At 41.3% G+C, this 561,825-nt stretch overlaps 12 protein-coding genes and 1 long non-coding RNA gene across 20 annotated transcripts; 4 read left to right on the plus strand and 9 right to left on the minus strand.

Annotated features, from left to right (window-relative positions):
• Positions 1 to 33,043: 33,043 nt before the first annotated feature.
• Positions 33,044 to 35,950, plus strand: LOC146653817 (uncharacterized). The gene is made up of 5 exons (XR_014907301.1): positions 33,044 to 33,127; positions 33,828 to 33,893; positions 34,244 to 34,399; positions 34,852 to 34,944; positions 35,234 to 35,950. It is a non-coding gene; the product is annotated as an uncharacterized LOC146653817 (long non-coding RNA).
• A 17,972-nt stretch (positions 35,951 to 53,922) lies between these two features.
• zbbx (zinc finger, B-box domain containing) lies at positions 53,923 to 131,868 on the minus strand. 5 transcript variants are annotated; one of them, XM_085379626.1, is made up of 23 exons: positions 131,721 to 131,868; positions 129,908 to 130,041; positions 129,763 to 129,798; positions 129,308 to 129,421; positions 117,832 to 117,934; positions 117,107 to 117,158; positions 116,364 to 116,464; positions 113,377 to 113,472; positions 98,845 to 99,027; positions 93,894 to 94,074; positions 91,149 to 91,308; positions 88,918 to 89,015; positions 85,393 to 85,511; positions 85,137 to 85,195; positions 83,869 to 84,050; positions 82,293 to 83,126; positions 79,666 to 79,886; positions 78,147 to 78,215; positions 77,579 to 77,747; positions 72,701 to 72,856; positions 70,530 to 70,718; positions 70,299 to 70,365; positions 53,923 to 54,489 (listed from the first exon to the last, which is right to left on the minus strand). In XM_085379626.1, exons 2-23 carry the CDS (start codon positions 129,970 to 129,972, stop codon positions 54,402 to 54,404), a joined length of 3,342 nt encoding a protein of 1,113 aa, XP_085235752.1. In that variant the 5' UTR covers positions 129,973 to 130,041; positions 131,721 to 131,868; the 3' UTR covers positions 53,923 to 54,401. The 5 variants fall into 5 exon arrangements, with proteins under 5 accessions (XP_085235752.1, XP_085235751.1, XP_085235749.1 ...); XM_085379625.1 differs by having other exon boundaries at positions 70,299 to 70,368; XM_085379623.1 differs by having other exon boundaries at positions 70,299 to 70,368; positions 70,450 to 70,718.
• A 15,529-nt stretch (positions 131,869 to 147,397) lies between these two features.
• Positions 147,398 to 188,674, minus strand: LOC146653819 (cilia- and flagella-associated protein 337-like). Its single transcript, XM_085380250.1, has 18 exons — positions 188,412 to 188,674; positions 186,975 to 187,070; positions 185,803 to 186,111; positions 183,050 to 183,223; positions 182,435 to 182,524; positions 182,221 to 182,313; positions 180,756 to 180,927; positions 178,032 to 178,199; positions 176,292 to 176,440; positions 175,425 to 175,658; positions 174,928 to 175,092; positions 168,008 to 168,123; positions 164,787 to 164,917; positions 154,045 to 154,146; positions 153,755 to 153,826; positions 152,367 to 152,557; positions 148,435 to 148,632; positions 147,398 to 147,612 (listed from the first exon to the last, which is right to left on the minus strand). Exons 2-18 carry the CDS (start codon positions 187,053 to 187,055, stop codon positions 147,484 to 147,486), a joined length of 2,574 nt encoding a protein of 857 aa, XP_085236376.1. The 5' UTR covers positions 187,056 to 187,070; positions 188,412 to 188,674; the 3' UTR covers positions 147,398 to 147,483.
• Positions 188,675 to 189,744: 1,070 nt separating this feature from the next.
• pdcd10a (programmed cell death 10a) lies at positions 189,745 to 198,471 on the minus strand. The gene is made up of 8 exons (XM_085380046.1): positions 198,226 to 198,471; positions 196,456 to 196,649; positions 193,086 to 193,139; positions 192,764 to 192,881; positions 192,001 to 192,127; positions 191,158 to 191,236; positions 190,967 to 191,049; positions 189,745 to 190,528 (listed from the first exon to the last, which is right to left on the minus strand). The coding sequence occupies exons 2-8, from the start codon at positions 196,543 to 196,545 to the stop codon at positions 190,381 to 190,383; spliced, it is 699 nt and encodes a 232-aa protein (XP_085236172.1). The 5' UTR covers positions 196,546 to 196,649; positions 198,226 to 198,471; the 3' UTR covers positions 189,745 to 190,380.
• Positions 198,472 to 198,486: 15 nt separating this feature from the next.
• On the plus strand, positions 198,487 to 218,282 carry serpini1 (serpin peptidase inhibitor, clade I (neuroserpin), member 1). The gene is made up of 10 exons (XM_085380045.1): positions 198,487 to 198,622; positions 199,172 to 199,367; positions 210,349 to 210,637; positions 211,698 to 211,928; positions 212,307 to 212,501; positions 214,854 to 215,058; positions 215,222 to 215,319; positions 216,005 to 216,091; positions 216,193 to 216,282; positions 216,412 to 218,282. The coding sequence occupies exons 3-10, from the start codon at positions 210,370 to 210,372 to the stop codon at positions 216,486 to 216,488; spliced, it is 1,251 nt and encodes a 416-aa protein (XP_085236171.1). The 5' UTR covers positions 198,487 to 198,622; positions 199,172 to 199,367; positions 210,349 to 210,369; the 3' UTR covers positions 216,489 to 218,282.
• Positions 218,283 to 219,271: 989 nt separating this feature from the next.
• On the plus strand, positions 219,272 to 226,193 carry LOC146653822 (uncharacterized). The gene is made up of 7 exons (XM_085380894.1): positions 219,272 to 219,640; positions 220,491 to 220,620; positions 223,491 to 223,584; positions 223,819 to 223,949; positions 224,125 to 224,267; positions 224,823 to 225,020; positions 225,898 to 226,193. The coding sequence occupies exons 1-7, from the start codon at positions 219,630 to 219,632 to the stop codon at positions 226,013 to 226,015; spliced, it is 825 nt and encodes a 274-aa protein (XP_085237020.1). The 5' UTR covers positions 219,272 to 219,629; the 3' UTR covers positions 226,016 to 226,193.
• A 3,352-nt stretch (positions 226,194 to 229,545) lies between these two features.
• golim4a (golgi integral membrane protein 4a) lies at positions 229,546 to 253,591 on the minus strand. The gene is made up of 16 exons (XM_085379542.1): positions 252,895 to 253,591; positions 242,278 to 242,352; positions 241,996 to 242,045; positions 241,796 to 241,849; positions 241,463 to 241,613; positions 237,027 to 237,109; positions 236,818 to 236,901; positions 235,228 to 235,347; positions 234,837 to 235,103; positions 234,190 to 234,476; positions 233,964 to 234,034; positions 233,754 to 233,833; positions 233,201 to 233,407; positions 232,687 to 232,755; positions 232,416 to 232,493; positions 229,546 to 230,673 (listed from the first exon to the last, which is right to left on the minus strand). The coding sequence occupies exons 1-16, from the start codon at positions 253,079 to 253,081 to the stop codon at positions 230,536 to 230,538; spliced, it is 2,001 nt and encodes a 666-aa protein (XP_085235668.1). The 5' UTR covers positions 253,082 to 253,591; the 3' UTR covers positions 229,546 to 230,535.
• A 1,374-nt stretch (positions 253,592 to 254,965) lies between these two features.
• LOC146653824 (lysosomal amino acid transporter 1 homolog) lies at positions 254,966 to 264,891 on the minus strand. Of its 2 annotated transcripts, none has more exons than XM_085380386.1 (8): positions 264,751 to 264,891; positions 264,057 to 264,429; positions 263,819 to 263,944; positions 263,575 to 263,662; positions 262,574 to 262,683; positions 262,378 to 262,479; positions 260,918 to 261,103; positions 254,966 to 256,778 (listed from the first exon to the last, which is right to left on the minus strand). In XM_085380386.1, exons 2-8 carry the CDS (start codon positions 264,135 to 264,137, stop codon positions 256,662 to 256,664), a joined length of 810 nt encoding a protein of 269 aa, XP_085236512.1. In that variant the 5' UTR covers positions 264,138 to 264,429; positions 264,751 to 264,891; the 3' UTR covers positions 254,966 to 256,661. The 2 variants fall into 2 exon arrangements, with proteins under 2 accessions (XP_085236512.1, XP_085236511.1); XM_085380385.1 differs by having other exon boundaries at positions 263,819 to 263,948.
• A 1,668-nt stretch (positions 264,892 to 266,559) lies between these two features.
• veph1 (ventricular zone expressed PH domain-containing 1) lies at positions 266,560 to 356,555 on the plus strand. The gene is made up of 16 exons (XM_085380690.1): positions 266,560 to 266,664; positions 277,182 to 277,309; positions 279,257 to 279,811; positions 279,979 to 280,197; positions 283,317 to 283,491; positions 305,800 to 305,963; positions 308,422 to 308,631; positions 315,638 to 315,858; positions 317,503 to 317,709; positions 320,687 to 321,060; positions 325,764 to 325,903; positions 326,162 to 326,296; positions 335,913 to 336,030; positions 348,585 to 348,721; positions 350,853 to 350,906; positions 351,223 to 356,555. The coding sequence occupies exons 3-16, from the start codon at positions 279,674 to 279,676 to the stop codon at positions 351,403 to 351,405; spliced, it is 2,475 nt and encodes an 824-aa protein (XP_085236816.1). The 5' UTR covers positions 266,560 to 266,664; positions 277,182 to 277,309; positions 279,257 to 279,673; the 3' UTR covers positions 351,406 to 356,555.
• Positions 287,988 to 296,704, minus strand: ptx3a (pentraxin 3, long a). The gene is made up of 4 exons (XM_085380470.1): positions 296,341 to 296,704; positions 292,976 to 293,135; positions 292,159 to 292,583; positions 287,988 to 289,332 (listed from the first exon to the last, which is right to left on the minus strand). Exons 1-4 carry the CDS (start codon positions 296,474 to 296,476, stop codon positions 288,680 to 288,682), a joined length of 1,374 nt encoding a protein of 457 aa, XP_085236596.1. The 5' UTR covers positions 296,477 to 296,704; the 3' UTR covers positions 287,988 to 288,679.
• A 1,480-nt stretch (positions 356,556 to 358,035) lies between the features above and the next one.
• Positions 358,036 to 367,428, minus strand: ccnl1a (cyclin L1a). Of its 3 annotated transcripts, none has more exons than XM_085379495.1 (10): positions 367,102 to 367,428; positions 366,797 to 366,871; positions 366,262 to 366,371; positions 364,241 to 364,361; positions 363,996 to 364,060; positions 361,633 to 361,732; positions 361,411 to 361,515; positions 360,008 to 360,258; positions 359,798 to 359,896; positions 358,036 to 359,668 (listed from the first exon to the last, which is right to left on the minus strand). In XM_085379495.1, the coding sequence occupies exons 1-10, from the start codon at positions 367,339 to 367,341 to the stop codon at positions 359,194 to 359,196; spliced, it is 1,641 nt and encodes a 546-aa protein (XP_085235621.1). In that variant the 5' UTR covers positions 367,342 to 367,428; the 3' UTR covers positions 358,036 to 359,193. The 3 variants fall into 3 exon arrangements, with proteins under 3 accessions (XP_085235621.1, XP_085235622.1, XP_085235624.1); XM_085379496.1 differs by lacking the exon at positions 367,102 to 367,428 and adding an exon at positions 365,556 to 365,827 and having other exon boundaries at positions 366,797 to 366,818; XM_085379498.1 differs by lacking the exon at positions 367,102 to 367,428 and adding an exon at positions 365,652 to 365,827 and having other exon boundaries at positions 366,797 to 366,817.
• A 14,444-nt stretch (positions 367,429 to 381,872) lies between these two features.
• lekr1 (Leucine-, glutamate- and lysine-rich protein 1) lies at positions 381,873 to 486,490 on the minus strand. Its single transcript, XM_085380715.1, has 12 exons — positions 486,330 to 486,490; positions 482,002 to 482,084; positions 447,751 to 448,235; positions 430,890 to 430,967; positions 428,070 to 428,233; positions 420,025 to 420,106; positions 410,146 to 410,223; positions 407,168 to 407,371; positions 400,508 to 400,583; positions 396,397 to 396,561; positions 391,371 to 391,574; positions 381,873 to 383,358 (listed from the first exon to the last, which is right to left on the minus strand). Exons 1-12 carry the CDS (start codon positions 486,331 to 486,333, stop codon positions 382,903 to 382,905), a joined length of 2,079 nt encoding a protein of 692 aa, XP_085236841.1. The 5' UTR covers positions 486,334 to 486,490; the 3' UTR covers positions 381,873 to 382,902.
• Positions 486,491 to 519,853: 33,363 nt separating this feature from the next.
• tiparp (TCDD-inducible poly(ADP-ribose) polymerase) lies at positions 519,854 to 539,452 on the minus strand. Its single transcript, XM_085379343.1, has 7 exons — positions 539,150 to 539,452; positions 537,089 to 538,132; positions 529,308 to 529,497; positions 528,814 to 529,001; positions 524,196 to 524,546; positions 522,533 to 522,790; positions 519,854 to 521,461 (listed from the first exon to the last, which is right to left on the minus strand). The coding sequence occupies exons 2-7, from the start codon at positions 538,105 to 538,107 to the stop codon at positions 521,272 to 521,274; spliced, it is 2,196 nt and encodes a 731-aa protein (XP_085235469.1). The 5' UTR covers positions 538,108 to 538,132; positions 539,150 to 539,452; the 3' UTR covers positions 519,854 to 521,271.
• Positions 539,453 to 561,825: the final 22,373 nt, after the last annotated feature.

Here is a 561,825-nt window from a genome sequence, read left to right on the forward strand (position 1 = left end):
TCTGCATGAGTTCCGAAGTGCATAAAGGCTCTTTTGGCGAGAGAGATCTATGTAAATATATAGTGAAGTGATACATGGGGTATTTTGTCTCTTTCTGTATGGCTACAAATTGTTTTGTCAGTAGGTTTAGTTTGGCAGTCAGTATCACCCTGACCAGATGGTACAGCTGAGCTGAACTGAACATAAATGAATCTAAAGTAGTGACATTATGGAGTGCTTTGCTGCCAGGACTATAATCACATCAGGCCAAACCTGGCACCGATATATAAAGAATATCATGTGCAAGAACCCAAAATCAGATAAATTTCACAGAATAAAACTGCAAACAGCAAAAAATAAGACACACTGTGATTTGTTTGTAATTTGAGTAAGAAAACCTAAAAGAGGGGAGTGTAGTATCTGCCATGTGACCTTCTCTTCCCTCCCAGCTAACTTCCACCAAAACTGTAGCTCGTTGGCCAACAAAGACCAAAAGAAAAAAACAGTCTTGTTTATTTAAGCCACCAGCAGAGAGAGGGAGACACTATTCTGGGATGTGGTGTCTGTTATTCACTTTGCCAATTCACTGGTTTCAATTTTTGTGTTAAAGTTGAAAGTGTTAATTAGGGTGCTCAGGGATGTCTTTAGTGCTCTAGTCTTTTTCCATAGTTGCTGGGTAAATTGAGTGGGCTGTAATTGTGTGTGATGGCAGTTGATGAGGTTGTAAGCTGTGATCCAGAATGATTATGGCATTTCTGGTCCAGCCATTTTCATGCTGACACTGTGTTGTTTGAGCTGCTTATGAGAGGCAGTATTATGTAACAGTCACCACTTCTTTTCTTTCTTCCATTTTTTTTTTTTTTTGTTGTTTCTTTTGTTGGGGGAAATTACAGCTTGCGATAGAAGTTCAGAATGTCTGATAAAAATCAGCAGAGATGATATGAGGGAATCTTTTCATTCATTTTCCACCATAAATTTTCTTGTAACCTTTTGCACTCCAATCATTGCAGAACATTTAATCATGTAGCTCTACAAAACAGGCACTAAAGAGACTGCAAACCAAATACTTTTCTTGTACTACTCAGGTATCACTAAACCAACAATCCCTCCCCAACTTCAAAATGCACTCAGCACTTCTTCTTGATCCTATGTTTGACACCTTAATTAATCTAAAGGTGGACCATACGATGGAATACCCAAATGGTCATAGCAGAGCATTCAATTCCTTGTGTTAAAACAAAAAAAGAAAGAAAAAAGGAGAGTACAACCAGCATGCCAGTACCACCATGCAATACTGAAGATAAGAGCCACAATACACAGTGCCTTCAGGATCTTAGGGAGGATCTTTTATGCCCCCAGGTGTATTGGCACTGTAAAAACTTTTTAACTAACTCTAATGGCCAGGGGTGAGGCTCTCCCCTGAGCCTCCAGATTTTGCTCCTATACTGAGGATCTGACAGTCAGATTCAGGAGTTCCCCAGACCGTTCTTTCCACAAACAGTCTGTTTCCTTGGAACTATTCAGGATACTTCCAAAAATACTCATTGGTTAATTGATTGTTAAATCCTAACATCTGTAGTTTTTATGGACATGTTTTAGTTCAGATGAAGTTTCCTTTAACATCGAAATCTACAGGTAAGATGTAAACAACATTATTCAAGGTATTAACAGGCCAGAAGTAAACCTATCTGGTTAGAATGCAAAGTTTTGCTTAGGTAATGATCAAACCTACCAGATCCCAATCTTGTTAAAAATGCAGGCCCCGCCCACCAGGACCCAAAAAAAGATGAACTGCCAGCAATCCCCTCCAAAGGTCCCATCTCCAAGCTCTGCTGGTCAGAGCTATTTGGATGCAACGGGAAAGGCAGGATTTTTAATGTAGTGGTTAATAGCTTTATGATAAACTGCCATCTAATATTACATGAGATGCTTGGTTAGCGCAACAGCTGGACTGTGACGTTAAGATACTATGGTCTATGTTAATCACCATAAGCATTCATTCATAGCACTTTAACTCAGCGCTATCTGTTACAAATATCTGTTACTCCCATTGACAGAAAGAACACACACACACACACACAAACTCACACTCATGAATCTCTTGCAGACTGAGACTCGGATGCCTCATTGACTTGCCATTAAAAGAAAGAGCCTTCATTAGTTAGGATCTCCCTCCGTAAAGGATACCAACTGTGCACATTTATGTGCAAAGGCATGCATGTGTGTATCAGAGGTTTGTTGTCTGAGGCTTTTGCATCTAACCATTCAGTCAGTTTCCAGCACAACACGTAGCCAAAAAGGCGTATTCATTAGCAAGAGGGGGACCATTTCCCGGCACTTGGAAATTCAGTAAAGCGTACACGACCATGGCTGGAAGCTGAAAGTAAAAACAGATTGGGGGAGATTCAGACAAACGGAATGGAGGAATGCAAGTGAAACATTGTAGAACATTCCAGAAAGGATTGTTATCAAGAAACACTGATCCAGTCATCAACACACAGGATCAGAAATTATTTCAGCCAGAAAGCTGATGCATTTCACTGGCTAGAAATTTTACAACGAGGAGGAGGAATGACAGAAATTATGTTCAGCAGCCTGAAATAAATGTAATGATAAGTAATTTTCTATATCAAAGAGTGATTCTTACACTGCTTATCTGGGTCCAGGTCGCAGGGGCAGCAGCAGCTAATTAGATCCCTAATCCGCCTCAACTGTTTCTTTTTCGTTCCAGCTCTGCTCGTAGCCCCACTCTTATAACCCCACCTGAATGACTTACTGCATCTCTTCACCTTATCTGTAAGGAAGAGCCCAGACATGCTGTGGAAGTTCATTTCCACTGCTTGTATCCACACTCTCATTTGATGGATCATTACCCAAAGCTCGTGGCCATAGATGAGGGTATTAAGGTAGATTGACCAGTGACTCCACAGCATTGCTTTAACTGTTTAGCTCTATCTTCACCATGATAGTGTTTGTATCTCTGCTAACACCGGACTAATATAATATACTGTACACAACTGTACAGAATAGAATAGAATAAAATAAAATACTATATACAATAGAATAAAATAAAATAAAATATACAATAGGATAAAAATAGAATACAAATATACACTGAGTAAAAGTACAAGTTTGGCAGAAAAGAGTATTGCACTTAGTCTTATTGCACATGTGTGGGTTTGTGTGGGTTTGATCAGCTGCAAAAGTCTTTGTTGTGGAGTCTGACAGCAGTGGGGAGGAAAGACCTGCGAAATCTCTCCGTCCCACACCATGGGCACCGCAGCCTGCCACTGAAGGAGCTCCTCAGTGCTGTCAGAGTCTCCTGCATGGGGTGGGAGATGTTGTCCAACAGGGATGACAGCTTAGCCACCATTCTCCTGTCACTCACCACCTCCACTGGGTCCAGAGGGCATCCTAGAACAGAGCTGGCCCTGCGGATCAGCCTGTTCAGTCTCTTCCTATCCCCGGCAGAGATGTTGCCACCCCCAGCAGACCACGCCATAAAATACGGCTGAGGCCACCACAGAGTGATAGAAGGTCTTCAGGAGTGGGCCATTCACTCCAAAAGACCTGAGTATCCGCAGAAGAGGAGGAAGCCAGAGTACCTGGAGAGAAACCACCCAAACACTGGGAGAGCATGCAAACTCCACACAGAAAGGCCCTCCAAATATATAAAACTTTCCCACTCTCCGTCCGGGGAGTCTTTTAACCCTCAAGCTCAGGTCCTCTGCCAGAAGCCATTTTCATTTGCTTATCCAACTCAAGGTTGCAGAGGGGCTGTAACCTATTCTGCTGGGTGAATAGCAGGATACATCCTGCACAGTTCAGCCTATCGCAGGGCTAACGTTGACACGTTGGATCTCTATAATGGCTGTAAGTGTGAATGTGAGCACATGTGGTTGTCTATCTCTCTGTTAGACTGTTAACCGTCCGGGGTGTCCGTCTCACCCCGCAACAGCTGGGTCTGGGCTCCACCCCATCCCCGATGATAAGTGGTTAAGAAAATGGATGGATGGCATTCCACATGAACACCCAAGAAAAAATGTACACACATATCTAACTTGGCAATTTATAACATTGCATGGCTTCGAAAGAAATCGGACTATTTTTTGATCCCCCACTAAAAACAGAAAATTACTGTTATTTTGTAGAGGCTTCAAAACAGTGTTTGTCCAGTCGAATGCTTTTAATGTTGCACAGAGGCAGTATTTTGTTTGCACAAAATATTCCATTTCCCTTAGAAGTAAGTAAATACAGTTTTATTTATGTATGATGCAAATGCATGGCAATTTAGCATTAACAGGACCAATTCATACAATCTACAACAGTGTTGTGCTGTCCTAATGAACTGAGGTCTTTCCTAGTTGTGCTATTCATCCCATGTGACAAGATTATATGGCATTATGCAGAGTAACTGACTACACCAGAACGTAATGTTCTTTTTTTAGTGTGCTTTTACATTTTGGAAGAAGTACAAATATATGGAGAAAAAGCTGCATGTTTAAACGGTGTAAGTTGTGCAAAAAGTATGCCGGAGAAAGAGAAAGTGTTAAAGCTAAACACATGAACTACTACAGGTGCATGAAAATTATCATCATGATTGTTGGTCCACCTTGTACAGCCTATCAAAACCATGCTATGTAATGATATTAAAGTTTGAGATCAGTCAAGACAACACAATTCTCAGTGCCAGACAAATCATGGGTGGTAAACAATAAGTGAATCAGGACGGTAGCAGATGTTACAGCGTGAGCTGTCCAGAAGCCGCAATGCGGTTGACAATCTGATTACATTACATGTGACAGATGCATATACGTATGGTGATGGAAATTCTATTACACAGACACCTGTGCCCTGCTTATGCTTTACCTGAGTCAGTCAAGATGTGCTTTCATCTTAACTGATTTGATATTTGTAACAATATAATACCAGCATTAAATTAGTATTGGCTCGAGAAGCAATAATTCTATTGAAGCAGCCACCTCTGTACTGTTGTCATATTGAAAGGAACTGCACAGACAATTCCTCCTGACTATAATCTGGCAGGGGATTTTTCAAATGTGATGGCAGAGTGGGGCACCAGGGACCAGCGGGAAAACACAAGAAAAATGGCATTGCACAGGATCCTTCTATATTTAACACATTTGCATTGTGGGTAAAAAGATATATTAATCTTTTACATACTTTTAATTTGAGCTTTTATTTTTACTAGATTAAAAATAACAGTATTGTGTAAAAAAAAAAGAGATGCACAAACATGTCTAAACAAAATCCTACGTAAGTAAAACTATTAGTAGCAAAATATAGCTAAATTTCATCATCATCATTTGTATGCTAATATATAATTTTAATATTGAAACTGCTGCTGGACAATTTAATTCAATTCAGTTTATTTTTATTGCACCAAATCACAACAACAGTGGCCTCAAGATGCCTAATATTATAAGGTAAAGACCAGTGTTGGTCAAGTTACTTGAAAAAAGTAATCAGTAACTAATTACTGATTACTTCCCCCAAAAGTAATCCCGTTACTTTACTGATTACTTATTTTCAAAAATAATTAATTACTTAGTTACTTAGTTACTTTTTAAAAACACGATTTACAACCTGAAGAGGTGATAAAGCGATAGATCTTTCAGCCCAATTCTACTTTTTCTGCATAATCCATCATACAAAATGTAATCAAATGGAAAAGTCTCTTTTTTTTAACTTGTTTTATCAGTTTTAATCTTTTAACTTTATGCATCAAGCAAAAATTTTATTATATGCAACATTCTCTGACTTGAATAAATTAGTTTAACATTTAAACCTATTTTCTGCACATTCCAGCACATAAAATAAAATATTTTTTGTGTTTACACTCACTCTTTCAAATAGATGCAAGTAAAACACAGCAGAAAATAAATAAAGTCAAAGACTCAGCGGTCCTGTTGCTCTATTTTCACATGTAAAGCAGGAGTAGGGTAGGCGGAGGTTTACCCTGGTGCAGGTGTGCCGCGGTCAGTTGAAGAATCAGCGAGTTTCTCTGTGAGTTTCCCATTACGTCGCTGCGCACTCGGTGCTTGTTTGGAAGTTTAGGGGTTTTTTTCGCTGTAAAAAGTTTTCTTCCCACGCACGATGGACACTAATGTTTTTGTCACTTTTTATGGAATCAAACTCAAAGTAAGGTCAGTACTTCCACGCTTTAAACGCTGCACGCTCAAACTCTCCCAGAATCGATATGTGATCCATTGTTGATCTGCACACAGCTGTTGTCACTAACAGCGCACTCGCTTACGTCACTGTCATGAGACATTCTCGCAAAAAAAATCACGGTTTTAGTAACGCAGTAACGCAGCGTTCCTACGGGAAAGTAACGGTAATCTAATTACCGATTTTGCAATAGTAATCCCTTACTTTACTCGTTACTTGAAAAGGGTAATCAGATTACAGTAACGCGTTACACGTAATGCGTTACTGTAATCTGATTACAGAGATGGGCGTTACTGCTCATCTCTGGTAAAGACCCTACAATAATACAGAGAAACCCCAACAATCAGACAACCTCATATGAGGAAGCACTTTGGCGACAGTGGGAAGGAAAAACTCCCTTTTAACAGGAAGAAACCTCCGGCAAAACCAGCTTAGGAAGGGGCAGCCATCTGCTGCGACCAGTTGAGGAGAGGCAATGTCAGATTGAAAGTTACTGCTCTGTAGATGCCCTTTTTTGTTATGAAAGTAGGTGATCGGTCGTTAATTAACTAACTAAGAGTTGGCAAGATTAATATCGAGCTATAATATCTGCAAACATGTACAGGTAGTGCAGAATTATTAGGCAAGTTGTATTTTTGAGGAATAATTTTATTATTGAACAAAAACCATGTTCTCAGTGAACCCAAAAAACTCATTAATATCAAAGCTGAATGTTTTTGGAAGTAGTTTTTAGTTTGTTTTTAGTTTTAGCTATTTTAGGGGGATATCTGTGTGTGCAGGTGACTATTACTGTGCATAATTATTAGGCAACTAAACAAAAAACAAATATATACCCATTTCAATTATTTATTTTTACCAGTGAAACCAATATAACATCTCCACATTCACAAATATACATTTCTGACATTCAAAAACAAAACAAAAACAAATCAGCGACCAATATAGTCACCTTTCTTTGCAAGGACACTCAAAAGCCTGCCATCCATGGATTCTGTCAGTGTTTTGATCTGTTCACCATCAACATTGCGTGCAGCAGCAACCACAGCCTCCCAGACACTGTTCAGAGAGGTGTACTGTTTTCCCTCCTTGTAAATCTCACATTTGATGATGGACCACAGGTTCTCAATGGGGTTCAGATCAGGTGAACAAGGTGGCCATGTCATTAGTTTTTCTTCTTTTATACCCTTTCTTGCCAGCCACGCTGTGGAGTACGTGGACGCGTGTGATGGAGCATTGTCCTGCATGAAAATCATGTTTTTCTTGAAGGATGCAGACTTCTTCCTGTACCACTGCTTGAAGAAGGTGTCTTCCAGAAACTGGCAGTAGGACTGGGAGTTGAGCTTGACTCCATCCTCAACCCGAAAAGGCCCCACAAGCTCATCTTTGATGATACCAGCCCAAACCAGTACTCCACCTCCACCTTGCTGGCGTCTGAGTCGGACTGGAGCTCTCTGCCCTTTACCAATCCAGCCACGGGCCCATCCATCTGGCCCATCAAGACTCACTCTCATTTCATCAGCTCATAAAACCTTAAAAAAATCCGTCTTGAGATATTTCTTGGCCCAGTCTTGACGTTTCAGCTTGTGTGTCTTGTTCAGTGGTGGTCGTCTTTCAGCCTTTCTTACCTTGGCCATGTCTCTGAGTATTGCACACCTTGTGCTTTTGGGCACTCCAGTGATGTTGCAGCTCTGAAATATGGCCAAACTGGTGGCAAGTGGCATCTTGGCAGCTGCACGCTTGACTTTTCTCAGTTCATGGGCAGTTATTTTGCACCTTGGTTTTTCCACACGCTTCTTGCGACCCTGTTGACTATTTTGAATGAAACGCTTGATTGTTCGATGATCACGCTTCAGAAGCTTTGCAATTTTGAGACTGCTGCATCCCTCTGCAAGATATCTCACTATTTTTGACTTTTCTGAGCCTGTCAAGTCCTTCTTTTGACCCATTTTGCCAAAGGAAAGGACGTTGCCTAATAATTATGCACACCTGATATAGGGTGTTGATGTCATTAGACCACACCCCTTCTCATTACAGAGATGCACATCACCTAATATGCTTAATTGGTAGTAGGCTTTCGAGCCTATACAGCTTGGAGTAAGACAACATGCATGAAGAGGATGATGTGGACAAAATACTCATTTGCCTAATAATTCTGCACTCCCTGTAAAGACTGGGAGTCCTCTAGCACAGCGGTCCCCAACCCCCGGTACTGGTACTAATTTTATTTTGTTGTATTTATCCGCGACACCTTAAAGGCCAGTCCGTGAGTTGTTTGGTACCGGGCCGCGAGAGTAGAGGCTCAGGTGTGAAATGTATGGTTTTCAGGGTTTTTATCAGTTTTCAGCGTTATTTTGTTATCGTTTTTATCGTCAACTCGATTTTCCTGGGTCTTTTCACGTGTGTTATGAATAAATCTTTTTTTCGGTACCGGTACTAGTTTTATTTTGCTGTATTTATCCACGACACCTTAAAGGCCGGTCCATGAAAATATTGTCGGGCATAAACCGGTCCGTGGCGCAAAAAAGGTTGGGGACCGCTGCTCGAGCACAACCGCAGAGCTAAAGATACAGAGAAACAAACACGTTTCCCGATTGTTTTCGTCCTTCACCAGTCACAATCTTACAGCCTTTTTAACACATAACCAGATGCAGTCAAGTCTTAAGCATACTTGTCTTTAACATATTGCACAATTAATTTCAGGCTAATTAACACAGCAGTTTGAGGCTCAGCTACACAAACATGCAAATAATGAATTGCAAACAAACAGAAGTCACACACATGTTTGCATACGCACACGCAGACAAATGCATTATGAATGCATGGCTCCTCTACCCCACACACAAGCACTAGGGAATAAGGTAAAACTCAACAAACCTTGAAAGTTATAAAAAAGTAATAACACCTTGAACATAAAAGCTTGAACTTGAAACTACAAAAGATTGCTTCACACAAAGCATAGCACAGCTCTATAATGCAAAAAGAATAAGAAAAAAAATGAAAGCAAGCTCTCTTTTCTTACTGTCCAGCTCACTGGAACTTTGTTGTACAACAATTTAACAAACCACTCGTTCACAGCTGATCCTGAAACTTGGCTAAGACCCCAGCTGTTTGGTCACCCTCTCATACTTTGCCGTGCAAACTATTAAGAACACAAGTTCTTAGTTTAGAAACAGACTGACCTGGTGAATCCAAGTGGATCTCTCTTTCCTTTTACTTTAAATCCACTCTGATAATCAAGGAAAAATGTGAGTAAAAGAGAAGAGACAGAATAAATTAGGATTAAAGCTACAAAGACATGGATGGTGCATGAGTCAGTATCTGTGAAAGACTTCTGAAACATAAAGATTAAGTCGCTCATCTGGGCATTTAACCAGAATTCTATCTGCAGCAGTCATTAGATTTTTAACTTTTGAAACCTCTGTCTTAAGAAAGCCGTCTGGTTGCTCTTCTGCAGACATATTTGCTCTTGTAACTCAAGAATTTTAAAATGTAAAGCGGCATTAATGTATTTTTTCATGAATAACTGCCCAACTGACTACATGTAAATTGAAGTACATAGCCCATATAGGCCAAGTCACAGAGCATCATAAATCCACTCTGCAATTCCTCTCAGCTTTGCACAGTTTTTCATCACCTTTTGATAGTTGTTTTGATTTAATGCCCTCAATTTTAATCTTTTGATGTAGCCTTGCTGTTCTTTTCAGATACATTTCAAGTCACTGCACAGAGCGGAAAAACCCCATGTGCACCACCTGCCCATCACTGAGCAGCACACAGACAAAGCTGATAAACACAGTGGAGCACATTGTGGAGCATTTGGGGGCTTAAGAGCTGAAGATTTACTTCGGCACTTGGTGGAGAGCTTATTATGAAGGGTGAACATTAGATTAGATTTGTCTGGTAATTAGAAAAAAAATGCTCGAGATGAAAGCTAATGTTGCTGCATGTCAGCTGAATGTGGGAAAATATTTGGTAAACACATCAAACATGTTCACCGCCACATAAATAAGGTGATTTTTAAAAAAGCCCTCCACGGAAAATCACGTTTTTAACCTTGCTAGCACGTCCATATGGTGTTTTTTAATAATCTAGGAGAAATATCAGCATATTATCATACTGTATCTGCCAAAGCCATGGCTAATCTGTTTTGCCTTGGAACTGCAGCTTGAAAACATGGATTCAGACAGATAGTTGTCGGTCCGATCCACCAGGTTGACAAAGACATCAGTAAAAGTTAGGAACACAATGTGCTCTTTTGAGTGCTTCCCACATTCAGCTACTGACAGTCAAATAATAATAAAGTTCATTTGTATAGCATGTATCAAAACCAGCATTACAAAGTGCTTCCTAGAAACAGCATCATGAAGAAATTACATAAAAGGTGACACAAGACTGCAAGATCCAATGTGATTCCAATAGAATAGAATAATGAAATCTATTCTAACTTTTTACAAAAAACCACAAAAACCTAAACAAAAAAAAACAGCTTTATGATCTAAATGACTCAAAACCAGTGACTAAAATGAAGACACTGGTGAGGCGAGCCAGATTTCCTCAGGCAGGTCATTCCACAACTGAGGAGGCCTAATCGGCAAACAGTCGATCGCCTTTTTGTCTAGCTTGAGGTGGGAATAGTTAACAGGCTTGTACCTGTGCCCTGGTTGGTACGGAAACAGCAGTTTTAGTATATATTCTAGAGCCAGGCCATGTAGGGCTTTAAAAGTAACATGTAAAATCTTAAAATTAACACTAACAGTAATAGGCAGCGAGTGCAGAGTCATTAAGACTGGTGTGATATGTTCAGTTTCTTTTACACAGTTACACATATTCAGTTTTTTTGTAAGAAATCTGGTTGCTACATTTTCCACCACCTGACTTAATTTAATGCTTTCTGATTAATACCTGTTAAAAGACCATTACAATAATCTAACCAGGTGGAAATGAAAGCATGAATGATAGCCTGATTGGGTGATCATGTTTAAGTGTTTCTCGAAGGTGAGATTAGGGTGAAATAGTACACCCAGGTTTCGGACAGCTGATTTCACTTGAACGGATTAAGGACCAGGATGGAGCTTATAGAGAAACCTTAACACTCTTAAAACTCTGGAAATAGCATAAATAAGTTTCATTGGTATGTTTGTATGTTTGACTTAAACTTGAGAAAAAAAAAGATTTACAGTGCAATGTCATACTGAAAGGGGAGACGTAGTTAGTGTAGCAGGTTGATATTTCTGTCACGGTGTGGCATGGCACACCGTGGAAGGAGTGGGGAAGGAGGACCCAGGCGCGGTACTCTGTGTATAAACAGTGCGTTTATTTACAGTGATGGAAACAATAACAGTAAATCCCCGTGCTCTCCCGTGACTCCCGTGTCGTGTCTTCCCAAAAAGTCCGTGCTCCGTGTTCTCCACTCTCGTGTGTCCACACACACCCCGTGCCTGCTGCCCTCCGATGTTCCACGCTCCTCCTGAGGGGAAAATGACAGAGGCAGCCGTCAAGACACTTAATTCCAGTAGGCATACACTCAGACTTTAACTAAGCAGAAGACTAACGTGGAGTCTCATGGAATGATCCCGCGTCGGTGGGAGCTCCAAGACTCTCTTAAGTAGCTCCCCCGACGAGGCCTGATCAGCAGCAGGTGTGTGGCTTCGGGTGTGGCCAGTCCCCTTGCAGGACCACACCCTCCAGGCCTGACGCCGCCTATAAACAGGTGCTCAGCCACACACACATATATATATATACACACACACAAGCACAGAGAAGGGAAGCAACACCAAAATACATATAATAATACTAATAATATAATTCATAACTGCTCAGGGATCCTGGGTCGCTCAGACCCAGGACCCTGACAATTTCTGTCTAATATCACACTATAATGGAGACGTATTTGCCACTCAGTGGGATGGCGCTTAGTTAGAGGTGTTAATCACAAACAAACAACAACAGTAGTGGTCAGAAGTTTGGGCATAAAATCCAAAATAAATACAAACTTTTGCACCCAGTTCTTGTGTTTTTAAAGTCATTAACGATAGATGCTGCACAGTCATTCCTCGGCCATAATGAGTGAAGCACATTACAAAATCTATGGGAAAACAAGGCTGAATATGCTTGGGGACTGTACAAGCGTTCATATTGACATGAGTGTGAGTAATTTTTATAGCATATGTTACTGTAACTGTGGCTATTCCCATTTTGTTTCTAATATACTCATTTAAAACCTGTCCAGCTGCCTGTACATATAATCTGAGTTGGGCCTGCAGCATTACAAACAGGTTACATCCACTGGTTTGTTTCAGCTTCATTGCCATTTTTGCTAGGTGTAACACTGTTTTGCAGCCACTTCATGATGATCTACTGACTGTCTCATTGTTCCCAGCTGCTGGCATCAAGACTGTAAGCAAATTTCAATGCATACAATGACAGGACACAACCGGTAAGCCACTGGTTAAAGATTCATTTCATTCATTAAACTTAAGCCCTTGAGATGGCAGTAACCAAATATATAGTATAGGGAATAGTAGTATATTTGATCTACTGTAGCCTTATTAATAATCAACAACAGAAACTATTAGCAGTAGCATTATCTAGCAGCCAATCACAATATTTTTTTCTTGATCATTTCTTCCTTTTATATTTGAAATTACTTCTTAACTTTTTAACACATTGTTTAAACACGTTAAAATGTTCTGGTTCTGGTATTGTTTTCACAAAACATCTGATAAAACATGGGGTTAAATAAAAAAGATTGATGTTTAAGTAATGGGTGCTCTCATTGTGTTGAGTTGATACACTTGGACCACAATGTGCACCTCTAACAAAAACAAATTTGTCCAAATGTATTTATGTACAAAGTCTCTGATGCTTTTGGAATGCCTGAATAGTTAAGGCAACGCAGTTTCTGCTAGTGAAAATCAGTCTGTTGATGTTGTTTCCATGCTGTATCGTTCTTGCTTAATTCTCATTTTTTTTCCACTTCTTCACCGCAGTCATCTATTTTTCAGCTCAGTGTAAGCACATTTCTCTTGCCTCATGCTTACATCCTTTGTGCATGCATTACCATTGACAGTTTCTCAGATAACACTGTTTTCTTCCCGCCTCATTTGATCAATTTCTCTTATGTTGCTAACTGTATCCTTCTTCAAACAATTTTACTATTGAGCGTGTCTTATCGAGAAATTGACATGCCCATAGTGTGTTTGTGAGGGTGGAGCTTCTCAACAAGACTGCCCATAGGAGCTAGTGCAGGAAGATTTACGCTCAGTTTCCCCATGACTTTTATTATTTCATAAACGTTTGTGTGCAGAAACGTACAACTGTGATTTCTTTTATTCACTCACGTCAGATAAAAGAAGAAATAAAAGACCTTTCTGTCCATGACTGATTGCGTAAACTAGAAGTAGTATTGGTAGTATTATTCTAGTAGTAGTATTCTATTAAAACAGCATGTTTCATATGGCATGCTGCCGTGCATACTATTAATACATTATTACTTGGCTTCCTATCAAGCGAAATTTGGGTCCTTCTGCCCCATGTTTTTTTCCTGTCTGTTTACACATGCACACTTTAAATAAACCTGTGTTCTTTGGCAAGAGATTGGCTGCTCCTGACTCTATTTTTACTGCTCTGACATCAATTTTGACTTATCACTGTTATGATTCATCTGATTTATGATCTTAACAGTTAAGTTTTTTCTTCTTATTGACCACCTTGGCTACCTTGACGTAGAAGAGTTAGAGTGTTGTGTGATGAGACTTCATTAGCACTTTAGCAAGAACAGCCTTGAGCACATACACATTACAAAAACATGATTTTATATGATGTATTACTGTAACTGATTCAATTTAATATCCATCCATCCATTTTCTTCCGCTTATTTAATTCAGGGTTGCGGGTCTTTACCTCACTACACGTACAATTTTGTACGTGTAGTGAGGCGTTTTATTACTGTGGTATTACAACTTTTACTAAAGGAACAGTTGTGCAAAGTTCCTCCACCACTTGTCATTGTCAGCTAATGCTAAATATTCTGATGAGTACTTTCGAAGTAATAAGATTTTACAGTTTTTCAGGCATTCATGCATCTGCAGCAAGATGAGGCAGCCCGTATACATAAAACAATAAAAGACCAGTGTCACAAAATCATGATATGTTGCAATCCGGTCTGTTTTGCTTTGCAGCTCTGTAATATTACTGTGTACTAAAACATTAGCTAGACTAGGTTAAAAATGGAGATCAAGTACAACCTCAAAGCAACAAATAGTTCCATTCTTTTGTTTTTGTTGAGATTTGTGAGGCCTGCATTTCCGTTCCTCTGAGATCTATTAATTCTCACGGCAGTGCGCTGCATAGATCTACTAAGATCTTTATTTGTATCTTCTGAGAATAATAAATCCACTCTCTGTCAGATGTAAAAAACAATGACCCCAGGTTCAATCTTCAGATACCTGAACTTTGACCTTCAAAATGCCAGTCCAATTAGAAAGAGGGGTTGTGATTTACTGTCATTTACAAGTGTCAATATCTGCGTGGTTAAACATTCATGGCTGTGTTTTAAATGGGTACTTCAGGGCTTTTCTAGGACACTGAGATAATTAAAACGTGTTGGAAAAAAGGGTGAAATGTTGTCATTAGTCATTACATTACAACCCCTCTGATATTAGTTCCTGTTCTGTCTCCTAAAAGAACAGTTAATTTTGTCTTGCCACCTCGGTCAGTGGCTCAACAGCCTGTAGAACAGAATGTTTTCAGCACAATATTGAGCTATCCTTTAACACTTATTGATGAGCTTCTGTTTGGGGAGTGCAGACAGCACATGTGAGGACAGCTTGACCTTTGTAATAGTGATGGGGGATAGATAGATCAGCAGATGAATAATAGATAAATTGAAGCTGTACTCCCGAACCTATGTTCAGAAATGATCTCTTCCCTGATTCCACAAATGCTACAGCAAAGCCTCACCCACACAGGCACACACATGCACAAATGGGTGCACACATACGCACATTCAAAGTTCAGATAGAGAGGATGCCGTCATCTTCTTTGCATGTCCTTCTCGCCTGTCCGCTCATTCTCCATATATCAGCCATTTCATTTACTTTGATTTGGTTTTGTGTATATAGTATTATCACCCCCACGAAGAAGATACGCCACAGTGTGGTTTCCTGCTGCGATGTCCAAATAAGTTGCAAAACTCATCTCCCTGTAAATCTGTATCACGAATTTCAACCAGCGCACTCCTCTCTTTTTTTTTCTTTTTTTCCCCTCTGTGTGTATCAGCAAGTCTGCAAGCAAGGAAGGTACCGTGTGGACAGCGTTAGTGTACAGACAACTGTGAGAAACTGTCTGCTGGTATCTGTGTCTGTGGAAAACAAAAGCTCATTTACAACATGCACTCCGAATGAACCTGCCTCAATCTATGAACTCCTTCCTGAACATCTCCCCTTTGAAAATATTAATGGGCACATGAAAAAAACAAGAACCGCCAAAAATCGTCACAAAAAAAGACACACAGGAGAGAATATGTTCACATCACAACATTGAAAAAAAACAACCTTTCGTTCATCTGATTTGACATAAAAGAAAATTGCACTGATGTGGAACCCTTATAGATGATATCATATCTCATCACCTTAGTTACTGAGTCACCCTGTTTCCATGGTATCTCAGGGGGAAACGGTTTCAAAAGCAGATTCGATTGGCCGCTGGGACCACTTCTCTGTGTACTGCTAATTAGCACTTTCATGGCTTTCCTGAGGTCTGTAATAAAGTTGGTGGGACAAGCGCTCTTTACCCTGAAACACATATACATGCACCCTCACACACACACGAGGTAAACCCAGACAAATAAGTTCTCACTCCGGTTTGTATTTTTACTCAGTTGTATATAGTATTTGTATTTGTATTCTATTTTTATCTTATTGTATATTTATTTTATTTTATTCTACTGTATATAGTATTTTATTTTATTCTATTCTGTACAGCTGTGTACTGTATTTATTCTTATTGTATTCTAATTTTTGCCTCATAACTTTTGCACTGTCCACTTCCTGCTGTGACAAAACAAATTTCCCACGTGTGGGACTAATAAAGGTTATCTTACTCCGGTTTAGGGACGTAATCAGGGAAATAGTAAAAAACATGTTTAAAAATGAAATAAATAATAACAGATCACCAATTAAGGCAAAATGAAGAGGAATACTGTAAAGCAAGACAATCCTGGAAAATAAAAGAGTCACTCTCCCCACCAAAGCTGACTCTGTTTACCAGCTGCTAGTGTGGCTGTCGTTTTCATTGAGTGAGCCTGCCTCAATAAATAAATGTTCTTTGGGACACCCACTGAAAAACAGGCACAGAACTTTGCAGGTGTGTAGTTAAGGAGAAATAAGAGTCACGGGAAACTCAAACCCCCTCTCCCCACTCTCTTTACACATCCTTTTTTTCTTTAAATGGGAGCCATATCAGCTTTTCCTCCATTTTGCCTGCTCTGTCTGGCTGGACAGCTTTTTTGTACTGTTCCTGATTTTTGTTAGATGGTACCTGAATCTCCCCATTACGCAAAAGCCGTCCTTTGCCGGTGCTCCTTGATGCACTCTCACAGCCGAGAAAAAAGGTTCTGTTTTAGAGATCTAAAAAACATCAGAATCAGAATCAGAATCAGAATACTTTATTGATCCCTGGGGGAAATTATTTTTTGTTACAGTGCTCCATTTTAAACCAACATTAAGACAAGACAGACAATACGCTAACTAAGAATAGTACAATATATACATATATATACATACATACATACATACATACATAAGTCACTTATAAATAAATATTTGGAAAAGAAACGTGTGTAGTTGTAGCAGCAAACAGTGTGTTAAGTGGATGCGTTGTACAGGGAGATGGCCACAGGCAGGAAAGATTTCCTGTGTCGTTCAGTGGTGCTTTTCGGTAATCTCAGTCTCTCACTGAACGAGCTCCTGTGACTGACCAACATGTCATGGAGTGGGTGGGAGGTGTTATCCAACATTGTCTTTATCTTGGACAGCATCCGCCTCTCCGACACCACCTTGAGGGAGTCCAGCTCCATCCCCACAACATTGCTGGCCTTACGGATCAGTTTATTAAGTCTGTTGGCATCTGCGACCCTCAGCCTGCTCCCCCAGCATGCAACAGCATAGAGGATCGCACTGGCCACAACAGACTCATAGAAAATCCTCAGCATTTTCTGGCAGATGTTGAAGGACCTCAGTCGCCTCAAAAAATAGAGACGACTCTGACCCTTCCTGTAAAGTGCTGTGGTGTTTTTAGCCCAGTCCAGTTTATTGTCAATGTGTACTCCAAGGTATTTATAGTCCTCCACAATGTCAACACTGACCCCCTGGATTGAAACAGGGGTCAAGTGTTTCCTGGTCTTCCTGAAGTCCACGATCAGTTCCTTGGTCTTTGCCACGTTGAGCTGCAGATGATTCTGCTCACACCACGTGACAAAGGAGTCGACCACAGCCCGGTACTCTGTCTCATCATCCCTGCTGATGCATCCAACCACCGCAGAGTCATCAGAAAACTTCTGAAGATGTCAGGTCTCTGTGCAGTGGCTGAAGTCTGTGGTGTAGAGGGTGAAGAGGAAGGGGGAGAGGACAGTCCCCTGTGGTGCCCCTGTGTTGCTAATCACCTTGTCAGACACACACTGTGGGAGACGTACATATTGTGGTCTTCCTGTCAGGTAATCAACAATCCAGGACACCAGAGAAGCATCCACCTGCATCGCTGCTAACTTATCACCCAGGAGGGTCGGCCTGATGGTGTTGAAAGCACTGGAAAAGTCAAAAAACATGACCCTCACAGTGCTCGCCGGCTGGTCCAGATGGGTGTAGACACGATTGAGCAGGTAGATGATGGCGTCCTCTGTTCCGAGACGAGGCTGATAAGCGAACTGAAGGGGATCCAGATGTGGTCTTACTATGGGTCGCAGCTGGTCCAGGATGAGCCTTTCCAGGGTCTTCATGATGTGGGAGGTCAGTGCCACGGGCCTGTAATCCTGGGGGCCACTGGGACGAGGCGTCTTTGGTACAGGGACGAGGCATGATGTCTTCCACATCACCGGGACCCTCTGCAGACTCAGACTCAGCATAAACAGTTTATGAAAGACTCCACACAGCTGGGGGGCACAGGTCTTGAGGACAAGGGGACTCACTCTGTCTGGTCCAGCAGACTTGCCTGAGTGAAGTCTCCTCATTTGCATCTCAACCTGGTATTGAGTGAAGGTGATGGGTGGGGGAGGGGTGTCAGGAATCTCACAGGAGGCAACATGTGAAGAGAGAGGCTGGCACAGTGGTGTGGCTCTGGATTCCAGGCTGACTGCAGGTGAGGTTGTGGGGGTGGGAGCAGACACTGTGGTGTCGAATCTATTGAAAAACAGATTCAACTCGTCGGCTCTATTCTCACCTCCCTCAGCTCCCCTGCTGTTGGTTGGCCTGAATCCAGTGATGGTCTTCATGCCCCTCCACACCTCTCGCATGCTGTTCTGCTGGAGTTTCCACTCCAGCTTCCTCCTGTAATTGTCCTTAGCCTCTCTGATCTTGTCCTTTAGTAACACCTGGATCTTCCTCACCTCCTCTTTGTTGCCCCCTCTGAAAGCCCTCTTCTTGTTGTTGAGGAGGGCTTTGATGTCCTTAGTCACCCACGGCTTGTTATTTGGGTAACAATGAACAGTCTGAGCTGGAACAATGGAGTCGGTGCAGAAAGTTATGTAGCCTGTGATACACTCAGTAAGCCCATTGATGTCCTCGGCGTGAGGCTCACAGAGTGTTTCCCAGTCGGTCACCTCGAAACAGCCCTGTAGTTCCGCTATTGCCTCCTCTGACCACCTCCTAACAGTCCTGGTGGTCACAGGTTCCCTCCTCACAATTGGCACATAGCGGGGGGTGAGGTGAATCAGGTTATGATCTGACCTACCAAGTGGGGGGAGGGAGGAGGAGCTGTATGCATCCTTGACGTTAGCATACAGTAAGTCTAAAGTTTTCTCTCCCCTGGTGGGACAGTCCACATATTGTTTGAATGTTGGTAGTGTATTGTCCAGTGATACATGGTTGAAGTCACCCGAGATCACAATAAAGGCACTCGGGTGCTGAGTCTGTAGCCGAGCTATGGCAGAGTGGATAGTGTCACATGCAGCTGTGGGGTTAGCAGAGGGGGGTACATAAACAGCCACCAAGATGACGTGAGAGAATTCCCTGGGTAAATAATACGGCCTGAGTCCAACAGCACACAGTTCAGTGTCCGGGCAACAAATCCTTTCTTTGATTGTTATGTTGGCAGGGTTACACCACCGGTTGTTAACTAAAACAGCAAGCCCACCTCCTTTACGCTTACCGCTAGCGATGCTGTCCCTGTCCGCCCGAACAGTGTGGAAGCCTTCCACGGAAGCAAACTGAAAAACAGGCACAGAACTTTGCAGGTGTGTAGTTAAGGAGAAATAAGAGTCACGGGAAACTCAAACCCCCTCTCCCCACTCTCTTTACACATCCTTTTTTTCTTTAAATGGGAGCCATATCAGCTTTTCCTCCATTTTGCCTGCTCTGTCTGGCTGGACAGCTTTTTTGTACTGTTCCTGATTTTTGTTAGATGGTACCTGAATCTCCCCATTACGCAAAAGCCGTCCTTTGCCGGTGCTCCTTGATGCACTCTCACAGCCGAGAAAAAAGGTTCTGTTTTAGAGATCTAAAAAACATATCAGTGTTAGCAGGTTGGGGAGTCCTTTGTGTGTTTGCACTTTTCACTTTGTTTTCATATTTTGTTGCTTCCACTGGTGAGGTTTAGGTCGACTGAAAAATACCCCTTTCCAACAGTAACCCTGCATGTTGACAAAGCATGAGCCAGGAGTGACAGACCCATCTAAGGAAAGCTATAAACCAGAGCGTCAGGGTGCACTGAAAACAAAGGACACCTTGTGAGTAAATAAGGCACGCTAGCGGATCTGACAAAATAATGGGAATGAAAATAGGCTGGCCGTGTGCATAAGGATTTAATGGGGGGGGGGGGGGGCTTTGGTCTGGTATCTTCTGGCATCTTATCTATTTCAAAAAAAAGAAAAGGTAGGTTGTTGATACTTGAAACAGTTGTTCCAACAGAACAATGACTTGAAAAACATATCAAAACTGGTTTTGGAATAGATAAGACAGGCTAATATTGAGCTTCTGGAGTGGCCATCCAAAAGCCCCGACCTTTACTCGGTCAGATCCATGGCAGGAAACTAACTAATTTAAATGAACTCTACTAATTCTCCCAACATGATCGGTCTAATATCCAGCCAGAACGTATTTGTGAAAAGCTTCTTGACGGCTACCAAAAACACCTGGTCAAGGTGAAACTTACTAAGGAACATTTAACCAACTATTATCACTCGGCTGTCAGGGTTCGTTTAGCTAATCTGTGCAGGTGAATGAATTTACCCTGACTAAAGAAATCAAGAGAAACGCTCTGGGCTACTCAGTCACTAATTCCTGTTACTGTACTTTTATTACAAGTATTATACTGTAAAAGCAACAGGCTGCATCCAATTCATGTTTGTTTGTTTTTCCATTAAAGATGAATGCTGTACAATCATTCCACCCTGGAAAAAGAACAGTTCAAAGAACTCATTAAAACATTTATTATTGCGATGATCATGCCCATGATGAGTGGATGTAAACTTCTGACCACAACTGTAGCTAACTAAAACACAGAAATACTATATGTTAAAAGCTGGTAGTCCTGCAAATACTAATTTGCATTGCAATTCCTCTGTCTGTTAAATACTTAGAGTTTACAGATGGTACCACCATGCAAAATATAAGACTTTCCTCACTCAAAAAAATGAATGAGGTGGATTGTTCAGTGTATATTAATTATTTATTTTCATTTTACTTAAAATATATGTTTTTGTTAAGTTAACATATGTTTTTCTAATCAAGTCTACGTAATTGTGTCTATTATTCAACGTACATAATACTAATGTGTTACTTGATCGCATAACATTTAAGTTAAGTCAATTAGGATCGATATACCTTGTATATCCACAAGGTGGCAGTAATGCAAAAACAGTTGTAACTAGAAAAATTTGCATTTCCTGCGAAAATGCTGTGTGGATGCCTTAACGCTGAAGATGTCTGCTGAAAAAAGCTGAAAAAGTTGAAAAAACAAAACAAAAAAAAAAAAACATTGCCCTGAGCAGGATTCGAACCTGGCCCTTCTGGTCTAAAGGCGGCAATTCACCTCACTGCACCAAACTCATTCACACAAAGAAGAGGTGGAGAGAGTGACAATTGTGGTGAAATTAGCAGAAGCTGCTTAGAATTGTGCTGATAAGAGGTGAAAAAGCTAAACATTTGGCAGAAAAGAGGTGAATCAGAAGAATTTCTGCTGAAAAGAGGCAAAGAAGCAAAAAGATGAGCTGAAAAGAGGTGTAGAAGCAGAAGTACTTGCTGAAGATAGCTGTATGTGTAATGACACACTGGAGAGCAGTGACACACAAGAAAGCAGAGCGCATGCAAGCAGGGAACATGTGTAGCAACTGTCACAGGTAGGATTCAAACCTCTGCCACCGGGTCTCACGGCAGATGCCCTACCCTCTGAGCCAAATGAGTTCTGGTCACAAGCAAAGATATGATGAGAGGGACAATGTGCACTGTGGAGCAGAAGCTCAAATTAGCAGAAAAGAGGTGAAGAGGAAGAACTTTGTTGTGAAATGAGGTAAAGAAACTGAAATTTGTGCTTAAAACAAGTGAAAAAGCTGAACTCTGAAATCCTGCTAAAACAGCAGAAGAGGCTGACATTTTTCAGCTACTCATTGAGCCAAACTGGTTCTCACGTAACTGAAAAAAGGTGGAAAAGCTTACAATTCTAATGAAAACAGCAGAAGAGGCTGAGATTTGTGCTGATAAGAGGTGAAAATGCTGAACCAATCAGAGGTACTGCTTCTGTCTGCTTCATCAGGCTGTGTACTTGTATGTATTTCTGCCATAGACTGTTAACAAGAATGTGAGGTCCATATTAGAAAAGCTGCTAAAATCATAAAACTTTGCAGAATTGTAATAAATTATCAATATGAATTACCGGTCTGTGATAGTGTATAAATTTGTACTCAAAAACTAGGTGGGATAGAAGCATAATTCTTGCACTGGGTGAATCAGCGGACTTTGGTGTACTTTGACTACGATTTACATAGCTCTTTGTATCTCCGTCGCGGAGACATGACGAGAGAAGAAATGGCTTAATTTTCGGAGTTTGAAAAATGAGAGGAGGACAGATTTCCACCCCTCAAACATGTTTTTGCAGAAACACTGTAATTTCGCTTAAATAGTATGAAATAGCAGTAATACTATGATTTGGCAGAAATACTACTTTTTAGCACAAATACTATTGTACAGAATGGTGTACGTCAGTTTAATGCTGGGTGGTGCTGCAATAGTAACTATCCTCGGTCAGAAGGAGAGGCTGACATCCAGGGATTAGATTACCACAGGTGGAGTTTATTGGCGGTCAGATGGATGGTACAGGGAGGCATGGCATACAGTAGGAGGATGTGGAGAGGTGATATGGTGTGGTTTCTATGATTAAGAACACTGGCAACAAATTCCTCCACTACAAATCAGTCTGATACCACTTCTTACAGGGTTCACGTTTACTAAGGCACTACCCAAAAGGCGCCACAAGAGGGCACTCCAACACAAGAGATGACCTATTTACACTGTAAACACCCCCTACTTAGCCACTACATACTACAGTGATATTACAGTATACAAATTCACACAAATACTATGATTTGGCAGAAATACTATGACTTAGTAGTAATACTATAACATAACAGTTCAATGTTCTTGCACAAATACCACAATATGGCAGAAATACTATGTTTTAGCATAAATACTGTGATTTGGTATAAATACTACGATTTGGCACACATACTATATTCCGCAGATACACTATAACATAACAGATATTCTACGACTTAGTAGTAATACTATAACATAACAGAATTATTAATTGGGCACAAATACCACAATTTGGCAAAAATACTATGATTGGGTACAAATACTATGATTTGGCAATAATACTGCATTTTAACACAACTACTGAGATTTGATTGAAATACTATGATTTTGAAGAAATACTATTACTCCATACAAATACGATGCTTTGGGACAAATACTATGTTTGGGTTCCAATACTATGATGTGCAACAAATACTATGATTTGGCACAAGTACTATGATTTAGTACAAATACTATGATTTGGCAGAAATACTATGCCTTAGTAGTAATACTATAACATAAGAGATATACTATGGTTTTGCAGACAAACCAAGTTTTCTGCACAAATACCATGATTTGGAACAAATGCTATGATTTAGCAGAAATACTAAGATTGGGTACAAATACTATGATTTGGCAATAATACTGCGTTTTAACAACAACTACTGAGATTTGATTGAAATACTATGACTCCATACAAATACGATGCTTTGGCACAAATACTATGATTTGGCAGAAATACTATGACTTAGTAGTAATACTATAACATAACAGATTTCCTAAAAAAAACTATGAAATTGCAGTAATTCTATGACTTGGCAGAGATACTACGTTTTAGTACAAATACTATAACAACGCAGAAATACTATGACTTAGTAGTAATACTATAACATAACAGTTCAATGTTCTTGCACAAATGCCACAATATGGCAGAAATACTATGTTTTAGCACAAATACTGTGATTTGGTATAAATACTACGATTTGGCACAAATACTATATTCCGCAGATACACTATAACATAACAGATATTCTACAACTTAGTAGTAATACTATAACATAACAGAATTATTAATTGGGCACAAATACCACAATTTGGCAAAAATACTATGATTTGGCACAAATACAATGACATGGCAAAAATACTATGATTGGGTACAAATACTATGATTTGGCAATAATACTGCATTTTAACACAACTACTGAGATTTGATTGAAATACTATGATTTTGAAGAAATACTATTACTCCATACAAATACGATGCTTTGGGACAAATACTATGTTTTGGTTCCAATACTATGATGTGCAACAAATACTATGATTTGGCACAAGTACTATGATTTAGTACAAATACTATGATTTGGCAGAAATACTATGCCTTAGTAGTAATACTATAACATAAGAGATATACTATGGTTTTGCAGACATACTATGTTTTTGCACAAATACCATGATTTGGCACAAATGCTATGATTTAGCAGAAATACTATGAATGGGTACAAATACTATGATTTTGCAATAATACTGCGTTTTAACAACAACTACTGAGATTTGATTGAAATACTATGATTTAGAAGAAATACTATGACTCCATACAAATACGATGCTTTGGCACAAATACTATGATTTGGCACAAGTACTATCATTTAGTACAAATAATGTGATTGGGCAGAAGTACTATGTTTCAGTACAAATACTATGATTTGGCAGGAATACTCTGATTTAGCAGAAATACTATGTTTTAACATAAATACTATCTTTTGGCAGAAATTCCTGCTAAAAAGGACTATTTCTGCTTTTTAGCAGAAATACTGTAATTTGGCATAAATACTATAATTTGGTATAAATACTGTGATTTGGCACATATAATATATTCAGCACATATACTATAACATAACAGAAATATTATGATTTGGCCCCAAAACCATGATTTTGCACAAATACCATGATTTGGCAAATATACTATGATTTTTCAAAAAATACTATGATTTAGCAGAAGTACTAAGATGTAGTAGAAGTACTTTGCTTTAGCAGAAATACTATGATTGAGGAGTAATACCTAAACATAGGAGAAATATTGATACACAGACACACATACACAGACAGTAAAGGGAACAGGAGCTGTTGAGAGTCTGGGCTTGGTATATGTAGGTCAGTTAAATTAGCTGCACCTGCTGTAGTCAGCCCTTACACACGCAGACACAGAGAGAGGTGTGAGTTTTCTTCAGTGTATTTCTGACATTCAGGATTCCCCTCGAACAAATGGCCATAATTTCCTAACCGTAGAGGCTAGAACGGTCATTCAGACATTGTTTTGTTCAGAAGAGATGGGGGAATCTTCAGGTCTTCATAATTCAGAGATAAAATATAAATTATTAAAGATATATGACTTGTAATACACTGTAACTGAGTAGAGGCGAAGCAAAAACTGCCTTGACTTGCTCTCAAACAACCTTTGGTAACTCTAAATCTATATGGAGCATCAAAATCATTCTTTCACCGTAAGAAACAGCAGGCTTTGGTGAACAGTCATGGAAATTTTCAGGGCTCTGTGGAAATCCATCAAAAAGATATGATGAGAGAAAAAAGTGACTCATTTCCAGAATTTGAAATCTGATGAAATCTGAGCGAGGGACAAATTTCCTACCCTCAAACAAGTCTAACTCATCTCAGAACGGTAATAGGTGAGAAAATAATTCTTGAATTGTGAGCATCAGGAGTGTCTGAAGATATACCGGGACAAGCCTCATGTCTTAATTTCGCTTCGTTAAGGAGATATGACAATTTGAAAATGCCTCTCATTAGAGAAATCCAGCGGTGATTTTGAACAAACTCTCCATTGAGTTTATATGGAGAGTTTTCTGACTTTGTGTTACTCTGAGGAGATTTGCAAAATAACTATGAGTCCCACAACAATGATAGGGACATTTTCTGAAAGCCAGCAAAAATACCTACGTTTTGGTGTATAATCTGTGGGGCTTGAGTGGAAATTAAGCGAGTAGCAAGAAGTTGTTTGGACATGAAGAGAAAATTCACACAGTTTCACTGTCCCCTCTGAGTTAATTGCATAGCAACCATAGCAACGCATGTATTTTCTGAAAAATCACAATTTTGCAACTGAAGACTTAAAGAGAGATAAGATGAAAACAGTAGAAGATCTGAAAAAGCTGAATCATACAGGAATGGCCCAATCATTTGAGAACGTTTTAAAGTTTGAATGGAGTTTCTAGGTGAAAGTATGAGGCAGTAGTTAAGTTTCAAAGACAAGAAAGTTTTAGCAGAATTGTGGAAGTTTCCCATTCATTTCAATGGGACAAATTAAAGGAAAAAAGTGTAATATTTTAAAAAGTATAATAGTAATAAACACCAAAAGTCATAGCCGGCATAAGCAGAAAGAGCAGAACAGTTTAGAGTTTGAACGGTGAAAATAGCACAAAAATTGTGGAAGTAGATCCACGGCGAAAAGTGTACGGAAACACCCGGAATAATAAAGAACTAGAAAAATTTGCATTTCCTGCGAAAATGCAGTGTGGATGCTTAAAGCTGAAGCTGTATGCAAAAAGTAGCTGAAAAAGCTGAAAAGTTGCAGAAATTGTAAAAACTTTGCAGAAGCAAAGGAACATTGCTAAAATGTAATAATTTAGCAGAACTGCAATATCTTAGAGGAAACATAATACTTGGCAGAAATACAATAGCATAGCAGAACTTAGCAGAAATATTGTAACTTGCCAGAAACATAACTTCTCAAAAATACAAGAATTTAGGAGAAATACTATAAGATAACAGAAAGAATATATTTAGCCAAAAATACTTAAACATTACAGAAACACTATGATTTAGAAAAATAGTACAACATAGCACAAATACTTTGATTTACCAGAGACACTGTGATGAACTATGAATATTGTAATTTTAAATTAATACTATTTTTTAGCACAAATACTATAATTTGACAGAAATACTATCATTTGGCAGAAATACTATGTTTCAGCACAAATACTCTGGTTTAGCACAAATATTATAACATAGCAGAAATACTATTATATAGCAGAAATGCTATATTTAGAAAGAAAAATATAATATAGTAGAAATAGTATGATTTAGCAGAAATACTGTGTTTAGCACAAGTACCACAAAGTAGCAGAAATACTATCATTTAGCAGAAATACTATGATTGAGCAGAAGTACTAAGATGTAATAAAAGTACTTTGATTTAACAGAAATACAATTATGGAGGAGTAATACTTTAAAATGGGAGAAATATTGATACACACACACACACACATACACAGAGCGTAAAGGGAAGAGTATTTGTGCCATGGAGTGTTAACAAGAATGTGAGGTCTATATTAGAAAAGCTGGTAAAATCATAAAAGTTTGCAGAATTGTAATAAATGATGAATATGAATTACTGGTCTGTGACAGTGTATTAATTTGTAGGGAAAAAAAACATGTTGACCAAGGTGGAATCGAACCCACGATCTTTGGCTTGCAGACCCGTGTCAATACCAACTGCGCCACTGGGAAAGAGAGCAGGCGTTTTGAAAAACAGGCTGATGAGGAGTCAGAATTAGATCGCGGTGAGAGGCGAAAAATGCCATTTTTGGAGTTACAAAACAGTGTGTAACTCAAAAATTAGGTGGACTAGAAGCATAATTCTTCTACTGGCTGAATCAGCGGACTTTGGTGTACTTTGACTGCGATTTTCATTGCTCTCTGTACATCTGTCGCTGAGATATGACGAGAGAGGAAACGGGAGACCTCAGATATGATTGGCTGGCTGGGAAGCCGTGCAGGCTGTGATCTGTATACTTGAATGTCTGAGTCCTCACAGAGGATTGGCTGCCTGGGGACCTGGCAGAAATATATAGAAATAGTATGATTAAGCATAAATCCTATAAAAAGCAGAAATAGTATATTAAGCACAAATCCTATAAAAAGCAGAAATAGTATATTAAGCACAAATCCTATAAAAAAGCAGAAATAGTATATTAAGCACAAATCCTATAAAAAGCAGAACTAGTATATTAAGCAGAAATCTTATGAAATAGCAGAAATAGTATGATTTAGCACAATAATAATAACTTAAACAGAAAAATTGGAAAAGCAAAATGGACAGCTGAAAAAATGCTGAACGTGCTGAAGGTCCCTCAACTATACTTGTTAAATGAAAAAAATCAGCAAAAAAATCTATAACAGCCACACAATCACAAATATCTACACATAAGGAAACACACATGCACAGAGAGACACACACACAAGATCAAATTCAGTCACCCAGTCTAAATATATTGAATTTGAATCTTACAATGAGATCATCCCATTAAAAGGCTTTCTCTCTCTCTCTCTCTCTCTCTCTCTCCCTGTCACACACAGACACACACACACACACACACACACACACAGGGAGAGAGAAGTAAGTTTCTAGGTCAGCCTGGGAGCTGCTGAATTTGAATCCACCAATCAGAGAGCCTGTGTACTTTTTCCCCACCAAAACGGGTGCTTCTGTTTACACACGCAGCACAGAGAGAGACACTGGATTATTGCAGTCTATTTCTCATAGTGACGACTCCCCTCAAACAAATGACCATAATTTCCTAACCGTAGGGGCTAGAACGGTCATTCTTACACCGTTTTGTTCAGAAGAGATGGGGGAATCTTCAAGTGTTGACAATTTATCATTAAAATATGAATTTTTAGAGATATATGACATGGATGACTTGTTGACTTAGAAGCCACGAATTCCCCAATATGCAAATTTGAATGCCTGAGGCCACATATATGATTGGCTGGCTGGGAAGCTGTGCAGGCCCTGATTTGTGGATTTGAATTCCTCAGCCCTCAGATATGATTGGCTGGCTTAGAAGCCATGAAGGCCCCAATATGCAAATTTGAATGCCTCAGGACACTTATATGATTGGCTGGGAAACCGTGCAGGCCCTGATTTGAAAATTTGAATGTCTCAGTCCTCACAGAGGATTGGCTGCCTGGGGACCTGGCAGAAATATATAGAAATAGTATGATTAAGCATAAATACTACATTTAGTAGAAATACTATGTTTTAGCACAAATACTATAAAAAGCAGAAATACTATAATTTAGCAGAAATACCATATTAAGCACAAATCATATAAAAAGCAGAAATACTATATTAAGCACAAATCCTATAAAAAGCAGAAATAGGATATTAAGCACAAATTCTATAAAAAGCAGAAATACTATATTAAGCACAAATTCTATAAAAAGCAGAAATACTATATTAAGCACAAATCCTATTAAAAGCAGAAATACTATATTAAGCACAAATCTTATGAAATAGCAGAAACAGTATGATTTAGCACAATAGTAATAAGTTAAACAGAAAAATTGGAAAAGCAAAATGGACAGCTGAAAAAATGCTGAACATGCTGAGGGTCCCTCAAATATACTTGTTAAATGAAAAAATCAGCAAAAAAATGCACAGGGAGAGAGAAGTAAGTTTCTAGGTCAGCCTGGGAGCTGCTGAATTTGAATCCACCAATCAGAGAGCCTGTGTACTTTTTCCCCACCAAAACGGGTGCTTCTGTTTACACACGCAGCACAGAGAGAGACACTGGATTATTGCAGTCTATTTCTCATAGTGACGACTCCCCTCAAACAAATGACCATAATTTCCTAACCGTAGGGGCTAGAACGGTCATTCTTACACCGTTTTGTTCAGAAGAGATGGGGGAATCTTCAAGTGTTGACAATTTATCATTAAAATATGAATTTTTAGAGATATACGACATGGATGACTTGTTGACTTAGAAGCCACGAATTCCCCAATATGCAAATTTGAATGCCTGAGGCCACATATATGATTGGCTGGCTGGGAAGCTGTGCAGGCCCTGATTTGTGGATTTGAATTCCTCAGCCCTCAGATATGATTGGCTGGCTTAGAAGCCATGAAGGCCCCAATATGCAAATTTGAATGCCTCAGGACACTTATATGATTGGCTGGGAAACCGTGCAGGCCCTGATTTGAAAATTTGAATGTCTCAGTCCTCACAGAGGATTGGCTGCCTGGGGACCTGGCAGAAATATATAGAAATAGTATGATTAAGCATAAATACTACATTTAGTAGAAATACTATGTTTTAGCACAAATACTATAAAAAGCAGAAATACTATAATTTAGCAGAAATACCATATTAAGCACAAATCATATAAAAAGCAGAAATACTATATTAAGCACAAATTCTATAAAAAGCAGAAATACTATATTAAGCACAAATCCTATTAAAAGCAGAAATACTATATTAAGCACAAATCTTATGAAATAGCAGAAACAGTATGATTTAGCACAATAGTAATAAGTTAAACAGAAAAATTGGAAAAGCAAAATGGACAGCTGAAAAAATGCTGAACATGCTGAGGGTCCCTCAAATATACTTGTTAAATGAAAAAATCAGCATAAAAATGCACAGGGAGAGAGAAGTAAGTTTCTAGGTCAGCCTGGGAGCTGCTGAATTTGAATCCACCAATCAGAGAGCCTGTGTACTTTTTCCCGCCAAAACAGGTGCATCTTTTTACACACGCAGCAGAGAGGCACAGGATTATTGCAGCCTATTTCTCATAGTGAGGACTCCCCTCAAACAAATGACCATAATTTCCTAACCGTAGGGGCTAGAGCGGTCATTCTTACACCGTTTTGTTCAGAAGAGATGGGGGAATCTTCCAGTGTTAACAATTTATCATTAAAATGTGAATTTTTAGAGATATACGACATGGATGACTTGTTGACTTAGAAGCCACGAATTCCCCCAATATGCAAATTTGAATGCCTGAGGCCACATATATGATTGGCTGGCTGGGAAGCCGTGCAGGCCCTGATTTGTGGATTTGAATTCCTCAGCCCTCAGATATGATTGGCTGGCTTAGAAGCCATGAAGGCCCCAATATGCAAATTTGAATGCCTCAGGACACATATATGATTGGCTGGGAAACCGTGCAGGCCCTGATTTGAAAATTTGAATGTCTAAGTCCTCACAGAGGATTGGCTGCCTGGGGACCTGGCAGAAATATATAGAAATACTATGATTAAGCATAAATACTACATTTAGTAGAAATACTATGTTTTAGCACAAATACTATAAAAAGCAGAAATACTATAATTTAGCAGAAATACTATATTAAGCACAAATCCTATAAAAAGCAGAAATAGGATGATTAAGCATAAACACTACATTTAGTAGAAATACTATGTTTGAGCAAAAATCCTATAAAAAGCAGAAATACTATATTAGGCACAAATCCCATAAAAAGCAGAAATAGTATGATTAAGCATAAATACTACATTTAGTAGAAATACTATGTTTTAGCACAAATAGTATAAAAAGCAGAAATACTGTAATTTAGCAGAAATACTATATTAGGCACAAATCTTATAAAATAGCAGAAATAGTATGATTTAGCACAATAGTAATACGTTAAACAGAAAAATTGGAAAAGCAAAATGGACAGCTGAAAAAATGCTGAACATGCTGAGGGTCCCTCAAATATACTTGTTAAATGAAAAAATCAGCAAAAAAATGCACAGGGAGAGAGAAGTAAGTTTCTAGGTCAGCCTGGGAGCTGCTGAATTTGAATCCACCAATCAGAGAGCCTGTGTACTTTTTCCCGCCAAAACATGTGCCTCTTTTTACACACGCAGCACAGAGAGGCACAGGATTATTGCAGCCTATTTCTCATAGTGAGGACTCCCCTCAAACAAATGACCATAATTTCCAAACCGTAGGGGCTAGAGCGGTCATTCTTACACCGTTTTGTTCAGAAGAGATGGGGGAATCTTCCAGTGTTTACAATTTATCATTAAAATATGAATTATTAAAGATATTTGACTTCTAATGCACCATAACTGAGTAGAGCGAAGCAAAAACTGCCTTGACTTGCCCTCAAACAACGCTTTGTGACTTGAAATCTATTTGGAGTATCGATATCATTCTTTCACCGTAAGAGACAGCAGGCTTTGGTGAACAATCATGGAAATTTTCAGGTCTCTGTGGAAATCCAACAAAAAGTTATGACGAGAGAAAAAAGTGGTTCATTTCCACAGTTTGAAATCTGAAGAAATCTGAGCGAAGGACGAATTTCCTACCCTCAAACAAGTCCAACTCATTTCAGAACGGTAATAGGTGAGAAAGAAATTCTTGAATTGTGAGCGTCAGGGGTGTCTGAAGATATTCGGGGACAAGCCTCATGTCTTAACTTTGCTTCGTTAAGGAGATATGACGATTCGAATATGCCTCTCATTACAGAAATCAAGCGGTGATTTTGAACAAACTCTCCATTGACTTTCTATGGAGAGTTTTCTGACATTGTGTTGGTCTGAGGAGATTTGCGAAAGTTCTATGAATACCACAACAATGATAGTGACATTTTCTGAAAGCCAGCAAAAATACCTACGTTTTGATGTATAATTTGTGGAAGTTGAGTGAAAATTGAGCAAGTAGCAAACAGTTGTTCGGACATGAAGAGAAGACTGCAAAAGCTTCAGTGTCACACTGGAAGCCAAGAGCATAGCAACCATAACAACGCATGTATTTTGTGAAAAATCACAATTTTGCAACTCAAAACTTTAAGAGGCATAAAAGTAAAACAGTAAAAGATTTGAAAAAGCTGAATCATACCTGAATAGCCCAATAATTTGTGAACATTTTAAAGTTTGAATGGTTGTTCTAGGTGAAAATATGAGGAAGTAGTTAAGTTTCAAAAACAAGCAAATTTTAGCAGAATTGCAGAAGTTTCCCATTCATTTCAATGGGACAAATTAAAGGAAAAAAGTGGAATATTTTAAAAAGTATAATAGTTAAAAATAGCAAAAGTCATAGCCGGCATTAGCAAAAATAGCTGAATAGTTTAAAGTTTGAACGGTGAAAATAGCACAAAAATTGTGGAAGTAGTTCCACGGCGAAAAGTGTACGGAAGTCCTAAGAATAATAAAGAATAAAGAGAAACAGGAACTCAATAGTGTGGATGCTTAAAGCATCCACACAATAAAGAGAAACAGGAACTCAATGGATGCCTATTAAGGCATCCACACAATGAAACCGCGCAGAACAAGAAGGTTTCACGGCTTGTGCCTGCTCATGCGCAAGACTTCAAATTTAACTGAAAAAGGCTGTTTTGGCGCCAAGCTACTGTTTCTTTGAGAGGTAAGACCACTTTTTTTCTTTGACTATGTTGTGTAGTATCTATATGTCCAGCATGGTTATATTTTGCATTTGTCTTACAAGACATGTTATATCGTTTGCGTGCGCTTGTTTTACATTAGTTTTACTGGGTCCTGGACATGCTTATTTTGTGGACTGTGTAAGAAACATTTTTATTGTTTTTTGTTTTATTAAGGGATTAGCTACAGGGGTTCATGGGGTTATTCTTTCAAGGGGTTATTTTTCCATTTGCTTTCTTGGGATTCCTTTTCTGTAATCCGAGAGTCGGAAATATCGAATAGGATAGCAAGGATAGCATAAAGTGACATTTAAAATCCAAAAAGTCAAGGGCGAAAGCCACTGTGACACCATTGTTCTGCTCTATCAGTAATCTGTATTATGTAAAAATGGTCTGTAAATACAGCATGTTTCCTAGCGGAGTTATACATATCAATGTAGTTATAAATTACAGTTTGTGAAAGTACACACTTAATTTTTTAAATAAAATTATTCAAGACATATGAGTGGACAGACAATGGAGGTCGACAGACCTGGTGATAATTGCTTCTATAGAAAGTTAGCACATGGCAGTGTCAATCTCTTGCTTTTCTTCTGAGTAGTATTTTATTTAGTTGTAATTCAAACAATAATTTGCTTCTTGAAATTAAGTAATGAATTTCTTGTTTTACTTTATAAATCTCAGATCCTGCCTTTACCTGCTCCCTCCTATACTGATGTGGTGTATGTGGTATTGCTGAGCTTGTATGTGGTATGTGAACTGTTATACTTTTAAAAACAAAACTGTTTTATAAGTTAAGTTTTCTTTTGTGACCCATCCCATGCCCCTGTTATTTCTTCTCCACATCTGAACCATGGTAAAGGTTGCAGTTCAAGGGCCTGAGGCATGAAATTCTTTTCAGATCAGCTGTGATCAATATTTTTTGGAACTTGATAAATAACAATAAAAGCTGTAATGGCTCCATTAGCATTTTGTGTAAATGTTTGTGTTAAAATTATAGCTTTAATGAGGTCTTACTACATTAGTTTTAGTTTGTATATGTGTACATATAGTATGTATATTTACAGTACAGTATGTTGTGTTTGTTGACATATTTTCAGGTGGAAGCAGAATATGTGAGGATTACTACTGCTGCACATGTTCCAAGGCTTTTTACACAACTTGACCAATACACTGACCAGCTCATAAAAGTCTTCAAGAAAAAAGGAGGCGTTGCAGGGAAGAAAATTAGACAAACTTTGGCCCCAGCCACACAGGTGCGTTATTCTGTTGGTAGCAAAATATTATGGCTAATAAGATCATTTTCAAATTTAAACAGCTAGTGTATGGTAGCTGCACAGTGCACTTACATTTATATTAAGCAAGACAAAGTTTGGTACTCAAAACGTTGGAAAATTTAAATTACCTAAACATATGTAAAATCTGATCCCTTGATTTAGGTTAAACCAGAAGTGAATGTTTTTATGTTATGTTTTGAATGCAAAAAAGATGATGTATTAGTTTGTCTTTACCTCCATTATGGACATATATAATGTGGTGGAAACCCTGCCCAACAGGTTAACTATTCATGTCCATGTGATGATTAGTTGGTCTTGTGTACATGTCTATCTGTGCAGTGGATATGTCATTCATTTTGCGTATAATGTGAGTTTCTGTCATCCTAAAGTATATCTGTTTTCTCTTCCTGTATCTCTGCCACTCTCTACAGAAGGAAACCATTGAAAAGGGGAGGGAGTGTGTCCTCAGGGCACTACCTTTTTACCTGAATGAAGACCCAAGCATCCTCTTCAAAGAATAATTGGTTGGTAATTTTAGTTTAGTTTTTTATCTGTATTAAACCAAATTTTGAATAACTAATGTTGTTGCATGTTGTTGTTGTTGTAATTTGCATGGAACCTGTTTAAATGTTTTGGGAAATCTTCTTGTATACCCAAACTATTTATATTTATCGTTGAATCTGTAGTCTGAAATAGTGGCACACTGGGGTGCATGTTCCTAATATTGTGTTTACGTCATTAAAGGGTAGCTTTGGCCCTTTTTCTTTCTTTTTTTAAAACTGGATGCCATTTTTCTATGTTTTTGTGTCTAAGCTACAGCTGTTCAGAGGGAGCTGGAACAAATTACCCTTGCTATCTTTACCATCGAAAGAGCTGATGCCAGCACTCCTCCAGCCGATGTGGGTATAACCATCTAGTGTGTCCTGCATGACCTGGAAGACCTGGCCTCTGCATGTGCACTCTTAATGGGTGGGATATATGCACTGAATCTCAGTTAACCTCAAGACTGAAAGCTTTCTTTGAAGTACTTCAGAAGCTCTTCCTTCATCTGTATGTCAGCATACTCTTGACCAAGGTACAGTTGCTCAAGAATACACTGAATGAATAAGCCAACCTTTAATTTGGATGATGAATGTTCTGTCAGATGGACAGAAGTTTTTCGGAGGCTGAATGGGAATAAAATGGTAATTTGTAAATGACAGATAACGGGAAAATTACATTTAAGAGAAATTTAGAACATTTTGAAAAGTTTGTAAACTACTACAATTTGAGAGATTTTACTGTTGTGGGGGGCTAGTAAGAGACAATCAAAAGTATTGAGATTTAAAGGATTTAATTGAGAGATGATACTGCACCAGAAATGTTGAAGGGTGGTGTGTATATTAGCGTTCAAGGCATATTGTTATGAGGTGGAAATATGTTCATATTCAGTTTGTGTTACATTGTGTGCATTGTAAAGGTAATTGCAATACATACTAAAAATAAGGGTAAGTTAGGAGGTTGATCTGATATCCTCGTGTTGGTGTTGTTCCCAGATCATCATACTTAATGTTGTTCCAGGATCAACATTGCAAGTGACCAATCAGAATGTTGTGACATCATACTTTTGCGACTTCGGGAAAAACCGGCGTAAAACAAAAAACTGTACTTAAGCTGCGTGAAACCGCCTCTGTCCGCCGATCAACTGACCCTAACCCTAACCGTAACCCTTTAATAAACAGTAAGCAGAATTGATATTGTCCTTGCAACATTGGAATTTCATAAATGCACGAATGGCTTGGCGCGCAAAAGAATAACGTCACAACAATGTGACAACATTTTCATGATGGTCTGGGAACAACACCAACACGAGGATATCAGATCATCCAAGTTGGGAATGCAGGATGAATGTATATTTTGTGGACTTTTAAAGACGAACAATTGTTTCCATGTTAAAATGTTTACATCTGAAGTTTTTTGCCCAAACACTGGTAAAATAAATGTTGACAGTGGTGAGTGTTAAATGGTTACTGCTGTGCTGTTGCAAAAAAACTGAACGCTGACAAGCTGTTTTATTGTTAGACCATAATGTTGGCATGTTTTGTTAAAGTTTTATTTGGGATGGTGATGTAATTTTCTTTGATTGCTAATATCAGTGGACTATTTATTATTATTATTATTATTATTGTTGTTGTTGTTGTTGTTGTTGTTGTTACATAAATTTTTTTTAAATTGTGGCTGTTGAGGTGGACACTTCACTTTGCATTGTTAAAGGAAAGCACTTCATTGGCATTGTGTTACTGGACTGACCCTAAGCAATCATTGCAAATAGCAACTTTGCTATCCATTTTAGACACTAAAAGAAAAAAACACTCACAGACCTTACTAGCATCACATGTGCATAACTCAAGTGTCATCTTATCAATGTGTTATGTGATCTTCAATGCGTTTTTTTTCTCTCTCTTCTATTTCTGGTAGATACAGACATTTAATTTAAAGTCTTGATGTTGCATCTGTCTACATACTGTTAATTACTAACCCTAATGAGCTGTTGTGTTTTATTTTGGACTGGGTTTACACAAATGCTCACTGAATGTGTTGGCAATAAAAGAAATTTTAAAAAATAAGTTGGATGTACTTAATTCATTTGTGTGGAACCTGTTGACAAAATAGATTTATGTAAAACTAATTAATAAAGCACAAGGTGGCTGAAAATATAATATTTGAATTAATCTAACTTAAATTTAACATTTTACTGCCACAAATAAGAAATGTGTTGAAGTAACTAATCTAAACTATCTAACCTGAAAATATATCATCTTTGTTCATACAACATAACTTGATTTAGTTAGTCTTAAATATGTCTTGTTAATCTTAAGTAGTTTTTTTTAAATTAGATGAACTAAAGATTTTTGCTTTAAACTAACATAATTCAATTTCGTGGAACCTGTTGACAAAATAATTTTAATTAAAGTCAACGTTTCATTTTTTTGAGTGTCCTGATAACTTCATTAGCATCAATTAGTGTCAGTGGATCTCATTTCAGAGTGAAAGCCTTGGCAGACATTAAAGGCAGAGCTCAGTCTAACAAACAAATTCACTGAAGCTTCTTTTTTTAAACTCTGATGCACTCCATTGCATCATCCTGTCCTTCAATCAGTGGTTATAAGCATCACACAAAATAAACTGCCATTCTCTGTGGGGGTACATGAAACAAATCAATGTCTAGTATGATGAAATTCATATTCCAAAATCAATAAGGGCTTATACATCAGGGTCCAACAGCTTCTTACTCTTGAAATTCTGCATGCTGTGGATGGAGAATTCAAGGTCATTTTTTTTTCTTCAAAATGAATTTGAAAACACTGCAGCAGAGTAGAATTTGTGGGATGAGAAAGAAAAAGTGGAAGATGCAAAGAATCCATATGTATGCTTTAGAACAAACAGCTGAACCGATTGTACGAACACAGGGATGGCGGTTACAGAATGCAGTGAGAGGAAGCAAAATCCAGAGATGTCGACCGGCAAATGTTCTGTACGTTTGCCTCTGTTACATATACGGCAGGTAAGAGAGATAATAAAGACAGGGCGGGGGAAGAAAAGTGAAACAGCAAAAACGATGTAGACAAGGAGATGGATGTTTATCCTCCCCGTGATCATGTAGCCGTCTGTCTCTCATTTAGCCCAAGGTTCTGATTAAGTCGTTTGTGTTTAAAGAGGAGGAAGCCTCTAATTCCCCTCCTTTCATCTAATTTAATTATGTGCTGACATTCTCCCTTTCTTCCTTGGAAGGATAAAAGCAGCTTAAGCTTTTATGTGGAGCTTTAATGACAGCGGCGGGGAAACTTTACTCACTGATTGCTTAGCCTTAAGTGTGTTTAGCCTTAACACAGCGCTGCACCAAACACGCTTGTATACACACACACACACTGAGTTCCACATGGTCTTCCCACATGGGGACCCAGCAGCTTGCATACAAGCTCGTAGAAAAACACAAAAAGTCTTTTTATGTTTAAGTATAGTTCAGTCAGGGAGACAGAAACACTGTGTTCTGTTTAAAACACAGTTGCATTACTGCCATGGGGTTCATTTTTACTCCTGTGTTTTGAAGTTTTTGGGTATGGTGGTTCATCGGTTAGTTAAAATCAGCTAGCGAGGGGCTTGCTTGTCCTACATGGACTACATGTTCTCTGTGTGTTTCTAAAGGCCCAAACAAAGCATTTTAAGTAAAAGAACCAAAGGTGTGAATGTTTTTGTGCCTGTTAGCATGCCAAAAGGGCCAAACAAAGCAATTCAGCGGCAGGATTTCAAATTTTCACCCTCTCCAATATCTGGGAATCCAGCAAACAAAACTTCTGCGAGAACATCAGATACACTGCATACCCATTCACTACCTCCACCACCTCTCTCTGTCGGCCTTGCTACATTAAGGGCACACTACTTCCTGTATTCTCTCTGAACTATCACACCCACTGAATGGAGCTGAATGTTTCATAACAACATGAAGGGAAAGTTGAAATTACATTAAAAGGAAGCGGTGCGTGCAAATGTACAAAGCAAACAGGAGTATTTCAAAACAGCTGAGACTTGTACTAAAACATGATGGAAAATAAAAGGTCATTCTCAAGCCCGTCTCAACGTTTCTCTTCAGCAGCGGTAAATACAAAATGCATCCTTCAGAACTTTTTGGTGAATGCTGCAATGAATACCATGACTGTAAACTTTGCCCCAGATTTCACCAAAATACTAGTACATGTAAAAAAGTAAAAAAAATAAATAAATAAATCTTACTTTGTTCTTAATTTCATTCACAAAGATTAACTTTCATATGTTTTGTATTAATTGGACAGAAAGCAAAATATTTCAACCCATGTTTAGGTTTAGATGTTGAACTGTTTTGATTATAGTTTATAGCTTGTGAAAATCAGAAATCTAGTATTTTACATTCAAACAGTGTCTCTTGGTGGGCTTTGGCACACTCAACTAAAATTATGGCGAAGACTTTTGATCTGGCAGGTTTTACAAATGACAATAATCGACGCCCTCGACACAGAAGGTAAAAAGCAGTTGTGTGCAATACTGCCAATTTTGGATAGAGATTCGATACCAAGTAAATATAGCGCCAGTATCCAATATCTGCATGCTTATAAAGGGAGCTTATGCATGGGAGAGCAGTGTGTCATAATTTACAAGATTAATCTCATACAAATGCCAAATTCTGAACACATTTTAATCACTTCTAAATTAGTTAAGACTTTGGGTCAACTTATGTTGTTTAGGGCTACGACTATCGTCTATTAAAAAGTTTTAAAAAGCGACAACCAAAACAATAAGGACATTTTTCATAGTGGATGTTTGAGGTATACTAAAACTAAACGAAACTGATTTAACCTTAATTCAGTGGGCCACATACTGAACTTGGAGGATAAAAACAAAGTATCAATCCAGTCACATACCAATGGCAGCGTTGGTACGAATATTTAGATTAATTCGCCCACTTCTACTGAAAAGGTTGGCAGTTAGCTGACATGTTGTATTTAAGTGTATTACTAGAGAGCTGACTGGAAGGAAGATGTTCATTAGAAAAAGGTGTAGAAGCAACAGGCATGACTGCCTTTGGAGGATCATCAAGAAAAGTAAAGTGAAGAACTTGAGAGAACTTCATAAAGAGTGAACTGAAGCTGGTGTCAGTGTATCAAGAGCTACTACACAGAGACATCTTCAGGAAAGGGAATTCATTCCTAATATCAAAGCACTCTTGAACCACTGTCAGATGCATCTTACCTGGGCTAAAGAGAAGAATAGCTGTTTCTCAGTGGTCCAAAGTGTATTTGGAAATTAAAGTCCGGTCTGTGGAGAATCCAAAGAGAAATTCAGCATGAAGTTTTTTTGCTGGTATTGGTGATGGTTGGTGCACTGTCCGAGTCAACGCAGCCTTCAAACACGAGATGTCAAAGCACTTCATGTTTCTATCTGCTGACAAGCTCTATGGAGTTGCTGGTTTCCTTTTCCAAAAGGAACTTCACGCCTACCCACAGTCTCAAAACTGCATTCAAGCAGTTTGCTGACTGATCGGCCAGCCAACTCACCTAACCTAACCTGAACCTCAAATAGAATCTATGGGGTATTACCGAGAGGTAAGCTGCTCTTAAAGCTTGCTATGCTTCAGTAACACATCAGCAATGCCACAAGCTGATCACTTGATCACTGCCATGCTACACCACAATGATACAGGTAAGCTGAGGTAAAGGAGTCCCTACTAAGTATCAGGTGTTTAAATAAACATACATATTTCTCAGAAGTTGGACATTTCTGTATCGTAAACTTTTCTTTTCTTTTTAGATGCATTAGCACCATGCACACAACAGTCAGCTCACTGACCCATTTCTAAGGCTTTTGTAATGATTATGCTACAATGAATTTGACCAACTATAATATGCACGTTTTTCTGAGAAGCATCATAAATGAAAAAATCAAAATCAAAAATCAAAATGGCCTTAAATATTCAGTGTCACTTTTATATTTTGGATACAGCAGAGATTTCTTTATGGTTTAGATTTCAACGACATTTTTAGTTTCTTCTTCTTCAAAATCTCCCAAAAGTTTCCTGAAAGTTTGTCAAATCCAGGTGGATCCAACTATGCTAAAACATCTGCAAGAATATCAAGGAAAGATAATAAAGGCAACAAACACATACAGGTACACAAATACTCATGTGAACTATCACAAACGCTACTCTGCACACAGAGAGACGATGTATATTCACAGGGAGCTTTGTTAAAACTCTGGGAAGGTCTGAACTACACAAAAGTAATCATTAAAAAGTGAGTTGCAAAACATCAAATCATCAAATTACTGTAGAATTTCAGCTGAACAGTGAACAGCATAGACTGTATTGTAAGTATCAGCTGTATAAACAGCACTACACGGGTGGGTCCTGCCAAATCAGCAGCTATATCTTTAATTAAGATGAAGGGAATGGATATAGTAAGAACGACAAACAAACAAGTCATTAATCACCTCATTGGCAGTCTCACACACACATAATTCTAAGTGGCAGACTAGAGGAATGTGTGTGTGTGTTTGTGGGTATGGACTAGGAAAGAGTCAGAAAGGCAAAACGAGCAATTGGAGACAAATCTGGACCATAACAGTGAAGCAATGCAAGAGAACACATTTTTTAAAGGCCACAAATGAAGGAATCTGAGGGACTAAAGACCAAATGAAGATTAAAATACATGATTTTGGGATAACTGGTAAAAAAAACAAAACAACAAGTGAAATGGTGTGAAGAACAACAGGAAAACTGAGAAATGTTGTTGTTTTTTTTGTCTTTTTAAAAAAAAGCAAATCGGAAAATAAAATAAAATGGAAAAAATACAACTGAATCCATCATATCAGTATTGTGTCTGATTATATTACACAACCCTCAGTGTTGTCATTTTTATCAGAGATGGACATGGCCAACATGGCATCGCACTCAGGTCAATGAAGACTTCCAATGTGGATCTGGTCATCACCATCTTGGTATTTTGAAATCAGATGTAATGTATTGGACATCACACAATAGGCTCATACAATATTGAGGGTAAGCCTACCTTATACTATGTACATTAATAAATTAAAAGGATAATGTTTTTTTAAAAGAACATTATATTCAGTAAGGTAGGATTGAGGCGGAACATGTGTTGCTTCTTTGGCACCATCTTTGCTGGCACGACTGTCGTAGCAATAATAACCAATCACCACAATGCAAGCTAGTCAGTATTAACATATCTCAGGGATTTTAAATATGTCACTAAACTTCTTTACACTGACAGAGAGAGGAGTTTCACTAGTCCAGCACGTTTAAAATCAAAATGGGCTGCATGTGGCACATGACATTAAATGAGTTTGATCCCCCTCCTCCAAGAATATTCACATAACAGGATTTCACTGGCCAACAGCCGTGCTAGACCATCTGAATAAACATGATTTGACTAGGTGCTCAGAAGTTTAATTCCTCTTGATTTTCAGCGCAAGCAAAGCAGTCGATCCATAATTTAGTTCAGCAACAGGCTCTGTTTAAAATTAATGAGAAGCAAGGCTGCTGAAGCCTCAGACGTGCTCCTGTGAACCCTGCCTAAGAATTCAAACTAGCAACTGAGACCATAAGCTCATCAGGAAATTGTTAACTGATGTCACAAAACAACTAAACCAAGGGTCATATTCCTATAGACTTTTACACAATCTGATTTCTTCAGCTTCTTGCCCCACTTGCTATTAGAAATAATGCATTTTTAAAGAAATGAATGCTTATATTTAACTTTTCAGACCATAAGTCCCATCTTTCATATACAACACTCAACACTGGTAATACCAGTTTCCCCAGAAAGGACCATTTTCTTTGGTAATATGCTACAGCTCTTGTTTGTGTCATACAGACCAGCATTCAGCAGCATCATCACGCTGAAGTTAATGAACCCAACTGGCTTTGGGAGGGATATGGAACATCATACCCAATATATCAGTCAGTCACACACCCCACTGTTTCAGTCTTGACACACTCATAATAACACAAACAGTGACTTGGAAAGAATGAAGCAATTACCCATTACAAATTTCTCATTGAAAAAGTAATACCTTAGGTGGTTGTTGTTGCCAATTTCAATGATTCTGTTATTATTTTTGAAGGGCTCTACTGCCCCCACCCCACAACCCTGAATTGGATAAGCAGTTAGGAACATGGATGGATGGATGTTCTCATGCTTTTTATTAACATTTAAGCCATTACTTCTCTTTTTCCAATATGAGCGCTACAGACTAATCATCTTTTTGACATTTAGTAATGATGATGAGACACCACTGTGATGGCTTACAGGTACACATGATGAATTAGTTGAACATATGCTAAAAATAGCCGCAGCTGTGCATAACAGACCCTTGTTAGTCAATCTCACATCCATTCGTGGATAATTGTGGCAGTGGAACTTAAGCTTCTGCACATGTACCCATTTCCACAAAGAATGAGAGTCTGATTGAACACAATGAGGCATATCTGCAGCTTTATAAATCTAATAAAAAGGATGCATGTTGATATTTCTGTGTGAGTGTGGAGACAATGATACTTGACCAGGCTGCAGAGCTGAAAGGAACATCATCATCATTGTTCTACAGAGGTACAATGGCTGAAATGTAAGCATTTCCCATTCTGCAGAATATTCTTATTGTGTTTTGATTGGGTGAAATATTTATTTATTTGCTGAACATAGTAGTTATTCATTTAACCAAATATTGGACGAATGAGTGGCACATAGAAGGTGTCCTGCATTCTCTTGGAGACGTGAAAAAGCCTGAAAGTCATGTCCTACACAGTCTGGATAGGAGTGAAATGTCTTTTCAATACAGGTAATGTCTGCATTGGACTTGACACCAGGAGTCCACATTCTCTCTTGTTTTTGTGGAACCTGTCTCCCCACACATCTAGTCCTGTTGCCAAGGTAAAATCAGCCTGTCCACTTAATGCAGAGGCTAAACTAAACCCTCCATCAAACTTGAAGCTTCACTCAAAATAGCAAAGCAACATAATGTTCTTTGGATTCATAACTGTGGTATAATTGCTGAATTTCAAACTGTAATCCCCAACACTGCTGGAAAATATAATCACTGTTTAAATACACAGCTGTACATGTAGGGAAAGCAATTACATGCATTAAAACGCCGATACATTTCCCATTTCCCCTCTCACATAAATAAAAACAACAGCAAATACACTTAAAGCTTCCTCTACTGCAAAATCTCATGCATATGCACATCCCCCCTTTTTCCTCTTGACATTTTTAATTTAACATTATAAACTAAAACTTTTTTACCTTTTGTATTCTACACTTGGCAATGTCATCCTCAAAACTGGATCATTTTATAAATGAATGCATTATAATTTATCAGCTTACATTAACACACATACACGTACGCAGATAGACTTTGCAGAGAGAAACTAGTCTAATGGGGTCTGAGCAAGGGATGCCTAATGAGGAGCTCTAACAGGTGTTTCTCATTAAAGCCAGAAGAAACAAATCCACTGCAGGAGAGAGAGAGTAAGAGAGAGGAGGAGAGAGAAGCAATATATCCCCGTGTTATTCATTAGTGTCTTATGCTGCTGATATTACTGATTCACTATCCATAATATCTCCCATACTCACCACATACACACACAAAAACCAAGCCCGGGCTCATAAACACATTATATCACCCAGTATCACCTCATCTCTCCTTTGCTCTCTGGCCTTCTGTACTCTCTTAACATACACTCACCGTCCTCTTCATTAGGTATACCTGCTCATTAACGTAAATAGCTATTCAGCCAATCACATGGCAGAAAACTCTAAACTCTACTTTAGACGCGGTCAAGATGACCTGCTGAAGTGATGGCTGCCTCCAACAGGATAGCGTGCAAATGTCACAAAGCTCAGATCATCTCAGACTGGTTTCTTGAACATGACAAAGAGTTCACTGTACTCAAATGGCCTCGACAATGATGAAATAAAAAATCTTCATCAACACGAGGCTATTATGTTAATCTGTTAATAATATGTTAATATACCAACATCTCTGAGGGTCTCCAAGGAATGTTTTCAGCACCTTGTTGAATGTGTTGCACAAAGAATTAAAGCGTTTCTGAAGGCAAAACTGGGTCCAACCCGGTGTACCTAATGAAGTAGTGAGAGAGTGTAGTTGTCTTTCTGCCCTCTGGTCTTGTTGCTTGTTGCCTCCTGGGAACACGAGGCGGGTCTGGGCCCGCACTGGAGAGTCGGCGCAGTGGCAGGATGGCCGCTGTGTTGCCTGGGATTACTCCTTATCCCCTACCCAACCCTGTTGCTGGTCACGTGCTCTATAATGTTGTACTGTGGACATTTATGTGCTTTCTGTGCAGAGGAGTTTTTTTTGTTTCCTGTTCTCATGCTGTCCTCCTGTAGCCCAGCATGAGTAGAGGTCTCTTTTTTTCCTCTTGTACTTTTCCCATTGTAGTGTACATTTCAGTGGTTTTTCTGTGATGCAACCGTTCTCTGACTTGTATCCCCATGTGATGTCTGTGTTGTGTGTGTAAGGTCGGGGGGCGGGTTCATTTCACTGCAGGGCAACCTGCATGTGGCGAATAAAATTTGAACTTGAACTTGACCTTGAACTTGGTCTTTACTTCATTATCATTTCACCTTACTTACATCTGATATTTTTTTAAAGATCCTCCTGCCAATACTCTGCTAATGGAATCTTTCTGAACATCAATTCCTTTGTTTCACTTTTGCTTAATGTGATTCCCACCATCTGTGATGGGCGAGCACCCCTTTTTTCTAGCGCAGGACCAGGCTGAAGACAGAACTGAGTGATGTTGAGTCAAAGAAAAGCTGTAACTAACAGCACATACAGACAGTTTGCACACAAGCACTCACACACACATACATTTCTAACTTCTGTCTGGCACATGGTTCTTTTCTCTCAAGGCCACACATTTTACATCTACCCTTTACCCATTCTAATTAACCAGCTGGACCAATCCTTCACCCAGAGAGCTTCTCAGATTAACCCCAAACACCTTCAATCTGCCTTCATCCTCCAAACCCACACATTTCAACTGTATCATCTCCTGTCCCTCACCTAACAGTGGCAGCACTTCGCTGCACATGGATGCCTCCTCACCATTAACCACTGAACTGGACTGCACCAAAACCCACGTGCAAGGCGGAGGAGAGAAGGGAGGAGGGGGTTGGAACTGCTCGTTAAACACTTTGAGGGTCGGCAGAATTAATTACAGTGATGTATCGATTTGTCAGCGGGTCCCTGTGGCTCAACCACTGCACCGGGAGACTGCCACCGAACTAGGGGGGGGGGGGGGGACAAATGGAAGGATTAAAAGTAAAAAAGAAAGATGATGTGGGAAAACAAGTGGAAGCAATAGAAACCAGCCTAAGGAAAAGAGAAATAAAGGAGGGAGAGATGGAAGAAGAAACCATGGCGATGGGTGGGGAGGTCTGACTGGCAGTAGTTAGGGAGAAATGGCTGTTCATGGAGTGATGGAATAAGTGTAAGAAGACAAGGGCCAATTAATTTCTATCCTCTACCTTCTCAACCCCTCTGTTCTTTATATTTTCTCACTTCATCTCCCTCTCTCCTCCCCTCCATTATAACTTCCTCTGGCTGAACCTTTTGTCCAGGGCACACTGTACTTCCATCTCTAGCATATGGGGTCATTTAAGTATAGATGAGGCCCATAACCTTGAAAGTTATATCAAGGCACAACTAAGTTAAAGCTGGGCGACATGTGAGGACATGGCCACGGAGAAATAATAACACTATCCAAAGAAGAAGCAGGGTTTGGGTTAAAGAAAATATGAGCATAAACAAGATTTATTATATTCTGCTATTTGCCTGCAAAGTTATTCCATACCTGTGCTATGTGACATCCATTCACAGCCCGGGACTAATAGCGTAGGCACATACAGCCATCGATACAACTTACAAGCTATGAGGCATTTTTTATGTTTCACAATGACAACACATATTCTCCTTCACCTGTAATGAGGTGGCACGACTGCAACCAACAACATAGGACAGGATTAGATGGCAAATATGCCTACGGCCTGACAAGCACAAAAGTAAAACAAGCTGCTTGTTCATACAGCTGCAAGCTACACAGCATACTTGAAATATAAATGAGTGCGCTTCATTTCTTTTTTCGGGGGGGTCAAAGGTGACCGTGGTGGTTAAGCACTCTCTGCATCAATACATACATACACAGACACAGTGCCAGACCTGGGGGTTAACAGGATATAGTCATACTGTTATTTTAATATTACGTAATGTAGGAGTGTTTTATAACCACAGTAACATGCTTTTGTTTTTTTTGTCTTCCTTTAATCTAGTCACTAATCATCCACATTAAATCCACTGAGGGGTGAAGTGAAGAGGACTCATACAAATACGCTGCATTGTTGGGAAACATGGCTCCTGGCACCAATTTGGATGCTTTCAGACAAGATTGCTGAAGACCCTTCTAAGTTTCTTCTGGGATCATAAATTTTATGGAACAAAACCTCATAGATGGTAAGGATGTGTTGCTGCCATCCTGTCGCCCAGTCCCTAAGTTTATTCTCACGAGGAAGGGCATCTTTATAAAAATTCACCGTGCCTAGCCATCTATCTTCGGTAAGTCTGATGTAACTCTCCAACACATATTCTCAAGATCAGATAGGAGAGACACCATTTCAGGTACAGATTAAGAAACTAATCTCAGAGGATATTCTGTCAGTTTGACACCTTTAAGGCTTTCAGCAAAATGGAGAGGCCTCCTCTAAATGCATAATCCTCTACACCTACAGGAGATTTTCGACTGATGTGTTTGACAGCACTCTCCACTACAATCATCAAAACACCAGATGATGGACTATCATTTAGAGGGTGCTTTCTTCCCTGCAGTAGAGTTCCAGACAATCAATGTCAATGTGCAACGAAGCAGTTTTGGTAGCAGCTCTGGTGGTGAGCCAACACCTTAATATATCAGTTTCTGCTGTTTTTTGCTTTAATCTGCCAAACGTCTCATTTTGTACAAAAGTAGCATCCGTGACACCAAAGGGCTGCACGTGTGGCTCACACCAGTTTACTCTTATCTCACTTTTAAATCTGGGCTCACGCCTCCTTATTAGTTTGTTCAATGACTGTTCAAAATAACATTCAGGGAACACTGGTAATGTCACTAGTCCTTTAATTGGCTATTTAGCTGCAACATCCTAAGTGGTAAACACAGACAAGTATCACCTTAATTTGTTTACATGCCAATGCGCTACTTCGAGGCAATTCTTCACTACCACTGCTAACAGCATTTTGTCTGCCCATGACATTTTGGCAATAGGGCAAGTTTATTTTATCAATATAACTAATTTATTGTCAATAGCTTTTTAAAAACTTTAAACGCTGAACACATTCAAATTTTTTTTTTCTTCCTAACTGTCATTTCCCTGATTGTATACTTCTTTTTCATCCTTCCTTGCTGACTCCTCCCAACCCCAATCTAGATGACCACAGAACAATTAAAAAGAAATTAAAGACTACATACGTCAGCATTTAATATTACAAATGCGTCCACTAACACTTCATAAAAAGTGGCGAATGAGTAGAGTAAATAACACTCTTAAATATTAGTGCCTTTTCTGCAATTTTGCCCATTTCTCAGTTTCTTTGTGGACTCAAAATGTTGCTTGCGTATGCAGCTGCCATCCTTCGTGGCACAATAAAGGCGACTTGTGAGACTCTGTAAACAAGAAAATCTTTTCAGGGCATTCTGGGTGAGGAAATTGGAGTGGGTTTTCATCAGAAGACAAGCGAGGAAGATATCTGGAAGCGGATCAAAATTCTTCCACGGTACAACCCAATGAAAATAGCCACTAAAACAACAAAAACATGTACACTTAAAGAAGAAGAAGAGACAGTTAAAGACGGGGAGGGAGAGCTGTAGCTGAACCAGTGACCAGTTTCAACTGTTTTTTGGGTTAGAGCTAAAGATTGAAATTAGTATTAAAATAATGTATCAGAAGTCAACGTGAAAACAAAAGAAAAAACAAAACTTGTGAATTTACCCCTAAGAATTATTTAAATGATGAGTTACTTTCATATTCTGGCATTTTGGTATTCCTGTTTTTTGTAATGCACCCAGTCTGAACTCCAGTTCCTGAGAAGGGTCAGTTAATATAGTGGAGTTAAATGTCAACTCCTCCAGTTTCACTGTCTTTCTGACAGCATCAACATCACACACAACTCCAAATCTTACAAAGGTCAGCTCTCTTTTTCGTCTTCCTGTTTGCATGCATGTGTGTGTCTGTGTGCGAGGGAGAGGAGGAAGAGAAAGAGGATCGAGAGGAAAGGAGTGCAGAGATCTCAGAGTTGTTTAAACCCAGCCTAGCAGTTCGATATCCATCAGATTTATGTCTCTGTTATTTTCCTCTCCTAAACAGTAAGTGATAAACTCAGTGAAGGACACAATAACAAAGATCTATCTTTTCACCTCTCTCTCCTTGTCTATCTCTTGGTCTCTCTGTCTTTCTCTCTCTGTCCCTGTGCTATCAATCAGCCTTGCGGTGATTGCTGTTGGATTACAGGGCTTTTGCTGTCTGCTCCCAGCGATTAACGTCAGGACAAATAAAATAGCCCTATATCCCTCCATAGTGACTGGAGTTAAGACTAGAGCCGTGTGCACAGAGAAACGCATTTGCACACACACACACACACACACACACACACACACACACACACACACACACACACACACACACACACACACAAAATAACATGCAGTGCAAAAATTACCCTTCATCCTAAATGCCATCAAAGTTAGCATCTATCCACAGCGGCTATAGATCTCACTAGGTGTGTGCATTCATTCAAACGTACATCTTGCAAACACAATTAAAAGGAAAATAAAATAACTCCTCCGCTGGGCTAAGCTACCTACAGCCTGCTTCCAGAGATGCTGACTGCCCACCCTTTCTTTTGGAAACACAGAGCTAGGCAGGCAAACCACTCCGCTGCACATAATGAACTCTGATGGTTGTGATTATCCACACAGTCTGACTGCTTGTCAAAAATCCCACGCTCAAATGGATAACCTGCTCCACTCGTGTATGAAACAGAAGTGTTGAGTGTTCTAAATATTAGAACAAACAACTTTGGTTAACGTTTTGCTGTATTACGCCTATTTTTAGTCGGGGATACAGAAAATTGTAATCCAGCATCTGGCATCAAGCCACCAATCATCAGGGTTTTGGCCATGCGTGTCCTCCATAACATTTCTACAAGCTCATACAGCAGGCTAAAAAAAGCTTTAACATCGACTGACATTCTGCTTCTCAGTTACAGAATGTATTTGGTAGTATTATACAGGCGTGATCTTCTGCTGTATCTACCTGTTTGTCCTTGTTTGAACCTCACACAAATATCGGCTGGAGATGAAGTAGTCAATGGTGGGTTGTGAACTCAGCTGAGGACAGTGGCAGTCGTGATAGATTGGGACTGAATCAGAATCAGAAACTTTATTGTCATTGTCATGAGAACAACGAAATTAAGAATGGTCCCCGATCATTGCATCATCCCTAGCAATATCAAAATATAAATAAAACAATAAAATTCAATAAATAAAATAGATAGAATACTTAAAATACTAATAAGATATAACAGTAAAACATTCACATACATTCCCACACACATGCTTCAGACCGTGCATAGATTAACACAAGAGTGGCGTGATGGACATTTTTTTGTAGTATTCAGATGTGTTATTGCAGTTGGATAACAGCTGTGTTTGAGTCTATTAGTCCTTGCTCTGATTGCCCTGTACCGTCTGCCTGAGGGCAACAGTTCGAACAGGGAGTGGCCAGGATGTGAGGTGTCTTTTATGATGTTTTGGGCCTTTTTAAAACAGTGGGCGTTGTGTAGAACTTCCAGTGTGGGGAGAGGGCAGCCAGTGATCTTTTGGGCGGTGTTAATGATCCCTTGGAGTGCTTTCCTCTGAGCCCCTGTGCAGCTAGTGTACCAGATGCATATGCAGTAAGTTAGAACACTCTCAATGGTGGCTCTGTAGAAGGACACCAGCAGTCTCTGTGTGATGTTATTCCTCCTGAGAATTCTCAGGAAGTACAGTCTCTGTTGGGCCTTTTTCAGCAGCTCGGAGGTGTTCACACTCCAGGAAAGGTTCTCCTCTATATTGACTCCCAGGAAGCGGAAGCTTGCCACCCTTTCTACACAGTCCCCATTTATGAATAGTGGTTGGATCTCTGCCTTTCTCCTTCTGAAGTCTATTATGAGTTCTTTGGTTTTTGAAGTGTTGAGGAGGAGGTTATTGGCCTTACACCATGACGTCAGCTGCTCCACCTCGTCTCTGTACGTAGACTCGTCTCCCTTGGAAATGAGCCCCACCACTGTGGTGTCATCTGCAAATTTCACAAAGATGTTGCTGTGGTGGCGAGGAGTGCAGTCGTGTGTGTAGAGAGAGTAGAGCAGTGGACTGAGCACACAGCCCTGGGGTGAGCCAGTGCTGAGACTCAGGGCTGAGGATGTGTGATGGCCAACTCTGACTCTCTGTCTACGGCCCGAGAGGAAGCTATTGATCCACATGCAGGTGCTGTATGGAAGCCCCAGGTCTTGTAGCTTGGCCACCAGTTTGTGTGGAAGGATGGTGTTAAAAGCTGAGCAGTAATCCACGAAGAGCATCCGCACATAGCTACCATGCTCTTCCAGGTGAGTTAATGCAGCATGGAGTGCTGTGGCTACAGCGTCTTCCGTGGATCGGTTTGCTCTGTAGGCAAACTGGTGTGGATCCAGGCTGCGGGGCAGGGCTGCTGTGATGTGTCTGCGGACCAGCTTCTCAAAGCATTTCATTACCACTGGGGTGAGTGCCACCGGTCTGTAGTCATTCAGGCCGGTGATGTGGGGCTTCTTAGGCAAGGGGACTATGGTGGAGGACTTCAGGCAGAGTGGGACAGTCGCCTGTGCGAGGGATTTGTTGAAAATCCTGGTGAAGATCCCAGCCAGCTGTCCTGCACAATCCCTCAATATTCGACCTGGCACACCATCAGGACCCGCCGCCTTCCTCGGGTTAACAGCCTGCAGCATGCGCCTCACCTCGTGCTCTTCCAGGGTGAGGGTGGTGCTGCTATGGGTGGCGTGTTGCTGCTGTGGCTCCAATACCTCCGGTACCCTGGTCTCAAAGCGGGCAAAGAAGATATTCAGCTCCTCTGCCAGCTCCAGGTCACCGTCCGCAGCTCCGAGATTGATCTTATAGTTGGTTAGGTGCTGGATGCCTTGCCACACCTGCCGGCTGGTATTACTCTTCAAATGGTCCTCGATCCTCCTCCTATAGTCCCCCTTTGCCTCTCTGATGCCTCTCTTCAGGTTGGATCGGGCTGTGGTGTAGTAATCCCTGTTGCCAGACCTGAACGCAATGTTCCTCTCCTTCAGCAGCTGCCTGACCTCCCGGGTCATCCAGGGCTTTTGGTTGGGATAAGCCCGGATCCGTTTGACTGCTGTAACAGTGTCTATGCAGTGTTTTATATAGCAGAGGACACCGTCTGTGAACATTTCCAAGTCCTGATGTTCAAAGATATCCCAGTTAGTCCTGTCAAAACAGTCCTGCAGCTGCTGAGAGGCACCCTCTGGCCATATGGTAATATTCTTTGTGATGGTAAGAGCAGTTTTCTTGAGGGGGGCATATGCAGGGATTAGAAACAGTGACAAGTGGTCAGACTGACCCAGATGTGGCAAAGGTCTGGCCCTGTAGCCCATTTTGATGTTGGAATAAACTTTGTCCAGAATCTTGTCACCCCTAGTGGCACACTTGACGTGCTGGTGGAATTTGGGGATTGCTCTTTTTAAGTCTGCGTGATTGAAGTCCCCTGCTACGATATGTACAGCGTCAGGGTAAGTGCTCTGTTTATTATTGATGTTTGTATGCAGGAGTGCGATCGCAGAGTTAGCATTAGCATCTGGTGGTATGTAAACAGCTGTTATTATGACAACGGTGAACTCCCTAGGTAGGTAGATGGGCCTGCATTTAACAGTCAGATATTCAATGTCCGGTGAACAGTGACGGTCTATTATCACTGTGTTGGTACACCAGCTGTTGTTCACATACATACAGAGCCCCCCTCCTTTGCGCTTACCGGAGTCCACTGTTCGGTCATGTCGCTGTGTGGTATAGCCTGCTAGCTCAATAGCAGAGTCTGGAATGGATTGATGTAGCCAGGATTCAGTGATAAGAAGGATGCATGAGTCTTTGATGAAGTTATTCGCTGCTATTTGCAATCTCAATTCGTCCAACTTGTTCGCGAGGGATCTGGCATTTGTGATGAATAGGCTGGGGAGCGGTGGTTTGAGTGGCTGCCTCCGTAGCCTGGCTAGCGCGCCGGCCCTGCAGCCTCGCCGTCTCCTTCTCTCTCGACGCCGCCTGCGCCTCCACCCCGAAGGGATAACAATCCATGGGGAGCCCGGACTCCTCGCTATTTCCACCGGTATCTTGTGTAAGCGGACAAATTTGCTAGTCACGCTCTCGCGGTAGCTTACTCCAATCTTGAGGAGATCATGTCGGCTATAGATGTTATTCGCTTGGCTGGTAGAACACAAAAACAAACATAAGGCGTACAAAATTATCCTGGCTGTGGGGAATAATAGAAAACAGCAGAGCTGCAGAAAAACACAAACATACATACTAACAAACACCAACGGCACATGTACACATTCACCATGGAGACAACAAACCAGTTCCAGCAACTCGTGTTTATCTTCTCCCACTCCTGCACACACATGCAGAAACATGGCAGCAGTGGGCATTGACACAGTTCCTTATTCCCTGCCTTACAGACATTATTTATCACCTGCAGGAGTCTCCTCTGTGTGTGTCCATGTGCAGACAGTCTGACCTGATCTAGTGCCACCCTAACCTTATTAAGAAACAAAGTGATGACAACAGAGAAAAATGTTCTTCCTAACCCCTGCAGGTAAAATTGGCACCGCAGCAAACTGTCCCTCAATGTCGGTCCTTTAATGCACATCTCAGACAGCACACGCACACACTCTGACAAACACGCCATCAAAGGGATCCAAGAAGACTCCTGCTGAGAATAAAGCCAAAGTCACCATTTATCTTCATGTCAGCTCCCCTTCTGTTGCCAGTCGCATTGTTTTTGTACCTTTAGCTAATCCATCCACAGGAATGCATCTCACAGCTGCTGTTCAGTATAAGAACTAACATAAACATGGTGTATGGCAAACAAGGGCATACAAAAAGAGACAAACAATAAATCAAACAGCATTTATTCATTGCTCAACAAGCATTACATTTATATTTTTTCATATTATTGCAGAAAAGTTTAGACTTATGCGTTTAAGGGTGTCTACACCAACCTTTAAGTGTAATGAACACAATTTAAAAATGCATCCACTGTGGGATTTCGCTTGCATGACTGTCACGCACATGTGTCCGTCAGGGTAGCAAGAGGACACTCTGTCGATCTCTCTTCACCTCCTCCTCATCTTCTTCCTCCTCTTCTTGTTCAGCAGTGACCCCGCCTCTGCAAGACAAAATCCACCAATCAAGGGGAGAACGTGTTATACTCATAAAACTCAAATACCTGCCTATGATCAAAGAACAGATGTGCTATTCTTTTTCTAACTACTTTCAGATGTGGATATCAAAAATTCTCCTCTGCCAGATAAGATTTGGAAAATGTAACAGATGGACAGCTGAAAGTGTAGCTTGTGTGTTAACAGGCATCTGTCATTGCCAAGGTGGAGTTTGATCAAATCTGATTAAATCTGAATCCAGTCTAGTCATTTAAAAATCTAAGTTGTTTGATTTGTGTGAAACTTACTAATTATCAAGTGAATAAATGGCTACCGTGGTAATAGAAATAAAACAAATAAAAGAAAACCAGGACCAAGGAGTAAATATTTTGATTAAGAAGTTGCTGGCCATTTTTTTAAACACTCATACTAAAGTGATACAATTAACCCCTCCAACTGTCCGTACACTCTTCCTTTTTTTTGCTTCAGGCATTTAGGAGAAGCGTTTCCCGCCTGTATTCAGCTACGACGACACCAAATTACCTTGGGAGTCATAAAAAACACCGCCCACCTCCAAATAAGAACGAGTCACTCTATTGATGCCATCTCAGCCAGCATGTGCAGTGTTCTTGATTTTATTGTATTAGCTAACTTCAAACTTCGAATAATATAGCAAAATAGTTGTGACATAGCATTATATCCAGTTACAGCATCAGTTAAATGTAAGTGCAAAAGTAGCCTAGGTACTGTTTTCTCTAAAGAGTAAAGATGAAGTTTTCAAACCAAAGAACACTGTACCAGTTGTCAAGCATGTTTGGGTGCTGTTTTTCATCAGTGGCACTGGTACATTCCACAAAGAGAATGGAATAATGAGGAAGGAGGATGACACCTAAATTCTTCTACTTCACATCAACAGTAAGATCATTGAAACTTTGGATATATGTATATATTTGAGCCTGTTTATATACTTTTGACCCTGTGTAGAATTAGAGAAAAACAGCCATTAAGCTGTATGAATTATACAAAAATGTGCTTCACACTTTAGTTTTACAACAACTTTGTAACTCTAGTAGAGGCTGTGCAGTATTGTCACATAACAAAACTGAAAAATATTTTCTACCTGGGATCAATGTTCCCTCTAATTTTTCATGTGTCTGAGCGAATGCACAAACTCCCTGAGTGATCCCTTGAACCACTGTGAGCAACAGCAGACGTGTGCACTGTGGTCACGCCAGCATCGAATCCATCCAAGTTACATGGTTTATTAAAATAATCAAATTACAGCATTTACATTTATGTTAGACTACTTTTAATTAGCTGCTTTAGCCCACTTACAATGGCATTTAAAGAAAATCTTGTTCATGACCTGTGTAGTATGGTAACACTATTGGAAGTAAAAATAACTTGAACTCCAATTTTGAAAAAACAACTTTCTTTCATTTTTTTTTTTTATAAAGCTCTGACTATTATGAGTATGAGTCTGTGGTCTGGGAGAGAGTCCTGTAACTCTGACTGCAAAATACAGTATATAATGACCAATGTTGCGCAATTGATTATTTAGTTACTTCTTCAAAAAAGTAACTGAGTTTTGCAAACAACAACGTTTTTTGCAGCTGTTTACCTAAAAATGCAGCCAAGGCGTTTTTTTAAATAAAAATTTCAAACTATTTACAGAACAATCAGGTGTTCTGCATCAAATTTGATGCCACACCTGATTATTTGTGCCACTCCAAAAAATAATTTCTGTCCACTATGAGATAAAGGAGAACAACACCTGCAGACCTGACAACAGGAGATGTATCACTCCTGTAACACCTGTAACATTCAGCAGTCGCCTCATTGTTCTGACACACACAACAAAACTATTGACTACCCCTCAGGGTCTGTTAAAAATCACCACCCTTTCAGCTTGTTAGTGGCCACAAGTGGCCACCTACAGATTAGGTCTGTAATTTTTTATTATTTTTGTTTTTTTGCCATTTTTTTTGCATAAAGCTTTTAAGTAACTTCAGTTCTTTCCATAAATATAAAATAATTATTACTTTTTTATTTTTTAACCCTTTAAACACCAGTTTGTTTGTCCACTGCACCAGCTGGACGACAACCTCAAATCTCGCAATTTAATATAATTGCATTGCTACTGAAATTTCTTGTATTATTAATAGTAGAGTCTGGGGCATGTAATTGATTCACATCAACATTGATTATAATGCATTGTTATTTTAGTGCAGAGAGAGCAAAAACATAAAAAAACCCTTTCAGACTGTTCGTGGCCAAAAGTGGCCACCCCTTGTTTACATTTACAAAATGCTATAAAATTATTATATATTAAGAAAAATGTCCAGTTTTTTTTACATGATTTTTTAGATTAGCATCAGGGCTGTTCATCAAAATCAAAATTTCATTAAAATTCTGAAATTTAACCCTTTAAATACCAGTTGGAACACATAATCATAACAACTCATAAATAGAGAAAATCATAAAATCCCAGTTTTTTTTTCTAAATAATACATGCCATCTGATTTATTTGCTAACCATGATGAAGGTTAGATGCATAGCAATAATTTACACCATCAATGACATTTATGCAACATTGTTTTTTTCTGCAGTGGCAGAAAAACATAAAAAAACCCTTTCAGCTTGTTCGTGGCCAAAAGTGGCCACCCCTTGTTTACATTTACAAAATGCTATAAAATTATTATATATTAAGAAAAATGTCCGGTTTTTTTTACATGATTTTTTAGATTAGCATCAGGGCTGTTCATCAAAATCAAAATTTCATTAAAATTCTGAAATTTAACCCTTTAAATACCAGTTTGAACACATAATCATAACAACTCATAAATAGAGAAAATCATAAAATCCCAGTTTTTTTTCTAAATAATACATGCCATCTGATTTATTTGCTAACCATGATGAAGGTTAGATGCATAGCAATAATTAACACCATCAATGACATTTATGCAACATTGTTTTTTTCTGCAGTGGCAGAAAAACATAAAAAACCCCTTTCAGACTGTTCGTGGCCAAAAGTGGCCACCCCTTGTTTACATTTACAGAATACTATAAAATTATTATATATTAAAACATTTTTCTACTTAGACCAACTTCATTTTTTAAATGAAAACCAGTCCTAGTCATGAAAACCAAAATATAATTCAAAATGAGAAATTATACCCTCTGAATACCAGTCAAATTATATGTTACTACTATGTTTTTTGGGGGGGAAATAGCAATAAAGTTCAAATTTTTTCAGCAGTTGAATGACAAAACCATTTTTTTTAAAAAATCATTGCAGGTCAGTGCCAGTAACAAAAATAATAATTATTAATATTAATATTTTGTATTATGCCTGTGAGTAATAACCCCAATAAAAGAAACTCCCACTTTGTTAGTCATGCCAAAAACGGCCTTTTATTGCTTGTTTGTACAAAATACATCCTCTTTCTTTGTGTGTGTGTGTGTGTGTGTGTGTGTGTGTGTGTGTGTGTGTGTGTGTGTGTGTGTGTGTGTGTGTGTGTGTGTGTGTGTGTGTGTGTGAGAGAGAGAGAGAGAGTGTGTGAGTGTGAGTGTGTGCGCACACTCAGGGAAGGCAGGACACGCAAACCACAGCAGAGTGATCTTTGCAGACACTCTTTTCACAGCTGGAGCAAGTGGTTGCCGTTCTTCTTCTGTTTATACACAGTTCGCACCTTTTCCTTGTTTTGTTGATGGGCTGTGGGTCAGACTCTGATTCTGATTCTGACTGCTGTATCTCAGCAACAATAGCTGCGGCTGCTTTTGAGCGTGGGGCACGAGGCCGTCTTGCAATTTCTGGAGTCACCAGCATGTGGCCCAGCTCCTCCAGGAACACCCTTCGTTTGTGGGTCTTGGTGGACTCCCACTCAGGATTCACTGCTTTCCACAGGACAAAGGCATTGTATGCTGAGACGTCCAGAAGATTGTAGAATAGAGCCAGTGGCCAGCGAGCGGTTTTCCTCCGACAACTGTAGGTGCCAACAACCTTGTCTAGGTTATCCACTCCACCTTTACACTTGTTGTAATCAAGGATTGCTGCTGGCTTCTTCTTTTCCACATCACTCACTGCAGGTTCCCTATGCTTTTTGCTCAAAAGAAGCACATTCTTCCCTCGCTTGGGCATGTAGGAGACTGCCATGGCTGTTTTGGTGAAGGCAAAGACAGATGAAAGAATCTTCCTCTGTCTCAGCTGAACAAGCTGGGGAGGGAGCTCTGGTTTGTTTCTCCTGATTGTGCCAACCAGAGCTAGTTTTCTTTTGAGCAGCTCCTCTGCCAAGCTGAATGAGGTAAAGAAGTTGTCACAAGTGACAGTGTGTCCTTGGAGCCCCTCTGTCAGTTGTAGCACAACTCTCATTCCCTGATTAACTTCCCGGGAAATTCCAGGTGATTTTCCTGTGTAAATTTCCATCTTCCAAGCATAGGAGGTTGCCACATCATAGGTCACCCAGATTTTAATGCCATATTTGGAAGGCTTCTTGGGCATATACTGCCGAAATCCACATCGACCTTTGAATCCAACCAGCTGCTCATCGACACAGACGTCAACTCCTGGATTGAACAGCAGGGGGAGACGAGCAAGCCACTTTTCCCACAGGACGCGAAATGCAGCAAGCTTATCGTTCCTGAAACGCCCCGGGCGGGTGAGCTTGTCGTCAAAGCGGAGGTTAGCGCTGATCTGGGCGTAGCGGTAGTGGGGCATTGTAGCACGGAATATTGCCCGTCCGGTCTTGTCAGCCCACAAACCACGCGATGCTTCATGCCTTGAGCGGTAGACACCAGCGAGAATCAAAATCCCAATGTATGCTCTCATCTCCACATCATCCACATCCCTCCAATCCTCACACTTTCGCCTCCCATGCAGGTTTGTGTGGGTGCACAGCAGCTGAATTATCTCGTCTGTCACAAACAGGTCAAATGCAGATCTCAGGGTGCTAATGCGGGCAACTGCATACAGAGTGGGCCCTGGAGTGATACCGGTAGGTACTGCATTGTAGCGCACGGTCTCCTCAGCAGTGGGAAACCACTGAATATTCCCAGAACGAGACATCCACTCACCCACCGGCGCCCCGGCGTTTGCCGCTTCTCCTACCGTCTCTGCCATTAGCCGCTCTGCCTCGACTGCCGTCTCTGCATCGTTCTCACTTGCTGAAGAAGAGGAATCGGGCACTGGATGGTAATCCTCATCACTGGTAGTGATGCTGTCATTCTCCGAGGAGACTGAAGAAGAAGCCTCTTCTTCCGATGCAGCGGATTCCTCGTCATCTTCGCTTTCTGAGCGCATCACGTAGTCAAGTGCTTGAAGCAGTGAATATGACCGTCTTGCCATCTTGCCAGAGCAAAAATGATCTTGAAGCTGCTGGGTTTATTTATAGCTTTACAAATGACTGCACCTGTGTAAACCCCAGGACAGAACTACAAACAGTCCCAGTTTGTTATTGTTTATGCTACAGCTACAGCTTTGAACTTTGCAGAGTGTCCTGTGAGTTCTTTCTCTGTTTTTTTTTGTTGGGAGAGTAGATATTTTGGTGTGCATTTTTTTAATGAAAAGAACAAAGTTAGAGGTGCTTTCATCATGAACATCAAAGTTAAAATTCCCCAGGAAGCTCAAAGCTCAATCCGGTTGTTCAGTGATGACGCGACGAATCCTACTTCCGGGTCTAAAGTAGTCTGCGTTTAATATGGCTTTTGTGTTGTTAACATGTTTAATGTTATGTATTTTCTTCTATTTGATCTCAAAAAGCTCCTAAAACAGTCAATGATCACTGTTGACCTCCCTCGGCTTTTATTACCGCTAATCATTTATTTAAGCTCAGTTTTTAAAACCTTAGGATGTAACTACAGCCCAGCCCATGCAGCAGTATATGAATGACTAACCTCGTATTGTGGATGGATTATCTCAGTTGTTCTCCTGGCTGAAGTTTGGTCCTTTTACAGCATCCTGCCATGCGATTACATTTGTTCCTGACCACCGAGAACACTCACGGTAACTTTTATCGAGTGGAAAAAAAAGTTAGCTTGTTTATATTATGCTAACGTAGCTGTGTCGCTAGCGGTCACGCAGCACATCATTATATACCAGCTAGCCCAACTTCAGTAACCCTACAAACGTTACTGCTGTTTAGTTTTCTGTCTTCATTTATGCTGGAAGTAATAACAGAGCTGTACGTTTTAATTTGTTTCCAAAACCCCGCAGTCAGGACATGCTATATTGTATTTAGATAGAAGCTAGCGAGCTAACTCCCTGCTAACTTCTAACTCCGTTAAATGTCATAAATTCCGTTTTCATGGATGCCTGGATGTTAAACTCAATTGTTACACCTGGGAGAGCAGAACGCTGATCATTTTATTAAAGATGAAAGACTTTAGACAGTTTTTCAACTCTCAGTAATGCCACAGTGATCGTTTGATATATGGACCTGCAGCGGAGTTTAGACCCAGACACGGCTAGTGACGTCAGACTGAACAACCGGATAGCTTGCATCAAGAGCTTGCATTCACATGAACATTTTTCTCTCTTGCAAATGCAAAGTTGTGCTGCAATTTCACACTGGCACTTTTTTTTTCATGCACAAACACAAACCTTTGCCTAACATCTTTAAGATCAAACCTGAATCAAAATTGTGTCATTTTTTTGGTCCATTGGAGTGCAGTAAGCCATCAAACACCCCTATAGAAAACTCAGAATATTACATGAAATTGCTTGCTTGGCCAAAAATGGGTAAATGATGTCATTTGGTAAAAAACATTAAAAACTACAATTTTCATGTGTTGACTTTAGAATGAAAGCAATTTTACCTAAATTGCATGATATAGTACTGTCAGTAACAAGGAATCAAAAAAGGTGGTTATAATGGGTTTCAATTGGCCACAAATGGCCACTATAGAACCAAGAGGAACTATTTAGTGTATAGTGAATATTATTGACATTATTAAGGAGCTGATGTTGAAAATTAAAAAATCTGACAAAAATACACACAATGTCATTCCACTGGCATTAACAGAACAAAAATGGTTGAAAAGCGAAAAGCAAAGTGGCCACAAATGGCCAGTATAGAGCCCTGAGGGCTACACTACACACTAACTACATAAGATTTGTGCTAAACTATGGGCAGAAATCTGTGCCATCAGGAACTGAATTTGAATAAGTTAAATTTGAATTTGAATTGCTCAGATTGAATCTGAATTGTAACTTGAATAAATGCTTTTAAAAACTGAATATGAATTAGCCTAATTTGAAATTCAATTTATTGGTTTGAAAATGATCATCACTAAACTGAAATTGAATTTTATAGTTTGAAAATGAATTCATTTGCTTTGAAACTGTATTTTATCCTTTAAAAATTTAGCTCTCGAATAATTTCAGGTTCACTTCTCACCATTCAGTTTTAGTTCCAAAATTCAGTTTTTTGGGACTTACATCCGGTTCTGGTTCAAGTGCAGATTAATAGAACTACGTTTTACTAGCGAACCGAAAGTGTTACTGACGGGAATCTACAGCGTCTTGAGCTGAATTAAGACTTCAGAAGTCATTCGTCATGTGGAATGACCAGCGGATAAACTCTCAGGTTGGTAATAAATGTATTACATGTATAAGAACAAGCGTCATGTTAACAAATGATAGCCGTACAGTAACTTTTATGCTTATTGTAGCTGTTAGCTCAAAACGCTAATTTAGCGTAGTTTGCCCTGAATTCAGCTTTGACAACAAATATGATCGACTGTTTCTAGTAGAATTCCAAAGTTGTCATCTTGTACCCTGTCAGAGCCCTGTATGCTTGCAGAGACCCCTACAGTAGGGAAACATGCAAAACGATGTCCAAACCTTTGTATTTCAGCTTTATTTATGTCTTACACAGCATCCCAACTCTTTAGCTAACTTAATAACTTTAGCTAAAGTGAATAGTTAGTGTAATTCATTAGTGCAGCAATACTGGATCACATCTGTTTGAAGTGATATGATATGTGACTGTCACTGTGTTTAACTACCATAATAATTCTTAGGGTACTGAGTGCATGCTTAACTAGTTTTTTTTTTTTTTTAACATACTGCTCCATTGCTATGTTTGACAGGCTGAAGTTGTCGGGTCACCTCCTAAATCGACCATCTTTTACAGGTGTTTTGTGCCAGAAATGGAGTGTCCACTGAAGACTGAAGACACTGAATCTCTACGCCTTGCCATTGATCCCTATTGTGCCTTCATCTAGACAAGAGACAAACTTAACCACTCTCACATGCTCTGTACCTACATCACCTTCCCTGACAGTTGTAGCTTGGCTTATCTGAGGGTGAAATTATAAGAATGTGTTATTTTGCAAAGTGCTCTCTAGGGTTCCTAAATAAAATATGGCATTGAGGTAATTTCTTTTGAATTAATCCCTTCTTCTGAAATATAAGAACCTCTCCTGGTTTTAATGGCACTTTGGATTTCCTGACTTTCTGTTCCACTCCCAACCCCAAATAGATGCTGACAAGCTGACACAGTAACATGGAAGAGGGAAAGAAGTTGGAAAGGACTACTACAAATAAACCTAATGCCTAAAAATGTAAAATAATAATAATAATAATAATAATAATAATAATAATAATAATAATAATAATAATAAAGGCAAAAGATGAAGTAACAAGTTTTTAGTTTCTTGGTTATTCCAAATGATCATCTAGATGTCTGTGACATGTGATGACAAACACCATAAAGGAAGACCTTTGTCATCACATGCTTAAACTCATCATATATTTTTGCATATGCTGAACAGGCAGTCAGACATGCTGTAACTGTTGAGTAGAAAACTGCATGAACACCATACGGCAGGGGTCTCAAACTCCAGTCCTCGAGGTCCGCTGTCCTGCAACCTTTCCATGTGTCCCTGTTGCAACACACCAAGTAGGTCATTAGGAAGACTATAGAACTTGACTGCATGTTGAGTTGGCAATTCAGCCATTTGATTCATGTTACAGCAGCTCATGAGTGAATGAACATGGTGCAATAAAAGTATTTTTAGAAGTATGTGTTTCCAAATACATACATTTACTTAAATTTACTTGAGTAGGATCAGGGGTTGCCACCTCAGCATGCAGTCAAGTTCTATACTCTTGCTAATGACCTACTAATTGTATTCAGGTGTGTTGCACCAGGGACACATGGAAAAGTTGCATGACACTGGCCCTTGAGGACTGGAGTTTGAGACCCCTGTCATATGGAATATGACAGGTGTGGTTGAACTGCATGAAGACTCTGAAGTTTCTCTTCTCTTCTGGCAGGACAGGAATGTGGCCTTGTCCTGTGAGCCACCGTAAGGATGTACTTAGAGTAGAACTGGACTGTCACCGGCCTCAGGCTCTTCACCTTTTCAAAGACAAAGCAGTCATTTAGATAAAATATTAGATATTGTTTACCTGTAAATGCACAAAGTAAATTTAGAAATGTAATTATTGTCAAGAGTGAACAAGCACTGATAGTGTAATCTACAGCTGTGGCCAAACGTTTAGAGAATGAGAAGTGTTGTTTGTTTATTTACAAAGTTTGCTGTTTCAGTGATAGTTGTATATCATATTATATCACTTCAAACAGAGATGATCCAGTATTGCTGCACTAATGAATTAGACTAACTATTCACTTTAGCTAAAGTTATTAAGTTAGCTAAAGAGTTGGGATGCTGTGTAAGACATAAATAAAGCTGAAATACAAAGGTTTGGACACCGTTTTGCATGTTTCCCTACTGTAGGGGTCTCTGCAAGCATACAGAGGGGGTACTCTGAGAGGGTACAAGATGACAACTTTGGAATTCTACTAGAAACAGTCGATCATATTTGTTTGTCAAAGCTGAATTCAGGGCAAACTACGCTAAATTAGCGTTTTTAGCTAACAGCTACAATAAGCATAAAAGTTACTGTACGGCTATCATTTGTTAACATGATCTAGTTCTTATACATGTAATACATTTATTACCAACCTGAGAGTTTATCCGCTGGTCATTCCACATGACAATTGACTTCTGAAGTCTTAATTCAGCTCAAGACGCTGTAGATTCCCGTCAGTAACACTTTCGGTCCGCTAGTAAAACGTAGTTCTATTAATCTGCACTTGATTACTCTTGAACCAGAACCGGATGTAAGTCCCAAAAAACTGAATTTTAGAACTAAAATTGAATTGACTGTGTGCACGTTAGGATATGCTACTTCCGGTGCGGAAACTCCTGTGGGGAGCTTTGTTTCCGTTGTCCTATTCGTGCCTGGTTTAGAACACACATGCATCAACATTACAATGAGCGGGTGGAGGGAGGTTTGGAGTCTTCTCTCACCCCCGTTCTCTGCGACCTGCTGGAGCAGGGGGGCTAGGAGGAGGAGTTGGCCGTCTGACTGCGGTCTGGAGTGTGGAGCCTTCCTGCTGCTGCGGAGTCGGGGCGGTCTGCCTCCCCCCACCGCAGGGAAAAGGGAAACACCACCTGGGTCTGGGTGCAGTTCCCCCCTCCAGGGGCGGGGGCACCTAGACCCGGTTTGTAGAGTACGCTTGGGGAGTGTGATCGTGTGTACAACGTCTCTTTATGTCTGTCTCCACGTTGGTTGAGTGTGGAGTAAGTGCATATGAGAGCATGAGGGTGGGAATGGATGTTTGTATCTGTGTGTGCCTGTATGTCTGTGTCTATATGTCAGGTTGGGTGTCAGGCGCCACCTCTCTGGGGACATCTCAGGCCCTCCAAGGTTTGGAGGCCTATCTCCCCCTACCACCACTTCCCCTGCCAGTGGCGGACCCCCTCAGACATCGGTGCGTTGGTGGTTCTTTGTGTCCGGGGATGGGCGTCCAGGTACACACCGGCTCACTCCTTGGCGGCCGCTTATCGGGGCCTGGAGCCTGGGGCTCGCTCGGGCCACTTCGGAGGTGGGGTGCCCCCGGCCTCTCGGCCTGGGGCTCGGTCACTCAGGCGCAGCTGGCTGCCGGCGGAGCTCACGGGCGCGTCACTGCAACTCCCCCTGGCTTCTGCTCCGCGGCTGCTGAGTGAGCCCTCATCTGGGACTCTCCTCAGCTCTTTCCGGGACAGTGGCGCAGCTGCCCCTCTGTTGGTCTTCCTTGGTCTCTTGTGTTCTGGGGGCCTCTGGATGTCTGGAGTTTTGATCTCCTCCACACCTGCTTCACGCCCTGGAGGACGGGGCTGTGGCCCCCCCACACCCTCTAGCAGATTATTACATGAAGGAACCTTTTAAAAAAACAAAAAACAAGCGCGTCCATGCTCACAGGTGTACACACGGGTGATCACACCCACAAACTACACCCTTTTTGGCTCCTACCTCAAAGCACACTGTGTTCTGTTGATCTTATGTGCTGCACAATAATGTTTAACATTTAGTATTTACTGTCATATTCCCATATATCATTGTGATGTTGTTTATTCTATTACTCTTGTTCTCTTCTGCTTGCTTTCTTTTTTCTTTCTCAGCAGGTGATCCAGGTGATTGATATATGCATTTTTTTTCTCTGCCCGTTCTGTTGGTTTTTGTCTTTTGCCCTTCTCCCCCGTCCCTCTTCTCAGCTGTTTCTCTTTCCCTCTTTCTTTCTCCCCTTCTTTCCCCCAGTCAAGTCTGTCCCGTATTCAGTAAGTGAAAATAAAATAAACAATAAAAGGTGAATCAAATGGACCATTACGGCAAGGCTGGGATGGTCAGTTTGGTAAAGTAAATCCGTTGGGCATCTTTCTTTGCCTTTAGACAACAATTCTGATGGCAAAAGAGCCAAACGGGACAGGCCAAAAAAAAAAAAAAAAAAAAAAAAAAAAAAGGATATGCTACTTCCGGTGCGGAAACTCCTGTGGGGAGCTTTGTTTCCGGTGTCCTATTCGTGCCTGGTTTATGGTCCAAAACAAGTTAAGCAAATGAATGAATCAAGCGGCGATTTACATTTCTATAGATGTCTTGGGCATTTACCCAATATATCTGTAAATGATGTTCATCGACTTGTTGATATTTTTTCCCTGCACCTCAGGGCAAAAGAGAAAAGGGATTCAAATGTTATATTTCTCAGCTGTCCCTCGTTTATCGCGGGTGTTATGTTCTAAAAATAACCAGCGATAGGTGAAATCAAGTAGCCAATTTTATTTTTTGACGGTGCAAAACGTTTCCTGGACATTGTGGACATACAGTACTGCACTTCAGAGTCACACTGCTAGCGATCGATGCAGCGATTCTGTACTGTACAGGAGAGACGTCACGGAGGAGATCGTCTGCAGCGATCAGGACGCAGGACACAATGTGACGTAAAAAAAAAATAAGCATGCAAACTTGCACTAAAAAATCTGCGAAACAGCGAGGTGAAAGGTGAACCGCGTTATTAGCGAGGGACCACTGTAATTTTTAAGGTAAGTCACAACATACCCTTCGTACATACTAATGTATAGAAACCGTTACCAGCAATCATTCATTTTTTGTGTGGCTTTTTTCACGGTTTGTTAACATGCTGTGTAGGTGTGTACTTGACTAGCTGATATCAACATAATGGGGGAAACATCTGGTTTGACTATTCTTCACCTGTAGTTTGAATGCTGAACATTTGCCTGTTTAAATCATAAGACCAGTCACTATACAGAGATGTGCTTCTGAATGTGAAATGTGTCTTCTGCTGCAGTGATGCAGTTCTGCTTGTGTTGAGTGATGTAAACAACTGATCGATCTAAACTCTTTAAACGTCAAAAGTGATCATTCGATTTTTTGTGACACAACAGTGGTGAGTGTTCCCACCTTCTGCTCTTTGTAACTTAACATGATCTTTCCGTTTTCGAGTTTTGGACATGATTTTGGAGTATATCTTTGCAGTAGCGATTGACCGCAAAGTAAAGCTACCGGAAATGTACAACCCCACATCCGGTCTCAAACCAGGAAGTTAGCATTTTCTCGTGCACAGGGTCAATTGTAGAACTGAAACTGAATGGTGAGAAGTGAATCTGAAATTATTCAAGAGCTAAATTTTTAAAGGATAAAATACGGTTTCAAAGCAAATGAATTCATTTTCAAACTATAAAATTCAATTTCAGTTTAGTGATGATCATTTTCAAACCAATAAATTGAATTTCAAATTAGGCTAATTCATATTCAGTTTTTAAAAGCATTTATTCAAGTTACAATTCAGATTCAATCTGAGCAATTCAAATTCAAATTTAACTTATTCAAATTCAGTTTCTGATGGCACAGATTTCTGCCCATACTAAACGTCACAAATCTCTCACATCTCAAAACACCGCCGTCACTCCCCCGCCCTCCCCCCGCCCAGGCGGAGAGCGCCTTCGAGCGTTTTCCTTATAAAACGCCGTTTAACCGTTTCTTCCCGAAGTAAATATAAACAACGATAGTATTCAGCAAAAACAAACATTGCATATATTTTTTTATGATAACTCTGGTTTTACGTGGCCTGTCAACACAATTTAAAAACTGGTATAAAGTCCACACTTTTTCCGTCAATTGTTCCGTCTGTCCTGCTCACATCTCCAATGGTTGTACACGTTGTCATTGGCGTGCATAAGGACGCTGTCATAGCCTGTCAATGACGTTGATTAGCTGCGTATATACGATTGTGAATCGCATCATTGGCTGCACTATGGGATAAGGTGGCATCGTTCTAATCCCAGCAGCCAGTCACTTACTGACTAACACTGCAAAACAGAATTGTTAAAGTTTTAATTTTAATTGCAATTCAGGTTAGATTTTTTTTGCGCGCAACGCAGATTTTCTGTGCGCAGAGACCGTGCCAGCAGTGCGCAATTGCGCACGCGCGCAGCTTAGAGGGAACATTGCCTGGGATGTTGTATCTTGGGTCGAGCTTTTAACCACTTAAGCCCTCCTTTATAACCATGTAACCCACCAGTAATTTCCTTTCACCTTTAGCTCTTCCTGTCATATGAAGCACAGCTATCGAGGGCTACAGTGACTCTCAGTTGTTTACTTTTGGGTCGCACTTCACCAACTGCTAGTATCTCCGTTAGAGTGCTTTCATAGCCTGATTGTACTCAACAGTTATCAAAAATTATTATATTTCATGCATGTTTTGCAAAGCACTGTGTTTTGTCAGTGGTTCTTTTTATGTAGCTCCCTTTTTATGCAGTATATTGTCATCAGAGGCGCACACCCTGCTCTTGCTCTTAGACACATATGGGTTTGTTTCATTGTAGTGCACACGAGGGAACATAAATGTAAGGTGTCGCTATATCAAAGATATTACCATATGACACTTTTATATCGTGCCAAAATGCATACTGGTATTCTCATGGCTATGATATGGCACAGCACTAACACAGACTGTTTCACAACCTAAAGCTGCTCTCAAAGACGAGCATGACTCGTACATGCTGCTGGATCCTCATACAGCTGCAAAACGTGAAGTAGTTTTTTGGTTTGGACTCATATAGTGTAACTACTAATAAAGCAAAAGCAGATATTCAGTTCTCACAATCCACCAACTGTGGTGCACGTCTGCCAAGCAACCAGAGACAGCTGAGTAAAAGCAGCGCAGATGATAAATAGTTGTCTATGCACACAGACCGCCCATAATATGCTGTGACAGCGTTCGCTATTGTGTTGTGTGGGTGTACCTTGGAGTGTACATACTGTATACTATTACTGGAATATTCACTAAAACAAATGCATATTTTATATGCAAAAATGCACTCAAGTTTTCCTGATTATACCATTATTCAATATGTTTTGCAGCAGAATCTACATTACAGCTGAAATCCATTTACATACATTTACTCTGAAGTCAACGGGGTCTGAAAGAACAGCATCTCATGAAGACGGTTCATTGACCCTATACAAAAAAAAAAAAACTTGCTGAGTTGAACTGGCAAAACACACTGTACCTAATAAAACAATAATGTTACAGCTGTGTCAACTAACTGCATGACAAGATCCTGTCATCATGAAAATCCAGTGTTTCTGCATACTCAATAAATTGGACAATGTCACAAGAGTCCAATCTGCATATTAGGAGGAAAACCAGGTGAGGGTGGAAGCACAAGAGCTGCCTATAAAAAACAAAAACAACATGATACCTGTGAAGCTGAACCAAAGTAGCCAGATTAAGTCCATCCTAAGTGTGTGTTTGTGTATGTTTTAGGATGTAAGGAGCTGTTTTGGGAGCTCTCACTGCAGTATGCGTTAATCCGTTTATTACACGTCTCAAAGTGATATTCACAGTGCTCCGCTCAGCACAAGGCCTCTAGCGCAGATTATGCCCGCTCCACAAACACAAAAAAACATCAATAATGCACAGGCACACACACTCAGAGTCAGTTTCTGATATACAAAACCACACTGACACACTTCCTCTTTCTTTTCACACGCATACTCACATTAAGCAGCACATTAAGGCTGGATACCCAACATGCTGTCAAAGCTAAAGTCGTTCTGCTGCTAACGATCCATTACACACTCCACATATCCGACAGCGAGAGGCATTGATGCAGTACCAAAAAAAAAGAGGGATTACCCCCTGTCGTGGCCACTGGATTGGTAGTGGTGTGTGAGAAAGTGTAAGGGGTGAGATTCTAAGGTGGCCATGGTGAAAAGACACAGACACACAGTATGAAAACGGGAAGGTACGACACTTCACTGTTTGATTCGCACACTGGAGAAACTCACATTTGCCTTTCAGGATATCAACATCAAATGGACATTTGAACAACTGCCTAAGCATTTCTAGGTCAACTAACAACAAAAACATATACCCTCTTTATGATAAGCTCATCCTTGATGTGATCCTCGCACAAATACAATTGAAAGGCATGAGGGTAATCAAATTTAAGGATGTGTGTTACAAACCGTTTGGAAGCGGGATTACTGCATTCATCCTGACTTCCACTGTGTTCTGTACCAGTACCTGGAGTGCCTGCTTGGGATGGAATATTTAAGAAAGGTTAAGAATTAATGGTTTAAATCACTCTTGTAATTCATAATTCATTCAAACACTTACTGTATTATTTTCTATGATCATGATCGGTAAAATAATATACTGATCACAGATAGCTATATCATGTATATGTGATTGCATACATGAAGGTTTTTGGTCTGCGCTCTTGACCATGAGTCTTAGCTCCTGCTCCAGGCTGCTCAGAGCATGTGCAGTTGTGTCTATCTCCAGGTCAGGGTCCTCACAGCCCATCTGGTCCACATTACAGATCTCCATGATCTCTCTGGCTGCTTGGGACAATGGACAAAATACTGGCGAGAATTCTGAGTCCACTGTGGGAATAAAGAAACAGCGAGAAAAAGGAGGGGACAAGGAATGAGAGGTTTGGCAACGGACAGTGCGAAATAGTTAATGCATACTTGGTAGATAGCCTGAAAGCAGATATGGAATAAAAGCCAAACAGGGAAATGGGTAGAGAAACGCATAAGCTGTGAATAAGGAAGGATGGAATGATGATCATGAGGCTGTACAGTAAAAGGTATTTTCTGAAAACAGCTACAGAGAGAGTGAGTGTAAGAAGTAGATAAGAACAGGTGTAGAGGAAGAATGGAGAAGGTAAGAAGAAGATGGTATGTTGCTCAGGATTCAAGAAAAAAGGGTCGATCACAACTGTCAGTGGAATGAGTGGTGTCTCATCCCACTCCTGTGTGAGCCACATCAAATTGAATCAGATTGAACATCCATCTCCACCTGCTCACAGTAAATTACATTGAGGCCCCCACTGAGAAGCTATGATAGTGTGGGTGTGTATGTGTGGCTGCAGCACACTGATTCCTCATGCTGCGTGCTGTCTAACCAGTTTCAGCTTCAGTGTTAAATCGTTCAGTCTTTCAATCTTCCATTGTCTCCTCACCTAGCCCTCCCTCCACCCACTCTCAGTGCCTGCCTCTGTCTTTCAACTGGCACAGAACCTCCACTTAGTGCTTCACAACCACCTGCACTGTCAAACTAAGCAGCATGGGAAGAATGATGCATGCAGGGGAGTGCTTCTAACGCATGTGGACACACACATACCTCTAGACTCGATTTATTTCAATTTTAAAGCAGATGGCGCACACATATTTAGATTTCTGCTACTGATAAATCTCTGTGCCAGATTTAAAATGTATGAAGTGTAAAATGAAGAAGACTGAACTTTGATATCACTCAAGCGTTCCTTTGGAAGGTCAGATTTGAATAATTCCATTCTGCATGGACTGTATGTGGGATATGTTAATAGCCTTAAGACAAATTGAGATGTAATACCTAACATATGCATCTTTTTCATGTGATATATTATTATAATTGTACTGTAGGTATAACTGCTGTATGGAACACACTACAGTAAAGTATGGAGGGGAAAAAAGGAAACCAAATGCTGTGAACTTTAAAAAGAGTTCCCCACTTACAAACATGCTCAGGGGCACAATGCTATTTTAAAACATTAATTAATGGCACAAGGGAGCCAAAGCACAGATGTTTTGGCGAGAAGCCTTCTTCTGTGTGCTGTCAGACAGCACATTGGAGCGGCACACTGACAAAACAGCACAAAGAAGCACTCTGAGAGGGAACTTGCCGAAACATCAGTGCTTAGGTTCCCTTGTGAATTAAAAATACAGAAAAAATGTTGCACACTCATTTTGATAGAATAGTTAAATATGTTTCAAAGTTGTTTTTATTTATTGTTTTTAACTAACGTACTCCTCCAACTTAAGTTTAAGCATTCAATCTGACAAGACTATTAATTGAGTGTAGCTTATGTGGGCCTCAAGAGTTGGAACTCTTGGATAAGATTAATTTAAAAAAAGACTTATGAAAGCAGGTTTAAATACTTTGACAACATGGAAAGAAGTGAGTTAGGCAAAATAATACAGAGAACTGATCAACACCGAGAGGGAATTAGAAATCTCACTGAATAAAACAATTTACTCTCTGGTCTTTCAGGTTTCTATGTGTGCAAATATGCATCAGCATAAAGAGATTAATGCACTGTTTCGTGTATCTGTATGAAAGGATGTATTCCTGGATCAACCCACAGTCCTGCATGTGTACGTGCTCAGTATAAGTGGATAATATGTCTGTTCACAACCAGCACAAACATTGAAATAGTGTTTCTATATGCAGAGATATAGTGTATTAATTGTGTCCACAATAGAATTCTGTGTGTGTAAATAAATAAAAAGCACAAAGAACTCTGTGTACCTGAAAATCTTCACATAGACACAAACAAAATACTCACAAGCACTCATGACAGCGCAAATACACTTCCACTCACCAGATGTTCCCAGTTCATCTGCTGATACTTCTCCTGTCCTGGATGAGTGAATCTGAATTCCAGTTGGCTGCCTGTGGTTGTCCTTCATCACACCGAAAACCAGGTGTTCCTCATTTAAAGCTCTGAAGCTGCTGCTTAACCCATAACTTTGTAACCCTAAATGAGTTAAAGGAAAAGTTAAAGACGGGTCATAGCACACCTCACCCAGAACAGCCATCCATACAGGGAGTGCAGAATTATTAGGCAAATGAGTATTTTGCCCACATCATCCTCTTCATGCATGTTGTCTTACTCCAAGCTGTATAGGCTCGAAAGCCTACTACCAATTAAGCATATTAGGTGATGTGCATCTCTGTAATGAGAAGGGGTGTGGTCTAATGACATCAACACCCTATATCAGGTGTGCATAATTATTAGGCAACGTCCTTTCCTTTGGCAAAATGGGTCAAAAGAAGGACTTGACAGGCTCAGAAAAGTCAAAAATAGTGAGATATCTTGCAGAGGGATGCAGCAGCTTCTGAAGCTTGATCATCAAACAATCAAGCGTTTCATTCAAAATAGTCAACAGGGTCGCAAGAAGCATGTGGAAAAACCAAGCCGCAAAATAACTGCCCATGAACTGAGAAAAGTCAAGCGTGCAGCTGCCAAGATGCCACTTGCCACCAGTTTGGCCATATTTCAGAGCTGCAACATCACTGGAGTGCCCAAAAGCACAAGGTGTGCAATACTCAGAGACATGGCCAAGGTAAGAAAGGCTGAAAGACGACCACCACTGAACAAGACACACAAGCTGAAACGTCAAGACTGGGCCAAGAAATATCTCAAGACTGGTTTTTCTAAGGTTTTATGGACTGATGAAATGAGAGTGAGTCTTGATGGGCCAGATGGATGGGCCCGTGGCTGGATTGGTAAAGGGCAGAGAACTCCAGTCCGACTCAGACGCCAGCAAGGTGGAGGTGGAGTACTGGTTTGGGCTGGTATCATCAAAGATGAGCTTGTGGGGCCTTTTCGGGTTGAGGATGGAGTCAAGCTCAACTCCCAGTCCTACTGCCAGTTTCTGGAAGACACCTTCTTCAAGCAGTGGTACAGGAAGAAGTCTGCATCCTTCAAGAAAAACATGATTTTCATGCAGGACAATGCTCCATCACACGCGTCCAAGTACTCCACAGCGTGGCTGGCAAGAAAGGGTATAAAAGAAGAAAAACTAATGACATGGCCACCTTGTTCACCTGATCTGAACCCCATTGAGAACCTGTGGTCCATCATCAAATGTGAGATTTACAAGGAGGGAAAACAGTACACCTCTCTGAACAGTGTCTGGGAGGCTGTGGTTGCTGCTGCACGCAATGTTGATGGTGAACAGATCAAAACACTGACAGAATCCATGGATGGCAGGCTTTTGAGTGTCCTTGCAAAGAAAGGTGGCTATATTGGTCGCTGATTTGTTTTTCTTTTGTTTTTGAATGTCAGAAATGTATATTTGTGAATGTGGAGATGTTATATTGGTTTCACTGGTGAAAATAAATAATTGAAATGGGTATATATTTGTTTTTTGTTAAGTTGCCTAATAATTATGCACAGTAATAGTCACCTGCACACACAGATATCCCCCTAAAATAGCTAAAACTAAAAACAAACTAAAAACTACTTCCAAAAACATTCAGCTTTGATATTAATGAGTTTTTTGGGTTCACTGAGAACATGGTTGTTGTTCAATAATAACATTATTCCTCAAAAATACAACTTGCCTAATAATTCTGCACTCCCTGTATATTGGATTCATAAAAATGCATACTTCTTGTTCTCTTGCAGTTGCTCTTTAAAAAAATATATCATCTCACACTTTCACATTCTGATATTGTCCTTTACATGCTTTTAAAAAGGACTCAGAATATCTGGATCCAAAATGTACAAAATACAAAGAGACAGATCATTCACTGTCACGCTGCTATCAGTTGGACATATAGCAGGCAATTGGAAACTGCAATGGATTTTCTTCGCTATCTAAGTCTAGTTTGTGACCTTTCTACAGCACTACCACATGGAAAAACATTTTGGCTATGACTGAATATGAATGCAGCAGACTATAAAACTTGCAAGATGACAAAACAAAATACAAATATTTATTTCATTTTTGTTTGATAATTAAAGTAAAACTATTTTACACTGTATTTGTTAAGTATACAAATCACTGTAATCATCAATAGTTCATAAAATGTGGTATTTCAAAGGTACTTAATAGTAGTTCATAATAACAAAAGGATGCTGAATCAATTTTAGGATTTTTATGAGATGTTATTCCACAAATATTGTCACATACACACGAATGAGCCCCTTCAAAGGCTTCTGCAGATTTAAATACTCATTCAAGTTAACAGAGCTGACAAAACAAGGTAAAAAGAAACACACACACACGGCTGTAAGGAGATAACATAATCTATTAGCCTAAGTGACTTATATAGATTAATTCAAGTAAATTAATTTGATAAAATAATCCATTTGTCTATTTATCAGCAGAAACTGTACTAAACAAATATTGCTTAACAAGCTGCTCAACCAGTCCTGACAGCTGCAATGCAATTACTGCTGTTTTCAGCTCTCTCTCCTGTGGTCAGCTAATTAATTAATTGATTAATACTACTGACTGGAGAACATACTTACTACTCAAAATCAGCTGAAAATAAATAAGAGGGAAAGGGCGAGCAGTCGCATAACAGTTTGTCATCTCGAAAGAAAATGGAAAAGGCTGAAGCTAGTTTGGAAAACACACATAGATTTAAAGGGACCATTCTACATGTGTGGTGTGCGTGCGTGTGTGCGCGCATATGTGTGTGGGTCATTATCCTTCCTATTTGCCTGCCTGACTCTCTCTGTCTTTCCTTTTGTTGGACTCGATGCACATTTTGACAGAAACTGCACACTAACAACCTAATTTTCTGACTGATGAGGTGACAGGGAGTACGGAAAAAGGGACAGCAGGGTGAAACTGTAGAGCAGCAGACATATAAAACCTGTTGGATTGCAGTCTTGCCAACGAAAAAAAGGAAAGAAGATAAAAACAGAATAGACAGATGGAGGGATGGAAGGACATAAATGAGTGTGAAGTGTTGTCAAGGTGATATTCCTCCTTTCTAACCTTTCTCTCTCATTAACTTTGGAGGTTTAACGATGGTGGCAGAGACAGAGCGGGATTTGACGAGAGGTTGGCTGCATGGTGCGAGGAGGCTAGCGGTGCCCTTGTGGGAGTCTCTCACCGTCAACCCTATTCATTTAACGCTATACTAAGAACTATGTGATTTGATAAATGGCATTCAAGTACTGTATGTGGCTGCTAGACTTCCATATGTTATGATGTTCAGTGCGAGGGGCATAAACACATATCCAATTTACAAATTATTAGTTTTGAAGCATTTCAAATGTCCATTTTGCAATCACAAATAGAACATTAATGCTACGCTCAGAAGGCAGTTTTCTCAGTGGCTACAGCATGGTCTACCACCTGCAGTTAATGTGCAACATTCTTAAAGCCATTTTGTTACAGAAGGGAAGGTGTAACAAACAAGAAATAAACACCAAAAGCAGGAGATAAAAGTCCACATCGTCTCCCAAAGGCAAATGACAGCGATAGGTAATAAGTAATATACTATTACATACAAACCTTACTGCATACCATGACTATGCAACCATAACTAGTTAGCCACAATATTAAAACCACCTGATTAATACTCAGTAGATTGTCTTGGTTCCACCAAAACACTTCTGTCCTGTTAAGGGGAGGTCTTGGGGTATCCTACAGAGTCTTGCATCATTACACTGGCAGACGATAATTTGGTTCCTCTGGGTTGTGGTTTGTTACCTCTGTTGGTGTAGAATCTGATGAATCAATGCCATGACCATTTCACTGTGTTCCTTGAGTGATTATGGGAGAGTTTTTCTAGTGTGATGAGCCACATTGTCCTGCTGGAGGCCAATGCCGGTGTGTATTGATGTCATTGTGAGGGGCCCAACAGTTCTAAGGTGGGTGGGATACATGTTACAGTAACAACTACATAAATACCCAGTTCCATAGTACCCCAGCAGGAAAATACATTGTCAAAAAATACAAGAGATGATCACTTCACTTGTCAGTAGTTTTAATATTGTGGCTGATGTGTGTATTTGAACAGGATCATACACTTTAATTTCATTTGGATGTAACATTATCACAATACGTAACCTTTTTTAGCTTTCTGTGTTTTAAAGTTCCTCTTAAACTAAAGTAAAATTTCTGTGATGTGTCAAGGATGCAGGCTTTATTACTACTTTGTGACTTGTGAGTCTTTTGTGATGAAATATCGACATTTTAGGCAGGTAGAATTAGGCGTGAGCCTGTGTTTTCCTAAAGTTAAGAAAAGTGAGGAGCTAAATATAGGTAGAAAGAAGCACAGAGGTTACAAAGCATTTGAAAGCAAAGGCTTGCACACACTCACATACAACACAAAACAAAACGGCATCACAGGAAAGCTCCCTTTGGACCCACCAGCAGTAAATTATCAGTGTTGTCCCCAATCTCTCGTTTTTCACCAAGCAGCCAGCACTCCTCTGGGTTTAAAACTCATTTTCGTGTGTCTTGTAAGCTCTACATTTTTACATATTTGTTCTAAATCCTATTATGAGGCCTTAGTGACATGAATAACGCTCGCAAATTGGAAAGTATCTCCAGGCAAAAGCTGGACACAGAGGTAATCTTCACAATCTAATCTCATGAAGCACAATAGCAGCAACCACACTTTCTGATGTCGTTTAAAGGAAAAACAGGATGGCAATTGAAGAAATTGAAGCATAAAATCTCAAGCACACTATTCATACACATTAAAAGACTTTCCCTTTTTAACCTACCTGTTGGGTCTGAATCACGCAGTGGAGACTGGCATGTGTGAAGTGGGTCACAGTGTGCATGTTCTGGTGTCTCTGGTTGACTGGCAATCATATCCAAACCTAGAGGCGAAAACCCATGCAGATCACAGAAATGCTCTGATCCAGACCCAGCACTCTGGTTGTGCATTACCTGAGGGTATACACAAACAGATGGAGGAACACAGGAGAAGGGGGGATGGAAGGAGGAAGGGGGGAAGCAGTAAAAAGGGGAATGACAAAATGAAAACAGTGAGAAAAAACAGGTCATGTTAGGATGAGATAGTAAGTTGATACACGCAGAGATATGGAAAGAGAGTAACGTACAGTGGAATACAAAATAAAAGCTTGCTCTTAAAACTATCTGTGAATACAGTCCTTCCTGAATCAGTCCAAAAAGATAAAACAAGAGAGCAAACAATATTAATTTAACTTCAAGCTAGGTAAGCATGTTAAATTTGTATTTTTCTGTTTAGAATGTGCAAATACATATAAATGAGCTAGCTACTGTTCCCTCTCTCATCCAAACTTGATGAATTGATTTTTAATTAACCCTTGGAGCTGGCGAGAGCATCTCACAATAGTGTGGTGGGTTCGCTGTCGTCCCTTTGCAAGTGTCGTCCTGTGAGACAGAAGAAAATGTGGAAGCTCTGTTTAGATAAGATTAGATCTGATGCATTAGCATGCTAGCCTTGCAAGACATTGCAGATGGGCTGGGAGAGTATAGAAAGAAAGGCATGTGGGAATAGTGCCACACAGAGCAAGAAATGAGCAAGGATGGAGAATGACAAGAGGAAGACGGGGTAAAAGAAAGGAGAGGCAACACAACACAAAGAAACAGCAAGAGACCAAATACAATGATAGTGTGCTGCAAAAAAGGAAGAAAAAAAACCTTGAGATCTCTTTGTGCAGACCAATAGCTCCTCATAATAAGAAGGATGATGACTAGCTGCCTGAACTATAAAACTAGCCAACTGTTAGTAAAGTTAAAATAAAAGAAAAGGGCAGAAGGAAAGAAAAAGATTGAACAAAGGAAAGAGACAGAGAGAAAAACATACACAGAGGACCAAAGAGGTGGGTCCAGAGAGAGGGAGTGAGAAAAAGACAGAAATACCATCTAATCATTTTATGAGCAGTTTGATTCAGGTCCAGAGGCCACAGATAACCACCACCTTTACAATCATGAGCCTCATTTTATTCCAGCTTTTTAATAAAGCACTACCCTCCTTATTTTTTTTTCATTCCTCTGTCACAGTATAAAGGATTCATACCATTAAATGGCTGATAAGTCATTTGGGACCATTCAAGCACTGCCTTTTTAATCCACTCTGTTACTCTTTTCTTCCCTCAATGGTTTGCACCTTTAACACCACAGCTTTAGATGTCTCTGAGCTATAGATGAATAATGTAAAGTAATTAGTGTGATACAAATGTTATCTAATAGATCAGGTCAGCTACAATAAGAAACTCTAACTGTATGTCGCTGAAGCCTTCTCATTCAGTGCAGTGATTATGTCTAGTGTAATGAACTTCAAAAAGTTTTATTACTCAGCTTCAAGATATTTCCCAGATAAAGTTCAGTGGATGACTAGAATGACTCATTTGTTAATTCAATCAGTTATTTGTCAGCAATGAACCACTTATGCGAAGCAAAGGAGGTCATACAAGATTACTCATTTTGTGCAGTAAAAATCTCTGTGCGGCTAAAATGAGAGATATGCACCTCTGCATCAAAAACTTCTCACTTAATATTGTGGCTGAAAAATGTCTCAGTTAAGGTCATTATTGGACAATTTAAATGAGTCACACAGAAACAATGGTCGCAAATAGAATGGTTAAAAAGTTAATAGGTTAAGGTTCAAGTTACACCAGCAATAAAGACAAATCTCTTTTGTATTCGTTCCTGATTGTCAATTTGGCAGCCACTTACGAAGTTCAGCCATTTGCAATTTGCATAATATTCCTTCATTAGGAGAAGACTGATTCAGAGAAAATAATGCAATGACAGCTCTGTAATCCAAGGCTCCCTCTTTCAAGAACCAAAAGCAACTGGGAATACAGTAATATGTTACCATGGATAGTTCTGGCAGCTCTTCTGACTTATCAGTCTGCATGTCTTTTGTTGTTTCTGTCTCTGCAGGAACAAAGGAATCTTCTAGATGAGATATGGCAGGATTCTCTTCTCTAGAGCTCCCTCTCATTAAACGCCCTTGCATCTGTGAATCTTCATCTGAAGTATCTTCTTCAAGTGGATCCAGACCCAGGCTATCACTGGACATATCATCGCCACTGTCTTCAGGCGAAAATCCAGGAATACATGTTTAGAGAATGAAAGGTTTATTTTAAGTTATGATTACAATAAGTTGTTTGTTGTTTCATAGACTATGATTGTTGACTTTGATCTAAAATGCTATGGCATTATTATTATTATTATTATTACAGAATTATTGTCATCCAAACAATGTTGGACTAAAAACTGTTTATTATGACTCAAACCACAGCAGCAGGATTTTCATCTCTATGATGCAATGAAAACTACAACAGCCCTTTCACATGGCACTGCTCTGGCTGCTGCATTCTGGTTGTAATATGTCATTTTTAAGAGCACTCATAGTCTTTACGTATACATTAATTTTGCATTTCTATGGGCCACATGAACGTATGTCACGCTATGTTGCGGTGACAACGGCATGCACATGTGCCCAGCTGGTGCACTTGAACTGTACTTTGTTCCATGCAGCAGGAAACTTGGCTATGTATGGTGCAAACCATAGAAAAGAATGGGTCTCAGAACACATGGGTGCCTTTATCATGTTTCATATGAAAGGGCCTTAAAGCTTTAATAAGCTGAAGAAGCAAGCTTTTAGAGTTACACCAGCTGAGAAGCTACAGTAAGTGGCAGAAGGATCCAAGAGGAAAGCACAGAGGAGATGGATGAACAGGCAGGTGTGAAAACTAAAAGTAATACCAGGAACAGATCTGACAGAACAAGCCATTATGAACTTACAGCCCAGACTTTAGTCAAATTCAAAGTCTTTTAGTAATGTTTTTTTCTGAATAAAACTGCACTTAGCAAACCATAACCATTACATACACATTCAGGACTGGGACCGTAATGTGTACGCAAATAGACCCAAACAAAAAGAGTAAGGAAAAAACTCAAATAAATACTTTACTTTTGAGCTGTGTAAATACTCCCACACAGCTCAAAATACTCCTTTGAGCACAAATCTTTGATTGTTCAGTTACAAGAGTTAATTGGCTAGTAGTAGTACTAAATGTTTAGTGATATTCATATAAATGTACACAGCAAATAAAGTCTGTTCCTATCTTTCCAACCATTTGTTTTGGGCATACATCTGTACACATTGAGATGCATGACATTAACTATGAAGTTCACTGAAAGTACTCTAAGAGGGAAGGGCAATTCTCTGCTGCGTAATTACCTTCCTGTCTGTTCTAGCTTTATGTCAGGTATTTACTTAAAAACTAAACATTAATCAATACTAATAAAAAGAAAAAGAACACTTTTTATGGCTGGATCTAAATTGGCTTTGACAGCCCAGTGGAATAAAAGAAAGCCATTACTGCTAAGATCCACAAGCAGTTTATTCATATAAACTGCCTGACCAGTGAGAATTGTGTTCAAACTGTGGCATGACAAAGTGTTCTATTAGGAATCACTTTACTGCAAAGACCTGTGCTTCCCCATCCATAAACATGGACATTTCTTTCTCCTATTTTCTTTCTCCTATTTGTGATCCAAATTTGACTCCCCAGACATTATTGTCTGGTCTCGAGAAATCTCAGCAAATGCCTTGAAATGCAAAATGTATCAAATCAATTTATGAGAAATAGACTTCATAATAGAAGTATTCTCTATGTACAAATTGTAGCTATGCAGTGGAAAGAATATTTAGGAAGTAGGGCATATAGAGATGTATTTGCCTTTGCATTCAGGCAGACTTTAAACTACTAACAGAAATATCAGACTATGTAATTATTACTTGCTCGAAACAGTTTCTAACCTCTATTACCCGGTTATTTGGAAAGTATTTGTTACGCATGCCCTTTACCTCTGCTTTTCAACCTTGTTAGCGAGTGACCTTGTACCAAACCCTCCTTGGCCATTAAAGCTGAGGTGGAAATGTCATATCATATGATCTAAGAGCTGTTAATTGTATGAGGTGTAAATTGGCAATGCTTCTTCACAAGATAAGGTAACAATTAAATCTCTCATCTCATCTGCATTTTGTTAGAGTGAATCTAGAGTAGATCTGTAGTTAAAGCCAGACAGATCACCGCGGAGTAGTTTGCCAAGTTAATTTATAGCTGCAAGAATAAAAACAAAAGTGACATGACATGATAAGCATGTGAGAGAACTGAAGATGAGCTGAAACCACACAAAGACTGTTTTCACCAACTGTTTTGTCTTTGACAGTAACAAAGAAGCTTTTATCAGTCACATTGTGAGTCCATCTATTTGTAACAAAGATTTCTAACAATGTAATGTAATCACACAAAAGCAGTTTAAGACAAACCACTCTTAATAAATAGTTAATTTAGCACCCATTAACAAGACTTTCATTACAAAAACAAAGTAAATATTGGGTCTAATTGTTGCTCATCACCATCAGTACGCCCACAGGCACACACAAAGATAAATACCAGAGTGGGCACATTACTGCACTTCACTTACCTACTGATAACCTCTCTTCTTCATCCACTTTAACAGGAAGAACGTTATTTTGGGTGACTTTTAAGAGAGATGATGATGGGATATAATTTGTATCCTGTGACTGAGTTGACTCTGTTTCAACAGACCTAATAACTGGAGCGTCCTCAAATGTTTGAGTTGACCTATATGTAGAGTGTTCATCTGGAGGGGTCGCATCAAATAGAGATAACTTTGACAGGGTTTCTGAAGCCACAGCACTTATTTGTGATTGAGCTGGTTCCAAGTATTTTGCTGGTGAGTGTGCACTTGTAGTCTTAGGGGACAAAGGCAACTGGAGTTGATTATCTGATAGAAGAGATTCTGGGTCACATAAGAAATACTGGGATTCCTTTGGGGACATCAGATTGCTTCTTGGTGATTCACAAATCTTTGGGGAGGAAATAGGCTCTACAAATAACCGGGAAGATTGGGGTTGATCTGGCAAGAGAGCTGAGTCCGAGCATTTCTCTAATGGGGCCGGATGGTTCACTTTGGGCAATAAGGTTGAGTCAGTAGAGCTGGATGATGAAACTGTGAAAGTAGACCTAAGGGGAAATGATATGGATGGAGGAGGGGAGAGATGCTCATCTGAGATTGGCGACCTGCTACTAGTCGTAACTGAAACATCAGCTGAAGATTTGGGAGCTTTAAGCTGGGAATGTGGTAACAAGGAGATATGTTGTGGTGCTCCACAGTCAGCTGTTGATTGGGGAGATTGGCGAGGTGACTTTGCAGGTGATGTCTTGATTGACGACTCTGAAACTGTTGGATTCTCAGCAGTGGGGCATGTTGACAGCTTGTTTTTAGATAGATGTGCTGTGTAAAAGATACAAATAACATTCAGTGCATTGGTTGCTTTTGTAAGCATGAGTTCAGATAATGTTTCATAAGCATGGCTTAAAGAAAAAAAGATTGTTGTTCAGGATTTTCAGACAGAACAGCATCACTATGCTTGAATGCAGAGCTCCAGTCTCCTTACTTTACTAGATCAGTGTATTAATATTTATGCACCACTTCCAAATTGCACAAGTCTGAACTGCAGCATTAATGGACATATACAAACAAAGAAACACCTGAGAAAACAGAATTCCAATAATCTGCACAGGCTTTTGGCTGACATGGACAAAGATTTTAACAAGAGAGACCCTGTCCACATCCAGGAGCGCAGGGAATGTGTGGAGAGGGTTTGCAGAGAGAGAAAGAGCATCACAGACAGCAGCGGGCCACGCATATGACAATATGAGGGAATATACAGGAGGCTGTGAAAAACCTCAGTGCAGTTTTGAAACAGATGTCCTTTTTTTCTCTGCCTTCACAGCCACATTTCAACACAACAGAGTGTCACTGCAATCCCCTACTGCCTAATACCTGGGGAATTGCAGATGTACTATGCTTTCCTTTCTATGTATGTCTATGTATGTGTGTCAGAACTGAATAAAGTGAGAAATATTAATGTAAAAGTGACCTACATCTAAAAGAAAACTTGCTGGCTTCTACAGTCTGATACAGATTAAAAAAGCATGTCATTTACTCTTTCGCTGCAAAATAGAGAGCTCACATTTAATCGAGGGCCCAGCTTGTGATGTCTGAGGCTTAGATGGTTTGAGCTTCTGAACTAGTCTGGACTGTAGTGGTGCAACAGGCGAAGAAGGGCCGACTCTTAAGGATCCATCATTTAGTAGGGCTGTTTTGGGCACCACCGAGTTTCCTTTCTGTGAAATCCACTGAACAGTATGGACCCTGAGTGATGAATAGAGAAAATTTGTGAATCTATGTCCATTTTTAAAAGTCAATCAGAGAGACACAAACAGCACTCATATGTTTTAATAATTAAATAATTAACATTTTTGCAAAAACCTTAATTGACTTTGCTCCAGTGTTTCCTGTTACATGTTGTGTAATGATATTCCTGCTAGTAAATTAACAGTTAAGGCCTTTACACACCAGACGTGTAAAATCTGTAAAAATATTTCATGAAATAAATATTTCATGCGTTAAATGCAGCTGTTCACAGCAAGCACATAAATTCACTTGACGAATCTGTACCATTTCCGTTTTTTGTATTTTTCTGATCAAAACAATCAGATCTGAACAATCAGACTACTGCATTTGACTTTAAAACACACAACAGTACTGCATATAGAATAATATAGAAGTAAAAAATATACTATTTTACCTCAGACACACAGCTGGACATGCTCCAGGTCAATCGGCTCTCTTAAATGCTTTCTCTCCCTCAGACCTGCACACAACTCTAACTAACAAGAGTTCAAACTGCACCACTGACATCCTGAAAATCTTGAATGCAGCAGTGATACAGCTTCAACTCCTGGATCAAACCATGAAATTCTGCCCGCTGCTGCCTTCTCCTGAGAATTGTATGACCCCAGTATCTCTTTTTCTTCCTTTTCTAGTTTAGAAACATCAGGACCAGCTCATCATCGCTTGATGTTGGTTTCATTTTCTTTCCGTGTGTTTTCTGAGGACGAATTTGCCGTAAAAACTCTGATACACGTTACAAGGTAAGCTCGGCTCCAGAAAATTCAGAATTTCGTGTTGTTTTTTCGCAAAACGCGCTACAGTAGATGTGTAACGACCTTTACTGTCACAATCTTTGATGACTTCTATCAGCTTCCACAACATTTTCATTTTTAGCCATCCAAACAATGCTTCTGTACTACAATGTATTTAATAAACATTTACAACAAGTTGATAACTAACCGACCAATAACATTTACAAAATAATTAGTAAGCTTAAACAACTATTATTTAGTGATGATGGTTCCTGTAGAATGTTACATTTTCTTTTTTTTCTTTGAGCCTTACTCTGGGCTGTTGTCTGCCTTCTTTTCAGCAGCACTGAGTCCCCTCCTGTCTCTGCTTGTCTGTGGACAACAAATGAGATCAGTGTTGTGACACATGATTTAGACGGGAAAAAAAGAGAAAGAACAAATATGTTAGTGTTGTAAAGTCATGTGCACAGGTGTTAAGTTTTTGTCTTTATTTTTCCTTGTTTGTCATGTGTAGACATGTGGTCACTGAGGTGTAATCCTTTAAAATAAAATACTCCAGTTATTCTCACCTCATCCAGGACTTCAATGCGGAGGCATGACTCAGGTGTAGTAACCTGTGGCTCAGGTCCACCCATGCTGACAGGGACAGCAAACAGTGATGCACAGTAGTGGCGAAAATCCTCCTCAGCTACGCACACACACACAATCAAAAGAAAACAAAAAGAGACAGAGCCGTGCTTTCTGATATGTTGTTGATGGTGTGACCTGAAGAATCAGTTGCTTTTCTTTCTGCTTTGTTACAGCTTGTACTTTTTACTTATAAAGCTACTTCTAGATGAACATAAATATAAAAGGTGATTTTTTTCTGTACTAGTAGATTTCTAGTCACTTAAAGTGCAAGCCATTTATTATTCATCATTTGCACTGACAGAGAATTTACTATTAAATGTACAGATTGTCTTAAGCATCGGTTACAGACCAGGCCAAAACTCAACTCCCAGGTTAACTCTCAGTTTTTGGCAGTTAGCTTGTCTCCTAAAGTTTGGCTTTGGCAGTCATGCAAGTGAGCTAGAGAATGACTAATGATGGATACAAAGTGTTCTTTCTGTCAACTGCAAAGAGCAGAAAGTATCTGACTGTCTGATTTTGGCAGAATGGCTACAACCATAAACATATAGCCATAGGCATGAAGAAGTATCATCAGCAACGTGTTGATGAACGTGCCATGATAACATGATACCAGCATTTCATTTCTAATCTCTTCCTACATGTAAAGGAGGCCCCAGTGATACAGGTGAACACTTAGGTCTTCCTATGTTGCTGACACAGCAGGAGCTGAGTAATGCTCTCACTGCTAAGGAAACTACTTTCCCATTCAAAAAATTACACCAGACATTTGTAATAGTCTACTATCTCTGGGACAGGTTTTAATGTCAAGCAAATATTTACAAGCTATTACCGTTTATATGGCTATTTATGCAACATACAAAACAGTATACCATGTTATACTGTTATCCTATCATGACCAACACAATTGGCACATGAATATACATGAAATTTCCTTTTCTATCAGTTAATTTGCCATTCTTTCACTCTTGCTAATGATGCTGTTCTGAATTCTTCTTCTCTCCCTCACTAACAATTCTTCTATCACATCACCACATGGGTTTGACAGCTCACGAAAATGAGAATTTAAAAGAAGGGGGCGCTCCCAACATGCCGCCAGAAAACAGCTTTTATTATTCATGGACACACACAATGCCCTCCCTTTTATATTCAAAGACAGGAGAGGAGGAGAGATTCTGCAACCTGTTGTAATTTGCATGCATTAGAAAAGTTTGAAGCAGGTGGAAGGAATAGTTTATCAGCTGCTAAACAGCTCGACATTTCCCAAAAAGAAAAGGAGAAAAAACACTGCTGTCTTCCTCACATCTGCATATAACCGAAACAAAGTATTAATTATTAAATTGTGAGTAGAGAAATGAAAGCTGTAGTATGAATAACTGTTTTATTATTTTAATAACTGTTTTATATTATAAAAGGAGTTAGAATATAATTAGCACTTCACTGATTTGAGAGTATGGAAATGATGAAGGAATAATGAGTTGTTTGACTCTCTATTACAAGCAGGTAAGAGCTGTAAATAAATGTGCAAATCTAAGTCTATCAATATGTAAGTGTAGATCTTGAAAGCTCTGTATCATTTCCTACAACAGCGCATCAAAACAAAATAAAGTTTACATAAGAACAGTCCTGTAAAATAAGTGCATGTATTTTCACATCAATAACTCCAGTTGACTAACATTTACATGGCATTCAATTGAAATCTGAGGGCAAAGACATTCAGGAAGAAAAAGCTTTTTAAAACGTCATTTTGGGCAAAGGCTACAAAATACTTGTGGTCGAAACGACCACTGAAATTAACCCTTTCATGCGTGAATTATGGCAACCTCAATTAGGACTTTTTATTCATCTTTAGGCATGAACAAAAAAGATTTTTGAACTTCATTTTTTAAACATGGACTTTTCAAAGAGTTTTTTACATGTCCACTTAGGTGGACAACATACATTTTGAGTGGGCGGCAGGGTATGGAGTGATACATCAGTGTCAGATGTAGTGGTTTTTGTGCATGTTTACTATCAACACTGACACAAATACAAGAACAGCCTTTGAATAGCTGTCCACTGTAGTGACCACTATGCGTGAACGGGTTAAAGCTTATCTAAAGTAAAATGTATATACGCTGTTTCAAAAGTCCTAGAATCATATCAAGATGGCTAAAAGGCTGCCAGACATGTTTCTAGAAGGTCTTTGGCTTTAATGTGCAGTTTTGTTGAGGCATAACTGAGTTTGTATTGGTTTATTATGATTTCATACATTCAATAAAGGGATATGCAGTCAATGCTATTCTTTTATATGAAAATTATCAACTATTTGGCTTCATTTTTGATTAAAAAAGCACAAAAAAGTGAGCTCTGGGATAAAGGAGGTTAAGAAACCTTCTGTTTGGGAAGTTTATTCAAGGGCAGGGCATTGTCAAATAGACAATTTGTAGCCACAGTTAAAACCACTTGGATACAGTGGTGTAATCCCCTTTAAAATAAACAACTAAACTCTCAGGGTCATAAACACCAAGACCTGACCTGGTCCTCTAATAGCTTTCTAAGCATTATAAAGTAAGGGCAGTTCCTGTCTAGCAACAAATAAGGTGTGCAATCAGGTTCTCCTTCAAAATAAATTGTTCTGGGTTATTTTGATAGTAAGAATGTACGTTGTTGTAAGAATCACTATGTGGGCACAGCAGAGAGATGCTGACATATTTATTTCTGAAATGCACTCTTGTTATTAAACACATTTAAAGAGAATTTGAGTCACTTTTTCTTATCAATCATTACTGCTGTAAACACAGGAAATTTTGACTGAAGAAAGATTTGAGATAGACAGCTATTCGGAAAGGGGGGAAAGCAAGGACTAGCAGATCCTAACCAGGTCAGGTTTAGAGTGAATCTTGATTGATATGATGAGAGGCAGTTGACAGCCTCCGAGTCCAGAGGTTTGGAAGGGGAGAGTTAATCTTGGTATATGTCTCCTTTCAGCCTCAGCTGGGGGCAAAAAGTCAGGACACTAGTACTGACTGATGAGCTCCAGATCGTGTGCTCCACACTACAGGCTGACTTCCCCCTCACCCCATTCCTTACCCTGTCAGGCTTGAGCCACCTCTAACAGCCCTCTGCCCACACAATCACAGCCAGTGATTACCCGTCACAGTGCCACAGTTGGATGGGCAGGTACTGATACGTCTGACCCATTGAGAGGGAAAGATTTTGCCATTGTGTGTTTCTGTATAAGTGTGTGTTTGGAGTGTGTTATGTGATTTGCACTTGTGTTATCTGTCAAACTACTCAGTCCTGAGCTGTTTATTTGTTTGGTAGAGAGCCTGGTTCTGGGATGTATTTCAGAAAAGTGATGTGTACAGCAGAAAATACACAATTCTGAACATAGTATGATTGTGTCCCTCATTTGTTTGTCAAAAGATGTTCATAGGCTTACAGATGTACTTCTTTATGCAGTTACATATTAGCATGTTTATTACCATTAATACTGCTTGGAGTCTCCTCAGCGGTTGTAGCAGGCAGACATTTTTGATCTGCAGAGACGGCCTGAGATGATGGGTATATTTCAACTGGTGTTCTGAAAACACAGAAATCATATTTAGAACAGTGAATAAGGATAGACCCCAGCCAGAAAAAGTAATTTAAGTAACAATTTAAGTAACTTATTAAGTGTCATGTTTTCCTCTTTCCCTTTATCACCTCATTCTGTTGCTGAATGATTGACAGATGCATACCTACATATGTCCAACACACTATTCCCTTATGTTTTGTGAAATCAGCCTGCTGCATTCTGATTTTTTTTAAAAAAGGAAAAAACACACACTAATACCCCAACTTCCCACTGCAGGAAATGTGCGGCAGACTTTGTAGATTACTTTATTTAATCCTGAACACTGTTTGCCTCTCCTTAGTCCTCCATGGACCAAGCTAGCTCTCTTCTTCTTGCAAACAGTACAGTACTTCACATGATGTAGCCTCACTTACTAGCCTTAGGCTGTTTGCACATTTAAGCTTTCGCTAGAGAGCAGTAAAAAAATAAAAATAAAGATAGAGGAGAAAGCCTTCAACCAAGTGATCAGCAGTGACCAGCCCTGATAAAGTGTTCCTGCAGATGATCTCTAAAAATGATTTTCTCTTTTTTTATGTATGAACTAATAATCTAATGGTTTTGTCATTATCACCCTATTTTAAATTATACAAAATAAGAAAGCCTGGACCAAACTGCCTGATGGTGCATAAAGATAATATGGTGTATGAAATATTTCTTTTTCTTTTGTACTTTGACAATGTAAAAGTGCTTTAAAGCTACTTTTTGGGATTGCAATAAATCTTACATCAAGCCAGGCTCAGGTCTTAAATTTTGCAATCATCTAGCACAGTTAAACCAGCCAGTAAATGCAGGTGAGGGTCAGTTCAGATGTCAGTTCTATATAAGTCTGTGCAGACTTTTATTTCAGGGTTCAGTGCTTTGATCACAGATACTTTGACTCTGGCAGCTGATGGAAGAACGAGCATTCACTTACCCTGACCACACCGCCTAGCCAGCTCAGGAAATCAAACTGACGCACCCCCCCGGTCACAAGCTTGCTTTCTGTAACCTGCAGGCCATGCACAAATCTACCAAGATGGTAGAGTTATGACTCTAATATAGCTGAGCACTTCTAGTGAATTCTTTAAAGCTCTTTCCACCACTAAACTCCTTCCTTCCTTCAGTCTTTTTCCCATTATTATTGAAGCTTGTTAAAATTCAACCTCGACTTTCTTTCTACCAGCCAGTCTCTTTGTCTCTCCATTAAGCTCTGCCACCATCACCGCTGCAGGCTTATTGCACTCTAGATTGGCTCTCTGGTCTATTCCACAGTTAAAGGCTGCTACAGCTGGGGACTTAGAGCGTTCCTGCTCAGGCAGTCGGAGGGCCCGAAACTGCACTCTTCTTGCCTCATCCCTGACCTGCTCTCCAGTGGACTACTCAGCCCAAAAAGAAGCTGGTTAAATAAAGGCTGTAATAATGGGACCTGCTGAAGCCAAGCCTGCAGGCGGTGTACTGCACAATAAGTAGTAAGAAACTGCTTTATACACTGGTGACTGATATCGGCTGGTTATGAAGACCACAGAGAAGCAAGAGAAACAAGTTCCGTGGTAACAAAAAGTATCATAACAAATCTATGTATGTGTGTGTTTGTGCACAGCGTGGTATACCTCTGACCCCTTACTGGAGGCAGCAAGAAACTAAGGGTGTATATGATGCTACAAGGACAAGTTGACGTAAAAACTCGATCGTGTGGTTGTATCTGCGTAACAGAGATGTCATCAGATACATGTGAGACATCTATCTGGTGACAATGATACGTCGGTACCATAGGTATCATAGGCAGCACATGTACCAAGTAGCTTAGTTATAAAATTTATACTCTAAATAAATTTATAATTTATTTAGCCATTATTTAAGGAAAAGTCACAGCAGTTGGTTATAGCATTAAAAGTTGTTGCCAAATATACGATAACATAAATAAATCAAAACCAAAACTTTGAGCTGATACTGCTTTTAAAGCTCTTAATCATTCTTAACAATAAAACATTTGCAAGGAATAACGAACAGGGGAGAAGCATAACTTTTCACTGAACCTACTGCCTGAAGCTCATGACAGAAGCCTCAACATGGTTTTGAATATTAACTATATGTGTGATGCATGCACATTTCTATCTGTACCTCCGGTGCTTCTTGAGCAGCAGTCTGTCCATGTAGGTAAGGCTGTTTTTTGTGAACTTCACCTTGACAGGAACCCTCTCTCCCCCCCCTCCTCTTCTTTGTCCTTCAGCTTCTCTGTCTGGAGGGAGGGCAGTCTGGGTCGCCATAGCTGACACTGATACTGGAGGGAAATGGGGAGAGGGACATCAAACAAAAATAAAGTTAAGATGTAAGAGGTGGAAAAAAATGCCCCAAAGGAAAAAAGATTCAGAAAGGTAGAATAGGTAGCAGGAAAACATAATCCGGCAGCTTCTCAACACACTCCCCTCAAAAAGTGAGAAAACACCTTGTCACCATGCCAAAAGTGCCAAAACACAAACAGACAGGAGAGAGCCCTGTGGGAATAAGAAAAAAGATGTATGAAATACTAAAGGAACATAGTGAGCGCATGAGAGAAAATAAAAGATAGAAATAAGAAGGAGACATGTTATGATTGTACTCCAGACACTTTGGCAGTCCTCAGTGGAAGCTTTAAATTGGGCCTGGGTGCCATTGGCCTGACAGAAATAATTAGGGCTGGAGGGGCTAGTAGCAATTTGCAGAGCAGAGCGAAAGGAGAGAGGAGCAGAGTCTGTTCACGCAGTAAAGCAGAGAAAATAGGAGGTCTAATAAAAAGCACAAACACCTAGACACATATACAGAACCTGGAATAATAGTGCTAATAATACACACCCGCATAAACCTGAGCGCACAAACATTATTGCAGATGCAGATACACAATATCTGCGAAAAGACACAAAATTGCCTGGAACACTTGCGCGTGTACACATACGCATACACAAAGCTGAGGCGATTAGTGCTGTGGTGTGGAGTAGGGCACCCCTAACACTCCTCTCATTATCTCAATATGCAACAGCCATGGATTACCCTCCTACTGCAGTGGTAAGCACTTTCTGTAAGACCAGATCAGAGCAGATACAGGGAGAGGGAAAGCAGGAAAACTGAGAAGTAGGTGAAAATGCAAAGAGAAAGAGCTGAGAAAAAAATATATTTGTTGGTAAAAGCTGAATACAAATGTAAGTGTATACATTAATCTGATAGCCGTAGTTAGACACTGCAGCTTGGTAGTGAAGCTATACAGTGCTCCACATACATTCTATTCCACTCCACTGCAGGAAGTGTGTGTTGCAGGAGCAACTAGCTACAAGTCACTGCGACGGAATGGAGGCTGGAAGTTTGATACCGACAGATGGTGTGCCATGGGTGTGACAGATGACAAATCAAAACTGAGCTGGTCTCAACTTTTTTCCATCAAGCACCAAACATCATATGCTTCCATGTTCATACACACACACACACACACACACACACACACACACACACACACACACACACACACACACACACACACACACACACACACACACACACACACACACACACACACAAGCTCAGCAGTGAAGGCAGATAGGATGAACATGGCATTAATCTTCAAACAACCACTTTTCATGATAAAAAAAACCACATAATTTTCTTTAGCATTTAAGCACTTTTAAAGAGCACTCTGGCTTTTAAATTAATGCAGAAATGAAGTTTGCTACTTTTCAATCCTCAACTAACTTTCAGCACAGTATTCGAGCCCAGCAATAGATTGACAAGAGTGGAAAGTGAGGAGGTGGTACTAGAGAAGAAGAAATAGAATAGATACAGGGTATGGTCCAGTGCAAACCAACTCAAATGCCCTCCAGCAGATCACCTATCCTCTGGTACAACAGAGTTTTAATAACGTAAAGGATTGTTTTTTCATCTGTGGAGAGAGGTTCAAGCCAGGGCTAAAGAAAAATCTTGGGTCCCAAAAATAATAACTGAGAATAAAAATACTCATTCAAATCCACTTCAAATATCTTTAAGGAGCTGTAAAATGTCATTTATTTCTAGAAATTCAAGTCCCCTTCTATCAAAAGTGGTATTTTACAGTTGACGCTGATGCTGGATGAACAACCTGTTGTGAATCTAACGCTAATGAGATGCAGTTTTAGAAAACAAAACTAGTACAAAAGCAAATAGGAAGCAATCAAAACATAGGAGCAGTGGAACGCTGCACCCATTAGTTAAAGCTCCTAGTGTTTCCCAGTTATACCCAAGATGTCACATTCACATAAAAGGTAAGCATAATTTTTGATATGCAGGTGATGTGTACAATATTTTACAACCAACATCTTTCCCAATTTGTCTGTGTAGGTTCTCAGTCATTCAGGGCATGGTGGTACAAAGAGCTTGGAAACAAGGTGCCTGGAAGTCCAAAGTTAAAGAAGTCCATTCACTTTGTTTCCAAGACTGAATCCAGTTGACTGCAATGTGAATACAGACTGTATGAATTAGATGGCAATTATTTGCAAACCCTTAACAGTCTGTTTGAGAGTCACTGCAGTCTGTCCAAGTCAAAATACCACTTTTTGAATTTACAGTCACCAGTTGACCTAACATTAGTCTAACAAGCATTCGGACCTTGGGTGGAAGCTGATACACCCAAAGTAAATCCACAGGTACAGGGAGCATATACTAACTCCACACAGAAAGGAACCAGAGACGACCTTGCTGAAAGGTGAGAGTGCTAGTCAGTGGCAGCCATTCCAAGACTGTGAATTACAAACAAAAACTGCTTTGAAATTGAAAAACAAACAAACAATAAAAGATAAATATTATGTTCTCATTATCATTAGTGTCAAAACACTGGGTAAATTTAATCAGTTCAATTTAGTGTACCTGGTCTGGCAGGTATCCAGACTCCATCATTCTTCCCCCTCCATAATTTGAGCGCCTCCTGGAAAGATCTTGCAGACTCCTCCTCATTGTACTCTCCTTTAAGGAGTGAGGGTAGAAATCCTTTGTTATCATCTTCAGTAATTCCCACCTTTTTCTCCTCTCCATGACTCCTAACTAACATCTGCAATAGAAGAGTTGTTTCATCAGTGTACTTACAGGGATTGATGGCAAACAGTGTGATGTAAGGGTAAGAAGCACCCTTGTGCATGATAAGACTCCTACTGATAAAGGTTAGTGTTAGTGTTAGCACAAATCAAATACTACTCACAAAAAACTGTTTTTCTGATATCCTAACATAGCAAATATAATCAGAATGATGGTGCTAAACCTTTCAGGTTTTTTTGATGACTGCAATTTAATGAAGGGGGTGAGTTAATGAGTTTTTGTGTGCTGCAGGAACTGACCTGTATTCATATTCTAAAGGCAAAGACAAGCAAAACCTAAAATATGCATATGTACGAGCGTGGCTGTAACCTTGGCAATACCCTTGTTGATGCATCATTTTAGTGGCAACAGGAACTCTTTATCTATCTTTATATTAGACCTCTAAATATAAAGTCAACTGAAATAAGGCTGAAAATATAAACTGTTCCTCATAGTAAAGTTCATTTGAGGTAAAAGAACAATGATTGTTGTACACACATATCACAGTGACTAACAAAAGTCAGTAAGCGTTCGGCAGTTGGAAACCAAACAAAACAAATCTGCTTAAACTCCCATAGATGAGTTGGTAGATATTTTTTTGCTTTTGTTTTTGTTCTCTGCCATGAAATCTTATTTCCTGTGTAGCTCTGATTTCCCTGACACAGCAGCTTTTGTGCTGGTAAGATGCAACATGTTCAACTTATCATTCCTGAATCAACTTCTGATCTTTGCTCTAGGTGTAAAAAAGAAACAGATGGCTTTATCCACATGTTTTAGACACGCAATAAACTAAAAGATTACTGGTGCTCAATAAGAGAGGATATACAGGACTGTCAGATGTGAGATACCCTCTTCACCTAGATTAGCCCTTTTAGAGGACATATCTGATGTCCCCCCCTGTCAAAAGAAACCAGGCACAGTATATCAAACCAGCCATGACTGCTGGCAATATTCGTATTTCTCTCTTATGAAAAAGTTCAGATCCCACCTTCATCTCCATGTCGCTTCATTTAATCTCCAAAGAAAAAGACATCTTTTTGACAAATGCTGGTCTGATTTCAGGCACTACATTCATAATAGATTGCTGTCTTTGTTGGGTTTATATGTTTGTTTTCTACAAATGTAAATTTCTGTGTAAGTATTGTCAAATTCATGAGTTAAATCTATCTAACTTTTTATAGCTGAATAACTGTACTCTTTTCTGTGTTGGTGATGTAACATTTATTTATTCATTCGCATACAGTACGTATATTTGACTGTTTTTAGTTTTTCTCCTGCCTCAGAAATTATTGATTCCAGTATAGTTCTTGTCTGGTAGTGAGTGGGAGTGGGACTGGGCTTAAGGGACTGTTTTTGTTTTATTATGTTTTATTGAGTCTTGCTTAACTTATCTTTTTTTAATCGTCACTGATGTTGGAATATTTTATTTCTACTTTATTTTTGTAAATGGCCTAATGTTTCGGGGAAAAAATGTAATAAACATAGTTAAAACAAAGAAAAAAATCATTACTGAAGGTGTTGCCATGGTTTTGCTTGGAAAAAATGTGTGGTTACTTTTGTTTAATCTGTTGGAGATTTTCATTCACTTCCATCTTTTCTGAATAGCTTTGTGGTGCTGAAAGCAAGCCTGACACCGTGTTTGTGTCCTTGTTTAAGTGGGTATTAACTGTTTCCTTGATGTGTGTTATTATTTTTTATTGCCATTCTTTCTATTCTTATGCTCTTATGCTAAATGGCTGCACTGAACTATAAGCATAAAAATTGTTTAATGAGTGCTCTTATTTTTTCTATTAAGAGATACTTATATTTACATCTGAAATGGGGCGGGGGGGGGGGGGGGGGGGATTTGGACATTAGCTTACAATTTAGTGGATCATTTAATGAGTAGTTAATACAATTGCAGCCTACAACCAGCCCCTTAGATGTGATATTAAAAAAAATAAACAGTAGCTGTCTTTTGGCGGGGATAAAATGTTTAATAAATTTTGCACACAAAGGCAGCCGTCGTTTTTATTTTGTTGCAGTTGTTGCTGTTTTTAAATCATACTGCATTCTGGGTAATGATGTCAAATATTTGTACCAGTCTTGGTCACAGTCTCTGGATCCTCTAGGAAGACAAACATGTAATGTCTCCAAGAACCTCTATTTATGCCCAAGCACAACCTAACTGAGCAGGAAAGCTTAACTGCCATTATCAGAGATGTGCATTAAAATGACAACTATGATAGAAGGGATGAGGCAGCTGTCTGACTTTTTAATCCAAGTCAGTGTTGTTTTCACACACAAACACAATCCATAATATTGACTCACACACTTCGCCTGGCCACTGTCTACCTTCATCCACTATGTCTGTATCCAGCTAAGTAGCTGCATCACTCTTAGCTGAAGAACAACATGCACTTTTTTGCTGAGCTGGTGACACTGTTGGTTGTCAGGTTCCTGCTGACTGTTGGTTCACTTTCAGACAAAGCGACCACCATAATGAACAGTTTGCTGCTTAGTGGAAAACAGAGGTGGGAAGTAACAAGTACAAATACTTCACTACTGTAGTTAAGTAGAATTTTAAGGTATCTGTACTATACCCATTTTTAAACAAATATTTGCACTTTCTACTCCTTTTCAAAGCAGGCTCATTACGTTAGGTTTAATTTTTCACGTCACTGCAGGCCATCAAACATCAAGTCGATTTGGGCCTAAACAGTACAGCATGAAAGGCTATCGTGTTCATGTATTTATCACCAGAGGGATGTCACATAAAAGAGATTAATGAGGCAAAACTGTGTAGCTAGTTGGAGATTACAGTGGGCTGGTGTTTTGTTTTTGTTTCCTTCTTCTTCTGTTATTGAACACAACACCGGAACAACTGCAGGTGTCCATAAATTGTGGTCGTGGTACTTCAGCAAGGATAGTTAAACGTGTCGCCGTACTCCTTTCTATGCCTGTGTAAAGCACCCTGTGTGTTGGATGTATCAAAACTTGTTTCCACCACTGAAAAAAAAATCCATAAGTCAACATTTCCATGTTGTTATTTTTTTTCAATTCTGAGTTTTGTTTTTTGTTTTTTGTTTTCTTTTCAGTAATGGAAATTAGCTTTCATAGAACTACACAAATTAACTGACCTTTACTTGCTCTCTGACAGCATTTAGACTCCTTATCAAAGTGCATTTTAGGCACACTTGGTTTTGGTTATCACATCTTTATGGCTTTAACTAAACTAATGCATCAAATACAACAAGCCTTACTCCACCAGGACTTTCCTGCTTCTTTCTCCTCTTCCTATTGACAAGAAAGCTGTGGAGACTAAAATCAACCCTCTTCTTTCCTTTGGACTGGTAATCACAATCAAAAGCAGCACAATGTGACATTTCTTTTTCATAATTTATAATGGCGACCTTGTAATGATCGCTCTGGAGTGCCATTAATTTACCCTAAGTGCACTGCACGCACAAAGTAATGGTGTCTTTCATAGGTCAAAATGAGGATTATAAATTCAGGATTTTTCAAACAATGAAAATATGTGTTTATAACAGCCTAGATGAGTTTCAGGAGAGTAAATTTACACCTTGAGGCTCAAATGTTGAGTTCCTTTTAATAAAAATGACACATCAATTTTAAATATTCAGCCTATTACCAGAATTAAAAACATATTAAGTTATGTGTTAAGCAGGGAGGTTTCTATGTCTGTTGCTGCTCAGACTGGTGAAAATTTAATGCCTGTATATGAAGTTTTAACATATAAGTTGAACACTAGTTTGACATTCAAAGACATTTCCTCAGTACCTTCTGACCCCAGCTGTTCAAAATGACTGCTGTTTGAATAAGGTCAACTGAGCTCGGTGGTATAAAAAGTCTAAAATGTCAATCTAACTGTTCTTGCCAGACCTACACAGCTGGAGGGCATTTTTTAGTCCAAAGGTGCATGCAGTTCACCAGCCTGCCTGTAGATACAGCCTGTGGATATAGCGTCAATTAGAGTTTGTTTGAAGTCTTTTCAATTGACTCACAGTGTGCAGGGGTAAAATTTAACAGTGTTAAGGCTTGTCTGGTATGTCTCAATTAAATTTTCACAGCCGGTTAACTGCAGTAGAGAAGAAAATGTATTCAGTAATCAATGACCATTTGAAATTTTTTTACATACGTAAAAAGTAAATAAATAATTGTTGGTATAACAATTGGCAAAGCCCCATTATTAAGAATATCATTTAATCTCATATTTAGATTTTCTTTAAATAAAATGGATGGAAAACACGTTTAGTATAATTTAATTAGTTTTTATTATTCCCTAATTAAATAAATAATGAATAAAAATGACAAACCTCAAAAATTATGTGTGAAAGACAGAAGCTTTGTTTTAAAGAAAACATGGTTTTCTTATACTTCTCGTTTTAAAGCCCTGGCCTTGTTATCTAGTCCAATATTACATTTTTGTAAGTGTCATAGCTCATCTTACTGCAACATTTCAACATCCATTTAAGCTCTGCTTAATTTTTTGTCATCAAAAACTCAAGTAAGCAAAATTACTCAATGGACTGCCGTAGCAGTTCAAGTCTTTAATGCTGTATATTGGTTTGTTTAGCACAGTGCTTAGCACAGTTAAGCACATGCATACTGTACAATATTTAACGTATTAAACAAGTCAATGCATCTCCACTTTGATCATGTGTACAACTAACTGAGTAGTTTAGAAGACTTCATAAACACTGAATATTTATATATCAATAAGTATTAAATGGTAGTTATTACTTACCTCGCCGCAGTCAGGATTTTCCTCAGCTTCTGTTCTTTTTTCTGGACTCTCATTTTGCTGTCTGGAACTGGGGGTAGTACCAGGATTGGGATTAGGACTAGTGCTATAGTCGGAGCTAGGGTCAGTCTGTTTCTTGAAGCTGTTGACAACATCTCGAGTGCTCACACGGGTCTGTAAGTCTGTCTGTAACAGAAGGCCATAGCATGTGAGACTAGATCACTATGTTGTTACTCATAAAAATGATAGAAACTAAATACTGCAAATAATATAGCAGATGAAAAAAAAATACTGCATTAGGACAAATGGGGACGAATTGATACATAAGCTATAGCATAAAATCATAAAAGAGGTACACAGCAAAATCTCCAGTGTTAAATTAACACTGGAGATTTTGCTGTGTATTTATAAATTAAAAGTAAATGTCAAGGTTATTAATTTCTGCACAAGGCAATCCTATGAAAGTATGTTTAGCTAACCTGCATTTCTCTGAAATGTTTGTTTATAAATAGCTCGATCCCACTTGCGGGAAAAACAAGATCAGAGGCAAAGCTGTGCATTTTGTTGTAAAAAAGCCACAGGAGTGCAGAGGTAGACTCTTCAACAATGCTATTATCACAAAGATAAGAAATGTTGATCAGCAATAACAATGAACAGAAATTTATTAATAAATAAAGGTTGTACTTTCTTTACAATGAATGTCCTAAAAGTCAAACTGCAGACAACAGAGTGACAAATTTTCCAGAAATGAAAAAGGTGTTGAACAAATTTGATACACAGTAATGACAAAAAGTCAATGAGATGAGGGCTCTTTCGACAACTGCCACGAACCCCATTTAGAGGTTACAACCTAATCATTTTAAGTGCTCATACTTACATCACTGGCATAACCTTGAAAGTCACAACAATGAACTCCATTTTATATAGTTAATGTGTGCATCTTTATTTTATGTAAATTAATCCACAAAGAGCCTGGGCAGAAAGGGCGACATGTATAGACTGGAGAAGGACATGGAGCCTCAAACTGAGCATTGTGGCCATCGCTATCTTGTTTTTGCTGTGACATCAGTGGAAATACTATCAGGTCAAAGAAAGATATGAAGGAGAATTCTTAAGGAAATAAAAAAAGATCGTCTGACTTGGTGCTAGGCTGCTCAACTATGTGGTGGTAGATATTGTTGATATTGGACTGCTTTAGAGAAACTACAATGTTGTAAAGATGGACTAAAAAAGTCTATTTTAAATACACTGGCTCACTCTCGCTATGTTTATTCACCATGTTTGGTCAAAAATGTGTCTTCACTACTACATTTAGGATTATAGAAAAAAAGAATATATAGGCTTTAAATTGAAATGAAATGCTTGTCCACTGAGATTAGTGGACATCATAGTATTTCCACTGATGTCACAGCCAAAACAAGATGGCGATGGCCAAAATGCTCCGTTTGAGGCAGTGAATGTAATAACCTGGGATCCAGCGTGAAACAAATCAGAAACACCCCTATGATTAAACAATAAGTAAGGAACATGACTACCCTGCCTGTGACAGGGTTAAATTGGTCTCACCCTGGAGCCAGATCTGTGCATGGTGCTCACAGGAGGGAGCCCAGTGGCTGGCAAAGCCAGAAGGTGGTATAGGGTTTAGGTGCTCTGTGTATCAGGCACAAATCAGGGGCAAAGGTCCTGACGAATCTTGCTTTAGAAACATGGAATGTATGTCACCTCTTCATTCAATATTGTATTCCATGACTAACCAAGGGTGCGAAGACTATAGACTTACATTTTGTCCTTAAGTAATACACCAACAAATGTGGAGTCAAGAAAACATTGAGGAACTGAAAGTTTTGTTAAAGCTACATAAGAGTTTTAGTCATTTTGATCATCTTTTCTGGCAATTATGGACAACAACTCATATTGGAGATATTGCTCACACTCGTTCTGTTGACATTTTTCATCACTGACTTTTTTAATGGAGATGTAACCACAAATTTCAACTGTGTTCATTATGTGCAATTTCGTTTGTGAGCTATGGTTTTGCTGCATTTTCGGAATTTAGAAAAGGTGGTAGACTGACAAGATGTAAGGAAACTTTTCCATGTGTCCCTGTTGCACCACACCTGAATAAAATTAGTAGGTCATTGGCATGAGTATAGAACTTGACTGCATGATGAAGTGGCAACCCCTAACCATACTCGAGTAAATTTAAGTAAATTTAAGTGTTTGGAAAAATGTACTTCTTAAAGTACTTCTATTGCACCATGTTCATTCACTTATGCGCTGCTGTAACATGAATCAAATGGCTGAATTGCCACCTCAGCATGCAGTCAAGTTTTATAGAGTCTTGCTAATGACCTACTAATTGTATTCAGCGGTGTTGCAACAGGGACACATGGAAAAGTTGCAGGACACCAGCCCTCAAGGACCCCTGATGTAGAGCATTTTGTAAAAAAAAAAATGCATATCCATTTTTTTGGTCAGTGGGTGACACAAAAAGGAAACTGGCTAAGAGTATTTCGGCTCTATCAAAAGCTGTGTGAACTGGAAAGATGAAAGATTTACTTTCCTTACAAAAAGACCATGGTTTATGCACCAAATTGTTCTGTAATCTGTTTTTTTTTGTTTATTTGTTTTTGTTTATATGTGGACAAACAATTAGGTGATTAAATCTCTTTTCAATAACTATATTCCCACTAACTCTGCTGTAGTATCTAATATTGTGAGTCCAGATAAAGAGATAAAGTCATATTTTGACAGAAAGCACACCTAGGGCCAGATTTACTAATGGTCTGCGCCAAATGGTCTGTGCAAGACCAAAGCTGCTGTATTTACTAAAGAAGCTCAGTGTCAATTTTGTGACTAAAGGGCATGGATATGGGTATTTTTATGGAAGCCATATTTTAGATGTATTCATTGGAGTTTTGCTTGTAGAACACAAGATTTTGGGAGGAGAGTCATTAAGTGAATCACATAAACTTAATTTACAAAATGTTCACAGCATACAATTTACTGCGAATTGTATCGACTTAAAAACACAAAAAAACATGTTTTATTTTGCACCTAACATGGTTGTGATAGTTGTTGCTAGGAATGTTAATTTATTTGGAGTCAGAGACAGAGACGATATCAGAACAAGTGTGTAATTGGGTGGGTGTATCGCTCAAAGCTGTAAATGTGATGCATATATCCTCAGGGGAAAATCTGTATTCCCCAACCACATGTTGACTGGTTTCCGGAGTTTGCAGGCTGTCGTTGGATGAAATCAGTCACAAAGAGGGTGCTACACTAAAAAGCTTGTAGTGGTTTCTTTGGTTTCTAGCAGACTGCAACAGGACCCTGTAATATGCAACTATTCACTTACTCACTACTAGCTGAGCAGTAAAACTAAATCATAAAAGAAAAGGCATCATCTTCAAGGTAAAAAAAAATTTATCTTATTGCTCAAACAACACACTTCCAAAAGCCCAACTTTAACTGAAAGCAGACATACTCCATTTTTGGTTTGCATCACTCTTTTCATAGTTGCTGCTTAGAGAGTACTTTGCAAGGGTTTGCAGAAAAATCGAAATTTTCCATATAAACTTCAGGCAAACGCTGCAATCCACTAGTGGTCCAAGTGATCACAGGCAGGTTGCAGCACCATATAGCTTTTTGAAACCAATTTTAGCTAGCAACAGCAAGTAACTTCCTACACTGACAACAACTAGTCAGGGAATACCCATTTTTCACTGACCAATCACTGCTTACCAGGGGTTGCTTACTGGTCTCTAAGGCGTGCGTAACTGGGGCTAAGAGAAACTGCCAGCACACTTTCCCTAGTGAAAAATGTCCAGTAGGTCATTTCCAGGAGCTTGCCAACTGGTCTCCAGACCTGTGTGACTGGACCCAAGCTTTGGCTCTGTTATATAGGTTTCACTACACCCTTGCCCCAAATGTTTAGGGTCAAGCTCCAAATATTACTTCCTCCTCAGTAGTATTGGTATTTTGATGAAATAGAGCACAGCTTTAGAGTGCAAGAATCCCAATACAAGACACATACAAGGATTTTTCTTGTTTTACAAGTAACCAATTTACCTTTTACAGTAACCAGAGTGATTTGCAGTGTTTCAGGTTTTCAGTCACATTCTCACACAGATTAGCACACATTGAAAATGTCTTGTGTCAATCTGTCTTTTCCCAGTAGTCTTCACACCCAGAGCAACTGCTTTTTTCCCCTTCAAACTGGCAGTTTATTGACAGACAGGCGTGAAGTGTGACAGATTAATGTCTGAATGTTACAAACCGGCTTCATATTACCTACACTGCCACACAGCCTGTTGGAAAAAAATGAATAACACATGTACTTAAGCACCCAGCAATGTAACAGTTCATCCCTCACCCCTTTATTAACACAGGGATGGATCAGGATCTGATGTAATTAATGTGGTGTCTTTTTCTACATCTGTTACATACAGATTTCAGGTTTTTAATGGTGGGATTGTAATAACACAGATCTTCTTTTTGAGTTCTGCTGTAATCGAAACCACAAGATTTATCCAGGGAACAGATGTCTGCAGGGATCCCACACGCAAAGTTCCCAGCAATTTCAGACAGAAAAAAAATTGCCTTTATATTAAAAACACCTTCAGCTGCCTCTAATTAATCTGAAACACATCTGTAAATCCTGCACAGCATATTTTTTTGGTTAGCAGACAACACTTCAATTCTGGTGATGGTCACGACTGAAATGAACTGGTTGTGTCTTTATTTATAAATTAGTGCACTGTTCATAGATCACTTACAGAACTGTTCTCACTGTACTGTTCTCTGTACTCACTGGCACATTTTTAAGAACACAGCCTCATCCTAATTTGTACCACTTAGTAAGTCAGGCCCCAATGTATCGTATGTTATTTTAGTTAAACCTTTTTCTCCTGTCTTTATCTTGGCAGTAGAGCTGGGCCGTGAACATATGTGTATTAATTCCCAGAGTTCACATTGTAACCAAGCTGGAAATATGAAAAGAAAAGAATCTGGTGGCATTAAGTGGCAGAAAATCAGCAGCACTTATAAACGTGACAGACAGCTGTTTAAAACAGCAGCTTAACTGACCTCTCATATGAGCAACTTCATCATCGTCGAGTTCACTTTACAATTTTCCTGTTTTTGTGGAGCTGCTGTCATTCAGGTGACACGTGAACAAGTTTTGCAGCATGTACTGTATATTATGGTAACTTTGTTATTGCTAGCCTCGAAACCAGACCTGTAACAACCTCAGAGATTCATACTGCCTTACAAGATTCAGATAAGGCACAGGCAATTTACTAGACACAGAGATAGAGATGACATAAGACTTTTAACTCATACATTTTTTAATTGTGGGTAGGATGGCTCTCAATAAACTATGCACAACTATGCCACCATGAAAGCAGGCATTTTTTAGCAGAAGATTTGTTTCTGTTGGCAACACTAGCTCCTGAAAGCAAAAAGTACGACGATATAGAGTTCCTAGTCAGACCCTCTTGTTCTGTAAAGGATTCTACATCTGGTCTTCCACAGTAACACAGTGTAATAATGTCGTATAGATGAATGGATTTGCATTCGCCCAACTAGACAGAAACATGCACTCAGTCTGAAATATCGCTGGTCTCATCAGTGATAGAAGCAAAGGCCAGCTAATTTGGTGATACACTCTAAGTGCTGAATTTAGTATCTTGTGAGAGCGAATGTCTCGAAACATAATCCAACAAACCTGGGGACACTTTTTTTTTTTTGACTGCAATCTTTGCATCGCAAGAAATTTTAAACAGTGCAACTGCTGAAGCAATTGTTCTGGTTCTCTTTCTGGTAATCAGATAGCCTTATTTACAGGTATGAACTGTGGTTGTTATCAAGATTATCTAAGTGCTTCTGATACCAAATTTTGACGGCATGGAGACAATGAGCTGAGTCTGGTAGCAACCTTTAGAAACGTATGATCTAAAAACCATACAAACCTTTGGCTGACACAAATGCTTCAAAGCTTTGATCTTTGCCAAGGTAACTGACAAGGTAACTCCCAATATATTAATTTCTTAATCCGATACGCTTTAAATAATTTCCCCCAGGGATCAATAAAGTATTCTGATTCTGATTCTGATTCTTTAGCATAAATATATAAACCACCAATAAAATAAAAAATAATATCATGTGAAAGAAAAGGTTTTCATAGAAATGTGTGGAGTCCTGTGAAAAACGGAGTATATTCCTAATGTTCACTGATGCTTTCATGAGAATTAAGAGAGTAAATGGCAGCCAGGTGATGTTAATAAATGCACTTGACTATTGATCACCATGAAGTGTGAGCACAGCTATAAAGGCAGAGGTTTTGGCACTTTACTAATCAAGAGCATTCAGGTAACACAATGTCACAATCAAATGGACGTCCCAGTAAATTCACCCTAAGGTCAGACCATGCAATGCTCAGAGAAACTCCAAAAAGCCCAAAAATTATAAAAAAAATTCCAAAAAAAAACCAACAACCTAGGAGCATCTCAGATGCAGCTCAGACTTTACGGACTTTAGTTAGCATGTTAAATGTTAAAGTTCATGTAACACGAGAAAAATAGCAAGGTAACCTCCCTGTGTTTATCACAACAAAAAAACACAGCAGCTGCCTTTTGGTTGTACTGAATCATTTCACATCCTGCGACCGATCACAACTTGTGATGACTAAATGGTTGCTTAGAGCTTAAGGGTTATTACAACCACTTTTTGATAGCAACAAATTAGTGATTTTCAAAAATCTATCACCCTTAATTGCTGCATTATCAGAAACAAATTGCATGCAATTGCTAACTTGACCCCATTCAATCAAAGACAGACTGACTCGGTGTTATGGAAACATTTATGGCAGTTTTTTGTGACAGTGTTGGAATGCCTGAAGCAAAAAAAAAAAAAATTGAAGCGAGATTATTATCTTACTGGATAAAATAAAGTTTGCAGGTGATAAACTGCAATACTTTGTGAGTGAAGTATTGTCACAATATCATATCACCAAAATCATGCATCAAACAGGAAAGTATCCCCAGCACAACAGGAGATCTACAACAGAATGATTTAAAATGAAATAAAGTGTTATAAATGCCCAGGCAAAGTCCAGACCTCAACCTGGTCAAAATGTTGTAGTGGGACACTAAGAAAGCTGTGTATAAACGAAGCAACATTGTAAAATAAAGAATCAGACCATATTCCTCGAAAACAATGTGAGAGGCTGAGAAAGTAAACTTGTAAGTAAAGGTGGTTCTACAAACTACTGAACAATGGGGAGTGTCTAGTTTGTCACAGGACTGCATGGAGTTCTGTGACAAACTCTCTTTTTCAGATAATTGTATTCATTACCTTTAATCTTTGTACTAGCTCTCATTTTACATAAGCTGCACTGACAAGCAAGTTGTCAAAAAATGTCAAGCATCCAAATTCTGTCTTTGGTTCGCAATAACACCAAAACTTTCAAAGATGGCCTCCTAAAAGTTGTTCACAAATGACCTCAAATGAACTCATATATGTGCTTGTACCCCTTTAATCAATTTCAAACTGCAATCTACATAATAATAATGTTTAACAGGTCAGAATATAAACCATGGCAAGTCGTTATGTAACTGTAAGTGCAGCCGTCTTCTCTTTGAATTTTTGTCAGACAATCACTAAAGCCTCAAATCCTCAAAGACGGTATTTGGGACAGCCCTAGACTGCATAGAGTGGGTACAGCTTTGAACTTCTCCTTTCTTCTTTTTTCCTTCTTCAGACAACTTCTGTCACTTTTCGTTTGTACAGCTAATTGTAATACAATAAATGCCTTCAAGGAGAAACTGTCCGAAAGTATGCACTCACATCATCATACCGTATCATAATGCACTGTCAAGAATTCATAGACACTTTTTAAAGTTAATTCAGCCTCATATCTAAGGGTGAAAAGTTTTGTTCAAGTGTTTTTGCCAGTCTTTTGGGATTATCAAAGCTTTCTTCTACACTGGGTTTAACTGTTAAGATTCTGAAAGCCATCCTTCAAATCTGACATCAAAAATAATGCAGTTTAAAGTTTACACAACGGCTTAAAATGGTAAAACAATCATGATGTTTTCGTCATTAATATTGGCTCTTAATTGTGCACACAGATTCTCGTTCACTTGGAAAATCTGTCCAACACATAGTATCATTTATTGTAAGTGAGATAATACCATCTATAATTTTTCCAGGATGTTGTTTAGCTGTGAAACCAGGATCACTGAACTTGCCTTCAAGAGAGTATGTTATTAAGGTCAAGAGAGTAATTTTAACTTTCCCTTTGGAAACAGACAAGTGATGTAGGGAAGACTTTGCGCACAACAATGAAAAGTAAACTCGCTCAGTCGCATCAATCAATTACTTAACCATAGTTTTTAGTTTCTAAAACCACCAGAGTTCTGCTAAGTTTTACAGTGCTGTAAGTTTTCTAAGCATCAGAAAGAAAGAGTGAGGGGGTGAGGGTAGTCTGAGAATATAACATTTTCATAACATTTACATTTGCTAAATTAGGCACACTATTGTCAATTATAATTAATGCTGTAAAGCTTAAACTTAGCTATTAAGTTTCTTGATATATCATCGCATACCATATTCATTTGGTACTCCCTACAGGTTAGGCTAAATCAAATACTGAAAATGCTCTGCAAACATTAATTGAACCACGTTTGGGAGTGTGTGTGTGTGTGCGGCTGGACACAGGAGCTGATGAGGCACCGATGAAAGCCCCAAAACAGCATAGTGATGAACTTAATATTCATTTTGTCTTTTTGTCTCTCTTCCTCCCTCATTCTTTCCAAGGCAAATAAAACAGGATTAGCAGAAGAGAGAAAGAGATATGCCTGCGTCAGCTGCATGTGTATAATCCTCAGTCTTTATGTCCTGCCAAAATACACAGTTTTGCATTACAAGGGACTAAAGTGAGGATAGAAACAGAGATGAACACTGAGGAGATGTAGATGGACAGTTGTCTTGTGTGGTTTCATAGAGCTACTTCAGTGTGTGCAGTTTTTCTCTTTGTCAGTATCCATGGCTTTGTTTCACTGTGGTGGCTACTGTATACACATCAGTGTCTCCAGCCAATGAGAAGTCAGGTAGCACACAGGATAAGTACAAAGAAACATAAATAAAGTGGGGTCGGTACCTGACCGGTCAGTACCAAAGTGCCTGTATAAACAGTGTTTATTTATGTGTTAATTCTTTTATTCAATTCAATTCAATTTTATTTATATAGCGCCAAATCACAACAAAAGTCGCCTCAAGGCACTTCATAGGTACAGAGAAAAACCCAACAATCATATGACCCCCTGTGAGCAAGCACTTTGGCGACAGTGGGAAGGAAAAACTCCCTTTTAACGGGAAGAAACCTCCGGCAGAACCAGGCTCAGGGAGGGGAGGCCATCTGCTGCGACCGGTTGGGGTGAGAGAAGGAAGACAGGATAAAAGACATGCTGTGGAAGAATAATGTAACTGTCAGAAAATTGCCCAAAAAAGATTAAGCTGACAGTGTCATGATATCATGTTTGCTTTTGCTCTGCCTGGATACAGCAAAAAGGCAGAATATTCAAAGGCCAGGTGTAAAAACAAAGTTGAACTGGAAAATTTAGAAAGATTTACAGGATTAACAGGATGAACAGTTACATCCATACAATTTTGGACAGAGACAACACAGTTCCTTCATTTCAGGGGAACAAAAGTAATTGGACAAATTAAATAACTGTAAATAAAATGTTTATTTCTAATACTTGGTTGAAAACCCTTTGCTGGCAATGACAGCCTGAAGTCTTGAACTCATGGACATCACCACATGTTGGGTTTCCTACTTTTAAATGCTCTGCCAGGCCTTCACTGCAGTGGCTTTCAGTTGCTGTTTGTTTGTTGGCCTTTCTGTCCAAAGTTTAGTCTTCAACAAGTGAAACGCATGCTCAATTAGATTAAGATCAGGTGACTACCTTGGCCATTGAAGAATATTCTACTTCTTTGCTTTAATAAACTTCTGGGTTGCTTTGGCTGTATATTTTGGGTCATTGTCAATTATGTCTATTATGAAATGCCTCCCCATCAATTTGACTGCATTTGCCTGGATTTGAGCAGACAGTATGACTCTGAACACCTCAGAATTCAGCAGCTTCTGTCCTGTGTCACGTCATCAATAAACACTAGTGTCCCAGTGCCACTGGCAGCCATGCACAACCAGGCCATCGCACTGCCTCTGCCATGTTTTACAGATGATGCTTTGGAATGTGAGCTGTTCCACGCCTTCTCCATACTTTTTTCTTACCATCATACTGGTAGAGGTTGATCTTGGTTTCATCTGTCCAAAGAATGTTTTTCCTGAACAGTGCTGGCTTTTTTTAAGATGTGTTTTAGCAAAGTTCAACCTAGTCTTTCTATTCTTGAGGCTTATGAGTGGCTTGCACATTACAGTGAACCCTCTGTATTTACTTTCATTTAGTCTTCTCTTTATGGTAGACTTGGATATCACTACGCCTACCTCCTGCAGAATTTTTCTGCGATCATCCATTACTGTTGTCTTCTTTCCAGGTCTTTTTTGCGTTGCTGAGTGCTCAGTGCGTTTTTTCTTTCTCAGGATGTACCAAACTGTAGATTTTGCCACTCCTGATATTGTAGCAATTTCTCAGATCGTTTTTTGTTTTGTTTTGTTTTTGCAGCTTAAGGATAGCTTTCAGCTCCTTTGACTGCATCTTCCAGATAAAAGCACCACACCTCAAATCAAATCATCATACACACAACTGCCCATGAAATAGCCTTTTAGTCAATTGTCCAATTACTTTTGGACCCTTTAAAAACGTGTTAAGGAGCTGAAACTCCTAATCCCTTCATCCAATTTGAATGTAGGTAACCCCAAATGAAAGCTGAGAGTCTAAAATCATGTCCATATCCAATATATAACTATAATTGGAATATGTTTCAATAAACAAGTTTTAAAAAAAAAACTTGTGTCAGAGTCCAAATATATATGGAGCTAACTGTAGTTATGAACCTTGGAATACAGTTGGCATGGATTTTAGCAATTTTGTAAATGCAAATAGTTCCAAGCAGTAGCCAAAGCTTCGTCAGTGGACTGTAGTCAGATGCTAAAATCAAATCCTCTCTCAACAACTACATAAGGGAACATGAGCTAAGGAACAAAGAGTGTCAGAGGGCTGTTGCCAAGTTTAAAAAAAATTCCAATGCTCAATGGTGCGAGGGGCTTCAGTGTTGAAAGTGTATGTGGAGCTGCACCCCATCCTCTTGGGCTGATACAAAAGATAGCAAAGGGGTGAAATATTGGTAGAGAAAACCAAGGTGGATTAAAAGATGTTTTGTTTTGTTTTTTGAGCCTTCTAAATGAAAGCACAATCAAAGCTTGTGCAACTAAAAAGCAAATAAAAGTCCATGTTGTAACAGTGGCTTCTTAGGCTGATTGAAATGTCTTAATGCAGGCAGACGCTGTGCCATCATTTGTTCTATCTTCAAATTTGTAAACTTGGCTACAATCTCAGACAACAGACATTTCAGACAGACAGATCTAGATCAAGGTGGGTGTGGGGTCAAACCCCACTAGGTTTGATCATATAAACTTGGCTTAATTTGAATTCAGTGGCGACCTGAAATAATTTATGTTTGTTAATATTTTGAATTCCAGGGTGATTACCACAGCTCTGGGTGGTGGAGGTGGACTACCAAACACTTCCTTTACATAAAGCTGAGACAAAAAAAAAACCTTTTACCACTGTGTCAAACACTCTTTTTCACTATCACATGGCATGGAGCATCAATAAGAGCATTGATATAAAATCCTAACAATACCCATCCCTATTAAAGCAAAAAAGGGTATCCATATAAGCTGAGCAACAGTGCATGACAGCTTGTTAATAATTGTTAATTGTTAATACACAAAACGCTTAGAGCTGAAACCCATAGAAACACATCTTGTCGAGAAACAGAATAGTAGCGTATATCCATATGACATATTGTATCTTTTGATTATTCTGTACATCCTTGGATAAATTAGCTTTCCCTTTTAGATATGCTTTCCATACTAATTTGGCTTAATAGGCTGCTGATTAACAAAAACAAGCCTTTGTGTGTCTACGTGTGAGTGTGTATTTGCATGTGGTCTCAACTATTGTATACTGCAGTGAGCATTTGTTTATATGAGTACAAAAAATATAATCTGTATGCTTGTTATCTATTTCCAAAAGTACACACTGAAGGTGTCTGAGAAGTGCAGGCTTGTGTCTGAGTATCTAATCTCAGGTCTTGGACAACTTTTAGACAATATGTTAAATAATAGTGTTACTCTGTTGTACCTATGCACATCCACTGTCTGCTTCTGTTTATATTGTGACTTAATAAACAATTGTTCTACATGACTTTTAATTGGTATTTACAACTACTCAGATTAATAGACATTATCTATAGAATCTTTCCTCTGCTGTGCAAACAGCATTGGCTTACTGTAATTAAACTGTGACATTGACCTGCTGTCTTGTCTTTCTGTCTTTGACTGAAGACTGCTGTTAGCACTGTTTAATTGACTGCTGTTGAGGAGTGTTTTCTGTCTTTAAAAGAGTGTGGTAGGGCCATGAAATGTGTTTTGTACATCTATGAGTAGCCTTCAGTAATCTGTTTTTTTAAACACTTATTTAACCTGAAAATTAAGCTCTTGATATATAGAAAATCATCTCTGAAGAGTGAAGATGCAGTGCTCTTTAAAAGTCTTGAGCCAACTGTTTCTTTATATTTTTCTTGCAAGAACCCAAACTTTGTTGTAAATTTTAATGTGGTCTTGAGCAATAGTTCTGCAGGCTTTCTGAACACCTTTCAAAGCTTTTCTTTATAGATTGACTGCTTTGGTCAGGTCCAGTCCCTGTGCCTGAGCAAACTGGACAAGTGGCTTAACGGTATCTCTAGCTGATGAACAGTATCTGAAAGTCATGCCTGGAGAAAATAGGAAAAAATCCAGCAAAGACCTGACACAGGACCTGAGGGATGGACCTGATCCCTCAGTAGATTCATCAGTTGTTGACTAAAGCCTGATCAGAAATAATCTCAATGGAAGGGTGGCTCTCAAGAAGCCATTCTTAAGGAGGGGAAACAAGGAGAAAAGGCTTTAGTATGTCAAATTACACAAGAACTGGACTGGACCAGTAGCACCAGGTCTTATGGAGTAATGAATGCAAATTTGAAATTTTAGCTTCAAATCCTTCAAGTCTTCATCAGAATATGTACAGAGGAGGTCAGGAGAGAGGTACAACAGTGAGTGTCTACAGCCATCTGTAAAACACAGCAGAGGCTCTGTGATGGGTTGGTGCTGTATTTAGACTGGTGGAGTTGTGGATCTTGACAAAATCGGTGGAATTATGAACACAGAAAAGGATCAGATTTTGATCAACCATCTCAACTGCTACATTTTTCAGTTTGACAATGATCACAAACACACTAACAATGTACTAAAAGCATATCTGATAGACAAACACACAATGGAGCACCACCAGTTAGGAACTACCCAGAGCGTGGACTTCTGATGCCACGGTTTCAACGTTATTGAAGCAGTCTGGGATGTACTTGACATAGAACAAAACAAACGACAGCCATAAATAAATGGTGATTTGTTGTGATTTGGCGCTATACAAATGAAATTGAATGAATTTAAAGCTCTTCTCCTCACATACAAAACCTCGATTAATCCGGCTCTGTTAAAGATTTCATAGTACCAGGCACTCTCTGTAATTTTTTATTATAGATTAGACTTTAAAGGATAAACAAAAACTTTCTTGTTCACTCAATACTTTTCATTCTATGTGTGTTTATACATCATAACTGATTTAATCATTAATTGTTAAACTTTGTTTCGCTCTCCTATAGGTAGCCTTTGTCTTTTTTCCCCTCACCCAAAACCGGTCATGCTGGATTGCTCTCTCTGTTTCTGTTTCTCCAAATTTGAGCTAAGTTTTACTTTCCCCATTGTCATTCATTGGTGAGGGATCAGCGTCAGTGAAACAGGTTGGCTGCTAGCTACCACAGTTAGAATGGACACAGAAGCATGGCAACAAAGAATGGTCAGCTGTTTGTTAGCAAGTTAAGTTTTGACTCGTTCATGTTAAACACAAGTAAATTAGTCTTCAGAGCAATAAGTCTAGGTTAGCTGCTAGTGTGAGAAAATTCATTTATTGAACATATTGACTCAAGTGACATTGGGTCAGTTAGAAAGTCAATTCATGATTTTATTCGTGTAATTGCCCAGCCCTGTGTACTGTTTGTGTGTGTTCTTGTGTATACTAAACTGGTATGATGTTCTGAAGAAGAGAAATGACAAAAAAGATGAGAGATAGTTATGAAGATATAATAATGATCAGCTATCTAAGAAACGAAAAAGACAAAAATGAGTAAAGCTGAAGAAGAATAGGATCAAAACATTTATTACTGAAAGCATAAGTGGAAGACAAAGAAAAAAAGAGAGTTGGACACAGAGAAAATAGATTTGATACATATGCAAACAACACTCACTTGAATGGGAATCATTTTATGGAACTTCAGTGCCCCCTTATGGTGAAATCTGGCAAAACAGCCAACGCAGTAGTTTTCAGTGCATTCAGCACACATCTGCAACACATAGACCAAGTGCCATCAGTCTGTCTGCATATAAAAACACCCACCTTTAGTGTGTTTCTATGTCTTTCAGTTTAAAAAACAATGGTCACTGCCTGTGCATGTCTGTGTACTGTATGCATATATATTAATTCATGCAAGTGGTTGCACTGGTAGGTAAAGCGCTCTTTTGCTAAAGATGTAACCTCAACCTTTCCTTATAAACTGGCGTGGTGCTGCAAGATGCACGTGTGTGTGTTTGTGTGTGTGCTAGCTGTGTGCACATTGGTGCATTTGTGCTTGGCACATGTGTGTTGTGAGTGTGGTTGAGTGAATGCCTCTTAAGGGAGGTCATTATAATTTCTATCTGTAAGAATCAGGTCTTGTTAGTGGGAAAAAGTCATTGCATCAGCAGGTTTGGGAAACAGGCTTTGGACAGAGCACACAAGCAAGGGCAAGTGCAATGGAGACACGGAGGCTAGGGTGGAGAAAAAGCAAACAGTCAAGCAACAACTAGCCTGTGTTTGGTTTCCTTCACTATGCATGCAAGTTTCTTTTTCAATAGATCAAGGTTTTATTACCAACACCATCACTTAAAATAGTGTAGTTTAGTGCACTCTTTCAAGAAACACTACCAATTCTTTTTATCCTTGGAGGAACTTAACTATTTCATTTATTTATTTTGTGACAGTGTGATGCAGTTCCCGATCTAATGACTTGGAAGCTTTCTGTTTCTTCCTCACTTGCATATTTGCTATGTCTACACCTGTTTATTCATAGATGAATAATAGATAATTATAATAAATAAAGCAGTACAACAAACACAATGATTCACAGTTCCATGCTGATTTCTGGATGAATAACCTTACAGTGTAAATTTATACCAGCTGATTCAAACATTAATCCAGTAAAAAAAAAATTTATTTAGATACATATTATGTATTTCTGTAATTAATGTCTTTATGGGTGATGCTGTGTGTTCATTCTTTTTTTTTCTTTTTTTATCCATACATGGAAGTATGTGTGTGAGTGTGTGTACACGCAAACCTGCAGCTGCGACATTGCCCTTTAATGGTCCCATAAAGCAGGGCCTCATTTCCCCTCTCAGGCCTGAGGATAAATTACAACCACTCCTCTGGGACTAGGCATCCCTATCAGACTGCAAGCAGCATATCACTGCACTCTTCCTACTACACAGGGAGAAATGAGGTAGCTTTTTTTTTTTTTTTCTTCTTTGCCTGGATGACTCTGGAATAAAGCATGAGGCTAGGTGTGCAGTGTGTGTTGCACATGAGATTTCAGCATTTTTATTACAATGAGTCATGTTTTTTTTTTTTTTTTTTTAAAAAGAAAGAAAAAAGGACAGATGTGTGATTGTGCGTTTATGAGTGCATATGTGAGTGTGTGAGCATTTGTGTGCATAAGTGCAGTTCCAGACAGAATGGCACAGACAGTTGTAACGCTTCCCATTATTGCCATCATTATAGGGTACGAGGGCTATCCAAAATGTGTGTGCGCATGAGGGTATTGTGTGTATTTGTGGATGCATTTAGCCTACGTGCTTGCCCAGACTACCATAAGCACAACCATTAAGCCCATAACTATGGGACACTGGGGGCATCCGGCCCTTCATTGGACAGTTCAGAGCCATCATCATCATCAAACACACTATCAAGCAAATCACATCACATTATATTTTAACACACTGTGTGTGCTGCACTTAAATAAGTTATTCCACAACAAAAAGGGGGGAAAATTGTAGATGTCAGCTCAATCAGTTCAACCCCTGCCTCTCCTTCAATTCCTCTTTAAGTCTCCCTCGCTCTTACCATCATTGTTCTTGTTCTCGTTCTCATAGAAGCATCACTTATTCAATACTAAAGTCTGCTGGCTTCATAGTGAAACACAGAATAGGATTTACACAGGGAGCTGAGGATTTAGGAGGTGGGAGCAACTGGTCATCAAACATGCATTACTCAGCTCAGTCCATTACACACACACACACACACACACACACACACACACACACACACACACACACACACACACACACACGGTAAGGCTTCATTTCTCTCCTTCTCCCTCTTATTCACACATACAGTTTCAGGCCGTCATCCCTCCTCCTGAGCAGCAGTGGATGAAGAGCGAGAAAGAATAAACAATGGTGCCCTCAGAGGTCTCAAGTATCGATGAATGGATCCAACTAAACTGTTATCAGTGCAAACACAAACACACAGATAGACCAACAGATTGGACAGTTGAGGCACAGCGAGAGAGAGGAAGGCAGAAGAAAGAAAAAGACAGACATGAATAAGCGAGTGCAGAAAGAAAGAGAGAAACAGGTCAGAATATGGCAGATGGAAAAACTGAAAAGGAGGAGTGACGAGAAAACACGAGGAAGAAAGAAGGATGGGTAAACACATAATGACAAAAGAGGGAGGTGGGCAGGTGAAAATGAGCATCTGAATGACAGACGAGCTAACAGCTGATGCAGGAAGAAGAGAAACAAATCTATATAATAACTGCAGTAAGATATATGGGTGAGAAGAGGGGACTCCAAAGAAAAATGAAAGGGGGGGGACTGAAAATATGACATTCAACATTTAAACTTTGAAAACAGATCAAGTGAATTGGCTCCTAGTGCTGCACGTGTAAGTGTTTGGTGTGTGTGTGTGTGTGTGTGTGTATGTGTGTGTGTGCCTGCCTTATTAACACACAAAACCTTTACCTGAATCCAATGAGAAAGGGCAAAATCACTTGGCAATTAGTAAAATCTGATCTTTCAAACACACAATTTTTGCTTTGTGACAGAGCCAAACAAACCCTGCATCCATGACAGTTAAAGTGACTTTTGCCATACAGTGTTGTTTGCATTTGTTCAGGTGTGACAGTTTTTGCGTGCATACTATTCCAGCAGTCTTGACTTCACATTGTCCACATACTGTTCCCCTCAGTCTGCTTTTTCTTGCCGTCTGGGTAGGAAGTGGAGGTGGTGGTTGAGGCGGGGCTAAAAAGAGCAAGTGCACTGTTATTAACTCTTGGTAAGGGTATTTAATTTAATATTCCTGACATTTAAGGGATATTATGCAACTGACGACCATGACCAACAGAAAAACACAGAGAGATACAGTTTAGCATGTACAGCAAAGTTTTACACAAGTATCAAAAGTGCGTCTGTTATTGGTGCAAAAAGTTGTTAAAGCAGTTAGCCTGCTTGTACAACTAGTTCACACACTGCTGTGAAATGTAACAACAAAACCAAAGGTTATATTGCCTGTTACAACATATTGTGCACACCAAAGACAGTCCTTTAAAACGTTTTCTTAGCTGTTTATAATTAATACATGACGCAGAGACATTTAACTATTGCGCCTCATGATTTTCTTTCCATCATGTTTAACATAAGTATGCCAAAGCTAAACATTTGTTAGACAGATCAGTGTTTAACGGAAAAACTCCAGAGTCTGGTACCTGCCTTTTCAAGTATCCCTCGTACTGAACTAACTGTGAAGAATGCTCTTGCATATTAACGTCCAATTGGACGGTAGAAGGAAGTTCAATATAGTGCCAAGAGTACGCCTGCATGTCAAGCCTACCTGGTGCAGATATTTTACTTCTGAAACTCAAGTTGTGACTGTAAACTTCTCACCTGTCAGTTCTTCATCCTTCAGCACTCGGATCTTCAGTTTACCTGCTGACAGCTGTTGAGGCAGCATAGAGAAACAAATCAGCTCTCAGTTTACCAACAATCCTACGCAGTGTTCAGTTTTGTGTGTATTTGTAGGTATAAACTACTGTATGTTCATACAGTAGTATGCAGCGTTAGTGTTTACATTGCTGTATTTTATAATGTGTGAGCAAATAAATTAATAAGTTACCTCATTACTCTGCTGTTGAGAACTGACTTGAACACAGTGTCTTTGTCCAGAAACCAAGTTTCCACATTAGTATTAGGAATATCAGTCTAGATTATGGTTACTGCCTCTAGCATCTCTTTTTTCCCCAGACGTGTTCCACAACCACACTCTTTTACAGCTGAACAATTAAAAGTGGCTTTAAAATTTGGAGAAGACTGTTTTTCTGCTTTAGATTTAAAGACATCTGCATTGCAGCCCAAAGATCTAGCGTACATCCCAAATACACATGAAAACAGGATTCAAGACACATTCATAATCCTAACGTCACAAACTGAAAAACAGCTTTTGGACAATAATGCTTATACTGTATGTTAGTTTTCAGCTGTAATTAGCATGCAAACAAATGTGGCATGATGTTTAAGAGTTAAATGTGTTTTATTCTGTCACTCTAACTCACATAGGAAAAATTAGAATGAAAATTAAAGACATATAAATATATTTTTTATCTTGACGGTACCTTTTGGAGCTTGCTCTCTTTGTCTTTCTTGGAGCCATATGAGAGAGAATTGCTTGTCATGGAACCACATTCTCCAGATGCCCATTTAATCCTTTGTGAATGTCTTAACAGAGGGAGAGGTCGATTTTTCTTTGTAAATCAAACAATCCTATTAATTTGACCATGCATATCTCATCAACAGTTACATAGCACTGATTTCTCAAAAATGACAGAAAAAAACTGCCTGAGTCCTTGATTTGTCTTGTTTATGCTTTATATCCAAAAAGACAGACTCTGATGACATTTGTTCTACACAAGATCTGTGTCTGCAGCTGAAAAGTAAAATCCAACAGAAATTCCCTTATGCAGTGTCTTGGGGATTCGGTATACCTGTTCATGCAGCATAGAGTAAATACCAATAAGTAACAATGAATGCACAGATATCTTTACATGTGCAAATTTACTTTAAAAGAAGTCTGAACACCGTTCTCAGATTGTATTATACCTGATTCGATTTCACAGAAACAACTGACACATCTTGCTATTCCTGTATTTTTATCAAGGTGGATGTGAACAGCAGGCTGGATGTAACAACACTCAAAGCTAATGTATTTTAATCTGTTGAAGTTTCCCCATGGGGCGTGAGTATTTAATAATATTGTCAGGCATTAAGATGAGAAGAAATGTAGAAAAAAATGTCAGCAAAATACGGAAAAGGGTATAAAACCTGAAGTTTCATACCTTAAATCTCTCAATATTTTTTAAAGAAATATAGATGCAGATTATTTTTAATCAATTTTAAAAATTTTATATTTTAAGAATCTTTTTTTATTTTTAGAGAGAAAGAGAAAGTAGTGGCTCATGCCTCATGCTTGGCTTTATATTGCATGATTTGGTCAAATGCAAAAGGATATTTGCCTACAATATTACAGCACAGAAGGAAGTTTAATGAATGAATTCATGAATAAATAAATGTTACATATGTGTATAAGCTTATTTCAGCCATCTTCCGCTAGTAAGCTGGGGAAGGCGGCTTAACCAGATGCTACTTGCAGGCACTGTGTATCAGGTCACACTGTGGGAAGCTGTGCATTTGGATTTTTGTGTGCCTCTCAGTGTGTGTGTGTGTGTGTGTGTGTGTGTGTGTGTGTGTGTGTGTGTGTGTGTGTGTGTGTGTGTGAGAGAGAGAGAGAGAGAGAGAGAGAGAGAGAGAGAGAGAGAGAGAGAGAGAGAGAGTGTGCGCATGACCAAGGGTTGAGGGCATGAGGCAGTTGTGCGTGTGGTGCACAGAGTTTTTATAAAAGTGTCTGTTGGGTGCTGCAGGCAGCAGGGGGTTTGAGGAGTCTCACAGCTTCCGGGAAAAAGCTGTTTCTGGCGTTGGAAGTTCTGGATCTCAAAATGTGAAACCTCTTGTGTAACGGGAGGAGGTTGAAGAGGTTGTGGAAAGTAAAGCCATTGTTGCATCTTTTTTTGTGAATGGCTATAACATGGCAGCCCCAGGTTAGATTCTCAAGCTACTCTCTCACCCCATGGAGCCAAGTAGATTCTCTTTTCTTTTTTCCCCCCAAAGTGTATACTTTTTCCTTCTGTCCAGGTAAAATCAAAACGATGTAGAGTGCAGATTACATTCTTTAGGGATCAGTTAGGTTCATATGCAAACTGGAGGGAGCTGAGCTTGATTTTATCTCGCTTTAGGCAATTCATGACAGCTGAAGTCAGTACTATTGGGTAGTAATCATTCAGACACGTCACCAGTGAATTCTTGAATGATAGCTGTGGACATAAGGGTGAGCCTGCACAGGGAGATGTTAAGATTGTTAGCACATCCTCCAGCTGGTTTGTGCATTCCCATAGACCACAAAATAGAATGTCTTCACCACCCATTGCCTTGTGATGCTTCACTTCATCTGTGATTAGGCAGGGGGCCTGTTCATCTTTCTGCGATGATGAGATAATCACAGTATGTATGAAGGTTTCTGGGTCTATAAGAGAGGATTCTATGGCTGTTGTAATTTTGCAAGGTTGGCTGGTGGTTGGCTGCGTTTCTTATTGATATAATTTTTTCTGTTTATAGATACATGTAATTTTTCTATCATGTGTAATAATCTACTTTCCTCCTTTTCTCAGGTGCGTGTCTTAGCTACATACAGTGAAACTGAGCAACTTTGCTATTCTTATCAATACTTAGTCTAATAAATTGTGGTTCAAACATATATACAAATAACAAAGCAAGGAAGTCACTGCTATGACTGCTAGCAGCTATTAATGGCTGAAGAAGTGCATACAATTAAACAGGGATGTTTTTCTTTGTTCAAACAAAGTGAATACACAGTTTTAATCATTGAGGAAAAAAATGCCATTTGTCTATCCACAGGTAGAATTTGTCTTGCTTATCACCAAAAATTAGCAGTCTTAATTTATTACCTGTGTAAAGGCACTGTCCCTTATTTTCAATAAGTAAGTGCACATCTGCTATAAGCAAATGTGACATTGCCTCCACAAATTTAGTAGAGGGTCATGGTATCTGTATATTCCTTAGTATCAATACTAAAGTGGCTGTAAAACTAAACATGTTCCAGCATTCTTAAAGCAGTTGGGTAGTGTTTCTAGGGCTCTCTCAGACTTCCCTACAATTCTCTGGCAGATATGTCTATTTCAGAACTGCAGTGTAAGACAAATGAACATTTATGAACTTACGATATATGTCATCGCCATGCACAGTGCTGTGAACAAAATCTATTGTCTTGTCTCCTTTAGTTGCAAAATTCACATGCTGGGATCACATAACATGAAAGGTTACAAGTTTTTGCACACAAGCATGGACACAGTTGCAAATACAAAATTAAAAATGAGCACGTGTGTTCATACAGACGCACATAAGCATGTGGATACAGTTTACATACACACACTAACAGGACACGCCTGTCAGTTTGAGAAAGTGAAGAAAAGAGGGATCCTCATTTAGATGTGAGTTATTCATGCTCATGTTGTTGAATTATTTATGCTATTTATGCTATTGTGATGTCAGGCTGTCTTTGAAAGAAGTTTATTTTGGATTGAGCTGGCAGCCTGTCAAGGCACAGGAAGTCAGAGTCTGAAAATATATGTGCGTGTGATGGCAAGAGTTGCCAGCAACCCTGATGCCGTTGCTGTGCTGTGCTGACACTGAGGGTGGGCGTCAGGTAATCATCCTCAAGACATCACCTAGGCAACTGGACTGTCGCTAAGGGAGACAGTTGAGGCACACCCCTGTCAGTGCAGGATGACAGGGTGTCCCTTCAGGACAAACAACCTGAGAGAAACAAGTGTGTGTGTGTGTGTGTGTGTGTGTGTGTGTGTGTGTGTGTGTGTGTGTGTGTGTGTGTGTGTGTGTGTGTGTGTGTGTGAGTGAGAGAGAGAGAGAGAGAGAGAGAGAGAGAGAGAGAGAGAGAGAGAGAGCAAAGCTAAAGCTAAAGCTATCTAATTCACACAGTGAAACTGAACTAAACCTGGAAGTAAACACTTCAAAATAATAATAGTATAACACAGTTTCAGAAGCAACCCAACCCAAGTCTTGTAGCTAACAGATTAATTGTTTGTTTGCTTGCTTGCTTGTTGCTTGGCCAGTCCTCACTCTTCTAAATACCTTCAGAGTTGTTTGAAGATAAGAACGTCATAAAGGTTAGGTTAAGCTGTAAAATTTAGGGTTAGTTCAATTTAATTAAGATGATTCTGGGGAAAATAGACTGACATATACTCAAACACACCCAGCTATCACCTTTATCTGACCCATCTCAGCCAAAGTGAGAAATGACAACATATGTGCCCCTCTTGCACACACATACATGTGGGGCAAACTCTCTTTGAAGTCCAATGCCAAAGTAATTGTGTGACATGAGAGAACAGAGAGAGAGAAAAAGAAAGAAATAATGGATTTCAGCCCGGGATGAGTAGTATCAGGTCAGGAGGTCAATGCACATGTACGTATCACACAAACTGGGGAGCCAAATGAAACAAAAAAGAAAAGAGATAAAAGACGGAGAGACAACATAATGGAATAGGCAGCAGATAGGGCGAGAAGCAGAGCAAAGAGAGAGCGGAGGAAACCGGAAAAAAGAAACCTCAACCATACTTTTAGATAAGATGAGAGCTTGTGTCTGTGAGCCGTACGGCCTAAAGACAAAGCTACATTAAATCTGTGGCTCGGGCAGGCCACAACAGAGAATGATGTACTACGTTTGCCCCAAGCTGCTGCTCTGGCTTTATTATCGCCTGTGTACCCTTCACAAACTGATTATACCACACCTCCTCTCAGCAAACTGAATTTGTTCGCCTATTCTCTGGGTGCATACAAGAGAGAAAAAGGGAGCAAGCGAGAAAGAGAAAGAGAGAGAGAGAGTAGGAAGACTCTGAGACAAAGATGAACAATTCATCTACTCCTGGAGCTTTGCGATCTAACAGACAGAGAGAGAAAAACACAAATAAATCACAGCTTGATATCTATAATAAAGTGTTGTCAAAGATACACTTGGATGTTTTGGTGGAAAAAAAAGGGGGGGGGAAAGACAGGTAAGGAAGGAAGTTGGGAAAATTCGGGTAACCTTCACATCATACCTGAAAACAACTAATTAAACAAATTAGCCAAACCCATCTTTGTCTGCGTTCTGCTTTATGTCAGTGAGAGACAAACTAATGAGAAACCATTTCATCTTTTTCATTAGAGGTGCACTAATTAATTGATTCAAATTGTTAAGCTGGGTCTCACATCGAAGCCACTGCTGTATCATTGCACACAGCTTTCAGAGAAAAAGTAGGAGGGAAATAAAGTTAAATTAATGTGACGTTCAATCATAAAAACTGAGCGGGAAATGACTGTGTTTCACTGTAGTACTCAATAAAGGCACTTATTAAATGACTGTTAGTCTACAGTAATGTCTTTTCAAAAACTTCTACAAACCTCTGCTTGTCGAGACTGCAGACTAACAGACGGCTTATAGTTTTTTCACCCATCAAAAAAAAAACAAAAAAACTCTACACTACACACTAGAGATACTAATTACCATGAAAAACCTTGCTATCGGCTTAGGTACCTATTTACTACTGATACCAACAGTGTCATCTTTGCCTCCTCCATCTGAAACACAAATATATACAGCAGTGCTGCAGACAGGCAGGCACACAGCCACTCCCCTCACTAGTAGTTGAAGTAGTGATGTTCACAACATTGACAAACAGTGTCGGAGGAATTTCATTGGGGTCAGTGAAGCTCCTATTGAAATATTTAACAGACAGCATTAACTTTCGCCGTTTAACTATTAGCACCTGACAGTCAGATTACCCGTCTCTTAATTTAACATTGAGGTAGCGGTTAATAATGAAATGGTAACATTAATGTGGCAGCTAGGCAGCACATGTTATCAGACACAAGTATTAGTGTCTAAAAAATACTTGTGGGGTGATCGTGGCTCAAGAGTTGGGTGTTCGTCTTGTAATCGGAAGGTTGCCGGTTCGAGCCCCGGCTCGGACAGTCTCGGTCGTTGTGTCCTTGGGCAAGACACTTCACCTACCGCCTACTGGTGTTGGCCAGAGGGGCCGATGGCGCAATATGGCAGCCTCGCCTCTGTCAGTCTGCCCCAGGGCAGCTGTGGCTACAACTGTAGTTTGCCTTCACCAGTGTATGAATGTGAGAGTGACTGAATGTATTGTAAAGTGCTTTGAGGGGTCCCGAAAAGCACTATATAAATGCAATCCATTATTATTAAAAAAATGTTATGTTTCTCTTATAACCCAGACTGAAGCTCAGAAAAGTCTACCTACCACAGGACAGAAACAGTGGGAGTCTACCTTACTAACTCTGTTTGATCAGCAATGAAATATGGTGCCAAGTCATGAGAAGCACAGAAAACAAACAGACCTGTAGGTGAATACATTTACATGGGCCAGGATTTATATTTATTTTATTTTATTTTATTACTACTTTTTTTCTCCATAGTATCAAAATGGTATTAAGCCTTTTCTTAGGTATCGTTATTGAGTTTGAAATGCTAGTATCATGACAACCTTATACAGTGCATCAAGGAACCTGGGTTCTGTGACCAATATATGGTAAGAAAATTAACTTTCTAACTGATCCTAAGTGGCAGAGTTCTTGCTTCCCATCGTTTCCAGTATACAAAAGCCAAAGGTGATCAGAACAAAGGTGTTTTACTCTAACAACAGGAGTCAGCACAGAGAAAACTGCTTAATGGAACCCCTGCACAAGGACAACACATTGCAAATAATTGCTAATCATCAGTGGTCTTTCTGAAAATTAACTACTTCCGATCTAAATTAAAATTAGAAAATATGTCTGAATATTATGTTTTTTAAAGAGATCATGAGATACCTCTAAACAAAGACACCCAGAATAAACTATTCATTTTCACACTATAGTTAGGCAAGCAGTTGCTCTCCTACCTTCACACTATTCCCCATACAATAAACAACCTCTTACTTCATGTACTTTTTTACAGCTTGCTCACACACAAATCAAAAATCTTTCTGAACTTACTTATAGAGTATGCTGTAATATGTCAGAAGCACAGAGCTTGAACAGAATTTTTGTGGCACAGTTGTGTGTCTGATTAAGGAACACAAACCAGAAAGTACAAAAAAAACCAAGAAAAAAGAAAGGGATAAAAGAAAGAGAAAAGTCTGTAATCCACAGTGTTGAAACACATGAATAACATTATTTATAGCCGGCCAGGTATCAGAAACACACACAAGCTGACGCTCGCACATCTTGTTGTATCCTAGGGCTGGTGGAGTGGTAAATGTTGCAGTATTTCAGCCTGACAGAAAACACTGTGTTTATGTGCTTATCATTTGAAAAGCCTGGGCAAGAGGGCCCTCTTCCCATACTGATAGCTTCTTAATTAGACCTAGACTTCCAGTAAGAAAAAAAAACCAAAAAAAAAAAAACATGCAACACCTTTCCTGAAGCGATAAACACGTTGCACTTCCAGGTGGTGATGTATGAATCAAACCAATAGCAATCCATCATGAGAAATGAGTGCCTCTCGCCATACTCTTAATCACTGATAGTGTAATTAGCTCTGCTGCTTTTTAAGTGTATTTTCACGTGTGTGTGTGTGTATAGTTTTTGAGTGGATATTATTTAAAGGATTCAGTGCATAAAATCCATATTTTGCTCTCACTAGGGCTTTCCCTGAGCTGTATAATATACTAATAATATTACACGGTTCTCCATAACTATACATAGGTAATACAACTGAGAGGTATTAATGAACATCTCATTAATATCCAGTGTTTGTTTTCAGGCTATAAATTAATTTTCTGTTCATAAAAGTAGGAATGGCTCACAATAATGAGCCAGGTATGTACAGTATATATAATTTAAAGGTGTTTGTGTGACTAAAAAGGTCTCGTTGTCAAGAACACATGAATAACATTATAACCAAACTCAGCTGGATTTTTGGTAAATAAAAAATCTAGAATATTTAGGTTTTAAATGTTTAAAGGTATTATGCAACATTCAGAACCAATGGATGTTGCACTAGAGAAGAATCTCACACCAAAACAAAGTGAAGCAAAACAAAAATAGTCAAACTGAAGCCTTTTAGCAGCTCACAGGGCTCTCGATCTTAAAAGCCCAGACCAATGTTGACTCTGCTTTTATCTCTTTCTTTGTTGGAAGACTTTTTAGCCAAAAATTGTGATTTCCTGTGTCTAGCGAGATCTGAGTTGCCTTCGATGGGAATACAACTGTACACTTACATCTCATTTTTAAGAGAGACTGTGACTTTGGTAAACCAATACTGAAAATTAAACCCTATAAACAAAAAACCTCAAACAAAATATATTTAATTATCATCTATATAAACCTGATATTTTGGAGCTCTTTTTTTTTCTTTTAACATGACAGATAATAACTTAGCATTTCTGACTAGCAGGCAGCTGCTTCCATCTCTTTCCGGCGAGCACTGTGAGGGTCATGTTTTTTGACTTTTCCAGTGCTTTCAACACCATCAGGCCGACCCTCCTGGGTGATAAGTTAGCAACGATGCAGGTGGATGCTTCTCTGGTGTCCTGGATTGTTGATTACCTGACAGGAAGACCACAATATGTACGTCTCCCACAGTGTGTGTCTGACAAGGTGATCAGCAACACAGGGGCACCACAGGGGACTGTCCTCTCCCCCTTCCTCTTCACCCTCTACACCACAGACTTCAGCCACCGCACAGAGACCTGCCATCTTCAGAAGTTTTCTGATGACTCTGCGGTGGTTGGATGCATCAGCAGGGATGATGAGACAGAGTACCGGGCTGTGGTCGACTCCTTTGTCACGTGGTGTGAGCAGAATCATCTGCAGCTCAACGTGGCAAAGACCAAGGAACTGATCGTGGACTTCAGGAAGACCAGGAAACACTTGACCCCTGTTTCAATCCAGGGGGTCAGTGTTGACATTGTGGAGGACTATAAATACCTTGGAGTACACATTGACAATAAACTGGACTGGGCTAAAAACACCACAGCACTTTACAGGAAGGGCCAGAGTCGTCTCTATTTTTTGAGGCGACTGAGGTCCTTCAACATCTGCCAGAAAATGCTGAGGATTTTCTATGAGTCTGTTGTGGCCAGTGCGATCCTCTATGCTGTTGCATGCTGGGGGAGCAGGCTGAGGGTCGCAGATGCCAACAGACTTAATAAACTGATCCGTAAGGCCAGCAATGTTGTGGGGATGGAGCTGGACTCCCTCAAGGTGGTGTCGGAGAGGCGGATGCTGTCCAAGATAAAGACAATGTTGGATAACACCTCCCACCCACTCCATGACATGTTGGTCAGTCACAGGAGCACGTTCAGTGAGAGACTGAGATTACCGAAAAGCACCACTGAACGACACAGGAAATCATTCCTGCCTGTGGCCATCTCCCTGTACAACGCATCCACTTAACACACTGTTTGCTGCTACAACTACACATGTTTCTTTTCCAAATATTTATTTATAAGTGACTTATGTATGTATGTATGTATATATATGTATATATTGTACTATTCTTAGTTAGCGTATTGTCTGTCTTGTCTTAATGTTGGTTTAAAATGGAGCACTGTAACAAAAAATAATTTCCCCCAGGGATCAATAAAGTATTCTGATTCTGATTCTGATTCTGATTAAAGAGTGATTTTCAGAGACACTAAAGTTCTTTTTCACTGTTACCACTTTCTCACTGCCCTGTCCAATTAAAATTAAATAAGAATATAAGAAACTTATTTATAGAAAGAAATGAAAGGGTGCAAATAGCGTTGTATATGCTGCCAGTGACTCTCTATATCCACTTTCAGTTAATCTAAGTAGTTGTGACAGTTAATGACATGGTGGAAACAAATATAGACCTAACTAAAAATATTACATAAATAATGGGTTCAACAACATCCCATCAAGATAAATCCATCAAGGACAGACAACATCAGGACTTTGATTATAATCAAAGTAAGGCGAAAATATAAATGGGGCTAATGGCCAGTGATTTATCTCTTTCAAAGCTAATTTTAACATCAAAAATGTTCCCACTGTATTTTTTTCTCCTTCATTTTACTGTTGCTCATTCTTATGTCTTGTGCATCGTCTCTCTGATGTCGGGAATGTGAACCAGCAAAGGTTGCTCCACTGACCTTTTGCATGGGCATGAGCTAACTTCATCTATGACTGGCTTTTTCAGTTCCCTGACTGCTTCTTTATTCCTTCCATAGCAACCTTTTCTTGACCTTTATAGTTAGAGAAGTCGCAGACCTCCCACTCTCTCATTTGGTGTCTACCTCTATCTGTCTCTATTACTCAGTGTCTCTACTTTCTGTGTTGCCTGCTCTTTTACAGCTGCTGCAACTTCTCTGCCTCTTGCACTACCTCATGTCTCTCCATTAGTCACCTGCTGTGTCTACGAAGTTGCTATATTTATTCCCCTTTTTCTAGTTTCCCTCTTCCATTTTTTCAGGATGCTTTCTTGTGACATTTTGACATTTTTACACTTTTGCTTTTATTGCATAGTGGCAGTGGAGATAGACAGCAAGTGTGGGAAAAAGTGCAGGGGAATGACATGCAGTCGAGTTGAACTGGTGCATTTTTCACATATGCTCCAACCATTTCACTATCTAATCTCTGCATTCCCTTTGTGCCCTCATCCTGACTCTGTAAATCTTACCCAATATAAGTTAAGAAAGTTGCCATCCCAAAAATAAAATACTGGCATCCACCAGTGCTACCCCTCAGCCTACTAGTGGATACACCTATGGTGTCAATTCCAAAAGCTTTAGGTCAAGGTCACTGAGATTCAAACTCATCTAACATTTTCAGTACATACACCTAAGTTATGTACTGAAAGCTATTTCGCCAAATAAATTTAGCACCATCTTTGATATATAGCTGTTTCACATCCACATAGCTGACAGGAGATTTTATTGATGTTTTGTCTGTGTTTTACTCAAGGTTTCGTTGTACTACTGGTCACTTTGTTAGAAAGAAAAGAAAAAATATATTTTCAGTTATATGAGTAAATAATAGCATGTGAAAAATACTCAGTCCTCTTTTTTTATGTATACCTTTTGAACTACTTGTTAATGCAAATAATGCAATCTAATCATTTAAGCATGTAGATATGGTCAAGACAACCTGTTGAAGTTCAAACTGAGCATGAGAATGAGGAAAAGAGATGCTTTAAGTAACTGGGATTTTCCCACACATCCATTTTCGGGGTTTACAAAGAATTGTCCAAAAAAAGAGAAAATATCCAATTGGCAGCAGTTCGCTGGGAAAAAATTCCTTGTTGATGTCAGAGGTCCAAGCAGAATGACTAGACTGCTTTGATCTGATGGGATGAACTCAAATAACCACTTGTTACAACTAAAGTATGCGGAACAGCATCTCTGAACACATAACACATAGGACCTTGAAGCAGATGGGATACAGCTGCAGAAAACCACACTGGGTGGCATTCCCATTCCAATTCCAAACTGTAAACCATTATCTAGTTTTACGAGTCTCAACTACTTCTGCAACATTCGTAATAGTGTGGGCCATATTTGTACCTAATAATATGGCTAGAGGACTTTTCAAGACTAAATGTGAATGGAACCAGGCTGCCGTAGTACTTGTTACAATAATGTGTTAAATTGCTAAATGGGATGATGAATGAAGGTTGTTCATGTGGTTTCCCATAGTTATTTATTCACCTTTATCTAAACAGCTGAAAACACCCAGAAAAAAACCTATGTCAAGTAAAGAAAATACTCCACAGACAACATAAGGAGAAGTCTCTCTTCAGTAAGCTGAAACTTGATTCAGGAAAACAAAATTCCCTCTTCTGTGTTTTGTGCTACAGCTCATGCTTATTCACTACACTATCTTCCGTCCCCCTCTCTCGACCTCTCCTGTGTTTTCCCTGGCGTCTCACTTGCATTTTCACTTTTCGATTTCTCCAAATCACTGCTCTTCTAGGATACAGACTGTAACATTAATACTCACCCTCTTTCCGCCTTCTCTTTACTGATGCTGTCTTTTAGCCGTTGCAGTTTCTCCTCTATCTCCCTGCTCTCACTGGCCAGAGTCGTGGTCTCCATTTGCAATTCTTGCAAGTTCCTATGTTAACACAAACACACCCACATATAAGCAATCAATTAACAACAATCAATCATACAAAGGGCCTCCTCCGTCAGATTGGAGAGCAAGGCTTTCATCAATAACTTCAATTTATTTTCACCACTAGCAGATCTCTGAATAATCAATACATGCAATCAATTAGTTACTGGATCAGGGCATCACCAAGTCAGGCATTAATTTATTCAAGTAATTTATTCAATTACCGGTTGGCAAATGAGAAACTAGAGTAGGAGTATTGAGCAATATTAGTAAAAAACAGAGCAAAAAAAAAAAAGAATAGAGTCTACCAAGAAACACAGGCACCACCTCACAACAGTTACCTTGCTTGAAAGTCCATTTTGTGAAATAGCGATTCTCTGGATAGAATTTGAATGGTTACAGATGAAAATAGGATGGGAGCCAAGGAACAATAATGGGCTTCTACCGAATGCCTTAAATCACATCATTGATCTTATCTCATCTTACCTGGCATTGAGCTTGACCGATTTGGCCTTGTTGTTAGGAAGCACCACAAAGTCATTTAAATTCATGGCTCTTCTTTCTGGTGGCTCAGGTATTCTTCTCCAGTCTTTCGCTGTGCTTTTTACAAAGAGTCTCTGCTGCAATAAAAACCCACAGTAATGGCATAAAACTGGATCTCATGCAGGGCCCAAGTTAAATCACACACAGCCATAAATGAATACTGCCACGGTGGAATGAGCAAAATAGCAGGGATGCATAGGAAGTTAAAACAAGCAATCACGTATATTTAAATTGCATCTGACGGATCTAAATGGATGATAAATGGTTTGGGGGCAGTAAAAGACGACTAAGAAAATTAGCCGATAAGGCAGGTTTGATAAAAGCAATACAGCCACACCTGCTAGAAACTCAGTAGGTAGAAAAAGTAACATTAGACGAGCCATTTTGTTCAAGGTGGGTAGTCTCTTAGCGAAAACACTGACATTTCACAGGCAATTTTAAAAACATAATCGTATATCCATAGGGTAAAATTAGAACATTGATGAAAAGCCACAAACACACCTATCCCAGAACAGATGGTTTTTGGGGATTTGGGTTTTTGGGGGGGGTTTTTTTTGCTTTTTCACTTGAAGCAAATTTGTAAAAGATTCAATGCCAGGAGGAGACACAAATCCCTTCAGGGTTGCATCAGGAAGGACATCGGGTGTAAAGATCTGCCACATAAAACATGTACAGTGGTTAGCACTGTTGCCTCACTGTGGCTGCAGTTAGTGGGGTTAGGTTAACTGGTGATTCTAAATTGACCATAGGCGTCAATATGTATGTGAGTGTGAATGGTTGTCTGTCTCTCTGTGTTAGTTCTGCGACAGGCTGGCGACCTGTCTAGGGTGTACCCTCCCTCTCACTCTTTAACAGCTGGGATAGGGTCCAGCCCCTACTCCTGTAATCCTGAGCCGGATAAGTGGAAAAGCATGGATATGTGAATGGATAAAACATGCAGTGACCTCTTGTAAATAAGGGAGCAACTGCAAGGAGCTATAACGAAGCTGAGTTAAATCAAACGCCCACTGAGGACACACCAGCACAATGATCCAATTTGCCTCCAGAGTATGGAGTGTATTCAGTGAATCCCACATCTGCCACAAACCAATGACATATGTTCACGGACAGACAAAATTAATTAACGTTAAATGTGATTTGACTGTAAATTCAATACCAATAATAATAATAGTAATAATAATAATAAAAAATAAATAAAAAGGTGTTGAACACTTCGCAAAAAATGTTGAAGTCATATAGGATTTTGACAGCAGGCGGGGGGGAACAATCCAGTCACCATTACGAGGGTATGACGTATGCTCCTGTAAGCTCATGTTAGACAGCGACAGTTTTTACAAAGGGTTTAACAGAGAGTAGCTGGTCTAGAGAGAGACATTTGACTGGATGAAGCTAAATTTACTGTCTCCTCCGAGCCGTATAGTAAAGATGACACACACACGCACACACAGTAATGCATTTGTTCACACCACACATTTTCTCTTGTAGTGTCAGCAAAAGCGCACGTGTACTAAATCCCATTAATTAGATTAGCTTCTGGTATTTTTCATGCTGGCTCACCGGAACAACTTACTGGGTCATTAATGGAACTCTTAATGTTTTTAATCCCCCCTGTGCTTTTCCTACGAGACAAAATGTCTACTGTGAGACCGGTTTATTTAATATTAAGACAGTAACCGTGAAGCTCATGTGGCATGTGACGGTAACTGTAGAACAGGCTAACTTAAACTTCACAGGCTGCTGAGAATATGAAACTTACCCAAATCGCTCCGCGGTTCTTTTTAGAGTAATCTGCTTCTGATAATTTATCAACCTTTTTTTTTTTAGTTGTTAAGCCAAAAGGTCACATTTACATGACATTTATTGCAGGTTTTCGTCAGGAGCGCTTCTCTTCTGTAGTCGAAATGTTTCTGTTAGGTTACTATAGCAACTTACGCCTGTCTCGCGATAGGTTGACGGCGGGTGAGTTTCCTGGAGGCGCTTTTGCTCCGTATATCCGTGTTTGTTTGTGTTTTGGTTAACTTTTTCCCCGTTTGATATATTTAAAAAAAATGAATTAGGCCGTGTGTATGTGCTTTTGTTTGTTCCGGGAATAAGCATTGGATTCAAAGGCAGCAAATTCCCCTATTGCTTTGATAATCATGGGTAGTGGGAATTCCCGTCTAATTAAAATCCTTAAAGCATCAAGATAAAATTTTATAGCACTGATTAGAGCTTTGAACCCTCGTTATTTTTTTTATTTTTTTTTTAGCTGACTTTGGAGTTGTCTTTAGTAATCCAAAGACGATGATGTTTAAATATTTCATGTTGACAAGCATTAGAGATCAGAAGCAAAATAATTTCCCATTAGCCCATAAGATAAATGTGCTGGGTTGAATTTGGTAAGACCAAAGTGAGGAATATAGTTTGTGTCCCCGCAAGAGTGCTTATTTGTAAGCAAGAAACATAAGTCACTATGTAGCCACTTATTACATTGCTACATGTAAAATACAAACCTGATGGAGTTCTAACATTACAATGTTACTAACAAGAAGGTTAAATGCCAGGTTAAAAACACGGAGTTTTAGTGCTTTTGCAACTTTAAAAATAGAGTACATATTACAGCATACATACCACAGGTAATATATGTGTAGCCTATAAAGGATCAGCAGCACCAACTGTGCATCAGAACAGAAAAATCTTGTATTAATAAAGTGAAATTCTACATGTGATGCGTCTGCCTTTTTAAAATAATAACTGTATTATTGATTGTCATTATCATTATATGCCTTTGAGATGCTCTTGCCCGTAACAGTACAGCCAGGCATTCATCCAGCCTCATTTGTATTCCAGGACAATAGAAAATATTTGACTCGTCTACAGCAAGCAATTCCTCCACCTTTACTTTTTCTTTTTTCCTTGCGTCTTTATCCTACCATGCCGTCCTTTTCCAAACCACAGGACAATTATGGTTTAGCACACCTCCACCTCATTCCTAAATCCTTTCTCTCTCGTTTGCTTGTACTCCCTCCTTTTGTCTGTTTCCCTCTTCCTACATTGTTGGCATATGACCTATTGCTCCTGCCATCAGGAAAGTGTGGGTGTATGACTTATTGTACACGTGCCTTTGTGTGTTTGTGAGGGGATGGTCATTTAGGGTCGTGACCCTCCAGCTGGATCCTGTCTCGGCTGCTAAACAGTGACTCCCTCCCTCTCCCGTTCTCTCTCAGCTCTTCCGGCACAGACAGCAGGGTGTGCAGTGGCATACCGATGAGTGGACGGATGAGAGGAAGAGAAAGCAGGAGTGGGGGGGGGGGGGGGGGGTGAGGTGCATAGAGCTGAAGGGAGCAGGTAGAGAAGGGGACAAAGCAAGAGGTCAAAAGGCACATGGAAAAGCAATGCAGGAGAAGTAATGAGAGAGCAACAGAATGAATGCAAGGAGGGCTACAACACCAGAGCAGTTGCAGGAAAAGGACAAGCACTGTGCTGTGAAATGTCAGGGCTATTTAATTCATTAGGAGGCAATGATTATGGCACTGTACTGAATGTCATCTGCTGGGTTAAACCTTCCTCAGCAGGCCCATGCTGGATATATATATTGAATGTTTGGCTATGGTTGGAAACATGGAGAGAAAGAATGTAGTCAGCCAGCCAGCCAGAACCAACACACACTTTTTTGTGTGGGGCTCCTGGCATGCACAGGAGGTTTGTAGATAATCCTACAAGTATATTGATGAAATAATGGAGAAATTGTTAAATAACCTTGAAAAAGTGTTTGGCAGCTTTCATCCATTCATCTTCTATACCTGCCTATTCCTATTCAGAGTCACAGAGGGATGAAGACTATCCCTGTATTCACAAATGGAAAGAAGGTCACCAGTCTATCATAGGATTAACACCAGGCACATCTTCTATTTTACCTGATCTGCATGTTTTTGAACTGTGGGAGGAAACCAGATCACAGGAGAACATCCGTAGGACTTTCTTGCTGTAACACTCGGACGCTGTCGGCCTCAATAACTAAGTCCCTGTGTTGCCCCTCACTAAAAAATTTACAGTATAGAAAACTTTAGCCTTATGCTCGCTCAATCCTGACCTGAAATTGTCTGACCAAATCAGCGCAGCAGTCTCAAAACTGAAAAGAATATAGGGTGTATTACCTTAAGTCAACCAAGATTGATTCAACTAACCTCCTAACCCGGTTGGATCATCTTTTGCTTGTTGCAGCATAGATTCAGCAAGGTGCTGGAAACATTCCTCAGAGATTTGGGTCCATGACATGACAGCATCACACACCTGCATCACACAGATCTGTCACCTGCACATCCATCATGTGAGTCTTAAAGTTCCACCACAGTGCGGTGAACTCGAGAAAAAATTTCAGATGAACTTTGTGCTATGATTAATTATTCTGCTGGATGCTGCAATCAGACAATGGGTACACTGTGGTGATAAAGGGATGGACTTGGTCAGGTAGGCTGTGGCCTAAATTATGCCCAAAAAATATCCCCCAGATCATTACAACACCAACCATTCATGCAAAGCAGTATGAATCCATGATTTCATGTTGTTTACAAAAACTTTGGACCCTGCCATCGAAATGTCCCAGAAAAAATCAAGGCTCATCAGGCCAGGCAGTAGTTTTCCAATTTCTTGCTAATTTCCAGATTTGGTGAGTGAGTTTAAGCCTCAGTTTTCTGTTTTTAGCTGACAGGAGTGGTCTTCTGCTCCTGTGCTATGTATATTTCAAGACTTGTGCATTCTGAGATGCCGTTCTGCATATCTCAATTGTAACAAGTGGTTATTTGAGTTACTGTTGCCTTGCTATCGGGTTAAAGCAGTTTCGCAACTCTTTGGAGAACTGCCACTCACTGGACTCACTCATTTTCGGACTATTGTCTGTAAACCACAGAGATAGCTGTTGGTAAAATCCCAGTAGCAGTTTCTGAAATACTAACTAAACCATGCCACATTCAAAGTCACTTCAGGAGGTCATCAGATGTAACAGGACTCAAACCTTTTATAAAAGTCCAACTATTGTCTCGTCTGTCCACAGAATGTATTATATTCTGTCATGGACTATGAAATGCGTTGGACTCAATACTATTACTATTGAATGTTCACAGGTGTTTTTACAACTGGATGAGTAACATAATCTTGAGGCAAAGGTTGTAGAAGTGTTGGAATTCAAGGTTTGGGATCACAAACAAGCTGGTTCAGGATCTTCTTTTTCTACAACAGATTCTCTCAGTAACACGCCAGGATTTCTCTGCAGGGAAGTACTCTTCAGCCTGTTATTCTCAGTGAATACACAAGTATTAAAGTAACTGTTTACTCATATATATATTTGACTGCACATGCCAATGATGCTATTCGTTTAGAGATTTTGCACTTTAAAACAAAGCCAATCAAAAGTGCAGACAGGATCCTGCATTTTATGATAAAACTCACATCATCTCACAGCTCCATCATTAAAACCCAAGATATTGTTAACATCTGGTAAGAGCTATTTCAAGGGCTGAAACAATCATTTATTCTCACAGTTGTGTGGAACATCCAAAAGCAGGTCCTTCTGAAAATAATGATATTCCTTCTTTCTGAGGTTCTCATCACTGGGAGAAAAAAACCCCTTTTAGGCCACGGCTGTAAAGAGACTTACTCGGTGGACATGCCAATCTAAGAGACGTGGGCTAGATGAGGAGGAGGCAGATAGGCAAGAGCAGCAGAAGAGGATTAGCACCATCACTATAGGCCACAGTGATATGAGAAGCATGGACAGGAATACAGTACATGTGCAGATCCTTGACATCATAAAGAGAGTCCAGTATATTGAATATAATGAGGTCTTCATCCTCTTGTGACTTGCGGCTGAAGGTCCCAGTGGGTGAGTGATTAGTGTCCATGCAGTGTGTGTGTGTGCATGTGCATGGGAAAATGACTGTCTCTCTCTCTCAGAAATATGAATATGGTAAAGTATGTGGCATGCGTGCTCTAGACCAGTGTGCTGTATCTATCTAAGAATCATGAACATTCAGTGACCATAACAGGTGATAAGACTATTTGTCTTGCATAGCTTTACCAACATACAGTGATGGGATGTATGGATTGAAAGATCGATAGGAAATTAGAAAGGAAGAACAAAAGGGGAGGAGACAGAGTGAGTGACAAAGAGTGAAAGCAAGAAGAGCACAACAGAGCAGTAGGAGGGTATCAAAGTGTCAAGATCTGATAGCTAGTCACTAGATGTCATTGAGGAAGACACAGAGAGGTAATGAGAGCCGTGGCAGAGGGGAGAGAGGCCAGGGGCTGGACGCAAAGGCCAACTGAGAAATTGAGAGGTTGAGTGTGGAAAGGAGGAAGAGAGGGGGGGAGATGGATGAGGTGCGGGACCTGAAGGCACAGAAAAGAGAAGAGCACCAAGGAACGCACGTGAGTGGCTCTTTATCACGTGAAGCCGCTTAAAGCCGATGGCTGTGTGTCACATATTCAGACGGTCACGTTCGCACGTTTTCTGCACAGAAAGTATGGATACTGTGCAGTCAAAGTGAGCCGCATGAGTGAAAGCAAGGCTGTAAAAGAAGAGATATGTCAGGAAAAAGCAAGAGTCACATCTGCTGAAAAAGATCAAAAGCAACTGGTGATAACAGGAGGCAGGCAGGCAAAAAACAAAGACAACCAGGTAGAATGTGCTTAGAAAGCCAGTAGAACGAATGGAGTGAACCACAATCCCCTATTGGACAATGATAAATTGCTCATTTTGGTTTGAGTAGAAGGTTTGACAGTAACACTGGCTGCCTTGTTAAAGCCACAGCGAAATAAAATTGCGTGTCATTCCTTTTTTATGTTACTCAATTTTATTATAGCTATCCAACTCGAGGAAAGAGTGAGTGTGACGGTAACTGCTGTGTGGAAATCTGGGTCAGACATGACGTTTAATAACCAGGGAACAAGCTGATACTGTTTGATCACATCAGCCTATTGTTCTGCCATGGATTATAGAGACAAATGGTGGCATGAACAAGATTTAGAATAGACAATTTTCCCCTCCAATGTCTGTAAAACAATGTGCGTGGGAGCACAGGTAAAATTCCTTTCACTGGTGTTTTTTTTTTCCTTCTTGATCGCTCCTGTGCACCTTCTCTCTCTCTTTATCACACACACCAGCGTATTTTTTTGCAGCCACAAATACACACCTGAGCATAAGCACGCGCACACAGTACTAGCGGTCCATCACTGAGCTGTAACTCCACTGCCATCTCCAGGTCGTGTGTGGAACACATCCCGGAGTGATTGGAACATAGTGATGAAGAATGGCTGTTGGCTCTATCACAGCTATCATTGTGATTTTATGCACTGAGCGTGTTGACTGCGGGCCGGGGAGGGGAGTGTTCACCACTCTCAGGAAGCACACACAGATTGTTCTGGGAAAGGGGGCTGCGTATATATTACAAACGACATGACATTTGTTTGCCAAAATGTGTTTGTCGTAATCACGTTGATAATGTTTCATTTCGTCCCGTCTTGCAAAGTGCTTCGTTGAGAGGAAAGGTGCAGAACTCTGTTTTGGAAAGAAATAAATCTCAGATGATGTGGGTGACCAGCAAGAAACGCTGATCATGTACGCCTGCTTCCACGCCTCGGTGGCTAGGTGTGCCCCTTTGCATAACTATGGTCAGACCATATGCTGTGTCCACATAGCAACAGCATGTAACTAATGTATTGTCTATCTGTTTGATGCAGCTGTTTGTTCCCATCCATTTTTTTACCGGTTTTGCACATTTTGTAATGCTCTTGAACATTCGCTCCACTGTAGATGCATTTAAAGATATTTTTTTGAAATGCAAAGACTTGCATGAACACAATGTGAATACACACCTAACCCATCCCTGCAGTTTATCTGAGCCAACAGCACAGAAGGCTTTAGCTAAGATTAATGCAAAGACTGAAAGCAGGGGGAAATAGCTATCCTGGCACTCTTCAGAGTCTCCAAATCCACCTACTAGTGCCTTTGGCCCCACTGTTTTACACATTTTACCCTGTAAGTTTAAGATATAAGGAAACAAAACTGTAAAAACAACATTTTTTGAATTTAGGATAGAACTGCATAGTGGAAGTATTTCTTGGCTGACAAGGTTCATTATTTATGCGTTGACTGCTTATAATTAATTGCAGTAAAAGTTGCAAAATGCACAACTGCAAGTTCCAAAAAACCTGCAAACCTTTTTGCACTTTGAAGAAGTGGTAAGGATTTTGTTTGTGGATAGCTGCTGCCGCCTACCAATCGCCATGCTAAGCTGTGCCGGTTACCTCCTGGTTACAATTAACAGTCAACAGTGGTATCAGACCCCCCCCCTCTTTTTTTTCCCCTCCTCATATCATCCATGTAAATCAGTCAACTACTGTTAACTGCTGTTTTGCACTGTGGAACTGTATTTAATTGGCTTTGTTGATCATTTATTCAACCCACACAGTAAACATACTACCTGATTTTTAGTTAATCATCCCTTTATCAGGCTACACCACCTGCTAATGCTGATTATTTATGGATTAACGGCCATCTAGCACATATCTTTCGCCACACATACACGTTCACCCAAACAAACCCGGCTGGAATTCAGACACACGCATCCTTCTGCTTTTCATCTTTATTTATTATCTGGAATTATGTTCACGAAGACGCGTGCGCGCACACACACACACATACAGTATATAGCACACACATGCATACATAGACACAGCACTTGGGGATGGACGGTTTCTGTCATCGCAGCACTTTCCCAAACAGGCTCTGATTAAACAGCAGCTTAGAGCGCTTTAATTTCATGGAAGAACAGACAGCGAGAGAGGGCGCGATGGAGAGAGACAAAAAGAAGGTGTGTGTGTTTGTGAGAGAGAGAGAGAGAGAGAGAGAGAGAGAGAGAGAGAGAGAGAGAGAGAGAGAGAGAGGGGGCAACAGATGTATGGACAAGGGAGAGAGGAGGAGAAAAAAGGTGCCGGGTAGGGGGGCTGATAGGAACAGAGAGAATGAAACAAGCTGCAGCAGGAGAATAGATTGAAATGATGGATAGAAGATGAGAGAGAATGGGTGGACACAGTAAAGAGAGAGATTACTTAAGTCACGGAAGGCAGCAATGATAGACGGGATATGGAGGGAAGAAAGAGGACAGGGAAGAGTGAAGGCACAGGAGGAAGGAGATGGGGTGGGGGTGGGGGGTTAAAGAGATATATAAAGAGAAATCTGAAGACCTGTCCAGAATTTTTAAAAAACAAAAAAAACCCTTGAACAGGAGGTGAGGAGAGGTTGGAGAATATATATGCTGCAGGCAGGTGGAGGTGCTTCAATATTTCAGTCATATAAAAAATTTAAATCCCAGTTAAAATCTGTGAATACTGCATATTTGTGATTAGTCTTACGTGCCGTCACACAACACGTCGTTCCTCTTATCTGTATCGCTACACACACACACACACACACACAGAGATCCACAAGCGCACACATTCATGACAGCCACGTGCTTCCAGTTAATGGCTGAATGGAAGATTATTAGGGGATATCAGCTATGGGGACGTAACCATGGGGCCAAACTGTCACACCAGGTTCTGGGCTAACACACAAGGGAGCGACCGTGCTGGAAGAGCCTCTAGCAAAGGAAGGGAGTTAAGCCAGCAGCCCACAGCAGTTTAAATGTGCGTAGAGCATGTCTGTTTCTCCAGTTTCAGATGAGGTATTCTATAGATATCCACACGGGAGGGGCTCGGTTAAAGGGTTTTATTATTCAGAAAGGACAATATGGACTGCGTGAGTGCACACACACGCACACACACACACACACACACAAACAGGCTTTTTAAAGAGCTTTATGAAATATGTTAAAGTACTTACAAATCCATTTGCTTTGAAGAGCTTGCTGTGACCTTAAGGAGAACTGTGCCGTATTGCTGTGGTACTAGAATAGTTATATATGAATATTAATGTCATATTCTCCCCTCTGAACTGCCTAAACTGTGTGACACCTTTACTGCTGGCTGTTTGCATGCAGGTGTGTGCAAAGAATTCAGGCACTACAGTTACACTACGTGCACGCAGCTCCTTACCTTTACATTGTGCAGCTTATCAGTATTAATATTATATAGACTGCTCGGTGATGTGAGCACAGACATCAGCATCAAACGCAGCAGCTTCCAGGCTATGTAACCGCAGTTTTTTAAGAACTTTGAATCTTTTATATTTTTGATCATCTGCAACCATTGGGACCAATTTAGCATTCGCACCAACTGGAAAGATGTTTGAAAGTGTTTCAGCATGCTAGATAAGAAGCTCAAAGCCGTGTCTTGTGGAGAGACAAAAATAAAGAGGGAAAAAGAGAAGGAAAAATGAGTTGAAGACAACAGACATGTGAAGGTTGCTGTGGAGGTTTTCGAGCTGATGTGGATTAGGTTAACCCAGAAACCGGGAGCATGATATGAACTTCAAGTGGATGTGACAGATTTCTCCTCTTCACCTTTACTGTTCTTATACTCCGTTGTCTAGTCATCTCACCGCCTCACACTTCCCTCACCTGTTCCATATCTTTCCTGCTGTTTATCTTCAATTTCTCTTTTACACTTCTGTCCAAACCCTGCACTTTCACATCTCCTTTACCTCTATGTTTTATCCATTTCTATCACCACTGAACTCTTGCCCGCTTCCTCTCTTCATCTACTGATTCTGTCTACTCTTCTTTTCATCCTCTTGTCAGTTCTTTCGCCCCTTGCTTCCCTTCGCGTTGGCCTCTCCTTTACTTGTTTCCTTCGATTTCTTTTTTTTAAATTTCCTTTGTCCTTCCCCCCCCATTCTACACAAATTCTCTCGTTACTTTCTTTCATCGTCCTCTCTCCATATCCCTTCCCTCTGCTACAGATGGACAGAGCAGGGGAGATAAAGTGGAGAAGAAACCTGCATTTGCAAGCGAGGGCATCAGTATTTACACCCAAAGTCTGCGTATACCTGATCATCAGTGGCAGCCTTAGCCCAGGGAAGCAGTGCACAGTGTCAAACTGAATTTATTGCTGTACAACTTCGCAACATTAAGACTGTTTAAAAGTGCTGCTTAGCATTCTGATAGCATGCATCATCCTGCTCCAAGTCAAATGTTCCTGCACTGATTTAGTCAAGATGCACAGATGCACAAGTATGCACAGAAAACACTTAAATCTGGCTCCTTTGGGCTGAGTTTTCTAAAGCACAGTGATAGATGGTTTTCATCTAAATCTTGCGTTTTGGCTTCCTGTCTTCGAAGAATGGCTCAGCTTTCATTTGCAGCACTAAACATGAAGCATGTATAGACACACTGACCACAGCCCCATGCCTTTCTCCTCTCAAGAGGACAGTAAGGCAGCACACAACGGCATTTTGAATAATTCATGATGCTGTCGTTCTTGCACACAACATGCTAGAACGGGCTGAATAGCCTGTAGCGCGGTAAAACTTCACTCTCTGTTTTTTTGCCATTTCCTTCACTCGGTTCGCTCTCATAAAAAAACGATATCCAGCCATTTGCATCTTTACAAGTGCGGCGGTGCTTAAAATGCAATTAAAAACGCACTCAGGCAACATCCTCAATAAATGTTACGAGGAACCCGACAAGGGAGGCGAGTGGGTTATTAGTGGCATCTTGAGGTGTCACAGTCACAAATATATTTTGCTAATATTGTGCTGTGCACCTCAGGACCCCACAGCTGGTTTTATCAAAGGTCGGCTGATGTAAAAAATAAATAAATAAACAAATAAAAAATAGCAGCAATAATTATTAAAAATGACAATAATGAGCTTGAATCAGGGCAGCGCAGTGGCAAGCTGGTTAGCACTGCTCCCTCACAGCGAGAATGTGCAGGGTTTGAATCCACCATCTGCCCTGAGTGGAGTTTGCATGTTCTCCCCATGTTCCTCCCACTTTCCCAAAAGGTCACATTCAAATGAGCTGCGGGTTGTCTGACTTCATAATTTCACAGCTCAGAATGCATCCATAGCCAGTTACGGCAATCTAATCATCTTATTGCCTGCTTCAATAACAGGTGCTTTGTTTGTTGTTCTTTCCTCAAATTTTGAAGCCAATTAAACAAAACAAAAACAATACAAATGAGACACGACCAACACGCTCATGTTAACTTTTAGTAAGGCCTCAGTCACACGGGCCTCGAGACCAGTTAGCAACCATCTGGCAACCACTGGGAAAATGTGCATTCCCTAACACGCTGAAGAAAACACTCACGCAGGCCTAGAGACCAGGCAGAGGCAACGGCTGGTCGCTACAGGAAAGTGTGTATTCCCCGACCAGTTGGTGAGGAGTGGTTTCAGGAGATTGCTGGCTGTCGCTAATGTGAAATGAGTTATTCGGTGCTGCACTGATAACCTCCACATGACTGTTTTGCTTGCTTGCTCATAGTTTGTATGGAAAACTTACACACACTTGGCTGCAAACGGCAGCAAATGACTGCAAGTTGCGAAACTGTGGAAAGTGCGACACAAACTGATGAAGGAGTGTGGAGCTGTATAAAGAAAAATGAGGAGTGATACTGTATACTGCATCTTAATTGTTAAATAGTTACACTCACAATTATTATGATAACTCCCCTGACACATTCAGGGGACCAACACGCGAGTGTGCGTTCCAATTATTAATCTGTATGACAATAAATTTTATTCATGGTGGACGCTAAAATTAACTAGGCAATACCAAAATGAGAACTTAATTACATGACAAATGTAAATTTGATTTATGGTAATTATGCTGCAATCAGGCAACCTGAGCTGCAATGTGCAAGCAGCACCAAACTAATTCACCTGCCACTAAACTCATACATACAAATGAAGTTATCTTTAAAAAAAAAAAAGTATATGAACAGAGATTTAGGCAGCATGAAACAGATAGGGCAATATTACAAGCCTGGGTGCTTCAGGCCAATTAAAGTCATATACATGCATGTGCACGTGCACTCGTGCATATGATAAACTGTACATTTGCAATAACCATAAGTCACGTATAACCTCATATAAGTGAAGTTCATTCTCTGAAGCCAATATATGATGGATCTTGCAGAATAGCAGTTTAATGGTTTCACAACTTGCAGGAACTTTTGCATGACGGCACAATGTATGAAGATTCACGCCTGATGTCTTCACAACTTAAACGTCAGCTTTAAAAAAGGGGGAAAAAACAACCAAATGACTGAAACTACTAAATTAAAATAAGCTGGAGCTGAAAGGCATGCAAATTATGTGAATACGCATACACACACACGTAAGATAAGAATACTGCACCAAGAGGCCCAAATAGCAGAGCACTTTAATCACAGAGTTCATTTCATTTCCTCTCCTCTCCTTTATCACTGGCTTGGTTCTTATTCATCTTCATAAGAAAGCAGAGGAAAGAGGAGCCAGCTCCCCTAATAGCTCACTGATTTACATGATGAGTGTTTAGCCCCATAGACAAACTCCTGAAAAAGAGGAACAGAGAAAAGGACACACAGAAACCTCCACACACTTTCTCTAATACACACACACACACACGTATATAGAAGAATGTAATTTGATTTCATATTACTAAGACAAAGAATCAGAAGCAGATACACACATACACACTCATCTGTACCCAAACACACACAGACATAAAGAGAACAAACAAGGCAGGCCCTGCTATAAACAGATGAGTTAGCACTCGCACACTGCTTTGCTTGTTTAGCGTGTAACTCAATTTGAAATGCTAACACTGCCATACGCTCAGGGGTATGCAGTGGCAGGCCAGCATCATCAGCCCACTTTCTAGTAATTTAACTCCACTCTTTCAATGCAGAACACTTGTGCAGTGGCCCCATATTTTACACACACTGAGTAAAATTAATTGGGAATTTTTTTGAGCACACATCATTTGCACGCTGGACCTACTTTGAATTGCAGATGAAGACGAAGGGGGGTGGCTGTAATGTAGCACGCCGTCTTTAAGTGCGTGACTGCATTCGGGTGCATTTTGTTTCTATTTCCCACTATCCAAAATGCGTGAACGCGTGTGTGTATGTGTGTTCTGTAGAGCTAGCAGGAATAATAATGACCTCGCGCTCCTTTATTAGAATCAATCATCAGTTAGAGAGGTGGTGAGTTTGGGGGGGGTAATGACAAGGATGAGGAAGATGATGCTAATGTAAATATGGACAGTGGACATGAAATGAAGCTGGCAGCCTCCAGTTTAACTGTGGAAACACTTAAACTATTTTTGTTGTATATTAGCTGTATATTAGCTTAATGGTGAAGTATCGATATTCAGCCATGCTCATACTAAAACTCGTGATACTACCATTAATCTCACACTAAAACTGGTCAACTAATTCATTAAAAAAAAGTTGGAGGTGGAACTGGTGATTAGGCCACAGTAATTTCGATTAAACTCAGTGAACGAGTTATGCAGGACTGACAGCGCCACATTTATGGTTGCTGGCTACCGACAATAACAGGTGGAACTCACAGCGAGGGCTCCCAATTAAAATCAAAATCAACCTTCCTGCTTGTAATTGCTTTTCCACCTTCGCATTGTGTGTGTACGGCGCGTGTGCACATGTTTGCCCGCGCGTGGACGTTTGCGAAGTTGGTACTAAATTTAACGACACTGAAATTTCACAGCCTGGTTTGGCTATTAGACTGGCTCCGAATATTGACTCTTTTAATCCGGTTTGTTATAATTTCAAGTGATCTTTATGGCTACGTAAAAGTCAAAGAATAAATCCTGCACTTTCCTCCTTGAGTGTGTGTCGGTGGGGGCACCGTGTTTTATTTCTCCTGTGGATACCCGAGTACTTTGTGTTGCTGCAAAGATTAGACTGAGCGCCCAACTCCATCAATATCCATGACTCCTGTATTGCTCACAAACACACACATGCACGCGGTGATGGAGTGAGCGGAACAGACCTGACACGCTCGCTCACTGCTGAATGGGTTCTCTGATGGACTGAGGCTATTTAGTCACGCGCACACACGCACACACTCAGCTGGTGATGGAGTGAAGCCATTCCCTCTCCTCACCTCATGCCCAGTAGCTGGATGGTAGCCCAGTTAAGACTTGCCAATTGGCTCTTCCGCCAAATCAACCATACAAACTTTTCTGATGAGCTCAGTACTGTACACACACACACACACACACACTTTCTCACAAACACGCAGCTTCACACGGCAAGTATTGATTCCCCCTGTAGAGTCATACTGGACACTTTTCCTACAGTTTCACACTTTTCAAGTTTTTTGGTTTTTGAGGGGGGGCGTTCTCATCCTTTTAAAATGTGGCGTCCTTTGTCATTTGACTTGCCCTTGAGCTTAGGCAGACCCTTAAATTCTCTCATCTCCACCTTTTAATTATCCTGCAGAAACTATTCCACTGTGGATTAATAATATATCATTCCTCTGATTGCTTACATTCTCTTGGTCATAAAATTATCAATTGCGAACTTATAAGAATTAAAAACATTGTAATCGGTTTCATTCTCTCATTAGATCTAAATATTACACATGTCCCTGTGAAACTGCTTCAGCTGACCTCTAATAAACTCTCAACAATAGTCACCTCACAGCACCTGGGTTTTAATCCACCAGCCGCCTGAGGCCTCTCTGTCTCCCTGCACCTTTGTGGGTTCTCTCCGTGTACTCCAGCTTTCTCCTGCAGTCCAAAGGCCAAAGCTTTTTAGGTTAACTGGTTGCTATAAATTGATGTGAATCGGTGTAAATGGTTGTCTGTCTCTTTGTGTTAGCCCAGTTACAGACTGGCGACCTGTCCAGGGTGTATGCCTCCTCTCACTCAATGACAGCCGTGATAGGCTACCTAAATTGGATAAGTGGAAGAAGATGAATGGGTGGATGGATTGATTCACAGAAACCATATAAATTGTACTAACCATGGCTTTAACAGAGCCTTATACTTTTGGTCAGACACACTGTTACCTGCTGATACTATTTTGTGACTTAAAGAGCAGCATCTAAAGGATTCTTAAGGTGCGTCCACACAGGAAGTATTTCATGGCAGCCAGAGAGCAATGGAAGTCAATGAGATTCGATGATGGGTGAAATAACAGCTGGCACAGAGTGGGCAATGTCCCAGGTTTAATTTTCTCTACTTCAGTGCAAGCTACTAAAGCACATACCAGAGAGCAAAGAATACCACTGATTCACATATGACAGCATGGTAATTTCATTAGAGGGATATTTAGGTACCCGGAGTCTGGACTGTCTGCTGGTGATTGACCTTCAGTAATAAAGCAATGTGGGATGAGCATTTACCTTAAAACAAGCTTAAAGACTGGTTCTGTTCTGTTATGCGCCTGCATCTCAAGCACACAGGCCTTCAGTCTGGTGGTCGTGCAAAGGCTTTAAGGTGCAAGATACATCCACAACAAAAAAACTGCACAATTAATTTCTTCTTTCTTTCCATCCATCCTCTTCCACTTATCCAGTTCAGGGTTGGGGGGCTTGTCATAGGCCAATGCAATGCACAACTCCACTCAGAAAGGCCCCTTCTTGTTGTGAAGTGACAGTACTATGTGCTGTGCTGCCCTGCAAAATTTCCCAAAACTCTGGAACAAAGAAGTAAAAAGCTGTAGAAGAACAAGTGCCCCAGAGAAAGGCCAGTCAGGCAAAGGATGGGAGCCATCTCTTCTATCCTTGTTTACTGCCAGTTACTAATGAACTGCCTGCTTCTGGGTGAAAAACTGTACACACGAACATGATTAATATACAGTCAGATGCACTGCAAAATGAGGCAAAAAAAAACAAAAAAAAAACGCATCCACTCAGCAACCTCTTTAAGGTTTAGTTCAGCGGTTACATCATCAGTTATCGATGCATGGACTGATGGATGGATTTTCTGATTTCACACAAGCAGTCATCCCCAGGTCAGTCCCATCTGCATTAGTGGCATGAACTTTTGATTACAAGACACAGAACAACAGCAAAATCAAAGTATGGTGTCAAATACATAAAGCCTAAAAATCTGCATTGGCAATGAATGGAAGAGTGACTCTGAGAACACCAGTAAATGCTGTCTCGACTCTTACTGACTTTTGTATTAGAACACAGAACAACCTCAAAAAAATAATTACTGTAATCTCACGAAGTATCTTTTTCTAAGCATTATTAGTGATAAAAATCACAGAACTGGGAGCAATTTAAATGTTTTCATTCTTTGCAGATATGAAACGCATTCATGACGACTTACTGTCACACACTACACAATCCTAAGGGATAAAAATAAAATGCCCAAACGCTACAATTCAGTAGTGTTTTTATTTTTCTTCTACTCATTTGGCACACATGTTGTAGTTTCTTTAGCGAAACCATTACAGTGTATTTTTTTAAAGTAAGCAAACTATTCATTCTTTCAAGTACTTATTCAGTCCAGGAATAAAACAACTGTAATCATGTAGAACTCAAATCAGCTTTAGTTTCTCTTTTGTCTCTTTTGGCCTTTTTCTGATCCTTTATCCCCAGTTGTCCTCGCTCTGCAGGAGAGTCGTGTCCTTGGTTAACATTAGTCTCGCTGCTTGCCAGAGGTGATCTCTAGTCCGGTGTTTTCTTGCCTTCCTCGGTCACTCTGGTCCTGCTCCGCTTCCTGTTGCGGCTGTTGCGTTCCAGGTCTCTCCAAACACCAAGGATCACTCTACAGATCATGCACAGCACTGATGAGCAGAATATTCGAGTGTGTTGTGTTGCAAGATGTCCTTGCAGCCCCAAGACTTTTCCACTGAATTGATAAGAGTATTCTGGATTTTGACACTAGAGTTTGCAGGATTATTATTAATTGTGTTATTGTCTGTATTTTCTCATGGCTGTAAAATTATATGTATTATTTGCAGAACCTGAGAAATACTGAACAATGTTATCTAATGAGGCTTCGTGAATTAATAAAATGTAGCACAATACTTCTTAAAGTATAAAAAGCAACACGAACTATGCACTGAATTTTTTCTATTGCCTCAAAAACATTATATTAGGGAAAGCAGCGTATTTCCATACCATGAAATTTAATGTAGAGAGCCTGTAAATGTATTAGCTTTCATGCATCTGTGCAGTTCTTTGTATTCTTATGAAATCATAGGAGTGAATTTGTGTGAATGTGTGTGCGACTGAATGAGTGTGTGGGCCTGAGGCAAACTCAAATGAAGCAACACTCAGCAGACACCGCCGCAGGCTAACTTCACATGAGTCTCTTTTGACACACACACGCCTAACCATGGCTTGATGGTAGGTTTCACATTCATTTTGTCAACTGGAAGCTAACAACCACCAGCATGCTGCAGAGAGGGAGGTTAGGCTTTATCAGAGCCCTTCTGAACATCTCTACATTTCAAGTGTGAGGATATAAGGCCGTTAGCCTGCCACTGTGTCACCGAACAATATCTTCATCCGACCAGCTCTTTATTACACACTTGCAGGTTGTGTTGCGTAACCCAAGACGCTGCACTTGTGTGCATTTGTTTACCTGTCCGAAAAAACCGACGGTCTCTCCAGGCAGGTAACTGAGAGCCAGACTGCAGTCTGACGATGCCGAGAGGAGGAGGAGCTTATCGCCATGTAAACACATCTCCAGGTGAGTCACGTGGTCGAGGTGTGGATGGAAACTAGATAGCAGTTTTGGGAGTTCTTTGTTGACTCCTTCACCTGGTGTGAGGCAATAATACTGAGGGACAGAGGAACAGATCATTACACAACCGCTGAGCTTTGCCACCCATAGTTACCGTTGCTAAGCTTTCTGTTTTCTCAAATCACACAGCAGGTTACAATGGCAACAGTGGCAGATTTACCACTCTCATTACCACTTCTTGTGTGTTTTATTGGTGACCATAGATTTTGCAGGCAGACATAAAAAATGACTAAAAGACTGAGGTATTTAATTCATATAAAACTGTATGTAGTACATAATAGGTGATTATGGTATGCCAAAAGACTGAGCGAGAAGTGTGTTGTGCATTCTATGGAATGAAACCTCACGAGCTGATGATTTATGTAGAAGCCTGAAATAAAGGAAGATCCTTGATATTGCACTGCAGAAAAGCTAGTTAGTGCTAATATTACAGTGCAGTAAAATTCTGGAAAGATCTGACTTTTTGGAGATGATTTGTGTTGTGAATATTTTTGCTTAACATAGATAACAGAGTGAGATGAATGCTTTTTTCAAAGAAAGACTTAGGGCTATGTTTAGCTGGGGCTCCTGAAGAGTAAACTTTTTAATGACAGAGCTGCCGCAGCTGGAGTGTACAATGAAAGTGAGATCCCACTGTAAAAGGTGACTTTTCCACGATAACCTGTATAACCCACAAAATCATATTAGCTAATGATGTCCTCTTTGGCCCAGATAGCATTTCCAAGGTTGGTAGTAACCTAACTGGCCATGAATGCCTCTATTGGCATCTTAAAGCAGATGAAGTACATTTTTAATCAATGTCTGACATTTACTGCTTTGGCTTGTTAGTTTTGCAGAGTAAATAAAACCTCTAAACTTATAACCTGTTAACTGTAACTTACAGTGGGGCAAAAAAGTATTTAGTCAGCCACCGATTGTGCAAGTTCCCCCACTTAAAATGATGACAGAGGTCAGTAATTTGCACCAGAGGAACACTTCAACTGTGAGAGACAGAATGTGGAAAAAAAATCCATGAATCCACATGGTAGGATTTGTAAAGAATTTATTCGTAAATCAGGGTGGAAAATAAGTATTTGGTCAATAACAAAAATACAACTCAATACTTTGTAACATAACCTTTGTTGGCAATAACAGAGGTCAAACGTTTACTATAGGTCTTTACCAGGTTTGCACACACAGTAGCTGGTATTTTGGCCCATTCCTCCATGCAGATCTTCTCGAGAGCAATGATGTTTTGGGGCTTTCGCCGAGCAACACGGACTTTCAACTCCCGCCACAGATTTTCTATGGGGTTGAGGTCTGGAGACTGGCTAGGCCACTCCAGGACTTTCAAATGCTTCTTACGGAGCCACTCCTTTGTTGCCCGGGCGGTGTGTTTTGGATCATTGTCATGTTGGAAGACCCAGCCTCGTTTCATCTTCAAAGTTCTCACTGATGGAAGGAGGTTTTGGCTCAAAATCTCACGATACATGGCCCCATTCATTCTGTCCTTAACACGGATCAGTCGTCCTGTCCCCTTGGCAGAAAAACAGCCCCATAGCATGATGTTTCCACCCCCATGCTTCACAGTAGGTATGGTGTTCTTGGGATGCAACTCAGTATTCTTCGTCCTCCAAACACGACGAGTTGAGTTTATACCAAAAAGTTCTACTTTGGTTTCATCTGACCACATGACATTCTCCCAATCCTCTGCTGTATCATCCATGTGCTCTCTGGCAAACTTCAGACGGGCCTGGACATGCACTGGCTTCAGCAGCGGAACACGTCTGGCACTGCGGGATTTGATTCCCTGCCGTTGTAGTGTGTTATTGATGGTGACCTTTGTTACTTTGGTCCCAGCTCTCTGCAGGTCATTCACCAGGTCCCCCCGTGTGGTTCTGGGATCTTTGCTCACCGTTCTCATGATCATTTTGACCCCACGGGATGAGATCTTGCGTGGAGCCCCAGATCGAGGGAGATTATCAGTGGTCTTGTATGTCTTCCATTTTCTGATGATTGCTCCCACAGTTGATTTTTTCACACCAAGCTGCTTGCCTATTGTAGATTCACTCTTCCCAGTCTGGTGCAGGTCTACAATACTTTTCCTGGTGTCCTTCGAAAGCTCTTTGGTCTTGGCCATGGCGGAGTTTGGAGTCTGACTGTTTGAGGCTGTGGACAGGTGTCTTTTATACAGATGATGAGTTCAAACAGGTGCCATTCATACAGGTAACGAGTGGGGGACAGAAAAGCTTCTTACAGAAGACGTTACAGGTCTGTGAGAGCCAGAGATTTTCCTTGTTTGAGGTGACCAAATACTTATTTTCCACCCTGATTTACGAATAAATTCTTTACAAATCCTACCATGTGAATTCATGGATTTTTTTTTCACATTCTGTCTCTCACAGTTGAAGTGTACCTCTGGTGCAAATTACTGACCTCTGTCATCATTTTAAGTGGGGGAACTTGCACAATCGGTGGCTGACTAAATACTTTTTTGCCCCACTGTATAAGTTACAGTTTATAGACCTGGTGAATCATAGTTTGGTATTTTAATCATTTATATTTGGTCTGTTGAAACTGAAATGAAATGCTTTTATAAAGTGATGATATTGCATAAAGGCTACAAATGGATCATTTTATCCATTCTTAGGTGGTTGCTAGGCAACATTATAATTACATTATTATTTATAGAACCTTTTCAGATAGGAGGAGTTTCATGTGTTACAATAAGATAACACTGAGGGTACCTAATAACTACAAGATTTAAGTTCAGTGTTAAGAGTTACAATTTAAGCACAAAACATTTATTTTCAGTTACTTTAAATACTTTAAACTTATTTAACTAAGTTGCACATCATTTTAAGGTGACACCTGCGACTGACCTGAGAAATGTCTGGGCGCACAACTCTGTACTGTGCAATCATGTTAGTTATCCAGCTGATTCTGAGGTGCGCTCAATACTAGCCGAAGGGACAGAATTTCCACCAGAGCACTGAGATTGCCCAGCTTCAACTATATATACATAAATCTCCATAAATTAAACTGGAAGCCAATTGAGACGTACCCATCTGAATTCATCCCCTTATAAACTGTGACAGAGAGTTGAGCTCTGAATATTGTGGCAATAATACCCGAGAGGGTGTTCTTTTACTGTGATTATGAGCATGACAGTGATGCAGCTATGCTTCATACTGACGGCACGATCCAAGTCTTCATAACAAGAGTCAAAAAGTCGAAAGGCCTCTCTGAGGTATGAAAACTCTTCAGTGACCAAACGCGTGGGACATTCTCGTGTGATGAACTGAATCTCAGTGGACGTGGATGACATTACTGATGATGTGATGACTCCTCATCACTCCTCTTTTAATCGAGGTGGTCTACAAAAACAATATCTTTTGTTTAAAAAAGGAATCAATTACAAATCTCATCCATTTCTAATGGCCTCTACTGCTTTAAAATAATATTTTTTTTAAAAAAATAAAGAGGATGGAGGCATTACCTCTCTCCACTAATCCATCAGGGGAGATTTTCTAAATGATTGACTGTCTTCACTGTACTCCAGCAAGCTGCTGAGACATCACAATGACAGGCAGGGCTGTCATTTTCAGAGTGAACAACACGCTTTGATTTAATGGAAATATTCAGGGTCCACTCTTTCTTCACTGTCTATTAAAGTCTGCCTCTTGATCTCTGTCCCACCCTCGGGCTCTGTTTTCATCAGTTTCCGTCATTTTCTCTTTTTTACTCCTTTTTTTTAACACCACAATATACAAAATTGTGCACAAACCCACCTTCACGTCCCATATCTTGACTGTCCCTTCCCTGTCAGCTGTGGTTAAATATTCTCCACAGGGACTGACAGCTATTACAATAGATCCCAGGTCCCCTTCGTGGGCCGTGAACTGTCCTACCAGACGGGCGTGCTGGGTGCTCCAGAGCCTGACCGTACCTGAACCCCCGCAGGACACCAAATCTGCAGCGCCTGATGGAAATGCAGAAATAGAAATGGCTGCAATAACCAGAGGCATCGGTTATTTTAGACGTGTGTTTGGACTAGATTTGAAAAAGAAAACGCATGCTGTGGTAGCAACACCACAAGTACCAATAGGAGAAAGTCAAACAGAGTTACAATAAGTCAGTTAGAGTGTACCCATGTGGTCTAAAATGTAATCAAAATCAATTATGGATTAAAAATGCTCATATTGTTGCTAAGTGGGAATCTCAAACATCCATGATACTGAAAAAAGAAAAAAGATCAGCAACATATTTCATTAAGCACTGAAATAGTCGAATTAGTAAGAAATCTGTACAAGTTCTGACTGACAATGAGATTTTTTTGGTCAACAATAAACATGGCCAGGGCTTCCTTTGTTTAGTTCTCCCTGGATCTGGCAACCCATAGAAAAAACTGCTCCACTAACATCATCAACAGAGCCACATACCTCATTGCTACAGCAAACCTGAGCAGCAGCAGCAGGCACAGAGGCCGATCATGTTTTTTTTGTTTTTAAAGCACCTAACAGCTACAGCTCAAAGCAGCAGCAGCTACTTAACAGCAAGAATAAATCTAAATGGATTTAAAAAGTCAAGGGACCAGGGAATTTTTTAAATAAATACAGGAAAGTAAACTTTGGCAGGAAAGTAGTTACAAATATCGAAAACTTGCTACATCAAAGGATCAGTGATGTGCAAATGCTGTACAGTATTTCCACACAGCCTTACTGTATTTGAAATATGTAAACACCAGACACACAATCTGTGTAAAACATCCTTAAAAAAAATAATAATAATAATAAATGCAAGGCCATATATTCAGCAGATCTGGCATTTTAAAATGTAGAACGCCTTTAAAGTTACTTCATTGTTTGCATCAGCTTCCGCTCTTGGTTTTGCAGGCACGTCAAACTACAACACTTTTACAGCAAGCATGCTTAAAGAGGCTCACAGCAAGTAGGTGAAATTAGCTGATTTGCAAATGCGATGGCTTTATTGTTAGGAGAAAAGTTAGAAAAGTCAAAATACGGAATTTGTTTGGGTGAAAATAGTTTTCTCTCCACTCTCTCTCAGCTGACATTTAATACTGAGCTGAGGCTGCCCCACAGCGTTACACAAACATACAGCCTCCCACATCTTTTAGGACTTACTTTAAATAACACTTTAAAGAGTCCACAATCTATACCTGCAGTTGTTACAGATGTGCGTCCTGGAATGAAGAACAGTCTGGTGATGGCATCGCAGCTCTCCGAGTCCTCTGTCATTCAAAAGCACGTTGAGAAGTGAGAAGTGGGGAAACGACCCACAGTGTCAGAGTTGAGAATGAGGAACAGAAGAAAAAGCAAACAGAAACAGGCAAAAAAATTAACTTAATTTCTCCTTGTTTTAAAGATTTTTGGAAGAATTAACGTCTAATAATAATTACAGAAACGACGGTTTGAATGTGTTTGCAGCTGCTGTCGTTGAAAGTGGCACCTTGCTGCTTCTTGCAGTCTTCCCCTTCGTCATGTGGCCGGAGTTTCCTCAAAGCTTTTTCTGTGCTGCTGTTCCACACTATGATCTCGCCATGGTAGCTTCCTACTCACATCAGAAGAGGGACAAAACACAGAGGAAGAACTTGGCAACAACAAAAAAAACAAACCTTCTAAAAACTGTACTTTGCTTCATGGCAGTATATAGTAAACTTCACCGCCTGTGCTTTACAAGCTCTTGTGCTTACCAAGTGTCTTCACAGTAAAAGAAATACAAAGACTATACACACACACACACACACAAAAGAAAACTTTTTATCAACACACACTTACTTTCTTATCTTGCTGCTGAATCATGCAAGCTGGCCACTAAAAACTTCTCTAAAGATAAAGTTCAACATCTGTCCCCAGCTACCATCTGTTCCAACACTCAACCCCTAACTTTTACTGCAAGGTTTTGAAGTAATCTACATTATATATAAGCAAGAGCACATGCATGGCAATGTGTTTGTCAAAAACGGCAGGAATCTCATTAGGTCGCTCAACAGTCCAACAGCAGGACTTAATGAGATGTGTGAGGAGTGTGTTGGCTATGGGAGGTGAGTGTGTGTGAGCAATAGGAGGTATAAAGTTTATGAGAGTGCCAGTCTGCTGCATTATTCATGCAGCCCAGGGCCAGCTTCTGTATTTCAAGTGACTTTTATCATGTCCTGTGTGTGTGTGTGTGTGTGTGTGTGTGTGTGTGTGTGTGTGTGTGTGTACGGCTGAGACAGAGAGGGTCAGAGAGAATGAGAGCACATTTCTGCATCATCTACACAATGTTGAGCTTTAAGATGTAGATGCTTTAATCCCCCTCATTAATTTTTAAAATCACTTTGATGCACTTAGCCTGCACAATTTTGACAACATACATAGAGTACACATCACAGTGCATATTTAAACAGGGGATAATAACAAGAAATACAAAGACGTACGTACACAAAATAGTACTACACAGATTTATCGCTGCACAGCAATGTGCAAAAGTCTTGAGCCGAAGGACAGACGCAACAACATTGTCATCCCCTATGTAGCCGGTGTATCAGAGAAACTCAGGAAAAATTTTTCCAAGCATGACATCCCGCTGCATTTCAGACCCAGCAACACGCTCAGACAAAAACTGGTTCACCCGAAAGACAAAACGCCAAAACACAAACTTAACAATGTGGTGTATGCTGTACAGTGCAGCGAGGAATGCTCAGACCTCTACATTGGAGAGACCAAACAGCCACTTCACAAGCGCATGGCACAACACAGAAGAGCCACCTCCACAGGACAAGACTCAGCAGTCCATCTGCATCTTAAGGATAAAGGACACTCTTTCGAGGATGCCAATGTTCACATTTTGGACAGAGAGGACAGATGGTTTGAAAGAGGAGTGAAAGAAGCCATCTATGTCCACTGTGAGCGACCATCTTTGAACAGAGGCGGTGGTTTACGACACCAACTCTCTGCCATCTATAATCCAGTTTTGAGATCCCTTCCCAGACGCCTTAACGCCCACTCACATCCTGGGCCATCTGACCTCAGGAATTCGCATGATAAGGTGGGGCCAGGTTTCGCAATGAACACACCCGAAACTCTGGCTGATTGGGACCCACACGCAGTTTCACACCTTGGCTCAGGCGATTAGAGGATCATCAGGGGGTCCTTTTGTCCCTTTTGTGGGGGGTCACTCCCACTAGGTTTATATCTGGGACTCTCCACCATTTGACCTTAAAACTGAAGAAGCTTCTTGGATGAGAGGTGAAACGTCTTCAAGCAACTTAAAGAAGTCCAGACGCTTTTCTTTGCAAGCTCCTTTGACAACATATAATAAGAAAAGCGTTTGCACGGTTTGTCATTCTAACAAACTCAAAAGTCAGTATTTGGTATGACCACCTTTATTCTGCAACACAGCCTGAACTCCCAGTGGTGGCAGAAAGAGTTTGCTTAAATGGATCATCAAATGGAAGGGCTGTGTTTGGGATATTACTGGAGGAGAATGGGTTGTCTGTCTAACGTTGCTTACAGGCTTCGCTCCATTAGCAGCAGAATAGCGTCAATGGGAGCAGCAGTGATGGTAGTAGATGTACCGTAGTGTCAAGAATAGCTCTAACACCTGTAGTCTGAACTGCAGCTCTATACTTTAGTACTATTATACTTCTGACTGCAGTGTCAGAGTTAGTAACAGCAGCAGTGACTGGCAGACGTACAATTCTGTGCAAAAACTTCTAGTCACCCTTCGTTGCTTATATTTTGCTCAGAAAATGGGAAATGGGTGGTGATTTATTAAAATGTATGCAAACTGTCAAATGCTGAAAGTCAGTATTTGTTATGACCACCTTTATTCTTCAACACAACCTTAAATCTCTTAGGCAGCTTTCTTGTCATTTCTTTAAGGTGTCTTCAGGAATAGTTCTCCAGGCTTCTTAACGGACATTCAAAGCTCTTCTTTGGACGTCACCTGCCTTTTGTTCCGCTCTCTGTCCACATGATCTACACTGCTTCGCTAATGTTGAGGTTCAGGCTCTGGGGAGACTGATAGAGCTTAACTGTGTCCTTTTCTATCCAGGAATGCTTTTAATACTTTGAAATGTATTGAAACTCATTGTCAGCAAATAAAAATGAGAACTAATCAGAACTAAATAAGTTTTGCATTAAAATGAGTTTGGAAGTGAGTGAACTGATCGGTAGTAATCTGCAGTATGGTTAGATGCGCACATTTGATCTGCCGCCAAAAAACAGGAAGGGGGAAGCTCCCGGATAAAGTGTAAAGCTTTGTAAAGTGTGTGGAGAAACTCTCACCGGTAAAAACACAACAACTGTTATACGTTACATTTTAGTTGATTGAGTGAACTGTAGATTTAGTCTACAGTTGATTCATGGTATTTGGTTGACTAAAACGAAATCAGAAATAGCTGTCAAAGTTAATGCTGGTGTTAATTACCTAAACCGTTCATGAAAGAGCCCAGAACATGTGTCACAGATGGCTGTAGGCACTCACTGCACTGTGCTACGTCTCCCCTGAACTTTCCCAAACATACTGATGATTATTTGTCTTTGTAGATGTAACTAAAGAAACCAGAGGAAAACGTGTTTTTGTGACAGGTTGCTAGTAACAAAGACAAAAGACAATTTTAAAATGATTCTTTGTTAAGTGGTCTAAGTGTAGACACAACACCGGTTCTCTTAGGTTTGATGCCTTTTTAGGCTTGAGTGATTCATAGATCAGATCAAAAAACAAAACAGTCCTCTGAATGTGGTCGGGCACAAGGACGGGACTAAAAATGAATGAAAAAGCAGCCAAAGTCTAAAGAAAATTTTTAAAAGATCCTCAGAAATCCTGGACAACTATTGCTCAAGACCACTTTAAACATTTACAAGAAAGTCTTGGTCCTTGGAGCAAAAATATAAAGAAATGAGGGGTTGCCCGAAACTTTTGTTCAGTTTTGTAAAACATGATTTTGTTTTTAAAAAGATTGATTGATTTGGCAGAAACAAAGATGTTATACTCATTGTATTTTTGGCGAATACGCTCAAGCCCACAAATGGCTACAGAGGTCAGATGAGTTTTTAGCTAGTTTTTACCATTACAGAGCCTGTGCTACTGCTGTCAGTGCCAGCATGGAGCCAGTTTGCCTTGGATGCCTTGTGAGAGCGATCTCACATTTTGACAGGTTTGACAAGTAATTTCCTTGATATGAAAATCATTGCAGACAGAATCTGTCTGGTACATCAGCCAGTCATTAGTGAATTTCTCGCGGCAGCGCCTCCCATGTTTATTAAAATCAGCTTTGGGCCCAGCAAATTTGTGGTGCCAGCTTTTTTTTTTTTTGGTGGAAGTCCATGGAACCTGTTCCAGTTAACCCACCAGCACAATGTCTGTGGTAAAAAGTTCTGACTCCACCGAGTCATTTTTGAACTTCCATTCCTCTGCCTCAGTTAATGCCAACTCAAGCGGCATCACTTGATTTAATATCAATGATATTAAATATTGTTTACCATTTTTCCCCCAACAGATTTATATATACACAAAAAGAGCCCCCTCTGCTCAAAAAAAAAAAAAAAAAATTTCATTGTTGTCATCACGTCCTTTGATTTCTGCGCTTGCTATTTCTATTTGTTGCAAAACATTTTGGCCATTCATCAAACTTCAGATTAGTTGGTGACTGGTTGCTTGGAAGTTTTTCATTCACAAAGGATTAAGGGATTCAAGGAAGGAAGGAAAAGTGAAAAGGGGGGTTAGACTGAAGGAGATACACAGAACCCATATATCCTGCTGTGTTTGTGTGCACCGAAATGCACGTGTGTGTGTGCGCGCGCGCGTGCATGTGTGTGTGTGTGAGTGAGAAGTCAAGCAGAACCTAGCAAACACTGAATATGGATGAGGAGACCTCAGTCCCCCATCAACCCAATGTTCCTGCTACAACTTGATTCAACTCGAGACCCAAACTAACAGATGCGTGCGCACACACACATACACACACACTCACAAAAATAATATACACAAACACAGACACGTGCACCGTCTCCTAAGCAGGTGCGAGGCCAAATAGAACTTTAAATTGACTTTTCTCACTGGTGGCCATGATGCCACCACTGCCTTCACTCGGCGGCACAAGCGCATAACTTGGCAGCACCGATGCTTTGATGTGAAAAGAGCATTACTCACTACAACCCCGAAGAAATATGCAGCCAACTGAAACTAATGCGTCATCGCTTTTAGATGCCGCCTTTTTGCTCGGTGGATTTGTCAAAGAAAGAATTTGCAACTCCAAAAAAAACAAAAGTTAATGTAGAAAATAGCGCACAGTTCTCATGCACCTTTTACTTTAATGTGCGAGAAGATAAGCGTGGAAATGCAGGAAATAGCAATGCGAATGCGATTCACCCTTTTTTTTTTCTTTACCCCCTCCCTTTCATTCATTTTTTTCTATCCCTTTCATATGCCCAAAGGCCAGGGGAGGAGAGTAACACACAGGATATTCAAATGTAGGAGGAGTTAGGAATGAATTACACCATTTTCTGAATTTTTTGGACAAGATGTTAGCAGATGTGGATATCCCAGCACCTCTGATGACGAAAAGCTGTCGCAAAGGTTATGTTTTTGAATCTTCCCCCCAGCTTAACGCTTTCTCCTTCTAGACATTAAAGCACTGAAGCTCAAAATATAAAAAATGTGATTTATGAGGTGACTCGTTTGCATTCAGCCTGCACATTTCCAAAGTTTTTTCTTAAAATATACAAGCACCCTCCCTGCAGCCGTACAACATGCACGCACAGACAGACACATAGATGCTCGAAAGGCAGAAACACATTCATTTCACCCTTGCTTCCACTGCGAGAGTTCTAATAAACATAATTCAAATTGGGCATTTTGGATTAAATTGGAGGTGGAGGGAGCAGTGCAATGCGGGGCTATGTGTAGATGGAGGGGGGTGGGCAGTCTAAAGTACAGAGATTAGATAAAAATGGATAAATAAATTGATGGCGGGGGGCTGAGCACGGGGAAAGAAATTGCACAGCGAACTTTGAAGAAGTTTCCAAGTTTCTAAAGTAGCTCCTGAATCGTGCTTTTTGTTCTAGCTCCAACTATTCATTTCCTTCCAAACCATTTCTCCCTCCAGCTTTGAGAATACCCCTCTTATCTACCTTTCCACCTCCATCCCTCACTTTATCGCTCTCAGTACTTATCTGTGGGCTTGATCTGTCTCAGAAGGCCAGAGAGGGGCCCTGCAGTTTGTGTCTGCACGCTGCTCACACAGACTGGTAAACTGCAGCTGAACTTTCAATACGTGAGCCAAAGTGATACAACTTTACAAAGTGAAGAGCATACTGGGGCAAATTGGGTGCAGGGTGTTTGCAGTTTGAGGGTTATACAAGTGGACCAGTGGCTGGAGGATTGCCAGTTCAATCCCCCAGGCAAAAGAAAAAAAATCTTAGAAAGTGATGAGTACTGAGGGGTCATGCCGACATTTCAAAGCAAGCCGTCTTCACATGCTAAAAACCATGACAGAGCCGTTAATTCTATGTATTTGTCCATGTAAAGAGCAGCTACAGTGGGGCAAAAAAGTATTTAGTCAGCCACCGATTGTGCAAGTTCCCCCACCTAAAATGATGACAGAGGTCAGTAATTTGCACCAGAGGTACACTTCAACTGTGAGAGACAGAATGTGGAAAAAAAAAATCCATGAATCCACATGGTAGGATTTGTAAAGAATTTATTCGTAAATCAGGGTGGAAAATAAGTATTTGGTCAATAACAAAAATACAACTCAATACTTTGTAACATAACCTTTGTTGGCAATAACAGAGGTCAAACGTTTACTATAGGTCTTTACCAGGTTTGCACACACAGTAGCTGGTATTTTGGCCCATTCCTCCATGCAGATCTTCTCGAGAGCAGTGATGTTTTGGGGCTGTCGCCGAGCAACACGGACTTTCAACTCCCGCCACAGATTTTCTATGGGGTTGAGGTCTGGAGACTGGCTAGGCCACTCCAGGACTTTCAAATGCTTCTTACGGAGCCACTCCTTTGTTGCCCGGGCGGTGTGTTTTGGATCATTGTCATGTTGGAAGACCCAGCCTCGTTTCATCTTCAAAGTTCTCACTGATGGAAGGAGGTTTTGGCTCAAAATCTCACGATACATGGCCCCATTCATTCTGTCCTTAACACGGATCAGTCTTCCTGTCCCCTTGGCAGAAAAACAGCCCCATAGCATGATGTTTCCACCCCCATGCTTCACAGTAGGTATGGTGTTCTTGGGATGCAACTCAGTATTCTTCGTCCTCCAAACACGACGAGTTGAGTTTATACCAAAAAGTTCTACTTTGGTTTCATCTGACCACATGACATTCTCCCAATCCTCTGCTGTATCATCCATGTGCTCTCTGGCAAACTTCAGACGGGCCTGGACATGCACTGGCTTCAGCAGCGGAACACGTCTGGCACTGCGGGATTTGATTCCCTGCCGTTGTAGTGTGTTACTGATGGTGACCTTTGTTACTTTGGTCCCAGCTCTCTGCAGGTCATTCACCAGGTCCCCCCGTGTGGTTCTGGGATCTTTGCTCACCGTTCTCATGATCATTTTGACCCCACGGGATGAGATCTTGCGTGGAGCCCCAGATCGAGGGAGATTATCAGTGGTCTTGTATGTCTTCCATTTTCTGGTGATTGCTCCCACAGTTGATTTTTTCACACCAAGCTGCTTGCCTATTGTAGATTCACTCTTCCCAGTCTGGTGCAGGTCTACAATACTTTTCCTGGTGTCCTTCGAAAGCTCTTTGGTCTTGGCCATGGCAGAGTTTGGAGTCTGACTGTTTGAGGCTGTGGACAGGTGTCTTTTATACAGATGGTGAGTTCAAACAGGTGCCATTCATACAGGTAACGAGTGGGGGACAGAAAAGCTTCTTACAGAAGACGTTACAGGTCTGTGAGAGCCAGAGATTTTCCTTGTTTGAGGTGACCAAATACTTATTTTCCACCCTGATTTACGAATAAATTCTTTACAAATCCTACCATGTGAATTCATGGATTTTTTTTCACATTCTGTCTCTCACAGTTGAAGTGTACCTCTGGTGCAAATTACTGACCTCTGTCATCATTTTAAGTGGGGGAACTTGCACAATCAGTGGCTGACTAAATACTTTTTTGCCCCACTGTACTTGGTTTCTCTGTTAATGATGGCTGATACTCAGTGTGACAGCTTGGCAGATGTGATCAAGTGCCAAGGAGGGAGGGGGGATTGCAAGGTCCACAAGAAGCTTAGAAGCTTCTTTTTTTCTTTTCTTTTTTTAAATCATGCATAAAAACTTTGGAAAAAATGTTTTTGAAAAGTTCACATGAACTCGAAGAAGTGGGATGAAAAATAGAGTGATTGGAAGACGAACGCTTCTCGTCTGCTCTTCCATTAGCCAGAGGCGCCCAGTGTTTCTGCATTTTAATAAGCGCTGGTGTGATTTTAGGACACGAGTCATTTGCAGCTCACGCCGCTGAGTCCGTGCACTAATCAGCTGCCAAATCATTTTGATGGTAACGCCGGAAAATGTTCTTCAGTGTTCAGGTTTTTGTTTTGTTTTTTCACGTTTTGTGTAACAGTTCTACCCTCAGTGAGGTACTGAGTAATTGTTTCTCCAAGGACTCAGGGAGGGAGAGGCAGAGAGTGAGGGAATAGATCTTGAGCTTATTGGATGAACCAGTGCAGAGCCTGTTTAAACAGTGCCTGTAAGAACAGGTTGATTGCGTAGCCTCCAGTATTAACACTTGAGTTTTCTTAATGTCGTCATCTAACCATTTCATCCAAACACCAATTCTGCAGATTTAGAAAACTACAAACTTAAATTAGCTGTCGCCCTTATTAGGTATAACCAGACTGTTACATTACGGTGGGTTTTAATGTGGCTCCTGCTGATTGTTAGTTTTAAAAACATTCATTCACTGATTAGATGGTTAATGATTTTTATTAATTAATTAATAATGAGAATTCAGAGTGAAATTCTTAACATCTGTCACCACTGGCTCACATCCTCTTGTCTTTTTGGCAGTGACACCATCTCCAAACCCTGCATCCACCCTCCACTCACTCCACCCTGTCTGCACTGTCTTCTTTACTGCTCTGTGAGTGCACTGAGTGGCTTTGGATGGTTAGAAACTCATCCACCTTCACTACCTCTGCCCTTTGCAGGTTCAGCTTTGTATAACCCACACGTTATGCCATTAATAATTGTGAATGTATGTTTTGTCTTATCAGAAAAATATCAGTGTTCAAATACAAAAAAAAGTTGTTTAATTACTGAATGTCGCAGAAAAAAAGCATCATAGCTGACTGTTGGTCACTAGTCAACATTCTAGTATCTTTTTCGTTCACTGTTAGTTGCTTAGTTTATTTATAAACTGTAAATCTGTTGCACCTGCATTTGTTTGGCGAGAGACAGGGGCAAAAGCTTTTGACCACCTACACACTGACATCAGTATGAGCTTTGATGGCGTTCCATTCTAAATCCATAGGCATTAATGTGGAGTCCGTCCCACCTTTGGAGCTTTAATAGCTTCCACTCTTCTGGGGAGGTTTTCCGCAAGATTTTGGAGTGTATCTGTGGGAATCTCAGCCCATTTATCCAGATCATTTGTGAGATCAGACAGCTGCTGGAGGGGAAGTGCTTGGCTTGCAGTAATTCTAGTTCATCTCAGAGGTGTTTGATGGGGTTGAGATCAGGGCTTTGTGCGAGCCAGTCAAGTTCTTCTACACCAGGCTCATTCAACCATGCCTTTATGGATCTACCTTTGTGCACTGGGGCATAGTCATGCTGGAAAGGAAAAGACCCCACCCAATCTGCTGACACAAACCTGGAAGATTGCGATTTATTGGGCAAAGGATCAATTTAACCAATAAAGGAAAACTGCTTTCAAAAGATAGTTTCTGTTTTTTTATGAGAAACACTCGAGTGAAAAGCACACACGAGGGGAAAAAAGGGTTATGCTTGTAAAATTATGTGGTCCTCCAAACTGCTAGATGTCAGTCTCTGCCAGTCTCATATGACAATCTGAAGTGGAAAAAACTTGTGAAACAAAATCATAATCAGCCAATCAAAAGTGCAATCTGTGCATTTCTAGTTTTTTCACTTAAAAAAAACAAACACACTTCTTTCATTTCATCTCAGTTTATGAGTCCCTGTGTCACCTGTCTGTGTTTGAAGCCCCTCCCCTCCACACTCAGAGCGCAGACAGACATACAGGGATTTCTTCACTTTCTAGTGAGTTGCGGTACTGACAGGAACACGTGTGAGGGGTTTTTGTCCTCATTATACTTGACGACCTTTCCAGTTTACTTGCTTCTAATTGCAAATTTAATTAAGATGGAAATGGCAAATTAAGGCATTCTCACATTTAAAGGTTTCGGTCTGTGGTGGAGGCAAATGTCAGCCCACAACAGAGAAAATGGAAGCTGTTGTGCTTGTTGTTGAGTAATGTGGTTTGCACCAACAAAGGCCAACAGGGGAGAACACCGACTTAAAAGGGCCTGGCAGGTCTACTGTATCTGCCACATGGGGAGTTTCTAATTAGGGTATTTTCACTTCACTTTTTCATTATTTTTTATGGTTTTTTTACTTATATTGTAGAGTTTTGTTGTGTTTATACTGTGGCTATTATTTGACGTTCAACAACAACAAAGAGAAAAAATCCAAAAATGGAGACACACACACACACACACACACACACACACACACACACACACACACACACACACACACACACACACACACACACACAGAGAGAGAGAGAGAGAGAGAGTACAGTTCTTTGATTGTGAATTCTGAGCTCTATTAAGTCTCTTTCTACCTTCACATGTGCACAAACACACAAAAAACACACACACAGCCATTTCCAGCAGAGACAGAGAAGCGTGAAGCTTGAGTCCTTTGATAACAACACCACTTACTTTAATCAGCAGATAACTGCAGCCAGTTATTTTTCAGTTAACTAAAGTCTGTTTTCTCAGATTCATTTTAATTTCCTAGCCTGTGTTTGTTTTTTTCCCCCTTTCTTCCAACTCTCTCTTCTGCACAAGCTCTCATTCTTATAAGCTGTGAAAGCGTAATCGAAAAGGAAAGGTGCACACAAAAGCTACAGGCATGAATGCACACATGCATTGTTAATGACGCTTCTGTTACTGCAAAACTTTACTGAGTAAAAGAAACATTTACGTTGCATGTACAAACACACACCTGTCACTAGAGTCTGTGGGGGCTGGAATGCGGCACACAGTACAGCACCGCGATGCTGGAGTCCCCCCTTCCACTCACAGGGCTCAACAGTAGACTGCCAGAAGGAATGCAGGCGGAAAACTGTTAACTTCCTACAGAGGGACAAACACAGAGGGAAGGAAATGGTGTAAAAATGACTCCAACACAGTTTTAAGATAAGATGCACACTGGACCATCATTATTAATTCTCTTTCTTTAGGCAACATATGTGTTAATCAGGATACATGTTATATTAAATTATTATTATAATGATCATCAGTATCACTGGCAGTTCGGAGCAGCCCTAGCAACAGTACTTGCTAGTTAGTTACACAGTAGTTACAGTACTGTGTACAAGTATAGAGTCACTGTTGGAGTCAAATTGTTAAATGTTGCCATTATTGTACTTAAATTTGTAAGTCTTGGTTCAAACTGTATGATCAAAGACATTCTCCTGTTTCTATTGCCCTCCCCAGCCTGTTGAATGGTGGGGAGGCTGTAGTGTTTTATTATAGGCACATGAAGGTTCTGTTTTCTTGTTTAGTAAACTTCCTGCCTTTATGATCATTTTGGTGAACAGGAGGTCACACAAACGCACCCCCAAACACACACACACACACACACACACACACACACACACACACACACAGTGTTTTAACCTTTTATAGGGGGGTTTACAATGAGTGTTTGTGTAAACTGTGTGTCACAGAAATAAAAGGCTGTAGGGGAAGCTGGTTCTTTGGACTCGCTTGACACCAACGGCAGAGGACTGCTGCCGTCCATTCCCCTTGCTAGCATGTGAAAACCGGTTGAGCTGTTCGTCTTGCTTTGTTAACGGGAATAAGTCTCTAAACCAGCAGGGCCTGTATATTATGCTGGGAAATAGGTGCAGCAAATACACATGGAAATACAGTAAATAAGGCAAAAAATAATCAAATTTACAAATCTCAGATGTTGAAAGTCTGTATTTGTTATGACAACGTTTATTCTTCAACACAACCTGAACTCTTATAGACAGGTTTCTTGTAGCTTGTAGTCTTCAGGACTAGTTCTCCAGGCTTCTTGAAGGACATTCGAAGGTCTTCTTTGGATGTCGGCTACCTTTTGTTCTGCTCTCTGTCAAGATGAATCCACACTGCTTCAGTGATGTTGAGGTCCAGCTCCAGGAGAGGCCAATCCATGACTGACAGTGTTTCATTGTGTCCCCATTTCCCTTCCTTAAGACGGCTTGTTGACAGCTACCCAGATAGTTTGTGATGAGGCTTCAGTGAACAGTTAATGGATCAACTAAAGGGTCAAATGCATCTCTTTGGGCCTTTGTCAGATTTTTTTTTTCCTATTTCTTAAAGACATGACTTTCAGATAATATTCATCTGCTGTACATAGTATTTTTAGGCCCTCTAGGCCTTCCTTTTGTCCTCTACTTGTCCAGTTTCTTTAAATTACTTAAGGAAAGAATCTCAGCATGGATTAAATTGGAGGTGAAGGGAGCAGTGCAATGCGGGGCCATGTGTAGATCACAGCATGCTGAGATATGTCATTTTCAGCTAATAGTCCTTTGGGAATCACCTCGTTGGTGCAAAAATCCTATTTTATGCCTGTTGAACTGTGTTATCTTTGGGATTTTCTATAGATTCAACAAAGGAAATTGGAACAAATAATGTGCTTCTACGACAGGCTGCTAACAACAAAGTGCCAAAAGACACCATTTAAAATGTATCCTCTGCTAAGTTGTCTGTTATGTGGTTCATGTATTCGAGATCGGTGCCCTTTTTATGATTGCATGATTCATAGGTCAGTGTTAAGAGGCTTAACCTGGACACCTACTGCGCACGTTAAAAATGCTACAATAAGGCGTGACTCCTTGGAAGCAAAATATAAAGATATGACGATTGGTCGAAGACTTTTACACAGAACTGTAGCAGGCTTATGTCCCACCCCCACCCCCCAAAGAAAAAAGTTTTATTTTGCTCATTTAAAAAAAGAAATAACTTGAATTTGAGTGCATTAAAGGTAATCATTATAGCATTAGCAGACTCATTTGTTTATTTTCCCAACAAAAATCATATTCATTTAATTTCACTACAAATTTTGAACCTCGCCATCCATGCTGCCCCCATCAAATTGCTTTTTTCCCCCCGTAGTCTGAAGAAACATTGCATTAATCAGCTATTTATTCCATAAATTATACCTCCTCTGCAACACATTCAAACTTTGCTTTACACCTGCAATGCATCAAGGCAGTGTTGGTAATGAACATGGAAGCAGTTCCTTTACACTACAGCGCCACAGGGGATATCATGAATATGCAACACTTTAATACTCATCATCTCAGGAGGACTTTTAGCACACCTGCAATGAGTTCTTCTTTACTCTTTTGTTCTCTCATCACAGAACTTTTGCTTTTTATTGTTGAGCTGCTGCTGCATGTGAAATGAAATAATGATGCACTTTGGTTTCAAACTGAGAAGTATGTCTAGCAGTGGGATGTGGATATTTCAACCCGCGTGAGATCGCTTGAGCAGCCGAAGCTGATAGGACTTTGAATTGGATGCCATGTGACACAGCGCTATATGGATTAAACTGCGGTCTAGGCTGATGCGAAGAAACAGGAAATTATATGAGTAATGAAAGTCATAACGGCACCATTTTCTTTTACTGCTGCTGATCTGTCGTCTATGTTCTCTTTACCACTGTGACTCCCCAGAGAGCGAGAAAGAGTGTGTCTGCGTGCGTGCGCGCGTCGGGATGTGTGCGCGCATGTGGCGATGAGACGGAAAGACAGAAAGAGAGCGAGTCGTATAACTTGATGATAGCACACTGCTGAGTTCAGCTCACTGGGTGTGAAATGATGATGATGATGAAGAGCAGATGTGATGTGAGTATAAAAAGAATAGACACACACACACACACACACTATCACACAAATATGAGGTAGTGATAGTAAAGCAAATATGAGCGCCCTGGAGCGTTTTGACTTGTTAGGGTCCAGATGTCTGGTTGGCTCTGAGCTTTTGGCAGCCAGACAGAGCAAGAAAGGACAGAAACACACAAACACACACGCAGATGCTTTCACACACAGTCATTTTTACACACAGTTGTTCAGTGTTGTACATTATGGATTTAGTGTTTAAAATGAAACACAAATGAGCAAAACAACAATAATCAAAATAATAACATCTCTTAAATATATACACGACTACCTTTCCCAGCCCATCACCAGTATGCTTCTCTTCAGCAACAACACCTGAGAGAGTCTGACAGCACGACCCAGGCCGGCATTCATTCTGTGAAGGCAACGGCCGTTAAAGTCCCACACCTGAAAAGAAGCCAAAATAACACTTAAATGCATTTGGACAACACGAAATGTTTTTAAAGTCTTTGGTACACCCTCAACTGCTCATTAATGCAAATATGTAATCACAAGACAGCAAGTCGGTGCATTTAGACATATAGCCATGGTCAAGACAAGCTGCAGGAGTTCAAACTGAGAATCAGAATGAGGAAGAAAGGGGATTTAAGTGGCTCTGAATGTAGCATTGTTGTTGATGCCAGGTGGGCTGGTCTGAGTATTTCAGAAACTGCAAAACCACCTCTAGAGTTTAAAAAGAATGGTCCCAAAATGAGAAAATATCCAGTGAGTGGCAGCTTTGGGTAGAAATACTTGTTGTAACCACTTGTTACAACCAGTTAGTATATTTCTGAATGCACAACATGCTGAGCCTTGAACCAGATGGGCTACAGCAGCAGAAGATCACACCGGGTGCCACTCCTGACAACTAGGAGTAGGAAACCGAGGCTACAGTTAACTCGGGCTCACCGAAACAGAAGATTGGATAAACATTGCCCGGTGGGAAGAGTTTCAATTTCTTCTGAAAAATTACGATGGTATAGTCAGAATTTACCGTAAACAACAGGAAACCATGGCTCCGTCTTGCCTTGTTTTAACTCTTCAGGTGGGGGGTGGTGATGTAATCATGTGGGGATATTTTATTTTTGCACCCCTTAGTACCAGCTGGGCATAATTTAAACACCACAGCCTACCTGAATATTGTTGGTGACCATGTTCAGCCCTTTATGACCACAGCATACCCATCTTCTGATCCTCTGATCCTGCATTCTGATTAATCCAATAGAGCACTTCTGGGATGTGATGGAACAATAGATTCTCATCATGGATGAGCTGTGTGATGCTGTCATGTCCATGGACCAAAATCCCTGAGGACTGTTTTCAGGACCTTGCAGAATCTGTGCCATTGAAGCAGCTCTGAAGGCAACCCAGTACTGGGAAGCTGCAGCTAACAAAGCGCCCAGTGGGTGTATGTTGCTTAAGGAAATTTACTAGAAATGGAATTACAGCTTTATTTTCTTGTCTAAAAAAAGGATTTAAAAAAATAAATAAAACCAATGTGTGTTTTTCTACTTTTGAAAGTGTCATTTTTCCCCCCAAGGAGGGATAAGGCAACATGACATTAGGGCTTTAATCCCCCGTCACAGCTCAGGCACCATTTCTTCTTCTGTGTCCAATTTTACACGATGACGCACTTTGCGTCTTTGTTTGTGCAATTTCACAAAGAAACACTGATTGGCTCAATGGGGACACTGTAATTAAAAGGTCAAAATTTCACATTTGGAATGGCCCTAACTGCTACACAACGGGTTCATTGTTGATGAAAATTGGAGCGATGATGCATCGTGTTACTAATTGGCCCAGGGGGGGGCCTGCTTCTTCTGCTGAGAATGACTTGTGTGGTTGTTTCAAGCAGCGGTGCAAGTATTTCTGACGCTACTTGCACATGGATGCATTCTCACAAGGTCTCATGGGGTCAGAGAGCTGATGTGGTTGATTATATTGATTGCAAAAATGCATAATTATTTTATTTATTCGCAGAGAACTACTGCAGTAAGCTCAAAGTCATTAAAAACAGTCTCAGAATGCTACATATGGCAAGCTGTTTTCACATTTAATACCTACACTGGATGTGTATTGCAGAAATCTGTCATTCAATTCTTCGGAGCCCAAAAAGAACATTTCAGATATCAAAAAGGTCGTTGTCTCTCGGAGAAATGGTGTCCATTTAAGTGCACTGTACATTCTCTTTCAGATATTCTTAATTGCATTTTTCAAATCCAAAATGAATATGGGCTGAATCTGCAGTGGAATTACTACTTGGAAAAACTCCCATTTTGGATATCTAAAATTAATTTCTGATTAGTTACAATTCCGACTGAAGATATATTTAATTCCCCTCAATTCGAGATAACTGCCTTCTCCTCATTATACGTTTTAAATGAGGGGTTAACTAGTCAGAATGAGGTTGTAGACATCTTGAGCTGTAATTCTAACTATTCAAAATGATGTTAATGATATCTCAGAGTTTCCTTTTCTATAGCTGAAATGTAATTATGGATATCTTCAATTAGAGTTTCCATTAGTTGAAATTACATGAGAAATAGCTGTAATTCAGTCAGAAGCTCCTTTGTGTGTGAAGCAGGGGCAGCTTGGGATCCAAACATAATGCCACTGCAAACATCTGGAAGCAAATAACTTAGAAAACGGAAATTCCTACGAGCGAAATCTACTGAACAAAGCTCACAAGTGCTTCAAACTCCTGGATGATAAGCTCTTTTTATTACATGTTCAGTAATGATTAAAACTTGTTATTATGTTTGAGATTCTCACAGCTGTTATTTTTGTAGTAAAAACTGGATTGCAAACATATGTGCTAGTCTGATTAGTCTGACTGAAATGATTCCACTACAATTTGGTAAAATATCAACATTAATATTTGTAACATTATTTCCAGACACTGAAACTTAACTAGAGCTTACTAAATGAGGAAATGGCTTGCCAGCTAAAAGATCTTTAAACTACCAACAAAGAAGAAACTGTGCAAGACGGGATTCTGCCCTGAGGAGATCTAGTGACAAACGACAGTGTAAGAAAACAGATTTTTCTCATAAATGAATATTTAGATCTAACGAATCTGTCCTGGGCCATGTTGGCCCAGAATTGTTAGTTTTCATGTAATTTTGTATTTTGTTCTTTATTTAGGCCATGGTTCCTGGGTTGCTCTGTTAAGTTGTTCCTTATTTGATTTCCCCTTGTGACTTTTACCCCCCCTGTGTGCCCCTCTGTATCTGTGAGCCCTCGTCTCCCCTCCTTGTGTTTCATTCAATGTTTTCCCCAGCCTGTTATGTCTGTGCTCTCTCTCTCCTGTCTGAACCTCTGTGTACTTCCTGTTTTACTTTGACAGTCTCTCGTCAGTATGCGTCATGTTGTGTTCACTCCTTCCCTGTCTCGTTACGATTATCTGTGTGCTCCCACTTCCTTCGTTAACCCTCTGTGTATTTATGTCCGCGTCTCCCTCAGTTCTGTGTCGCGTTCTCGCTCATGACTGTGTGCCCCTCCATGTGTTTCCTCGTGAGTCAGTTCCTTTATGACTTCCCAGTTTAGTTTCATATTATTATTAGAAATGGTTTATTTGAGCTTTGAGCTGAGATTCAGAGGTTTCTGTGGACACTGCTCATGTCAGCACTTATATTTCTAACCTTTTCTTATAACCGATTAAACATGATCTCCTTCCTTTTGCCCCCATTTTTGGTGGTGTAGGTACAAATGATCAGTCATGACATTCTCATAATAAATAAGATACTGCAAATAATTATTTCTGCATTTGTGCGATTGAAGTCAATTGAAAATGTGTATGAAATGACACTGTTTTAAAGATTTGGCCTAAATAATTTTGGAGTGAATGAGTCTAAACATGATGACCTAACTAGTGATACCCTGACACACACACACTCAAGCATGTTGTGCCACTTTCAGCTGAAACAATGTTTCAAACCATATTCCGGGTTTTTAAGTTCAACATTTATGAGGTTTCAAGAAGAAAATAAAAGACAGATCTGAATGTTTGAAAATGTTTTGGAAAAATTCTGTAAAGATGAGATGAAAAATACTCGAAGGATAAATTTAATTGGTTTATTATTTAGATAAGTTGAAAAAAAGTTAAACAAGCAAGTAAATGAAGAAAAAAGGTAGAGGAGAGAAAACCCCAACAATCCCCTCTGAGCAAGCACTTGGCGACAGTGGGGAGGAAAAACTGTCTTTAAACGGGCAGAAACCTCCGGCAGAACCAGGCTCAGGAGGGGACAGTCAACTGCCGGGACTGGTTGGGGGGGTTAACAGAGGTGGAGCAAGACGAGGCTGCATCAGGTGAGGAAGCAGTAGCGTCTCTCCTCTGGAACAAGCGGAACCATTTTTCTTTTTTTTCATGCACTTTTCCACGAGCGCTTTTTTTCCCAGGATGAGATTTCTCAGCTCATCGATGGTTACTGCGTTTTGTTCTTCAAGTTTCTCACATCTTTGTTCCACCTCTTCCAATGTTGCTTGTTCTTCTTCAAGCTTGTCTTTGAGTTGTTTGGATGTTGCCTCCTGTATCAGCTTGTCCTTGTGCATGTCTGCATTTCTCTGTTGGACCTCTTTGTGCTTGTCTTCTAACTGCTCGTTTCTTTTCTGGGTTTCTTGGAGCGTGAGCTGCAGGTCTTCATGTATTTTGTCTTGTTGTTGTTTTTGCGCCTGCATTTGAGTGTTTTCACGCTTCAAGTTATTGAATTCCACCAAAATCCCCTTAACGAGCTCAGAATTGTTTCTCGCTATCTGATCGATCCTTTTCTGCATCTGTGAGCACCCACCGTTTCCCCAGTTTGTCCTTTTCTTCTTCCACTTTAGTTGCTGTCCTCCAGCTGATTACAAAACTCTTGCAGTTTTAGATTTTTAGACTCAAAGTCCTGGACGATGCGTTTTCCTTCTTTCAGTCTTTCTTGTTGTTGCTCTTTCTGTTGAAGAAGGTCTTTATTTTGGCACAGTGTTTCATCCAGGCTTTCTTTCAGCATTCGGTATTTTTCCTGCATGCTCTTCAGTTCGTGCTGCATGTCTCGTTGCTTTTTGTCATGCTCTTCCTTCTGTTGGAGGAATTTATTCTTTTCTTCCACAGCTTCATGGAGCTGTCTTTGGAGGAGCCGATTTTTTCGGTCCATGTATTGGAGATCCCGTTGTATCTTATCACTCATCGTTTTCTTGTCGTGGAGCTGGTTGGTCATTTCTTTTAGTTCTGCACTTTTTTGCCTGTTTTCTTTAATGAGGTGCACAATCTGCTCTCGGGTCTGAGCAAACTTGATTCCCCAGCCCTCATTAATAATTCTTATGTCCGGCTGGCGCTTCCGCTTATCCTTTTCAGGGTCGCGGGGGGCGCTGGAGCCTATCCCAGCTGTCACAGGGCAAGAGGCGGGGTACACCCTGGACAGGTTGCCAGTCTGTCGCAGGGCCCAAAAAATCATTCAGCAAAAACTTTAGGAAGGATTAAATCAACAACATGGTTCATTCTTAAGTGGAAGAATGCTCAGCAACACCAAAAAGGCCTGACAGACCACAGAAGACACATAAAGTGCATGATGACAGAATTATTTCCATGGTTAAATAAAACAATTTCACAGCATTTAACCAAGTTGTGATCTCTCTCAGAGAGGCACGACTGCCTGTCAGCTCTGTTAAGATGTCGGCTGCCAGTGGAACCCAGTCACTAGTGTTTATTGATGTGAGTGTTAACTGTGTGAAGTGTACAGGACTATACTTTCTGCTCAGATTCAGCCAAACACTGTATAACTGATCAGAGTTTCACAGTGTAAATGGATAATGACTCATTGCATACCTTGAAAGTCACCCAAGAGTTTCTCAAGACAAAAGAAACAGGATATATCAGTCACCTGATCTAAACCCAGCAATGCAGCTTTTCAGTTACTGAATAAAAACGTGAATGCAGAGAGACCCACAAACAAGCAGCAACTGAAGGTGGACCGGCAGAGCGACTCAAGGGAGCAAACGTAGCATTTGTTCACGTCCACGTTCTAGACATCAGGCAGTCATCGACTGCAAAGGATTTTCATCCAACTCTTAAAAATAATACTTCCAGTTAAAATTACGTTAGATTGTCCAGTTACCTTCGAGCTACTGTTTATGTATTAACAGCATTAAATGTCCCAAATTGGTAAAACAAAATGTTGGTCAAACCCCTTGAATTTCAATCACATCTGGATTTTTTTGATGTTTTATTCACTGTGGCGGTGTACAGAGGCAGGATTACACATTATAGCATATCCTGCAAACCCTGAAAAATGTAAATGAGATCAGTAAGATTTGATTCTGTCATGATTAGGCTGTGTGCAGGCAGGATGAGGACCCAAACGCAAGCTCACGGAGGCAGGAATGAACTCAAAACACAGTGTTATTGCTGACGGAAGTTAAGGCGATACAAAATAAAGTATTATTTCATATTAATGAAGATATAAACTTGTAAAAAAAAAATTAATATTGTAAAATGATAAAATAACAATACAGCAAACAAAAAATATTCTTCCTCACACTGAAAAATATTCAGCATTGCCATAAAGCACCCACATCAGCTTGACACAGCTAGAGATACAAATGGGAACACTAAATGATATTGCTAAATCTAAATTCTTAGGAATATTGTTTGTCTTACAACATATATCATCTGATAATCACCTCTGATAGTCTCCAGCACCTGAGAAAAAACACTATTTGAATTCACAGTGATCCAGTGGGGAAATTGGCAAGTACCTTTAGACCCATTAGACACAAACACCAACCATTTTACCATTTTCGGGGGGAAATTTGTGCCAGTTTGTCAAAAAGCTGGTGTTGTCCCTTCAAATCCACGTTTGGCCATTAGCCAACAGTTAATCACACAATAATCTAACACAGTGAGTCGCAGCTGATGTAAATGTAACCATGCTGGTTTGCAGCTGCACACATCTATTTTGTAGTGCCCATATCAGGAGTAAATACAACAATTTCCTAGAAACATTGTCCTAAAAAGCTGCTACTCCACATTAATTCACACTTTAATTTTGCATTCCACTCAGGCTTTAACATTTCCATGAGGACTAGCCGGCAGCTGTACTGTGCATCTTCATATCCGTACAAATCCGTGTGTGTGTGTGTGTGTGTGTGTGTGTGTGTGTGTGTGTGTGTGTGTGTGTGTGTGTGTGTGTGTGTGTGTGTGTGTGTGTGTGTGTGCGCGCACGCCTGTCCACCTACTTTGACCTCTCCGTCGGCGCCCGCGGTAAACAGTCGGGTCTGCGTAACGTCTAGGGCCATGGTGGAGATCTCAGCATCACCATGGCAACGGTGGAACTGCTTGACCTTTTGTCCTGTGTCAGTCAGCCAGAAGATCACAGAGGAGGCAGAGTCGCTGCTGACTACCTGCAGAGAGAGTTTGATCCATGTTATGCTACAGCAAAGGCGCTAATGCATTCTTTAATGATGCTCACATAACCAATCCATTCTCCACGCTTATTTTAGCGCTAAGCCACCGCTGAAGAATACATAATGGGAACAAGAGGAGGAAGAAAAACACGAGTGTCGCACAATAGGTGCTCATTTTCACTTGTTTGGTGTCTGCTGCCGCGTCAGTGGGAAACAGCTTGTTAAGAGGAGTGAGAAGAACTGGAGAACTTACCTATTGTATTAATTGTACATGTGGAAACACAAAGAAATAAAACAGCAGGTCACAGAAGACCATGTCACTGGCATACCTGTCTGAACCGACTGTTATACAGCACACAGGTAACAGGATGTTCATGGCTACTGGTTTTCTTCTCCTCCCTCTTGGATTCCAGCAGGAGAAGCAGGCTGTTGAATGAAAGCACAAGGTGCTGGCGCTCCTCATTGAGAAACAGGAAGGGGTGTGTGTCCCCCTGTATGTTTGGAAAGACACCGGCCAGACGGTGTGTGCACAGCTGGCTGGACACATCCCACAGACAGAGCACCTGGAAGGATAATAAGGGCTCTTATGTGTCTGTGCTTCAGGGCAGATATTTTGGTACATATCCACATGTTCCTAAAAAAGAAAAGTGCCACTAAAAGCTATCGCTCCTACAAAAAAACTTTTATTCAGTGATTACCAAGCAACTACATCGTTGCACCATGAAGAACTGCTCCTCTGGTTGCAGTTTTAGTGGCCATATTGCTTCTAACGGCAACAACATGCCTGTCGCTGCTCCAGAAATTCTTTCAGAGTGAACTGAGGTAAAGCCTTCAGAGTTTCTTGCAGTGGCAGATGGTGTTTGAGCAGAGGCAGATGGAACATAAATCACTTCTAAAATATTCATTCTCTTCAGAAAAGCCAAAGAGAAGGCAAACATGCACGGTGCTACAACAGGGAGAGGAAAAGCAACAGAAGCACCAACATCCTCTTTGCATCAGAAAATAAAACAAGGCTTTAAACGAAACACCAGCTGACAGTGGCAAGAAAAATGTGAAACAGGCTCGTCCCCAACACCTCGTTCGTCTGCAGTAATTAAAGCAAGGAATAACAATTAATATTACAATTACGGGGCTCTTCATCTCTACATTATCTGCACTAGTAGCGGGTCTGCGCACCCACTGAAGGGCACTCCTACCTTATCTTTGGAGTAGCTGAGGAGTTGTTGCTTGGTCTGCAGGAAGCAGACAGCAATGACGGGGCTTGTGTGTCCACCAAGGGCGCACACCGGCTCAGAGGTCACGTAAGGATTCCACAGCAAGACGTGATGATCCACACCTGCTGTGGCTACAACCAATCAGAGGCACCATTCAGACCTGGAAGTAACAGGCTTCTTTGTGATCCTAACACAAGCGGACAGCTCCAGGCATGTTAGTTCACACCTGGCATAAGAATGCATGTCCAGTGTCTTCCGGTGACTTTTCCTCTCTATATGGAGATAATCATTTACATGACTTCTGTTTGCAAATGAAGATCAAATGCCCGCACGGGTCCCCTCCAAGTCAAATCCACCCCACCATGAGCCCACCTGTGATTAAACAAACAGGTTTACTCACTATTTATTTATTTACATGCACAGTTGGCCAACAGCCTTATGCAAAAATCTGTCAGATCTCAGTGCATTCCGACTTGGAGATAACTGCATGTTGATTCTGGTAGCAGGTCCGGTCAAACGTAGGTTTCAGAAATGGACTTGTGCCGGACTTTGATCTCGAGTCTTCGCAAATCGAAATTATGTAAAGCTCACTCGCATACAGAGCGGGGTAGTGAGATCCAATTACAGGTGGTCATTCAAGATGCATTTTAATCCCAAGGGTGAACTGACTGATCATCAAAAGAGACATTTCAGTGCCAGGTCTGAACAGCTCCCAAATTAGCGGAGAGATTAATTGCAGTTATTTCCAGGGAACAATACCGCTCCCAGCCCCCTCCACCACCACAACCAATTTACTGTTCAATGAGGCATTTGACAGTTTTGATGATGCATTGTTAGTAAATTTAAGTTGATTGATTGAGAACTGTAAAAGCATTCACGTTTTTGCAATTATTTAGAAACACATGGTATGGTACATTAGACATTTAATAGATAGTGTACAATCATTAGAGTTTTTTTTGTTTTTTTTATGTTTTTTTTATGTAAAACCTCTAAGTTAAACCTGAAATGAAAACCTTCAAGTGAATAAATATGATTCATATACACTCATGGTAAAAACAAAATGCAGCCTCTTTCATTCAAGGTTCTATCAGGCATAATAAAAAGGTAGCTAAATATAATCTGAGGTTAATACAGCCTTAAATGAACAACAACAGACAAAATGACAAAATATGACATATTACACTGTGTACAACCTTACTGCTTCCATAGGAATTAAGAAGGTAATTAGCAGCCAGGTGCTAATAATCAAATGTACTTGATTAAGTGACCATTTGCATGTAAAAGCAGAAGGTTTTGGCCATAATGCACAGCGCCATGAACGCAAGCATACTTAATGTCGAGCACGGTGGTGGAGAGCTGATGATCTGAGCTTGTTTTGCAGTCACAGGACCTTAGGATCATTGAGTGGACAATGAACTGAATACTAACATATTAGAGTCACATGTGAGGCCATCTGTCTGACAGCTAAAGCTCGTCATCCAGAACAGTGATGTTTTGAATCATAGTTTTTTTTTTTTTACATACTTCTGCATTTTATCTCAGTTTTTGTGAAATAAATAATGTCAGAGTCTTCATCTGAGGTTGCATTTGCCAAATTTCAATTCGTAGTAAGGACCAAATTATTTTTATCATGTCGTAATACCTAAAACCTTGAAAATTACATTTTACCATGACTCTATGTCATCATACTTTATGTTGTACAGCCACTTCGTTTGGACCCACCTAACAGGCCGAGTCCAATATGGAAGTCGACGTCCCACACACCGTCCTTTGTAGAGTAAGAAGTGATTCGTAGGCTCGTGCTTTCCTTTTCCCTCCAGCCAATCACGATGCTGCTCTGTGGTGCGATGCTGCACGACACAAAGGCCTCAAGTGAGCCCAGGTAACGCACTGCAAGAGGCATAATAGTCAGAAAAGTGAAAGTAAATCAGAAGTGGCATACTGTAGTTAGCTTGACTCCATCCAGAAAAAAGCAAGTAGATAGTATAACATTATATTAACATTTCTGCAGTTTATGTCATTGTAAATTTCTGCTTTAGCATTAGGAGCTGCTTATTTGTCATCGTCTTCCAATCCACAATAACTACAACTGGTTTCATCATAAAGGAAAAGCTGTATGGCTTGTACAAACACAGCAATAGGCTTTTTATCTACAAGCTAATTTCAAGAGAAGAAAATAATCCTAAACAATAGCTGCTGCCTTCCTGTGTAAACAGCAAAAGTTACTGGCAGAGTGACTAAATTAGTTTCAAACTTGACAAATTCAATATAAAAACAACATTGCAACATATTTTGATGATGACACACTGCTCATCTTCTTTCATTTCCTCAAATTATATCCTTCTCCTTGCTGATGCCAAAATGCTCTCACTAGCACGGCTCCAAAGGATATCCATCCACTCTCTGAAACGGTTGCGCTAAATGTGCAATGACCGCAGCCGTATAGTAAACCGACCAATTCTCAGGAGCTCAATATAGCATAAAATTAGGCGGTTATGATTTGCTCACTGGTATTACAGAAAACGTAATGGATCTTGCATCACCATCTATCTCAATTAAGACTTTGATTGAGACCAGCTAAATTGGTTGCCACATGTCTCTATTAGAGGCTGCTTAACTTTCAAAGCCTGCACAAGCTAAGGGCTGGTTTTGAGATGGCATGTGACAAGTCGTAGGTCAAACACTGGCTGGAGAGCTTGGGGCAAATAATTATATCTGAATACACTTCACGCATTCCCATCTTTGCTCCGCTCCGTGAATTTAAGAGATTAGTGGATTTTCAGACAGCGCGTTGTGACTCATCATTGATTAATGATCCCTTCTCTTATTCATTGACAAGCACAGCTCATCAAACTAGTTGTGATGCAGACTCAGATACAGAACATCTGCTTCCTTAGCCGGTGCTGCAGCTATTCTCGCACTTTCACTGCTGAGATTGGAAATAACACAGAAAAAGCAGGAGTCATTGTGTGTTTATATCAAAGCAAACCTCTCGTGTTGTGCAATAAATCGCTGCACGTTATGGGAGATTTTTATGTTACCTACACGCTCTCTCCATCACTAACACACCCCTTCCTTGCACCTCTCATTCTTTGTCCTTATAGGACTGTTGTCCATCCCAATTTCCTCCTAATTTGCTCTCAATTTCCCCTCACTGATCCACCGCTGTCTCTTTCTCCTTCCTCTCCTCCTCTCTCTGGTGGCCCATGAGCCTGAAGGTTTGGAGGTCTGGATAACCAGGCATGTCTAATGGTACACAGCCCACTCATACTGCAGGGTGGGAAACTTCAAAAGAAAAAGAACCAGCACCCCAGAGGTATGCAAACACACACGCACATGCATTCACGCGGGCTGCCTTTATTTACAGTCAGAAATGACGACACACACGCCCACACACAAACAAGCGTGCTCTTGCCGATTCACGTGCATGTGCACACACAGATTGTAAAATTTTCATTTAACTAAAGCTTTTAATGTTTCGCCATTGTATCCTTTGTTTCCCCATTCTTTGTTATTCCTTTTTCCCCATTTATTGAGCTTATTTATACGTGCTTTATTCTTGTTTTCGCTTTTATCAGGATTCCCCCCCTTTTCAGCGAATCCAGCCTCAGAGCGTTGTCTCGGCTGAATCATTATCAAACAGCCCAATAACTCTTCAGAGAGCCTCTGTCCAAATGATGCAATCGAGATAAAACTAAGCGACCTCTTTGTTACCCACGCTGAGCTGCAGTGGGGTGGGGGGTGGGGGGGGGGGGGGGATCTCAGCAAGCCAGACCTCAAGTTCCTGACTTTATATCAACGGTAAAAAGTCTGGCTATGAAGAGAATGACTCAGGACTCACTGCATGTGTGTCAGCGTGCCTGCATCAGTGACCGGGACACACCCAGGCGTTTTCATTGTGTTGCATAAGCTGTTATTGCAACGACACCGGAGAGGTGACCAAGCAAGCCTGTGGCTCTCATCCCAGGTGTGAAGGGTAAAGTGTGTGTGTCTGTGTTTGCGTGGGTGTGTTAAGTAGGTCTGACATCCAGAATGTGTTGTTTCTATCGGATATACTCCTGATTTCATTCTGACCTGATACTGGAGAGCTGCTTTTTTTTTTTTTAACCTGAGGCTGAATACAGTTGTGCACAGGAATGACAAACAGAAGCATTTGGGTTCTGATTATCGCTGCTCATGCAGGCTATTTCAGCTGGCTCCTTCTTTTGCATACCATATGAAATAGCAGATGTGCAAACAGAGGAGTTTTCACTGGGACAAGACAACAAAAGAGAAACTACAGCTGCAAGAAAGACATGAACTTTTACAAGAATGTTAGGCTATAATTAAAGAGAGAGGGGTTTGTTAGTATGCTTATATCTCTTTGATGGTTTGTGTGTGTGTGTGTGTGTGCACGTGCGTGCGTGTGCGCGTGTGTGTGTGTGTGTGTGTGTGTGTACTTTCTACCTTTTCTAACCCAGCCAGGCGCGTGTGCTTGGTGTGTCACGGTGTAACAGGAGCGATGCTTGCCTTTGGCCAGATCATCCCAAAGGATGATGTCTGCTGAGTCAGAGTCTGTCCTCAGACTGAATCTCTCAAACAGGAAGATCTGGGCTGAGGTGAAATATAAAGCGCTGACCTGAGAATATACACAGACACTCACAGTCGTTGAGCAGTGGACCTGTTCGATTCAGATTTATTTATGTAGCGCCAAATCACAACAACAGGCGCTTACATTCACCTTACATTCTTTAGCTCATAGGGGGTCACTTTGCGACAGTGGGGAGGAAAAATGACTTTTTAACAGGAAGAAGCCTCCAGCAGAACCAGGCTCGCAGAGGATCAGCCATCTGCCATCAGCGGTTGGGGGTGAGGGGAAAGAGAAAGAGAAGAAAGAGAGCATATGGAGGCAGGACAAAACAGACTAAGGGAGAGACAAGACAAGGATTTAATGACATGCTGCAGTGGTTTATAAATAGGGAGAGAAAAGAGGCAAGTGGAGCATAAGTGCTCATTGCATCACACAAAGTCCCATAGCAGCCTGAACCTATAGTAACATAATGAACACATATGTGGATAATGAGGATAACGCCTTCCTCTCTTGTTCTTTAGTAAACTAGTTCATGCATTTACTACTTCTAAGCTAGACTACTGTAATTCATTATTATCAAGATGTCCTAAAAACTCCCTAAAAAAGCCTTCAGTTGATCTAAAGAGTACTGGCAGGGACTAAAAAGAAAGAAACATATTTCTACCATATTGGTTTCTCTTCATTGGCTCGCTGTTAAATCCAGAATCAAATTTCAAATCCTTCTCATCACATACAAGGTCTTGAATAATCAGCCCCCATCTTATGTGAAAGGCCTGGTGCCTGAATCACCCCATTAGAGCACTTTTTCTCTCAGACAGCAGGATATGTAAAAGTAGAATGGGAGCCAGAGCCTTCAGCTTTAAGGCCCCTCTTCTGTGGAACCAGATCCCGGTTTGGATTTGGGAGACAAACACCCTTTCTACATTTGAGATTAGGCTTAAAACTTTCATTTTTAATAAAGCATACAGTTAGAGCTGGACCCTGAATCTTCCACTAGCTATGCTGCTATAAGCGGCTGGGGTGTTTCTTTTTCACGCTCCATGTGTTTCTACAACACTCTGCATTTACTCATTAGTTATAAATTTCTCCTCCGTTGCAGCAGATGGGTGCCCCTCCCTGGGCCTGGTTCTGCTGGTGGTTTCTTCCTGTTAAAAGGGGTTTTTTTTGCTTCCCACTGACGCCAAGTTCTTGCTCATATCTTCTGTGGATTATTGTAGGGTCTTTGCCTTACAATATAAAGTAACTTGAAGCGACTGCTTGCGATTTGGTGGCATATAAATAAAACTGAATTAAGTTCTTTTTCTTCTCAATCATTTGCTTTTCTTTGTATGTGTGTATTACCCGTCCTCCAATGTCTCCTATAGTGAGAACAGCCTGGTCAGGGTTACAGGGATCTACCCAGTAGTCTAGACACCAAGGAGTAAAGTTCAAGCCCTAGAGTAGATAAGAATATATGAGATATATTGCCAGTTCTTATGTTCTTAATAATGCAATGGAATCAAGCTGATGGTAAAATGAAAATAACACAAAACACTAAAAAAAATCTCCTTGTTACCTGGAGTTTACACTTGCAGCTGAAGGTCTTTTCACACACGAAGTCATAGAAACACACCTCTTTACTTGTGAAAGCCACAGCTATCTGAGACTAAAGAAAATGGAGTTTGTTAGAAAACACAGAAACATGGAGACATGCAACCTGTCCCTATTATATAACAAGGATTTAGCAGTTTGCCAAACTGTTAATTAATGCACAATGGGGGGAAAAAATCCTCATGTATTATTCAACGCGGTTATACAATACAGAATATGGCATCCATAAATCTGTAGTTTAAAGAAATGCCAATTAAAACTTACAATCAATTATTGATGGTGTTATTACTAAAAACTGTATGTTTACTTTCTGATCTTTATGCACCAGCTTCGTGTCTGAAACGCAATTAACCAAAGCCACAGATCAATAATTCATTAATTGAGTGGAGTATTTGTTTATCTCTGTGCCATACAATATCTGCTCCATTAAATGAGGCTACTTATCAGTTATTAAATTATAAATCCATTTCTTTGAATAATATTTCTTGAACTACGCTTCAGGAGCCACGATGCAGCAGTAATCGATGAGAGGACTGATTAATAGTTAGGTATGCATCTCTCAGTATGTTGATAGGTTCACCTTGTCGACGTTTTGCATCAGCACCACATCTGTGACCCAGAGGTCCTTGGGTGCGACTGTGCTGTTCTGCAGTCGATGAGTGTGCAGAAGGGACATGTCCTCCGCATCCCGCAGTCCTACGTTTCCTCCTTTACTCACAGTGAGATACTGACCTGAACTCTGCAGGTACAGCACCTGAGGAGGCCAGAGGTTATTACAAGCAAAACATTTAAAGAAAATATCCACAGAAAGACTACAATTCACACTTCCCCGTAACACCAGCCTTTAGCTTTATGCCCCAATGAAGTTTGCTACATTAGAGAGTGGCGTTATTTATTAAAACCTGAGGAGACAGCCTTTAAAAACCAATTTAAAATATTAATTATGGCTTGAATTTTCCTCTTCTTGCTAGCTACTTTATAACCCCTACTAAATCTTCCACTCATTGGATACAGGTGAATAAAAGGAGCCGTTCTGTGCTGAATCTAATAAAATTGAGAATTAATCATTACAGGAGTTATTGGGTGAACAAAACTTGGAGCTGCAAAAAATAAATTAATTCATTTTAAAAAGCTTGAAGCTGACTGCATCTAATGAGCAAGAGACAAAGTAGATCTTTGATGAAAGGTAGTTTATTAAAATTTCACCGCAGAGGTAAGAGGTCAGATGTTCTGCAACGTAATTGCTGTCTTCTCCCTTTTCACAGTGTACCTTTGTAAGATCTCCCAGATTCGCATGTCATTTTTCCATAATTATTATAATTACATATTGATATACAGCTGGTGAGTAACTGATACAATGCGTTTCTCTGTAGTGCGAGCGAAGGGCTATCATTTTGGGGCTCTTTTAGCAGCTTTTTCGTTGCTTTAAAAGCTGGAAGACAAAAACTGTTATTCAATTTGAAGTATGTACCCAATGAAGTGTCGGTGAACCTGTAACTGCTAAATGGCAACAAAATAACTTTTATACTTAACAGTATATGGTATACTTTAGTAAGTATTTCAGTGTATGCAATAGATTCCCATTTAGCTTGTAATAGGGAAAAGCAACGTTCAGGAAGAAATGGTGGTAGATGAAACAAATAATATAGGACCATGTAAAATGGGCAGGTGCAAATCCCTGGGGAACTCTGATGAGGACAAGCATTTCAGAAATAGCATCAGCTGGTTAGCAGCACTGAGTGGTCAAATGAGGGACAGACTGTCCACAAGGTCTCGGGGATGTGCTTGTATTACTAAAACCTCACAATACTGGCACCAAGGGGTACTTATAGTCTTAGAACCATGCTATAGGCAGGTATCTTTGCTATTAAAGCTGTTGTGTTGCTCTGGCTCATCAGAGTTATGTGAAATATCAAACACCAGAAGTGATTTTGGGAGACAATTACATGACAGAGCAGCTCTAGAAGTGACTTTGAGGAAGAAAAAGATGCAAGATAATGTGTGTTCTAACTGTATGATCCATGTAATACTGCAATGGGGCGGGGCGATCGTGGCTCAAGAGTTGGGAGTTCGCCTTGTAATCGGAAGGTTGCCGGTTCGAGCCCCGGCTCGGACAGTCTCGGTCGTTGTGTCCTTGGGCAAGACACTTCACCCATTGCCTACTGGTGGTGGTCAGAGGGCCCGGTGGCGCCAGTGTCCGGCAGCCTCGCCTCTGTCAGTGCGCCCCAGGGTGGCTGTGGCTACAATGTAGCTTGCCATCACCAGTGTGTGAATGGGTGCGTGAATGGGTGGATGACTGGATATGTAAAGTGCTTTGGGGTCCTTAGGGACTAGTAAAAGCGCTATATAAATACAGGCCATTTACCAATGTAATGTAATGTAACATGAAAATAATATTACATGTTTACTGAGGCTCTTCCATCACATTATCGTCTCCTCAAAATCACTTCCATTATAGACAGACAGACATAGATAGCAGAAGCTCACAGATAGAGAGCTTCTGCTGTATTTTATTTAACATTTAATGTTCTTTTGCAGCATTTTTCTATTTGCTTGTGTTTTCTTAAGTTGCACTGCCCAACAGTTTGGTCTACAATTGTAGCAGACATAAAGCAAATATTAATATTTGGTGTTACCATTTAATGAATACAAGTCCAGAATTCACTCCTTTTAGCTCAGTTTTGGTCTTCAACAAGCCCTGAGTGAAATGTGTACAAAAAAAATGCAAAAGCTGCAAGCTGTTGGTGGATTTGTCACCATTAGTAACCACTTCCTGCTTTGCTACAAATTTGCCAGGGTTATAGATACAGTACATTGTTTCCATATTCTCTATTTGATAATTAACTAGTGGAGTAATGGTCAGAAATGAAAGCTATCTAAGCAACAATACTCTGCCTCTTTAAGGCTGTCAAACCTTCCAGGCACTTGGAGAACAACTGACACAACAGTCTGACATTTCGACATCCCCGGGATTGAAAGATTAAAGTGATGAGCCGTCACTTTATCCAAAGCAGTGGGGACTTCATACCGGCTGCTTCATTTACATATTAATTGATAGATGTTAAAGGAGTCCAGAGCCATTTATCTCCAAAGGAGTCAGCCATTTTGATGAGCAAGACCCTAATACTTTTTGAACGTTTCCTTCCACAATGTTTAATAATGTGCAATTCCATCCAGTCAGCAGAGTTTTGGATTCCCTAGACTGCCAATGTCAAAATGTTTTCAGATAACATGCAGAGGGTCATTGGTTTGGGGGGGGGAGAAAAGGGGGAAAAGGCAACATGCTATGACTTTTCTTCGTGTAAGTCTCTACTAGGTTAAAGGACCTTTTACCTTTTGAACAGGGTCTCGATGTGGACAGGTGAGGGTGCGTGGTGGCTTCCAGCAAGGCGCACTAACAGTTTTGCTGTTCTTTAATTTATTGGAAAGCTCCATCAGCAGAAATGAGCACAGGCCTCCCCAGTCAATGCACTCTTTCTCCTTTGAGGTGTCGCTGTCCAGGAGGAGGCCACTGCGCTGCTGACTGAGAACCACGCTGTCAAACAAGAAGCCATATTCCTCCTCGGACCCGTGGCCAACTGATGACCAAGCAAGATCGATGAACTGAATTCGGGACAAGGAGCGGGATGCACCTGAGAAGTCCTGCATTCAACAGCAACAGGATTGTGAGATATTGCACAATCTTGGCACACAGCTGAATACAGCCAACTAGTGCACTCCCAGCATCAGCAAAGTTGGTCAATCATGAGTGTGGACTATGTAAAAGATGGAAATAGCTTCAGGCTATTTAAAGCCTCCCTTTTTTGCCTCCAAAGTACCCCCACTTTAAAGAAGTCCATGAGCACTTTAACCTCAGTAAACAATGTCTCCAATCTCTTTGAAACTGTTAGCTAAAACTAGTGCATCTCTTAGCTATTATAGTAAGGTATAAGACTAATACCTAAGGTTAGTTTCAAGTCTCAGTTATTGAAGCAAAGTATAAGACTGACAGCTAAGACTAGTTTCAAGTTTGAGCTATTGTAGTATGGTGTAAGGCTAATAGCTAAGATTAGCTTCAAGTCGTAGCTGTTGTAGCAAGGTGTTCCATTTAGAATGGAACACACAATAAATCAAGGTGTGTTTAAGACTGTGGCTACACTGTGACAGGAAATTGGTGCAGTTCAGGGCATCACAAATAAGCGACTTACTTCTAGGTGGCTACCTCCATCTTTTATACATCAGTTATGAGAAGAACCCAAAAATTAGGGCAGTACTTGAACAAATTAACTTGACAAGCTGTATATACTCCAGTAAACTAAAAGTAAGTAGAACATACCCAAACCCTATGATTTCTTAGTAAATCCCTGAAGATTCCCTTGTTTGTATAGCACTTCTTATCAGATCTAAAGGTATGGTTCTATACTGTCAAAATTGGAGAGAAATAATTTAACCCGGTTCTTTAAATGTGAAATAAAGGTGCTGTAATACAAGGCTGTCAATAGACTGACTTGAAATCAAAGACTCACAAGGAAAAGGTTCTGTAACTTTCTATAATCCTCAGCGTTCATTCTGCTTTCAAGCTGTGCCACCTCCATTCTCGTTCCCATGGTTACAGCTCAGACCTGTCAATCAATCAGCAATAAACCAGGTGAGGTCAAGGAGGTAAAATGCGTGTCTGTTTGCAGGTTGGTGTGGAATAGGGAATACACACACACACACATCACTGAATAAAATAGATTTCCCAACGTCTATGTGTTACATGACAAAACAAGATGCACTCAGAATAATCCCTCAATAACCTGCCATATCTATTTCACATGGGTCGTCATGCCACCGTGATCGTACAGCAAGGTCACAGCAGCAGCTTATTCTTGCCTCTTTTCACTGTTGGATAGCGTGCAAAGGTTTCCGCTATTTTCCGAACTGCAAGACTTTAGGAAGTAGTCAAACAAGCCCCCCCCCAAAGAAAATTTCTCAGAAAGGCAGCGGGTTGCCAAAGCATGTCGAGTCTGTCATATCCGTTAGTGTGAAATAAAATACAGTCAGATAGATGGAGAGAATAAAAGTGTCAATAAAAGGGAATGATTTCTGAAATTGCTCTGTGCTGAAATTAAAAGCGCATTTGAAGTCAAAGGGAGAAAGTTTCTTTTTAACTCCAACTCTCCTACAAAACACTCCAAGGGACAGCGAGGCGGCAAACACTGTTTCATTTTTAGCATGGCATAAACGTTTATGAGACAAATTCACTGGATGTGGCATCAAACTGAACAGAGATTTAGATGACAGGCTGTGTAATGAAAGCAAAGGGAAGCTATTATCTTTTTTTTTTATAACAGTGATGAACTGCAGTGTGATCTTGACATGATAGTTAAACCAGACAACAGGTTCGCAGTAGACTGCAAGATGACTTTAGACTACTGTAATATTTAAAAGAACACCGATACTCATGGGACAATTTCTTCACATCTTGTTTGTGAGCGTGATAACTTCTAATCAACCACATCCTGACTTGTTTTGTGGCACGCCGCTGGCTTCAGTCTGCATGCGACTGCAAAGACGCAACTCTATAAAGAAAAATGAACACAGAAAGCTTGATGTGCCGTCCAAATTGCTGCTGCTTGAAAGGTAAGAGGCATTTCTTATGAATGCATCCACCTCTGGGAAAGACTCCTTTTGCAACCTTTTAGCAAACACACTTATCAGGGTTGCCTCTCCTCTTCCTGGATGGTCACTTTTGCTCCAGTTAGTCCTCTCAAAACTGTCACTGTAGTACTTCTGAGTTTTTAAAAGAACATGCAGTTAACTTGTCCGTCAACAAAGCATCTCAGCTCCTAACTGTGTAATGGCAGACCTGGCCTTCCAGTATACACATACCTCAAGTCAAGCATGTTTTCTTTTCAATCACAAAGTTCAAACAGTGAAACCAAACACAACTTTACACTTAATAACAAATTCAAACTTACCATTCAATTTCACCTCTCATTCTGTCATGGGTGTCTGTAGTATGTTGTCCCAAGAGTCCAGCTCTGAGGTGTTGGAAACACCACTTTCAAATGTGTGACATTTCAAACAAATCCTCACCTTCTGGCTATTCCGTCTTAGCAATGGCTGCCTCTCGTCTACAGGAGACTCGGCCGATTTGTGGCTGAAGTTTGTGTCCAGAGGTTATTCTAAGCTGGCAACGTGTAAGAAGCAATCAACGCCAACAGCCCTGACTGCAGGCACACACACCCACAGAGAGTTAACGAACTGCCCCCCAGTAGCCCAGACAGTGGCAGAGGCCACACACACACAACAAATCTTTTATTATCCTTCACTCTTAAAGACTCGGGCTAAGTTTCCTGGCAACCAAGTAGTCAAAAAGAGTTGTGAGAGTTTGTGAGTCCAGGCCTATTGTCAGTATGCGTGCGCGTGTATCCTTTCTATTCTCAGATTAGGCACAGGAGCGAACATAATGTGTGTGAGAGTGAGGTGCAACAACGCCACATACAACAACACGATTCACACAAAGATTCCACGGCGACTGATAATAAAAGAAAAATACTGACGTGAACCTGAACAAAGATAAAATACACACAAAACAGCTTTACAGCATCATTCAAATGCCTGTTAGAGGGCATCCTGCAGGTCAATTGTTGCTATGCACACACAGACGCGCATACACACACACAGAGAACAAAGTATCTCAGGGATTTGTTTAACTCAAACAAATCGATAGCTCGCATGGTGGAAAGCATCAAACAGTAAATCCAACAAAGATGTAATCACCGCCCTTCCTTCCTGCTGCTCCAGTGACCATGGCCAATCTCCGTGTGTGACTTAATGGTCTTCAATAACTCGAATTAGCTGATTATGGCGGCCGTCAACAGTGACAGGATCGGAAAATTAGGTCTCAGCAATTTCAATAATAAAGCTTTAAAAATTAACACTATCACAATTGGATTACAGTGGTGCATGTAGGAGCCAGCAGAGAGCCCAAAATAGCCCTCCACAAATCCACCATGGAAAATCCACTATTATACAGGGAGAAGAATGAAGTTGCTGGAATGGGAAGGAGAAAGAAAAAAAAAAAATTGGTACGGCTCTTAGTTCTGGGAGGAAAGAGGCGCAGTCGAAGAAAAGAGAACACAAGGGCAACTGAGCGAAAATGAAGCACTCTCATACAACAATACAAATCTGAAGAGAGACCCACTTTTGGAAAAATCTTTCTCACACGTCAGAACTCTTTAATTTGCAAGAGGAAGAAGAAGAAGAAAAGTGGTTTAACTCGTCATGACTTCTTTAAGAGTTCTCAAAGAAGTTCAGGTCCCTTCATTTTATTTTCACTGGCCTTGAAAACGTCATGAAAACTACAGAGTAGGAGTTGAACAGAAGGTGACAAAGAGACAATATGTTCATAATCAGAGACATCTGCGTAGAAGTCCAGTTAAGTATACATGTATATACACATGGCACATATAGATAATACCTATGGGGAGCTAAAGAAAAAGGGTTAGAATCAGTGGGCTTTTGGTCAGAACAAAATAACAAAAAACAAAACATTTAAAGATGGCATCTTGGTCTTTGGCAAATCAATCAAATTACAAATGACTACAAACCGTATTGGCTGGATATTAGTAATTGCCAAAATGATAACTTTTAAGGACTTATATGCAATTGCCAAACTTTTAAGGACAAGGGAAACACTGACATGATCTGAACAGAGTGGAAAATGCAGAGGGGAGCGTAGAAAATATTGACTTAAGAATCTGATAAAAGAACAACATTAAAGAGTAAAAAAAATCCCCAGAAATTACTGTCAGCCTGACGTGCTTTGAAACTCGAAACTACCTGATCTCCCCTCAGAGCCACAGAATTATAAATTATACAGCCCCCCCCCAAAAAAAATAATAAAACACCTTTACAAATAAAAAGCCTTGTTTCGCCTGTCCTCTAATGAAAACGCTTCTCCTGTGTCTGCGCGCGTCTGTTCTTCGCGTCTTCTCGGGCCGCCGCCGCTGGGCCGCCAGTCTTGAAGGCCCGCATTATCATGTTGATTTGGTGGGTGAGCTGGTTGGCGCTGACAAACACATTTACTGCTCTGGAAACAACCGGAACAGAAAGACAAGGACACACGTGTCACTCACACGGGGAGAAAAAAAAAAACCCGAAAAGCGTGGCAACAATATTAGGATTGATCCGGGGAACACTTTGATCTGGCTGGAATAGAGAATGTCAGGCTTCAGAGAACACAAGCCAGGATGGATCCACAGGAAGTGGGTCAAGGGAATTATTCAGCATTGGTGGATTTGATGGTAGCGGGCCTGTGATCAAACAACCACCATTTACATGGGTGACAGTGGGTGTGCGCGTGAGCGTCTATGCAAACAGGCAAGGCGTGCAGGCGTGGGTGGGTGTGTACGACTAGTGAATGCGTTGGTGGCTATGTGTGCAGACACGAATGAGAAAAGGTTGAAGATGTGATGGAGAAAAAAAAAAGAAAAGGGGTAAAAAAAATACACTAGAAACAGTGTCTTACTTTCCATCTTTGAAGTAGGTTTTGAGAGTGTCACTGAAGCTCTTGGAGTATTTCACAAACTCTTTCTTCTGCTGTTCCACTACCTAACCAATAAATACAGACAGCCTTTCAGCTCCACTTATTTCACAGCAACTGTGTTTGTGCGCACAGGCACTTTTTTTTTTCTTAAACTTACTAATGTATCCACTTACCCGTCTGTTCTGATGTTGGTATTTCCTTAAGACAGTATTAACAGTGTTTAGCAGCTCCTTGATGGCACTGGCAACATCTCTGCGGATGACACGCACAAGTGAGTCCATGTTAGAAAGAAAAAAAAAAAATATAGAGAAATCTTCAAATCTGTCTGTTTTTATCAGGCACTGATACCCTGAAACTACAGTCCTTTGATCCAGCTCGTTGTCTCCCCTTTCTTCCCCCTGTTCTCACAAACACGCTCTCACCTTCAACTCTCTTTCTCTGTCTCTCTCTCTCTCCCTCTCCCCTCGCATGCACTTGAAATCTGCCGTTTCATAACTTTAATTTCTTAGCATTCCCTTTGAATTGATTTTATTTCTAAGCCCTCCGCTGGGTAAGTAACTTAAGCACTGACTCATTGAATTCCATCAAAATAATGGCAAAGTGGGCCAAGAAGATGAAACATCTCTCACTTTCTCTCTATAGCGTGCGTGCAGCGCGGCGGACAGGGACGTTAATAGTTTCGCCATCACTGCTGTGCACACTGCTCAACCTTTGAAAGGAATCTTACGGCTTAGAAACAAAGACATGCTCCGGTTGGCCAGTTGGAATAAAAGAAATGAGAGCTATGTAATAATGCCAGGCAGCGTCTTAGTGCATATAATGAAATATTAATTGGAGAACAGTTACTAAAAGCCAACTCTTTCACTTTTAATCAACCATCGAGATGTTGTAAGTCAAAAGGGCTTGCTTTCTGCTACTTTAATCACTTAATCTGATCGAAATTTTGCATGTAGTAGTGAACCTGATTTACGTCACACTGCAACACACGTGCACATTCACACACACAGCTGTCTTACTTGATGGTATGTAGCAAGCCCATTCGGTCATTGATCTCATCAGGCAGGGTGCTTAGGATGTGTTTCAGAGCTCGGGCCCTCTCGTTCAGCTCCTGGAACTCTGGCTCTTTCCTGTCAATCATCAACTCTGAAAAACACCGAGAGGAAGAGAACAAAAGACAGAGCTCAAACTCCTCGCAGCAATGGGCACGTCAGCAGTCGGCAGAACTCATGAAATTAATATTGGTGACGTGTTAAAAACCTATGTCTACAGTGCAAGTGTGAAAAATGAACACAGCATCAGGAGTATGTGTACATGCGTGTGCACTCACACACACACAAAAACACACACATGTTAGGGACAGTAACGTGTTGAGTTTGTTAAGTGAAAAGCCGGATTAAGGTAGAACTTGGGATGTGCCATGCAGGAGGTACATTTAAAATTCATCCAGTGTGTGTGTGTGTGTGTGTGTGTGTGTGTGTGTGTGTGTGTGTGAATTCATTACTACCATCAATCACTGTACACTCGGCACAAGGAATTCAATTACAGACAGAAACAAGGGAACAACTGAAAGCAGACAGAGGGGTTGATTTGTGTGGAAACAGCTCCCCCCAGTGGATATCTGTGCTGCAGCAGCACAGGACTGGGCCGTCACAGAAACCAAAGAAAAACCAAGTTGGTATTCCCACAGCTTTCATCTTTAAGTGCACATTCTGGTCTACAGCAGAGTACAAAAAACAAAAAACAAAACAAAAAACACCAAATAAAAGAAACCAAACCTACCCTGCATATCATCTCCAGCCATGCGAAGCAGAGACTCGTTATAGTTAATTTTTAACTTCTTCTTTTCCAATATTTTGACAACAACGTCCTGGGTAAGGCCCGGGGTCTCCTTCTCTGCCTTGAGACACACAAACATGCAGCTGCTGAGGACTCACAGTCACCCTTGGTGTTTTGCGAAAATAAAACTATAATCAAAGTTATAAATCACTAAGCTGCTGTAAAGAGGATTTACAAAGTGAAGGGTACAGGCAGAGTCGATACAAGAAGGATGGCAGTTTTGTCCATGAAATGCAAGCAAACAAACTTTAAGAGAAAACTTTACCTTTATAAAAGCTGTTCTCAAGGTCTGCGCTGCTGATAAATTGATCTTCTCCAACTGCAAGTTGTAATACACAAACACACAAGAATAAGCCAGCGGTAAAACTAACACTCACACAGCTTAGCTCTTACCATGGCCTTTTGTCTGTGCTGAAATGTAATTCTGTAAAAAGTACATGAAAGCTAAGGATCCCACCGTGTTAAAAGAGGACACCGTGATGCTGAGATGTGAAAATCCGTGTGGACTGAATTGGATTCTATTGTTAACCTCGAAAGAATCGAAGTACATTCAGTTTCTCTGAGCTGATATTTTGGCATTAGGCAGGTCTTTGCTTCTTCAGCTCCAGATTGCTGCTTGTTGGTTTGCGCACCGTGAAATCGATAGTTTTTCAATAAGATAATTTCATACTGTAAACAATAACACCTTGAAAGCACAGCAGAAAAACAATGAGAGCAATCAGGAGTGACAAAAGCTGAAATTAGCAAGTTGCAGAAACCAATTTAAGCCAGGGGATAACTGCCGAGTAGGTTTGTGTTACCCAGTAATTTGCTTAAAAAATAATAATAATAATAATAATTTTTTTTTTAAAAAACCCCAAAAAACAAAATGGGTTTTAAATTTTTGTTATGTTTACATGTACATTGTTTTAATTCCTCTTTATTTACCACAAATTCCTCCCCTTAATACTCAGAAGTCCACAAGCAAATGCTAAATAACAAAAGACATAAATGAAAGACATGATAATGGGCAAATAAAAAACAGCAGCGCACCAATATATCAGTGAAACATGGCTATTAGCTGATATTGGGGCTTTTGACTGCTTTTTTTTCAGTTCAACGACTGAAAAATAATGTAAAGAGCTGAAAGATTTCATTTAATATGTTTGATTATTTTTTGCAAACAAAAGCAGCCTTTTTGGGCTTAAGGTCAAGGTCAAGTTTATTTATATAGCACATTTCAAACAGTCGATGCTGCACAAAGTGCTTAACAATATAAAAATGGCATTAAAAAGCAACAATGTAATACAATAATAACATTATAAAACAATAATAGGACAATAAAAGAATTAAAACAATAACTAAAACTATTTCAAATAAGACAAAAATGCTTGGGTCATAGTGTGTTAAAAGCCAGGGCATAAAAATGTGTCTTTAGTAATGATTTAAATTGTGTTTGTGCAGATTTAATAATTAGGGGGAGACTATTCCAAAGTCTGGGACCTGCCACAGAGAAGGATCTATCACCACGAGATTTGAGAAAAGTCCGTGGGATGGACAGCATTAATTTTGAGCTAGCTTAAAGGTGCAGGTAAATACAGGTGTTACTGACCTTGCCTTAAACAAAACAGAACCTTCATTAAACGACCTTAAACGCTTACCAGCCACTTTATTAGATACTCTCATTAAACTGCTCGATAATGCAAGTGTCTAATCAGCCAATCACATAACAGCAACTCATTGCATTGAGACATGAAGACTTGGCCAAGATGACTTGCTGAAGTTCAAACTGAGCATCAGAATGAGGAAAGAAAGGTAATTTAGGAGACTTTGACTATAGCATGATAATTGTTCCCAGAAAAGGCGGTCTAAGTATTTCAGAAACTGCTGATCTACTGACATTTTCCCAAACAACAATCTCTAAGGTTTACAGAAAATTCCCCCCCCCCTCCCCAGCTCCCACGCCAAAAAAAGAAAGAAATAAGACATATCCAGTGAGTGGTAGTTTCTGGGCAAAAACTGCCTTGTTTGTGTCAGAGGACACTGACCAGATTGCTTTGAGCTAAAGGGAACTCAACAATAACTCATAAGCACTTATTAAAAGGTGTGCAGAAGAGCAAAACAACAAACCTTGAAGCAGATGTGCTACACAGCAGAAGACCACACTGGGTACTACTCCTGTCAGCTAAGAACAGGAAACTGAGGCTCCAGTTCACACAAAACTGGTCAACATCAGATTGGGGAAAAAATGTTGCCTGCTTTGATGAGTCTCAATTTCTGCTACCACATTTGGATGGTAGGGTCAGAACAACATGAAAGCATGGATCCACCCTCCCCTGTATCAACAGTTCAGGCTGGTGGATATTAGCACCCTTGGTACCAACTAACATTGTTTTTTTGTTTTTTTTAATTCTTTATTTCTAAACTATTACTTCACGAAGGTGATTACAGGCATTAATTAACACAATTTACAAGGGAAAAACAAAATGAAAGAAAAAGAAAAAGAGAAAGAGAAAAAGAAAAAACAACAACAACAACAACAACAACAACAAAAAACAGTCGGGAGTGACCAATTAGCTAGGTTGGTGGTTTCAAGCTTTGAGGAGAAGATCCGGCTTATGAGTATTGGCATATAGGACCCACTTATCCCAACACAAACGGAACCAACACACTCTGTCACTGACATAAGCTGTTACCTCCTCCATCCTATAAATCTCTACCATAATGACAAGGTCGGTATATCTTGCAAGGACCCTTTCTTAGTTATACCTTTCTTACTTGCAACAATTAAAGCTCTTAACAGACATGTATCATTTTTAGACCAGTTCTGCAGTATACAACCAAAAAAGTTTGTCTCCATGTCCCAACTAACATTGTTTAAACCCCACAGCCTACAGCCTACCTGAGTATTGTTGGTGCCCAGGTCCATCTCTTTGTAACCACAGTGTACCCATCTTCTGATAGTTACTTCCACCAGGATAGCACACCATGTTACTTGAACATGACCATAAGTTCTCTGTACTTGAATGGCCTCCACAAGAAATAGAAGTTAATCAAATAGAACACCTTCGGGAGGTGCTGCAATGGGAGATTCCCCTTATGGGTGTTTCCATGATCTTGTTGAATCTATGTCTTCAGAACTGCCTTAATTCTTTGTGTCAAAGTGTATCTGATGAATTATCTGGTGAGTGAATATCAAGACAAAATGGCTGTTGGGAAACAGATAAATTCCCCATTTTAAAAACTGTTTTCAACTCCTTTTCTGGGTCTTTAATGATAACAAAAGAAAAGAAAAAAAAGACAATGGAAAAGTGTAACCTGTAATCGTGCAGGTGTGATACACAGAGATGCTTCACATGGATAAAAAAAACCCTTCAGAGATACTGACAGTCACTCAGATTTACCATCAGCTGAACAACATGAATAGTAGCAGCCTGCTCACTTCTCATTACCGCTCATTCTCCACCACTTGTTCTTGTTAACACTACCGTTTCCGTATTTCTATTCGGCTACACCATCAACTCTGCAACCTCACACAAAAGCCTTTCCACAGTTAAATACAACCCCAGCTTGAACTGACTATTTACCGAAAGTCTCATTCCAATTTTCTTCTAAGGTCACAAACTCTCTTTTTTTTTTTTTTTTTTATTCTTTACCTCCTTAAAAACAGGAAACATCACGGTGTAGAGAGCCATCGGAGCCAGCGAGGCAGCAGCTGCATCATTCTTCATGTCTCCCATGGTCATCCTTGACCAATCGATGGACCCCTGTGCGTGCACTCGTCCACTGATGCCGGTTTCACTGCATTCAATCAGTCATGAAGACTGACAGAATGGGAGCAGACAAGGATCTAAAGAAGAAAAGAGCACGATGGGAGAACAAGCAGGGAAAGATGGATGGTAGTTGACAAAAACAACTGTGTAAGGGATTAAAAAAAAAAAAAACTAGATAAATAAATAAAATGATCCATGTTTACAACCAGGCTAAATTTATCCTGTTTAAACATGTCTCTATTGTAGTGAGGAGGTAGAGAACTGGTTCCACAAAATTTCAACTGGAGCACTCTAATTCTATAAATTTTTGTGCAATTAAACAAGATCAAACCCCATGTTTACTTCTTCCAAGAAAGTCTTTCAGTCACAGATATGATCATTCCATAACAGCCACACCACTTAAAAGACTGTGCTTTACTGCTCCACTGGGTGCAATGCCGACAAAACAGGCACGAGTCACACCTGTACCAGAAAACCACGCTCTTCTGAAAATGACTGCCGCAATAAAGCAAGGCGGTGTGATAAATATACGACCTTGGTATTGGTTTTTAAGCTTGTTTTCCCCCCCAGACCAGGTTAGTCATAAATAATAATAAGAGGAAGATCCAGCACATCCTCTTTTGCAGGCCTGTATTCTGTCTCTTTTACTGTTGGTGACACAGGAATTCACAGGACCAGTTTTTGCTCACCTACATTGGCTCTATGTGACAATCTCCATTCGTACAACAAATCCCTAATTAAATAAGGCCTTTTTATACGAGCTCACTATTCACACGGGTGAATGAAACAAGAGCGAGACAAGTCGTCACCCTGTGACTTTCTGCCATAACTGAGAGTGCTCTTAGGTTTATCAGATGCTTGGTTCTGCCCTTTGGCACTCTCTCGTGCATAGAGAGTAAAACTGTAAACAGGTCCAGTGTGACATTATTATATCTGATAAGGATTTTAAACGGAGGTTTAATCAGTGTTTACAACAGCCATGGTTACAGGAAGGATTGCACTGGTTTCTAGTTATAAGGGATACGTCATATACAATTACATGTGCCAAAAAAGGTAACACTGCAGACTCTGTTACTTCCCTGAACCATAAATGACTAAGGTGTGGCAAATCTTAGTGCAGGCCAAGACAGAGAGGTAATGGTAGCATTTGGCACAGATATATGGAATGCAGACCAATCATTCAGTGTATGCCAGGACAAAAGGTTATTACAGCCCCTTCTGAGTCATTTGCATAGACTAATGTAGCTCTTCCTGGAAATAAAAAAGGGGGGAGAATAACAAAAAAGTGTTCAGAGCAGCATGAATATCTGGGGCCGTTTAAAACCACCGGGGTGGTTTGTTTTTTTTAGAGTTCTCTGTGAAATGACCCTTGGATCAAAGAGAGGCGTATTGCTCTGAAAAGGTTACGGTCATAACTCACTATTGACATTTATAAATCAAAGTATTATAATTTTTTTTGTTTGTTTTGAACTCCCTTATTTTGCCCTTTTCTGAAAGGGTACCGACCTCGCTGTAGTAGTCACTATATTTGAGGTTGCCCTGCTTCTCAGCTCCATCACAGGTCTTTTACCAGTTTATGTGGTGGTTAGCAGGCACGCCAAACTACATTAAAAATAAAATCCAAAGAGCTCAAACTTTCGGTACCAGCCTTACCTGATAAAAGATGGCTGCCAGTGATGAGAGAAGCGGCGGACCGTTGACCGGAAAACAGCAAATCACGTCTATAGGTAACGAACTAACGTTAGAACAGCAGCTTCGAGAGCAGGTGATTCAATCTGTTCTGTTAGCACTCCAGTTGCCTCCTTATGAAGTGCGACTAAATAAAGCTGAATGAAGGCGGGGACGTGTTGTTGAGTTATCTTCCCGTCTTGTTTTGGGTTACGTCTCGTTCAGGAAGTTTTATTGTCTAATAAAAGTGCAGACGAGAGCCAGGTTGGGCGGTGTTGGGAGCTGCCCGTTGGCGTCGCTCCAGGCTGTTTGTAGTTCTTCCTATGGACGCCCTCAATGTTTCGTTATTGCCGGGGACACCGAAATAGACTTCAATTCCCAGGTAATGGATTTTTAACCCTTAAGTCGAGTATGAGACGAATATTATCTGCGGTATGAGCGCACACATTTTAACCATGTTTAAGAAAACATAATATAATATTGATATGAATGTGTATATGCGTCTACAGTTAAGATTTGTGTCTACAATTAACATGACACGAATGATAAGGTAGCTAGCTATCAGAAGAACAAAATTAACGGTTTTCACGACGGTCAAGAGAGTTCGCTGCCAAAAAGCTAAAATATCGTCAGTTGCGCAGAAATACCAGGCTTAATTAAAGGTACGTTAATACTGACAGGATGCGGCTGTTAACAATTATTAGCATTGTGCGTTACTGCAGAACGTTGTTTGCTAGGGAAACTGTGCTAACCGCTAACCTCCAGGACCATTATTAAGCTGGAGGTTAGCTTTTACAAACAAAGAAACAAAACAGAGAGAGAGAGATGTGATACATCTTTGCTATTTCATAAAATAATCAAGAGGCTGTCGTCAGAATGGTCAAAAAATATGTTTGGAATGAGAGTAACTTGAAGCTTTACGGATTCACAGACATACAAGGAAGCTGGAGACAGTTACTATTTCACCTCACGCCTAAACTCTTTGATCAACGCTCATTGGACCAATCGGCGTGGAGTGGGCGGGGTCTGCGGCAAACGAAGAAACAGTGAGCTGCGGAGGAGAGCAGCAAAGAGAGAGACCGCACTTATTCATCCTTCCATCCCAACCAACCGTACGCCCTTTATCGGTAAGAACCGTTTCTGGCAATAATACATATAAATACATATCTATGGTTCAGTCACAACGCCGGTGCTGATTTATGTGAACCATATTGAGATAAGAAAACCGTAAGTGCTCAGCTTTTGCACGATAACAGAAGAATGTGATATTTCTGAGTTTTTCCACTGGAATTTCTGTTTATTAAGCTGTCAGGAATGAGTAGGTGTAATGGGGCATTTTATGGACGAGTGTAAAAGGATTATGATTGCTGTAATCAACATGTGTGGGCTTTTAATAGGGGGGGCGGGTGGAGACGCACATTGGAGCCAAACGTATTTTTTCCCAAGCCCACACTGATTAAAGCCGTTACCCGTGTGTCCACTACCCAGGGCTATTTAATTTTCATCGGTGGTGCATGGTTAAATTGTTGTAGTTCTTGTATGGGTTTTTTTTTTTTTTTTTTTTTGTTTGTTTGTTTGTTTTTTGTTTTTGAACTGAAATCAGCTTCAGTCGATGTGTTGGGGCTCTTGTCCTTGAAATATAGGCAAAGGCGCATTGAGTGAATGTGTGTGAAATAACGAGGCAGATTGTAGTAGCTTGGTCCTGCCTTATCCCTACCCCACAGTAACACACATACACACCACTTGTTATTCCTTTAATGCAGATCTCTGTATATGAATGTGTGTGTACATGATGGCTTTGATGGCCATCGATAAGTCAAATGTATACCTACTGTCTGTTTTATTTATGTTAAATAGCAGTGGACAAAAGAAAGACGGAAAAATCTGGTCAAACATTGCAGTAAAAGATGGAATTATTGCAGTATGATTAGATTGCACTAAAACATTTATGATTTTATTTTTTTTTTGGTTATTTTTCTCATGATATCACCTATTCTATGTGGCATTTATGTGAGTAGCAAAGCAAAAGTCCGCAATAAATATTTCAGCGTTCCTCTCTCATGTCTCATTCTCTCAATCCACCTCTCACATCTGCTTATCTCTGCCACTAAAACAGTGACTTTTCTAAATCCTCATTTAGGGAAACAGGAAAACAGAGTATCCTTTTAGGTCATAATCTCAATGTATTAATCCCATATGGATTTGAATCACTGGTTAATCCCCGCTGATAGCCTGCTGTTTGCCCCCCTGTGCCTGCCTACGGTTTCAGCGCTAGCATACATGTGTGTGTGCGTGTGTGTTCTCTCTTTTCCCACAGAGTACTGCATTAATTGCATTTCAATAATTAAATGTCTTTCAAATCGTCCTAGCGAAACAAAATGAGAGAGGAGGGAAAAGTAAGTGCCTGGGTTTGAACGGCACAGCACGCCGAGCTGTGATTGCTTGTGTGTGCGAATGCTAACAAGAACCTTACAAATCTGTATGTGTGCAGGACTGCTGACGTGCATCTGTCAGCTACACGTGTGGCTGCGAGAATAAGGAGCAGTAAGTAAGATACTCTGTTTCCTCAAGCTGGGACCAAGCTTGCTATGTGCTGCCGTGTGAACCATAAGAAGAAGTTTAACATCTGTGTTCTGCAGTACGTGTCTTCGCCCCACAGTTACTGAGCACACTGTGCATGCAGTGCACTTGTGTGGTCTTTCTTCTGCCTTTTTTGTTCTGCGTAAAATAAACTAACAAACCGAAGCACGCTACCTGCATATACGCTTTCAAGCCGCAGGTTTGTCCCGAGTGTGCTCAGCGGCAGCAAATACACAGGATATTTAGCTTATATTTGGACAGATCTGAGGATGAGGGAGCAGAAATATTCCAAGAGAAAGCAGTCAGGTGAGGGGAAGACGTCAAAACAACGGAAATAGCTCATCTTAGATTTAGGTAGCAAAGCTGCCAAAAGCTGGCATCCCAAATTAAATGCATCCATGTTGGAAAGCATTGAAAACATAGAGGATCTTAACACCTAAAGCTACCTAAAATACTGAGGTATGCTTTTAAAAATTTGTAAACGATTTAAAAATTGTGTGTTTATCTGCAAGTGTGAGTATTGCATACAATTAAAGGGTTTTTAAAAAATTATTTTGTTTCATTTAACAAGTGTAATACGTACCTGTGTTTATACACTTGTACCCTGGAACTGATCTGTTGATTGATTTGTGATGCAAAGTGTAGAGGAGAGAGGATGAGTGCAAGTAGAAGATCTATCTGAGGAGGAAAATAAAATGGTGACAGTCATTTGATAACCCAATCTATATGCAAAACACATACTACTCACAAAGTAGACTGCTGCTTTTGCACCACTAGCTGTTCAGCAGGTACTAAGTGTAGACACAGGATGCATGACCTCACCTGGCTTGAATGCAGCCGTCATGAATGCACCTGTGCATTTCCTGCTATCATGTGTCTCCTCTGGGGAAAAAAAAAACAAAAAAAAAAACAAAACAAGATTTTCGCATTGCCCAGCTTCTTTTCTTTTCTTTTTTTTCTTTTTCTTTTTTTTTTTACATCTGTAGTCAGAAGACTTTAACTCAAAATCAGTTTAATTTATTCCCTAAATGTTTACACCTGCAAGCTAACAGTTTCGAAACCTTCATTATCACTCTGCCTCTCGGCAGCCTCGTCACAGCTTTTTATTGAGGATCACCTGCCTTGTCTCTTTTTTCTTATCTCTGTTACCACCCCAGATATACGGGCACTGCTAGGTCTGTAAGTATTTGGACAACGACGCATGTTTTTTTTGTAGTTTTGCCTTGTTTTGTAAATCAAGCCATCAATATGGGATTAAAGTGCAGACTTTCAAAGCATTTTTTTTTTTTTTAAGTTGCATTAAATGTGTTGAAATTTCGACTTTTTTTTTTTCCAGAGATTACAAGATGATAATAAGACAAACTAATATAATTGTAAAAATCCCTTGCAGTCATCAAATGCTTCAGTTTCCCTTGAGATGCCAGGCCTGTACCGCCTTCAGTAACTAAAAGCTGCACTGTTGTGCCTGACCTGACCATTGAAGAATATCCAGTTTCACTGCCTTAAAAAAAAACCCTGGACTGCTTTTGCTTTGGATCATTATCAATTTATATTGTGAAGCGCTGTCCAATCAGTTTTGCAGCATTTAGCTGAATCTGAGCAGAGAGTATAGCGTCACCTCATCAATAAACAATAGCTGCCCAGCTCCACTGGAAGCCATATAGACCCATGTCATAACATTGCGTTGTTTGACAGATAATATGCATTTCCTTCCTTCTCCATACCATTCTCTTCTCATCATTCTGGTACAAGTTCATCTCGGTTTCATCTGTCCAAAGAATAATCTCCAGAGCTGTGTAGGCTGTTTCAGATATTTTCTGGTAAAGTCCAGTCTGGCCCTCTTGTTCTTCAGTGTAACCAGAGGTTTGCAGGTTGTTGTAAACTCTGTATTTACATTCTTAAAGGAGTCTCTTGATTGTAGACTTTGACAGTGACAGTCCGACCTCTTCAAGAATGTTCTTGACTTGGTTAGATGTTGTGAAGATGCTTAACCTAACCATAGAAATAAATCTGTCATCATAGTTGTCTTCTGTGGTCTTTCAGACCTTTTAATGCTGCTGAGCTGCTCAGTGCATTCATTGTTTATTATATTTAATATTCCACTGAAAAGCTACCAAATGCTATCGAATCAACTCTAGATTTCTCATTTTCTTAATTTGTAATAAAATAATTAGGGAGCACGCCTCACCTAACCATGAAACTGCTTGTCAGGAAATTGATCAATTTACTTTGGACTCCCTGAAAATCGGCGACGGTGGATAAGAACGGCTGTAATCCATAAACAGCTAATAGAGTATTTTTGTTGAAAGTCTGACCTTCACTTACATCCTGAACGTTTTATTTAAAATACACTGTAGCAATGCACAGTCCCAAAGCTGCACAAAAATCGTGTCGTTGTCCAAACACTTACGAACGTGACTGTATGTGTACGCTTCCCCCACAGGACTAGTTGATAGTGACCTTTCCTATGCTGTAGACCATTTGAAAAAGCCTCCAGTCTTTTCACTTTTACCGCTGACCCCAAATAAAGGCCGATCCAATTACAACTCAAACCTTCTAAATGTGCTCCCACAGCACCAGAGGGGGGTGGGGTGTGTGTGTGTGTGTGTGTGTGTGTGTGTGTGTGTGTGTGTGTGTGTCCGTCCTGATATGGACGAAGAAAAAGAGACACTGTTTGGTGTGCCAGGACAGAGCGTGGGGAGCAGTCAACCATCTTGCCATGCCGTGCAGGGGGCCGTGAGATATGACTGGCTCAGAGTCAGTGCTGCTAAGCTACCTCCATGCAGCTCCTCAGTACACCTCCTGCCACAATCATATTTGTCTGTCTGTTTTTATTTGTGTCTTCTCCTCTTTTGCTAATTTTCTACCAAAAAAGGGTCCTTGTACCTCTCTGTGAGTGTGTGTCTGTGTATGTGCTTCTCCCTCTGGATGTCTCTGTTAGCAGGGATTAATAAAGAGTTGTTAACCTCTGTTTGCCCTCTGTGGAGTGTGCAGTGAGCATCTTGGGACTCCAGGCAGCTTCAATAGCACAGTGTGTCATTACTAACAAGGCACTGGATAAGCTAATGTTCTGACATTAGCCATGCACAGGCTACATTCAATCACATGGCAAACAAAAGTACCACGGGAATGGTTGTGAACTGCAGGGCCAGAATTAGAGTGGTGCTTAACCAAACTTAAACAAAGCTGATTGCACCTACTTATGCTTAACAGTTACTAAATAACAGTGACTAATAAGGTGTTGCTACAGCACCGACTGCTGTGTCATCATTGTGGCTTGCACTCTCAATCATACATAACCCATCCTTCACTAATAATAATGCTATAAAAGCAGCAGACAGATTTAGGTAATCAGTCCTGAGCCTGTGGAAACAGAGTTTTCCTCTCCTCTGTATCCCTGTGTAATACAGCACAAATCTTCTGTTCACTTCTTAGTTACAGAAAGAATAACAATCTGTAACACATTTCACGCTCGATTACAATTTCATGTGATTGAGAAAACTTAATTCATTAAAATGGCCCCTTTCCAAATTAAAAGCTATAAACGAGTTAATCCCAAAGTTGTTGGAGAGAAGATGATTTTTTTTTTTTCACTCCCTTTCAAAAGCTAAACGAAAGAATTGCACAGAATAGAACCGAGCTGCTATTTGGATTTTAGTGTTCCTGTTAATTTGAGCTAAATCCTAACTAATTTAAAATATTGTGCACGTTAGCTGGGATTTTTGTGATTTGGTTCGTGTCACTGTCTTTTACTTTACCCCATTTTAGCATCATGTTGCCACTAATGTATACCACCTGGTGATAAAAGAAGTCTGAGTCATTAAATTGTAGCAGCTTTTTGTGTTATCATTCCTTTGAATATTAAATAACTCCCATCATATAAAATTTTTGCTGTTTTGTTTCATCCATTGCACATTATTCTTTTGTGAGTGCTTTAACATTTTCTGCTGCATTCATTTTAAGTAAACAGAGGTGAGCATGTACTTTTGCAAGGAAGATGATTGTGGTTTGAAGGGTTGGGTCCCTGAAAGGGCTTCTTTAGATAACATCTTTGCAGCCATTTAGCTGCAGTTAGCTGCTTGGTTAGATGGGAGCAGGGGGCGTGAGCAGACCAGACAGTTTGATTGATGAATTGGATGAAATTTATTGTGCGCTGTAATGGAAGTCTCTTCCCTCACCACAGGAGTTTAGTGCTCTTTGACTGCAATGGGCTCCACCAGCAGTGGGCTTTATTGCAGCCCTCCCTATGTAAATATTTCCTTGTCCTTGGGATTCTTCACATGAGCGGTTGAGCAACAGGTACTCATTAAGCTGGCAAAATAGACGCTCACAGAGACACGAGCAGTTTAAGATTAATGATGCCCGTTCTATGGAAGTGTAATTGTTTTTAATGCGGGCATGCATGCTTCTTTTGGCATCTGGCTTAATTCAAATTCATGTAAACTGCAGCTTCTATGGCACCTCTAGGGAAAAGTTTAAATTCATGAATGATAATCAGACGCCATTATCTCCATACTGCAAAGGCCTTTATAAGCTAAACATATTCATGGTGAAATGGTAAATGGCCTGTATTTGTATAGCGCTTTTACTAGTCCCTAAGGACCCCAAAGTGCTTTACACAACCAGTCATCCACCCATTCACACACACATTCACACACTGGTGATGGCAAGCTACATTGTAACCACAGCCACACTGGGGCGCACTGACAGAGGCGAGGCTGCCGGACACTGGCGCCACCGGGCCCACTGACCACCACCAGTAGGCAACGGGTGAAGTGTCTTGCCCAAGGACACAACGACCGAGACTGTCCAAGCCGGGGCTCGAACCGGCAACCTTCCGATTACAAGGCGAACTCCCAACTCTTGAGCCACAATCGCCCCAAATCACACCAGATCGCCCCTGCCAGTCTAAACAGATCATCCGTTGCAGAAATTCAAGGTTTTTCTGGGCCACAGATGATCATAGACATCATTCTCTGCAGTCCCCCCCCCAAGGAATAGGCCTTGATGAAACGGGTTGTTAGCATTTTCACAGAACTTGTCAAAGCTTCAGCAGTTTGGAGTGTACTTGGAGCCAAAGTGAAGTAGAGTGCTGAGATTTGAAGCGTGCCTAAGCAGGAGGCACAGTTGGAGGACTTTGCTGCAGCTCCTTGTTTCCAGGGAAAAGTGGAGAAAAACAGCAGAAGTTTTCCTTGTTTTTGCAAAATAACCAGCTGCAGTCAGTGCGTGTGTGCGTGCGTGCGTGTGTGTGTGTGTGTGTTTGTACCAAACAGTTTTACGTGACAGAACTGTAACTGGTGCGCAGAGTTCTTGCAAAGAGACGAGGTTAGTGAAGACCGAAATTGCTGAACAGATTCATAAAATGTATATCTGCCTAAACAGAAGGAGAAAGAGAGGGTAGAGGGAAAAAAAAATCTGAGGACTTGTCTCCTGGCAAAATGAAAAATGTCCATCACTTGTAGTTGCCGTAGAAACCTTGTCTTGGAATTGCATGTGGAAACGTGTGTGTGTGTGTGTGTGTGTGTGTGTGTGGATTTGAACAGTGAATGAGGATGTTCATGTTTAATAAATTCCTCCGGTCTCCGAAGCGTGCCACCTCAAGGTGTTGGGTTTAAATGGCAGTAAGGATTAACCTACGTGCTGTGATTTTGGGTGACGTCATGCTTTAATTGTGGAAATGTCAACTGCCGATCTGTTTTGTCTGAGAATTAGGATTACACTGAGAGATTAAAGGCTGCCTTTAAAGGCCACAGAGTTTAATCGCACAGAATTAATTCAGTTATCAGGATTAAAGTCTTGCAACTTAAACCATAAAGGATTTTCTGACATATTAGGTTCTTTCAGTCACGAGAGGACATTATGTGTAGCTGGGTGTTGTCTTTCCTGGATTACCTGGGTGGCATGCTGGGAGACCCACTTGAGAAGATCAGCGCCGAAGTTGGTCTCATAGTCGTCAGTGGTTAAAATGGAAGAGTGTGGGATCCTCAGCCGAAAAAGGTCAGAATGGTGTCGATGTTACAAGTAAAAAGCCAGCCACCCATGGTGTTATTATCCACTCACACATGCACACTTGTATGCAGACACACACACAATGAGGTGCGCGCACAATTGCACTCTACACTGCTTTCCCCGACTTTACTGCATGGCTGGATCTTTCCTTACAGAAAACAAGGCTGACTGTCTGAGGAAAGTTCAGCTCCCACAGCTCAGAAGGTCAGGAACATTATCTCCATTTACATCTGTGCCAGCCGCCCCCTCCTTTCCCTCGGCCCCTTATACTTTCTCTGGACTTCTCTGCTCTCTGTAGTGTCAGACTTACAGCATGATATCTGAGAACAGGTGTGCATGTAACGAATGGTGTAATTAACAAATACATCAGCGTCGAGCCTTCAAGGAGTCATTTAATCTTTTTTTTTTTTTTTTTTTTTTTAAGTCTATTTGAAGTTGATGTTCAAGGCCGTACCCACCGTTTATATACAGCTAGTTTAATGCATTTATTTCTTTTCACATTTTGGTGTTTTCACTCTGCATTTGTTGACCATAATGAATGAAAACATTAAAGGATAATGGTAGAGTCACTGTCACCAAATCCAATGAAAGCACACAAACCAACAGCCTGTCAGTGTGCATGTCGGCCTGGAGCACATTCGTTTTAACTGAAAATGTAAAACAAAAAGCAAAAAGTCACATTCTTCAAACCCGCTGGGCAAAGGTTGCTTAAATAGGAGTAAATTGTGAATCGGCTGGGGACTATTTTTAGCTGTGGACTAATATGTGTTTCTTGCTCTAGGGTGACAGTGCGTGTGGTATTGAGACAAAATAAGTAAACAACAGTGTCCATGTTGACTTTAGTGAAGCAGCATGTTACTGGATATGATTGTGTGGCTCGTTGATGGGTTTTTAATAGGTTTGGGAGCGTTGGGACACTATAATGAGCTGTATTAGGCTTTGGTTACACAGGCAATCAGCAGTGTCTTTTTAGGGTCAGCTAATGGTTAATTCATTGACTCTCAGCTGGCAACTGTGATATTTTAAATATGATCAAGGCAATCAGATTGTATACTAAAACTGCAAACACCTAACCAATTAATATTGTGTCTGCATGCCTAAATGCATTGAGTTGCTGCCATGTGATTGGCTGAACAGGTGTACCTAATAAAGTCTCCTCTGAGTGTATTACTTGGTTACATGGAGAGCAAAGTGTAAGTGACAAGGGATTCTGGAGGTGACTGCGTGTGAAGGAAAATTGGAAAGTCAAATAAATTTCCATTTGCTCAGACTGATGGATGCAAATCCACCAGGCTTCATGGTCCCTGCAATGCCAGAGTACAAGACAAGTTCTCGACTGTCACCTGAGAAGTGTCACCTGAGAAGGAAGTGACATGTGGTGGTGTGCAATTTGCAACAGGAATGAGAGCAACAGTACGGTGTAAAATATAAGCAGGCACGTTCAACTGTACTGGTTTAATCTGGGGTGTTACTTGAAGGTTGAGGCTAGCGATTTTTGTTCATTTATTTCCATTATTTAAGTCTTTCAGTACTCTCTGATTTTCCTTTTCTGTGAAACTCACTCTCTTCTCTGCCTCTTTCTTCTTTTGATGGTTTAAATCTTTTAAAAGAACGCTTGTGTTCTTTTTATTTTTCTAAACCAAAGAAAAGTTACTCTTTTTTCCTTTTCCCCCCTCTGTGAGCTGTTTTTACCGTCAGATTGTGAGTAAAAGAAATAGTATTACAGGAACATGTTGATCCACTGTGATCAGGTAGCTGTTGGATCACAGTGGAGGACTGTGGTACATGAAGCATGCAGCAGATACAGTAAAGTGCATATAACAGTGTAGCAGGGCTGGACCGGTTCATTTCAGGAAGGTAGATTGTTTGCCACATGCCAGAGCAGAGCAGAGGAAAGAACAGGATGCAGCAGAGTGGGGCACTAATTTTCTGGCTGCTGCCCATTGTTTATGCTGTTGACACTCAGGTACATTGTCACCACCAACACCTGCCATCTCGCACGTGCAGCCAGCAGATTCCAGCCGGGCTGCTAATTGAACCCTTTATACAACCTATAATAGTAACAGCACAACAGAGAGACAAACAGCAAAACAAATGCTCTCTATCTCACGCGCCCTGCACCTGATAACTTCCTCCATGTTTATGGAAATGATCACTTGATTTTTTTTTTCTGTTTGGCCAGCAAAAAACAATGTTGCTTGGCAACAAGAGCGCCACAGTGTGTGTGTGTGTGTGTGTGTGTGTGTGTGTGTGTGTGTGTGTGTGTGTGTGTGCATACTCCCCATCAATCTGGGGATGTAAAGAGAGAGGGAGAGAGGAAAGGAGTGGTGAGGACAGGATTAAATATGGATAAGAGCAAGAGGGGAAAAGAGGGCCAGAACTGTTGGCATGGCAAGATAAGGGGAAGGATGGAGGATGAGGGGAAGGTAAAGGCCTTTTTCCAAGTCACTTACTCTCCACAAACGGAAAGAAAATTGCCCGTTCACATCAGAAACCTTCAAAACGCACAGAGCAAAGCATGTTTTAAAGGAAAGAAGCTGATTTTACTCAAGATGATAAGAATGGCCATGAAATATTTAGAAGTTCATTTAGCGGATGTGCTCTGAATAGCAGTACTCGCTGTAGTCAGCTTCACACATGTACTGTATGTGTCATGGCCTCTTTTGTTCTTTTTCATACATTTTAACAGTATTTTTCCATTTCTCGGATGACTTCTGCTACCATGTAACACTGAACATCATGATATCTACTGTACATCTTAGGATAATGATACATTACCTTTGCAAGAGTCCTACTGCTTCTTATAGCGCTTTTGGTCGATTTAATTTAGAAGCAGGTATAAACTTCCTGTAGCACCTCAGCTCTGACTGTTACACTGAATGTTACAGTAACATCATAGTATAAAACATTTTTCTAGAGTAAGGAAGTGTTTTTGTAGATTACAGTGCATGCGATGTCTAGCTGACAGTACTTTACTGTGATTTAAGGAGGAGGGAATTTGGCACAGTGAGTATTTGTATACATGTATTTTTTTTATTCCCCTGTAAAATTAAAATGGGCAGACTGGTTGATTGACAGATGTTTTCTAACTCTCTCTCGTCCTATTCATCATCCTACATCTCTACTGTGTCTTTCATCTCTGTCTGTCTCTTCCAAAAATCCTCTTGTCCTTCATCTCCCCCGCTCAATAATCTTTTTTGCTTTATCACATTATCTCTCCTGCGTGTTGTTGTCTCTACCTTTGCCTCTCTGTCCCATCTAAACTCTACTTTTGACCACATTTCTTATTCCTAATAATTTTCTCTCATCTATATGTCTGCATCCTCCTTTTTTCCATCCTTCCATATATCTTTGGCTCTCTCCATCTATATTTCAAACATATTGTTCAACTTAATTGCCTCTCCTTCTTTTTTCCTTCTACCTTGCTCCTCTTATCCCACCGTTCTCTCAATCTTCATAATAAATTTCTCATCTTTCTTTTTCTTTCAATCCACTGCATACCCGCCCTCTTTCACTCAGCCCTCTGTGGTCTGTGCTGCGATGTTGATCCTGGACGTTTTGTCCCCGCTCCTCCTCCTCTCCATCCTGTTGCCGGGCTACGGTTGCCGTGCGGCTGACATTCCAGAGGACACTACATCAGAGTTCTCGGTCAGACTGTACCAAAGGCTGCAGGCAGCAGGGGGTCAAGACAACATCATTTTCTCCCCGCTGAGCGTGGCCGTGGCCCTGGGCATGGTGGAGCTGGGAGCCAGGGGGGCTTCACTAGAGGAGATACGACAGGCTGTCGGATTCAGCCATCTGCTGCCAGGTGAAACGTGTTTATAAGCAGCAGTTCACACACACGTCAAGGTCAGGAGTAAGTGAGTGGAGATGAGTCTTTGACACAACAAATGCAAATGTATTTCTTTACACAAGAGGAGTAGGATTCAGGGGCTCTCCTTCTCTTATACACCTTTATACACATGAACGATTGAAACAGTTATATATTGTATTGTATATCTATTGCTATGGTGCAAAAATAATATATTATAGAATAGAATATTATTTATAAGCTGAAGTTGTTTTTTTACTCTATGTTACCACTCAAAGCTCTTACTACAAGCCTCAGTCAACCATTTATGCGTTCTTTGAACCTAACATTCATTTACACTCTGATGGATGGATCGGAGGTAACTCTGGGTTCAGTGTCTTCCCGTCCATCCATCCATTTTCTTCCGCTTATCCAATTCAGGGTCACAGGGGAAGGCTGGAGCCTGTCCCACCTGTCATAGGGCGAGAGGCGGGGTACACCCTGGACAGGTCGCTAATCTATCGCGTTGCTGGAGAAGGCATGGATCAAACCACTGACCCTCCAAATAGTGGACGACCCGCTCCACTGACTGAGTCATAGCCTCCCCTGGGTGGGGGATGGGGAGAGGTTCACCGGAAAGATTGGATCAATAATTTAAGGAGAAAATTTGTCAAAATAAGATAAAATAATTTGGGGGTTTTATTCGTTATAGTACATAATAGAATTAAAAGATTCAGAGGACCTGGACACAAGAGATGAAGTGATATTGATAGGCTATGATCTGTGGACCTTCAGACATCGCATTTAAAATAAATAAGGTTTTGTAGTGTAACTCACAGGAACCGTTGTTGGTAAAAAGATTTTTAAAATGCCTCCATTTTCTCTGTGATGAAGCGTTTTTAAGATGGACTGGTGCAAAGAGGAAAACTGCCCTCTATGGGTCGGACAAATTTTAAAAAATCTTGGATTTTTAGAATATGTATTTTTTCAAATGATCTTGTATAACAGCACATGTGATGCTCAAAGCTTTTAAATAATGTCTAAAGTAAGAACGTGTGTCTGTCCTTTTGTTCTCCAGGTGTCGAGTTCTCCTTGCTCCAGAACCTGACAGCGGCCCTGTTGGATGATGACAGCCACTATGTGATCCGATTTGCCAACAGCCTGTTTTTGCAGGAAGATGTCACCTTTAACCCAGAGTTTCTGCATTTGATGAAGAAGTACTTCCGAGCTGACGTGGAAACGGTTGACTTCAGCGAATCGTCTGCCGTGGCTGAGCAGATCAACAAATGGGTGGAGAATCACACCGACAGTAAGTTACAGAGAGAGGGAAAAAGTGGGGATGCTGTTAAAGAGACTGAATGAATGCATACTGATAGATATACAGCTATCCTCTGTTAAAATCTGCCTGATGTTTAGGAGTCTGGAGTAATGGATTTAAACATACAGCAATGGTAGTAGCCTCCATGCACGTTGCTAACCAAGAGCATGGTGTATGCGTGCACCTTCTTCTTCAGACAACAACAATCCGATTATGAGCTGCTGACATGGTACATTGTCAAAGCAGTTGCAACACCTTGGTTTTTGTGTAATTGCATCCACATGCTAAAAACCACCTCAGTAGGGGGCTATCTTAGCGCTAATGGAAACCAAGGTGTTTTAAACAAAGCGTACAAATCGCTCCCTCCAGGTAAAATCCGGGCTCTGCTCTCAGCCGATGACTTCAGCAGCGTGACCCGTCTGACCCTGGTGAACGCAGTTTATTTCAGAGGCTCCTGGAAAAACCAGTTCAGGCCGGAGAACACCAGGACCTTTTCCTTCAGCAGAGATGATGGCTCTGAAGTCCAGACACTCATGATGTACCAGCAGGGAGACTTCTACTATGGTAGGAAAGAACAGTGTATGTGTGTGTGTTTGCAGTTTTAGATTTGTACTCATGGCATTTTCTCCGCAGGCCTTGATTTTCAGCTCATATTTCCTGAGGTTATGTAAAATGTTAATCTTTGGGGCGATCGTGGCTCAAGAGTTGGGAGTTCGCCTTGTAATCGGAAGGTTGCCGGTTCGAGCCCCGGCTTGGACAGTCTCGGTCGTTGTGTCCTTGGGCAAGACACTTCACCCGTTGCCTACTGGTGGTGGTCAGAGGGCCCGGTGGCGCCAGTGTCCGGCAGCCTCGCCTCTGTCAGTGCGCCCCAGGGTGGCTGTGGCTACAATGTAGCTTGCCATCACCAGTGTGTGAATGTGTGCGTGAATGGGTGGATGACTGGATATGTAAAGCGCTTTGGGGTCCTTAGGGACTAGTAAAGCGCTATATAAATACAGGCCATTTACCATTTACCATTTGTTGTAAAATATTCATATGTCATGTCGAGTGTTATTCCCTGAAATAGGCTCCTGTTTTCAGCTCGGTTAAAATTCTGTTCACTCGCACAGACACCGCTGGTACGTCTTTTCAACTTAGTGGAGGTTTTGAAAGCTTTTCGTGTCAGAAATATCAGCACTTAATTGTCACAGTCTGTGCTAAGCTGTGCGCTACTATATTAGTTTTGAAGGTACAAATAAAGGGAGGCTTTTGCTTTGTTTTCTTTTTAAGTGTGTTGATTTCTTTTTTTTTTTGTTGTTCAGCATATGTCCTTTTTTCTTTTCTGTTAGCCTCTGGAGGATGTTTTATCTGTGTCTAGTTCTAATACCATTAAAGTAACCCAAACTTTTATATTCCTTTTTTTTTTTTTTTTTTTTTTTTTTGCTTAAATGTAATGATCTGCAGAAATCTGATTAGACTTTTTGACTTCTGTTATTAAGTCTTTGTCATTAAGTTGCAACATGCACACTGTTTTGCACAATGCAGTAGTAATTTTTTTGTAACCAAGTTGTGATGTTACAGTTTAGTTATTATGTAACTAAATCGACGTAGGTGCCATTGGTTTATTCTCTGGATCTATGCTGTCTTTAAGTTCCAGAGCTTAGATGTACTGTACACGGTAAATTTCTGTTTTGCTGGGAGATGCAATACTGCACAGAACCCTGCAGTTTGTCTGCTGTGCTGTTACATGTGACTGACTCTCGTCTGTTTCTTCCGCATCCTTCTTAATGTGCCGTACTGCCAAAAACAGTCGCATCACAGTCTTATGGCTCTGCTGCAAACGCTGGTGCATTTCAGTTATTTTGGTCCCGTCTGTGTACGACTGCAGCGAGGATGCTCGCGCACACCTACATTCACACATGCTCACATACACAGGATCAAGGAAATTTGTGCATGTGTGAATGGGTGTGGATATGGCGTATTTGAGAGCTGCAAAACAAGGACAGGTCCTTAGGGAAATGGTTGCTTTCTGCAGCACGATCCACAGAGTGTGATTGTGCATTATGAAGCGAAATCATATTGGTTAAGTAAAATGTTTCGGGAGGCCACATTATCTGCTGCGTGGCTGCTTCCCTAACAGCAAGAATGCTCACTTAATGAAGGGTGTTCAGTCTTTTTGTTGTAATTTTCCCCTTTAAAGCAGCTTCAAAAGAAGATTTGTGTGCAAAGAATGGGATCAAATTCTTCATAGACTTTATCTTATACTCCAAAATCTAAGCAGCATGTTCAGATTGAACTCTTTACCCCTTAAAAGCTTACTAGGAATTACCCCTGAAGCCAATTTCTGTCATATTTCAGGCTTATAAAACAAAATGACTGGGTGTGCATTAGAAGTTAGTGAGGGTGGTCTCTGCTATGCAGCTACACATCTTTATTGATATAAACTGAGGTGTTTTTGTTTCACTATTGTTTTTTACCGCTATACTTTACAGGCTTACTTGGTTTAATTTCCACCTGCAGAAAGTCATGATCATATTTGTGCGGCGGGGGGGGCATTTAACTGAAAGACATAGTCAAACACACTTACTTTCACTGCATAACTGAATTTTTCTTGGGCTTTCAACAGGGTGCTGTTAGTACTAGGCGACTACATACAGTATACAATGGATGTAATCCATTTTCACACAAAGTGTAAGCAAAGCCTTTGAAGTTAAGCGTCAGTGGTTTTTAATTAAAGCATTGGGGGAAATGACCACACGCACTCTGTAATCAATACAGCCAATCATTGCGCCTCAGCGTGCTTCCATTTGTAAATGTTCCTCCTCAGTGAACTTCACAAACCCATTACAGGGGGCCACCAGCACATACAATATGAGCGTGCAAGCTTTTGCATATATCCATCAATACCCACAGATTTGTATGTTTCCTCCCTATCAGGCGAATTCAGTGACGGCTCACAGGAGGCCGGCGGTGTGTACCAGGTGTTGGAAATGCCCTACGAGGGAGAGGACATGTCCATGATGATCGTTCTTCCTCGGCAGGAAGTACCTCTGGCCTCCCTGGAGCCCATCATTAAAGCGCCGCTGCTGGAGGAGTGGGCTAACAATGTCAAACGACAGAAGGTGGAAGTCTACCTACCGAGGTGAGACTTTTATATATGTGCAAGTCCACTCACCACCTCTCACTTATGTTGTGGTATGTTTCGCTAGCTTCATCTGTCACCTTTGCGCCTTTAGACCATTTACATTATATAGTCCCCTTTTTGAATCCCAAACTCAACTCTAAGTCAAACCTCACCTGTTCAGGTTTAAGGTGGAGCAGAAGATCGATCTGAAGGACACTCTGCAGGAACTGGGAATAAAGAACATCTTCACCAACAATGCTGATCTCTCTGCCATGACAGGTGAGGCATAAAAATGAAGCGCATAAACTTCTAAAACGCTTCAGTATGTAACATTTAATACTTGTTCTTCTGGGGAGCAGTGAAATAGCCTTCAGTACTTTCCAAGGTAACCAAGGTAACTGGCACTGAGTGGGCAGGTCAGAGCTGTCACGTCATCTGTTAAAAATAGATGCACAGAGTGAGACAGGTAGATCCACAGAGGCAAAGAAATAGGGACATAAATATGTCAGGGTAAATAACGTGGACACATAAGTAATATTCAGCTAAATTGATAACTACTTAATATTTGAAACAACTTTATAATGTCAGTTTCCCTCAGGATTATCAATCTAGCTCAAGACCACTTGTTCTTATCAGGTGGAGTTGGTGATGTATAGTGAAACAGAGTAGGCAGTACTGAATTCGGGCACATCTTGCACTTGCTAACACTTCCTCAGCCAAATATCTACTCAGAGGACACGCTCTGTTCAGACAGGCTGGTAGATAACTGGGGGCAATGTTAAAAAGCAATCATTGGCTAAAGAATAGTTTCTAACCAATGCTTGTGACTTGATGTGACCCATATGTTTGGCTTGCAATCCTGATTCAGTCAGTAACAGGATATATTCTAGACCTCAGCATAGATATGCATACATCTTATAAAGAAAAGGCGATGTGCTGTGTTTTTTCTGTGTACATTATCCAGATGTTGAGGATCTGTACATTGGGAAAGCGGTGCAGAAGGCCTACCTGGAGGTGACAGAGGAGGGGGCAGAGGGAGCTGTTGGTTCAGGTATATTTTTGTGTTTTAGTCCACACATGACTAAATGCATGGCATTTTGTTGTGTATAAATGTTGATGTTTTTTTTTTATTTTTATTTCCCCGTGTCTTAGGAATGATTGCCCTGACCAGGACTCTGGTCCTGTACCCACAGGTCATGGCTGATCACCCATTCTTCTTCATTATCAGAAACAGGAGAACAGGTGCGTTAATCTCTGTGTGGAAAATACGAGTAATCTGTGGTTTGTGCGTCTATGCATCACCTACAAAATACATATTTTAAGTAAGCTGGTACATATAAGGGATACGTTTTTGTTTTTGTCTTCCTCCAGGGTCCATCCTCTTCATGGGCAGAGTCATGACTCCTGAGATCATCGATCCCAACGACCATGACTTTGACTCCATGTAACTGTGACATGAGGTCACACAGTCTCAGCCAATCAGATCCTGACGTCATAAATGCTACCTATCTTGTGTCACCATCTTCAGCTGTGTTTTATACTCTTTATGGAAAAAAAATAGATCTATAAGCTGAATATTATATGATATATTATATATTGAAACATGACATTTGACACGTTACGTGGCTGTGTTTTGATACTGGGAGCTTTAAATTCCTGGATAGAGACGTGCAGAAAGAGGAAGCTGTAAATATTCTCTAGTAAAGTAGGGTTTGTATGTATGTGAGCTGGAAGTACACCTGGGATGTAATTCGTGCACAACCCTTTTAAGTTCAGCAGCTTAATACTCACTCACACTCATGCCCACAAAATGCACAAAACCCTTCCTCTTTGGAAATATTTACTTTAACTTACATCCCTGTACATTTGACATTGTGTTCTATATACATATATATGCTCAATATTTATTGCAGAATAAACATGTGCAAACACTTTGTCCTTATATGATAAATCTTAGTAATATATCTGTTCCAGACAGTATTGAGACATTTTTACACTGTAGGCACATGGCTACACTGCTAATGAACTAATATGCCTTATCACATCAGAGTGGTTGATTAAGACCCAGCTGGGCGTCTTAAAGCTTGCTAAAGCGGTTGCTTTAGAGAGTGACTGGAGCATGCAGGTGCGCTGAACAAGATCTGCTGCACTGCTTTGGATGTACATACAGGGAGAAACAGTAACACCAGCTGTATTGAGTATTTTATTCAATAAAAACATGAATGTGTTCCCATCAAAATGTACCACTTTCTTTGTGTGTAGAGGTTGTTTGCTGTCTTGTTTTTTTTAAAGGTAGGTACCACTTTATAATACATCATGCAACTAAGGGTGTAATTTCCCTGTAATTAAATGGAATTTTAGTCCATTTTAATTTTAAAATGAAATGTAAATATATTAACATGCTTTTTTTAAAGGTTTAAATAATACTGTAAGTAAATTTAAGGAGTCATTTTAAGGACTGCATCAATAATTTTAAGTACTGTCTATTTTCTTGGTAATTTTGTGGAAAAACAAACAGTTTCCCCTTGTTACCTTGGAGTGGCTTATTCTATATATTCTTATTTGATATTTATTAAATTGATGTGCATAATTGATTTCTCTATTATTCAATTGTCCATTTTTACTCAAGGTGTAATAAAATTACTTGGAGTATAATGTGTGTCTCCTCTCCTGTAATAATAGTTAAGCAGGTTAAGCCACTCCATGATACAGCCCACACCCCAAAATGTGCAATGTACATATGTATTTTAATTTCCACTAAATTACCAGGAAATTATGCAGTGCTTAAATTTACTTACAGTATAATTGTTTATTTATTTCCAGCAAAAACATGATTTCTTAGCCCCTTATTCGAATGTCCCTGACTTTAAGTACTTGCATGTAAATATAACTACATTATATTAAAAATGTTGAAATCTGATTTAGGTGCTGGGGAATTACGACTTTCATCGTGGGCGGTGTTATAAAGTGTTACCAAAAGTTAAACGCACTTTTAATTCAAGGACACGACAGCTTGTGCGGATTGTAAACAACAGGCCTTTCCCTAATTCTAAAGCTGCATAACCACTAATGCGCCAAACCAGCTCCAGCTGTGTCTTTTAAGAAACGAGTGAGTGAATGATAAACACGCAATGCTTTAGCTATTGAAGCCTTTGGAGTTTAGCCAGTCATTTTCCACCAAAGGCATCTTGGAATTATTTCAAGCCTGCATAACCCTCCTGAACACACATGCACGCAGATCATGTAACTGGTGAAGGGAGTGAGACCTGTGCTCTGGTCATGCTGCTGGTCATGATCACTATCAGGTACTCAGGAAACTGTCGGTATTTTAATATATCTTAAATAGAATAAAAGAATCCTGATTAAAAAATATTTTCCTTTTGTTTATATGTAATGTGTTTATATGTAACATTTATGTGCACATCTTTTGTTACGTTTGCCACACAAAATGAAGTTGGCTTTCTTAAAGTTATTAAGGAAGATTATCATATAATGAGTCTGTCCATCGGAAGCACTAAATCAGCTAACAATAAGCCAAAGCTCTATGCAAAGTTACAAGGACTCATTTCCACACTGCTGTGCAGTTCCTAGTGTTTTCACTTAACTGTGAGAAGTGAGATTCACTATTAAATGTTAAACTCAATAAGCTAAACTATGGAGAAACAATAAGGTTTAAGAAGGTATTCTTAATCTAAACGTCTTAAACGAGCAGCGATGATATCTGCTCCATATACCTTCATTGTGTGCTCCTCTCTTACCTCTTCTGCCCCATAGTGTACAGAAACTACAAGAAAATACAAAGACTTTTCTCTAGCTGCTGTCTATTTGGACAGCTGCTGGTTAAATATTTGCAGTAATTTGTTTTTAAGAATTTCCGTTTTATTGTTTGGTCTGGCTTTATAGATTTATTCCACTGATGTGTGCCAGCAGCAGGAGAGATAATCATGTTTGTGGCTACAATTTAACTCACAAAATGCAATGCATGGTCAGCCTTCCAAAAGGTTTACAATACCGAGTGAACATTAACAGTAATTTACACACATATGTAAACTGCCTTAGAGTTGACACACTTTGTAAATAGTTATATGTCGAGGTATTGCTTGGGCAGGCATTTGCTCGAGAAAACGAGAGGAGGAGACTCTGTGGCAAAGAAAGACGAAAGAAAGAAAGAACTAGAGATCACTAGGTCACATTTTTCTGACAAAAACTTGCGTTTCAGCAGGCTCATTTGTGATTTTGTCACTTTTGAAAAGCCTTCGTTATACTAGCTGTCACAATCCATTTGAACTTTGAATAACAGCTTCACGAGCGCGTGGTGCGGCCCTCACGCGCACTCTGCTCTAATTTCTACCTGTCCTGAGTGATAAGCCTGAGCAGCGCCCTTGGCAGCTCCGGCTCTGGGCCCACACTGCTGTCAGTCTCTCTCTGCAGAGCCACAGCCGGCCAGCAGGACGGTCAACTCTCGCTGGGTGAATCCTAACAAACACGGCGGGCTCCATGGGTAACAGCCACGGGGCTGCAGGGCTACAGCGAGCCGTCCGCAATGTGCTAAAGAAGGCCGGTAAAATTCATCACAAGGCTCTTGGGACATGTCAGAAAGGTAAGGCGAATCAGCTATGTCTGCATGACAGACACCAGCTTCACTCTGTGACGCCCGTCAATGTAGCTTTTTCATCCAGTGCACCTTGTGCGATGTGAAATAATTTGCCCATTAATTAAGGTTTTCTACCTAAATAGGGAGAAACCTTCATTAATGCCATTGCTAACACTTGGCTTTAGCCCTCAGTGACATAGCCAAATGGCTACAATGAAATGTGGAAGCTTGTTTCTTCTGAAAAAATAAAATATAATAACAATAAAATTAAAAAAGTCGTTGAAATTTAGACTGAAGTCAGTAACTCGAAAATTTGAGATAATATCCTTAACAGTCGTCTTACCTCTGCCTGGCATTTCATTTAGTTCATCACAGTAATAGTCGGTTTATTTGCTCTCTATATTTTTTATTGGACCTCGAATATGTACGAAAAAAAACGAAGCCAGTTTAGCTTAAAACGTAGGTATAACATTTAAAAATCCTTTAATTTATATATATTTAATTAAATATAAATAAATAAATATTGTATCATCTACGCAGTTCTTTTGTATGATAACTATTTAGCACACCGCCACAGGGCATGCAGTATCAATTATAGAGGGTCCAGCTACCCCCTGCCGACACAGATTATGATAACCTAATAGCACCTGCTCAGGTGTCCTCTGGAGCTATGGCAACGGGTCCTAATCTGCATTGTCGGGCCCAGTTCAGTGTAACCCTAACCACTCGGTCGGTGGTCAGGGTTTTAGCACACACCAGGGATTACATTACCAAAGAACAGCTCCACTTCAAACAGGGATGGAAGATGGGATAATTATTGTCTCTCTTTTTATTTTTTTTCTCCCCCTTTTCTCAGCTCTTCAGGTGTGAACACACTCACTGGCAGTTTCCCCAAATCCCACTCATCCCATGGCTCTGAATTCAGGGTTACAGGCACACCTCTGTCTGTGGACCAAAGTCCTGACTCTGGACTAGTATCTACACCCGTAAGTGACACGCACACACTGGATAAACCTGTGATTACCCTTCCCTCACAAATTCTCCTTTGCCTCCTCCTTCCTTCATCTTAAACAGCCTTCATCCCGTCTCCCTCTCTCTTTTAGCCATCTCTGAGCTGAATAATATTCTCAGTCTGTTCTCTGCACTCGCTCTTTTACCCTCGAGCCACTGGCCTCTCGCCTAGACTACTGTGCAGAGTGTTTTCTCACTCACTCTCTTACTCTCGCTGATATGTGATTTAAGAAAGATTGGGGGGGGGGGGGGGGGGGAAATCACTCCTCACCTAATCCTTCTTATGTTCCATGCAGAGTTCTCCCACTTGGGCTGAAAAAAAAAGAAACCCCTCTGTATGTCATGTCTTAAACAACTTCAAAGTGTTTTGCTTAAAATCCTGCAGCAAAATAGCATCTCTAAATAATTATTTGCAAAAGAAAAAGGCCTTCTGGTTGGAGCTGCGTGCATGACTGACTAATGCTCCTGTTTTAGTAGAGACAGGGATGCTTTTTTTTTTAAATTATTAATGTATTTAGATGTTGTCAGATATTGTGATATAAAGACTGTATAAGGGAATGAATCATACGCACTTCCCATTTAGATTACATCCATTATTGTCTCCCACACTGTTCAGAAACCTTTAAGAAAACATTTACACTGGAGAGTCTGGAAAAGGAGGAGCAACAGTTAGCTGGATTTGGGTCATTCCTGTGTCTAGATTACCAGGCGGAGGGAGTGGAGAGTTACACAGTAAGAGTGAACAGGATGAGTATAAAAGGGTTGATAAGGTCAAGGCTGCTGCATCCCAAAAACAGTCAACATAGGATCATAACTTTTCATTTGATATGATAAATATTTGCATAAATATCCCAAGATGACTTTTAAATAGTCTTCATTTGAGGAAAAAAATGCATAAATGGAAAATATTTTAATGTTTATCATTAGAAGATGAAAGGAGATTCACAAACTCACTAATGAAACTATGAGCAACAGCTGCTATTTGATTTTATACAGTTGATGTGATACACAGCCCTGTAGACGGGGGGTAGGGCTAAACTGGGGAAAGAATGCATGCGCTGATACGTAAAGAGAGGAAAGAGAAGGATGATGTCAGCAAGACAAGGTGTCATTACAGGATAATAAAACTGTAGCGGCTCTTGTCGACCTTCACAGGTAGCAGTATTGGTTAATAGTCTTATAAATGAGCCACTGATTTTAGCTTCATGCTCTCTGTATGCTCGGGGAATAAAGTTTATGTTGGACTAATGGGCAACCATGGTAGATTAAACTTAATTGTGTCTCCTGTTCTTCTAAATGATTCCCATGTATCGCTCTCTTTTTGCCCATTGACATGTCAGTTATTTGACTGTCCTGATCTTGAAGCTGAAATTAATTTGACTATCAATTAGGGGAATGTGATTAAACTTGGGGGGAGAATATGGCTCATAACTGGTGTCATTTGCACAACACACCTCACTGAAAGGTGTCTGCAGATTTGTGACTGCATATGTGTCACAGATGATATCATAGCTTTGAAACTTGGCAGAATGGTGCATTCACGAATGGCACTTATTTACGTATTTAATCAAGGAAGGAAATCTACACTCGCTGGCCACTTCATGCATTACACCAGGGGTGGGGGAACTCCAGGCCTCAAGGGCCGGTGTCCTGCAGGTTTTAGATGTGTCCTTGATCCAACACAGCTGATTCAAATGGCTAAATTACCTCCTCAACATGTCTTGAAGTTCTCCAGAGGCCTGGTAATGAACTAATCATTTGATTCAGGTGTGTTGACCCAGGGTGAGATCTAAAACCTGCAGGACACCAGCCCTTGAGGCCTGGAGTTCCCCACACCCGCGTTACACCCTGCTCGTACCAGGTTGGACTTTTCCCTTCGTGGCGCAGATTCAACAAGGTGCTGGAAACACTCCTCAGAGAATTTGGTACATATTGACCAAATTTTCTGAGAGTTTCTGCAGATTTGTCGGCCGCGTATCCATGATGAGAATCTCCCATTCTATCATAGCCCAGTGGTGCTCTATTGGAGTGAGATGTGGAGATTATGGAGGCCATGTGAGTACAGTGAGCAGCCATCAGAAGATTGGTACACAATGGTTACAAAGGCATGGTCAACAACAATGGTCAGGTAGGTTGTGATGTTTAAATGATGCTCAGTTTAAGGGGCCTAAAGTGTGCTAATAAAGTATTTCCCACATTACACCACCAGCAACAGGAGCCTGAGTTGTTGATACAATGCATGATGGTTCCATGCTTCTACATCATTCACACCAAATTGTGGTTCTATGATCTTGACGTTGAAGCAGAAATTAAGACTTGTCAGGCAACATTTTGACAATCTGCTGCTGCCCCGTTTTGGTGAACCCATGTCAACATCAGTATCTGCCTCAGTTTCAGTTTCAGTATTTTGGCTTTAAAAAGTGGTTATTTGAGTTACTGTTGCCTTTCTATCAGCTCAAAGCAGCCTGGCTATTCTCTTCTTAATTCTGAAATCAGCAAGGCAAAGAAATGGTGCTAACTGGATATGTATTAATTATCAGTTCATTCTCTGTAAACTAGAGATGGTTGTGTTGAAAATCCCAGAGCAGCCCATTTGGTACCAACAACTATGCCACTTTTAAAGTCAAATAAATCACCTTTCTTTGTAATTCTGATGCTCTGTTTGAACTTCTGCAGGTTGTCTCGACCATTTCTACATAACTAAATGCTGCCATGTGATTGGCTGATTAGCTATTTGCATTAACAAGCAGATGAACAGGTGTACCTAATGAAGTGGTCAGATAGTAACACATTTCTTGTGTATCTCGTCTGTCACCCTGTTCTCCTCTTCATCTTTTCTCATCAGCTTCCATCAAGTCGGTTCCAGTTTGCATTGTGGCATGGCCTGGAGCAGTGTGATGTCACAGGTGACCAGCTGACGTGCCCCAGGGTTAGAGAAGGTGTGTGGCTGATGTGAGAAAACCACCTCTGTAACCTAACCAGAGCAATAGAAAAGAAATTGTAGTTTTCTAGCTCATGAACCGTTTTAGAAAACCTCTAAAGAAGCTGTGTCGCTGCCATTTTTGTGTTGCTTTCATTACTTTCAAGTCTCTTAATTTAGCTTCTTCACCAGATGAATAATAATGTGAAGATTGTTAAAGACTTTTAAAAAATTTTTTACATTATAATCAAAGGGCCATCAGAAGATGAGTTACATCTAAAAGAGAGGGGTGGCATCTGTTTGGAGAGAGGGAGGAGCAGGAGAAGAGAGGAACAAGGACAGAGATGGGAGGAGAGGCTTCAAGAGAACTGGGAAAACTGTCTGGTAAGCTAGCATGCAGGATATGTGTGGGTGTGTGATGTTAAAGATGTCATATATAGCACAGAAGAGCAAAGACATAGCTGCGGAAAGGAAAGAAGTGAAGGTGCAAACTGAGAAGAAGAGGAGGAGAGGGCAACAAAGATTGCTTCTGACACCTCTACCACCTGTCTCTTCTCAGGAGTTAAATTTGTCCTATCAGGACTTGGGTGATCCCTTCCAGCAAGAAAATTTCCTCCGAATCCTCCGCCGGTTGATCCGAGTGGAGAAACTTCAACTGATTGACAACTCCCTCACCAGCCTGAGTTCTGTACGTCTGCCAAGGTATGAAATGACACCCAAGGTGCAGCACAACGCCCTCATCTGGAACAGCTCCCTGGAGGAACTATGAATATTACATACTGTGAAATTCCAAATGGTTACACACACACACACACACACATATATATATATATATACATATATGATAGACTGAAATTAATCTGACTGACATTACTACAGCATTCATTATAGCTTTATTAAATCCATTTAGCTGTTAAAAATGAAGACAAATGTCCTGTCAAACAATATTATATTCTATAATTAATCATCATTGTTTTTATAACGTTGGCCACGTGGGTTTAGTGTTGAAGTCAGCTTCTGAAACTCACATTGCACTTTTTAAAATTATGTTATTTAAAGATAGTAGCTCAGTGCTTTTGAACAAATAAGTGAAGGTTATGTAATATTTCTTCTGTTCAGCCTGTGATGGGACTGTTTGTGTGCTAATTAGTGTTTTCTTACCTTTTTTCTTTTGTTTCTTTCTGAGTATGCTTGTCTGTGCTGTACTGTTTGGCACGAAACAAAAAGTTAAGCAGTATTTGTGTTTGCCATGAGCAGGTGCAGAGTGTTAAACCTGCACCGTAACCACCTGGTGTGTCTGCGTCAGCTGCCAAAGCTCCCCGCAGTGGAGCACCTTTGTCTGTCTGAGAACGCCATTGGTTCCCTGGGGGGACTGGGAGCTCTGGGGAACAGCCCACTCCGTTCCCTGAACCTGACCCGCAACCCAGTGACCTTCACTCAGGACTACCGTGCACGGTAATCAGACTGTACCAGAGGCTGAACTCAGTTCTGCTTAGTATTAATTAAACCACTACTGGTTACAAATAGAGTGTGAATATGTGAAATAGGCAAAGTAAAAACACCAACATTTATCACGTTTTGATCATTTTGTCCCATTTCAGCCCCCGCCTATCCAAACATCCACTCACTTCCACAAACAAATCACTCCCTGTTGTAGTCCCTTTAACTGAGTGCATTGCTGCCAGTTCCTCTATAATCGCCAACATTTATGTTGTCCCAGTGGCTGTGTTGGACATCACAGCTCTCGTATTAAGCCCAGCAGGAAAAAGCTCAGACTGAAGCTCCAGATTTCCCACAACTTCCTCAATTCATGTTGTTTACCTTAATACAGTAGAGTCTACCAAAGTCTTTATGAACTCCCCATCAGAGAATGACTTAGTGGGGGGTCAATCTTGGTCTTGACTGGTCCATCCCTGGATAAAAGATTCAGATGTCTGTTCCCGCTCTTCATCTGTCACATTCTTGTTCAGTTTCGTAATGAAGTTCAAAATGCAGTCCCTAACACTGTAATGCCAAGTTTATTGTTTAAAAAAACAAAACAAAAAAACTGCAGTTTCAAAATAAAAGCATCAGTTGTATTGGGATTTTGCAAAAAAACATTAAGTTGGTCTCTAACGGGGAGTTATTCAAAGAGTGTTTGGTGACTGAAGTGGGACAAACTGTGTGATGTGTACTTTTTTATGTGTGCATCCTAATTTCCCATCGACCTGGAGACAACCAAAGGGCCGGATATTTCCTGTAGGCCATACAATGCCCAGATCTGCTCTAGAGGATAATGTCTGTGTATCTATAAACTAATTTATACTCATTTTCTGTCTCTCTTCATATTCAGTGTTTTCTCCTGTTTGCCAAATCTCGAGGTCCTGGATGGAATCCCCAAGCTGCCAGAAGACTTGCTGCCCCCCAGTTTACTGCTCCCAGAAACCAGCAGGATGTGTAATATTTTGTGACATTCCTCCGTGGTAGCCTGCACTTTGAAAATGTCAGCTTTCAGAGATCTCCTCTGAGGGAAAGTGGCCAGGTAACATTTAAATGAAGGACTTAATATTTACACAAACTGTCATACTTACTGCCGTTAAGGTCACGGGTTGAGGCATTAAGAAGAATAATCGTAAGGTAATGCTTTTAGTACCAAGTAACAACTACCAGTATATTACTGATATTTTTAAATTTTGATTTATATACAATTTACAGCTATTTTGATAATAAACAGAAAATACCATCAAGACTTTCAAGTGTTTATTTTTTATATTAATTTTTACAGATATACAGACGGGTGATTCTAACAAACTCTGGATTTGAAGGGAAGGAAAGCAAGCTAATCAGACTGCTGCATGACTCATTGCTCGGCATCTCTCAGTGCTTTGCTGAGCCGACACGCTTACACTCCTGCTTCTGCTGCAGCAGAAACATACAGGGGAGGATTTTATTAATATTATTATTATTATTATTATTATTATTATCATCCTACTGTCTTAACTATGAAAAAAAGAAATTCTGGGGAACTTTTATTTCTTTTTAAACTGTAGCTGCGACTTTAGATTACACATGTTTGCATGACATGTGTATTATATGAGAGGAGAAACAGGACATCCGCTTTAGAGGCTTATCAAACATTTAGTGTCCAGACTCCCTCGGATAATGGCTTCTTGTGTCCTCAGGCTGACTGGGTAATGACCCAACAAACACACACCCACGTACAACTTGCACACACAAAAAAGTAGATAAAAAGAAATCGGTGGCTTGAAAAGCACTCACACTGACAGGATTTAATACCTGCTAAAAGTATGTGTGCTCTTGACATTGTAAAGCGGTTTGGATAAAAGGGTGAAGTCAATGACACGTGCACTGTTCTAGATAAACGGTGCTGCAGGGGTTACGGCTTAGATATTGATTTATTCATACATCATGGGAGCCTGTTCTCTTGTAATAATGGATTCACTTTCAGTCTGCACCTGCAACATAAACACATTTTGCCATGTGATACTGCAGAACATGATTATGAATACCGCCGCACACGCATCCCGAGCAGCCACCTATGCACATAATGGGAAGCAGCTGCATTCTCTTTGCTCACAGTAATACAGAGAAACAGAAGCTGATATCTCTCTAACAAGCGTACAGCCAGGCACAAGCTACCAGTTACATGCTTCATTGGGGTTTGTTTAAGTGTGGAAGATTGTTTGTGCAATTGTGTGTTATGCGCGCCGAAGTCTCCAGCTGATGAATGAGAGTTCGTTACTGGTGTAAGGAGACAGTGTGATCTGCTCGATGCATCTGTATATGTACTGCAAGCTGGATACGGGTTAAGAGGAAAAGTTAAGGTATTATCGATAATCTCTGCAGACAGTATTCGATGCCAGGACTTCTTTTGCAGTGTGAGGGTAGAAAAAGAACACATATTGCTTCGAGCTTTAGCTTTATGTAAGTTTTGAACTGGTGTTAAATGGAAGATTTGGTCATTTGTGGCAACTGTGTGGGCATTCGTCTCAAGAATTATTTATGCCTGGTGATTCACCCGTGAAATGACTGAATATAAGGGAATGATGGAGGAGTTGTCATCTCTGCATTGGTTTTTATAAAAATATATGTGTGGACATCTTCCTGTGGCCTGTTATTAGCGCAATGATGAGACACCTGTTACCGTTGTACTCCTCCAGCATCCTGCAGTCCCTCCGTGGAGCGGATGGGGTGATGACAGGAAAAGGAAGGGAGGGCACAGCGAGAGGCAGAGGAACAAGTACTGTGATGGAGATGGGAACAGAGAGCGTAAATAGAGACTGAGGGGAGGAGGGTTGATCTGATTGAGACTGTGTGCTAGGGACAAACGTTGTTCATTAGAGATAATTGCCTTTCTCCGTCGACCCCCTCTCGTTTGATTTTCATTTTGTCCTGATTTGCCGGTTCATTTCCCATGTGAGTGAGCTCACATACACATGGCCTTCTTACCTCTCAGCTCAGTGGTAGATAAGGAGCAGGGCTAGAACATTTGGGAACATTTGTGCCGTGTCATACAGACTGACTGGCACAGTTTGGACAGTGTTGCAGTTTATTTTGCTCTGTGCACCACCATAATAGATTTTTAAGATCGAGCAATCAAGATGTGAATGAAGTACAGACACTCAGCTTTAATTCAAGGCCTTTAAGAAAAGTATTGCATTACGTATTTAAGAATTACACCCATTTTATACACAACCCACAATTTCTAGGGGTAATGGTTATACACACTGTAGTGGGAGACCACACCACAACCAAAATGTTTGTGCCATTTGGGGTGGCTCGAATGTCAAGATACTGAACCCCGAGTTATATTGAAAAAAAAAATGCTTGTATGTGTGTGTGAATGGGGTCACTAACAAACTCATCGCCTTTGAAATGGCGGGGACCAGGTCTGTGACCACTCGCAGTCAGCTGCCATCTTCAGAGTAATTTTGGTGCAAGTCAGCTGATATAGTTGCTGCAGAACTGCGATTTAACTGCAAAATAGCATAGGCACTCAGTGACTGTGCTTTTATGTTGGAACACAACAATAGAACCACTTGGCAGCAAGTTGACTCAAACCCCCTGATGTGTAACAGACGACTTGCCCTCAGTCACGTAGTAATTCAGAGTAAATTCAACATGTTGGCAATCTGTGTGTTTATAAATTAGACAACAGTTATTTCTGGCTGAGTGACTGCATTCAGTCCAAGTCGGACTGATTGTTTAGAGAAAGCCTGCCTCCCACCAGTTGACCCGTGCAATTTCCTTGCAAGTGAAAGTGGTCGCTACTACTTCCAATCGGTCTCCAACAGCAAAGTGATTAATGCAATCAGATTTTTTCCAACTTGCAAGGTTGGCATCTTTTTTTCACTCAAGTGTGACTAAGCTGTTAGATCAGAGGTGTCGAACTCCAGGCCTTGAGGGCCGGTGTCCTGCAGGTTTTAGACATCACCCTGGGTCAACACACCTGAATCAAATGATTAGTTCATTACAAGGTTTCTGGGGAACTTCAAGACATGTTGAGGAGGCAATTTAGCCATTTAAATCAGCTGTGTTGTATCAAGGACACATCTAAAACCTGCAGGACACCGGCCGTCGAGGCCTGGAGTTTGACAGCTGTGTGTTAGATAATCGATCAAAGGTGCAAATCCTAAGTGACCTACTGATGGGAAAACAGGGTAGGTGAGAGTAGCCAAAGCTGAAATAACCCAAAAGTTAACAAATGGATAAAATAATAATAATTTAGATCATTTATGTAGTTTCTATATTTTAATTTTGTTTAAAAATAATACAAATTTTTTACCAGAATATTCAGAAAGACTCTTAAGATGAAGTCTTAGATGATTGCAACAAGCTGATTGACCCTCACACCTCCACCACCTTCCTCACACTCACTCAGCGTATTAAAATTGCTCAACCACCACTGACGACTTATTAGCAACCTTAAAGCGCATTTTCAAAGAGGTGAATATACAGAATCAGACTACACAAATCACAATTATGTGAAATCTTCTTTATTCCACACAGGCAGCAATTCAGTACAATGAAACCCGCACTTTTCTGTATCAAATATAACTGGTGTACAAATGTACAAATATTCAGCATTTATTTTACTATACATTGCCCAGCAGACTAGAGAAGCTGCAGTAAATTAAGAGTAAATTCCCATCAGCAGTGGACATGAAATAGTTCTCCATTAAAGGCCATGCTGAATGAAGCTTAAGGATCACCAACTGGTGTGCTCTTCTCGCTCCCACCTCATCAAAAATGATTTTCCAAATGTAAAATGACCTAAAAAGACTTAGGAGAACGGAAAGGCACATGTCACAGTGAGCAGCTTCACCAGAAGTGGCTTACCGATTGGCATCTGTAATAATATCCAGGATATTTTTTTTAATGCACCAATGTATCAGCTTTACAAAACTGGTAAGGATCACGATAACACAGACTTTTAAAAATCAAAATTTTGCACTTTTTATGATTGTCAGAGTTCGTCCTATTAAAAAATAAATAACAGAAAATGACATTTGAGTTCTACCGTGATTACAACTGTCTGCATGAAACATATATATATGTATGAAGGCCTGATCATGACATCAGAATAAACATGCATCCTTTACACACACACACACGCGCTCAAACAAAGCACTTTGATAAACAAAATACATTCTCTGCCTGCTCTTAAAAACAAGAACTACCAGGCAGTCAGGCAGACGAGAAAGTAGACGGAAAATTAAATGAATAAAAATTATATAAAAACTATACAGTATAGATCTCATTTACACCCACCAAATTTTGTCCATTTCCACAGTGTCAGCTGATCCTTTCAAATCTCAGAAGTGTTTGAAATATTGTCCCCCATCTTCTGAGCATAATATCCCAGTTTTCTCTCACTGGATGGCTGGTGCTATTCCTTTGGGATTCAAGGGAAAGAATGCCCTGATTGGTACTATAGGCAAGCTTTAAAAAACAAAACAAAAAGGCACTTCTACATTTCTGCCCTTTGATCGTTTCCCTTGTCTGCATCCTCCTCCTCTTCCTCCTCGTAATTCACATCCTCGTTATTCTTGGCATCATTTCTGTGATCCCCGTCCATTCTTGACCCTTCATGGTTTTTACCTTTATCCTGGAAGCGAATTACAAGCACACAACCTGATTTAATGACCAGGAGTCATGTAAACACGATCATTTCAGACATTTACAGTTAGTGTTTGCCTCCTGTGCAGCGATGCATGAATGAAGCTTAGATCCGCTGAGCTCCTGTTGCAGAGGAGGTAAGTGGCAGTATGAACTATAAGTCTATCAATGTGATTTTTTTTAATGAAGTCTTTTTTTTTAATATATTAAACATTAAAGATGATAAATGATAATCGCTCTAATCGGTCTCCAAGGTCAGAAGTTACAGACCAGCTGACAGTGAGGAGTCAGATGTCTTTCTCAAGGATATTTCAGCTCTGTGGACGGCTGGTTTTCAAAAGGTTTCAATGTTTTGCAGACTTTATAAAGACTGAATAAATATCTCAAACCAATTAAAATACCACATAACAGGAGTATTAAGGCTTATAGACTTTGTCATATATTGAGACTTCCTTATATGCCAAATTAAATCAAATGCAGGCGAACACACGACACTCCGACTGACTCGACATCCTATCTTTCTCATTTACCGTGAGTCACATGGGCCAGGGTTTACATTACAGAGACAGCACAGTGTGCTCTGACACACTCGAGCTACACACCAGTAAATCCCTGCACAGGTGAATATATTTCTGGATGTGAACCCAGAACATTTCGCTGTGTGCACCTCGACCGTTTTCCTCCAGGAAAGGTTTCAGGGTGTGATGTTACTTGTGAGGTGGAACGGAACCTGATGTGATGATGCTGGGAATAAAAATGAATTCCACATTTGTGCAGGTTAAATGGGAAACGGGAGGCCTAGGAAGTAAAGCGGATTGTGAGGTTGGTGGTTTCAGCTGCAGGGAAGACTGCATGAGCAGAGAGTAAACTTCAAGCGATGTGAAGAAAAATCTTTAACTCCTTGACCAGTGGAAACACCTTAGAGTATTTTTTATTTTTAAAATAACCATCCTGTAATAGTAAAGCCATTGAAATTGTTATTTAACAGACAGTGTGTCGTAATTCTTTGATCTAAGGACGATACTTTTCTGTCTTAACCAAGCAGCAGCTTTAACGGGAGTGCAGTACTTCTAATGACCAGTAGATCCTGATTTCAAAAAAAAGTAAGCACTGACATCAACAAAGCCTCCGATTTTCTTTTTTAAAAAGAGACTGTATTTTTAGATCCATCACATTAAGGTGTAGGTTTAATGTCCAGGCAATAGCTGAATTTAAAGATAATCTACATAGTCGCAGTACCAAAATGGTTAGCGAGTGACTAGACTTGCTTCCAGAAGGGACTTTGTTTGAAAGCAGGAAACCCATTACGTTTTTCTTATTTCTCTTATTTGTGCCTCCTTGTCTCCTCGGCCCTCCTGGAAATCATGCCTAGATGAGGAGGGCAGAGGAGAAAGGAGCTATAACCCAGGATACACAGGTCTTTTAACCTTTATGGCAAACAGCAGGGGATGACTCTTTAAACGTTTGACCTTTTAAAAATCACACGTTTCAGTTATTTAAGACGATTAAACCATGTGCATGACTACATGTCACATGTAGTAACATTACTCCATGTTCAGAATTTCATCAAAAATGGCCTAGTTTAAAAAAAAGCTCATGTACTTGGCCTGTTACTTTGACTTCTTTCCCCTTGTGACTTTTCCTCACCGCCTCCGATATTTGATGGGAGAGGAATCAAGGAAATCTCAGAATTGAGAAAAGGAGGATTGACTGCTTTCCCACAGAACATACCTGGTCTCTGTTCTCTTTTTTATATTGATCCTCTCCCTCCTCATCTCTCTTCTGTCCACCAGCTATGTCCTCCTGGGCCTTCAGGACAAGAAAAACCACATTTACGAATTGCAACATGAAACTTTAGTCACGACACTGAGATGCAAATGTATTGCAGCATTATATTATACTAAACCATATTCATTTAGTTTTGATAGTCTTACATTCAAGTGTTTTGCACCACTCTACTATCACTCAGTACGAAAGGCATGTGTGTGAGCATGCACGTTACCTCATCTTCCGCTTCCTCCTGGTACTGGTCATCCAGTGTGTCCTCTTGCTGGTCTGGATTTCCAGCTATCTGAATGCACACAAATCACAGAACAAGTTAAAACAGGATATAAAGTTTACTTTTCATCATAGATCCTGCGGTTTCTCTCTCTCACTTAATATATATTTATATTAAGGTGCACCTCGCCATGCAGTCTGGCTATAAACATTTTTGAAACAATGGGTCTCTCTGAAGAGCTCACTGAATGATTAACATCCGCACAAAGCTCAGCACTTTATACTGTATAGTGCATCTCTAGTTCTCAAACTTTCATGGCTTGCTTCAGTATGCCATTCTGAGCTCTGTATGTGTGTGTGTGCACGAATTTAGTCTGAAGCTGCCAACAAGCCCCTCCTCTTCCATTGTTGGCATTTTCAAAACCTCTAATCATCTTCCTGTTCAGCCCGTAATGTTGCTGTAATGTCAGTAGCTGCGTGTGCAGATGCTGAATACACTGTCGCCTCCCCTGACTCACCACCAGTTCCTCCTCCACAGTCGGTTTGAGGTTTTGATGCATTTGAATGTGCTGGGCCGGCGCTGCAGGCTCCTCTTCCTCTTCAGCCGCATTTTCATCTGCTTCGGCAGCGCGGTGCGGCAGCCGGGCGTCCTCGGCCTCGTCAAACTCATCCTCTCCCTGGTTGTTGGGGTCGTCCTCAGGGTTCAAGTCACCGTCTATGTCACCCTATAGCAAAATAACAAATTTAGAATAAGAGCTGTGGATATGATAAAATGAGTATGTTTTTGCTGGAAATAAAACTGTCAACCTGTCAGTTTCCTGTAATGTTTTATTAATTCTCTGGCTAGTATTCAGAAGATTTACCAGCTCAGTAGGTTGACAGACAAGTGCGGATAGAGAGGGAACAGATGAATATGGAAGTGGGCTGGGGTGATTAAAGAATCGATGTTCTGATGGATGGCTGAATGAGTGAATCTTAAGCAAGCGAATGAGCTGGGAGGACAGAGAGAGCCCGAGGATGTTTTAACAGATGGAGCGAGCAAGACGGCAAGACAGACAGACAGACATCCACCTGCTGATGTGGCGGCACTCTGTGATCCGTCTCTCGATTCTCCTCCGCCTCCTGCTCGTGCAACATATGAACGTCTCTCTCTGTTAACACACAGACGCAACACACAAACTAAATCCACTACCATCAACCGGCTGCTTCTGTGAGCTCTAATGATTGAAGGGAATATTTGTGCAGTGAGAAATATGGAAGACGTTTTCCTGCAAATCTCACCTTCATCAACCTCAGCGTGACCGTCGTCTTCTCGAATATCATTGTCCACATTCTCGTATTCAGTCCTCTTCCTAATAACCGAGACGAGTACAGTGCAAGTAAGTACAGGCACGTGTTCTTCTGTAAAGCTATTTTATTAATTCATTTGGAGAAATGTAATAAGAAAATATGCCGCGGTTCAAAGTTTACTACTCGCTGCGACTGCTCTGTTTCCTTAAAACCTGACCTCTCGTGTTCTTCTCTCAGGATCTGCTCCCGTCTGTCGGCCTCCCTGTGCTGCTGCTGCTCACGTTCCTGCTCCACCTTCAGCCTCTGCTCCCTGTCCTTCAGCACCCTCTCCCTCTCGGCCTGGAGGGCCTCCTGCCGCCTCTGGATCTGCCTGCCCTCCTCTGCCCTCTGAGCCTGCAGCCGCTGCTGCTCCTGCTGCTGCTCATAGGCTGACTTTAGATGCTGAACCTGGGGGGGCACCTTGTGCTGCAGCTGGTCCTCCGGATGCAGATTCACAGGAGGATCCTGAGAGAGTTATAAATACAAGAGAGAGGAAATATCATGTAGAGCATGAAAAAAGTGAATTAGAGCTCATCAAACGCACTGAATTGATGCCAAGTTTAGATATAAATATAAAGCAATCTTTGTGTGTGTGTGTGTGTGTGTGTGTGTGTGTGTGTGTGTGTGTGTGTGTGGGGGGGGGGGGGGGGGGGGGGGGGGGTTCTCCATGTTTCCTCAATAAAGCTAAAAAAAAAAACAAAAAAAAAAACACTGCATAAGCAGAGTCACACTGAACTAACTAATACCAGCAGGAAACAGATGTCCACTTCAAGATCTGTTTAAACCCTGTTTGGATAAGATCTTTTAGTCTAAACCACTGCTGACCATCTGTGGCTGGCGTTTCCGTCGGTCCAATGCGTTCTCATTCTCTTCTTCATGTTCTGGCTCCTGCTCTTCCTCCTGCTGCTCATCCTGTAGCTGGTCTGGGTCCTCCTCCAGCTTCTGAGGCTGTCCAGCTTGGGCCATCTCCTCCTCTGCCAGCTCCCTCCTCCTCTCTGCCTCTCCCTCTCTGTCCTCGTCTTTCTCAGACGGGGCGTGCTGGGTTACAGTGGAGTGGGACTGGACCTCAGAGTGGGCGTGCGCTTCATTGGCCTGGTGAGCCAACCGAGTAGAGAGCCATGAGAGAAATCTTGAGATCTTTTGATATTTACAGTAAACTTTTTGTCTTTCTCAATAAAACAGTATTATTACTTCATCCCAAAGAATCCCAGATTACCCTTGAATCAGTGTTCCAGTGAGCCTGCTGATCTTCATGTGCGTTGGCTTGTGCATGTTGTGCCATGCTGGGCGCCTTTTGCAGGGTCTCCTTGAGCTGTTTGTATTCATTCACCTGTGCCTAAAGTGAACAAGAGAAGAGAAAGGCAAAGATTAAGAACACATTTTTACCATTACAAAATTAAGTAAACCTGTTTAACTACTCGCTAACAAAAATATCTAAACAGCCAATCACATGGCAGCAACTCAACAGTCCGAAAAAGAGAAAATATTCAGTGACTGACAACTGACAGTTGGCAAAACACGAGGTGACTGGAAGGCAACAGTAACTCAAACAACTACTCATTACAACCAAGGTATGCAGAAGAGCATCTCTGAATGTGTTCTACAGCTGCAGAAGACCACACCAGGTTTCACTCCTGTCAGCTAAAAATAGGAAACTGAGGCTACAGCTCACACAAGCTCACCAAAACTTGACAATAGAAAACTGGAAAAACACCGTCTGGTCTCACAGGTCTTAATTAACGCTGCAACATCTACACATTTGGGATGTAGTGAACGGGATCTGCAGCAACTGTGTGATGCTGTCTCTGAGGAGTGTTTCCAGCACCTTGTTGAATTAATGACAAAGCATTAAGGTGGTGCAACCCTGTACTAGCAAAGTGTATCTAATGAAGTGGCTAGTGAGTGTGTATATATGTATGCAACACAGAAGCCTAAACCTCTTCTTCCATGATAAATCATTTAGAGCTGTGGCCTCCATCTTTGCGCCGTCTTGATTCTTTTAAGAAGCAGCTGAAAACTCATTTATTCAGACTGGTTTTAACCAGTTTTGGGTTTTATGATGCTATGTTTTTATTTTCTGTATTTTTTATGCTTGTCTTTATTGTAAAGCAGTTTTTGATCTACGAAAGGTGCTATATTAATAAAAATAAATTAAAAAAATATAGCAAAAACAACCTCCTGTACAGCCATTAATTAGCTTCCATCTTTTTTTTAAAAAAAGGAAAGAAATAAATGAAGCTTTCCCTGCGGTGATACAGATACTTTCTTTCAAACTGTCCGTTCAGTTTTGGCCCTCGTACCGTTAAATCCTTTTATACGCGCATACTTTCAGAACAGGCCAGAGGGTTAAATTCTAAAAATTCTTGCTAAATTCCTCCCTCGTCCCTTCGTCTCGCTCCACTCCCTCCATTATAGCTTTCTGGCTGATTGGCTGCAGTGTGCTTTAGATGCACTGCGCTGACAGCCCTGACTAAATCAAACCCCCTGGAGTGAAGGAAAGAGCGTGTATGCATGTGTGTGTGTGTGTCCAAGCAAACGCACTGATGGAAAGCAGGCCAGGCTTTAAAACAAATTAGTAAATGCAGACAGAAAGAGAGAGAGAGGTGGGGGAATTGAGAGAAATGAAAGTGAGTATCTATCAGCAGAGCTCAGTGTATTCAGTAAACTGTTCAGGCAGTTCAGAGGTCACTCTTAAGGAGAAAGACAATTATAGATTTGCCAAAAAACACACAAACCCCCCCTGCCTACGGCATCAATCAGCTGCTGTACTCAGTGACTGCAGTAAACCAGGAGGCTGAACCCTTACCTGAGCTGCAGCCAGCGCACTCTTGTGGTCTTCCAGCGTCAGTGCGAGGTGATCGTGGGCTGCCTTCAGGTCCTGATGGTGGATCTGAACAAGCAAATCCGACAAAAGTGAGCCAAGGAGCCATTCACATTTATGACAAGAAAGAAAAAATATATCTGTGCAGACATACAGGAGGAAGAAAAGTAAGAAATGTCCAGAGTCTTTCTCACCTGGGCGTCCTGTAGCTGCACGTGAATGTCATGATGGGCTTTCCTCAGTTGTTTATTTTCCTCTCTTAGGTTAACAACACTCTCTGCCACCGCAACAAATCAGAAATAAAGAGAAGAAAAAAAAACAAACATGTCAAACAACTTCTCCTGCAATAACTTTCCAATTATTACAACCAGTCATATTAACTCTTACTTGTCTGTCCTTATACTCCATATTACCAACATTTGAATATTTTATAAAAGCAAATTAAATCCACGTTTGTTTTCACACCATTCAACTGTAAAATATGACAAAATCATTTTGCAGTCCAGAAATGTGAAAATAAAAGCAATTTTACATGCAGTATGTCATTAAGTCAGGAGATGGAGACAGAGTAAAAGTGGAAAAAAATCACTTATACTCAAAATATGACACGCTGACGGCCCTGGATACTAGACAAAACTGCCAGAGAGTGCGAGCTTGGAATCATGCTGACGGATCAATGGTGGGAAAAAGCTGTCCTCAGTCATAAACTACACCCAGGTTCTCATACAGTTGTCCAAAATGTATTAATGGACCAATGTGACAGATGTCATGGCAGATGTTTTATTCCTGCTGTAACCTGCACAGGTTTTAGACTGCTCCTTCAGGAACACGCGTAAGGTTCAGGGACCTGGATGAATGTGGGCTTTTTCATTGCTATTATTTGTGGTTCCACTTGTTCCCCTGAAGATCATTTCTCTGCAATACAAATTTTTCTCTTTTGCATCTCTGTTATAGTCGTATCCTAGGCTCAGAGACGTGATGTCATTTGTCGAGCTAGAAAAGATCAATTTTACAGTAAAAGGCAGCTATATAAATTAGCGAGAATTAAAATCCAATGTAAAGTGAAGAAGGCTGAAAAACGGTCACATCCAGGAGAAATCACTCTTGTTCACCAGCACTAGGGCTGGGCGATATGACCCAAAATTCATATCTCGATATTTTTTAGCTGGATGGCGATATAAGATATATATCTCGATTTTTTTTTAAAGCCATAAGTTAAGAACAAAAAGAGAGTTCTTAGTCACACTGTGTCCCAGATGTCACGCGGGCACTTTTATTTATATACAGCGTAGATGTACATGAAGAAATTACTCAAAAATAAATTATCAGCATTTATTAAATAATCATGGTCCATAAATAAAAGAAAACAATGTTGTTTTTGTGCATAACAAAAAGCTCACAATTGTGCTGTGAAAATGTAAACTAATAGACGCTGAGCGTAATAACAAAGAGACAGATTTCACAGCTGCACCACGTCTCTGAACAGGTGCCATTTGTGGTCCTTATACACACACAGTACGTATCACTCCGCGAGGCTCCTCCTCGGTAGCCGTAATCCTCCGTGTCACTACCCGATCTGTACCGGAAACCCGATCGGTACCCCGCATGCGCGAAAGGTTTCTACTTCCAGTCGTAGCGTTTTACGATAGTTATGGGTCAGAGTATCTGTTAAGATGTTAAGAATAACAAGTATATCTTAAAATGTTTGCAATAATGAAGCATTTCAGTACAATGTAGACAAAAACGAAAAATAAAAAGAAAGTTACGGATCAGGACTCTCCGATCCTTACTGCGCATGTGTAAAGTCTGACCGTACAAATCGGGTCTATCCGATCCGTACCGCGCATGTGCAGATGTTTTCTTCTTCTTCTGTTCGTTTAATGGCAGTTTACTCCCCAGTGTACGAGGATATCGCCACCTGCTGACCGAGCGAATAAACCCTATTATAAACTGAATTATCGTCATTACAAACGTGTGTTAAATCTGATTTAGCGATAGTCGAGCGTGTTTATGCTTGTCTGTGAGGAGAGGATTGTTGGAATAGTGATGATGATGTGCGCTATCACTGTCAATTGTCAGTAAACACTTCATCTGGCTGAAGAATCTACACGTGAGATATTACAAAGTCTGCATTATTAACTCTGTAATTAGGCGCCATTCTTCTTATTTTACGGCGCTGTTGCTCAATCGGGGGACGCTCTCTGTTGAGGAGAAAAGCATGAATTTCTTTGTATACGGATTATCCATTGTCTAAATGTCCCGGGCAGTCGAAAAGAAGGCAGAGCTGTTGAGAAATGCTAGGAGCTAACTGGGCGCTAACCGCATCATTCAAATATATTGAATGTCGCAAAGAGAGGAAGTGACGTAAGATTTGCGCATGCGGGGTACCGATCGGGTTTCCGGTACGGATCGGGTAGTGACTAGTGATGGGATTTCCGGCTCTTTTTAGAGATCCGGCTCTTTCGGTTCGGCTCACTAAAAAGAGCCGGCTCTTTCGGCTCCGAACCGGCTCTTCAGGTTGTTTTGTTGCTTTAATTAATTTATTATTAACAATAATATAAAATTATGCACAAAAGGAATTACTAACGTAAAAACAAGTGGTTTTATTTATATATGTTTATATATAAATATATGCGGTGGCCCCTAGAGACAAAACACGTACAAACTCCAAAACACATTTCTAGCATGAACTGAACTTCCAAAGCAGAGCTACTAGATCACTTAAATTACACAATTGAAAGCATGTGTGTATTGTTTGTATATTTATACACAGGCACTCATATATATATTCAAATAATTTAAAAAAAAGTTCATTTACCTGTTATTACCACACACCAAATCCGGTCGTTGGTACTTGCTGGCTTGTGTAGCCACAAGATAACAAAGGCTCAACACTGCGCCCAGCATCCTGGAGCACTTCTGTTGTCTTTTGTACGTGTTTTGAGTTTTTATGTGCTTCTGAGTTTTTATATGCTTCTGAGTTTTTACGTGCTTCGGAGTTTGTACGTGTTTTTACGTGTTTTTGGAGTTTTTACGTGTTTTGGAGTTTGTACGTGTTTTTACGTGTTTTGGAGTTTGTACATGCTTCAGAGTTCGTACGTGATTTGAAGTTTGTATGTGCTTTGTCTCTAGGGGCCACCGTAAATATACTTTTATTTATTCACTCCACATAAAATGTAATAAATAAATCATATAATACAAAAATCAACTATTCACATTTCAACTTTTAACTATTTAAATTTTCAGCTTTTTCCTTTCACAAATTTAAAGTGAAAAGAACACAAAACACTGCAAACCACAACACAATTAAATATAAATTATAATATGAAAACTAAAAGAACATGCATATTCTCTGTCATATGGACCTGCATGAATAAACTTTCTCAATCCTTTATCATCTGCAACCGAAAATAGTTGTGGATGATTACTATACCTTTCTAATGTTGTTGTCCCTGCCTCTCTTTCTCTCTCTCTGGCTCTGTTCCTGTGCTACTGAGTGTAACTACCGCCCCTCCCCCCTCTGCCCAGCGTAAAGCACAAGGCTCGTGTGCAGAGTGAAGCGGAAAAAAAGTGCGAGAGAGAGGCTGAGAGAAAGAAAAAAAAAAAAAAACCCACGTGACGGCTCGCGATAAGGTGACGGCTCGCGTCGTTCACTTCAAAGAGCCGGCTCTAAGAGCCATTTCGTTCGCGAACGACCCATCACTAGTAGTGACACTCCGACAATCCATCAAGCGGTGCAGCTCCGTAGCTTAGCAAAGTCATATTAAAACATTTTTTGACAGATTGCTGAGCGCTGTGTACCACATAAAATCGGTTCGCGGTCAGTAAGCACAACAAGAATTCATACATAAGGCGCACTGTCGATTTTTGAGAAAATGAAAGGATTTTAGGCCGTGCAGCCCCTCCTGGCTGCATGTCGTTAGCGCGGTTAGCTCGCTAACACGTTGACGCCGTCCAGCCCCACGCACGGTAACTCGCTAACGGAGATTTTCCGCTTTCATCTTGTCATTGCCTGCAGGTGAAGCTATGGGGGAGGCGGAGTTGTGTTCAGTGAAGGAGAGGCGAGGCCGAGTAACGTTGCGTAGAGACAAAAGTGGACGAAAGAGAGGCAAACCTGCGGCTCCACAAGTATAATCATAACGTAACATAGACTATATCGATATAAACGATATTGTCACATCTTATATCTCGTATGAAAATATATCGATATTTTTAAAAGCTCGATATATCGCCCAGCCCTAACCAGCACATTAAAGGGTTTGAGTTCAGGAGTACAGTGTGACTACATGGGTCACCATAAAAAGCATGACAATATGTGAACAGCAGGTCATTGCATTTGACCATATAACTGATGTTAGCACTATGGTGATAAGAAGGCCCAAACCATGCCCTGCTAATGTGGAAATCTAATTCATAAAAGTTCTTTATCATTCTGTGCAGTTATGATGTCACACAGACTCTGATGTTAATGACTTTGCTAAATACTGAAAAAAGTTCGTCCACCCCGCTGCGGCATTAGCTCATCAGTTCATCATCCGGATGAGCTAATAATAAAAGCTAACTTTCTTACACTCATATTTACATTGTTTCATTCAGTGTTTGTTTGCAGAAACCTGGCACAAGTCATTACCTTTGAGCTGGGAGACTTCTATCTCTTTGGCCTCCTGAAGTTTATCGTAGCGCTCCTTGTGTTCACCCAGCAGCCGGCTGTGATCCTTGCCCTGGACTTGGTGCTGCTCGTGCAGATCATAATACTGCCTCTTCAGGTCCTCGTGCTGATTCTGAAGGAAAGCTCTTGTTACAAACATAACATCAAAAACTACAAAAAAGGGACAAAAGGCCAGGAAGAATTTGTCTGTTTGGATAAGAGGAAGAAAGGTTAAATATGAGGATGTCTGTGTTAAAAGGAAGAAGAAAACCAGAGGATAAGTGAGTGTATCTATGTGTGTTTTGGGCTTCTGACCTTTAACATCTGATGTTGGACTTGTAAGGAGTTGTATTTGCCGTTTGATTCTTGCTGTTAGAGGATTTAAAAAAAAAAAAAAAAAAAAAAAAAAAAGAGATAATTGTTTGCACACAAGTTCTGCACAGATATCTCAAGCAGACAAAATAAAGAAGCCAACTAACAAATAAAAAAGCAACACTGTAGTGTACAAAAGATACCTTCTCTCTGTTCAATGATTGCTGCGCTTCGATCTTATAAACCAGATAATCTGAAAAAGACAAAAACAACAGAAAAGAAGCTAATTGAAACCAAATTTACACTTGAGATTACAATTTAAATAGATGCACTATTTTGCAGAAATTTTTTCTTAAATTTAAACTCAATAATTATGTTGTCTTAAAAACTGACTCTACTGCAGTCTAATATTTACTTTAGCACAAACTCCTCAATACGGACAAATTCCTTAAGTCGAGACTGAGTGTACATGCTACTTTTCTCACCGTCTTTGGCCTTTTTGTGCTCCAACCTCTCCTTCTGAAGACTCTTCTCCAACCTGGAGCGATGCTCATACACCACTACAGGAAACATGGAGGGGATGAATTAAGGGAAGGATTAGTGAGTGCTTTGACATCTATCTGGACCAGCAAACCAAACACAAAGCTCCAATACCAACACTTGGACTGCAAAAACAACCTCAACATTAGTCAAGTGAAGTGAAGATCCTTTTGGCAATTTTCTTAGCAAACTAGCTTGACGTAGATATCTACAGTCTACATCAAGCAATATTCAAAGCATGGGGAAGTAGGTCAGTGCAGGAGCAAAGTATTCTGGGTAAAATTTGACTACATACACACCGTCATTCTATTGCTGCTAAGTATGCAGATATACTGAGAATACATTTGCAAATAGAGGTTTACATACATTCATGAGCACGAATGTCTGATAATTTTGGTCTTTCGGTGATTTCTTTGAACTCTTCTTTTCCCAGCACATATCTTTAACTTTTTAAGGGGCTTTTAAGTGTAGTCGACAAAAAACAATGAGGTTGGGGCTTTGGGAAGGCCATTGTAGAAGCTTTATCCCTTACAAAAACAGTTTTGATGCATGTTTGGGATGATTGTCCTGTTGGAACACAATATTCCCTCAAAATTTAAACTTCCTAGTAGAGATGGCACGATACCACTTTTTTATGTCCGATACCGATACAGATATCATAAATTTGGATATCTGCCGATACCGATATGAATCCGATAGTGTTTTTTAATCAACAAAACTGTTTTTTAAATATCTTGCTGCATTTTGTATAAGTTCATACTCAAGTTTAAAACAACAACTACACTAAAGCTATTCTGTTATACCTGTATGCAAAAAAAAAAAAAATTTCATAGTTCAGCAATACTGATCAATCTAATAAACTTAAACCTACACCATCCTCCCTATTCTGGTATTTTAAAGAGTACTTAGCATAAATATTAAGCAACCTAACTAATAGGGTTCCAACTCCCAGCAACAACAAAAATAAATAAATAAAAAATAGGAAACCACCCCTCAATATTAAATAGATTCAACATCTTTCTTCAACAAAATTGCAGACTGCACAGATGGTACCTTCCCAAAGGAAAAAGTACTATATCTTACTAGGGTATATATATTAGACTTAATAGTCACTATATACAGTAATTGACTTCTATTCATTTTACATCAAATTAAAACTTTGGGTGTCAGATAATTATTTATTAAAAGCTAGACATTTTAAATGAGAATAAGAAAGAAAAGTATGTCTTTGTGCCCCCTTTTCCCTGTTAATGCCCTATCGGCCCCCCTGGCTAAACTTTGCTAGATCCGCCCCTGCACAGTTACCAGCGTCAGCTACGTAGAAAAAGATCCTCGAGTAGAAAGTAATATTAAATAAATTCTAACAACAGCTTATCGAGCTTAAACGTGCTGCTGTTGTTCAGCCGCTGGTTTCCTCTTTCTGGTGCAAAGTGGGCCAAAAGTAAACTAGAGACACGAACTCGTGACAGAAAAGCCGATCAGCTGATCGTTAAGCAGTTTCATGATTGAAGTAGCAGCAAGAGAGAGAGAGAGGCAGTCGCTCCATATATTAGTTGTTAAGCTTAACGCAGGAATGCTTTACAAACATTCAGAGATGGACTTACACACTTGCTTTACTTCTCTCGGGGATAACTTTGTCGGAGATGAAATGCCGGGTTGCTAGCGAAGCTCCAAATGCTATCCAGACCACCGACAGGTCCCGCATGCCACAGCCGCTCTATCACGTGATGCATACTGCTCCGACTGCTAACGTTCTGAGGTGAGTTACGGCGTGTTGCAAGTTTTGTGAGGTGCTTTCGTGATATTTAATGGATCGGATTACATTTTTTATTTTTCTCCGATATCCGATCCAGTAATTTAGGTCAGTATCGGACCGATACCGATACGTAATATCGGATCGGTCCATCTCTACTTCCTAGCTGTTGATCTGAGGTGAAGTTGAAGAATTTAGATGTTGTCAAACTTCCTCATTATCCCATCCACTTTCTGCAAAATACCATTACCACAGGCAGCAAAGCAGCCGCACAGCATAATGCTACCACCACCATGCTTGAAAGCTGATACAGCATTCCTAGGTCTTTGTCTTGTCTCATCATAAAACTTTTCTCAGCAGTTTCTTTATTTCTTCCCATACTCTCAGTCTATGGCGATTTGGCAATTTCTAGTTCATGGCAGGCTTGAGCCTTGCTGGTTCCTGGGTTGTTTCTACAATACAATTTTAGATCTTCAGTGAGTTCTTTGGACTTTCTCATTGTTCTGAATATTGGTCAAACCAATAAGGTGTCAAACAAATCTGTTCTATGCTGCAGAGAGAAATTACCAGTAGTCAATTGTGATCACTACTGAGGAGTTAGCGCTTGACCATGGCAAATATACTGTAGAACTGTCAGCACTTTGAGTATATGTATATATTTAAGACAGTATGTATAATTTTGACATTGTGTGGATTAGAGAAAATCCTAAATGAAGTCACACTTGTTTTTTTGTTCAAGGAAATTATTAAAAGTCCCAAATTACCATGCCATTCATGTCCTTGATAAGTGTATGTAAACTCCTGACCTCAGCTGTATTTGTTAAAAGAATATGAAAAGAATAGTCTTATAAAAGTCTTATCCTCTTCATGCTCTAAAAGCTTGAGTACCTGTTTAGATTCACTTCTTACCTCTCCAGCTATCCTCTAAACCAGCGGTCCCCAACCTTTTTTGCGCCACGGACCGGTTTATGCCCGACAATATTTTCATGGACCGGCCTTTAAGGTGTCGCGGATAAATACAACAAAATAAAACTAGTACCGGTACCGAAAAAAAGAAAATTTATTCATAACACACGTGAAAAGACCCAGGAAAACCGAGTAAACGATAAAAACGATAACAAAATAACGCTGAAAACCGATAAAAACCCTGAAAACTATACATTTCACACCTGAGCCTCAACTCTCGCGGCCCGGTACCGGTCCGAGGCCCGGGGGTTGGGGACCGCTGCTCTGAACTCTCCATAATCTCCCTATTCCTCCCCATTTCATGATCCTCATCTTTTCTAAATCAGAGAAACAAAAAGCAACCCGACTGTGAACAAAGCAGCATAAGTAGTCCTCGATCACTGTTAGCAGTGCAACATACTGAGAAATGTCAGGTTTATTTCTTGCGAGTCAGCTTTGGTCAGTTCTTGAGGCAACTCGTGAAGGCATTTTCTAACTTGGACACATTTTCTAACTTGCCATTAACCTCAGTTTATTTTTTCACTAAATGCATTACATCTATTTAACACATTTCAGTAGGAAGCTACTGACAACTGGACAGCGTCTCACGTTGGAATCTGACTGTACCGCTATTAATTTGTTCTGGTCAGGTTTGGAGTCTTCACACACCCCTGTTCTCTGCTGCCTGTTGGAGCGGGGGGGCTAGGAGGAGGAGTTGGCCGTCTGATTGGGGTCTGGAATGTGGGGCCTCCCTGCTGCTGCCGAGCCGGGGCAGTCTGCTTCTCTCCACCCCAGGGAAAAGGGTAACACTACCTGGGTCTGGGTGCAGTTTCCCCTTCCAGGGGCAAGGGTACCTAGACCCGGGGCTTAGAGTACGCTTGGGGAGTGTGATTGTGTGTACAGCGTCTCTTTATGTCTGTCTCCACGTTGGGTGATTGCATATATATATATATTGCATGTAATTGCATATGAGAGCATGAGGGTGGGAATGGATGTTTGTATCTGTGTGTGCCTGTATGTCTGTGTCTATATGTCAGGTCGGGTATCAGACGCCACCTCTCTGGGGACATCTCAGGCCCTTCAAGGTATGGAGGCCTATCTCCCCCCACCACTCCCCCTGCCAGTGGCAGACGCCCTCAGACATCGGTGCATTGGTGGTTCTTTGTGTCCGGGGATGGGCGTCTGGGTACCCACCGGCTCACTCCGGGGCTGCTTGTCGGGGCCTGGAGCTCGCTCGGGCCACTTCAGGGGTGAGGTGCCCTCGGCCTGGGGCTCGGTCACTCTGGCACAGCTGGCTGCCGGCGGAGCTCACGGGCGCGTCACTGCAACCCCCCCTGGCTTCTGCTCCGCGGCTGCTGAGTGACCCCTCATCTGGGACTCTCGTCAGCTCTTTCTGGGACAGTGGCGCGGCTGCCCCTCTGTTGGTCTTCCTGAGTCTCTTGTGTTCTGGGGGCCTCTGGATGTCTGGAGCCTTGATCTCCTCCATACCTGCTTCAAGCCCTGGAGGATGGGGCTGTGGCCCCCCCACACCCTCTAACAGATCATTACATGCTCACAGGTGTACACACGGGTGCTCACACACACAAACTACACCCTTTTTGGCTCCTACCTCAAAGCACACTGTGCGCTGTCGATCTGACGTGCTGCACAATAATGTTTAATATTTAGTATTTACCGTTACATTCCCATAGATCATCGTGATGTTGTTTATTCTATTGCTCTTTTTTTCCTGCTTGTTTTCTCTTTTTTCTTTCTCAACAGGTGTTCCAGGTGATTGATACATGTATTTTTTGTCTGCTTATTTTGTTGTTTTTTGGGTTTTTTGCCCTTTATCACCGTTCCTCTTCCCCGCTGTTTTTCTTTCCCTCTTTCTTTCTCCCCTTTCTTTTCCCCAGTCAAGTCTGTCCCGTATTTAGCAGGTTAAAATAAAATAAACAATAAAAGGCGAATCATATAGACCAATACGGCAAGGCTGGGTTGGTCGATTTGGTAAAGTTATTCCGTTGGGCATCTTTCTTTGCCTTTAGACAATAATTCTGATGGCAAAAGAGCCAAACGGGACAGGCAAAAAAAAACCCCATTTGTTCTGGTCTTCAGGCAGCATGTGATTTAACTGTTAAAACAAGAACTCTGAACATTAAATCTTCACTTATTCCTTTCCACTGGGGGCTGGGCAGTGAAACTGATGATGTGGCTATTCTTCCCTCTGAGTGCCACCTCAACAGATTCCAAGATAACTGTTCGCTACATCTATATTTAGTTTTAATATCATGAGGGCAGCAAAAGGAAAGAAGGATAGGGGTAAAAGAAGAAGGGACAGGAAATTAACAAGAGAGTAAAACGAAGCTCAAAGAAACTGGAAAGCTGATCCTAACAGACCAGCGCTAGTGTAAATAAAGGTACCTAACTATCAAGAGGACAAAAAACCTGCTTCTATCATATGAAAAGCCAATGTAATGACAACAAAAGTCACCCGCACAATTCAGCTCACCACGTTTTTACTCTCAATGTTGCTTTAAAGTGGTTATATCCACTTTTTTCATTATGCGTTGTGAGAACATTTTTTATGGCACTGGTGTATAAAAAGAAAATACCTTTTATGATTCTGTACAGTGTGCTCATTTGATTCCATTTAGATAAACAGTTCATGCTGCACCACTTGCTGTTTTTTTTCATGCAGAAGTTAAAGTAATCCCATCTGTTTCCCAACAGACTCTCTGGTCTTTCCTCATCGGATTTTAGAATACAATAAGTTTAAGTTGTGACTCGCATGTTATAATGCTGCCGGGATCAGTTCTGAATAAGTAGCATATAACGCTTAATGGCAGTAAAGCAGAAGTGAACAAACTTTCCCGAAGTTTCTTTCATCAACGCCTGATCAGGTGGTTGTCTAAAACCTCACCAGATTGGATTTTATTTCGCTCCTCTGAGGCGTTGAACCTCCTCAGCAGTGCCAAAGATGAGGCTATGTTTTTCTTAGATGAGCTCAGCTAGGCTACACTCTCACTGTGGGCCAACTGGGCTGGGCTAGAGCGACAAACAACTGGAGTCTAAAGCTTAATTTATAGCACTGTACTGATTCCCTGTAGAGCTCAGGCCATAATGAGTGATGTTGTGGTTTGCATTTATACTTGGTTTCCCATCACGAGAGAAACTAAATTGTTTGTGGTCAACTCAGAGCTAATAGATCTCAAACAATTGCTAACTGTACTGAAACACGGTACAGAGAAAAGATTTCAAAACAGACTCACTACACGTACTGTCAGGGGCATGAAAAGTGCCTTATATCTACTGGCAGAATATTATGTACTGTAATAGAAGAGTGATCGAGCAATGTGCAGATGAATTTACATTCAAAGAAGCAATGAGTATCACATAGGCCTGAACCTTAGCCACCTAAAAACAAATAGTGCTGTAGGTCCAGAATATAAACACACAAAAAACAACTTCAGCTGTCAAAAGTCAAAAACCAAATGTCATAAAAGCATACAAGGAAAGCAAAGACAGCACAATGGAGAGTTTTCATTGCTTTTGAAAACCTGGATCCACTACAAAGAACTTCTTTGTATAATATGACTTCTGTCTTCTCTGCCACGGGGGGGGAGCTAAAGAATAAGCAACAGCACAAATAAAAACCAGAGCAGGCCACATAACTGGCTGTTCCACATTTTTTAATACTCTAAGTGGTTGTAGCGCAGTTACAACATGTACAGGTGAGTCTGCAAAGCTCTGCTTAGCATCTACACACTTCACTGCTATCGTGGGCCTTTCACTTAGCATGTACATATATACATGCAACAGGCTTACAGCAAAGAGAGAGCAGCTACAGGAGGAGGGCCAATAACGCAAACATACAAAGAGCTGCTGGTGTGTGCTACAAGTGTGAAATGGCCACAGACTGTTGACTCTTTTGTTGTTAGCTGTCTCCATGCTACATTAGCTCTGCTGTTGGCAGTGTTGGTGGCACGTGGCGTAGTAAACGGAGAACAACTCAGAACTGAATTCACCGACCTCACAGTTCAGGCCACTGTCACAGATACAGCTTTTTGACTTACGATCAATCCGATATTTGATCCAAACATCAGATCGGGGCATCTCCCCATCAGACCGATGAAACACAGTGTGGTTTGAGCGTAGATAAGAACAAGGGGGCCTTCTATGGTGGTGACATTTATTGACCTACTGGTTTAGATGTGGCGAGGATAAGATCAGTTAGATTTGGCTCAGGGTGTTGAAAAGGAAATGTGGGCCAGGAAAAAAATTTTCTGTGGCGTTTTTGTTGGTTCACATTCCTACTTCCATTGTGTATACACACATACACACCAGACATACAAACACAACAGACCAATTAGGTTTAGGAGTGAAGTTCAACACAGATGCATGTCCCAAGAATCTAAAAAGTGTTGATTGAATATTTTATGTGCGCTGGAACTAACTGTCTGCTACTAAGTTTTGCAAACTTCAAGACTAATGTCTTTGACGGGTAACCTATTTTACAAGTCACTCTTTGTTACAATCAGGTCAGGCCTTACAGGGGCAGGAACTCAGAAAGACTGTGAGACACATGACCTGATCCAGGAAGTGATATTAGGTCAAAGAAACACGGCATGTTTGCGTATTTACTCCCCACAAGATTTTCTTTTTCATCAAGTTTGTTTTTTGAGTCTACAGGTAACATTGAAAGGATGTAAAATATGTTGATATCTACAGTTCACATTAATGTTCTTGAGCTACTTGTAAACAGAGTAAAATAGTGTACACAGTATATACAGGCCCTCGATCAGCTGCAAATTTACAACATCAAAAGCCAAAGAGCTAAATATTGCATGTCACCCATTGTCACTATCAAGGCCTCAAACTGTAGATGTTAAGCAAGAATGTTGAAACATTTTGGTTTCAAAACTGCAGCTTCTCAGCTCCCAAAAGCTCACCACGTGTTGTTAAAAGACGACGTGTTGCGACAAACACGCAATTTCTCGAAACGTGTCAGTGCCATCGAAGCTCGCGCTCATCAAAATGAGCATCAAAACAAACATTAAATTTTAAATCTTAAATATTTCATGAGCTCCCATTTGCACTGCTCTCAATTAAATACAGGATGTAGGTGATTAGTAAATAACAGCTCTCTGTTTCTACTGACGCTTTTACACGCCATCCCAACTTCTTTGGAAATAGGGCCGGTTGTTAAATCACAGTGACACATTTGTCAGCGTGCACGCATAACCACAAAGTGCCTGTTAAAGACTTAAAGTGCTTTAAATGACTGATGACTGCCAGCCTGTGGCTGCAGTGGATAACAGGGAATCAATGTGCCTGGCTCACAACCCTCACATTGCCCCCACCCCTCAAGCTATAACCAACCTCTAAATATAGGGCCAGAAAAACAGCAATCTGTAGTCAGCTGTGGTTGTCAAGTGGCTTTGTGATTGGCTGAACGATGCACTGTTTCACAATGATAGTTATGGGTGTGGCGCACAAGCAGGAGAGAGCTGAGCTACAGGAAGTTGAAATCTACATAATGTATGCTGGTACACTGCAGGACCCTGTTATGGATGACATCACTGGATGTGATGTAATCTGTTGCCTGAATTTTTTTTTTCTTTTAAGCTTTTGCATTCTCAACGATGAACTTTTAGCCTAGGCCTTGTAAATATACCTTGTTAAAAAACTTAGTGGATTCCTCATACAGCACCCTATACTGTCATGACACTACAGAAGAATTAGCAAGGTCTATACCTCTAAACAGTCTCCTGTTGCAAATTGATTTGCCAGTAGAGCAAGGCTTTATTGGCACAAATCCAGCAATTATTTGGAAACACCTTAAGCATAAAAAATAGCAGTAAAAGCTTCAATGTGTGGTCCTGAAAATCAGTAGATATGGACTATATCTGCTTTCCAGTAAATAGAGACACACAAATACGTTCACATTAAAAGACCTTCATTGCATCTTAATCTACTAGCAGCAGAAGGGTTTTATTAAAAGGCCCAACTTCAGGAACTTCACCCCACTTTCACAACATTTTAACAATCTTGTTCGGCAGTACCCTGAGTGCTTCCTCCATATAAGCGTGCGTGAACATGCTGCTGTGCTGACAGGATGTGAGGTTTCGGGCCTTGCCATTATGCCATGAGTTTAAAATTAGCCGATGGGCAAAGAGCCCGCTCCTACATGGCTTTTCAGAACAAGGTTTGTTTGCGCCCACATCAGGAAGCAAAGAAGTGTGTCAGGCTTTCAGCTCAGACTCAGAACCTGACAATGTAATCCAGCCTTTAATCCAACAATAAACAAGTACCGGTAAGCCATTTTTCCCTATTACCCATCGGTTTGCCATACCGTGAAGCTGCCCTAAATCTTTCACCGGTCAGTTCTAGAAGTCTGCATGCATTTGAATATGGTCCAGGGGGTGTTTTGTCTTCAAGGTAAAGAGAACTGCTTTGTGTTAAGTTTTGATGCTTTCGCTGACATAAGAAGATCCCTTTAGTCATTCTTCAGTTCAGGTCTGTGGAAATACATCCACCCCCCTGTAATACTGGTATAACCAGAAACAGAGTGGCGATATACTGTGACCAGCTAGATATAATAGGTATACTGTATCTGGTATCAAGATAGGGGAACTCCCAGTCTTCCATAAGGTTTTGGGCACTTTTGTTAATATGGGTGCTCTTTACTCAAATGATCAGAAATGACAAGCAAATGTATGGATTTCTGTCAAGTAAGCTAACAAACTGTGCTGATGAGCGCATTGTCTTAAAGGCCACGTTTATAGCAGGAACTTGAGTATCACTATGTTGCTCATTACAGTGTTTAGAAGTTCCGGCAATCTGTGGGAAATTACTCCTTATTGCTCATGAACGTACAAGTTTAAGGCAAAATCGAATCTGATGTGATCCTCTGGAATAACTGGGGCACAATTGGGAATTTTCTCCAACGTAATGCTTTTTAGTTTCAGCGATTACCTGAGAGTCAAGGATGCCAGCATGGCAACAACATCCTGCACCATGGTGGCTAAACATCAAGAAAAACAAAAACAAAGACAAAATGAGCTCTAAGACTTCTAGGAATACAGCTAAAATACAGTGACTGCAACCAGCGCTTGTGTTGTAATAGCCTCAGTTGACCACAGCTGCAGGAAGTGACGGGGCTAATTTCACTTTGACTGCACCTCTGGAAAAACAAATGAACTCTCGTTAAAGGCAAATATGCTTTTAAAACATTTTTTTAAAAGGCAAATATGCTCATCTCATTGTCAGGAGATCAGGAGCCATCACCAGTTTATTGGCGGCTTTACTGAAGTATCATTTCTCTAATCCAGCTAGATCAGATGTGGCAGGAAAGTTAGGATGTTTCTGGGAAATCTGTCTCTTTTCAGTTTACAACTGGTTTTCATGGGGTCTCAGCTAATGAGTACTGTTATTACTGATTAATATAGTGATTCGTTTGTCTACAGGACGCTTTTATCATTAACTATCTCAGATTGATCAAATTTCTCAGTTTTGCTGTGTGCCAAAGATCCAAATATTTAATTGACTATTAACATTACCAGTAAAGCACACAGTCTTTACAATAAAGCCAGGAATGTTGAAGACGGAACTTTTTTTTATTTTTTTTTATTTAAAACCTTAAACACGTCTATACAAACATTTTGTAACCCAGTCTGGTTTTTAAGGTGCTAAATGAACGCCGAACTTAAGTTTGTTAAGTAAAGTAATATCAAGTCCTCCAATTTGTTTTAAAAGATGTAAGGGTGTTTCAGCATGTTCGACAATAATGACAATGCAGTTTTATCCACGGAGTCTGGCGTGACACGTAACGTCGTGTCAGCTGTGGACAAACATTCGATCACCTCTCCGCCCCCGTGTTTACCTTGGAGCTGTGCCGACAGCGACTCTTGGTGTTGCTGATACTTCAGTGCCATCGCCTCCGTCCTCTTGAGCTGTTTGTGCATCTCGTACGACATCATGCCCCCGTACATCACCCCGCAGACCACGGTGACCAGAAGGAGACATTGGAAGATCCTCCGCTGCCTCCGGGAGCACACCCCGTTTCCCATGTTGGACCCGCACCCCTCCCCGCCTTCTATGCGCGAAAGCCCCGTCTCTGCCGCTGGAAAGTTCCGACTCAACTTTTTCCCCCTCCCGGTGAGAACTGAGGAAACTGAGGAAACCTCCCCCTCCCCTCACACCCCGAGCATTTCCACGCAGAAAACACAAGCTACGTGCTAATACTCGCTTTCGGGCACATTATTGTCTTTTTTAGCAGAGCTGCATCCAAATCTCGACCCTCTCCCCCCTCTGCAACTTCAAAGTAGCCGCTCAGATTTTCGGCTGACTTACAGCCAAACTCTGGCTCTGCCTTCTTTTTAGCTCTAAAAGCAACAAAATAAATAAGACGGGCGAGTCCTGCGTGGGTCTATCTTCCTCTCTTGCAGAGTTTCTGACGTGACTCGGGCAAGCTTACAGAGAAGTTAAAAGTTGGGTCCACGACGAGGCCTTCATAGCACCTTTAACTTCAGTTACGTGTCAGCCGAGCGGCTCCCTGCCATCCAACTGCAGCGCTATAGGAAGTCCCTCCTCCGAAATAATGGTAAAGTTCCCTGCTCCCGCCCCGTAAGTGCTGCTTTTATTATATTGGTCGCCAGAGAGCTCACTCAAAAAAGCAACGAGGAATGTGAAGGAGGAAAGATAGGACTCCCCCCCCCCCCCCCCCCCCCAAAAAAAAATGTAGCGTTTAATGAGGCTTAAAGTTAACTGTGAGTCTATAAAACAGAACATCACCAAATGCTGTTTCTTTCCTGGAGTTGCTCTGCCAGACCTTCACAGTTGCTGCTCGTTTCTGGGTCTCTCTGCCTTCAGTTTTGTATTTAATAATTGAGAAGCCTGCTCTGTTGGGTTGGGATCAGGTGATTGGCTCGGCCATTGAAAAATATCCAATTTCGCTGCATTGAGAAACTCTTGGATGCTTTGCGTCAGTATTATTTGCACCGTGGAGCGCTGTATGCGGTGGTCCTGAGAGGCCCGACTTACAAAAACACCAACATTTAATATGGGAATACTGCAGAAATACAGAACACAACGGAAGTTCAATAAAATACAACGGAAGTGTTTCTGCTATAACAGCTGAGGCAAGCTGGAAGAGTAATGTGTTTTAATTGAGCCATACAATACTGTACATGTTTGGTATTAGACTGTTGGCTTGTCGCTTCCAGGGGTCTGTTATGACCTTTTGCTGCATGTCCTTCTGTTTGTGTTATATGTGCTTTTGCAGCATTGTTTTCAGAAGTCGCGCATGGAGTTTGAGCGCTCATGGTTACTGTAGCTGTCTGATCGACTCTGTGGCATTTTGTATGAGTATAGCCTGTACACTTCACAATTCAGCCTGCTACTTTACGTCACCCTTAGACACTAGTGCCCAGCTTCCAATGGCAGCTATACAAAGCTATGCCATAAAACTGCCTCCACTATGAGCCAATTTTTCCTCCATACTTGCCTCTTTCCATAATTCTGGTATAAATTTATGTTGTTATTCTGTCCAAATATTTTTTTAGTCTTTTTCTCCCAGAACTGCTACTTCAGGCTATTTTGGATGTTTTCTAGCAAAGTCTGCTTGAGTCAGTGAAAATGGAGGACTGTGCATAAAATTGGCTGTAATTCATAAACAGTTAATGCAACATTTTGATAAAACCCCTTGAAGTAGAGCTGAAAGCCTGCATTTCAATCGCATCTCGAGTTTTGGATTTAAAATCCACTGTGGAGGTGCACAGTTTCGTTCAGCAAACTACGGACATGATTGAGAAGACATTGTAAACTTGTACATTTCTGTGACTCAAAGACAGAACCTTCAAACTTTGATGTGAAATTTGAGACCAAATTCTTGATTTCTTTCAATCAAAACAGTACATAGTATATTTTAGAAAGATACAATGGAGTTATTTAAACTTGGCATAATACACATTTATTAAAAGGCAACACAATGGAAGATTAAAAAAGGAAATAAAATAAACCCATCTCAACAACTTATATATATGCTCCACAGTCTGTAGCAGCAAAATATATTCAATACAAAAACAATCAGAGAAACAGGAACATTTTGAAAATACAATAAATCACTAGAAGTACTGAATTATTAGTGAAGAAGTTATTATTGCATATTTGCAAATGAATTTTCTCGGGCTAGTACTGGGACTAATGACTAATGGTTTGTTTGTTTTTTAACACAAAAAGATGCCCACACTTGCCTGAGGTAGAGAAATCTGCAGAACTGAAGTTAAACAGATGATCAGGTTAAAAGTGACTATGCCACATACATGTTGTATGAGAAAACCATCTGTCAGAAGAAAGAATATAATTCACTAGTAACTAATTTACTATGAATTAACTAATATTATTAAGACTATTATTATTATTATTAGCATTAGTCTAAATCAATACTTACAAAAAAATATAATCATAAGATGAAACCACTCATCTATTAGTACACCATTTTTTTCCTTTCTCTCCTCTGTTGTCATCTATTCAATTAGCATTAGTTCTGGGAACAACTGTAAAGAAGCTAATAAGGACACGCTACGAAATAATGCAAATAAATTTGGCTTGACAAGAGCATACTCTCTCCCACAAACCCGATGACAGATTAGACACGTGGACTAATTTTATAATGCTCCTATTTTTAGATAACGTCATTGAACGCGTCTTCTTTCTTTTTTAATAAACGTTATAACATTTTTAAAAAGACAATGCCAGCACACGGAAACTTAAGAGAGGACATCTGCAGGGAGGTCATAATCAGGGACTTGGAAGGACAAACAGTTCAACTGCTGTTTTTAAGAAATACAGTTTCTTAAGTTATTATCTACTTTAACAATCTGATTCACATTAGCTTAAAAACAGTGATGTGTTTATGCAATGCATTTATATTAAGACTATTAACAGTTGTAAAGGGTACACACTGTTTCTCCTGGTGGACAACAAAGAGAACGCAAAGCAAAGAAATCCACTAGTCCTTAAACATTAAACACGAAAAATCCTTTTCACATTATATAACACTATCAGATTCACATTAAAACATCAGAGTTGGTTCTTTTTATCCCAGCGTTGTCTCGTATGGCTGTAAAGGGTTAGCTACAGGGCCACAAAGTGAGATAAGACCAATGTAATTCCACACTTCTGTGCTTACTAGGGGAGTATTTGGAAATTTTGCTTTCGTTGGCTTTTGGTGCTGATACCTACTATCTTAAAAAATATATTAATACATCAGGTTCCGCAGATACTGGCAAAGGTTTCATTTTAGAAATGGCTAATTGGTTTTAAGAGCCCTATTTTAAACATGGAAGCTCACTGATTGCTTTTAAATATAGTTTTTCCATCCATAAACAAAATCAAGAGGTCCAAGTGCAAAAATGACCCAAGTCATGCAGGCAAGCCAGACTAAAGAGAAACTATGGAAGAGCTTCTAAACTGGTAGTTAATCTCCAGTGTTAAGGAAACTGTTACCTCCTCTTTCTTTCTTTATTAACACACTAAACAGGAGATTGTCCTCTTGTGTGCAAAGAAAATGAGACTCATGTTCAGCAACCCCTGAGAGCTCCAAACAAAGACTGATAGTCCAATCGCTGCTGGTGTTTGATCTCTGTCCTACAACACTGTCAGCTCCTCTTCCTCACTCAGAAGAGGTTCCACCTCTGGGATATGGCGTAGCGCACTGCTTTTGGCAGAAATGTTCTTCCTGTACATGATGAACTGGGCAGTTACCTGATTCGGTCAAGGGTTGTACGGACACTGTAAGTTCAGACATTTTACAACTGCAATATCAAAAAGGTTGGGACACTGTGTAAAATTGAAATAAAATCAGAAAGCAATGATTTGCAAATCTAATAAACCCATATTTTATTCACAACACAACGTGGAAAACATAGCAAATGTTGAAACTGAGAAAATTTAGCATGTTAAGTAAATTTGAGGTCATTTCGAAGCAATGACTTAGCAGCTTTCTATTCCTAACCTTAACACATTTATAGATTCATGTCAGCCCGCTGTCATGCCTCCACACGTGTAGGTTCATTCCAACCTGCTCTCACGCATCCGAACGCGTAACATAGTAACGATTTGTCACAGTCGTTGGTATGTTACACATTGGGATGAAAACCTGTTGAATAGCAACGTGACTGGGTATAAAAAGAACATCTAAGAGACTGGTGTTTCTCAGAAATGAAAAGACTGGCAGCAGCCAGTGCTACTAGGGGTGGGTTTTTATAATCGATTCATCGATTAAAATCGATTCTGGCTTGGATAACGTAAAATCGATTCATTAAAATCCTGAATCGATTTTTTAATATAAATTTATTTTGTCCGAAATGCCAGAATCTCTGGTGACATCTCACAAAATTTCAAGAACCACCAAACAGTAAATGAGAGCAGGTACAGGGATTCTGCACATAGACTTAAACACACAGCGCGACCCGCGGATCAGAATCAGTTAGATGTCGCCTTTCTCACAGTCGGGGCTGAAAGCCGACAGCTCGCTGATCCGGGTCCGCGCTTTGTGTTCACGCCCTTTATGCGCTGATTCTAAGGCTGTTAGTTTGATCTCTCTCCAAACAATATTGACCGAATCAGCAGCAAAAGAAGATCCAAACGCTTCACATAAACATCGTCATGAATTCACTCTTTTACTGTTTTGCTTCCATTGCGATGCGCAGCTCTCTCTCTCCCCCCCCCCCCCCCCCTCTCTCGAACAGTTTCGCTTTCTTCATTATTCGCTTGCTTGTTACACAAGTCTACTGTTGCTTACAGCGCTGTCGGCCGCTGTTTTTTCCCCTTTTACAGTCTTCCGAAAAGAAAACCTCATTTCTGCTGTTCAATACTGAACAAATTGAAACTTTTTAAAATTATTCAAAATGCAAAATGCTTAGCCATGTCTCTAATAAAACCGCTGTAACGTCAGAGGTAATGTTGATTAATTAATGGTTTTCTTTCGTTTTTGATGTACTGCAGAATATTTTTATAAAATCCCAGGCCAGGAAAATCACCTTCATGTTTTTCTGTGTTTTATCTTCAGCTACTTTGACACAAAGGCATCTGCTGTGATGCTCACACCTTGGATAAAGTCTTGAGAGTGTCAGCTTCCTTTTTATAGATACAAAAATATGTAAATGTCCTGATCTGAATTATATCTCTGACTGTCAAAATTTCCCAGATTTAAATCGAATCGAATCGAATTAAATCGAATCGTGGATCGAATCGATTTGGGACCTTGTGAATCGGAATTGAATCGATTCTAGAAATCAGTGACGATACCCAGCCCTAAGTGCTACCCCTCAGCCTCTTGGCAGACGCACCTATGGTATGAATGTTAAAATCCTACGTCGCCTTGTTCTCAAGTTATCGCACTCACATGATTTTCCTCCCTCTGACCTTGACCTTAAGGCTGAAGTCACTGAAAACCTACCAACCTACTAAAATCTGTCTTTAAATTATGAGAGAATTTTAGAATAATGTTACTCAGTGTAAAATAGTGAAGACTTGGAATATCTTATCGTCTAAGTATCATCATCAAAAGATTCAGAGAATCTGGAGAAATCTCTGTGTGCAAGAGACAAGGCTGAAAATCAACACTGGATGCTTTTGATCTTTGGGCCCTCAGGCAGCACTGCATTAAAAACATGATTCTGTGATGGAAATCACTGCATGGGCTCAGGAACACTTGCACAAATCACTGTCTGACCACAGTTCACCATGATATTCATGAATAAAGATTGTAGCTCTGTCATGCAAAGAAGAAGACTTATATGAACACCGTCTTCTCTGAGCCAAGGCTCATTTAAATGGTCTAAAGCAAAGTGGAAAACAGTTCTGTGGTCAGAAGATTTCAAATTTGTTTGGGAAAACATGGAGTAGAGGGACCAACGTCTTTTTCAGGGAAGTCCTAGCAGATTTCAGCAAATGCTAAACCACATGCTGCTGCCATCACAACAGCAGTTTCACAGTAGAAGAGTCCAGGGGCCCGTTCTTCGTACCTCGCTAAGTAAGTTAGCTGGATTTGATTGTTGACGATTTCGCGTGATCTTGGATCGTTCGGTTCCCCGAAGCTCATCCGGGACTTGCTGTCATAGCAACAGAGTCGTAAGCGTAAACCTGCTCGGGAGCAGGTTTACTTTATGTAAACAGGATTAGATCGCGGCCACGCAGGTATGTCCGCTTCATTTATACGAAAGCAACAGCGATATTCCACCACTGTTTCACCATAAATAAATAACATCAATGTAACTAAAGACAATGCAGCACCTGATCCATTTATTGATTTCACACAGATACATACAGGTCATTTCCTAAAAAAGGGAAATGTACTATTAACATTCTATCACATGTATGTGATTATTACAGATGTAATTCATATTTCAGAGTAGCAATTGCAAATTACTTTGTGTAATCAAGATGAGAGACCACGGCTATAAAAGCCAAGGTGGATTTGGGAAGCCTGTCGCAGCCATGTCCTGTCCGTATATGCGAGCCACCCCATTGCGGAAGGTGCAAGATTGATTAAGGAGAGTCCTCAGAATTCAGCGTATATTGCGGGACAGACAGGATCCGTTAGCTCAGCGCGACAGTGTGCTCATAGAGAGATATCGATTTTCCCGTGAGGATATTATTTACTTAACCAACTTGTTGACGAGGGGGTGCAGGACCACCACCTGTCTTTTTTTTGCTCTGCCCTTTTCTTGGTTGCTGTTATAAACAAACAGATTATTTCAGGGTCTCTTTCCAAGAGACGAAAAGCAATATAAGAGATAAATATTACCATTCTGTAGAATATTCTTATATTTCACTTTTACTTGTTCCCATGTTCTAGTGGGTCCTGTTGTGGCTCTAATGTGAAAGGGGATATAATATAACAATATAATATAATGTAATATAATATTGGATAATATGGTGTGATATGATAAATCTACCCTACCGCCTACTGGTGTTGGCCAGAGGGGCCGATGGCGCGATATGGCAGCCTGGCTTCTGTCAGTCTGCCCCAGGGCAGCTGTGGCTACAACCGTAGCTGCCTCCACCAGTGTGTGAATGTGAGAGTGACTGAATAGTGGCAATGTAAAGCGCTTTGGGTGCCTTGAAAAGCGCTATATAAATCCACTCCATTATTATTGTTATTATTAACTTACTTACGAGTTTAATTTGTCAGCAACTTCCTGCCAGCCCTCGCTCCTTGCTTTTGCAGCCTTTGCAGTGTTCCCTTGCGTTCTGATTAAACTCTGAAACTCCTGAAATCCCTCACTCAAGAGTTCTTGCTCTGCTGCCGAAAAATACCGAGCCGAGCGCGCTCCGTCGACATTTTCGCCGACCAATCAGAGGGTTGCCGATCAATGTTTCCACTATCGATGCGTAGCCCCTTTTACGACACCCAGTGATGTCACATTACTGCGTCCAGCTGTACTAATCGTCAACAGCAGGTGTGTTCGGGGAACCGGATTAGCGAGCTCACGGTTAGCGCGATGGTTTGGTCTTGGATGTGTCATTTGATCTTGGATGTAGTGAGCGACGTACGAAGAACGGGCCCCTGGTGCTGAAGTGGGACGGTACACAGTGGTAAACATGGACATTAAACTCTAAATTCAGCTTATTTTTTCCTGTAAATAATAAACCATTTAAACATTTGACATGTTCTACTATCAAATTTGCAAATCACTGCATTTATTTTATTTACATTTCAGACAGCTGTTTTCTAATTGGGGTTGTACACAAGTTGGGACAAAATCAGCATGCTGAATGCTTTAAATTTACTGCACATGCAAAAACATTACAAGCAATATTACCCTATTATGATTTATCGGGTCAGATTTTGCATTAAGTTTGTACAGTTGGGCTTATTATTATTATTTGAAGGATACAAAACAGTCGAGTATGAGGACTCCCAGGCTGCCGATGAGCCAGGCCAGATGTTTGACGATGAAGTTCTGTTTGGAGCCCTTCAATGCCGGAAGGACAACTATGACGCTCAGCCCATACGTCCCATTACCCATCATGGCCAGGGCGAACAGCAGGTAGGAGGTGCCCTCTGTAGACTGTCGCTGGAACTAGAATAGTTAACAGATAATTAACAGACAAACAAGAAGCACCACAGCAGTCTTACACTGGGCTTATAGCGACTCTTATTGTTAGCAGGGATGGCCAGAAACATTTGTCTGATTGGTCTCCCACAGCTACAGCCGGATAAAAATGGCAACTTTCCCTGTAACGATGTCTTATGTGAAGGTTTAAACTTTGCCTCGATGTCTGCTGGGATACCTCACCACAAAAGAAGAAAAAAGGAATTTAAACAACTAAACAACAAGCGTAATTTAGTGCTAATTTGGTGGAGTTGGATTTTTCCTGGCCTCTTTATAGCACCACCTGTGACAACAACTCCTGGTTTCATGAAGCCCCCCCACACACAAAAACCCAGAGTCACTGTCAATGAAAAAAAGAGTTAAGTACATGTTGTTTCACTTACATTAATCTCAATTCAGTGGACTTGCACTCCAAACAAACAGACACAGAGAACCTCAACAAGATTAAAGGATAAGACTAGATTTATTGAATTGCTTTATTGGTATCAACAAATCCCCAAAAGAGATAACAGCCAACAGCGAATTCATCCTACTAACAAACAGCAGGAAGCATGTGTGCTTCACATAAACAGGCTAGCTTTGTTCATCGCATCTATCACTGAAAGGATGAGGAAAGGCAGTATCCATCCGATATTAAGAAACCAAAGACACATTTCAACCTTGAAAGATAAAATGGAGTTTTACACTCTGCTGTCGCTGCTAAATTCAGTCCGTCCCTGAAGAAGTGTTTAGCAGCAGAGTATGAATATCCTGCTGATTATTCCCCCACAATGTCAGGCAACAAGTGAGCGTATGTGAGAGAAACTCTGAAGGGAATCCTAAACAGCAACAGTTTTAATTGTTTTGTAGACTTGGAATGACATTTTGGACGTGCTCTAACATGTTTACATTTCCACAGGGGCAAAAGCGACCTAAATGATTTACAACATCATGGGAGTCCATGTTTTGTGCCCAGAAGTCTCTCTGGCACTAGCACGCTACTGAGACAATCCCCTCTGGTGATTAATCGCTGCAATCGAGCCAATGTGTTTCTTCAGCACAACAGCGCCATTGTCTTCAACGCCTGGCTTTCATTTTGACACACATGCAGTATTCACAAATATCCATACTTCACCATCTTCTCCATCCCCATTTATGACCAACTCATACATAGTAATTTGAGCTTTCCACAAACCTCCAATCCAAACACACAAACCATGTTTCTGAGAATAAAGTGAGTCAAAAAAAAAAAAGTTACTTACATTTTTATGGATTTGTGGAAAACGGGAGCAGAGGTAGAAAACAGATGCCAAATATCCACATACATAACCAGTGATTTCCACTGACTTGGAGCTGGCTGGACTCTGGGTAAGATAACAGTGAAATAAAGAGAAAAGAGTTAATGCTGCACCTACGGAAGAGTGGGTAATCTCAAGTGGAAAGGTGTTTGCGTCTTACCTGAGTGTTTAAATGTGAACCGTTGTCTATAATGAGCTTGGGTAAAGCCAGGAGTGCTAATGTCCCAGCGCCACACCACATGAAGCACACCCACTTCAGCGCGGGATTTTCTAAACGACAAACACACACAAACTCAGTAACAAACGTATCCAGCAACAACAAAAACAGTACCTGTAGGTTCAGTCTTGCTTAGGCAACAGTATAATTAAGATTACTACCCAATGAAGTTTGCAGAGCAGTGCAAATCAGATAAGGGCAGCACGACAGATGTTTACACTGACTACACAAACATTATGTAGGAGTAGGATGATAACTGGATATAAATAACTTGAATAACTATTGTATAATATTAAACCCTACTCTACACCCCTGCAAGGTTTTATCACAACTCATTCAAAACTTTTGGAGCTATAAATAAGACACACGGAAACATTACCAAAAACACAACCTCCTTGGTGGAGGTAATTAGACATTCACCCCATTTTTCCATTAGCACTGCCTGAATTCTTACACATTGTTAGACACTATAGGATCACACAGTTGCTGAAGATTTGTCTGCTGCATGACCACGATGCGATTGTCCAGTTTTATTGAGCCTATGTAAACTGTATCCTCGGTTTCCTGTTCTTAGCTCTGTACTCGGTGTGGTCTTCTGCTGCTGCAGCACATGTGCGTCAAGGTGAAATGTGCTGTGCATTCAGAGATGCTCTTCTGCATGTGTTGTTTGTAATGTGGTTATTTTATTTGTCTTCTTATGTACTCGAAACAATCTCTTTTATCCATTCATCTGCTGCTCACTGGATACTTTCTGTTTTTTGGACCATTCTCTATAAACCCCTGAGATGGTTGTGATGGAAAATGCTACATAACAAGTGCACAAAAGTCTTGCGTTACCCATCACTTCTTTATGTTATAAGACTTTTGCACAGTGCTGTATTTAAACCAGGCATCATGCTTTGCCAGAGGTTTAACCTAAGAGCAGAGACGGTGTCAGGACTCACTTCTGCTGGAGCTGTTTTTGATCTTATAGTAGAGAAACTGGGAGACGAGAATCAAGTCAGTGAAGATGTAAAACACCACTGTGACAACCTGAGAGTGGGACAAATCAAGAGAGAGAAATGTCAAGTAAAATGAAAAAAAGAAAATCAGTATCAGGATAATGACTATCCCTTCAAAAGCTTGATAGAGATTCACACTGCACAGCCAGCAGACCTCAACCAGCCAGGCTGAGTTGTCTGTGTTCACCTGAATGGGCAGCTGGCCAGTGAGATAGCATCCAGCGAAGCTGGTCAGGTCTCCACTGAGGAGGAAGACGAGAAACCCAAAAGACATGGCCTCCTCCACTTTTCCATTCCGATAGGCCTCATAGACCTGCCTGGAAAGACCCAGCAAGTCAGATTAAAGACAAATATAAGACATTAACATTTCTGACTGGCTGAGCTGGTTGCACGATAAGCCGACAATAATCAAAGTAATTACTCACGGTATCGTGGACAACAAAAAACAGAACATGGATATGAGTCCTATCACAACACTGCAGTACTCCCAGATGTTGTCCACACATTCCTCAAGCAGGTAAAGGATCCATGGTGTCCCGTTGACACACAGCGGTCTGCCCTGAGATGGAGCAGTCCAGTTGTTGATGGCCACATCTGCACTCTTGCCTGGAAAACGCCCGCTGGCCATGAGGAGAGACTGATTTCCTCTACCACCTCCTCCTTTTCCTCCTACTTCAACTTTCTAAGTAGCCTGGGTGTGTTTTTGTTTTGTCAACAAAGCTAAAGCCTGGAGAAAGCAGATTTATGTGGCACCACTACCTGCCTGTACAAACAGACTTCTTATGTCATTTCTCGAGTCTGAAAGACAGAAAAATAAAACAGACAGTGAGCAAAACGAACAAAGAAAACTGTGGAAGGTACAGAGGAAAGAACATAAAGTGTTAGGTCCATCCCAAATCAGTAATTACGTCTACATTTTAAAAAATACGTCAGTAAGCGATAAGTTTGCTCATGGTGCACGCTCAGTCTGGCCTACCCACGCTCACAGCTGTCCAGAGAGCCACTTGTGGTGTTTATGTGGACGCAATCATGCTTCAGGCTAATTTAAATGGATTTGGAAGAGATGCTAACAAATAAACAAACATACAAAAAACATAATTAAGTTCAGTGACCGCTCACCTGACTAAAACGGACTCGTAAAAGACTCCAGGCTGTTTGCTAGTTTGTACAAACTTCACCAGCATCCTCACACGTTCAAGCCCTTTGAAAAAGATTACGGATAGCTTCTCCGTCCACCATCAGCGGTCTCCTGTGTGAAGCGGGCCAGGATAAGATGCAACATCCGGTGCGAATTCAAAGTAAAATCCTCTTTGAGGACAATTTAATACTGCTTGAGAAATTTACAATATAATGCCAGGCTATTTATTAATTTAAAAATAATATCTCTTTTTTTGTAAACTGGGATACTTAATTTGTATATATTTATGTAGAAAACATTTTTTCAAAGTTGTACCCAGGTACGTATTTACGAAAACAGCATACGCTATAGCAAAAGTCATGTGTGTTTTTATTTCAATGCCACAGTAGAATGTATTTTCGTGTATAATATACAAATACATATTTTTGACGTTAATAGTTCCCATTCATTTCTCATGTACTTCATTCACGTATCGCTCCATGAAGTAGATAAAATCATGTGCTTTTATTTTGAAGGCACCGCAAAATGAAGTCTCACGCCGGACGCGATGCCTGGGAAAATACCACCATCTACTGACCAGAGCAATGAATGAATGACGTCAATACAGTGAAAAACTATATCGCCTTTGCTACAAGCCTTTTCCTACGGAAGCGTAGAGCTGCCACCCAGGCAAACGTGAAAGTTTTTATAACGTGAAAAGTTTATTGTTCTAACAAGATACTTTTCCTGTTTGTACAATATACTTTTCACGTTTGAACAACATAATATCAACAATAACGTGATATTATGTTGTTCAAACGTGAAAAGTATATTGTACAAACATGATAGAATATTGTACAAACAGGAAAAGTATCTTGTTAGAACAATAAACTTTTCACGTTAAACGTGATACACTTGTATTTTTCTTTTGCCTGGGTGGCAGCTCTACGCTTCCGTACTTTTCTTCCTTATTACATTTTTATATTATCAAAAACTAATGTAAACACCAGCATATACAATACAACCATCATCACACAACTAATAATAACCCACCTGTAATAACAGCAATAATATGCTGTAATATGTTTCAGTTGAAGTACAATTTGGCACTTAATTTCTAATCCGATATGGGCATTTCAGATTAGTTTTTATTGCTTGAAAGTGTTGAATTGTAGTTTAGTTTCTGTTATTTTCAGTCTCAATTTTAATATTTACTTTTATTGTATGAATCAGAATCAGAATCAGAATCAGTACAGGTGTTACAAGATTTTATTTTTTTATTTTTTTAGCCAAACTAACTGATGTGTCCTCTATATTTTTTATAGTTAGTTTTCCAAGTTCACTAAATAATTTTATTAGTTTTATTTTTTTCAAAAGTCTAGTTTTTATCTTTATTTTAGTTAACTGAAAAGATTTGTTCACATTTAGTTTTAGTGTTTAGTTTTAGTTAACTATAATAACCTTGGCCACGCCTGACGCTTGAAAACCATATGATTTCTTTGTTTTGTTTTGTTTCGTTTTTGCATTATTTTATTTTAAAAAATTTTTTAAATGAACCATTGGGTTAACTAATCGTGTCACAAAAAGCGAGTCCTGTTTAAAGATCGCTTTAACCACTGAAGCTGAGTTTGAAATAATCTCCATATTTTTCCGAGGGCTTCTGAACGCAGCGTCCTCACCTGTCCCTCCCTCCATACACCTGTTGCTCCGCGCAATCCGATCGGCCGCAAGATGGCGCGCTTTCCCATGGTGACCGAGGAGGACGACAGTGAGGGTTGCTCTGAGAGAGGACCTGGATCTGCGCAGGGCTTTTTTTTATTTGTGTTGCTATGTGAGGCTTTGGAGCGCGGTTTGAAGATACTGAGCGAGGATCCACATTCAGCGTCCGCGTGCTGTCGACGTGCTGCGTGGAGCAGGTAAGCTGTCCGAGTCCGTGGGTGTTTGGAAACGAAGCGGGCTGCTGGGAGGGGGGTTTCTTGTTGCATGCTCTCTGTCATAAGAGACGGGAATATGTCACCCACATTCCTTGATGTCGGGAAAGTTGACTGCACGAGTTGAAAGCAGTGGATGCACCACACACTTTCTGGTCGCCCACTAAGCCGACTTTTTTCCTGTCTTTACTGAGGATACCCCAGAATCCATGACGCCACAGATAAAGATAGCCTACTACTAAACCCGGGGGAGCGCGCAAGTGGATATGAGAGGTGTTTTCCTGGGCTGTCGCGCGTAAACACTCACAGTAATTCCGGGCTAAATGCGTGGTCATTTTGGGGGGAGGTAGTGTATCCTGGAAGGACGCGTGGCACCTCATCTTTTGAACATTTTGAAATTTTTTTGATGTCACAGAGTAGTCATCTGTGCCTCTCTGTTTCTCAGGGTAACATGCAAAGGAATGTGCTCCCGGAGCTTGAAAGGCAAGTTCAGTGGCATTACTCACATTTAGTCTGTGCATTTCTTCCCCTAATCCCGCGCTCAAATCCAGATCTATACTGTTGCTTCACTTGTATTTGTGTGAGAATACAGACGGTGTGTGTGTGTGTGTGTGTGTGTGTGTGTGTGTGTGTGTGTGTGTGTGTGTGTGTGTGTGTGTGTGTGTGGTGGGGGGGACTCTTCAAGGTCACAGACTTCAGACAGATGTTGATGTCCCAGGAAGGAAGGAGATTATCGTTCACTGTATGAACTTGAAATAACCTCTTAGTATTTTTGTGCATAAGATTTCTAAAATAAAATAACGTGTATATAATAACAAAGAAATACATATTTGTATTTGTGTGATTTAGCATTTATTCATGGCACTTATATTGCTTATTATTTAGAATTTAAGGTACACTTAAATCCGTTGGGCATCTTTCTTTGCCTTTAGACAACAATTCTGATGGCAAAAGAGCCAAATGGGACAGGCCAAAAAAAAAAAAAAAGGAAAAAAAAAAAAAAAGAATTTAAGGTACACTCTTTTATTTTAAGTTCATGATGGCAGACCTTAGATTATTTGGAGTTATATTGCTCAACAGCTTTGCATTACCTTGGATATTTTTAGGAAACTAATTACAGAGTGCAAATTACGGGACAAAATTATTAGTCCTTGCTATGAAAAAGCTTTTTATTAGAAATTTTCCCAACTGTTTTTTTTTTTTACTAGAGCGAGTAATTTTAACATAGCATTTCTGAACATGATACAGTTCTTTAGAAAGAATCAATTATTTCAATTTGTGCAAAATAACAAATATGTCATTAAAAAAATATTTCTCCACCTGAAAACCCAACCTTTTCATTGAGCTACAGCACAAACCACTGCTGTACTATGATGTGCATTAACTGTGTAATGCACAATGCCTGTATAATCTAATTAGAATTCAGGGTTAGCATGCTATTTGCACAAAGTATAAAAACTTTAGCGAGGGTTTGAGCTGTCACTGAGAAAGCATCATGCCAAAAACACAACACATCAATTTAGACTTGTGAGAAAAAGTTGTTGATGCTCACAAAGCAGGAGATGGCTATACAACATCACAGTTTCCAAAAGTGTCATCAAAAAAATTCAACGAGAGCCACGTCGTATACAACAAGCCTGTCAGAAATAGGAAGATTTCCAAGACTTTGGAAAGAAAACTTGTGAGAGATGTGTCTAAAGGCCACAGAACCACTGCCAGGGCATTAGTGAATGACTTTTTCAGGAATTGTAGTCTCAAAGAAGAAAATCACTAGAACCCTGCAAAGGAGGGGGTACAGGCCAAGAAAAATTCCACTTCTTACTTATGTCAAAGACGACCTGGAGAAAGATTATGCTTACTGGAGACACATCCTTTGGTCAGATGAGATGAAACCACAGCTGTTTGGAGAAAGAAGGGAGAGCCGTACAATCCAGAGATCACCATCCCCGCGGTGAAGCACGGTGATGGGAGCAAAATGCTGTGAAGATGCTCCAGTGTATCTGAAACTGGGAATCTCATTAAGGTGGAAGGAATCATGAAGAAAGAAGGACGTGTGACAAACTCCAGCAGTCAGTAGCAAAACTGGATCTGAGTCATCCCTTTGTCTTCAGCACAACAACGAGCCAAAACATACGTCGCTCCTGCTGACCAAAGTTAACATAGCTCACTGGCCTGCACAAAGCCCTGACCTGAAGACCAAGATCCATGCCAGAAGACCATCAAATCTGGAGGAGCTGGAGAAATTTGCCAAACAAGAATAAACCGGGATTGCTGATTTTGTTTCTATGTGCAAAGTAAAATAATGTAAGTAAATAAAATAAGACTAGGTTGTTTGGAAAAGCTGATTTAAAAACATTTCCTTGCTCCTCATTTGTAAATCATACTGTAGGTGATTATATATGACAGTAAAAGCCAACTTTCATTGCTCATTTCTGCGATTCATTCTGCTCACTCAGGAAACAGGAAGCCTGGATAACATGCAGGATGCAGGTTATGAGAACACTTCCAAGTTTAGAAACACATTAAACAATCGCTTTCTAATAAGAATCACATCCTGATGATGCTGTGAAAGCGTTCAGTCGGTACTCCTGAGTCAGGCCCGTACGCTGAATCCGGAGCACGCTTCCGCTCAGCTCGGAGCACGAGACCGAGTTCGGGCTGTGGAAGGCAGCGGGGAGTAATGAATAATGAATGGTCTTGAAAGTGTGCATGAGTGTTAGTTGGCTGAGTGTGGCGGTAATGCACATTTTCAACCAGCACTGCTCCCCCTCTGCTGTGGAAATCCTCTCAGCAGTTAAGAGTCTCGCAGCACAGCAGAGCCAAATCAGAGAAAAAAGAGAAGCCCCCAACCCAAACGTGCACTCTTTAGGGTGGATTCAGTGCTATTTGACACAGTTATGCCTGCAGAAAACATTTCGGGCTCACACACACACACACACACACGACTACAAACACACAAAATGGAAGGAGGAATGAGCTCAACTCAGATTAGTCTATAGAGGCTCTTTGTTCTCTTTGATGTGTTCATTTTTTCAACCTGTCTAGAAGTTAAATTATTTTCACTTTCAGAATGTAGCACAGTGAGTCCTAAAATAAGTTTCTAGGCTGAAAATGAGAGTTTAAGTGATTACTCAAAAGCAGAAAACTAACTTTTAATCACAGATTATGTGTTTTTGGCATAATGTAGCAACAGCATGATGAGTATTACTAATATCCATTTATTTAATTATCAGAGGAGCCATTATTTTTTATAATTGTCAGCACAATCAATAAGTAGTGTAGTGGCCCATTTCGTCGAAATGTTAGAATCAATAAAAGGTATTTGTTACTATCAGTTGAGGTTTATTGTTTGAACTGTGTTATCTCAACTGCTCACTATGAGGCTAGAGAAACGAGTTTGTGAGGTCACGAACATAAACAAGATACACAAACAACAATATCTGAAATGATTATACTCAAAAAAAATGTCTTGTACTTTTTAGACATGACACAATATTTTTTTGAAGTAAAATGCAAATGAAATGTATAAAAATCAAAGTTTTTTTTGTTCAAATAATTAATCAGTAAGGAAAATATGCTTGGCATAAACTGAATGTACGCCAAAAAAGTACATTTCATTTGACCAGATTCCATCATATTGAATATTTACATTGCACTTATGTAACAAAATTAAATGGGAATTTACATGTAATCATTTTGGGTGTAAATATTTTTTTTTCCAGTGCATTATTGACATCAGTGACACACAGGATTGTTAGGTACAGGTTGTTTGTAGTTGGTTGTGCCACTTTCACCTTCAGAGCTATCTTAATTGGCCTAAAGAAGGTGCTGGAAACATTCGTCTTAGCTTTTGGTTCATATTGACATGATGATGACAGAAACCAAGACTCATTAGACCAGGCAGCACTTTTTCAGTCTGTAGTCTCAGTTTCCTGTTCTTAGTTGACAGCAGTGGCACTCGGGTGTGGTCTTCTGCTGTGTGTTCAGAGATGCTCTTCTGCACACCTTTGTTGTAACAAGTGGTTAATGGAATTACTGTCGCCTTCCTATCAGGCATTTTCATCCAGAGAACTCCTGCTCTCTGGGTGTTTCCTCTTTTTGAGACTGTCTTAACCCTAAAGATGGTTGTGTGGGAAATTCCCATCAGATCAGCAGTTTCTGAAATACTCAGTGGCATGGTATGATGGTTATTTCAGCTGACATTATGATCAAGTGCTGATTAGATATATATTCCCTCCTCATTGCCACGGCCCCAGGACACAATCTACAATGACTCTGAAACCGTTGAGCTCACAGATCATCCTGCAGCCGCTGGGATTTCACTCACTCATACGTGGCACATAGATGAGTAGTTGTAGTGTGATGTCTGCGTGGTTCACAGACATCGAAGGGCACGTGGACAGCCACGGAGAGTGTCACATTCATACTCTGGTGACAAAATGTAGTTAATGTGGGTGTGGATTCAGACAATGGCATCCTCATAGATGTGTAAAGTATAACACCGCCTTTAAAGTAGATTGGTGCCAACGTGGGTAAATTGTGAAGGGCACATAAAGCAGAAATGATTTTATCTTTATCTGCTCTCCTTGCTTTAGTTGGTGTGACATCCATCAGTGTCACATTAAGTGTTCCTGTGGTCTCCTTTGTCTTATCACACCCATAGTGACCGCTCTCTGTAGGGATGGTAAGATATTCACTCCCGTGTTTTCCTCGCTCGCTCACTCTCTGTTTTTCTTTATCTTTTCTTTCATCAGGGTTTCACTGTAGCAGCTTTCTCCTGCTCATATCATACTGTAATTCCCAATCGTTGCTCCACAGCTGCGTAACTGCAGGACATAAATTATGGAGAACTTTCCCCTTTGTCCCACACACACACACACACACACACACACACACACACACACACACACACACACACACACACACACACACACACACACACACACACACACACACACACAGATTCACATATAATACAATACCTCTACAGTAGGCTCCTCGGGGGTCTATCTTTCAAGTCTTAACTCAGTTCTCCGCGGCAGTGTGGACCTATTTCCACAGATGTCTTCGGGGAGCCTTCATCGTACTTATTCATTCAATCCAAGGCATCAGTTACATAACTGATTGGCCCAGTTATAGAACAGCTACTTAACTAACCAGACTTTAATCAAGTAATCAATATGGAAGGTGCAGTCTTTTACGGATACGGCAGAAGGATTTTTGAGGACAAAAAAAGCCGTATTCTCACCATTTAAAGTATAAAAAGTAAAAATGTAAATAAAACTGAGAATATAAAATGACTCCTTTTAACTGCTGGAGACTTGAGATGTTCAGATTTGCTGAATAGATATTTGTTTGCTTTAATTGTATAAATGAAATTCACCGTAGTCACTCGTTGGTTGAGCGGTCACTGGTCCAGCCAGACAGGAGTAGATTGCAGTAGATCACCAAAAGTGGCCACAGCCAGCACGGATTAAAGACTGCCCCCCCCCCTCCAAACACCCCATGCATCAGGTTGTATGAGTGTGGGCCACACACACATTCTTAGAACTGGATTTACATTTTCCACCACAACTTTTTGAGGGATAACATTTTTCTATGGCAGTTGTTCCACACTAACACAATTCACCCATTGACATAGTAGTTTTATTGTAAGCCAAAACAATAATAATTTTAGCAACCATGGCCAATTTTTTTTAATATAAATTTGTATCTATTTATGTACATTTTGGTTATGCGAGTCCTCATTCTGTACCTTTGCACTGGAACTCATATCTGCATAAACAAATGATGACTGTGCACCTCCCGAGAAATGCATCTGTGTCGGGTCGACCCGGACCGCGACGACCTGAATGGCGTGGAAGGTTGTGGTGTAGGGTTCAAAAGAGTTTCCTGCTTGCTTCTTTATGTTGTAAATTAGGAGGTAGATTTTCCTTAGAAGTCTAAATCAAGCTTAAATTCAACGCATACCAATCAATAAAATACATTTCATTTGAATACATTTCATAGAAAAATAGTCTGTCTACACCTCTGAGGCTGTAGGCTCTGGGTTTTGCTGTATAAATAAAAATGTGTTCATTCAATGAGTTGGCCAAATTCGCCAGGATACGCTCTGAGTTACGAGGAGACCGTCAACAACCACCGTAAGCAGCAAACATTGACTTGTGCTTTGCAAATGAAGTAAACATGAACACGTACAACTCAATGTCGTTATTGAGATAGTTAAACTTTGGTTGACGAACCAAATCTTTCTTTCTTCCTCTTCATGAAGCTTCTGAATTCACGCTCAGCCTGATATGAATGCAGGGAATGCACAACGCAGGCTCTTTCTTCTATAGTCTCTTCTGTCTCCCCACAGCTCCTTTCTCAAGTTTTTTTGTGAGTGTGTGCGATGTCTTGCAGGCCGAGCAGGTGCACATTACACAGAAAGACAGGGCTGACTGAGCAGAGGGAGAGAGGAGGGAAAAGAGGGAGGGCTGGTCTGTCTTCATAGGCCATACAAAAGAGGCAGTGTTTTCTCTCCCCCTCGCAGTGTGCTGAATCAAGACAGTAGTGCCAGTGGTGGAGGCAAGGAAGAAGGAGAGGCCCATTGTCCTCACATAACCCCCTAACATTCGTATTGCCCTCCCCAAGCACGCACCCTCTGGTACCCCTCACCCAGCGGCACCCAGCTTGCCTTCAACATGTGGGTACCTGCTAGAGCGCTATTTCTTTGAATTTCCCTGGAATCATTTATCTTATCAGAACGGGTTTGGGGAAGACTGACAACACACCAACGACAAGACACTAGTTGTGTCTGTAAGCTTACAGACACAACTCACTGTGTGTTGTTAACTGTGGAACTGCAATTTGTGTTCTTCACATGTGCAGACGCATCTATTCCTGCACTGTAAACTTTTAGGGTGACGGTTAAGTGTGAGGTTAATAAATTTAAGGTAATGTAATGTCCTGTGAAAGAAATATGACTGTGTGTGTGTGTGTGTGTGTGTGTGTGTGTGTGTGTGTGTGTGTGTGTGTGTGTGTGAGTGTGTGTGTGTGTGTGTGTGTGTGTGTGTGTGTGTGTGTGTGTGTGTGTGTGTGTGTGTGTGTGTGCGTGCTCAAAGGCTGCATTCCTAAGCTTGTTAAGCCGTAGCTTGGTGATTAATAGTAACTAGCTGATTATTAAAGAACTGAAATTCCTGAGGCCCATTTTTTTTTCTCTGCTTGTACACACACACACACACACACACACACACACACGCACGCACGCACGCACGCACACACACACACACGCACACACACACACACGCACACCGCTACTCAGTTACTCTGTGACATAGTAAGAGTAGGAAAGGATACATTACATAACACAGCATTTCACTAGTAAGGAGAGACAGAAGCATACGTATGCTGTATGTAAAGGTGAATGCAAGTGTTGGAAACATAATCCATCTCCAGCTTTCTCTCAGTCTGGGACTCGGTCTGGTGGCTCCTCCATTCCTCATTCTTTCCTCCCCTTGGTGTTCTTTGGTCGTTTCCATCTCTTTCCCATGCCTCTTTTCTTTTTCAGTCTTAGTTATTATTGGGGAAAGTAAGCTGACTCTGTTTTAAAGCTGGACTTATCCACCATTCATTTGTAAAAACTTGAATCCAAGATTTTGGCTACCTCCGTGTTTGGTTTTCTGAAACCGGATAGGGATACCAGAAATTTAGCAGTCGGTACCAACACTAGTAGTATTACATGATTCTTGACTCCCACTTTGATGCCTAAATGATCATCCCATATACTGACACATCAATGGGGTGGCAGATTATTTATTTAAAATGTTAACTTTACATTTTGTTGACCACACACAGACTGAAATGTTAGGATGGTTGCCGAGCAGGATGCTAACGTTACAGTGTCATTATGTTGGCACTATTTTAGCTATTTTAGCCCATGGAACAAAATTGATTTCACACCGGTAGTGCCAGCTGTCTCAAACAAAACGTTAAAGTGCATTTCAGAATACCATAAGAAGGATAACATTGTGAATGTTGTTACTGTGAACAGAAAATTGAATTCTGGGTGCTGGTCTTATAGCCAACTTATTAAATTTGTAGTATTTTCTCTCTCTTACTCTAAATAAAACACAATAACATAATTTTTATATAGTTTGTGAGTCAGTTATCATCCCCCAATCACCCCACCAGTATTTCCATAGCTGACTCTGCCTTTCATATCGATGAGTTGGAGCAGAGCTAATGCTAGACTACAACACTTACAGCCGTATGCCGCCCCCTTGCCTGCTGTTGTGTTTCCACAATTATGATGCCAAATGGCACTGTAGAAATCATTTCTGGTAACATCCGTAAACCAGATGTAAAGATTGAAGATTTGACTGAGGAACCTGCATGCCCAAACCGTAGTGAGCGCTAGCTACGCATTAAAGTTTGTTTGATGAAACATCTTTCTCCACGTTGGACATTAGTTACAAAATAACTGCGATGTTGTATTAAATACAACATCAAGTTAGCAATGCAAACACAAAAACAGTTAAGAAATTGTTAACTGAGTTCATAATTTAAGTGATGAGTCATTTAATTTTCTCACTAAAACTGTGTTTTGTTTTTTTTATTCGCAAACTGAATAATCATCCCCTACTGGCCATTAAAAGGAATGCAGGAATGCTGTTCAGATGCACAGCTTACATTCACCTATTATATACAGTTTGTGCTAGATACACATGATATTGCAGTATAATTCAGTTTCTACAGCTCTGAATGATCATCATGTCTTTAAAACACAAAACATTTTAGTCCAAATGAAGCTACAATTTATTTATTATGACTGGTGTATTAGACCATAACCCACTGAGCAAAAACTTACCGAAAAGACCTCTAAGCAATGTTGACATTTGGTATGTCTTTGAACTGTAGGAGGAAACCTGAGTACTCACACAAGCCCAAGGAAAACATGCAAATCCACACAGAAAGCCTACAACCAACCAACCGGGGGGGTTTATACTCAAAACCTTCTTTCTCAGATGCCCTAATTTGTAGCCACATGTATACAAATAGCACAAGCACATTTGTTAAATATTAGTCTTTCCAATACGCTGCAAAGAGGACTCTTCAGCTTTCACTTTTTGAACAAATTTATATGTGAAGTGGCATATTTTTAAAGGCTTTGACTAGCTGACCAGATTTAGCCCAGAAAATGTCATCCATTGATGTCTGGTGCTTGGTGGGATTAGTTTTGAATGGCTGTACACACTCCCAGGAAAGTGTGTATGTCATACAGTACATCCTTATCAAAAAGTTAAGAAATACACAGTGTACAGGAGTATATGTTCGCAGTGTAAATAACAACACACTCATACTGTATTTTTGGGAACTCCTTGCACAGAGAGAGCTTGTGATTATTCACCTTCACAGCTGTGTGTTGGCCTGTCTTTGTGTGACAGATAAACCTCTTTGCTCTGTGTTTATGGCTGTTTTGGTGTTTCGGTCCCAAAGCCACAGCTCGGACCAGTAAGAATTCCCGATGTGGTATCCTGGCAATGGTTGGGTTTCCATGGCCGTCGCTGGCTTGGCAGGACAGATAACGGCCTCCCAAGTGGTCAGCTTTGTGCGTTCCTTTTGGTCTGGCTTGGGCTCGCTCCAGTGTGGCTTTCAGTGAAACGGTGCGAGGATGAGACGATGTCTGATTGTAGAGGGAAGCTGGTGCAGGAAGCAGAAAATGACACAGATACATATGTTTAGCTGCTCGTCCTCTCAAAGGAGGCAGAGTTCTGCTGTGAGCAAAGTCATCGTGATCACAGGCAGCAGACACGCCGGGTGGCTGCTTCAGAAAGAAGGCGTGCGCGAATACTTCAAACCGCCCAGAAAGCAGCGACAACGGCGAGAACAGCAGCGCGTTTACGTGTTTAAATTTCTGTATAGAAAATAAGGAGCGCTAAGCCAGTGATATGTCACACTTTTAGAAGCAGTCTCAGTGAGTGTGTATATGTGTGCGTGTGCATATGTAATCCTTTGCCCTTCCGGCGTCGCTCCGGTGTGAATGATTTAATGTTTAATTGAAGCTGACAAGAGTAACAGTAATGCAAGTAAATGGTTAACATGCTACTTTTCAGTTACCACAACTTTGAACTCCATTCATAACACCAGGACACTGTGTATTCTGTTCGACTCATTACCTTTATTTACTTTACCAATCATTATAATACATTATTTGTGCTATAGTGTAGAGTATAACAGTTAGAGTTGCACCAGATATGCAACATATTATTATCATGTTTTAACTTACTCATGCCGCTGAAAAGAGGGCAGAGATACAGTCTGCCAAAGCTCTCCTCTGCAGCACACATCCTGACTTTACTCGTCCTTTTAAACTGGATTTTGCTGGGGGTCAGCGGTGCTGGTGCTGCGTTGCTGCAGGACGATAAGCGTGCTGTGGATCACCCAGTTTTTACACAAAAAAAATGTTTTGTGTACACCGATCATAAACCTCTTGTTTTTTTTACTCCAAATACTCCATCCAGATTCGTGAGGTGGTCGCTCCTTGTGCAGGATTTTCAAGAAAGACAGAGAGAATGTGATGGCAGACGCGCTCTCTTGGTCTTTTGGAAGACGTCGGTGTTATGGCTGTTATTGCATTTCTTGCAGTTTAGTAAGTTATTTCTTTTTTTTAATTCTTTGTGTACCGGTGTGACGCCTCTAGCTTTGAGGATCTTTGAGTGTACCTGCGGGTCAACATCTGGCCATTTTAAAAGCCCTGGTTCCATCCTCGACCGGTAAACCTCTGTGAAAATGCGTGTTTCTTGTTTAGAGACCTTTGCAGCTCTTTGCAAACGATTAACCCACATGTTGTTTATGTCAGTGAAGCAGAGGGCGTGAACTGCATTTATCTTTTGCACAGTTTTCTTCTGCTTTGCTTATTTTAGGGTGTTAGGCTTACCACGTGCCTTTCATTCAGTTTTGTTTTCATTTATGTAAATACAATAGATAAAGATTAAAACTTTTATTTGCCATTTGTACATATGAGCTAGGTCTGAGTGCATAGCGCTTAGAGTCAGAGTCAAATAAATACACACACAGATAAACAAAGTGCATTTAGAGGTGAAGTCAGGTTTCTTTTTTAAACAGACAAAGATGAAGAAAAAAAATGTCAAGTAATTTCAAGTGTAGAACAATAGTTCCTTTATTGCACTTAAATGACTGTGGAAAAGATATATATTGAAAAATATTTGCCAATGAGAAATGTGTGCATATATATATATATTATGTGTATATATATATATATATATATATATTATGTGTATATATGTGTATATATATATATATATATATATTATGTGTGTGTGTGTATATATATATATATATATATATAGTGCATCCAAATGTGTATTAAACTGAATACATTGACTTTGTGTGTATTTTAGTTATTCCTTATTTCGGTTTTAGTCAGACTGTGATGGGAAAAAAGTGGAAGTGTGTGTGTTTGTGTTTGTTGTTCTGGCCTTGGTTCACCCTGGAGTAATTTGCTCTCAGATATTGGTATGCATTAATAAATAACGGGCTTTAACTGAGAACTTGTGGTTAGACTCTGATTTGGGCAGCGGGCCAGGGACTCCCTTTTAACTTTTGTGCTATGCTCCCTGCTATCATTTTCTAAATATGTGCGATATGATTAAATGCTGTCTGACTAAGATTTAGATGTAAGATTATTTATTTACTATAACTTAGCGATGCCAACACACAGGTCTCTGGAGTGGAGCACATGCTTTTACCTTCAGTCCCACATTCACATGCTGCCCCAGCAACTTTTCTCCAAATGAGAGGCATGTTGTAGAGTAGAAGTGCACTATATAAGAACCAGTCCATTTACCAGAGACAGGCAGAATGGTGAATTTCAGTCTGTAGTTTTCTACATCTCACACAGGTGAGCTTTCACACACAGTTGCATCTCTAGCACAGTGGCCATTTTGAGGTTCAAAGCTCTGTCACAGCTGTATGGACATTTTTACTGCACCGTTGTGTTGTTATGGGACTTGGGGCCATAAATACACAAGCTAGTTAAAGGACTACGCTCACTGCCCCCAACTGAACCCTCTACACTGGGAATCCTGCGCTTTAACTGTAATAAAATGGTTAGGAACAGGATTCAACTGGTTGGACTATTAGGTCCTTTTAAAAGAAAACACAATTAACCTGCAGCTAACTAATGCACATCTTATTTGTTTAATCGGTACGACAAACAGAATGTGAAATTCATCTGAACCTTTTTGTTTCCAGGATTTAGACTAAGCTAAAATAAGCAGTATTTTTAACAGATAAGAGTTGTATCAATCTTCATGTCTATGTCTTGCAATGAAATTTTGTTTCTTATGCACGACTACTCCTTTAATTGAGATGTTTTGGAGAGCAAAAATCACATGCAAAATTAAATATCCGATGCTCGACAGTATCTCTGACTTGCTCCGAATTAATTTTCCCAGCTTTTCAAATGATCTCTTCCTGGAAGACGATTTTGTGTGCAAAATGACGATCCCAGCATTTCCTTCTCTTTAGTTAATTTAATCTTTCACTCTCTCTTTTTTTGTCCTTTCTCCTTCAGGACTCAGCTGCAGAAGGACTGCCCTGTCTCCATGGTAACAGGCCTCAGGCAGACCCAGAAAAATGTTGGGCCAAACCCGTCAAACTTACCTGATTCTGGACTGCGCCGGAGAGGATTTTAACAAAAATTATAAAACTATCAACTCCTAATATGATGCATTCGATATTTCTTTCTGTATAAAAGTGTGTGCCTGAAAATCTTCATATATTTCAGCTTTATTGCATTTTAGAAAGACTTGCTTTCTCCCATCCCTGGCAGAAAAGAGTCTTCTATTTAAATATCTTTCTAAAACCAGGAGGTGAAGGAAAAGTTGCTATGGTATTCAAGACATTATGTCAGCGACTTGCTCAGTTAAGTGATCTTAAACTGTGCGGAGGCCGTCCCAGGCTCGTCTCAAGGTCCTAAACCAGGACAAGGATGCACCAGCTGTTTAGCCAAGTGCTCGGCCAGAGGGATCTGTCCAGAGCAGGTGATCTGTTCTCTCTGGAGGACGCAGACATTGAAGACTGTCTGTCTCAAGCTCTGGACCAGATTAAGGCAATCTCCTGCTCACCGGTAAGTTGATGTGTTTAGATCAGTGCAACCAACACACACAGTTGGTATTTATTCAAAAATTACAAAGCAGATGCCATTAATTATTTATGCCCTTATGCATAATTCATTGCTTTTGTCCTTACTTTATCATTGTATTCCTAATTTTGCATCCTGTTGCTGGCTGACAGGACTATTTGACCAATGACAATGACCAGGCAGTGGTGGAGATTTGCATAACACGCATCACCACAGCCATAAGGGAGACGGGCTCCATCGAGCGACACAGCACGGCTCTGGTGGGACTGTGGGAGTCCTGTCTGGAGCATAACCTCACCCCGCAAGGTGAAAACACAGAGGACACTCCGCATGCTAAGATAGCGTCTGACATCACCAGCTGTATCCTGCAGGTATACACACACGCTCGCATGCACACATCATTGTTTGTTTTACCTGAAGCACATAAAGGACACACATACTCAGAAACCTCTCAGGATATTATGTGTGCTTAGGGTATTTAGCTCCAAGATACTTTTAGTGCTCATGGGATGAAACTTAAAATTTACAGTACGGTGCAAAAGTCCCAAGCCATCCCTCTTTTTTAAAATTTTCTTTCTGAGGGGCCAGACTTTGTTGTCAGTGGTCTTGAGCGATAGTTTTTTAGTGTTTCTGAAAGTCTTTCAAAAGTTTTCTTTGGATTATACAACAACTGGACTGAAAATCAGTGGCAACAGGTCTGATTGAGGGATTAATCCAAATCTCAAATTTCTGATTCAAATCATTGTCAGTATGTGCGTATGAGCGTCTACAAGCATCAGCAAAACACCGTGGAGGCTCTGTCATGGTTTGCAGCTGCATTTCAGTCAGTGGTGTCAGAGATCTTGTCAAAATTGACGAACGCAGAAAAGTGCCGTCAGATTTTGATTCACCATTTAATACCATCAGGAAAACATCCTTAGAAGAGCTTTAAGTCTCCTTGAAGAAATCTGGAGAACTTTTCCTGAAGACTACTTAAAAAAATGACAAGAGAGCTGCCAAAGAGAGTTCAGGCTGTGTTGAATAATAAAGGTGGTCGCTGCAAATATTCACTCATCTTTAAAATTGCTCAAACTCTGTTTTTGGCTTGTATACTGGATTTCCATATATATTTGTACGAGTTTTAATAATTCATTGCACATATTTTCCATTTTCCTAACAAAACGTAAAAAAATGAGGAGTGGGCTCAGACTTTTGCAAAGTACTCAAACATTCCCTTTCATCTCAGCCACACACCTATAGCTTGTACAGAATGGAAAAAGGCCATTGGGAGCACTTGGCTATAACATATTTTACTGATGCATTGATATGCACTACATTAAACTTCATCAATAGCTGTTGTATTAAGGGTTTGGTAATAGTTTTCTTCTCTAAGAAGTAAAACTGTCAAGCTCATCAGAAAACGGACATAATCAAATTTGAGTAGAAAAATGTAAAGAAAACAGAAAAAAGCACTTCTTTCGTCTTCCTCTTTGTCATGTGACCTTTGACAGGTTATAGTTTTGGGGCTGGTTGCATGTTTTTTTTTAATGCACGTGAGCAATGCTATGCTAAAGCTCTTTAAAGCATTGGTGGTAAACACGAGGGTGTAAAGGCTTCGCGGGGAAAACAAGTGAAGGAAGGCAACGTTGGTGCACAAGCGGAAGAAAACCCTCACAAAATGGTACAAGCAGAAGAGTTAAAATAAAAATTAATAATACATGATCTCCAGCAGGGAAGTTTCCCTTTAAGAGCAAATATACTTTATGTAATCACTGCTGGGGGGGGAGGCATGAAAATGTACATTTAAAACTCACTTACCTTCCCCATTTTCAGACCTCCAGTGCTGAAAGGTATAAAAGCAGAGTGACTCCCCTCCACCTTCTTTCTCTCCCTCCCACTTTTTTCTTGGGAAAGGGAATGTGGTTAATACCACCATAATGAGACTGACTCCTCAGGAAAGACACACACACACACACACCCACACACACACAAAAGTGAGGTTAAAAGTTCTGACAGCTCTGACGGCGCCTTCTGGCTCCGATGTCCGAGCTCCTGCACTTATCAGGACAGCCATTCCTTTTCTCTTTTTCTTTATCTCTAAAAATCTGTTTCTCTTCATGTCATTTTTCCACATCTCTTTCCTTCCTCTCTTGCCCTCCATCCACCTTTATCTCTGACCCCTTCCGTTCTCTCTTTCCCTCCCTGTCATTTTGAATTATAGACACTTGTCTTATTTTCCCACAGAAACTCCCTCAGAGAAAAGGAGAGACGATTCATGTCATATGAGCTCTTTGACGTGCGTTGTCATTGAAGTGTAGTACAAGATGACAGGAAAGATTAATAAATCAATACATTAATTCATGTGCCAAAAGAAGAACACTACTGGCATCTCATGCCTGCTGCCTGTAGCTGTCAAACATGACAGGCTTCACACTGAGTGTTCAGATCGTCCCTCTTTAGACAGACTAAAAACAGTTTGTGCTCTAAAACGTCTCAGCTCCAGTGCCAACACTGCATTTCATGGTGATTCTTCTATATTTTGGTGCCTGATAATAAAGGAAGTGAAGGTGTTTACACAGTTTATATTAGTGGGTAAAATAGTTTTTGCAGTGCCTGCACTGCCATCATGTGGAAAACCAGAGGCATGACAGCGAGAGACTACACTCCCCAAATCATTGATTGAGCAGTTTTTGATGATAGACATAAAAGATAAATCTTGAAAATAGATATATATAGTAAAGACTTAGAGGCCTTAGGTGTGTGAATAGAAACAAATGTGAAGCAGATGTTTTAGATGTGGGTTCACAAGTGTTAAATAAATATATGTGAGCGGCAGTGAACACGACGTTCGTATCAAACTGTCCTCTGGAGGGTGCTGGCGCATTTTGAATCCCGATCCCGCGGTCCGTGAGCGTTCAGAGCACAAACTTGTGCATATGTCTTTCAATACAATGCAGTCTCTCCCCCTGTTCTTCATTCTTATAGCCCGTTTTAATCTCTGTGGCACTTATCACATGGGTTGAGGAAAGTACTGCTGGCGCTCTTTGTTTCAAGTTACTAAATATATTTGATGCGTGGCTTGCTGTTAATGAGGATCTTTAGGCTGTACTGTCTGTTCTAATGAGCGTTAACACCATGCACATGTTGTTCAGAAAGATCAGAAACAGCAAAGGACAGGCATCTGATCTTGTTACTCTCCTTTATAGATAATGAGAAGTAAAGGTCAGGACTGTAAAATTAAGCCTGCTTTGCTGCCCTTTCCTTTTAAGAAGTGAGCTTAATTCAAGTCAGACTGATTTCTCTGTGAATGCGCTCGCTCTGTGTCCCCTTGTTCAAAGTTACAGTGATTGCCAATCATGCTCACTTTACAAAAACAAAAGCATTTTATCTGTGGACGTGTGCTGCTTTGACCAGTCGCTGGCATGTCTCTTAAAATGTTAGAAAACAAATATTTACTGTGAGAATGTCGTCTTGAACAGAGTGTCTCCTCTCCTATAACATGTCTCTGCAGAACTACAGTTGTCCTTCGGTCATGGTGCTAGCTGTCCCGGTGGCCGTGCGGTTCCTGCAGAGGGGCAACAGGGAGTTGAGCAGGAACATGTCCAGTTACCTCTCTCTGGCCGCTATAGCCAAGGCCGATCTGCTGGCTGAACACACAGAGGCCATAACAATCAGCGTGCTGGGAGGTAGGATACACGTACAAATGCTCGCACACAAGAAAGGAAACTGGTTACCTTAATTTTGTAGAGAAACTACAACGAGTACGTGTGTGGGTGGTTTGAGACTGTAAGAGCTTTGGAGAAGAACTGAAATTGTAATGGATTTTCTAACAGGGGTGTTACAGGACTTAATGTCTTTTAATGTAGTTGTTGTCTTGGCTTGTAGGAACAGCACGTTTGTACCACGAGGGATCCTAGTAGATCTGAAACAATAGGATCAGCTGTTTTTACTGGAGTGGAAAATGGAATTATTATTGTAATCTGCAGTTGTAGCTAACCAATGTGGTCATACAATGCATGTCACATACGTCATTGTGTCCCTCGTGGAGCTTTGATGTATAAGAATTAGTTTGGAGGAAGGAGAACTGCTACCTTTTTTGTTTGCACAGTGTTTCTTGCCGTAGCCCCTGTGGATGCTACAGAAAGTCTTTGTAAATGCTTCTACTTTCTCTCTTTTTTGATCAAGACATCTAATGCAGGGTGGTTGTTTTTGCCTATTAATCGCTTTCATGTCATTCTTTTTAAATATCTCTCCTGAAGGCCCGATAATACCTACATGCTCTGGAGGCAGAACTAATGTGAGGGAAGGGAGGACTGGGGAGGAGTATAAGGTGACATTGTCCTCAGGCACTGATCTCATTACTGTTTTCTTCAACTTCCCTACTTAACAGCTCAGGTCAGAGAGGGTAACTGAGCTGACCTCCAGTCAGTGGTTACAGAAGGCTACGCCCACTATGTTTTTTTGAAGCCATTTTAACCCCTTTTTAACATACATGTTGCTCATTAGTGAGGTCCCTAAAGGTCCAGGGTCCATAGTCAGCCCTGCTTAATGGAGATCTGTTTACCCTGAGGCACACATGCTCCCTCACACGCACACATGATCATAGGATAATACAGGGAGGGCCTGAGTATATGTATTTGGATGTGCTGTTATGTTTTTTTATGTGAATCAGTCAGTGCCTCTGGGAACATGTTGAACCTATAACCTCATGTGCAGACACACACACTAATTACCTCACACTGTACCACAGTGGGATGCCCACCAAAGTGGTGCTCGATGCTCCCACTGTTCTGCCAGCAGCTCGGCACATGAAACAGATTATCTCCTCACTGTCTGGTTTTCCAGGTGAGTTTTTGCCAGACTTGGGCTTTGATTATAGATGCAAGACAATTAGCACCCATAGTCCATAAATGTGTTACTGGTTTCTTAACAAAAAGAGAAAAAAAGGGATGTCTTTTTATTTTCATTTGGATACATGAAATACGAGGGGGAAGAAAAGAGAAGCTGCCAAAAAGACTTAAGGTTGAAGTAACTGCTGCTAAATGATGACTAAATAAACAACTTTTCCCTACAAAATGCTTTCACCACATTCAATCAGCCAAAGCACAAAGGAATGGAATAAAAGCAACAACTTGCAAATACAGACGTGCACTGTTACGCAATTGAAAATAGTGAAAAATACAAGGATTCATGCTACAAACAATATGCTCAATGTGCTATTACACTAAAGTGTGGTTTACTCACATTTGGATTTTTCTACATATCATCCCAGGATTCTGGCTGTTTGAGTCGTTGGCCCTCGCAGAGTTTTACATCACAGTCAGACTTATGAATCTGATAAATTAGGGAAGGTAATAATAATACCTCAGTGTCACTGTAATGCTTTTTCACTTCAACATTTGCACTCTGTAGTCTCCGCACGTATCGAGTTCCTGATTGCCGGCTCCTCCAGAGATGCATGTATGTAACGGCTGTTTTAAAAATATAGCTCTAACATTTCTTTCCACTAGATACACGACACCCTCAAAGTCAGCACCTTTTACTAGACTACTGGACATGAAAGTGCACACGAATACCTAGCCTTCTTGTGGGCTCAGAAAGAAGCAGAGAAAAGGGAAATAAAAGAGACAGAAAACGCGATAGTTTGAAAGTTCTGTACACTTAAGTAGTCCGGTGGCTGTAATCCAGCTCGACAGGGATCGACCGACTGATATTGAATCTGGAATGAGAAACCAGATGAAAGTGAGCAAGTCCTGCTCGAAGGCTTTTTAAAAAATTTGTAGCAAGTTCACATTTATCTTTCATTCTGCACTTTTTAATGTAACCATGACGGTTTCCAAGTTTGAGCACCTTCTAAATGTGCTGTACTGTAACCATTTAAACCTCATGGTGACGTCTTTAACAAGCCAGAAGCCTGCGAACCTTTGTTCTGAAACCTAACATGCGTGTGCGTCTGTTGCCACATGCGATATTTTCTTCTTCTCCTTCGTCTTGTCCTTGGTGGTGCGTGTTGAGTTTCGGTCTTATAGGAGAATAGTGAGTTCCGTGCTTAATAAGCATGTGTGTGTGATTCCTAGTTACAGGAAACCAACAGCAGGATACTGGGTGAAGGTTTTATAGCTACAGCAGTCTCACACGCACTCACCGTTTGGCCCCACAGGGGTTTAGAGCCAAGGGTTCTTTCAATCTCTGAGTAAAACCTTAAGTTAGCAGAGAGGCTTGGAATCTGTCGTCTATCTATCAAAGCTGCGTGTCCGTTTTGGCTCTTCCTTGGACTGTAAGGTTAATACATGGCAGGGCGAGAAAAGTGAGTGAAGACTCGGTGAAATGTATGTGAGTGAATGTGGAAGGTGATTCCGTAACAGGTCACAGTTACATGGAGGTTGTAGCTGCGGGAAGAAACTGGGTCCAAGCAGGATGTGCAGCAGTAAACTGTAAGCATATGTGAGCTGCAGAAAGTCTGCAGGCAATTTCCCCACAGTCGCAGACATCACTGAATCAATTTTAATCAGCAAGAGATTAAATACAGTATAATTTGCAAAAGTGTGGTTGTGACATCGAGTGCTGTGCAAAGGTTTTGGGCCGCTCCTTATTTCTTTATGTTTTGCTTCCAAGGAGGCAGATTGTCTTGTAATTTTTTAAGTGATCTTGAGCGATACTTCTCCGGGCTTTGTGAAGCCTTTTAAAATTTTAATTGTTGTTTTTTCCTTGTACCTCACACTTTTCAGAGGAATATTTTTCAAGCCGCTTCACACTGACCTAAAAAGCATAAAAAGACACCTAACTCAAGGGATGAACCAGTGTGTGTACCTTACACTATAAAATGCCTTGATGCAACTTTTGTTGTGATTTTGCACCAGATAAGTTAAAAAAAAAACGGCTTTGAGTTTCATTCAAACAACATAGCAAAGAACCAAATTTAAACAGTATCCTCAATAACTTTGTTACAAAAACATTTAATTTGTTCCCATTTCTTTAGCTGAAAATGTGAACAATGCCAACAGTGACCAGATTTAAAGAGATTCCCAAACAGCTGTTAACTTTGGCACATCTCAGCACGTTGTGCAGTGTGTACATAAAAGTTTGAGGAAACTGAAGAAGTGGAACACTAAAGGGGAAGTGGCAGATCTAAGAAAAACTATCTATAGCAGGTGAACAGTATCTGAAATCCATGTACTTACAGAAATAGAAATAAATCCAGCAAAGTCCTGACACAGACCCTCAGAGGTGGATCTGCCCTTCAGCTGATTGTCTACTGTTCGCTGAAGCCTCATCAGACATCATCTCAGTGGAAGGACGGCTGTCAAGAAGTAGTTCTTACGGAAGGGAAACAGGAAGGAAATGCTGAAATATGCCACATTACTCAAGAACTGGACTGAAAATCACTCAACAGTTCTGTTCCAGATTTAAAATTTCTGATTCAAGTCATTGTCAGTATGTAAAGAGGAGTTCAGGAGATAAATACAACAGTTAGTGTCTACAGCCATCTGTAAAACACGGTGGAGGGTTTGTCGTGGTACGGAGTGGTGTTGGAAATCTTGTCAAAATTGAATATTTTAAATTTTGAAAAAATACATAAACACTCCTAATTTGGACAGTGGATACTTTTTTATTCATACCTCACTTATTTAATCTAGTCCTGTTATGAAAAATATATTTATGTACAAAATACATTCAGTTTTACATTTTCACAATAATAAAAACAATTTACAGTATAATACAAGACAAGTTAGTTCATAAAAGACTGTGTAAACATTATCCTCACTTTCTTTTATCAAACCTCACATGGCAAATTCAACAGTTTTACTCTTCTTACTTTATGCAGGATCAAAAGAAAACTTTACCTTCTACTTAAATGACAACTATGCACTGACAAAGAAACCGAAAGCAAAACAGGAGTTACGTAACTCGTATGAATGTAAACACTGAGTACAAATTTAGAAATATATTGTTTGGAAATTCTTTCAAAGCTTTCAAAGAAAAGTTCATGGCAATAAAAAAAATGGTAAGCTAGTTAAAAAAGCACATTTGTAGTTAACAGTCAGTCATGCTTAAAATGATAACAAGTACAGCAGTTTTCAGTCACAGGTAACAGTATGATGCCTGTGCTTTTGGTTGTAATGGGGTTGGATTACATGGCTAATTGTACCCACAAAACTTAAAAGGTATAAAAGCAAATGTCTTTTCTGTTACATTAATAGTTAAAATGCTAAAAAAAAAAGAAAAAAAAAGGAGAACATTTTCCTCTGTTTGGGTTTCTATTTTTTTTTTTTTTGCATGTTTTGATGAACTGCACTCGCCATCTCAACAGAAAGATGAAAAATGCTTTGGTACTCTAAAAAACACATGTTGTGCAATACAAGATAATCACTTGTAATAGTCAGAGACCCCTCTTTTACTTGTGCTGCGTGGCTGTCTGGTGATTACTCTGTTTACTGGCTCAGAACCCGTTTACTTTCACAATAGACTCTTTGTCTTTCTTGCACTCTAATTGAGTCTTTGGTAAAAACTGCTTGCAGCACGTTCTCGGCGAAACTACACGTTTTCTAAGACGACTGTGCATCAGTGTGTTTTTTGTGTGTGTGTATTACTGTCTCAGTTCAAAAGGCTTGGTGAAAAAAAGTAAACTTAAGTCTCTCACAGCATTGATTTTGTCTTATTTGAACATGCCCAAAGTTCAAAACTGCAGTATTAGCAGTTACAGTAATAAAAAGTGAGATGAGGAGGAAAATTGTGGTCTCTGCTACAATGAAACAATGAAAATGTTTAATTATAGGAAGAAAGATGATAAAAGCAGCTGTAAGTCTTTTCACTTTGAGCATTTAACTCTTACAATGTTGTGGAAATGATGATCATAGTGAAGAGTATGCACTATTAGATGAACTGAGCGCCTCCGTGCGGCACCATCTCCGTTACACCCCACGCCACTATGTTCCCGCTCTGCTCACAGCCATGGCCTTCCCGCAAAGACAGCTGGGAAATCTTGTCCTCTGACAGTACTTTGTCCCACATGTTCACCCCCGTCATCTTCCCCGCAAATGCCAACTTAGAATCGAATCCCGCCTCAAACCCTGCCACGCTGCTCCCGCTGCTTAAGGACGGAGGACAGCAGCCGTTCCTTTCCTGACCCAGCTGGAGGGAGCCGCCGTCGGGTAAGACGTGTCCTTCGGCCACTCCGGGAGTGGACGCTACCTTCACGCCATCCGCCCATAGGGAGGCCAGGCCCTGCTCTGAGGACCAAGCCCCACACAAGTGGGTCCACCGCCCTGGGTTCACCACTCCCCGTGCCTCCACCAGGTGAGCTTCTCCTCCGATGGTGAAGAGGGCAGCATTCCGCTTGAGCAGCAGCTGGATCTCATATGGATTGCGGCGGTTTCCATAGGTGAACAGCACGGTTTTGTTGGCGATGCTGGTTGGTTTGAACCACATGCAGACAGTGAAGGAGGACAGGGAGACGGGGACATCTGGTATGATAGAGGTGTAGATTCGACTGGAACGCATTGGGAAGAGGAGGGCCATCTCACAACCTAGCCAACAGGAAGATAAGAGGATCAGGGCTGAAGTTATGCCATATATAGTACTCAAGCACTCATCCAGCAATAATAAATCCTCCTGTTTGCACAGAAATAGTATAATTTTAAATTTTGTAAGAAAGGATGCCTGTAATTTGTGGTAAAATCTACAAATTACAATAAATTCTAGATATTTTACCCCCGGCTGCAGTGGTAATAGTGGTTCAGTTTAGAGAATTTAATATGATCATTACAAAGTTTTCTTTTTCATTTAACTGTGACGGCCCAAAATTGAACGTCAATTTGTTGTTACTCATGAAAAAAAGATTTTGTTGGGCATAACCTATGATGACAATGAAAAGACAATGGTAGCTCAGCAAGCGGCATTACATTTTTATTGTTTGTCTGTCTTTTGGCAGGATTACACGCAGAATTTGAAGCCAAATTTGACTGAACTTGGCAGAGAAGCGAGGAAACCGCTACAATTTGGTGCCGATCTGGATCGGTTTAAATTCCCAGAGGCCGTTGCGAGGGTGCGTTCCACAAAATTACCCAACAAAAGCAGGTTGAAAGTGTTTGCAGGAGAACATGTTTGAAGGAGCAGAAACGGAGCAAAAGAGGGGAAAGAACATGAAATGAAGCACAACAAACAGATGACCCTCAGGGCTCTGTCCATGTGTGATTTGGTATGATGGGGAAAAAAGGAGAATAATGGCCTGAAATTTACCCTTGCAGAGTTCCACTTTACATCATAAGACTTGATCTCCTACACAGACTAATGGAGTCCTAAAGAGATAAATCTACAATAAAAATAAATTGAAATCTAAAGCTAGATTAATTAAGTCAGATTACTATCTTGTGGTTACTGGGCCCCTGTGGTTTTACTGGGGCTGCCTCTACTGTTGTTGTACCACGGTATATGAAGTGAAGGCTGAAATAGGTGGCAGCGTGAGCGTGATTGAATGTGACACAGTCAGAGTTCAGTTACTGGTCAGGTGATGAGATCATGAATCACTGGCAGTTTTTTCCTGTCCCACCACCTCACGCACAGACACACACCTCTCTGGGTCATCTGGTTCGTGGATTTTTTATACTTTGTGTCGTCGCCTTTTCCCCTTATTCCTCTCTGTTTTTACTCATTCAAACACACACTGTCTCAAAGTCACTCTCTCACTGTTTGACACTGTAATGTCAAACCAACTTTTGTTGGTTAGTTTTTTGGCATGTGAAATAGAGAAAAATGTGTGTGGCATATGTGTATACCACCTTTGACTGAAGCCTTTTAGGCAATTTGGTCTGCGTTACATAATGGAGTGTAACTGCACATTGTCAGCATTGTCAGCTCTGAATTATTGGAGCTGGTGTGAGGTGGGGGTGTAGCAGGGTGGCTAGATCCAGTCTAGCATCCGAGTGTTTTTTAGAAATAGCCATTTATAGTTATTTCGCTTATATGAAATCATAAAATTAACCGTTTATGATTTTCTGATTTTCATCGCTTTGAAACTAAATCATCACTGTTTATGTGCAATAATGATTTAACTGGCTTACAGACTTAGTGTCTCTGTATCGCCTGTCCAACTTGTAGAAAATTAAGATTGGGTTTTCTAATTTGGTCCTGATAAATCCAGATAAGTCTCTGAGTTGGGGAATAAGTAACTAAATACACACTGTTTAAAAATACTCCCAACAATCAGCTGTGAACAACAAAGAAAACATCCTGGTAAAGTTTTGTCTAACAATCTGGTAAGTCCCATTAATAACCCCTAATATACAAGTCAGTGTTTGCTCTGCCTGCTGCTTAAGCATATAAACTCTTAGTTGTGTTTATGGATCATTTCCTGTTGTTTGCATAATGTTCCCGGTATATCCTGTGTGCATAAAATAATCCTGTTTAAGCTCACAGTTATTCCATAAAGGAAGAGCTCACAGGTGTTTGATCAGGATGAGCTTGATACTCTGCAGCCCTGATTGTGTGCGAGAGGAAATGTGTTCTGAACTGTGCACATTTTGCACATTACACAGCGTAACATCTCTCATTTTCCATTCTTTGTCATGCATTTTTAAGTATTGAGTTTTAACTCAAGATTTTTCTCTCTCTCTCCAGCCCTCTTTCTTTCACTCGCTTTTTTTCTCCCTCCAGTTAGCAGACACGCTCCCTACTTAAAACCGGAGATCTCGTTTCAGGTTCCTGCCACTCAGAATATAATAGTGAAAAATCCATTCTGTGTTTGTGTGCGCTCATGATGGTTTCCATCTGGTCCTACTTTCCCAGGGTTCTTTTGGTGTGGTTTTTGCGGCAACTGGCTAATGATTACACCTCCCTCTGTTCACTGTTTAGGCCAGATTTATAATTTTGTGTATAAGTGCACGCATAAGATGAAGAGTATAATTTAGCCCTTTTGTGGCTTTCATTTGATTTATTCTAGGAAATAAAGTTGTTGTACTGATATCAGTGATGCTCTGCTGCAAGTTTCCTCAGTTAAATTTGCTGAGCCTAATCTTATATTTATTAGTCAGTGTTAATTTCAGGGAACCCAGTTAACTCTGCTAACAATTTACAATAAGGGTTCATTACCCATGAGGAGTTTTGTCCAAAGCTTTTCTTTGTTATCATCTTTTCATGTTTTTACTTGAGTCTAATCCTACTTGTAAATTTCTACAAATACTTGTAAGTATCTGCCGGTGCAAACAGCTTTAGCTGAATCTCTTATTTCCAGAATGAATTAATACAGAAAAAAATTAAGCAGGGTGTTGTTTCAGAGCTATGAACACAAATAGAAATAACAGGAAATCACAGTTTAAGACAAATAGGGATGGTTGATAGTAAGGTCAGTGTTATACCTGCAGGCAAGAATCTTTGCCTCGAAGATCTCAGGGCTTCCTCCATCTCCACCTTCACTTCTTGCAGTGCAGCCAGCACCATTTCTAAAGTGGCCTTTGTTGTTGTGACTTCTTGCTCATGGTGCCCCTGCTCTCCACCCCTCAGAGGATGAAATCCTGCCTTGGTATTCATCCCTCCTGGGCTGCTAAAGCAGCTGGTCTCCAGCTTGGAAAGTCTGGATGCTTGTGTTTGTGCTGCAGAGAGGAGCTCTTGTAGCATTGTCTCCAGCTGGTTGGAATTCCCCGCAGCAGCCGCAGGAGAATCCCGATGTCTGAGTTTGAGGAGCTCCAGAGTCTCTCTGAGACGGCTGTTCAGCTGCATTTCCATCCTTCTTCCTGCATTCTCCACCGCCGCCCCACAGGACCCACCATACTGAGCTACAAACCTGACAATATAGAACCAAGAATCAATATGAGTGATTTGAACCCTTTCAGCTGAAGAGGTTTAAACATGTGCAGACAAGGAATTTGCTATAGTTGCTGAGAAATCTGCTAAATTAATTTGAAGCAGATCAGTTCAGGATTTTGTTCTGAAGCAGAGCTACATTAATGAGGCGATGGGCATTTCATCACTTTGCTTTTTTAAGCAAAGTGATGAAATGATTAAATCTGATTACACTTTTATACAGGCCGTTTACCATTTTATTTTTGGTCCTGTCTAGGTTGCTGAGACCTTGAATTGTCTTTGGCTTAATCACAAACACTCATTTCTCTGCTGCTCATCTTCAACCATAATGACCTGATGCTGATTGCATGACTTCTCAGTCTTACAACCGACCTTAACATTTCACTGCGCAGTGACCCCATCTCCACCTTGATGATATCATCGGCATACTGAAGCAGCATGTTCTCCCTCATTTGACTGTTCTCCAACATGGAGAACATCTTGTCCCATTTGGTCAGTTCTGAAGAACGGCAGGGGGCTGAAGTTGGTGTGGCTGCAAAGAGAGAAGGTAAAAAGAAGAAAAAGAGAAAAGTTTAAACATCCAACAGACGATGAACTCATTCAGGTTTCTACAGCTTCTAGAGCTAGCCACACCCCTATCTCCTGCACCTCCCCAGAGATCCAGATGGACTTTTCCTGCAAAAAGAATCTAAGAGTTACTCCTCAGGAACTCTACTGAAATCATATCAAGATTCATTAACTTTGTCATTGAACAGGTCCAGAGAAATTGCACGTCTTGTTCTTAAATTGTGCATTTATACTTAATGTATATGTAAGGCCACTAAGACAGGAAAAAAAATAAGAATACGGAATTCAGTTACTCCATTATCAGTTATGTATCAATATAGGAAAAGTGCTGAATATATGAAAAAAGATCACCAACGTATCAGACTTTTATTTAGAAAAAGTGTTTGTTTAGCTGAAAAAAATTGAGCTTTTACTTTCTGCAGTTATTTGCCAGATGGAGTTGCGGCTGTAGCTTGAAAGTGTGCATGCAGGATATGTTTAAATTCATTTCCAATTTTCTTCCAGCTTTAACAGAAACTTTAAGGTCAACTTCAATCTTAAGAAGGAAATGGATTTAATTCTGCTTGAATAGCTGACTGCCACAAAGGCATTAGTGGGCATAGTTGGAGGAAGATGGTAAAAGCGCAGAAGAGGATGTTAAGTTGTTGGGAGAAAGAGGGTGAGAATGAAATCTGACAAATAGCTCACAAAGCAGGAGCTTTTCCTGTGAGCTTATTGGGTTTTCTGCTGTGAATGAGGAGACAGATGGGCGGTGTGGGGGGTTGAAAAGGAAGGTCAAGACCTGCTGACAACATTGGGAGAGATAGCATGAGTATTCCGAAACATATGGAAAAGGGGGATAAAACAATCCAGGAGTAAGAATATGTAGGTCACTGTATCAGACACGCTGTTCTGGTTAACTGTTGAGCCTTTTCGACCTCTGTTTATACCTGCAGACATATTCCAGAGGGGTACTATTACAGACCTACACAGTTTGTTTTGGCTTCCTGTTCTCAGTGCTCAAAGTCAATTAGACATAAGGGTCATGCACTTTGGACCCTGGGGCTTCTCAATCTAAGGGAGCTGAGCTTGGTTTTTGAGTGATTTTAGTAGAAGAGAGTGTAAGTGGGTGAAAATAATAACTTTTAGATGCATAGACCCTAGTTTTTAAAGATGTCAGTGGTTACTTCGATGATCTACTCTAAATGTATATTTAAAATTGTTTAAAGGTACGATGTGCAAAATCTCACCACTAGATGCCAGTAGATTGCAGATTGCATTTAGCTGAATTCAGTTTTCTTACCACTCCCGATTCAAGTGCAAAATCCTAGCTACGGTAGCCAGTGTAGGACAAACAACTCTAGCTGCTGTTCATCCATAGAGTGAAGGCTGTGAGTTTGCTGTTTACCTCAGCTGTCAATATGCTAGGTGTCCATGTCTATTTACTCTGGAGGAGGCTGTTAAAGTTTGTGAAAGGATTTCAATATGCGTCAGTAAGTAATTAAAGCTCACTTCTGTTTGATAACAGTGAGGTGTGTTGTTAAGGATATCCTGAACTTTTCTGTTGGTAAGCACTGCTGTTTTTGCCAGTGCTAGCCACTGTTAGCTGCTATTAGTCTCTGATAGCTGCTGTTAGCTGGCGTTAGTGAAAGCTTCTTTGAAGTGATTCAAACATTGTGGGACACTGGATACTTAGCGAATAAACTCTCATATGATGTGAGAATGTAATCGAGATGATTATCAATGGAAAATATGATTTATTTCTTTTCAGGACACTCAAGCTTCAAATTAGCGAGCATAATATTAGCTTAAAACTAGCCTCTTTTTTGTTTAGAAGGCTCATTGTCAGCTCTGTGGGTCACATGTCTAATCTGCTGACAATAAGTAACTTGACAATATTGAAAATAAATAAGAATTTTTATGTATGTTTTCATTTGTTAAAGCTCTAACTTGAGCTTGTGTGAACTTGAGTAAATTGAGTAAATTTTTAAAATGAAATAATCTCCAAATTACTGCACATTTAAGCAGTATTCAACAGGAAATAAGCACTGAATAGCTTCTATATTGAGTGGCAGTACTCAGCAGTATGCTCCTTTTACAACTAGTCAGTGTCTGTGTGTTTGAGCAAAGCATAACTCAACAAATTGGTCCACTCGTCTGCTACATGTTATTTTTCTAGCCTGTCATTCATTTTGAAATTTGCCGTGTCATGACCCCTGTCATGTGGCCTCATTAATTCAAATTCCTCTCAGAGATTCGGAGATTTGAGCAGGTCAGAAGCAGTGATCTGTGTCTCCTTCGAGCTTTTTGACCTCTCACAGACCTGCACTCAAACTCACGTGATTTTCTCCTTCTTGCACCCTCTCTGGGGGGCCGAAACAACCCCCCACCTCTGCTGCTGTAAACTGTGTTTGTTTGTTTTACTATTCTCAGTCATTTGTTTCGCCCAGTATAATATTTACCTCTTTAATCATATCCCAGACTATTTTCTGCCTGTTAACCGCTAGTGCCACAATTACACCTCCTGCCAGGTTTTAAACAGCTAACAAATGCAAAATTCGAGCTGCGGAGGGCCAGTTGGACACTTAAAAAACACAAACACTCACTCTCACTTTCTCCCTTTCATTCATCGCTCTTTTCATCCCACACATACAGGTCTAAACGACAGCTGAGAGAGGAATTTCTTAAAGATATACCAAAGTGTTTCTGCTGTTGGTGACCGCTGATTGTGGCTGTAAACTCCTACAGAAACTCTGTCTCTGCCAGCTGCCTGCACACTATACAAACCACATACATGTTAATCTCTAATCTCTGCTCTTCTTTTCTTTTTCCTTCTTTATTTATTTAAAGACACCAACTTGTGGAGGATTTTCAGTTTTTTCTCAAGCTGTGAAAGATTTGCTTTTTTACCCTCTTCTTCATCAGACCTTCTTTCACCCTCCTCCTCGATTATCATATCGATCCGATTCTACAGTTTCTTCCCATTTTTTTTGTTGCTGATGCACAATACATCAAAAGACAAAAGTGTTGTGGAAACTAGTGTCCCAGTCTTACTCATCCATACATGAATCTAAAAAAAGAAACTCAATTTCATGCTTTTGACAATTAATACGGTCGATACATCCGAGAGCCTTGATTTGATAAAGGTGCAGGCCCAGCACTCACACATGCACACACATTTCCACACTTACGTGCTGGCGTCTCTTCCTCTGCGATTTCATTGTAGTAGGAGGGACCGTAGTTGAACTCGATAGCATCCTCGTAGTCCGAAGGCAGACACAAACACATCGACAGCAGGCTCGCTGCCCGAAGGAACCTCAGAAACATGCTGCTGCTGCTTCTTCCTGAATGTGTGTGAGAGAGAAAATGTCTGTTTGCCTGTGAAAGTCAATAAATGTGTGTGCTGTTTTCCTATCTGCTTTTTCCTCTAAGTGTGTGTGTGTTGTATGGGGCAATTAGAGTCAGATAAGCTGCGTGTGTCTGCTTTCTCTGCCTGTCCTGCTGCTTTCTGTCTGTCTCACGTTCTTCATGAGCTGCATGGTCCTTTGCTCTTTTTTAAGCCCCACAGTCCCATACTGTATGTTGCCCCTCCTCCCTCCCTGACTCTCCACCTCTTCTCTCATTCTGTCTTGTAAATGCTGAGAAATCCTTTGGCAGGAAGCCCACTGCTATGGAGATAGAGAGAAAGGTGCTGCTTGGGCACACATGTACTCATTTCTATTTCTCTGAGAATGAGAACTTAGGGACATAAACTCTGACCTGCTGACCTTAACCCGTACTTAATCGTGGACGAGTCTCACAGTTGATCAGGCAGGTTTTAAACGAGTGAAACTTTTCAGTTTCATCAATGTGAGCGTTTCATTTGATGAGTGTCTAATCGCCATTAAAAAAAGCCAATTCAGTCTACTCCTTCATACTAACCTAAGTCTAAACCCAAGCTTTTAACTGTTTTGAATCTAATTGCTATTGTAAGTTTAAATTTAAAGCCCTGTGGCCCTTAATCAGGGTCATAATGCCGAAATAAACAATCAAACACATGGGGAAAATCCACCGAGCGAGTGAAGAGACGTCTGAAAGTTTCTCTAAATCTCCGTACTTGTGAAAAGATTTGGCTTTCGTAAGTACAAAAGGGAGTCTGAAAGCACTGCAGTGAGACGATGAGTAATGCGTCGCTGGAGGTTGTGTGTGTGTCATAATGAGATATAACGGGAGCTTCTGTGACTAAGGGAGAGGGAAGGAGAGGGGTTGAGGAGGAAGCAGGGAACACAGAGCTTTCTGATATTTGCCCCATGCAGGGATGCTGTGAGTGGGTGTGAGTGGGTGAAGTTTAAATGGAACCCAGACAGGAGAAGTTTCTAAATGGGTTTATTGTTCTCCAGCTTCTCTCCATTTATTTATTTATTTGTGAGCCTCGCTGCTTCTGTGCGCCTGTACTTGTGTTTATATACTGTCTGTGCATCCGTGTGATAGAAGATACTCATGCTGGTGTGTGCATGCATGTGTGTGTGTGTTTGTGCTTGCTTGTGTATTTTTAAGAGGATGGAAACAATGACTTCCTCACGGGATTATAGGATAATCTCACTCTCATCCTGGTCCCCTCCCTCCGACTTTCTGTCTGCCCGTTCCTCTCTTCCATTGTGTTAGTTTGCTTTCCCTAAATTGCCCGCTGAAACGCACACTTGGCCACTTGTTATCAGGGTGGAACAGCCTCTTCGTGCACTGAAACGCAGAGAGAGGTGCGTGGGAAAGGATTAGTGAAAGCTGGCTCTCTTCATTAGTTCTGTATTTCCACTCGATGGCTGAAACTGTTGAGTCCATTATCGTGTTTTTTAAGCTTCCTCTAGAACACTTTGGATGTCGTCTTTCCCATATACTTGTCCATGATTTGCTAATTCATGCCACAGAAGGTGATCATGCAGTCCGAAAGACTGTTCGCTGGTGATCGTTCAGTTTTAAGTTCCACTCTTCTTTTTCATTTATGCTGAAGTGTGCTCAGCTTGAGTACAGTGTGATATCACTGTTTGTTGTACCTGTGAAACAGTTTCCCAACATTGTGTTCAATTGCTTTTTTAAAAATGGTGAAATGATTGTTTCTATAAAGACGATGTGAACACGATTGAAGGGTGTATTTGCTATAATTTTCGGTGAAAACTTGGAGTATAGAAAATGAGAGGACAGCGTGGGTCTCTTCTAACTCAAAACATGGAAAAGAGCAGAGAAAAGCTGGTTACAGTGTGGATTCTTATTGAAATCTGCAACTTACTCCAGCACTTCGAGGGTGGACACTGAGGCATTCCCAAGCCAGCTGAGAGATATGAATCACCCCAGCATGTCTTGGGTCTGCCCCGGGGTATGCCTGAAACGCCTCACCTAGGAGGCGCCCAGAAGTCCTCTACTCTGAGCCCTTTGCTAATGATTCAGCTTCTTATTCCTCTCTCTACAGGAGAGCCCTCCACCCTACAGAGGAAACTCATTTCAGCTGCTGGTATCCTTGATCTCATTCTTTCGGTCACTAACCACAGCTCGTGTGGAGAGGAACGTAGGAAGCATGGCCTGAGGCTCGGAGGTGCTGATTCTCCTTCCCGCTGCTTCACACTCAGTTACCAAGTCATCCAGTGCTAGCTAGAGGTCATTTCATGATGAAGCTTAGAACCACATCATCCACAAAAAGACAGAGAGGTTATCCCAAGAGTGACCGAACAGGAAGTCTTGCATCCTCATAGGACACTCGGTGATGTGGTCACATAGCACATCCAGACTGGTCAGGCAAACGCTCTCAAGAGGATAAAGAGCTGGTCCTCTCTTCCACCAGGACAAAGACCGCAAAAGTGATCAGTATCACGCCCTTTTAACATGCCTGCTGTAGTTTGACACTAAATGACTTCAACTTCAACAAATGCATCATTAAACTAAGTAAAATTTAGAACGAATTAATGTTTCAGAATGCTTCTATACTCAGAAAAGAAGCCTTCATATAGGCTCTATTGTGTTTCGGGGGTGTTTGTATTGTAAATGTTTCCATGTTTTGCCTCACAGCTGCAACGTCAAGTGGGAATTCAGCCAGCTGGAAACACATATTACAGGCTTGTCTAACAGTCGAGCAAAGAAATGACTTCACGGTGTGCTCGTGCATGAGTTGTATCCTTGCAGTGACAAATGACTTACTTATAGTTTATGTATGACTTAGTTACACAGCTTTTACACCAAGGGAATATTTAATATCAGCCACACAGATGTGTTCAACGTGTTTCCCGCTGCACTTCATTAAGCGCTGACTCAGCAGAAAGAAGTGCTGAGAAACATTGCAGTTTGGGTCTTAACAGCCTGAAAGCTTCACTCGATACCACAGAAAGAGTTCAAAGTGAGAATCGGTCTATCAGCTGTGCTAGTATCTATCAGCATTTATGATTTAGATATAAAAACAATTGTATCTACTGAACATTTTTATTCATTGTGCACACGTAATGAAAATCCTTCGCAGTCTTTTCTTTAATTTCGGGTAACCGAATCCCTTCCAGACATCTGTGCAGTCGTGTCATATGAGCTTGAATATTTTAAACTAAATATTTTTTCCTTCCCTGCTGGGGGGTAATGGGGGTGGGTGGTATTGGCTCATCCAACAAAAACATACACATTCTCAAATGTATGGGCTTTCTGGGAGAAGTTCATCTGATTTCTCTTGCATTTTGATTTGTCAGATTCTCACCCCCGTCACCCACCTCAGAGTGTTCGATTAGCATGAAATATGACAGGCTGGACATGTGTACATGGAATGTGCTTTGGAAGCTGCAGAAAACACGTTAAAGTCGTAAAGCTCTCCAAAAACATCCCTCTGGATATCGTTTGCGTTGGTCTCTGCAGTTTTCTCCCTGCAGTAACCTCCCTGTTGTAAAGGTTCTGGGGGTTTTCTTCTTTTCTGTTTTTTTTCTTTGTCAGATTATGTGCATTGTTTAATGTGTGGAGAATGTACTCATCCACAATACTTAAGATAAATCGGCAGGCCAGCTGACAATGAAAACCTCCTTCTAGCTTTTTAAATGTAACACAGAACTTCTGGCGCATCTTCAGCTCATTTAAACCCACATTTTCATGTGAATGCTTCTTGATCTTCTTGAGGTTTTGGTCTTGAAGTGTCAGGGTATTGTTTTTTTAGTCAAATTGTTTTCTGCAGCATAATTCACATCTGAGTTTGCGTGTTTTTGTAAACTTATAACATTTTCTTGATGATTTTGCTCATTTTCACATAGAGAAAAATCCAAAAGAACCAAAAAACATCTCTGCAAAAACACGAGAGAATGTTTACTTTCCTCACCGGCTAGATGTGTCCGGGGCCAGAAAGTAAACAGTGGAGGAACGTTTCTACTAAATCCATAGTTGTGAGAAAACCCATACTCTTATAAGCCTCTGCTACAACCAGAGATGGGCAGTAACGCGTTACTTGTAACGCGTTACTGTAATCTGATTACTTTTTTCAAGTAATGAGTAAAGTAAGGGATTACTATTGCAAAAACGGTAATTAGATTACCGTTACTTTCCCGTAGGAACGCTGCGTTACTGCGTTACTAAAACCGTGATTTTTTGCGAGAATGTCTCACAACAGTGACGTAAGCGAGTGCGCCATTAGTGACAACAGCTGTGTGCAGATCAACAATGGTTCACATATCGATTGTGGGAGAGAGTATGAGCGTGCAGCGTTTAAAGCGTGGAAGTACTGACCTTACTTTGAGTTTGATTCCATAAAAAGTGACAAAAACATTAGCGTCCATCGTGTGTGGGAAGAAAACTTCTTTTTACAGCAAAAAAACCCCTAAACTTCCAAGCAAGCACTGAGTGCGCTACGACGTAATGGGAAACTCACAGAGAAACTCGCGGATTCTTCAACTGACCACGGCACACCTGCACCAGGGTAAACCTCCGCCTACCCAACTCCTGCTTTACAGGTGAAAATAGAGCAACAGGACCGCTGAGTCTTTGACTTTATTTATTTTCTGCTGTGTTTTACTTGCATCTATTTGAAAGACTGAGTGTAAACACAAAAAATATTTTATTTTATGTGCTGGAATGTGTAGAAAATAGGTTTAAATGTTAACTAATTTATTCAAGTCAGAGAATGTTGCATATAATAAAATTTTTGCTTGATGCATAAAGTTAAAAGATTACAACTGATAAAACAAGTTAAAAAAAACAGACTTTTCCATTTGATTACATTTTGTATGATGATTTATGCAGAAAAAGTAGAATTGGGCTGAAAGATCTATCGCTTTATCACCTATTCAGGTTGTAAATCGTGTTTTTAAAAAGTAACTAAGTAATTAATTACTTTTGAAAATAAGTAATCAGTAAAGTAACGGGATTACTTTTTTTGGGAAGTAATCAGTAATTAGTTACTGATTACTTTTTTCAAGTAACTTGACCAACACTGGCTACAACTACCCAAGCTGTTTCAGTTTGCATGGTCTGACGTGTCCCCGAAAATAAAACAGTTTGCTGCAAGGGCCATTTAGCTCAGGCTTTGAGTCAGACTGAGGTCAGGTCGCGTCACAGCCACAAACGAACTGCTCCTGAATTAGCTTAAGACCAGACTGAGACCGTTTCCTCTAAAGGGTTTCTGTGCTGTTGTTTTGCTCTATATCCAAGTTTCTTTACACCTCTCCAGACCACCGCTTAATTTTCAGTTTTAATTTAGATATTTTTCTGTATATGAACTTGTGCACCTGACATCCCTCTCTCTTGAAGCAGTGAGCATGACACATTATTTAACCTTATTGATGCCAATTTAGAAACTTTGTAACTAAATTTAGCACTTTTTCATACCCCTGTTAAATGCTTTTTCCTCTAAAAATGCACCTAGCAGTTTACTGTGGTGTCACAAGCAGCTGCTCTTATGAACGTGAGCTTGATGGAGCCCTGTCCATCCATTTGGACTTTCCAACCAATGTCTTAGGTACCCAGTACTAATGGCTGTCTTAATTCTTGATGGCACAGATTCACCAAGGTGCTGGAAACATTCCTTTTTGGACCTTATTGATATGACAGCATCACACAGTTGCTGCAGATTCATTGGCTGCACATCCATGATGAGAATCCCCGTTCCCCTATCCCAAACGTGCTCTATTGAATTTTCTGTTGCCCTGATCACTGTGGAGACCATTTGAGTACAGTGACCTCATTGTCATGTTCAAGAAACCAGTCTGAGATGTTCTGAGCTTTGTGACATGGTGTGTTATCCTACTGGAATCAGCCATCAGAAGATGTGGTCAGAAAAGGATAGACATGGTAAGCAACAATACAACAAGACCCTTTGGTGGTGTTTAAGCTCTGCAAAGGGTTGTCGTGATGTTTACGCCAGCTTTACAATCTTAGTGTCAAAGCAGAAACTGACACTCATCAAACCAGGCAACGTTTTTCAAGTCTGTCACATGTAGCTGTAATGCTCAGTGTTGTGTCCTCTCTGACTGCAGAGAAACCAGAGACATCCAGACTGCAACTGAAGCTCTGGAGCTTTAAAAAAAAAGACAGGTATTTGGGGTGCCCTTGTTTTAGTAGTACTTAAATACTGTCTGTATTATATTTTAGTAACCCAAGAAAGAATATGCATAAAAACAATGGCTGATTTATTATTGTTTTTTACTTTCTTTTTAATCAAAGTTGAATGTCTCTGTAGATTTGGACACAAAATTTTTTGAGGGACGGGTTTTGTAATTCTGATGTGACATTTAGAAAACATGACACTTCACAGTGAAAATGTCAGAGAAAACTGTTACCTTTGTTTGCTAAAGACAAAAAACAAAGGTCAGTGCATGAGCGCTTGTCACAGTGTCACGTCAGCTGTTGTTTGGAATGAAAGTATGAAGGTCAGATATTGTATGCAAACATGCCAGCACTCTCTCTCTCACACACACACACACACACACACACACACACACACACACACACACACAAACACACACAAATCAAAGTTAAAGTGGAAGTTGACCTGCTAAGCATACTAGAAAATCTATTAAGATTTTGTTTTAAGAGAGATGAAGAGTTATCAATGTCTTAGTCAAAAAAGCTAAAACATGTGGCTTCGAATCAAATCTACTTGAGGACATAACACACTTTATATAACTTGTCTCATTCACACAATCACCTTTTTCTACACCTAAGTGCTTTCTAGCTAACATTCATACTCCGATGTGGAGTGTGACTTGGGGTTCAGCTTCTTGCCCAAGGATTCTTTGGCATGGAGACTGAAGCAGCCAGCGATTAAACCACCAACCTTCCAGTTATTGAATGACCTGCTCTACCTCCTGAGCTACAGCCACCCTATAGAAGCAAACAGCCAACATATACAAGAAACCCCTGCAACATGCTGAAGCAGGGCTTCAGAGACTATGCTACAAATTGTAATTGTAATTGTGCAAAATTGCCTACCAAAAGTTCTTTCTACTAAAGTTAGAAACACTAGCTTCTGATGCTAAGCGTGTACTCGCATTCACTGGAGAAAAATACTTATTTATTGGAAACAATTACTGACAAAGCTCATTTTTCTTCTGATGTCGTTCAAACAGATCCGAACTTGTCCAAATGTTTCATAAAAATCCAACAATTTACAGTAACACTCATTTTATTTTTCAAATTACTTTTTATAAATGCAAGTGTGTCTGACAGTATAAGGGGCTCAAATACGTAAGCTGTGTAAATTCTCTGTTTCTGGGCAGACTCTTGTCTCCTCCAGCCTTTTAACATTCCTGTAAAAGACCCGTAAAAGCTGCAACCTCGGCTTTATGGTTATTACCAGCTCTCTCTCTCTTTCTGTGCACTAACTGTGTCAGTCTCTTTTTATGGTGATTTGTGTTTAAAGTACAGGGGTGGTGCCTGATAGTCTACATTAGTGGACATTGCAGGCAACATTTAAAGCAAGAGAAGTGAGCATAAATAGAGCCAATGACCGTCTTATAAATATTATCTTCCATTTGCACAGAACAGTCAGACCTCTCTGTTGGTCTGTTCCAACATCAAACCTGCTGAACATTTTTGAGTGGACAGCCTGTGGTTACAGTGATTTATAGGTTAATACTGGTTTTAGTGTAATGTGCAATTTTCCTGTGGCTCTGCCTCGTCTGTTCTAAGCCCCTCCCATCATTCAAAAACACCTCTGCCAGGTAAGAGGAATCATCTTATGCCACTGCTCCTTTACATCTTACCTCCAACAGCAAATCTCACCTGATTTGATCTGACACCGCCTGTGATTGGCCAAAGCCTCCTGATGGGGCCCAGAGGAGGTGCAGGAGTCTTGATTTGCTTACCTGAGCTTTAATGAACTTAAGTTAGATTAATTTTGTCGTGTTTGTGCAGTGCCACTGTTTGTTTGGTGTGTGTGCTAAGGCTAGCTAAGCTCAGGAGTGTTAAAGTACTTCTTAAAGCCCTCCTCCAGTAGTTATTCCTCCAATCTGACCATTTCACCTGCTCTGCAAATACTATAAATACTAGTCCTTTAAAGCAGTTTATACAATTTATATCAATTGCAACAGTTAAACATAACGTGACAGGGCTTTTGGCTTTATGTAATACTCAAGAACCGTAGTACAGAACCCTGAGAGGTCCCATAATGTTTACCATTTGTAAACAAGAGTCTTTGTTCACTGATGTGAATCATTTAAAGATGTTTTATATGTTAGTCAAAGGCTGTTGGGTAATACTGTGGGTTTTCTTGGGCTCTTTGCTGATCAGCAAATGCCTTTTTGCCAGTCATGCGTCAGTACTGGCTGTCTCAGCATCACTGCATGAGTACTGACAACGAATGAAAATTTCATTCCCGAACAGAGATGTTGTCTCATGACTGGTAATCTGATGTGTGTCTTCTGAGAATAGCATTAGAGCTATGCCAAAGGCAACTTAAAAAAGAAAGGTTTTAAACAATATGCTTTTTCTTCTTTTTTTGATCAATCTCAACATCTTTGCTTCTCCAAACACAGAAATAAGCACATAAAACAGGCTCGGATGCAATATGTCAGACCTAAATCTCTGCAGAGAGGATGACAAAATGCAAACGTGACCTTTTTCACCTCCTGTAATAAATGTGCCAATGCGACACTGACCAGCCCGAGCTAACAGCCTCCTCTAACTCTGTAATGACCCTGTTTGGGTCATCCTGCTGCAAACAGCAAGGAGCGAGAAAGGGACAAAAGAAACGTTGTCACAGTGTTATTTTCCTAAGTAAACAAAAGAATGCCTTTTGCTTCTCTCTCACCTTCTTTCTCTTCCTGAAAAGTTTTCTTAACATTTTGATTACTAGGAAAAGCAAAGGAGCAGCTGACCCCTTAATGCTTAGCTGCTCGTTCGTTGTCAAGATATATGTGTGTAATTTGATGGTGTTTAGCTGGTCTGAACATTTTGGGTACTGGTACCCAACCACAGAAGATCCTTCCATCCATTTTCTTCCACCTATCCTTTTCAGGTTTGTGGGATTAGTGAAGATAAAACACAAATTCAGCATGCTTTAAATGCATGGAAATGTTAAAAAGAAGGTCAGGTGCTCAGTGCAGTTTTTTTAAAGTGACCTTTTTTTTCACACAATGACCACTTTGTGTGGAATCTGTTTGTAAAAGGCTTTGAAGTTGTCTCTGGGGCTCAATAAAACATCTGTGTTTCTCTTTCCCCGCCAGGTAACCACATGCTGTTGAGAGTTCTGCCCTCAGTCTACCCCAAACAACCAGACACCATTCACCACCACCTAGGCAACCTCACCGCCATGATGCCACAGCTGGAATCCACCGAGCAACAACACCTGATCAGGCTTATTCAAATGGTTGCCGAGCAACATCCACTTGTGAGTTTTTGTGCTGACGAATTAACAATTTACTGTGTTTGAAACCAACTATTCAAACTATCCACTTTCATTTGGATTATTTGGATTATTTTTTCTGTTAAGTTATGGCTGCGCATACCACTATTACTTCACCGCCAATTTATATTAAAATTTCAGTCATTGTGTCACCGCTTTGCAGCCAACACGGTGAAAATTACAATAATAATACATATAAAATGTCATGACAGACTTCTAAAATGTTTCTATTTTCTTGTTTTTACGACAGGTGGCATTATGAATTTGTTCAGCGCTCTACATCATTTAAATGCCTCCCACCACATAGTTCAGACCGTGTAGAAACCTCAGTTGTGTGCTTGGTGAGGCTTATTTAAGTGCCTGTGTCATTTTTATAATGTGTTTTGGGTTTCTTGAAGCTTTGCCGGTCTCTTCCTTCAGTGCCCTTGATCTGACTGTTTCAGGAATCCATAGTCAAGTGACACCTAAACATAGTATATACATGTTATATCTAGTATTAATAAAAACTAAAACGAGGTAAATGCATTACAGTCAGAACTGATGGCCCATGTGAAAGTAATCCAGTATCTAGAAACAAAAACACTCGTGAAGAAGTTGCGAAATCCAGCATGTCTGTGATTATGTCGTTTCTATCTGTGACTGAAATGTATGCAAATGAATGCATGTGGAAAATGCATTGTAGAAAAAAAAAGAGAAAGCACTGGGAGAATTGGGACTTTGCATGTGGTGTGCAGGAATTCCCTTAATCCTGGATATTTTGGACCAGAGCTGCTGATGTTCAACGTGAAGGAGGGGGTGGGCGGGGAAGTACCACATACCAAGCAGAGCACATGGTGGTAAAACGCAGCCTCAGTTGAGAAACAAAAGCAGCCATCTGGAGTTATTCTAATGTGAACCCCCCACACAGGCACACAGGAAAATATTGTAGCTGTGTTCGTCACAGCAGTTACCAAATGTTTGGCATCTTGAGATTCACTTTTCGTAAGTGATGCGGCATTAAAATGGCACTCATGTGGAACTTTTGAACTGCATAACCTATTTTTCATTTGTCAGACAGAATTGTTAACAGGACATATATGGCTTGATAATCTTTCACATCAACTAAAAGAGCTGGCAATGGTGGATATTGTTAGACCATTCCAGTCTAGTGCAGTCTACTATGACCCTTACAGATTATGAGCAGGAGCTTTTTATTCACTCAGTTTTTCCAGACATCCCTACAGCCAAGCTTTTGTTTATTATTAGTCACGAGTATCTTCATCTTTGTCGCATGGAACTTTGTCGCATGGAGTCACACAAACCACCTGCAACTCAACACCTCAAAGACTAAGGAACTGGTTGTGGACTTCGGGAGGTCCAGAGAAGGTCCACTGCCGGTTCAGATAGAGGGGGAGGAGGTGGAGGTGGTCAACAAGTACAAGTACCTCGGGCTGTGGGTGGACAATAAACTGGACTGGTCATGCAACACAGAGCACCTGTATAAAAAAGCCCAAAGCCGACTGTACTTCCTCAGGAGGCTGAGGTCTTTTAACATCTGCAGGAAGCTCCTGAGGATGTTTTACCAGTCGGTGGTTGCTGGAGTACTTTTCTATGCTGTGGTGTGCTGGGGAGCAGCACAGCAAAGAAGGACTCATCCAGGCTGGAGAAACTGATCAGGAGGGCTAGCTCTGTGGTCGGCATGAAGCTGGACACTCTGGTGACAGTGGCAGAGAAAAGGACATTAAAGAAACTGATGGACATTATGAACAATGCTGGGCATCCTCTGCACACGGCCATAAACAATCAGAAGAGTCTGTTCAGTGACAGGTTGCTTCTCCCCAAGACAAGAACTAACAGACTTAAAAACTCCTTTGTCCCACACGCCATCAGACTGTTTAACTCCTCTCTGGAGGGGAGAGGGAGGGGAAACAGGAGGACAAAGGAGGGGGGAACAACTAAGCTGTAGTGCCTCTTCACCTCACTGTACAATACCTTGTGCAATACTTTTTGTAAATAGTCAACAGTGCAATAGACTCAATACTTGAAATGTGCAATTCACTTGTATTTTTATTTTTTATTCCTATTTATTCTATTTATCCCCTTTGTATATTTTATTTATATTTGTCTCTGTATTTATATATATGTGTGTGTGTGTGTGTGTGTGTGTGTATATATATATATATATATATAACAATTCTGTAACTGTAACTTCGGTCGTTGCTGTGCTTTTTGGAAGTCGAATTTCCCAGAGGAACCCACCCGAGGGATTAATAAAGTTCTATCTTATCTTATCTCTTATCTTATCTCACTCCGAGGTCACTCCTCTCACCTACGGCCTTCACTGGAAAGATCAGGGCTCCTTTTGGTAGTTGTTATTTGTCATGAATAATGCTCTGTTTTTATTTTATTTTATTTCCCCCTCTCTAATTCTCTGCTTCTTTCTTTTTTTTCCTCATCCATGCAGATGTTGAGCCCTCAGGTTCCAACGTTGGTCGGTTACCTAGGGAACCAGTCTCTCACCGAGGCTCTTTTAGGAGCACTTGTCGATGTGTCTCAAGCAAGTCCTTCCTCGCTGGTCAGCTTTCTTTCACCGCTCAGGATCTTGGGACAGCAGTGCCCTGCTTTCCTGGCTCATGTGACCAAAATCCACGGTGCTGTGGGCATTATCAGTGAGGTAAAAAAAAACAACAAAAAAAACACACACACTCAAAAAAGAGCCTTACCTCATTTCAAATTTTGGTGATCTCACCTTCAAGTTCAACTTCTGGTACACCTCTGGGCCGCTCCAGTTGCAGCTATTTTTAGATTGCTTCCCGGAGATGATCTTTTGACCACTGGAGGTCAAAGTAGATGATTTGTGCATGATCTGCAGCTCTCTGGAAGCTCAGGAGTATGCTCTCTTTTTTTCATAAGCAGCAGCACACTGAAAATGTGGCAGCTTTTTGGCCACTCTAGCATAACACACTAAACCTGCCCTCCACACCAGAGTTACCATTTTTTGACTATCTTCTACAAAATGAAACTCAAGTTGAAGAGGCTTAACTGTAAAGGCTTTTACACACCGGATATGATTAGACCATCACTTTGCATCATTGTGTGAATGGAATAAGTGGATACATTTTAAACACTTTAACTGCATGACATAAATTCATATTTACTGTTCGTTCAAGCATATTACCTCAATTAACCCAACTGAGGATATAAAGAGGAGCAAGTCTGAAGGAAATAATAGAAACAAGTAGAGGTCATTGAAACACACACTTACTGTAAACAGGCAGGAGTGATTATTTTAATGAGTAGGAAATAACGGGCACTCATATGACTTGTTCTCTCATGCTCTGCCAAGTATAAAACACACACAGACCGGATAGGCCGGGCAGATCCGGAGGTTTGGACGGCTGTCTGACACCTGCATACATCAGTGTTCGGTGGAACTGTCTTTCCCAACACGTGCCGAAACCCCTTAGGGCTTAGAAAGGTCAGAGTCTGGTATTCTGGCAGGTGAAGATTTAATTTGAAGTAACAATGAAGGAGCAATGTTCTAAGCCTTACCCTATTGTTGCAAACATAACACAATTTTAGGGAACATTAACCTCAGAAAACAGTTGGTCCTTTGTGTGCTGAAAAGGGAAAATCGGCTATACTGGAAAATGTATTTTGAAATCTTAGCTCAGTATGTGTGAAATTTTGTTTTTAAAATTGCCTACCTCACCATATCCTGCTGTTCACAAAAATTATCAGCAGATTTGGTGACAAAAGACAGACCTTGCAAAGTCTAACCCCCACCATGAACAAGTCTGAGTTATTGTATCAATGTGAATCAAGCTGTCAATTTGGTTAAAAGGAAGACGACCACCTGAGTTTTTCAGTTCAAAGGTAGCTGTCCCTGACTCCCATGTAGTTTCACAGAGGCATATAAACCATGAGGGACCAGTAAAATTCAGAGCCTTAACTCAGGGCTCAACTCATCAACCCAAGGGGCCGACCGCAAGGGAGTTTGTTAGGCACCTTGGCAACCTCAGCAACAGCAATGAGCAAGTCATCTCCTTTTCCCAAGACCCCCTTTCGTCTGATGAGGCGTGTCAGAGGGTATCGGCAGATCCTCTGAGTATTTCTTCTATTGTCACACTATATCCTTAACAACAATTTAGGGGAAATTAGCAAAAAAAAAAAAAAACCATTATGACTGTCTCTACATGAAGTGTTCCCCCTCCACCTATACTCATATACAAACACACATGCAGAAACAGAAACGGATGTACACTGAAATCTCAAAGCTGGAACCCATAATAGGCTTTCTATTACTCCAGGGCAAAGTTTCCCTCTGAAAGTTCCCTTCCTCCTCAATCTTCTTGTCAAAAAACCTGCCAGCACAATTTTAACACACTCACAAATACTCATACACGTTCAGATACACAGATTGTTGGACCTCGGTGTCCTGCCTTTCTTCACATTGGAACCATTTGGAAAATAACCAGTGTTTTCTGGGAAATGCCCCTGCTGAGGCCTCCTGATGATGGCAGTGGAGAGACCCTCCTGTGGGTTCGTGTTTGTGCCCTGCAAGCACGCACACACACATACACACAACCTTTCACACTGGGATGCATTTGTTCTTGATTGCACAAGTCTTTCGCTGGCTTCCCTCAGCCACCTGAAGGGAGTTTGTCTATACTGTGTTTCTGGACTTATTGCGTGTTGGATCAGAATATGTCACTGGTAAAAGAAACCCTTGCACACTGTGGACTGCTGTGGACTGCTTTTTATTCAAGCAGCCCTGCAGGAAAATATGAAAAAAGAAACTGATGGAATTGCAAACAGTCTTGCTCTACGTTGCTATACAGAAATAAGACTAATCAAACCTAGTCCCACTCAGTGTTGAAACAGCCAGATGACCGCTTTGTGACTACTGCCATTAGTTTTCTCAAATGTGTGTCCATTATAATTTCATCAAAGATTACTGGAGTAAAACAGCAACTACCTATTCTTCTATCTCGCTCCCACAAGTGCGTTTTTTAACACTAGGAACACAAAAAGCTGTGCGTCAGCTTCATGCGGCACTCACAGTTTTTAAACCACTCTGATAAGAGTCATTTTCCTTCAGTTACAAGGAACGTCATCATCATGCTAACTTTAACTGCTGCTTAGCTGGATGCAGGTGTGACCAATTGAGGAGCAACAACAATTAATTTGAACCCTCATGGGCCACAATCCACTTGTGTTTAAAGTTTTGGAGGGGGTTTCCTGCAAGAAAATCTTTGTTGTTGTAGGAACACTAATCTGTTTGCATAACCCTAACAAAGGCTATTTTCACACCTTTGGTGTTTAGTCCGTTTAAACTGAACTCTGGTACTTTTTTACCCTTCGATTCACGAGACCTTTTGGAGGAGGTGGCTTTGTTTATGGTGTGAACGTGATCTGAACCAACAACCAGCTACTGTATATGCTGCAAATTTGAGCTAAACACCTTCCCTTAGCCAAGTATGCTTTGTTTTCTGGGGTGCAGCAGCGTATCATAGGTGTGCATACCAAACGGTCAGTACAGGTTAGCAACTAGCCGTAACAGTAATGTAAATTCTCTATGTTATGCAGAACAGAACAACCTTCTTCCTGTATTTACATCTGGCCTATAAGCTATAAGCTATTGTAGTGACGTATTTTGGTTCACTTTGAGATTTTCTGTGGGGAAAAAACCCAAACCAAAGCTACAAATTTACAAACTCATCAACTGATTCAAACTAGGGTAAATGAACTATAATGTGCGTAGTATTAGCAACATCTCAAAGCAATGCTGAGAAACCAGCGTGTGCAGTTCTCACTTCTCCCTGTACCTGGTTCTACTAGAGATATCTTAGTGTTAACATGGAGTTCTTTCTTCCCACTATCACCAAGTGCTTGCTTGTAGGGCTTCATCTGATGGCTAGAGAATTTCTCTCTGAGACAGCTGATGTTATACACTGAACAAAAATATAAACGCAAGACTTTTGTTTTTGCTCCCATACCCCATGGGATGGACGTAGAGACCTAAAATTCATTCCAGATACACAATATAACCATCCCTCCCAAACAGTGGTCACAAATCAGTCCAAATGTGTGGTAGTGGGCACATCTGCTATATTGAGATAATCCATCCCACCTCACAGGTGTGCCACATCAGGATGCTGATCTGACATCATGAGTAGTGCACAGGTGTACCTCAGACTGCCCACAACAAAAGGCCACCCTGGAATGTGCAGTTTTTTGCGCTATTGGGGGTCTGGGGACCCAGAACCGGTCAGTATCTGGTGTGACCACCATTTGCCTCATGCAGTGCAACACATCGTTGCATGGAGTCTATCAGATTGTCAATTGTGGCCTGTGGAATGTTGGTCCACTCCACTTCAATGGCTGTGCGAGGTTGTTGAATATTCGTGGGAACTGGTACACGCTGTCGTATACGCCGGTCAAGCACATCCCGAACATGCTCAATGTCCGGTGAGTATGCTGGCCATGCAAGAACTGGGACATTCTCAGCTGCCATCTGCCCTGAACAATGTGAACCATGATTCATCCGTGAAGCGCACACCTCTCCAACGTGCCAGACGCCATCGAATGTGAGCATTTGCCCACACAAGTCTGTTACGGCGACGAGCTGGAGTCAGGTCAAGACCCCGATGAGGACGACGGGCATGCAGTTGAGCGTCCCTGAGACGGTTTCTGACAGTTTGGGCAGAAATTGTTTGGTTGTGCAAACCAATTGTTCCAGCAGCTGTCTGGGTGGCTGGTCTCAGACGATCTTGGAGGTGAACCTGCTGGATGTGGAGGTCCTGGGCTGGTGTGGTTACACGAGGTCTGCGGTTGTGAGGCCGGTTGGATGTGCTGCCATATTCTCTGAAACGCCTGTGGAGACGGCTTATGGTTGAGAAATGAACATTCAATGCACGGGCGACAGATCTGGTTGACATTCCTGCTGTCAGCATGCCAATTGCACGCTCCCTCATTGCTTGTGGCATCTGTGGCATTTTGCTGTGAGACAAAACTGCACATTCCAGGGTGGCCTTTTGTTGTGGGCAGTCTGAGGTACACCTGTGCACTACTCATGATGTCAGATCAGCATCCTGATGTGGCACACCTGTGAGGTGGGATGGATTATCTCAATATGGCAGATGTGCCCACTACCACACATTTGGACTGATTTGTGACCACTGTTTGGGAGAGATGGTTATATTGTGTATCTGGAATGAATTTTAGGTCTCTACGTCCATCCCATGGGAAATGGGAGCAAAAACAAAAGTGTTGCGTTTATATTTTTGTTCAGTGTAGATTGGTGATATATATATATATATATATATATATATATATATATATATATATATAATTCAATTCGACAGAACAATAAAAGATATATATATTTGTTTGAAAGCTTAGCTTTAAACTTGTAAACTTAGCTTTACATCAGGGAGGCCACAAAGTCAAACTCACCCAGCAGCTGATCACAGTCCCTGCTCATATCGGATGGTGACTGTGGAGCCCGCTGGCAAATCTCGGATAATGTGCATCATTGCAGTTTCTTTAGCCTGCAACAGTTGTAGCTGCCTCTCCAAGCCACTTTGCAACCCACCCACACCCTACCCCGCTCCACCTTTGCATGCTGCATCTGACTCTGTGAATTAACAAACTTCTTCTAAATAAATTGATCTCCACACTAACTTAAAGTCTTTGAGATGATTATGATTAAGATTGTCAGTTGATTTTAGGCAGTGTTACACAAATTCTATATACCTGAAAGATAAATATAATCGTATTTGTTTGCTGTTGTTTTTATTTAATAAATGAAGAGACTGTAGAGTGACTGTGCCAGAATGCAGCTCCAATTGAAGCTAATGCAAAGAAGCAAGGGAAGAAGGGAAAAGAAAATAACTGGGTGGTAAGCAGCGAGAGGATTTGGCTTGTCACTGTTCCGATGCAATGTTTTCTTTCTTTGCTTTTTCTCTTTTGGTTTGAATCCCCCGGTATTTAATGTTTTGTACACACCAGCGCAGGTGCTATTGCCAGAGGAGCTTGGCTCAAATTATTGTCAGTGACTGAAACAGAATGGGCCACAGTTTGTTTCCCAGGGAGGCATTTGGAAATGTATTTGTTCAGACGCAAGGCTGAAAAACCATAAATCTCTAGATCTGTGTCAGTCTTCTGCAGATTGGCAGTTTGGAAGAAGATCTGCTCCCCCCTGCCATCATTTTCTGGAAAACATGGAAGCTCATAATTAAAAACAGCTAGTAGTTCTTTTTTAAGACCTTCCTGTTATTGTCCTTTTTGGCAGAGCTTTACAAAAGGGTTTAGCTTTTAAAGCCGTAATGTGTTCAGGATACGAAATCAAGGCCAAGTGCTGTCTCCAAATAATTAAACGTAATTTGACGATTGAAGAGATCTTCATATGTCCGGCAGATTTTTAAATTTTATGCTATTACTCTCAGTTCCAAAGTGAAAATGATGCGAGCCTCTGCGTATGCTGCAATATTTGGAAGAATTTTAGTAAATCCTTAAAAAATAAAATCTTCTGGAAAAGCCTGAACTTTAGTTCAGACGTAGCCAAAGCCTGAGCTCCAGCCACGCTCCGGAGTCCTTTTTGTGCAGAGCCGTGGAAACTCCTAAATACCTGCTTGGCATGTTGTTAGGTTTAAATTTTTTTTAAAAGTCAAGTTCTTCCTTTTGTGGTAGTTTTGGGATCCACATAATAGAAACGAAGTATCCTACAGAGAGTGTTTTTGAGGCATGCCTGAACGATGCTGTAACTGCGTTGTTCTCTCCTCGTTACAAGGTGTTCTAGAGGGCTGGAAACAGAGGTTGGCTCTGCCCGCCATCAATCAATCACTTCTTATCTGAGAATTCGAGAAGGAAGGAGAGTGTTTTGAGTTTTTAGTTCTGCAATGTGAGTTTTATAAGACGCAAGTGTTTAAAAAAAGGTTTTTGACCACAGATGGGGATTTTTTGGCTTTAGTTCTGCCCTAAAACACCACAAGAGAGCTCTCACTCACCTTTGATCATCTCCTGTCACGCCGATTTCTGCGCTCTGTTTAAAATGCGGCTGCTCCTGTTAAATAAAGCTGATTACATTAAAGTATACGTTACACAATTTTGTATACAGAAATATATATACAAGAGAGGCATGGGGCGTCTATTGAGGGGGTATTGCACAGGTCATATTCCTGGTTAAGTATTACTCTCTCAACAGTCACAAGACTGTATATGTGCTGGATTTCATTTGTACAGAAACATGCTGGGAATGATGAAATGTGGTTATTACGGCAGTTCAGTTGGAAAGCTATTACATTTGGGAAAAGAACAAGTTTGTATTTTAAAAAGTTTGCTGGGAGCCAGCCTGCATGTGTTTTTATTTATTATTGTTTGCTATGATTTAGTAACAAAAGAAGTTACACCAAACCCTCCCAAACAGACGGGAAGAGGAAAACTCATGTGTGTTGAATTACCATAGCTAAAATTCACGCTTTCTTCACCAAAACACATGTAACTCAACAATATTCCCAAACTGCTGCAAAACACAACACTGGCCCCATTTTAAATGAGAAATAAACCATTAAGCAGTAAAAAATCTTCCTCAAAGTCCTCGGTTATTTTTCTGTTTAATTTTATACCAAGACCAGTGTCGGCCAGGGCTGATATTATGTGTGGTCTCCTTTCTCCAGGCTCATGCTCACAGCTCGCTGGTCTACCTGGTGTCCCTTCTGGGCAGCATGGAGCACAGCTTTCACCACACCCTTCTGCTGGAGGTCAGAGCGCTGACCGACCGTTACCCATCTTTACTGGGCGGCTGCGGTAAAGACATCTACAGGATGAGCAACTCTTTCACTGCAATAGCCAGGCTTCTGGGAAGACGACTGGAGGAGAAATCAACGTCACACTGCAGGTTAGGAAACACCTGTTAACATGGGCTGCATGAAATCTCTTAGCGGTGGTCACCTAAAATCTTAAATAGTGTCTCTACAGCCTCTATGGATTGCAGCAGCTACTATGGAGAGTAGCTAGAGACAACTAGAGATTGATATTCAAGTGTTGCTGATTATATTCTTGTTATGTTTTGCATTCGCTCAGGAGTCACTTTAATAAAATTCGAGTTTGTGCAGACTAAGCAACTACAATGCTCTGTTTCTTCCTTTTATTTAAAAAGGGATTTGTGCACTCACTGGCCAGTTTATTAGGTTCACCTGGTCAACTGCATGTTAATATAAAAAAAAAAAATCTAATCAGCCACCCACGTGGCAGCAGCTCAGTGCATTTTGGCATGTGGATATGGTCAATACGGCCTGCTGAAGTTCAAACCGAGCATCAGAATGAGGAAGAATTTATATGACTTTGAATGTGGCATGGTTTTTTTGGTGCCAGATGGTTTGGTCTGAGGATTTCAGAAACTGCTGATCTGATGGGACTTTCCCACACAATCATATCCAGGGTTTACAGAGAACGGTCTGAAAATACATATTCTGCTATTCTGTTGATAGCAGAGGACCCCCAGGGTGGTCGAGAATGACTGAGCTACGATCCTGTGGGACTTCCAGATACAGGCGGACAAACTAGTGATGGTCAAGTAGAGAAAGGCGACCGTAGTGACGGATGTAGCTATACCAAGTGATAACAACATTAGGAAGAAGGACCACGAGAAGCTCAAGAAATACCAAGAGCTGCGAGAACAACTCGAGAAGATGTGGAGGGTAAAGGCAGAAGTGGTCTCGGGACAGTGACCCCCAAACTGGGCGAGTGGCTCCAGCAGATCCCAGTAACAACATCTGACATCTCTGTCCAGAAGAGCACAGTTCTAGGAACAGCTAAGATACTGCACAGAGCCCTCAAGCTCCCAGGCCTTTGATAGAGCACCCGAGCTTGAAGGATGAAGGCTGCCCCACAGGGCGAGTGGGGGATTTTTTTTGTGTCAGAGACTGAGTCATAAAGAGAATACACATACTGACTCGACACATTGAGCTGTGTTACTTTGATCGTGACGCTAAAATCAAATCTGGGTCTGTTACAGCGCACTGTTATTTAAGGTCATTAAAATATTTTTCTTTTTGGTTTTGCCTTCAAAACAATCTGCGTGCACAAGAAGTGAACACGCCATACCGTGCATACGCTGGCCAAGAGTCATCTGGCTGCCCTGTGGAAATGACACACACACAGCTCTCTTCTAAATAAGAACATTGTGTGCAGAGTTTGAGGCTTCGAAAGACTTTGCTTGGGGTCTTTTGGAAGAGAGATAGAAGGGGAAAAGGATTGGAGGGAGGCAAAGGCAGTTTATTAGTGAAAGAGCAGGGGGGAGTGGAAAGGAAGCCCTCTTTCAAACAAGTAGAAGTTTTGAAGGATATTTGTATAAAAACACAAGTAAGGAATGAAAAACAGAAAAGAGCGAAAGAGGGTTCAACACAATTTGAACCAATTAATGTAAGAAAGAAGCAAATTAAGCCAACGTTTGCCAGAGGGGGAGAAACTTGTGACACCGTCAGCTTCAGGTCACACGTATAGCAACTATAATGTGAACTCTGGCTCTGTGTGCATTCAGGGTGGATGAGGCGTTCCAATCAGATGGAGGAGGAGGAGCACCAGAGCAGCAGCTGCAGGTGAAGATCCAGGCCTTTGAGGAGAAACTGGGAGACACGGTGGAAGATGAGGAGGAGGAGGCAGCAGGGGAGGACTCTCCTGCCCCGCAGCGACGCTACAGCCTAAGCCAAACAGTCAGGGAGGAGAGGCGTGAGATGAGATTCAACAGGTCAGTTAGTAAGAACATGCTTCTGCTCAGTGTCCTCTGAAATCTGACTGGATAGAAAAAACATTTTTATGAAGAATCTGGTGGATTTGAAGAGATGCCTTGAGCCAAGAAGACGTTTCTATATGTGTGTTTGTTGAAGAATGTAAACACTGCCACACTTGGAAAATTTTGTTTATTTTATGAAATCGAAATGACACAAATTTACATATAAAACAGTGACCAGGTACATCACTGCCTCAAAAGTTAAAGACTGTGTTGGAGTTGTGTTGCAAAGTGGCTTGCAGCAGCAACTGCATCTGTAGCAGGCTAAAGCAATTACAATAGGGCTTCCTTTATGAGATATACCAATGGGATGGTATCAGCTGAGCCAGCAGACACTGAGTGCTGGCATAGAAAGAAATTAAACATTAGCCATGTTTTCGCAAAAACAAGCACATGTCTTTAATTCTTCTGTATATTGTCCTCTAAAATTTAGACATTTTATGTCTTGGGGGGTTTATGTTGCTGTGTTTTGTTAGTGGGATAAAACTGTACTTAGAATGTCCTGGAGTATACCTGGTTGTCAGGTTGCAGTTTATACAGTTACTCACATGTCATACCTGTATGTGTGTGTGTGCGTGTGTGTGTGTATATATATATATATATATATATATATATATATATATATATATATATATATATATATATATATATATATATATATAAAAACACCCAGCACGCCCCTGCGGGCGGTTTATCCTTCAAGCTCGGGTCCTCTACCAGAGGCCTGGGAGCTTGAGGGTCCTGCGCAGTATCTTAGCTGTTCCCAGGACTGCGCTCTTCTGGACAGAGATCTCCGATGTTGTTCCCGGGATCTGCTGGAGCCACTCGCCTAGCTTGGGAGTCACCGCACCTAGTGCTCCGATTACCACGGGGACCACCGTTACCTTCACCCTCCACATCCTCTCGAGCTCTTCTCTGAGCCCTTGGTATTTCTCCAGCTTCTCGTGTTCCTTCTTCCTGATATTGCTGTCATTCGGAACCGCTACATCGATCACTACGGCCGTCTTCTTCTGTTTGTCTACCACCACTATGTCCGGTTGGTTAGCCACCACCATTTTGTCCGTCTGTATCTGGAAGTCCCACAGGATCTTAGCTCGGTCATTCTCCACCACCCTTGGGGGCATCTCCCATTTTGACCTCGGGACTTCCAGGTTATACTCGGCACAGATGTTCCTGTACACTATGCCGGCCACTTGGTTATGGCGTTCCATGTATGCCTTGCCTGCTAGCATCTTGCACCCTGCTGTTATGTGCTGGATTGTCTCTGGGGCATCTTTACACAGCCTGCACCTGGGGTCTTGCCTGGTGTGATAGACCCCAGCCTCTATGGATCTTGTACTCAGAGCTTGTTCTTGTGCTGCCATGATTAGTGCCTCTGTGCTGTCTTTCAGTCCAGCTTTGTCCAGCCACTGGTAGGATTTCTGGATATCAGCCACCTCCTCTATCTGCCGGTGGTACATACCGTGCAGGGGCCTGTCCTTCCATGATGGTTCCTCGTTTCCCTCCTCTTTCTTGGGTTTCTGCTGCCTGAGGTATTCACTGAGCACTCGGTCAGTTGGGGCCATCTTCCCAATGTATTCTTGGATGTTCCTTGTCTCATCCTGGACTGTGGTGCTGACACTCACCAGTCCCCGGCCCCCTTCCTTCCGCTTAGCGTACAGCCTCAGGGTGCTGGACTTGGGGTGAAACCCTCCATGCATGGTAAGGAGCTTTCTTGTCTTTATGTCAGTGGCTTCTATCTCCTCCTTTGGCCAGCCTATTACCCCAGCAGGGTACCTGATCACGGGCAGGGTGTACGTGTTGATGGCCCGGATCTTGTTCTTACCATTCAGCTGACTCCTCAGGACTTGCCTGACCCTCTGCAGGTACTTGGTGGTTGCAGCCTTTCTAGCGGCCTCTTCATGGTTCCCATTTGCCTGCGGGATCCCCAGGTACTTGTAACTGTCCTCTATGTCTGCAATGTTGCCTTCTGGTAGTTCAATCCCCTCAGTTCTGACTACCTTCCCTCTCTTTGTTACCATCCGGCTACACTTCTCCAGTCCGAACGACATTCCAATGTCATTGCTGTATAGCCTGGTAGTGTGGATCAGTGAATCGATGTCTCGTTCACTCTTGGCATACAGCTTGATGTCATCCATGTACAGGAGGTGGCTGACAACTGCTCCGTTCCGTAGTCGGTATCCGTAGCCAGTCTTGTTAATGATCTCACTGAGGGGGTTCAGGCCTATGCAGAACAGCAGTGGGGACAGAGCATCTCCTTGGTAGATCCCGCACTTGATGGTGACTTGTGCTATGGGCTTGGAGTTGGCCTCTAATGTTGTTCGCCACATCCCCATTGAGTTCCTGATGAAGGCTCTTAGGGTCCCATTGATCTTGTACAATTCTAGGCATTCCAGTATCCAGCTGTGGGGCATTGAGTCATAGGCCTTCTTGTAATCAATCCAGGCAGTGCACAGGTTGGTCAGTCTGGTCTTGCAGTCTCGGCTGATTGTTCTGTCTACCAGTAGCTGGTGTTTTGCGCCTCTGGTATTCTTGCCAATTCCTTTCTGTGTCCCGCTCATGTATTGACCCATGTGCCTGTTCATCTTAGCCGATATGATGCCTGACAGGAGCTTCCATGTAGTACTGAGGCAGGTTATTGGTCGGTAGTTGGAGGGCCAATATATACTACCGACCAGTATATATATATATATATATATATATATATATATATATATTTTTTTTTTTTTTTTTTTCATTATCATCTTTGTAGTACAAAATGCTCGCTTGGTGAGATGTCCTACTACTCTGGAAGTTGTAATTTCTTTGTGGCTTAAGGATATTACATCATTTCTCAAAGTAGAAAAAAGTAGAACAGTCAACAAATATTGATGAAGAGGTACCAGAAACATTTTTATTGCTTTAACTGTTAATTTCTTCATGCTCTCTCTCCTAGGTCAAAGAGCCTGGCTCTCCATGCCGTGCGTTCTCGGTCCATTAACTCAGACGAAGGGGAGGACGGTGAAGGGGTGGAGCTCAGCACAGATAGCGCCTTTTCCAACACTTTGCCTAATCACCATTCAGAAAACCACGAAGTCTCACCTGCTGAGAGGAAATTGACAGATGGCTCTCTGGTCGGCGTCACTCCGCTAGACAGAGCGGCTAAAGAGGTGGAGAAAAATCAAAACAGAGAGAAGGATGGACAGAAAGGAGAGTGGGCGGAGCCTGACAGACTTTACATCCATTTAAGAGACAATATGGAGATGATCGGAGATTTCTGTAAAGTAATGGTGCAGCAGATCCCCATCCCAGAGCAGTGTGTGATAGAAGGTAATGCATGCTGGTAGAAGCTGGTCTTCAGTATTAATCCACAAGTATTTAAGCAGAAGTTGATCAATAAACGTAGGTTCCATGGAGACTGTCAAAGGCAGGGTTTATTTAACCTGCTGAACCTGAATGAGATTACAATCAGACTTGGTGATTAATGGGTATTAATGGGATGTGGTATGAATATACCTCATCTTCTCCTGTCTTTCATTCCCACTGTGTGTCTCTAACACACTGACACAGATGCAACGCTCAGCTGAGGGTTGATTTTTGCCTCCAAAGCTCCAAATTGAGAGGGATTTGTTTCTCCAGGAGCACTAATTTGATTTTAGTTATGCGCTCACTGATTACTGATTTTAATCCTATCCAGACTGTAATTTACCCACACCCTCACCCCTACCACGCCCCTGAATGCCGTTTTCTTTGGTCTTCCCAAAATTTCTATGCTGTCTGAACAAATACTGTAGACTGATTATTTGTGTGCTAAAGGCTTTCCAGTCGCTGAGAATCAGCAGCCCGTGAGGTGATGAGGTTCATGTGATTTTCCTGTGGAATTTTCAACCGCCTCGTATAATTTAGCAGTGGCTAAAACTCCAGATGACATCAATCTAGTTAGTGAGGTGCCTAATGTCTAATCGTGCCTAATATCTCCTATTAATCATTTCTAAATGGGACTTGTTAGGGGTTATTTGACATTAAGCGTGAGAGGGGAAACAGCACACACACACACACACACACACACACACACACACACACACACACACACACACACACTACACACACACACACACTACACACACACACACACACACACACACACACACACACACACACACACACACACACACTACACAGTGAAAAAATAGCCAGTGTTTCAGCTGAGCTGCTGATCTGGGCTTGCGGTATATGGACCCCATAAAGGAATAACAGAAACAAGGAAAACTTTTGGATGACATCCAATCTTTGCAGTTCAGGTTCAAAATCACATCAACGTAATAGGATCAAAATATCATTATTTTTAATGGGAACTGAAAATGGTTGTTAGCATTAAATCGGGCCTTGAAGAAAGGCTGATGATTCAATTATAAAAACAAACCAGCAGTGTGTGTGTGTGTGTGTGTGTGTGTGTGTGTGTGTGTGTGTGTGTGTGTGTGTGTGTGTGTGTGTGTGTGTGTGTGTGTGTGTGTGTGTCACTACTTTCAGATTTCCTTGCATTAAGGTTGCAGTAACAGTTGTTCAGCTAAAGATTTTGGATCTAATACAGACTTGTGTGCGCGCCCATGTCCAAATTGGAGCAGCGTGACAGTGTGACAGTTCATATAGGAAGCTGCCGTAATTGGAAAAAGAAGAAACATGCACATCTCCAAGCACCTGCATCAAGACGGAGGGCATGCACTGAAGAAACACAGCCAGAAAGCAATCAGTAATCAATTTGTCTTGTAATCAGTTTACAAAAGGGTTTATTCCAACCCTTTCAGGCCTGCTTATTCTGATTGGGATGTTTATTTGAGGCATTTTTATTCTGTTTGGGGTGTACAGGTAGCCAATGGCAATCTGGCAGATAAGGCACAGTGAACTAGGGTTATAAATACAGAGGGAGTTGATTAGGGCAATATGTTTAAGTGAGCAGAGAGGCACTGAGGGTCAGGTGACTGGCGGTGGGAAACGGGACAGGCCGGAGCGGCTGAGTGTGAAATGACAGAAGAGGCAGTGTGGGGAAAAACAGGCAACCAGAAAGAATCACACAGGCAAAATCTGCAAAGCTAAGTAGAAACAGATGAATGGTATGCATATGTAGGATGTTTGCAAGAAGCACACGTATGCATGGGAGCAGTTTTGGTGAGCGTGAATGATGAGCACTTTCCTACTTTTGTGCTTGGAGTTCAGGTAGAATCAAAACACCAGTTCAACCAGTTCAAATAAGCAAGAAACAAGAAACCGCTTAAACTAATCTAATCCATTTTCTGAAACTTTCCAATCCATTTTCACAATTCCGCACACCTTCTTCTCATATTTAGGGATTTGGTGCTTTATTTTCATTCAGTTCAGATCATTTCTGCTTATTTTCAGTTTTCCAATTCGATTCGGTTCACTTGGATTAAGCCTTCACTGCCATCTTTTAGCGGCTCTTGTCATCACCTTTTGCATATCCAAACGTTTTTTAACTCGACCCAGCCCCTCCTACGATGATAAAGCCTAATGTGACGTAAGTAATAAAAACGCATCATGTGGACTTGTTTTACAAAATGAGCACATTTAGAAAGAAACGCATTTAGCTGGACAACGAGAGCTCCCAGAGCCTACACAGCACATTCAACAATACATGTTATCATATGCATATTACTGCAGTTTAAGTAAACAGTTAGACATGATATTCCAGTGTGTACTCCTTTCTCTGAGCCAACCACAGACACAAGGTTGTAGTGAGGCATTATTCTTTTCACCATATTCATGATGAAAAACACAGAAAACCAGATGCGTACCCGATACAGCACAGGAGGTGGTGATATTTTGATTGACACGTGAGGATGTTATTGCTCCGCCTTTGGCCTTAATGTCATTTTATCTGAGAGGCAGCCAAGAGTCAAACGGCACCCACACATTACACACACATGAAAACAGGAAACAAGACAGAAAATAACAAACTCCTCCTTTGGCCTCTGGTTAATTGATTAAATCTGAAGGTGAATGTAAATATAACCAGCAGTTGTGTACTTTGAGTTTGATGGCTTAGTATTTGGTCCTGCTGGCAATGAGAATCCACCCAAAGGCTCGCAGCCTATGATGTCACGGGTGGTCTCAGCTGGATGATGTCATCATGCTCCTGGCTGACCTTCCCACGAGCTGCTGACCCTTCATCTCACAGGATGAGGATTACACAGAAGAGTGCGCTTGAGCGCTCAGTCCAAACATATATTCTGCACGTCTGCACATGCACATGGACACAGTAAAAACACGCTGCGTCCACATGCTTTTTTGTTGATGCCGCACTCACAGGGTGCCTCTTTGCTGCTCGGAGTTTTTCTGCTGATTTCATCGTGAGCTGCTCTTGGTTTGTAGATGATGCCTTTTGGGTGGGATTCTGTTGTTATCGTCAGTCTTACTCGTTCTCTTTCTTTTGTTTGAAAGCTGGGTACATTAGTATAATGCAGGACTTTCTAAACTGGAGCTCGTGTACGGCACTGTGCAAAAGTTTTGTTTTTTTTTTACTAATTTTTAATCAGTCCTTCAGGCTTTGTCTGAAAAACAAGTGTTTCTGGCTTGTGTTTCACACTAGATTTTGTACCTGAAGTTATGAAAAAGCACAAAATATCATCTTTGCACCAACAATATGATTCAAAAAGAGCTATGAGCCGAAAACTTGGCAGATCTGAGCGCAGTATGAAGTGTGTCCTTAAAATAATTTGGGGAAACTGAATAAGTGGAGTACAAAGAACAAGTGGCAGAAGAGGATGAACAGTATCTGAAATGAAATCTGGCCTTTCAGTTGATCTATCTACAGTTTGCTAGAGCCTCATCAGAAATGTCAGACGTGTCTCAGTGGAAGCAAGAAGCCAGTGTTAAGGAAGGGAGACGGGGAGAAAAGGCTGAGGTATGCCAACTCACACAAGAGCTGGACTGAAAATCAGTGACAACAGGTCTGATAGAGTGATGAATCCAGATGTGAAATTTCTGGTTTGTCACTGTGCAGAGAAAAAGGTCAGGAGAGAGATACAACAGTGAGTGTCTACATTCATCTGTAAAACGTGATGGAGGCTCTGTCATGCAGTGGTGTTGGGGATCTTGTCAAAACTGGTGGAATTATGAATGTAAATCAGATTTTGAGCCACCATGCAATACCATCTGGAACGTATCTTATTGGCAGTGAAGTGAAAGCATACCTAGATAGCAAACACACAATGTCATGGATTGGCCTCCCCAGAGTCTGGACCCCAACACTATTGAAGCAGTGTGGGACCATGTTGACAGAGAACAGAAAAGCCAGCATCCAAGGAAGAGCTTTGAATATCTTAAACGATTCCTAAAAAGAAATGATAAGAAAGCTAATGTAAGAGAGTTCAGGCTGTGTTGAAGAATAAAGCTGTCCATACCAAATATGACTTTTAAACTCATTAGAATTGTACAAACTCCATTTCCATCTTCCATCCATCCATCTTCTTCCGCTAATCCGAAGCTGGACGAGTGATATAATCTCTCCAGCATGTCCTGGGTTTGCTCGGGGGCCTCCTCTCGGTGGGACATGCCCGGAACACCCCACCCAGCAGGCATCCTTTTCAGATGCCTGAACCACTTCAACTGGCTCCTTTCAATGTGGAGGAGCAGCGGCTGTCCTCTGAGCCCCTCCCGGATGGCTAAACTTCTCACCCTATCTCTAAGGTAGAGGCCAGCCACCCTTCAGAGTTAGCTCTTCACCACGAGGGACCGGTACAGCGTCTGCATCACTGCAGCCGCAGCACCTGCCGTAGGTGCCGTAGGGGTCGCCTGCATTGTGTGCTGGGAGGCAGCCAGGAGTGGAGGCCCTGGCAGACTGATCCCAATACCAAGACTGTCAATTTTCCATTATTACTGGTATCGTCAGTTTGTTGAGCGAAGTTTGCCAAAGGCAGCGAAGAAAATACACAAGACCACGTGCAAATGCGGAGAATCATTTTGAATGATTTGGTAAATATTAATATTTTATCATTTTTGCTCTTTTCGTGATGCAGATTCCAGTCGAGGTTGTGCGGCCAAGCTTTCGTTCTCCTGTCCTTTGAAGGGTCACTACTGTCTGTACGCCAAATCCTGCTTCAACCTGACCAGCCGACAGCCGCATCTATGGATTCACATCATGTTGTTACATTTACAGGTGCACCCAAATGTCCCGCTGTAAAAGCACACAAATGTGTTAGTAAGTGTAAGACGTGCATCTGATGTCATTGGTCTTTGGTTGCCTGAAGGTCTGAAATATGTTGTTTCTTAAACATTTCGTATTGGAGAATAATTGAGAACCTTCACTGACTAGGATAGTTTCACGCTCTTGCGCAGTCTTTTGTGTCTTTATCTGAACCATATCTCAGTTTTTAAATTTGTTTTTGTTCTCCTGCTCTTGTATTTTGTCTCTTAGAGTAAGTCCAGCGTACCTCTCAGCACCAGGGACGAGTGTGTCCAAAAACTGGGTTCTCTTTGGGAAAAGACGCAGCTTAAAGGAGCTCACAGCTTTTCTATGGCCATGACACAGCAGACTACCCCACACAAGAAGGTACTGGACCACCGCAGTGTGGGTGTGTGTGTGTGTGCGCAATCATGCAGCTTCCTCATAAAAGCTATCTGTTTCCACCAGAGAAGATGAAGTCATCGCTTGCGTAAAAGAAAGAAATAAAGATAGGGAAGCGTCAGCACCCACTTTGTTTAGATATGGAAGGCACTGAATGGACGTGTTTGTATACAGGACCTCCGTTCGCCCTGTCTTCTCATCTTTATCATGTCTGTTTGTGTGTTTGCAGATTTGAAACACTGAGAAAAAGCAATTGAACGAGAGGGGGGTTGGGTGGGAATGGTGTGGGGGGTGAATATGTGTGTCTGGTTTGGTGAGAACGTGGAAATGGGTGGTGTTCTTCGTGCTGTCGCTTCTTATGTGTGACAAGCTAAGTGCTCATTAGGAAATAATTAGGCTCACAAAGAAAATACAGCTGTTATTTGTCTTTCTCTAAACGTGTGTTGTGGTTGCAACCAGCTGTGGTTCCCATATGGAGCCCTTACAGAAAAAAACACAAGTACACTTACAGTGCTGAGAAAAAGTGTTTGGCTTCTTCCTGTGTTCTTAGTTTGTTTGCATATTTTGCACACTTACATGTCAAATTTTAACATTAGACAAAGATAAGCTGAGTAAAAAGAAAGTGCAGGTTTTAAATGATGATTTTATTTATTTAATCAAACCTGTCTGCCCTCTAAACGTTAATAACTTGGTGTGCCACTCGCAGCAGCAAAAGCTGCACTCAAGTGTTTGTGATAACTGGCAATGCATCTTTTGCATCACTGTGGAGGAATTCTTCTTTGCAGAATTGTTTTAATTCAGCCACACTGGAGGGTTTTCCAACATAAACAGCCTGTTTGAGGTCGTGCCAAAGCATCTCAATCTGATTTAAGTCCGGACTTTGAGTAGGCCACTCCAAAACCTTCATTTTGTTTGTTTTAACCATTCAGAGGTGGACTTGCTGGTGTGTTTTGGATCATTGTCTTGGTGCATAACCCCTGTGTGATTGAGCTTCAGGTCATGAACTGACGGTCGGTCATTCTCCTTCTGGATTTTCTGGTAGAGAGCAGAATTCATGGTTCCATCAGTTACAGGAAGTCGGCGCCAGATCATCACACTGCCAGCACCACATTTGACTTAATTGCTGTGTTAGTTTTATGGTAGCTGTAACGGGACTCAAACCTTCTACTAAGTTCAGTTTTTGTCTTATGAGTCCACAGAATCTTTTTCCAAAAGTCTTGGGAATCATCACACGTGAGACGAACTTTTGTTTTCTCTTTTGTCAACAGGTTTTTCTCCTTGAACTCTCCGGTTTTTGCCCAGTCGCTTTCTTGTTGTTCAATCACGGAAACTTAATTGGGAGTGTGTGTGGACACGTTTATGTCGCCACATGTTAAAACAGCTGCGCTTAGCACTTATACACCTGCGTCACATACATACCCATAGGGTAAACAACCTCACTCTCTCACTGTCTGATTTGATTATCCACGAGCGAATTACTTTCCTGATGATCTCAATAGTCCTAAATTAGATCACATTAAACTCTTGTTTGTTTTAGCTGGAGGCCTATAAAAACACAGACCCTGAAGCTACACATGCAGTGATTTTTTACATTTATGGGCCATATAGCCATGCTGATAACACAGTGCTTCAGCTGACACGCTCGTTGTTGTGTTTGGTCAGAGAAATCCCTTGTACGTGCCAACAACAACAGTGACTTTACAACTTACGATGATCATTCACTTTCACTATTTCATGTTAGTAAAACTGTAAGCTCTCTTTCCCACTCAATTACTGCTGTTTTATCAGGTGCCTGTCAGATTATGGCCCTCTTTTAAAAGCGTATTTTCTTGTGTGCCACATTTATTACTGTCACTGAGTCCTAGTTCCTTGCTTCAGTTTCTGGTTTTGTTCATGATCATTCTGCCTGATGTTTGTTTTGTATAACCTGTAGTCTTCCCCGCTTGTGCCCCTGTGTATCACCTTAGTACAGCGGTCCCCAACCCCCGGGCCGTCCATGAGTCGTTTGGTACCGGGCCGCGAGAGTTGAGGCTCGGGTGCGAAATTGATGGTTTTCAGGATTTTTACGTTAACTCGGTTTCCCTGGGTCTTTTCCCGTGTTGTATTTGTGTGTCTTATTTTGAAAGAAATATTTATGTGTTACCATAGCAACCAGAGAGCATTAAGGGGCAGAGAGGAGGACGTTACTCTCAATGTTGTTGGCGCATTTCAGGAGGACGCTGCTAATAAAGTTACACAATTACACAGTGAATTTGTGTTTATTATTATATTTACAAAATACCACATTTTTTGTCTTGATCGTGTCATTTTATTTTGTTGTATTTATCCTGTTTTACTTTTGTAGACTTTTGTACTTTGTGCTTGTCACGTTATCCCTGATCTGTTCCCTGTTCCACTGTAGCTTCATTACCTTTTGTATTTATTGTTCCCTAATGTGTTCCCTAGTGCTACCCACTGTAGTTTGCTTTTCCTCATGGCGCCTGGACTGTGTTTTTCTTTGATTGTTCCAGCATTAAATCTTTGCCGTAGGTTAATTTCCGCTAACGTCCACCATACTCCACACAGCGTATCCTGACATGGACCCTGAATCTTTGTGCTTTGCTCTTTGTTTCGACACACTGAGTCTTTCCTTTTCACTCGCTTTTTAAAAAAGCAATAGAAAAAATGAGATGGTTAAGTTTTTAGAAAAGGTCATGGATCACAGCATTCACCCTCTGAAAACCAGCTTACCCAGTGACTGTGACTGCTGGGCTTTAGAACGATTTACATGTGGCAATGACAATTATAATCACCACTGCCTAAAGTTGGTCCATTACTGTATACTGCGTATCTTGGTAGTAGTTAGTTGAGGCTCAGGAGGCAGATCAGATTGCGTGCAATTAGAAAGTTGGTGTCTCAGTCCCCAACTCCTCCAGTCTGCATGTTGAAGCCTTCTTGGCGAGGATACTAAACACCAAGAACAGCTACAACACCGTGGACGTTGATTAAACAGCTGTATTTGTTGGCCTGGGAATTTAGAAAAGGGTCTGCAAAGTTTCAGCACAATATTCCAACAATGCATAAGTGCAAATGTCTGTGAAAGAAATTATACTGTGTAAATGGACTGTTAATTGTTACGGTTAAGATCACTGCCTTCACATTAAAATGCACTTAGTGCAAAGTATTGACGGGGAGTGGCAAATACTGCACCGGTAGACTTAAATAAGTTTGCTCACCACTACTAAATTATCTTAGCAGAATGTAAAAACATGCTGATGCTGACAGCTTCGATTTTGGTGATCCGGAAACACAAAACAAGCAAAATTAGTGTTGAGGTGAAAGAAAAAAAACAAAGGTGTAATTTAAGAGGAGTAAGGAGGAGAAAGAGAGCCACTACTCTTTTCTCCATCCACATTCATCACACTGCCTCTTTGCTTTCTTTCCGCCTCAATGAGATCTACAGCTTCTCTCCTGTCACTGTCAGCCAAACAGCATCGCACATGATTTGACAGCAAGGAGAAGAGCCGCGGGACAAGGAAAGCTGTTATATGTGTGAGACAGAAAAGGTTACCAGTTACATCCGTACTGACAGGAAGATTTAAAGGGAGACCGTAGGGCTTTACAAGGCTTCGGTGATTTAAGAGGGGCTTGTGTTTAGCTTCTGACATTTTGGGTTAGTAGTTTTATGACACAGAGAAAAGCTGGTGGAAGCAAAAATGGGGGGATGGAGGGCCTAAGGGCAAGAGGGGGGGGGGACCTTAAACAAGTTAATAACACTTGCTTTACAAGTTACAAATACATAAAGTTGGAAAATAGTAAAAGGTTAAAAGAATAAAGATGTAAAAGGATAAAAGTGAAGGAAATGAGGAGCAGAAAGGGTGGGGAGGAGCAAAGATGGTCAGATGGGATGCAGATGAAGAGAAAAGGAAACTGAGAGGTACTGAAGGGGCGGTTAGCAAGGAGTAAACTTTGCCGAGGAGAAAACTTAAGGAGTGGGGATTATCTTACATAGTGAGAGGAAGACATGGCACAAGATACGAAAGGAGACAGAGCAAAGTCCGTGGAAGGAGGTGATTGAAAAGTATTGTTTCACTCAGTTTGCCCAGCGCGTGAGAGTTTGTTGATACAACTGTGGTGAAGATAACTTTTGATGGAGGGAGAGGAGGGAGGAAGGCGGGGTACTCGAAGATAAAGATGGGGCCGAGGCTGTGATTAGATAAAGATGCTCGGGGACGAAACAAGGGTAGAGGAGACAGCTGACCTCTGCGTGTGCCCGTGTGAAAGGAGTTTTATAGTCAGGACCCCGGCCTGCCAGACAGAGCCGCAGATGAAAGTCCGCAGGAACAGAAATAAAGCACGTCCCTGTTTATTGCTTCAGTCCGCCTCTCCTCCACTCCCCCTTCCCAACACTCCCTCTTCTTATCCACTCACCTTTCTCCAGACGTACACTCCCCTCCCTCCTCCTCCTTCCTGCTTCAGTCTCATTCAGTTTTCTCTGCGGAAATTTCACCTTTATTCTTACAACCTCATCAACCACATTTTTTCCCTCCATTTCTGGAGTTAATAACAGTTTGGCTTCTTAAAAAATCTTTTATCATTCCCAGTTTATTAGAATATCTGGATTTATGTTAGAAAAAAATGAATAAGATAAGATTTTAAATGGCAAAAACAACCTTAAGGACGCATTTTGCAGATTTGGTACATTGAGCATTGTTGCAGTTGCCGTCAGCCATGTGCACTGGCAATCTCGAATCTTGATGAAAATATAATTGTAAACTTAAACAAAATGATGAAAGGAGAGAGAGGAATGATAGAGAGAGGTGCACAAAGGGGGTTTAGTGAAATCTCTGCGAGGACAGACAGATTACATTCAGACGCACATAATCCAGCCTTTGTTTCTTCATCTCTTTATTGAATCCACCTTTGGGGGCTTGATGAATCAAACATGGCCATGTTTGTCCACACAAGCTGTTGCCCGGCTGCAAATTCATCTCTCCAACCTCAGCAGCATCAAAGCTCACATTTGAAAACACATACTGGATGTTTGTTCCGTGCATTACGGCCTTTCAGTTGCGATAATTTGATTAGACACATACGCTGGAGTTTAAGGCATTCTTGTAATGGGCTCTGGAAGCAAATACATCTGATCTTACTCATTTTTCTTTGTTGGTCATTCATTTCTTCTTGTATTTTGCAGCAGATGTCGGGTTTGCATTCACTGTTAGACACTGTTGCTCAACCTCTGACTCACAGCCGGTCCTTTTATCTTCTCTCTGCTTCTGTCTCCAGTTGCTGCTTTTCAGAGGTTTGCTGTGTCATCGGTAAACGATGTTAAAGCTATTTCAGTAGTTGGCTCCTTGAAGGTCCGTAGAAAAGCTGTTTCTGCTTTTTCTTTTTCACTTGTAAAGCAAACAAAGACGAGATTCAGGTGAGTCTAAACTACGACACGATTCATGAGTCGTTCTGGTTTCTCATCCATCCACAGAACAACACCGTCAGGTCAGGTCAGTTTCATAATTTGCTGGACAAAGGCGGTTTGTGTATTTTTGTCTTTGTACATCACCAATTTGTGATTGAAGTGCAGACTTCCAACTTCAATTCAAGGAATTTTACAATTTGTTGGGTTTTTTTTTGCATTTGCTGTTCAGGATATTTGATATGATTCAAAGTGTTTAATATATTTTAACTATAATTTTAAATATGAGGTCCAAAGAGAGATGTCAGTGCAAGTGAGGCAGGCCATCGTTAGGCCGGAAAAAAAACAAAATAAACCTGTCAGTGTGATAGAGAGTGAGAACAAAAAAATCCGGACTGACTAAATCTAAAAACAATAAATTCACTGAGCAGCTCAGCAACACCAAAAAATGCCTCAAGTACCACAAAACGCGACCGAAGTGGCCGACAGGATTATTCCCATGGAAAAACAGCTTCACAGCATCAAACCAAGTCAAGAACACTCTCGGGGAGGTAAGAGTGTCAAGGTCTATAATTAAGAGATGCCTTCATGAATGTGAAAACAGTGGATTTACAACAAGCTGCAAACCACTGATTACACTCAAGAACAAGAAGGACAAATTAGACAGAAAACACTTTTAAAAAGCCTGCGCAGATCTGAAAGACATAGAAAAGACAAACAAAACCAAGACAAATGGTGAATGATGGGAAGAGAAAACAGGCATGTATGGCTGCCAGTAGAAGGAGGTCACTAGTGTTTATGGATGATGTGACTGCTGATAGAGCAAGATTTGATTTGTAATTGTAATGCATGAACATATATTTTTAATATATAATCAAATGCTACCACAGCCTGATAAGCACTCCTTTTAAAACGGGTGGAGTGGTTCTTTAACTATATTAACATTTGGTAGATAACCCCACCTTTGACGCTATTTAAAGACGGCTGTAAAAAGTCGTGACACCCTCTGTGGGTTTACATTGGAGCCAGTTTGAAGCTCAGAGGTGCAGCTTACTGACATTTCCTGGAAATACTGCCTGGAGCTGCAGATGGCCAACGTTAGATACTTTAGCTAAATCCTGCTAACATATTATAATCAGTTAAAACAATAAACGCTCTCCTATATTTCCAGATAGCAACATATTAGGAACGTATTAGCGTAATTATGAAACACAGTGGAACTACGTGTGGGGGGAAGATGTGCACTGTATTTTCTAACATATTTGGTACCTCTGCAGTGTAGTAGAGTACAAGTATAAAACAGTATATTGCGAAAACAGTCGGGTAACATATTTGTCATACCATTCGACTCTCATCTCCTCGTCTTCTCTTTTATCCTTTCACTAACTTTCTTGTCTTTCGCTCCTGCTTTTCTTTTGCAAATCTTTTTCTGCATTTGTTCATTTTGAAGCTTACATCTCCTGAAGACCACTCGGTCCACTGCACGTTATGAGTATATTAATGTTGGCGTAAACCCACAGATGTTCGGTCTCTCCCAAACCACATATGGTCTGGGTTTATCTGTATCTGCAGGCAAATCCCCTTCATTTTTAGTCATTTAAGTAGTAATAACATAAAAAATCAGATGTGACATCTTTCCTTTTTAACATCAAGGGGGATAAATTAAAACACACTAGTAGCTCAGCACAGTGTAGCTACATTCAGTTTTTTCTTATAGTCATTTAAATCCATCTGCATTTGTTAGCCTGCTTGCTGAAGTCAGAAGTTTTACTGATGATCAGTGTGCAAGAGCTGTTTTTAGAGAAATCCTGGAGCCGCGTGTATGTGGTAGGCTTGTTTCTGGGGTATTTGAACTGTGCAATCATGATAAAAGAGATCTGGGAAACCACATAACAGCACTGCAGAAACATGGTTTTAGTTAAAGATAATGTAAATTTATGGTAAATGTACGGTATATGTAAAAAAACAAAACAAAACTAATGGTAGTGATCGATCATTTTCATGTTTTTCTCCAAGGAAGAAAAAAAGAAATATGTCAAGTGTCACTGAAGTGTGTTTGTGTGAATTCAAAGTGAAGTATAACTCTTACCATGTGCAGGAGGTCTTGTGGGATTTCTGGTGGGGGTCTAGTCTTCCATTGTTTGCTCTTCTGACACAGATGCAAAGTTGATATTTTCAGGATTTTTGTTAAGTAGCTACTTCTTAGAGTTAAGAATCCCTTATGCATGTGTGATTTTGTATTTGCTTATGCCCTGAGCTGTTTAACAACCACAGGAATGTTAGTATAATCTAAATAAAACATAGATATATATAAAAATCCCCCGCTCGCCGCTGCGGGTGGTTCATCCTTCAAGCTCGGGTGCTCTCCCAGGGGCCCGGGGGCTTGAGGGGCCTGCGCAGTGTCTTAGCTGTTCCTAGGACGGCGCTCTTCTAGACAGAGATCTCAAATGTTGTTCCTGGGAGTGGGAACCACTCTTCCCAGCCTGGGGGTGACTGCACCGAGTGCTCCGGTTACCACTGGGACCACTGTTGCCTTCACCTTCCACATCTTCTCGAGTTCTTCTGTGAGCCCTTGGTATTTCTCGAGCTTCTCGTGTTCCTTCTTCCTGACGTTGCTGTCATTCGGTAATTCTGTAAACTCTTTGAAAGGTCTTTTAGTGCTTTTCGTGCAAGGGTCTGTGTGTTGCATGTAAACCACAAAGTGACGAGTATAATAATAACAGCAATCCGGAGCTACGCCAGCAGCTCAGGAAAAGCTCCGGAAAAGTGCAGCAATCAGTGCAAGAATTCTTCCATGAACTTGATCATGATTGTTTTAACCCACTTAAACACATCTTTTAATGAAATGTTTTTTATTCTTTTTTATTAAAAAGAATATATTTAACATTTATGACAGATAGTTAGATAAGTAGATACTTTATGGATCCCACAAAAGAAATTGTTGTTTTATAGCAGCATGATAAAGGATGAAAATAGTACAGTCTACAATAAAATTAAAGTTACACTGTTATGTATGATTTAATCTCTTTGTTTTTGAGTTACCTCAGTTACAGCTGCTCCGGTCCCTTGATTGATGAGCCAAGAGGTGAAAAGGGGGCGGAGCAAGCCTAGATGGAGAACTGCAAATTGGCTCATTCCATAGCTCTGGATCATGGGGGGGAAATGGAGTTCGTTATGTTAGTTTCAGTTAGGTTTTGTGTGTTTTTGTGGGCTGATCAGCCCTATTTAAGTTTCTTTGTCTCATTTAGGGAGGTCAGTTTGTTTGAGTTGCCAGTATTGTTTGTTGTTAACTTTGAGTAGATTTCTGTTACTTTGACCTCTTTTATGGGCACAAGATTTTGATTTTTTTGTATAATTTAACCACCTTTGTTTTTGGGTTAAATAAAAAAACTTTTTTTCGGGACTTTAACCTGTGCCTGACTTTCTTTCACTCGCTCAATCACAAGGGGTTTTATAACACGAGAGAGTATAAACAGGTATATATACAACAGTGAGAAAAACAAAGAAGTGAAAATTGATTAATTAAATGCATTAATAAATACTATGTAGACTATAAATCTAAGAATGATGTTGTAACTTTCACCTTCCTGTTTTGGCTAAGTCATCTTATGGTCCTCAGCTGGTCCTCGTCCTTTACCTGCTTTCTTCTTTTTAATTCAGCCCAAGCCTAATTTTTGTACGTGTTTTTTTGCCTTTTTCATGCAGATTCCAAAGCTTCCAATGATCCATCTTGGACACCACTCAGTTTTTTCTAATGTTAAATTCTTCTGCTTCAGCACAGATGCCTGATCTCTCCGTGATATTTCTCATTACATAGAGAAATGGGAGCTGAGCTGTCCCGCTGATGTACTCATTCCTTATCTTATCCATCCTGGTCACTCCCAGTATGAACATATGCACCTACAGCTCTGCCTCCTGTCTTTTTGGTATTGCCAACACCTCAAACAATGCATCATAGCATGCCATCTTGTAAATCTACCCTTTCTCACTTGCTGGTATCTCTATGTTACAAATCATCCCTCACACTCCTCTCCACCCGCTCCACCCTGCCCGCATCCTGTTCTTACTCTCTCTTGTGCACTGTCCGCTGCTTTGGATGGAGGCAGTCACTATTGATCACAGCAGATAGAAAGTTTAAATAGGACAGTTTAGTATTTGAGATGCTCAGTTGTTCCATGTATTTGTTTCCTTTCCGTTTGCCTTCAGGACCTGGACAACCTTCAGATCCAGCTAGAAGAGGTGCGCTTCTTCGACTTGTTTGGATACAGTGAGGAGGAAGGAGGCTGGCTCTGCTTCATGTGTAACAACCCTGAGAAAGCTACAGGTACACACACGCACACATATATGCACGCTAAGACGGGCACTGAGAATAGAAGGAATGAAGAAATGAGCTCTTCTTATCTGAAAATTGAAGCCCTCCACCTTTATAAACACTTCACTGTACATTTCCGCTCTTGCATATCGTCAAACATTGAAATTACACACTTTGCCTCACACACTTTGTCCTCCTGCGGTTTCCCCTGAATGGCTCCCATCCTTTTCTGTCTTCAGAGGAATGAACAACAACTAAAGTGGGATTTTAAAAGATTGCTTTCTCATTTCATGTCATCTCACCAGCTCTCTTGGGCACAGTTTTCTCTCTCTGGGGAGCTCCATGGGATGTTTTCCCTCAGAATGCCTTCGAGGCACATGACCTTTCCCCGGAAAAGTCAAGGAAAGTGCAGCAGAGAGCAGCTCTTACAAAACAGCTGCCACCCTGATTTAAGCATTTTTAAAGTCACTATAAGCAGTCAGTCACTTCCACCATGACTCAGATGTGATTGCTTTACTTTGGACTGGTGACCTTTCGGTGAGTGCTTTGTGCTGATGAAGTAAGACTTGGAATAAAGATCAAATCTTAAATCACTGTTGGTTTGAAAATTGCAGTGCTTAAAAATGTATAAACCATTCATAGTTTGCTACATTTCTGCATAAATACTACCAGAAAGTCCCAAAATCAAATAAAGAGAAGCCAGTTTAAAGCTAAACTCATTCTACGATCAGGTTTTAATGAAAGAGATTCGGGACCATTGCTAACCTCTCCTGGAGTGCTCAAGCAGAGATCCCTCCAGGAGCGAGGCATGTAATCTAGTCACGTAATAGTAGTCGTGTAATAAAGTTTAACTGTAAGATGCTCCATGTGTGCGCGAGTGAGTGAGAGTAACATCAGTGGTATGTAGCCTCATCCGTCTGTGAGAGCGTGGCGATAGATGTAGCTGCAGCGCACAGAATGTGCTTAAGTGAAGTGTGTTCACTTCATCTTAATGGAATGAAGTCCAAGTTGGCCCAGATATGAAAGCAAGTAACGAGCTATGAACCAGGCTAAACGGGTAGGAGCCATCAATCAGACAGAGCATGAAACGTGTTTTAAGCTAAACATTTCTTCGCATTTTTGTAGATGTTTAAATATCATTTATTAAAAATACTGAGGAACTTTTACTTTGTGCCATGCATACATGAGAGATCACTAGGACATTTACTGTTGTATTGTAGCGTTAAATAAATAATTAGAGAATCAGCAGAAAGCCATATTCAAGTTTTGTGAGGTTTTCTTTCGCTTTATCTAATGAGAAAATTCTTATAAAAGGCAGGTATAACTAAAGACGCTGCCTCTGTCTGTGTGTGTGGCAACATCTCAAATAGATGGACTACAGGTCTAGATTGGCTAACCCTAATGTTCAGGCCAGCTGTGGATACTTGGAATAACACACAGATCACAGTCCACTTGGATGTGGCTCTTTATAATAATCAGAAATCAGATGAGATTAATGAGAAGTCTGTTTAAACAAATGATCTTCATACATTTAAGTGGTATTGACATTTATATGGCTCATTTCAAGACTCCTTGATATAAACAATACAGAAGCCAATTGAACTCCATTCTTTGCGCTCCGCTGCTAACCGGTGCATTCACTGACCTGGCTGAATGACTGCAAGGAATGGATGGTTACCTTTTTAGACTCGTGCCAGTTTCTCTTCATTACAGGAGGATTTAGAAGGGGAACAGTGATACCCTGTGTCCCTGTGGGGCTCTGTGTGTGTCTGTGTGTGCCTACAGTACTGTGCAAAAGTCCAGAGCCACTCCCAACATCTTTGTATTTTGCCAGAGTTTGTTCTCATTTTTCAAGTGCTCTTGAGCAGCTGTTCTCCATGTGTTTCGAACTTTTTCTTAGGACATTGGCTGCTTTTTCACTTTGATTCAGTCCAGTCGTTGTAGCATTTGCAGAGAAATGTTTTTTTGGGTTTTTTTAGCCACTTAGCACTGCCCTATGAATCATCATAAAAAAACTCACAGGATGAAGCAGTGTTGTCTACACATAACAGATAACTTCGCAACAACCCATTTTCAAATGGTATCTTTAGGCACTTTGTTACCAGCGGCCTGTCACAACAACATATAACACATGTCCTCATTTATTAAGTTGAATCTACATAAAATGCCAACGATAACAAATGACCAAGCGCAAACACTGTGCTGCTGTACTGAAGAAGATTTTTTCTGACAACTTTTTACTTTTACTTCCTACATTTTTAAACAAATATCTGGACTTTCTAAGTAAAGAGAGTCTGTACTTTGTCAACTCTGCACAATTTAGCAGACATAAAATAGTGTTTTATGTCTGTCAAAATAGTATTTTCAGGGTGTCCTTACAAAAACTAAGGAAACCAGAGAAGTGGAAGACAGAACAAGAGGTAGAAGGCCTAAAAAATTATCTATGGCAGATAGTAGCAGAAGTATCTTAGGTGTAGGGATGGGTACCGGTGTCCGGTGCCATATAAACGGTAGTAACCAGACCGAAAAGCAGCGCACATTTCGGTGCTTTATTTCGGTGCTTTTTTTTCCTGAGCTGTGATACACTTCTAGCCAATCATTTTACGTTTCCGAGGATAGTAGGCGGGTCCAGGTACGTACGTTCTTTTAGAGCAGAGCTACAGATTAAAAATGTCCAAGGCGAAGCGGTCAAAAGTCTGGCTGTACTTCACAGCAAAATATGCAAACTCAGCAGCCTGCAACAAGTGCTTTAAGCTGATACTGTGATACTGTCAAAGGAGGTAACACCTCAAATCCGATTAAACAGCTGGCGACGCATAGCGTTTTTTTAAAAGCCCAGAAATGCGCCGTATTTGATAGCTTGCTGTGAGACCTCACATCGAGCACATCTACTGCGGGTGGGTTGCCTGTTATCGGACCCGGAGTTAGCAACATCCCCAAAAACCCGAAGAGGAGAGTCCTGGCCCCTAGCCCTGCCAGTGTAGCAGAAATGATGACGGATGATGATGCAGCAGCAGCCATTCTTCTCTGCGTGAGTAGCTTAATGTTGTTCGTGTGTAATTTACGTTGAGTAGGCTAACCACGTTATTACATTAATGCATGTAAGGTGAACTAGCAAACATCATCATAGCTACATGCGGCTGTCTTCTTGTTTGATGACAGATACTCCCTTCACCCTGGCCAAAAAGGCTAAAATGACCAAAGAAAAAGAGGGAAACAGTTAAACATGAGAGGTTTTTGGACAAAGTTTGTGTTTTTTCCATTGTTTAAGCACTGCTTCCAGCCAAGAGTGATACCATATATGCCCCATAGCTGCAGAAAAGGCACACATTGTTATCTTTTTACAAAAAACCAGCTGAACATGAGAGGTTTTTGGACCAATTTTGTGTTCTCCATTCTTTAAGCACCGGTTTGAGCACCGTTTGAGCACCGTTTAAGCACCGGCACCGTTTCAAAAGTACCGATTTGGCACCGGTATCGGATAAAACCTAAACGATACCCATCCCTACTTAAGTGTCCATAAGATATTAAGATACTGTTAAATGTCTTTATGTCCTTAAGAAATAGGGGGAAAAATCCAACAAAGACCACCAGAATTGGACTCAGTGGCAGGGTGGCTGTGAGGAAAAAGGGAGAAAAGTCTGAAGTACAGCAAATTAGACAAGAACTGGACTGAAAATCAGTAGCAGCAAGTCTGATGAATCCAGATTTAAAATTCTTGGTTCAAATCCTCATCGATATCTTATCGAAACTGATAGAATTATGAATGCAGAAAAGTACCATCAGATTTTGATCCACCATACGATACCAGCTGGAAAACATCTGATATCTAACAGCTTCATTTTCCAGCACAACAGTGATCCCAAATGCACTGCCAATGCAGTAAAAGCATATCTTTATATGATTGTAGGGTCTTTATGTTCCAATATAAAGGACCTTGAGGTGACTATTGGCACTATATGAATTGAATTGAGTTGAAAACACACAATGGCACTTATCAGTCATGGATCGGCCTCCCAGAGTCTGGACCTCAACATTACTGTAGCATGCACATTAATCTCATGTCGACAGAGAACATAAATGCAGCCAACATCCAGAGAAGAGCTTTGAATGTCCTTCAAGGAGCCTGGAGAAATATTCCTGAAGACTGCTTAAAGAAATATTCAGTCCTGTTTGAATTGTATGGACTCTGTTTTTTGTCTTTCAGTCTGTATTTTGATGAATATTTGCACATGATTCAATAAATCACTGCACCTGTGTCACATTCCCCTGACAAAATATAAAGAAGTGAGGTGTATAACAAGACTTTTGGACTACACCATACTGTGTATATATATACATGTTTCTTCTATGCATGGCTGTCTTGATCAGACTTGGACAGATGTTATAGTTTTTGTTTTCTAACAGTCCTTTTAGAAAGAGTATATTACGTTGAATACAAGTACATTTTTTAAATAAAATGATTGACACCAAGCCCTGCGGCAGATTGGCGACCTGTCCAGGGGGAGCTCTGCTTCTCGCCCTAAGACAGCTGGGATAGGCTCCAGCACCCTTGAGATCCTGAAAAGGATAAGCGGAAGAGGATGGATGGATGGATGATAGACACCACCTTTACAGATTTTTTGCACCTTGCATTTATTTCAGATAATTTAGTTTGTTGTCAAAGCGGTATTACATCTACCTGATGAGTACAAATCTGCCCAAATGACTCTTTTGTATTTAAACAGTTCAGTTAACCCAGCACATTATTATGGCACCTGGCTCTGATTAAAACACACAACAGATAAAAATCAGAACATGTACATTACTGATTACTGAGGACACTTGTTTGTTAAATTTAAAACAACCGAGTCAGAGAGAGAAGTGGCAAAGGAACCAAGGGTATCAGCTAATAGGCCCCGGGGGATATGGTTGCCAAACACCACAATTTCTGTTTTCTTTTCATTCAGGATAAGGGAGTTGCCCGAAAGCCATTCTCTGACTTCTCCCATGCACTCGAGGAAGCAGTGCAACGACGGAGCAATGTCGTCATGATCTAACTGAAAATATATTTTTATATCGTCGGCATAGATGTGACGAGAAATCTTATATTTTTTAAATTAAGCCTAGGGGGAGCATGTATAATGAGAATAGCATTAAAAACAAAACAAAACTAGATCCTCATTTTGAGTTTTGAGCCTCGGACTGGTACCGGTCCGAGGCCTGGGGGTTGGGGACCGCTGATTTAGGACATTCTTTGCCTTATATTTCTTTTCCAGTTTAATACCACAAATCTTTTAATCCAGAGCACTGTTGTTGGAATACACAAAGCATGGAGTTTTGATCTGTCTTGCAGAATTCGGAAAGGAATTCCCAAAAGAAGGTGCAATCTGATTGGCAGAATTTCCCGCTCCTAAACCTGTATGCATCATATCATTCACCAATGATGGTGCCTTCATAGATGTCCACGTTGCATGCCATGTGCTTCAGTATGTTCAAAGCATGTCGCTGGCAACAAATTCAAAGTGGCTTTTTTGATATTTATTCTCTAATTTTTAGGTAAATATAGAATTTTTAGTAATGAAGTAATTAAGAAATTATTGTATTCTGTTGTTTATACTTAATGCAGTGTTACCATTTTTTTCAATATGGGTTGTAATATGTAGCTACTGAAATAGTTTTTTTGAAAAGCCAAACTGTTGCCCAATTCAGGTCATTTTAGCAGAAAATGACCTGAATTGCTTCATTCAGTATGGAACAAATGCAAGATTTATTGCACTTGTTCTGTACTGGAAATGATTGCATTTATGCAGCCAGACTGGATTTACAGGAAATGTATTTCGCGGCTTTAGTCATGGCAGTACAGTTCATGGCACATGAACATGTTTTCACGTAAAGGAACGTGGTCATAAAACAAGACTGCAATAACGTATTCAAGGCCAAGACGGAAACTCAGAACCATCCCCTGGGAACTTAGTTGTCCAACTGAAAGCTGTCCAGTTTTTTAGCTGAAGTTACAGTAAATGACAGAAATACACTCAACTCATCTCCCTGAAAAAACTGGAATATTTTACTTTTAGATGGCTTTTTTTTCCCACATGTCCGTTCACATATTTACATGTATGCATGCTGTTCATATAGCAAGCGGCACCCAGCCAAGATTTGACTTTATAATACTTTATATGGTTGTGCTACAATGATTAAAAAATTAATTAATTAAAAGAACTTGCTGACTTGGCCAGAGTAGACTCAGAGGTTACACACACACACACACACACACACACACACACACACACACACACACACACACACACACACACACACACACACACACACACAGAGAGAGAGAGAACTTGTTTCATTTTTTAAAGCTAAAAAGGAAAAGCGCTTTTCACTTCAACTTATTATGGAGTGCAGCCCGTGGTTGGTACAACTCCATAATACTTTATGATATACTGTTGAGTTCAACTACTGGAATGTCTTTGAAGTGTGCGTTAATGACCAGTTCAGTGTGTGTGTGTGCGTGTATGTGTGGACATGCCTGAATACGGCACATACCAAGTGTGTCCTCTTATCCTGCGCTCCCTGGGCTGTTCAGTATTTTCACTTGGACAACATGCTGTTGCACTCACTTAACTGGCAAGCAGCAGAAGAGAAAGGGGAATAAAAATATATGGTGATTACATCAGTTTTCTCTCCACGTGTGGATTTGAGCACATTTGGTAATCTCGGGAAGACAAATCGACTTCTTTCAAAAATATGGAAAGCCCCATCTAAGTGTCATCCTCCCACATTCAATCAGCGAAGACAGAAATTTTCATCTCATTTTCTGGAAAAGAGAGACGTTCATCACACTGTGAAATTTTGAGTGTCATTGCTATAAATGGAATTTTGAGGCTTAGTGAAAGTTTGTCAAATCAAGGCAGCATTTCTCAAGGGTGCAACTGGAGGTTCTGGTGACATCATAGGGCGAGATTAGGGAAGCATGTTAGCTAATACATATGTGGCTGTCATGGCCTTTGTACATGTGTGGCATCATTTATGCAGCTCTACTGCAACACTTTCCAGCTTATATTTCTTCTCTTATTTAAAACTTTACTACATAAGGATATATTTTTGGCGATCGTGGCTCAGGGGGTTGGGAAGCGTATCTGTAACCGGAAGGTCGCCGGTTCGATCCCCGGGCTCTCTGTCGTGGTCGTTGTGTCCTTGGGCAAGACACTTTACCCTACCGCCTACTGGTGTTGGCCAGAGGGGCCGATGGCGCGATATGGCAGCCTGGCTTCTGTCAGTCTGCCCCAGGGCAGCTGTGGCTACAACCGTAGCTTGCCTCCACCAGTGTGTGAATGTGAGAGTGAATGAATAGTGGTATTGTAAAGCGCTTTGGGTGCCTTGAAAAGCGCTTTATAAATCCAATCCATTATTATTATTATTTTTGGAATTTAATCTTGCTCTTTTTTAATGTTGTCCCTAAGGTTTCCAGTAAAGGTTGAGTCAGTCACCGAGATTTTTTCTGGAAGCAGTTTTGAAACCATCAATTGGATTTGGCAGCAGAATCAATGACAATGGCACATCAGAACAAAATGAAGTACGATCTATGTGTAACAGGACACTTGTAGGTAGGGTATGGCATTAGGTTTGGTGAAGCCTGATTTGGAAACGGTGCTAGTGGTGCATGTATATACTACATTATGTTATATGCAGTCCTGTGAATAACTAAGTACACACTTACTGCTTCCACAGGAATTTAAAAAGGTAAAATTCGACCATACAGTGATCAGAAAAACTGCAAAAACTCAAGAGCTACATCTCAGACTCTACAGGCCTCAGTTCACTGTTAAATATTAAAGTTCATGACAGTATCATTAAGAGGCTGGGAGACTTCTGGACCACAGTTCTTTAGACAGATAAGATCAAAGTGGAGATGTTTGACAGTTACACACAGCAACATGTTTGGAAAAACCAAACACATCATGTCAGCACAAAAACCTCACAACAACTGTCATACACTGTGGTGGAGAGGTGATGATGTTCTGTAGCCACAGGACCCGGGCACCTTGCTGTCATTGAATCGACCACGAACTCCTCTGTGTACCAAAGTATTCTAAACTCAAATGTGAGGCCATCTGTCTGACAGATAAAGCTTTGATGCGTCATGCAATCATGCAGTGATTCCAAGGACGTCAGCAAATCTACAACAGAATGACTGAGAAAGAAAAGAATCAAGTCAATGTGCAGACGTCAACCCGACTGGGACAATCCGGTCGTTAACTGATGATGTGACGAATCCTACTTCCGGGCCTAAAGTAGTCTGCGTTTAATATGGCTTTTGTGTTGTTAACATGTTTAATGTTATGTATTTTCTTCTATTTAATCTCAAAAATCTCCTAAAACAGTCGGTGATCATTGTTGACCTCCCTTGGCTTTTATTACCACTAATGATTTATTTAAGCTCAATTTTTAAAACCTTATGATGTAACTACAGCCCAGCCCATGCAGCAGTATATGAATGACTAACCTCGTATTGTGGATGGATTATCTCAGTTGTTCTCCTGGCTGAAATTTGGTCCTTTTACAGCATCCTGCCATGCGATTACATTTGTTCTTGACCACCGAGAACACTCACATTAACTTTTATCGAGTGGAAAAAAAGTTAGCTTGCTTATATTATGCTAACATAGCTGTGTCGCTAGCGGTCACGTAGCACATCATTATATACCAGCTAGCCAAACTTCAGTAACCCTACAAACGTCACTGCTGTTTAGTTTTCTGCCTTCATTTATGCTGGAAGTGATAACAGAGCTGTACGTTTTAATTTGTTTCCAAAACCCCGCAGTCAGGACATGCTATATTGTATTTAGATAGAAGCTAGCGAGCTAACTCCCTGCTAACTTCTAACTCCGTTAAATGTCATAAATTCCGTTTTCATGGATGCCTGGATGTTAAACTCAATTGTTACACCTGGTAGAGCAGAACGCTGATCATTTTATTAAAGATGAAAGACTTTAGACAGTTTTTCAACTCTCAGTAATGCCACAGTGATCGCTTGATATATGGACCTGCAGCGGAGTTTAGGCCCAGACATGGCTAGTGACGTCAGACTGAACAACCGGATAATAGCTGAATCGAACTTCTGCAGTGAGTCTGTGCATTAACCTATTCATAACTGCCACCAAGGTGCCATCACTGCTAGCATTCATGCTTGCATTTTACATGTTAATGATCACGACTGACATGACCATGACCGATAGAAACAAATACAAATGCTGGGCTCAGCTTTGTTGTTGACTTTTAAAAAATAAATAAATAAAAAATCCACTTCTTTGTGCATCTTTTCCAGGGATTTTCTTACATCCCTGAGATGTAAGAAAATCATGGGACATGGCCTGGAGACATGACCTTAGGAATAGTCCTCATTTTGACTAAATGATTCTTCTTCTTCTACCGATCCATTCAAAAACTGTGGCGAAAATGTAGCTGGAAATGCAAGGGAGGAATCGATGGTACTGAAAAGAGGAATTGCAATGTCCACATGACATGTAGATACATCTGTAGGCAGGTGCACGTCAGATTATGGTGCAGGTCACATTGTAGGGGGATTTGGGGTATAATCTAGATTTAACACCAAAATATAAAGCTCCAGTAAGAGAGCTGCGCATAAACCAATGCACCCAGACTTCAATAAACTGAAGCGACGCTGTAAAGAGAAGCTGGACAAAATTGCTCCACAACAATGCAAGAGACCGATAAACTCTTACAGAAAACGATTACTCAAGTCATCGTTGCTAAAAGTGGTTCTACAAGCTACCGAATCACAGGACATTTTTCACTTGACCGCACTGAGTCCTGTGAAATCTTTATTTTTCTCTGTGTGCCACGTAGCGTTTGTCTCTGGACTCTGTAACCACCTCTGTGTTTACAGTTTGTGTAATGCCTGGTTGCTTCACGAGAATAGAACGTGCTGAAAGTTTTGTCTCTACTTGCACCATTGTTGTTGTTTTCTTTTCTCTCTTTTTTTTTTTAACTCACCCTTGCTCGAATTTCCAGGAACCACTAGTGATATCATTTTCCATGGAAATTATATTTAAACCATAAGAAGACATTTGTGGTTGGTGATACAGCTTTAAATTATTATACAATAAGTTAGTAATAATATATAATAATTTAAAGCCTTCTAATAGGGTCACTTACATGGAGACTGAATTGCTAACATCACAGTGAGTAATTTGAGATTTTGCGTTTGTGTTCAGGATACGTGTCCCTGCTCTACTCACACCTAATATTGAGTTGATCGTGTGGTCGTGAAGCCAAGAACAGCAAACCATCAAAGTATCAAGCAGTTACACGTTATAAAAGCTAACTCCAGAGCTTGTAGAGGGTTTCTTTTAATATATATGTCTAGGCCTGAGGGAGAAATTAGGGTTGTTTGTAGGAGATGTTTTTGGAAATCATTTGGGTTGGAGACATGACTCATTTCCCATTTTTGAAATCCTGTCAAAAATGCAGTCATTGATCAAGAGCCATATGCAGAGGGGGTCTTGTCAGGTTTGGCACTAAAATGGGTGATCTGACCACACATGGAAAGCAAACTAAACAACAGCTCCATGCAAAACCTTCCTGTTTCTGCACATTACTGTGGACCTTTTGTATTTGCTTATGATTTAGTGTATGTGTGTGTGTGTTTTATTAGCTGTGTCTTTGCTCGTTTGACATCAGCGTGTCTCCGATGAAAGACTGAAAGCCACTGCGCACGCCTGGGGCGGACAACAAAGGTTACCATTCCAGGTGTCTACATCAAAGCGAAGTGATGAGACACGAGGATTTATGCATCAAAGGACTTTTTAAAAATCAAAATGTTTGTTAGATGAAGCACTCAGCCTAGTTGCCCACAGTGGCAGGACTGCAGTAATCGGTGTTCCACAGCCCTGCGTAACAGTGTGTTTCTATATTGTTGTGCTGTCATAAATCATTTTCATTATTTTGTTTATAAATTGTCAAAACATACTATTAAATACCAGTAAAAAGTTATCACGCCTGAAATAATGTGTTTAAAATGCTGTCTTTGGTTTCTCTGTTGTCCATAAAAGGAAAGGAAATAATGTGGAAACAGAAAAGCAGCAAAGAAGCCCCTCTTTCTGCTCTCCTCTCTTCTGATTTGGGGTTGCCATGACCTTTCGTGGTGTGTTTGGTTTGGTTTCAAACCCCTTTGGGAGTCATCTGCTCAGCATGGAGGCCACACTCCAAACACTGATCAGATTGCCTAATCTGTTTTTAACCACGATATGGCGGATACAAAGGGCTGCTCTGTTCGCTCCTCTTTCTCTCTAAACTGGCGCCAAACCTGAACATGCCAAAACATGCCCACGGAGCGCTTAGAGTACACAGGAACTGTTTGCACACATGCGCTGCAGGCGCGAACACTTCGAGACATTATGCAGTGCATTATGACACTGATGTCTGATTTAGTCAGGTTGGGATTGAAACGGTCTTTAACCTGCCAGGTCATTTTCTCACAGCAACACAATATCCGTTATGTGTCAGTTCCAATTTAACTTCCTGGAAACCTGCAGGAAAGCTGCACGATGCAGGGAACGGTTGTGATTGGTATTTGAAGGCACTTGATTCGGGAGCACTTCCTGTTGCACTATTATAATGCTCATTTAATAGTGGGAAGCTGAACTCGTGATTAAAATGCATGGTGGAGGCTCTATCATGGTTTGCGGCTGCATTTCAGCCAGTGGTGTTTGGGATCGTGTCAAAACTCTTGAAATTAAGAATGCTGAAAAGCACCATCAGATTCTGATCCACTGTCTAATACCATCTAGAAAATGTTTGATTGGTAACAGCTTCATTTTTCAGCATGATAATGATCCCAAACGTACTGACAATGTGATAAAAACATACCTTAATAGAAAAACACGATCAGTCATAAACAGGCCTCCCCAGAGCCCGGACCTCAACATTGCTGAAGCAGTGTGGGACCATCTTAACAGAACAAAAAGCAGCCAGCGTCTAAAGAAAAGCTTTGAATGTCCTTCAAGAAGTCTAAAGAACTATTCGTGAAGACTGCTTACAAGAAACCACACCTAAGAGAGTTCAGACTTTGCTGAAGTCACATCAAATATTGACTTTTAAGCTTGTTAGAATTGTACACTGTGTTTATGCCTTATATAATGCAATTCCATGTATGTTTGCACACCCAAATCCTTTTGCACAGTACTTGAGAGTCATAGAAGATGGAGACAGAAACAGAAAGAAAGAAATCAGTTGGATTTTAGCTTGAATGTGTGGACTCCATCAGCTGTAGCAGCTGGCTGGTAACCCATACCGACCTCTGCATGACTTATTAGATGGACAAGCTTTCTCTAACATCTCTTACCTGCTGACAGCATAGGTCACGAACTTGGTGCTTTTTTTTTTACCTGATTGAAGCATTGATTCTGCTTTACCAGCTTGTGAGGACATCAGAGTGACCGACATGTTAGGTTAATTGCAAAGTATAATAAGTATAATATCTTGTTAATTAATTAATTAATTTTTTTCATTCTTTCCTTTACGTTTGTCATGTGTTTGTGTGCTATCTATAGTCGTAAACCAGGAGGGACAGCCTTTGATCGAGGGGAAGCTGAAAGAGAAACAGGTTCGCTGGAAGTTCATTAAGCGCTGGAAAACCCGCTACTTCACCTTGGCGGGAAATCAGCTCCTTTTCCGGAGAGGCAAATCGGTAGGTAGACACTGAAAATGAACCCTAACACATAAACATACACCTACGCATGGTCCCGTCCTCTCGCTTATAAAGCTGTCAGTAATCTTACTATGTCTCGTGTGATTTAAATCATGATGAAACTGTATGAAACAGTGGAAATGGCACCTCAGCAGGAGCATCTGATGAATCCAGCTATAACAAATCTTGGCCCTGCTAAGGACTCTTGGGGGAGGGGCGGGACTCGCAAAGACAAAGTGTGATGCTACAAAAACATGACTTACTTGCAGAAATGGTTATGCACAAGTAGCTCAAGGAGAAAGAGCCTTGAACGTGAAATACTGACTCTCATCTGAGTAAACGTGATCTCTCCCTCCTTGCTTTATCAAACACAGTTTATGGCAGTCATCTGCACAGGAGAAACTGTTATAGGGATCGAGTGTCATCTGGACTTTAGTCAGTGTTGTGTCTAAAATAGCAGCTCTCCAAATTAGAGGACAGCATAGAGGAGTTTATGGAAACAGGGGAATATTCATCTCTCTCCTGCTTCTTTTTGTTTTTTCCCTAACTTTAAACAAAAGTCTTTGTGCTCGGATCCAGATGGTAATGGAGTCTGCTGTTTTGCAGCCACCGCAGATTGGGAAGGTTTTGTGTCTTTGTTCTCAGAGCCCTGTCTGTCTCTGCCAGCAGGTTCTGGAGGTGGTTGGCATGTTGTGAAAGACGTTTTTTCCTGACGAGAACCAAAAAATATTTCCTTCGTACTGAACGATCAGGCAGCTTTGACTGTCAGACATGCATCGTACTCTGGTGCACAAGTAAAAGGAACAAGAAACCCCCCCAACATTTTTACATATAGGTTATGTGTGAGTCTGTGGCTCCACAGTGTAGTGGTTGACACGTGAAAAACCCCTATTTTGAAACTGGGGTGAAGGCATAAATTGCATCAGGAAATCTGTGGCAACGAAAAGGAAGCAGCCGGAAGGAAGAAACTGGTTATAGTGGATTTGAAGTGTGCATACTCTGTCACATCCTAAAATGCATTCATGGCCCAACAGCTGGGATGTGTGGAGGTTAAGCACATAGGTTCGTGTATCTCACACCTCATCCAGTTTACCTTTTGCTGTCTTTTCTGCAGCCAAAATTCATCAGTCGTGTTTTATATGAAGTCCACATCAACCTTTTAGAACAGAACCTCCAGTTCCTCATGTGTCACCTGGTACTCTGATCATCCACTGATCCCGAGTCTCTCTGTAAGCCAGACTGATCATGTGAAAGCTGACGTTGTTGCACAAATTAACATGTCTATATACCTCCAAAAACAGCTGCGAGATGAAAATGTAGGTAAAAATTAGGTACAGCCTCAATTTTGCAACAACGACATTTCTGCTGATACAGAGAAAAAAATTGTGAAGTAAGTTTCATTCATGCTTACAGCTCACAGTCAGCAGTATTTCCTAATCTGGAAAAACATGTCACGTGCTGCCTTCTTAACTTAACACTACACCTATGTACTAGATATTTATAGCATGAAGATACATGGCTTCTTGAAATAGAGTAAACCTAATGCAATGTTTAAAATCTGCTGATTCTGAGGTCAGATGTGAACTTTTTTCCAGATTTAGTTGATTTTAAATTCCTCCGTATGGCTCAGATCAATCAAATGTCTGTTTGAATCCCCAGCAGAAAACACAGCCTGTGAACATGTCGACCCCAATAGCTTTTCAGCTCTCTCTCTCACACACACACACACACTAAAGAAAGGATGTGGTAACTTGCCATGAGTCTGCACCCATATTTGGTTAAGTGGTTGTAACCGCTTAACCAAATATGGGGGTAAGAAGACATGGCTGTGTTGCAATATGCACACAAACTTACCAGCTCATACAATTCAAATGGCCCTTACGGTAGGTGGGTAAAATACAGAAAGGAGGGGACTGAGGAGTGGGAGGACTGTAGAAATTCCAGTGCTTTCTGTTGCAGGAGGAGAGCTGGCCACTTCTACCTACCGGCAACCTCACGAATCACCTCTTACTAGCAGGATGTGTTTGATCGTTACAGATGAATTAAAGCACTTTGAAATCAGTTTCTGATTCTTTGTGATTCTTTTATCTCCTAGTAAAGTATTTAAAGTCACTGTGTGTCCTCCCCACAGAAGGATGAGCTGGATGACATCCCGATTGAGCTGAGCAAGGTGCAAAGCGTCAAGGTGACTGCCATCATCCCTCAGAACGCTTCCATCACTTACCCATATCCTCACCACTGATCACCATCAGCGCTACTTACACCTCTGTCAGTTTGAAGCTAATATATCATCTGACCTAAAGGTCTAAACTCTTCCCAGGATTCAGAGCTAAGCAGATCAGCTTGACAAGGATAAATAAGCTACTATAAATATGATAGAAGAAACCAACATGAAGCCAAAACACATTTTTTTTAAAAAGACAGCAGCTCTCCTCCAAACGAGCTAGATGATGAAGTCGTCTTGTCTATTAATCTTCCCCACCCACTTGTTCTGTTTGCAGGTGGTAGCCAAGAAGCGTCGGGACCGGGGTCTGCCGCGCGCCTTCGAGATCTTCACCGACAGTAAAACGTACGTGCTGAAGGCTCAGGATGAGAAACACGCTGAAGAGTGGCTGCAGTGCATCAACGTGGCTGTGGCTCAGGCCAAAGAGAGGGAGAACAGAGAGACCACCACCTACCTGTGAGAGCGGCACCGACCGAGACGGCGGCGGGGACGCGAACGCGCAGCCAAACATACGCTGACTTCCACATGTAGGATATTTGTTTCTTGTAAGCATTTACAAGACGGGGGGATAAAAAAACCCCAGCAGGTGACTCTGAGAAGAAAAACTAAGCGCACTGCTAGTAACTTGTCAATAGCACCACCAGCTCTGTCTTCAGTCGTAGTAATGATGGAGCGCAAATAAGAAAAAGGATTTTTAGACATTAAACCAGCAATAAAAGACTAATGAAGGATGGTTACGTATCAAAAACACGACTCCCTGTATTTACCATTACGTTTAACCAACCTGCCCGTGTGCCATGCTTCTCGGCACGTAGGCCGCCATCAGCGATAGCAAATGTTTGCTTTACGTGTTCAGATGTCACCTGACTTTTCCGCTTTGCTCCTACACGCAAACGAAGCAGGCATCAGTGGGAAGTTGGGATTTCTCCGTTTAATGACACATTTAGAGTCCAGAGTAGTATTCAACAATAAAGACTTCATCAAAGCAAAGACCTCATAAGGAGTTGTAGCAATAATGAGACTGAACAGTTCCTCTGGAAAGCAGGAAGGATGAAAAACGAGCCTAATGGACAGCAGATGGGGAGCACATTGGATACTGGAATTGTGTGTGTGTGTGTGTGTGTGTGTGTGTGTGTGTGTGTGTGTGTGTGTGTGTGTGTGTGTGTGTGTGTGTGTGTGTGTGAAAGAGAGAGTGAGTGATCTTAAAGGAATAGTTCAGCACTTTGCGATATATGCAGTCACCTTCCTGCCAAGAACTGGAAGAGATGATTCAGGCTGCTTTCATGTAGCTGTGTGAGTCAAGTGAAATGAAGCTAAAGCTTAGTGTAAAGACTGGAATTTGAGTTTGACTAGTCTGGCTATGACTAACTCCTGGTAAGGGGGTGGCAGCCGGGGACAGCATATTTCCTCAAATGTCAAACAGGGCCAATAATAGGATATGTTTAACTCATTTTGTGTCATGTATCCTGCTGTATTCTGTTTTTTTCATCACTAACCGGGTTTTTCCTAGCTTAAACGGGTCGGGAGCAGCGTCAGCACAGCTGTTGCCTAATAGTGGAGTTTGGATCACAGGTTTCTAAGAAATCACTGAAGCAAATGAGTGGTTTCCTTGTGGATTTAGAAAGGTTGCCAGTTGAGTCACACTGATTTTCGATGACTCTGCGAGAGAGAGAGTGGAGGTGAGCTGGCTTACTTTAGAACAGGCCTGTTCCTCGGGTTTGGGTTTAAAAGCTTGTGTGATTTTATTATTTTATTTTGTCATTAGATTTTTATTTTTCTCCCTGAAAATTGAGACGGATGGATGAAGAAAGAGTGAAGATGTGAGTATTTAAATTGGCTCTAACTGATAGTGTGCACCAGTTGAACTTTGACAGACAGGTATTCACTCTCTCTACCCACAGGTGAATGCTGCCTTAGCACTTTTTGAAGTTATATGTAACATTAAAGCTGCTAAAGGTGGTCTTAATTTGAACTCGTTTGACAGACGAGCTCTCTCTCGTCGGTCTTTTGGCTAAACCCCTGTCAGCTGTGTAAATGCAGCCATAACACAGCCTTTCCCACCAGGTCAGGTTACCCGTTTGTACTTTTAGCTGTCCCTGTTACCCCCACCACCACACACACAGCAGAGCTGACCTGCATCTGCTTACAAATCATATTATTTACATCATGTCTCTCCCTCACATTTTTATTCCTTCCTTCCTTCCTTCCTTCCTTCCTTCCTTATGACCTACTTACACACATGACTTTGGGCCCTAAAGCCAGTGGGGTATTCCCCCATGACTGCACTTAAGTTTTTATAAAAATTAATATTTACATTCATTGGGGTACGGCAGCATCTCAAGAAACTGTGGACAGAAAGGAATTGGATAATCTTGGTCCTAGATGAATGAAACCTACTGATTCCGATTGCTGACAATCAGGATGGATACAGCCTACCATCTTGTTTCTGACCACTATCTTCACATTTAATCACTAATAATTATTAAACTCTGGCTTTCACACCGATAGTTTGCCTTTTTGTCCCATCTCCCACCAATCACCCCCAACCAGTAGCTGCAGATGCCTGGCCTTCTTTGAGCCTGGTCCTGTTGGGGCGTTCTTCCTGTTAAAAGGGAGTTTTTCCTTCCAATCGTTGCCATGAGCTTGCTCAATTGACTGTGTGCACGTTAGGATATGCTACTTCCGGTGCGGAAACTCCTGTGGGGAGCTTTGTTTCCGGTGTCCTATTCGCGCCTGGTTTACGATCCAAAACACGTTAATCAAGTGAATGAATCAAGCGGCGATTTACATTTCTATAGATGTCTTGGGCATTTACCCAATATGTCTGTAAATGATGTTCATTGACTTGTCGATATTTTTTCCCCGGGCCTCAGAGCAAAAGAGAAAAGGGATTCAAATGTTATATTTCTCAGCTGTCCCTCGTTTATCGCGGGTGTTATGTTCTAAAAATAACCAGCGATAGGGGAAATCAAGAAAGCCAATTTTATTTTTTGACGGTGCAAAACTTTTCCTGGACATACAGTACTGCTCTTCAGAGTCACACTGCTAGCGATCGATGCAGCGATTCTGTACTGTACAGGAGAGACGTCACGGAGGAGATCGTCTGCAGCGATCAGGACGCAGGACACAATGTGACGTAAAAAAAAATAAGCATGCAAACTTGCACTAAAAAATCTGCGAAACAGCGAGGTGAAAGGTGAACCGCGTTATTAGCGAGGGACCGCTGTAATTTTTAAGGTAAGTCACAACATACCCTTCGTACATACTAATGTATAGAAACCGTTACCAGCAATCATTCATTTTTTGTGTGGCTTTTTTCACGGTTTGTTAACATGCTGTGTAGGTGTGTACTTGACTAGCTGATATCAACATAATGGGGGAAACATCTGGTTTGACTATTCTTCACCTGTAGTTTGAATGCTGAACATTTGCCTGTTTAAATCATGAGACCAGTCACTATACAGAGATGTGCTTCTGAATGTGAAATGTGTCTTCTGCTGCAGTGATGCAGTTCTGCTTGTGTTGAGTGATGTAAACAACTGATCGATCTAAACTCTTTAAACGTCAAAATTGATCATTAGATTTTTTGTGACACAACAGTGGTGAGTGTTCCCACCTTCTGCTCTTTGTAACTTAACGCGATCTTTCCGTTTTCGAGTTTTGGACATGATTTTGGAGGATATCTTTGCAGTAGCGATTGACCGCAAAGTAAAGCTACCGGAAATGTACAACCCCACATCCGGTCTCAAACCAGGAAGTTAGCATTTTCTCGTGCACAGGGTCAATAGGGGGTTGTCTGATTGTTGGGGTTTTCTCTCTATTATTGTAGGGTTGCTTTATACTTTACAGTATAAAGTGTCTTGAGGCGGCTGTTGTGATTTGGTGCTATATAAAAGTTTTTCCTGACTACATTTGAGACAAAGTTTTATGCTATTAGATATCATTATTATATTCAGCACCTCTGCTGACCTGCTGTATTGTAAAGGTTTCATAAAGCTCTTGCTCTTTTTAGTTGAACAGTGTTGATTTGTGTTTAAAGTGAATGTGTTATAACATGAATGCCAGAGTTGTGTTAAAGTAGCGATATCAGCTGTCAGTGCTGCCATGGTGGCTTAGTTTCCAAATCTCTATTCTATCTATCTATCTATTAGGGGTGCAACGATACTTGTATTGATATTGAACCGTTTGATACAGTGCTTTCGGTTTGGTACGCATATGTATCGAACAATACAAAATTTTTTAGTTATTTTATCAACTTTTCTTCTGACGATGCTGTCTGTGTTGAGCGTTCAGTGGATCTGCGTTCGACTACTCCGCCTAGGCTGCACTGTCGAGTGCAGATCCACTGAGCGCAGCGCAAGCTAGCAAGACAGAAGCTAAGCTCGTTGCAACATGGCAAATTGAACCTCCCCCACCCTCATTCAGATCTGGCCTTTGGAACCATCTTGGTCTTCATGTGAAGCATGACCCTGAAGGTAAGCGCGTCATGGACAAAAGTAAAACAGTATGTCGGATGTGCCACGCAATGCTCAATTTGTGGGAACTAGTGCGTTAGCGCAATTAGCCCGTTAATGGGGCGTCCAGCCCCACTCATGGGGCGATCCGCGGTAACTTGTTAACGGAGATTTGCCGTGTTGTGGCGTTAACGTCATTTCAATGAGATTAACGCTGACAGCACTAGTGTGAACACAACAAATATGACTGCACATTTACACAGACATCCTAGTGCAAAGACAAGTGGAAGCAGACAAAAACAACAAGCATGCATGCTACAAACTTTACCCGTCATTTAGACAGCCGTTAGCACATGATTCTCCTCATGGGGACCTGATATGTTTAATATGCTGCTGAGAATATAGCCCAGAAGAAGCGTATAGTATAGCTTTTATTTTGAAAAGAGCCATTTCTCTGTAATAAACTCTCTTTTCCAAAGATGAGCGATTTCTCGATCAGATAGATTTATTTTTTTTATTTTGTTTCAGCAACATTAAATTTAAAAACTGTACTTTTGAGTTGAAATATATATTTATAATTTTAATAAATGACAAATTAAAAAGGCATGAACATTTTTTTGTATCGAAAAAATATCGAACCGCGACACCAAAGTATCGAACCGAACCGTGAATTTTGTGTATCGTTGCACCCCTACTAACTATCTATCTATGAAGCAGGATGGAAACTGCTGTAGATTTTTAACAATCACACAAACTGTGAAGATGATTATAAGTATTCCAGTGAATGTATAAAAACATTAGCATTAATATCAGCCTCGTGTGGCGAATCATAGATGTTTGCTGTTGTTTTTTCTTGCTTTTAACCTTTAGCATGTTGTTCGATTGCATTTGATTGTTTTTATATAATGTCAGTATTTATTTTTACAGGCATTTAACACTTTTATCGTGTCTGGAAAGACGACTGAAACTACAAATGCCAGATTTTACTTTGTCTCCTCCTCGTCTTCCTCTTCTCTTGTTTTATATTACTCTGAATTAACACTGCAAACAAATGAAAGCTGTATTCTATTTGAAAATTCAACAGTTATTGTTGTGATTGTCATATTTTGCCTGCTGCACCTTCTGCATGCCTGCCTATCAGACAGAGCGCTGTAATAAATCTTTACAATAACTGAACGCCGTGATCGTCGCTGAATTTTTGTTTGTTTGGTTTTTTTTGCTCTTCAGTCAGGAAAGAAGTTAAAGGTTTCCTTTACAGAAACACCGTCCAAACTCCTGGATGTCATTACATTATCAGTGTAAATTACACTCGGGCTCTCACTTTAAAGATGCTGTAACTTTAGTAAGACCCTCAGTACGTGCAGAAAGAAACACGTGGGGAGAAAATAGGATAATTACCAAAGTTATTCCATAATCTTCATTCCTCGAGACACATTTCTCATGCAGGAACGAAACTGGACCATCTCAATCACGAGCTTTGGAGATGACTCGGTGTGAAGCGTTAGGGAGCACTTGGCAGCGTGGCTGTAGGATCTGACACAGCACAGTGCATGTCAGAGCTGGTAGCAGTTACATATAATAATCAAATTCAGATCAAGCTCAGTTAAACTGCAACAAATCATTTCTGACAGCTGGACGTTTTGAGTGAGCCGGGCTCAGCTTGTGATGCACTCTTTCAGTTGTTTATTCGTACTATAAACACATAAGTAACCACAGTGACTACTGATCTGAAGCCTCTTTGCTTGGAGTACAGCGTGTTACAGGACTATCTGTGAATCACAGAGAATATCATGTCAGTCCTGTAAGTGACCTCCAACACCTTATCTCGCTTCATAGCGATTTTTCTGCGAGGCTGGTGGAAAAATACTGCCTTTCTCACCATCCATCTCCATGGAGCACCACTAACGTCCATCATCAGGAATTCTGACATACTCGGTAGTCTCCATCAGCTCTCTTCAACGAATACCTGCACGTTTTACAAATCACCATAATGTGACTGATAACACATGCAGAGAGCTGCTGTCCTAGCAGGAAAAAATGTATTTAAAACCATTAATGGTGACTGAATACCACCTGCTGACTCTCTACAATGACTCATCATTAATCCTGCTTAAAAACAGACCCTAAATAGTTAAACTTTGCTCAATCATGGCAACTATGACAAACATACATAGCAAAACCTTCTGGAATCCCTTTTTGTTTGAGTTTGAAGTATCAGCTGTGGCTACAATTAAACTCGTTTGGCCTTCTTACATTAAATCTCTTAATCAGTGTTTTAGGATATTCAAGTGAGGACACATGGAAAGCTGTATAACACTGAAACTTAAGGCCTACAGCACCCCCTGGCTGCCATAAATGTCACTTTTCCTCCCAGTTTCTTTTTAACCTTCATGTGTACCGTGCCTCCAACTCAAACTAGCAGGATTAAACCGTTTGCATCAGATGTATTCCCAACTGTTTGAGTCCATGCATTTCAGATCATAGCTTCAGTTTACCCTCCGATCAGCTGAGACTTCACTGTCTCCACTTAAGGCAACAATACAAATCAAACAACGGCTCCTGCCACTAGAACCAATGCTTCTTTGTTTTTGTTTTTGTTTTACACCAGGCACAAATTCAATAAAGGAGTGTACAGGTCAGTGGCATAGCTCATTTATTACTGAATAAAAATTGGACATGAACACATGCAGACTAAAAACCAGTGTAACAAAACTGACAACCCTAAAATCTTTTTGCAGCAAGTCTGCACTCCCTGCTGGGAGGTCAAAAAATAAAAAATAAAATAAAAAGTCAAATAGACAGTACTCTTTTGAAACTGTACAAAATACAGCATCAGCCACATATCTGTTCAATAAAAAAAAAAAGAAAACAAAGACTGTGCAAACATTTTGATCTTTCCTGAATGTTTATTTTACATTTATTCTTCAGTACGTCCACTGAGCCATTTGCTTTTATAAATCAAAGCATTCACATTTTGTCAGTGGTCATCAATCCGTCTTTACACTGTAAATAATTTCCCCCCCAAATGTCCATAACATTATATGTAAAACTAAAAAAAAAAAGGGGGGGGGGGAACAACAACAAGAGGGGGCTGGGTTGGGTAGGCTAGATGGTTTGTCAGGATATATGGTTGGGTCTGGAGCTGATGTCACACTACAACCTTGCCTTTGCCAGTCTGGGCAAATGTTTAAAGGTAATTGTAGAGCACCTCATGGTGGTGGTCACAGCTGCAGTGTGCATGTAGACGCAAAACCATCAACCACCCAAGATAAATGTCAGCTACAGATCTGCTGCTCTGTAGGAGACTCAAAGCAACCCGATTCCATCAAAGACATTTGTACATGAGACACGTGGTGACATATCTGGCTCCACTGTTTCCACTGAGATGAATCATAATGCTGGGCAGATGTTTTGTGACTTCAACAAAATTTGAAAAATTAAAATCAACTTGTATACGCTGATGGTCTGATGCCAGGTGTGTATGAGAAACCCAGCAAATTCAGAGGAAGGACCCCTGCTGGTACACAAAATGGCAAATCCAATTAAACGTGTTTTCAGTCACGGCAGCTTCGACAAGGTTTTTGAAAATTTTTGGTCTTCAATAAAGCAAGGTACAAGAATCTTTTCTGTTACATGGATGTTTGGTTAACTTCTGTTTTACCTTCTGCACAAATATTAAATTTAAACATCAATCTGTCAGTCAATGTTCAGAGGGCGCGTCTAATTTGATTTGCATATACTCAAAGTACTCATGTGACCATCAGCCCCAGAGCCTGAGTGGGTCGGTTTGGGTCTCAGCGACGGTGGCGGCTGTGTCCCGAGTGCCCACTACTGCTGTGGTGTTTGCTCTTGTGGCTACGCTCCCTCTCTCTGTCCCTGTCGTAGGATCGGGACCGCTCCCTGTCCCTCCGGTCTCGATGGCCACTTCCTCGGTCATGTTTGTGTTTCTTTGACGACAGATCGAAGGAGCTGCGGTCTCTGTCTCTCTCGCGTTCCCTCTCTCTGTCACGGTCCCTTTCTACTTTGACTGGACTGCGGGACCGCGACCGAGAGTGCGAGCGCTTCCTTTTATGACCGGAGCCTCCACCTCCGCTGTTGCTGTGACGACCGCTGGGCTTGGAGTCGCTATTACTGTGGTGACTGGACTTGGATTTAAGGTGGGGGAGGAGTGGTGACGGCGGATGCCGCTGTGGTGATGGGCTACGGCTGTGAGAGCGAGAATGTGAACGAGAACTGTAGGTCCCTGAGTGGCTGCGTCTGCTGTTGTAACTGCGAAAACAACAGGTGGGAAAAATGGACATGAAAAACAACCAGACTATGAAAATCAGATCTTTTTAAACATTAGGAAGGTAGAGCTACACATTCACACACATTAAAACACAAAACTGTAGAGCTTACTGTCTGCGAAAGGAGCGCGATCTTGACCGCGAACGCGTTCTTGAACGAGAGCGACTTCCACTCCTACTGTTCCTCCCAATCTTTACCTCCTTCCTTAACCTGAAGACAAACATTTTGAACTTGAAAACAGACTATCAGGCAAGTAAGAGATCACAACTATTACCTTGTTACAAATGACGGCAAAATATTGACTTAAAATGCGTTTCTTACCCATTATGTGGACTCTTGTTGACCTGGGTACGGTTGTCTGGTTCCTTTTTAACTGGTTTGACAGTCTGGGGGTTCGGGGACTTCTCTTCCACCTTGACCACAGGGGAGGACGGTTTGGAAGCAGGTGAGAAGCCACCCAGCGTGGACAGTGCAGGAGTACCATCAGGATTCAGACCCTTAGCCTTTATCCTAGCCTCTGCCAAGAACACTTTCCTTCGCTCCACCTCCTTCTCCAGCTGCTCATAGTTAGGCTAAGGGAAGAAAAAAAAAAAGTTTACACCAAGTCTGCCAAGAGCTCTTACTTTCATTCAGGCACCTTCCCCTGAGCCATACAGTGCAGGAGTGTATGCTAGTTTATTTTAACCTTGGATCGATGTAATCTGTCACAATATGTTGACGAGATTGCAGAAAAATGACATCAGCCTTTGAACTAACTCTACTACTCGTGATTTTTTTTCAATTGTTTTTAAGGCCTACCTAAATTGAAAACATTTTTTAACTTCATGTATTTTTTATTTTATTTGAGAATCTCAAGCTCAGTTTTGAACAAATGGAAAATAAACTGACAAATAAAGTTTTGCCTCCACAGCTGCTGGATCAGCCTGCTGAGCTGTACAATTTGGGATTTCATCTGAATTTTTAGACTCTACACTGTCTGAACACAGAAAAGCTCTCAGTTACAGTGAAGCCTCTGCTTGCTTCATGTCCCAGCTCAAGTCTAATGGGTAAGTTGTCTGCTTTAGTCTCCAGTCACATCAAAATGCTTGGCTGATTTCTGCTATAATCACATTTTAAATGCCCAGAAGGAATGTGCGCAGCCTAATGTAACTGTTAGCAGATAAATTGATGGTTTATCAACAATTATGCTACTACATTACAGTGCTATGTGAGCCATTCAGGTAACTGATGATGTCCTGCTTCTGGACTACCAGCATTTAATGAAGAATCAGGAGCATGTCGAGCTCTCTATTTTCCCACTTGTTTGTACATTCCCTCACATGAATCCTGATAGTTTCAGAAATCTCCCTCCAGAAACGTGTTCACATTTGAGAGTCCTGCTCTCGATGATTATTATTCCTTATACTGGAATCATGATTGTTATTCTCTCACTAATAAATTTAAAAACTGGGGGGAAGTAGCCGTAAAAAGCACTGAGGAATTGGAACAGGCCAATCACAGTAGTTGATCCATTGATCCAACATGTGAGTTCAAAGGGTCTGACCAAGACTTGACCCAGTGCTTTTTAAAATCGACTAAAGACGGCCCATGCTTCAGTGTGTTCTAGACATGTTTTATCATTCAGGACTTGAGCGTAATCTATTTAGCAATAGTCACAAAACACACTCATTGTGGATGGATTATAGTTAATGCAAAGCATAGGAAAGCGCTGCACTCATATTTACCTTCTTCCTGGTGTAAAGTTTCAGGGTGGTGATGCAGATATCTTTGATCTCTTCTTCCGTGGCTCCAAACAGCAGGAACCAATGGGGTCTGGTTGGCAGCGGTATCTGAAAAAGAAAGGCAGAGTTATTTATCAAATTGCTCTTATTAGACAAAGACATTTTGATGTGCCAATGTGGGACTATCAACAGGAAAAGTTTCAGATTTTCACTATTTCCTCTCACCTGCAGTGCTCGGGCAGCAAGGTATATGCAAGCGCAGGCAATCGTCTCAGCTTGAAACCTCACAAACACATCTGTCCTCAGGCTATCGTTCATGTAGTTCCTATGGAGACAAAAGAACGAACAAAAACATAGCATCTTCTCCACACAAAACCTTAAATCCATCTTTCAATATTACACCCATTGACTATAACCCAGTACTGCAGGTTAATAATCTGTAACATTTCTCTACAGTACAAGCTCCTAACCAGGGATTTAACTTTTTTAATTTTCTTTGAACAAGCACTGTTAACTGGACCCCTGGACTGTTGGATTTGACACAGTGCTCAAGTGAGATAAACTCAGGTTTAACTTTGTCCATTTCTCTCTGGGGCATCCATGAGAGCGCATCACATCACAAATAAAGCATGAAGACACGGATGGTGAAAAAATAATTATCTACTGGTAACCTGCCAACTCCACCTCATCTAATTGTGCCCGGAGGCCAACAAGGTTACGCTCTAATGACGATTAAGACAAGGGCACATGCCATACAAGGTGGGGAACATGCAGGCTCGCAGATGTAGAATATTTATCTAAGATGCAGCTGCCACAAATCTGAGGGGAACTGGGTAGCACAGCATGTCATGTAGCATGCAACTGGTGGTTCTTGAAGTCAGTGGTATGCTGATATGCTCAAAGTAAAAACGGATTTTAACATTTATTCAAGGTTCAGCCACAGAACATTTACCACTTTAGGTAAAAACTGTATAATGCAAACTGAAATGACCACAAAGTCCACTTGAGTGAAACTCCCTTCTAGTAAGACTCATTAGAGGTCTTCTCTAGAAGACATCAGGTGATGATTAGCTAAAAACAGATTATGTGTCAGAGGGTTGTCTAGGACAATGAATAAATGAGATTAGACATTGGGAGAGTATTAGGAATGGCATGATGGCCAGGTTGTGAATCAGGCAAGTTACGGGGTAGTGTCACATCTATGTCCTTAAGAAATAGATGTCACAAAGACAAAAACAGAAGTGTGATAACAGAAACATGGTGGTGAGACTCCTTAAAGTACCCAAACACTAATCCCAGAAAGCTCACACAAGAAACCCACCATTAGGGGAAAGAAAGAAAAAAACTACATCTAACACAGTCAAACTTCCTCTGCATTGCAGTGGCACTGGGATTACCTTGTCAATACCAATTTCCAACCATACATAAAATTTTGGACTGCTCCAGTTAAAAGTTTTCTGCAAATGCTGAAAACCTGCCATTCAGATAAAGTGTCTTCAGTCCAAACTGCCTAGAACAAAACTAGCATGCCAACTCTGCTATAGATAACACATGGATGTTGGATTCTGAGTGCTGCGTGGGTGAGACAGGTCCATGGAGGCAAAACCTGAGAACTCGATCAGCCTGTAAGACAGACACATGTCTGGACACCACGTCAGTTGGGGACAAGACACAATACCTACTGTAAATAAAAAAATAAAATAAATAAAAAAGGCAGGTAAACTAGTTAAAAAAAGTCTGTTCTGGCTAAGTTTACTTCACTGATAAATGCAAGTAAACGAAAAAAAGTTAGAATATACATCTATCTGTAGCTACTTGGCAAAAATAGTTATTACAGATGAAAATCTTTATAGCAAGACCAAAAAATACAAATCCTTTTGGACACCCAAGAGAAAACAAGACGATGCTGGCTGTTGGGTAAAGTCCCGCCCGCCCCCTTCAGTGAATCTCGGCATTGGGACTGGCTGTCTGGAGAGGGGCAGCCAGCCAATGGGGGGAGCTTCCTGAGGTCATGTGGTTGGAGGAGGCAGAGTTCAGAGGTTCTTTATGTGACTTACCAGCATGGACTACCCTTTAATCAAAGAGTAGAGAGAAAGGACAAAGTTAAACCAAGTCCCCCAGGCACCGCAAATTTAAAAAAAAAAAAAAAAAAAAAGACTTTACAGTAAGCCATGTAAGGGCTGATAAGAGAGTGAGACAAGTAGTAAATTTGTAATAACACAAATTGCTCCATCAGGGAAAAGAAGAAAAAAAAAGTGGAAGGGTTCAAATGGAGTGAGGAAATGTCGTCCTCAGACCTGGGCAAAATGGCTGTTGAATGTTTTTCAAATGCCTGCCTGTAAATTGGTAGGCACTTGAACATTACTTATCTGACAGGTGGTCCACATATGGGTCAGTCCCAAGTTCCTGGCAGATAAATCAAGTGCTCTTCTGAAATTCAACCATTTGAAACTCGTTCAACTTCATCTTTAGCCCAGGTCTGGTAGCACTTCTTGCAGACATGACACAGGTTGCTGCTGGGGGGGTGGGGGGGGGGGGGGGGGGGGGGGGGGGGGTGGGGTGTTGTCTGTGAAAAACTATTAACTTACCAGGCTGTCTGCACCAATGTCTGGTTCTTCTCGCATTCCAGGACTTGAAGATACAGGACAACGATCTGTAATCATACACTGAAGTTAAAAAAATACCCTGCTCAATAGCCCCAGGAGCGTCTCCAAGATCAAACCTGTTCTGTTAAGTAAGAATAATATTTTAACCCTGTCTCCTGTACAGCTGCATTAGCTGCTTATTACATTTAAAATGTTATTACCCAAAAAAAGAAAGAAAAGAAACTCACCTTGTGAGGGTGCTTGACATGCACACAAAATCCAAGCTCCTTCAGGACCCGCCTTTCCGCTTTGATGACTTGATTTTTGGTATTTATGTAGTTCTGATCAAGTATCAATGGACTTGGAGTCCTAGTTTGCAAAGGAATCAAAATAAAATATTGGTTCCCTCTTGCATTTAAAAGAAAAAAAAAAAAAAAACAAAATTTAAAAAAAGAAAAAAAGACAGTGCCCTTCTGAATTCCTGCGCCCCTTCGTTTTTCCCATTTCAACCAACTCAAAGCAACAGTTAACTGTTTGCATGCCTGACAGTTTGCTGGGGTTTGTGGACTCCTGTGGTTCCAGTGAAAGCTTGTGAGATTCAAAGACAGCCCTCAACCCAAAAAACACACCCTGTGCCACAGCCTTAACAGAAATATCAACTTGGTGCTAACATTACGATTTCACAACAGACGTTTTGAACCTCAATCTTAACGCCAATTTAAAATAAAAATGGAAAGCCGCCATTACTGTACTCCATCACAACTCATTCTCATCTATATTCTTATACTGTATGTCAGTATACTGCAAATTAATTGACCAAAACCACTGTCTGGATGCAGGCAATCCAGACTTTGAAGGAAAACATTCAGAGCAGAGATTTTTTGAGTCAAGTTACGCTTCACTGACCCCCAAAACATTCCACTGATGAAGACAAACTCGTGGAAAGAAAATCAACAAAAAACAAACAAACAAACAAACAAAAAAAAACACGAACGAACAAAGCTGATACACCAACGTCTGCTCAAGTTGCCTGTCATCGTGCCCACAAGATGGAATTAAAATCTGGAATGGAATTAAACCACAATGATTTGTGAGAGTCATTCATTATATAGCACGACCCCTGACAAACCAGTAAACTTCAATATAAAGTTCCGAGTCTGCAATTCTAATGTCTGAAATATATTCTAATGTGAATGTTACACTACAAACCACATGCATGGAAAAAAAGCGAAAACAAAAATAACCTCTGAGGACTAAAGACAATACAACAAGCACAAATCCCAACCTAACATTACACCTCTTTTATATATACCTCACAGCTACACTTAAGAAATGCAATATCAAATTAACAGCATATAATGGCAAACTGTTGAAGCTAGAGAACATGCACTGACCCTCACAAAACCGACAGACTCACAGTAACCAACTAATCATTCTAATTCTAACATACAAGATGATACTTCTTTAAAAGCCATGGTTGCAGCTGGTGGTGGATGGGGTGTTGCTCTTTAAGCACAATTAAAATGCATGGTGAGGAGCAGTCAGAGAAGAAAACTACATTACCCAAGGGTCCGCAGAATGACGGACAGATACCCAAAGCTTAAGACTGAACCACAGGAGTCCTCAAGGCGCCCCGGGGGCCAAGGACCTTCGGCCAACCTGTCATCCCCGATCCCAGTGCCCCGCGGTGGCTCAGACCACGGGAGTCTCCCGCAGGAGGGGGTGGGGTGGGCCTGGGGGAGGAGGGAGACCCCCCTCGCATCATGGTTCATGCCGACAGCTTCATCTTACGTACCATTCCACATCACCCAGGCTTTGGTAAATGTAGCTGGTCGCTGTTAGTTGGTTGCAAGGGAAAAAAGAAGTCAAGTTAATGCCAAAATCTGTAATATTGACATCAACAGATTTGTATGAAGACACAGGTACAGCTGCTTTGTCTGTGACTGTGTCTTACAAATAATAGACTTGAATTTTTGAAGCCAGTTGTTTGAGGCATTAATTTCAGTGCAATGTCAAACTGATGTTAAATGTAGACAATTACACTGCAAAACTACCAGTGAAGCGGAAACTGAAAAGTTTTAAAATGGTTTAGAGTACATGGATAAACAAAAGGGCACTTTCACAGCAAAAACACAGATCAGCATCAAACATTACATAATACAAAAATAAGAAAACAAAAACAGGAAAAAAAACATTGCAATGCAGCATTTTTTACATGTTAAATAATTATTTTCAAGAGGAGAACATTGGATTCATTTGGAGTGCTTACTTTTTTCCTCTGAGCTGCTTCAGGTGATGGAAAACATTAATGACATCTCGTATTCGCCGTGGTGCTTCTTCTATCTTGGAGGCCAAGTTGATGCAAGCCATGGCAACAATCTGGAAAATAAAATGATAAGCAAACAGGAATGTTTACTACAGAAAACTGAGCTCAAGTGATCAGAACACAAACACGAGACAAAAAAAAGAGGCAACAATATAAACCCTATCCTGTTTTGTTGTGGGGGGTGATGTGTACTCTTTACATACCTATCAATCCACTCTACAAACGTAATGATGTACTGAAACCAATGCTGACACTACAATAGTGCAAGTGTTTTAATGCAGTGCTATTGTGTACTTCGAGTCTGTGCTCAGTTTCACACTCATAGGAGATCTCACTTCATCGTTGAGTTCTTTAACTGGTGGAGTTAGACTCGACAATATGGCTGCCACTAACGTAGCTACAACGTTATGCAATGCTATGCTAACAATACCGGCCGACAGCGGCCCGGCAACACTCCGGAAACTCTTAACACACTTACCTCGAAACTGTGCTTGACGAAGGACTTGGAGTAGAAAAAACGATGGAAAAGTACTTGAGCTGTTGCCATTGCGACCTGTCGAACGGGGGCGAAAAAAAAGAGCATAATAATTGTACATCGTCTTGTGTAAACTGGCCTAACCTTGCACAATGGATCGCCGCCATTTTAATTCCACCACGCCAACGTCAAGAGCTAACATTTAGCACACTGCTGACAACTAGGCCGCAGAAACTACAAGCCACATCAACTTTCGCCTATTATTATTAAACACCCAACACTAATGCACTGCAGTCAAGAGCGCTTACCTGTGGCAACCGGAGGAGAATACCCGCTGACTGAATCAGCTCACAGCCAAGAATACGAAGATCGGCCTCTGTGTTCAGGTCGAGGCCGTCGAACATCGACGGCGTCGTTGAGAGCCTTTCCTCCGGTACAAGCGAGTTGTCGATTGTAAGGTACACTTCTGAGTAAAATTTGTCGCCAATGAGAATCCCATCATTGTTAGTGGAGGCATTGGAAGATACAGAGAGAGGACCTGCTGCCATCTTCACCTGAAAAACAACGTTTAGCAGCTACAGCGAACACAGCCTCCACACGGTAACAGCGGAGCAGGGTGACTGGCGAAGTGCGTGACGTCAACATGCTGTTCGATGGAAACGCTGTGTACATCCGCGGTGGTAAATAGTCTCGCAACGCTGACTCGTTAAATTTTACAAGTGCACGTAACCTGAATGTATTTAAATATTCTAAATATAAGTTACAAATATTTTAATAATAAGCAAAACATTTCACCTGGTATATAATGTTTCATTGCTTTCCGTTTTAAACTAGTCAACTCTTTGCTTCAATTTCACCTTAAAAATCCTGTGTCAAAATACTTCAGATAAACACCATAAACAATTTAATCCCGAAAACAAAATGTACTTGACGCATGAATCAAATCAGTTTTATTACTGGCACTACATTAACATTCACTGTAGCACTACTAGTGACAGTTTTCTACGTATTACTCAATAAACGTCACTGCCGGTAATGCCTGCTACATTTCCGACGTCACCCAAAGGCAGCAGAAGAGAACACATCGCCACTGGTCGCCACCAACGGTTTCTGTGATGTGATTTACGGGAAAGTCCGGACTTGTCACTATTACCGCTAGAACATATCCATCCGCCAATTTAAAATAAAGGAAGAAAATATTAGTGAAATGTATTTTTAAAAGACCCGTTTAAATATTTCGTTTAATAAATAAGTAACTGTTTGTATGGACTAGTCACAGACTACGGGTGTTGTTATATTTCATCTTCAAAAAACTAAAAAATTAGGTAGAATGAATTGTGATAACTGTTAAACTTAATTTTAAGACATGCCTGGAGAGCAGTTTTGACTTTGCGATTCTGTTTGCAGGTTTTATATCCATTAAAGTAAGATACAATTTCAAAATAAATCCTCAAAAATTGACCAGAAGTGTTACCAAGATTGCTGTGAAGTGGCACTTACTTACAGAATGTCTTTGATCATGTCAAAGATGGCAACAACACAGTATTTAATGCAGGGAACACTTTGTTCAGTGACAGCTCAGCTCACAGGATTTTATTGCCTGAAGCCTTGTAGTTACCAAAAGCAGTCAGCAGAGGAAAGTAGAGACCCACCAGTTGCTACAAGAGAAGCTCTGTGGCTCCTGGGGTCATTCAGTTTGTTCTGTGAGGACTTGCATGCTCATCATGCTCATCTTGTCCCCTTTCTCCTTCAACAAACCCACAGGCACTACAGTTAACTGATGACCAGAGTAAATGTCATAAAATGTTTAATCTTTACTCACAAATATGTCTTTGCTGGTTTACCTGTGGTTCTCTGCCAGTATATGACACAGAGACTTTCAATGTAGCTTTTTTTTTTTTTTTTTTTTTACATTTTTTATTCCTGTAGGAGTTTTATTGATCTTTCATTCCAAATGAGCAAAACATTGTGTTCACTTGCTTGAAGTGTGTAGTAGCTGTTTTTAGTTTGTACTGTTAGTTTTTGAGGTTGTAATCATCGTGGTGCCGTCTTGTCCAGGCTGTCAGACTGTTTAATGTGAGCATTTGATGGAAATAAAACTACTACTTGTCTAATCTACCAAAAGTTAGTCAACTTAGTCAACAATAAACGGAGTAAATATAAAGTGCAGTTCTTAATCAATGATTTGTTTTAGTAAGCTGGGGGGGAAAGCCATTAAAACCTACCTTGCCCTGTGTGAAAAGCTCCCTGCTCCCTCTTGTTAAATCATCATGGATTAACTGTAATTAAACAAGTTTTTTTTTTTTTTTTAGAAAACTGAGTTAAATTTCCTGAGCCACACCCAGGCCTGATAACTGCCAGACCTGTTGAATCAAGAAATCACTTAACCTGTCTGACAATGTGAAGCAGGCTAAAAGAGAAATGCATCGTGCCATGATCTAAACAAGTTCAAGAACAGCTGAAACACAAAATCATTGACATCTATTAGTATGAAAAGGGATACATAGCTATTTCTAAGCCTTATCCAAAAATGGAGAAAGACTGGAACAGTGGCAGACCTTCCCAGGAGTGGCCACCCTACCAAAATTATTCCAAAAGGGCATCAACTCATCCAGGAGGTCACAAAAGAACTCAGAGCAATATCTAAAGACCCGTAGGCCTCACTTGTTACAGTTAAATGGTAAATGGCCTGCATTTGTATAGCGCTTTACTTAGTCCCTAAGGACCCCAAAGTGCTTACACTACATTCAGTCATTCACCCATTCACGCACACATTCACACACTGGTGATGGCAAGCTACATTGTAGCCACAGCTGCCCTGGGGCGCACTGGTTAAAGTCAGAGTTCATGAATGACAATAAGAAAGATCCATCCATCAGTTTTCTTCTGCTTATTCAGGCCAGGTGGTGGGAGCAACAGCCTAAGCAGAGAAGCTCAGACCTTCCTCTCCCTACCCACCTCAGGGTTATCCAGGGGAACACCAAGGCGTCCCCAGGCCAGCCAAGAGATATAATCTCTTCAGTTGTGCTGGGTCTGCTCCGGGGCATTGTTCTGATGGGACATGCTGGGAACACCTCACCCAGAAGGCTCCCAGGAGGTACCCCTGTCAGATGCCCGAACCACCTGAACTGGCTCCTTTTGATGTTAAGGAATATTGGCTAGGGATGGGAATTGATAAGAACTTAGCCATTCTGATTCTATGATACATTTTACTTATTGATTCAATTCCTTATCAGTTCTCTTAGCGATTCTTATTGGGTTCTCACTAGCTCCGCTCTGAGAGTTACCACCATTACTAAGCACCACATTACATTTATGCAAATTAATTGTATGTTGTGTGGTCTAATGTTGTGATCAGTGTTGAGTCATTACTCAAAAAGGTAATGTATTACACACATTAGACATAACACATTTATTAGAAGTAATGCAGTACATTACTTAATTACTCCAAGGAGAAAACCATTCATTATACCACCCATTACATTACTTTCATCTTACTCTCTAAAATGACCTGAAACACACTGTATCAAAATTATTACTTAACAATCGAACACCTGAGGCTACAATCCCAAACACCAACACAAATCCCTATCCTAATGAGGACACATCTTTCTCTTAGCATTTGGGTATGAACACAAACAACACAAAACAACGATGAAATTCAGCACAAATACACTTCAAAGTGATGGCAACAGTTATTCTACTGTAGAAACACGACCAGGTAGAAATGTAGGCTGCAACCTGACTGCTCATCCGCTTGTTACCGATGAAGTTCAGCAGCAGCTGGCCTCACCACAGCTCACAAATGACAAGGAGCCAGGCTTGGAGAGGGTGCCTGAGGTCAAGTGCCTGGTGACTGGGCCTTAGGCCACGGGGCCGTGCTGGTTATAGCCCAAAGAAGGGACATGGACTCACATTCCTGTAGGGCCACCACCTGCAGGGGGCACCATAGGGGTCAGGTGCAATGTGTGCCAGGCGGTGACCAAGGGTGGAGATCCCGATACCCAGCTAACGAGAATAAGAAAGACACTGGGCAAAAACAACACCCATAGAAAAATTCTTTGTCAAAAAATATCTTGATGATCCCCAAGACTTTTGGGAAAATATTCTGTGGACTGACGAGACAAAAGCTAAAGTTTTTGGATGGTTTGAGTCCTGTTACATCTGACGTAGAACTAACACAGCATTTCATGATATACATGACAGACAGGCAAACATGGTGGTGGTGGTGTGATGTCTGAGGCTGCTTTGTTGCTTGCCATAATTACTGGAACCATGGATACTGCAAAGAAGAGTGGGCCAAAATTCCTCCACAGCCTCATAAAAGACTCATTGTCCATTATCACAAACGCTTGACGGCAGTTCTTGCTGCCAAGGGTGGCGCAACCAGTCAGTAGGTTTAGGGAGTAATTACATTTTCACACAGGGCACCTATACCAGGTAACAGGTTACATGTTCAACTCAGAGGGAAAAAAATGCAAACGTTAGCTGAACTGACAAGGAAATTATCACCCAGGCTTAAAGTTTGATCCATCCACGGTATCACAACCTGTCTGCGGGTCTGTGAAGCATCCATGGGACACCACATGAAGTGACAGACTGAGGTCTCTCACCCCCCACCCTCCCACTCCCAACACCTACAACTAGCACCTCCGGCCCCCAGCGCTTACGCAGTTGCCACCACGACAAGAATACAAGCATTCTTTCTCTGGTTGCCTTGGTGACACTAATTATGGGGTGTGGGAGGGCTCACGGGGCATCCGAATTCCGAAACGACCATATCGACGTAGGACAAAGGCGTTCAGGGACACCCAGTGACGAACAAGGGCTTAGTTATACACACACGCCACTCCCTGGAGCGTGTGTGTGTTTACGAGGAACTTGCACAGATTCCCCAGAGACACGTGTGCATGCCTGCCCTGCTATGATAATTACCTTGAGGAGATCACACTCCCAGTGTGTGTGTGTGTGACATAAGTGAGTGTATGTACAAATGTTTGTGTGTATGGACAAATCTGAGAGTTTAAGAGCGTCGTTTGTGCCAACTTCATGCTGTGGGCCTGCATCGAGATCTAGAAGGAGTTTCAAGGAGTCATATCAGTGATGTTACAAGAAGGACTTCAGTTGTATCTACTCAGACCATCTTTTTTTCACACACACATGGGTCGTTTTCAAACACACACACCAGGAAGGACACCAGGTCAAGGGCTACAAAGCAAGGGCAAGAGCAAAGAAATAGTCCCCAGTATGAGAACAGAGGGGACTAGAAGAGAGAGAGCTGACTGGATCAAAAATAAAGTGAAGAAAGAATTGCTTTTGAGCATCAGGGTCACAAGGGTTGAATACCAAAAGAAGGCCGAAGCGATTAAGAGTATTGACATGGAGGCAGATTTATGTGTGTGTGTGTATATGTGTGTATGTCAGAGGTACAGGGAGAGCGAGAGAGATGGGTGTTTGTGTTGAGGGTGAAAGGAAGAGAGAAACTGTGTGCAGTCACAGCAGATAGCGTGAGTGTGGCAGTTACAGACGAGGGGTGGGGAGACCATTTTAACATCTCTAAAAAAAGGGGTTAGCTCCTCATATAGTCAGCAGATATGCCGGTCATGAAGGTAAGATGCATAACAGAGATAAAACAAAGGTCAAAAGTCAGAATTTGAGCAGCACATGTTTGGAACAGATGCCTTTCATGGTGGACATTTTGTCTCTGCAAAGCAGGAAAACCACAGTGCAAGTAATAACGATAATGATGGCTCTATTTTATTCAGTGCCACAGGAAATCGCTATCACAGAGGCAGCGTGTACTGTGTACTACCAGCCTTTATTTGACGTTATTAAATCCAACGTTATTTTTTCTGTTTTGGCAAATGAAAATGTACACCGTGAAATGGGCTCACGGGGTTTGGTAACCAAACCTCCATACACTTGAGAAAATGACCCTTGATTTATTGTAAATCACCTAGTAGTTTTCTGTCATATACTAAACAGATTTCTAATCATATTGTTTGTCACGATTAGCTAGCCTCAAGCGGCAGTGAATATGGCCAAAAAACCAGCGACTCCAAAAACATCTCAGGCTACACGCACAGGTGCACAGGTGTTTTTTCAAACTGACATTTCACATCCACATAAGCACTATTTTTAAATCTCTGTCTGCATCAAAATGCAAAAAAACAATCTTATGTGCGGTCAAGAGCAGCAGGTAGTTATGTAGCTTTAATTAGAAATGATGGCCAATCAGAAGCCTAATATATCATATATACTGACACAAGAATAGGTTTGGTCTACATAGAAAACCCCCTTTATTTCTATCAGAGCCCCTGAGTAAGTCAGAGTTGTGTCGGGTCATGTAGCCCTCAAATAGTAGTGATGTGCGTATCGATCCTGAAATATCGATTCCTCCAATACCAATCATTTATGCTCTAGAATCAATTCTCACATTAAAATATTGATATTTTAGTAATTTAGAGTAAATTTGTAGTTTATCATTAACAGGAACACAGTGGAAAGAAACGATAACATTCGGATTGTCTACATTCAAAGGAACTACTTCCTCTTCCGCCTTTCATAGTCATGTGCGAAATACGGCTGTATAAATGTCTCGCAGCCCCTTGGCGTGCGCACTCACAAATCTAAAATATAACCGGGCGCTGGCATAAACTCTTCTGTTTAATCATTTTCTGTTTGACGTTTATTCAGCTGTGTGAAAACCCCGGAGGAACCCTCCTGAGGGATTAATAAAGTTAAATTTAATTGAATCTAATCTAATAACTTTAATCTCAGTTATCAAAGTGACTTATATATCATGTTTAACCCGAGTAGCGAAAGACCGCGGGGGTTTGAAGACGATGTGTCGGTCGGCTCAGATATTTGAAGTTTACACAGCTACATTCTCACCTGAAAATATGTTAAAAGTTTTTTTGCGACCCAGAAAGAGAAATGAGAGTAATATTAAAACTAAGTCACTGCCGCCATTGTTGGAAACTGGAATTGGCTGGGCCGCGCTATGAATTCTGCGATATGGTTTTTCAATTTTGTTGTCCGGGTGGAAAATTGGGAGAAATTCGGGAGAATGGTGGCTAAGGGAGATTTTCGGGAGGGGCACTGAAATTCGGTATTCTCCCGGAAAAATCGGGAGGGTTGGCATGTATGGTTGTGGCAACATCACTAACCTTGTCAAACACCTCAGAGAAAATCATATCACAGAATATGACGAGCGTATGTTGAGTAGGGATGGGTATCGAAAACCGGTTCTTGTTGAGAACCAGTTCGACCTGTTTCAATTCCTTGGAATTGTTTGCCAATTTTGCAAATGATTGTAAGGCCATGTTACTCCTAAATTTCTTTTTTTTTTTTTTTTTTTTTTTTTTTCTTTTTTTTGGGCCTGTCCCGTTTGGCTCTTTTGCCATCAGAATTGTTGTCTAAAGGCAAAGAAAGATGCCCAACGGATTTACTTTACCAAACTGACCATCCCAGCCTTGCCGTAATGGTCCATTTGATTCACCTTTTATTGTTTATTTTATTTTCACTTACTGAATACGGGACAGACTTGACTGGGGGAAAGAAGGGGAGAAAGAAAGAGGGAAAGAGAAACAGCTGAGAAGAGGGACGGGGGAGAAGGGCAAAAGACAAAAACCAACAGAACGGGCAGAGAAAAAAAATGCATATATCAATCACCTGGATCACCTGCTGAGAAAGAAAAAAGAAAGCAAGCAGAAGAGAACAAGAGTAATAGAATAAACAACATCACAATGATATATGGGAATATGACAGTAAATACTAAATGTTAAACATTATTGTGCAGCACATAAGATCAACAGAACACAGTGTGCTTTGAGGTAGGAGCCAAAAAGGGTGTAGTTTGTGGGTGTGATCACCCGTGTGTACACCTGTGAGCATGGACGCGCTTGTTTTTTTGTTTTTTTAAAAGGTTCCTTCATGTAATAATCTGCTAGAGGGTGTGGGGGGGCCACAGCCCCGTCCTCCAGGGCGTGAAGCAGGTGTGGAGGAGATCAAAACTCCAGACATCCAGAGGCCCCCAGAACACAAGAGACCAAGGAAGACCAACAGAGGGGCAGCTGCGCCACTGTCCCGGAAAGAGCTGAGGAGAGTCCCAGATGAGGGGTCACTCAGCAGCCGCGGAGCAGAAGCCAGGGGGAGTTGCAGTGACGCGCCCGTGAGCTCCGCCGGCAGCCAGCTGCGCCTGAGTGACCGAGCCCCAGGCCGAGAGGCCGGGGGCACCCCACCTCCGAAGTGGCCCGAGCGAGCCCCAGGCTCCAGGCCCCGATAAGCGGCCGCCAAGGAGTGAGCCGGTGTGTACCTGGACGCCCATCCCCGGACACAAAGAACCACCAACGCACCGATGTCTGAGGGGGTCCGCCACTGGCAGGGGAAGTGGTGGTAGGGGGAGATAGGCCTCCAAACCTTGGAGGGCCTGAGATGTCCCCAGAGAGGTGGCGCCTGACACCCAACCTGACATATAGACACAGACATACAGGCACACACAGATACAAACATCCATTCCCACCCTCATGCTCTCATATGCACTTACTCCACACTCAACCAACGTGGAGACAGACATAAAGAGACATTGTACACACGATCACACTCCCCAAGCGTACTCTACAAACCGGGTCTAGGTGCCCTCGCCCCTGGAGGGGGGAACTGCACCCAGACCCAGGTGGTGTTTCCCTTTTCCCTGCGGTGGGGGGAGGCAGACCACCCCGACTCCGCAGCAGCAGGAAGGCTCCACACTCCAGACCGCAGTCGGACGGCCAACTCCTCCTCCTAGCCCCCCTGCTCCAGCAGGTCGCAGAGAACGGGGGTGAGAGAAGACTCCAAACCTCCCTCCACCCGCTCATTGTAATGTTGATGCATGTGTGTTCTAAGGTGCATTTAAAACCCAGGAGGGCATGGAGCTACCTGCCAGAGAGCAGCAGGTAAGCGTATGGTCCCTCCTGCTAGCCCTCAATGTCTACATGTATTTAAAATTGAGAGGTGGGCAACGATGCCAGGGGTGGGGTGTACACCCTGATGGTACTTTGGACTCCGTGTATCGTGCCCACCCCCAAGATCCTATATGTATGTGTAATGAGAGTGTGAGTAATGTGAATGTCTAAGTTGTGGGATAAAATTGAGGCAGAGGCAGCCAGAAGGGGACAGAGGGGGGGGGGGGGGGGGGGTAGCCTCCTCTGCACCCTGGTGACATACCCCTACTCCAAGGCCCTGCATGTGTGGGTGGTTGTGGTGGAGCGGGAAGAGGGAGGCAGCTGGAGATGGGGAGGGAAGGAAGGGAGGGGCAAGTGACCCCTCCCTGGGGCCAGCTCCTCCGCTGACCCCAGTAGGCACCCCCATACTCCGCGACCCGCCAGGGAAAGGGGGCCCAGGCCCATCCAGACCGGGCCCAGTGCAGCAGTGCCGCCCGGCCCCACAGAGCCCGGGACAGTCCACCCAACCCCACCACAGAGAAAACTGCACCCACCCCACCATCCACTCATCTTCCAGACTACATAAGACAATAAACACCCAGGCTGAGATCTTCCTCCACCTCTCCTGTATCTCCCCCTCCTGCAGAGGGAGCTCCTGAGGAGAGGAAAGCTCCTGCAAGATGTGACAATCTCCCCCACCAGTTGAAGAGCCCCCCAGGTGGCTCGACGCACCGGCGGCACCCTGCTCCAGGGCTGGGCCCCCATGCACCCACCCGCCCACAACCCCGGCAACACACCAACCAGGACCCAAGCCCCCGAGGCCCAGTCCGGGTCCCAGCCCAGAGACGGAGCGCCCCCAGAACCTCACGCCCATCCCGGACCCACCCAGGGCCAACCAGGCTACCAGGTCAGTAACCCACGTCCGTCAGCACAGACCCTCCCCTAGCCCCGCTGCACGCAGCCGCGAGGAAACAGTCACCGGAGAGCCAACAGAGCCCCTAACCGGACATGACCGCTACCCCGGGTTGAGCCCCCCAAGGAAGATGCCTCCGGGGAACCCCCCGACGCCCTAAGCCTGTCCCTACCCCCACACCAATCACAACAGTGAAGGCGGGACCAAACTATGACCCCCCACCCCCACTAGGTGATGGAGCTGATCAAAGGAGCCCAGAGCAATTGATCTGATGTGGTGGCAGAGGCTGTATCAAGACTAATGTAATCTAATAGATAATTTCTATATTGGTTAGAATTAAGATTATTTTTATTTTTCCAGTTCATGAGGACTGTTTTCTTGGCTATGCATAGGGCAGTGAAAACCATATGGGCGATATTCTTTTCTGAAGTGACATTATCTAAGCTGCCCAACAAACACACTAAGGGGGAAGTTGGAATGTTACATTTCAGACACTTCGATAAGTCTTCACATATCTCGCGCCAAAACTTCTGAACTGGTGGACAGAACCAAAGAGCGTGGATATAATTGTCCAGTGAATTGGTTTGGCAGTGTGAGCAGTTGTTGGTAGACGTAAAGCCCATCTTGAACATCCGATGACCTGTATAGTGCACTCTATGTAATATTTTGTATTGAATTAATTGAAGACTGGGATTTCTAATTAGATGAAAGGTTTTTAAGCAAATCTGAGACCAGAAGTTTAGGTCTAAGTTAACTGATAAATCCGCTTCCCATTTTGCAATAGGAAGTGATATTGATTCATCTGTTTTAGAAAGCATTCTGTATATTTTGGATAGTAATTTGGGGGGTTTAAGAGTAAGAAATTGAACCACACTTGGTGGTGTTTGTAGTTCAACTTGACCCGGTTTAAATTTCTTTTTTACTATGGATTTAATTTGTTGATATTCTAAAAATCTTTTCTTGTTGATCCCATATTGTGTAACTAGTCCGTCAAATGAAATAAATTCTGTTCCTTCTAGTATATATGTTCTAAATATTTGATTCCTTTATCACTCCAATCTGAAAAGTTTATCATATTATTGTTTTGTAATATGTCAGGGTTGTTCCAGATAGGTGTACGTTTGCATGGGATTAATGAAGACGCCGTCAATTTTAGAAACTCCCACCATGCTGTCAGAGAAGAGCTGATGTTGATGCTTTTAAAGCATTCATGTCGTTGGATGTTTGAGCTGATAAATGGTAGGTCTGAGATCTCTAGATTATTGCAGAGTGCTTGTTCTACATCTAGCCAAGGTTCATCTAAGAGGGTGTGTTTTAGCCATCCTGAGATAAACTGAAGCCTGTTGGCTAAGAAGTAGTGCTGAAAGTTAGGCAGTTCTAGTCCTCCTTTATCCTTGGTCTTTTGTAGTGTTTTTAAGCTTATACGTGGGGGTTTATTTTTCCAAAGGAATTTGGACATACATGAATCTAGAGATCTGAACCAATCTTGTGGCGGTTTAGTTGGGATCATTGAGAATAAATAATTTATTTTTGGTAAGACCATCATTTTTATAGCGGCAACCCTTCCCATGAGTGATATGGGTAGACATTTCCATCTAGCCAGATCATCTTCTACCTTCTTTAAAAGTGGGATATGGTTTAATTTAGTTAGATCTGCAAGCTTGGGAGAAACATTAATACCTAAATATTTTATATTTCCCGATTGCAGTGGTGTAGAAGAGGAATTATGGAAGGAGCAATTAATCGGTAGGACTGTAGATTTTGACCAGTTAATTGAGTAATCTGATATTCTTGCAAAAGAGTTTATCAATTCAATCACCCCAGAGATATTGGTTTGTGAATTTTGGAGAAAGAGTAACACATCATCCGCATAAAGGCTGATTTTATGTTCCACGTTCTTGCATTTTATGCCCTTAATTACTGAATTCTGTCTAATTGCTGCTGCTAGTGGTTCAATAAAAATTGCAAATAGTGAAGGGGAGAGTGGGCATCCCTGCCTGGTGCCCCTCAAGAGACAGAAGCTGGAGGATGTCTGGTCATTTGTTCTAACACAAGCTGTTGGGGAATTATATAATATTTTTAACCAGTTTATGAAAGAGGATCCAAAACCAAATTTGTGTAAAGTTGCAAATAGAAATTTCCAGTTAACTCTGTCAAATGCTTTTTCTGCGTCTAAAGAGAATATTGTAGTTTCTAGGTTTTTACTGTATGAGTAGTCTATCAAATTAAGTAATCTACGTGTATTTGTTGATGAGTGCCTACCTTTTATGAAACCAGTTTGGTCAGGATGAATTAAGAGGGGGGTTATTTTCTCCAGTCTCTTTGAGAGAGCTTTGCAGATTATTTTAAGGTCTACATTTATAAGGGATATTGGACGATAGCTTGAGGGATATACAGGGTCTTTGCCTGGTTTTAGCAGGAGATTAATGTTTGCAGAATTCATATTTGATGGAAGTCTGCCCTTTTCTTTAATTTCCAACAACGTTCTGTAGAAAACTGGTGCTAGAATCGACCAGAATTCTTTGTAGAATTCTGCAGGAAAGCCATCTGGACCTGGAGCCTTATTATTGTGCATACTTATCAGGGCTTCCTGGAGTTCACCTGGTGTCAGTGGTGAATCCAGTGCCATTGCTTGAGTGTCCAATAATTTTGGAAGAGTTATGTTGTCCAAAAACTGATCAATTTCTTTTTTAGATGGGTTTATTTGTGGTGAATACAACGTTTTATAGAAATCCCTGAAAATGTTGTTTATTTGTATCGGTTCATATATTGTGTTCCCAGATGAATCTTGAACAGCACATATAGTTGTTTTTTCTTTATTTATTTTTAGCTGGTTTGCTAGAAATTGACCGGATTTATTACCATGTTCATAATTTTGTAGGCGTAGTCTTTGTACTAAGAATTTTGTTTTTTTATCAATTATCTCATTTAATTCTAGTTTTGTTTTGCGTATTTTGTTCAATGTTTCCTGATCTTGGTGGGACGCGTAGGCTTCTTCTAGTGATTTGATGTTTTTTTCTAATTCCTGAATATTTTTGTTTTCTTTTTTCTTTTTATGTGATGAGAAAGAAATTATTTTACCTCTCATCACAGCTTTCCCTGCTTCCCATAGAACAGAAGCTGATGTTTCGGGAGTGTCATTATAGTTCAAATATGAAGTCCACTCTTTTTTAAAATATTTAATAAAGTCTTCATCTTTAAGTAGTGATATATTAAATCTCCAGTTTTTTCTTGGCGTAGTATTATTCTTGTGCATTAGTGTTAAAGATACAGGACCATGATCGCTGACAGCTATAGGGTGAATCTCAGTGTCTGAAATGTCGTTCAGCAGTGAGCTGCTGACCAAAAAATAATCCAGACGAGAGTAGGAGTGATGGACATGTGAGAAAAAAGTATATTCCTTAGTGTTCTCTTTAAAAAAAAAAAAAAAAAAAGAATCGATAAGAGAATCGATAAAGAATCAAATCGTTAAACAGAATTGAAAATGGAATCGGAATCATGAAAATCTTATCAATACCCATCCCTAATGTTGAGGCTGAAGAGGAGGACAGGGACAGGTGCTGCTAGGGCGAGACAGACGTCTTTCACGGAGTCCTTTAGTCCAGCAGGCAGGCAAGGTGTTCAAATAGCGCACAACTTCAGTTTTTTTTATTTCTATATGATGAACTCTGCATTATTAAGTGATAAGAACAAGTAATCTGATGTCCTGTAATCATTATGATGCTATAATTTGAGATACAATAAATACAATAAGTTTTTGTACAAAGTATCGGTATCGGATCAGTATCGTCGATACCACCCTGAATATTACTTGGTATCGGACCGGAAAGAAAATCTGTGGTACCGCACATCACTATCAAATAGTTCCTGGATGTTTAAATATGTGCCGGTAACATACAAGGTTGTTTTTTAACTTCTTAAATTTAAAAATGCATTTTAAACTTCTGTGCTGCTATATCTCTAGCATGGCTAGCATATGTTGCTAACTTTCATAGCTATTGTAAGACTCTGCCCTTCCTGTAAAAAAACAAAAAAGGTCCATTGAAGTGAATGGAGATGGCGCAAGTCTTCCATTCAATGGCTCTGATTTCTTTTAATCATTGACACATTTAAAGGATATTAATGCTTAAAGTTTGCATTATTAGGGGCACGGCCACACTGAGACAGCTAACAGTGTAACAGTTAGCTATGTGCTAGATGTCACATGAGCGAATTCACATCACTGAACTTGTACTCCTGATGGTGTTTGTGGTGTTTTTAATGCAATAATTTGGCTAATAATGGGCTAAAGTCATCACTCTGGTTTTAGCGAGTGAACCAGCATATTGTTCCTATGTTAGTTAGCAGCTGCTAATCAAGCTTGCAACTGTTAGCTGGAAACTTGAATTTCCTCTTTATCGAATTAAAATGTTCCTGTGAGATTAATAATAAAATGTTTGATTTTGCAGATATTTTGTTTTACACTTTTTACACATCATTTACACATAGTCCATGATAATTTGTTGATTAAAAGATTAATTAAATTGTGAATTATCCAGTTTCACCTTAGCAGTTGAGAGCCCACGTGCATGAGAAGTGCTCACAATATTAAAGAGTAAAATTCTACAATTCCATAACAACTGAACAAACTCCATGTGATGAAGGTCATGTGATAAGGCAAGAAGATTTGCGATAAGTGAGTACACAGAGCTTAATCTGGGATTGCTTTGTTAACAACAATTCCAGATCAAGGTCAAGATTCCACTGTGAAGCCTATTTTCTCACTCACACAAGCAGTTATGTATATAAAAAACTAATATAGAACAAAAGAAGAAGAAGAAGAAGAAATGTAGCTCAAATTTGAAGAAGTAAGCCAAGTCTTCCTCTTACACCTAAATGGACAGTACACTATGGACACAATTATACAAGTAAGAACTTTCTGTGACTTAAGGTGAGTGATGGTAGAGTTAGGATATAAATAATCACTCTCTGAAAACTCACACACGGCAAAGTCACAGGCAGTGTATAAAACACACACAAGGCCACACACTGAAACACAGGAAGCCAACACTGTGCTTGTTACAAAGCACAAAAAATGCACTTAAATCACACTAAGAACCAGTATCTTGTTGTTTTTATTATAAGGAAGTCAATAGAATCACCAAAGCTTACAGCAAGTGGAAGCCTCTGAAGTAAGTGACAACCTAATTGAAAAATGCAATTAACCAGTAGCAAATTTATTACTACAATGATGACAGTCAACTTGAGGTAAACTTTCCCCCCTTTACGTGTTGTGGTAAATGTCTTATTAACCCTTCGAAGAACATATGTGCAGGTTTTACTGGCACACAGTCTTTGTTTGAGAACATCCTCTCCACGCCGACAAAGGTTTTTTAGCAGATAAACCATATGTGTGTGTTCTGGCAAACAGGAAATGTTGGCAGGATATAATAATTTTTCCCCCCCACCTTTTTTAAGTGAATGAAGTGCACGTGTGCATTGTCTCGCAGATGGATTGGAAAGAGGGACACGGGGTGAGCGAAGGCTTGTGTGCATGTGTGCCAGTAAGCAGGGAAAATAGTTCCATGCCACAAACACACACACACACACACACACACACACACACACACACACACACACACACACACACACACACACACACACACACACACACACATCTCTCCCATCATGCCAATTTATCCCAAATGTAGGGGAAGAGGAAAAGAGAGGAGGAGGAGGGGATGGAAAGACCTTCCACAGAGTGAATGATGTCAATAACACACAAAGCCTCAGGGGAGAAGGCTGGGTAATTGTTGTTGTGTGCGTGTGTGTGCGTGTGTGTGTGTGTGTGTGTGTGTGTGTTTGTGTGTCTGGGGATGCTTACCATACAGTTTCTTTTGTGTTTGCCTGCCTTTTGTTTGTGTCCACGGGTAGCAAGGGACATGCTGTCATGCTCCTTAAAGCTGTGTGTGTGTGTGTATTTGAGTGTGCGTTGTTTGTGAAATCCTGTGCGTGCCAGTGAGTCTGCGTGAGTCAGGTTGTGAGAAAACAAGTGCATATCTGTTGCTGAGTGTGTGTACTGAGAGTTTACTAGTGTGCAAACAAGGACTCAGGCGCAGTGCCTTATCTGAGTGTGTGTGTGTGCAACTTTTAAAGTAGTCAGTCAGATAATTAGTTTAAAAGAAAAATAAGATGCTATTAAAACGAATGTAAAAAACATAATTAAACTACTATTGATATCTGCTTCGTTCAGTAACTGATTAACACACGTACAGGCCTGTTTGGCTTGCTTTTCAGAGCGTCTCCTTCCTCTCCATCACTAAATTGACCTTACGTTTGACTTCACTCACTGTGTAGCTTGTTTTCAGTTTGGGCAGTGTCACCTCTTTCTGTTTTTCTCCACCTAGCACTCTCCCACTGCTCCAGGACTCCAAATTCCCCAATCCCACTTGTTCTCCACCCGTGCCCTGGCCTCTGCCTTTGTCTGTGCAGGCGGGCGAAGGCCGGAGTCTGCTTGGGGAGGCCAAAGAGCGAGTGAGCGGTGCCCGGGCTTGACCGTGTTTGTGTACATTTTTGTTCCCTGTTGGTGTGTGTCTCTCCAAGTGGTCTGGAAGTGAAAGCTTTAAGGTGTCCTGATGAGATGCCTGGGATCGCAGCCCGAGGAGCTCCTGGCGAGCCTGAGACAGCGCAGCAGTTAGCTCTTCCCTCTCTTGACACTCCCGCCTTACTGTGTCCTCGAGTAACGTTACCTGGATATGAACAAAAAATGAATCGTTCAGAGGATCTCATCAACAACTTTTGTTTTATTTTCAAATAAAGAAGGAACAATTCACCTCTGTTTCAGTTTCTCATGCACACATATTAATATTAACCTATTTTTTATGAGCTAATCAGCTTTGAACCAAGCTTAGCTCAAGTTCAAAGCAGTAGTTCAAAGCTGACTCAGTCATGCAGAGATTTAACAAATAAAATACACTCTGTACTTCATTTGTTAAATCTCTGCATGACTGGCAAAAATGGCTAAATATTTACAGTTTAAAGGAGGGGTTGTGACTGTTTGAGACCATAAATGGCAAATATGGATAAAGTGATTAACCAGGGCCCTGTGCAAGTTTTATTTTTCTGTAAAACATGCTTACTGCATTCACCTCCTCACCAAATATCCCAAGCTGCATTAGGCATCCGGCTTCTACCTGACTAATGTGCAAACTTTTGAGCTATGGTGTGTGTAAATGAGACAAACCAGTGCAAAAATCACCTTTTCACTACACAGGATGCACAACGCACCAGGGCCCCAGGAACAGGAAGTAAAGGGCTGGGTTTAACTCACAGGCAAACATTTAAAAATTAAATAGGCATTCTTTTAAAGCCCTCCATAGCTTTGTCCTAATTTTACACGCATTTCCCACCAATATGGCACATGGCAATAAAGACTGCTTATTGGCTCATTTAATTACAAGCATGTGCCATTTCAATGGTTTGCATCATTATGGCCATCTGCTGTTTGATAACACACACGTGTTGCTTGCAGCCCAAAAATGGTGAAGTGACAAACCTAATCACCAAAATTTAACAGATACTAAAAGGCGGATCTTTGTAAGCAGTCTGTGTGGACTCAAAACAATTAACACCACACAAATCTTACGGCAATCACTCCCACATGCTTTTAGCACAAGAGCGGGGTGATGTATAGACTGCACAGCTTCCATAATGGATTTTTTACACTCTAATTATGAATTTTAAGGCTAAAAAAAGGCTACTTGACTTGCATGAAGAAAATAACACTTTAAAGGTTGAGTGAGGCATCCTTCTTTTTCAGATTTTGCTCTACTGGCCATCTGGTCTGTTTATTTCTCCTTGCAATGTGTTTATATTGTGTTGTTTAGCATGTTAGCATGCACCACATTCACTTTCACTCTTAGATGCAGTGTTTTGTTTGCCCAGTCTACCTTCTCCCCAGGCCTGTGTGTAAGCAGGAATACCACTGTCGCAGACTGGCTGCAAAACAGTGCTTTTATTCCAATATTTACAAAACCAGGGCAGTGCACAGACAGCTAGCTGACTGTGTGGTATTTGGTAGATGTGCAGTTGCTTAAGAGCATTCATACAAGGAATAATAAAAACAGAGACACACTAATATCCACCTAAAGTCTGATAAATTAAGCCATTGGGAGGTATTGATTATAAATTTACATTTGTTTGAAAAAAATTGTTAAATCTTTTACTTGTTTTTGTTACTTTTATCAGTGTGATGAGGTTCATCAGTTTGCTAACAGCACTAAAAACTGAAACAAATGTGAAGAACCGAAATGGGTCAATCAACTACATCTCGGAGCTAGGCTAAGCAAAAATGCGCTGCTCCTGTGTTTGTGTCTGGACTCTTAAATGCTAATGCTTTCACAGGCGTGTCAGATAAAACCGATGATTTAGGCACCCTGAAGATGAATGAATTTAATCCAGAATAAAATGAAATATGTTGCTTTCAGATTTGTCTGAGTAAGCACTGGATGTAAATTTTAAGCCTTTAATATTCTCACTAGCCACACTATACATCAAACACTCACAAAGCCATCATCAAAAAATGCTTTAATGTGAGTTTTGCGTGTGTTTTTAAAGTGTGTGTGTGTGTGTGTGTGTGTGTGCGTGAAACATAAACGCACTTCTTGACTTGAGAATGTGACTGTGAGATTGTCTCTGTGTGTAAATACTGCCCTGGCCCCAGGGTGTACATCCACATCTGCTTCTCAGACAGGCCCATCATGGAGGACATACAGTAAATGCGTGTATACCGGCTTTTCACATTCATATTTTATATATAATTATCTGTCTACAATTGTCAGCATATGTACACGTGTTAACAGATGCCTGTGACACACTTTTCCAGCTTTGCGTGCTGTGTCGCACCTCACGCTATTATTGTGAGAGTGTGTGTGTGTGTGTGTGAAACTGTTTGCACACGTTGGGCCACTTCCTAAGTGTGTGTATGTGAGTCTCCATCCTGTATGTTTATATGCAGCCATGTGTTAGATCATGTAAACGTGCGCGTGTGCGTGTGTGTGATGTCATGCATGCCAGTCTAGCTGCAATAGGGGCTCCTAGTGAGAGCAGGATTACAGGGCTATTAGAAAGAAGTCACACGCAAACTTACAGAGCCCCTGCTTTTAATCTTACACAGTAAACCACATTCCACTGGCAACACACACACACACACACACACTCAAATGCACATAAAATACAGTTTAAGACCCTCATCAGCATATACATACTGTATTTAGTGATGCAGATCTACTGTGGAGTGCATGTTTGCACACGCAACGTTGCATGTGGTGTGTGTTCTCTCTGTTGTGTGACTTCAGTGGTTAGTGGGGGGGGTTAAAGGTTAGCCATTTGATCCCTCAGACACAGTGTGACCTTTCCCTCTTCTCCTGGTCAGCTGCAACAAAGCCACAGACAGACAGGAGGGGGAGGGAGACAAGGAGAGTCCGGGACACAGAAACAGACAACATAAAGGAATAGAGACAGAGTTCAGGGGACGGGCAAGAAAGAAAAAAACAAAGCAAAGCAGCGAGAGGGGAGAGATTCAAGCCGAATAGGAGAAGATTATGCAGTTATTGCTGGCTTGATCTCCATACTGCTCCAGCCACAGAGTGACACGCTAAAGAGGCCACAGCATCTGCAATGCTATTGTTTGAATATCACTTTTTTACAGTTACTAAAGGCTCCACATTATACCCCTTTTTAACCAGTTAATGCAAGTACCACATGTCCCCAGAGTGTGTATGTTTCAGCTTAGAATAACACACAGCTCATTATTTCTTCCACGCCTGCACAGTTTTGAGCTCGGTTTCAGCATGTGCAACTTTAAATCAAACTGGAGCTGCAGCTACACCCGCCTCTTTCAGAAAGAGGTCTGTGCAGAGCAACAGAAACAGAAATAGAATAAATAAAAGCATGTGATGCAATGTAACGCTTAATAAAAATAAAAATGTAACTTCTAACAAGCTTTTAGACTTTGTGGTTCAGGTAATTATGGACACTGCACTAAAATAATTTTGCCATTTGGATTTTTTCTTCTTCTTCTCCTTCTTCTTCAGGACAGTATGTCCTTAGAAATGAAAAACTGAATCATGGCTGTACTAATGAATTATGAGCATGTATTCTCCCTCTTAACCTGCCAAACTCACCTCCAGAATACACTGGAGAACCACAAGAACCAAAGTTAGTCCCTCTTTGTCTGATTTTTCTGCTGTTGGTGCATATGTTTATGACTTTTTTTGCTGAACCTCAATAAACTGCTTTAATAAGGAAGCTGAATCGACAATGGACAGGCTTAGTTCATCACATTCTGGACCTGACGTGACTGCTGGTGAGAGGTCATTTGAAGGAAGTTGCCAAGACGCTGCAACAGTATCTGACCAACGAAATGGCATAATGACATAACAAGTTCATAGTCGAAATCCAGTGACCATTTTTCATAGAGGAAAGGGCGGTGAAAGCTCGCATTTGAATAGGAAAGATAATCTAGAAGCGTTATACTGATTGATCTTCTCTAACTACAGTCACAGCGCAGTCAAATATGGTGACAAAGAACAGAAAGGCGGGGTGGTGATGGGGGGAGAAGCCGCTGTGCTGAAGGTCCATGAATGACATTAAAAGAGCATGTCAGCTGTGAAATTGGCATCAGGACACCTTGAATTGGCTTAACCTATTTGGACGGGCGCTTCGAACGGGAGACCGCTGATGAGACGGTGGGCGGACAGAAAGGGGGAGGGTCGTTAGAGGGCTGACAGATTGTAGCGATACAAAGCTCAGCTGCATGACTGAGACAGTCATGCAGAGGAAACCAAGGTGATTAAGCAGTGATGAGAAGAAGATGACTTGACTATAACGACCTTTGTAGATTAGGGATGGCTCGTCTCCTCTGATGAGTCTTCTGTGAGTTTTGCTTTTACTTTCAAGTTCAAACTGAACATTTCTTTTAACAGAAACAACTTAAAAAATACACAAAGATTTTGCCTGTGATGCTTTTATGTGGCTGTGTACAGTTCAAATAAAAATGCAACATAAATGATCCTAAAGCACTTTTTCTTCATAATTTAATATTTCACTGTTGCTTAAACTATTGCAGCTCATATAGTGGGATGTCTTCACAATGTGTTTCAACTGAAGATTAAACATTTAAAGCTGGACTTACCTTGGACAGAGACTTTTTAAAATAATTTTGGTTTTGTACATTACAATGAATTTTAAATGAAACAACTCAGATGTAGCTTTAATTCAGTGTGTTAAGCAAAAAGATTGAATAAAACTTTCAGAAACTAAAGCATTTTTTTAACGCAATACCGTCATTTCAGGGGAACAAAAGTACTTGGACAAATTAAATAACTGAAAATAAAGTGTTTATTTCTAATACTTGGTTGAAAACCCTTTGCTGGCAATGACAGCCTGAAGTCTTGAACTCATGGACATCACAACGTGTTGGGTTTCCTCCTTTTTAATGCTCTGCCAGGCCTTCACTGCAGCGGCTTTCAGTTGCTGTTTGTTTGTTGGCCTTTCTGTCCAAAGTTTTAACAAGTGAAATGCATGCTTAGTTGGGTTAAGATCAGGTGACTGACTTGGCCATACAAGAATACAACCTCTTTGCTTAAAACTCCTGGGTTGCTTTGGCTGTATATTTTGTGTCATTGTCCATCTGTATTATGAAACACTGTCCAATCTGACTGCATTTAGCTGGACTTGAGCAGACAGTATGTCTCTGAACACCTCAGAATTCATTCGGCTGCTTCTGTCCTGTGTCACATCATCAATAAACACTAGTGTCCCAGTGCCACTGGCAGCCATGCACAACCAGGCCATCACACTGCCTCCGCGGTTTTACAGATGATGTGGTATGCTTTGGATCACGAGCTGTTCCACGCATTCTCCATACTGTTTTCTTACTTCACTCTGGTAGAGGTTGACAGTTCAAAGACCGATCTAGCCTTTTTATTCTTGAGGCTTATGAGTGGCTTGCAGATTATAGTGAACCCTCTGTATTTACGTTCATTCAGTCTCCACTTTATGGTAGACTTGGATAATGATACGCCTACGTCCTGGAGAGTGTTGTTCACCTGGCTGGCTGTTGTAAAGAAGTTTCTCATCACCATATAAATGATTCTGCAATCATCCATCACTGTTGTCTTCTGTGGACGTCCAGGTTTTTTTTGCATTGCTGAGTTCACCAGTGCTTGCTTGCTTGCTTTCTTTCTTTCTTTCTTTCTTTCTTTCTTTCTTTCTTTCTTTCTTTCTTTCTTTCTTTCTTTCTTTCTTTCTTTCTTTCTTTCTTTCTTTCTCAGGATGTACCAAACTGTAGATTTTGCCACTACTATTATTGTAGCAATTTCTCAGATCTTTTTTTTTCTGTTTTTGCAGCTTAAGGATAGCTTTTAGCTCCTTTGACTGCACGTTGTCTGTTCAAAGCAAAATGTTCCTGATGAAAGCACGACACCTCAAATCAAGCCCAGGTCTTTTATCTGCTCAATTGATAGTGATACAATGAAGGAATTGCCCACAGCTGTCCATGAAATAGCCTTTGAATCAATTACCTTTTGGTCCCTTTAAAAAGTGACACATGTTAAGGAGCTGAAACTCCTAAACCCTTGATCTAATTTAAATATGGATGCAGTCAAAGGAAAGCTGAGAGTCTAGTAATTATGTCCATGTCCAATATATAACTATAATTGGAATAGATTTCAGTAAACTATGTTTAGTTAGGTCCAAATATATAAGGACCTAAATGTAAATACTAACTGTGGCTCTAATTACTTCTAGTAATGTGAAAGGACAGAAAATTCCCCCGTTTCTGGTTCTTTTTTTGGTTGTTCCACTTTAATTTGGAGAATTGTATTCGTCTGTTGGTTTACTTCTGCCCTTTGCTCGATATTTCTGCTTTTTACATGCTGCCTGTGTTCAATTAGCCAGTCAGTCTCTTCAGTATATACACAAACCACTGTTCACTTTACAGTTGCCAGAACTTGTACTTTACACAGCGTAGCTTTCCAGACATTTCCCAGATTGTATTCCCTTTTTCATTTTCTTTTTCTTTTTAACTTCCCTGTGTTCCTGCTTGGTTTCTTCATCGCTTACTTTTACACCGTTTTTTTGGACTCTCTTTTGCCTCCCCCTTTGTCTCTGTGTGTATGACCTTTGTCTGAAATAAAACTTTAGGGTTCTGGATTTTATCTCTGGCCGGCTCGCCACAAATGATTTAAAAGTTCTTACATACCTGGTACACATTTTAATTACAGGCTTCTGAAACTAAATTTCCAAAAAGCATATTGCCAAAGCAATATTAAAGAAAAGCACTCTGAGAGCACAAACTTTAACCAAGGCAGCTAAATCTCTGGGCAGCATTTACTTTTAAGGGAACTGTGGTGTATTATGGATTCATTTAGTTTTCTTTGTTCTTTTCAAACTTAATTTAAAAAGTTTGTTGTGCATTAAAAATCAGATAAGGGCAGCATGACAGATGTTTACTTTGATTACACATTCGTTGTGTAGGAGTAGGTAATGGATAATAAGCATTGATTTGTAAATAACTAGACATGAATAACACGAACTTGTTATATAATATTACACTGCAGTATATTTCTGGAGTGTAAAATTGAGGTCAGAGGTCAGCTATAATGTGATATTTAGAATACCCATGTAACAGTATCATTTCCTAAATGTTGCCAATACAAAATAAGGCAGCAGATTTTTAAAAGTATGAAAATTTGACCTTATTTGACCTTGAAGAAGAGGTCAGAGGTCAAGAAACATAATTTTAAAAATCTCTATATGGCTTTATTATCACTTTGACCATCAGATCGATCTATGAACCTTGGAGGTCAGATATCAAATATTTTAAATCTGTATACATTACTATCTATGACAATATAGACCACACTGTAAGAATCAATGTTATTGTCAATTTTGGCCAGTAAATCATGAAGTTGACCTTTAAGACCTTGGTGGATTCAGGCCAAATTTTGGTGGACTATTAACAGGACCCCACCCCCACTCACTCAGAACTCTCAGCTATGGTGTTTACAGACAGAAAAGAATAACACACAGATACCAAAGCTACCAAAAACATATAAAAAATAAAGTCACACACACACACACACACACACACACACACACACACACACACACACACACACACACACACACACACACACACACACACACAGAATGTTTGGCAAAGTCAAGCTCATCACTACAGGAAGCTCTCTTTCCTGTCCCGTCTTTGTTCTTGTTCATAAAGTTTGCTCCCGCGCTATCGTTCATTCATTCCCTCAAACACGTGCACACACTGGCCTTCTTTTATTCATTCCTCCATTTGAACTTTTTATATGCACGCCCCATCCTGCTTCCTCTTTGCGCCGCTTCCATCTCTTTATGTGCTGCTTCGCAATTTAATTCGACTCCATTTTGAAACGTACTGGCACAGAAATCCAACACTGCGCGCTCTGCTGCCAAAGCAAATATGAACTCTGTCTGTCTCTCGCTTCTCTCGCTCTCTCTTCATCTTAAACTTTCTCGCTCACTGCCTCTGGCTGTGATCAAGCTAACGTAAATATGCGCCCTGTGTGAATAGGGATTGCACACGAACAAGTGAAGCTAAGGCAAATGTCTTTGTTTGCAAATGCACACTTTCTGTTTTAAATTCACCTGAAGAACAAAAAAACTGAGAAACCTTCCACGGTTCCACCCATGGTTAGACAAACCATGCGCACACCTCTTCCTGTAGTTCAGCATTCTTCTCAGTCATTAGCTTTATCGCTGCTTTAGCCTGGACCAGATTCGCCATCGCCTGTCGGTGTATCTCCTCCTCTTTTCTCCTCCTCTCCTCATATTGGGTTCTCCTCTTGTCCTCCCTGCTCCTCCACTCTTGCTGCAGTACCTCTTGCAGTTCCCGCAGTTTCATTTCACTCTTCTCCAACTGCAAAAGAAGACATGTTTTAATCCATGAATAAAAACAGTTACTTATAGTAAACAAAAGACTGTTTAAACAGGACAGGACGGTTTTGAGATGTGGATCTCTTTAAATGATGCTGTCTGGCATTTTGTGGATTTCAAACGGACTCATTAAAATGTCTTTCAGGGACTACGGGGAAATCGAGGTGACATAAAAATGCAAAAGCTTCAAGCGTTTCTGCTTCATATATTGGGGACAACATGTTTTCTTTGACCTCGTCTAGACTTTGTTCCAGAAGTGGGCAGGAAGGGAATTAGCAGTGACAGACACAGTAGGAGCTGAAGGGCTTGAGGGGGGAATTTAGCATTTTACTACACTGGGCATATTCACTGCTTGTCAAATTTGTGATCTTGACACTGGTTTGTGTTTTGCTTTCTCTTTTATTGTTGTCTCCTACCATCAGCAGTTTAAATGTGGGCGGATATATATTTTGGGTGTGGGAAACCTGCTAACCCGCACGTCATCATCTACTGTTATCACATATCCAACATCTGGATTTAAAATCTGACACAGAAAATCAACAGAATCTTTCCAACATTAACAGTCAGGTATCAAGCTTTATATGGAAAATTAAAAAAAAAAAGTCCAATGCTACATAGAGGTTGGAATTGGATTTTTGATACTTTTTCTAAAATATGTGGACAAGCAATACATCCATCTCCATAAATTTCACTGTCCGGCGTGCAGGGCCGGCCCGTGGCATTGGCCGTATAGGCAAATACTAAGGGCGCCGTCCATCAGGGGGCGCCACGCCAGTGCCACAAATGTTGAGAAAAAAAAAAGTTGGTACTATTATTTCTAAATACAAAAAATAATCCCACGTTAATTAAAATGCAAAGTAAAGCTTATTTAATAGAAATATTATTTGTTACAACATTACGCCCCCCCCCTCCCCGCACGGTGCGCCCCCTCCCTTCCCGTATCATGGTTCCTTTTGGACGTCACCACATCAAAAAATCAACACAAGATGTCAAAACGGCCAAAACTGTCAGGTGCCCAGGGAAGAAAAAAGAGAAAAGAAGAGGAGGAGAAACGAGAAAAAGACAGAGGTAGGTAACGTTAGCCTACATGAAATTATTTGTCTGAATGTGATAGTAACCTAAAATTTTAGCATTAAGCTAATGTTACATGATTCGCTAATTGCTAATCAATAAATAGCTAATTAACTGTTTTAACGTCAGTTAATATTGTGGAGGGGGCTAAATTGTTATGGAAAATAATAATGTAACGTTAGGTAATTACAGTACTCCCACCTTTCCCACCATTCCTCATTTGTATTCATCTTTTAAGCAGGTGTTTTTTGTTTACATTGTTATTGCCTTCTTGTTAGCTAACGTTTACCCTGCAGGTAATAGTCACTTTTCCACCCCTGTATATATTATAGTTGTAAGCCTAGTTGTTAAAGTGCACATCATTAATGTTAATTAAGCAATATCACATGAGAGGGAATGCTGTTTTTTAATATGAGCACTGCTGTGATTCGGTCAAAGATAATCATAACATAACATTCTCATATGATATTATACTGTTACTTTGCATTCTGCTATTCAGCATTTCACTGTAATGATGACAATAAATTGAATCTAATCTAATTTGCATAAGAGTTAACATCATACATATATCTCTTTGGTTTTTCATTTATATTATATCATTTCATTTTATTCCTGGAATCATATGTTTTTATTATTAGACTTTAATACTCAGTGGTGTCACATACTCCTCTCTTCAGATGCACTGTTGAAGTTTCTAAATCCCACCCCTGGGCCATCTACCACATCTACCGCTGCTGCCTCCACTTCAGCAGCACAACCCACCAGTGATGTAGCATCAGCAGCACAACCCACCAGTGATGCTGGTTTATTTAATATCTTGTTTTGTGCAGTGCCTTATTTATATTGTATTTTTAATTTATTTTATCCAACTTGTTGACACGTTTTATTGTGTTTATGTATGTAAAATTTATTGTATTTCATATATTCATTTTTTATTTTTTGTATTCATTTATTTATTCATATATTTTTTTATCTTGTTAATTATTCTGATTGTGAATTTGCTTTCTTTAAGTAAAAAAAAAAAGGTCAAAGACAAAGCTATTCGGTTTCTTGTGAGTACATACACGACACTGCCGATGTAGGGGGGCGCCACCGAAAATCTTGCCTAGGGCGCCAGATTGGTTAGGGCCGGGCCTGCCGGCGTGGTACAGATGGTATTAATTGAGGGCCACCAGGAAGGGAAAAAAAGGGAGAGGTAACACAACAGGTGAGTGTTCTGCAGTCAATCACCTATAACAACCATCGCAAAAGTAAATCAACGTCACAATGAAGAAAACTCATGTTTTCAAAGACTAACTGAGACTTGCATGAAAATGACATGCAAGCTGTGGCATGAACTGAAGCGAGCTATTCAATGAAGACGTCCTACAAGCTATTAAGGAACTGATACAGTCCCAATACAGAAATGGTTTAAGACTCTTTATTTTTACTCGTTATTGTTATGCAAGCCTCATAAATAGCTAGAGGAACTTCTACAAGTTCCCAAATTTAGTGGTTAATTTGCTTCTTTTCAGCCCACACTAGAAAAAAGTTACCACTATTTTGAAACATTAGTTTAGTCACACTGTTACTATAACTTGACTAGATTAAGAATTAATTACTAATTAATGCACAAATGTCTGCAAATATTTTCTTCAAATTTTTGCAGTCAATTAAGGCCATGTCAAAAAGAAAGTACACCATCTTTCTAAGGTTTTACATAAGCTATCAGGTCCTTAAAATTAGGTAAATTTAAATACAAAACCTCAGACAACAACACATGATCTATTACACCACATCAGTATTTATTTACAAAAATAAGACAAAATTCAGAAGCACTGTGTGAAAAACGAAGTATACCCTTAATTCTTTTCATGATTTACAGCCTGAGTCACACAGGCCTAGAGACCTTGGTAAACAAAAACCATATTCTCAGATTGTTTGTAAGTGTTTACCAGCAGTTGCTGTGAAATCAATTGCAAAAGCCTCATCCTCAAAGGCCTAGAGATCAGTCAGTGACAAGCTGATGAGTGGTTGTTGGACGTTCCCGGCAGTCACTAGGTAAAATTGGTTGCAAAGAGGTAAATACCACTGCACTGAAAACATTCTTGCAATTACCAGCAGCTTACTGCACTCGCCCAAAGTTTGCGCAGGAGAGTGTCTGCTAATACTCGCCAACTACTGACCAAGCAGTCATTCACTTTCAAAGTAAAAGTTGTGCCTTAAATCTGCAAACAACAAATTTCAAAAGGCACACCTTTTACTTTAAAGGCCAAGTTTCTCTGTTTCTGGTTTGTGTCACACTTCTTCAAGTTTAACTCTTGCTAGGGTAAGTAGTTGGCGTGTGTTTGCAGACAAGTCAGCAGATAATCTGCTAGTGACCAAAGCAGCTGCAAGGACGTTTTTACCACATCAAAGTCAGCAACTTCCAACAACCACTTGCTGACTGGTTAGGGAATACACATTATTTCTCAGTGAACCGGTTTGTAGACTTGACTGACTGGGACCTAAGAGGGAAAGTAACAGCCAGGTGCCAATAATCAAATACACTTGAAAAGATGAACGACCATGGCTTGTTTGGAAGTATTGCCAGGAGAAAGCCTCTTCTCTCTAAAAAGAGCATGGCACCACCGCTTACTTTTACAAAATTCATCCAAACAAATCTCGAGACTTGAATGTCAACAATGTCCTTTGGACATATGAGACCAAAGTGGAGATGTTTGGCCATAATGCACAGCACCTTGTTTGGAGAAAAACAAACACAGAGCGAACATATCAGCACAAACACCTCATATCAACTATCAAGAAGAGTAGTGGAGACGTGACGACCACAGGAACTGGTCCCCTGTCTTAGTCAATCACAAACTCCTCTGTATACCAAAGTATTCTAGAGTCAAATGTGAGGTCGTCTGTCTGAGCTAAAGTTTGGCTGAAACTGGGTCATAAACAGGACAAAGATCCCATGGACAGCAGCAACTCTACAGCAGGATGACTGAAAAAGAAAATAATCAAGGTGTTGCAATGGCCCAGTCAAAGTCCAGGCCTCAGCCTGACTGAAATGCTGGTGAGGGACCTTAAGAGAGCTGTGCATAAACAAATGCCAGCAAACCTCAAAGAACTGAAAAGAAGACTGGACCAAAATTCCTCCACAATGACGTGAGAGACTGATGAAGTCATACAGATTACTTCAAGTTATTATTGCTAAAATTTGTTCTACAAGCTACCAAGTCCTGTGAAAACTTGAATTTGATGCATAGTGAGTACTAAATTCCCTACTTTGAAAAGAGTTACTACTCACAAAGAACTCAGGAAGAACTTTACCCAGAAACTGAAAGTTTTACAAAAAGCTGGTGCAAGCAGATCCTGGCCTTACATTTCTAGAGGCCACAAAGTCGCAGAGAGAAAACAAACAAAGACAGACACACAGGGAAGTAAAATGGCCAAAAGAGAAAGGAAAAAGTTGACAGATGGCAAATTACAAAAGAGAACACAAGAATGGATGTACTCGGCGAAGCACATGCTCTGTCCTCTTATCTGCAATTTCAGAATAATCTGTCTGCTTGCCATCTGTTCAGATTTCTTTCTCATAATACAGTGAATGAAAGATGAGATATAAAGGGGGGCAAAATTGAAAAGGACAACCACAAAAGCTTGATATTGTGAACAAAGGCTTTAAGAACTGCATGCATTTTGCTCCTATTTATGTAATGGAATTTGATGTGTACAACACTCATGTTCACCTAACACCTATGCACCTTCTGCTGAAGCTGGGACCTGTCTTGCTGACACTGTAGAAGCATGAACTGGCTCTTCTCCCTGTCCACTGTCAGCTCTAGGTCCATCTCCCGGCGAAGCTTCTCCATCTGCTCCCTCAGGTGCAATGAACTCTGGGATCTTTGCTCTTCTAGGGCAGCAGTCAGCTACAGAATTAAAGCCAAACACACACACACAAAAACATTTACACAAGACCAGCCTACATATGTTTATTCTTGCATACAATAATGACAACAGCACTGCACTTGCACAACAGCAAAGCTAATTAAAACAGAAAGAGACTTTGTCATTGAGACAAAGAACATCCTCAGGCTGGTCTCTGATTCAGACCAAGTGTGGCGTTCTTCATCATATAAACAGGAAGGAGGAACGTCACACAAGGCTTTGTCAGCTTTGTCAGTGCAAAAAAGAAAGAAAGAAAAAGCTCGAGACACACAGAAAATAATAAAAGTGGTGTTATCAAACAGCTGGGTAAAAAATATTTATACAACATCAAGATGTCTGGCCACCAAACCCCACACAAAGTTGTGTTTAATTCCTCTGTGGTTTCCCTTGATTCTTATTTGCCTCTTTACTACTAAATTTCTAATATCTTATAAAACACTTTGACAAACGCTGTATTGTTCCATGCTGTGTTGCAGCTCAGTGGTGATGCAAGCTCAAAACAGAAACAATGTCCTAACTCCTTTCACACTATGTGAGAGGAACGCTTTGTTAGAGTGTGTTACAATGATAGCAGTGTGACTGGCCTTGTCACAATGCTGTTGCAGTCCAAAAAAGAACTGTTGGGACATAAAACACCAGCTTTCAGAGCGGGGGCCAAAGTTGCATGCAACATATTTTTAGCCCGGCTTGGCCAAGGCCACCTTGTTTTCTTTCCACCAGCAAAGAGATCAGACAAAGTGTGCACCAGCGCCCGGGACTGGGACCATTGTGATTTTGTATGTGTTTATCTGGTGCATGTGTCTTTGTGCATTTTTTCCTTCAAGTGCAAGAAAAATAGTGCCTGTGGGTGTCAGAGACGAAAATAAAGGGCAGATTGGCGTGTGAAAATGTGTGTATTTGACCTTGTGCGTGCATGCATATTATGGTTTTGGTTTGTTGAACTGTATGAGAGACTAAGATTGCGTGTGTTGGATGAAACGAGAAAACACCACTTCCTCTTTGCTGGCTGAATGTACGTGTGAAGAGCATGGATGGTTTGTATGTGTATATCCTTTTGTGAGCGAGTGTATGTGTGTGTGTATGTACACAGCTGTCGTTTGTATTTAAAAAGCGCACCAGAGTGGCCGCTTCCTTTTCATGGGTATAAATTCATGTGAAATCAGGAAGCCCAGAATGAACAATAACCCATATGGATGTGTGTGTTTGTGTGTGTTCGTAAGTATTTTAGTCCAAATAAAGTATGTGTCAATGTCTTCACATCTATGTGTATTTGTGCTGTGTGTGTTCCAGTGTTATATTTGTGCCCGGCACTTGTCCAGGCTTAGGAGTACAATGCCTAAAGCAATTCTGTAATTATTTTAAATGATTAATTTTAAATTGACAGCCTAGATACAGCTGGTGGTTTGTACACCACAATAGATTAAAGTCAAATAATCTATATATGATTGAAGTGGAGGCTTTTAGCTTTAATTCTAGGGGTTTGGGAATTTGCATTAAGACTTTATTAATTTCTTAAGACATTTTTATACACAGCCCCCCATGTTCAAGGGTTCAAAATTAATTAGACAAAGTAATATAGTTTTAAATATAGGGATTGTTTTTAATACTTGGAAGGTTAATCTTTGGCCAGTCAATGACTGTGTCCTGATGTCCTGATGTCAGGACTGTACTGCAGCCACGCTGAGTAACTTAAAAGCCACGCTTGATGGGTTAAGATCAGAAACCATTTCCTTATGTTGAGAAACTCGTGGGTTGTTTTTGCAGTATGCTTTGAGTCATCATATTACTTGTACTGTGAAGCACTGTCTGTCAGTTTTGCGGCATTTGGCTGAATCTGAGTGGAGAGTATACTTCAGAAATTATCCTATTAGCACTCGCATTATCAATAAACACTAGTGACCCAGTTCTACTGGCAGGGGCACATAACATGACTCCATCATGTTTGACAGATGATACGATGTTTTTCTTCTTTTCCATTCTTTGCTGTTTGACCTCATCTTGGTTTCATCGGTACAAAGAATGTTTCCCAGAGCTGTGCAGCCTCTTTCAGATGTTTTCTAGTAAAGTCTAATCTGGCCCTCTTGCTCTTAAGTCTAACCAGTGGTTTGCACCTTGCTGTAAACTCGCTGTATTTTCATTCACAGGGTGTCTGTTGATTACAGACGGTGGCAATGACACTACTACCTCTTTTAGGTGTGTTCTTGATTTGGTTTGCAGCTGTTTTTCTTAATAACGGAAATAATTCTGTCATCATGCACTTTAGTCATCTTCTGTGGTCTTTCTGACCTTCTTGATGTTGCTGAGCTGCTCAGTGCATTAATTCATTTTAAGAATAAACCAGATTGTTGATTTAGTCCCTTCTAAAGCTTTTTCTCTCTCTGACAGGGTTAGCTGAAAAGCTATTAAAAAATGTAACACTTTGAGTCAAGTATAGATATTATACCTGCTTTATTTTTCATAAAATAATCAGGGAACAGGCCTCACCTTGCCTTGAAACTGCTTGCCAGTCAATTGCCAATTGTCTATCTTGAGTGGTTTTCTGAATAAACACCTTTTCAACATGCTCTGTAATGACTGAACAAGGCTCTCCAAAGGCAACCTGCAACTTTACAAGCTTTTTGGTTTCACCGCAGGCCTTTGCTGTAAGATCGGTTAATCAATACATAACAACAACACTGATTTCTTCCTGCCGAGCCTACGTGAAAACTATTTTTGTCTAGTAATTTTCTGCTGTTAGTCAGCCTAGCGAAAACAGATTGTCCGTGCACTCTCCGTTCAGCTCCTTAACAGATGTGCCTCTGACAGACAGACAGATGGCTCTAACGAGAGAAATGGCTGACGGGAGGGCGGAGTCTTTATGGACTGAACAGAGAGAACACTTCAGCAGCATTATAAATCGCTTTTAATATAACTTTAGAGTATGGCAACCTGTTTAGTCAGTTCTGTCATACTGTTTCTCTCTGATTGCTGCAAGCAGATTTCTTCAAGACTAAGATTTCTATAATGCGATTTCTGGGGTTAAATGTGTTTTAAGGGTGTAGAAGACCTGAGGTAGTGATGGAGATGTGCATACGTCAAGTCAAACATGCTTCTTTGAATTCTTGTCCACAAATATCTTGCTTGTTATGGCTCTCGAGCAAAGCATCCGTATTTTCTCATATAAACATTAATCAGCATAAGCAAAAAAGAAAGAAGCGAGACAGAAAGCAGCTTAATTTCCTTCTTTTTTCTGGTGAAATGGCCTCTTTGTTGTGACACACAGCAAAACCTCAGTGACTTTTGCCGCCAGACAGGCAGACAGTGTACTGTTTGACTAATAAAAGGCAGATTGGTTTTGTGTGCGTGTGTGTTTGTGTGTTCAATTTATCTGGTGTTAAACAGACTGGTGGTCCTGGTGTCTTGTAATGTTGTCCACATTGTGTGAGTCAGGATTCTCCCTATTAGACTCCTCTGAACTGTGACAACAGCTTGGACGCTCTCCTAAACGTTTGTTTACTTCAGCACTCGGGAACTGAATGTCTGACATCGGTAAACTGATGCACTCATTTCAGCATACAAAATTAAAACAATGCATTGTACAAATTACACCGCTAGTCATCTGCTGCTGACAATGCGTCTAGGATGGTGTTTATTTTATAGGACTGGTATTAATCTTTCTTCCACGTAATTCAGCTGCACCGTGTTCATGTAAATGCTTGACCACGTCAAAATGATCTTAAGATGCCAGGCTGCTCAGGGTGCTGTGCAGTGCAAGCATTTGAAAGGAGACAAATGGGGCATTTTTGGAAAATAAACGGTGGAATAAATAAAAATCTGCTTAAAAAACCCCAAAAAACTGAATGACTACACAAACTGGCTTAGTAACATATTCTTTATTGCTGTGTATCAGTATTTAAAGATTTATTGTTCATACTGATAAAGACTTACCTTTGTGGCCAGCTGCTTAGTGAAGTCTTCCTTCATCATATTAAGGGCTCTGCCATGAGATTCTAGCATAACATCCCTGCAAACACGCACAGTTCACTCATTAAAAATATCCTGCCTTGCAATAAAAACAATCTACTGCACATGTGATACAATTTTTCTCCCTTTTATGTAAATAGGGCAACATTAAACAAGCATCCACTGTGGGGGAGACAACATATCATCAGTTCAACTGCAGCCCTAGGACAAGATAACTCCTTTCCTTACTCGATACAGCAGAAATAGCAGCCATCTGTTTGTAAAGCCAGACTGTAGTGACAAAAATTTGACCAACTGTCTGAGACCAAATAATGCACTCACAGTCCCTGGCTGCTTTTGACTTTAACAAAGACTCCCCTGCCCACTGCGTAAATGAAAAAACAAAATACACACATAAACCACCTACAGCCCACATACCACAGACATGCTAAAGACATAAAAGCTCAAAAATTGTCTGTGTGAAGTCTAAGAAAGAAAGACAGTGTGGGAGATAAAGCGGAGTCAGCTAGAAAGGGTAAACCTCATTGATTTGTTGATCTTGTGTCCAAATATTATATGTCACTTCAGCAGCTGGTCTGCCTGATAAGATGTGAAGGAGCATAAATTCAAGGCCACAGTGAGACAAGCTGAGCTTTTTTTCCCTTCTTTTTTTTTTCTTGCAAATGTTTATACAGAGTAATTTGTAGAAAAGGCTCACTGAGGGAACCCGGAGCAACATTAAGGCTTAGAAACTAATACCAAACAAAAAGCAGAGATCCTGTAGACACATATGAATATTGAATTGTCATTAACTGGCTGTGTGCAGGAAGGTGAGGACCCAAATGCAAAACTCACAGGAGCGGGACGTGAACTCAAAAACACAGCTTTATTGCTGGGAAAAAAGGCAAAACGGTACAAATCTAAACAGGGAAAATACATAACTAATCACACGGGGAGGCACACAAGGAGACGCGACAAAGGACTGAGGGAGACGCGGACATAAACACACAGAAAGATAACGAGGGACGTGGGAGCACACAAGGAACGCAGCTGACACGAATAATCATAACTAGACGGGGCAGGACCAAACACAACACGACCTACACTGATTATCGAGACTATCAAAGTAAAACAGGAAGTACACTGAGACGCAGGCTGGAGGGGGAGAGAGAACACGGAGGAGCAGAAGGGAGAGCACAGACATGACGGGCTGGGGAAACATAGAATAAAACAGGAAGGGAAACGAGGCACAAGAACTCACAGATACACAGAGGGCGACGTGAGGGGAAATCTAATAAACCATGCTGACCAGAATAACCTAGGATACAAGAGAACTCAAAAATAACACAGAACGATCAAAAATGCACGAAAATTCAAAACACTGGTCAAAATGGCATAAAACATAAATCATATCAATAACATCAAGCATGCTGTCGCACACACACACACACACACACACACACACACACACACACACACACACACACACACACACACACACACACACACACACAAAGTGGCATGAGAACTCATGCATGTGTAACAGAGATTAACAAAGTGTCTCATGCATGTAAGAGGCATCATCGGGCAAGGAACAGTCTTGTACGATGGGTGTGCGTAGAAGCACGCACACAGATGACTCTGTGCATATCTGATTGTGGAGTAGACGAACTACAGTATAATAATAAAGAGCAACAGCTATATTCCAACTCCTCCTGCTCGGGCCAGACACAATATTATTCACTCCACTGGGTCTGGCTAATCGCATCAGCCTACTCACCCCCCCCCCCCCCCCCCCCCCCCACCCCCCCCACACACACACACATACAATGAAGCATAAAAATAGATGCAGACTCTTGGGTGCGTGTAGGAGATTTCATTCTGCTGTGATGGGCCATCGGAGTGTAATCGCCAAACAGCACAACTGAATTCTGTAAATCAATAAATCCTGTTCAGTTCCTTCTAATGATTTCTCCTTATTGAACTGAACTGTGTAAAGTCACAAATGTTAAGAATAAGATATTTGTAATCCACATACAACACCCACTGAGGCACTTTAATTCCTAAGAAGAACCCAGAGCTCAACAGCCTCTTGGTTTGGGTCAATAATTACATAAATGTAATCATATAAATCTTTGATCAGTAGAAAGCCTTTGTTGTCGAAACAATGGTGAGAGCTAATTACAGTCAGGTCCATTATTTGTTGGACAAAAACAGAGTTTTGCTGTTTTGCCTCTGTACACCACCACAGTGGATATTAAACCAAAAAATAAGGACTGTGGCTGAAGTGCGGTTTACAAAAATGCTGAGTGTTTAGGAATTACAGTCATCTTTTATACACTGTCAAAGGGTCAAAGGTAACTGGACATCTGACACAGTTTCATGGCCGTGGTATTTCATGACGAATGATGCAGATAAAATATCTTTAGATAATTCAAAGTGTTGAATCAGTATTTTAGAGCATCTCACCGAGACCCAAAGAGATGTCAGTGCAAGTGAGGCTATCATTAGGCTGAAAAAACTAAATAAACCTGTCAGACAGAAACTTTAGGAAAAAACAACAATCAGGTTCATTTTTTAAAAAGAATGAATTCTCTGTGAAGCTCAGCATCACCAAAAGGCCTAAAAGACCAGAAGACTAAAGTGGATGATGACAAAATTATTTCCATGAGTAAGAAAAACAACTTCACAACTTCTAGCAAAGTCAATACGGTGCACGAGGAGGCAGGAATGTCACTGTCAGAGTTTACAGGAAAGAGAAATTTACAAGGTGCAAACCACTGATTACACTCAATTACAAAAAGGTCAGATTAGACTTTACCAAACATCTAAAAGAGCCTGAATCGGGTCACCAGTGTTTATTGATGATATGAGTGCTGATAGAAAGAGCAGAAGGAAGTGTGAAGTGTACAGGGCTGTACTCTCTGCTCAGGTTCAGCCAAATGCTGCAAAACTGACTGGGCAGGACTTCACAGTATGAATGAATAATGACTCAAATCATGCTGCAAAAGCAACCCAAGAGTTTCTCAAGGCAAAGACATGCCAGTGGCCAAGTCAGTCACCTGATCTCCCCTCAGTAGAGCAGCTTTTCAATTATTAAGTACAAAACTGAATTAAGAGAGCAGCTGAAGGTTGTTGCTGTAAAAGTCTAGAAGAGCATCTCAAGGTAGGAAACACAGCATTCGGTGATGAAAATTGGTCCTAGACTTCAATTATCTTTAAGCCTCCACATGAAAAATGAAAGGACTGCTAAAGGTCAGCATTCAGTCACATCATAATTGAACAGAGAGAAAAACTGTGTGTTTGTCCAATAAATTAGGAAACCAAGTGCAGATTAAGTTATATTTCTAGCAAATGATCCATCAGTTGGTCGTTTCAGCGTCGCTGCAGCGCTCTGGGCAGCAGTGACTAGGCAGTCATATTTCAAACAGCTTAAATACTGTTAATCTAATCAAAGCATATTCCTGGTGTCAGTTTAAATGTTCGCTGACTGATAACTGACTGAGAAGCAAGGATTGGTGTCATTTGTCCATGCTGCTTGCATTCAACTGCTTAGAGAAGTACATTTCATTGCATACTCAGTATATTGAGAAAAGGACTTTTTCTTGCCTGTTCTGAGTATGTGTGTTTTCTAAAGCACAGAGCCTGAAGATGTTTTTCAGTTCAGCTGGTGAAGACGAAGAACCCTCCAAGTTAGGATCTGACAGTTTCATGAAGCTGAAGACTTAATATGTGAGAAACTGCTGATGCATACAATATTTGTGTATGCCTTTATGTGAGTGTTTTCAACAGCGTGTGCATGTGTTTCACAGTCAGATATAATTCCCCTCTGATTATCAAATAAGTAGACCCCCGCAGCTATGCAGTGTATCAGACCTTTTAAATTTGCAGTGAGTGCGTGTGTGTGTGTGTGTTGGCATGTGTGACCCCCTGGGAAGCGTGAGCGTGCAAGTTCAGCCCTCAGAAGGAGGTCTTGGGGGATTACAGGGAGGAATGATGGGAAAATCCGGGAACACTCTCTCGTTCACTCACACGCCAGGCTGCTTTTAAGGACAGGCAAATGTGTTTTTGTGCAGAGTGTGTGTGTGTGTGTGTGTGTGTGTGTGTGTGTGTGTGTGTGTGTGTGTGTGTGTGTGTGTGTGTGTGTGTGTGTGTGTGAGTGGCTGTGTGCAGCGGGTGCTGCCTCATCAAAAGGCACACTCTATTTGCCTACTTCTGCTGATAAAATCTGTGTGCGCACACACAGACAAAGAAATTAAACTGTCCGCACATCACAAAGGCAATTTCCACTTTTTTCCCCCTTTTTTTTGCGTGTTTGTGAATAAACAAAGCGGATCAACAGCTAACACAAATCTCTGCTGACATAATACATCCTCAGGGACACCACTCTCCACCTGGAAAGATGATGAAGATTTCAAAGGCGAGAATCTTCCCACACTCACACACACTTTCAAAGCTTTCGAGCTTTCAAAGCACAAATGGGCTGCCTTGTAAAGAAAAAATTGACATAAATTTACAGCAATAGCAATTTATGAACTGTTAATAAAAAAAAAGGAGGGAGAGCCATAATAAAAGTCAAGAACCAGACAAGGATGATATAATACTTTCCACCCAAGAAAACAGTGAGAAGATCAAGAGTACACCAAGAGACGAGCTTAAAAAAAAACGACAGCGAGAGAGAAGGGTAAACACAGATGAAGGCGATATCTTAGATGTGTGGTTGAAATAAATCTCCTCTATTCTTTTATTAGCCTATATAAGAAAAGCCAGAGGCATTAAAACTGCTTCTCTGTGGGGCTAGAACGAGTTTGCTCTCGAGTTCATATTTGTCACGAAAACTCTGCAGCTTGAAACCACTGGAAACAAGCCCTCACCCATTTTTGGATGAGGAAGCACACGGATACTCCTGACCTCTCTTGACTTTTAAATCTTTCACTCTGAACCCGCTTTCTGCCACTTTTTCTTTCCTCCTTCTCCCTCCACTTTTCCTCTCCGCTCCGTCTCTCTGTTTTAAACTTTGTGTCAGTTAGACTGAATCAAAGGCACGCTGTCAAGTTTCGTGTGTGTGTGAGTGTATGAGTGAGTGTGTAGATTGTGTGCGGCCCCTGTGACCCATGCTGTGTGCATGCGAAAGCCAGACAGTGTGTGAAGTAACCACCGAAACCACAGTCACAGTCTCCATCCCTCCTCCCTGAAACACTCCTAGCCTTCTACCTCCCTCTCTCTTTCACTCTCCTTTCCTACTTTCTATCCTCACTTTCTCCATAATTTGTTCTCCTTTTTCCTGCCTCCTTCTGCTCTCTTCACCGTCCCTCTGTACTGACCTTCTTGTCCATCCCTGCAATTTCACCACTCCCTCAATCTTACTCTGGCCTGGGGAAAATTTTGCCTGCCAGCTGTTAAGATTGCCCTTTCACTGTCACTTCACAACTGCTTTTCATCGGCAGCTATTTAAAGAGCTGCCGTTCCGAGTTAACGTAGAGATGATGGGGTGAATTATCCTTGCTGCTGCGACTGAGTAGTAGCAGTAATTTGGCTGTCTTTATTACACAGCTGCCACTTTTACTTTCAATCTTGTTTTTTAGTCCTTTTTCACATATGCTCACTAAATGGCTTTGCATATACCATAAAGCATAAATAAAGTACCTATAGTTCCTCTACTGTACTACTACATGTAGTGTAGGCTGCTCTGAGCGGTCAGTAAGAATAGAAAAGTGATATATATTAAAGATGATTTGAATCCTTACAAGCAGACCAAGGATTATTACATAGTAAACTAGTAAACTAGCAAGCACAGCCTGTGGCTCATGTGGTACAGCAGGCTATCTACCAATCAGATGGTCAATCTCTCCTTGGGCCAGAGTGAACCTCAAGTTACTTTCAAGGCATCCATGTGAATGTTAGATAAAATAAATGAGTTGGATCGATGGATACACGTGTGTTTGGGTGAATGATACTTGCTCTAAAGAGGACGCTGAGCACAGAACTACGACGAGTGTTTCTGCTCAAATCAGGCAATAAAAGTGCTGGAAGGGGATAATGTGCAGCACATACTGTAGAGAGGAATGTGTGCCTGTGGGTGTGCGTCAACAGGGGATAAAGCTGGACCCAGGTAGCGCTCTAAGTGGAAGCACAGAAGGAGTGGTGATAAGACAGATGCTGCAGATGTGTAGCAAAAGTCTGTAATGTGAAAAGGGTGAGAAAGACCAGAGAACTGCGAGTCCTTTCATGGGTCGCTGGAGGTCGGTGGAGGTGGTTAAGTTGTCTGCAGCAAGAAAAAAATAAAGGGCTTTTGTTTCACGACATTTCACCAGCAGCCACAGAGAGGGTGAATCTGTGTCTGTGTGAGTCATGAAACTTTACAGGTGTGAAGATGAAAAATGCGACAGTATACCATCCGAGCTATGGGGCCCCATGTCTCCTTCCCACGCCCCTGTCCCACAATTGTCTTAATTTTTTGTGTATCTGTAACTCCTAAAATTGGTTGCTTTTTCTCCACATGTGTCTCTGTTACAAACTCTGATAAGATTAAATTACTGCTGTTTGTTTCACTGGCAGCACTTTTATAGATCAAAGTTAGCACCTATGCTGCAAAATGATGAACTACAGAATAGAACAGAATAGAACAGAAGTCACAGTCATCACCTTTCTTTCTTCAGCTCTCTTGTTTCCTGCTCTGTATTCTCCAGAGCTCTCCTTAGTTGTGTCACTTCCTCTGCAGCTGCAAAGTACTTCCGGTTCATCTGCTCCTCTCTCTGACTGCAAGACAACAGCTGCTTCTGCATTGCATCACATCTCTGTTGGCATGACAACCACCTCTCATGTTTCTCCTCCAGCTCCACTTGTAACCTATGAAAAAGACACATAAGATGAGCGTGCACACATGGCAAGGTTTGCTTTTCAACTCTGTACTGACAGGTCAACCGGTCTGTGTAAGCACCAAGGACAGTCTGTTAGATAAGAGAGAAGCCGTTCATTCTCCAACCTTATCAGACTTCCAAAAGTCAGGAATCCAGCAGGTGAAAAAAAACTGGGACTTTTAAAGTTCATTGGGCCTCATTTACTAACAGTGTGTATACACAAATCTACGATTTATCAATAGTTTTGGCTATGAATTTGTTCGTACTTTAGGAACAAATTTATAAGTTACCTTTTTGTGCGTACGAACAAATACCAGCGGCTGGAATTTAAACACAAGTCTAAGCCTACTACTACTACTGCTACTAATAACAACAATAATCAATCTGATTATTATTATTGCCTTTTGGACAGTATATACAGCTGTCTAAAACACTGTGTTCATGACTACAAAAGCAGGCATGTAAAGGAAATAAATACTACAGCTGAGGGAAAGCATAGCCACGCTATGGAGGAAGCTCATTTGCGCCACTTGTATCCACGATCCCATTCTTTTGGCTCGTGACCATGGGTGCAGGTGGGGACGTAGATCGATGAGCTTCACACTCAGCTCTGTCTTCAACTCAAGAGACTGGTGCAACGCCCACATAACTGCAAACGTACATATTCCATTACCTCTTATCATATCTTAAATGTTATTATCTTCCATTAAAAAGGACTTCAATCATTGCCAGATGTCATCACTCCGAGTCTAATTTCTTGGCACTGTGCTATGGGTGCTGGAGAGTCAGGTTTTTTTTTTTCAATTTCATATGAGGAGTTTCTATTCGGGGCTGACAGATCACGTCTTCCTTGTCCTTTGTGCAGGGTAAGAACGTTTCCATGCACCAATTAGAAAATGATGTTTCCTCCTTTATTAGTTTTAATCTTTTAACTTTATGCACATTGCATCAAGCAAAAATTCAATTATATGCAACATTCTCTGACTGGGGGAAATTTGTTTACCATTTAAACCTATTTTCTGCATTCTCCAGCATATAAAATAAAATACTTTTTTGTGTTTACACTCGCTCTTTCAAATAGATGCAAGTAAAACACAGAAAAAATAAATAAAATCAAAGATTCAACAGCACTAAGTCCTGTCACTGTTAAATCCATCTTCACCTGTTAAGCAGGAGCGGTCATGTCAGTGGGGAGATCCGGGTGTCTCTCTGTGAATTTCACATTCCCGTAGCAGCGTGCTCGGTGCTCGCTCAGATTTGAAGTTAAATCTTTTGCTTCCCGCAGACAGTTAAAAAGCAGACACTAATGTTTTTGTCACCTTTCACAGAATCAAACTCAAAGTAATGTCAGTACTTTTAAGCTTTAAGCACTGCATGGTCGTACTCTCCCCCACACTCCAGATTATCCATTGTTGTTCTACACACGTCTGTTGTTGTCACGGACGTCGCACGCTCGTACGTCATTGTCATGAGACACTCTCACAAACAAAATCACGGTTTAGCAACGCAGTAACACAGCTTGCTTACGGGAGAGTAACAGTAATCCAATTACTTTTTTGCAATAGTAATCCATTGCTTTACTGGTTACTTGAAAAAAGTAATCAGATTACCGTATCCATCTCTGGTCCAGAGTACCAAATTTACTTGACTGTTCATTCATGAAAAAACACAGGAGAAAAATAATGAACGGGCAGGTGCACTATCTACGTTGGTCACAGATCTCGATGCTTTATTAGGAGGCAGACAAGCAGGATCAAGTGTTTTTGAGAAAACAGAGAATGAGATGGGCTGACAAAGAAAAACAGAGCTCTAAAGTGGTGTCAAACACAGAAAGATATGGATTCTCTTGTCTGTTCTCGCTTTTATCTGCTTTAAAGGAACATATTAAAGGAAATTGCAGGGACATTCAAATAAACCTATTTCAAACTACGTGAAGCAAGTGTAACTGGACAGATTCACAGATTGAAGTTCAATTTCGAAATCAGTACCTGCAGCGTTAGAAAGCAGGCACTCATTGGTTTCCCCGCAGAAGCCAAAGTGTTTTGACCAGATAAACATTGTCTTTTGGTACCTATGGTCTCCATTTTTGGGGCAGTTTAGTAAATTGCTGTCTCCTGTTACATTTTCAGGTATGGGGGGATGTTTCTTCAATCTCTCATCCTTCTAAAATAGCTTCCACCTCCCCTAGCGGAGCACCGCTTTATGTTGAGCCGTATAGGAGCCAGAGGGTTAGATCAGAGGCTTCAGTGTGGGAGGGGAAATAAATCGACGGTGTAATTGAACGCATCAGGCTGCCAGCATCTTAGAACGGGAATACCAGCAAATACCATGTGAAAAAATACACACCCTACATTTATCGCCTGCATGGAAAGATGAGAGGCCTTGTGGGTATACACATGTGGGTTGTGTGAGTGTGACACACATGTGTGTTAGTGTGACGGACTACTGCTTTACCTCGGCATAGCTACAGTACAGTATGTCTACGGATGCGCGTGTGTGTGTGTGTGTGAAACGTGATTCCCCGGCAACTAAGAAGTGCTTCCATCTGTCGTGCCAGCCTCACACGAGCTTTGGCTGTGTCGCCGGCACTTTATGGAGCCTAAGATCTCCACAAATGATCCAAGGGCCAACAGTTATACAGCCACCTCTCTTTGGGAGGAAGGAGATGGAGCACAGGAAGAGAATAATTGGAGAAGAATGAGTGGGATGAGAGTTGTGGTTGTGGGAAAGTTGGAGCGTGGAGAAACAGAAAGAGGAGCAAACCTGAGGAGCTTTCCTCTGTGTTCCTTTTCAGAGTCTTCTAGCTGGGACAGCTGCTCCTCACTCCGTCTCTTCTGCTCTCTGGAGACGAAAAGCACATGGCACAGGTGATCATTTCCACCATTTGTTGAGTAAATACATTTATGACCAATTTATGAGCATAGATCTAATATAGCAAGCATTAACTCCCATACCCACAGTTCACATTCAGCCAGAAGGAAATCCATATTCCCTGGGTATGTTTTTTTACAATCTCGAGTGTCACTGTAGAGTACTTGAGCAAGATGCCAAATCAATACAGCTGCTATTCTGCGCACTCCTTGACTTGAATCTCCATGTGGAAGAAGCCAAGCTTAACAATGAATCCTCCCTCTGGGATCAGCAAAAGTTCAAGCATATTGTAACTCTTCGAGCTCAAAAAAGTGCTGCTGTCTGTCAGTTTGCAACTAAATTGAGTTGCTATGTTGTGATTTTAATGTAAAAAAAATTTAGATGGTGTTTTTTAGATCACCTCTTGTTCTATGGGCAGCTGCTGCCTCTTCTCGAGAAAGTAAATCGGCTTTAATTCTAATAGTGCGTGCCATGACAGTGTGTGATACTCCTACCTTCCATGCATACACATACACAGACACACACATACTTTACCCTAACCCCCCTAACCCTGCCGGCTTCTCAGTCTAATCCCCTCTCTGGCGGCATGATCAGTTAATGTGTTTGGGTGTATGCGTGCGTGCCAGTATGTTTTCGGCCGTCTAGCCCTGTGACCTTGCAAACACACGCAACGAGGATATAGACTGAGAAGGCCTGCATGTCTGAGCTCAGAGGGAGGCGGCCTGTTTTCACTTCCAGTGAGACAGATTTTGTTTTTTTCCCCTGACAAACACTTTGGAATTATTTGTACATTTCAACAAAAGTGGATTCACAGCCGGAGCAGCTCCTCACTCTATAAGTTCTGTAATCTGCATTTCATGAGTGATTTGATTGCTTTTTAGTAACAGTTCAAGCTCTAAAAGCAACATGAAATATGTCTAAATGCTTCGCACAGACACCTGAATGAGAATGTGCAGGCCTAAACCAACTGTAATTTCAGCAAAGTTTTAAAAGTGTGGCTTTAGCCTGACCTTTCTGATTATTTGTCAAGCCAATGCTTGGGGACTAACAGCTCTGACCCTGCAAAAATGGCAGCTTTCCCCCTGAGATGTACGTCTAAAACTATATAAAAAAAAAGAAAAGAAAAGAAAAGGCAACACAGTAACGGCAGCTAATGCCAGACAACCACATTAAATCCATGGCGGAGAGATGAGTTCAGGGTGACACGTAAGGTGTGAATGTGATAGCAGCCAGTGAAAGTATGCGAATGTTAGTCACAGACAGAAGCACAAATACAGACACATAATGAGAGTAACACTCGCAGCTGTCTGGCTCCAGTTATCAGCCTCCCGCTCTTTGTACCTTCTATCACACTCACACATCTCCATCCCATTCTCTCTCTCGCTTGCTCTTTTTTTTTCTTAACCTTCTTTTCTTCCCGGGCATCTACCGATGATTTGGAACAGACCTCCTGCATTCTTTCTATTCAGCTACAGCATAATACAATTCATACTTTACAAACTACTATGCCTTGACCCTCTCACTCTCCCTCCCTTTGTGTTTTCAAGGTCAGAGATGACATGATATCTATCTCACAATATCTTACTCTCAACTGCTGTTTCCGTTCTTTCTATTCTTTATCTCCCGGTCTCCTGTTCCTGACTCTTTTTCCTCTGAGGTGAAAAGGGCCTTTGAGGGAGAGAAGGATGACTGAGAGAGAGAGAGAGAGAGTAAAATGGTGGTCGGTGGTGTTTTCTTTGTGACTTTGCAGGCTTCAAAGTGCAGTCAAGTCCACAGTGCTCCGTGAGAGCGCTGGAGGACTTTGGGCACATTTGTGGCTACAGGCATGTGGTGCACACAGTTTGCACATGGAAACAAAGTGAGAGTCAGAAGAATCTATTATCACATATTATCAGTAGATGTGTCAGAAGCAGGTTACGATCACAACATGAGGATTCCAGGAAAGTTCCTCCAGGGGAGGGGAGATGGGTTCAGAATAAAAACAACAAAATCCCTTAATAGTTTTTCCCACTGAGTGGACCGAGTTATGTCACTATCGGTAAACCCTGCACGAACTTGAAACGAGGTGAAAAAGCTTCCTGGTTGTGCAAGATTTAATCAAAGTAACCACAGCAGATGTGGCATGTGCAATCACAGCCTGACAGCACGTAGCATTCAGATCAGAGCCGTCACATGTTTGCAGGCTTCAGCTGGATGACTGATGGAATCACATTAATCTTCGCCCGTCCTTCGTGGCCACATTTCGTTCCCCTGCGTAATTAGATGTGTCACACAGTTCAGGAATGCCTCGTAAAAGTGAAGCAGACCAGGAAAATATTCGAGTGACCAAAACTGCGCACGGTTTGCTGCCGATCGGGCCTGAAGCAGGACAGGTGGCAGTCAGTGGAGGAAGTGGTGAATCGCAACACCAAAACTGAAATGCTGACTCAGAGTGGTGTTGTTCTTGGCAACCGGTCACAGGAAAGCAGACACTTGCAACATTAGGGAAATGCATTTATTTTTGTGGTGTGTGCTTACAAAAGAGTGAGATTTCTTTTGAATTTGAAAAGGGAAGAGGAAAGAAAAAAAAGTCTTCTTTCTCAAAGGGCTGTGGCTGATTTTTATCTAGCATGTGATAAACAGCAGAGTGTGGTGAGGGTGGAAAAAAAAGACAGAAAAAAATCTGTTTCTGTGTCAGAGAACTCGTGGGAAACGGGGCATCCTGAGAGCAGTCGCTATACTACTGCCAATAACCACACAGACATATGACATAATGCACACACACTGGCTTTAATGCACACATGCGGGCACACACATACACAGGGCAGCCAGCGTGCATCATCCTTATGAAAACAAGCTGTTTCACATCAATCACATCAATCCTTTGCTCTTTCTCTCTTGACCTTCACTCATTTCACCAACCACTCTTTCATCTTTCCTCTCGTGCTCCATGCGTCCTATCCCATCTTTCATCTAACCCTCTCTTCCAACTAATCCATCCTTTTAACCGGGCCTGCGTCTGCATTGGATGAGCCATGTGTTCGTCCTCTGATGAAAGGACGAGCTCGGTGTCTCCTGCCAATCAGAAAGCAGCAGGACTCTTCCCAACACCTCTTCCAAACGACTCATCCTGAGATATAGGCGGAGGTTTGTGAAGCTCTCTGTGATGAACTGACAAATGCTGACAGATGATACATAGCCAGTAGCGTGAGTCATAAATCAGATTAATAAAAGTTAATCCACACAAGGAGCAGAGTTTGCATGCACAGTGTATTATAAATTAGCGTTATTTTTGGATGAAAGGAAGGTGATAAAAGTATCCTAAAAGTCTGTAAGTCACTTTGTTTGCAAATGAGAGAACAAGCTGCCCTTGGCTGGTCAGAATGCACAGCAAGATCAAAAAAACATTCCACAGCTGTGGACTGTCCTCAGATATGTGTGTTTCCAAAGCAACCAGATAGTGCCACAGAAGCAAAACAGGTGTGGATGTCTGATTGAGGTGTGCGTCAAAGGTTGGGGAGTTGTCATGGCGATGGCTTTTACACACAGATTATTATTTTTTTGCTCTTAAATATCAAGAGTGAATCGAGGGTCCAACATGCTCTGGAGATGTGAAGATACAAGTTGAGACTAAAAGGATTCAGGATGCACAGAGACGCCCATAAACTCCCACAAAACAGCGTCTGTGGGCATTTTAGTCAGCGTCAAGCGGACAGTGAAAGGAGGGTCGACTCAGACGTCCCATCTGGACCTCAGTCTTGACCTCGGCTGACTGTCTGCCACACACGAAACAGATTAATCACTCCCTTGTGCTCATTGTTATTTCTAACCAGCGACATTCGTTCAAGTAGAGCACAAATCTGTGGCACACCCATGCAGTGTTTAACAACTTGTTTAGAACATGCAAACCACACAGCAGTTAAAATCAGCTGTTATATTTATGCATCGGGATTTAAATTAATAAAACTGAAAAATATTCTCTATTGCACTTTCTTATAATACTTACTTAATAACAAAATCGGCAGCATTAGTAATAATAACATTATTTATGAATGAATATAACTTGTTTGGTTTTGTTTTTTAACACTGGCACTTTTTTAAGCAAAGCAAGATGAATTTTTATCAAGACTAACACAATTATTCCTGAATTAACTGACGTAACGTTTACTCAATATTACACTTAAGGCACTTTGTACTTTTATTCGAGAAGCACTTCATTTGATTTCCAGGTAAAAAAAAAAAGAAGATTAAAGCAAGAAATATGATACCAAGATACAAAAATAAATATACCCAGTTTTGATAAATATTCAAGCAAATTTACAAAACATGTTCAGACAGTTGACGTGCCAAACTGGCCTACAGCTACCATTGTAATTGACAACAGTGAGGAACTGCTCAGATACCTACATGTCAGCCCCTGTTTCTCTGTCATCATCTCCACACACACCCTTTATCATGCAATAAAGTCTTAGACTTGAACATATTTGCCTGATCCTTCTCACCTAACTCATCATGCAACATGTCCTTAAGGCTGATTCTCCCTGTAGCATTCTATCTCCATATGTCAGGTCGCGTCAGATTGCAAACCTCGCCTCCGTCATCTCTGTCTCTGCATTCATCCCTGTGTTAGATGGATGTGCACGTTCCACATGCGTGGCCACAAAGTCAAATTAAGTTTGGGCACATGCAAGCATGCAGAGGCGTGAGCAGTTTTTATGGCAAGAAAGAGGGCAGCGGGTCAGATGGAATTAGCTTAAAAATAAAACACAAAAGTACAGAATGAGAACGATCCGTTTCATGCAAAAGCAGTCGAAGAGAAGAGGACACGGACATGGAAAGAAACACAGGAAAACTATTATTTGTGCACCACAGTAAACTGTTTGCTTTCTTCAGTTTCCCTGAAGAAATATAATATTCTTTGCGATTGATTGCAAACAGACTTGTAACTGGGGACCAGTATCTAAGCATGTTTTTAATTCTAAATACGCACCAGTGACATCAGTGAATGTTAACCTTGAATTATATTCACACTGCTGTGTACAGTGCAGTGCAAAAGTCTTGAACCGCAATGAGCAATAGTTCTCCAGGCTTTCTGAAGATGATCCTTCCTTTTTGTGTGTTTGGGGTTTTCTTATGCACATGATACGTGTTTCACAGACCCACACGCTACAGAATAATTATGAATTAATTCCACAATCTCAATCATTCTGCATATATTACATTCAGTACCATCAGTAATGTTTCTAAACCCGATTAGCATTGAATAAATCCTGAAGCACGGTGAATTTATTTGCATCATTTATTGTAAAGTTTGCTCCTGTTGGAGGAAGATGAGGTTTCTCTTGTCCAGGCTGAAGTGAAGAAGCAGCAGAGTCCTTCTTCTGGAAAACCTGAAGTGCTTCTTCTTTTTCAGGCACTTTTCCTGTAGACTTTTGTTCTGTGCTATGAGATTTGTCATCTCAATAATAAGTTCTTTGTGTTGTAACTCAAATTTTCTCCAGCCCTTTAATTTTTCATGATTTTTTCATGCTTTTCTTGGAGTTCTTACTGTTTCTCTTGCAGCTCTTTATATTTTTCTTCTTGAACTTTCTTATCCTCATGCATGTTGTGGTTTGTTTGTTGTACTTTGTCTTGGATGCCCAGCAACTCTTGATGTCTCCTCTGCAGTTCTTGAAGTGTAGACTGGATAGTTTGTTTTTTCTCTTGTCGTCACTTCTCCTCTTGCATTTCAGTGTTTACTGTGCTTTGTTATATAGTCCTTTCAAATTGGTATTTTTGCTCACCATTGCTTGGATTTTACTCTGAATTTCTGTGCATCTTTTCTCCTGTTCTTGTTTCTTATCCTCAATTTCATTGTTTTTGTCCTTTGCTTTGTAAATAATGGTAATTCTTGGTAATGGTAATTATTATTATTATTATTATTATTATTATTATTATTATTATTCTGTATTTTTCTTCATGAAGTATTGGAGAACATGTTGTAGTGAATATTTTTTCGAAGGTTAAAAAAGGTAATCGATGGGAAAATTTGACCTGCAGTGAGCAGTTAAAGTGTGCATGTGAAAACACTGTTTGTGCTTGATGAAACGTCGCTGCCAAGTCACAGCTTATCAAACAGCTGTAAAAAGACATTTTACCACAGCAATAAATGTCGTCCTCCTGCTGGGAAGAAAAAGACTGATGTTCCTGAACACATCCTCGTGGGACTCATGAGGGTTTGAGAAATTATTAATTTTAACCGAACATCCTGCTCCATTTTGTTGCGTATCTTTATCTTTAAGGCTAAAGGCAGGAAGCAAAAAGCTCTGTGAGGTTTTACAAAGGGATGCAAATGTTTCTTTTTGTTGTCCAATTTACACAGCTGCATGTGTGTATGTTCTACACTCAACAAAAATATAAACGCAACACCTTTGTTACTGCTCCCATTCCCCATGGGATGGACGTAGAGACCTAAAATTCATTCCAGATACACAATATAACCATCCCTCCCAAACAGTGGTCACAAATCAGTCCAAATGTGTGGTAGTGGGCACATCTGCCATATTGAGATAATCCATCCCACCTCACAGGTGTGCCACATCAGGATGCTGATCTGACATCATGAGTAGTGCACAGGTGTACCTCAGACTGCCCACAACAAAAGGCCACCCTGGAATGTGCAGTTTTTTGCGCTATTGGGGGTCTGGGGACCCAGAACCGGTCAGTATCTGGTGTGACCACCATTTGCCTCATGCAGTGCAACACATCGTCGCATGGAGTCTATCAGATTGTCAATTGTGGCCTGTGGAATGTTGGTCCACTCCACTTCAATGGCTGTGCGAGGTTGTTGAATATTCGTGGGAACTGGTATTTTTGTTGAGTGTATTTATACACCTGTGGCTTATGGCAGAACTTGTCAAACATGGCAATAAAACACCTGCAAAGAAGAAGTGCCATTTCACTGAATGCAAAACTGAAACATGGTTATCTCAGATCTGGAATCACGAGCAGAGCAGAGAATGACTGAGGCTGTCAACTCAGTGGCAGAAGTGGAAAGCCTGTCGACAGCAGGATGGCCGGCAACTGTTCCTTTATCCAAGAGCTAAACACTCATGAGCTGGAAAACATTAGCCAAGGTGAAATTCGGTGGACTGATCATTTTAGTAAACAGACTGAATTTTAATAAAACATGTAATTAAAGCAGACATATTGTACTCGTTTTTAGTTCCATATCCTGGGACTTTGGAGAGTTCCTTATTTCTCCCACACTGGTCCCAGCCCCTCAGTCTAGCCCCTGTCTGAAACAAGCTCCTCTACTGTTAATCTATAATTTTACTTTCAATGTAATAGAGAGAGACACAATATTAACCAAAAATCCAGAAAAACGCATTATATAAATGTTATAAATTTCCATATTATTGTGAGAAAAAAGTATTGTTCTCCAAGCAAAACATGACTTCATTCATTCATTCATTCATTCATTGGTGGAGAAACCCTTGTTGACGAGCACAGCGATAAGATGTTTCTTGTAGTTGGTCGCCAGGTTTGCACACATCTTTTAGCCCACTCCTCACAGAAACTCTCTAAAACCTTTAGGTTTCTTGGCTGACAACTGAAATCTACAACTCCGTCTACAGATCTTCTACAGGACTGAGGTCTGGAGACTGGCTAGGCCACTCCATGACCTTAAGTGCTTCTTCTTTAGCCACTCCTTTGTTGCCTTGTTGGGATGTCTCCGGTTACTGTCACGCTGAAAGAAAGCCTCTTCCATGACCCATTTCGAGTGCTCTCACGGAGGTTCTTATACAAGATTTTATTGAACATGATTCCAGAGCACAGGTGAATCTGCAAAAGGAAAATATGCTGCTGCAGGTCTGTACCGCTCTCCACCACACACGGGCAGCTTTATGGAAATCAGACAGATATCATTCATAACACTGACAACACTGCAACAGAATTAACGGAGCGGGAAAATGTTTTGCCTGATATAACTGGAAAAGATGCCAAACAAAAAAACTCGGGCACACCTTTTCTACCTTATTTCATAATCTAGACTTAAATGCTCATAAACACAGCCACCTTTCGTTAGGAACATCAATTGAACCAATGCACAATATAACAACCACAGCTATTCACAATCCTCTAGTTCCCACATAGCAAGCAGGTCTGGCCCAGATCTGGTATCAAGCCGGCACTGCTGGCTGACTTCTGGCATGGTAAGTGGTAGGGCTGGGCAGTATCATACTGTTCACGGTAATACCGGTAAAATGTTGGGCAACGATAGAAAAATGAAATATTGCGATAGAATATGGGTAAAACGCGCATGCGCAGTGCCTTTGTTGTCATACGCACACAGCGGAAAAAGCATGGCGGCGAAAGCAGATTGTTAGAATTGGTTTGTAAAAATGCTGCAACTTCAGTGGTGTACTCAGATACACAACAAAGCACTATTTTTGTTAGCGCATGCTAGCGGGACGTCGTTATTACCGTGTTTTTTTGGAAAATACGGCACACTTAAAATCAATCCATTGATTTTCCTGAAAATCGACAGTGCCCCTATGAATTCTGGTTGTGTTTACTGACCTCGAAACAATTTTATGTGGTACACGGCGCTCAAAAATCTGTCAAATGTTTTAGTACGACTTTGCTAAGCTACGAACCCGGACTGCTTGATGGATTGTCGGAGCATTACGGCTACCGTAGGCAGGAGCCTCGCGGAGTGATACGTACTGTGCTTCAACATAATATTACCGTATTGTGTGTGTATAACCTCTTTATTTCTCAAAACTATTTGAGCACCACAAAAGATTTCCACCCTGAAAAAATAAATTTGCCGTCATGTTATAAACACTATTCTATCATCCCGAGCTGCTCTTTTTTACAATGCGAGTGCAATAAATTGCTTTACTTTGTCTGTAAAACGATGAACATGATATATCTCACCTAAATTAACAATCTTACTCACACTCCTCTGAAGCGCAATAAACCCAAGAGTTGTCAAAACCTGAAGACTGGCAGGAACTGCATAGTTTCTCTGGGTTTGGCACAGTTGGACCCAGTTCCTCATGCCTAAAGCGGCATATGAGCCAACTATCATCCTGAGTCATAAAATCACAACTTGTTCTCATCTGCTCATCAAAAAGCTCCTCCAACAGCACCACATAATAACATTACGTACAGCTTTAGCTATTTGTCTGATTAAAATGTTGCATTTTTTTTATTTATTAAAAAAGACAAGCTAAAAACTACAGTCACAATTAATAAAGTGCTTTCCTAAAGGAAAGTGGAGGAATTGAGGTATGTGTATGTGCAAACAGACAGAAATATGTGATGGCAATAAAAAATAAATAAATGTACAATATGACATATTTTAAAGTGTCAGAATGTAACAACTACAGCATTATGTCAATGACGTCTATGGATTGTGTTACTAAAATAAAACACCAACACCCAGTTTCTGGATGGACTACAAAAACAAAAAAACAGTCACTCCTGAGAAAGCTATTTTCTACATATCATGTATTTATCCTCTGAGCAGACCTTTGTTTTAGTCTTTACAGTAAAATCCTCTGGTGTTGCAACCTGACAAGCCTGGTATGCAGACAGTGAGCATTTCCTGGTCTGGGTGGAGTCAGTGAGGCTGCACTTGGCTGAGGGAAGTTATGTGTAGAGTAAAAGCCTTGCAGTGACCTGCTCTTTACCCGGCATATTTCAAATACCACGGATCACCTGCGTCCACATCGGTGCACGTGTTTGCGTGCGTGTTTGTGTGTGTGTGTTTTGTTTGTTTTACCACATACTGCAGACACTTACATCAGCTGCTGACTTAGGCACTCTTTCTCTTCTCTCGTGTTCTGAAGCGCCACGCTGGAATTCTTCAACTCCTCACTCAGTGCTGTTTACACAGACAGACACACAAACGATTACTTCATCCGATGAAGATGCGGTAAAAGCTTACAAAAGTCATCCTGCATAAAGACAATCCGGGGGTACATGAGAGCGACGGAGTGGGCCGTGTTTTCTATCAGATGGTTCATTGGACTTGAGCAAAGGAGGACGGCTCACATTAAATAAAACACTGTGCAAATGTGACATTTGTAATAATGAGGAAAAAACACAAGTGGAGGAGGAAGAACACAAAATAAAGCTCGTAGTGTATCATAAACAAGAGCTGATGTGAGAAATACACGAGGGTTGGTTAAAATAAAAAGTCATAGCCACGAGCTGAACATGAGGAAGAGAGGGAGAGCCGAAAGACGGGAACGTGTTGACAGGAAAGCTGGGACTCGGGTGGTAAAACAGTGATATGGTAGGGCAGCCTGTGTTGTTGTGTGTCTGACGCCAAGGAGCTGCTGTATTGCTGCTGCTTCTTTACTTCACTGCCACCTTGGTGGTTCGATACAGCATGTAGACAAAACCAAATCACTAGATTAAAAAAATAAAACAAGAATAAAATAGCAGAGAAACGTGAATCTTGAAAGGATCTTTAAACAAAGGCTTAATCTAGATGTGTGCTGCACAGGTATGGGGGGCAATCATTATTCTGCCGGTTTCCAGGCCACTGAATACATGTATTAAAAACGGACATGGAGGAAATGGCTGACTGAGATATTTAGACTTTTGTCAGGCCAACAGCTTGTAACACTGCAGCGCTGGACTTCTTTCTCCATGCAAGAGTGGCTCTCATGCAAGAGAAAAGCATTTATGCTTCGAGTCTGAATAGTGAATAACATGCCACTGTTTTCACTGGAAAATCCCTGTGCATGTAGCTGTCATAAGTGTAAATATTTGCATACCAGCCCTCGTCTTCAGCTAAATATGTATAAAATGACAAAGGCTTGCAATCATAAATTGCATTATCGGCAAGCACGGGCATGTACAGCTGCCAGTGGAAGTGGGCCACCGGTGTTTATCGATGATGGTTCTGCTGATAGAAGCAGCAGGACGAACTGTAAAGTGTATAGAGCAATACTCTCAGCTCATATTCAGAGAAATGCTACAAAACTGATCAGACTCAGTTTCACGGTGCAAATGGATAATGATCCAAAGCGTACCGCAAAAGCAACCCGAGAATTTCTCGAGGCAAAGACGGGATATTCTTCATTGGCCAAGTCAGTCATTTTATCTCCAGATAGCGCATGTTTTTGAATTACCGAAGACAAAACTGAACGCAGAGAGACACCCAAACAAGCAGTAACAGGAGGCGGCTGAAGTAAAGGCCTGGCAGAGCATCTCAAGGGAGGAAACACAGCATTTGGTGATCATGAGTTCAAGACTTTAAGGAGTAATTGACTGTAAAAGACTTCCATAAAACTGTCAAAAATGATCTTTATATTTAAAGTAACGTTAGGTTGTCTAAACTAATACAAACTGCTTGTCAGTCAATTGTCCATTTATTCAAAACTACAAAAGAAATGTTACTGTACCAAAACTTTGGGACTTAACTGTAGATTTTTAATGCTTTGTTCACCAAGTTAAACCGTGAGGACTATTAGCATGAACTACTGTTAGGTTCTGTGGCTCTGCAATAATCAATTGGAAATAAAAGCATAAACTGAAATTTTATGGTTGTCTAGAAACATGAATTCTGACATTTGTCAGATAACTATGATAAAAAAGCTTATATTGTTATTTCTTTTGTGGTGTGTGGCTATTTATTGTTAACAATGAGAGTCACCTTTAAAGCAAAGCTACTTTAATATTAGGAAATTTAGTACATTACATAAGTACTACATATTCAAAAATTTAAAAATGAAAAAGCAACTCCTGCAGGTTGTAATAACTGCTGCAGTATGAAGAAATGTGTAGAAACATAATCGAGTTCAAGTTATTTATGATGTTTTGAAATCATGCCGGAGAAGTAGAGCTCTATAGCATTTTTGTTGCGTTGCCACATAATGCGTTGTACGGCAGGGTATCGTGGCTGCAGGCCTGGAGAGCTCTCAAACCAATGTCAGCCTGACATTCTCCTGCTCCCGTCTTTGTTTTCTTTGCTCTCTCCCTCTCTTGTTTTCTCTCTTTTCACTTCACCGTCTCTCTTCTCTCAGTCTTTTTTTTTCATCCAGCTTCCTCTCTTTCTGTGTCTCCGTTTTCTCCCTCTCACCCTTTTCTCTTTGTTTCTTATCTTGGCTCTAACTTCCATTCCCCCTTTCTTTCGCTCGCTCTTTCAGCAGGAAAAGGGGAATGTAGGAGGTCCTTCTCCAACTGGCAATACACTGGTAATTGCTTTCTGGTCACTGTGACATGACAAGGTCTGCCAGGCTAAAGCGGCACAGCTACACGCTCAGAAGGACACGCGCGCGCACACACACAGCAAAGGCAAGAAGTGCGTGCGTGAAAAGCAGCAAACACACTGAAACACGAGCCCCGTCAAAAGGCTCGCACAGAAAGACTCGCAAATAAACACTGCAGCAGCAGTCGTGTCCAAACAGCAATAGCTGTATAAATACTTGATGGAGCAGAAAGGTTTTGCGATGACAGCGAACCAGCTGGTCTGACTTTCTCCGCAGCCCTTCTATTGTGTCCTCGCTGCTAACAAAAAGACACACACAGTGTAACAAGGTGGCTGTAAAAATTACAGCAACTTACTAGCAGCTGGCCACAGACATTTTAGAATAGCCTCGCTGTATTGTCACTGGGGCTTCTTTACTTTGTGCTGTGCTGCAGTCACAGAACATTTTATTTACTCTATAATACACCACAGAGCAGTACATGACTGCTTTTGAACGCCAATACTTTAATAAACAACTTCTTCCCTTTGACATATTGACCAGTTATGTGGGGCTGGGTCGATATGTTCTCATCTGACCACATCCTTCCAGATTGGACGATCATTGATGTTTTGTTTAGGAAGAAAAGCATTTGTTTTGTTATTTTTGGCAAAGGGAGGACGAGACAAGATGTGAGAACTCCTCAGTCCTCAGCAACTTTGGACTCGGCCAACCTAACGCAAACTGCCAGGTCCAGTGTATTTAGTGTTTATGTGTTCTCGACATTTGCTTGGCTGCAAACAACAATGTCAAAGAAGTCGTTAATGTGGCTCCATTCTGTTAAGTAAGATGGCCAAGTAGTCAACTGGAAACTTTGCGGCGGTTTGCATATAACAGCTCAACAACCAACAAGGAAGAGCATCCAAGAGCAGTGAACTAACTTGTCTTTGTTAGGCTGTGTTTAGGGCTTGAGGCTTGAGTGTCAACATGATGGAATTGGCATATGTCAATATGTTTGGTTTAATTATAGGTTTAGATGACATTTGCATCCAGCTACAGCTTCTGTGAGAAGCAGCAGTTCCACCCTTAGACCAAGCTGGATCTGAAGCCTCTTCTGATTTAAATGGAAAAATGATATCGTGATTCTGTTTTTCCCCCTGGGACATGAGGCCTGTCAACATTACACTCAACTGTCCTGTTCAGATCAACAGCTGATATATTTCTAATTTCAGAAAATTGCATCAATATTGGCAGGTGGGCACGGGTCACTTCGGAGTCTGCTGCTAACATTTAAGTATAAAGTGATGAGGTCAAATCATTCAGTGAGCGTATACTGGCTTTTTATACCTAATTATTATTCATTTGCTGTAATATGGCTTGGAGGTAGAGTGCGCACCACACACTGCGGTAGCTTTAATGTTGAGGTAACGCCTCCCTGTGAAAAACGCATTGGTTGAAGTGTTGGGACATTTCAGCTGACCAAGATTTTCTTTGAGTGAGTACAGCTCTGCAAATAATTCAAACCCAATACCAGGGGAGATCAGAAAGTCAGTCCAGAAAACATAAGAACTCTTATGACCACAAACACAACGGTATGAACTCAAAGCACTCTAAAAACACCAAGAATAAGATTTACTCCATGGAGGGAAAAATATGTTACAGGACAAAAAACAAAGCTACAGTTTGACTAATCTAACTGCAGAATAAACTGATGTGGTAAATCACTGAGAGAGTGCAGGGGCTAAACTAAAACTTTGATTTTTATTTATGATGTTTTTATGGCAATATGATGATTTCAGTTTGCTTTGTGGGTCATAAGGCATCGTATGCACGTTACCCATGCCTCTCCATGCCACATGACATATTGCTTGATTATGGTTTTTTGAAATTAGTCTCCCAAGGCCGAGTATATTGTTGTGAACTTTGAAAACAATCCATAAAAAAATGTGGGCAACATAGTAAGTTTTAACTGATTTAGACATTTGTTGTGATCTTGACCTGGAAGCGATTTTCACCAAAATTAAATCAGCAATTTGACAAATGATATCTTAAAATGCTCGACTGCTAACAAACAGGCAGACAAGCAACCAAATGAAACCGATTGCAAGCCCGCTCCCTTCAGAGGGAGATAAAAGGGGGGATTCACACTAAGGATGTTTCAAACTACAGATTATCTTTGGCAAAGCATCAACATCTTTTACATGTGATTTACATAAACAGCAGTTTACAACTGCTTTTGCAAACACGCAGCAACTGCCGCAGCCTGAGGCTAAAGCTGTGGATGGACTGAAACAAGCAACGCCACTAATAACTCTAGCCGACTCCCATAACGTAGCTAGGTTACAGTAACCTACACTACAGGAGCCAAGGCAACATTAAGACCCTGCAAAATTGGAGCTACCTTTACAGTTACACACGCACACACTGGAATTTTTACACACTGGAGTCTACATTACTATAACATCACATTCTAAAGCATACCACATGCATTTTGTGTGTCTGCCTAGTTTATTATGCATAATGAAAGCATACCACCTTCTGAACCACAGCAGCTTCAGAGGAAAAAATCTGATTGAAGTGCTGCACAGCAGACCCCTGAAGGAGTTTACTGTTCCTACCTCGAAATTTTTTTTACCTAACTAGAACACCAAGGAGCGTACTACATGTTCTCAGAGAAAGTAAGTGCTATGAAGTGAAAATTGCTCAGTAATAACGGCTTATTACTGCATTGCAGTTGTCTTTTAGAAACCTGCTATACCTGAATACCTCCCTACAGGAATTCATAAACTTTTAGCTGATTATACCCCAATACAATTCTTATCCATGTTTACATTAAAATGCTTTGGAGCGACTGAGAAATGGAAACAGAGAGATGTGGAGGCAGTATTTGCTAAGCTGTGTGAACATATATTTGATATTTTTATATTCCTCCTATCGGTATCAACTCACACACGTAGAAAGTTGGCTCCCAGGGAAATAGATACTATAGAGTGTTGGGATGGCCCACGGTGTTGGCAGATATATGTGGTTCACGGATCGGTCACACACACCCGCACACATGCTCACAAGCACGCACGCACATTTGTGTGGCTTTAGTCACGCTTAGTCACATGACACTCGAGTCTGTTTCCACCAAAATCCCACACATTCAAACCTCTGGGTCCATCGCCTCTAACTGTCAAGTCATACAAGTCAACTGCTGACATTTGCACAAAAGTAAAGTTGGATTAATCGCATCTTCATCTTCCTCCAATCTCACCGTGTGTCTCTATCTTGGTTTCTCTGTAAAATTCCACACCCCTCAAGGCTTCTCCTCCCTCCTCTCTTCCACCTAACCATAAACCACATTTATCTATTCACATTGGGCAACCTCCTTATGTTTCCCTCTGCTTCTTCTTCCCCACCTCACCTGCTCCGCTCGTCTGCTGTTCGGCGCTAACCACAGAATGCTGACAGACAAGTAGCACAGTTTAAAAGCCGACAAACGCCCATATCAGTTTGCAGTCGCATTCAGGTGACTGGCAAAGGGTTTTTGGTTCAGTTTTGAAATTACAGTAATTGTATCACAGTAGGGCTAAAAACATGTCACTGATTAACCAGCTGGTGTTGGAACGAGCCAGAACTAGCTGAATAATTATGGGATTTTTGCTTGTCAATCAAACGTTGCAGATAAAGATGTTAAAAGCCTTTCTTATGCACATTATCAGCTTGACTATAATGCGCAGCATGGTAACCTATTTTGAGCTTTCGTAACAACACACAAAAGACACAATACTAGTCTTAAATTTAAACTACACAAAACCAAAACATACAGCAACTGGTGAACTTTAGTCAGTAAACTGAACCGACACTCATATGTATAACTACACCCCCCCCATACCAGTTGCTGATTTGTTGCTGACTGTCTGTGAAATCGATTGCTGAAGTCGCAGTCATACAGGTCTAGAGACCAGTTGGGCATCCCCTGACGACCACTGGCTGCTTGGAGAAATAGAGTTGCCAATTACTGGTACAGCAACTACTTTCAATTCAGTTTTATTTATATAGCGCCAAATCACCACAACAGTTGCCTCAAGCCACTTTATTTGATAAGTTAAGAGAAAACACCAACAATCAGATGACCCCTTATGAGAAAGCACTTGGGAAGAAAAACCTCCCTTTTTACAGCAAGAACCATCCGGCAGTACAAGACTCAGGGAGGGGGAGCCATCTGCTATCATTGGTTGGGGGTGAGGGAAGGGAGGGAAATTGCTTTTAAAGTGGTATACAGCGCTTCCTGCTTTACTAGCAGGCTGCTCGTACTTTTTGTAGAAGAATACACTTCTCGCCAAGCAGTAGTGAAACTATGAAAAGTGGCCCTGAAGTAGATGAATGTTTGCCTTTAAAGTAAAAGGCAACCAACACGTTTCAAAAGGAGCAACTTTACTTTGAAGGCAAATGTAGTAGTTTCACTACTGCTTGGTGGCTAATTTTCAAGTTCGCGTCTTCCATCCAAACTTCCATCCAAACTATTGCGGACTATGCAGTAATATGTTTTTGACCAAAACAAACACAAGGATGTTTTTGGTGCAGCACCTTCTTTGCAGCTGATTTCACATGACGACATTCAACAACCTCCAGCAACCAGCTAGTAAATACGCATGTCTTTGCCTAGCAAACAAAGTTTCCCTGGGAGGGGCCGGCCCGTCTGTAAGCCTGTGTACAAAGTATAAAATTGCAGCATTGGTATATTCAGAAACCCAGATGCCGAATTGTTTTTAAAGATGAGAAAAACAAATAGAGAATGCCTCGTCGACATTAGGTTTCTATATTTGTTTTACAGAAGATTTGCTTTCATTGAACATATGTACTGTGTATACGAGCCCACATGGGGGTGTTTGTGTCTCAGTGCGTGCATTCTTCAGTGTGTAGTTTATTATATCCGTTGGTTCGTGCAGCAGCTGTTTTCACGAACACGTCACTGAGCAAACACACTCACACGACATCAATACAGACAGTAGACCACTTTCTTTGACTTCCTGCATCAAACCCCTTCTCTCTTTTTGCTCTCCGCTATAAACACACACATACACGCTTACACTTCGCAGCTGTTTGGAACGTGCAGCACAGAGAAAACGACCCACCCATGAGGTGAGCCGGAGGTTAACTCTCCTTCAGGCATTTACTGTCAGTGCAGAACACACACAAAACGCACAAACACATGCCTGCCTGCAGTCTTGCTTCACTTGCTTACATCTATTTAAATTTTATCGTAGGAGGTTCATCGGTTTACAGACTTTAGGCACATGAACCCATAAAGACGTGCACACACATTTCATCCTGTCTAACCTCTCTTTAAAGATTGTTAGAGTTTGTGTATTAACTATAAACACACAGACACGCACACATATTGCGATCCATTCATTGTGGGAGCTGCTCTCAGAACTAAAAGAGTTGACGGCACAGTTAAACTAATATTTATTCCTGTTGAGAGATTATTTGCTCAACTCTTTCTGCCTCTTTCATGTCCACTTTAGCACTCTACAAAAACACATGCACTGCTTTACTGTGCTGTAAATGACTCTCATATATATAAACCTTTGTTTCTTTTACACTCCTTTGAACTAGTGTGTGTGTGTTGTGTGTGTGTGCATGCACAGTCTGTATTACCTGAGTACACCTGTGTGTTGTGCTGCATTATCTGAGACCTGAAGGCCTGCCAAGCCCTTGTCAGTTGGCTGAGGAAACCCCGTACATCTGTGAGCGCGCTGCCAGAGGAGCGGAGCAAAGACAGAGTTGCTCGCAGGGCCTGATGCTGCTGCACACAAGCACCTCTGAAACACACAAACACACACAAACTGACAGCTTGAAATAGTTTAGATTTTACAATTTCCAGAAAAGCCTTTGATTTTTAAAAAATAAATTTACAATACTTCATTGCTTTGACACATTTGGTTATAATATCTGAACCTCTAAATAGAGTACTGTGTGCGAATCACACATTAACTTTTAATGGTGCCGCCTGGAAAGATCATTGTTTTGTATTGCAAACTAAGAGTGGAAATTCTTTCTCCCTCTCCTTTACAAATACTAAGGCTGTTACTCCACTGGAGTTTATCAATGTGATGAAGAGAGAAGCAAAGTGTGGCGTTGTTCTGGTGTGAAACAAATAACATACTGTGAAAACCAGATGTAAAATTTTTGAAAGAAAACTGTAAAAGAAAATATCAATTACACATTATGTAAACATTAATTTTAATTGAAAATAGTATAAAACAGCAAAACAAATGTTGAAACTAAGAAATTCTAGTTTCATTTTTAAAGTGTTTAAAACAACTATTCAGATGCCTTTGAACATTGGGGTGATGTCTTAGAGGTAAAGTTAAAGTGATGTTAGTCCATTATTAGCAACTTTGTCTGTTCCAGTTCAGTAAGAGATCTTAGCTAAATCTTCTTCTCTCATTCATCTGATATTCCTAACAATACTGTATGCTATCAGTTACTAGAAACCTTCTACACGTGCTCCAGGGAGATACAATTTAGGCTGACTGGTAGGGATAAAAAAAAAAAAAGATACTAATCAATACTAAAAATTGCTATTATACAAGTCAAGACACTCAATTGCAGCAGTATCAATAACAATAGTACCATTTTCACCCCCTCTAGTTGGCACACTGCTAACGACACTTACCAACACTTTACGAGGAACTTTGAGAGGTCAGTAAAGCTCACACCAAATGTTAACCTGGCTGGTGCTGCCTAGCTCCCACTAAGAGCTAGGCAGCACATGTGGGCATTCTTAATTTGATAGGATAAAACAATAATTTGTGTGAAAAAAAGAGCTACGTTTATCTTAAAGTGTCATGTGAAATGGAGCGTGTGACAGGCAGAAAGTGGACCCAGAGTGCAGGATTCAGCAGACAGAGATAAACTTAGAATTGCAGCTTTTTTGCTGGTAAAATATCATGAAAACAAAAGCAAAAGTATAACAGGGCTGGCAGTCTGTCTGGAAACTAGAAAGACAGAAGCTACACCCATAACAAGTGAGGACACGACAAAGAATAGAAGGAGATGCAGACAATATATACAGAAAGGAGGAAATCGAGGCAGAGTGCAAATAGATTTCTCCTAAATTTTGACTCATGGACTGAACATTGCTTAAATTCTTTGGTCTCGCTTTGTCACTACAGATGTAGGCAATGTAGGACAGGTAATAAATTAGTAGGAAAATAATGGAGAAATGTAAAAGTTTCAAAAATCAGAAGCTAAATAAATGACAGCAGGCGACTGAGGATAAAAACCACAAAAAAACAAAGTGTTTTTTGGTGTTCTGCCTTCTTCCTCACCAAAATCTCTCTCACTCTTAAAGAAATATGTTCAGACGAAAAGCACTTTGAGAAACATGAAAGCTCACTAGCCCTCACTCACATCTGCATTCGGATACAAACACACACATGCGCACACAAACTCAGGCAGACACACAGACCAATGTAAAGCATGGAAAACTAGAGCAATGGAATAGAACATTCTGTTATTCCGAGCCCACTTTTGTGGGTGAGAGGACGCCGGACAGTTTCCTATTTTCCTGCATACTCATAGATGTGGAAGCACACAATCCAGACACAGGAACACACATGGAGGCGCACACAGGTAGACATACACAGTAACAAGCTAACATTATGAGCATGGCTGGGTTTTACGAGCAATATGATGGGACTGTTTTTGAGAGCTCTGCGGGGCTGAGTGGTTGTTTTTGCTTATTTGGGGTTTGTGGTTTAAGGTGATAAAAAAAATGAACAGAGTCTCTGACGAAACGAGACAAGACGGGACGAGAGGGCAGACCTTGAGCTGGTCGGCAGTGCCTCAGAGTGTGCATGTGTGCGTGCAGGGTGAGGGGAGTACGGGCACTGCTTGTCACGAGAGCCAGTTTTATAATGTCAGATGACATAAATCACGAAGCTGACAGGACCGAATGGAGGAACAGATATGAGCCAGATCTGTCATTGGTGATAAGTCCTAAAACAGTGGAAAACTTGAGACTCAGAGAAAGAGACTGCACATGTTCGTTCCCCATACTGGTTTACTCATTTAGCAGCTTTCGGTATTTCTCATATCCTTTCTCCTACTCTCTACCTCTTCACCTCTTTCATCTGCTTCTGTCCTGGTATTAGCTGCTCATGTCTTTTCCATCCTCTTTTTCTATTTCCTGGAATTAACCACTGGGTCAACTGAATTAACCTTCTCTCTTCTGTTTTCCCACTCTCTATTTTATTGTCCTCCTGCTATCATCTCACACAGTTGTTTCCCATCTACCCTGGACTTCCCTGTCATGAAATTTGTCCAGAACTAAACAGCCAAGCTGGGTGGCGCACGCCAACAGGGTGAAAATGAAACTTTCAAGCTGTTTTTGGCTTCTTTACAAAATCCTTAACACATAACTGTATTCCCCCATGCGCATGCCATTTTACTTTTTCCTGGTCATAAATTTACCTGTGAATTTCAACTTGCTGCTTCTCTTTCCCAAGTATCTGCTCTGCCTCCTCTTTCTTGGCAGCTGTTATTGCCAGTCTGTAGAGGAAAAAAGTACAGAATTACAGAAAATCTGTCATTTTAATGAGACTTCCCTGAAAAATGTTCCCATTCAAGTAGTGATCGATGGCAACAATTATTGTGACTATGTGCAATGAACTTATTGGTGTATTATTGCTGTCTTCAAAAAGACTGTGCACCAAGATCGCAATAAAATTACAATAAAATGGCAGTCTGCTATCAGTTTGTAACTGCATGGGGTCAAGTTCGCAATTATATGTAACTTGTTGATGATTCATGGTTAACTGAGATAAGTTAAAAAAATTGCAATTCTGTTGGTGTTAACACACAGAAATTCACATGTGAACTGAAACTCAGACTATCTTCTTACGCTCAGAGCCTCATAGACTTAAACAAAAATTCCTTCACAATAGTAACAAAAGTTGCTGCAGGATAATGATTTAACTGCAAAATGTTATAGGCGATTGGCAACCTTCATTTTATATAAAAATATAAACAAAACACAACCAGTTGTCATCTAGTTGAATCAAGTACCTTATTAAAAAGAGGAACTGCACATGAATTGTGCTCAGTGGTACAAACTGGCTCAAACTGAGTGCAATCTGATGTGTTAGAAATCTGCCTTTGTAGGTATACTATTGTGTGTCACAATAGTAAGCAGACCAATTGCCTCCCACCAGACAACCTGTGCAATAACCTTGCAATCAAAAGTGGTTGTCCAGAGGTTGAGGGTGTTGCAACCTCAATCTGCAACTACTTGCAATCAGTCTCCAGCAGCAAAAAGTCGCAGGTACTCACAAGCAGGTTCCTGTCCTACTTTTACTCAAACTGTGACAGAGCCATTAACAGTGAAGTGAAAGTAGGCCATATCATATACAGAAATACGACCAAGGGACAGTTGGATTAGATGAAATATTATCCCATGAGGAACTTCTAGCCACAGCTCCAGGTGTGTTTTTGGTGTGATCATGGTGATTCATCTAATTACCTCCCAAGAATTCTTTAAAAATGACTAACTACAAGTGCCTTTCATGCATAAACTTCCAGCAGCTTTGGTTTATCTCTTGGTCAGTGTCCTGTGTCTCTGTAGGTGGAGCTGGCCTGTGCTAGGATGTGAGTTTGTGGTTGTCTGTGTCTCTATTTTAGCCGTGGCAACGCTCCCAGTGTGGCCTGTGAGAATGGATGGATGAACGGCTGTGATAGACAGTAACAGCGTCAAACAAAGGCAGCATCCATCTCCTTTTAAAGTGAGAAGAGCCACTTCATTAATGGCTTACAACTATAATTTACTGATGACATGGAGATGGGATCAATCAGGATATGAGAGTAGATGACATTGTGTACTTTTCTACAGGTGAGCTGTCACGCACAAGTTTGTAAGCTGACATCTAATAATTTTTGGATTATTAGCAACAGTCCTGTGAGGTGTAACCCAGCTGTTGGGACTTGTTTATTTTACTGAGTAAGAGGCTGATTGTTTACTGATCAAAAATATGTCCCTGTCATTTTACATTATGTAAAGTCTTCTATTTCACAGTATTAAGGTAAAATGCTAACACATTTTACTGCCAATAAGCTGCTGCAGACAGATATTAGCCAAGGTTAAAAGCAGAGGTGTGGACTCGAGTCACATGACTTGGACTCGAGTCAGACTCGAGTCATTAATTTTATGACTTTAGACTTGACTTGAAAAAATGTTCTAAGACTTGTGACTTGACTTGGACTTTTACACCAATGACTTGGGACTTGAATTGGACTTGAACCGGTTTACTTGAAAAGACTTTATATTTTACCCCAAATATAAAATTTAACATGCATATTATATAGAGATTGAAAATGTGACGTCATTCACGGGTAGAACCGCAAAGGATTCTGGGAACTCGTGGCAAGCGGTACTAGCGCAGGCAGGCTTTCAATTAAAATCAGTTATACAGCGATAAAAAGAAACACAAAAATGTCAAGAAGCTGTTGTATTATTAACTGCAATAGCCGGTCGCATGACAGCCACGGGAAGCCGACGGGTAAAGAGATCGGTTGTTATCGGATTACGTCGTTGAAGAGAAATTGTTCAAGCCATGTTTCCGAAGTAACAAAGAGGCGACTGGATTGCAGCCATTCAAAGATCAAATATAATGTCCTAGAACACTCCAGCTCACAGGTTAGTCTGCTCCAAGCATTTCCACAAAGGTCAGTCTGCTGTTGTAGTTAATACGTCATTTTTCTTAGTGATATAGGTTACAAGCAAGTCTGGCGCTGAACAGAAATTGTCGCGCTATGCTCCTTTATTTATTGTGCATAAATAGTGAATTGTCCTGACACAATATTGCGTTTCGCTTCTGTTATTATGGTACATTGACAAAAACATATACTTTTATTCACAGGATAAAACAGTTGTTTTGTATCACTAATTGCCCAGTACGATTACAGCATACAGTATTATTGTCACTGCTACATTTCTGTGATGCTACCAGAAATTATTTCCACTACTAATTAATTACCGTTGAGCTCAAAGGTCCTATTAATAAACGGTTAACGAATGTGTATTTATGACGACGATTTGTGAGACTGGTAAACTTATGATATGTACGATGGTCTTTACTTTCTACACGGTGCATTTCAAGGTCCTGCACCCATCCGTCGGTAAACTGTACCTGGGCTTGTTGCAGTGACCGGAAGTTACTAAACTTCATGAGTGTATGCACTCACTCCAAGAAGCGTATAATTATAAATATGCATATAAATATGCTACGATGAGATAGCTGACTTCATCTAACTAGCAAATGTTGTCCAGGCTACGTTGGTGATGCAGTTTTTTTTAATATGTATGATATTTTTGTCATGCGATTTTAAAGCCAGTCCTACAACCGCATCCAAGAATAACATGCAGCTTATCTCAGAACTGTCGGTGAAAATTATTCTTGGAGCTAGGTTTAATTGAGCTGCATTTTAAAGAGGTGCAATTTCACAATTTGTGTATATTTTCTAAGTTCACTATTTTGTCATGTGTTGAGAAAAACACAGATTTAAAAATTACATGGTCTAATATTTACATTTAGCATAACTGCAACATGCTTTTTTTCGGGGGTTTTTTAAAGACTCGAAAGGACTTGAAATTCAAAATTTCAGACTTGTGACTTTACTTGGACTTTTACACCAGTGACTTGAGACTCGACTCTGACTTGCCTGACATTACTTGAGACTTGACTTGAGACTTGAGGATAAAGACTTGAGACTTACTTGAGACTTGCAAAACAATGACTTGGTCCCACCTCTGGTTAAAAGCATTTGCTGCAGGGCGCCGCTTATACCTTCACTTATAATGCATGCCTATACACATGCATAGATATCTATCAAAGTGTAAGATGAAATGTGTAAACGTAACATTTGCAAGAACTTGCCAAAGTATGTGCATATGTGGATACCCGTTCTTTAGCTGAAGCAGGTACTCAGTGAACGCGCTGTGCTGAGTGGAATGAATAGTTTTACACGTCTAACAATGGCTGCACTTGAACAACTTTGTATTTACACATTAAAAAAGTAAAAAAAAACAACAACATCAAAAAAAATCTGCTCTGTTATCAGTAATGCTTCCACAGTTTGGTTAAAAAAAAAAAGACACGAGGAAGCTAAAGGTTATGATATGTTCTCGACTACTCCTGAACACGTCTCTCATCGTACATTTCCCAGACAGAAGCAATCAAATCTGACATGTTTCTGTAATCAACCCCAATCAGAGACCCATAATGAGTGAGACTATGTGACCTGGACAGTTAGGAAGCAGGAACAAAACATCCTGTTCTTTCCTAAAACACCGCAAATAACCACTGAGAGCAGGAAGAATAAACATAATAAGCACTCAGAGTTATGCATGGCAGACTAGACAAAACCAGACAGACAATAATCATGAAGCTTAATCAAGAAGTGCAATTTGAGTGACATGTTATGAACTCGGCAGGGGATTTTTCTACTCTAGAAACAAAGGTGAAATAAGCTGTTTAGAGACCCTGTGCAAAGAAAATCTCTGGGAAGAGATGAATTTATACATCAACATTATCTTTGTTTAGGGGACATTTACCGCTATTAGAAGTAAAAGTAAGCAACTACATACTGCCCAGTATGTCTTTTACAGTAATATAATGACCTTTACTTGCTTTATTGTTTATTACCAAGCTATGGGTGTGGTAATGGGAAAGAGTGAGTGCTATTGATAATATACAGGCACGCAGGGTCAAACTTTGAGCAGTGCATCATGAAAGGTGAACCCCACCCAATTTATTTGGACAACCTTTGAATTATACACTTATAGTGAGTAATGCATAATACAGTAATAATAGGCCCTAATCCTCTTCCATGCTTTTGTGCTTTGGTGGGAAAATTTTCTTTATGAGGTGAACTAGATGAGAAAGACACGTCAATACTCATGATTCTCTAAGTGGTGAAATGGAGTAACACATAGAAGAAGAAAAAAGAAAAAGGATAATGATCTCTCCTTATTAAAATGTCTATATGTTATGAGGTATGCTGTATGTGGACTGTCTGATATCTGTGGTGGAGACTGATCTGAAATATATCAAACTCTGTAAGTAATTGAATTGTTAGCCCTACATGTGCTTGTACCGATGTGCTGTACATATTGTACAGATTGGCCCAGGATAACACCCCTGTGACAGCAAACACACGAGAACGTTTGTTTATTGTGTTTAGCTCAACAAAATCAGAGCCCAATTCCTTGTATACACTCTTGCTTGGCCAATAAAGCCGATTCTGATTCTGATCAAAAAGGCAATCAGTTATCACCTAACTGAAAGCTCATGTTTTGCTCGCACAATTAAACCAGCTCTGGTTCTCTTGTGTAACATATCTGCTTAAAATTCTTCAAATAAAAGCTAACTGTTCTCTCGATGTGTGAGAATAGATGAAGCTATGCATGTTTCTTCCCGTGTGTGTGTGTGTGTGTGTGTGTGTGTGTGTGTGTGTGTGTGTGTGTGTGTGTTTGAAGAAGAAGAAGCAGTGTTTAATTCTGAGACAGTGTTTACAAGTAAATAAGTATGCATGTGACTGTGGCTTAGCCAGCGTGTTGCGTGTGTATGTGAGATTGTGTGAGTTAGTCGTTTCCTTGAGCATTTTAGCCCGTCTGTTTGTATGTGTGCCACTTTCTGACCAAGTCTGTGATCCTTTCTATATAAAATGTGTGTATTTATGCCTGCGTGCCTTTGCTCTTGGAGTGATGGCAGCCCAGACTCCCACTGTTCACCCATCTGTCTCCAGTAGTCCCAAAGCGAGATCAGAATGAACGGTGCCTCAAGAAGTGTGTGTGTGTCCCAATTTTGCCTGTGTGTACAAATTTGTGAGTGCTTTGCATGCGTGAGCTCCAGCTCCTGTTCCCAAGGCAGTAGCTGTCAGTGGAATAACTAGGTAGTACCAGCGAGTGCGTGGCGGATTAGAGTACCCCAAACCGGCAGACTAAATCAAGCGCATCATCGAGACGTGTCACGCACACTCACAGGACACGCCAAACACAGTCAGTCAGCCACACACATCAACAATGCTGATCTCAGCCGCAGCGTTACCGTGTCCAACCAAATCAAATGTTTTCCGTTTTGGGGCGTGTATGTGTCAGACAGTTTACAAGTTTGCGCTCCTCTGTGTTTTTGGAGGTTTGTTTGAAGGGCAGCATCACAAAGCTAAACTTATAATCCAGCAGGCTTATTTTCAGCGGCTGACTGTACAAAATGTTCACAGTCACTTTGTCTTTTCAACCCTGATTTCAGTGAAACGTGTAATTGCGATATCTATGACCTTTGGCCAGACTTTATCATTTTTCACTGCCTCTTTTGTTTGACGGGTGAATTGTGTGATTATTACATTTGCTGTTTTATCTGCTGTCCTTTTTCTACAAGCTCAACCTTTGTTTTCAAGCTAATCATCACTGATGTCCTCACAACGGAATAAAAAAAGACAAAATAATCTGGTGTGATCCCCTGTTTAACCACAAGAGTTAATCAGATTAGAGCCATAATTTTCAAATGAATTTTCCAGAACTTAGGGCTGCAGGCCTTTTGACAGCGGCCGAGGTGAAATGAGTGCATGTCAGAGTGGATTTGGTCTCATATTTACTTTATCTGCGTAAGTGGTATTTTCTGTCGTCACTGAAAGTGACATAAAAGCTTTCCCATATCAAAGTGTCATCTGTTCACCCACTGTGTGCGTTTGCATGTCTGTGTGTGTGTGTGACTGTGTGTTTTTGTGAGTTGAAAGACTGTTTTGATCAACAGCATGGCAGGACATTCAAAGCACAAAGCCATTTTACTTTGAGCAAAAAAGGAGTGTAACACACACAAAGTCACACACGCAATTCATTTTCAGCTTTTCCACGTTTTTAAAGCTAAAAAACACAACAGTGTCCTGTCAGCAGCCAGGTAAATGCTTCAGTAATAACTAACAGCTCTTTAATAAGGTCTGTCAATCAGCTTCTATCAATACTTTATCAGCTAACCATAATCCCTTACTGGAAAAGGCTGTGTGTATGTATGTGTGTGAACACCTGTCCGTATATATTTTGCTTTCCGTTTATCTGGTAACCATGTCAGGGACGCCATAACAGTGATTGCTATCATCAAAACACTCTCATATGCACTCACACATTGAGTCACACACACAGTCTCTCACACACGCACAAACACACAAGTAGAAATCACAAATCAAGTACATCATTTTGAAGCTAATAGAATTAACTCATAGGAAATGAAAATGCATTTGTTTTTCCAGCTTGTATATTTCAGTTCTACAAAACAGCATCCCTTTGTTTCACTTGTGTGTGTGTGTTGCTATGCTACTGCTTCAACAAGGATTTGTTGATTACCAGATAAACTTGTCATATTGTGTGTCTGTGCGAAGGAGGCTGCGCCGCAGACACAAGGAAACGCACAGTAATATAGTTGTTTTTTGTTTATCGTGTTGTCATGAGCCCCACAATAAATTGAAGCCCACGTTAGAGCCGCACAAAGGTCCTCTAAAGTTGAGAGCTCTAATGTGTAACTAATATGTACACAGCACAGACAAAGCAGAGACACAGAGAGACTGTTTGATGTGGTAATGTGAACCTCAGCTTGGATCGCTGCTAATACCTCACATGCTGGCTGCGAGCGCTTCTCGACTCTGTACATTACGGCTCGGCATATTACCTAACACATATGTGTGGGCAAACGGTGGATTTGTGTATTGTTTCTGTGGTTGCCACTGGAAACAAGGAATTGAAATAAAACCACATGAGTGAGCACATAACTAATTTACCACAAAATACTTCCTCGTTACAAATGGATTCCTTTTTTATTTGCCATCCATCATTTGTCTCCCCTTCACTCCCATTCTGCCACCTGCAAGTCGTCTTATCATTATTGTAATCCAGCCCCAGGAGTGTGTGTGTGTGTGTGTATATATCTATATATATATATATATATATATATATATATATATATATATATGTGTGTGTGTGTGTGTGTGTGTGTGTGTGTGTGTGTGTGTGTGTGTGTGTATATATATGTGTGTGTGTGTTTGTGTGTGTGTGTGTGTGTGTGTGTGTGAGTGAGTGAGTGAGTGTGAGAGAGGAGAGAGTGAGTGTATGTGTGAGACAGAATATGTGTGTGCGTGCACGTCTCCCACATGTTTTTGATTCATTCTTCATAACTGCCAAGTCTAATTTTTGTTACTGAGTGGAAGTGTAATTATTCTCTCAATTGCAGGTACATACAAGTATATGCAGGCTTGTCCGCATACACGCAGGCTCAGGGGAAGGTAAATACATTGTACACGCAGTTGGGCACTGACATACAGGGAGTGCAGAATTATTAGGCAAATGAGTATTTTGTCCACATCATCCTCTTCATGCATGTTGTCTTACTCCAAGCTGTATAGGCTCGAAAGCCTACTACCAATTAAGCATATTAGGTGATGTGCATCTCTGTAATGAGAAGGGGTGTGGTCTAATGACATCAACACCCTATATCAGGTGTGCATAATTATTAGGCAACGTCCTTTCCTTTGGCAAAATGGGTCAAAAGAAGGACTTGACAGGCTCAGAAAAGTCAAAAATAGTGAGATATCTTGCAGAGGGATGCAGCAGTCTCAAAATTGCAAAGCTTCTGAAGCGTGATCATCGAACAATCAAGCGTTTCATTCAAAATAGTCAACAGGGTCGCAAGAAGCATGTGGAAAAACCAAGGCGCAAAATAACTGCCCATGAACTGAGAAAAGTCAAGCGTGCAGCTGCCAAGATGCCACTTGCCACCAGTTTGGCCATATTTCAGAGCTGCAACATCACTGGAGTGCCCAAAAGCACAAGGTGTGCAATACTCAGAGACATGGCCAAGGTAAGAAAGGCTGAAAGACGACCACCACTGAACAAGACACACAAGCTGAAACGTCAAGACTGGGCCAAGAAATATCTCAAGACTGATTTTTCTAAGGTTTTATGGACTGATGAAATGAGAGTGAGTCTTGATGGGCCAGATGGATGGGCCCGTGGCTGGATTGGTAAAGGGCAGAGAGCTCCAGTTCGACTCAGACGCCAGCAAGGTGGAGGTGGAGTACTGGTTTGGGCTGGTATCATCAAAGATGAGCTTGTGGGGCCTTTTCGGGTTGAGGATGGAGTCAAGCTCAACTCCCAGTCCTACTGCCAGTTTCTGGAAGACACCTTCTTCAAGCAGTGGTACAGGAAGAAGTCTGCATCCTTCAAGAAAAACATGATTTTCATGCAGGACAATGCTCCATCACACGCGTCCAAGTACTCCACAGCGTGGCTGGCAAGAAAGGGTATAAAAGAAGAAAAACTAATGACATGGCCACCTTGTTCACCTGATCCGAACCCCATTGAGAACCTGTGGTCCATCATCAAATGTGAGATTTACAAGGAGGGAAAACAGTACACCTCTCTGAACAGTGTCTGGGAGGCTGTGGTTGCTGCTGCACGCAATGTTGATGGTGAACAGATCAAAACACTGACAGAATCCATGGATGGCAGGCTTTTGAGTGTCCTTGCAAAGAAAGGTGGCTATATTGGTCGCTGATTTGTTTTTGTTTTGTTTTTGAATGTCAGAAATGTATATTTGTGAATGTGGAGATGTTATATTGGTGTCACTGGTAAAAATAAATAATTGAAATGGGTATATATTTGTTTTTTGTTAATTTTTCTAATAATTATGCACAGTAATAGTCACCTGCACACACAGATATCCCCCTAAAATAGCTAAAACTAAAAACAAACTAAAAACTACTTCCAAAAACATTGAGCTTTGATATTAATGAGTTTTTTGGGTTCATTGAGAACATGGTTGTTGTTCAATAATAAAATTATTCCTCAAAAATACAACTTGCCTAATAATTCTGCACTCCCTGTATACACAGACTCACATCAAAACACTGTATTTGAATCAAGAATGAGAAAAGTCAGCCAGGAAGAAGCAAGCAGAGCATAAAAAACCCCAGACAGTCCTTTCAATGCTCGCACACAAGCAATATCAACCTGTCTTCAGTGAAGTAACCTTTGTCCGTCCATACCTATTCATCAGTGACTCATACAAAGGGAACCCCTTTGTATGAGCCATCCTCAAATCTATTTTTGCCTCAAATATAGCGATGAACTTTTCAGTTCCCTTATGTTCTCTTAACTCTTTCAGATCAGCAAAGTGACACAAACTAGTGTACCACCTGACTGGGTCCAACCTCTCTTCATAACCCCCTGTACAAACAGACTTGAAAATGCTAGATTTTCTTTAGGCAAACAATCACAGAGTGTAAATGTTTCTTTTGTAGAATTGCAGTTGCTTTGCGCAGAAGTCAGGCACCAGATGGTGATTTTAATCTAAACTTCAACAAGAATTAACTTTGTTACATAAAAAGGTTTGCATCTGCTTTAGAAATCATATGTAACAACTATAAGTCTTGATGCATGCTCAGTCATCCAGTTAAGGAAAAGCTTCTGTTCATCTCGACGTAGCATTTTCCGTGGGAGAAACGTTTTGTCACTCATCCAAGTGACTTCGTCATTCTCAGCTGACTGCAGGTTTCCCCAATCTTATAAACAGTACATTGATTGCATAATGACTTAATGTCAGTTTCTTGATCATTATGGCTGCAATCATAGCATTGTAAGATGGTGTAAGATGTACCCTTAGCCTCCCTCCTCGATTCAGAGATGGTCATTGTCTTTTCACGTACATAGCCTCCTTGACTGCCCGCTCAGCATTCCTGACTATCAAGGACGTGTTCTGGACTATAAGACTGCCCTTAAAGGTTCAATTTTGAACATTAATAAAGTTGCAATCAGCTGTTTGTAATCTGAATTAGAGAAAGTAAACACTCAATTCTAAGGCTCTACATATCAGGACATAGTGAAAAATCAACTGGTTGTTAATAACTCTTAAAAAGAAACGCTTCCACAAGAATTAATAGCAAAGCGATGTTAATCAAATGTAACTTGATTAACTAATCATCAGCATTTGTGAGCACCTCTATGAAAGCAGACGTTTTGCCTAACAATCTGGAAAGTGTTACAAGACCATTTCCAAACATATGGAAGTATAAATCGTTCTACAGTGAGAGATTATCCACAAGTGGAAAACACTCTAGACAGTTACCAGGAATTGAGGTCCCAGCAAACTCATCTCAAAGTCAAACCGTGCAATGCTCAGAGAAACTGCAACAACCCAAGAGCTACATCTCAGACTCTACAATGCTCAGCTATCACGCTAAATGTTAAAGTTCTTGAAGGTACAACTGGAAAAAGACCAGTATAGCTTTTGTGGAAGGGTTTCCAGCAACCCAGCAGAGCACCGCATTAACAAAATTTCAATGAAGAAAAGCTGTCCGAAACAAAACACTCACCACAACAATGTAAGACACTGATTGAGTCACACAGAAAAGAATTACGTCGTTATTGCTGCTAAAGGTAACCGACTGACTCCATTGATTCTGCATTTTGGGGCCGATTAATTAAAACTAATAAATCTCACTTGTTGTTGATCATCTGAGATTGTAGTTCCAGATGATCTTTTCATTATCATGTCCTGATAAAAACCTTACAACTGAAATAAGGTGCTTAAGGTGAGCTTTAACACACTAAATGTGGGGCAAAGAGTATGCTTGTGTGGCAAGCACAACTAAACTAAATAAAGACTAACACAAACGATGCACGGTAGCAGTTTCCCCAACTCAGTCACTAAGTAAGCACATCGCACGTAACAGAAGCTGAAGTTTGTTTTTAAGGCTTTTGACTGTAATCAGCTTTGGGTTTTGTTGGTGATGCATCTGTAGATCTCTTTGAGCTACTTTTTATTGTGAGACCGAAATGTGTTTATTTTTTTAAACTAGAGCCAATAAAAATGTGGAACATTGCCTCAGCATGTGATCCCAAGGACAAGCGATAAAAATGCTGCAGGCTTCATCTGAATGATAGAAGTAGATTGTAGGAACATGAAAAGTAGAAGTCCACAGATGATGTGAGACATCGTTGGGCGAAAGCTGGATATGACGTGCTTTTCTGGTTTCTAATATGAACTAAAAACGGCACTTATCTCTTTCCCTTTCTATCTTTTTAATCTTTACTCATCAACACCAAAACATCTCCAGCTTGTTTGTGCTTGAACTTGCGTAGCAGGTGACATTTTAAAACCAGGTTTAATTGCACTGCGCACATGACGGTTTTTCTCACCTTTCTTTTTTCTGTCACACGCTTGTTACACAGACACACGCACGCATTCAAACACACGTGTCGTCAAAAAACACTCGAGGTCAGACAGGTGACATTTTCGGTTAGGTTTAGCTTGTGTAAAGGGGTGGGGTTTCTTTTTTGGTTATTTTTGTAACGTTACCAGTCAGGTTCTCCCACTGAATGTGCACACACACACACACACACACACACACACACACACACACACACACACACACACACACACACACACACACACACACACACACACACACACAGAAATCTCCTATCCTGTCAGATCAACACAAGGTCAGACAGCTAACAGATTATCAAAAGAAGCAAAGAAAAACCTGTGTGAGGGTTTGGTTTCAGTTTGTGTGTATGTGGGAGTAGGAAGGCCAGTTCAGGGAGGTCTGATCGTGTCTATGTTCTGGCTCAAGAAGAAAAACAGTATTAAAACAGAGGCAGTACCCTCCTGGCATGAAACATTCATTCATATCTGTATAAAAAGAAAGAGACTCCATTGCTGTCGGCCCATGCTGGCCTCTCACTGAGTCATTACCTCTGTCTGAACTTTGACGTCCTGACCTGCCCTTGGCCCTTAGACTCCGACTGTGTGTGCTTTTGTTTGTGTGTGTTGTGTACATGTGTTTTTGGCTCCATGAAGAGACGCCGTATGAGAGAGAGAGATAATCAGCTTTACACCAGATTGGGGATTGGCTCACCAGTCTATCACACAAATAACAACATACAAACGTCACTGCTGTTTAGTTTTCTGCCTTCATTTATGTTGGAAGTCATAGCAGAGCTGTATATTTTAATTTGTTTCAGAAATCTCTCAGTCAGAACATGCTATATCATGTTTAGGTGGAAACTAGCGAGCTAACTTCCTGCTAACTTCTAACTCTGTGAAATTTAATAAATTCTGTTTTCATGGATGCCTGGATGTTAAACTTAATTGTTACACATGGTAAAGCAACGCTGATCATTTTGTTAAAGATGAAATAATTTAGACAGTTTTTAACTCTCAGTGATGTCGCAGTGACTTTGGGACCTGAAGCGGATGGACCCAGATTACTCCACGAGGCTAGTGCACCATATAGTCCAAAAAACACGGTATTGATTCTCAGATTTCATGAACAGTGTACTCCACCCAGAGCTACAAGATAAAAAGTTATTAGTGGTTTTCTGTGTGTACACTTTAGTTCATTCACGGTGTTAAATTTGACAGGTTGATTGATGTCCACAGTCAACTATTTAGGTAACTAAGTAGGCAAACAAATATGGAATCCAAAAAAATAAATGTAAAACTTTCAAAGCTCATATGTTTTATATGCAATGCCAGCTTGGCATAGCAATGGAAGGAAAGTAGGTTTGGCATTTCTAAAAAGTGCAAAACAACTCTATGCACTCCAAAAGTATAGGAATGGAAAGCTTCGTAAGCAACACTCAGTTTTTACCTGACCCACTGCCAAGGGTCAGGCTGACATGATGACATTTTATTGCATCAGTCACATTTTTTCAAACGGACAAAAAGGCTTTCAAGGATGTTAAAGCTGTTTAAAAGAATGTAGAATAAACATGCTCTTCTGTTAGTTTGACAACAAAAGGGAAATCGTGGTTCCAAAGACATACAACCATCTTGAGAAAGTATTACAAACAAATGAGGGAAAGGCAAAGGATGCTGAGGAGAAATCCACCGAGTGGTTTTTCTCTTCAGTTTAAGCTAATCTCCATCAGTGATGCCATGTTGCACTGGTGGGTTCAATTCTTTGTATAAACAAAGTGAATGTTTTCCAGACTTCCCTAATTATCATTGTATAATTCACAAGTAAAGACTTTAGGGTAAACATTTTAAATATGACAGAGATGATGGATGTTGTAGCAAAGATTATGTATTCCATTCAGGCCAGGAGCCATCCAGAGAAGGTTATTTTGCAGCACACAGGCATTACGCGGCTAAGCAGAGTTAAATTTCTGGCAAGATTCACCAAATTACTGCCTGAAATCCTAAAGCTTCTGAAGCTTTCCAAACGTAGAATATTCAGCAGTAGCTTTTGGATTTAGTGTTCCTGACAGATCTCAATGACCTGCTCAAGGAGTTTAATTTAGAGCTGCAAGGCAATGATAAATATGTAATCACAGTGATTGGTTTAGTCAACAAGCTTAAAAGCAAGCTACATCTGATGTCAAGAAGGCTGGAACGGTGTGATCTCAGAAACTTTCTTCACATGCAGGCAGAGCTCTGACATCATTTAGTCAGAATCTGATAAGTGCTTTACTGACTTTTCATCCAACACTGTGACCAGCTAGGTGTGTTTGTTTGTCATTTGGTGAAACTGTAGGTTGCATTGCTTCCAAAGTAATATCACTTTTCCATTTTGTCATCTCTGCTGCTGACACAGATATTCTTACGCTGCTAAAGGACAATACCATCAAATCTAGGGCAACACCTTTTTGAATGGAGAGTTCAGGAACAAAACCATCCCCCTTCAGAAAATAAACTTGACACCACTTTGTGGTTCAGTCACACTACAGCAAAAACAGCATGATAACCTCCTTGTTACTAGGATAAACCTTTGGTTGCCAGGTGATGGTACTCATTTTTTTTCTATTCTGCAAATGATCACATGTAGCTGTGTCCAATTGGTCCTGCGATTGAAACTTTTCAAGGTGATTGTTGACAGACAGCTGAGACACTGCAATCAGTCGGAGTCAGCCCTAAATTGCCGTCCTGCAGCAACTATTCGTGGAGGACTTTCTGTTTCAGGTCTATGAGATTCTGGCTGAACAATGAATGTATATAGTCAATTTTAAACTTCTGTTTAATGTTACAGACTTTCCATCTACAAATCTGTTGTAGACGGCAACAGATTTGCAACTTTCATGGATTTATCACAGTTAACTGGGTATTATCACAGATTACATGTAATTGCCAACTTCACCATCTTGACAGATTAACTTTAAATACGGCAACTAACTGAAAGTGGTCGCAAATCTTGCCCCCGCCTTTGATGCAAGCATTTCAAATGCAGCAAATTTGCAAATTCATTGCGCACAGTCACAATGACTTTCGTCAGGCTGCTGTCTCACTATTTCCTCTGGTGTGACTGTAGTAATATAGATCATCCTATTTGTGCTGTGTGTGACCTTGTGACCAAGCCACCTCATGGCTTGCCCAAGGCTTCCAGTCAGCTCCTACTGACTAGGAGATAAACAGGTTTCCACTTTTCTCATTTAAAGAACTATCTTGTGTGTTGTGTACACATGAAAAAAGTGGTTTGGGCTGACAGATACTGGGAGACTTTAAAAGTAGATCTTGGCTCGAAAGAGGCTCTTGCAGAACAACCACACATTTCCACTTTCTGCATCTGATCATGCAGAAGGTTGGTGGAGAAACGCTACAGCATTATTACCAAGAACTACATGAAGTCATCAAAACTCATGCTGGAGTAATAGGTACAAGATGTCTCATCCAAACAGGCCAACAAAGAGAAAAATGTCAATCAAGGGAAAACTCCTGGGAGGGCCTTTATTTGAATGGCTTCCAAATGAGCTAATGTAGAATTTTTTTATTGTCAGCGTGTGTTTTAATGAACGACCCTTTAAATCTGTTGATCCACAATATCCTCTCAAATTTAATGGTGTAAACCGGTAATTTGTGGTTTGCAAGGTGTACGTGCAGGTGTGTGTGTCAGTCACTTACAGGGCGAGTTGCTTTAGAACTGTGTAATTTTTTTTGTTTTGTTTTATAACAGCACAGACTTCTAATAGTTTGGGCTGTTCGTAGCTTTCTCATGAGTCACAACATTAAATGCATTTCCTACATATTCCCCATAAACGCAGCAACGTAAGCAAGCCTTTGATGGTTGTTTGTTCGCGGACGCCTGCTATTTGATTACCAAAGATGTGAAGGCTGATGTAAGTAAGCCAGCAGGAGTCTTAACCACCTGTTTGTTTGTTTGTGTGTGAGTGAGTGTGTGTGTGTGTGCACCATATTACGGATAAGTGCAAACACACACAAAAACCGACTTTCCCTAACTCCATGATGTCAACTTTTCCTGAACTTGAGCATACTAAGTGGGAAAAAAAATTAAATGGCAACAGCAAATTTACCATCGTCTTCATGATTCTGCAGCACAGACACACACACACACATACGCACTAGGGATTAATATTAGCTAAAACTAATATACAGTATGTGTTTATAATAATTGCAAACTATGATCCCTCTGCTATACATTTTATGAGCAGCATAAGCAACTCCACTACTGGTGTGCACTTACATTTCCCAGAATAGCTGTCAACAGCCCTCTGGAAACATGCCGGAGCCTGTTGCATGCAGCTGATACAGTACATGTGTAGGCGGGTAGAGGCACAGCAATAAATGATGGGCCGAGAAAGCTGGTTTTAATGGAAAAAGCTGTCTATCAACTTCCTTCCGTGTGAGTGTTCAGTGCCAACGCATGACAGTGAGTACTGAATATCATCTTTCCTCTTTAAAACTGAGGGTCTTGGGCAGCCACCTGTAAGCATTTTGCACTGGTAGAGCATGCTTTAGAGCAAACTGCTTTTCTTCTACTACAGAAAAAAGGAGAAATTTCATCAGTGCTCACAGGGTAATTAGATAAAAGCTGTCAGTCAAGCAGCAACACTGCAAAGCTCCAAAACCTGCAGGGATATCTTTTGTCCAACAAACACCTCCACACATCCTGATCCAGAAATAGCCTCTGCCCTCCCTTGCATCTTTGCTGATCCAAAGTGAAAGGCGGTATGTTTTTACTTAACACAAGTTTTTTTAAAAAAAGCTCACTTTCCTTTTGGCTCATTATCCTCACATTGTAACAGCGCCCAAAACAGGCACTGGGCTATGATGACGGTGTGGAAGATGACTGCAGAAGTTATAATTACAGAGCAAACTATATTTCAAGATGTACATATTCATGTGGGCCTGCGGGGTAGCTGATGTGCCTGAGAGTCGAGTTTTTGTGTTTTTGTGTGAATAACATGACTCACGGGATAATTGCCCACACGAAACCTGGCAACGGCGATCATTTCACACCAGTGATGGGAAGTACAGACACCTCCAAACCTCACCTCTCTTCCAGCTGTTGGAGTTCTTTTCTCAGCTCATCTGAATTTTTATTGGCCTTTTGAAGTGCGTCACACAGAACTTTCTCTCTCTCGTCGCTCCTCCTCTCCAGCTCTCCTCTAACTCGACTCTCTTTTTCGTTATATATTTTCCGACGCTCCTCTTCCACCTCTTTCCTTGTACTCTCAGATTCTGCTTCAAACTCATCTCTCAGAGCTCTCACTGCATTTTGGTTCCTCTCTTCTAGCTCTTCTCGTGTGTTTCTCTCTCTGATTTCTGCTTGTCTCTGCATCTCCAGCCGAAGTGCCCTCTCCCACTCCAACCGGCCCAGCTCCAGTGCTTCACGCTGGGCCTTCTCTTTTTGGGCAGTCTCTCTCAGGTCCTGGAGCTCAGCTTCTAACTGAGTCAGCTCGGTGCGGAGCTGCTGAAACTCGTGGAAGATGAGGTAGCTTACGCCGCAGTAGCAGCACACCGTCTCAGTGCGCTCCATCTGAGGGCAAAAACAAACAAGGTGTTAAAAATACTAAATGAAGTGCAACTATTTAGAAAAACATTTTCACACCCGCACCTCTCTATAGCTGAGTCTTCATTTGAAACAAGTGGTTATCTATTTAGAGTATTAACACTAACTTAAAAAACAAAGACGTGACCAGAAGAATTGATTGTGCTTTGAATCTAATTGATAGCAGCACGAAAGCACAACCAAACCACTTTGGTGGCATGTCTAAAAGAAAAGAAGAAAATCCACAATTTTTATTTTAAAGCAAAGGACGTAACAACAGTTGATACAACTAGCTGCATCACTGATCACTTTCACACTAAATGGACAGTAAATTCTGCAGGATCACATTATTTAATTGCCCTTTAGGTATATCATTATTATATCAGATATGGGAGAAAGTTGCCCTGTTACAGCTGGGTTTGCCCCTTCACATCCCTGAATTGAATAAACAATTAAGAAAATGGATGGCTGTCCTTCTCTTAAGTGAAGGTGAACTGGCTTCCTCTTGCTTTGTAAGTCAAGTTTTATAAGTCTACAAGTCGTTTTTACTTCACACTACACTTTTTAAAGTAATGGACATGTAAGATGGCGTAAATTTCAAAATATATGGTTGAATATAAAATTTACATACAAAACTTTTGATAAGATAAGATAAGATAACCTTTATTAGTCCCACACGTGGGAAATTTGTTTTGTCACAGCAGGAAGTGGACAGTGCAAAAGTTATGAGGCAAAAATTAGAATACAATAAGAATAAATACAGTACACAACTGTACAGAATAGAATAAAATAAAATACTATATACAGTAGAATAAAATAAAATAAATATACAATAAGATAAAAATAGAATACAAATACAAATACTATATACAACTGAGTAAAAATACAACGATGACAGAAAGGATTATTGCACTTAGTATTATTGCATATGTATGGATGTGTGTGCTTGATCAGTTAAAGTCTTTATTATGGAGTCTGACAGCAGTGGGGAGGAAAGACCTGCGAAATCTCTCCGTCCCACACCGTGGGTGCCGCAGTCTCCCACTGAAGGAGCTGCTCAGTGCTGTCACAGTCTGCTGCATGGGGTGGGAGATGTTGTCCAACAGGGATGACAGCTTAGCCGCCGTTCTCCTGTCACTCACCACCTCCACTGGGTCCAGAGGGCATCCTAGAACAGAGCTGGCCCTTCGGATCACCCTGTTCAGTCTCTTCCTGTCCCCAGCAGAGATGCTGCCGCCCCAGCAGACCACGCCATAAAAGATAGCAGAAGCCACAACAGAGTCATAGAATTTCTTCAGGAGTGGGCCCTCCACTCCAAACGACCTGAGTCTCCGCAGCAGGTACAGCCTGCTCTGCTCTGATCATAAGTACTTAATGTCCATACCGAGAGTCAAACTAATCCTATAGTTCTTGGGGCGTGTCTACTGTCACTGAAACTACCAGGAACCACTGAAACTCATGAATCTCCTCTTTCTACCCATGTCAATCGTTAACAACTGCGAGATTAAACCACTTTGAAACCAGATGATTCTTTTTGATACACCCTGTATATAGCATATATTATGCAAATAAATTGACAATCTATCATTTTTTGTCTGATATCAAACTAAGGATGAGTTTAGAATATGATTTTAATGGGTTAAATCATGTATGGGGAGACTAAAGATAGCTAACACATTCAGACTGTGAACTGCAGGTCCTGTTATTGATCACAATCTGCTTTAACCACTGTATCAAAAATGTATTTTTACTCTATCTGTCAGCAGTTCAAAGTTGTGGATGCACAGATACTCTGATCCCTCCTTCAGATTTTGTCTTCACCGATGTCTGTCCTCTCTCCTAAATAATTCCTGCTTTCTCTGTACATGTCAATGTACTCTCTCCAAGCTTTTTTCAGGCTTATGAGGGATAAGATTGTATCCCTAGAGCTTTCATCTTCATGATGACATGTTACAGCGAGGCAACAGATATTTGGATGGCATGCTGTCAGCTCCCATGTCAGAAAGCTCCAAATAAATTGCTACATGATGTAAACAAGATGAAATAAACTTGCAGACAAAGCTGGTATGCTTGAGAGTACAACAGTGTACAAAACAGATTATTTTGGTCAAGTCTCAAAGGTTAAGTAATTGCTTTTACCCATTTGACGATCTATTAGTTCGAGAGTACTTTCACTATCTAGAAGTAATGACCATGAAATTTGGTGTTCACATTTATTTGTGATATTTTAGTGGTTTTATGATTGCAATGACACATTTAGACATCTATCGTTCACAGGGATTACTGTGGAGATTCTTGCTTCACAAGTGAACTAACCCATTTGTTTTAAGAACCCAGTGACCTTTCCCCAATTTTAACACAAGACCCACAATCCATGGTAGTACATGGCACTGGTTATTTTATTTCAGACTCATTTTATTCAACTCCTCCTTTCCAGAGCATGACAGAGGAAAGGAGAAAAAAGTAAAGTAATAAACATTTAAGGGGTGAAACAGGACATTTGAAACAATATATTTTCACTGGTTGTGTGTATTTTGAAAAATTATGTTAAAGTATGACTGCAGGCAAGCAAACCTTTAGTATTATTTATTTTATTTTTAATAATATTATTTATTACAACTCCTTGCAAAATAGATGGTGGTTTTTTATATTATATATATATATATATATATATATATATATATATATATATATATATATATATATATATATAAAATAAACAAACACCCTGCGGGCGGTTTATCCTTCAAACTCGGGTCCTCTACCAGAGGCCTGGGAGCTTGAGGGTCCTGCGCAGTATCTTAGCTGTTCCCAGGACTGCGCTCTTCTGGACAGAGATCTCCGATGTTGTTCCCGGGATCTGCTGGAGCCACTCGCCTAGTTTGGGAGTCACCGCACCTAGTGCTCCGATTACCACGGGGACCACTGTTACTTTCACCCTCCACATCTTCTCGAGCTCTTCTCTGAGCCCTTGGTATTTCTCCAGCTTCTCGTGCTCCTTCTTCCTGATATTGCTGTCATTCGGAACCGCTACAACGATCACTACGCCCGTCTTCTTCTGTTTGTCTACCACCACTATGTCCGGTTGGTTAGCCACCACCATTTTGTCCATCTGTCTGTCCGTATATATATATATATATATATATATATATATATATATATATATATATATATATATATATATATATATATAATTCATCATTTACATTATTTCCATAATAAATACACACTAATACACACTAATTTACTTTGAGAATAACATTTGAGCATGTGATAAAGAGAGCTTTCACTGAGCTCTATAAGGTTGTGTGAAACATTAAGTACAACCTTAATTCTTGCACAGGAATAAAGAGGGTACATAGAAGCAAGTGTGAGGACCTCTGTAGAAGCAGAGGTTTTGGTAATTTGTTGCTCTGGTGTATTCGGGTGTTTGTTAACATAATCCTGCAATCTTCTTAGTTGTGAACACCACAGCGAATTCTCCCCAAGATCAGACCCTGGAATGCTCATAGAAATTGCAAAAACAAAGAGCTACACTGCAGACTCTACAGACCTCAGTTAGCAAGTTAAATGTTAAAGTTCACAAAGGTGTTCATAAAATATCAGAATCAGAATCAGAATACTTTATTGATCCCTGGGGGAAATTATTTTTTGTTACAGTGCTCCATTTTAAACCAACATTAAGACAAGACAGACAATACGCTAACTAAGAATAGTACAATATATACATATATATACATACATACATACATAAGTCACTTATAAATAAATATTTGGAAAAGAAACATGTGTAGTTGTAGCAGCAAACAGTGTGTTAAGTGGATGCGTTGTACAGGGAGATGGCCACAGGCAGGAATGATTTCCTGTGTCGTTCAGTGGTGCTTTTCGGTAATCTCAGTCTCTCACTGAACGAGCTCCTGTGACTGACCAACATGTCATGGAGTGGGTGGGAGGTGTTATCCAACATTGTCTTTATCTTGGACAGCATCCGCCTCTCCGACACCACCTTGAGGGAGTCCAGCTCCATCCCCACAACATTGCTGGCCTTACGGATCAGTTTATTAAGTCTGTTGGCATCTGCGACCCTCAGCCTGCTCCCCCAGCATGCAACAGCATAGAGGATCGCACTGGCCACAACAGACTCATAGAAAATCCTCAGCATTTTCTGGCAGATGTTGAAGGACCTCAGTCGCCTCAAAAAATAGAGACGACTCTGGCCCTTCCTGTAAAGTGCTGTGGTGTTTTTAGCCCAGTCCAGTTTATTGTCAATGTGTACTCCAAGGTATTTATAGTCCTCCACAATGTCAACACTGACCCCCTGAATTGAAACAGGGGTCAAGTGTTTCCTGGTCTTCCTGAAGTCCACGATCAGTTCCTTGGTCTTTGCCACGTTGAGCTGCAGATGATTCTGCTCACACCACGTGACAAAGGAGTCGACCACAGCCCGGTACTCTGTCTCATCATCCCTGCTGATGCATCCAACCACCGCAGAGTTGGATGCATCAGCAGGGATGGCCTCACACCAACTGTTAAGAGGTGGAGGGATGATGATTTGGGCTTGTTTTGCAGCCACAGGACCTCGAAACCTTGCAGTCATTGATGCAACCACGAACTCCTATGTAGACCAAAGTATTTTAGAGTCAAATATGATGCCATCTGTCCAAGAGCTAAAGACTGGCCTGAAACTGGGTGATGCATCAAGACAAATATCCCAAGCACGGCAAAAAATCTACAGCAAAATGACTGAAAAAGAAAAGAATCAAGATGTTGCAATGGCCCATAGTCCAGGCATCAACCTGATTAAAATACCTTTGTAGGACCTTAAGAGAGCTGTGCATCAACAAATATGAAGAAACCTCATTGAACTAAAGCTGCATTTTAAAGAAGAATGTGAGAGGCTGATAAAAAAGTTTTTGCCAATAAAGAAGCTTCTACAAGCTTAAAAGTGTGCTTAGTTTTTAGCAGGACTGTACAGAGTCCTGCCAAAAACTGTCTTCTTCACATGACTATAGACAGCTTTCAAATAGTGTCTAGAAATTCCATTACTTGTCCTTTGAGATGATCTACAAACACGTCTAAAGACATGCAAAGATACTAAACATGAAAAGACAGTCAATAGGACAGAGATCAAAAGAATGGAAGCCATTGCTTCAAAGTCCTGAAAGACACTGAGAAGGGTTTAATTAAATGATCTCCAGTCCTGTTATCTCTTGCTTCCTCTGTGCCTTGTGTTTCTTTCTTCTTTACAGTTAAGACAGAAGTCAAAGGGAATACGAGGGTAATCGGCATGATTGAAAGAAAACACACCATCGTGGCAAAGTGCTTGTCACATGACAAATGATTGACAGGTGACAGGTTAATCAAGATAGGCCCTGTTTCTCTGTCTCTGCAGCCGCCACAATCAACTTTCTCTTTCTGTGCCCCCCTATCAGAGTGCTCCTGCTCTGTGTTAGCACCTTGTCAATCCATATCAGGTAAAGGTGCAGATTGCATCTGCCTCATGTCATCAAGACAGCGGGAGTCGGTCTTTCAGCAGCCACGACACACAGACAGACAATTAGAAGATCACTTTGTATGCGCTCATTATGCTCAGCGATTAATAACACAGCAATCCTGAAGGCTGAGGGCACGGCTCTACTGTTACTACTGAAGCTGATCCAGAAATTTAAATCAGCTGACATATAGTTGGTATAATGTTTGCAATATTCACCATCTAGCAGTATTACATTGCTATACACACACACTTGTTAATTCCCACTCCTAAATATTTTAAGCAAAGTATGTTCACGTCTTAGCTTCACACGATCCCCCGTGCTTTTGGATGCTTGAAATGACTAAGGAGTGCTCCTAATGGGCTCACTAAATGTTATTTTAAAGTTCCTATTGTTGGATGTTTGGCCTGATCAAGGTCTACAAACAGGCTGACGGGGGGAAAAAGAAACAAAGAAGGCAGAAAAGAAAGAGAGAGGGGGGGGGAGTGTATTGTGCGGGTGGATGGAGAAAAAGCTCCACAAGATGACAACCTATTACATTATATTGCCACAGAATGCACTCTGGAGAATCAGGCCTATTATCTATTTGTGAGTGTATTTGTTAGAGCGAGAGAGACAGGGAGATCCGGGGAGAGTTAGAGCGTGCAACTGTGAGCAATATTTGGGACTGAGACTCAGGGGGGTTTAGTGTTTACTGTGCAGATGTCCTTGTGGTTCCTTCAGGCATAGATACAGCAAAGACTACTAAGTGTGTGTGTGTGTGAGAGAGAGAGTACGGTTTATATTTTGTTGGAAAATGCTTATGCATGTAAATTTGTGTGCGTTTGAGCGTGCATGTGGGAGGGTGGGTGTGGTGAGAGAGTTCTTTATGCCAGCCATGATGACGTAGCCATGAAGACAGACAACAAGGGGGCAATACACACTGTTTAAGTGACCTGAGGGCTGAATTGTGCCTCCTCCATGGTTTCAGACACACACACACGTACACAAACACACACACAGACGCTTTCTCACACTGCTCAAACAGCCTAAAACACATTCTGCACGCACGGAGGCAGATGAAAGGCGGTGGCAGACATTGACAAAACAAACGGACACGTTAAAACCGACCCTGATACAAGCACAAACATGTACATGGTATACACAAAGGATGCAGAGATAGGCCGGCACATACAAAGGCAAATTTAGTCATATAAGCATTTACAGGCCAACAGGAAACTTACACAATCACTCGCCATTAACAAGCACACACACACACATTTATACACACCCTGAGGGCAGAATGTCTGCACCACCAGTGGGTTGTGTGCTCCCGTGACTGAGTTCAAGCCCGCGGGGAGACCCCTTGCCCTGGGCACTGACACGTTCACTTAGTGCTCAAATGGCAAAAAAACAAAACAAACCTAACCTCTCCACACGCTCGCACATGACTACTACGCCGGGCATGGGCACAGACGCCTGGAGAAACACCTGACAGGAGGAGAGAAAGAAAGAAAGGCGACACATTAAAACTGCGGAGTGACAGAAAAAGAAAGGGAAAAGTGAGGGAGTGAGGGGGAAGGGGAGAAAGGTCGTGTTGCCCTTTGAATGTTTCATGCCAGCAGCCGATGCTTCTCTTCTACACACCAGACCTCTTTGTCCTCCAGTGCACACAACACAGCTCCCTCTCTCTCTCGCTCTTATCTCCCTTTCATTCTGTCCCTTGATTGACTCCATTAGCATGCTGGACTGTTGCCAAAGTGGTTTAAAACATTAGATTTCAGACCACATAAGGCTCTTAAACTTCTACCACATTGGTTTAATTACTCAGGCAATGAACCCTGTGTTTTATATGTATGTTTAATACATATCTGCTCTGAGAGAGATTGTTAGTCAGCCTACATAACGTTCAAAATTATGCAAACCATGCATTACTGCCTCAGGGTGCATTGGCAAAGCTGTAGCTATGTAAGTGTTTGTGTGTCTGTCTCAGTCCTCAGTCAGTAACTACTGACTGATCACTTATACTTTAACTGAATGTACGGGTTGTCTCCACAACTATTAGGTATGAAAACTGTAGCCTGTGTTATGTGACTTGCAACACGTTTACAGTCCCTGTTATCACCAGAATTCCTCTATATTCCATCAATTAAACATGGTGCTATTACTTCTCCCCTGATGTGCAACACTTAGTTGGGCTGGGGTTCCAGTGGAAACAACAGGGTGGGGGTCGTTTTGTGTGTGTGGTTAGTGTCTTTCCAGGACAAGAAGCATAATTAATGTACGTGATGACTTTTTGACTGTCTGCATGCGTGTGTTTCTGTGCAGTTGTCATTGTAATCATGCAGACAGCAGAAACATAAATTCAATTCAATTCAGTTTTATTTATATGGCACCAAATCACAAAAATAGTGGCTTTAAGGTGTTTTATATTGTAAGGTAAAAAATCTTACATTAGCACAATCATGTGACCCCGACGAGCAAGCACATGGCGACAGTGGGAAGGAAAAACTCCCGTCTTCTCCTTTCTTCTATCTTGTTAATAATTTTACTTTTTCACTGCATATATTGTCAAATATTTCACAAATCCTTTCTCCTTTTACAGCCACTCCGGCATTCCTTTTCCTGACATTTTACTCCAGTTTTCCTTCCACTTTGTCCTTGCCTCTTTCTTCCTCCTCCCAAACAACTGTCCTTTCCCTCCCTCTCTTCCTGCTCATCTCCCTAGGCCAACTCTGCTTCCTAAGCTACAGCTGCCGTGACCCACCTGGCTCGTCAAAACACCAGAAGTGGGTCACTGCCACGAACACAGACCCTTCATGTTGCGCACGTACACATATGCAGACATCAGATACGCACACATGGACACAGCATACCCCCTCATGTTCATTCACACACCCAAGCATGCTTTCCGTGACCAAAACTGGCCCAACAGGCATGCAGCTACTAACACACAAAAAAGCCCCATGCACTGAACACACATACACAGCAGTATGTACCTCCGTCTGCTGTCACACATAATAGCGCCGTGAAATACTGCAAATTTTGATATTGATGCAACAGTCGTAATTTATGAGATGAATGATCGTCAGTTTTAAATTTTGAACACGTTTTAACGATCACTAGATTACTCTGATTTTTACGTTCCACAATAATTAACACAAAAAACATACCTTTTTCATGTATTTTGAAATTTAGTTTTTAGGAAACCTAGAATGTAATCTGTCTCATAAGCAGCAGACAACAGACTCTTCAAAAGGCTTAGACGAGCTTGTTTTGGTCTTCTTAAACCTTAAATATAACTTTAGCTGTCGTACTGCAATTTCATAGTACTTAGACAGACACTAATACCATTCCATATCATCTTAGCCAAAATCTGACCCAAGAAAGAAAAAAAAAATCATGTTTTTTTCCTATTTTTATATTTGTCAAGTAAGGCCAACACTTTTGGTGCAGCGTGCAGGTTGCTCACAGTGCACAGAAACAGAGATTTGTAGCAGGCCACTGCAGATATTCACAGACAGACAGACTAAACAGTTTATTTTCCACTAATCCTCGGTACTTGAAAGCCACGTACCCTGTTGTGTAATTTTGGAAGGTAATATATAACCCACATGCACATACATAAAGGGGCAGAAATAGGGAATAGTGAAAGAGATGTCATGCTAGAAATGTCATTTTGGGGTACAAGGCACTTAAGCATTTTTTGGAGGGTGGGCTGGGGGGGGGGTGCCCAGGGGATTAGAGGCATTAGGATTAGATTTAATCAAGTGTTATGATGAAGGGCGGTGGATTTAGAGGAAAAAAACAAAGGCAAGTGTACCTGTATCCTTCAAAACGCTTTCGCTTTCCAATTCTCTCTCTCGCTCTTTCAATCTAACAAATGCTTTCTCTCGGCTATCTGCTAATCTGGCACTTCATCGTGCTTCTGCCTCTGTCTGTCTGTGAAATCACAGACATGGCAGATCACGCAAGCATTTAAAGAAGGGATTAAGTAGTTAAGGGACTTACCCGTGGGGTTTTTTTTGTGGGTTTTTTATTCCTAATTTTTTTTAATGATTTTCTTTTTTGGGCTGTGACATTATGAAGGTGCTTGTGGAGTGTGTGCACTTTAAAGAAAACACTGCCCTGCTGTGCTCTTCTTTTTTCACATGACAATATGAGAATGTTTGGGGGGATTTCAGAGCTATGTCACTTTTTTCGTGCGTGTGAGCGTGTTTTTTGTTTTTTTGTTTTTCTGTGTTTCGGATTATTCTTTTTTTCCTTTTTATTTTTTTGTTTGTCCGTCGCTGGTGTGCATGGTGTTCCTGATTGTGTGCGAGTGGGATCAAGGCGGCACTTCGTGACTGCAGCTTTGTTGATTTTCGCGACGATAAAGACCCCCTGTGGCGCTCAGTGTAGCGAGAGCCAACACTGAGATTCCACTCATCTGGACCCCGTGGCGCACGGTACACATCACATGAGGAGTGCGTGTGTGTTTTTAAGTGAGTGTGTGAGTGTAGATGTGGACATGTGCATGAATATTTCCTACTTCTTCGACCATCGCACTCATGTGCATGCCTCGGTGAATGAATATCTTCTTCTATTTCAGCTTACGTGTGTGTGCATGTGTGTGTGTGTGTGTGTTTGTATGTGTGTGGAAAAGCAAGAAGGGAGGGGTGGTTGCAGTCACAAGGCACAAAGGGGGGTTGGGAGCTGTGAATAGCAGAGAGGAGAAAAGAGAGTGACCAGAAGGACCAGGGAAGGGGGGAAGGCGGGATCTGCAGAGTGGATGAATGAAAGCACAGCAAGGGACAAATTAAAATAAATCGAAGACCTGGTAACCTCAAAGGCCATAGCACATGATTCCCATCATTTTCATACTTTGAAAAGCAATCAGTAACGCGAGGACACTGTAAACCTGGATGAGACGATTCCCATCAGGATAAAAATATTCCATCACAGGATAACTGTGATCACTTCAGTAAAATGTGCACCACAGCAAATCAGAAATGCTGAATCCCCTCACTAAATAGGGTCAAAGATTAGGGGTCAGTATCTGGATTGTGTGTGCCTATATGGAAGATTAACATTGAGGAATCCATCACTCACCCCTACACACACAGATGTGTGTACATAGGCAAGAGAGGTTGAAATGATCAGCAACGGTCACAAATGCATCAGGGAAAAGTCAGTAGAGGAGACAAAGGAAGGAAGGAGAGGTTTGAAATGTGTGCTGGAGGGGTACTTCTCAGGTTGTAAAAATAAATACAGAGGAAAGATAATATAGTGGGGCTCACAGGGGGATGCTGTCTAGGATTGCATGTCTTCTCCTTCCTGACCCTCCTTTTCCTGTCCGCCTAGCTGACTATCTCACGTGTTCCATTGGGTGGAGGCAGGGAAAGGGCAGCGGCAGGGAAAGAATCACCTATGGCTCCCCTCGACCGGCGCTCGGCCACGCATCACGTCACATACAAACACTGGGTGAGGCACAGCACAGCATGGCATGGCATGGCACGGCACACAACAAAACCCATAGCTTGAGGAGCAGACAGCGGGCAGAGGTCTAGCTGTGTTCATTTTGCTCTGCTTGTGTGCCTGTTTGAAGACTTTGGCTGTGTGGGAGTTAATCACTCTGCTTTTTTTGAAGTGACTCAGTGCTTAGCTTTCAGTGTAGCTAGGTGGCTTTCCATCCATCTTCTAACACTTCTAGAAAAGTTAAGCCTCCTCCACCTTGGCCGTTGGATCAAGGTGTTCCCGGAACAGCTGAATGATTCAATCCTGGGGCCCCATTCTGGTAGGACACACCCAAAACATCTCACCCAAGCCCAGAAGGCATCCTGATTAGATGCCAGAATCACCTCAGTTGGCTCTTTTCAAGGTGCAGGAACACAGAACAGTGTCAATGAAGCACCAATCCGTCCGGCACTCTCCCCTCACTTGTGAAACAGTTAAACTCCTCCACCTGGGGGCAACCACTCATTCCCGACCTGGAGTGGGAACTCCACTTTTTTCCTGCTTTTTTCCTGAAGCATGGCCTCACACTTGGTACTAATTCTCACTTTCGCTGTTTCACACCAGTCCAAGATGGAGGTCATCACCTGATGAAGTGGTTTAACGACTGTCAAACTAATTACAGTATTATGAGCTTACTAACATGTAACATGTGCAGGTTGAAGACCAAAAAATAATGATAAGAAGAAGGTCTGTAACTCAAAGTTTTTATCAGCTTTTATATTTGAGTTTCATTTACCATTCCATAATGGACATTCTTGCACATCAAACGGTCATAAATATTACATTGTTGCACATACAGACCTGTTGCCTTTACAACAAGTTGAGCCTTTCAAGAGCTGATTGTGAGACAGGAAATCTCCTGAGAGTGATAATAACTCCAAAAACTGTCCTGCAAGGCCCTGCACTTTATAACTATTGTATGATTTAACCTTTGATTGCTTACACTATAGACTACAGTGCACTGTAATTATATGACACCAGTACAATCAAGCCAAGAGGATCTGATGATTTGGTTTGTCTTCTGAGAGTTTTGAAACCCAGACACAGTCCAGACACAGGAGGTGGAGACAGGACAGCCGGGCAAGCCAGAGAGAGAAGAGGCATTGTAGTCTGTTACGTTAATCAGAGGTAGCAGACAACACATGTGCTTCTGTTAGCCCCACTAGGCCACACATCACAACACACGGCTCGGCACGACATGGCAGGGCGCAGTCAGCGGAGAGGGGCTAAAGGAGGTAACGCCGACTGAGCTGTGTGTGTCTGCCCTTCCTGTGTATCTGTTTTCAATTTTTTTTTGTTGACGTGCAGCTTGTCGGTGAATCCGTGTCGTCTTCCTACTTATCCTAATTTTGTGTCCTTCATTTGCAGTTTAAACTGGGTTGAATGGCTGTCTGTCTGAACCGATGGCAGTCAGCGGAGCGCAGCAAATGCAGCCTCATTTCACCTTCTCCAGCCAGTGAAAACAAGTGTTTTGTCTGCAGCGTTTAGCACTTCAGTGAATCCGAAAAAGAAAATCTATGCGCGTGAATGACTGAGACAGAGAGGTTCTGAGCTTGGCTGGATCACCATCGCCTTCTGAGAAAAGCAGAATGTCGAAGTTAATGAATGTTCATGAGAAAATCCCTCAGTTAATGGGATCTGCCATAATTATTTAGTTGAAAGCACCCAGAAAACACGCTATTAATTAACTGTAAGCGGCGAAAACAGTCGGCAAACATAGAGAAAATAATTTTTTATACGAGCAAACTTCTCTGTTGAAAAATCGGTGCAAAAGAAGTCTTTGATCCTGTCACCCCTATGCTCAGATGCAACTTGACATCGTGACTTGACCTCCAAGGAAGTTGGGTTGTTTTACCAAACAGGAATAAAGACGCAAGAAAATACAAACATATACAACAATTAATAATGTCCAATAATGTGTGCGCATCCTTCACCACCAACTACTTCCTAATAGCAGCAGTGACCTCGTAATGAACTGCAGGTTATCATGCAATATTGTCACTTTGTATTACCCGGTACCCTGACAACACCCGTGACAATATTGCACAATAATCCCCCTGCTGTTTCTCAGTCATTACAGCAGATAAGCATTGAACTGATGAAACATTTCCCTCTCCCCCCTCTGTCTTTTTGTCTTAATCTTTCCGTCTTCTCCTAGATTTACAAAAACAGACTGAAAAGGGGGCATGAGAGGTGAGGGTGGAACAAGAACAAAAAAACAGCTACCATTACCCAATGACCTCCTGAAATATTATTGAGAGAGGAGTGTTTTGGGGTTGAAGCTACCATTTATTCGGAGGGAGGATACGTGAAAAAGAAAAGACAGACAGAGAACAACACAAAAGAGGAGTGATGTGTAGCATGGTGTAATTTACTCAGACATGGGGACTGTGTCTCCTCTCCTCCTTTTTGTCTGGAATACTTTGCCATGCTCACATTAAATATGGATGGCTGAGTGGAAGCAGAACAAGAGCAGCTGAAAGCCCTCAGCAGGACAGTCAAAGGATAGGACAAGGCAGAGGCTTTATGACTTTGATCTGAACCTGGGCATCTATAACAATAAACCCAGAGAAAGATGTTGGATGAAAGCACTTGGATGTTAAAAATTTTCATTACTCAGGCCATAAAAAAAACAATTAAATGTAGCAAATTTGCACTTTTAGAATTAAGAAGATAACAACTTGTATTTTTCATTGCCTAAAATCTAAGCAGTCTTAACAGTCTTAACAGTTTTTCCTGTAATAGCACTTGCTGACCAAGATTAAGACAATAATAATATATACACAAGCTTTATTTCAGTGTGTGGGCCAAAAAAAAGAAGAAAAAAATGCACTCATGCAAAAGTGGAGTAGGTAGAGACCATGGAGAAACTTCTTTTCAGGTTTGCTAATACTCAATCTTCCAATATGTAATAAAGATTAAGCTGCCACGTAATAACTTATTTTCTCTCCTATCAACGCAGAGGGCGTGTAGTCACAACATGGACTCTGATTACAGTTAATGACATCAGCAGCTCTGTATTTGCAGACTAGTAATCCTACATGGGAAACAGGGGCTTCATCAATTACACAATGTGAATGCAGGAAAACATTTAAACAAAAAAAAATAAAGAGTGAAAAAGTGATTGAGGAAAACACTTTGTCCCAAATGATTAAAATAAGAAAAAAATACCATCATTTTTACATTTACTTGTACATTAATGTGTAAAAAAAAAAACACTGTTACTGTCTTATTTAAGAATAGTCATATGAAAAACAAAGTTATTCACATGACTCTATCCAGTCATGTGAATAACTAAGTAAACCCTCACTGATTACATAGGAATTAAGAGAGTAAGCAGAACCCGGCTGCTGCTAATCAAATGCACTTGATTGATCACTTTGCTGGCCTGAAGCATTCATGCGTGTGTTAACGCAATGTTAACAAGAAAAGGCAGGAAACCTAGAGAGGCAATTGCTGTTCCCCATCAATCTGGGAAGGGTTACAAGTCCATCTCCAAACAATCTGTAGCCTGACATTCTAAGTGGAAAACAGTCAAGACACATTTCAATCTTTCCAGCAGCCGACGATGACCCAGCAAATTCACCCTCAAGATTAAACTGTGCAATACCCAGAGAAACTGTAAAAAACCCCAAAACTACATCTCAGACTCTACAGATGTCAATTAGTGTGTTAAATGTGAAAGTTCGTGAAGGTAGAATTAGAAAAAACTGAACAAGTATGGTTCATTTGCACTTCTCACACAAGACTCCTGGAACAATGTCAATATTTGGCTTTAATGCACAGCACTATGAAATAATCCATGTCAGCACAAACACCTCATAACAACTATCAAGCCTGGTGGTGGAGGGTTGGTGATTTGGGGTTGCGTTGCAGCCACAGGACCCTCCCATCTTTGCAATAGGATATATATGCATATATCACGATATGGCACATAAATTTGTATGTGATATAAAAATGTCATTTGGTGATATCATTGCTATGACGACCCACATTTATGTTGCCTGCAACAGCACTGGGCATATCTGGGAGCAGGAGCCACATTTCAGCTTCCCATTATTTAGCACCTAAAGAGGACCTACTTCAGCAACCAGCAACGAGGAAAACCAGGCTACAGAGGAGGAGATACTAGCAGCCAGTGATGTGCAAACCAAGTAAACTAATGACTCCACTAGCATTCACTAATTGTGCTCCATACAACAGGGACAGTAGATGGAAATAACTGATGGGGTCACATGGTGGAAAAGTAGAACGTTAAGTTGCTGGTTAAAAATCTTGACCCAAAATACAACATCCCAGGTATTACTTTTTGGTATTACTATTTGATAAGAGTTATAGGGATAAGTTACTTTAGTTATCATTCAAAAAAAAAGTTTAAAGCAGTTATTTTATAATTACATTTTCCAGGAGAAAAACTGCCTAAGTTACTTTTGTGTTTACATTAGATCTTTGCTCTGGACCCGGATATAATGATGTGTCACTAGCTTTGCACTTTTAAGCACCAATGTTTTGTTTAGGATCTCCTGTTTTGTTGAGAAAGTGTGTGTTGTGGTTTGAAAGGAATCAACATACATGCAGATATGTGGGTCTCTGTCTATATAAATATATGAGCGAAAGAGTTTTGAACTTTGCATCTTTCTGATGTCACTCTCTGCACTGACTTCCTCTGATGAAAAGACAAAAAGACCGTCTTTCGCTCATCTCACTTGCTCACATAAAGTGAACGACTCGACCTGTTTTTGCTTCACAGACCACAACATTTCTGAAGTTAACACCAAGTAATGTCCCTTGCTTCTCTAATTGTTTTTTTTTTTTTTTGCTTCCTCTCTGTATCTCTTTCTCACTACGCTTCCCTCTCTTCAGAAGATGAACGTCTTGTCCTGTTACACTGTGTGTGTTTGAGGTCGTCTCAGAGAAGTAAATAGGTGGTGTAAGCAGCTAATGGAGAACAAGAGGTGCTCTGCTGTTGCATAAAAAGACTGTGGTGTACTCTGCCGGATGCTGCGCTGAAAACAGCTCATCCTTCTAGGCCAAATGTGTCTGAAAACTATGCCAAGAAACAAGGAGCACTTTTCTAAGTTAAAGTGTCACTTTGGCATCTTGGAGAATAAAGAAAAGTCCTGACAAGCAAGGAGAGAGTGAAAAGACTTTGTTTTGGGGGCAGTGCGGGACAAAGAATTATGCTGTGTCACTGTGTTAACAAAGGAGAAGATCCTGAAGCAAAAGGGCCCAATAAAAATAAAGACTGTCTATAAAATACCCATATGCCATTTTTAACCCAGTTTTAAGCATTTTGGCTGCAGTCAAGAAGCAACTGCAATTAGACAAGAGAGTAAAGTGCTGAGTCATCAGCTAACACAACAACCATTCATAATATGGGTGCATGGTACAGATCTGTCAGCTGTAATTAATACTTATACTAGAATTTACTTTAATAAGACTTGGGCACAGTCTGTGGCATTTAACCACACGACAATCCATGACATTTAAGAGATAATAACAACGAAAATGTGGCAAATGCTGTTCAGAGGTCCGGTTCAGTGGCTCAAATTAGCTTACAGATAGCTATCAACTATAGCTGCATATGTCACCATCCACCTCTCAGAGTTCCTCCCCCTTATAACTTTAAGTCTTAATACAATTTAAAAAAGCAACTTATTTAAAAAAAAACCCATCATTGGTCATGAAGAAGTTAAAGAAGCTAGTTAATGGCACACTGAACTAAAAATAAGATAAACTAAGAAAACTGATGATTAGTGATTGAACTGATTTTTTTAAAATTCATAACTGATTTTAATTAGTGGCTGTAAGCAGCTGGTCCCCCACAAGTTCATCGTACAACACTGTTCATCATCAGATCATCAGAAACTTTATTGTCATTGTCATGAGAACAACGAAATTAAGAATGGTCCCCGATCATTGCATCATCCCTAGCAATATCAAAATATAAATAAAACAATAAAATTCAATAAATAAAATAGATAGAATACTTAAAATACTAATAAGATATAACAGTAAAACATTCACATACATTCCCACACACATGCTTCAGACCGTGCATAGATTAACACAAGAGTGGCGTGATGGACATTTTTTTTGTAGTATTCAGATGTGTTATTGCAGTTGGATAACAGCTGTGTTTGAGTCTATTAGTCCTTGCTCTGATTGCCCTGTACCGTCTGCCTGAGGGCAACAGTTCGAACAGGGAGTGGCCAGGATGTGAGGTGTCTTTTATGATGTTTTGGGCCTTTTTAAAACAGTGGGCGTTGTGTAGAACTTCCAGTGTGGGGAGAGGGCAGCCAGTGATCTTTTGGGCGGTGTTAATGATCCCTTGGAGTGCTTTCCTCTGAGCCCCTGTGCAGCTAGTGTACCAGATGCATATGCAGTAAGTTAGAACACTCTCAATGGTGGCTCTGTAGAAGGACACCAGCAGTCTCTGTGTGATGTTATTCCTCCTGAGAATTCTCAGGAAGTACAGTCTCTGTTGGGCCTTTTTCAGCAGCTCGGAGGTGTTCACACTCCAGGAAAGGTTCTCCTCTATATTGACTCCCAGGAAGCGGAAGCTTGCCACCCTTTCTACATAGTCCCCATTTATGAATAGTGGTTGGATCTCTGCCTTTTTCCTTCTGAAGTCTATTATGAGTTCTTTGGTTTTTGAAGTGTTGAGGAGGAGGTTATTGGCCTTACACCATGACGTCAGCTGCTCCACCTCGTCTCTGTACGTAGACTCGTCTCCCTTGGAAATGAGCCCCACCACTGTGGTGTCATCTGCAAATTTCACAAAGATGTTGCTGTGGTGGCGAGGAGTGCAGTCGTGTGTGTAGAGAGAGTAGAGCAGTGGACTGAGCACACAGCCCTGGGGTGAGCCAGTGCTGAGACTCAGGGCTGAGGATGTGTGATGGCCAACTCTGACTCTCTGTCTACGGCCCGAGAGGAAGCTATTGATCCACATGCAGGTGCTGTATGGAAGCCCCAGGTCTTGTAGCTTGGCCACCAGTTTGTGTGGAAGGATGGTGTTAAAAGCTGAGCAGTAATCCACGAAGAGCATCCGCACATAGCTACCATGCTCTTCCAGGTGAGTTAATGCAGCATGGAGTGCTGTGGCTACAGCGTCTTCCGTGGATCGGTTTGCTCTGTAGGCAAACTGGTGTGGATCCAGGCTGCGGGGCAGGGCTGCTGTGATGTGTCTGCGGACCAGCTTCTCAAAGCATTTCATTACCACTGGGGTGAGTGCCACCGGTCTGTAGTCATTCAGGCCGGTGATGTGGGGCTTCTTAGGCAAGGGGACTATGGTGGAGGACTTCAGGCAGAGTGGGACAGTCGCCTGTGCGAGGGATTTGTTGAAAATCCTGGTGAAGATCCCAGCCAGCTGTCCTGCACAATCCCTCAATATTCGACCTGGCACACCATCAGGACCCGCCGCCTTCCTCGGGTTAACAGCCTGCAGCATGCGCCTCACCTCGTGCTCTTCCAGGGTGAGGGTGGTGCTGCTATGGGTGGCGTGTTGCTGCTGTGGCTCCAATACCTCCGGTACCCTGGTCTCAAAGCGGGCAAAGAAGATATTCAGCTCCTCTGCCAGCTCCAGGTCACCGTCCGCAGCTCCGAGATTGATCTTATAGTTGGTTAGGTGCTGGATGCCTTGCCACACCTGCCGGCTGGTATTACTCTTCAAATGGTCCTCGATCCTCCTCCTATAGTCCCCCTTTGCCTCTCTGATGCCTCTCTTCAGGTTGGATCGGGCTGTGGTGTAGTAATCCCTGTTGCCAGACCTGAACGCAATGTTCCTCTCCTTCAGCAGCTGCCTGACCTCCCGGGTCATCCAGGGCTTTTGGTTGGGATAAGCCCGGATCCGTTTGACTGCTGTAACAGTGTCTATGCAGTGTTTTATATAGCAGAGGACACCGTCTGTGAACATTTCCAAGTCCTGATGTTCAAAGATATCCCAGTTAGTCCTGTCAAAACAGTCCTGCAGCTGCTGAGAGGCACCCTCTGGCCATATGGTAATATTCTTTGTGATGGTAAGAGCAGTTTTCTTGAGGGGGGCATATGCAGGGATTAGAAACAGTGACAAGTGGTCAGACTGACCCAGATGTGGCAAAGGTCTGGCCCTGTAGCCCATTTTGATGTTGGAATAAACTTTGTCCAGAATCTTGTCACCCCTAGTGGCACACTTGACGTGCTGGTGGAATTTGGGGATTGCTCTTTTTAAGTCTGCGTGATTGAAGTCCCCTGCTACGATATGTACAGCGTCAGGGTAAGTGCTCTGTTTATTATTGATGTTTGTATGCAGGAGTGCGATCGCAGAGTTAGCATTAGCATCTGGTGGTATGTAAACAGCTGTTATTATGACAACGGTGAACTCCCTAGGTAGGTAGATGGGCCTGCATTTAACAGTCAGATATTCAATGTCCGGTGAACAGTGACGGTCTATTATCACTGTGTTGGTACACCAGCTGTTGTTCACATACATACAGAGCCCCCCTCCTTTGCGCTTACCGGAGTCCACTGTTCGGTCATGTCGCTGTGTGGTATAGCCTGCTAGCTCAATAGCAGAGTCTGGAATGGATTGATGTAGCCAGGATTCAGTGATAAGAAGGATGCATGAGTCTTTGATGAAGTTATTCGCTGCTATTTGCAATCTCAATTCGTCCAACTTGTTCGCGAGGGATCTGGCATTTGTGATGAATAGGCTGGGGAGCGGTGGTTTGAGTGGCTGCCTCCGTAGCCTGGCTAGCGCGCCGGCCCTGCAGCCTCGCCGTCTCCTTCTCTCTCGACGCCGCCTGCGCCTCCACCCCGAAGGGATAACAATCCATGGGGAGCCCGGACTCCTCGCTATTTCCACCGGTATCTTGTGTAAGCGGACAAATTTGCTAGTCACGCTCTCGCGGTAGCTTACTCCAATCTTGAGGAGATCATGTCGGCTATAGATGTTATTCGCTTGGCTGGTAGAACACAAAAACAAACATAAGGCGTACAAAATTATCCAAACATAGCATCGATCGGTAGAACACTGAGCTGCTGCAACTACGTGCGCCGCCATCTTGAAAACACATAGAGAGTGTTGGGCGTTAGCCTCTGGGTGCTGATTTTCAGTTGATAGATGATTGCCTTGTGGGAGGCAACTAGAGCTGGGCGATAGAACGATAACGATATGTATCGCGATATAACTTTTTCTCGATAGAAAAATTAAACTATCGCGATAGACCTCGCCGCTCTTAAAAAAAAGAAAAAAAAGAACAGCCAATCCAAATTACGTAGCGCAAAGCCGAACCAATCACAGCCGCAGCGTCACGTCACGTTACTTGTTACGTACAGCACAAGTGCCAAGCCGCACATGTGTATTTGTTTGGGAAGCAGCCAGCCACCGTTCCGCCCGGGTAATGAAGGAAATGAGTGTGCCGACTAGAAAAATCAACCGATCGTGACCGAAGGTGACCGAAGAGAAAACAGATGATGGTTCCAATGCCGGAGAGATTGTCGAACAGAAGAGCCATAGAAGTTCCGTAGTGTGAAGGTATTTCGGCTATTTCAAGTCTGACAAAAAACAGAGTAGCGTGCACTGTAAATTGTGCCGAAAGCAAGTCTGGAAATACAATAAACTGGTGCATGCGCTACGTCCACACGTACCCGGGTATTTTTGAAAACGCAGATTTTTCTATGCGTTTGCACCTTTCGTCCACACGTAAACGGCGTTTTTGGTCACTGAAAACGAAGATTTTTGAAAACTCCGTTTTTGCATTTACGTGTGAACTAGAAAAACGGAGAAAACGCAGCGTCAAAGCATTTTTTGACGTCACACTGTGCGCCACGTTATTGTTTCGGTGAAATGAATTTCTACAATACTGTTACTGTTAATTCTACTCTCTGCAGTGTTTAAATGCTTACATATACACACAGTTACTGTCCCTCCACACATACGACTCTGTTCTGCTTCTATGCCCCAGCTTTGTTTACTTTTTCCCACCGAGGCTTCTAGACTTCTGATTGGCCAACATTTCTGCACGGTTAGGAATCTAGCGCCACCTGCTGCTTTGGCATGTTCATAGCAGCGTTTTCCTTCATTTCTGCCTTTATTGTGTGGACGGGATTATTTTTTAAAACGAAAATGGAAAATCTCCGTTTTCAAAAATACCCGTGTACGTTAGGACGTAGCCTCAGTCTCTGACTGGAAGCGCTAATTCGTCATTCGGCTTTTGTCAGACTAAAGTAACTGTTAAAACTGTTTGAAAAGCTAAGCTATACAACAAGGAGAGATTGAGAATTTCCTTTTAGTTCTCAGTTTATTTGATATTGACAAAAGTTAGTCAGTTTTGTCTGTTCTTCTGTAAAACAAACTAAGATTTATTTTTAGAATTAATATTTTGTTTCTAAGTGGAATTGACAATTTAGTCGTCTGTTTTGTTTGTTCTATTTTGAAACTTAAACACTTTAGCGGCTGCCTTTTGTGTAGTTTGCAATATTTGCCTTTATTTATCTGAAAAAGTCTCATGTTCCTTAAGTACATCTACCCTGTTGAACTTATTATGGGAAATAAATATTTAAATAAAAACAAACTGCTGATTATTTCACATTTTACTTGTGAGCAACGGCGCATTTAAATCTCACAAATATAGTTATTTGGCTTATATCATGATAGATATCGTTATCGCCTGAAATGAAAAAAACGTATCGTGATATGAAAAAATCTTATATCACCCAGCTCTAGAGGCAACCTGTCTCTAAACAGCAACAATGTGTCTCAGAGTGATTGCAATCACTCTCAGACAGATTTGTGAAGGTTTGCAAATAATTGCTTTAAATTTAAAAACACAGACAGATTGCCAACATGTTGTAATCGATCTGAGTCAGTCTGCGATGAAGAGAGGAACTCATCTACGACACATTTCTTTGCAACAGGGACTCAAGTCAACTGGCTACCAAATAGTTGCATTCTAGTTATATTTCTATATAATAGTAAGGTTGCTGAGCACCTATGTCATTATAGAGTTAAGCTGCCATCCTGCAGCAATGATGTCACTATTTGCGGGGGACTTTCTGAATTTCTATTTCAAATCAGGTTCCAGCTGGACTTTTGTAAATAATTCGATGAGGGTTAATCATTTGGAAGAAATGGACATGTCTTATTGAGATAGAGAAATCAATTAATGTATTAGGCAATTAGACTCCAAGCGGTGATAGGATTTAGGACAGGACTTCCCAGGGTCTAGACGCTGGTGGCAGGGAAGATGTGAAGGACAGAACACCCAGGAAAGCAGGGAGATTTGTGATTGCAATTGTTCTTTATATAAATTTCTGTGTGTGCAAGCAGCAACATGTTTGCATTTTTCCCAACTTATATACAGGCATCACAGTAATAAGTTGGCAAAAACACTTCATAGGTAAGCGTCACAAAATCCATTGCACACAGTGACACTAATTTTGGCCTTGCTGTGATCTCCAGCCACTGTTTGTTCAGTGCGACTGTGGCATAACCATTTTGCTATATAAATGCATGATTATATGCATTTATATAGCATATAATCATTGTTTTCCTCTATCATAGTTTATAGTGTCAGCCTCAAGCACTCATTTAAAGAACTGCACAGTAAGGCGTGGTAGTTTGCTTATTTGTTTTTTACTTTTTTGGTTGTTTTTTTAATTTGCAAAAAATATAATTTTGGTCAGAAATGTATATATCTTATGACAGACTAAAAGGATGATACCATTGCATTTTAGAGTTTTACCATCTGAGTCCTCAAATTGAATAATGTTTTCACTGGTACCTGTAGAAACATGCCAGCAGTCTGATCATCAGCTTAGACAGTTAGGTGTGAATTGATTTTCAATTCTATGACCAGCAATGGAAAAAGGGGGCAGTGTTATCTGCTCCATGAATAATGATTACTGATGTGTCCTTGAGAAAGACAAAGAACGAGACTGAAGGGAAGTGTGACTGCTTTCACATGACACAGGGTGAAACTGCAAAGCAGCAGCATGCGTTCTCAGCATGTTTGAGTGAAAGTACAAATACCAAATTTTAGTTTCTCTTGAAAAAAAACTGCCAACCGCAGAGACATAAATCGGTTAACAAAGGTTCTGCTTTGTTTAAAGGATGGCTGGTACTGTTGCCTTGGTATTCAATGAGGCTCACTAAAATAATCAATACAGAGGAAAGCACAAAGTTAAAAGAATGAACAGCTTAAATAAAAAAATAATAAAATAAGAGAGCAGGAGAAAGCCTACATGTGCATGAAAACTGTATTGATAGTTGGTGATGTTGCACTGTGTCCTGTCCTGAAATGTGAGGCTTTTTGTTAATGACTGTGATCCTGTGGCTGCAGTTAATCACCTGCATCCCTCACAATAAACATACTGTTGGCATGAAAGTTAAGTGAAAGTATTTGTTTCAGTGCCTGAGTGCGTGGGTGAGAGGCATGACGTAGGTGTGTGTGTGTGTGTGTGTTTGTAAAACAGCAGCCCACCATTAAAGCTCACAGCCAGCCCTCTCCCAGCACACCAGGATTAACAGCACTTAAATGTTCCTGTTAGTACACCACCTCCTCTTTGCCTCCCACGCCAACCAGTACACATGGTGCTGCCCACAGCTTTGCTCATGCAACACACACGACCTCTGTGGTTTTTGTGCTCTTCGCTCGACCCTGGCTGCCTAAGCCTCCAATAAATGGTACTGAAGTGCACCCATCGGAGGGTGTGCGGGGTGGGGGGCTAAGCCCAGAATGTCCTCTATTTCACAGATCTATTAGAATCTGAGTACATGACAGAGGCAGGAACACAGGAAAGGAGGAAGACAGACCCTGACTAAATCAAAGGGGCAAAAATGAGTCTCCTTCTCCAGTCATGCATTAGATTATGTTAATGCCCCTTTATTTCAGGCCTTTGCTCCATGTCTGGTTATCACATGCCCCCTGTGACAAATCATACACAGAAGGACAGAAATGGATGGTAGGTACCTGCCACAGAAATCAATAACAGAACGGATTCCCATTTGACTCTCAGCAAGCAGAGAGATAGACGGGGGATGTGAATGAATGAAGGTGTTTATGGGAGTCTGCTGGGGGAGACTATGGGACCTTTTTATGAACTCGGGGATGGAACGGCCACCATTACATTAAACCAGGGAGTGTATTGTTCTAAGCCATAGCATATTCCAGTAATTACTAGACAGCAGCAGACAGAGGAAGTGCAACAGCAAAGAAGAAGCAAAGCAACAGCAGAGAGAAGTGCACACACACAGGGACTTTTTACTACTTTGCGCTTGCCACACTGGATCAGCCTACATAAATGGGTCATAAATGACAAATGTAACATACTGAAAGATAATCCAGATTTATTGCAACAAGAGTGTGAGATAATAAGAAAAACAAACAGGGATGAAGCATATCATATGGCACCTTTTAAGTTTTAGTGTGTGTTTAAAGTTTCATATTAAAAACAACATTAACAAAAATAGTCCACATCCCCAAATATGAAACTGCACTGTTAAGTTTAATGTGGAAGTATTACCTAAAAAAACTGAGTGTCTCAGTTATTTCAGAGAGAAAGAGCAGAGGCGCAACATCCCACGTACCCCACCATCACCTAACTAAACCGTTCGCATGATGAGTCACATCAGAATCTGTTTGATGAAGTGATAATTAATGCATTCAATGGATACAAATGCAAATGGGAAAAAGAAAAACCTTATATGCCAGGAATACAGTTTTTGTCACGGTTTGCCGGGGCAAGCCGTGTGGACCCAGGACCCAGGATCATGACAGTACCCCCCCCTCAAAGGCTGGCCCCAGACAGCCCAACGAGAAACAAAACAGCCAGAAAAAACAGAAAACAACCCGACCAGGGCGGGCGGCGGGGGCCCAGGAAGGAGGGCTCGAAGCAAAACAAAACCGGAGCACCAGAAGGCCAAAAGACAAAAAGAAAAAACGAGTCCAAAACCAAAAGAAACGAAGCACACCAGAACACAGGAAAAAACAGAGTCCAAAACAGAAGAGTTCAGGGGGCCGACAGCACAGGAATCCAAAACAGTTCAGGGGGCCGGCCAGGGGGCCGACAGCACAGGAGTCCAAAACAGTTCAGGGGGCCGACCGTGCGGACGGCAACGGCGGCGACGTGGACACAGTTCGGGGGGGCCGGCCGTGCGGACGGCAACGGCGGCGACGTGGACACAGTTCGGGGGGCCGGCCGTGCGGAAGGCAACGGCGGCCACTCAGGCGATGGCGGTCCGGGGGCCGGCCGTGCGGAAGGCAACGGCGGCCACTCAGGCGAAGAGGGTCCGGGGGCCGGCCGTGCGGAAGGCAACGGCGGCGACGAGGGAGACGACGGAGCAGTTCAGGGGGCCAACCGCGCGGAAGGCAACGGCGGCGACTCAGGCGATGGCGATCCGGACCAGGTGAGGCAGCAGAGGCCGGACTAGGCGAAGCACAGGCTGAAGCCGGACCAGGCGAAGCACAGGCAGAGGCCGGACCAGGCGAAGCACAGGCAGAGGCCGGACCAGGCGAAGCACAGGCAGAGGCCGGACCAGGCGAGGCTGAAGGCTCTGAGGCTGGACCAGGCGAGGCGCTACAGGCGGCACTGGAGCTACTGGGGCCTGCGCTACAGGCGGCACTGGAGCTACTGGGGCCTGCGCTACAGGCGGCACTGGAGCTACTGGGGCCTGCGCTACAGGCGGCACTGGAGCTACTGGGGCCTGCGCTACAGGCGGCACTGGAGACTGAACTGAGGGTGGCACTGGAGACTGAACTGAGGGTGGCACTGGAGACTGAACTGAAGGGGACACTGGAGACTGAACCGAAGGGGACACTGGAGACTGAACCGAAGGGGACACTGGAGACTGAACTGAAGGAGGCACAGGAGACTGAGCTGAGAGGAGCACTGGCTGCGGGGGAGCTAACCGAGCTGAGAGTGGCTGCGGGGGAGCTAACCGAGCTGAGAGTGGCTGCGGGGGAGCTAACTTAGCTGCCGGTAGCTGCACAGGCGATAAGCAGCTCGCGTTGACATCCGCCACACAAAACGCAGCCCCTGAATGAACAGTCATGCAGTCCGAAAATGAAAAAGAGTCCTCACTCACCACAGCCGGCGATTTAGAAGCCCGAACGTCCGGCTGTGGGGTGGCGCGCTTGCGGCGCGATCGGCGTTTCCTCCCCGCAGACAGCTCCGACGGGCCGGGCAAGATCACATCCGGCGAGTCGGGCAGCGAGGCAGGAGTGGCTGAGAGAAGGTGCGGTGTGAGCCGGAGAAAAGCCTGCATGGTCGGAGGAAGCGACTGCAGAAGCCATGGCAGGCCAGAAAAGAGCCGTTGTAGCCGACTTTCCACGGCACGACGAAGCTCCTCTGGAGGGTTCTCCAGCCATAGCCCGAGGAGAATCTCCACATTGTACGCAATGTCGTCCTGGAGCTCCTCGGACGGATTCACTGCCGCTGGGTCCATGGTGGCTGGTTCGTACTGTCACGGTTTGCCGGGGCAAGCCGTGTGGAATATGAAATAGGACCCAAAATGCGGCAGCTCTGGTGCAGATGAGTGTTTATTTACAGGGGTGTGAGTACAAACAGCGGTGGCGACAAAACATGAAACCGGAAACCTAAACTGGGTAAACTAATAAGACAAACCAGAATGAGGATGCAGGGAGGTCCGGAGAAATACATACAGGGAGAGCGAGGGGAAACAACACAGACGAACCAGCGATTACCAAGACAGAAAATACAACTTAAATACACTCAGAGAACACAGGGAGATTACACACAGGTGGGAGACACAGCTGGGAGTGATTAACATGACGAGACCAGGGAGGCAAACTGAAAACACTCACATAAGACGCAGACCTTCACAATAAAACAGGAACACACGGGGGGGAACAGGGTAAACACCAATTAGAGAACAGAACCAAAATCGCGAAGAGAAAACACAAAACGCTGGGTCAAAAGGACCCAGGATCATGACAGTACCCCCCCCCCCCCCCTCAAAGGCTGGCCCCAGACAGCCCAACAAGAAACAAAACAGCCAGAAAAAACAGAAAACAACCCGACCAGGGCGGGCGGCGGGGGCCCAGGAAGGAGGGCTCGAAGCAAAAAAAAAAACGGAGCACCAGAAGGCCAAAAGACAAAAACAAAAAACGAGTCCAAAACCAAAAGAAACGAAGCACACCAGAACACAGGAAAAAACAGAGTCCAAAACAGAAGAGTTCAGGGGGCCGACAGCACAGGAGTCCAAAACAGTTCAGGGGGCCGACCGTGCGGACGGCAACGGCGGCGACGTGGACACAGTTCGGGGGGGCCGGCCGTGCGGACGGCAACGGCGGCGACGTGGACACAGTTCGGGGGGGCCGGCCGTGCGGACGGCAACGGCGGCGACGTGGACACAGTTCGGGGGGCCGGCCGTGCGGAAGGCAATGGCGGCCACTCAGGCGATGGCGGTCCGGGGGCCGGCCGTGCGGAAGGCAACGGCGGCGACGAGGGAGACGACGGAGCAGTTCAGGGGGCCGACTGTGCGGAAGGCAACGGCGGCGACTCAGGCGATGGCGATCCGGACCAGGCGAGGCAGCAGAGGCCGGACCAGGCGAAGCACAGGCTGAAGCCGGACCAGGCGAAGCACAGGCAGAGGCCGGACCAGGCGAAGCACAGGCAGAGGCCGGACCAGGCGAGGCTGAAGGCTCTGAGGCTGGACCAGGCGAGGCTGAAGGCTCTGAGGCCGGACCAGGCGAGGCTGAAGACACGGAGGCCGGGCCAGGCGAGGCTGAAGACACGGAGGCCGGGCCAGGCGAGGCTGAAGACACGGAGGCCGGGCCAGGCGAGGCTGAAGACACGGAGGCTGGGCCAGGCGAGGCTGAAGGCCCTGGAGCTGCAGCAGGCGAGGATGATGATGGAGCTACAGCAGGCGGCTGGACGGGCTGAACGGGCCCCTCGGACCCTCCAGCGGAGGCAGGAGGCTGAACGGGCCCCTCGGACCCTCCAGCGGAGGCAGGAGGCTGAACGGGCCCCTCGGACCCTCCAGCGGAGACAGGAGACGAAGGCCGGAGCGGTCCCTCGGACCCCCCAGCGGAGACTAGAGACGAAGGCCGGAGCGGTCCTACGGACCCTCCAGCAGAAGTCACCACTAAGCCAGCAGTCATGGAGTCCTCTGGCAAACACGAAGGCAACTGGCGATGCACTGAGCACTGGCTCTGCCCAGGCAACGCTGACATGGTGCAGTTCTCAGGTGGCTGCATAAACTTCAGGGGTCCAGAATCAGCCAGGGACTGAGACCTAGCCTCTGGGGAAGCCCTGGAGCGGCAAACTGTGCCAATGGCGGCTGAACCATGAAAAGCACCTTGAGGTGAAATTAAACTTTCTCCCTGCATGGAGTGAATGAGTGAAACCGGTGATACTGGAGCCAGAGCTACGGGTAGCGGGGGCACTGGAGTTACTGGGGCCTGCGCTACAGGCGGCACTGGAGCTACTGGGGCCTGCGCTACAGGCGGCACTGGAGCTACTGGGGCCTGCGCTACAGGCGGCACTGGAGCTACTGGGGCCTGCGCTACAGGCGGCACTGGAGACTGAACTGAGGGTGGCACTGGAGACTGAACTGAGGGTGGCACTGGAGACTGAACTGAAGGGGACACTGGAGACTGAACCGAAGGGGACACTGGAGACTGAACCGAAGGGGACACTGGAGACTGAACTGAAGGAGGCACAGGAGACTGAGCTGAGAGGAGCACTGGCTGCGGGGGAGCTAACCGAGCTGAGAGTGGCTGCGGGGGAGCTAACCGAGCTGAGAGTGGCTGCGGGGGAGCTAACTTAGCTGCCGGTAGCTGCACAGGCGATAAGCAGCTCGCGTTGACATCCGCCACACAAAACGCAGCCCCTGAATGAACAGTCATGCAGTCCGAAAATGAAAAAGAGTCCTCACTCACCACAGCCGGCGATTTAGAAGCCCGAACGTCCGGCTGTGGGGTGGCGCGCTTGCGGCGCGATCGGCGTTTCCTCCCCGCAGACAGCTCCGACGGGCCGGGCAAGATCACATCCGGCGAGTCGGGCAGCGAGGCAGGAGTGGCTGAGAGAAGGTGCGGTGTGAGCCGGAGAAAAGCCTGCATGGTCGGAGGAAGCGACTGCAGAAGCCATGGCAGGCCAGAAAAGAGCCGTTGTAGCCGACTTTCCACGGCACGACGAAGCTCCTCTGGAGGGTTCTCCAGCCATAGCCCGAGGAGAATCTCCACATTGTACGCAATGTCGTCCTGGAGCTCCTCGGACGGATTCACTGCCGCTGGGTCCATGGTGGCTGGTTCGTACTGTCACGGTTTGCCGGGGCAAGCCGTGTGGAATATGAAATAGGACCCAAAATGCGGCAGCTCTGGTGCAGATGAGTGTTTATTTACAGGGGTGTGAGTACAAACAGCGGTGGCGACAAAACATGAAACCGGAAACCTAAACTGGGTAAACTAATAAGACAAACCAGAATGAGGATGCAGGGAGGTCCGGAGAAATACATACAGGGAGAGCGAGGGGAAACAACACAGACGAACCAGCGATTACCAAGACAGAAAATACAACTTAAATACACTCAGAGAACACAGGGAGATTACACACAGGTGGGAGACACAGCTGGGAGTGATTAACATGACGAGACCAGGGAGGCAAACTGAAAACACTCACATAAGACGCAGACCTTCACAATAAAACAGGAACACACGGGGGGGAACAGGGTAAACACCAATTAGAGAACAGAACCAAAATCGCGAAGAGAAAACACAAAACGCTGGGTCAAAAGGACCCAGGATCATGACAGTTTTAATCAAAATCATGATAGTGTCTTAAGATTATACACCCAACCCTAGGCAGCGAAAGCAAGGGTATAGTACACACGCAGACAGGCAAAGACAAGGGTGTATTGTCAAGCTCCATAGCCTTTTGAGATCTACAGATACAGAAAGACAGTTTCAAAGGTCCCCATCATTATTAACCAGCTGCTGGCTGTAAGGATACTAACGATACTATTGTCACTGGAAAATTTGGCTTCATACAAGACTTGCCTCATGGTGTTCAAGGTTCAAGGTTCTTTATTCATCACATGCATAGTTATACAAGTATAACACACAGTGAAATGTTTGGTTTTGGGCCCGGATGGCTTGGGGATAGAAGCCCCTCTTGAGTCTCTCTGTCCTTGCCCGGATGATGCGGAACCTTCTACCGGATTGCAGAAGTTGGAACAGTTTGTTGCCAGGATGGGACGGGTCCTTCAGTATCTGCGCTGCTCTACAGTGGGGCAAAAAAGTATTTAGTCAGCCACCGATTGTGCAAGTTCCCCCACTTAAAATGATGACAGAGGTCAGTAATTTGCACCAGAGGTACACTTCAACTGTGAGAGACAGAATGTGAAAAAAAAATCCATGAATTCACATGGTAGGATTTGTAAAGAATTTATTCGTAAATCAGGGTGGAAAATAAGTATTTGGTCACCTCAAACAAGGAAGATCTCTGGCTCTCACAGACCTGTAACGTCTTCTGTAAGAAGGTTTTCTGTCCCCCAATCATTACCTGTATGAATGGCACCTGTTTGAACTCATCATCTGTATAAAAGACACCTGTCCACAGCCTCAAACAGTCAGACTCCAAACTCCGCCATGGCCAAGACCAAAGAGCTTTCGAAGGACACCAGGAAAAGTATTGTAGACCTGCACCAGACTGGGAAGAGTGAATCTACAATAGGCAAGCAGCTTGGTGTGAAAAAATCAACTGTGGGAGCAATCATCAGAAAATGGAAGACATACAAGACCACTGATAATCTCCCTCGATCTGGGGCTCCACGCAAGATCTCATCCCGTGGGGTCAAAATGATCATGAGAACGGTGAGCAAAGATCCCAGAACCACACGGGGGGACCTGGTGAATGACCTGCAGAGAGCTGGGACCAAAGCAACAAAGGTCACCATCAGTAACACACTACAACGGCAGGGAATCAAATCCCGCAGTGCCAGACGTGTTCCGCTGCTGAAGCCAGTGCATGTCCAGGCCCGTCTGAAGTTTGCCAGAGAGCACATGGATGATACAGCAGAGGATTGGGAGAATGTCATGTGGTCAGATGAAACCAAAGTAGAACTTTTTGGTATAAACTCAACTCGTCGTGTTTGGAGGAAGAAGAATACTGAGTTGCATCCCAAGAACACCATACCTACTGTGAAGCATGGGGGTGGAAACATCATGCTATGGGGCTGTTTTTCTGCCAAGGGGACAGGACGACTGATCCGTGTTAAGGACAGAATGAATGGGGCCATGTATCGTGAGATTTTGAGCCAAAACCTCCTTCCATCAGTGAGAACTTTGAAGATGAAACGAGGCTGGGTCTTCCAACATGACAATGATCCAAAACATACCGCCCGGGAAACAAAGGAGTGGCTCCGTAAGAAGCATTTGAAAGTCCTGGAGTGGCCTAGCCAGTCTCCAGACCTCAACCCCATAGAAAATCTGTGGCGGGAGTTGAAAGTCCGTGTTGCTCGGCGACAGCCCCAAAACATCACTGCTCTCGAGAAGATCTGCATGGAGGAATGGGCCAAAATACCAGCTACTGTGTGTGCAAACCTGGTAAAGACCTATAGTAAACGTTTGACCTCTGTTATTGCCAACAAAGGTTATGTTACAAAGTATTGAGTTGTATTTTTGTTATTGACCAAATACTTATTTTCCACCCTGATTTACGAATAAATTCTTTACAAATCCTACCATGTGGATTCATGGATTTTTTTTTCACATTCTGTCTCTCACAGTTGAAGTGTTCCTCTGGTGCAAATTACTGACCTCTGTCATCATTTTAGGTGGGGGAACTTGCACAATCGGTGGCTGACTAAATACTTTTTTGCCCCACTGTAGTCCGGCATCTCCTGGTGTAGGTGTCCTGAAGCAGGGGGAGAGCAATCCTGCAGCAGCGTTCTGCTGTATGGATCAATCTCTGAAGGGCTTTTTGGTCCTTAACACAGCTGTTCCCAAACCAGGATGTGATGTTCTGTGTGAGGATGCTCTCCACAGCGCCTCTATAGAAAATCCTGAGGATCTCTGGAGAGACCCTGAACTTCCTCAGTTGTCGTAGGTAGTACAGGCGCTGCCTAGCCTTTTTGGTCTGGACCTGAATGTGGGCAGCCCATGTCAGGTCTGAGGAGATGTGGACATCAAGATACTTGAAGGACTGCACCCTCTCCACTGGAGCTCCATTGATGATAATGGGCTTGTAGTCTCTGTGCTGACTCCTTCTGAAGTCCACCACCAGCTCCTTGGTCTTGCCAACGTTCAGCTGGAGGTGGTTGTCCTGGCATCATGATGCCAGATTCTTCACTTCATCCATGTAGGCCGCCTCATCGTTGTCGGAGATGGCGCTGTGTCGTCAGCAAACTTCACAATGGTGTTGGAGCCATGGGTGGCCACACAGTCTGAAGTGTAGAGGGAGTAGAGCAGTGGCGAGAGGACACATCCCTGTGATGCTCCTGTGTTGATGGTAATGCTGTTAGAGACGCATCGACCCACAAGGTCCCCTTCTAGATAAGGCACAAGTACAGGCCTGTCTTAAGTTTGCCAGTGAACATCTAAATGATGAGGTTATAGGATCAGAAAAGGATTGGGAGAAAGAAGAGAAATCCTGAGTGTGACCAAAAGAACACCATCCCCACAGTCAAGCACGGAGGTGGAAACGTTATGCTTTGAGGCTGTTTTTCTGCTACGGGTACAGGATGACCTCCCTGCATCTGGGCCAATGGATGGGGCCGTGTACATAAAATCTTGGTTGAAATCCTCCTTCCCTCAACCAAAACATTGAAGACATGTCGTGGAGTCGTGGATGTGTCTTCCGGTATGACAATGATCTGAGGCAACAAAGGAGTGGCTAAAGAAGAAGCACATCAAGGTCATGGAGTGGCCTAGCAGTCTCCAGACCTCAATCCTATAGAAAATCTGTGGAAGGAGCTGAAGTTTCGAGTTGCCAAGCAGTAGCCAAGAAACCTAAAATCCCTCCTGAGACATGTGCAAACCTGGTGACCAACAACAAGGAAAATCTTACCACTGTGCTTGCCAACAAGGGTTTCTCCATCAAGTACTAAGTTTTTTTTTACTTGGGTATCAAATACACTTTTCTCTACATGACATGCTAATCACTTTATAACTTTGATGTTTGGGTTTTTTTCCAAATCTTTGTTTGATATTCTGTCTCTCTCCATTAAAATGAAAGTGCCATAGAATTTAGAAACTCTTGATTTCTTTGGAAGAGATTTCTTTCATTTCTTTCCCCTGCAGAATTCACAAATTCAGCAGCGGGTCAAATAATTATTTCCCCCACTGTAATGTGATTCGTGGTTAAAAAGGAAAAACAAGCAAGATTCCCTGATCATTAATATTCATACCATATGGCATATCATATGGGAAAATGCAACCGCCACCTCACATTGACACGGAGACAAAGCAACACGCTGCCGTTGCCGTGTTAGCTTTACGTTAAAACAGATGGAAGATTACAAGAGGAAGCATTGTTCCATTTCTTATTCAAATTATATGGATTAGTGCAGCATATGGAGTGGGTGCAGCGACGAAGCACACCTCACATTGCAACAAATGTAATTTCAACACATTTACATTTCTGAGTTGTAAAAAGAAGCACGTTTGTTAACAACATATGTGGTTTCAAGATGGTGTTTCATTAACATGGTGCTTTAAAAGGTACAGTACGGTCCAAACACATGTATAGAATGAAAATGACCTAATTTTGCTTTGTTAAGACTAGAATCTATGTGTTCAGATATAATTCTAACCAAAATAATCAGGAACTTTCAAAGTAGTGCTAACCTTTTGAATCTCTTCAGGCAAAGGGTAGATCAGAGGACTGTGAAGGTCCGCGCTTATGTCTTTCTCCTCCACCTCCTGGTCTCCTAGAAACAAGCAGAATTAGCTTAGTTAGTCTTTCACTTTCAAGAGAATAAAGTAATCAAACCATTTATATAACATCGGATAGATGGCATTTTGAAATTGCTTCTTTTGACCAGCCGTCCAAAATAATCAATGCAAGCTGAGATTCAACAGAGAACAGCAGCAAATTGGTACATAAGAATACATTTCTGAATGACTAATAGATTTAAAAAATTGTTTGTGAGCAATTTTGTTGGTCAGGTAAAGCTTTTAATGGAAAGATAGTTTTTTGGAGTTTTTTTTATGGGGCTATTGCAGGCAAAGTGAAAAGAAAGTACACCTTCTTTCACTTCTGTTTTTTATGTATTGGGGCATAAAAATCAGGTCTTAAAATTAGGTGAGTACAACCTCAGATGAACAATTAACTGAAGCAATGTTATACAGAAAAGTGGACCAAAATTTCTGCACAAAGCTGCGAGAAAGTGAGAAAATCATACAGAAAAAAAGTATTTTAAGGTATTGCTGATAAAAGTGGTTCTAAAAGTCACTGAATCATGGGGTGTAGTTAGTTTTTCATACACTGCTTCTGCATTTTGGCTGCTGTTTTCAGCATAAAAGTGGGTGGTACTTTTAAACTGATGAATAGCACTTTGCCTCTAAGGTTAATGTAAGGGCAAATCCCTTAGCGTGATGTCCACCATATTAAACCCATTTGTGGTACACTCTATTCAGTAGATTAATCAGTTCAGATTACAGCATTAAGCTAAGAGACCGTAGCAGCTTTTTGCTGCTGGAGGTATTTTGACTTCACAGCCAAACACTTGCCTGTCCTCGACTGCAAACTGTTTCAATTTTCAAGCCTGGGGACTTTGCAAAAAAGCAAGGCTCTAATAACTTTCTGTGCTGTGTGTCATGGTTTATTAAGGATGAAGGTGATATATAGGTGTAATGCAAGAGAACAATTATTTGTCTGCCTTGTGCTCTCAGTTTGTGTAATTGCTACAGTCCCAGATAAGGTCTTTTCCCTGAGATAAAGTCAGTCATGCGGGAATGGATGCAGAAGGTCGCATGAGGAGAACAGCAACACAAGCGTAACCAGGCCTCTGTCTATGTGCGAGTGCACGCTTTTAGGGCATTTATCTATCGGCTTGCCATTAGTGAGGGGAACGGAACACACCAATCCAACACTTGACCTCAAATTAGATACCTCTGGCTAACTCAGACCCAGAGGTCACTCCCATCAGATGACCTGCTATGTGCCACACATTAAATGCACTTTGCGGGTCATTGGCAGATATTGAATGAGAAGACGTATGGGAAAACGTACAGCACAGACACAAAGGATTTGGCCAGCAGCACAATGCAAACAGACAGACAAACATCAACAACTGCAAGTAATCCATGAAGTCATGCAAAGACAGACAGTTTGGCCCCAATGCACCCGCTAAAACCTTCAAGAATTCGCATGTAAACAAGCACGAGTACTCCCTCTGTGTCTTTCACACTCTCACGGCAATGCAGACACATAAACCCAATCCAATCAAAGACCAGGCTTCATGCTCACGCACGCTAATATCCTGATTGCCCCCCTACTGGCTTTAGGCTTTGCATTTAAAACACAGCAGAGATCCTCAATCACTGGCTCACACAACACAGATAAATTAGTGACGCCCTGTGACAGCATTAAGCCAGCCTACCCTTTTTCGTGGACACAGATATAAAAGGCCGATTTTGCATGACAACCGTTCCCCTGTGACATTTTGCCTGCTTTAGCCCTGATTGGACTATTAATCAATCTAATGTGAGAGAGGCAAGCTGTTCATAAACTCATCTATTCAGCACGGGTGTAAGCCTTGAATCGTGAGAGGAAACATACACAACAACACAAAAAGTCAACAGGGCTCACAGGGGGCTTAAATAACACAAAGATAAGCATCGAAGGCCATTAAAAAAAAGGATTTTACTGCGAAAGAAAATGTGCCTTCAGCCATCATCATCATGAAGGATGCACAGTCAGATTATATAACTGTGTTTTAATAATCCACCAAGACTACTGTCTGCTTAAGAAGTATAGCAGCATGAAGTCTGTAATAGTTGTACAATATACAGGGAGTGCAGAATTATTAGGCAAGTTGTATTTTTGAGGAATAATTTTATTATTGAACAACAACCATGTTCTCAATGAACCCAAAAAACTCATTAATATCAAAGCTGAATGTTTTTGGAAGTAGTTTTTAGTTTGTTTTTAGTTTTAGCTATTTTAGGGGGATATCTGTGTGTGCAGGTGACTATTACTGTGCATAATTATTAGGCAACTTAACAAAAAACAATATATACCCATTTCAATTATTTATTTTTACCAGTGAAACCAATATAACATCTCCACATTCACAAATATACATTTCTGACATTCAAAAACAAAACAAAAACAAATCAGCGACCAATATAGCCACCTTTCTTTGCAAGGACACTCAAAAGCCTGCCATCCATGGATTCTGTCAGTGTTTTGATCTGTTCACCATCAACATTGCGTGCAGCAGCAACCACAGCCTCCCAGACACTGTTCAGAGAGGTGTACTGTTTTCCTTCCTTGTAAATCTCACATTTGATGATGGACCACAGGTTCTCAATGGGGTTCAGATCAGGTGAACAAGGAGGCCATGTCATTAGTTTTTCTTCTTTTATACCCTTTCTTGCCAGCCACGCTGTGGAGTACTTGGACGCGTGTGATGGAGCATTGTCCTGCATGAAAATCATGTTTTTCTTGAAGGATGCAGACTTCTTCCTGTACCACTGCTTGAAGAAGGTGTCTTCCAGAAACTGGCAGTAGGACTGGGAGTTGAGCTTGACTCCATCCTCAACCCGAAAAGGCCCCACAAGCTCATCTTTGATGATACCAGCCCAAACCAGTACTCCACCTCCACCTTGCTGGCGTCTGAGTCGGACTGGAGCTCTCTGCCCTTTACCAATCCAGCCACGGGCCCATCCATCTGGCCCATCAAGACTCACTCTCATTTCATCAGTCCATAAAACCTTAGAAAAATCAGTCTTGAGATATTTCTTGGCCCAGTCTTGACGTTTCAGCTTGTGTGTCTTGTTCAGTGGTGGTCGTCTTTCAGCCTTTCTTACCTTGCCCATGTCTCTGAGTATTGCACACCTTGTGCTTTTGGGCACTCCAGTGATGTTGCAGCTCTGAAATATGGCCAAACTGGTGGCAAGTGGCATCTTGGCAACTGCACGCTTGACTTTTCTCAGTTCATGGGCAGTTATTTTGCGCTTTGGTTTTTCCACATGCTTCTTGCGACCCTGTTGACTATTTTGAATGAAACGCTTGATTGTTCGATGATCACGCTTCAGAAGCTTTGCAATTTTGAGACTGCTGCATCCCTCTGTAAGATATCTCACTATTTTTGACTTTTCTGAGCCTGTCAAGTCCTTCTTTTGACCCATTTTGCCAAAGGAAAGGACGTTGCCTAATAATTATGCACACCTGATATAGGGTGTTGATGTCATTAGACCACACCCCTTCTCATTACAGAGATGCACATCACCTAATATGCTTAATTGGTAGTAGGCTTTGGAGCCTATACAGCTTGGAGTAAGACAACATGCATGAAGAGGATGATGTGGACAAAATACTCATTTGCCTAATAATTCTGCACTCCCTGTATGACAAATATATGCCCGTACTGTCTGGTAAATAAATACAGCGTCAAACTGCATGTGTACATGATTGAAAAACATCCAAATCTGCAGAGGTGTGAGAAGGTTTTGAATGAGATTTCAGAGGTTTTCATAGACCTAAAACTTTCTGCAGCTTTCCCACGACCACCCTCCAAAACACAACACCATGTTGTATTCCTGCAGCAGCTGGCGCGAAGAAACGTCTATAATATAATGAATCTGAATAAAATATTAAAAACTGGACAGCACTGAGCATGCATTACCAATGAAGGCAGACACATATCTAAACGCTGGATCAGCTTAGCGATGTGTTTAGCCGCTGTGTACAGAATGCAGCCAGCTACTTTTTAATTTCAGTATGTCACAAAGTGTAATTAAAAACAAAACAAAACATAAGGACACGAGTCAAAGAGAATAACTAACTAAGGCTAATATTAAAAAAAAGAAAAATAAACTCTTAACACTAGAAACAAATCAGTGCGCTTCTTCTTCGGTCTAGTTAACTGGGGTTAAACGAATGTACAGCCTTGTTACTTTTTTATGTGTCGACTATGTAAAGAAGTAAAGAACAAACTGCTACCTACCCATTATCTGGCCTGAAAAATAGGTAAAAATAACAACAAGGCATTAACAAGTTTAACTTGCGCGAGCCACGCGCTGGCTGTTGCTATGGCTACGACGTAACTACACGTAGAACGTCCAAAGATCACCACGACGTTAGCCAGCGCGAGCACCGGATACTTGATTGTCTACCAAAATAAAAGCAGCCACCTTGGAGACCTTTGTTTCATTTGACACGCACTACCACGTTTAAAGCGGTTACTTATTTGTGAAACCGTTTGCTTTGTTGCTATAGCAGCTTTGTTTTAACCTCTTGAGCAACACTTAAGACAACTGCTTATTCCATGTTTTGGGCAGCTGGAGTGTGCTGAAGGCACATAGGGTACTTTAAGTTAGTTTTAACCATAACCATACTTATTATGTATACATGGGTATATTTTGAAATAAAATAATATCAGCATAATACATAAGTTTATTACTAAAGCAAGTATGACTACAATAAAAAAAAAACCCACAAATATTAAATGCATAAACAGACCAGCTGTGTCATGTTTCACATGGGCAAGTTTGGCAAAAAAAGAAAAAAAGAAAAGAAGCAAAACTACTGATACTCTGTGTGATTCAATTACAAACTTTAACCTAGTTACCACACGAAGCTGCCTTCACTCATTAGCACCACACAGGAAGGCGACACTGGCGTTGATCCCCTCATGTAGGCCTAATCTGAGACCATAGAAGTAATGGGTCACTTTTAAAGGACATACTTGAGTTATTGTGTGTAAAACAGCGACACGCACAGTGCCGTGAAGTCACATTATCCGAGCTTTTCCTGCTCGCATGCACAGGTCACACACTCCATGCGCTGTTTGGGATGTGTGCATGTAGTTCATTGCCTCAGAACTAATGCGAAATAGCGGCCAGACATTCCCGCAGGGGGTCGGCTTTTACAGGACACATTGTTTCATAGTAGTAAATGGTTAACAAATGTCATTGGACCTACATTTGCGCCTTATCCTGTGACATCATTGCTGTCATCTTTGTATTTTTCCCCGTGACTGATGGAAAATTGTGAATGCCGTCTTTCCTAATAGAGATTGAGAGCGTGAGGCAGGGTGAGATCTCTGGTCTGATTTTATTTGGGATGCGTGCCGCACTATTTATGGACCCATCAATGAATCGTGCAGACTCAGTCGCTCTGATGCAAATTGCATTCGCCCACTTAAGTCTAGCCTACCTCCCTTCCGTGCCTGTTTATCTGCCTCGGCAGCAGAAAGAAAGTGGGCGGGGGGGGCGAGTGGTGATCGTGACAAAAGCGGGAAAGGATGTACTCAAGCAGAGACAATAAACCTCTCACCCTACCGTAACAAAAATGAGGAGACAGAAGACGCACCTCCTCTTTGTCTCTGCTACTGACCAAATCCCCAAATCCCCCCCCATGGCAAGGGCATGAAAATAAGCACAAGAGCACAAAGTGACCACAGCTGAGTCCTTTGTCACGTCACGAGTTATTGCTTCACGTATATTTAAACTCTGCCATAACTGTCCATCTACAGGAGCTGATCTGCTAATTGAACCCCTAATTTCCTTCGGGATTAATAAAGTATTCTGATTCTGAACCCAGCCAAAGTTAACTGGCCAGAGCTGTAATTTATAATATATTAACAATAAGACTAATAATCATTCCCTGTCATAACTGCCTGGCTTACCCTTGAACCGCATTTGAGGCGGTCTCTGTGGCAAATTAACCTAATTCGGTAAGGTGCTTCCAGTGTTTTTAGGGGCTCTGAGCCTGCAGGGACCGGGAGCTTGGCGTCTATTGAGTCTGTTTCCGGCACGCTATGCTGTGTGGGCAAGTGTATAATGAAGCATGCTGAGTGTCTGCTTGCTTGCGTGCGTACGTGTGTGTGTGTGTGTGTGTGTGTGTGCAGTGAGGGAGGAAGGAGAGGGGAGGGGCTACAGGAGAAAGTGCGTGTGTGTGCGTCTATCTGTGCGTGCAAGTAAAGAAGGGAGGAGGGGTGAATATGACCCACTCTTCTTTTTTTGGCACGAAATGACTAATATTGTCACGCCTGACATATTTAGGCTAGGCAGCAACAAATAAATAAATTAAATTAAATGTCGAGGCCAAATACGCAGGTGGAACTCACCAAAAGACCTTGCCAAATGGCCAAATGTGCCACAGACATAACCACAGGCTTTTATTTTCATGTTTTGGGATATAACTTTTGTGAAATAAGCCAAACATTCCCATCCCACACACTTTTTTCAGTGGATACGTGAGCAGCTTTGTTTGTTTTGGGGTTTTTTTGTTCCTCCTCATCACGCATTGTCAGCTCCATTGTCAGTCAGAGGCTCACATTTGGTTGACTTGCTGTTTATAACTCAGGTGATATTACATTGTATACCAGTTTCATATTTGGTGATGATGTCCCTTAAAATCCCAAAACCTTGACAGATGCTGGCCCAGATATAGGCCTAGAGTCTGTCTGTCTCTCTCTCTCTCTCTCTCTCTCTCTCTCTCTCTCTCACACACACACACACACACACACACACACACACACACACTTTAAAACTCAGAGAGGTATGTTGAATCAAAGCATGCTCCTTATACTGTTCTGTTGTACAAATCCTTATACCCTATATTTATATATATTTATAGTCTAACATCATGTATATACTGTATATATAGTAATTAGTAATCCATTCCTTATTTATTCCATAATTGACTCCAACATCTTTGCACCCGGCACCATTTGCAATCCATATGAGACATAACGAGTCACCTCCATCTAAATTTAAATGCAGGTATCGCTCTATGTGTCTGTCCATATGGCAAACTGTTCAGGTTCCATGGCTCCCATGTTCCGCTTTGGTACACGGATATGAACTTTATTAGAAAACTGTCCTTTTTCACTTATTCAAACATTTAAATGACAACACTGTGAACACCTTTTGTGAGAGATTGGCCAAAGGTGAATATCCGTTTACCCATATTTATATTATAGTCACAAGTCACCTAGAGTGAGTTTTTGGCCACTTAGAACAATAAACACTTTTGCTTTCAGATATGGTTCATCACTGGCACACATGCATGAGCATATCTTTGACAAAAATGGCTGAACCTTTTACCCAACTCAACCTGCACGGGTCACGAGGCAGTTTCCTGAAAGTCACAGGAGTCTAATAAAGATGCTTGCAGTACCTCATCCTACCATTTGAAGCCACCAGTGAGAGAAGCAGCTTGGGATATCTTTTAAGGACTACCTCAGCCATTGTTTGCTGTAGACATATCTGTCCAGCTATATATCTACCAGTTTCACTGTGTGTGATTCTGATTTGCCTCTGTGTCTGTCTGTCTTTGGCCCTTCCTGCATGTTTCTCGCTCTTTCTCACCCTAATGGGTTCTCTACTGCTCCCTTTCTGCTTGAATTTCTGGTAGCTTGCCTGTCTTTCTCTCTGTCTTTTTGCTTATTTGTGGATCTATTAAGTGACCGTCTCACTGTATGTGTGTGTGTCTGCGTGTGTGCTGAATGGATTTGCATGCGAGCCAGTAGGGTGACCCTGCTCTCTCACGCCAAGGCTTGTGTGGAACAAATAGGACTGGTCGGATGTCGTGACAGCACTCACATCAGTTTAAATAAGAGTGCCTGTGCTGCAGTCGTGCATGTTTGCGTCTCTGTGTGTGAGTGTGTGTGCGTTGAAGCAAACAGCCAGGCACGCATTTAACCAGAAAAGGCTTTGCTGGGCTTTGTATGTGAGTAGGAGTGAGTGCTTCTGTATATATGTGTGTGTGTGTGTGTGTGTGTGTGACCAGGGTGGTGCACAGTATCTTGTGAGGTTTGAGGTTTCGGGAGGAGGAAGACAGATATTAACAGTTTAATGAGCTCAGTGGGGTTTGCACAGAGTGACACACGGGCCAAAACACTCCACGGAGTTCCTTTCGGCAGGAACAGGTTCGTCCTGTAAGGCCAGCCTGCCTTCTGAATAAATGAACGCCATTGTGGGGTTAAACAGAGTTCACTTTGACATACATCACTGCAATTATAATGACTACTGACCACAATTGTCATTTAAAACACTTAGTCGTGATGCCTGAGATTTAAAATAGACGTGTTATTTTAGAGGGTGCAGGCGGGGGCAGCTAAACACTGGATCTTAATTAAGTTAATTATTTTTGGATTGTTTGCTTAAACAAAAGGTTCGTTTTTACGCCTGTTTCATTCGCTTCCTGCTCCCATTCGGTCATTCAGATTGATATTTCCTTTCATTTTCTTGTGTATTTCCAACAGCTACTGCATATTTTATAACCATCATCTACAGTCTTTAAAAACACATGTTAAATTGATTTTCTTAATAAGCTTGAAAAGACAAAAGGAAATAAAGTTTATTTTTATAAAAAAAAAAAAAAAAAAAATTGTCATGTCTGTAGGAGATTATTTTCTGGAGTAGACGTTTCTAGTGAGTGACAATGAACAGAGTGCAATGCAGCGCCCACACCGATACAAACACCATCTATTCTAGTGCACTTAAAAAAAATAGCCAACCTAAGGTACAGTGGGGCAAAAAAGTATTTAGTCAGCCACCGATTGTGCAAGTTCCCCCACCTAAAATGATGACAGAGGTCAGTAATTTGCACCAGAGGTACGCTTCAACTGTGAGAGACAGAATGTGAAAAAAAAAAATCCATGAATCCACATGGTAGGATTTGTAAAGAATTTATTCGTAAATCAGGGTGGAAAATAAGTATTTGGTCAATAACAAAAATACAACTCAATACTTTGTAACATAACCTTTGTTGGCAATAACAGAGGTCAAACGTTTACTATAGGTCTTTACCAGGTTTGCACACACAGTAGCTGGTATTTTGGCCCATTCCTCCATGCAGATCTTCTCGAGAGCAGTGATGTTTTGGGGCTGTCACCGAGCAACACGGACTTTCAACTCCCGCCACAGATTTTCTATGGGATTGAGGTCTGGAGACTGGCTAGGCCACTCCAGGACTTTCAAATGCTTCTTACGGAGCCACTCCTTTGTTGCCCGGGCGGTGTGTTTTGGATCATTGTCATGCTGGAAGACCCAGCCTCGTTTCATCTTCAAAGTTCTCACTGATGGAAGGAGGTTTTGGCTCAAAATCTCACGATACATGGCCCCATTCATTCTGTCCTTAACACGGATCAGTCGTCCTGTCCCCTTGGCAGAAAAACAGCCCCATAGCATGATGTTTCCACCCCCATGCTTCACAGTAGGTATGGTGTTCTTGGGATGCAACTCAGTATTCTTCTTCCTCCAAACACGACGAGTTGAGTTTATACCAAAAAGTTCTACTTTGGTTTCATCTGACCACATGACATTCTCCCAATCCTCTGCTGTATCATCCATGTGCTCTCTGGCAAACTTCAGACGGGCCTGGACATGCAGTGGCTTCAGCAGCGGAACACGTCTGGCACTGCGGGATTTGATTCCCTGCCGTTGTAGTGTGTTACTGATGGTGACCTTTGTTACTTTGGTCCCAGCTCTCTGCAGGTCATTCACCAGGTCCCCCCGTGTGGTTCTGGGATCTTTGCTCACCGTTCTCATGATCATTTTGACCCCACGGGATGAGATCTTGCGTGGAGCCCCAGATCGAGGGAGATTATCAGTGGTCTTGTATGTCTTCCATTTTCTGATGATTGCTCCCACAGTTGATTTTTTCACACCAAGCTGCTTGCCTATTGTAGATTCACTCTTCCCAGTCTGGTGCAGGTCTACAATACTTTTCCTGGTGTCCTTCGAAAGCTCTTTGGTCTTGGCCATGGCGGAGTTTGGAGTCTGACTGTTTGAGGCTGTGGACAGGTGTCTTTTATACAGATGATGAGTTCAAACAGCTGCCATTCATACAGGTAACGAGTGGGGGACAGAAAAGCTTCTTACAGAAGACGTTACAGGTCTGTGAGAGCCAGAGATTTTCCATGTTTGAGGTGACCAAATACTTATTTTCCACCCTGATTTACGAATAAATTCTTTACAAATCCTACCATGTGGATTCATGGATTTTTTTTTCACATCCTGTCTCTCACAGTTGAAGTGTACCTCTGGTGCAAATTACTGACCTCTGTCATCATTTTAAGTGGGGGAACTTGCACAATCGGTGGCTGACTAAATACTTTTTTGCCCCACTGTACATATTTAAGGTGAATGCCATATCTACCTATGACTGCTTACAAGTCTGCAGTGGACATTTTTAAATCTACCACAAGAACGAACCACTGTGCTGACAGTTTTCTTTTGAGGTTGTCGTGTGTGTGTGTGTCAGTCACATAACTGTTGTTTACCATGCATTGCAGCTGTGGGAAAAGCTCCATATAAATGTGCACTAACGTGCTTTGTGATTACAGTTTTTGCCCGTGTGGTACTGTTACTACTTTAGATTTACAGTGCTGTGAAAAATGCTTATTTTGAAGCTTAACCAAAAATAAGTGTTTCATGTACTGTCAAGTCATTTTTGGGCCAAAGGAGTGGCATAAGGCTATGTTTCATGAAGACATGAGGACAGGCAGCACTCAAATAAGCCACATAAAATGGATGGAAAGATGAATGGATGGAGTGTGCTTTGGCAATGTAAGATTTTATCCCTCTCCTGACCCCCAACTGGTCAGCAGATGGCTGCTCCTCCCTCCCTGAGCCTAATTCTGCTGGAGGTTTTTCCTGTTAAAAGGGAGTTTTTCCTTCCCACTGTTGCCAAATGCGTACTACAAAAGAAGAAGAAGAAGAAGAAAAAAAAAAAAGAAAAAAGATCAAGGTTAAATCGACCAGCCATACCTTTAAACTAAACCGCTACGAGCCTGTTCAAGTAGTGTGGATTCAGGATTCATCGCTGCAGACCCTGACGTGTGACGACAGATGAAACACGAGGAAGATATGTGTCATAGTTGTAGAACTGGGAGAAGTGTGTGATGAGTGTGGCAGGTGGCTCTCGCTTTGGAAAACCCTTTTGCTGCAAGTCACGAAGACGTTTTTTTGTTTGCGCTGTAGCTGTAAAGGGAGTCCTTGGAGCTCTTTCTCAGCAGCATGGGTAACACCGTGTAACACACATGCACAGCCAGCAACCCTGAGGCGGCTACGATTATGGTCTCCTGAGAAAACAGAGAGACAAAGAGAGAGCAAGTAGGGGAGATGAGGAGTGTATGCATGTATATGTGGCTGTGAGTGAGCTGGCGGCGAGACACAATTAACACAGATTAGTGAAGACACACTGAGAAGCCGAGTCCGAGCCCTCGGAGCCCAGAGACAATGACCTCTGGGAGAGAGAGGCACTCACACATTACACTACAAATGTGTAGCTATCCTGCTTGAGTTAAATACCATGTTTTTTTTTTTTTTACTACTTAACATTTTTAAATGGCTTCTAAATTCCAGTCGGAACAATACATTTTTTTAGTCTGTTGTCACTTGTGTCAGCTCACAAACCCCTGAGGAATACAAAAGTTCAAGTATCAGTGAAGCAACAAAAAGATGTTAGGCCACTGTGATGACTATTTAGATTAACGGAACCTGTCATCCACACACCTAACGTACATTTTAACAGATGGAGTACTGTTTTGACATAAATAAATGTGGTTTTTAAATGAATATGAAGTAAATCTAGTTTGACAGTGAGCCTGCAATAAAAATCAAACTTCACAGATTGAGTTATGTCACAGTTTTCAAATCATAACATCTACAGTGAGCTTCACATTATTATTCTTTATACACAGTTTGAAAAAGCAGAGATCCATTCTTAAGTCATGGGTATGCAAAAGCTAGACAAAAATTCACATCAAATTGTGAATTCCAGCATCTGGTGTTACTTAAACCAAATATGCAACATGTACAGGCAGAAAAGAAAGGGTCCCAAGATGGAGCCCTGAGGGGCACCGGGATGTTCTTTTTCTAGTCAGCAAAGAACAAGGAAAACAACAACGTCTGTTCTACAAAATTACACCTGAATGTTCTATAATATGAACCATTCATTTTGGTTTCTGTCTACTTTATATGTCTATAAATAAATGCACAGCATGAAAAGGAAAGGAAGTTGTAAAAAACAAAACAAAAACAAAACATAAATTGACCAATTTTACAACAGGTGAAGCATGTAAAACTACAGATATATTAAAAACACCACCATGTATCCAGATAGATCACCGTGGTTAGTTAACTAGCAATATCTTCTCATAAGGGATCACCACATAATCAACAAGTTTAAGTTTCTTCAGAATGTTTTTACAAATCCATTAAAGAAGAAAATCACGTTTATATAACTTTTTAGAACCTTTGCTGCATTACTTGAAATTTAACTCATCTGCCTCTCTTTTCTTTTGCACATTTTTGAGTGGAGTTCAGCTGCAGTAAAAATCAATTAGATCGGGGCTGAAGGGTCACCACGAGTACATTATTGGCAAAAAATGAAAAACAATCAACACTTTTCCTGATCAACCACCCAAAAGCAACAACTAGCCCGTCTAGTAAGAGATGACTAAGATGGATGGATGGATTGTTACTCTGACTGTCATGATCAGGCTGTGTGGCAGGCAGGAAATAGGACCCAAACGCAAACTCACGGGAAAACAGGACTGAACTCAAAATACAGCTTTATTGCTGACAAAAGATAACAGCAATATAAAATAACATGAAACTAAACTGGGAAGTACTAAGGAACTGACTTACGAGGAAACACACAGAGGCGCACACCGTCATGAGGGAGAACACGACACCAAACTGAGGGAGACGCAGACATAAATACACAGAGGGTTAACGAGGGAAGTGGGAACACACGGGGAACACAGGTGACACTGATAATCATAACAAGACACAGCAGGAGTAAATGCAACACTGACGGGAGACTGTCAAAGTAAAACAGGAAGTACACAGAGGTTCAGACAGGAGGAGAGAGAGCACGGGGAGAACACAGACATAACGGGCTGGGGAAAACATGGAATAAAACACAAGGAGAGACGAGGGCTCACAGATACACAGAGGGGCACACAGGGGGTAAGAGTCACAAGGGGAAAACACATAAGGAACAACGTAACAGAGCAACCCAGGAAGCATGGCCTAAATAAGGAACAAAATACAAAAATACATGAAAACTAAGAATACTGGGCCAACATGGCCCAGAACCATGACACTGACTGAGCTACTGAGATGGGAGAAACTTCAAGGACACCAAACACAGCAGCACTCCACTGGATTTTATGCCAGAGCAGAGTCAGCTTCCCCTTGGAGAAAAGCCAGATTATGCAAAAAAGGACAAAAGAACTTCTATAATTTGAGTTTCATTTTGTCGTAGCTGATGGTGCCTTATACATAGACACAATGTATCCTTTGGCATTGGTGCTGCGATTGTGACAGCATTAAAAAAGTGTTTTTCTTGATTTGCTTATGTTTTCTCAACTCACAGTGGAAAGCAATGAAAGCGGGTAAAGGCTCCTGCACTGGAGGACAGAAAAGAAAACTCATTTCCTCAATTTTACTCAAAAAACATTAATAGAGCACACTATTTCTTCCTGCACAATGTCTTTTTAACTTTCACCTCATTACTTTGTGTGCATCTGTGTGTGTGTATCTAGGCAGCACTCCAGTCTGTCATCTCAATCTGATCTCTATCATCCACGGCTGTCTGCCCGGGGTTATCTAACCAGGAGGACCACCCCTGCTGAAAGGAAGAGGCGTGCAGCAGAGGAGCACTTCTCATCCTCCACACGTTTTACATCCTTCTGCCCACATCCTCCTACCTCTTATTTCTCCTTCATCACTCGATTACACCTGACCCATTCTCTTGAAGTCTTCAGCCACTGATGAGAAGCCTGATAATATTCTCACATGCCACAGTTAAAGCCAGGGGAAGTTAGTTTAGTGTAAGATAACGACTCAAAACAAGGGGAAGCTTGCTGATTAACACGTTATCTTCTTTATTTAATCTGATGAACTATAAAACATTTTGTTTTACCAGTGGACTGAGCAGGCTGTTTCCCCACACTGCCTCCAATATGCTCCCATTCAAAAAGCACCAATTCCTCTCATAGCTACTATTTACTTTTTCCACACATTGTTATGTTTTTATTGAATGAATTCAGTTTGTCTGATCAGCATGCTAATGGTAGATATAAGGCCTCAAATAGAGGCATGTGTCTCAAATCAGTGACACACACCAGTTACACACTCTTATCTCTTCCACAGTCTGTCTTTTGTCCCGTCTCCCTCCCCTCACCCACAGCCGGTCGCGGCAGATGTCTGCCCCTCCCTGAGCCTGGTTTTCCTGCACGTTTATTTCTGTTAAAAATTGTCTTTTTCCTTCCCACTGTCGCCAAGTGCTTGCTGATAGTTGAAGTTTGCTCATTACCTTAACAAACAAAGTGAGTTAAAGTGACCGTTGCTGTGATTTGGTGTTATTTAAATAAAATTTAATTTGATTGAATAGAATTATCCAGATATCCACTTCTGGCTGAGATGGCGATGACCAAATGAAAATGGTCCAACACAAACCACTGGGTGACACTACAATCGATGCCCACATTCACAGTCCTTTGTACAGTCTTAAGACAGAAGTAGTTTTAATACCATCCCTCTCTCACTAGCTAAATTTGTATCAGTGTTGTAATGTCTATTCTCCAAATACATAAATAAAACAAAGTCTTTAAACCTCACAGCTAATGGAAAAGTGCTTGTTGCAAGTGGCCCACCCATTATGTCAGTGTTGACGGTTCCTTCCTCACTTCCGTGCTGTAAGATAAGGTTGGTGTGGCCCCGTGGAGGGGTGTGTGTGTCCTAATCAAGATCCTGCTGTACAGAAACACAAGCAGAGGACAAATTAGACTTGGCATGGACCGGAGGAGAGTTTATTAGGACTGGGATCTTGGAAGGCATTCAGGGATTTGCCCCCTGCTTACGTAAAAAAAAAAAAAAAGGAGAAAAAAAACACCCATTTTAATTTTGCTTCTCATATTGTTTTGTTACTGACTTTGGTGGGGCTACCAACATGCAGGCATAGAATTTCCGTTCTCGGCACAGCGCTGGAAAGTGTAAGAAGCTGTTCTGGGCTGAGTTTAAGCACATCCCTCTGTTTCTGTATGTTTGCACAGCTATACCTCGCCAATTCATTCTTTGTATCTAACGTTGGGCAAATTAATCTGTAATTCATGCCAGGCTGCGATCCAGGATCAGATTATAATCCTTTGATCATGAATTCTACCAGTGAAAGCTGAACTTGACAGTGTCAGTCTGATCTTTTGCATGGCTAAGCAAGGTGTTTGCATTTAAGCCATTCCACATCCTTTTCCCCTTTGGTAATGCTTTCTGCATTTCGTTTTTAATTAACACATACTGCTAGACACACATAAGAAGGAGCTGACACGGCACACATTGATATGAGCATTTGCTTCCACACACAAAGCCCCCTAAGCCAGCCAATGAATGCTTTCTCTGTACCAGAAAGTGCACATTAACACATCTTTAAACCTGACATTTACATCACCTCCCCCCCTTTACTCCCCCTCTCAAAAGTGTTTGCTATATTGGCTGCGGTGCTTTTGGCTCCATTTGAATCCCCAGCTACTAATTAGGCATTTGTTTTGAATTTTTTTTTTCTCTTAATTTTGCCTGGTCGTTACTTTACCCACATTTGCATGTGAAGCATGGACACGCCCAGCCATTAAAACTATCTCTGGGCTCTTGGGGAGAATGACACATGAATGACACATGAGAAAGCGAGACAGAAAGAAGAAACTAGAGAGATGGCAGATTATCAAAGCCACATTCGTGAGTGGTTAAGAGGAGGAGCATCCTAATGATAAATGTCTTGTTGTCTTAATGGGAAGCAGGAGAAGCATTTATGGAATAACACATACTAGTAATCTGCATGAACAAACAGGGAGCATACAGTTGGGACTGTAAAATGTAATTAAAAACAGAATAAAATGATTTCCAAATCATCTGAAGCCTATATATAATTCACATTAATTTACATTATGTCAGCAACAGCTTTCAAAAATGTTAGGACATGGTCATTTTTACCACTGTACTGCATCATCACCTCTTTTAATGTTACTCCTAAAGCATTAGGGAACTGAGAAAATGTACTGTTGTGGTGTCGAAAGCAAAATCTGTTGCAATTCTGGTAAGTCTGACACCATTAGCCATTTCTGGGTCCAAACGCTCCTTCAGTTCCCATAATCAAACACTGCGGCATCACTGAGAGTTGAAAACTGTAAAAATTCTTTCAGTTTTAATAAAACGAAAGCTGTGGCTTTCCCGTCAAGGTTACAATAATGTTTAATGTCAAGGTGGCCACAAAAAAAGGACAGTTTAATGGTTTAGCCAAGCTAGAGGTTAGCAAGACGTTAGCACGCTAGTTTCTACGTAAAGATGTTTCTAAAGAAACTAAACTAAACTAAAACATATGTCTCTGCAATCACTTTGGACATAGACAAACAATTAAAAAAACAATAAAAAAAGAAAAAAGAAAGCAAAACAAAATAGCAGTAATGTCTGGAAGGTAATTGAAATATACTGATGTGTAGGGATGGGTACCGGTGTCCGGTGCCATGATGGCACCGGTTCTGACATAAACGGTAGTAACCAGACCGAAAAGCAGCGCACATTTCGGTGCTTTATTTCGGTGCTTTTTTTTCCTGAGCTGTGATACACTTCTAGCCAATCATTTTACGTTTCCGAGGATAGTAGGCGGGGCCAGGTTAGAGCAGAGCTACAGATTAAAAATGTCCAAGGCGAAGCGGTCAAAAGTCTGGCTGTACTTCACAGCAAAATATGCAAACTCAGCAGCCTGCAACAAGTGCTTTAAGCTGATACTGTGATACTGTCAAAGGAGGTAACACCAAGAATCCGATTAAACAGCTGGCGACGCATAGCGTTTTTTTTAAAAGCCGAGAAATGCGCCGTATTTGATAGCTTGCTGCGAGACCTCACACCGTGCACGTCGGGTGGGTTGCCAGTTATCGGACCCGGAGCAACATCCCCCAAAAACCCGAAGAATAGAGTCCTGGCCCCTAGCCCTGCCAGTGTAGCAGAAATGATGACGGATGATGATGGCAGCAGCAGCCGTTCTTCTCTGCATGAGTAGCTTCATGTTGTTCGTGTGTAATTTACGTTGAGTAGGCTAACCACGTTATTACATTAATGCATGTAAGGTGAACTAGCAAACATCATCATAGCTACATGCGGCTGTCTTCTTGTTTGATGGCAGATACTCCCTTCACCCTGGCCAAAAAGGCTAAAATGACCAAAGAAAAAGTGGGAAACAGCTAAACATGAGAGGTTTTGGACAAAGTTTGTGTTTTTTCCATTGTTTAAGCACTGCTTCCAGCCAAGAGTGATGCCATATATGCCACATAGCTGCAGAAAAGGCTAACATTGTTATCTTTTTACAAAAAACCAGCTGAACATGAGAGGTTTTTGGACAAAGTTTGTGTTCTCCATTCTTTAAGCACCGGTTCGAGCACCGTTTAAGCACCAGCACCGTTTCAAAAGTACCGATTTGGCACCGGTATCGGATAAAACCTAAACGATACCCATCCCTACTGATGTGCTACCTGGTGGCTAGCCATAGCAGTATGGTTAGGCGAATATAAACGCATTAGCACAAAACAGATGTAAGATGAAGTTTATACTGTTCTCAAGTAAAGTTCATGATGAGAGTCCTGATAGGCAGAAACGAGAGGCCGTAAATGGACCCAACTTCAGCCAAAAAATGTGAGATTATCAAACAACAGCACAGCATAAAGTTAGTCATTAATATGCTGCCTAGTTGGGATTACTTGCTAGGAAAAAGTCCTGATCCAAACCTTAATTTCCACAGTGATCTTTTCCTAAGCTCCAAATATCTGGTGTCAAGGACACTGTGTGCACATGGGTTGTAGTTACACTGTGAGTTTAGCTTAAAGATGTGCTACCCATAATAGCTGGTGCTGACAAAACGTCAGAGAGGCTGAGGGTAAGCACTGATTATTTCTGGGTGACTTGTTTCTATTAGGTAAAAGAAAACACAAAGCATTACAAATGCAAAAGGCGACATACTCAATCAACAGAATAGATGCTTGAGCCACAAGCAGGGTAAATATTGAGAAAGTTGATTCTGACCATTTGGAAGTTGTGTTTTTAGTTGAAGATATATAAACTAATAGTGCTGATATTTACTTAACAAGCAGATTCTTACATGATTTTTAGATGCTCAGCAGTTTGAGGTTTCCAGCCTGAGCTGGACTCTTTTTCTACAGTGCCATGCTTTTAGAATATGTGTGTTCGGCAGTAATTGTCTTCCTGACACAAGAAACACTTCCCTGAAACGAAAAGCCATTGCGTTGATGGCAGGATGTGTTGCTCCGAATAAAAACAGGTACTGGAAACATTCTCTGAGATTTTGATCCATATTGCCATAATGAGTGCAGATCATGCTGATTGGTTTGCTGCACACCTGTGATGCAAATCTCCCGTTCCACCAAGGGTAATCAGATATCCTTCTTTAAATGGGCATTTTTTGTCTCTTGTCTCTCTATTCCACATCTTTAGGCAATGTCCCACATTTCAACGTGATATCACCCCAAGGCGTGTAATAGACACGCCGGTCCACCGTGTCCACTTCATGCTTCGCCTCTCCAAAACGTAGAATGTACACACATGCAGAAGTACCAGCAGAGGAAGATATTTTATTTGAAGCGAACATGAAAATAATCACAGGAAAACATTTAAACAGATATTACTAGCACATTTACATTTAAATAGATATTAGACACCTAGATTAAAGGTAACCAAAAAGTCATAAGCTTTGCACATATTAGTGATGTAAACTACAAGAAAGAAGATGAAGTGGCAGTGTTTTCTAAGAAATAGTGTTTTTTTCTTTGTTTTGGGGGGGCTGGAGGTATTTTTGAGATTCACATTAGAGAATATGTGGTGTGAAGAAACACAGTAAGCATGCGTCATAACTGAGTAAAAATGCAAAGCAAAGGTTGTCAGATATGCCTCAAAAAAGGTTTGCCAATCTATGGGTGCATCCTTACTGAAACTCAAAGGCTGTTAGCAGACAGAAGAGCAGATGAAACAACAGAGAATGCAGGAGTATATAAAGATAATAACATGAGACCATAAGAACAAACTTCAGATAAGTTGTATAACAATACTCGGGCACTGACCTTTTTCACTAGTCAATACTTGGCTGGACTTGGGTTTTTGGCTTTTTCATGGTAGCATCTTGTATCAGGTAGGACCTGTCTGGCGGTTCCAAGCAAGCTGAGTCAATGGGACATCAAAAGACTGCATGGCACCGACTGGCCAGTCAATGGCATCACTTGACGAGTCATGAGAGCGACTCCTTCACAAAAATCAAAACCACCATCTTTGAAATTCTGCAATGAGGGAAATGGCTACACAAAAACCAGCATTGTGGTCCCCGAGTTTGACAAAAAGCTATAGACCGATTCAGCTCTCTCTCTCTAGGTACTAGAGGCTTATTAAAATATTCCCCACATCGTTACATTACCATCAGCAGCCTGCATGTTCCTGACAGCAAATGCAAAAAATACTGGCAGTTGCCACTGCTATGCCCCAGCCGCCTAGTAGATGTGCTTTTGGTATAAATGTGATGACCTCTGACCTTGAAGTCCAGATCCCCAGGATTTGAACTTGTGATTTTTGGTAGATGCATCTATAGGATGAATTTGAAAATCCTATGTTGCCTTGTTCTCGAGATACTGCATTCAAAACCAGTGTTATATTTAAATGCTTTGCAAATAAATACAACCTGTTTTAATTTCTATGTTGTACGTCATTCATGCTTTTCAGGAACGAGGTTGATTTAATAGTACAATCTCTAAGTTCTATTTTTTGCATGTTGTGGTGCATGCTGAGACTTATAGATCACTGTCTGTGTTAAAATAGGCCACCAGCTACTAAAGATACAGCCCGCTATAAATAAAGCTCGTGACATGCTCCCATGTTTAGATGCCCACTCATCAGCTGAAGTCGTGAAAGGTTCCTCAGCTCCAGCTCACTGACGCTCTTCCTCACGCTGCAGAATGATGACGTATTTACCACACGTCTCAGCTATCCACACACACACGCAAACACTTCACCTGTGTGTATGAGTAGCTCCTGTGTTGCCGTGACAACCTGCTGCCGTTTCCCTTTTTGTTTGCCCTTGGAGCCGAGAGCAGACTCACGCCAACGCAGGAGCAGAAATCAGAACAGAGGGAGGACGGAGAACGACATCAGTCCGGGCCTTTCTTTTCACCTCTGAGTTAACAACACCCACGGCTCTCCCACCTGCTCTCACCTGTCAAGCAGCAAATGTAGGCCGATCGTGTTGATATGTCTACAGGGAGGGAAGAGAGAAACATGTCTCATCTGTGAGGGTCAGCATTGAGGTCACGTCTTGTATCCAGCTTTAGCCACTTTCTTGCCAAGAGTTGGATGAGAAGATAAACACCGCTCTTTTATCTGTCCGTTGACTAGAAGAATGCAGCCAGCCCCTGGTTAGCTTAGCTTAGGATAACCCTCTATACCCCAGTAGAAATCTATTAGAAATTCAAAGAATTTTGAAAGAAAGGGGAAATCTAATGAACATTATAAACACCTAAATATAGCTGAAAATTGTTGTAAAGTGTCAGGTATTTGTTAGTTTTCACAAATAGCTCTAGCTTTAAGATTTGTACATTTCATCATCTATTTCTCATTATGTCTTTGTCCTCTTCCTCTTCTAAATCTGCCTCCACCACCGCTGCTCTCGCTCCTCTACCTCACCTTCTTCCTGCTCACCTCAGGCCTCACATCTCCATAAGTCCGGGCTCTAAAGGCCAGACAAAATTCATGCTTTAAAAATATACCTGATGTAGCCATTCTCTCTTTGCAGAATGAATTTGCAGCATTTACTTTTCTGGAACATGCTCAAATCAGGTTTTTGCGTGCAGATAAACAGATCGGACCAGAACATGGCATTTGGCAACAAGGGCATTTGCAGCGCAAAACACACACTGGTACTGAATATACAATGATATGATACGCAATGATACATGGTGAGACACTTTTGAGAGGCAAAGCATGGAATGGACACAGTGGATCGTCGGGTCTGTTGCATGCTTTGCCTTGATACTGGTTTGGCCAGCAAGAACTCAAACTGCCCACAGACATCCTGAAATGAAAGTGGCCATGATACAGGTTTAAACCAGATTGTCCCTGTTGCTGCTTGCTGGTGTGAACCGCATGAACCCAGAATCTCTCTTTCTTCCATCTTTAGACATATCATATCACCTCTGTCAGTGCGCCCCAGGGCAGCTGTGGCTACAACGTAGCTGGCCATCACCAGTGTGTGAATGTGTGTGTGAATGGGTGAATGACTGAATGTAGTGTAAAGCACTTTAGGGTCCTTAGGGACTAAGTAAAGCGCTATACAAATACGTACGTAAACATGCATATTTCTTCCAAATATTGTGGCAGTTATTGATTTTTAGCATACCAGACAAGTGAATCTCTCATTTCTGGACAGCTGACACAAGTGTCTGAGATTAACTTCAGGGAAAGTTTCAGTAATAGTAGCTAATAGCAGCTAACAGTGGCAAAAACAGCAGCGCTTACTGTTTTTGAAATCGTCAACAGCTCACCTCAGTATCACTGACATCAGACAGAAGTGAGCTTGAATGACTCATCAACTTGCTCTGTTCACAAAGTTTTACAGCCTTCAAGTAAATAGTTGTGGAATCTAAGGTGACTCAAGGGCTAAAAATGTAAAAATATAGCTACATATTTTATTTTTACATTTCTGTTTTCATTCCTAATTTGTTGCTAAGTGTTAATATTATTACAATTTTAAACAGCTTAATCTATGCAAACACAAACATTTAGGAATCATAAGTTGCAGCATCACTCCAGACTGGTTGGTTATGAGTTTCTGTTGCTTTCCTGGCAAATTTAATGCACTTGTGATACCTTAACACACAGCCAGGCCAACAGGTATCTGGATACAATCTGTTTTTGGTACTGTTTATGTCTGTAGTCCACTTTTAGGCCAAATAGTACAGACCAATCATACTTCATTGCTTTGGTGTTCTAAATATATCTAACAACAGGCTAACAGTTAAACATTTAAGAGGGATAACAGGATCTTTTTTCTTTTTATAGATTGTTAAAAAATTGTCAGCATTCATAAGTAAATATATGCACACAGAATAAGAAATCTTGTCCCAGCTATCCTAAATATTGACTGTTGTCCGCAAATACTAAGACATTAGACTAAGACATTATTTCCATTCTGGAAACTAGTCAGCTAACTGTTTCCAGTCTTTAAACTTAGATAAGTATAAATGATTTGGTTTGAGCCTTACATCTACTGCACAGGTGTGGGGAGTGATATTAATATTAGGAATGCATTTCCCTCAGCAGAGTTCCCATGAACGTAACATGAAAAGCTGTTTTCATTCAGTTTCGTTGTCACGCAGTCCAACAATATAACTAGATTAGATACTAACGAAGATATCAATCCTACCATTTACGCTACTTTGCACTGTGGTTCACAGTCCCTATCTCAGCGAGCAGCTGTGTTTGGCAGTAAACATTAGCTGGCTAGTAAGTTCAAACAGCTTAAAGATTGAGTCAGTGAAAACGACCCGAAACACCCAGCGTCCTCCACAACACAAATGTACCGAGTTTGGAACAGAAACAGAGCAGAACAGGTAAACCCGCCAGGCCCTGTGAATACGAGGATCTGTTCCTCGAGGTCTGCTGTTTCTCTTTCACCATCCCCGTTGTTTAGTGTGTGTGTAGGATATTTACCAGAGGACCAGACCCCATAGCTCTGAGCCACCAATACCCTGCAGCCCCCCTTCAGCACCTTGTCAAACTGTGTGTGTGTGTCTGCACACACATATGTGCAGTTTAATCAAGCAGGACATTGTGACTGCCAAAACAATTTCAGATGATTGGGGACCATGACGCCCCCAAGGCTTGTTGCCGGGGATACCGAAGGAAAGATAACAACAAACATTTACCAAACACATTACAGACAAATGACACATCTACACCGTAGCCTCTGTGAGTTACAGTAACACACTTTTTTTTGTTCAAAGTGCGACGACCCACTCCACCCTGCCCGCCTTTCATTCTGTTTGTATGGCAGTTCTTTTCCGCAGGCATCTGGGAGGAGGAGGCGTGGCTTGTTTCCAATCAGCAGCACTGGCAACACCTGTGCCCAGTGCGCCGCAGCTCTACAAAAGCCCTTAGAGCTTAGTTGCTGTGTGGTTCTCCTCCATGAACACCCTGTTGGTTTGTTTTCGTCCACTAAACTGCTACGTCATAGACTGCACTCACAGCGTTGATCATACTAACTACACACACTGTGGAAATTTTAAGGTCTTCCATTGATTATTTTAATCTGAAATAAACCGTGTTTTCATGGAATATTATGTCCATCTGCTACATTTACATTGAAGACAATTAGCTGAACATAAAGTGATGCCAAACAGCCTGTTTTGTGTAATGAAACACTCTTGAATGTATATTGTTACTATTTTTGTAGGGCAGTGAAGTTTTCCATTGAAGTTTGAATATGAACTACGTCAGTGTGACACAGATTTTCCTGTGTTTACAAACTCACGTTCACCTGTGCTGATCGTCCTGGTTGAACGATGCATCCTGCGTTATGCATATCTTTTTTTTTTTTCTCTTTCAGTACTAAAAAAAGCCCATGTGCACAGTGCAAACTTGTCTTCCAACTTGCTTATCTCAAATCAGACAGAAATGTCATCTCCATTTATATCGCCAGCTTGGCACTGCTTCCACTCTAAACAGTTTCCATTTCCCTGCACCAATCGGAGAGCACTGCACCTGGATCTAATGTCATTTAAGGTCAGCACTGTTGTGAATGCGTGGCTCATGGGAGAAGACTGTCTTTAGTACTTTCTATTAAAGCATTAATAGAATTAGTAAGAGGTGGTTAATATTTTAAAAGGGTCTAGTTTACCTCAGGCTACTGTAAGACCTAAACCTATTTTGTTGCCTAAGCCCAGCTGAGCTAAGAAATTGAAACTCCAAATAATTTAAAGAGAAAGGCCCGAATGCAAAATATCACCCGCTATCACAGTCTTTATTGCCAGGAGAAAATGCTGTAAGTAGAAAAATAAATTCAATGACAGATCTTAATGCAAATTCCATTCTTGTACTTTGTCTGAGCCTCAGACCCAACTATATTGATTATATTATCACGGCATACCAAAAAAATACTCATGTTTAGAGCCTCCCCCAGGTAAGTCAACAGGCCAGGTACACCCTGGACCGGTCGATTGTTAGAAATATGAATTATCAATTCTCATTGGGTTTTCATTGGTTCCGCTTTGAGAGTCATCACCATCACTAATCAAGATGTCAAAGACATTACATCCATGCAAATGAACTGCATGCTGTGAGGTCAAATGTTTGTGCATTTTGGAGCTGTTTCCCCTCTTTGTTGTGATCAGTGTTGAGATGACCTTAAACACATTGTCTCACAGTCGCACACACAAACACAAATCCCTAGCCTAACGAGGAGACACATATGATCTCTTCCCTTCAGGATGACCACAAAGCCGACAGCACAAAGCAAACATAAAAGCTCTGAGAAACCTGCTTAAAAAAGTTTTTTTTCCCATCTGCTATAAAAATGTCTGTTTATTTTTAGTCATGCATTTTTTTTTTTATCAGTGAGTCCACCGTTTCTTGAATTTTGTGTGAATTAAAGAAATTAAAAATGTATATTTTATAATCAAAAGAAAGGTTTTCTATAATTTCACACATTTATCACATCATTTTATTGGTCCGGTCCAACAAACTTAAGATCAAAGTGTGCCGTATGTGTCCCACGATGTAAAATGACTAACATCCCTGCTTTAAGCAGTGATTATAAGTTTGCTATTCTGTTGGTCAGTAGGTAATTTAGCTGAAAACCCAGGCACAATCCGTGGTTGGATCTGTGAAAGGTGAGCCAATTTAGTCACGAGCTGCAGATGGTTCAGAGTTTGCAGGCTGACAGCAGAGGCCTGGAATGCAGGCCTGCTGTGGCTAGTTAGCCATCCAGAGCTAAGCAGCGTGCAGCACAGCGAATAAAGTGCACTCTGCGCCTTTCTGCTACATGGTGTGTTCTGTTCTGGTCTCCAGGATAATCAGGGCAAATGGAGAGCAGCTGCTTTTTTGAGAAGGGGGTGGCAGTGCAGAGAAGGGGTGTACGAGAGCAAAAAGACAAAGCGCCGAGATTTTACATGGGAAAAGAATGTGGATGAAATGAATGGGAAGAGAACATGCCCGAGGCTACTTGGAAGGAAAAAAAAGAAAAAGAGGATCGGGCCTGGCACATTGGAGCAGAAGCGATATAGGAGGTAAAAGTAAAAGTGTAACCTACAGTCAGACGTTTAATGGCTGTGGTTTCTTTTAAAGAGAATTTACATGACTTTTACACTTTCAGGGATTCTTGTGTCTGCGCACTGTGAGGAGAGCCGGGCCGAAAGGTCGACACGTCACGAATCGTGAGCTGCAAGCTGCAGTCGTTCAGAGCTCCCCGGATATCCCAGGGTATACGTGACTCACGCTGTGGCAGCAAGACGTGACTTACTAAACTGTGGAATCGCCCACCCTGAGTCACTGCAGGGGCTTTGGGATAATGTATTTTGTCCCTTTCATTGCATTTGCTTCCACTTCTCTCTCTCCCCTTTCAAAGCCAAGTCCCATATCCCAAGGGTCCTTTCTCTCCACTCTGCCACTCACAAGCTCTTTCATTCTCATCCTCTCTCCTCTAATTTTCCTCACTATCTGAGTTTACGGATCTCCCCCTGTGTGACTGATGTCCCGGACAGAGAGGGAAGGGACAGCGGAGAGGAGACTGCGAGAAGGCGAGGAGGGATGAGTTTTGCAGACCTGCCACCAGGCTGCACAAATTCCTCAAGGGCTGTGCATCCTGTTCTTTCATCCCCACCTCCATCGAGGCTCACACACCATGCTGCACGTACGCACGACTCGCAAAGCTCAAACACGCACCCACCACAAGTCCCTCCGCCCACACTAGTGCCCACTCTTCCTCCAGCACACTCCCTAGAACAGGAAATGGTGACTTTCTTTCTTTCTTTCTTTCTTTCTTTCTTTCTTTCTTTCTTTCTTTCTTTCTTTCTTTCTTTCTTTCTTTCTTTCCTGCTTGCATCCTCTTCTCCATCACCGAGCCACTTGATAACAGAGTACAGCAGCAGCTGGGACAAGAAACTAAAGAACTTATGAATTCATACTAATCCATGTGTAATGGACATTTAAAGGAAACACTCCAACAAGGAATAATGAACGCTGGGTTTTGATCATCCTTCTTAACAAATGGGTCACATCAAAATGTCTCTGGTTCAATTTATCATCCACATGATGGATTTTCTGCAACGTCTAATTATTCTTGCGCACAGACGATAAGCTGAACTACCACAGGAGTTTTACAGCACCCAGATCAGAAACAGGAGGTCAATCGGACAAAGAAAGAAAGAAAGAAAAAAGAAATACTGAAAAAAAGACGAGGTCAGGCACATGGGAGAAATACAGCTGCAGTCTTTTATACACGGTATGAATACGAGCAAAGAGCGAGGGGGAAAACACAGCAAGAGGGAAGACGTTAGGGTAGGGTGAGCAATCACAGAGGCAGCAATCACGCGAGTATCTGCAGTGAGAGGCAAAGGTGAGGACAAATTAAAACCAATCATAACTTTGCGCTCACATAGAAAACATATTTCTCTTGTTAAACAGCAGTGAGCTCACCAAACTTGAATTGTCACGGTTATCTTCCACGAGACGCTGTGACGTTTAGGTCTAAGCTTTAAAGTCTGATGAATAATGAGCTCTAATGCTGGTTACATGGTCTTGTCCAAGAGGTTTCTTCGTGTTAAAACGGAGATTTTCCTTCCCATTGTCACCAAGTGCTTGTTTAGAAGTCATCTAAATGTTGGGATTTCCTCTGTATTATTGTAGGTCTTTATTTTACAATGTAAAGCATCTTGAGGTGACTGCTGTTGTGATTTGGCGCTATATAAATAAACCGGACAGATAGCTGTTAGGATATCAAGGAAACAGCAACATGTCAAAAAAGCAGTTATTGTTTTTAATGTCCTTGAAGTAAAATTGTCAACATGAACACAATCAGTCTTTCATATGAGGAACCGAGACAAAAATAGGCACTAATACCTTTAGCCTTAGGCGCAGACTTGAATGAATGAACGACAAATGCAAGTTCATCTATCATGTCTGGAGCAGCTAGCGTCCCAGCCCATCCTATTAACAAACACTGCAGCACTGAACATGAAAATGGGATGGGTATGCTGATTCATAACCTGTCCTTGTTTGGCAACCACTAAGTTAAGTCAGTGTGTACTTCGATTATTAAAGGAGTGCACACGTCTGAGTGAATGACAGATGCAAAACTCAGTCGACTGGCGTGTGTGTGTGTGTGTAAGCGTGTACACACAAGCCGTAATCCTTCAGGCCTTAGGAAGGTGCAGACACATTCAGTCTTTTCCTGTAGCTTCCCATTAATTCCACCTGTATACACTGGGAGTGAGCTCTTGCTCTTGCCGCCTCCCTCCCTCCCTAACTGAAATTCCCCGGTCTGCACTCTCCTGATCCACATTGTTCCTCGCTGCACACTGTGTTCTCAGCCACAGCTCTACCCTAGTTTGAATGGATAGGATGAGCATATTTATTCAAATCAACATCTGAATAGCCATTTTTGCTGGAACACATACGACAGCTGCCACATGGCTGCTGAACTTTTGATAATGTTGCCATGGGAATGGGCACTGGCACAGTGCGTGAGGCTCACAGAGCTGAGGTTTTGCCAGCTGTGAACATTTGGATTGTGTGTATCTGCAGTGCCCCCTCATACACACACACACACACACACACGTTTAAATAGCTATGTTTATGAGGACTAGGGGTTTTGCAGAGCCGCTTACTTTAAACTTAACCATCACGTGTAAATGCCTAACCCCAACCCTGATCTTAACCATCACCTTGACCTTTGAGGCCCTGATCTTAAGCACACACATGCTAAAATGTCTTCATATCAGTGTCAAAAACTACTTTTGTTCGCCACAACAAACACACACACACAAACACAAACACTCAGCTGCCAAGTAATCTTTTCATTTTGATGAAAACGAGGACTGGGCAGGTCTCTTTTGGATACTTTCCCTCACATTTGGATGGTTATGTCTTCAGAAGTGTAATTGGTAAAATGTGGACTCCTTTTTCTCAGGTAATGGGAACTTTAAAGGCCTTTTCAGATGCCTTATGTGCCACAAAGAAGACACAAGAAGGGGTGAAACACCTACAACTATTTTAACCTGAAGTGAGTTTGGCACAAATGCAGGGAAAATCAGGAATAAGGTTTTGGGTGTCACACACCTTTTAGGATATGTCTAGATTGATTCTCTTTAAGATTATTTAGTGGATATAGTCCAGTGAGGACAAAATACTTTGACGATATCATTATATCTAATCATACCTAATATGGTCACTTCCTAAAAAAAGAACTGGAGAGATTTGAAGTGTTAATACTGCCAAGGCTCCTTCTTAAGTCTGTCTGAGTCTCAGACTTGTCCTGCAGGTTGGTGAATCACTGTTAAGCAGACTATACAGTAATCAGGTGCTCCATTAATCATGATATGAACACTTGCTGATAAAAATCATGTAATCATGCACTGGAAGTGAGCTCAGCATGAGAAATATAACACCTTCTCTCTGAAAGAAGATGTAATAATATTAATGTTTTTGTTTTTTTGTGGATGACTAATAAATGAGTGGGTATGTTTGTTCCTGTGCAACCTTTTTAAACACAATCCTTCAATGTAAAGTGATTATGCTTTCATATCTACCTTCGCCTTTGCCTTTAATACAGCAGTTTGTCATCCACGCAGACAGTTTGTGATTAATATGACTGTACATTAGGTGTTTTCATTTTTCTGAGTGAATTGGTCCAATAAGGTACCTCTCTGGCAGTTATAAAGATCTATACAAAGTACACAAAACAGACAGTAAAATCACAAAAAGTGCCCAGTAATGACACGACAGAGGCCCACTCCGGGTTCACATCGGACACATGAACTGGTGAATAATACAGCTTGGACAAACAAGCTCTTTTACTTGCTCTCATGTCTGAGCCACGACTGTTTGTGAGGGGAGAATCGCGATGTTGTTAAGCCTCAATAACTAAGGAAGGATCCACAGCACTGTGACATGAATAACCTTTTGAACTCGGCACAGACGAGCTTGGTTTGCGTGCATGCTGGCATACATACGCACACGTGCATGCACGCACGCACGCTCCATATGGCACGATTAACCTTTTGAACCTTCAACAGAAAGAGGCAGACAGGCCCACATGGTCATAAATGAACATCCTTAGGCATGCAACCTTGTGTGAGAACTGGGTCTCGGATACGTTCTCCTAATAAGAGAGCAGAAGCTACCTAATTCTCCTATAGACTTATATAAATATAAAGACGCATGCGCTGCTGCAGAGACAAAAGACTGACGTGTTCTTGGGAGTGGCACTGACCTTTTTTTCTGTGCTTTCAATCACCTCTTCAAAGCTTGTGGCGCACCTGACAGAATGTCTTTGAAGGAATTAACCTTTTCATCATATACATTGTTGCAAAATTTGCACCACTTTTAGAAACAGTGTAACAAAATTAAACTAATGCGGACTACACCCGAGGCCCGTTGCATTTAACATTTCAATAATTGTTTCATTGTAAGTTTTTCATAGAAGCACAATTTATGAAGGCAAAAAAGTCGCTAAAACACATCGTAACAACACACTTGGTTGCACACAGTTACAGCCTGTAAATGCACTGTTGCTCTCCTGTTGAGTTTGAGTCTCCTGAGTTTTCCTTGATTTATAGGGTTTAAACTGGTATTTCAACGGATCCACTGCACGTCTGACCCATTACACAACTGCCGTTATTTCAGTGAAATAGGGCACAATGTCCCGGACAGTAGCGAGGAGCTCTGTTCCATTCAGAGCTAGCATGGCAGTGGTAATAGCTCATCTAAAGTCCCTCCTTGGTAAAGGAAGAAAATCATGCACAATTAATGAAAAACATGTAAGTTTTACAGTTAGTAGTTGTGCATGTCAGGCGCGCTTTGGCTGAGCAAAAGAAAGGCATAATACTGTAAATGTGGTATAACTCCAAACAGTTTCCCCTGAATTAAAAGCATTAATAGCACTAAAACTAATAGTATCAACAAATAAAAGTTTTGTCATGTTTCTTAAATTTTAACGCTAAAGCATAGCGGCGAGAGAGAGAGGGAGAGTAGAGGCCTCTGTGAATGAGCAAAGCAGGCATAATGTAGTGAGGATAGATGCTTTACCCACTCTACCTGTTTAACCTTGGAACATTTTTAACAAAACACTCTAAAGAGAGCACATTTAGTTGCATAAAATAGTATATTTGTAGTGGTATCAGTCACATCTAAAGAACAGCGAGTGAGGAAATTAACATTAGCAACTTGATTGATCTGTGTAAACTATGAACCAGGCTGTAGTCAGTCTTTGTCCTCCGTGTCCAAGCTCTCTGAGAAGTGCACTTCAGAGCTCCGGAGCAAAATTAGATCACTTCAATGTGAGTCTTCCCGCCTGCTCGGGTTCCTAAAAAGGGCTTGTTCCTGGAGCCCACATGTCGCCTCCTGCCCCTCCTCCTCGCTGGACTGAACCCCAATTAGATAAACGGGAGCTGACAGCAGGACTGGTGGAGCCAGTGAGATACGGCGGAGGATGATAAAAGAAGGAAAAGGGAAAAGGCAGATAGAGTCGGACAGAAAAGGAGCAAGCCTTGATGTTGTATCTGCTCTGATTAACAGCGAAGAAGCTGAAGAGGCAGTAACTTTATTTAGGTCAGGTGGCTTTTTTTGCATTTGTTTGGCCCTTTTGTGCATCATCGTCAATTCGCACAGGAAAGACGGCTGACATTATAGCATATACCTAAAAGGCCACTTCTCGGCATAATCAAAAGTGTTTACTGCTACTTCTTGTTTTGTTTTTGAGTCTTTGAGAAAGTTTCATCTTCACTCTTATGAGAGAAGATGGTTTGTATAGCAGCTCCACTTATTAAATGTTGTACACTAAAAGGAAGTAACATAACAGAGAAAAAATGAGCAAAGAAAACAAGTGGTGGAGATAATTATAAAAACGCTTAAAACAGAGAAAAAGAGGCACTAAAAAGACAGAAATGATTACTGAGTCAATGAACTCCCCCTCTGATTTAACCACGACAGCATACATCTGCACATGCACATCCAAATTCTTTCTGCGGTCGTGTAAAATGCTGCCTAAAGCTCAGCCTCAGGCTGGGCCTTAAAGGTCACGATCTCTACGCTGCTCTCGAAGGTCGCACAAAGTTCATGACACAGGCCCGACCATATTTGGCTGCTCGCTCTCTTAAAGGCTTAGAAGTGAAATTTGAAATGATAGAGAGGGAGGGAGGAGGAAGAAAAAAAATCTGGAAAGCTGGAATGTTCATTGGTTGCAGCTGGGCATCGCTGGAGCAATATGAACCTGGGTTTAAAGCAGGAAGTGAGAGCGTGCACGTCTGTGCGTCTGCAGATCTGTGTGCATACATATGTGCACGCATGTCAGCATGTTTGTGCAGCATGCGTGTGAAAGAAGAGTTATGAGATATCGTGCTAATACGGCGCGAAAAGTAGACTTTTGCAAATACATACAGTCTGTGTGAAAGAAACATGGCTGCGTGTCTGCACGCATGGCAGCATGTGTGCGGATGACTGAGATATTAGAGCAATATAACAAAGCTTAAGCCAGAAGTATGAGGTTACAGGTCCATGGTTTTTGCTGTGGATACCAGAACGCTAGACAAGAGACAAAGGGACTCTTATAGGCATAGTAACGCTTTACCCACCCGAGTGTTGTTTTGACCTCACCAGTGACTCGATCACTGATCATTTTAGACCACTTTTGTCATTCAGTGTTTTTTCTTTAATTTTACTACTTTCTACATTGTAGGTACACACAGAAGATATCAAATATATGAAGCGACATATATGGAATTATGTAGCAAAGAAAAAAAAGATAGATAACTCTAAATATATCATATTTTATATTCCTGAAAGTAGCCACCCTTTGCTTTGTTGACAGTGCTGCCTTCTCTCAATGAGCTTCATGATGTAGTCACTTGAAATGGTTTTCACTTCACAGATTGGAACCATCAGTTGTGTTGTGCAGAAGTCAGGTTGGTACAAAGCTGACAGCCCTATTTATCAACTGTCAGAATTCATATTATGGCAAGAACCAATCAGATAAGTAAAAAGATACGACAGTCCATCATTACTTTAAGAACTGAAGGTCAGTCAGTCCAGAAAATTGCTAAAACTTTGAAGGTTTTCAGAAAAACATGTTAAAAACCATCAAGCCACGACAAAACTGGAAGCATGCTCAATCATCCAGGTAAGTAAATCCCCAAAAGCTGATTCTGTTCATCTGAACGTAGTGTTTTCAGTGGGAGAAACTGGAAGACCAAGAGTCACCTCTGCTGCTGAGGATAAATTCATCTGAGTCACCAGCCTCAGAAATCACAAGTTAACACCACCTCAGATTAGAGCCCAGGAAAAATACCACACAGAGCCCGAGTAGCAGACACATCTCTACATCAACTGTTCAGAGGAGAGTGTGTGAATCACACCTTTATGGTCAAATAGCTGCTAAGAAACCACTATTAAGGAAAAACAACAAACAGAAGAGATTTATTTGGGCCAAGAAACACAAGGAATAGACCAGTGGGAATCTGTGCTTTGGTTAGATTAGTCCAAATTTGAGATCTTTGGTTCCACCCACCGTGTCTTTGTGTGATGCAGAAAAGGTGAACGGATGGTCTCTACATGCATGGTTTCCACCTTGAAGCATGGACCTGTGATGGTGTAGGGGTGCTTTGCTGGTGACCTGTTTGGAATTTATTCAAAATTGAAGGCATATTGAAGGCATACTATGGTTACCACAGCATCCTGCGGTCACATCCAGTTTGTGTTTAGTTGGACCAGCTCGTGCTCATATCATCATCTGGCTGTTTGGGTTTTCTTTATTTGCTCTGTCTTACTGTACGGTCTTTACTTTACAGTATAAAGCTACCAGAGACAACTGTTCTTGTACTATGACACTATATAAATAAAACTGAATAGAATAAAAAATGGCTGTGACAGTTATTGAGTGCTGCGAGAAAGCAAAATACAGAGTTTCAGCTCTAAAATTCTTGAGTCAAATGCAGATGTTATGTGTGAAACTGCATCTCACACGAAGAAATAACTGCCTGCTTTGTTACACAGCCCGCAGCAGATCAAACGTGCCATTGTTCTGCTGCTTGTCTTGGTTACATTGTCGTCTATAAGATGATAAAATAACACAACGAGTAAAATGCAAGCCCCGACTGTAAAACCAGCAAAGGCAATTTTACATGCACACTGCTACATGTTACAAATCAGTTTGGGAGTGTTTACTGTCTCATTTCTTTACAAAGAAAAGCCCTTTTTGCCCACTGAATAATTTAGACTGGAAAATTTAATGAGCTGGAATCAAACTGATGCATGTGTGTGTGTGTGTCTTTGTGTATGTCTGCTTGTGTGTGTGTGTAGGTGCACATTTGAAGCTAATGTACAATGAGACCCAAATGAATTATAAATCCATCCAAATTGATTTGGATCTGTTTTAGAAGCCCAGTCTCCATTCAGAGTCTTACTTTAAATGAGCAAGCAACATTAAGACATAAACACACACACAGCATGAAGCAACACACTCCTTTGAATAATTCAAAGTTCTGTCGTTGTTCTTATGATGGCTATACTTTATCTTTCTCTCACACAGACCGAGTCCTGTTTGTGTTTCCGCAGCCTCATCTCTCCTCTGTCCCTCTTCCATTTTTTTTTATTCTGCTCTCACACATCCCTTGTCTCTCTCCTCTCATCCCCTATCTTCATCTACTCCTGCACTCCCCCTCCTTTCGTCTGTCCTCTCCTAACCCCAGCAGCCAGCAGGTCTACAGAGTAGTGCTCTCTGTGTGCCAGCAGCAATTCCTGGAGGGCAGTCAGGCAAACAAACCCAGGCAGTGCCCACTGCATGACTCACAGAGATACAGAGACAGAGCGAGAGGAAAGGGGTAGAATCATTAAGATGAGAGAGCAAAAAGATATGAAGCTGTTAAGAGGCGATGAGAGGGAACAGAAGGAGATTGGGGGTAAAAAAAAAAAGTGTTGAGAGTGCAAAAGGCGGTAAGGGAGATTAAGAGTGGGAGAGGAAAGACACGTAGAGAGAGTGGGAGATGGGGGCAAATGGAGGGCAACCTGCGCGATCTCGCATGCACATGAGAAGAGCGGGCACGCAGCTCAGCGAGGAGGCTCGAAGAGAGCGCGTAAAAGAAGTCCTTCTCCTCCTCCCCCCACGTCCCCTCCTTTCACTCAGTCTCTCCAATTGATCTCTCTTCTGCCAAAAAGTGAAGCCCAGCACGACAGTCTTACATGAGCTGCCTGAACCCGAGACAGAAGGATGCATTTAGAGAGAGACAAAGCAGATGAAAGGTAAAGGTTGCTGCTGATAGATGAGGATAGCCACATCAGGATAGCTGGGACGCTTGCAGATAGCCTGTCAATTACTGCGTATCAAATGTTACTGACAGATAGATGGGAGCCTATCCCAGCTGTCACACGACGAGAGGCAGGGTGCATCCTGGACAGGTTGCCAATCTGGCACCAATTAACCTAACTCCACACAGAAAGGGCCTGGGAGGATGCTGGATTCAAACCCAGGACTTCTGATTACTGACCTCTGCACCACCGTCCTGCCCCATATTACCCAGAGATCGTATCTAGATCCTGACTGGCAAAATACCAGCACTGATTGTGTTTGCTATATGTTGAAACACACACTTTCAAACACTCTTCAGGTTTAATGTGCTGAACAGAAAGACACTGGATATATATACAGTATAAATGTCCACCAATGGCCTAAATGGTAGCACTGGAAACAAATACAACTCACAAACAAGTCCGAAACACCAACAGATGAGATAAATAGATATGGAGAGATATTCTGTGAGCGATTTCTAGGGGATTGATCCTCGCCTCTGCCAACCTCCTTCTGGACTGCATTAGACATGGTGCTTAGATAATACACTTGTGGGGATGAGGGGAAGGAGATTCAGGGAAGGTGGAGACAGAGAGACCTGAGCATAGGAGATTTTTGTTTTCTGAGTTACTGCACCAACAGAATCCACCATTGAGGACACTGAAAACTCTGACTTACTTTATTATAAACCGCCTCTGCGGTTTATAATAAATGATTTACAACTACACAATTAAATGTTCATCTATAATTTAATGATAGTGGCCAATTAAATTTTTCACCTGGAGTTCATACACTGTCGGTTAAACTTTAATGCAGACTTCTGACCAGTTGCATAATAGAAAACACTTGGCAGTCTGCTTCAGCTACAATCTCAAGTAGACGTGCCCTTAAGGAGGACTAATTATGTTCATTTCCAGCTCCATATTTTTATTTGCTAGATTAGCTGTGGTTCCAAGTTCAAAACAAACCTTATTGATCTTATAGGGCACCTTTGTGCAGAGCCTTTGCTACTTGTCTGACTGAAGCAAGCTGTTCCAGCTCCTCCTCTTTTGTGATCGGCTGCCCCTCATTGGCAGGTTTGAAAAGCAAATAGATGTGGATGCTGTGGACCAGATGCAGTAGCGGTTTTAGATACGGGCGACACGGGCGGTTGCCCGGGGCGGCATCGTGGTGGGGGGCGGCATCACGGGCATCAGCAAAAAAAAAAAAGAAAAAAAAAAGCTTGTACTCATGCTGCCCCGACGTCAGCCAGCGCATATTGGGAATGGCATAGGCACCGATCGGTTTTCTATCGCCCATTTGCTGGGAGTAAGGACGCCCTTCGTTTGCAAGGTGCGCCTGCTGATTGCGGCGCAGAGAGGAGAGGGCGGGGCGGCGGGGGCAGCATCTAATAACCAACTCGCAAAGTAAAACAAAATAAAAATAAACCAACAAACACGAAAACACCAGACATTATGATACAGACTACAGAAGTTTAGAAAAAGAGAAAAGAAGAGGAGGAGAAACGAGCAAAAGATGCAGGTAAGCAGATGTGTCATTGGATAATGGCAGGTCATCCTGAAACAATCAGAATCAGAATACTTTATTAATCCCTAAGGAAATTATGTGAGTTACAGAAGAAATGGTAAAAATAGCAACAGTAACAGACTAAACTCCAAACAATACATTATGTTACAGATTTTAATATTAATTAGTCATTGTCAGTTGTTGATTCGTACTGTTCTCATTGTATGACGAATTATGATGGTTGTTTGGTAGCCGTTTGCATACTATGCATACTCTCTCTCTCTTCATATGTGTGTGTGTGTGTACAACAATTTTATGTTAATGTACAATCCTTAATATGCTTTGTGTGTGTGTGTGGGGTGAGGGCGCCAGAGGGAGTGTTCGCCCAGGGCGCCAAACTGGCTAGGACCGCCACTGACCAGATGAACATAACTACATTCATATTTTATCGAGCCGACAGTAGAAAAATAATGGTCTGAAACTAAACAGTTAGCTTGTGGCTCACAGGGATTACTTCAAATTGTTGCCATGTTTAAAAGCGCATCCACCAGCGTACAACTGTATAAATATAACAGAATAAAAGCTGCACAGGCCATGTTGTATCTTTAGAAGATAAAACAAATGCTTTTGTCTCAATACATCAAGCCAGTGTTTCTCCGTGGCAGTTAGAAGGATTATTGTTGACTTCACTGAACTGAAAAGAAGCTGAAGCATCGTGGATATAAAGCAATGCATTCTGACTTAAGATACAGCGCACTATTAATGAGCCACACTTTGTTTACTGGATTTTAGTGTATTTATAGTAAATCCAGCAACTGCACTTGACTGTCTTTGTATCTTATTTTCTTTTCTTTAGACTTTAGAATAGATCTGAGTTTGGTGAAAGTGTCAGCAGTCGTCTTCTGAGCTGAACTGATCGAGCGACGTTCCCATCGCTCCCAGAAGAGCAGTTTAGACATTTTTAGAAGAATGTTGAGTTAGGTGTAACTTCGCAAAGAACCAGTTTTAAATGATATCTTGAGACACTTTGTTACTAGCAGCTGTCACACAAACATCATTTCTCCCCCATTTCTTTAGTTGAATCTATGAAAAACTGGAACTGGACTGGACTGAAAATCAGTAGCAAAAGATGTGATGCAATGATGCCTTTAAATGTGAAACTTTGGGGTTTTATCCTCAATATGTAGGGCGGAGGTCAGGACAGCGATAGAGCCATCTGTAAAACACGGTGGAGGCTCTGTCATGGTTTGGGGCTACATTTCTGTCAGGGGTGTTGGAGCGCTTGTTAAAACTGATGTTTAGAATTATACAGATTTTGTTATATACAGAAATATCCAATAAAAACACCATTAGCACAAGTTACTAATGAATGATGCGATTTGAATAAAGCACAGGTTGACCAGTCAGTCATTTTCTCTTTTAGATTATTTTATTTAACCAATGTTACATTAAACTAACATAAATAAACATTTTTATGAACAAAAGGCACACAGTTCAAATATAAACAAAGAACGCCTGTACACCTTGTCTCAAAAACAAAAAGAAATTCTACCGTCTCTGAGCGACAGAGCAATCCGAGAGAGATGAGTTTCAAGGGGGTTTGTTGACAGAACGCTACAGCGCTGCCGCCGTTGCAGCAGCATTATGTCTCAGCATGACGTACACGCCTCAGCCCCTCAAAGGAGCCTAAGCGGTGGGCACAACAGCTAAAACGGCATCCGGGAGCAGCACTAGCTTCACGTGAATCCTCTGCCATGAGGTTAACAGTATGTGGAAAGTCCCTCTGAAACTCACATCCACCTCTGGTAAGAAGAGGCCACAAAATAAATGTCTGTTAAACTTAAAAGATTCATACACGCAGCACATATACTTGAAAATGGGCCGGAGGCTGGGTAAACACTTTAACAGGAGGGTCAGGGTTTCCAACAGCTTCTCTGTGGAAGCCTCTGATTGGTCTGTTGCAGCTTCCTCAAAATAATAATGTGGCCAGGTGGTCATTCACAGTACTGAGAGGACGCCAACTGTCTACTACAGCGTTTGTCCAGTGGGAACCACGATCATGTACAAGTCAAAATTACCCAATTAAATTTATTTATTTATATAAGCGCAGGTTCAGAACAACAGTCATCCCAAAGGCGCTTTATAATGTAAGGTAAGGACCCCACAGTATTACAGAGAGAAACCCAACAGGCTCTCGTCAGCAAGCACTTGGCAACAGCGGGGTGGAAGAACTCCCTTTTAACAGGAAGGGACCTCCATCAGAAGCAGGCTCAAGGAGGGGCAGCCAGGCTAGGCTAAGTGTGGGGGTGCGGGCTAGATTGGGTTTTACCTGCATCTGCTCCAAATAAGTACATTTCCTCTTTTTCCAAAGTGACGATAATCACTTGTCCACAGCAGACAAAGTGTGCTATACAAGTCCACTCAAGTCTGTTGCAGCTGTTTTCAGTTGTCATCCACCTCTGAACAGTAGATTAAAACAGGTGTGTCCTTTGCTAGTCCAGTTTCGTCCAGATGAATCCGGTCTGTTATTCCTTGATGCAGTCCAGGCTAGGTGGATCCAGCTGACTACAGACCGGGAACACCGAGTATTTGCAAACATTTTTTAGTCTGTTTCGACTGGTTTCACCTTCAGTTGGATTAAATTTAGTGTAACAAACCGATTACAATAGAGTCTGTTAAACCAAAGTGGACATATACTTTCTTTTTAATTCGTCTTAATTGTTATTTTAAAGTGGCTGTAGATGAGTAGATCCACTCATCTACAACCTGAACAGACTCTGCACATTAAGTGTTTGCAAATACAGACACCGCGTTGCAATCTTGGCTCAGACAGCGACTGTACTGGGCACCTCCTCATAGTGAATGATGAAGTAAGGGTAGCTCTGGTCATCATTGAAGATGACAAAGATCTGGGGGTCCATCCAGTTGTCCACGCAGGAGTCATAGAGGTCGCTAGAGGCGTCACGAGGGTTGATAGGTGGAGGCCGTCGCATAGAGGGATTTCCTACAGTATACCTGTGTGAAAACAAAGAGGAAAACAGAAAAGCTCAGTTAAGGAGCTGGGACTCTGGAGATACAAGATAATAATTTACCACACAGAAATCTAAATTTCAAGATTACAAGACTGCCGTATCTTTCGCCACACTTCATATAATACAGCATGTAGCGACTGTATGAAATGAAACTGTGCACTGTAGGCGGGTTGTTTTTCCTCGCTTAAATATTCATGTCAATCCCCAAAGACCCGTCATCCATCAGTCTCTGTGCTGCTTATTCGGGGATCATAAATAAGACAAAGGCAGCGGGTAGAGACGTGGAGTCTGTGTTGCTGTTCGGGTCTGACGCTTATGCCGTGGAACAGATTGGACCCAGGTTTACAGACAGAGTGTTGTTCCTAAACCGCCACACAATCCCCTGGGTGCACCACACACTCTGCTGCAGCAAAACAAAGCCGGCAACGTACGATGGGCACAGCCAAATCAGCTGTTTTACATGTGTGGCTCTACATTTGACTTGCATTTTAAAAGGAATTTGTGTAGCATGAGGATAGTATGACATGAAAGATGGTTTATGGAAAAGAACCTCCGGTTTCTCACGATCCAGATTGATGCCGATGTGTTCTGTAAATCGAAATGTAGAAGTACTCGAGCGTTTGCGAGAGACGGGGGTCAAAAAGGAAAAGTTGTTTATGCAGAGCCGTGCACTGGAGGGAACATACTTGTCAAACACTGCAAACGGTTCATTAGGGACGCTAAACCGCGCAAGCCAGCGATAAACCCAGGACACATAAGGCCTTGATTTAGCATTTACCAAACTATGTTCTTTCCGACCTCCTCTAAACCAAAGCAGATTTACATCTAGCTAAGATGTAAACGGGGAACAATTAAACAAAGCAAAGCACTGTGAGTGGTATAAGTGGGGGCCATTGCTTTAGAGGCACACAAATCACACGATTAAGCCAATATATTCCCAGCAATTTAACCCAAATGACATGTTATTTTTCCCCCTCCAGATAAATAAAACTCCACCCATAACTGGAGATGTTTTCTTATCAGTGTCCACACAAGCATGCACGCACACACCTACCTTCCAGTGAGGACTTTGGCCAGGAACATGCAGTGGACTCCTTTCGGCGAGCGTTTGGAGAAGTTGTGCGAGTAGACAGCTTTACGGGCAAAGTAGGATCCCTGTCCGAACATGGTGGCGTGTTTGCCACAGACTCGGGGGTCGAAGTTGTGCTTGCAGATGCCCTCCACCACGTCGGCCGAGGTGCCGTGGAAGAGGTGACGCTCGCTCAGCTGCCGGTCCCTCTCCGACATGCGCCGCGACATGTACTCCTTCTTCCTGTTGGAGCAGAGGAGGCGAAAGGGGATTTGTCAGCGATTCATTCATTTCAGAAAATAACACACAGACTGTATTGATGAGAAAATACGACTTAACACTAACTGTGACCACAACCTTGCGTGCACTGAAACTGTGGAAAAACGCAGCCCTGAATCTGGTTCTTGCGCAACGATCGGTACAGTGACGCTGTAACACGCTGCTCATTTTGAAAGTGTTTCAGGCCAGAAAGGCTGTGACCCTGGCATGACCTCCCATGATCTCTCAGCTTGTTAGTGACGCGCGCACACACACACACACACACACACACACACACACACACACACACACACACACACACACACACACACACACACACACACACACACACACACACACACACACACACACACACACACACACACACACTTAATTTCCAAATTTAGAAAAGAGGTGATAAACGCTCTCTTTTCACATGAACATTTCACAAGTCATTTGCGTGCAAATACACACACACGCACAAACAGACAAGCAAACAAGCAGTTATGGGTTTCCTGTCATAACCAGAGTGTGGGAAGAGGAACTCTACCGACATTCAGAGGGGGGGGCAACACTTTCAAATTCAGTGACACGCACGCACAGAAACACACACCTTCAGTCATTTTGAAACCGTGTGGTACCCGTGTGGGAGAGTATAACTGTCACAGCTGATAGGCCTTGCCCTGCACTAATCACAGCGGTTAGCCCTGTGTGTTGAAGACAGGAACATCATCATCACCAAACATCTCTCCATCTGCTGTTTTCACACACCACTGCTGACTCGTTCTCACGAAGTCCCACACAGCTGCTCCCATTTGGCCTATTTTCTTTCTTTCTTTCTTTCTTACCTCCCCACTCTTTACATTTTTTTACATTAAACCTTTTTTTGATTATCGTTTCAGTCTTAAACGTTTTAGACTTCAATAACAGATATCTGAATAAAAAGGATTAACACCCAGTCTGCACCGTAACAGCAAAGTCTGTGAAACTACCACCGTACTCTGGTGCAACTTCAGCAACACTATGGGTTCATTATATAAAACACAGATCGTTGCTGTTAACATCAATACTTATTTTATGTCCTCAAGTGAGGTCAAATCTCTCGACTGTCAAAACAAGTTTTGAAACTCGTGCCTTTCTCATGACATCGTAGATGTTGATTATTTCAGCAGAGCTGTGCTCGACAACACAACCACACATGCATCAAATTCGAATGCCACAGCTTTCCCACAAAGCATGAAAAAAAAGAAGCTACATGCAAAAGAAATTAATACATGCAACCCTGCTAGCACACTTACTGACAGAAAAGTTTCCTGGTGTCATGGTTAAAGTTTGTAGGAATTATACATGATTAAAAGACATCTCTATAATAATCTGCTTCTCCTCTCACCTCTTATACTTCTCCCATAGGAAGGGGTTCTGCACACGTAGGATCTTGATGATCCTGAACTTGGTCTCCGAAACCGTCTTGTGGAACAGGCTGTACACCGTCCTGTAGCTGCGGTCTTCGCGGGAAACCGGCACCTGAAGGAAGTCCTGGCTCATGGTCATTGGCAACCACGTTTCAGGAAAAAGGCTGGGTGGGTTGGTGGTAGTTGGCGAGAGGGGATATGACGCAGGAAGGTCCATGGACAAAGAGGAGGAGGATGATGATAATGAGGAGGAGGAAGAGGATGATGAGCAGGATGAGGAAGAGGACGACGAACAGCTGAGAGGAGATAGAGAGAGGCCGCTCAAAGTCCTAAAACGAAAGAAAGAAAATGAAGCGTTAGATTTCTGACAGTAGTGTAAGAAATATCATTAATGGTTACTTATTTCCTATGTTAATAGCATATTTAGGGCATATACTGCACATTATATAGACAAATATATTTATATTCAGGACAAACCAAGCTACTGACAATAGGCTGTTTGATTATCAAACTGAATGGGATAAAAGACATTTTATGAATTTGCAAGTTGCTTGATCAGACAAAACAAACATTTATACACATCAGTTTTGGTTCTGGGAAGTTGTGATGAGGTTTACATGAAAAATATTCAGTGCAGCTCGAATTTCTATACTCAGATCTGCAGGCAAAGGGACGTTTTCGGTTTGTAGCCTGAGTACTACCGACCAATCACATATAAGAAAGCAGCTGTAGCTGTGTGCTAATTCTGTCACCTTGAATAAAGTATGATTCATTTCATTTTACATGCAATATAAAGTCATTAAAAATGTTACTAGGAAGTATTATGTAAGTTACGTCTAATTAGAGGGCAGTGAGATGATCTTACTCGCATGCAATCTTATAAATAACTAGACTACGCAATTTCTGGAGAAACTGTGGTGGGATTGTTGCTATGAGTGGACTCAATCTGTAGCTTGACTTCAGTGCAGCTAAAAAGCCAGAGATAAAGGGGTTGGCTAACAGAGTTGAAGAGAGATGGCTCATAAACACAAGTGTACTGTACCTGAGATAGCAGCTACCTGGTACATAATGGGATTACTCTGAGTGATCATAATAATTTCTGCCATACTGGTTTTGTATTCAAAGTGTAGTCACCCTCACTGTTCAGGGACATTTACCTTGCTGTAGTAAAGCTGTCCCTCCGCAGTACACAATCATTTTGTGCGTGGGAAAATATTTACAGTTAAAAAAAATAAAATATAAAAATGATTTCTGAAAAGTGTGTTGATGAGGATTACATAATATAGACAAAAAAGTGTCACCCTGAAAAACACCCCACACTGTACTTGAACCCTCGACCTTCAACATACAAGGGACAGAGTGAGAGGTAACTTAGCCCCTAAGCCACTGGGGAATGTGTGACACAGGAGGGGCTCTCACCAACTTCAATTGTTTTGAAGTATGGTCTGTTTACAAAAAAAAAGACAACAAAAAATATCAATAAACTGCTCATAGTTGAGAATCCGCATTATGAAAAGGCCTCCACACGATGCTCAGAAAGACCGGACAACTGTGACTGGATCAGAAGCGCCGATTACTCTGATCAAGTGTGCTTCACAGAGGGATGATAGCTGCTGCCCTTTATTGAAACCTCATCTCTTTTCATCTGCCTTTATCCATGCCTGCTGAAGGTCAGTGAGAGCAGCTTTGGAGGAATTTACAGCAACCAAACCATCACCTAATGGCACCCCAGCACACTCCCCATCTCTCCACCTTCCTATAGCTGTGCTCCCATATGCCTACAATCAATACCCCCCCCCCCCCCTCCCCCCATACACACACCCAAAAATCCCCAAGAGTGAAACAAAACTGCCCGCCTGCCTGCCGCAGTGGACTAGCATTTCCACGAGCGCGCTCTCTAAAAATCATCTGCCACTGACTGTCAACAATGACATCACCGCACAGGGGAGCGGAGCAGCTCCTCAGCAGCCGTCAGCCATCACCGACCAAACAAAACAACAGGACTGCGCGAAAATGAAACCCAGACACCAAACAAGACAACAGGGAGGCGAAGTGAAGCAGAGACAGGAGCGAGAACAAGACACGAGGGGGGGGAAATAAAATGCCCATTGTGGAGCTGTCAAAAAGTGACAAAAAAAGAAAACTATTACGTCTGGCATTTGAGTCGGTAACAGTAGTTTGGCTGTCAAGTTATCGCCCTCCAAGTGTAAATGCTGTTAGTGCTATCAGCCATAAGAAAGTGAGTGTGTGTGTGTGTGTGTGTGTGCGCGCGTTGTCAGGAGACTGTGATCAGAGTGACTCTAAGTCGGTGCGACAGTTTTTCTCATCTCCTTTCTCTCTCTCTCTCTCGCTTATCTTGTCTGTCCGGTCTCGATCTCTCCCCCCTCCTCCCTGAAATCGATGTCCCTATTCCCTGTGTGCTTTGAAGAGATCACAGACAGCCTGCTGCAGAAAACAAGTGTGAAATGAAAAGGGACAGATAACACGAGAATGATGGACTTGGGGGAGAGAAAAGAGTGAGGAAAAAAAGAAAAGGAGGAAGATTAGGGGCAGATAACAAGGGGGGGAGAGAGGGGAGGAGATGGCTGAAAATAACACCGGCAGAGCAGAAAGAGATGACAGAAGGAAGGCGGGGGGAGAGCGGTGGGGAGGGGAGTGAGGGGGGAGAGTGCCAATCAAGCTAATGACCTCAACCTCCAAGCCCAAGCACAGATTGTTCCTGATAGACACACACACAGACACACACACGCCAACAAACTGTTTCAGGTCACTCGAAAGGACACTGGACGGACTGACAGCCATTCCTTTGCACAAATAAAATTCCCATTTTATTGGATCGCCTGGCTAGAAGCTTTTTTTTTCTTTTTTGGTGCCCATTGTGTGACTGTGATCAGATAAAGTAATTAACTGAAGCTCACACACACACCAAATGGATGACAACGTCCCATAACAAGTCACTCAATCCAAATTCCAGCTCCCCACAGGAACATTTCACACTCCTTCACTCACCAACTCCACTCTGCTGTGCACCCAGTCTGGAAACCATTTAGACCTCATTCACTTCCTCAGCTGTGCTCTGCGTCTCCCTCCTTCTCCCTCTCTCTCTCTTTTCCTTCTCTCCTTTTCTCCCTCCATCTCCTGCTCTCCATTTTGTCTTCCCCTGCCTGTCAGGGCCCCGGTAGGAACAGCTCGTTCTAGCGTTCGCTCTGTGTGGGAAACTGGCAGGACACCGCTACAGCAGCCTGCTCGGCAAAGGAAGTGAAAGATTCTGCAAATGGGGTGAAATGACTCCACTTGTTTCCAATCTGGTATTACTTGTTTCAAAAATAAGACCCGAGTGCTGCAAGCCAGATCACTTCACTGCTATAAGGACAGGAAGTTGACTGAGCTAAAGAAAGAATTTATTTTTTTTTTTTAAAAGAAAAGAGGGGAAAGAAACGCATTAGAAAAGGTTCGCTAGATCTGGAGCGCTAATGTTTTGCTTCTTTTCACCCTTTCCTTGATTTCTGCCTCTGCCCCGTCTCTCGACTTGACTCGTCTGTTCTCGTTTGCCTCCTTTATCTCATTTTCCCGTCCATCTGCTTCGCTCTGCACAGGACATCTCCCCGTGTCCCAGTGACTCTGTTTGACGTGCCAAAAATCTGTGCCGTGGTAAAGATGGGGTTTGAGTTTAGCTCAGGCTGCCAGTGTGCAGCAGAAAAGATAAAATGTGAATACAGTGTTCAGTATTCAACGCTGACTGTGACATTAACATCATGTACCGACCTCTGTGTGCCTGCAGCGTCTCCAAACTACAAATTCAGGATGCTCAGAGAACACAGAGAGCCACAAGAAGATGGCGTGTCAGATACTCAAGAATCAACTTTGTATGCGAGTGACTTTGCACATGTTGCCAGGGACTTTTTTTGTGTTGAACGCAGAACTTTGTTCTAGAAGTCAGTGTTGCTTCATGTGCAAAAATACTAAATGTTCTCTGATCTAAGTGCTAAACGATTTAGACAGCTCTGCTGGAAAGTACAAAGGCAAGCCAGCAGGGAAAAACAGAAAAGCAAGGCTATTAATCTAGTTAATGACTGCTACCTTTCAAACGAGAACTGCTACTGTTAATTAGTACCAATACTAAGCTCTGGAAAAAGTCGTTTTCTGGCATTACTTACTATAAGGCTGGGTGTATCTTGGCAATAGTCATTATGTGATTAACAGCTTTGGCCTCAGATGCAGTCCTTTATTTAAAGTCTGCATCACAACAACCGTCACATTAGGTAGTTCAGAACAGCCACCATACTGGGTGTATCACTCCGCCCAATCTAAACTAAGCCTAATGCCCGCGCAGAGTACAATACAGTTCCTATGAATACAGTAACACGTTCACAAAAACGAGTCTCTGCTTACATTACTGCAAGTGATGCTCTGAGAGCAAATCCACTAAGTCACTGTGGAGACATCTCAGCTGTGTTGTTGTTTATCTACTCGAGCCATGTCTTCACCATGGCCAAAACCTCAACCTCTGGATCCAGCTTTAGCTCTATTAGTGCTCACCTCCTAACCACAAAAGCAAAGCTGTAGTTAGATCTAATATCAGCCATGTTTACTTACTGTAGGTGTGGTGTGAGAATCACGGAGGACATGAACATGGGCCGCTTCTTGATCTGACGTCGGAACCCGAAGACTGCGTTCTGCTGGAAGCCCTCCCTGATGTTGAGGATATACTGGTTCTGGAGCGTAATGAACCTCACCTCCTTAAGACCTCTCGAACTCGCCTCCTCTATGAGCTTAACCACAGGCTGTGGAGCAGAAGGAAAGGGAGGGAAAACACATTTGTTTACCATTTTCTGCAGGTAACTTCTGCATTTTTCCATTTTACCTGTAAATCAAATGTGGCCATTGCAAAGACGATAAATAAAAGGTCACACATGGATAAAAAGCTGTGTTACAAAAGCAAGTAGTTTGTGTACATGAGAGCTGTTTTTCTAAATCCACCCCATCACTGGACAATTGATTAATGTGGGCGAAGCTAATGTGTCTGGCATCTTGTTCGCAGAGCCTGAATGCACCCGAACACACACAAATAAATGCACCGAATGGCTCACCTCGGAGTATTCCCTCCAGCCAAAATTGTCTCTGCAGTAGTACTTCCACACTGTGTGACAGCTGGGGGTGGGGTTTGGGTTCATCGCAGGCAGGGGTAGAGGGCTGGGGGGGGTGCTCAGTCGTCGGACGCAGTCAAACTCGAGGTCGCACACTCGCATCGTCCCAAAGTCTAGGGCAAACACTCGACCCCTGCAACACAAGGTTTGAAGTCATTAGAATAACTACGTAGCTAAGCGCTGCAGTCAGCAATGCACATTAACCCGGACGGCTAGCACGCAGGGCTGTGGAGTGATGACCTTGTTGTTAAATAGTCACAGTTTATATTTCCATTAGAAGCTGTGCTACAAAGCACGAAGCTGTTGATGGAACGTTAACTTAATCCGTGAGCCCTGGAGCAGGATGATCAAACCTCTACTTAGTCACTTATACTGAGCTGCATAGGGTGTAAATTTAAAGTAAATGACTTACAAATGATAAACAGAAAGCCATACATGACAACTGTGCTTCAAAGTGCCCTTGAGCAAGTTACTAGGATTAACTTTACTTTGACTTCCCCATGGAACCAGCTCATGGGAACAGCTCTCTCATTATGTACAACGATGGCTGACATTGCTTTCAAATCTTTACAGTAAGTAACCAAATAGCTGCCTAGCAAATTTTATATTATATAAAAAGATAGGTTAGCCCTTCCAAATCAAAACATCAGTAAACATCAACAAAGAAAATACCAGAACATTAAAAAAAAAAAAAGTTAACCAAACAAATTTAAAAATGTGAGTTTTTAGTTGTTTTGTTCTGTGTGTGTGTGTTTTTTAAAGAGATCACCGAGTCCACAGATCTAAGGCTCTCAGACTCTGTAGCTCTCTCAGAGGGAGAGAGCTACAGAGTCTGAGAGCCAATGTTGAAAAAGCTGTGTCCTTTTCAGCCTCATATGATAAGCAGCCAGCAGGCCCTGATCACATGACCTCAGGGACCTGCTGGGGACATAAGAATGTAAAAGTTCACTGATGTAAGCTGGTGCTTGTCCATCTACAGCTCTAAAAGTCAGAACCACAGTCTTAAAATGAATTCTGCATTCAGTGGGGAGTTAGTGCAGCTGCAGACGATTCGGGGAGTTTTTGCTTTGACAAGTGAACAATGAATTACAATAATCTAGACATGATGATAATAATGATAATACTCCAGCCCCTGCTCTAAAGCCTTGCTATTTCGAGTAGCAAACAATCAGGTTAACCTACAGAATAATGATCTAGTAGCTGTAGGTGGTCAGTGAATGCACTTCAGCATAGTACAGTAGAGTTACCATCTGCCAAAAAAATAAATAGGGGAAACACATAATCTTTTCACGCCCATACAACCTCGCCTTAACCCCTCTCTGTCCCAACACACGCGGGTCAAAAACACTGTTGCGTGCATGTCTGAGTGTGTGCATGTGCATCAGTCGCGCTGCATTAGTCCTCCCTCGAGCCTCCGGCAAATCCTTTCTGGGTCAGACATACCACTTACATAAATGTGGCCAAACACACTGGCGTGCTATGGCAAGGACACACATATACACGATCTATACAAATATTTAACACACTAAACATGCACATGACACTACAGCCATAGAAGCGGGCACATTGCATGATGATGTTAATGGTCTCATTGATATTAGTGAGAAGCTAAGTGAATGTAACGTGAAAATGTTAGACTGTGTGTGTGTTACTTTAAAAAAAGTACACTACACAGTTTAGAGGTTTCCCACTGAAAAACAGAGAAGTGGAGCAGCAGCAGTAGCAGTAGCGCTGAAACCTCCTTATAAGTTCAACAGCCTGAAGCGGTGAAACCTCGTATTATAATGGCCGAAGAGAAAACAAGTCTTCAGTTTCATCCACTAAGTGCAGGTACTGGCTGCTGGGGTTACTGGCAAACACACCAGTGTCTCACAGGAAGGTGATAATGAGAGGTCCCGTCTCGTTTTTTGAAAACTCGCATAAACACTGACTCAAATGGTAGTTACATACCCTAAATTTACATCTGTATTTCTGCAAAGTCATACCGCGAACACATCTCTGGAATAGGAAGTGAAATGAGAGTTCATTTAGAGAGCACGTGCAGAAACAAAACAGTAACTGAAGAGTGAGTCACTGATAATCAGATCACCTGATTACCAGAAACACACAGAGAGAAGGTGCAGATAATCCCTGCGACTTTCTGAATTCTTCTCAACTAACGCAGACGCATTTCAGTTTAAAATGGGAAAAAAACAAAACAAAAAAAATGAATAGCTGTATTAATGTGAAAATGAAAGGCAGAAATGGAAGAGAAAAACAGAACAACAATGAAAAAAGGTGCAAGGGAGTGATGATACAAAAATAAATAAATCTGATTTTCACTGATGCTGATCTTTAGTTTCACCCTGTCCTGCACCTGTGCGCTCTCCTGTGACATGTTTTCATGGTATCGGAACAGAATGTTTTTCGCCTGTGACGGTATGTAATGATGACACGTGTGTGTGTGTGGCTGACTAACAAACCATGCACAAGTGTTATGAGAAAATGAACTTGAGCTTTCCATCCTACCTCACTCATTACCACAGTGTCGTTACTGATATGTTTTCATTTAAAAGCATGCTTGTTATATTTACGCCTCAGGTCTGCTCTACTCTGGTCTAGTAGGACCTCTAAAAAGACTGACCCAGTTCTGCCTCCATCTCACTCTACCCCTTCCAACCATGTGTCCTACTTCACTACATCCATGAACCTCCTGTGAGGTCTTATTTTCCTCCTCCGACCAGTATTTCCACCATCTCCACAAACCACCTCAGCCTTGCTTTTTCAACCTTATCATTTCAACATAAAACACTGATTGGAAATTTTAAAAAAGGATGTAGCCTCTGTATCTACCTCTCACACATCCTACTCTCTCCCTCCCCGCTGCACATTCAGACAAATACTGGAGTCTCCGGAGTTGATTATTTCCAATTCCTTTCATATAGCCCCTTCCTCCCCATCTAGTTTGCCCCATTTTAAAAATAAAATTCCAGCAGTTAAATTAAGTGAACTGAGATTTGGTAAGATGGCCAATCAAGAGTTGGATAGTGACCCAAAGCACGCCCACTCTAGCAGAGTCAAAGACCATGCTGGAAATGCGGGGCTTCTCCCACTTTTCTCCCAAGGTGCACCCAAAAGGAAAGGAACTTGTACCGAGCAGCTCCCAACACTACAAGCAGGCAAGGCGATGGAAAAAGGACAGCGGCTCCTAAGGAATATGCCTATAGCACACACACCTTCAAACTTTCTCATGACTACACACCAAAGGACCCACATTCCAACATCAGTCATGCTATTGTGAACATCACACACTGGAGGAACACTCGTCTATGTACGTACACACACACATTCTTTGGACAGATTCATGTACGTACACGCAAAACTTCATCCAGTCACGCCCAGATAACTCAGTCAGTCAAGCAAATCTGCTGACGAACACTTCTTTTACACACACACACACACACACACACACACACACACACACACACACACACACACACACACACACACACACACACACACACACACACACACACACACACACACACACACACACACACACACACACACAGAACCTTGATGTCACGTACTAGTGTTATTTCCTTGTATTCACAATCCAGTTATCTATTTAAATAGGCTTCATTTGTTCCTGTTTTTTTAGCTTTACAGGCAGTGAACACACAACAAAGTCACACACACGCACACACAGAACAGGAAGAAGTGCACACTCGCGTCACCTGCACGTCCTGGATTTTTCCAGTATGAGTGTATCTGTCCACATAATTGAGCTCATAGCTCAGGGTGTCCTCTCTCAGTCCTTTAAGCCTCTCTTTTGAAAATATTAAAGGTGCCCAGCCTATAAAGAATGTGAGGCTTTAAAAAAAGATGAAAAAGGGGGAAGATAAGCAAATGAGTTTGGAATTTAAATCAACACTTAATTAACACTTGAGGGAGGAGAGAAGACCAGAGAAAGAAAAACTGTTTGAAATCACGGGGAAAAGGATTCTGCTTGAGAGCACTGGGACATCTCTCCCACCTCTTTGGGGCCCTTCAGGGAAAAGTAAGGAATAAAGAAAAGGAGCGAGACAGAGGAATAAAAGGGAAGAAAATGGGCACGTCAAGGAAATGTAGAAGACAAAAAAATTAAATCTGGTGTGGAATTATTATGAACAAAAAATAATTAAATAAAAGGAGGTGGAGCTGGAATTTAAAAAAAAAAAAAAAAAATGGAGGCAGACTCTTGAGTAATGAGAGGCAGAGCGACACAGACCTCGCCCCTCTGATTCATGGCGTGATCTGTCTGACACATTATATCCACACAAACACACATCCAGTCTGACTATCTTGATACTGCCTCTACTCTCACAAACAAACACAGCTCACTTAGACACAATCATCCTTGATTTTCTGAGATTCATGAAACACATCTAGGTAACACAGAATCCCCTGTGATAGAAACACAAAGACACACTCACACACACCTTGGTGTCAGGTTGCTCTGTCCTTGGCGCTCAGTGACTCTTTATGCCAGTTAATGACAAGCAAAGCTTTTATCACATGGTTAATCAAAAAAAGGCCTGTCTTCATGACTGACGCGCACACACACACACACGCGCACACACACACACACACACACGCGCGCACACACACACACACACGCGCGCACACACACACGCGCGCGCACACACACACACACACACGCGCACACACACAGCAAGATGTCAAGTGCTAAAGTTCCTCCTTAAACAGATATTACAGGAAAAAGTTTGTATTTTGTTGTAAGTAACAGTTGTCACACAATCAGCTTGTAAAGTGAACACTATTCCTCACTCTCTCACACACACACACACACACGGCAGCACAAATGAACAACTGTACGGTGCAGGATTATTACAGTATAAGTTTTAGAAGCGATGACTGTGACATTCCTCCTCACTGCTGAGTTCATGACTAAGACGGGTTAACGGGACTTCCATTCCTGCTTATCATACGGATGGGATTAACCTGTGTTATGGATCACACACACACACACACACACACACGGGAACAGCTCAGCACAGAACACACACTCACACGCCCTGTAGTAGGCCATGCAAAACATAATCAGATGGAGATATACAAAAGCAGTCGTGCATTTTCTTTCCTGCCACACACACGCGCGCGCGGCCAAAGGCCGAATGGGCCTGTGTCTCCATACCGACGGCAGAGCTTGTTAAGTCATCTGCTCCTCTTTATACTGCTAACGATGTTATCATTTGGCTGCCGTAACCACGGTGACGCCTTCCACCCTGTGTGTGCGTGTGGCTGCTTGCGTGCATGAAAAGACAAGCTGGGTTGCATCTCTAAAGAAAGACGATCAAAAGAGCTCTCACACACACCCAATGCTACACAAAGCTTTGAGCAGTTGGCTGAATGAGCTGATTTGTGTCGACGCTGCACGGCTAACCGACTTTCCCCCAGTTTGTGTGTCATCACTCGGCAGGCTGCTCCGCTTTCAGAGCCCCCGACCGATATTAAAGTTTGCCCATAGTGCACATAATCGAATCTGCCAGAGACGAGCTTATTTACGGTCCTTACCTGTGGTGTAAATAAAATCTATAATGGCCCACCTTAGAAAAATAAAAAGATCAAAACAAAACAAAAAAACCCCCAAAAAACCAAAAACCCAGAAACTGGCCACTGTTTACTTCTTGCCGATAAAAAGCTAAACACGCAAGAAAATGACTTATCTGGGATCATGTGAAAATGTTTTACGTTGTGTTTTCATTCAACCATCCACAAACAGTCAAACCTGTTTTAAGGGTCAGGGTTGGAGAATTCCTTTTTAGCCAAACTAAAAATGTATCCTCTGCTACTTGGGTATATTCACTTAAAAAATGGCAAAGATATATTAATAAATTAGCTTTTAACAAAACTCCAGTCATCAGAAGATACACCAGCATCAGACTAAAAAAGAAAACTGACTGAAATGCCTCAAAGTTTTTTTTTTTTTTATGTAAAGAAAAACAAAAACAGTCATTACAGGATTATTCATATGATACAGAATTTCCACATATACACATTGAAAATGTGCTGGTAAAAAGTTTCTGTCGTTTCTGGTTTCCACTGCAGTTTCAGTCAAGTGAGCCAGATGGCCCTGTCTTACTGTATGAGACACACTCAAAAGGCCTCTGAAGAATCTGGGTTGACACCACCAGGTGCATATCCTGTTTGTGGAGCAATATGCTCTTTGCATAGTTTCAGCTGAAAACATGAGTCAACAAGTCAAACACACACACACAAAAGTTGGTGCACACCTCAAACACATAGGTGCTTAAAGGGCTTTAAATGTGAGTGGGGGTGTGGATAGGGTTAATGCCTTAAGATTACACTATACTGACATAAAGTGCACTTGTAATTAGATCCACATGACATGAAAATGAGGGGGGGCCTCTAACTCGCAAACACTGCAGAAGAGATTGAAAGCTTAGGGTCAAACATGTGTACAAGTACCCTTTGTGTGTGTGACAGTGTGAATGTACTTGCATACAGTACAGTTTCACAGGAAGCAGTAGATGCTCCTTTGTGTCACCCCAATGGGGGCGAGGGAGAAAAAGACGTTTATCTCCGTCTGCTAAAAGGCGAGCGTGAGAGCACTGCGAGTCACTTTGCTTCCCTGTGCAGTTTATTCGTGCGAGTGTTTGCGTGCCAAGCAGTGCGTGTGTGAGTGTGGGTGCGAGTGTACACAGTGACACGCACGCTTATGACCGAGGGAAGAAGAGAGCTGCCAAGTGCGTTTGTGTCACTGACCGCACAAGGCTGCTGGGGGTCACGCAAGTTCACGGCTTTCTGCAACGAGTGCTATAAAAAAAAAAAGAAAGAAAGAAAAGAAAAAGCCTCGCTTTTGACGGCTTTCTGGCCAATCACAGATCTGGGTTTGGAAGAAGGGAAGTGCAGGAAATAGATAACCGATATCAGGGCCATGCCTACACAAGGGCGTGATAGCTGTTCAAATAAAGAGATACAGTAAATGCAGGTGACACATTAACTAGAAGGACACACGGACCATGTGCATTATAAAGCTGTGAAAGCAACAGTCAGCATTGGGAGGAGCAGTCACTTGTCTGCAGTCCATCATCCACGCATGTACAGAACAGCTGTGCAGTGTTTTCAGTTTGTCACCGGTGGCAAAACCAAAGAGGAAACTCAGGTCTACAGTTTCCAACACTCTGAACCAGAAGTGGCTTAGACTATCACTTGCATGCAGCCTATCAGATTACTGCACCATTGTTGCTATGTCACAAATACCCATCGATCTAACAAACAGTCCTTTCAGCAGCATGTTCAACACCAAATGGACTGGGGTGGTGGCAGTATTCTCCAATTTCAGCCCCGCTTATACAGAATGAGGATTTGGGTTAAAACTTGAAACGGTTTAATTGTCCACTTATATTTGAAATATTATAATTTATATGAAAACAATTGTCAGGAATAAAGAGAAATGCTGAAGGGTGATACTCTTGGGGCATGAATTGTGGTTTCACTTCCTACTTTCAATTGACTGAATGCAAAGTGAATTGTCCCATCACCCACAGACACAGATGGCAAAGATCCAACCAAAAAAAAACCAAAAACAAAACAGAAATACTTTGATGCTGCTTCCCTCTGTAGCAGGGGTCCTGTATCTAACCAGGGAGTTTGTAGCACACATGCTACTGATTAACACAGAGTACAGGTTGCAGTAAACACTACAGCGGGATACTTACTGATACTTTAGCCTGACTTGCTCATTGTCAGGGTTGCAGTACAGTCTCTCCAGCTGTTCCTGGGAGTCATCTGCTATGCTCTGCCAGGTCTGGCTGCTGCTCTTGCGGATCTGCCAGTGGTAGGGCAGGACGGTGTGGTGGTGGGCACAGTCATTGCCATAAACGCACAGTCCCTGGAGGAAATCCACACAAATGTCCACTGAGTCTGACTGGTGTGTGTGATATTGGAGCTGAGTGAGCAGCTCAAAAACCAGATCCAGTGAGGCCTCTTCACTTTTGTCCTGAAATAGCACTCCTTTGTCAGGCTGCAGGAGGAGGGGGTCCGAGATTCCAGTGCAGTCTTTGACTGGAGGATTTGTTGCCCCAGAGGTTAGGAGGTCGTTGCTTTTGATTGCCCCCTCCTGGTGTGGAGGAACCTGGGGTGCAACTATGGGAGGTATATCCCTGCTGGGAGCTGTTATTGTCACCGCGCTACCAGACTCCCTGAGGCCCGGTTTCAGCTGGAAGCAGTTGGGGGAAGAATCGCTGATCTTAGGTCGCTCCCCTCGCCGAACAGTCTCATCCAGCTCCGTAGTAGTATCGGCTATTTCCACATCAACGTCCTGGGTGATCAACCCAGGCACACCGGCCCCAGCGGTGGCATTGTCAGCGGTGCCCCGGTCTTTGAGGCACACCTGGCCCAGGCAGTTCTGTTTCACTACAGCCGCTGCGCACAAATTCCCCGGAGTCCGGCCCGGCTGGTTCCGGGGAACAAACACCCCATCCCCGGAGACCAGCGTATCTGTGCTCAGCAAAGTAGTCAGTATAGGATCCTCCAGGGCTCGGTGGAGGCATTTGGCATCCAATTTCCTTTGTTTCTTCTTGAAATAAGGTTTCACCAGAGGTATTTTGTCCGAGAGCCCCACAATCTGTTGCTCCGTGAAATCTTCCCCTTCGTCCATATTCAAACTCACATCCAGGGTGATCCCGGTCGGCACACCATCTGTGGATTTCTGGAGAATGTGCAAAGTTTTGTCCATGAGCTTCTGTGAAAGCCCGTCAGTCCTGGGAGAAGGAGAAAGAGAAGAGAAAGAGGTAGTCATCAAAGACAACACCTATAATCCTTTAAGCCTAGTTTCCAAGGTGAAGTCATCCTAGCGCATAAAGAAATGATTAATAGTCTGTGTCGCTCGGACGAGGTATTAGCCCATATCATAAACTCATCTTTTCTTTCCTGGAAAGGAAAACCCTCACCCTCTATATACCGAAACGAAACCAGTTCACCCCCCTCCCTCCGCAGACCAAAACTGCTCTGGTCCCAGAATGACCCAGCACATGTTACACCACCATCATCATCATCATCTGCGGTCATTATAAACCCGTCCTTATAGGAATATTACAGGAACAGCCTGTTATACAGAGTCTCGTTAGTGAAGCAGCTTAGTGCAGTCAACAGGCCAACTGAAGCGGAAAAATATTACCTAATCCTACAGCAGGGAACTTGGGCTCCAGCCTCAGATTAATCATAAAAAAAACGAGAACATATAATTGCAGTGTCTTATGCTTTTTCCTCCTCCTCCTTCTTGTGCCTTTCTTTGGTGTGCTGCTAACGTCATTCCTGCAATTACAGCTGCGTATCCGAACGGGAGCGATAAAATCATCAATTGTAACAAAACCTCCCTCTCCCGGGACGGTGTATTTTGATCACGGGAGTCCGATACGCGGCCCCTGCCGTCTACGTGCCGCTCACACGTCGCTGCTCGAGCAACTTTGCACGTACGCTTTACAGCTGACAAATACACACACAGTCCCATATATACACACAGAGACACACACGGCACCGCAAATGCCGAGCAGCGACAAAAGACAAGCGGGACACCCCGGAGACTTGTTTCAGCGCTCCGCTACACAAACGGCAGCTCTCGTCGTTCTTTAAGCAGAAACACTTGATCAGCAGACCAGGGGCTCTGCGGGCTGTCCGTGTGAGAGAAACACACAGAGAAGCACTGCAGCATGCCCAGCTTCCCCACAGGACAGCCCGCAGAGCCCCGGGTCTCTCACACCGAGGCGACAAAACCCTACCTGCGCGATAATGTCCGCCCCACTCCCCCCCGGTCTCGACGCTCTTTGGTGGGTAAAATCCAGTGCACTCATCGGAGAAGCTCCGGGGATAATAGTATCCGTGTCCGGGGCTAGACTGTTGTCCGGTTCGGTTGCTCTCGTCCTTCTGTTGTCCCCGACGCGTTCATACTACGTCTCTATTTCATGGTGTCTCCCTTTCTTTGTATCCTTCTGCCGGATAGGAAAAGACGACTGAGAACAGAAGAGAGGAACGCACAGCTGTGGCGAGAGACGCTCTAACTGACTGCCCTCTCTCCCATCTTTGCACAACCTGGCCCCGCCCCCGTAACCTGTCAGAGGCGGGGTCTCCTCAAAGGAAGGCTGGGCTTCGGCTCGAAGGGAGGCGGGGCCGGAAACGCAGCATGAGAGTGTGGGGAAACCTCAGCGACCCCGGAAGTAGGTTTCTAAAAACAAACAAGCATTAACATACTGTTAAAGTTAATTGCAGCTCTTTGATGGAAAAATAATTAAATAATTTAGATGTATCCATTCCAAGTAAAACTAGTAGATTAATGGTTTAGGTAAAAAAAAACACTATATACTATATGAAAAGTGCTTTGGTAGGTTGCTGTAGTGAGTTTTGGAGCTATATTCTAAACCCACAAACCAAAACATTTCTATTTCTCCTTATTTTGCGGTTGTTTTAATTACCACAGCTGTGAAATAGTATTCTCCCTCTTGCTGATTTCACTGATTTCATTCTTTCTTACAGTGTGTGTCTTTCTGTCTGTCTTGTCTGTCTCTTTTCTTCACATTTATCACCCTTACATGTTTTAGATCAACAAACAAATTTATTAAGAGAAAAAAAGGTATCCAAACTAACCTGGCCCCATAAACCTAATAACTGATTGTGTCAGCAATAACTTTCACAGCAAGAACTGTGATAACTGGCAATGAGTCTTTCACATCTTTTTGGCCCACTCATCTTTGTAGAATTGATCAGACTCATTGGAGGGTTTTTGAGCATGAACAGCCCGTTTGAGTAAGTGCGAAAGCATCGTAATGGGCCACTCACCCCCCTCCCCCTTCCCCTTTTTAAAAAAAATATTCAGAGATGGACTGCTGTGTTGCTGTTTTGAATCATTGTCCTGCTAAATAACCCAAGTGTACTTGAGTTTCAAGGTGTGAACCGATGAGCAGAGATTCTCTTTCAGGATTTTCTGGAGAGCAGAATTCATAGTTCCTTCAACTATGGCAGCCCCAGACCATCACACTACCAGAACCATGTTTGACTGATGATATGATACAGTTTTACAACAGATGAAATGGGACTCAACCTTCCAGAAACTTCAGTTTGTGTCTCATCCGTCCACAGAGTAGGTCCAAAAGTCTTGGGAACCATCAATATGTTTGTTGGCAAACATCATGATGGTTCCCCTTGTGTTCTTTTTGGTCAGCGGTGAATTTTTCCTCGGACCTCTCCCATGGATACCATTTTTGTCCAGTCTCTTTCTTATTATTAAATCTTGAACTCTGACCTTAACTGAGGTAAGTGAAGTCTTAAGGTCTTTAGATGATGGAAATCTTGTGGTTTAAGAAGAGATCAACATAAATTGAAGAAGAAGAAGCCACACGATGGCTTTATAAAGGACACAGTCAGTAAAGATTACATGCTTTAACAACACTGGCTGAGAGAACACAGCCTACTCATTTCATAACTGACATGCACTAGAATAGTAATCAATTTTACATAACAGAAACTGAGACAAGTGAGGCCTGCGGGTCTTTAGATGTTGTTCTGAGTTCTTTTGTGACCTTCTGGAAGAGTTGTTGATGCGCTCTTGGAGTGATTTTGGTCAGCCAGACACTCTTGAAGAGGTTCACCACTGTTCTGATTTTTCTTTATTTGTGTATAATGGTTCTCACCGTGGTTCACTGGAGACCCAAAGCCTTAAACAAACCTTTGTAACATTTTCCAAAGTGATAGATTTCAATTAATTTGTTTCTCATTTCTTTTTCTTTTCTTTTTTTTTTATCAGGGCATGATGTGCTAATTTTTGAGATCTTTTAGCCTACTTCACTTTATCTGATTCAGGTTCAGAGAGTTCTTGATTCAACAGGTCTGCTAGTAATCAGGCCTTGATGTGGTTAGTGAAACTGAACTCAGTTTTCCAAATAAAGTGTTTAACCGCTCGGGTCATCTCTGTTTAATATTGTGTGATGATGTGAAACATGCAAATGTGACAACTTACAGCAGTGTAATGACTGTTAGAGATGATCTTAAAACTAGACAGAGGAACAGTGAAAATGCACAAGAAGTCCAAAAGATTAGAAAGTAAAGGACGTGAAGTAGTATCATATAAACACACTGAGACACAGTGAACCTGGGTTTAGCGTGTTCCTGATATGTGTTGGACGGACTGCCAAAAAAAGTAATACAGTAAAGATGCACAATGCTGCCACATATGAAAATGAAGAAGAAGCAGCCACATGACAGCTGCATAAATGACGCAGTCAGTAAAGATTACATGCTTTAAGAACACTGCCTGAATGGTAATCGATTTTACATACAAGAAATTTGCTAAGTCAATATTTTGTCAGGCCTGTCTTATGTAAATATTTTATCATCCTGTCTTCTTTCGCATGAGACTAAGTGTGAAACCTGCTGAGGCATATGTAATTCACCCGCATATGAAGGGTGAGTCACTTTTTTATGATTACCTAGAATATATTGTTTCCCTTTAAGTATTGCAGGAAAAATTTGGCCACCCTGTGTGGCTAATCTGTCATGTTTCCATAAGGGAGTGTAATGTTTACTGACTGTGCATTGAGTCAGCTTCCCTCTCTGTGCTGTTTTACCAGAAGTAGTTTTTTAGGAACCTGCTGTGTGACACTGCCTTCCTGCCTCAGTTTCATCCTTCCAGCTTGCTCAGCCAAACCGTCTTTGGTTTCTAAAGGGTGCATTTCTCAATAGGAGCTATTCAATAACCACAAAATTCAAACTGCCAACGTATCTGTGCGTGTCAGAATGCAGACAATGGAGAGGGTGATCATTTCCATAAATCTAAATGCTCCGCCATGTTTCGCCTCACTGACAGTAACAGTGAGGTGGAACATTACGTCTCACACATCTGTTTTTTTAATTGCTCTAAATAATAGTAAATGAAGCATCATATCCCCTTTAGGAGCTCTTTTTGAAATTAACTATTAATGACTCACTCAACAACATTCAAACCTGCTTATCTTTCATCTTCTTCCTTTATTAACTTCCTGAACTTAAATGTCAAAGGTCAACCCTTCCTGGAAAGTTGTTCAATTATTGATTTTTCCATGAGGTTATGTGTGTGTCCCACAGGTTGTGGTTCAAAAAGAGATCAGCAGCTTCAGGATAAACACAGATGTGTCGAAGTAATTCCAATGAGGGTTAGTAATTGGGAAATTATAGGCTTGTCTCTGAAGGCACTTAACAACTGACATATATGAGAATAATTGCCTGGCTGCATACCGACAGATCTTGAGCATTCCTCCTTGGCTGACATGCGCAACGACGGCCTGTTGTTCAAGTACCGACTTGCCTCTGAGGACGCCCTATAAAGGAGATACCTGCTTGCCTAATCCGTCTTGCTTGTTGTCTCAAGAAAGTCAGCAAGTGAACTGAACAAATGCAACAACAAACACAGGGAGGGTCGTTTAATACATCTGGGAAGCAATGCTCTTAAGAAATAACTCAATAGCCTAAAGAAACATTGCAGGCATGTTATATAATCATGGATTAAAAGAATAACACAATGTACCACAGAGTACTGTATGGGAAAAAAACAGATTTGGCTACGTTCACGTGTACAGTGTCTTTCTGACTTGAAGTGAAATTGTTCCTGCTCTGACTCTTGATCAGTCCCTGCGGATAAATACACGTACACTCGGCTCCCTGAAAAATGAGGTGAAAGGTCATAGCAGAAGTTTGGAGTCTGTCAGGAGCAACAACACAGACCTGAATCTGTTTTAAAACCTGTGGTGGCTAAACACTCTGTCTGAAATAAAGTGTAGGAAAAAAAAGAAATTCTACATACAAACAGGGTACAGGTGATGTTTCACCCTCCACCCTTAGTCTTATCTGTTCACATGCCTGCACACAACACGATTACTGGAGGCAGATCAGTTAACACTGGGGCCAGCGTCTCAGCCTCGACACGCCTGTTTCGTGTCATGGAAACGCAGAAATCCATTTTATTGAGGTAATTTGACTGGCAGTGGAACCAATGGGAGCCATAAACAACGATGAAAGTCTCACTTTGTAATCGCTGTGATTACGGGCAGTAATTCGGTGTCTTTCATGTGAATCACAATGGATCACTTTTTAGTGATTTTACACGTCTGCATAATGAGTTATTCCAGTTCTGTTGCTCATTACTTTTGCTGAAACAAAGCTCCTCAACGCGGGACTCTTAATGAGCTGTTCTGGCTTTATTCTTGGGGATCTGAATAATTCCTACACCCTGATAAGTTTCTATGATGTGACAGAGACGAGGAACTCAGGACTGTTTGTGCTCTATATGAGTAAAGTTCCACATATTTCTGACCTCCAACGCCCAAAACAGGTGCCTTATTTTTTTGATTCAGTGACTCAGCTTATGCCATTCTTTCAGACTGAAACTGGTTTTGCGTGTCTGATACTACCTGATCTCTGTTTCATATGTCTAATTGTTTTCTTGCGACAGACGAGGTTGTGGGTGGGTTTTTAACTGCACTTAAAGATACTTGGAATATCTTGTCAGTACTTCTACATATGTTGTGTATAGTGTAACCTATTTTTTATTAGCTAGTCTTTTAATCCAGCCAAAGACACAACACGGCAGACAGCAAATTGTGTTTAGTGCCAACAAGAAAATGAAAGGTGTGTAAAAGTCACAGTGAGGTTATTACAGGTCTAAGCGATAGAAAAAAAATAATGCCCACATGATACTTCCATCTGAAATTAATTCATTTTTATCATCTGCATGAAACATCTGCCTTGTGTCTGCCTGCTCCGTGAACCATATCTAGTCAACAACCTGTCAAACAAAGTGAACTGATGATTTTTAAATGCAACCAGCCTGTAAGAGAGGAGGGTAGTGTCACCAGCGAGCTACCTGCAGCCTGCATCCACCCACGCGCACAGCTGATCCGCGCTAAAATATTGCTTCTTGGTTTTCCTCTCATGTTAAAAAGATGCACTGATAATATCTTATTTGCAGGAAGGCTTTGATACATGATCATCTGTCAGAGATGTGTGCGTTTTTCTGAGTAGAGAGTGGCTGTAGCTCAGCAGGTAGAGCAGGTCATCTACTAATTGGAGGGCTGGTAGTTCAGGTCCTTGCTGCTCCAGTCTGCAGTCTGGGCAAAATATTGAACACCAGGTTGCTTTCCGATAGATGAATGTGTGTGAATGTTGCTATGTTGTATAAAGATCTCTGTGTGCTCCAGTAGAGTAGAAAAGCACTATATAAGAAGCAGTCCATATACCAGATGATGTAACTGGGAGAGGCTGAATGGGGCAACTAATGACCAAAGGTGCTGAGGGAAACCCTGTGCTGCTGTGACCTATCACAAGGTTTCCTTCCCTGCTGAAGCATGAAGGAAATTTCTCTCATCTTTTGAACCGTCTTTCAACGGGGATCAAGATTGTACTGCATGCTAATTGTGTTACGTTAACTCGCATTATCCTCTCACGTTGAGCTACAAAACACAAAGACATCCCTGTCTTTGTGATCTAACCAGTCAGGCTACCTGTAAATGTCTTCCTTGCTCTCTCTTTCTGTCTGGCAGCTGTATGTAATCCAAAATAGCACAGCTATGGCAAGCATGTTAGTTTAAGTGGACTAAGCTCCTAAAATACCATCTAGCTTTAATGTTTTTATGCGTGTGCGTCTTGTGCTTACAATTCCTCTACGCATGCAAGTCTATCACCATGAATGTATTACCTTTCTTACGTCAATGAGCTGTAGGCTCTCCACGGGATAACAAAAGACTTCATTTTTGCTTGCATGGTGGCTCAATCTGCCTCAGATCTGGTCAACACGGACTCAGTGAAATGGCAGGTGGTTGCCATGCTAATGTGTCCATGTGTTTTTCCCACATCGCTGTGTCTATTCTCTCAGTGCTGATTGTGACAGTGTATAATACATGATATCTTCTCCTTAGACATTTGAGGCTTCTAACCATACATTAACCTTTCTCAGTGTCATATCCAATCTGTCTCAGCAGACCCCTAAAGGTGAGAATGACCTACTCGCACACAGGTTCAAAGCACCAGGCTATCAGGGCTCTCTGCTGCTATGGCAACATAACAGGAATGTATGTGTGTGTTTGTATGAGGGCGCTCTGGTGGTCTCTTTGATGATCGATTCCAAGAGTTTGGCATTAGTGTACGTTTGAGGTTCAAGGAGAGAGAGAGAGGGGGTAGAGAAGACAAGAAGAAAGAAGGAGGACGTGAGCTGTTCAGGGAGGAGCACAGGAGAGGTTCAGGGTCAGTCAAACAAAAGGCCCTTCGGCTCGGGTTCTCCGGGTCAAGGCTTAAGGGCAGGAAGTAGCGGAACAATATCCAGCACTTCAGGTTAGGACCTCCCAGCCCCACCGGTCTGAAGTATTTCTCCCTCAAACAGATGCACGCACACACACACACACACACACACACACACACACACACACACACACACACACACACACACACACACACACACACACACACAGGTCACCTAGTGCTCTTTGACAATGTGTGTTGATCAAAGGCAAGCTCTGGCTCCCGGGGACGGAGCTGGAGGGTCGGGGAGCAGTGTAGGAGATTAGCCCAGGAGGGAGTACTGTGTGTGTGGTAATGTGTGGGTCAGCAGGTCTTAGGTTATTTCCCAAAAAAACAGTGTGCCATTCATCAAAGTGTAGAGTGGTGGGCAGCTTTTATGATTACACATAAAGAACACTCAATTAAGGAAGGAAGGAACATTTTTTTCTTTGGCAGTTACAGAATAGTTTAGTGATAGATACACAATGTTAGAAAGCAATGTGACTGCCATAAAAAATACAGCGATCAGTCACACATTCAATTTTACTTAGCCCTCTATGGGTGAATTTTTTTTTTTGGGAGAAAAAAAAATATTTTCACCTACTTTTTGGGGACTAATCGATAAATTAGTCCCCCACCCACCCCCACTCAGCAGGAATTGGTTCACTTTCTCAGGGCAACAATGTCCTATAAGGGTACCAAAATGTCACGGTTTTCTGTGTGTACAGGAGTTAAAAAGCTGTTTATCCTTTTTTTCTTTTAATAAGTATCAAGTTAATTTTCATATAAGTCAAATATCAGTCAAATAACTGTGTGTGTTCATGCCCGTGGGTTAGCACGTAGGTCCAATCGCACATGTTTCTGTGTATCTGAATCTGTGGAACGTCATACATCACACGCGGAGATCACATTTCTGTCATCTGACTTTTGCAGCACCGTTGCATCTTGGTACCTTACATCTCCCTTCACAAAGCTCTCTCCAAGCGAATAGCACACACACACACACGTGTACGCACATCATAATTTGCATGCACACACTATTTCCTACCTTCACATATCATACGTGGTCCTTAACTGACCCCTGATCTGCAACTGTCCAATGGCATGTCTTCCTCCCATAAAACCTTTTGTTCCAATTTCCTGTAAGTGAAGTGCAAGTTCCTATTAGTGTGTGGTTTGATTGGTTATACATCCCACCAGTCAATGCTCTCAAAATGAGACCTCAATCTCTGCTCCAACACACTCGATTTAAATGATCAGCTGGGTATAGCAAAAACCTGAAAGCCTTAAACAATCAGTCTCAAGGACCAGAGTTTAGAGGCATTGGTTAACCATTATTCACCTTAGAAAAGTTGCCCAGATGCATACAAAACAATCAACAACCCTTCTTCAGATATGCATGTACATGCAAACAGATTTTTTTTAGCACTAGCTAGCACTGTGTCCCATGTGGATTTGGTTCTTGAAAGCATTGCTCCACCCCCAGGTTAAAGGTCAAACCCTATTTTACTCCGCATTTGACTGAAAACTGAGGTGCCTTGTGTTATTAAATAAATACATTTATTTAAAAAAGAGAGAGAGAGAGAGAGAGAGAAAGTGTAATGACAAAAAATGTGATTTGTTGCCTGAGGCCAACACCTTGCCGACTTGTCGAGTCCACATATTGTTATAAAGCAGAGCTTTATTGAACGTTTCGGTCTTTGGCTTGCTGGTCAAAGTGCCATCATATCACAAAAGGACTGGCACGGAAAGTGAGTCATTACAATTATAACTATTTTCAGTTAACACAGGTGGCAAGTGATAAATGCTATTCTCCCTCAACTGCTGGACTTCTTAGTATTTCATAAATGGAAGTCGGCAAGAAGAGACGGATTTTTAAAAATGACAGAAATTCCAGCAGCTGACTCAAAGATAGCTCACATACACCACATGGGCAAATATCTTCAGTCTCATTGGCACAGGTAAACACCCCACCTTGCAGTCTGCCTTTACAAACATTTGTGAAAGGATGGGTCGCTCTAAAGCTCTTACTGAATTTGAGGGTGGTGCTGTATCAAATGTAAGCGAGTGCTGAGGCACATATATGCCCAACACTGCTGACTCTGTAACTGCAGCGTTTCAAAGCTCCTCTGGCATTAACATCAGCTCATAAACTGTATGCTGGGAGGTTCACTGCATGGGTTTCCATGGCTGATAAGCTGTAGGTAACCCAGTACTTTTGTCCATATAGTTTTCTTTTATCTCCGAAATTTCCACCAGGTGGTTTACATTGCATTTCAGGATCCACTTTCCCATATGGAAAAGAAATAGAAAAAACTTACAAAAGACTTGCATCAGATGTGGCCTACTTCATATAGTGAATCATATAAGGCTTATGTGATTTACTCATGAAAGTGGCCACTTTCTCATGACTTTCATATATTGTTTTAGTAAGTATCCAAAACACACAAGTTTCATTTATATTCACTTATATCTGTTTTCACTCGTGTATGCTTTTCATTCAAGTTTCACACAAGACAGATACAAACTTTATAAGATTTATAAATATCTTTCCAGTTGGGTTGTTTCACAGGTTTTGGTTGGTACATTCATGAAATAATGTATATGTATCTTGTAGATACAAAACTGAATTTTGTGTCAGTTAATGACGATTCCCATTTGCTTGCTCACTATTTGGTGAAACACAGAGTGTCTGTTGTGATGACTGAATGAGCTCACTCATAAACTCCAGACCCTGATAATACAAACAACGTCATTGTGGCATTATCAGGGTTATTTTTGAGTCAGACTTGGAGCGGCTACACTAGAGCCAGAGAAAATAATTACTGTTTGACTGTGAAGGAAATTATTCTCCTCTGAAACTTCCTTAAATGATTAAAGGCATGTAAAATACAGTGTAGGGTAGTAGCTCCACAGTGTAGCAGTTTACACCTTCACCTAACAAGCAAAAAGATCCCCAGCTTGATCCCAGGAGGGGACACAAATCCCTTAGGTGTTGCATCAGGAATAGCATGTGGTGTATAAGAAGTCTGCCAAAATAAACATGTGCAGTTACTGGCTGTGGTGACACACTGTGAATAGAGAAGCAGCTGAAAAAGCTTACCAAAAATCTGTTGAGGGACATGCTAATCGTGATGGATTCTGTTTCTGAAAATGTGTCTATTTACAGGAAACAAGTAAACGGAAACAGTGTTCATAGTGATGCCTCACCCATCAATTCATTTCAATTCAGTTTTATTTATATAGCGCCAAATCACAACAACAGTCACTCCAAGCCATTTTATATTGTAAAATAAACACCCTACAAAATTACAGAGAAACCAACAACAATTAGATAACCAACTATGAGCAAGCACTTGGCAATGATGGGAAGGAAAAACTCCCTTTTAACAGGAAGACAACTCTGGCAGGGGAGGGGCAGAAATCTGCCACCACCGGTTTGTTATGATTGGAGGAAGACGTGATAAAAGACACACACTCGCACATATGACGCTGAAAAACTAGTTGATGCATTTATTACTTCTAGACTGGATTATTGTAATTCACTATTATCAGGATGTCTTAAAACACCCCGAAAAGCCTTCAGGTGATCCCAAACTAGTGCAGGGAGATCAATGACAAGGACTAGAAAAAAATCAATATATTTCTCCCATACTGACTTCTCTTCATCAGCTCCCTGTTAAATCCAGAATCAAATTTAAATTCCTGCTAATCACATACAAGGTCTTGAATAATCAGGCCGCATCTTATCTTAACGACCTGATCGTATCATATCACCCCATTAGAGCACTTTGCTCTTGGACTTGTGGTTCCTAGAGTATTTAAAGGCAGTGCTGTCAGCCTCTAGGCCTCTGTTCTGTTGACCCAGTTTTCAGTTTGAATTCGGGAGACAGACACTATCTCAACTTTTAAGATCACGCTTAATCTAAAAGTTAATCTAAATAGTCTTTGCAGCCTTGTATACAAGGATGCCTTGCATTTGCTTCCTTACATGCAAGAGGATAAAAAAAGTATGACCGAGTATATAGATCCATACTGTCGCAAGCATTCAAAATTAAGACATCCGCTTATATGCTGTTTAGTTCTCTATATGGAAACTTCAAATAGCTTGAAGGCAACTACAACAAAGTATCTCATATATGGCAACCCATATGACTTGGATTAAAAAGCATAGCTACTTTGGTATCTGCACTTGGTATGCAGGGACAACGAGCCTGTTTTATGACAGATAAACAGCAGTCCTCAGTCAGCGTCAGACACACAGAATGTTTTCCAATTTAATTTAATCACGTAAAGCCTCTCTAGTCGAGCCATCGCTGTTTCTGCAAGACTTGTTGTCGTCATGTTCTTTCCCGTGTAGGTGACATTTGGAAGTGCTGGGAAGCTCAAGTTACCATGACATATTTTAGTCAGGTCATGGCTGTTTTTGTGGCGGTTGTTGTTGCAGGGGATACTTACACTAGTGATAAGGAGTCTGGGCAGGTCTGGCGTTTACTTTGTTTGCTTCATCATCTCAGATTTGAGCAGAAGTGACACTCCAGAGAATACCGCCTTACACGCTTCGCTGGAGAGAGAGGGAGCAGGCACCGAAGAGAGAAAGGTGAGGTAACGAGGGGGGAATTTGGAAGGAAGCGAAAGAAGACAAAGATGAGGGATGACTTTCTAGATCTGTGCCGTCTAGGTGGATTTGTTGCGATCACGTCGGGGTACGGAAAAGAAAAAGCAAGGGGAGAAAGAGTGACAGAGACGGAAGCACGAGACAGCCAGAGAGAAAGCCAAAGAAAATTTCTGGAGAAACGTCTTCCTGACTCACAGACAAAGCAGTGTGGTCTGCAGCAGTGAGATAACAGAGAGAGAGAAAGAGAGAGGTAGAGGAGAGGAAGGCAAGGCCGAGCAGGTGGACATGAGCCAACTTGTCGCTTGGGGCACAAACTGTGGCTTCGGAGAGGAGAAGTGAGGAGAGGAGGAATTTTAATGACCCAGAAACCAGCCCAGCAGGTCTGGAGGGGTTGAATGCCACAGATAGTTCCCTTGTCTTCCTCTTCGACTTCTTCCTCGCACAGGAGAGAAGGACCCCTGCCTCTTCTTAAGTTAAATATCAGACACATTATTTGCAGCAACAGCATGTTTTTCAGAACGTGCGGTTACCCTTTATGATGGTGCTTGTCTTTTTTGTGGCTCTGCATGTTTTGAAACCCAGAGATGGGTAATGATTACTCTGAGTTTCTGTTTACGAGAGCTCGTGTTACCTTTCCCTTTTCACAGTTCAGTAAATATCCCAATCTTACCTTTAACCCCGTGTGTGATGTGTGAGTCACACCGTGGCAGAATGGTGTGACTCCCGTTTTCCTTTCTCTGCTAGACCCCACCTTCAGTTTCACAAGCCGAAGCCTCTGGACGCCGTCTCCCTCTAATCAGTCCCTGGGCCTGCTGTAGCGTTACTGGCTCTTGTGCACGTGACTGTTTCAGCGTGGGGTGGAGGGTTAGTTTTGCTTTTCATTCTCTGCCTCTGCTTTAGTCCTAAGCTTATCTGTAGTTTGTTTTGTATATTACTCACTGCCATACCACTTGAGTTGCGAATAGCGAATGATATCTGATCACCTTCGAGGCAGAATTATTCAAATTTATCACTTTATTTACTCAATTCTCAAATGCTTGTGCACAACTTCTTTCCTTCATTAAGCCTTTCCCCTATGTCTTTGTATATATTATCATTGCCAGCTCACAGGATCGCTATTAGCATTTGATTTTTCTACTTCCCTTAAATGTGATCATCGCCTGCACAGACTCATCTGCAGACTGGGTCAAACGCAGCTTAAGATAACAGCTTTGGACATTAATACCAACCAACAGTCAGAAAATGAGAACATACACATCAAATTCTTTTTAGGAAGTGGCTACAACTGCTTTTCTTGCATTTTTTTCAACACTATGGTCGTAGTTGTTTTAACTGCGGTATTCGCCACATTCTACTTGTAGTAGTAACCACTAACTGTAAAATGAATATATTTGCTTATCTATATGACATGAAATCAGTTAGAAAAGAGGAAGCTTTTGGTCTTTTTTTCTCCCTCAGACATGTTTATGATGTTCCTCAGAATCTCAATGTTTATTTATGTGACCGTTAGACTCAGGGTTTCAGTATTAATCATTTGGTCCATCTGTCTATCCCTGCGCTCCCGAGAAATGTTGTTCCTGAGAAAGAAATGAAAAGCCTACTGCACAAACACCCCAAAGAGTCATTCCCAGTGATTTTCCTGACCTACTCATCTTCCTGCTCATGGTCTCATCTAAGAAATCTTCTACTTTGGACTCTTTTAGGTAATGCCATAACATCGGCTTTTCACAACAACATATCCCATAATCTATGATTAAATTACAGCGAACATGACTGGACACATTTGAGCTCCCAAGGTGGATCTATAAATCGATCCAAAGAGCCGATTGCGCATTCGCTTATGATGATATCATTATATAAGATGGGATAAGCATTGCAGGCTCTGAAATTTTTAGCATCCTTGATCTTTGTTCTACAACATCCCATTTAAATTCCCACTCACTGCTCAGTTACAGAGATTTTTTTTTTAAAAAAGAGAAGGATTTATTTTCTCAGTTCTAACCTTTCTCCTGTTTCCTCACTCTCTTACTAATCTGCACTCCTACCTTCTGCTTTTACTGTCATATTATGTTTCCTTTTCCTCCTCCCTCACCAGCTCTTCATTACCCCAATGACAGCTACACAAAGACATCAGAGGAATAAAAAGAGAAGCAGTAGGGGGAAAACACATGAATAAGAGAGGTAGATAGCTCTCAGCTTGTGTTAAAATTCACCGGAGGGGTGGTGGAGGATGATAGAGGAATGACACTCCACCATTTCCTGAATGGAAAAACAGTTTGGCAGAATGGTCAGTTAGACGCTCATACACTGATGCACAGATACAGCAGTGTTGACAGGAAAACAGCTGTTGCCAAGGAGGGAGTATTCAGTTATTGCTTCCCCTCTGTCCCCGAGCGAGCTCCACAGCGTGCACACACACACACACAAACACGCATGCGCTATGTTCTGTACATTGTGTGTGTTCGAGCTTGCACGTTAACCACAGTTAACAGTTGTGCAACAAGTACCAGCAATAAGTGTAAGAGATGAGCTGTGGGTAATTGAGTAAAAGGTGAAAGGTTGGTGTGTGTCGTACGTGCATGTGTGTACATGTTTGGGTTGTTTGGGGGGGGGGGGCTTTTTTTAAGGGAGCACTGTAATTGAAAGTCCACTGGTGGATGTGGGTGTTCGCTGGAGGACAACTGAGTCATACAGGGCCAGAACTTTATCCCCTGTGCATTTTACACAGGAAGCATATGTGCAGCAGTTGCCTTTGTTTTGCGGCAGGTTTTGAAACTGAATCAATCACCTCATTTCCTGGCAAGAGGGCAGTGTGGCACGAGAGGAGAGGAGAGGAGTAGTGAGAGGATGAGTTGAAAAGTACACAGGAAAAACACAGAAACAATTTTTTGTGTGAAAAAGTCCAGGAGGTGTTTGCAACAGGTGGTGTAATGAACAACAAGTTGTCCTCTGTCCACAGTTCATGACTTTCTGAGGATAAGCACACTCCCTGCTGAAGTGTCCTTGAGCAACAAGCTCAATCCCTACCAGGTCTCTAGAGGACGTGCTCTATGTCTAACCCTTTCCTTTAAAGGAAGCAGACCTTGTAACAGTCTCTTCACAGGGCGTCACTAACTACCAAATCCACTTTGTGAATAATATGACAAAACTAATTTGTCTCCTAATAACAAAAACAAAACAAATAATAAAATATGAAGACTTTAGCTCCACCTCCTGGACTGCTGTTTTCATACACACACTGCATGCCAGGGCAGGAAGAAGGAAAATGAAAAAAACAAACAAACCTGATTTAGGTGACTCAGTTACTGTTAAGGAAGGATCAGCTTTTAAAAATGCCTTACAAACGTTTAGCTGAAACGTGGCTATGAGGCCGCTCAGTCCTCCCAGCCTGAAGGCCTCAGGGGTTGGCCCCATCTTCTACTTTTTTTTCACACTGCCTGTTCAAAGTTTTCTGTGAAAGGTAGAGACAAAATGGGAGTGCATTTTCAGTCCAGATTTAAGGTAGCACATTTTTACGGAGCAAAATCACGGTCCCTGCGAGAACTAAAGCCAACATGGTGGAACAGGCGATAGACACAGATTCTTCTGTTTTAAACATTATGCCTTACACTGAAAAAGCAAAGAGGGCTTAAGAAAGGAGTCTTCTTAGTGACATTATGACTCGATCTCTGTGTGAACAATGTCTGTCGTAACAGGAAATCAAAGGTTGGAGTCTGTGCAAGCTGTTAACATTTTTAAAATGGACTAGATGGATTTTGCACATTGCTGTGATATAATTCTTCCTAGTCAGGTATCATCAGTCAAATGTTACCTGTTCACAGTTGAAATTATAGATATTCATAATGATATTCTGTCTGGAACAAATCCCATTTCCTATAACATTCATGTGCATGGGGTTTCTCATTACAGATATCTCACACTCATTTGCTGCAGCAGACTAAACACGAGCAAAACATTACACAGATGGCTCTTCTAATGTCTGATCTAAGAACACTATCCCATATCTGACACTTTCAAGATCAATACTACATATGCATGTTTATGCAATCTAATAACTTTATTAGATTTATTTTACATGTAAAATGTCCAAATACCAGACAAAAATCATATGAATGTCCAGACTTTTGCATCTAAACCCAGCTTTGCCATCAACAGTGCACATATCTGTGCAGGTATTGTGATGGCCTCTTTAATTCTCTTTGTTCACATAGAGACACTGTGCAGATGGTGTATGTGTCTTGTTTTGGAAACAAGTTTTGGAAAAAATGCCTATTCACTTTCTTTACACGAGTATGATAAAATCAAGGCAAGCTGATTTCTTACGCAATGCCCATTGAGTTTACATGTAATGAAATGTAGTATATAAACAAATGTGCAACAGTTTCTATACAGAATATCCTCCCAAGGCTAGAAGAATGATTCATTTAAATTACCTGGTTGATAAAGTAATTTTCTGTTGGATTACCAATGGGAATACTTCATACAGCTGGAAAATCCCGGTGGACATCAAGAACTGGTGGAATTTTGGTTTAAACATAGCTCACACAAAAGATGACACATCAGCGGCTGGCTGGAAAAGCAAAACTTTAAAGAAATCAAAACAAAAACGAGAAACAACAACAAAATGAGCATATAGAAAATTTCTACTAGGCAGTGTAAATATATATGGCAGAGCCTGACAGATACAGAGTTTTTAAAACCAGTACAGATTATTGTATGTATTACAAACATGCTGCTAGCCATTTTATCAACTGCTATAAATGCCAATGCAAACAGCTAACATCGGCCAATAACTGGTCTCTGGTATGTAAGTTAACCTTGGTGTACTGTGTTACTGTTGTTGCCAGTCACTGCTATACTTCATTGAAAATTCAGATGATAAGGTCCAGATCCCTTCATAACTCCAGGGAGTTTACAACGGACATTGTAGCTTCTGTCTGTATATCACCAGATGCTACCCAACAGATGAACATCCTACCTGGAAGATGCTTTGTATTGGCGCTGGCAGACTTTGACCACTACAATATGAGGACTGTCTTTCTCAGTTGAGGAGAACATGTTGTGGCCTACAGAAGCTTCATTTTCCTGAGGGTAATAGACGATTTCTCATTCCATCAGCTCATGGAGGGTCATCAAGAAAGAACAAAAGGGCCTGTACTTTCTAAGAACACTAAGATCACAATCTGAGCACAAAAAGCTCATCTGTGCTCAGATTTTGGGACGACTAGGTTCTCCTTAAAAATGTCTTTTTGCAGATATTGAAAATTGCTCAGCTGTCCCGCATGAGATCTACTGAAAGAATGCTTGAGAGGGTTAAGGACATTTCCTGATCCGTCATGTAAAACAACAACCTTTGCATGCAAATAGGAATTAATGTGCTTATTACTGTTTCAAAAAAGTTACATTTAAACACACCAATACGTGCATTTTCTTCCCTTTTTGCACTAACAGGGTATATGTTTACTGATGCTCCCACACCTTGGCTCCAACTTCAGACAAGAGAAGGGGATTACAGTAAATGAAAATTGTCTTAACATCAGTGAGGGGGGAAAAGGACAAATTAGAAATAAAGTACCCAAAAGTTTTGGCTGTTGAAGTAAAAGGATGACACATCACTGGAAAGATAAACACAGCGCACAGTGGGATAGAAAAAAAACACTGAGGAGACTAATAGAAACCAGAGAAAGATAGGGAGGAAGACAAAGAAAGTATTAAACAGTCAGGCAGATAGAGGGGGCAAACATTAGAGAGCAAAACTAAAACACAGATAGTGGTGGGAAGGAAAGAAGCAAAGGGGAGGAGGTGGTAATATGGAAAATGTGCTCCTTACTACTGTCTTTGTGCAATGGTTAAGTCATAGAGGTTGTATGATTCACTAGAGGAGTGCTGACCCATCTGGAACACAGATGCACGTATACTGCATATGTGTGTGCGTGTGTGCGTTTGTGTACACGTGCCTGCGCACATGTGAGCGTCTGTGCAGCTACGTGTGGAAAAAAAAGCCACCACATGCAAAAGGTTTTAAGCTTTCTTGAGAAAAAGGATTTATCTCAGACAACCATCTCACACCAGTCATCTACAGTAAATACACTAGATCAGTTCACAGGAAACCAACCTGACTAATATTTAAAGGCCTGACAGGAAATATAAATTATTATTACTGGGCTGCTGATTTTTCTAATATTCACGAACCAGCATTTGTGTTGTAAACTGAGAGATGACAAATCCGCACTCAGTTACTTGAATGGTTCACCAGGCTTTCTCTACTTGCACAGTATTGATATGCCTGAAGTTCTTAATAATTTCCAAGAACAAATTTCTTGCTAATGGCTATCGCTTTTGTCAGATAAAATTCAAACACTGCGTGTTGCAGCAGCAGGGTAAAGAATAAAAATACTAAAATCAATAATAAAAGCAACAATGTAAAAGTAAAGGTACGACAGGCCCATAACAAAAGACTTGTAATGTGAGACAATGGAGAAAAAACTAAACGCAACAGTGATAAAAACAAAGAAAATTATGTCAAGTTAAGCTAGCTAACTGAGCTAAAACATTAGCTAAAAATAACAGCAGTTGGCCTCCTCCAAGTTTCTGACTCAGGCAACTGTTGTGTCATCTGAGAGTCTTAGCATGATAGCTACTTACATAATATCGTGTTTAAAGGCTGTGACTAAAACTGGGTATTTTAAGAGAGATGGTCACACATGCTGCCACTTAGCATTACCCATCCATTTGCTAGCGCTTGTGTAATTGCAATGCTATCCCAGACTAATCCTGTTTACCTGCTCAGCATGCTAACTTTAACGAGAAAGGCACATTTTATTCATGCTTTATTACTGTAATTTAAAGTAGCGTGTTCATACACAGCAGGGATGTCAGACATAAGGCCTGGGGCCCAGAATTGGCCTGGCAAAGACTGCAGTCCAGCCCACTGGAAGGCTTTGGAAAATGTATAGGGAGGCATAGATTTTGAACTTTTAAACATATTTTCATACGTTTTAAAGCTTTTCCTTCTGATCAAGACGTCCCCCATTCCCATTCATATAAAATCAAACTAGTTAAGTAATATATAAACAATTAATGACAGAGCAGTTCCTGTTTTTCAATATCTAATATAGAAATTTCTAGTTTTTATAGAGGGTTCACAGTGTTGGAAAGAAAGATAATCAATTAATCAAAATTATGTTTTATACATACACTCTGGTGAGTCTGGGTGATCAGCTGCCAGAACCATTTCTGTAAAGTTTGAAATAGAAAATATTGTTAATATTGCACTTCTTACTAAACATCTCACTAATCGTTGCTGTTGCCACTAGTCGGTATCAGACTTACTAGTCATCTAATCTAATTGTTAAAATGTTATTTCATGCCCAGTGCTGGTAAATTATTGTGTCCTAAATGTTATGCAGCCATCTGCCACCAGATGGCGCATCATTGTTGAGAAACGTCAAATTTGTTAATCTTGGTCTGATCATTATGTTAATACTATGAGAACGACTTAGCGATACAAGTGGCGGAAATCAGGTTTCTCTTAAAGGTTGATGGACTCTCCTTTAGCGATAGGGTGAGGAGTTCAGTCATGTGGGAAAAGAGACAGCTAAGGCTCCTTGGTAAAATGTTCTGGCAGGCCAGACTGGAGAGATTAAATCTATCGGCCGGCCTGGAAAAGACTTGATGTTTCCTGAGAAAAGCTGGAGGAGGTGGTGAGAGGGAGGTTTGGGCTTCCTTGCTGCTCTCCCTGCCTGACCTGACTTCAGAAATTTCAAACAGCGTGAATCATTTATAATGATGCATTTAGTCACATTTTTTTACACAGTGAATCGACTAAAAAATTAGTCATCAGGAACATCCATAGTTTAGATACACGTCTGTACACTGACAGAAAAATAAAAAAATTGGTTGGTCCACAATTTAAAATGAATTGAAAATTTGGCATCCCTGATGTAAAGCATTAGAGTTGGACATATCTTCCATGTCTGAAACATGAAACCAACATGGCTACCAAAGACACTTATGATCCTATTAAAAAATGTCCCTCTGGTTTTAGCTCTGTAAACACTTGTCCTATGAGTTTATGGACTCAGTTGCTTTCAGTTCATACTAAACGAAACAGTAATTTGTTTTTTGTCAATTTTGCTCATTGGTGAGCCAAGGAAGTGTGGTTTCACATTCAGCTCTGCCACTAGCCTCCCACGTTCGTTTGAAAACACCAAGATGGTGAGAACATTCATCTGGACCAGATTATCCATCCATCCATCCATCCTCATCCGCTTTGTCCGGGGCCGGGTCGCGGGGGCAGCAGCCTAAGCAAAGAGGCCCAGACCTCCCTCTCCCCAGCCACCTCCTCCAGCTTATCCGGGGGAATACCAAGGCGTTCCCAGGCCAGCCGAGAGATATAATCTCTCCAGCGTGTCCTGGGTCTGCCCCGGGGCCTCCTCCCAGTGGGACATGCCTGGAACACCTCACCCAGGAGGCGCCCAGGGGGCATCCTTGTCAGATGCCCGAACCACCTCAGCTGGCTCCTTTCGATGTGGAGCAGCAGCTGCTCTACTCTGAGCCCCTCCCGGATGGCCGAACTTCTCACCCTATCTCTAAGGGAGAGGCCAGCCACCCTTCAGAGGAAGCTCATTTCTGCCGCTTGTATCCGCGATCTCGTTCTTTTGGTCACTACCCACAGCTCGTGGCCATAGGTGAGGGTAGGGACGTAGACCGACCGGTAAATTGAGAGCTTCGCTTTTACACTCAGCTCCCTCTTCACCACGACGGACCGGTGCAGCGTCCGCATTACTGCAGCTGCAGCCCCAATCCGTCTGTCGATCTCCGGCTCCCTTCTCCCATCACTCGCGAACAAGACCCCCAGATACTTGAACTCCTCCACTTGGGGCAGGAACTCATCCCCGACCCGGAGTGGGCACTCCACCCTTTTCCGGCTGAGAACCATGGCCTCAGATTTGGAGGTGCTGATCCTCATTCCCGCTGTTTCACACTCGGCTGCGAACCGTTCCAGTGCGAGCTGGAGGCCCTCACCCGATGAAGCCAACAGAACCACATCATCTGCAAAAATCAGAGATGAGATTCTGAGGCCACCAAAGCGAAAGCCCTCCGCCACTTGGCTGCGCCTAGAAATCCTGTCCATAAAAATTATGAACAGAACCGGTGACAAAGGGCAGCCCTGGCGGAGCCCATCACCCACCGGGAACGAGTCCGACTTATTGCCGGCAATGCGAACCAAGCTCTTGCAACGGTTGTATAGGGATCGAATGGCCCGTAGCAATGGGCCAGACACCCCATATTCCCGCAACACCTCCCACAGGACACCCCGAGGGACACGGTCGAATGCCTTCTCCAAGTCCACAAAACACATGTAGACTGGTTGGGCAAACTCCCATGCACCCTCAAGTATCCTGGAGAGGATAAAGAGCTGGTCCAGTGTTCCGCGACCAGGACGGAAACCGCATTGTTCCTCCTGTATCCGAGGTTCGACTAACGGACGAACTCTCCTTTCCAGCACCCTGGCATAGACTTTCCCAGGGAGGCTGAGGAGTGTGATCCCCCTGTAGTTGGAACACACCCTCCGGTCCCCTTTCTTAAAGATGGGGACCACCACCCCGGTCTGCCAGTCCACAGGTACTGCCCCTGATCTCCACGCAACATTGCAGAGGCGTGTCAACCAGGACAGCCCTACAACGTCCAGAGCCTTCAGGAACTCGGGGCGGACCTCATCAACACCAGGGGCTCTGCCACCAAGGAGTTGTTTAACTGCCTCAGTGACCTCGCCCCCGGAAATTGGCGGGTCATTCCCCTCATCCCCAGACTCTGCTTCCTCCTCGGAAGACGTGTCAGTGGGATTAAGGAGGTCCTCGAAGTATTCCTTCCACCGCCTGACAATTTTCTCAGTCGACGTCAGCAGCGCTCCGCCAGCACTATACACAGTGCAGGTAGAGCACCGCTTTCCCCTCCTGAGACGTCTGACGGTTTGCCAGATTATTATATCATTTATTATATTATAGGTTTTCATTTATGTTTCACTTTTATCTTAATTTTCAGTTTTGTTTTTACATCTGAAAATGTTCAGTTTTAGTTAAATTTTTATTAGTTTTCAGATTTATTTTTAGTCTTTGTAATTATTATGTTACGGAAGGCAAATGTCAGATTGAGGAAAATCAAGTATAAAAACTGAGATATGTTTGAAAGCAGTTGACACAGAGGCAAGCTGTAATAACATTCTGACCACACTAGCAAATTTATATACCAATTTCTGTACAGAAATGAATAAATTATAATAACATATTCCATGTTCACAAAATTGTTTCAGTGAGTTTTGATTAATTCATTTAATTCTTAAGGTTTTTATTTTTACTTTAGTTACTGAAATGTTTTTCCACATGTAGTTTTTTGTTTAGTTTTAGCTAATAATAACCTTTGGATGCTTCCACATGGGACAAAGGAGTGAGTAATAGTATCAGTCTGCTAATTATAGCGTTACTCATGTTAGCCTAATAAGTGATGCCTTGCCATCCAGTGGTTGTATGTACTCATGTTCTGGGTATTTTTAGCATAATTTGTAGACCCACAAAATAATGTGTCTGCTCTCTTGGTCTCGATAGCCATATGAGCTAACAATGAAACTTGCTCTAGAACAGATTGCTTACAGTTTCTACCTTACTTTTTCACTCCGGTGTTTTTATTTTGATGAGAAAAATAAAATAGAGACTGTAGCTGTCACTGCTGCCCAATACTGCTGTGTTAACGTGAGCAATAATCTGCGGGTATACAGCTATGTCAAGCCTACGAGACAATTTCTCGGGATAGATTTGGCTAATGACCAATTATTAAAAAAATATACCTTCACATATGCACACTCTGGAACATGATACTGTCATATTATAGTGCCTAAACCTATCCACACAGACACTAATAGTAAAACAAGCCATTGTTATCCTGACAATGGTTCCCAGTGCATGTCAGCAAGGCTCCCTGCTTTTCTAATATCAGACGCTGGTGTCTGTCCTTCACGCCATCAGCTTCATGGCCTCCTGCTTAGCGTGCCTTTGTCTGCATGCATGCATGAATGCATGTGTGTGTGTGTATTTGTGTGTGCTTGGAGGCTCCCTGACTGCCAGCTGTATTATCAACATGCCCAGGGAGAGCCATTGCGTCACAGGATGGAGAAAACAAAAAGGAGACGTGACCGACCTCTTTCCACACTAACAGTCCCGTGTTAACACGGGACTGCAAGCATGTCTGTTAATGTGTGCGAAAGAGAGAGAGATGGGGCGGACTGGATTCAGTGCAGGAGGAGGAGGACAGAGGTGACTTGGAGGGATTTCAGATTTCATTAGCACTGCGGTTCACACACGTAAACACACGCTCACAAGTCCTCACACAACATTCACCTCTTCCACTCCTCACTGAGCCTCTGATTCACTAGCTTGTTTATACGCTCTTCCTACACATCCACATGCACAGCGCTTTTCCTCACGAGACCTGGGCGCTGCCTCAAGTAGTCGCACACAAATACTCACGCATTTGTACGATCCT

Source organism: Rhamphochromis longiceps, linkage group LG14 (assembly GCF_057381845.1).
Source record: "Rhamphochromis longiceps isolate RC_006_pf linkage group LG14, R_longiceps_female_GT1.1, whole genome shotgun sequence".
NCBI lineage: Eukaryota > Metazoa > Chordata > Actinopteri > Cichliformes > Cichlidae > Rhamphochromis > Rhamphochromis longiceps.

What these genes read in the sequence shown, in the direction of transcription:
- LOC146653822 (XM_085380894.1), top strand. An exon ending in CTGGACTAGTATCTACACCC is followed by an intron (nt 220,621 to 223,490) that starts GTAAGTGACACG and finishes TTTTCTCATCAG; the next exon opens with CTTCCATCAAGTCGGTTCCA. An exon ending in GTGCCCCAGGGTTAGAGAAG is followed by an intron (nt 223,585 to 223,818) that starts GTGTGTGGCTGA and finishes TTATAATCAAAG; the next exon opens with GGCCATCAGAAGATGAGTTA.
- ccnl1a (XM_085379495.1), bottom strand. Translation starts at nt 367,341, where the DNA reads ATGGCAGCAGGTCCTCTCTCTGTATCTTCCAATGCCTCCACTAACAAT. An exon ending in TTCTCCTCCGGTTGCCACAG is followed by an intron (nt 366,872 to 367,101) that starts GTAAGCGCTCTT and finishes CCCGTTCGACAG; the next exon opens with GTCGCAATGGCAACAGCTCA. An exon ending in TTGCTGCCCGAGCACTGCAG is followed by an intron (nt 361,516 to 361,632) that starts GTGAGAGGAAAT and finishes TTTCTTTTTCAG; the next exon opens with ATACCGCTGCCAACCAGACC.
- tiparp (XM_085379343.1), bottom strand. Translation starts at nt 538,107, where the DNA reads ATGGACAAAACTTTGCACATTCTCCAGAAATCCACAGATGGTGTGCCG. An exon ending in GCTGGAGGGAATACTCCGAG is followed by an intron (nt 529,002 to 529,307) that starts GTGAGCCATTCG and finishes TCTGCTCCACAG; the next exon opens with CCTGTGGTTAAGCTCATAGA. An exon ending in GCCAAAGTCCTCACTGGAAG is followed by an intron (nt 521,462 to 522,532) that starts GTAGGTGTGTGC and finishes GTTTTCACACAG; the next exon opens with GTATACTGTAGGAAATCCCT.
- LOC146653824 (XM_085380385.1), bottom strand. Translation starts at nt 264,259, where the DNA reads ATGGCCAGCGGGCGTTTTCCAGGCAAGAGTGCAGATGTGGCCATCAAC. An exon ending in TTTTTGTTGTCCACGATACC is followed by an intron (nt 263,949 to 264,056) that starts GTGAGTAATTAC and finishes GGGTCTTTCCAG; the next exon opens with GCAGGTCTATGAGGCCTATC. An exon ending in TCCTCATACTCGACTGTTTT is followed by an intron (nt 256,779 to 260,917) that starts GTATCCTTCAAA and finishes TGACCGAATCAG; the next exon opens with GTAACTGCCCAGTTCATCAT.
- veph1 (XM_085380690.1), top strand. Translation starts at nt 279,674, where the DNA reads ATGCACCAGCTGTTTAGCCAAGTGCTCGGCCAGAGGGATCTGTCCAGA. An exon ending in TCACCAGCTGTATCCTGCAG is followed by an intron (nt 280,198 to 283,316) that starts GTATACACACAC and finishes ATGTCTCTGCAG; the next exon opens with AACTACAGTTGTCCTTCGGT. An exon ending in TTTTCCGGAGAGGCAAATCG is followed by an intron (nt 348,722 to 350,852) that starts GTAGGTAGACAC and finishes TCCTCCCCACAG; the next exon opens with AAGGATGAGCTGGATGACAT.
- ptx3a (XM_085380470.1), bottom strand. Translation starts at nt 296,476, where the DNA reads ATGTTTCTGAGGTTCCTTCGGGCAGCGAGCCTGCTGTCGATGTGTTTG. An exon ending in AGAGGAAGAGACGCCAGCAC is followed by an intron (nt 293,136 to 296,340) that starts GTAAGTGTGGAA and finishes CTCTCTTTGCAG; the next exon opens with CCACACCAACTTCAGCCCCC. An exon ending in GCAAAGATTCTTGCCTGCAG is followed by an intron (nt 289,333 to 292,158) that starts GTATAACACTGA and finishes CCTGTTGGCTAG; the next exon opens with GTTGTGAGATGGCCCTCCTC.
- zbbx (XM_085379623.1), bottom strand. Translation starts at nt 129,972, where the DNA reads ATGAATTTAAATGACTTTGTGGTGCTTCCTAACAACAAGGCCAAATCG. An exon ending in GCATTGAAGTCCTGGATGAG is followed by an intron (nt 85,196 to 85,392) that starts GTGAGAATAACT and finishes TGTTGTCCACAG; the next exon opens with ACAAGCAGAGACAGGAGGGG. An exon ending in AGATGAACTGGGAACATCTG is followed by an intron (nt 70,719 to 72,700) that starts GTGAGTGGAAGT and finishes TTATTCCCACAG; the next exon opens with TGGACTCAGAATTCTCGCCA.
- pdcd10a (XM_085380046.1), bottom strand. Translation starts at nt 196,545, where the DNA reads ATGACCATGGGAGACATGAAGAATGATGCAGCTGCTGCCTCGCTGGCT. An exon ending in GGCTTGCTACATACCATCAA is followed by an intron (nt 191,237 to 192,000) that starts GTAAGACAGCTG and finishes TGTCATCCGCAG; the next exon opens with AGATGTTGCCAGTGCCATCA. An exon ending in ACCAACATCAGAACAGACGG is followed by an intron (nt 191,050 to 191,157) that starts GTAAGTGGATAC and finishes TTTATTGGTTAG; the next exon opens with GTAGTGGAACAGCAGAAGAA.
- LOC146653819 (XM_085380250.1), bottom strand. Translation starts at nt 187,055, where the DNA reads ATGGGAACGAGAATGGAGGTGGCACAGCTTGAAAGCAGAATGAACGCT. An exon ending in ATAACAGTCGGTTCAGACAG is followed by an intron (nt 175,093 to 175,424) that starts GTATGCCAGTGA and finishes CTCTCTCTGCAG; the next exon opens with GTAGTCAGCAGCGACTCTGC. An exon ending in CACATCTGTAACAACTGCAG is followed by an intron (nt 152,558 to 153,754) that starts GTATAGATTGTG and finishes CATTTCCATCAG; the next exon opens with GCGCTGCAGATTTGGTGTCC.
- serpini1 (XM_085380045.1), top strand. Translation starts at nt 210,370, where the DNA reads ATGTTGATCCTGGACGTTTTGTCCCCGCTCCTCCTCCTCTCCATCCTG. An exon ending in GCAGGGAGACTTCTACTATG is followed by an intron (nt 212,502 to 214,853) that starts GTAGGAAAGAAC and finishes CCTCCCTATCAG; the next exon opens with GCGAATTCAGTGACGGCTCA. An exon ending in TATCAGAAACAGGAGAACAG is followed by an intron (nt 216,283 to 216,411) that starts GTGCGTTAATCT and finishes GTCTTCCTCCAG; the next exon opens with GGTCCATCCTCTTCATGGGC.
- golim4a (XM_085379542.1), bottom strand. Translation starts at nt 253,081, where the DNA reads ATGGGAAACGGGGTGTGCTCCCGGAGGCAGCGGAGGATCTTCCAATGT. An exon ending in GCACAAAAAGGCCAAAGACG is followed by an intron (nt 242,046 to 242,277) that starts GTGAGAAAAGTA and finishes TGTCTTTTTCAG; the next exon opens with ATTATCTGGTTTATAAGATC. An exon ending in CTGTGGAGGAGGAACTGGTG is followed by an intron (nt 232,756 to 233,200) that starts GTGAGTCAGGGG and finishes GTGTGCATTCAG; the next exon opens with ATAGCTGGAAATCCAGACCA.
- lekr1 (XM_085380715.1), bottom strand. An exon ending in CTCCAACAGCTGGAAGAGAG is followed by an intron (nt 430,968 to 447,750) that starts GTGAGGTTTGGA and finishes TTTCCTCTACAG; the next exon opens with ACTGGCAATAACAGCTGCCA. An exon ending in ATGCTGAACTACAGGAAGAG is followed by an intron (nt 383,359 to 391,370) that starts GTGTGCGCATGG and finishes GTTCATATCCAG; the next exon opens with GTAACGTTACTCGAGGACAC.